The sequence below is a fragment of the Cuculus canorus genome, chromosome 1 (assembly GCF_017976375.1).
Source record: "Cuculus canorus isolate bCucCan1 chromosome 1, bCucCan1.pri, whole genome shotgun sequence".
In the NCBI taxonomy this organism is placed as follows: domain Eukaryota; kingdom Metazoa; phylum Chordata; class Aves; order Cuculiformes; family Cuculidae; genus Cuculus; species Cuculus canorus.
Genome location: NC_071401.1, coordinates 89,524,969 through 90,071,199, shown reverse-complemented (window position 1 = coordinate 90,071,199; position 546,231 = coordinate 89,524,969). Strand labels below are relative to the sequence as shown.

The following is a 546,231-nucleotide window of genomic DNA, read 5'->3' as shown; positions in this document are numbered from 1 at the left end:
CCAATAATTTTTACATTCAACTTTAATTATATTTTTTTATTGCACAAGTCTGGGATCAAATTCAGATGAACTGCTTTAAATGGGAAGGATGATAAATTCAAGCATACGGCTCAAGCATTAAAGTGAACACTCTTCCTTTAATATAGAAAGCTTCTGCCTGGAAAGTCTATAAAACACCAAGCAAGCCCTTTCACTCAGTCTGGGAACACTTGTTGGAGTCAACAGTAAAGAGGAAGAGCAGAAGCCAATGCCCAAGAGGCCACATCAACACATGTTTTAGCTGTTTCACCTTAACTGCCTAGACTTCCCATATGAATTCCAGTCCTTTGAACCAGATGAATGGTGAAAATCCTTCAAATAGGAGGATTGATTTTGTGGTATGCTGATAAAGATGCACCTGTACGCAGTCAAGTTCCCCTCCCACCAGTAATCTTCCCCTTCAGAGTGGCATGTCTGCGAGAGGAAAACCCCATGCCTCTTTGCCCATCATCCAGCCTCCCCTGGACCCAGGGCAATACTCAATGCTTCCTAATTGATCTTAGAAGAGGTTTCTCACACCTAAGTGTTAACACAAGTATTTCTTCACCTCTTTTTTGGGACAACCCAGCTGCTCTATCTCATATAAGCAGTTCCCATTGCACATGAGTCTTCCTTGATGAACAAGGTTCATCAGGCTCCAGCCCTTTATCTGCAAGCTGTGAAGGCTCATCTCCCTGGGAGACAGCCTCACCCCTCACATCATGGTGGCACGGTAAAGTGTCTTTCCCTGCATGTAGTTACTAATCCAACATCACAAATGACCTGCAGAGATCTGATGCTTTGTAGCACACTGGTTGTGAACTACTACAATTTCTCAGTACCAAGAGCTCTTAAAAGTTTCATGACCTTAGGAGTCTTATTAATTAAACATGTTTCATGTTATTACAGCTCTTGTATCAATTAAGCACTGAATTGGTGCCTTGCTATACAGAGTGACAATGCTGTTGTCCTTTGTATCTTACACTGGTGTTTTGACTTATTAGTTTCGTTGTTTAATCCAGATTTTCAAACATGTTATTAATAAAATCTGAAGGCTTCCATTATGTAGCCATAGCACTGGCAATTCTTATTAATTCAATCACTTCTTATAGGCTTGTACTAATTATATCACTTTGGTTTTATTTAAATGCCTTTCAAACTTTTTAACTGAGAAGGGAAAAAAAGACAAAGAAAGAACTTTATATTCAACTCAGTAATGTGTCAGGCTCTCAATTTGACCAGCACTCTCACTGTCCATTTTGAAATTAGCTTTTCATTTGTAGATGCATGCAAATCCATCTGAAAAACATCTGAGTTTTCATTCTCCCTGGGGGTGGTCAAGGGTGGACTTCAGATATTTGTTCACATTGACACAACATTAGCATCGGTTTTGGCTGAATAAAGAAATTTGAATTAAAAAGAAAAATACACTTATTATTGCATGGGCTCCTATGATTAAAATTCCACAACTAGCTCCTGGGCTTTAGGGAAGAGTAACATATATAGACCTGATCTCCTATTTCGTCCCTGAAATTTTGACACCTTTTCTGGTTTTGGAAGACAATAATTTATTTTCTGGTGAATTTATTCTCAATATATTTAATTTCCCCCACAGTGAAGTCACATGCTTTCTCTGTGTAAGACATGAAGGCTGTGGTAGGCAGTAATTGAGTGATGCTCATGAAAGTCACAGTGGTTTGAAGGATCCCTGAGAGTCACACACCTACAAGCTTTTCTGACTGACCCTGTGAGCAGGGAAGAATCAAAGACAAACAGCTAAGGCTGAAGCTCCCCCTTGTCCGGCAGGTTGCGTGCTGCACAGTACATGGTAACAGCATGCATCCAGGCACAATAAAGTAACATAAAAAAAAAAGGAGAAACATCCAAAAAGTGTTATCGGTGTGACTGTCACAGCCACTCATACTCTACCTAGTGGTGTGTGGAGACAGGTTACAGGGTAATCTGTGCTTTTTGTCAGCCAGATATAGAAGAGGTGGAGAACTATCTACCAAAATGTGATCTCTTTGCTCCACACGGGAGAGAAATGGGCAAAGCATATCTCATCAGTGCCACTTCACTTAGAGGGGGGAGGCCTTCTACTTGGGAAGAGCAGTGAGGTGTTCTCAACCAGGACATCTTGCTGTGCTACCAGGTGAGGCTGTCAGACCACATATGCCCATATGCCCTGGGTTTTGATCCTTCTCTCACTCCAGACTTTGCTGCCCCACATGGTTTCTCTGCACCAGGCTCTGGAATAGTTTTGCTTCCCCGAGGGACAGCAAGCACCAAGAATATCCTTCTGCTTCTAAGAGCAGAAGGCAAGCATATTCTGCCCCTTTTCCCACTTTTTCTTCACAGCTACTGGTATCAAGCCATAATTCCAGCAGGACCAGGTGCTATCACTTGATAGTGGTAGCCACAAGGAGAAGTCACAAGAGGCCTCAGGACCAATTCTTTTTGCTCTAATGCTACAAACCCAGGATTAAAGATGCCTGTCCTGGTCCATGCACTCTAAAGAGGAACCCACTAATATAAAGTTCTCTTTCCTTCCCACTCTCCTGTACCTATGCGCTCACAGCTCAGCCACAGACACCGCTACTGACCTAGTCCTCAGAAAAAGTTCTAATTGGGGTATCTATTAGCCATTTTATGTAGGACACAAAATGTTATCTCATTAGGAGGCACAGCAACCCCTAGCCTTGATCTGGCCCTTGTAATGGCCAGGATAATTTCCAGCTGTCCACTTGCCTATGTCCATGAAAGGTGACATGTCCTAAATATGCACAAGATCCCCTGCATGACAGATCAAACATCAGAGGGACACAACGGAACAAGCAGCAGCAGGGAGGATCATGTATTTCCTTAGACTTTAATAAACACCAGGACTGAACACCAAGGAGGAGTAAAGATCTGCACAGCCTCAAGAGATGAGCTGATCCAAGACTTCACCACCTCAAATCCAGGGAACCTGTTCTGAAAATAATTAGCGGGCCATCTTAAACAGAGCTGTCACAGCAGCTCATCTATGTATAACCAGTAAAGATCAGCTAAAACTCTGAACATTTACGAATTACTTTTCTCTGACGTGTTCATTTGGTATGTGTGTGGAAGCATCCATGTATTTCTTTTCTTGGCCAGTTTGCTTGCATTGCAGCCATTCTCACAAGGCACAGGTGAAGAAGCTCTGGTTCACTCCAGCTGCACTTCAAAGCAAAGTCAGCTACACCTATGCAACCCCTGCCGACTGTTTTTCTACAGCACAACAAAAACACCTGCTGGGAGTAACAGTGTGAGCTCTCAGATTAGGAGGAATCATGCTCCTCTGTTGAGGGCATGAGGAGTTCTAATTGCCTTTTTTGGGGAGGGATCCTATTGTCCAACACATAACTCCAAGTACAATAACCAGGAGATTTTAATTTAAAGAAATAAAAGGAGGAAGACTGCTGCCTACAACACAGATATAAAAAAGACAATTTCACGTCTGGATGATTGACTCCAATTTACAACAATCTTGTAACAATAATCATTTCAATGATGGGGCTTGCCAAGAGTTTTAGGGCAGCTAACTGAATTATAGCAAATCTTTACAATTACAACGTTTGTAATGAATGCAGTTAGTGAAGCCTCAGCAGCCTTCCCTTATCATTTACAACTGACTGATTGCTCATTGGAGGAGGATCCTACCCTTCAGCAAAGAGCAACAGAGCAGCACACGAACCAGCCAAGCCTCCTGCTGCTTCATGGAGACGGGGCTGCAGGGAAGGAGGGCAAAGGTGATGTGCAGAACTTCCTCATGCCCTTCTTCATCATTTTTGCTAAGAACTGTCTGGATTTATTTATCCTTGCTCTAGCTTCTTTTTGTCCATCACCCCTAAGCATCTCTATGCACCTAGCAAAAGAGGTCAGTTGTGCTGCTGCACCTTTGCAAAGGGCTCCCTTGGGAGGCAGGATTGCCGCTGGTGAGGGGTAAGGGACTAGCTGGCCTGTGGGGCCTCATTATAAGGAGGGCACATTTGGCATTATTTTGTGGTATAAAAACACCACAACAAGGGTAAAGTGCAAGCCTGCCATTTCCTTCTCTCCAGGCTCATTGAAGGTCTCATTAAGGAAGCACTTAAACTACTGTTTTCTCTCTGGGTGCTATATACTGCTTGCCAAAGGGCAATTCCCTGCCCTTGGGGGATGCAGGCGTCCTTCTCAGGGCTGGGGCAGAGCAGGCCTTCTCCCTTCTGCTTCTCTGTGGTTGCATCGCTATCAGCAGACACATAGACATGGGCCACTTCCTCAGCACATCTCAGCTCACCAGCTGAAGTAGTACAAAGCAAAATAACCCTAGCCTGGCAGGAGGCTGGAGGAGATAGTTCCTCTCCTGCCTCAGGTGATGCCCTTCCATGCAGCACTGACATTGCCTGAAAGAAAAAATAGTCCTGACCAGAATCCAGGTGGGCAGCTGACTCTGTCGTTTGGATGTGACATGATTTCTTCCAGTGTCTTCTCAACCTCAGTCAATTGCAGCTTATAACTGGGAGGCAGAACAGAAAAACTGAAAATACATTTTGCCCGTGCCAAAAGACATCACAGGAAACTCAGATGGCTCTTCCTTCTTGTCCTCCAACATTCTAACAAGCTGTATAGTTGATGTCCCTGTCATGAGGCCAAATCTCCTCCATGAGAGAGCCCAGCACCCATGGGTGGCCAGCTGCAGCCAGCCCTCCTCACTCAGGTGGCTTAGTGAGGCTTTTCTGAGCACACAGGCAAGATCTAATGTGGAAATCATCAAACCAAATATGTGTGTCTACCTTGTTGACATCCAGAACAGAGCTTGTTGAGGTTCCTTCATAGCCTGCATAGTTAAATAACAGCTTTGTCATGGTTAGAGGTGACTTCCAAAACAGTTGAGAGATATTATACATAAGAACTGCTTTTTTCTCCAGGTTGCCAGTTCCAGTGTGACACAGCTGAAAGATGTAAAACTCAACTCACCATCCAAAATAAGTCCCATGGCTGCTACGCAAATGTCTGTTCAGATAATGCATTGTAAAGGACTTGACTGGCACCTTGCAGCTGCCCTAGGTAGCTCTTAAAAGTATATGAATTAACTTGGCTACAAATGGACAATGCAGCATTACTGCAGCAATAAACCACACTCTGGGCTTATGCATGGAATGTGCATGTTACTGTTGACTTCTACAAGTATGTAGTGTAAGCATAGGTTAGTAGATACCTAGATTCACATTACAAAGTTCAGTCATCTTTTGGCTTGACACAACATTCAGCAGTTTCAGTAGCAGCTGGTAAGTACACACATGGTCTCAGCTGGTTTTCTTTGTTATCCTAATATCAATAGGAAATTTTTGTCCCAACGATGGTGATCTGTGACCATGTCTGAGACTTCTAAAACTGTCAGTTGTCATCACATAAATAAAGAGCAGTAACAAAAGCAAGTTGCAACCTAAGAAGGCTTAGGGAGCCCTCTGTAGTAGTATTGCACCAGGTCACCTCTGTGTGTTTGTGCTTGTAGGCATGAGTTATTTCCTTTTGAAGTCAATGGGATTTTCTCACTTAGTAGTGGAAAATGATCTTTTTCATCACCAGCTATGAAAGTTAATGGTTTAAAAATTCCTGGTATGCTAAGACCACCATTTCTCCCTCTGATAAATAGTCTTTCACTCTTTTATCTCCTGACTGCCTCTGATAGCCACCTCTCATTCTGGTACTGAGCATTTCTTGGGAAAGTGGGCATCTATTTCTTCTGGGTTTTTTCCAGCACCTGACATTGTAATAAAGATAATAATAAGGATTCATAAATTTCAAAAGGACATACATACGGACACAGTAGATTTTAACAAAGTGAAGAAATCAGTGACCTCCTGTAAGGAGGAGAGCTAAAAGACCTGAGTGCTTCTAGGTCTCAGCTTCAGAACTTGCTTCATCACTTTGCAGAATCAATTACTAGGTGACTGGGATATATCCTGTTTTCTTTGACAGTGAGGGTTATAACCAAGTCAGTCAGGGAAAACACAAGCCCACCTTAAAACTTTAGTTTTCTATCCTCACAACTTACCTCTCATGGTTCTTGGCAGAAGGCATTCCTCATAGTCAGTCTGCAGACAAAGCTTGGTTTTCTTAATGTCAGTACAAGGAGCCAAGGTAGTTCTGCATTGCCCAGATGTACAACACCCTCAACAGAGAACAAAGAACTCCCTCACATTTATGTGTGTTATACAACCATGGAAAGAAACAAAAATATGTCCCCAGTAAAAATTAGGAGATCTTTTGTATTTGAATTATTCAAATATAAGTTTGCTTTTAAACCACAAGCTCTAGGTAGATTTCTTCTACAGCATGGCCTATATTCTGGGTATTAAATACATAACTGTATATACAGCTGAATATATAAGTGTGCTGAACAAAGGGGAGAATTGGCAAAGACCTGCCACTGAATCTCCTGCCCCCAATGCCTTTGCTCCTGGGTGGTGCTGTAAGTGACTTCTGACATTTATTAAATGAAGAAACACTTACTCCGTTGCTTCTGCTCCAGAGCTTAGGAAACTACCAGTTGAGACTTTTCTTAACACCATCACAGCAACAATAAAGAAGCAGTGTGAGCCTCAGCTGTAGCCCATGGCCCCCTCTCTCTCGTGGTCTATATACATTTGGAAGACAAGGTAAGGTCTACATGGAATGTGCTCTCAGAGCAGACACTATGAGCTGTCCCGTCCTAGTCACAAAAGTTTTAATAGTTTGGGGTAGAGAATACCCAAGTCACCAAAGAGAAGCTATGTCTTCATGACACCTTTAGGAAAAATAAAAACTTCAATCCCAAAAGCAAAGCAAGTCTTGTTCCCTCCCCTTCTCCCTGTTAAAAACAACTGCATTGTTTCAACCATTTCTGCTAAGATAAATCAGACTTCATACTCAAATGGGCAGAAACTTCACCAGGCTTTTCTTGCTGGAAAACTCAGCAAGCTGAAGAAAGCAAAATTTCATTTCTTTCAAGGACCATGCATCTGCACAGGGCTGAGCAGTAACTTTTTCACTGGGTGGGGGCATGTGCTGTGAAGAAGGGTATGCTCTAGCGGCCAGATAAACCATTAAAGGCATTCCTGCAGGCAAAAATGCAGAAGGCAGGCAGTAAAATTGCTAGACCTATTTTTGCCTCTGACAGAACAAGTTTTTTTTCTGCTCCAAGGGAAACAGTGAAAACGCTAGCATCTTTTCCAGCCTGACCTCATACAGAAGCAGGGGTTAGCCCAATCCTGCCCTTAAAATACCAAATTGAGAGAGTAGAAAGTTGCAGAGTCTCTGAGCTGTCTTTAGAAAAGAGGAATTGTCAACAACTTAGCTACACAGAGGTTAACACAAGCCAGAAACTGATGTCAGAGTGTGCAGGGGAATCAAAACATAATCAGGACAAGGACTTGTTCCTCTAACAACTCGGGTACTGATTTTGGGTTAGAATCTCAAAGCTGAATATTTTTTGTTGAACTGATTTTTTTTTGTTTAATTAGCCAAGATTTTATGACTGAGCTGAGACATCCTACCTGGGAAAACAGAGGCAAAGTTGTCCTGCCCTATGGCTTTGGTTGCTAGCTCTTCCGGCCAGCCTACGTGGATGTTCGTCAAATAACTGCAGCAAATGGTATTTTTAAGTTGATGTTACTTAAATAGCTGAAAACTAAGCCAGTTGTTCTCAACTAGCAGCTGTTATAACCCAGTGCATCAACAAAAGAAGTTTGGTCCTTCTTCAGCTCTCAAGTGTGTTAAAATGGCCTGAAATATTTTGGGAAAGGATTTTTCTTTTTTTCCACAAGGAAAATACAAGCTGTGATAATTAACAGTGAGGGTAGGAAAAGGACTCAAAGCCAACGAAAAAAGCAAGTCTCATTTTTTAAGTGATGTCATCAAACATTACAACCTTGCCACTTTTCTCTTTCTTGGTGAATACTGGCTCAGAAAGACAACTGCTCACACACCTGGCTAAGAAATAGCTATGGTAGCTGCACGTAATTGATTTAAAGTATTGTCACCTCCCATCACTGATAAAGTTACCTATTTGTTCAATATGTTCAGAGGAAAGGACTAAATATGCCCAAACTATATGTAAAAGAATCTTCAGAAGTTCTGTATGTGTCAGAAGTGGCTTTTTACTCAGCAGGCTGCATATTTCAATACCAGGAGTATTTTAATACAAGAAATTCAGTTTAGATCTCCTATACATAAAAAAAGAGGACTCCAGGATGAAAGCTAATTAAACACCTCAAGTATTACTTTCCTAATATTCTAGTGCTGAAACAACTTGAAGAAAATACAAAAGTATTTATTCTTTCGTCAAAGAGAAATCCCTTATCTACATAGCATGAAAAGATTTTTTTAATATAATTTGTCTTCTAACTTGTATATCAGTCAGATTTTTTCAACTTTTACAATACTTGATAATTTTCTTTTTTCTGTAAGAGACACATTCAAGGAAAGAATTCCCAAGAGTCAAGTTCAAAATCTCCTCCTGCCTGTTATGTCAACACATTGATTGTCAACATTTCAATGATCCTGAAAACAGGGAAAGCAGAGAGTAACTCATCAGGCACTCTTCTTGTTTTCTAATGTAATGGAAGACATTGAAGTGTTTGAATTTATTGCATGCTCCATTAAAAAAAAAACAAACAAGCAAACAGTAAATTGAGGCTGACTAGGTTTTCCCCTTAGATTTCCTTAGAAACCATAGTCAAAGTCTTGCTAGAACAATTTGACAATTTGTTGTACTATTTCAGGTGACCCATATGAATCTCAGTCTTTTTGTCATGTGCTGCTTGTTTGAGTGTCCCTGCAGACACATGCTCTGCTTTACCCCCAGTTGCGACCTCTTAGGAGAAGTGGTCTCCACAGGAGCCCCTCTCAAACCCTCAGGTCCCCAACCTGTGCCTCTTCAGGGGTTAGAAGTGAGTAATGCTTCTGCCTAATGCCAGATTAGGCAGCCAAATGTCATACAACTGATGTAAAAAAAAATCTGATATGCATTATGGACACCTTCAGACAGCTATATGAGCTTGAGTGATGACTCTAGGGCTGCCAGAGCTTTTGTATTCAGTACCTGTAGCTTTCTCTTTGAAGTTGTTGTTAAGACTTTCAACACAATATAAAAGACGGCCAAAAAATTGAACTCTACAGGTCTTAGTTTTGTAGCTGATCACAGAGCAGTCAAATGGGTGATGACTTTTGGTCACAAAAGCCTGGGCTGAAATTAAGGCCTTAAGGCAGACCTAAGAAGAGAAAGACTGGTTTCCATTACCAAAGCTGTAAGGCTTGTTTGAAAACATATTGACACTAAAATGTAAGCTGATAATGGCATTTTAGCTTTGCATATTCATTTGTGATCATTTAGCCTGATCTGTAATGTCATGCCAGAGAAGGATGTGCTTGTAACAATGAAGTGAAATGAGAAGTGTTCTTATTATTAGTATTAACTCAGAATTTCTTATATAGAGCTTACATTATAAACGTTTAGCCTTACAGTTCGGGTCTAAGTTTCATAAAGTAGATCTAGGAGTAGTATTAAATATATTCTTAAAAATAGACTCCTGTAACACAAATAAATGTTACATAATTAAAATTTGTGCAACAAAAAAGCAAGAAATAGTCAAATAAACATTAAGAATCGCCAGATGGTTTCCTCCCATATAGCTGACACCTCTGTCTAAGCCTTGGAAAGAGGAGGCATGGACTGGTACATACTAGTTGTGTAAACTAGTTTTATATTTATCCACAAAAGTAACTCTAACCTAAAAGCTAATAACAGAGGCTAAAGAGGACACTTAAAAGAATAAAGATTTTAGATACCAAGGCAATGGACAGTCTTACAAAATTTCTAGGCAGGCAGACAAAAGAAACAGAAGGTAAAAACTGGCATCTGTCAAAATGTATCTTTAGGATATCATTTATCCTATTCGCAACTACCAGCAGGAGTGAAAAGCTTGTTACTCTTCACTGGTTATGAAATGTAAAACAAAGGTTCAGAATGAAATCCAACAGCTTTAAGGCCACATTTCTTAAAAATGTTTATGAAGCTAATCCCTCTGTATGTTTTAAATAAGGCATTGGCGATGTTGTTTTATGGGAACAGTATACCTGAAACTCTTTCCTAAATCCAGCCATTGATACACAGTGTCTTTGATAGGCATCTGTCACAAGATGAGGCCATAAAATACTAAGTATACGAAGTGAGTATGCCCTTAGAGAAAGTCAGTTCTTAAGTAAATTGTTGCACCTAAATTTTTATCCCCAGCTATAAGGATTACTCTCTCAAATATTTTCCGTAACAGATTCTGTAATTTATGAGATAACAAAAATAAGGACGAAACTAAACCAGAAAATTTTTAAAACATGAGAAGGTGATAGACTAATGACCTTCTTCAAACTCCACTCTCAGATAAATCCCACCTTTCCATACTTAGCCCTGTGTGGTACTGTGGCAAGAGTGTTTCCTACTTGCTCTGAATAACTGCTCTTAACTGGGAGCTTCTTCCAAATACATTTCAGCACTTCAGCTTCTCGTAGAAGGTAGTGGAAATTCTGTGATCAGCCTCCAAGAAGAGCAGACCTAACCAAGAACTTTCTCATTAAAGCAACAGTGGAACAAAACACAAACCACTTTCCTTGACCAACTGCATGACAAACAGCCACCGCCAAATGTACACGTAATAACACTCAAGCTGTAGCATAACATTCCTAACGTGGAGGGACCTTGCCATGCTATGAAATTTAGCAGGCTGGCAGGATAGTACAACCGTGTTTTGATCTCAGAAACCAGTGGGTAACACCAAGAGACAGACAAAGTTGCACAGAGTTTATCCCAAGAGTAGATATCATTTCAGAGACATTTTTATAGGAAGGATTTGTACAAACTACTGTCAGAAGCTTAGACTTTTTAGACATTTTGAAAGATGTTAACTTAAAGAATACAGATTCCTGAAAACTAAAGTTTCTTTTTCTCTCAGATGCAGGAAAGTTTGCTTAATAAATAAGCAGGAAAGAGAAGTTTATGGTATCTTTAGGAAAAACTACATCATATATTAGCATGTGTAAAAAATTTAAGTAAGAGTCATCATTTTGCCAAAGCAACGCACCCACTCTGCTGCTTGAAAGCATAAAGCCAGTGGCTATGCAACAACATTCAAATCTCTGCTGCCTGCAATGGGACTAATTTCATTGTGTTGTTCTGCAGAGTCAGGAGGTGGCTTTACTTGTCGCTTTCCAGGAAAATAAAATAAATAAATAAATAGATAAATAAGTAAATAAAATATTAATAAGAACACCTCACAGAAACGAGAAACCATTTAGGAGCTCTGCTAAGAATGACAACTCTGCCCCTGAGGTGTGGAAAACTGTGGCAATGGTAGACATGAGAGATGACATTTAGGTGCCACTGTGAAAGCAGACTGCTCTTTAATTGTCTGCCCTGGGCAAATTTTATCACCTTTTTCCATTCTTCATTCTTCTTCTCCCTCACACCCCTGACAGTAATATAAATTTTCATTTTTCAACTATTAATAAACTGGTAATGTCATAAAAACCCTACACCTAGTTGAATAAAACTAAATTAACAGCTTAACCATACATTGACCATATTTATTTTTATGTAAAGGGAGAATATCTACTTTGATATCAGTGGCACTGTATTAAGTTAAACTTGGAGAAGATCAGTGATAAAGCTTTTGCCTTTCCTGTGCATTCATCTTCAGACTGAGGCCAGATTAAATTTTGATAATTGTATTGCTTAAAGACTAGACCACAGGTGTATTTCCACCAATTTGATTGAAATGTGAATTTTAAGCTGATGCAATCAAGCAACAGCAAAATACAAGATGTTTTTTTAAACCTCTCTCCAAGAAGATGTTTCGATGGTATAGAGTGGTTCACACTGATTTAGCTTAAGAGGCAGCTTGAACACCTATTTACAAGGTTTGTCCTCAGCTAGAGGCTACAGTCCATCAGCAGCAATGCAGGAATTAACTCAACTACCCTCACTTAGTCCTTTAAGCACAAAGGGTCAGCAGCTTCACAAACAAGTCCAGCTCGAACATGAGAACATATTGGATCTTGGCTGGAGTCAATTCCTTTCTCATTTGACCTAAACTGAAATAATCCATTAACCCTCTGAAACACAAATGTCTGTCTAGGTTCTGGGGCTTGTTGACCAAATCAAATACAAATTGACTCAAGTTGCATCAATATAACTTACCTAAGTCCTCCTCACTTTTACCACAATCCAGATCCTAAGCCCTGGTATTTTGCCCATGATCTCAATGAAGATTTAAAAACCCTCCTGTTAACTAAGATATATATGTGCTTTGCACACAGCCGCCCAGAAATCTTTGCCTTTGCTTTGATTGCAGCTGATCTTGTACACCTGCTATGCATTTCTCTCTGATCCTGTGGCTGTGGTGTCTGGTACCACAGGGAGCAATGGGCAGCTCACAAGATCAGTATCCAAAGCCCTGATTACGATGGATACTGAGAGACCCACACTTCTATCAATAGCACCATGGTCCCCTGCCATGCAGTACTTCTCCCAGCCTTAAAGGGAAGAAAGACACTTGGCTGGTTCGTATTTTTAGTACCTACAGCTCCTTCCCTACAGTCATATTTTTCCCTTGCTCCATGCCTAAAATCAAGACTTCACTTGCATGCTGAGTTTCAGCATGCAGGAATGTCTTGTTAACCCTCCTTCTTATACCTTTCCACTTGTTCCTCTGACACTTTTCTTCAAACTGTTCTTTTTCAGCTTCTGTTTGAGATCAGCATTATCTAGCACCCTCTAATTTTCTCATCATAGCAATTTTATTTTCTGTGCAGCACACTCCAGGAACAGCTGCTGTTATTCCACCAGGATCCTCCTTTCTCAGTCTGGCTGTCATGAGGGTGCAGGTGTGCTCCAGCTCCCCAGTTTCTGCCTTTCTGTGATGACAGACGGCCCCAAACTTCCTGGGGATTCCCATAATTCAGGTGTGCCTCTCACCTGCCAAGGAGGTGTTTCTGCAGCCTGTACCAGGCATAAGAGCATAGGGAAAAAAAAAATTAAAAAAAAATAGCTAGTTTCATAACAGGGTTCCTAGGAAGCCTCATTTTATTTAAATTTCAAGGAACACGATTATGACAATGCTGCAGAGTTACAATACACTCTAGACTCTAAGTCTGCCTGGCTTTATCTACGTGTCCTTCCACGTTCCTAGCTGTTACATGTTTGAGGAGACCCTGTGCAAAAGCCATCCATCGCCCCACAAATTCACAGGGTATGCTGGCTAGGGCTTGTCTCCAAGAGGGAAGCCATTTCTCATAAATCTCAAAAAGGCAGATTCCCCCACATCTCCTCAGCACCCCAGCCTTACACTTGCTGCTGGGCTCTATTGGGGATGGCAAGCATTTGGGATCAACATTTCCTTGTGGGTGGAATGGTTTACCAGTCAGCTTGAAATCCTTCTGAAAAGTAGATCAGAGGCCTGCAAAGAAAGAATAAGCTTAATAAAACAGTCTTGGAACAAATTTATGAAAATGGAAAGGAAGCTATCGCTCACTCTTTGCTAAATGCATCCTGGCTTGTCTCCAGTTGCTGCTCTCATTATTTCATCCAGCTGAAATACCGTCAGGACCTGTCCCGGCTCCAAGAGCCACAGTCAGAGCTTTAAAAGCCTGAAAAGCCTGACCAGTTCTGTTGAACTCAAATACCTTCATTGATTTTCAGCCCCTTGGGCAAGGAACAACATAGGATGCCTCCCTGCGGATGCTCCTGTTCTACAGACCCCTTTTCTCTCTGCAGGTTGCTCAGATGCAGACAACCCATGGATTGTTACCTGCAGCTGGTAAACTCAATCTTTAATCAAGAGATGCATTTTTATCATGCAACATATAGGATCGCTCTCTCTCATAACCTGTCTTTAGAAATGTGGATATCCCCTGGGCATAGGACAGACACAGCTTATTATAACCCACCAGTTGTAAGGCCACTTAACTCCAGGCTTTCCTGGACACGAACACCGAGTAAAACAAACAGGTTAGTCCTTATTTCCCCTGCGAGCAGCCCGTGTACTTACTATGGATGAGATGCTCTCTGCACTCTAGTAAGGAGACATTTAATCCCAAATCTGTTGTGATGAAATATCTCTGCTGCCAAAAAGGGTATGTCTACCCTCCCTCTCCCCAGCAACACTTCCCCGCCCTTTTCCCTGTGGCCAGCATTGATATAACCAGATGAGCAGCCAATTCATGCCAAACAGCTCTTCAGTGTACAATTTTGCTTGCTGAACTCACTGAACCAGCACTTCGTGGAGTTGAAGCTGGTGCAAAGGAAGTAGCCAGAACAAGCTCTTGCTCACTTTATGGTCAAGGGGAAGGGGAGCAGGGTCACTCCTTTGAGCAGCACCTCTCAGTTAGGTGATGTCATATCACCATTCAAAAGAGCTTTGAATGTAGTCTGAAAGCTACATCAGGACTACATCCTCCACGGCCCTGCCCCAAACTCAGTTAGGAGCAAGACTCAAATGTCTTTCAGACTGCAGGTTTGTAAACTCACACACGGCAGTTGCTGCAGTAGTTTTTAAAACATTGCGTCCTGTGCCTGATTTCAGCAGGTTCACATTTGCTTTTGGTGAGAACAGGAAGAGCTTTCTCTAGGAAATGTTCTGTCTTCTCTGTTATAGGATTTGATAAGAAGCAAAAGGTAAATGTCACGTGCATCTTCACTTACCAGCCAACTGAAACTCAGCTTGATACTTTGGGACTTCCACTTTCAAGTACTCCTTGCAGGACTATTTCAACAATTTAGATAAACTGGAAAAATGCAACAAAGAAACACATCAACCTTCTGGTAATGAATTCGCTTCAAGCTACTTGACGATAGATGGAGAGGAGCAGCTAAATCTAGTACTGACTTATGCTCAGAGCTACCACCGGTGATGAAGACCTGTACTCATCACAGTATATCAAGTTTAAAGTAGGTCTGAAAAGTGCTGGGGAGACAGTGAGTAAAATGTTAGTATTTTACTTTAAGAATCATGATTGGAGTGGAAGATGTTGCCTTAATAAAATATTCTTTGTACCTACTCTTAGTAAATCACAGAAACATTGACAGTCTATACAGGAGAGGAAGGCTAGACCTCAGCTTGCAAGCAGACTGAATTACTTCTCACTACAGATTTGAGGTTATTGGCAGACAGCCCATGTTGCCATTTAGTCCTCATAGCAAGCATATTTTAAAAAATATTTTCCATATAGGCAGACACACTGTAGCCATTGAGACTCCAGAGAGCCGCCATGTAGGCCCTCCTGCCCTTTGGAGGCTCTGGTTTGATTTCCAGGTAATACAAATCAAAATAAAAATCGCTATGATATCAGTACCAAAAAAACCTGTTAGTTCTCCATGTGGCAAATAACAAAGAGAAGGGTGAAATATTTCCAAAGAAGAAGAAGCAGCACACTGCTTCCTTTCTTCTCAGGAGCTACAAGGATGTCTCCTTCCAGCAAGAAGAGGAGCATTTCTGTTGAAGTACCGCCTGCTGACACCTCTAGGGCCCAATGGTTTTGTCACAGGCAGTAGTGACACTCACATTCCACCGTCAACATATCTGCATCCACATGGACATGGAAAGAGTTCAGAAGTACATAATCATGATTTAATACTGCCATGTACTGGCATGCTAAACCTCGGTAACTGCTGGTGACCAATCGTATTCCCAGAATGGCATCTCTGTTCTTCACCACTGGCCTTGCAAGTACCAACCTATAACTATGAACTTGACTGTACGATATTTGTGAGAAACACGTAAACACTAAAGAGTTCAAATAACAGTGAATGAACTCTGTCTACCCTAAGATTCATCACTACTTGTGGTTTGTTGTTCAGGGGTTTCTTTAGCAATGTGTATAAACAGCCTAAATCATCAGTCCTCCCTTTGGTCAAACTAGCACGAGGAAGGGGCAAGCATTTGCAGGACTGACTTGTCCATGGCACTTGGTTAGCCAATGTATAGAAACAAGGCAGCCAGGATGGCAAAAAGCTAGCGCCAGCTCTGTTACCTCTCACAGTCCTGAAATTTTCTTTGAAGAGAAACTACTGTAGCTTTATCAGAATAATGTCTGCAGGTGTAACTGAGGAAATGCTAGCAGAAAAAAATGATAATTGCAAAGTTTGCTTGTACTTGATTGCTCTATATCTTCTCTGTGCCCTTCTGCCTTTTGTATTTTAGACAAGAATATCCTCGTATTTAAATGCCTCTTAGGTTGCGACTAAAATAACCAATGAAACACTTACAAAACAAAAACCATACAAATCTACTAATTAAGATATCTTCTTTACATCTCTCCTTAGGGAGAAGGAGTTCTCTATGACCTATGCAGATATGCTCACCTATGAGGTATTTTTAACAATGTATTATGGCTCCATGTTAGTCTCCCTTTAGAGAGACCCTTAGGCTATTCCTTTTTTTGCACAATCAAAATAGAATTGCACCAACTTCTGGGTGATTAATTGGTGCAAATTTTACTGACATAGTTGGTGATTTTCCTGCTTTAAATTAGCAACCATTTCAATGAAAAGTCATTAAAAAAAAAAGAGAGGAATCAACTAAATAAAAATGCTGTTTGTTGTGTTGTTGGCTAGGTTGAATCCCCTGATGCTTTAAAAGTACTTTTAATTTTTTTTTCTTTTAATCAGCTCTGCCAAAATTCAAAGGCTATTATTTTAACAATACTGGGTCATTGTCTGGTTTGGTCTAGTTTCAAACTGTGGCTGAACAAGAATTTGCACATTTGCTAGAACTATGGTTGCATCAGTACTCAGGATGGAGGGAGAGAGGCAGGAACGGAAGGAGACAAGGTTTTTTATTACAGAAGTATGACATATCCGCATTCAGCTCTTAGGAGCTAATTCAGGATTAGTAAGAACTTCCTTCTGTTCTGGCATATTTTCATGTCATTAACGGACAGATTTTCAAAAGCCAAAAGCTCAGTGAGAAGACCCAGAAAAATGTATCTGTTTTAATAACTATTTTCTCCTGAGTTTCCCAAAATATTCTCTTTTCAGTTTGCCAAGTAGACTTTCAGTAACAGCCAACCTCCCTTTCCCACCTTTCCCCCAAACAACCCCATTATTTCCAAAGCCATTTTGGAAACAGCAAAGCAGCTGTTTGAATTTTCAAAAACGTGATGAATGCAGAGCTTTGACCAGCTCTGACCCTCTTCACAATGTAGGCATGGAGACACCAGAATTCACAGCACAAAAGTAAGACAGTGAGGAATCCTGTGCATGAAGCATTTAAAATGTCATATAGTTCCTCATCTACAGTCTTGTGCAGTGGAGACAGATCCAGCCCCGCATAAGAAGTTGCATCACTACCACAGATGCTGTCAACGGCTTTAGGGGAAAGACCGTCACCTGCTTTCTCCCAGCGCAGGGCTGATCATGGTCATGGCCTCAGGGTGGGAAGGCAAGGAGGACAGCTTTCTCACGGCACCTGAAGGAGCCGGGGATGGGAAGGTGCCAGGCTGAGGAATGCCGCTGTCTGTCTCTAATGACAATTCATGTCCTGGAGAAGTTAGCAAGCCCTCCAGTGTTGCCTAAAATAGCAGGAACACATAGACAGCTACTTCAAAACCAATCCTAGGATGCTCATGGGCACTTCTCCTGGAAAACTTCCACTCTTTCCTTACCCAAAATACTTTCCCTTTGAAGTTCACACATTGCATGCCACCACATGAGTGTCTTCTAATCTAATGTTAGCATGAGGAAAAAACTGATCCTAAATCTCATGATGCAACTATGATTCCCCTGGAAAAACAGAGCCTCATAGTTGTAACCTTCCTCTCTTATTGTCCCACTTACTCTGTTAGTTGTTTAATCTCAGTAATAGATTGTGACTAACATAAAATTTGAAGAGCTTTGGAGCAGAGATCTCAGCTTTTTCCTGGATATAGGATGTGACTGCAACATTCAAAGATGTGATACATTAATAAAAATTATTTATTCTGCTACAACACAAGGAATATCTTGAAATGTATTTATTAATCCTTCTGGGATTATATGAACTACTCAGATCCTTCAGATTACCTTATACTGTGTTTTAATTTATGCTACCGTGCAAGGGATACTAGACCTGGTGCCAACCTGCTTATCTGTCTATGAATAGGTCAAGGATTAAGCATTGTCAGTGTATTGATTAATGGACTCACCCAAAGACAACAAGAATAAATGCCATCATAAAGCCAACCTTGCTGATGCTAAAAATTGTTGAGTTTCTGAAATCTGTTGCAAAGTATGTTGAGTACATTGTCTCTCAGCATTGTATATCTCTGAACAGAGGAAATGTAGATCCATGGTGACTTCCAAAGTAAAATTCTGCTGTGGGATGAAATCATAGGCTATCTGCAGCAAGCCTGTTCTGCTGTTGACCCCACAGGCAGCTGGGCTGGTGCATCTTCTCTCTGTGTGAGTGTAGCAGAGAGGGAGCCTGTGCCTAACAAGAGCAACTGAGAACCCCAAATGGTGTGCAGTATTTGCCTCTGGGACATTTCTGGGGTTTAGTGTCAAGTATTTGAGTTGGGGCTGCTCAGTGGAGGTCCTGCAAAGGTATTTCCACCAGATTTGTGTGGACATCAACATCACTATGGCTTAAGAAATTATTTACATTGTATAGTTTAAAGTCTTCCTGCTTTGTTGTCTGAGAACTAATGCAGTCCCTTGAGATATTTCTTAGACTCTTGTGAACACGCTACTGAGCATGCGCTGTTAACACCTATGACCACTCATGTTTGGATTCCAGATCCCAGAAGTATTGTCATACCCAAAGCTTCATTAGGATCTTGCTCTGTTTACCCCCTCTTTATACTGGACAACAGTGTCCCTGTGGTTTATGCTTTTATAATTATATTATAAACTGATTGTTGCATTCAGCTAAACTTCAGGGGCTGAGGGATGGTTAATATTCAAGCATACAGATCAGCCACATGGCTTTGTATCTATCTTCACAAATTCTCATGTCTTGCACACTAGGTACAAAAAGACGTTCGGAAACAAAGCTTTATTCCACACAGAAAAAGGTTTATTTAAACTGAATAGTGTCACATAATGCTGACACTGGAAAGTTGTAAACCTGCACATCAGCAGGTTTCTTTTATAATCTCTTGAGGTTCTACTTCAGCTATTCTCTGTCCAGCTTGAATGTCTATTTGGCTCATCACAAATGATTGCCAATTTATTGTCAAGGGTAAAATTACCTACTCTAAATCCCTGCTAATTACCTCACTTACAAAAAAATTATGAAGAAGAAAACTAGGTGGGTTTTTTTTTGTTCCTCTAGGATTTTACTGGGCTAATGTCCCATAAATTGAGGCTAAAGCAAATTTTATCACAATTCCCGTCTAGCAGCCTCTTCTTACTGCATCCTGTAAGCACAGAGATTTTACAAAGTAGAAGTGTACTACCTACAGATTGGAGACCTGTGAGCTACATCAATACTAGCAAACCAAACAGGGCCACGGATCAGCCTCAAACACCACTCATGAATGTCCATAGCGTTTACGTGTTAGCACACTCCCTGGTGTGGTGTAGGTTCACACCCATCAGCACTCTGCCATGCAGCATCCATGCATATTCTAGAATATGGCAGCACTGAGCCATGGTTATCCTTGTTCGGCTATATGGGCAAGGACACCTATTCCCTGGGAAAAGAAAATGCAGCAGTATGGGAGCAGGTAATGCTACTTCATGTCCCTCCGTGAGAAAGAGCTTGCTCCCATCTATTTTACTTCCTAAAAGAGGCATCGTTATTTAGTACTTTTATAATGGTAAGATCCAGGACAGCACTTCACTTTTTGCATCAGGATTTCTTTTCCTTTTCCACCCTTATGTCTTTTCTGCTGTCAATTGAGCTGTATCCTCAAGTGTTCTTCCACTCCCCTTGGCACGTCAAGAAACTTAACTGAGTCTGACTGCTCTCCGATCAAGCACAGCTCCTTGAGGGAACTGCGCAATCCAAATAAAATTAAATGTAGTGATTAAGATGAATAGCGGAGGATGTGATTAACACAATCAATTAACACAAGTTCTCCTGTGTGGAATAAGACCTACCACATCCATGGTAAATTCTCATTAAGTTACTCATTTTGTCATCGATAAACATACAGATAACCCATCACAGTGCCTTTATGTAATCAATGTCCACAATACACACAGAAGTAAAAAAGGATATAGCTGAGTTCGGGCCTTCCCACTGACATGACTATGACCAAGTGCTCTGGCAGACAAGATGGATGATTTGCCCTGTGACAAGACCAGCAGCTGAGTTCAGGTACTCATATTTCCAGGCTTGGAGAGGTCTGTCAGCACAAGCTGAGCATCCTGCTTAAGCATGTTTGTGCAAATCTGTGTGGGGAAAAGGGAGGATGAGGAGCAGGAAATATACAATCCCCTATTTTAAATGTACAAAAATTCCAGTGCAGGGAATTGGATCAGCAAACACTGAGTGTGGAGCACCAAGACCCACAGCACAGTCCTTGGTCCAGATCTCTGCCTCCAGAGGGTGGCTGGCAGGGACAGTAAGTTGTTTTCATCAACTTTTTTCTGTTTTAGAGAGAACTAAGACAAATTCTCCGCTAAGGCTTTCACAGACGTCCTCTAGAAGCAGGGGAGTTTAGCAAAAACAAAGGCCCAGACACTTTCCTAGTGGCTGTTGGTCCACAGCCTCTCGCACTTCATTGCCTTATGCAGCTGCTCCACCCTTCCTTCCAGACTGTTCCACCAAACCCCTCGTTTTGCTGTCACCACTGCTCTCAGCACCGGGTTTACTATTCTCTTCCCAACCACGGCTGTCCTCGTCTCTTCATCCAGCCATTCGTCCCCCTGAAACTCAGCGTTCTGTTTCAGCTGCTGCTCCAGTGCCTGCAGTGCCTGCAGTGTGGGTATACACTGTGTGTGTGTGTGTGTGTGTGTGTGCACACGCGTGCACCAGCTGCACACAGTTGTATCTGGGGGGCAGTTCAGAAGCCTGTGTTAGACTCAACGCTTCCACAACTGACAAAAAGCATTTTCCCTCTTTAATAAAAGCAAGAGAGAGAGAAATTTTCTTTCCTCATTTACTCTTATGAAAAGGTACAGTGGTGCTGCTTTAGGGCTTTTTAAATGCTGTGACAGTTTTCTAGTTAAGTAAGTAACACTGTAATTGCAGGTTCCTGAAAAGCCTCTTCACACCTACCACCTGGCAGATCCAAAACAAGCAAGGTCCTCTTGCCTGAGCAAGGATTGCTCCAGAGGTTACCACCATTGGGTTGTGGTAGCTATATGAGCAAGAGATGAGGTTTAGTCCCAATTGACAAGGGCCCTTTATAAGACATGACAGTCCCTGCCCAGACAGCTACTTTCTGCTTCACAGCTTTTCAGCTATGTAAAGTACGGTGATAACACTTAAAATTAATGCCAGTACCAGGGTTATTCACAGGGTTAGTCATATTTATCTCTGTAAATTGTGATCTTATTGAAACCTAAAATTGTTAGGAAATACCTTGAGCACACCATCTAATACATCGAGTCTCTTCAAAAGGATTAAAGGGAGGTGAAAAGCCAGGTAAATACTCTTTCATGAAAACATGTAGAGATATCAAAGAGGGATGAGGTTGTTTTTCTGATCCTTTCATTTGTACAAAAGCTGCTTGGCATCTATATTCTGTGTTTGTTTGTTTGGCACTAGTCTGCCATATGGCTTTTCTCTTTTCTTCCAACTGCAGCTCCATGTTTTCTAAGAAGCATAAATCAGAACAACAGGTAAAATAACAAGACTTTTGTCCAAAATATATGCACCTCTAGTGTTACAAGAGCATCTTGATATAGCGTGCATGCGTTGTGTTTTGAAGAGAGTATGGAGAAAGATAAATTCCCTGCCACCTTTCCAATGCATTGCTGTCCTCCCCACCCCAGCATAACAACCCCCCATTTCTGCACCCAGGTGTAGGTTTCTTCCTTTCACTTCCATTCCTACTGAAGTGTCAGTCTTTTAGGCACATGTCCAAAACGCTGCCCTTCTACTCAGCTCAGAAAAGACAGTTCAAAGCTGATATCAAAATTACACTACCTCTTTTTTTTGCTCTGTTTGTTTGTTTTGATTCATGCCATTTCCCTCAAAACAAGACATCTTTGCTCTTGGAGCCATTCCTCCTTTCTAAAACAGTTTTAAATACTTACCTCAATTAAACCCAGACACCTGCCTTATTTCAATAATCTCTCAATGTTTTAAGTGAAGCAGATGCTGTTGAGTCTGGCCAGCAGAAACTCCACTGTTCCTAGTAATTTTTAGTTTTGAGATTTTTCCTTTTTTAAAAGAATGCCCTTAGTCTGTATATTACACTGTCTCTGAGAAGGTTGCAAAAGGCCACTGGAAAGAAAATATTGCACAACAGCTGGAGGCTGCAGAGCCTGCTCCGCCCAGCCTCCTCTCTGCCCTGGAGTCAGCTGTGCATCCTGCTGACTCAGACCTGCCACGCTTTTAGAGGAGTAAAATATGACTAAAAATTGCTAAAGTGTTCTTCCATTATTAAAATTTGCCAGCTATGTCTAAATGAGTTCAGAATACCTTTTCCAGAAAACACTATCCCTATAAAGTGAGATTTTTCTTTTCCAATCAGAAAATAGCTTTAATAAATGAGGTCAAAAATCACTTGTCACAGCATTTCTTACAAAAGACAGTGATTAAATTGCTTGAATTTCTCACCTTAGCCTTCTGACTTCTGAAAAGCTGCTCCTGGTCCCTCATGGGGTTTTCCTGCTGCTCATTGACCCCAGAGCCAGGTCCCGTTAGTGCCACACAGCTGCACTAAGTGGTTGACCAAGTACTGTAGTCTCTGTGATCACCGGAGAAAACAGCAGACAAAGTGAGTGGCTGCTTCCTAACTGTCTGCCAGATTATTTACATTGAGAAGAAGGTCATACAGTCTTGGAAAACATCAAAATACAGCATTACTTCCCCTTTACAGTTCTCAGCCACTTCCTCTGGTTTCCTACATGCAATGAAAGCCCGGGAAAGGTGGTAGTGAAGCAGTTTTGATCCAGAGGCTGTATGCACTGCCTACACAGCAACCACCCAAGACCAGGCTTCAAGCTAAGAGATATTTCTGAGGAGGTTTCAAAGAGGCTGCTGGCTGCTAGGCAAGGTGACCAAGGTCTGTCTGGTGTGACTATTCCAGTCAGCTAGTTTTCCAGACATGTTTTGTAAAATTACTGAAATTTCTATTGACCTCCAGCAACACAATTAACTTTCCTCTATTTCATCACATTCACCGTGTGCTAAACAACATCAAAAGCATGCAAAAGAATACAGAAGGAATCTCTGTGCTACTGTCACTTTGACACAGTCAGAAGAAACTTTCAATGTAAGCATTTCCTCGGGTGTCCAAGAAGCTATACTAGAAATATGGCCTTGGAGGAATAAAAAAAATAATTCTGTTTTGTTTCAAGTGTGACACACTTTTTCATAATTGTTCATGTTGCTTATTACTGACCCAAAACTCAGGGCAGATTAAAATATCAAGAGATGGGCCCATATGGCAGACTTTCATGGTCATGATAAGCATTAAATGGGTGGGTGAGCAGATGAAACAAGGATAGCTCCAAATCCTAACGCTGCTGTAAAAGGCATTAGGCATATTCTCTGGGTTGAGAGGAGGGAGGAACACTGCAAAAAGGGTGAATTGGGAATAAGAGGCAAGGTCTCTTCTGGGACTTTCTCTTCTACCTTCTGTTTGTTGCTCCTTGAACGCTGAAACCCTAGGTCTTCCAGCATCCCTCCATGCCCACCACAGGATGGGTGAGAGCACCTCACCGGAGGAAGCTCCCCACTTTTCACAGCTGTAGCACAGCTGCCAGCACAGACAGCTCAATAGCAGGCTCCTTAAAGCACGCATAGATTTGTTCATCTCTCAGCGGTGAAAGTCTTAAAGGATTTAAAATGGTTAAGATACATTTTTTTCACACATTTGAATCATGCTCTATTTCTCCACACTCTACGATAATAATGAAGTAGTTGGCCACTAAGACAATCCTGCTCAGGCAAACTCTTAAAAACGATGATCGTATTTGCCTACGGCTTGGCTTGTGAAGATAAAATAATGGAATAATAAATCGTCCTCCTCTGTCACTGAGGAGCTTTGTTTTTCCAAGGTTAAATAACTTGGTGGATTGTGGCAGTGCACAATTTACCCTTTCAGCATGTGAGTAAGATCGACTTTAATTACTTAAGCAATTCAGTCCCTGAGCCCCATTTATAGTGGGCACCATTGCGCAGTTTGGCATCCAGCCCATGATATGTAGATGCATCTGAATCTCCCAAATGCACGCAGTTTTCCCCTACATAAAACTTTATATATTCCTACACTCCTTCCAGGAGTCATATATTATTTATATAATCTGTATTGCAAACATACCAGAAGCACACTACAGTTTTCTCTAGAGTTCATCTGGCTCTTCTGGCATATTTCCCATGCCAGAAAGTAGATTAAATATTGCTGCTTCATCCTGTATCTCCACTTTACCAACCATACAGCCCCTTTATGCAGAGCAGTATGGTGAAGGTTTATTTACACACAAAACGCGTGATGGCTCCTAAGCTAGTAATTCTAAAAAAGCAGCTGTAATGGTAGTAAGAAACAACAGAAGGAACCAGGCAGTAATATTTCCTCCTCTGAACGTTTAAATGGACTTGGCTAGAAGAGAAAGACAACTAAAACAACGAGAAGATAGCTAGGTGGGATTACCAGGAATGAAAGAAACTGAGATTGCCTCTTCAGTTATGCTAACTGGAAGAAGCAGTGGGAAAAGCCAGTATGGTGAAAGAGCAGGAAGGGAGCCCTGTAATGCTCCCGTGTGCATGGCCAGGCTGCCGACCACCTCTCCTGCAACTGCATCAAGTTCTGGGAAATCACCTATGTGGCTTTTGAAGTCTTTGTTCTTAAATGGATCCTTTGTTGCTTCAGGTATTGATCGGCTTACAAACTGTTCTGGGCAAACAGAAGAGGAAAAATATCATTTGGGAGAAAAGTGGAATACTGCAGAAAGTAACATTTCTAGACCACACATTAGAAACAGATGTTCCATTCAAAAAGTATTTGTGGTCAGGGACTACACGGAGAAACTAACTGCTATAAAGGGAAAACCACAGAATTAGAGCACGCTGGATACAAGAAGAAGTTACACCAAGAGAAAAAAGAAGATTGAAGAAGGATATATTAGTTGTCTTGTGCTAACAACTGTAATTGCAGGTTACAAGAAAAGGGTTGGATAGTTGGTTCCACCTCCCACTTCATCTACAGACGTGCTGCTGGACTTGACCAAACCACACAGGCTTCACTCAGTTTTGATTAAGGACTTGAGGGATTTGCCACATGGAGGGGTTTTATTTTCCTCTCTCAATGTGCCTTAGACATAAGTGCTGGATGCAGCCCAGGAGCAGACAGTTCTGGGAGGGCTGGTATGGCAAGGGCCGGCGTGGCCATTTCTTCAGGGTACCACACAGAGTGCGAGGAGGAGGAAGGCAGCTGCCAGTCCTTTAGAGCCTTTCCCAACTCAGTCGGCTCTTCTTGGGGTGAGGATTCCCCTTGTAAATGGAGATTGTGCTGTTTCTATGCCATTCTGAAGAACTGTGAGGGACAAATTCAGTGATACTTTTAGGTCATGTATGTGATACGGTTATGGGAGATGAGGAAAAGCATACAAATAAAAATGAATTAATAAATGCTTCAGTTATAAATTTTAATGACAGAAAAGCATAACAGAAGAACAGCCACACTGTCATCATCAAGAACACCAAAGATTCACGTGGCTCTATAACCTGATTATTGTCAGAAGGAAACACTCAAGTGTAGCATATGAGAGTGATACAGACACTGAGCGACCCTCCTTTGCCGTCCCAGCTTCTGGTCATCAGTGACATAGTGACTTCTGAGCAGGGGGCTTCATCTTGAACATGATTTTGAACAGAAACTGGTGGTCCTATCTGCTGCAAATTTCATTTTGGTCTCCATAATATCCTGTGGCTGTGAGTTGCACAACTTCACCACATGCTGGGTGATGAAGTGCTCCCTTTTTAAATGCCCAGCTGATTATTTCATCAGCCCTTATTCTTATATTGTCAGGAATTATAATTTATCTCTTTCCAAAACTACCCATTACCATTCATGTTGTTATCGGGCTTCATCTCTTCCCCAGGCTGAAAATACCAGTATATTTTGTCTTTCCTCATACAAAATCCACTCCATTCACCAAGCCTGCTTCTTCCTTTTTCTGGGCCACTTTCAGCTCTCCATTCTGAACTGTGGTGATGAGTTCACTGCATGACATTGGGGATGCAGATGCATCATGAATTTATGTGGTAGCAAACCCAGTATTTTTCTGCTTGCTCTCTATTCTTTCCCTAATAATTCCTAATAATCTTTTTGACCACCGCTGAGCAATGAACTGATTTGCACAGGAACTTATCAGCAATGACTCTCAAATCTCTTTCCATCGGGAGCTAATTTAAAACTGTCATTCTGTATGTAGCTAGGGTGCTTTTTTTTTCCCCCATATGCATTACTTTGCATCTACTGTCATTGAATTTCTTCTGTCATTCTATTGCCCAATCACTAAGCATTGTGAGATCTTTCTCTAAAAGTGAAAATGAGAAAATTGGTTGTGAAATCTGGCAGTTTCATAGGAAGCATAGTCAATACATGAAGAATACAACTCAGCGAAAAACATAACTCTTACTGCCAAAAAGTCATGGGAAGTTCACCTCATACAGGATGTGATTTTTAGAGAAAATAAATTCTTTTCTTCATCTGTATGTGTCTGAGAGAGTTATAGCCTTCCAATCAAACCTTTAAGTCTGAAATATCCAGCCAAGGAAGGCTGGATTTGGCAATCAGACGGTCAGCATCTCTTCATTGTCTCAGGGGGCTAACTAATCCTATACAATTCAGAGAGTATTGACATCCCAGTTAGGATATCTATATCCTGACAAGACTATGTCAGGTCTGATAAAACTGCAAATTGACATTCTTCAGTGTCCTGACACCCTGATGTAGGGTGCACCACATGCTTCGCTGCTTGCATTCCCCCTGTACCACAGGGGGGTGCAGGTCACATGCTACATCCCCCTGAAACTACACTTTGGAAATTATTTTCATTAACAGCTTTCTGTAATATTTTTTGAGTTACCTGTATAGGCTGTCCACATCTCCAAGCAGTTAGCTGTGTCGCCAGAGTAAGAGTATACTCCAGCTGCAGAAGAAGAAAAGTGTTCTCTCTATGCAGCAACAGAGCTAAAGAGCACTTGTTACTACTGTAATGAGCAAGTTTAAGCATGCACCTAAGGTAAACCAGACTGTACATTTGTACGCTGGTGCCTGTATAAGCCAAGAGTTAAGTGTCTGGTTATAGATTTACAAAGAGATCCTGCCCATGAAAAAGGTGTTTGCAAGACCTGGGAGACATTCAATGCTGCCTCCTACCCTTCTTAGGCAAAATGCACCAAGGTGCTGCAGGCTACCCTTCTTCCTCCCTCCCTACTGCCTTCACTCCAGGAGCTATAATTAAGCAAATACACAGGTTTGTGCTTTAGCATACACCGTTTCTTACCCACATTAAATTAGAGTTTGCTGCATCCAGTGTCATTGCAATTCTGAAATTTCGTGTGCACTTTTCACTGGATTGTATTAAATTGTTTATTCAGGCTCTGGTTCTGTTCCCCCCAGATGCAAGAACACTGACTTCAATACAAGGAGTAGCAGGCATACAGCTGAAAAAATTGTGAATTAAATGCCACTAATTTCATTTAATTACATTTCCTCTCCTCCTTGGCCAAAAGAATAAGATTTAGAAAAGAAATAGACCATCTGAAAAGGAAAACTATTAAGTAAGTTTAAAAATCAAGATCACGCCAATCATTTTCTATTTCAGGACTTCCTGCCTTGCTTATCTTCTTTTAATTAGTGTATTTCTGCTTTGGACAGTGTGTTTGCCTGGCAGACACAGTCTCATTTTGCAATTGCTCTTGGTTAAATAAAGAAGTTTGTAACAGTGTTTGTGATCAACATTGCTGCTACCTATGTCCTGTAGCAAAGCTAAGAGCAGCATGCAAGTGAGGCTGGGAAGCAGTCATGGAATAGGAGTAACGTCTTGGGAAGCTAGACTTTTACTCAAAATACTGCACATTGAAGTGGCTGATGAAACAAAGTGCTCAATCTCCTTCAGTCTCCCTGTTTCTACAGCTCGGGTGTCTGGAAACAGTCCTGGAGCCAAAGGGAGCACAATCAGTAGAAATTCTATTCATTCTTATCTTCTAAAGTGCAGATTTGAAATCCTCTTGTGCACAGTGACAAACAGGCCATTGCTAGCTGACAATAAACTTGCTTCCTAAATGGAGTCTATTAACAAAAAAAGATGAAAATAAATCCAATAAAATTCTGAAACTCCAGATAACACCTAGAGGTCCCCAAAGTGTGATGCAAAAGGCAGCAGCCCCAAAAATATGTAGTTTTAACTGCCAAAGATGTTATCTTTTATGATTTTACTAGCAATTTGATGCAGCCCCTGGACAGCAAAAAGAGAAATGCTAATCCACTTACCCAACAAATCCCATCCTCCAAAAAGTACATAGGATTGGGCTAGGGCAAAACTGAGCTTGAACAGTTTCTCCTTCAGTGCAGTTAGTTACAATAGGAACATTACATAAATAGAAGAGAGGAAGGAAGGAAGGAAGGAAGGAAGGAAGGAAGGAAGGAAGGAAGGAAGGAAGGAAGGAAGGAAGGAAGGAAGGAAGGAAGGAAGGAAGGAAGGAAGGAAGGAAGGAAGGAAGGAAAACAAGATTCCAATGCAAGAAAACAAATGAGTAGGATAAAATGCCTTAATCTAAGCAAGTGAAAAACTTGTTGGTAAATACAGGAAGTTGATGCTATGAATAGATAATTTCACAGCTGATTCCTTTTCTCCTCTACTCTTTTCCTTATTGTCTTCCAATAATTAATATAAAACAGTGGTTATTCAGTGCAGGAAAGCTGTATAAATACAAACTAAACACAGCCAACTATGAACAATTGCCACAGTGATTTAGGAAGAGAAAAGCAGACAAAAATACATTTTAGAATGAATTTTTTTCTAAGGAAGGTAATTGATGGCAGGGTCAAACCTCTTGCTCTGGAAAAGAACGCATCTGAACTGCCTTGGAGGTGATGCTCTTATGCTGTGGCATGGTCTGTGTGTGGTGTCACAGCAATGTCACTCCCAGAAGTCCTTTGTTAGACTCTCATTGTCTTCTAGCCTAATCCAGCTACAAGCACTGCAGTGTCTCGGATCACAGAGAACAAGCAACATGAAAACTGAAAACAAAAGATAAAGGCAAGCTTTTCTCTTCTGTTATAAACTCAACTGAAATATAACACATTCCCAAACAGAGGAGATAATCTTAGATGTTGTCAACCTATTTAGTTACTGTCAGATGACAAATGCTGGCAAGTCTTTGTGCCCTCCTGTTTGATTGCTGAAAATATTGTTTTCCAGAGTTTCTCCTGTCAAAGACATGTTGAAGTGGACATAAACTAAGGTGGATGCACAAAGCCAAGCTACAAACTGCTAGCGGTGGCAAGGCTGCTGCAGGACCATGGCCTCAAGCTGCAGTGAGGCTGAGCATGATTTCTTCACACTAAACTTTCTTTTCATTTCTATGTTCTTTGAACATAGAAATCATGGCTTTTGCCTCTAAACAGGACAGCCACAAACAGAATTGAAACGTTACAACCCTTAAATGAAAAGTGCATACCTCTTGCAACAAATAATTGTGTGCCAGCTTCCTAGATCAAATAGTAATAAGGGATTTTGTACCTCTCCTCAGATCTGAATGCTAAGAAATATGAGTTCCCAAGAGCAGAATATAGAAGAGCATCATCCAGCGTCACTAAAGACCATTTAAGCAACTGCTTCTTCCCACAGTGGTCAAGGAAGGAGGATTTGTTTCTCAGAACACTCTTTTGTCTGTAACTTTCTTTGGAAGGATTTTCTGCTTATTGTCTTTGCCTGACCAAAGGCAGTCCCTACTCCAACTGGGCAAAACATCCTTGGGAACTAAAAGATCTATTGTGAAAAAAATACAGGGAATATTATATCAAAACACAGTGTTTGGATGCTACTTAATAAATGTTTAATTTCAGAAATACCTACACTGTGTTTGACATCAAAACAAACATTCCTCTGAAATGACACTACTTATATAAACAAAATCTATAGCACAAAAAGGTTAAAACCATCAAACAATCCCAAAGCAAAGCTGACGAAAGCTCCTTTTAGTTTAAGTAAAGCACTTGAGTTTCACAAAAGAATCTTTAAAAATACCCCTTTTGTCTCAGCATCATGCAAACGTTTTTCCATTCTTTAGGTTCAATTGCCATTCTGACAAAACCAATACTCACCCTCCTCTCTTCTGCAGCACAAATTCAAAGCAGGAGTACCCTTGCCTTCCCAGACAATGCTGCATTCTTTCCTAAGAAGAATTTCTTTTAATGTTGAGATGTCTTGAGCATAAAATCTATAAATAGGTACTGAGGAAGGTGACTTGGGACAGCTGTGAGCTGTATAAAGGGCAATTTCCCTACTCAATGAGTGCAGCGAAATTGGATTCCATTTATTTCTATGCCAAAGACTCATAACCATGTATCCAGATGTCTGTAATTTTCCAGAATAGGAACTAGCAAGCCTCTCTCAGAAGGGAAGCAGAAACTTTTCTTGTATAGCCTAGATCTGGGAGTGTTGGTCTGCAGATCAGGCTTACAAGGGGACAGAGAAAGGCAAGGCCAGGAACATAGGTCTTTTCTCTCAACCCAAAGGCACAGTTTTATGCGTCCGATATCTGAATGTCAAGTGGGCTGGAAGGATCGAGAAAATGTGGTGATAGGTGCTTCCCCCAGGCTCATCTATGTCTTGACAGTGGCTAGGTATTGCTTCTACCAGGCTGCCTTTGAGATGATGGGGCACTTGCCTGAACTCACGACTGACAGAAAGCCACAGCACAAATCTGCTACCACAAATGCTGCCAGAGTTAGACATTTTAATAGATGCCAAAGGCAAGATGCGCATGCTCTATAATTACCTTCCACCAACAAGTGGCAGAGGTCCTCCAAGTCAAGGCTAAGAGATATTCATAGAAAGCAGAAGGAAAGTGTTATTCGCAGTGTGGTAGCAGTACCTTTTCCACTGGGTTATTTGTGGTAAGTCTATCTGGACATCCATGTATTAAAGAAGTGCTTTAATGTATTAATTGAAGTGCTGAGGGACATGGTTTAGGGAGTGTTAGGAATGGTTGGACTCGATGATCCAATGGGTCCTTTCCAACCTTGTGATTCTGTGATTCTGTGATTCTGTGAAAGAAAATGACAGATTTTAAATAAGACCCCTAGCTTATTACCAGTGGCAAAAGCAGCTTTGATTTATATATGTAAAGAGCTTCCACTTAGACATCATATCCACACCGTAATTTCAAATAAACATTTAAAACTGCAGCTAACAGGACTTAAAGTCTGATGATTAATCCATCACTTCACCTGTCTTACCAAATTATGCATGTTTAGCCAAATAAAGTATTAACATTCTACATTTTACATATAGCAGCACTGTTAAAATAATCCACTGCGACAAATGTTTCCAGGGTGTGGGGGGGAAGACTTTTAAACTGTTGAGAACACTGATGTAACACACAAGAAGCTCTCAGAGATTTCAGAAGCAAAAGGCTGAGCTTCCTGAACAAAACCTTGCACATATTTTCTGAAAGCTTTCATACTTGTACTGAAATACACCGTTACATATTTGTGGTTGTCATCACTTGCGAGGAATCACTGTGAGGGCCACTGAGATGGCTTCTGCACCTTTCCCTGTTGCAAAGGGTTCCACACCACACTGCAAAAAGGCATAGCTAGAGACAGGAGAGGTGAAAATGAAAAACTAGACAGAGCTGAAAATCATGCTTCATCAAGAAGTGCAGTGTGGGGTTGACCAGAAGCTGCCCAGCGTAACTATGGTTTCTCACAAAAGCCTGATAATAAGCAGAACAACTGATTCAGAGCAGACCAGGAGCGAGTGTATTAAAAAGCAACGCCAGCTTGCGAAATACAACCAGAATAGCACCGAGTGCTGTGACACATAGTCAGGGAAACAGGCTCATTACCTAATGCATATGTTCGGAAACTGTTTCTGAGGGAGATTTTCTGGTGATAGGTACAGTTTGTTCCTCTTTCTGGTTTAGCTAAGTAACATTTTCACTAATTAAGCAGAAACATAAACCAGTTAGAACAACACTGTGACACATCCTGGCTCATGCCTAGGCTTGAGCTGGGAGGCTGAAACAGTGTCACCAGACCTGTGAGCCCTTTCTGGGGTGTTTTATGTGACAGAGTCAGGTTGCCCACTGAGGTGGGCTGAAAACTACAGGCAATTCAAAATGTACTTTTCACATGTTTATACAGCATATCTTGCACTTCTTTCACAATATGTTTATGTATAAAATTCTCAAAACCTGTGAGGGATGATTTACAAGCACACGACAGCCATGACACTAGGGAAAGATGGAGGTTGTTGACAGAAGGTTGCTCTTTGGGCAGGCTGTGCTCTCCTAAGTCATTCCTTGGCCCTGTTTGTGATTTTTTGCCTGCTATGATGATGTAATGCTTAAGAAAAGCCCAAGTTGTTATTGATTTTACTCAAATGATACCATCTATTAATGTCCTATTAACTCTATCACCATCATATTATGGTGTTTTTAGGCAATGTCTAGGAAATGGGTGGAGTGTGCCATGCTTTGACTACTCCCCAGTATAGACCTTCTTGTTGTGGTGGACTCTTAGCCGGCCACTAAGATATCAGAAGCAATAGATCTAGTAAAATGACAGCCTATGAATGGCAGAAGTACCAGTAATTCAGTTCGTCAGTTTGTTTTGGCATTGGTCTTTCGAGTCTGTTATGAGGCTTGGTGATTTCGGAGTTCAAGTTTTAGTCCCAACATCATGTAGAGCCTAAGCCACAGAACGAGCCAGAGATGCTGTCGCTGTATTTCAGTGCTCTTAATGGAACCTTTCTTCCATTCATTTATTCAAATACCTTTTAAAACCCAGATAACATTTCTGTGTCTTGCAGCAAGTTCCACCGCTCATCTGGTGTTGGACAGAGGAATAACTCCCGGGCTTTTCTGAACCTGCCAACTACCACTTTTCTTTCGTTGCCCCCTGTTTTTGCATTGGAGGAATGGTCTCTTCTGGGCAGCCCCTGCTCACCTTTTCCATACAGTTCACAAATCCACACTGTATCATGACTCCCACTTCGACCTTTCACTTCCAGGCTGAAGAGTTCCTCTCAGGCTCCTAAGCAGGACAGATACCTCTTCACACAACTGAGCTGTGACAACAGGCACAGAGGAGCAGGGTTTGCCAGCCTGGTCACAATGCGGTGCTCTGGAGCTAATGTAATCACTGGTTTACATAATACATCAGACACTCAGAAACCCCTGACCTGTTGTCAGAAGATTTCAGTGGGTTGTAATCTGGCGTGTCCTTGCCCCAGAACCACAGGTTCCAACAGAAAGTGATAATGGCAGCAGCTTTCCAATCAGCCCCTTTCAAAATTTCAGCCTTTGTCAGGCATGTTTGTTTTGACTGCTCCAGAGTTTCCTCTCCCTTTAATAGATGGCAAATACATTATCCAGCACAAACAGGGAGCGCATATGATCGGGCGGAGGGACAAAACAGATGGCACATGAGTCACTCCCATTTGCGAAGTCAGTGGTGAAAACACGCTCTTGCTTTAGCATCCTGCTGGAGTCTTTTTTCAAAAGACAGATGAAGAGCTGTGTTTGGCACTGCTTCCCTACAGCCTTCCAGGTGAGAAAGGAATCAACACTCAAATCCTTTCTTTATGCATCAAAAGTGATCTGGGAAAGGACTTGGGGACTGTGAAAAGCCCATCTTAAAAGTACTATTTAACAATAGTTAACTCCCCAGCAATAAAGTGCAGGGATGGTGCGATGCCACCAAGACATTGATTGCAGTGCTTTTCCCAGGGCCACAAGCTCGTGGCACTTCAGTGTATTCAGCTTTCTTGATAGATTTTTCTACTTGCTTTGTTATTTGCTTTTAATTCCTGTGCCTCCCAGCAGTAGGCATGTTCCCTGTTTTCCCTTTTTTTTCCCCCTCCACAATCCCTCTATGGGTAATGGATTTTACATGCCAACTCACATCACTGAAATATCATGAATGACACCAGTAGTAGTAGAAGACATTGGTTATGCTCTCACCAGGAAAGATCCTCGGCCTATTGGAAATAATGATTATTTGCACTGTATAAATTGGATTTCTGCCATATTAGAAGGAAAAGGCAGTGAGCAGTATTGCTCTGCTGCTGAGTATTCATTGTGTTAAAGCTAAAATAGACATAATATCAGATAGCTACCACCTGGAAAATGCATTATATATCTGGGTAAGAAGAAGTCCTAATCTGCAAACATATTTGTACATGATTACTTCTACACATTGCAAGAAATTTCCTTGAAATTCAGCGAGTATAACATTAATAGTCTTTATTCATGTCTGCATATGACAGTCTTGGCTTACGGGAACAGGTACAATGTAGTTATTCTTAACAAACAACTTTAGCAAATATTGTCTTGTATTTCAGGAATGGGAGATTGCTGCAATCAAAGATATATAATCAATTATCATATTATTAGTTATTTCTATTTTAGCTGTGCAAATTTACAACTCCTTAGATAGCAAGAGACAATTCACTTCATATCTAGAAGGGATTCTTTTCTCAAAAAAAATCAAGCCAGCATTAATTCCGAGAACTATCCGAATATTAAGATTTGGATTTCAAAGAAAAATTATTATTGAAAATCTGAATCATTCACAAAACAATTTAATTGTGAAACCTGTCAAAATCAAGATATGTACACAAAGAGTCTTCCTCAGTTTTTTTCCTCTTTCTGTTTCACAATGACACAGTGAAATTGATAATATGAAAATTATTCTGGTTTTGCGTTTCATTTTCTGTTTTATTGCCTTTAATAATTTTGAAATCTCCTCACCTTTGAAAAAGAAAAATTAAACAATCTCTCCTTTGTGTCACATTTCTAGCACTAGAAAGGTTTTTCAAAGTTTCAATAGCAACCAGCAGCAGAATCACTTGAAAATGCAAAAGAAATTTGACTGTGTGGGCAGGGGTGCCTGTTCAGTTTTCATTTTACTGTGCCCAGCTGCAAAGAAATATTTGACACTGTTAAAATTTCAAAACAATCAGACTTCACTGTTTTAAAAGTTCCCTTTTGAAAAACTATGTAGTGTCAGACAGAACAACACCCAGAAAAAAATTCTGACTGTGGCAGACACTGGTTATTTACATTGGAGTGCCAATAGTGATAAGCATCAGTAGAAACAACATTTCCCGATTACTCAGAGTAGCAGTGCTCTAATAAAGAAAAATAACTTACAGAAATTATCTTGTCTTCTACAGTGTCTGCTCTTAATGGAGGAGATCTGCTACGGAAAAATACATTTTTCTAAGTGGCCACTGATTCTGTGTGTCCCCATCTTTAGACGTCTAAAGTGTGAGACTTTACAGGGATCTGATTTTCTCACACCACGCAAACTCAGGCTCTTCAAACGTGTTTCACGTTCAAAGTTTTTCACTAGTACATTTTTGGCACGTGCAACATGGTGTATCAAAGCTACACCAGAGAAGAGTCACACATGCACACAGATTTCACAGACCAATAAACAGAATGAAAAGTACAAGAATTCATGAAGTTGAGAGAAGAAATAATATAAATGGAAAGTTATAGATGATACAAAAAAGATGATCTGTAACAAAACAAAACAAAACAAAACATCCTTTTATTCATTGCTAATGATGCAATCCAACTTTGCATCACTAAATTGGCTTTGATCTTTGTCTGTGTTACCCTCCTGTGCATGCAGATATAATTGCTGATTTCTGCTGTTGTAGCAACATTTTCCACTGTGAGCGTAAGGGATTCATGGCCTCTCAGGCTTGGATCGGTGCCAGGTCATGGATCTGCTGCCAGACTCTGTGCAGCCACCCTGCTCTCCTACGTTGATGTAGTCCATCAGTTCTCTGCTCCCTTCTGCCTCTGGTCAGCCCAGGGGAGGGTGCTCCAGGAGGTCACATACAGCCCCTGTCCAAGAAGGAGTTTACTTACACGATTCAGGTAACTCAAGTAGAAGTGAGTGTACTTTTTCACATTCCACACACAGATGACTTCCTGCAGAGAGTAAAGACTTGGCCTGAGCCTTGCAACTTGTGCTGAATAAGCAAAACAGTGGAATTTTGAAGTGGAAAATGTAAAAGAAAATTGTCCTTCAGGTCACATGTAAATGCTTGTGAGAAGGTGAAGATGCATCACTTCAATCAGCCTGTCACCCAAAACCTGTAGAACAGAAAAAGTACCAACAGAAATAAAAAAATATCTCAGACTTTAGCAGCTCTGGCGTGGTTTATCTCAGAACAGTACTATAATTGCTGAATCTGAGCAACACTTTTCCAAAAAAAATGGAAATGGGACAAACATATGGGACAAAACATAACTGAGTAGCTCACACATAAGTAATTACCGGCACAGATGTACCCTGAACCCACCATGCCTTTCTGCATGTAGCACGAAGTAACAGTTCTAAGAGACACAAATAAATTTATACATCCACTTCAATATATGCAACCAAGGCATGAACATATGATTAAATCTTAAAGTATTGATACTAGCTATACAATCTCTTTGCCAGACCACAAAAAAAGACTTATAACCACATGATGAACATCTGCAATTGCTCTTTGGATGAGTTTCCTTTCTTGAATCTGGAATGGGAAAAACTTGGTATTCACACTATTACTTGCATTTCCTCCATCTGATCTGTGTATTAAGGAATTACAAGTTGTCACGTTACTAATTTTTTTAGTTGGGCGATGTTTTTTGGACAATAAATCTTATTTTCCTCTTCATGTTATTCCATATGAAAAAAACCCACATTAAAAATAATGTGACTTTGTTAATGAATTTGAAGAAATTAGATGTCCCCAGAATCCCTGGGTCTTGAAATCTTAACACCTCAATTCGAATGTGGAGAAATGCAGTCCCGAGCTGCATGTTCAGGACAGTGGAGACCCTCTGTTAAAGGGAAGTTCCCAGTCTGAGTCTGCAATGGAGGGAAAAGACAAGTTGCCTGTTTCACATCCTAATTATGGCAGATTTTGTGCAGAGGATGCCAATTTGTTAACTTAATTCATTAGGTTTTTAAGGAGGAAGGGTAAAAGAAAACAAAAAAAGTTTTCTACACAGAAGATGGGTGTAGGTCCCTCAAGCAGGACCGCTGGTTGTACTGACCACAGCTAGCAGAGAGGGGCTTAGGGCAGATCCTCTGGTATTCCCCACATCCTTACATCCTCAAGCATCCTTGGGAAGGCTACAGAGGTGCTGGACCACGTAACGGAGCACTGAACCAACCCTGGCCATCTCTTCTCCCCATCCTACTCACCAACAGGTCACTTCTCACAGGGGCAAGTGAGACCAGACCAGCTGGGGAAGGGGCCCACAGGCCCAGGAAGGAGGGGGTGTCAGGTGGGAGTTCAATATTGCACAAGGATGAGGGGAGGGACACGATTCACAGGAAATGGCCTGAAGAAAAGCAAAGTGCCTTGCATACCTCTCACACATACACTCATAACATCACATGGCCAAGGACCTGTGTCCTCTACAGAGCTCCTGGTGTAGCCCATGCCTTTGTTTTGGTTCCAATGCTGTTTCAGGGTTCTTGTGAAGAAGCTTAAGGTCACGGATACCACCCTGCTTTTCTGCTGACATCCCCTCTTGGAACTGTTCTATGTGTACCCATGGTAACAGCAAATTCACTAGGCTTGTCCATACACAAATCCCCTGATTGCTCACAAAAGAGATGTCAGAGAACAATGAAGTCCGGATAAAATTCAGATGCAAAAATTACATTACTTATTCCAAAAATGCCTCTAACAGATAGATTAATGCAACCTTTAGTTTGAATATCCAATACTTGTTTTACCTTTACAACTCACTTTCAGTATAAATACGTCTGTTATTACCAAGATTTACTTAACTTAACTCTTAACTGTTTTCAGCTATACAACATGGTGCAATAGGGAACAGACTGAAGGATCACCGAGTCAGGACAAGACTTTTACTGATTTGAACCATCTGGTAAAAGTGATTTCCTTGAGTCCAGGGCAAGAATCCCACAAATTGCTATAAACTAATAAAAACGTACAGCCTACAGCAATTCCATGAGCTATGATAACAAACTCAAGCTGTTGAATGAACAGTATAGCCAGCAGCTCCCCAGAATGGTTCGTTGATTAGTCAACACCAATGCAGAAAACCTTCACATGGATAATTTATGGTTCACATAAAGATCACATTATTATAACATTTTCTTGTTCACTCAGAGATAATAAAAGACATACTCCAAATCAATATTTATTATTTTAGTTTTCCTTCCTCCCTATTGTTAAGCTTGACATCCTTCTCCTCCCTATTTATAGCCTGCCATTGCTAACTGAACCTCTTTGCAACCTCCAAGATAAGTATCTTTAAGAGATCCATATATAATGATAGCAATAAACCAGTCCCTTCAGACACGTTTAACCACAATGGAATATTGTCAAGCTCCGAAGACAAGTTGTTCCCTGAGGAGCAGAACTACTGAACCTTGATTTCCTGCAGTTCAGCATCCCACAGCTTTCATCTTCCACCCCAAATAACCCCTTGCTTCCAGTACTATAAGTTCACCGGTCCCTTACATCCTTTCATAGTATCCTCCATGTCCTTGTAACATTTTATCTGGCAATATCTCCACTTGTTTTCACATCTCCCAGGCTTTCTGCTGAACCCACTTATTTATCCTTCATGCCCTTGCTGCCCTTTTCTGCCTAGCTCCTGGGGCAGGAGACAACAGGTATTGGGGCTAGGCTAGAAATACACATTGGAGAACTAGTCTGCCAAAAGATGTCTGCCACCTGGCTAGCTGAGGGACTGCCAAAACCAACACAGAGCACCAAGTTGTCCAGACAAGTAACGAAGAAAACCTCTTTATTCTTCCCAACTGCCTGGATTTTTTCAAAACTTGATTCATAAATCAGGATTGCCGGAAACACTGTCCCTTCCCAGATTTGGTTTGAAGCACTTGAGAGCGTTACGAGTTACCCAAAGGGCCACCAGATAGGCAACATAAACCCCTCAACTTCTTCTCTGAACACCACAAAGCCAACCACTTGCCAAGCCACCTCATACTCCAGAGTCAGTCAACAAAACTGACTTGCAAAACTCCATATGATCTTCACTAGACTGACCACATTCTTCTTGAGGTACCAATCCTCACTTTTTTGATGTCTAGTGCTTAATTTGCATTAAAAGATCTGTTGCCTATTACCATCAATGTTGCCAACCCAAATATATAACAATGTCAAATCTGGTTATGCTGATAAAGTTTTGCTCTCTTTGAGGTGGAACTTTTCTTTCATTATTGTAAGTGTAATTTATAAAATTTTTGTGTTCAAAAAGAAGGAAAAGAACACAAAAAAAAAATTACTCAACGAGTAAGGAAAGCCCGGAAACTAGACAGTTAAGACAAACAAAGCTGCAGTATCCACATTTCTTCATACAACTCTTATAAACAAAGTTTAGCTCCCTGAATCCTAGTGGTTTATACTCTTTGGGCAAATATTGAGCTGATATGATGATTCATGTCACTAGTCATACTCAAAAGCAGCACTGTGTTCCCTCTGCTGTGTTTTAGATGTGTACAACAGAATGTTACTATTTGATCCAAAACATGTTTCCTTGCTTCCTTTTCCTTTGGTGTATTAGCAGAGGTTTTGGCAAGCCTAACTCCTTTTCAAAGGTTATCAGAAGACTGATTCTCATTTCTTTGACTTGGGGAAAACTAAGCAGGTGTGACAAACACGTATTATATCCCTCTGTGAGCCAATACCTGTCCCCCATGGGCAGTGTCCAGCCCTATCTTTTCTTCCACAACAGAAGGCTCACCTTTGAGTCTTGACTTTCACCAGCAAGAAAGGAGAAAATATCCTTAAAGCCACTTTGACATCAATCAATAATTTTGCTTACCTTAAGACTATCATTCATATTATAACAGCATGTTCAAGGCTGCCATTCAGCTGCCAGCTAGTCCCCACATGGGTACTGAAGTTTTCCTGGGTCACCTCAGCACTTAGCAGTAACTCAAGAATGACAAATCGGTCAGGGCTCCTGCTGTGGTTGGGGCTCCTGGGAGCTCAAATGCAGGATGGTCTCACCAATTAGCTGCAGCAGAGTGGCCAAACTTGGAAACACAGAATAACGGAATCACGGAAAAAAATATTTCAGATTATTTTTCAGATGATCACGCATTTTTGTTAGCAATGAGACAGAGAGAGAAAGGATAGAGGACAGTCAGTGCAGAGGAGAGGAAGCGAAAGCTGTTAAAGATGGCATCTCACTCAGAAGAGGACATGCAGGCAAGCAGAGCCTAAAACCTATATTTAAGTCACTTGGCTTTCCCCAGCTCTCACTGGAAAAAGGGGTCCAGGTTTCACAGGCATGCAGGATTTTTTTTTTAATGTTACTTGGAGTAGTATCCCTATTTTATTGTTATTTCATTGCAGTTTTTAGCCTGGGGAGACATAACATGTGTGCATATTCATGTATAAAATGAGAGATGAAGGAAGAAAAAAATACTGGGCCAGACCCAAGCTTGCATCATCTGTGGGTTTCCTCCATAAATATCTCTATTTTCCTAATAGGGACAATCATTAGTTGACTGTAGCTCATATCATGATAGTACCGTATGGCAGATATTTGACTATTTTTTGAGCAAGGTAAAAACTACATGTGTTTTTCTGTCACTTATTTTTTGATAAAAAAATATCCCTACATTACGGAGAAGAGACAAAGAGGGAAAAGAAGAATCTATGCTTTCCTTGACATTACACAGTGCTTTTGAACTGTGAACTCCCCTATCCCTTGTAAGAAGACTTTTTAAGAATTTCAGTTATTGAACATGCTGTGAATTTCTTTATTTAATCTTAAATTTAAAAAAATCCAAGTCTCACTCTCTGCAAGAACAAAATGTGAGAGTACACATATTGTGCAGACACATATTGTACAGTACTGCAAAATGTGCTGCCATAATTAAACAGAGCAGTGTTCAAAGCAATAACAAAAATAAGAATAAAATGCTGAAAATAAGACTTTTCACTATTTTCATTCTGACAGGCAGCTTCATGTAACATACCTGAAGACTGAAAAGGTGTTGCACACCTTTTAGTGCTGAAGTTCTGGCATTCTGAGCTTCAGCAACTCTTATTATCCTCATCTTCAGGCTTTCACTATATTTTATCTTCACATGTTTTAGAAATAGATTAAATTACTATCACAGAAATATGCCGCCTTCTTCTGATTAAACAGCACTGCCTCCATCCTGCTTCCTTGTGTGTTGCTGATGCAGTCTAGTAAGGACTTATTCTTTTATATCAGATTTTAAGAAAAAGAATATTGGATTAACATGTTGACTAGAATTTTCAGAACAAAACAATAGCACTTACATTAACAAATGAAAGGTCTAGAAAGTCCTCAAAGGTATTTGGTTTAGACTGATTGTGGATATTTTCCTAGCATGAGATCACATTAAAATTTTTACTGCTATTATGTTAATTGCCATACAAAATCTTACATAACTATGCTTAGAAAGCAAAATTGCAGACTGAATTTCTTATTCAGCCTATAATCTCAAATTAATGGTGTTTAGTTGTTGTTGTTTATGGACTTCCTTGTCCAATTGGTCTGAGTGAAAAATTACAAATACAAAAAATCTTTGCCCTGGGATATTTACAGTCTACTGGATGAGCTGCCTTAAAAAATAGTGAAATAATGCAACCAGCTAGATTTTTATTTAAAATTCTGCTTTTTAGCAATGAAATATCACCATGTCTACTAGAGGAACTTGCCAAATTATCATGACTACCAGGCAAACATCTAACTAGAGCATCTGAGAAACAACTATCATTAAAAAAAGTATTTGGTAATTAAAAGCCGTGATTAGCTCAGAAAGGTGAGTTTGGCAGGGTCAGACAGCTCTGTCTGGATTTGATGATTCACTGTAGATGCCATTCTTATCATATGTAATGCTCTCGGTTACTATGGGATAATAGATTCTTCACTGAAAACCTACTCAAATTCTCCCACTCCGGAGTCCTAAATGAATCTATACACAGTTTGTACCTTGTATATACCAGCCAATGTGCATTATTAAAAACGAACCAAGGGCAATTTTCCAATGCCTGAGAGTTAAGGAGACAGTATGCCAATTTTTCTAACTCAATGTTTTACAACACAAACCCATTGCTATATAAATCACTGATAAATAATAACCCCCTTAATACTATCTTCATCTTCCATTAACCAAAATATTCTTAACCTTAAATTGCAAAATTAAATCAAGGAATATTGCTCTATCCCATATTATATGCACTGTTCATCTCCTTACTATTCAATAAAACAGAACGTAACAACAGGATTCAACCTGTAGGTTCACTATTAGAGAATTTTAATCAGCTTCTGTGCTGCACAATTTCAGCTGGAAATGGGTGGATTAAGGTCTACAGATACAGTGTATATTTAAAAAATATTTCTAGAAACAACCAGAATTTTATTTGGCTAAATATTTTGAAAATGCTCTTTGTAGCTGTAAATTAGTAGTAGCTACCATTTTATTTTTATATTTGTTATTTACATTTCTATTACTGTTAGTAACTCTGCATCTATTTCACATATGTCAATTATATATATCTTGGGCATATTTGCAACAAATCATAACAAAAATGCCATATACCAGGCTTGCAAAAATAAGGAAAATAACACAGCTCAAACAACCAAAATACACATCAAAACCTGCAGATAGGCCCACCACAAAATATTAATGGCTAAAGAGCATGTGTTCAGGCCTTTATCAAAGGCCAGCTCATTGATGACAGAAAGGATACACTATTAGCCGTGAACTAAGGTAAGAGACTTCAGCCATTTTTCACTGTGTGACATGACAAATAATAATTATGTGGTTTGATGGTAACTTTGCAATTTTCTCAATAGATTTCATTTCGATATAACCTATACTAAGTGATGGCTTATTAATGGTGACAATATACCTAAAGGCAGCATCTTTTCATTTGGAAATATTGTTTTTTAGTTTCCAAATGTATAGCTCAAAAGAAATTCTTAACAAATACAAGAAAGTACCACATAATATCCATTACTTACCTATACATGACCCCCCTCATTTTTTCCTTGATTCTCACTCCCTATTTTTCCCTTCTCCGTCTTCAGGGAAATTATTCTGAGCTGCATCTTGTTCTTCATAATCCATCTTTCAGTTGCATCCATGGTTTTGCAGCTTCTGCATTTATTTCCATTTTAGCTCACAAGTAAGGCGCATACTTTGGCAGCAAAGGGTGCAACAGTGTTTTGTAAGAATCATGGTAGTTTTGTATACCGTAGCGCAGGTGTTCCCCCACTGCATTCTGTTTGGCATCGATTATCCAGCCACTCATTGTTAAGACGGCGACAGCAGCAAACTTGTTGTTGCAAACATTATTTCCAAACTCATGCTTGGTAGAGCACCATCAGTGCCAGTTGGAGTAAATATTCTTCATACAGCAAAAGTTCACTAGAACCTATGTCACTCCATTTGTCACAGCAGGGTTGCTAACAACAGTCATTGATATCAGCTGTTGCAATTTCAGGGATACGCAGATGACTCAAGAATTACTAAAAATTTTGAAAGGTGAGATGAAAGCTCCCCTGTTTGCTCAAGCTCAGTGAAGTATTATTAAGAACACTTACTTGGCATAGGTTTTAATTTCCCAGAATTCCCTTATTAGGAAACATCAACATTGCATTTAAAAGGCACACAGACAACCACTGCCTTGTATATGCAAGTTTCAAGCCAATATATACTTTATTATTCTATATGAATCTTTCCCAGGTCTATGCTCCAGTTTTCCAGAGCATTGGCAATAAATATATTTGCTGAACTCAGAAAGATCACTATTTTCAGCAGTGATTACGACTAGTTTTATCCACCATTTGGGGCCTGAAGGACAAGCTCCAATACCAATCTTTGCATCTGCCTCCACACTGCAAAGTTTGAGAAGCTGAGTTCCTCATAGTTGCTGTTTAGCTTGAACTAGAGGCATGTGCTCATGCTCTAGAGAATGATGTCGTATCATTTATCTTTGTAAAACATTTTTCATAGTCTTTGACCAAGAATGGGAGGAGGACTGACTCATTCAATTTTTCTCCACTGTCAAGTCTTGCAACCAGTATCTGTGAATGCAGATTTTGTGCTTGCACTGGATGCAGCAGGGCATTTCTCAACAACTTCTGTACTTCTGGTAAGCACCCATCATTTTTAAGGAGACCCTGGCAGCTGGTTGGCTAATAGTCTGGCAGAGTAGTTTATTACACAAAAAAGTCCAGATAATCATGGTACTGAAGGAATTTAAACATCACATCTCGTCTGCTTCTCTGGACAACTAAATTCATTCCAACACAAAGTCCAAGACATGAATGTAAGAAATAAAAAACGCTGTCAGGTTTTCATTTCCAACACCTTTTAGATATCCGTGTTATACTTTAAACTTATGCATGTTTATAAAAATGAATAATTGTAAATGAATGAGTCAAAATGCTCTTGGAAGATAGTATCAAAAACATTGCTGAACCATTTAAGCATCTCTTCCAACTGGGCAACCTCAAATATGACTATTTTTTAGCCAAGAAAGGAATTAATTACATACTAATAAAAAAGTTTCATCTTTTACCCTGTCAAGCCTGATAACACAGGTATTATGCCATCTCTTCAGCAGTCGCTGGATAAAGCCTCAAACTATGGTGCCAAATTCTACACATATTCCTCATAATTATGCTTCTTGGAAACATATGCTAAAGTAAACAGAAGATTGCAAATGGTTTTGAAGTCACCATCCTAGGAATGTTTCCATATAGCCTGTGCATTAATGCTAAGTTTTAATTAATTAATTAATTGCATTAATGCTAAGTATTAATTAATTAATTAATTGCATTAATGCATTAATTAATGCAATTAATTGCATTAATGCATTAAGGCTTGCACAAAGAGTATCATCTAAAACACTTACATTGGGATCTCAAATACATCCAGAGTCATTGGTACCTGATATACCTGTCTGTTGTGGGGGAGGTGGCAGAGGGCAGGTAGTCTGTACAATGGTAGCTTCTCAAAACATCTTTCTGGATTGAAGCATTAAACCTTGTACTGCTGAATTGCTTTTGATATGACAACAAAAAGTGTCTTTAGAAGGTGCTCTCCTGCATGTTCTACATCCCCGGTGTGCTCTGCCGGTCTGTAATGTGGGAGGGCCTGTCCCAACCCTAACCCTGAAAGCTTTATCTAATGTGGATTGTTCACTGTTTATAGGTCACAACAATAAATTATAGGCTTTCTGGACATAGTCTTACAAATGGCAATAGAACAATGCCATTTATGCAATATCAGCTGTCCTTCCTGATTGCCTCCTGAAGGCTATCAGCATTGCTCTCACTTAATGTCCTGTGCACAGAAGGAAGAATATGTAGTAGCGGCTCTATGTCTTACACAGAAGTTGATTATAGGTTTTCTATCAAGACTAAAAGGTTGTCTTCGTCTCCCAAGTTACTGAATAAGACACATGATGCCCCATCCTGCTTAATATTTCAATGCCATTGACATTCCTTGTTAGCCTCAGAATGCAACTTCCTAAAAACCAGCAGTAAAATGTGCTTTGGGAGATGTTTTTTTCCACATGTGACTGTATAACTGTACTGACTGAAAAAGCCTATCAAAGGAACATGGAAGAGACAGAAGTCACGCAACTTTTGAACATCAAACTGTGAGTCTGCTGGCAGTTAATGGTGGAACTGCTTTTCTGAGAGACACCCAGATTTTCAGATCTGTTAGTTTACATGATGAAGGGCTAATCGCCATAAAAGCAAAGGATGGGAAATAGGGACAGGATTGTACCAGGTAGAGGAAGCAAATAGCACCTGGACCTGGCTGCTCCCAAGGATTTTAGCAGAGGACTGCCCAGCCATAGCCTGGGTGTTGGAGGAGTCTGTGAGAAGTAGTCTCACCAGATAGCCTTGCAGGCTGAGCAGAGTTACTGCCTGCAGGTGTAGGGGACTCATCATGGGATGAGCACTTGGGGATGGTGTAAAACTGTGCACGATCTGTTGAAGGTGTTAGTGGAAATGTGTGAAATTTTGGGGATATTAAGAGTAAAGACAAAGGGCAAGAACAGGAGGGTGAAGGTGGCTTTGTGAAGGAACAAATGTGGAAAAATACAGAGGTGAGTAGATAAAAGGGGCTAGTTGCATGTAAAAAGGCTGCTGGTTAGTGTGTTTTTTGCTTACCACAGCCTTCAAGTTAAACTGTTTTTCTACTTTACTGGATGAAGGACTCTGTTCTGTATGCACATGTGCATGTATATGTGTGTGTGTGTGGAGGTGTTCATGCAGCAGATGGAGTCAGGCCATGGGTCAAAGGGCCCATGTGTCTGGCGTGCTAGCAATTGGACACACCTCCGTGTCTCTGTGCGCCTGTTTCCCCAGGGAACATCAGACCTGTGTGAGTGCACGTAGGTTAAGGGATCTGGGAGCCAGCTATCAGGGAGACCATAGGTCAGGGTCTGAATACCAGAATGTCAGATACTGGAGTGGCCATAGATCTCCACAAGTTTCCAGAGAGACCAATGAGTATATGTGCACACATTTATGTGTAGCAGAGCGCCTGTCTGCCAGCAACTGGACTGGAATTGCAGACTCATCACTGCAACCACATAAACATCCTGGCATCCAAGTTAGCAGCCAAGAAGAAAACAATGTCAGAAAGGAAGAGGCTGGACAGAGCATGGGACTGTGCAATGTGCGACCTGAGAAACATTTACATCCACCTGTTCCCAACTATAAAGCTGAAGTTCCTCACCCAGCTAAGCCAGGCAGAGGAAACTGCAGTCAGCTGATTTGGCAGACCTCCACGCATAAGATTGTCAAGGAAGCTGGTCACAAGGAGCACATTCTCAGCCTATGCAAGTCTTATTCTCCCAAGATTGGAGAAGGAGGAAGAACCTGAAGGAGGCATGGCCTCACAAGGGCAAAACTGACATGGGAGACACACATAGATGCCCAAGTGCTTTGCAGTAGTGCATACAACCTAGAGGCATCCCATCTGCACAGGGTAGCGACAAGACAGTCACAATGTACTCTGTCAGAGAGTGTGATGAAAAGTCTGGAAATGTCACAACCAGCTTCTCAGATGGACTATGCCACATTTCAAGAGCGTGGAGTGCAGTGGTGAATTGGCTCCTGCATCATGGCATAACGCACAGCTACAGACCTAGGGTCATCCTTCCCTTTCTGGCTACAAATGGCACATCTAACTCCTGATTCAGGGGAACAAGCAGGGACAGCCCTTCTTACCCCACCGGTTGTTGCTGCAAAACAAGGCTGTGGGGAGACAACCCCTTAGGCTGCCCCTCTGCAATTGCTCCTGTGCAATTATGTCTAAGTGAAGTATTTGCATTCACTTGCAGCCTAGGCACCACTTCTGAATTTTTAATAAAACAGACTTTCATAGGTTAGAGAAAAGATGCAAAGCGATGGCATAAGGCTTCAAGCACAGCTGATGTGACGAGCTGTCAGAAGCAACAGGGAAGTGCTTTCCCTTTACAGTGTGGTAGGACTGGGTGGCTTCAGGCTATGTCATGCAGCCTTGCCAAAGGCATCACACCTTCTCATCGATGCCGGCTGCAGGGCAGAGTTCCCAGGGAGCTTTGTTAGAAGCCAAGCAAAGAGTAGCTTTTAATAAGTGAAAGGAGGGAGGTGGGGTGAAGAATCACTTTCTTCAGCAACTGGCACTCCAAAACCGCAATCTGATCGCAGGACTCTGTTTCTAACTCAAGTGTAGAGGAGGATTATGAGTGCCCTGAATTTTCTATTGAATGGAGCACATTAGAAAATCCTGCACACATCTAAGAAACTGCAAGTCTAGGCATTAAAAAATATGCCTCTTTAAACTTCATGGAAGTAACAAAGGATGTTTGACTTTGAACTCCCAGTTACGAGCATTCAGGGCACAATATAGCTGTGCAAGCAACATGCAATTTGTAATTGATTTGACTTATTAGGGTTTTCTCTCCTCTCTGAATATGTACAAACATGCTGCAACTGTTACATGCATTTTTTTATTCAAATGCATTTGTTTAACACTATTCAGAATTTTTGACAAGGTGGATTGATCATAAATAATCAAAAACTGAATAGTGCTGATTAGCTGTAATTTATTAGGGAAAAAGAAATGTTTGAACAAGCCAGCAAAGCACAGAAGTACTTGTAGATACAAGTTGATTTCTATATTTACTTATCTGTGTGGTCTCCAAATTTACTCTTGCCCTATATTCACACCAGGATAACTATTGTTCACATCAGCACAGTATGCAAACATTAAAGCTTGTAAGCGTGTTCACTCAAACTGAATTCATTTAAGAAGTCAGCCATTGTTTGCATACTTTTAATTACATACTAAGAACAGTCAGCACAAGCAACAGAAAAAAAAAAAAAAATCCAAAGAGAGAAGTCAGACATGCCTCAAAAATTAAGCTCCTTGTTCAAGCCCCAGCAGACAATATCAGACTTGGCCCTAAAGAACAAAGAGCAGGAAAAAGAAAACCAGAAAACAGTTCTCATTTTTCCAGCTTCCCAGGCTGCACCCAGTGAATCTTCTTCGCCTCACTTTTGCTTTGTGCAGACCACCACTGTGTTAGCGAAGCCATTTTCTTTGCCCAGAAAATGGGAATACTCCCTCTGATGAGCACTTGAAGCATAGTAGGGGGGAAATAACAGTGGTGGAGAGAGGTTTCCCTGAAACTAACTATAATGGATTCCTTTTCATTCCTGTGTTAAGGGACTTGCTTCAGAGCAGAAGAGTAGCCAGGTTCCTTCAGAGATATTATCCGCCCTTTCTTTCACCTTATATCAAATGGAGACTGAAAGGGGAAATATTTTCCTTTGCCTTGGTGTATCTGTCTCTGGTCCTCAGGGGCTCTGCATCATATAGGACCAGAGTGGGTTGGGGATTTGTGGTCTAAGATTTAAAGCAGGAGGAAAGAGAGATAGAATCCCTGGATTACAGTCTTTGCTTTGAGATAGAGGTAAATAGCCACTTACATTCAAATACAAAACTTCCCCTTTGAATTACTTTTTCCATTCCCTACCAATCCCAACTTATCTCACCAAAACGGTCTTCACTTATGAAATCAATTTATAACCGATCAGACAGCTAAAATAGCTTCTTACAGTAGGTGTCTCTAGTCAATGACTGATTTGCATTAAGAAAGATATGACAGCCAAGTGTGAAGAGAAAAGAATGGTAGTTTAATTTTAGAAAAATTCCACATTCATCTGAGAAATGATTACTAAGCGCTGTGTATGTTCATACATAAATTATTTCAAAAAATGTGAAAAGATATTAAAATGCTAAATATTTTCTTGCAGCAGGAACAGGAAAGCTCCAGATAAGATAACACGGCCTTTCACAGGAAGGGATGGATCAGGCTCTTGCCCTGGGAAGGCACTCAGTGGTCCAGTGCCGCTGACCATGACACTAAGCAAGGATGAAAGCAAATGACTTGGGAAATGGGGTAGAGGGATGTGGGAGGAGAGAGAGGCTAAAGCAGAGGCAAAAGCACCTTCCAGCCTCTAGGGATGTGCAAGAACTCTCCCATTCATGTTCCACGTCTGTGAGTGGTGGGACACCTATATTGCTGGCACAGCGTTAGACAGACCTGGAAGCAGTGGTACATGGACATGTAATTATAAGAAATAAATAGCAAGATTCCCAAGCAGGTGGGCTGGGGAACACCGGAAAGCCCACTTGGGCTGTAATCTCCGCAGAGCCAAAAGCAGCTCCAAGAAGCGTGACGCAGACGCCAGGGGGACATGCCAGGGAGCCAGGTGCCAGCTCCCGAAATAAGTCCTATAGCTTGTCAACAGAGTTCTGTCATCTCTATCCAGAAAAAGACTAATAGTGGGCTGATGCCTGGCACTGACAGATTACCAGGTTGCTGGAACTGGTATTTGGATTCATTGCTGAATTTTGTTTCAAATTTTTAAGGATATCTTTATTTTACCTGGACAAGCTCTTTCTTTCTCCTGTTATTGTCCAAGTTGGCAAAAAGCAGACTGATATCTCCCACACAGCAAGCCCAGACCCTCCCAGGGGCCTGTGCACAAGCATAAGACATGTTCAGGGGCAGCAAGGAACTCATTGCAAGATTAATTGTAGGCTCCAAAGAGAGGGAAACAGAAGAGTCAAGAGGTGAGATAGGTGTGTGAGGAGGGAGAAAGACAATGAGAAGGTCGCTGCAAGACCATTAGAGCATAAATTGTGGGTTTTACTAGATGTGTCTCATTTTTCAGTGTCAAGAAGAGGATGTGTATGCAGTGTTTGTCCCACGCTAACACGCCCTGGGAGAACAGACATCAGTCACTGGCTGTGTCACGCTTTTATTAGCTAAGTTTCACAGAAGCATCTCTCCAAGTAGGGAATAACTCCATCCATCATAGGTCAGGTTTGACAAGAACATTAAAGGCAATATGTATTTTGATACATCAATCCAAATTTGTAGGCAGCAGAGGTTAAAAATTGAGGTACAGAATTGTTACGATTATCTTTATGAAAAAGTTAAGTTTGTGGCTCTCTAATGAAGATCTTACTATCTTACATGGAGATCTGTTTAAAAAAACCTAAACTTGTGTTATATGACATTTTAATTAGCCTCATCTCATTGCCTTGGGTAGTATCCTGCCTTCTTGCATTACAAGTCCTAGAGTATTTGACAATCTAATGCACAAGACTATTTTAGAAAGACAGCAGACTTTTATTAATGTTGACTTTGTTGCTGTACACTAGAACTCCATTATTTGACATATTCACTCTGCACTTCACCTGATTTCCCTGAAATATAACAGGAAACTCTTTCGTGTATTAATTCAGAAGAAGAAAATTATTGTATAAGCAAATTATGTTATGTGTAGGGCCGGATCCTTTTAGGGATTTTTGTTCTTAGAAGACAACATAAAACAGGAAATTCTCTTTCCAGAAAAATATGCCTATGAGTACCAGTAGAATGGCTTTAAGTTTCCTCACACAGAATTCTCAATGGACTTCATACCAGAGGTAAGAATAAAGTAATTCTTTCATATATGGACTGGTCCAAAGGCTGAAAGTCAATGGGAATCTTTTCAGCAGACTTGAGAGCAGACTTAAAAGAGAACAGGTACCTCCAGTTCCATAAACACTTACCAACCTTCGCCCTTAGTTTAAGTCCCCTCTCCCAATCTCAGTGAGAGTTTGGAAAAAGTAGAACACTTCCAAAAATGCTACCTTTTTTTTTTTTTATGGCTTCATTTATGGGATCTTCAATGACTACCCATTGTCGCAGTAGAGATCTCAACCCTGGTTGTATGCCACTGAAGTGTTATCAAAACATCAGATCGACCCAACTCAGCTCTTTCTGAGCAGCATGCTTCCATGATCTTTGCATAATGCAAGCACACTATTCATAGAATCACAGAATCACTAGGCTGGAAAAGACCTCCAGGATCATAGAGTCCAATCATTTCTATCATTCATGTGCACAGTCACTGTAAGAGATTTCATTGTCCCATGAAAATAACTTAACTAGCCTATGAAAAATGACACCGTTGTAGTATGACACTGCAGCATTTCAGTTCCTCCAAAAGTGCTTTGAAACTATGCAGAACTCAAGTGTTTTCCACCATGGGCAATAAAGAGTAAGCTGATTTATTTTGCATAATTTCCTTTTAGATTTTTTTTTACAGATTTAGCCTGAAATGGGCAAAAATGAGTTTTAAGCAATACATTTTAGACAGCAATGTCAAACACAGAGTGGTCAAAATACAATATAACAGCATGTTTCAGTGGTAAAAGGATTATGCTAGCTTATATCAAAAGCTTCGTGTCTAATTTAGTAGTTATGCATTCTGAGCAATAAAGTAAAAGAAATGGTGGAAAATTAATGGTTTTCAGCAGCAGGGCAAAAGGTTCATCAGATGAGTTTGAGTCAGTTGTCTGAAATTGAAAAAGTACTGCCTCCCATCTGGCAATGTCTACAATTTTCCATCATTCAAGGCAGAGACAGATTTCAGGACTTCAGCTCCCAAGATTCACACTAATTTGTTAAATCTGTTTTCTTTGACATCTTAGCCAGAATGTATGGGTTTTCACCCTTAGAACAGAATATACTCATTGCCTCCATTTCTTTTTACTGATTACTGCTGAAAATTATTATTATTATTATTATTATTATTCCAGTGCTTTTGAAAACAGGAGTCACATGCCAGACAACACCTCAAAGATCTGCTTTTTCTCTGGATGAAGCTAACAAAAACAACACTTTTCCTTTCTTCTCCAGGTAAAAGTGTCCTCATTCACTGGGTGGAAAGGAAATTTAATGAAGTCTTTTCTTCCCAGATAGCTTGCTTTTTTTCAGGGCTGAAGCAGGACTAGTTTCCTCTGGACCTCTGGTTCCATTTCCTGCAGTGAGCCTACTGTAATGATTTGATGGGCTATGCCCATGTGGGAAACAAATGGTCCAGCCAGAAACATCTGTAGGATGGATTTTCCCACCAGAAATCCTGAAGAAGAGCATTGAGACAGGAGAACTGAGCCACTTGCCTCTACGTACATGCCCCAAGATACATAAAGCTTTTACTGTTCAGTCTTTCACTTCTGGTCATAATTAATTTTTATTCCCCATCTCAGCACATAGAAACAAGACAAGACTAGCTCGGGCCTGAACACCACCGCAGAGTCCCTGAGGTTTCCACAGGACATTCACATTTCAAAGAAGGAGAGCAAATCACAACAATATCTGGGCAGTCGTGGTCTCCCACCCTGACTATACCTGGACTTAACTGCCAACAGAGGTGAGGTCAGACAGCACTTTCCCCACCCCTCTCAGCTGCTGCAGGACTGCCTGCAGACTCATGGCGGTCATCTCCACCTTCCTTAGAGGATAGTCCCACAAGTACAAAGAAATACACCACATTCCTAGCTCTACTTCATAAGTTCATATCTGGCGACAAATAAACCAGATCCCACACATTGTACTACCAAGCCCCTGTCCATGGGTTGGTCTCTGCTCGGTGGGCACCGCACTGCTGTGGAAGCTCCCTCCTTTCTTCCCTGGGGCAGCACTTACACAGACAGTGTGTGGGCTGCAAATCCGGTCCCAAACACTGTCTGTGGTCATCACCTCATATGACTGTCTGGCTCAGTCAAACAGACTTTTCCTTTCTAGGCACATCTGAGCAAAGCTCTACGTTTTCCCAAAGCAAGGTGACATTCTGCTATTAATATGTGATTCCAGGAGACAAAGACCTGCAGAAGCCCCGCTGCAAGCATGAACGGCACCCAGCTACATGGCAGCTGGTAAGAGAGTAGCGTTACTCTCCCATTTACCCAGCTAAAAGATAAATATTTACTCCTAAGTCGAGCTGATTTGCAACTACCCTGTACCAGCTGGTTGTTCCATTGAGCAAAAAAAGGAGGGAAATGGATTTCTTCCTGTTTTCCTTACTGGTCAAAAGATTAAAAGCAATATAGTGGTGCTGGTCCCTAGGTATTGTCTGATTAATAGCCTGTTAGTCAGATGGCAAATTGCCAAATTCACTTCTCCTCAAATGAGAAAGAGACTGTTCCATGAGCTGAAATGGACTTTATTAACATAACACTAATAATTCAGCACTTATAACCCAGAGAAAAGATTATAAGTAAATACGGACGTGCATTGTATCTCAATGTTCCGTTTTGCTTTCATTCTGGGTAAGCAAAGAACTACAACGCATCAGATACTTCACCACCACAGTGGGGTAAGAAGGATCTAACTTCTGTAGAAAAGATATTATGAAGCACAAAGGCCAGAAAACCTGAGAATTCCTTTCTCCCAGCAGCATCTAGAAATTTGTCCCTACTAGTTTCCAATGGTGTTGATCAGGTGAGATGTAACAACAGAGGAGTCTTCTTTCCTATCTCCAGGTTTCTTGTCTAGCTAATAAGCTGAGACTTTCCAAGCTGAATGTTGTCTGCTGGCCCATAAATCATAAATCCCTTTTTTGACTGGCTCTTTTAGCATGTTTCACATTAACAACCATTCTGAGTTCTTCAGCGTGCCATTTCCTTTGGTCTTCTTCATAAGAAAGGTTTATAGCCAAGTTCAGTTTAGAAACCACCAGTATAAGGCTGGAGTCAGCAGTCCTGAGATCGCTTAATTCATTCAATGTTATTCATATGTTTGGTAGTGCAGTTGCGCATATCTTTTGCTTACTGTCTGCATCAGCAACTCATGTCAACAGAGATTTCAGAGGAGATAACTCCTCTCTGTCACCTCAAGCAGAGACTGCTTCCCAAACAGTGCTCCCTGTGGGATTGGCACGCCATAGAAGAAGACAAATGTTCTGAGGACACTCACTAAAAATACCATGTGTTAATCCCCCAATTAAAAGTCTCAGGAGGAGAATAAAGAGTGATCTGTTAGCAATTCTGTAGGTTCGCAGTTGTCTGATATCCCACATCTGGGAGATAATGCCCTTGGGTAGCAGCTAATTGGCTCCAGTTACCATCGTTCCTCACAGTCCTTAAAGTACATATCCTCACCACTACTCAGTAAAGTAAATAAGAATTTCAGTTCAACAGACTAGAAGCTGATTTTCAGAAAAAAACAGCGAACTGACTTCACAGCATTACACTCCAAGTATAAATCACAGTGAGCCAAAATCCAGGTCCTGACAATCACTTTCTGTCCAGGAGAGAAACCCACCACATATATCTTTGGATCAAACTCACTTATTTACAAGGACTGCAAAAGCACTGCTTCCCTGTCAAAATCAAACAACCAGCAGTTTCTTTGTCTAGTCCCTCTTAGCCAGCTCTGTACCAAAAGAAGAGCTGTTGCAAGGCCTTTTCTTGATAGAAGATCCAGTGATTGCTCTGTCTCCTCAGTTTTGTGCTACTTTATGCCTCTGTCTCTGCAGAAGTCTTGCTCCTTCTCCCATACAGGCATGCACGCAGAGCTCATTACCTCTCTCTCCAGGGTTTGCTCTTTTATTCACAGAATCATAGAATTACAGAATGACCTGAGCTGGAAGAAACCCACAAGCAAGCGTAATTCAGCCTTTGCAGGAGCTTAAACACCTGCTCCTACGGTTTTGAAGCCTTGGTACAACCAAGAAGCACTGTTACTTGTAAGGCTTATCTTTAACAAAACATGGCTTTAAGCCCACTCACCCTCTGCAAATGCACCCAGGCTGTGACAGCACCGCGATATCTCAAGATTTATTTATTTATTTATTTTTAATGCTCCATCAGCATTGATTTCAATAGGAGCTGGGTGCCTAATCTGCTTATGCACTTGAAAATCCTATTAAGTGCCTCTTTACTTCTCTAGGTGCCTAAATATACTTTTCTTAATTGGGGTCCAAGTGATTTGCATCCGTCATCAAGATTTTTGAGAACATGGCTTGAGTGGAGACATCTCCCTGTCACAGACCTTCCATGCAAGTCTGTCACTTGTTCAGACACCTAAACCAGGAACTGAGCTCTTGTGAAGATGATGTGACAGTGTGAAATATGTCTATTACACTGCAAACACTCTTTGTGCTCTTGCCTCCCTATCTCATTACACTTTCCATCCAGTGCTGAGCACACATGCCCTCTCCCTCAAGGGGCCCTCATCATGGGTTTATCACAAGGCAAATGGCTTCAACCCCCTTTCTACCATCATCCCAGACCTATACAATTTTCTGCAGCAGGTCCCAGTTGTGTATGGAACTGCGGCTCCTTGGCAAGGGCAAGGAGACGTATTCTGGGAGAGCGGCAGGGACGATTTGGGTGCCTGGGGGCGGCCACCAGGGCAGCGAGAGTATCTCACCTTGGCTCCCAGGCTAACAAATACAGGGCTTACAGAGAAGTGCAACCAAACCAGGCAGCACAGATAAACACTTACTTCAAAGGACATCCTAGTGAATTAAATGCCTGTGGCCCAGAAATGTATTTGCACAGCTTTTCTTATCTTCCTGGCTTCTTGTTACTAAAAGGCAGTCACAGGCAAGAAAAACTGTGAGGGAACATACATCCAAGAGGCTCAAAAGAGCTAAGGCTCAACTCCAGGATTTGTGTCAACAACAACGCAGCCAAACACTCCTCAGTCTGGAGAAAGGGCACTAAAAAAGGGTCTATGCCTTTAGACATGGTGCTGGATGCAGTAACTGCTTCCCACAGCAAATAGACATAGAAGTGGGGCCAAGAAACCGCACTGGTCATGACCAGGTTGGTACCCACATAAAGACAACTTCTTGGGAAAGATGGGCCCCACTGGGGTCCTCAGCAACTCCGCCCTACCCCCACTGAAAGTTTCCATCGGAGAGGAGAGGAGAGGAGAGGAGAGGAGAGGAGAGGAGAGGAGAGGAGAGGAGAGGAGAGGAGAGGAGAGGAGAGGAGAGGAGAGGAGAGGAGAGGAGAGGAGAGGAGAGGAGAGGAGAGGAGAGGAGAGGAGAGGAGAGGAGAGGAGAGGAGAGGAGAGGAGAGGAGAGGAGAGGAGAGGAGAGGAGAGGAGAGGAGAGGAGAGGAGAGGAGAGGAGAGGAGAGAAAATTAGCACCTCTGTGAGTTACAGTTTAAACAGTCCTTGCAGAACATTTAACTGTTCTTAAGATGAAAAGAAACTTTGAAAGGGGGAATAAAGTTAGGACAATCTGTTTTTATAGAGAAGAATAAGCATACTTTTAAGAGAAATCTAGAAAAATGTAAGTATAGAAATGCTCCGAATCTGGTCAGCTATTTCTCTTTTTACAGACCTTATGCTGCAGCCCAGAAAGCCTTGATAAAACAGAGCTTAGAAGTCCACTTGACCTTTGCCACTGATTTCTCTCAGTATTAACTCCATTTGCTAATAATCACACTGCCGCAGCTCAAGCACACCAGCACATGCAGCAGCCCCATAAAGGAACCAGTGCTGCAGGGTCTGGTCCGTAAGCTTTAGTCAGCAACTCTGCACCCTCAGGTCTTTACTTGCAAAATGTCAGCTTGAGCAAGTCATCCATGCTTCAGTTCCCTGTCTGGAATACAGCAGTAACAACAGCATCCCTGTACAGTCCTTATGGATTAATTAGTCACCATTTGCAGTGGACACTGACAGTAGTACTGCTATTAAACTCACATATGAAAAAAAAAATAGCAAGTTACAATTTGGCGACACACAATAAACAGGAGAAAAGCTCAAATGCCGGGGGAAGGATTAAAAAAAAAAAAAAAAAGAGAGGAAAAGGAAACCCCTGATTTTTCTCATCCTTTCGTTGCATTTGTTGCAAGGAAGAAAGGGTTACATTTGTTCCCATGGGGAAGCAACGAAAATATTCTCACCTTGAATCTGCCAAGCTTACAAGGAAAATCCCCGAGCTGGATTTCCTCAGGGAGCAAATGTTAACTAACAAACATAGAGTTGGACAGGCTCTCTTTCTTTGGAGAGGAGCAGGGCTTCCCTCAATACTGTTTTGGTGAAAATAGTTTGCACGGGGCCTAGAGCCAGAGGCCAGAACATAACCTAATTAGGCCGGAAAGGGTGATTAGCCGTTTATTTTGAAGATATTCAAACCATGCACTCACATTATATGCCTCCCTGGGAGAAAAAAAAGATGCTGTTTATATACCCAGATCTAAGGCATCAGCAGAGTTTATTTTCCCCTCCAGATAAAGGCCTGTTCGACTTACATTCTTTCAGCTGAGATCGGATCTGTTTATTTTTAATCATCTGCAGGAAATGGGAATATTTCAGTCTATTATTCTGAGTCCAGGGAAGCAGTTTGCATTGCTTAACCATGGGCAGAGGCAAATTAGTCTCAGCCTTTACTTTACCTCAAAAAAATTGTTCAATAGAAGTACCATTAGTAGCAAGAGGATTTACAAAAACCCATAGTGCAAATTCTCCTTACTGAACCTTTTCCAGAAGGCATGAGGAACTTTGTTAAAGACCCCACATGACTGTTACTCTGTCATGAAAGACAGAGTTGATCAAGTTCTCCCTCTTCCCAGCAGGCACTTCCATGTACTGATGCTGAGCTGAGGGGTTTAATGCAATATTTTCAAGCTTGCTGCTTCTTTACTGTATGGAATTAGCTGATGATTTGTGAAGGCATCTGGAAGCACAGCACTGAAAAAAGAAAATGCTGGTGGGAGAAAAGAGAGGTTCAATGGGACTCCCCACGCACGGTTTCTGTTCAGACCAGTGGTAACAGGACAGACGTCTTCACAATATATATATATTGTACCCCACCAAACGCTACAGTGGGATCTCACTTCAGAGTTCCCAGATTTGTTTGGGCTGGCTTCATATTTAATTATAAAACAATCCCCTTTTGCTAGAATTTGTTAACAGGATTTCTTTGCTTGCTTTGATCTTTTATTTTTAATCATCTCTCGTGTTCATGAAGCCTTTGGTAAGATTCTCTGCTGATAAAAGTGCTTAAATTATAGCAAATGGACTATGAAGTGACAACATATCTTAGAGAGGTTTTTAATTCCTTTGAAGTTAAGCTTTTTGATGGTCAATTAAATTATTTTAATTGTATATTACTTATTTTAAAATTAAATCAAGACTGTTTTCCAACTACTAAAACTAAAAACTTCTGCAGAACCCAGGCAACTGGAAGCACTGTGAATTTGAATTTTATCTGTTGACTACATTCAGCAGAAGAAACAATCAAGAATGCACCAGATATCAAAACCAGTGATGAAAACAGAAATTACCAGCAACTAATTATAAAGATATGGAGCAGCAGAAGGTACAGAGAGTTACATACATTATGGGGCTGCCAGAACAGGCTACTTAGGGAGGTACAATAATAATTTAGATTGTTGATCATAATAATCTCATGCTGGTCATAGCTGTCTGGCTGTTATTTTATGCTTCCCCAGCCTGTTTGCTGAATCTGTTTGATGTTTTTTGTACTTGTTTATAGTTTGCAAATTGTTTGAGGCAAAGTGAATTTTGCTGTTCGTTTGCACAGGAGCAGCTCTCAAGAACAGGATGAGAACTTCCATAATCTCCTTCACTGAAAATAATTGAAAAATCCCTAATGAACACAATAAAAATTCTTCTCTAGGAAAAACAAACTCAGCTGAACTCCAGCTAAATTAACTGATCTCCCTCATGATCCACCAATTTTCATGACAGATTATGGGGAAGCTTTATGAAGTTCAAAAATAGCACTGTGTTTCTCCCTCCTCCTCTTCACAGGGTCCTGCTGGCTATCAGAAGATTGATCTTCCACAAGCAGACCTTCCCCACTACAATGAATATAATCTTCCAGTTCACTGGTTTCAGTGAGTCTTGAAGGATTCCTTTTCAGAGTAATGAAGGGTTAGATGCTTCCTGAGATAGTTAGACAGCCTTCAAGGGTTTTTAAGATAAGCCAGTACGCTCAGGAGAATTTACAAAGTGCCATAGTCTTTACTTAGGTATTTTTCCATTTTTTTGCAAAAAGATCAGGTGCTCTGAGACATCCACCTTCCTGGAAGAAAGTTTCTCATGCAGATCCCAGAGAAAATAGTACTTGAGTTGCAGATATTTATCTCGTTTGATTGTTTTATTTTAAAAATAGCTTCATTTTTTTCTCTTTATTTAAAAAAAAAATAATATTTTCTGTTCCATTTTCAAGCATTCTCTGTGATTGCCAGGGCAATAAAGCATACCAAGGTAAGCTCACTTTAGTTGCTAGGTTTTCTTGAAGTGGCAAACCGACAGCCCACAAACTCACACTCATGGCATAACCACGCATCCCAGTGGTTTGTCTGGCACACTGTTGCCATCCCTTGCTCTTTGAACAGTAAGAGGGCTCTGTTGCTAGCTGGCCTCAGAAGATTTTCCAGAGTCCAAAATCATATGCAAGTAAGTCTTACCAGATTTTCTTGCTTTTCTGAGCTCTGCTGCCTCCTGTGGCATGTGTCCCATTGAAGTGGCTCGTGGATCATGGAAATAGGAGAGCAACTGCCCAAACACTCAATAGCTGTATTTTCCAGCACAGGAATGCCACAATCCTGCCCACTGTAATCCAAGTAGCAGCTACTGGTCCTGGAGAAGTTGAGGATAAGCAGCCACAAAAAGCAGCTCCCCTATTCCCACCTACAGTATCCCAGGAGAAAAGCTCCTGAAGGGAAGGGAGAAGGTCACAGCTGAACAGCAGCAGCACCCTATTGCCCTCTCCAGCCAACAATCTCCTTGCCCAAAGAAAACAGGCACTGGTTAAATAAGCCAACATCTTTCTTGTAGTGTTGGCTGTTTCTGGTGTCCTCCTTGCATGTGACCAAAAAGTCCAACACAGACAGTGTTTTAACCAGAACCTTGATGTGAGCCATTCTGGGGTTTGAAGATTTCAGTAATTCCAATTTTCCAATTGTTCATAGGAAAGAAATGGTTAATAGTTGATCAGCTGGTTACTTCTCCTGCAAGACCTGATCCACAGGGACAAGAATTCCTAATATCTACTTGAGATTATTAAGTAATTTCTAGCCTCACCGTGGAATTTACTCATAGTTTTTTTGAGATATTTTGTGAAAATCCATGGAGTACAGCTGATTTCCCCCAATACACACAGGAATCTATGTTAAATTGGCTAACAAAGCTGCTTGCATTGGAAAACAAATTAATCCATCCATTCATTTATAAAATGCCCACAAGAAACAGAAAAATAAAAGCTTTTTTACATTTTACTTCTGTGAAGAGCGAATGAAACATTCTTCTCTCCAGAGATCTTCCAGTCCCTACTCACATCTTTTGAGTTTATCTTCCTTACCCAGATTCAGATTTGGAGAAGCAAAATTCACTGTTTTTATATGAAGAGGTTGTCATGGCAAGAGGGGACACTGTTGATCTGACAGTCCTTGGCCACATGAACTTCTACGACAAAATGTTCAGTGCAACCAGATAGCCTATGCAGAGGCTGCTGAATGAGAATGCCCTGCATGAGATTTCCCAGCAGAATTGATGTTTCCCTGCAGAGCAGGCATCTAAAGGTCTGATAATCGACGGCAATCTAATCAATACAACCATGGGGGGTCTATGTTGTTGTTCATCTCAGTCAAAAATAGAAGCTTAAAAGCAGATGTTTCTCTCCAGTGACTTGAACCTCCTGCTCACCTGAAAGTATTCGCATTTAGCAAAATGAATCCCATCCTTCCTTAAGGCTGCTTGCATTTTCTGGGTTGTTCAGGAGGGAACACTCTTTCCTTCCTCTTGCACAGCAGGTGCCCAAGAGCAGGATGGATGCTCAAACTTTGCTTTGCAAAAGCGGTACCCCTGATGATGAGCGCTGGAGGTGGTGCTTGCTGGGATGAAAGGAGGTAGAAACTGTATGTGTTCAAGTTGAGAGGTTCTAGCAAAGTCCAACAGAGACACAGAAGCTTAAGAAGTTCACCTCAGGGGAAATGATAGCCTGTATTTCGTCTGCAAAACATACCTCAGCTGTACATCATGGATGAGCCCAACATCGGAATCTGACCAGCAAATTTCATCCACATCTACTATCTTTTAAGAAAGGGGCAAAAGTATATTTGATGTGGTGTTCAGCTATTTGCACTTCAGAAATACAGCTCCCAGGGAGTTATTCTCTCATTCCATTTTATTAGTTTTCACTGTCTCCCAAGATCCGTGCAGTTCGGCTCCATGGTAACTCAGGAACTTGCTTAGTCGTCTTACATATTGATGTATACAAGGAAAGCACAGTGCTAATACACTTCTTGAGCATCTCTAAGATATATTTTAAATATCTAAGATATGTGGCAGAGTAGGATTTACAAAGGATACAGAATAGTGCTGCCTTGCCTTAAGGTTGTAGTTATTGTTTCTTGAGAAGTTCAACCAAGTCACTCCTGGGTTTGCAACAGCTGAAGTCATGCTTTTGTCCACACTGTTAAGCAACATTTGTTCTCCCTGTCCTCCAGCGATTAAAATGAAAAAATAGGAGGTGATTAAAAACGGGGAAAAACGTAAAGGAAAAAGGACTTGCCCTACAGTAATTGGCTGTGCCTAGGCTTATTAGCAGGGTGCTACTGACATAGCCCAGGATACGAGCCCTGTAGTGCGCATTCTTTGGTCTTCTACAATACACCATGACTCTGCTCTGCCTGTCAGGCCTGGACTTTTTACAAATGACAGAAATGCATGAGGGGTTGGTGTATGTCCATGTTTTGTTCTGACATGTGTATGCATACACAGAAGAACTTCAGGCAACAGGAAACACAGAAAAGCTGTAGCAATTCACACAGACCAGAAGTCAGACCAGAAACCACATCCTTGGTTCCTACACTTTCATCCTGGTTAGGCCCACACACGACATAAAGCATTCAGCTACTTTGAATCTCTATGCATTGATTTTTAGTGATATATGATGGGGTCCAGACAACAAATTTTTTAGCACAATCTGTAGTTCTGGAAGTGCTGTGGAGATTAACTGGTTAACGCCAAAAGGACCTAGTGTGGAACATCTAAAGCCTTAGCGGCATTCTGCTCCTTCTCATTGTTGTTAGCTTTAAATATCCTTGACATGATTTTTTAAAATACCTCAGAGAAGATGATTAGAAAAGTAGAGAAAACCATTGGGGGAAAACATGGTTTTCCCACATGTTTTGGAAGAGGAATAAACCTGCATTTTAATATGGCATTGAGCCATACTAAATGGCTTTTAATATTGGTATTGAGCACGCAAATTTTTAAAGAGCAGGAGAGGGATCAACTTCTGCTATTCCAGCTGCAGAGAGTAACCTGTGTGGTGCTAGGAGAAGAAAAGATACTTGTCCAAACACAGTGGCAAGAAGCTAAAAAACCTTAACAACGTGCTAGAAGATCCTCTGGCGTGGTTATTTTTTAAAAGGACAGTTCTGCTTTGGAGAGCTCACCTTTGAAAATTGCTAATGAGCAATCAATGATGTCAAAACACAGCACCTGTAGTACCAGTGAGCTTTTCATCTATTTTCATCTGCCATTCAGATTTTAATGGCCTTATGATGTGTATCAAGGCAAAACAACTCATACTACAAATGATCTTCTTAACTGTTGCCTTTTAACCTAGAGGATAAGCAATTACAGAAACCCATCTCTCCAAGGCAGCCAGCAAAACAGATGAGATGAAGTACCTAATGTCAAACAGAGAGAATTAAGACCAAAGAAGTTCTCAGGCCTGTGAGGGTATTTTCATATAAAGTACCCACATCCATTTTTAAGCACAAAACCTCTTCCAACAGTGCTGAAGGGTGAGCAATGTGTCAGGGCAGCAAAAGAAGACCATTGCAGCTGGCTATGCTGTTGAACATGTCAGATCAAACACAGGATCTGGGCTTTGTCCACTAGTAGAGTTTAGGCAAGCACAGGCAACAGTCACTCGTTTCAGATCTGGAGATTAAAGTCTTCACTTGGTGGTTTCACAGACTTCCGTCATCCTTCTGCTCTGGGCAGTCTTCCCATTTGCAAGATGCTGTGTACAACATCAGGGTTACTTCAGGGGAGTGTTAGCTGGTGGTATGCAAGTTTCTGGCTGGTGTATGTTCGTCTGTAATCCTATCAGCTGATTTCTGAAGTTGAAAAAAAATCCAAATGCAGAAAAAGTGAAAATGGTTGTCTTCTATCCATGTTTTAAAGTCTGAATGGACTTCTAAGATGAAGCTCCCTATTGTTATTTGTGTTACTATTGTTATTACATTTGTCATTTTGAAGCACCAAAAGGTAAGTAAGGAATTAGGAGTTCAAAATTAATTTGATTAAAAGAAGGGAAAGTCACCCAAGTATATACAATATATAATTACAAAACATGTATAACTATACCACAGAAAATCAATTTACATGGTCAGAATTCAGATGCAGACTATGTAAATAAAACTGATTAAAGAAAAGGTACTCTACTTGTGGAGACATATGTTGTCTGCTACCAAGTAGGGAAATAATTTGTAATTAGATATATCTTACACAAAATGTTTGGCATTATTTGAAGCATACTGCATTCTGCATCTTGTTTTAGCTACCTGACTCATCAATATTTTGCTTTTGTAGCTTAGGAGAGCCACACTACGCTAAGGCAAAAATAAACAGTCATACGATCTGTGAGTAAATAATAATACAGTAACGGTAGTAACCCATTATTTAAGGTTCCAGAACAATTTTTGCTTTCAAATTAATTTCATTAGAATGCTTCAGCATGTCTGTCTCTGTACTTCTCCATGGTTAGTTCCCAATGAGAGGAAAATATCTGGACATTGCAGGTTTTAGGAGAAGCTGCTTTTACAGAACACAAAATTAGCAATTTGTATTCTTTCATACTGCAAGTTTTGCCCATTCATAGTCCAAAATAGACAAAATTGAACAGATTTTCATACTGGCCATACTGACTATGAAGACACGGAATATTTTTTGCCAGGATCCATGAGGAGGATTTGTTACTAAAGTGATCTCTGCACTTGGTATAATTCCACGAGAAGACTAGAGAAAGGCTCCAAGTACATCACCCATCCTATTTCTAATCTTGTCACATTTTGATGGCTGGAGATACATTATATATGTCTGGGGACTTATATGAATCAAATTTCCATGAAAGTTCGCTGTTGCTGCCCTTGTATCTATCTAATGAAAGTGAAGTCCTCAGCCTCCAAAGATCACCCTGCAACCCACCTTGAGCCTAAGAATATTATGAATATTCTTGGCAGATGCTGGCAATAAATATGCTCAAGCAGTCATTTGAATTCTGATGCTTTCCCAGGAAAGGAATTTGTTATAAACTGTATTTGGTAGCCTCCACTAATTCCTTCATTGTCCTTCAAATGCCAGCTATAGCCTGACCACATATGTGCGTTCATGTAAAAAGCTTTCCCTTTAAGCATTAAGACTCCAAAACTCAGCAGTGAAAATACTTGTTGATTTTATTTTCTAAAAGAAAAAATATGTTTGAAACAGCACATTCCCATGCAATGTTTCCACTTTGATTAAATTATACACTTTCCACTGGAAAAAAAATCCATTTTCCGCTCTCTATTTATGGAATCATCAGTCCATCTTCCTGAGGTTTCTCTACAAGCTGCCCTTTGCACCAATCATCTGTTTACTGCTTTAAAAAATTTGGTTTATATATAATGAGTCACAGACATGGGACATTCAAAGAGCAGCTCCTGGGTCCCAGCTAAGGGAGCACTTAAATTGTGCTTAACTTAATTGTTAAAGTAAATTGTTAAACTAAATTGTTAAACTTACGTGCTTCTCTGCAGTTATTAATTTAGGCCACAACTTTACATTCAATGGACAGTAAGTTTCAGCGCAAATGCCATCATGCAGAAAGCAAATGCACATACTCTGGAGTGACATTTCATGAGCCTGCTGGTTAGGAACTTCAGCTGATGCACAGTAAGCATGTAATGGACATGGAGGTAAAACTAAGGATGCTGTAAACTTTGCACTGTCTGCTTACTGGATTTTTAGTAGTCATTTCACCTTTATTAAGCAGCCTCATTGTTCTGAAGACCAATAAATTCTTGCAATTAAATCTGCTTTACAGTTATCTTGCTTGGGAAGTTCTTTATGGATCACAGTCTTTTCTGAAATTACACTGTGCAAATATTATTACTTGTGAGGTGAAATCATGCTTAGTGAGTAAACCAAATATATGTGCAAATAAACAGACGACCTTCATTGAGCAACTTATCTCTGAATACATTTGGACATATCCATTCATTTCTCCTTCTGCTGGTACTGAACCTCAATTTCACCACCTCAATAACGGAATGAAGAGCAAACAAGAATATAGTCCCTGGGCTTTAGTGCGGATTGTACAGAGTAGCATTTAACTACAAGGCCACAGCATCAGATCATGATTATAGTAAAAACTGGAAGGACCTGTTCTTTGAAATTAATGTTGCTAATGTTGAGATTTTCTTTCTGATGACTTTTGTTGGAGTTTGTTTCTCCTGTTTCAAGTGGAATATTAAGGATATACTACTTCCACCAATACTGGCTCAAAATATTATGAACGTTTTCTTCAACTCTCTACCTCTGTGTTTTATCCTGTACCCATTCCACCTATCTTGAGATACCTAACTGAGACGTCTACTTCAGAAATCTCACCACCCAAGATCTGCCATACAAAACTCATTGTAGTCACCAGCTCTCCTCACTGGTAGCAGAGATGTGTATTTCAGCTTGTCACCTGCAGACCCAGAGGCAGCTATGAAATAGTTCTTGAAGGAGTTTTGAAAGGTAACCAAGAATAACAATTTTGAGGTCTGAAGGATGAAATTCACTGTAGAAGGGGTCCATCTTATACCGGCAAGTTGAAAGGAACTGTAAATCAAAAAAAGGCCAAGGAGGACTTTGTCCACTCAGCCACTTCAGTGGCTAAACCTAACCATTTGGTCATGGCTTTGCTGTGTAATTAGCCAATTCTCGACACTCTGAGAAGAAAAAGACTTCAACAGTCCTTAGGCATCTTTGTAAAGCTGTCCACATTTTTAAGCAGAACATGAAATATCTTCTAAGCAAACTTCTCATCACAGTTAATTGCATCCAGTTGTTCAGAACCATCCACATGGTTCTTATCTCAGAAGCACAGCATAAAAGGTAGTAAAACTCAGGAAAACTTACATCTTGCCTCTGCTGTATTCCTAAAATTACCTAATTGCAAAGCTAGTTACAAAATGAAGAGAGAGAAAGTTGAGGACAACTACAATAAACTCTAAAGTCAACATTAACGTAAACAAGATGGCAGGTGTCAGATTGGATAAAGTAACTTGTGATTGCATACAACAATGTGGCTTCACTAAAATACAAACAAATTTAAGCCTGAGGTTATGAAATTGATCTTAATTTGTCTTTATAATGACATTAAACATTTCAGAAAATGTGTGCAGAAAAAAGAAACTAAAGACAACACTGTAAAGAAATCCTACTTTATTTACAACATAATCAAAATAGAAATAAGTCGTTGGTTGAAAATCAGAAATATGATCTGGCTCCTAATTAATTGGCTAAAATTAGTTAATTAGGTAAAAATTAATTCATGTTACCTTGAGCTTGAAAGAAAAAAAAATATAACTAAGAAAAGAAATGCAGTTTACCTGCTGTGCTCAGCTGAATTCTGATTGTTTATATGTTCAAAAGTACCTGCGTTTTTTGCATGAACCATGTAATTAAAAGGAAGTCTTTACTTCAAAGTAGAGATAACTAAGAATCCAGTGCAATCACGGGCCTTCTCATCATTCATATTAGCCAACTCTTACGTCAATGCCTTGCAAGCTCTGCTTTGGACTGCTTCAATTATGTGTTTCCAACACAGATTTGCTACTAAGGGCCTAGCTTTAAGCAGTATGAATTCAGACAGTTCCGCATAACTTAGCTGCAGTGCCTCCTTAGTTTTCTTTTACTAAGCCATTCAGACATAGCCTCAGCAACTTGCTTTTACAATCTCAGCTTTGCTGCCCTGCACTCAGTTTTCCAGTACAGCACCCACATACGTTACACATCTGCTATAGTTATTTTTAAGGACACATTAAAGGGTTTTCTTTAAAAAGTGATCAGAACTTCAGTGCGAAGGCTTTGCTAAAAGAGCCACACAGTAAAGATGATGCAGCATGGGAATGTTGTTATACTCTTAGCCTGGGTATGAATTTTGAAGGTATGGTTAATTTTGCTTGGGAAAGTAGAGTCACAGGAAAGCTTAAAGTGTGCTTGGTTTGTTTTGCTTTGCTTTGTTTTAATCAAGTTAAGCTACAATAGCAAAATTCAGGTTTTGCAGCATAAACAGTGAGATTTCTTTGGCTCATTTCCATTGGCTGCACCATGCCACTCTTGTGTTAACATGGGTTTGAGAGCTAAAACTTTTCTCTCTGACATCTAGAAATTCGGCTTCTATCTTAGGCAAATCCCACACATCTGAATGCAAAGATCATTCTAGTACAGTTTTAGATATGAAACTTCATTATTAAACATTACCAAAGTGCTTTATCTCTGTCTGACAAACAAAGGATATTAGAAAAGATAAACTGGAGTATCTGAGCTGCAGAAGGTCCTAAAAAGTGCATTAGATTAAAAGTCAACATGTATTTAACTCCTAACCCCAAGATAATAGCAAATTGTTTGTGTTGGCATTTCAGCTGGACTTTTTTTGTCAGATTTCTCTACAGGTTAAGAGAGAAAGACTTGATAACAGTGACTCTGAAAACAAACTGAACAAAGATTTATGTCTATTTGCAGAAATATTTCTCAGTGGGTATGTCTGCATTCAATATTTTCTATATTATTAACATAGTTTCACTGTTGCAAGAGTCTATTCAGCTACTCTAAGTATTTTTTTGCTTAAGGATATGTTTTATTTCTGTTGATGGGAGAATCTGAACCTTGTTAACTTTCTGGGCTACTAATTCATTAGTGACAACCAGACATGAACAGAATTTCTCTTTCTCTTCAGCATGCTCTATAATATCATAAGTGTAAGGAGGGAATACTGATGTTAAACATTGTTTCACAAACTGCCCAGGAGAAACAATGGAATTCATAGGTATTGAACAAAGAAAGCTGGAGGCAGGGGGGGGAGGGAATTAATTTATCTATTTTCAGCCAGCAAACATGACACACATTAAAAGGCCAGCAAAACCAAGCTCATTAAATAGGATTCCTCTAGACAGAACTCTTGAATTTGAAGGATGACAGTCAACTAACAAAAGCATTGAATCTGAGGAAATTATTGTCTTTCTCCACTGATTATTTCTCCTACTGAAACACTTCCTTAGAGGAAAATGGGCTTATCTCACCTACTCAGTCCATGGCATCATGAGGCACAGCTCTTCTGTGCGGAAGACTTGATTTGAAGGGCTTGAATAATGTGGTAAAATACAGAAAATTATGACTACTATAGATGTTTTGACAGGTGCAAAGAGTATCTATCTGTGTAGTTCTTTTTAGTGTACGATTAAAGCTGCTATTCAAGGATTTTAGATTTGACTCAGCTCTTGCCATTGAACTAACTAACACTTGCAAACCTGCCTGGACTAGAAACAGGATTTGTGGATTTTTTTTTAATAATCTGTTAATGATTGTGTAAGTGAAACAATTACATAAAAATATTTGGGAAGTTAATGGGCAACACTTAAATAGAATCTCTGTAAAATACTATGACATACTGACACAGCCATTGAAGACTATTACATACGAATTTTGTCAACAGTATCAGACCTGTTCTGCAAAAATCTTTAAGGCAAGGCATATCTTTTAAAACTAATCATTAAACATATATTGGAGACAAAGAAAAGAAGTATATCTCTACCAACCTAAGTCATATCCTTCAGCTTCAGAAAAACACAAAGATGCCAGCAGTAACACCTGGACCACAAATATATTCAATGAGACCACAAAAGCAGATGAGGCAGAAGTGCTAAGATGACAAAGAGTTTTGCAGGATAATACATCCCAACTGAAGCACTTGCAAGATAAAATAGAATAATATGAGGCAGCTGCTCCTAAATTCTCTGCTGTCACACTGAGGAACAAGGTATCGGCTGAATGTGAGGCTCTTGGACCCTCCATTAACACTGCAATGAAAGTAACTGCCAGAACCAAGATCTCTGCACTCCAGCACAGCAAACAGTGTGGAAACAATAGAGACACATTAGAAAGCACAATGTGATAACAGGTAGTGAATGTTGACTTCTACCAGTGATTGCAGTTTTTATTCTTTGCATTTTTAGCTTCACATCATGACCACTGAAAAACACCTTTCTTGGGGCTATCTTTGAAACACATAGAGAAATCTTGTCTGGCAGAAAACATAACGTGCATGACCTGCTGTGGTAGCCGTAAGCATGCGCTGTACTTTCTTATAGATAGTCGTTTGCTTCTGGCCGTTACAGAGGTACCAGTTACCCTCCTAAACTTCTATTGCATATGCTACACATTTATCTTCAGAAGATTGCTTTTCTCATTGAATCTCTCAAAGCAGTAGCAGTGCTTTGCTGCCCATTTTCTGTGAAGTCCTAGGACTACATCTGGAGATGCCTATAGCCAGATAGACTGCACTCATGGGCCACTCTCCTGGAGCTGCCTTTCCATTCACAGAGCTCCAGAGGATCCCAGCTCCTGCAGTCAATGAAACATACAGCTCAGATATAACTTGCAGCAAAAAAAAAAGAATAACCATAACATTTCTTGCACAATATCACTTAAAAGATACCCCTACACAACACAGGCAGTGACACCACTCCAGCTCGGAGATGATAGCCTAAAACACAGACCCTGAGGGGAACAAATTGCCACATGTGGGATTATTGCTCCCATGTGTAACAAACAGCTGAACACAGGAGGAAAGGATGCAGAAGATTCAGAATATATGAACTGATTTATTTCTATTTCTGGCATGAAGAGTAGGGACAATCAAAGCCACTGATGTCCCCCTGAGGTGAAACAGAAACCAGAAACTTGTTACTGATGCTGGAGGAAAGAGTCACTGCCCATGGGTCCCATCTTGTGCCCCGGCACAGCAACTGATAACAGCTCTGGTACAAGCTGAGACTGAGCGTGGGGTGGGCCCTGGATGGCACTGGTCTGTCCCTGGGTGCTCAGTCGGGGTTTCTGAGCATACAAATGCCAAGCCAACGGGTACCATGCAAAGTCTGTAATTGCTTGCTACCCTGACGCACAGCAGCAGGAGACAGGAGTGGTGATAGTTTTTCAGATGACATTTTGTAATTGCAACTGTGTGTTTTATATACAGCAGCCAGATGCTGGGGGGGAGGGAGGAGGAAGAACTATAAATCTGTAAATAATTAATGGAGTGTTGGACTATGAAATTCATAGATTAACATAGGAGAAATTCTCTCAGCGGTTGCATTAACGCCAACACAGCATCGGGCTGTTTATCACTTTGAAATGGCTTCTGCCTCTCACCACAAAAGCTGTGCAGAGCTTGCCTGGTTGCCCGTGTGCTTTTTCTGTGCCCACTCCTGTCCATAAAGGATTAATTCATCACTGATACGTACAATCAGCACCTTGGGTCCCGCTAATGTCTTCCTAAGTATTACTGCTCTACCTCATGTAACTCCAGCCTCTGTGCTTTTGGAGTATTTGTCCTGGTCCTCACTGCCTGTCTGAGAAGTTTTGAGGGAACAAGAGGCACAAGGGGCCACCTCAAACCTATTTCTGCTCTCACACTGTGAGCCCACACTTGATTTCAGAGACACCAAGGTCACGGCAATATCCCATGTGCTTGAGACAGGTCTGTGAGAGGATTTGTTATTCTTGCAGAACACAGGAGCCATTCCTGGTTGTCAAGCAAGGACCAATTCAAACCTGCAGAAGCCCTTTTACACACTGCTTTTTCAGGGAGGAATTTAAAACTCCTTAAACACAGTGGCACCCAGCTGCACATTGTGCAGGCTCAGCAGGTACTGGTACTGCATCTGGTGGAGAGCTGCTGCCATGATCTGCAGATGCCCAGCAGAGCCACATCTGAAGTCATCTTCCCAAAACTGCCTCCCCTGCATTCTTCTCTGCCCCATCACCACCCAGGGCACCACTGAGATTCCTGGCATCCTCAGAGCAGCTCCCCATCGTGGTGGGTAGCTCCAAGCCTCTTTCTAACCCTTGTCTTGCAGGGACAACACACATTTCACCTTACCCAGCTGCCAGGCTCAACACAAGACCTTTCCCCAGGTTTCTCTGCCAAGGGCAGACCCCAGATGGAGCACAGGGTGCAGGATTTTGCACAGCTCACAGAGGTACCTTGCTGTCCAGCACCTTAAAACTATGGCTCCTCTCCATCTACATTTATCCCATCCTTTATCCGTTTTATAGTGCCTCTCTGACTGATTATCATCTTCCCTCATGGAAATATCTTACGCTTTGTAGCTAGTCACTTTATTCCTCTGCCAAGGATGCGCTTATGCTCCCATCACTAGAAGCACCCTGTATTCTCTTCATGCTATAGATCTTTAAATGCAGTAGTTATACATTACTGTAGCAGCACATATTTCTTCCTAAAATAACACAGGCATCTCTGTAGACCTTCACTAGGCCTTTGATGCACTCCAGGCATCTCGCTTTTCAGTCTATTATTCAGTAGCACAACTGAAATAATTGGGACTTAGTACTATCTTCACAACTTTTTTGACTCCTAACAGGGTGCACGGTCAGGTGTGATACAGAGCTCAGAGGTATCTGGAAGAAAAGAGAATACATAAGTATGCTAGGAATTAAGCTAGTTCTTCTTGTTTTTTATTCTGTAGAGGGGTGTAAGCCCTACAGAGGAGAAAATCAGTAACATTCTTAAAGGAAGTGAAGAAGGTGAATGAACAGAAAAGAATTAAGTTGAAGCCCACAAAAAGTGTGGAACTTCTGAAGCAGCAGTTAATCCACCTCAAAACAGTAGGTAAAATCCATGGAGATTCCCATCTCAAGCAGACCAGCAGGGAAGTCCGCAACTTGAGACAGGTCTATGAGAGGATTTGTTATTCTCGGAGAACACATGGAGTCACTCCTGGCTGCATGTGTGAGACAACTCTTGTTCCAGCTGCTTCACTGGGTGCTGCCTGATCTCAGGCAGGAGCATCCTGGAAGGGTGTACAGACATGACCATCTATGTTGTCCAGGAGGAGCACTCCTCATTTTCAACCATGGTTCTGGTTGCCCCAGTTGTCTAGGGCGCATATATGTTACGTAGTCTTTGCTATGGAGTAAATTAGCTCTCTAGACAGGGAAATCTGAATACAGCTGAGAGGCTGGAGTTCTTGGGGCCTGACCTCTCAGAGTACATGCATGCTAAATGTGATGTCTTTGGCCTGCTCCAATTCTGCAACGTTACCCATCAAGGTCCTCATCTTACCACAGTTTCCCACACACACATTCTGTGTCCCCAAGTACTGTGGCTTGACACATAAATATGGTATCAGCAGGCTGCAAAACAACTTTCCCACTTGCCTCTAGGTTTTCTGTCTACACATGCTGCTTTCACAGTGTTTGAGATCAACATCTGGAGAAGACAGGGACCTTCTTCCTTGTGGGTACTACATTTATAGACAGGGATTTGTAGGTAGGAAAAATTGTTCTGAAACAATGCAGATATCAGGACTTGTGGTATGTCCTTTGCTAGGGCCCAAGAGTATCCTCTACTTGGGCAACAGGCCCCTGGCATATCAGGGAAGAATATATCTTGTAATGTGCGTGTTAACATCATTTGGAAGTAGCCTTCCACTGCTACCACAGCTTTGGTGGCTTGGGGTTAAATGTTTATTAATCAAATAGAATAAAATTGTTACTTATCTTCTTAGTACAGTCGACATTTTAAGTATTACAACCTAAAGAAACAAATGAAAACACTGAAGAGGAAAAACACAGAACACCCATTTAAAAAGACACAGGGTTTGAAATAAGATGTACTGGTTGTAAACATATTCCATCATATAGCTGCACCACTGTCTCCAAGGAAGTAGTCATGGGATATGCTGGGTATGCTTCTTACGTAGTAAGCTCCAGGAAAACACTTACGCACTATTGAGGCATGCGGGCTTGCAGTTAGCCCAGATGGCCAGACTTGCCCTGGAATCACCTTTTGCACGATCCCACTGAAATGAGTAGGGTTGAACAGGCTAACAAATCAGGAAAGCAGGATGTCCACTTCTAATTGTCAAAGTTGCAGACTAAATCTCATGATCACAGCCAGAAATATATGAGTTTGGTTAAAACATCACAAAGAAGTCTAGAGATGGTGGAGCAAATGTTCATTCCAGTAAACTCAGAGCACTTCTGTTTAGGTAGATCATTTTTCCCCAGGTTTAGAACATCAGGACTACAAGCAGAGTTTGGAACAAGGGATCCAGTTTTGCCTGGCAGATAACCAAAGTCAGGAAGCTTTTTGCTGAAGCCAGGTTAATTGGGTAAGGGGAGACATATGGGACCATAGGGTGGCTCCTTGAGCAAAGTGTGACGTAACACTGTGTAACATCTGAAGCAGAAAATGCTCCATTCCCCACAAAAATAAGAAGGAATTACTCTAGAGGCAGATTCTTGGTTTATTAGGTGTAAATCAAATGTGATAATAAATCCATATGGTAAAGGTTAACATGTAAGAAGTATTGCATATTGATTGCAGCACTTTAGAACTGGCCCATTTTTCATTAGTATTTTATCGGTTTCACTGTAGGCAGCAATACTGATATAGAATGCCTAAGACTTGACTGCACTAGTAAATGATAATGCAAGTTTTAAAAAGATAATAACGCCTTCCTTATGTTTGTGATGATAACAAACAGCAGCGAACCCTAAAAGCAGCATCAATTCCATCTCACAAACACAGAAAAATTAACATGAGAGAAAGAAACTGCGCAAATCTACCAATAAAATCATAAAGCTGAGAGTAAAATGGTCCAGCAGCAGAGGAAAATGCAAAATCAGTATCAAAGAGGTAGTAATTAGTACCTTCTCCTTTCCACTGTGTATATGTCAGACTCCAGACCTTGTGAAAGCAGGAAAGCTTGTGGCATCAAGGCTCCGGTCTCTGAATCTCATCTTTTTATGACTGAGCAATTGTCCCCAACAGCCACTAAATTAAACAGAGGCAGACAGAGACAGTAACATTTTTTTTCCCCAAGGATATATCTGGATAGTAAGATTAGACATCTCCCTGGCTCTGCTCCCAATGGAAATGTAACACCCTGCTTTTGTCTTATCCCTGTACATTAACATTCCCAAACTCTGCAAAATACCGCCCCAATGAGTGAACTGGACCTGGCAGTGAACCTGTACACTGACAGAAGTCAGATGAGGTATCAGGTGGTGGGCTTCAAGCTCCCCTCAGCCCCTTTGAGGTCACTGCTTCTCATGGCAGGGAGCAGTGGCCCCCAGCTCTGGGAATTACTGCACTGCTCTGATCCTCATGTTCACAGAGGAATGCCTATGCTGGTTTGCACCTGATTGGCATTTCACGGGCACGCTTGTTAAAATGCAAGTAATCGGGACTGTGAGCACACAACATACAGACAGTAAGGAAGGTATCGGTGAGTGAATTGTAGCCTGCATGTCTACCTGGACCTACACATAATCCTACCAGCTGACCAGAGTCCACACACACAAGCAATATCAGTCCGGTCACCAACACATGCCCCACAGCAGCCCAGAGGCTGAGAGCCTCGAAGTCCCACCAGGCAGCCAGGAAGCAGAGACGCTTTCTGAGCCAGGACATGAGAACAATGGTTGACATACAACAGACAGCTGAGCTGAGGATTTACACCACTACACAACGAGGAGCTCTATTTTGTTCTTCGCACCTCTGCCAGCAATTCCAAGCAGACTCTTTTCTTTTCACCTCTTGCCTGCTGCTGAACACTACTATTTTCATAAAACTGCCTGTTACAGCCCAAGATCTTTCCCAAGCAGTAATAATTGGGTCAGGCCCCCCTGTTGTGCATGTAAAGCTAGGAGAAAATCTCCATTTGTACTGCTTTCTACCCGTCAACACTCAATTTCACCTGTTGTTTGACCATGTGATCATTCAGTATCACAAAATCCTTCTCCAACTCTACAGACAGCTTTCATTTGCACCACCCCCATGGTCACTTAGTGCCATCGGCCAGAGATGGAGTTATTTTGGCAAGTTCTCTGAAACGTCATCTTCTCTTCACAAAAAACATTCTGTCAAATAAACAATACCTCTTCTGTGAGCACTCCACTCCAATTAATGGAGGTTAATTGTGTATAACAAACAGCCATTCAATGTATTCATTACACTAATAAGATTTCCTTTTTAGAGGATTTATTAGTTGAAAAATAGTTTTGCTCATTCAGCTTTTAACTGCAGCAAGGAAATGTGCTTGAATTTTGGGAAAATCTTTCTTTCCAAAAGAAAATGACAAACTGCTCTTAAAAGAAAATGGAAATTTGTCCATGAGTTGACACTTAGGATCTCCCTGAGCAAAAGATCAAATGCATTAATTTACTATGTGGTTTGTAATATATACATGTAATGTAATATATATACTGCAGTTGCACCCACTTATTACATTGATTATATTTTAAAGCATAACTGACCCTAAGAAAGCACTCTGTCTTCACCTATCACCACTAGGTTGCCATCATAAAGCTGAAACTACCTAGTTTTAACAACAATATGTGCTGCAAAGCCAATGGTAAGTAACAGTTAAGATACTTTCAATTCTCTTATTTTAAAGTTTTTACAGTTAAAGTAATTTGCCTGATTATTTTCCATTAAAATTAAAAGGCGTGGATCACCAGAGACTATTACACTGGGCTGTGTTTGGCACTGCTACAGCCAGATCACTACATCTCATTAATTTACCGTTAGGCTGCATATTGCTATACTGCTCTCCATTCATAACCATGTCTTCAGAGCAGACTAAACCTCATGTAAGAATCTACTCTTTAAATGATTAATAAAAGGATATTCAAACTATTCCATGAGAAAAAAATAGGGTTTGGTACACAGATATTAGCAAACACTTAAAGAAGGAAGGAAAACACATTTACTATGATCTTTGTCACATATTCCTAAGCCCATCCACAGAGTTTTTACATCCTGCAAGTATTTGTGCAACTCTCATTTTACTTGAACAACTGTTTGTGCTGATCTCTCTTCATTGCTGTGTGCCACATACTAAGCTGCTATGATTAACAAGGCTCCATCAGGCCAGGTGTTCTGCAAAGACATATAAAGCTATTTTATCTCAAAAGAAATTGAAACTAAGAAATTTAAACAGCAACCACGGTGGTAACAACTTCAAGTTTTATGCGCATGGCTTTATGGTATTTACCTGCCACTCATTTAGATTTAACTTGCCCTCACATCTGAGTCAAAGTCCACTTTGAAGGTAAGGCCCTCCAGTGAGGTTGCCCATTTGTATGTGAACATGTAGTCATCACTTGTTAAAGATATGTAAAAGCTAAATGATGACTTACAGGGGAAGTGCTCTGCAGTTCTCAGAGCAATTTTGGTTTGATGATAAAAGAAGGCATATATAGGACAGTGAATGCGAGGGGAGAAAAATGGGAAAGGAAAGATAATGAAAAGCCCAGCAAAAAGACAGATTAAAAGCCTCAGATACTCCACCATGCCAACAAGCCAACTGATTCTGAGACACTTCCACAGGGCCAGTTTCACTTTTCTTTTCCATATAATATGTCTTTAGCTTTCAAGAAGGGCTTAGGTGTGAGCACTGAAAAACAGTTCGGGCCACAGAACACGAATAGTGCATGAATATCTATAAGAGCATCTATTCAAAAGTAAAATCTTACTTTCTTTGTAGGTATAGGTTCATTTACCACTTCAGCTATTTGTGAAGAACAGATCGTTAATAGCACAGGCAGGAGCTGTGAATAAATCTGATTGCAACTAATGAGATGCTAAACTGAATGAGATATGATGGAAAACACATCTCTTGGCATAGATTCCACCACTGCTCCATTGGACTGAAGAAAGAAAAGACCAGCTTCAAGTCAATTATTTTACTCTAGCAAAATCCACTATGGCCCTATCCATGCTATTGAATTTGCCTTTTCTTCATATCTCACACAGAGCTCCTCCTCCATGAATGGAGAGAAGAGCCTGATGCCCTCATCAATCAAGTGACACCACAGTATTTTTACCGAAGTTAAGTTCCAATATGCTGTTCCTGATTGTTTTGATGCAGAACTATCTCTAAATACAATCCACTTCTCTCAGTCCTCTTCCCCAGTGTCTCTCAACCAGTCACGTATGCAGCCAATAAAACAAATATGAAACATTACTCCATCAGAACTCATTTTAACAACTTGCGTCCTGAGGGAATGCTGCCACTGTGGGTAGTTTCCCAAAGCTAGCACTTACAAATCAAACCTTTACCATGTGCGCTGGACATGTGATACCTTCTGAATGAATGGGGTTAAGAACATTACATAAATGACAATTAACCAGTAAGAGTAAAAAAGGTATAACGTTCCAGAGAAGAAACATTTAGTAAGAGTAAATAAAAAGGAAAAAGTGTGAAAAAAAAGACTCCTCTATCTCACTTGATTAGCTGATACTTTTTTAATCAGCAAATTGCAATCTTGTTTCAGGCTGAAGATTGTTTCTACAAAGAGAATAAGAACAAATTAAATCATCTAGCACTTATTTTAAATGCTGCAACACCAGCAGGCTTAGTGTAATATAATAAGAGTAGTAGCATAATTACACTCTGAGATTAATATTTATAGAACATAATCAGGTTTTCTTTATTTAAAATATCATTCAATGAATTGTGCTCCTTAAATGTATCCTTAAAGTTGATGTACAGTTTGAAATAAGTTCTGATGTAAAGGTATCAACACTCTGGCAGGAATCTGCAATGATGTTCACTGCCCCTCAGAGATGACATGTGTTGTGGTTCCTGCAAGTCCTGCACTTCAGAAGCAAGGATCTTCCTTTCTGACCCTAAAAAATACACGAGAGAGAGATCAAGAGGTGTGTTATAAAACAGCATGAAGGAGACGCTGTGAAAGAGACTGCCTTCGACAATGGCCATTCTGTAGCAAGAAACACAAGAAACCAACAGAGGTCAGACACAGAACCTTACCATGAGGAGGGAGAAGAGGGTATTTTTCCCTGTACCCCAACACAAGGGGATTAATGTCGGCTTTCCTTCAGCAGGCATTAACACTGTTTTAAGGTGCTTTTGGTACTGCAAATGCCTCCTGATGTAATGACCCCTGAATCAAATTCCAAAATGCACTCACATTTTATAATGAGGAGTGGGAGTGTTTTTAATTGCTCAGCTGTGCTCTTCAGGAAAGATTTCTTACATGTGAGTATGCATAACTCTTGATCATTTTACTCTCTGTCTTGTAATTCCTACCTCTTTTTACCGTAAATACCCAAAGCGCTTTATAACCTTTGCACCCAATGTAACTAATCAATATACAACTTTGCTGTATAAACACATGGGAAAGTCCTTCAGTTTCCTGTCTTCAAGGTAGGTCTTGCTTATAGACAGGACAAAACTGTCACCTGCCTCTGGAGTGCTCAGCACCCAGTTTATCCAGTATTTGTAGAGATTCCCAGACCCCACTCCTGGAACATGTCAGTCTCACTTAGCACTCAAATCTACTTAGCGCTGCCCAGTGGAACCCAGGTGCAATCCAACACGGCCCTCAGGTTGGCCTGAGGAAAAACTTCATGCCTCTACCCTCTGGAAATGGCCTGTGACGGCAGTGGAGCAGAAGACAGCCCAACAAAGCATCTTCATAGGGAATAATGGTAGGTTACAGCATGCACACATACAGAGAAAACAGAACACACGAGACTGAATGATTTACGTTCATTTCTGACTTCAGCAAACTTGGCTTTTTACATTTCACCAAAAACACAGCTCCCTGGCCTCCCTTCTTCATCTTCATATTGTAAGAAGGCCACATTTCTTGTTTTTCCATGCCATCTGATCAGCTTCCTGGCAATGGCTGTCAGCAGTGGACTTCTATTGATGTTATTCCACTAATGGGGACAATTTACAAAGTATAAGTGCAACATGGAGCAGAAGGTGTTTCAGATTTCATTTTAGAAAGAACTAAATAGAAAATAGCACACATCATGTAGTACCCCTGTACAGTCTCATCTGTTCAGAGGTGCTCAGTACTTGGGCAATCCTTGAAATAAAAGGGCATTTCTCTCTTGTGACTTGAACCAGACAAACCCAGGCTGATTGGGGTTGCTGCTGGAACGGAAAACATTTTTGCTCTCTGCCTCTTTTTAAAATAGCGGCCAACCAGGTCAGTCCAGCTTTGTTTGTGACATGAGTAGAAGCTACAACCTGGTCACTTGCATTGTCTGCTTTTTAATGTCTCTCCATCAAACAGTACTGTATTTCCTATTACCTTCATGTCTTGCCTGGCAATCCAATGATTCACAAATGTCTCTTTTTCACACATATCCCCCATTTGGGGGGAGCTGTTGACACTTTTGAGGGCAAAGAGACCTGCGGAAGGATCTGGACAAATTGGACAGCTAAGCAATCACCAACCACACGATGTTTAACAAGGGCAAATGCCGGGTTTTGTAACTGGGACATGGCAACATATACAGACTTGAGAGCAAAAGAATGGAGAGCAGCCCTGTGGAAAGGGATCTGGGGGTTCTAGCTGACAGAAAGTTGAACATGAGCCAACAGTGTGCCCTCAGATATATGGTGTAAATTTTGGAGTTGTCCTGTGGATAGGAGTTGGACTCAAAGATGTTTGTGGGTCCCTTCCAACTCAGGTCATTCTGTGAATCTGTGGTTCTGCGAAGTCTATAGCAAAGACATTTTAATTAAAACATTTGCTTGACTTCGGTCAACAACATCAAAGTGTACTTCCAAGCATTAGCCTGAATTTGACATTAGGAATTTGCTTTGATATTCACAATGCCTTTTTTTCTTGTAAATATTCATACAAAGGTTTTTTCTCTGCAAAGGCCTCCAAAACGTTTGTAAGCTCACGTGAAGGTACAGGCACTTTTATAAGCAACAAGAAGACAGTCATCTAATTACAGAACAATATAAATGGCAGAGGACTTAAGTTGCTCTTCCAGTAGAGTACAAACGGATGACAATATAAATATTACCACAGGCAGAGGAGTAAGAAGGGGACTTGCACTCACCTCTGCCAATATATTAATCCATACCTAACATGTTATATTATGATTTTGTTTATTTACATAAAAAGATGGATTTCTCCATCTTCAGTGGCTAATTTGAAAGAGAAGATTCCTAATCCTGTATAGCATGGGTGAAACTAGAGAGGAAATGGTAGTTCTGTTTTCAGAAAAGGGACTGATCGGTGCTGAATTACTGATTCTGTAATAACGCACAACATTTAGTTCCATATAGCTCTTAGTTTTCTTTTATGTCTTTTTTTTTCAGTTTTTCATATCCAAAATAATTAGTTGTGTTTTGAATGTGGACCTGGAGTGTGCATCAGCTGAAGCATATTTATTTGGCAGTTCAACTGGAAAAGGGCATTCTTGAATATAGACCCATTCCAGAAAGTCAGTTCTTTGGGCCTTGTAGAAGGCAGGGAAAGCACTCCATGGTTTGCAAGTTGCATGTCGAACAGGGATCATCATGACCAACACTCATCTGCACCCCTAAAAAAGATGTAGCAGGCTGCAGACCTGGGAAGGGTCAACATTGTATTTCTTCACTTGAGGGGCATGAAGTGGACAAGAAAAACAAAGAAACTGTATGAAACTTTTGTGCGGCATAGGGCTATGTCTGCTGACAGTGTCTGTTCTTCCTCCCTCTGTTGCCACAGCTCAGGGATGAGCTGACTATTTAAACAGTGCGAAAGATGGGACTGATTTGTGAAATTCTTTTCCTGCGTATGAAATGCTTCGTATGCAGTCTTTTTGACAGGTATAAGCTCCTGTGCACTCTAAGGCCTCTTTTCTCCTTTATTTAAGAATTCTTGATTTTAACAGGAGAATATTGACTGTTGCAAGCATGAGAAAGGTCATATGGTGTCAATCTTGGATATGATGTAGAAGCAACTTGTACAGAAAAGACTGCAGGCAAATTAATACACATTGTCAATCTAAACTCATGGTTGCCAGGCACTTATAGCCCGTATCTAAATTACACTAATTTTTGACTGTCCATACTAACAGCCTGACAGATGACTGGTTCATCTAATTGTTGTATTTTCTTCTCATAAAAAGATACTTGCAAAAGCATCTTTAAGCAAATATAAAAGTGGCATGACAAGAAAGCCATGTTTTTCTAGCAACCCTCATTCTGCATGTTTCCAGCAGAGTTTTTCACCACACTCCACATTAATAATGTAACAGCAACTAAAAGGCCATGTAGGCATTTAATCTGTGAGTACTGAGGGCACACAGCTACCAGCGGAATGCTCTGCAAACATTCTCCATCATGTGCTTCCACTCTAAGGAGTTGCCATTGGAAACTCCTCAAAGTCTAAGTTAGATTAATTTTAAAATACATCACTTTTTGACACTAAATAAAACAAACTCCTAGCTTTATTGAATTACATGAAGTGCTGCAGGAAAAAAAACAAAGAAGAAAAATTACGTCTTTAGACCATATTCTTGTCTCATCTGAAAACAGCTACCAGGAGCAGACTAAAACTTCCAAGTGGTGACATGTACAAGCACCCTTTGTCCAATTTATTACTTGTAAATATCTACATAAATGTATATATCATCTTTCTTACTGCACCCAACAGAACTACATAACACTGATGCCTGCATGAGTGAAGGAGCAACAAGAGACATCAGGGAGAAAGAAGGAGCAGGGGTACAAAATAAAGAGAATAAAGGACAGACAGACAGACTCTACATCTACTTTCATCCAAGGAAACTGGAGCAATACAAACTATTTTCTCCAATGGTGTCTTCCAGAAATAGGTGAAGGTGCTTTGTTTGACTTTGCCCTATGCCTTGAGACTGTTGACTTAGTTAGACCAACACACAAATAGGGCAAGCAATTATTTTTGTGAAACATGCTCCAAATAGTGAAATATTATTGACTATACCTTGTATCCTATTATATACGCATTGCCAAAGTGCAATTAATCATATGCAAATGTAATGAACATTATAGTTGGCAAGACTTAAAATCTATATAAATGCTTCTGCAGGTAATGAATACACGTAAAACATTCTCTCAGTCAAGGAACGAGAACCTCTAAGGAATAGTATGGTATCTTACCTTCTCTCAAAGGCAAACCTGTAAAGATTTTAGCAGTGACACTGTCTCTGTAGTAAATGTAGGCTGCCTGAGCTAAACACATGAGAATATATATAGCATGAACTTTTAAAGAAAAGTTAGCTTATTACCCACAGAAAAGTAAGAGGGCTTTCCCCCTTTTCCTGTTTCTTTTGATACTTTCTGACTCCTGAATGCCACGAAGTAGAAAAAGCAATTAATATTAAAAATTATTGTCATTACATAGCAAATAATAAATAATGCCCCTGACACCAAATCTTAGATAAGAATTCAGTCCACAAGAGGACCCGATGGGAAATGTTATTGTGCAACTGAGATGAGAGACACAACCCTTGGTTTTGCTTCTCATTCCCAGGGGCAGAAATAAAAATAGAAACTCCAGGAGCAGCAGGGACAGGAAAGCTCAGAGGGTAAGGAACTGGGCTGCCTTCACCATTCCCCTCTTGCAATGTTGCAGTAATCTGCTCCTAAGGATGTGTTTATTGCTATTGGAAGGTCTTTGGCACAGCACAGTTTGAAAATAGCACTGCAGTTTACCAGAGGAAAAAGATACCAAGAGACATGAAGTGAAAGGATAGTCTTTGCTACCCATGCACATATTTCCTTTTACTTGATCTGCAGTATTTCTAGAGCACCCAAGAACCTGTTTTTTGCATGTTCCTTGGGGGAAAAAAAAAAAAGTGTACATAAACATATGGGAAAGTTATTCCCAGGACAAAAGATATCTTCTAATGAATGGGCTCAGAATTAGGTGACAAACCTTCTGAAGGGGGAATGACTGAAAAGATCAAGGTATACACACACTGCCAACAGTGACAGTACTGCAATTGCTGCTGTGAGTGCAGCAGTGCAGATCTGGCTTTGTGCTAACTGCTTCTCAGGTGAGTTTGGCAGCCTGAGCAGAAATACTTGGAGCTGCTACCACTAAGCTGCAGGCAGCAGCCGTGAGACTTAATTTAAGACTGGCTTGAGCATCCTTCCAGTATAGTCCTGCAATAGCACTGACTTTGGTACACTGTTTAGGCAGTATTAAGTATAAAAGGATTACACATAAAATAATTGTTAATGTACAATAGATAAATGGGCGATCTTTATTTCCTCTTTCACCTAAAATGGCACTAGGACAGCTTCAGGAAAATAGAAAACAAATATATCTAGGACAGACTTTTGCACACAAGGCATAATGAGCTGATGGAGTTCCTCTATAGCACACATTACTACACCCAACAAATCAGTAGAAATAAAAAAAAAAAAAAGTGTAGAGATTTGTGTAAACCGTGGGAAGAGAATAAAAGAGACAATTCAAACATAAATGTTCAAAAACACTAATGCTAAAGGCAACAGCAAAACTTCGCTTTTAACTGTTAGGATTTAGAAAGACTGGAGACAATAAATTTCATACACCACTTTCTACATTGTTTGGCATAGGCTGGTCTTAAAAACTGCCAGTACTCTGGAATAGAAGAGTTCCTGGTACAGGATTTGATACAGGAGGTGCTGGTGATGCTGGGAATGAACATCACTATTGCACAACAAGCATTCCCCAGATGCGAAGCGAGTCTACAGATGCTGCCTGTGAATGCAGCTCTCCTTTCGTCCCGAAATGTTGAGCAGTGATATACTCAACAACTCACTCTTTCACTATATTGCTTTTATAGTCTTTAAAGACCTGAATATGCCTTTCCATCTTTCCAGCAGTGCTTTTTCTTTATTACTTGCATGAGTTGTTTCATTTCATTATCCACTGGCATAGTAAATCTTTCTTGTTTTGACAAGGATTGTTCTGTTACAATTACCTGCTGTCATTGTGGTTCAAGTGAAGGTGCTGCCAGCTGGACAGAGCTCTAAAGTAACACGAGTGAATTCCCCAATGTTAACGTTTTTTGAAAATACAGGAAGCAATTAGCTATGTCTATATTTAGAAGACTGCTTGTCTTGCAATGAGACACTGCGAGCCTGAGGTTGGGGGTTGATGCTTCCCAAACTTCAGAGACGTTTGACTCTTTCACCCCATCTGAAAACTCTTCAGCTCATTTGGAAAATTTGTAACATAGGAATATGTGATATCGAGCCACAGAATAACACAGGAATAAAGTGTACCAAACCTTTCAAGAATGATATTCCACATTATTGTTTCAAGGGGAAACAAAAAGTTCAAAGACATCACAGGCAGCAGAGAGTGTATGTTTTCTGATGGGCTGGGCACCTCTTGTCTCAGCTAACCTGAGCAGCGATCAGAATGGAACAGAAATTAGCATTACAGGTCTGTGTCCAAAAACATGGGATGGGAAGGGAAGGGAAGGGAAGGGAAGGGAAGGGAAGGGAAGGGAAGGGAAGGGAAGGGAAGGGAAGGGAAGGGAAGGGAAAGGGAAGGGAAAGGGAAGGGAAAGGGAAGGGAAAGGGAAGGGAAAGGGAAGGGAAAGGGAAGGGAAAGGGAAGGGAAAGGGAAAGGGAAAGGGAAAGGGAAAGGGAAAGGGAAAGGGAAGGGAAGGGAAGGGAAGGGAAGGGAAGGGAAGGGAAGGGAAGGGAAGGGAAGGGAAGGGAAGGGAAGGGAAGGGAAGGGAAGGGAAGGGAAGGGAAGGGAAGGGAAGGGAAGGGAAGGGAAGGGAAGGGAAGGGAAGGGAAGGGAAGGGAAGGGAAGGGAAGGGAAGGGAAGGGAAGGGAAGGGAAGGGAAGGGAAGGGAAGGGAAGGGAAGGGAAGGGAAGGGAAGGGAAGGGAAGGGAAGGGAAGGGAAGGGAAGGGAAGGGAAGGGAAGGGAAGGGAAGGGAAGGGAAGGGAAGGGAAGGGAAGGGAAGGGAAGGGAAGGGAAGGGAAGGGAAGGGAAGGGAAGGGAAGGGAAGGGAAGGGAAGGGAAGGGAAGGGAAGGGAAGGGAAGGGGACACAGAAGATGGGAGCATGGGCTCATGCAGGTCACCTGCTTCACTACCAATGGGTCGACAAGCAATTCCCTCATGCCCATGTACACTTTGCTGGGGGAACAGTGTGTGACCAGCAGTGACCACCAGACCTGAACTGCTGAAAGGTTAGGACATACGAGACATCTACCATCTCCTTAAAGATTTGTTCATAGACTGTAATTATTAAACAAATTAATATAGACTTATTTTAATAAGAAAAAATTCACAGTGTTTCTAAATTACTTTTCAAAAAGATAACTAGAACACATTTAGAAGTTATCATAACGCCAAAGGATACTACCATTAAACCAGGCTTTGCAACTAAATGTGCAGCTTTGTCAACAGATGAGAGTACAGACCAGAAGGCTGAAGCCATACATGTTCCTATATGTGGGATACAAGACTTGAAAAAAAGAGGAATTTCAACTACAACATGATAACTAAAGCTAATAAAAATGTAGTAGATTTAATATAGTTAGTAGTTTTTGCCAAATTAATCTTAGTTATATAAATTATCTTTATTTGCCTTAATACAGTATAGGAATTTTTTTTGGACAGTTTTTGCAACTATTTTCTACTGACCTAGTAAGTCTAGAAACAATCATTAGTATCTGAAAAATGAAAATTAACCTCTTACTAGCTTGTTCCCTCTCAAAGTTTATCTGGTAATCATAATTGCAATATCCTCCATCTGTTGCCAAATATAGAGTACAAAGAGAAATATTATATTTTCCTTCTCCAAAGCAGCTTCCTTTTCATGGAAACCTATAATTTTCCAGCTGTTACAGTCCCCAAACATTTTACTGTTGAACATGATTATTAGATCCACCAGTTCTGTCTTTCATCTATGTGCCCCTAACAGATGAGCTGGTTTTTTATCCTCTCATAAACATACAAATTAAACTCCTACATGCTTCATAATTTCGTGCATTGGGACAGCACTACCTTTAGCTCACTTAAGAACAAAACCATTATTCAGATGAGCTACAACTGCCTTGTCTTCAAACAGTGAACTGCAACTACCAAAACAAATTTGTATTACAGCCATTATTTAGCTTGAACATTCAATACCACACAATACAAGCTCAAGCACATTCAATTTAATAATATATGAAAGATACTAGAAAACAAAAGTGAAATTTCCATCAGAAGTCTGGGGTAATCTTGTGTTAATGGAAATGTTTTTGATGGGTCTTTTATAGTCAGGTTCATCATCAGCTGCCACTTGCAGCACTGACAAGTGAATACAGGTAACTATTCTCAGGAGCAGCATATAAATGCCACTTTATACAGCATAAATAATTGCTTAGGCAGCAAAAAAATAGTGAACCCTTTGCTCCCTAAACTTTAAACTGGACTACTACTTTTTTCACCATAGAAAGATGTACTGTAGCCTCTCACTGGAGTGTATGACCCAATACTGAGGCATAATGATAAGAGGGCAAGTTAATCCATACCTTCTAAAGGCAATTATAGGGGCCCTAAAAGTACTAAGTGCCAGAACGCTCTAGTGATGCTCTAGTAATGCTCGGTAGATAGCAAATCCAGGGATAGCAAGTGCCATGCCTGTGAAATGTAGTCTATGCTTCAGGCCCAAAGCGACCAGCCAGCTTAGGGAAAATATGGAGGTATTGGTGTCCTCACTTACCCAGTAATGAGAGTGTGCAGGGGGCAGGCTAAAATGTGTTCTTTCCTTCACACTGCATACTTGGTAAGAGCAGTCAATAAATGGCCTAAAATATTTAGCTCCATTTTCTATATAACACTTGCATGACAATAGCAACCTTCATAGAGCAGGCTGTAATTTCAAATGGACACAAGCAATAACTATCAACACTGCAGCAGCTGCTGCTCTTCCAGAGCAATTGATGTGCCATGGAGGGGAAAGAAGTGATCAAAAAGAAGGTTTGATCCTTTAGTTGCTTCCCAGAGGTAAGAGATACATGTGGAACAGACCAGCATGGGTCTGTTGATTGAGAGACAGGAGTAAACTCAGTTTCAGGGTGGTAAGGATGAAAGAGTAAACTAAGGAGCCATATGTCCAAAGCAGTCACAATGTGAACGAGACCTTACCTAAATAAAGCCACTGTTTATTTAAATAAAAGTCATAGAATCATAGAATCATAGAATCACTATGTTGGAAGAGACTCACTGGGTCATCGACTCCAATCATTCCTAACACTCCCTAAATCATGCCCCTCAGCACCTTGTCCACCCGTCCCTTAAACACCTTCAGGGAAGGCAACTCAACCACCTCCCTGGGCAGCCTTTTCCAGTGCCCAATGACCCTTTCTGTGAAAAATTTTTTCCTGATGTCCAGCCTGAACCTCCCCTGGCGGAGCTTCAGGCCATTCGCCCTTGTCCCATCCCCTGTCACTTGGGAGAAGAGGCCAGCTCCCTCCTCTCCACAATCTCCTTTCAGGTAGTTGTAGAGAGCAATAATGTCTCCCCTCAGCCTCCTCTTCTCCAGGCTAAACAACCCCAGCTCTCTCAGCTGCTCCTCATAAAACTTGTTCTCCAGCCCCCTCACCAGCTTTGTTGCTCTTCTCTGGACAAACTCCAGAGCCTCAACATCCTTCTTGTGGTGAGGGGCCCAGAACTAAACACAGTACTCAAGGTGCGGTCTGACCAGTGCCAAATACAGGGGGAGAATAACCTCCCTGGACCTGCTGGTTACGCCATTTCTGATACAAGCCAAGATGCCATTGGCCTTCTTGGCCACCTGGGCACACTGCTGGCTCATGTTCAGTCGGCTGTCAACCAACACCCCCAGGTCCTTCTCCTCTGTGCAGCTTTCTAGCCAGACTTCTCCTGGTCTGTAGCACTGCATAGGGTTGTTATGCTCCAAGTGCAGGACCGGCATTTGGCCTTGTTAAACCTCATGCCATTTGTCTCAGACCAGCGGTCCAGCCTGTCCAGATCCCTTCGGAAAAAGGACCTTTCTGATGGATTGATGAACCTCTCTTGCATCCTAGCATGGATGATATCTGGACAGCCTTGGATGCACTAAGGTCAGAACAACCCTAGACTGCTGAAAGGTGTACAGTAGTGAAAGCAAAATAAAGAAAACCGACCTTGGCACTTATTATACACTTCAGAGGTAAAAAGTAAAACTTGATTACAGCAGAAGTGCTCTCATTAAAATCTTCCTCTTTCTGTTTCAAATGATTATTGGTTGGAATACAGGAAACTACATGCAGGTTTTTATAAATCAAACAGTGCTGCATTCATGAAGGCTTACAATGCAGTGTTGCCATTTTAATAATAATAATAATCACAATTATTGTTTTACTTCTGAAAAAATTGTATCTGAGTATGACTTGTAACTCAGTAAATAAGTCTTTTGCCTAGATGGCGATTTAATTTTTCAGAAGAAATTACCAACTGTTTTAGAATTTGAATCAGTTGCTATTGAAACATCCACAGTGCTTTAAGTACATCACTTTACACAGAATTTAATTTCATATGGGTATGTATCTTAGGGAAACAATGCCTATTTTGTCTCTTAAGACTGCACTGGTAGGTTAAGGGTATGGCTCCCTGCATCCCCATCTAGGTGAAACCAGGCAATCAAATCACTGAACCAGAAGGGGTCTAGGTATGCACCCAAGTTAACAATGTCATCCTAAACTGATGCCATGAAACACAGCACAGTTAATTCATTCTCTTGAAAGGTACAAGATACTGGGGAAAGTGCACTCACATAGTCACTGATATCCATAGATGTACATCTCCTTGCGCTTGCCTTATGTCTATCACCCTTAGCTTCAGGAGACCCATTTCCTCCCATCTGTGAACTAATAAGCTGTTACAGTTGCTGTGTCTGTCTTCCTACCCACCTCTCTCTTACTGTGGATATCAGCTTCCACTTGCTGGCAACTCACTTCTTACGCCTGGGATAAGAATTTGCAAGGTTCAAGCATTCTCTTTCATTTCAAGCCTTGTGAAGAGTAAACACTCCTGAATTGGGTGAAGTCAGGCACATGGGTTGGTTTTTTTTTCCCTCCCTCTGCTATTTTTCCTGAAGCAATGACCTTTTCCCCATTGTTTCATCTCCTGCGTATTTTTCCTTTACTGTCCTCTTCTGATCTAACTCTTGGATATTGGATAGGTTGATAGTGAATAGATAACTTGCAAACTGTCCAATATTGCAATGATATTTAAAATACTACTGGCACTTTCCTCACTCTGCCTATTAGAGGTATTCATCATTATGTCTTCAGCGACAGCATACATATCAAACACTACCAAGGACGCTAGGCAAGAGAATACCCAAGTGTAGTGGATAAATCAGAAAAATTAAAACAATAAAAATATAAACTTTCATACTTTCTACAGACTTCCATTCTTGTCAGCAATACATTTTGAGATGATGTCACAACACATACATCACAAACATCCAGATAAGCAAGGCTTGTAGCAATGTTCCTACCAAATAGCCAGAGAGCATACATATATGAATATCTTGTTGACAGTATTTGGGCTGGAGGAAAAAACAACATTTTTCTCAGACTCATCAAAAAGCAATTGGGTTTTTAAGCACAGTATTTCTTCCATGGGATTTTATTCAAGGGACTTGATTGGTTTCAGTATTGCACGTTGATACAAACAACTTATTCTACGTATATTGATGAAGTGCTTAGGGACATGGTTTAGGGAGTGTTAGGAATGGTTGGACTCGATGATCCAATGGGTCCTTCCAACCTTGTGATTCTGTGATTCTGTGATATTTCAAATTTTATCTTTCCTTATTGTAAAATTAAATAGCCCGATATGAAATTTGAAATTACATGCTTTTATTTCTGTGTAAACAGGATCTCCCAATAAAGTAACCTGTAATGCAGTTATGGAAGGAAACTATTTTAGAAGTGGCAACTCTCAGTTAAGTTGGTTTGCTCCCTTTATAAATTGAGTCACCAAATCTTTATAGACAAATGTTAGACTTTACTACTTTTTGCTTCTGCAAGTACTGCATACACCTCTGGGAGCCTATTTGGGGTGTCTTTATGAATCATTAGATTTCCATTTACTGCACCCCAAATTCAGAAATCCTGCTGCTGGTCATTCCGAAGCTATAGAGAAACACAAGTCTTAATTTGCAGGATACATTTGCTAGCTGACATCTAACAAAGCAATACATCTCACATAGAAATGACAGAAGCTGTCTGTCTGGAGCCGTCCGGTCACCAATTTTACAGTGTTGTTTCAGTCCAGAGCTGTGTCCTAACAGCACTTTTAACTGGGAGTTTCTTTAATGCATAGCAAGTTAATAGCATCCATTGATCCGGATCACAAAAGTCAGGCTAACCAATTGCTAACCTCCCAGAAACAGCAGACTTCGGACCTGAATCTTCTGAATCCTTATCAAATCAGCTTGATTTCTGGGAGGGGAACATCTGAAATCAGCACAGCCAGACAAACGGAGATCCTCCCTCTAGTCTGTCAGATAATGGTTAAAGCGGCTGCATTAACCTTGCTGAAGCTGATTTAATCACAGCAGGTGAACCTCATCTTCTAATCACCCCATCACAGAAAAGACTTTGTGGCACCATCTTAGAATCTCTCCTGTGAGAGGAGAGGGAGGGTAAAGTGAGAGGTAAGGGCATACAGAACCACACATGCACTATATCCCTAAAGAGGCTGGAAGGTCCTTACTATATCCTTACATCAGGTGATTGTCTAATCATCGTAGTCTGTGACCTCTTGTTCATGGTGTTTGACTCCGGCACTGCTAGCCAGCTGAACTGGACCACAACAATCATCCAAGCTGAACTGTTGGTAGAGGTGTAATTGCACACACTCTGAAAAAACTCATACACTGTTTGTTGGGGTGCTTCCAGGACCCTGGGTAGTGTCTCAAACCACTCTCCTTTAATAGCCAAGGTAAGATTCTGTATGTTAACTCTTCCAACTTTCACTCTGTGACTTTTTAATGACTCAGCTTTTTAAAATCTATAGGCTTTAAATGAAACAAGGATGCAGCTTAAAAAAAAAAAAATTCCCAAAGTCCTAATATTGGTGGGTGCTAGTGGCTGAATTGACAGGGGGGATATTCCTTAGAAAAGATCACTCAAAGGGAAATTAGGGAACTCTGGAAATCTGAACTGTTCATTAAAGAGAAGGTTCCAGCAGTGGGAGTCAAGTGTGACAAGACAGACACTGACACAAACTGAGGTTCACGCAGACTGCAAGACGGGATGGACAGAGAGAGAAGGTATCAGAAGTAGGCATGAGAAGAACGTAAGAAATTAGTTAAAGATCAAAACGAGGCATGTAGAATAATATGGGAATATTCTATAGAAAAGATTTTAAAGTTCAAAGAAGTACTTTTGATCAGGACTGATATGAACATGGAGCTATAGACTCGAGACTAAGATAAAAGCATTTTTAATTATAGGTCCAAGTAAAGAATAAAGCTACACATTTTTAGACCAAAGAGAAAACAAAGAAAGCTTAGGTGTACTAAAAACCTGAAAGTCTGTGAGTATTGGTTTTAACATATAGAATTAAGAAAAGGCTTAGTATAAACATAACTTGTTTCTGTAACAGAAGACCAAGCTCTTAGATTAGACTCCCTCCACATTTAAGGAGCTGGACTGTGAATGTCCTATAACAACTATCCCTTAGTTCCAACCAACTTCAGTTCTCTAGAGTACAGGCTATAACACGTGACAGAGGATGAAGATGTTTCTAAATAAGCTATAATGCTTGAGGAGATCCAGAATGACACTTTTATTCCCTGTCCTCTAGGGATGCTATGGAAATAGCTAACTGGGCATTTGGCAGAAGTAGCACATACTTATCCAGTGCATCTCCACAGTATACAGCAGCAAATGGCTGAGAGGAAAAATGCTCACGTCTTCTCTTCTGCCTAACCTCTCTCACTTTCTTCACACTGGTGGAGTGTGAGAAAACTCCATCCACTGTCTTTGGAGCACAGAGGTGGAGCATGATGAGCTCTGACAGGAGAGCAAAGAGGTCCCAGTTCAGCTACCGTGGTGCAGCTGTTAGCTACACCTGAGTGCTCCTGTCTGGGAAGCTGAAACACTGACACAGCTTTAGCAAAGTGGGGACTCGGCTTCCTTTCACTTCCTACTGCATACTAGAGTGGAACATAGGAACCAGTTGATATTTTTCAGAGGAAAAGAAAATCCTGGATTTAAGTGTTGACTGAAGAGTTACAGCAAGCTATTTAAATGTTAGGGCTTTAAACACTAGCTGATCGATGTTTTAAATACAAAACTCAGTACCAGTCTCCATTATGAGAAAAATGTAAAGTCTTCAGCACACAGCAAGATGCCTACAAACTCTGCTCTCTGTAGGTCCACGTGTGAACCTGTTCTGCCAAAAACCTAACCCTTTCACAGGGGCAAGGTGACTGCTTTTAATGGTGTGTTGAAATAATACAGCGCTGTAACAATCAGATGAGGAAATTCGTGGTTATTTATACCCAGTTACACTGAGCTAGAGTCAGACTCAGGTGAATGGGGTTCACAGCTTTCAGACAGGGCAGCCACTTCTGCATGATGTGGTGCTGCTCCACGAGATGTGAGGAAGAGGACTTGGGTCCCCACAAACAGGTGTGGTCATTCTATTATTATTCCACCACCCCAGAACCTGCAACCTGTGAATCTCTTTCCAAAGGAAGTGTATGCTAAAAAATATTTCCAAACTGAGCCATGTAATTGAGATCCTTTCACGGTCTGTACCGCTTAACTTTGGCCTTCGCTCCAATTACAGCAAAAAGTGAAAGCTGTCTTCCCTGAGATTTATGTCCTTTATAACACATTGCATGGAGCCCGTCAAAATTTAAGATCAGTTGACAAGACACAGCACATGAAACTTCTTAGTATGTGGCTACCCACACTACTAAGAAGACAGAAAAGACATGAACTCAGCAGTACAAAAGCACAAGGCTATGAGGTTGGACGCATTTTAGGCGTTTATTTTTTCTTGTCCAGGATAGGAAATCCAGTCATTAAAACAGATGTGAGTAAAACAATTAATGATGGAGACAGGAGTCTATGGGGTTCTGTGGGATAACCTGTCATTTTGCAAATGAGTGTCTAATTTTAAATGGAAATATTTCTAGTCTCTGGTTTGTTCGGATAGATACAGCCATGACATTGGTACAACAGCAGAACAACTTTGTTCTGATCCTTGTTCGGATGTTTATAAGACAGATGAGGATTTCTGTTTATTAATAATAAATTTGCCATAGCTGTATTTCCTTTCTTGTATGAAGTACTTTACTGAGGCAGATTTACCTCAAGGTAAAAGACAAGCAGATGGCAGGGATACATAGGTCATGTAATCTTCAACACTGATAAAGAACCCCTCCATGCCTATACGTTGCCTGTCGCCTGCCGATTAAGGCTGAGAACAGCTATAAAAGTGCTCATTATAAACAGCAATATCTGAATCGAAGGATGAACATACTGCCTAAACTAATTATTATGCTCAATTTTATATACCTCCTGCAAAAAGTAAATTCCCGGATTAAACAAAATGAAGCATTTCATTGCACAAAATATGGAAGTGACACAATCTGTTGGGGTTTTCTATTGTTCATATGCCCATGATCTTGATTCCTCTAATTAGCACCTTTAGCTTCCAAATGGGTAGACAAGATGATACTATCTAATCTAGGATCACATCAGCAGCTGTTGACAGTCCCAGATGCTTCAGATGAAGACAAAACCTGCTTCTTTGTGCAAAGGCAAAATAGCCAGTCCATTTCCTTATTTTAATGTTTGTTTTTAAGTCCCTGAATGATGATAATTTTTACTATCCTTCCTTTTCAGTCCTGTGCATACTGTAGAATGTTCTAATAGAGGCCATAAATACCTTATAACTTCCTTCATCTGGTTTTATTCCTGGCCTCGGGGTTATAGTCTAGTATTGCATCCATTGCTACCGTTATGCATTCTGCCTTTATTTAAAAATGGTAAGTTTTATCTCTTTTTTTATTTTTTTACATTTGGATTGATTGAACATCTTCTTGCTCTTGTATTATAATTAAAAATACAAGAACATTAAATAGCTTCCCTTAACTAGTTTTAATGTGCACTTCTACAGTTACCCATTCACTTCTTATCTAGATTATCCTAGTTTCAAGTTTATATGGATTTTTTCTGTCATTCTTCCCAGTTGCTTCTAAATTTTTCTTTTCTCCTGCTTATACTTTTCATATAATAACCAGAACTGAAATGTTCCAAATAAACACACCACAGAATTATTTAGCATATAAATCTATACCTTCTTCCTTGCTACTCCTATTTGCACCGATGTTTTCATCAAAACTTTCTTTCTTATTAGTTGCCATTAACTTTGAGCTCTGACATCTGTATAAGCAGTTCAGGCAATTCTTCCAAGGTGCAATACCCACGTTAAATTCCATCTGATGCTCAGTGACCTAGCTTAACTATCTCAGTAGTACTCTATTGTTTTCTTTTGTTTTAATTATCAAAAAAAAATCTATGATATTGCAAATGTTGCCACCAGACAGACCATTCTTTTACAGACTGTGAATTATATTAATCACTAAGTACTGGTACTCAGCCTCAGGCCATTCTACCACTTCTTTAGACATCTATCTGCCTCACGGTGTTTCTACAACAACTTTCCCACACAATTAGCTTTTTTCACAGGTCCCTAAAAAAAACTTTTTCAGGATGAAAATATGTTTTTCTTCATTTCTGTAGAAAATCTTGCATTTTCTTTGATGGAAAAATGTTCGTTCTTACCACATTACACCCATTTAAGTCTCTCGTACCTATTCATGATTGTTTAATACAATTTACCCAGCAGTGAAGCAAAGCTCACAAGGGCTGTAATCACAAGATTGTCCAGAACACTCACAATCTGTTCAGCTGTCTAATACCTTTGCAGCACCTAATTTCCTATTTGTGCTGTACCTCCCTGGAATAAAAGTCAGCCTGGTGATGCAGGCAGAAGATTTGGAGTCAACACTGGATTCTTCCTCCAGTTCTGCCACCTATTGGCAGTGTAACCTTAAGCAAGGCTTCTAACCTTTCTGCACCTCTCTCCTTTCTCCAGTGCAGATGCTGCTTAACAATGTCACAGGAACAGATTTGACAGGTCACTGTGTTTGCCTTGGAGTTGATTTCTGGGGGACTGTTAGATGTTTCCATGAGGGCACTAGAAGTCAGGGTACATGAACACAGTGCAAGCAGGGTGCCCTCCTCCTCTGTACATTTCTGTATACTCCTCAAGCTTTCCAAGGATTTCCTTTCTGGTTGGGACAGGGAATACCTTGTGGGCACTGAGCAGAGGTTGGCTCTGCAGGGCCAGACAGCAGGGCTTCAAACTGCCTGCCTACAGGAGCAGACACATCTGGAAAAGACACGCATGAATTTTTTATGAAGCTTGATTTTTAATGTTTTGTAAAATGCTTGGAGATCCTTGGAAGGAAAATTTTACCACCTGCTAAGTATTAGCCTTCTATAAATATTTCCAAGCAGGGCACAGTTGCCAAATGTTTCAGCTCAAGTTTAACCTTTCTAGCACTGGGCCAGGGGGGATTTTCATGACAATCCAAATCTTCCTGCTGAACAAATGTTTAATACTGCCCACTTTTCTGGTTTCTTTCTCAAAGATCTCCATTGTTTCTTGCCCAAGCCTGTCCTTCAAATGGTCATTGTAATCATGGATATAAACATTATTTCTCAAATGTGTATCTTCTTTCTCAAAGCCAGCACTATACAGTCCTACCGTTAATGCACAGGTACGCTGCAGATATTAGTTTCAAGGTCTTAACACACCTAACATCATTAGAGAATCTGCATACTTTGTTCCAATGTTCTAATTTTAACACTGTATTGGTTTTTAATTTCATGAAGTATTGCATAGGACCCAAACTGCAGAAAGTCTGAGATAAATTACACAACTCAAATTTTAAATTTACTTACTCAGTCAGTAGCTTGTAGCAAAGTTCATAGCAGCAATTCTACTGGATAAATTATGGTTGTAACTTTTTGGCAGCGCCATTTAAAATATTAGTAGCTGACATCAAAATTAGTGAAGCAATTTACTGCTGTTCAATTTGATACAAAACCAGTATGTAAATAGAAGGGAAAGAATAAAGCCTTAAAAATTTAGATCTATTACTATTTGAATACATACGTATTCTAAATTGTATTTAAATAAATGCATCACAGAGACATCAGCCAATGCCAGTTGGTCCTCCCGCAGCATAGGCAAGTTTTCTTCTTCTTTTCCACATGCTTGTACTTGAATCCAAAAACGTTATTCTGATTTTGTGCTATATTTCTGTAGGAAACTATTTTCCTTATCTCAGTATGCTCTGTTGAAGACCAAAGAGTAAAACTCTTTGGTTGTTCATACTGAATTCCTGGCAATAAAAACTGTTGCACAGTAAAGAAGATCCTGCTTGGGTCATTTTTTACTTAGTATCTCTCTCATAAGTGTACTAAGACGACTGGTAAAAGTATACAGAATTGGGTTAGGGAGTAAAGTCTTCTTCATGTTGTATGTCCAGACTACATGACCTGAAGATCTACTCTAAAGGCTTTGTGTTCTGCATCAAGAAGCAGCAGTAAAGAAATAAGTATCCAGGACAGGCTGTATGCTGAATTTCATGGAGGATTCCTCAGTTAGTATCTCTCCAACATTACTTTCCCCTTGGAGGAATGTCTTTTTACTGCAGTGGCTGAAAATGAGCCAGGCATGCTTTCAGAGTGTACTTGAGTTTGATATCACTGTACAGAAGGCTGATTCAGTTAAACAGACAAAACAAAGTCTTCAGATACTTAAACATACACTTATCTTACATATCAGACATCTCAAGTTTAAGGAACAGATTACAGACATGATCTTTCAATGTGATGCAGGATTGGACCCCAGGGGTTTAAGGTTGTGTGGGAACAAGGCTTTTTCTATGCTATTTCTCCTCAAAGTGTTTTCCAAAACATTTTGCCTTCCATTGAAGAATGACAAAGGTGCTTAAAATTGACCTTGAGTCAAACAAAGAGAAAAAAAGATTTAATTTTTAGTCAAGAACCAAGTTTAATCAATTCTTTTCATAAGATTAATTTAAGAGAGTCTCATGAGCAATCTTCTGCTATATTTAGGTCTACCGTGTCATTTGTGTGACATGAAAAATCAAAGCATAAAGAGGAAAAGGTAAAATGAAAAATCGGGCAAATCCGTAATATCCTACCTAAGAAACAGAGCAAATTATGTTACCAGACTCCTCTTATTGGAAGTGAGAGATTGAACCTAAAAAAGCAGAATTTCTTTGAAAAATCTTAACTTTTTATTTCAAATATAATTCCAGTAAAACAAGGGTATGCTGAGTAACAGCATACAGATCTGATGAGGGTAACAGGACCACTGAAACCTGTGGCATTTTCATATTTAAGATGGAATCCCTGGAGTGTTGAAAATAAAATTTTTAATTTACAATTAAATTGCCAGCATTTTTTGCCTGCCCATAGTAGATTATTTCTATAAATATTTTCAGCATTTGTTAGAATGTTTCAGAGATGACAGATAGGTACAAATGCTACCCATAGACTACACAGTACAAGACCTGAGAACATTTTATGCGCTGTAGCCTCTGTTAGCGGACAGCATCAGCTGTAAGGCTGGCCAGTGCGGAGAACTGCAGCTTCCCACAGCTCTGGAAAAAGCCAGGAGCTGATCCAGAAAGCCAGGTTAAGCCATGGCAGTCAGTGAGATATCAGACAATGAATGAATCAGATTTCACTTAAACTTTTTGGCCTTGTATGCTTACAAAACAAAGCCTGGGACCAAAACCAGAATGAACTAAGGGTATAACTTCACTGAAGACTGCAATGGACAGCACAGACATTTGAGCCACATTTAAATTACTGAGCTTTAAGCAGAGCAAATTAACCTATGCAGAGCTTCATGCTGTCATATGCAACCAGCTTAGCATATGAGCACACTCTCAGACATTTAGTCATAGCAGTTTTAGTTTATGAGGTTTAGACTAAGGCATATAATTTTGCAACTGGGACACACTGGATTCTTAGGGACCGATAGACATCCATTCCGGTTGTGGCAGTTGTGGTAGAAGCTTATGTGTTCAGTCAAAATGAGCTGGGTAGCTTCAGCAATTTAAATAATAAGCCTTCATTAATCCAGCTCATTTTCCAGAATAGTTTAGGAAATGATCATACGAGGGAGGTTGATGTTATCATTAGTACACCTAGCCTGACAGACAAGAAAGGGTTTAAAGATTCCTTGGAGAGATGAATGTAGTAGGCAAATTTGTGCCTGACAGAGCTGCCAGAACCAGCTTTCTAAGCCTGATACTTGACAAAACACAGGACATGGCAATGTCCTTGAGAAATGAGTGCCACCACTAGTGACAAAGCTTTTGAGAAACTGAAGAGGCCTGTAAAAGTAATCACATCACGAAGTTCCAGCCACCCCCTCCAAGAAGAGCAGTAGCATGAGTCCTCTTTGAGCTGCAGGGCAGTAGCGTGAGTGACACAAGTGTCAGCAAAATGCCAGTGCCCTCAAGAGGAGAGGGACACAATGTTCGACAGCCTTACATCTAGAAAGGTTCACACTTTCATCTCCCAGAGTTCAGTTTTGGCTGACAGTCACTTTTGGCCAGGAATCTGGAAAAAAGTGCTTTCAAGAAGCATATTCAGCTACAGATAAGGGATTTGCAAGTTAAATGTAAACCTAGAAAAGGTTTGGTGGTTGGAGGCACACTCTCCTATTTAAAAATAGGGCAGTGGTTCAAAGTCCAGAGTCAGATTTTATATGAATTACAGAGATGAAAAGCAACAGTAAAAACAGAATCCAGACTGTCAAAACTGCTCTTACAACTAAGTTCCTTACAAACTGTAACTAAAAGTATTTACATACCGTACCCAGCACGTTATGCTGTCTTTACTGATAATCTTTATCCCTTTAGAATTGGAGGAAGCTGTTGGCACCAGATAGATGCTTAAAGAGACTGGAGTAGTCATTTTTACAATGTTATTGGAAAATGATAAAATGGACAAAGTAAACTGATACAGCGATTGAAAAATCTAAGAGAACTAGACATCTGTCCTGATGCTAAACAATGCCATTAAGGAAGTGGTAAGACTTGTCACATGGCACAGCAAGTACTTGTTCCCAATGCAAAGAAGAAACAGACTTGCATGTCCTGGCTGTAAAAGGAAAATATAAAGTCAGCAGTCCCTTACTTTTAGATATGTATTTAGAGTATTCTCATTCTCCTGAGATAGTGTGGCTAGAAAACATAACAGGTAAGAAAAATAACAACCCAAATTTGATTCGATATGCTGGGCCTGGTGTACCTGATTATAGTAATGCCTGGCATTTATCACGTTTGTGTTTAATCAATGTGCTCTGCAATGTAAGTTTAGTCATATAACCATAACCTCCATTATCTCCAGCCTCTGAAGGCTAGCAGAAAATATATTAAAGAATATACACGAACGGATACCAATCCTGATCCGTACTTGGCACTGTTAAATGGCAGAGTGGTACCAACATAATGTGATTTGTTGCCTGCTGATATTTTATTCAACAGGAAACTGAAAACAAAAGTGCTAGGTCTTGAGCACTTGTTAGGAACTTGAGTTCTTGTTAGGAACTCATGTCAAAGTGATGGCAGCTGGCAGATATAGGGGAAAAAAGATGGGGCTGAGGAGAAGGTAAAAAGAAAACATTATCTGGGCCACTGGGAGTTGTCACCATTTTGGAAAAAGCAACTGTGTGAATATCCATAATGAAAAACAATGACTGCAAACAGCAATAATGTCAAAAGAAATATCCTGTCGTCAGAGACAAACTTGACACACCAGGTGGACATATGCAGAGGAATAAGTGACACTGTATCCAAAGAAGTACTGACATAGCCCTTTCATCTAAGAAACTCTGACAGACAAAGAGCAGCCACAGCAGGTTGAGATGAATTAGTTTCAGGACATGGCACAAATGGAAAGAACAGATTTGCTGTCACCTGACAGCAAGAGTATTGATACTCTGGGAGAGATTTCCAATTCCACGTATCAGTGCCGAGCACCTCGGAGACTAATTGAATGTGTGCTTGTTAATTAAGCTAGATTAAGTTAGTATCTGAACTTCCTTATTATGTTAATGTTTAATTTCAAGATGCAGAGGGCAGTTGCTGAGAACCATGTCTTTAAGAGGTTCTGGCTTCAAACAGTGGTTAAATACAGGCTTGCCAAGTGCAATGCTCTTGTTAAGAGTTCACATTCCATGTAAGGCAGATCCCTATGCACGGTGCTTGCTGTTTGCAAGACAGCCCAGATATATGGAGAAGACATCTTTTTCCTTCCTGTGGCAGGCGAAAGCCAATCCAGGAAAAAATAATACATTTCTCATTACTGTTCAAAAGGTAGCAATTTTCTTCTTTTCTTTTAGGGCATCCATTACTATATTAATGGACTAGTTTAAAGCATCCCCTCTGAAAGATCAAAGGCAAAATATCCTATTTTTCATAAGGGAAAACTAGGAACTTTGCTGGAGCTACTCACTGCCTCCCCAGCATACCCAGAGTGGGCACATAAACCTCCTGCTGCAGCCCTACTGACCATCCAGTCTCAGTGCCAGAAGTTGTAAACACCCATACTCAAACAGTCAGTGGATGGAAATTGACACTTGAAAAAGTACAGTTCCTCTTGCCGTTTTACATGTCCGTATGAGAATTAGCTTAATTACGCATCAGAAATGCCTGCTTCTGTTGACTGGCAGTAAAGGAAGCCCAAGATAACTATCTATCTCATACGTAAACCTCTATACCACTGGTGTCTCAAGTTACATCAGATTCTTCATATTAGAAGCTCACAAGATGGGAAAACAGAATTAACCATCACTTGCCAAAATCTTTGTTTACCTGACCAGCTGGGCACTGGCTGTAGCTATATAGCAGAGGCAATAATTATGTGTTTCCCTTTATATATATTCCATTCCTGGTGCATGTGCCCTTCATAGTTTTGAGGTGACATGTGTCTGGACAGGTACAACTACTGTGGGTCACATGTGCTCCGTGATTAAGTTCATACTTCCAACCAAAGGCACCAAACGAGGGACAACACAACCAGGGACAACACTATCACCAGGCCTAAGAGTCATACCTTTTCACTCATTGTTTAACTTACCCATTGTTCAGACAATAACTGTAAATAAGTAGTCAGTAGTCAATCATTAAATACCAATGCTAAGTTAGAAGGCTTTTAGATAGCATCTCCTTTCTTCTGAAACAAGAAATACACTTGAACATTTTTGTTCTTATTTGAAAGAATCACTTAATTATGACTCAACTTCAGCCTCCTAAGAACTGTCCTTTATCCAAAACTGTAATGACTGAGCACAGGTACATCCAAAGCCTGTGGGTATGGAGCACATAATGGACACCATGGTACCTGCAAATCTTCCTCAAAGAGAACACGAACAGCAAGGGAGTCTGAGGGATTTGAATGACATGTAGTGACAGCATGGTGGGGACACCAGTGTGTATTCCCGCTCTGGGCTGGCCTCAGAGGCACTTTTCTTTTTCTGTGCCTGTTACAGCACAGGGGCTTGGGTGGGCTGTCAGCAAGAGGGATGGCTTTAATTAGCCCCAAAACACTGCACTGTAAGTGGGCAGGTAGTTCAGGGTCTGATAGGCAACACAGCTATCCATTCCATAGGCTGGGAATGAGGAACAGTGAGAAAAACACCACCGGGGACCACACTTTTCAAGGTAAATTAGAATTTGTTCACCTGTGTGTCTATCTCCTGTCCTAAAATCAGGATTGTCCTACATGTTTCCACCTTCTGTTACATTCTCCACTGACATTCCAATATTGAGACCAAACAGAGTAGCAGTCCTGAAAATAGTCTCACCTGTAGCACACAAATACCTTTTCCCAAAGAAAAAATATTTTGCCTTGTGGAAATATTTTTTTTCCTCCTAAATGAAAAGGCCCCAACCTACTCATAAAAATCTACGCTGAGATTCGGACCCTGTGCAGCACACAGGTGATCATCAGGGGAGCATGGCTCAAATTTCTCAAAAATAAGGATGTTCTTGAGCCCATGAATGAAGAGATCAAACGGATGCTGTGTGCTGTGTTTAGAGAGTGGTATTACAGAAGGTGGTTTTGGTTTTTCTCTCTCTGTTGTCTCCAAACTTCACTTTCATGACAGCATATTAGCTACAGCCAGAGTGTGTCAGGCTCCCAGCACAATGCTGCATGCAGTGGACACTGCCTGTGATGAAAATGCCTACGGCCAGTTCCCTTGGGTGACTGCCAAAGTGCTGCTGCCAACATAAGCCATAGGAAAAAAAAAAGATATTTCTGTGTTTTTTCTGTTAGACCTGAATAGAATTTCATGGGACACAGAAACCCACACATCTTTGCCCTGCAGGAATTTTTCCTTGCTAAATTTCAAAGATCTATTGCAGACAATCTATGGATTGGATTTCTGCTGGGAAAAGATTTACAAGAAGCTTTCTCAATGATAACTTGGCCAGTCTGAATCAGGAAGTCAATACTAACTCCTTCTGTCACAGGTAGTTTTGTTCTTGAAGGATACAGGAGCCTTGAAGTTTGGGTGTGAATAATCATGCAGTGTCAGCATAACACTTCAGAAAGGGAAAGGATAAGAAAAAGGGAGAAGGAAGTGGGAATTAACTAAATGGTCAGGTAGAGCCGTGTTTGCTCTCTTCTGTGAAGTTATACTCCATGTGAAAAAAAAAAGTAGGTTGAAAAAGCAGAAGGAAAAGGACAAATGCCGGATGACAACGAGGAATACAGAACACTTGGCAAATAACTATTTACAGAATTAGTATTCTATTCTGAAGTTATAAACTGTGGTAAGCTTGGCTTACCCTAAGGCTATGGAATAAGTGGTAAAGCCATAGCTGTGTCTTAGAAGTCTTCAACTGTAAGCCTTGTCAGCTTTTAGACTGCACTGCTGCACGTTAATAGTAATAGTGAGCTGGGAAATGCAGTATGAAAAAAATAGGTATCTCAAAACTTATAAATAAGGTTTGGAAAATAAATTGGTGGCAGTCAAGGCAAAATAAAAGACAAAGCTGCAAATGAAAAATGAACCACAGGATGACACTAAAAGGCTGAAAATATAAGAAATGCCCTAATGGGTCCACCTAGGTCTACCTACCTGCCTGACAGGGGATTGACTGAGATCAATAACATGGCCTTCCTGGGTAAGGATATTCTTTGCATACCAGATATGCTGACTTTTGTGATTTCCCTGAATGTGGAGAAGCTGACTGCATAATTTGTAGTGGTAGACTATATTTACACCTTTAAAAATGAAAACAGAGCAGTGGCAGTAGGAGGCGGTTTAGAAAGTGCATGAAAGCCTAGCCACTATCTGCAGTTGGTTGCCCTTCCACTTCTCCAGTATCAACATTTCCTATACAGGGATGCTCCGTGCATGTCCCTGCCTATTCGTTCCAGTATTTGTTTATAATGATGTGTCATGCCTAAAATGGTCTAATTCCTTTTTGATCGTATTGATATTTCTGGTGTCCACAGCCTCCTGTGGCAGCACATTCTCAAAGCTCAGTACTCGGTGTATGCATATATTTTAAAAAAAAAAAGTATTTTCATGTACTTGTCCTAAACTACTTTCCTACTTGTTTCAGTAAGCACCCTTTCAGTATGGCAGGACAGTTCTGCCTTCACCTGATCTACCACCTTCACAATTTTGCAAACCTCCACCTTATCCCACCCCAGGTGTCTCTTCTGCACATTGACAAGTTCCAGACTTTTGCCCTCTCCTGGCAAGGCAGATGGCTCATCCTCGGTTTCTTGTCACTGCCCTTCTCTCTCTCTTCCCCTGCAAACTCCTTAGTGTCCTTCTGGAGATGGGGATGCCTGAAATGTCCCAGCCCTCTAGCTGTGTGTGCACCAGACTTTTACATGGAGGAAAAATGATACCTTCTGCCTTATTGTAATGCTTGTCCTGATATGCCCAATATTTTACCATTTTGTTGTTTTGTTTTTTTTTTTTTTCACTGGCACTGCACCCTTTGGTAATGCTTTCAGAGAACTGCGAGGGTGAGTTTCTTTCCAGAGCTGCAATTTGGAATTCCAATTTCAGCATCCCACAGGTATGCTATAGATAAGGACTCCCTGTAGGTGCAGTATTCCTTGCCATTTATCTACACCAAAGTTCATCTGGGCACTTACTCTGTTCTGTGGGGCCCTTCTGGAGTTTCTAACTATTAGGGTGGCACCTATCTACTCCAAAGAGCTTAATGTGCTTCTATAAAAGATAGTAGGAGGGTAAGAAATGCAAGAGAGAAGAAAAGAAAGAAATGAAAGGAAAATGTGTGTGTTTTGCTCTATTTCATTTTGATACTGTCCTCATAAGGTGGTTTTTAATTATTTTTCTGTATATTGGTGCATGATTAGCACATACTTGCAAATTTCTGTTTAGGATAATGATTAAAAAGGAACCAGAATTTTGAGTTGTTTTTATTACCTGGTTTTATCCCCTATAAATCTTGTAAGATCTTTTTAATTTATAAAGTTTCAATAAAAGGATCATAGGGAGATTTCCTCCACAATTCATATTATTTAATCCATACCCATCAATGAGGAAACACTGGAACAGGGGAGAGAAGAAATAAGCATCTCCAATAATCCAATCAAGATTGTTCACAGGTACACTGTACACAGGGAAAGTAAAGAAAAAAACCAGAATGGCAAGAAGTAGCTGAGAAAAAGAAACTCGATTAAGCAGGGCTTTGTGCAATTTTTAAGTTTTCCTTTCTCTTTTGACGTTATGAGCTGTTTCTACATGGGACTGTTTCACGTTTGGAAATCAACTTTGAAGGGTGACGGTGAGGTCCTTTGGTAGTATCAGAGGATCTCAGCTTTGGTTTAGGTTACTATGTATCTTCAGTAGTGTTACTGTAATTTATGTTTAATTATGAATCTGGCCTAATTACAGATGACGAACATGACCGTCTTCCCCACCATTCCCTGACCAAGACCTGGCTGATTACTTAACCTAACACCCTCCCAGCTGGGTGGCTGGGTCAGTGTGAGTTGAGTGTCTGGCGAAGGGAATGTGGTCACCATGTCTGAATGGCAATGAAAAAGAATTCCTCATTCAAAAGAGGCAGCTCTTAACCGGCTGCCTGGGGAAATTACACTTATGTTTTGCCATGTTCACAGACATCTACACATCTGTATTCCTTCCCAAGAACTTTCGAACCTGGGGGTCAATTTCAGCAGAATTATATGTGGGCAAGGTATGGATCCCAGCAATAAGTTTTCAACTGACCTTTGAAGATAGGAGGCTGAAGAAAAGAGAGAGCTGATAGTGAGTTCAGTGAGGAAGGGTGTTAGTGAAAGTCCACTTCTCGTTAAACAATGGAGAACTGACACTATGGGGGAACTTAAAAACTAAGGACAATGCAGCTGGAGATTTATCTTCCTAGACAAACATAATTCCATTTTTAAGACACGCATTCTTGGGAAACTCTGCCTCCTTAATTACAGTATGGCATGACTTGTGCAGTGTGCTATACCGGAGCTCTGGAGCTGTAGGCTGCCCCACCACACAGTAGATTTCCAAGCTGATTTAATTATATACTTCTGTAAGAAGTTAGTTGGACTAATTCAGGGTTGGATGATGGCTTTTTAGGATTCTTTTGATAGACATTTTTTACAAGGATTGCAAATGTCTAAGACTGACATGATCAAAACATCGTCTCCTTTCACTCACTGCAACCAAAACACATTCCTATTGCCCAAAAATAGGAACAATTTTCAGTTCATAGAATTTGCACTCTTAAACGATACGGTGGAGTTTGTCAGAAATCTGGTAGGCCTCTGATATTCTCTCTTATCAAGTACTAACAGTTCATACTCATCTTCAGTATCAGTACCATCCTCAAACACTATAAGAAGGAGCGGATGAATAGCTTGGTTACAGACCAAAGTACTTGTGGCCCTATTATATTTGGAATCATGAGGCACAAAATTTGATGCTTTTTACACCTTTTGGATTATAAAACACTGCCAAACCCTTAAAATATCTAGTTCATCATCACATACCTTTTACATCACACTTTTAAAAGAAAACATTGTAAAGGTGTTTTGGATGTAACTGGTAACCATGGTTCCATAAACAACCGTTGAACAACTCACCTGCCCTGTGGCTCACCAACAGCATGCAGACTGCATGTGCACACACTACAAAGCCAAAGAAAACTTGAAAATGCCATAAAATTTTAAGAAATGGGCTTTCTAGTGCCCAAGCCCACACTCAGCTACTTCTTAGGACTTTAAAATAAACTTTTGAATTAAACACCAACACTGGTTTGCCTAAAAACATGTCACCTGGCAGTTCAGAATATGATAAACAGGCAGCTCCAACATATGTGGTGGTTTAGGGAGGGCTGCTAGGGATTGCAAAGCACTCCATTAACTTGAATACTCAAGTGTCCTTTTCTTCCTGTGAAGAAGTCTCTCCCCAGGCCTGAAATGACTGATGCCCTGAACTGTTTTCAGATCAATTATCGTTGCAAGCAAACCATTCCAGCTCTCAAGTGTAAAGTTTCTTTTGCTTGTATTTCAAAAAGTACTAGTTACGTACTTTTAAATGAGACGTTAGATATGCCTATTTAATAATTTAACCTTAAACTTTTAAATGAAACCCAGAATCTACAAGGAGATGCATTGTATACGTGGGTGATAATCAGTAATGCCTGCCTCTGAAAGGGAAGGGGAATGAATACTTTCAAACTTGTGGATGAAATTCATGATCACAAACGTATCTGTATATGCACTGCCTGGTCACATCATCAGGTACTGGTTGCTGACAAACTTGGCAAACTCACACTCGTATTTTCTTGAGCCCATTCAATGTGAAACTAGGATTAGTTACAGCATAATTCTCATTTGTTCCAGCAATTGCTGATGTAGTGCTATCTTTGCTGCTCTTGCTGGTTCAATATGCAACTTTTTATGATACAGATCTGCACACAAATCCTAGTTCAGACAAGATTCTTCCCATGCAACTCAAATGGTAGGTAGCACCCATTTTTCTCCCCCTCTGCAGTGAATATGGACACTGTCACATTTTTTAGCCTTTCATAGATTTGCCTTGCTTCTTGACAGCCTCAGCAATGAATGCTACAGCTGCTCCAACAGGCATGTTTTCTTTGTTCCAGAATGGGAAGAAAGGCAAAAAAGGGGGAGGAGGGGGAAGCTCAGCCCATAAGAATAAAAAGCCACTGCAACCCTCCTTACTGGAAGGTAGCAGCACCCTTCAAGTATGCTAGATGCCAGGGCACAAACTGCCTCTCTTAGGGAACGCGCATTTTTGTTTAGGGTCTCTAAGGAAACTACCTTGCCACAACAACAACTCTAACTTTCTCTTCAACCTGTGCTCCGAGACCTCATCCATTAGCAGAATCATAGAATCATAGAAACAGAGAATCATAGAAGAATTTGGGTTGGAAGGAACCTTAAAGATCATTCGGTTCCAGCCCCCCTGCCATGGGCAGGGACACCTCCCACTGGATCAGACTGCCCAAGGCTCTATCCAACCTGGCCTTGAACACTTCCAGGGATGGGGCATCCACAACCTCCCTGGGCAACCTGTGCCAGTGCCTGACCACTCTCATGGTGAAGAAATTCTTCCTTATGTCAAGTCTAAATCTGCCCCTTGTCCTAACACTACAAGGCTTTGTAAACAGTCCCTCCCCAGCTTTCTTGTAGCCCCGTCAGTTACTGGAAGGCTGCAATAAGGTCTTCCTGGAGCCTCCTCTTCCCCAGGCTGAACAACCCTAACTCTCTCAGCCTGTCCTCGTATGGAAGGTGCTCCACCTCTCTGATGATCTTTGTAGCCCTCCTTCAGACCCGTTCCAACAGAAAACCATGTTTATGTGCTGTGCCATCCCAAAACAGAGCCAATTGCCCTCCAAAGTTCTTAAAGGGCTTTGGCCAAAGGTCACCCATGTATTATGCTTGGTGTTCCTTGTTTTAAGTTTAACCTCTCACACCTGGGTGACACAGCCTGGTGTGACTCTTAGCACTTGGCATCCAGAGGCAGGTGAGACCCCTGCGAAGTGATGCTGCTAGAGCAGCAAAAGTGTTTGCATGAACTCAGGAAGGGATCAGTTATGAGCATTTTTCTTCCCTGTGCATTTTTGTACTGTTCTTTCTTGTTCACTTTTAAAAACCCAGGTTCTAAAACTTACTACTGTGAGGCCTATGTGGTACTCAGCTTGACGGCCTTGTGAAAGGAAATGCTTAGCTGTGTGAGGGAACAATCTCAATATAATGGCTTTTTGTTTGCATTCCACATAACAGATGGTGTTCAAATATTTTTTAAAGTTTTTTACGCCATCAAGAACAGGCTCATGGGAATGCCTCTCACCTTATATGCTACACCATGATGCAGGAGATAGACGTAATTATTTTCACTGCTTTTCTTTATCTTTCTCTTTTGAATTTCTGTGGAGATGGGAACAAGGTGTTCTTGGTAAACTGTTGTCAGCTCCGCATTTTAAAGCTGACCTTTAAACCATTTCATCACATCATTCTGCTTTGACATTTATTTTTTCTTCTGTGTGTGTGCAACAACCATTTAATTTACCTTTGTTAATGACTCTTAAGAATTTCCATGTGTGCTAAAGCACTATAGTAAAAAAATAAATACTTTGTAAACTGCAACGGTTCCTAACTAATTCCTTTAAAAAAAATTTGCTTCCTTCTACAAACCATCTAACTCAAAACTTGGGAAAGCACACACATGCAACTTGCGTCTTTCCTATACAGTTTTGTGTGCAACATGTTAAACATCATGGAAGAAAACGTATCAGGTAAGTACTCAAGAAACTTAAAATCCACCAGGTGTCCCGACATTGTTTTTAAGTAGTTAAGAGCAACAACACCCAACAGTTACTTGCCCAGCTGGGAGAGCTCTAAAAGCACTCCCAAAAGGTTCTTTTCATTCATCACTTTTAGGGATAATAAATACGAAGATGGCTGTTTCCCTAATAACAAAGAAGGTTCAAATTGTGCTCCAGAAAGTACTTAAGACCTCTGGGTAAAAAAAAACCCAAAACAGCCAATCACTTCACTGGCCCCTGGACAAAGCTCTACACGCCTAGTTTTGCACATGATACAAGAGGTATATTTTCAGTATCACACAGAGGCTCTTTATTATGTAAGAAACATTTATTCACTGGTAAAACACTGAAAAAATCTTCGAAGCAAGGACAACAATACTTTTATTTTACAGTTGAGCGCTGACTCAGATGCCCTTCTAACTAAGGCATCTCATCTCACAAAAGCAGTGGGTATATTGACTAGTTTTAGACAAAGAACCATGTAAGTCCTCAAAGACAGTGTATTTTTTTAGGTTATCCAACCACGTCTGGAGACTCCCTTCAGGTTATCTCTTGACCTACGACAACTAGAAAACAATTAACCATATCAATAAATTCCCGCAACTCTAAGGAAGTTTACCCTTTCAGTTGATTCATCCACGCCTGGAGATTCCCTATCGACACAAGACAGATTCATATGACGAGACAGTTAAACACACAAACGACCCGTAGCAGAACTTATCCATTCATTCTCACAGTGACTGCACCCGACTCGGAGGAAACGAGCGGGGCCGCCCGCCACGCACCGGGAGGCGACGGGAAAAGCCTCGTTTTCGCCCTCCCCCCGCACCGAACCGCTGCTGTTCAGCGGGCAGGGAAGCAAGGCAGGAGGGTGCGGGTACCGATCCCCGCTCGCCACCCCCGCAGCCTCCATCACCGCCACCTCCTACCCCCACCGCCCCGTTCCCGCGCCATGACGTCATCCCACTCCACGCCTGCGCAGACCGAATCCCTCATACACCCTCCCTCCATAACGGCTTGGTGGGCGTGGCCCCGCGCGCGCGCGCACCACTCTGGCGAGGGCGCGGGGAGTCGCGCTGTGTTGTATTGAAGGCGGCGGGGGAGGAGTGTGTAATAAAAGCATCGGAAGCGCGCGCAGCCCTCTCCACACACGCACACCCACATACCCTCCCCCCCCGCCACCGTACGTGTCGCCGCCTGCTCCGGCTAGGGGCGCGCGCCGCCCCGCGCGCGTGAACGGGAGACGGGGGGGCGCGCGCGCGCTCCACGACGAGCGGCTTTGCGTGACGGCGGGCTGGGCGCGCGCGCGCCCTCTCTCTCTCCCTCCCTCCCTCCCTCTCTCTCTGTAAAGCCAGCGCCTATCACGGCCGCCGCTACCGCTGCCTCTTCACCTCCTCCTCCAAGCGTAATCTACGGCTGCGCCCGCCCTTCCTCCCTCCCTCACCTTTCCCCACTATTATCCTCCCCCGCGGCGCGCGCACCCCCCCCCCCCTTCTCCCCCCTTTCTTTCCCATCCGCGCGCCCGGTGAGGGAGCGAGGACGGCGCGGCCGCCGCCTGCCGCCGGCCCCTCCATGGAGCTCGCACCGCCCCGCTAGCCCGGAGCCGGCAGCGGAGGAGGAGGAGGAGGGGTGGGGGGAGAGAGCAGGAAGGTGGGGTCGCGTAGGGAGGAGGAGGAGCGGGGAGCCCCGGCGCGGCCGCGGGAGCCCCCGGGCGGTGGTGGAGGCGGCGGCGGCGGTAGCGGCCGGGATTTACCGTGGTGGTGGTGGTGTCGGTGGCGGGTGAGCGGCGGGGGCTCGCGGCGCGCGGCGGGGATCGCGCCCCCCCGGCGCCCCCCGCGCTGCTCCCCCCCGCGCGGACCATGGCCGACGACGACGTGCTGTTCGAGGACGTGTACGAGCTCTGCGAGGTGATCGGCAAGTGAGTCCCGCGGGGGGAGAGCCGGGCCAGCCCCTCGGCGGGGTGGGGGGTTGGGGGGGGCGGTGGGAAGGGATGCTTTGCTCCGCTCCGCACCCACCTGAGTCGCCGCCGCCTGCGGGTCCGTGCGGGGGTGCCTCTGTGTGTGTCTGTCTGTCCGCCTATGTGTGTCTGTGTGTCCCTCCCCGCCGCCACCGGGCCGCGCTGCCCACCTTCGGGAGGAGGAAGGAGTATGGGGCGGGTTGGGAGGGGGGAAGAAGAGAAAGAAGTGACCCGATGTTTCCTCAGCCACCATGATTAACCACCTAACCATCGCCCGGGCTGGCTGCAGCAAGCGGCAACCACTTCCCACCCCTTTTCTTCTCCTCCCCCTCCCCATATCCCATTCCTGGCACACCCATCAAGGATTGCCTATAAGGGAAAGGGAAGATGTCTCTGTCTAGATCCACCTATTCGCTGCGTGTCTGCGTATTTGTGTGCCAGGTGTTGGGCTTTCCTCCTCTTTGCTGCAATAATAACCGGCTCGTTAGTGGCATTACTGGTGACGCTTGGGTAGTGCTCGGTTTTCCTCCAGATCTTTCCCTCCCCTCTCATTCGTGTGGAAATAGAGATGTATAAGGCAGTAGGAGTGCTTGGCCTTTTGAATCTTATTATGCAACTGCTATTAAACCGATATTAGAGGCTCGTATCAAGGCTAGGAGTTGAGGTAGTTGCTGGTGTTCCCAATTGCCTCTTTCAGGTTGCCACTGTTGTAGAGGGCATGGAAATGACTGTTCAGGTCTCTGTTGGTGTAGTCACACCATGAAAATGCAAAGAATCCCCCAGATCAGCTGGTGATGAAGAATTCAAGCTGAACTCTACCCCCGTGTTTTTGTGACTATCATGTTTTGAAATCCATTTTATTTATTCTTCGCCTTCTACATATTTTTCTATAGTTGTGTCTCTGTTGCAAAATGGGCATGAAAGATGTAACAATATTGTGACTTCCTATTTTTCTGTATGTTTCTGATTCAGAGGCTGAGATTATTGTGGAAGCCTTAGCACTGGCACTCTTTAGTGTTTTTGTGCTTTCTTCTTCCTGACAATGAATTTTATAACAATAATTATTCGCTGTGTTTTGATTGTGAGAAAGAATTTTTTTTCTACATGTATTCTATTGCCTGCTCTCCACAAGTATGCTTTTCAGTTTATATCAAGTGCCGTCTACGTTAAAAGCTGGGGCTAAAAATATTCTAGAATTAATCTTTCCTTGGGATTATACTGAAATGCTAGTCTTGGACTCAGCAGGTGACTTTGTTGCCAGCGGAAGTTTCAGCACTCGGTGTCATTTCACAAGGTGTTACTACCTTTCTCTTAACATAGACAACTTTAGAAATATTAAGCTTCAAAGGCCTTATTTGCTGTCATAAACAGTAAGCGATTGCTTCAGCTTAATGCTGGTTGTTGGTGAGGAGCTTCTGTAGGTGAGAAACAAAACTCTGTTATTGAACACGTTTTGAAGACAATTTTTGGTACACTCCTTTCACAAGTGGTTTTATGCTAGCCACTGCAATTTACACACTATTTTATTCATACCTGGTTATTCCTAGAAAGAAGGTGCAGTGTTTATCCACACGCTTTTAGAGAATGGATGATTCATAGGGGTCCAGATGTTTTCACATCTCAAATGACTTTTTGTTTTGTGATCAGAGAATTTTGAAGAGAGAGCTCAAAAACTGTGGATTAGGTATTAGCTACAGAAGTTCCAGGTGAGATTTAGGGAGTATAGATAGTGTTGCGATGTAACTAGATCTGACAGAAAAATCTTGAATCACTGTAGCATAATGATGCCAAGAGCGCTGTAGCGAAATCAGGGTGGATCACTGAAAATAGCAGCGGTGATCGTGTGAAGGGTTGATAGCTTATTATGATTGCTCAGGCTTTTCCGCACAGATATCGTGTCAGTCCCCTAAAAGAACACTTAACATAAATATGCAATTCCGTGTACGCTTGTATAAGTAGTATTCCTGTTTCTTTACAGTACTACACAGGTGACTTCCAGGAAGCCAGCGATGCAGCATCATTATTTAGCTTGCAGATTTTGGGTGCCACCTTGCCCATCTTTAAGCCACTTGAGGAGAGCTGCTGTAAATCTGATTTGAATTGCTGCATATGCATCTTGCTAAACATCTTTCAGTGAAACATCCACTAAATGTCTGCACGTTCCTGTGATTTATTATTGATTGATACAGTAATTTAGTTCTTGCAAATAGCACATCTAGCCCTGATTTGCATTTCAGAAACATGAAATATTAAAATGTGTTATTTATCTTTCCTAAATAGGTAGTAACTGTTGTCATTTAAGGTAGTAAAAGATATTTTCACAAAGGGTGTGGAAAAGAGATCTTTGCCTGTAAAATGCCTGAATCTTTAGTCTAGGAGAAGTCCCAAAGTTTCCATACAATTTACTGGAGAAAAATGGAGATAGCTGCTTAGCTGACAGGATGCAGCCCAATTTGTTGAGGTGTATTCTGATCTAAGGATAAACTTTAAACGCTTTTAAATATGATAAACTGATAATACTTACTTTGTGTAAATGCAGTGATAATAGCTTTTGGTGTGCTGGAGTGTTCGCAGTAGTACATGAGTGAATTGATTGCAGTGACAGTGATAAAGTGTTTATTGTTTGGCATTTAATGTGTTTAAGTTCTACAAGCATGCTTTTCTCGTTTTAAATGGTGCAGGAAAAGACAAAGGCCGGGAGAGTGGAGGGAAATTTTAGTTCAGTTTCCTTTAGAAAAATAAAAATAAAAAAATAAGCGAAATTTTCATTTGCATGTGTTTCCAGTATATCTTTGCATCACTGAAAACCATATCAAGATAAAAATTGGAATAATATCCCAATTTCTTGTTAAACTTTTTAAAGTGTCATTTATGACATTAACGTTAGTCATGTAGTTTTAGTATACCAGATGCATTATGCTCTGTGTTACCGCCTTGTCTTCAGACTTGACTGACGCAAACACACTTCAAGCAAGATGTAAATTGGAGATTTCTGTGTTAGCCTTCAAAACTGTTTTAACGTATCTTGGGGTAACTGGCAGTGATGAAAAACACAGGTGTGCCCCTTCCCCCCCCCCCCCCCCCCCCCCCCCCCCAAACTTGCTCCCAGGTAACTGTGCAGAGATTCTCCCTGTGTATTGCCTGAGAAGCACAGGAGCTAAAAGCCTTTTGTTATGTTGATCAAACCGTGCATTTGATTGACAGTTCACAGATAATAGTGCTAAGTGTACTTCTTTATTTTTTTAATTAAAAATTTCGTTCAGAATGCATTGAGTAAACCATAGTCGGTGTAGAGTTGAAATATCTTTGGTATTCATCTCAGGTGAAAACTGTTCTGAATTTATCACAGGACCTCCACATACGTGTAGCAGTAGTTTTCTTGATGCCAAAGAGAGAATGTCTGTTTTTAAGTGAGAGTAAGCAAAGCTGGTATTGAATCTAGAAGACTGACTTTCATGATAGACAGAGTCCTTGTTCTGCGAGGACTTTTTTTACATTATCTGGGCTTGAGTTTCTGTACCTCTTAATATTCATGTTAGTTTTAGAGGAGTACCATAAAGATTGTTTGATCTTTCTAACAGTGTGATTGCAAGTTGCTTAGAGATTTCTCCAAATTTTTAAGTTGTAAGTACTATGTGATAGAGCTGATAAAAATTTATTTCTGATAGAAAGGACATTGGTCACAACAGAAATCATTAGTCATCTTATTAACAGTCACTTAAACTGTGAATTTTTGTATTTTTGTTTTCCTTTTGTGGGCCGTATGTATGTCTAATCATTGAGCATAGTTATAGCATGGTCGTTGGTATTTTTAATAACAAAGTGCAAGGTGATAAGTGCCAATACTGTTGCAGCTATAGGGATGTTCTCTGCAATATGACTGTGTTCAGTCTAGTACTTTTCTGCACTGCACGCTGAGGATTTTAGATCATTTTTACCCCTCCTTCCCCTGTGATGGGATGATTCACTCTGCTTGGGCTCTTCCACCTAGTAAAGAAGAGTTCAAGTACCTAGAGCCTGCCAGTGTTTTTCTCTTACTCAGCCTACTAATACTGCTGGAGATGTGAGGGAAGCATGCAAGGTGTTGGGCCGGGAAGCAGAACGGGGAATTCTTTTTGCATTGAATTATCAAGACTTGTACCCCATTGAAGTCAGACAAGAAGATGGTGGTTGCAGTTCCATACTAAGCTGTTGTCTTGAGATGGAGAAGCTTTAGATTTATGCCCAAGTCTGGGAGTGTTTAGGAAAGGGAGAAAAGAGCTCATTAATTCCTTGTCCAAGAAATATTAATAGTCTAATAATTTTAAATATTGTGATAACAAAACTATCTAGAAGTATCTTGATGGTTCCAGTGATATTGTTTTTCATTATTGCCTCCATTTTCTATACACAGGAGTGAGAATACTGTTGTCTCTCAAATGTACTTTTTCTCCAGTACACGGTTGAAATTTTGCATCTCCTGTGAAACCAATTCAAATCACTGATGGGTATAATTTTGACAAATGAAAATGTGAAACAACTGTATTATGCATTTGCTGTTTGGACAGGGGGAAGAGGGAAGGGAACTTCTCTGGCATATGGAAAGTGGTCTAGTGTAGCATTGAGTTTCTTAGTATCATTTGAAATACTAGTATACTAATAAAACATTCACAGCTGTTTCTCTGTTACAGTGTTTAAAATGAGCAGATGATAATGGATATTTAATTTAAGCATGAGGTCATAATGTGCATTGCTTCAGGAAAATAACAGTAGATTATTTGAAGTGTACAGTTGTTGTAATATCTCCTTAGCCAAGTTATTCTGTTATGGACTTTAACATAATAGTCACCTGTTTCTGCTTCAGAGGTTCTGTCTACTTAAGAGGTTAAACTGTTCCTGTACACAGAATAGAATTAATATACCTAGTTGCAGAGTACATTTTAATCGTACTCGCCATTTGTGTGGCTTTTTCTAATGTTTAGATAAGCAGCTGCATTCTTGCAGACATCCTTATGACGTGAACAAGACAGCTGTAATGATTGTGAAGTAGAGGCTTACTTAAGAGGGGAGTTAGAAGGAACTTAATCTAGGAAAATGCAAATCAAGAGATTGTCCAAGGGCTTTGCAAATATGATTTTGTGCTTAAACACCCAAGACAAGGAAGCCCTGGAAGGTAAGAGCAGATGAGCAAATGTGTGCAGACTAGTCCCAAGTAATTTGAGGTTGTAAATTCCAAAATCTTAGACCAACTTACTACTGACACCGTGGAACAGCTGTGGGACAAAAAAAAAAAAGGTACCTTGTCTTGAAGATTTGCTAAGTTAAGAGTTTGATATTCTAATTAAACTAATATGAAACTTTGTTGCCTTCAAGAACAGGGCCTAGGCTTTAGGACCCTAGTGATCCTTCTTAATAATTTCAATTCAAACACAATGCTTGACATAAATGCCTCAGGATAAAGAAATATTAAGGAAATAAGAGACCCATATTTTATGTCAACTGACGCTTACCTGCTTAGCCCTCTCTTATACACTAGCATTTTTTGTTGTGTGTTATACAGATGTCATGACAGTGGAAGGTAATCAAGCAGTATTAACCCTAATACGATGTTTCCAAAGATCACTTTTCAGAAACCTGTAGTTAGATTAAATATGTTATCTAAGAATGGTAACGTCAGGATCGAAAGTGGTGGTTGTTAAAAGTAGGGATTTTCTGCCAAATTATGGAGTTAAAATAATTCTTATGCGTTCTTCTTTTTCCAGGAGTGAGTACATTTTTAATATTCAGTGTGAAAATGTGCATACAGGATATATTACATGCATGGCCAGATTTGTCATCCATAGTTGTTTAAAAAGTTAGACTGATCTCTTAAGATTACCAATTAACTAATATGCCCACCAAAAGGGCCCCAAGAAACACTTTCCTTTTAATTTGCATAGGTCAGATAAACGTGTAAGAGGATACATAGGTAAGGCCTCCAAATCATGGGGAGAGAGAGCTGTCGCTTCAGTGTTACTGTAAACTGAACTGTGGTTTACAGTGTGGGTTTAGTGACTTCTTTCAGCAAACTTCTGCTGTATTCAGAGTGTGCTACAATGTTTCACGGAGGTGTGTTGTTTGGAAACAGAAACCCACAGCAAGCTTTGGTATTCAGTTACAATAGGGTTACTAGTGGCGAAGCCCCGTTCTTACCAATATCTTTGTTTTTCAGAAAAAAAAAAAAAAAGCAAAGTAAGGTTTAGAATAATTTTTTGGTGCTTAACCGTAAAAGACCTTTGAGTTTTAAATAGAGCTTATTTTTTTCACTTCTGTTTGTATGAGAAACAAAGACATCTTTTCAGAGAAACAACTAGAAAACTGTGGTGGGATAAACTTAGGACTAAAAAGATTAACAACTATTTCCTAATGTATTCTCTAATGACAGAAGTGACCCTTCCTTGGTTAACAAGTTCCTTGCTCTTTTACTTTAATATCTTTTTGCTGGAATTAGTGTGAGAAGGGCTTTATGTCTTTTATTGCAGTGTTCAAGGTGCAGTGGGGCTGTACTTTCCTTGCAGGCCTAGGATTTGTCAGTATTTTGTCAATTTCTGTATCAACTTAACTTTTTCAGAAACTGTAGTTAAAACATGTCTTCATCATGTGAAGACAATTATAATTAGTGCAGAGTTCTTACACATTTAGAAAGTTCATTGTGTGCTCCTTGAGTTCTTTATAGTTTCCCTCCACCAGAGGTTTCTAAGAAGCGTTTGGTTAAATAGATTTGTCCCTTGGCTTCTTCACCTGTTTCTTTGGCTACACAATGCCATATGTAACTGTTGCAGGTACTCAGATTTCACTTTTTGCTAACATCTCTATTTCCTTTTCTGGATAGCGTGGACTGTCCTAAGCAGTACTCCTAGCTTTTATTTCTGAGCAGATTTCCTAGGATGTGTGAGTTAAGAAAGCTGCAAAGAACTTGCCTCTGAGCAAATTTTTTTAGGAGTAAAAGCTGAGATATAAGTCCTATATGGGCATTTAAACTGGTATGAAAGCTGTTCTGTTTCAGTTCACTTGTTTAGAAATCACTTTCAGCCAAGCTGAAAACCTATTTTTTATTTCATCAATGTTTCAGTTCTGTGGTAGTTGAGATAATAAACCCTTACAACTTAAAAATGTGCATTTTCTGGGGAACACGTGATTCTTTGTTAACTTGTGACTTCTTTAATGTCTTTGTCAATGATCTGGATCAAGGGATCAGGTATGCTCTCAGTAAGTTTGCAGATGACACCAAGTTGAGTAGGAGTGTTGATCTACTTGAGGGCAGGACAGTTCTGCAGAGGGAGCTGGACAGACTGGATTGATGGGCCAAGGCCAGTTATATGAGATTCAGTAAGGCCAGGTACTGAGTCTGACAACCCCATGCAGTGCTGCAGGCTTGGGGACAGATGGCTGGAAAGCTACCTGGCAGAAAAGGACCTGGGGGTGCTAGTTGACAGCTGGCTGAACATGAGCCTGCAGTGTGCCCAAGAGGCCAGGAAGGCCAACAGCGTCCTAGCTTGTATCAGAAATAGTGTGGCCAGCAAGAGTAGGGAGGTGATCATCCTCTTGTAGTTGGCACTGGTGGGACCACACCTCAAATACAGTGTTCAGTTTTGGGCCCCTCACTACAAAACAGACACTGAGGTGCTGGAGAGTGTCCAGAGAAGGGTGGTGAAGCTTTTGAAGGGTCTCGAGAACTCTTATGAGGATCAGCTAAGGGAACTGGAGAAGGAACTGGGAACTGGTGTGACCTGGGGAAGAGGAGGCTAAGGGGAGACCTTATTGCTCTCTAGAACTTCCTGAAAGGAGGTTGTAGTGAGGTGGATATTGCTGTCTTCTCCCAGCGGGCATGCTATAGGATGAGAGGAAATAGCCTCAAGTTGTGCCAGGAAGGTTTAGATTGGATGTTAGGAAAAATTTCATTACTGAACGTAGAGGTGAAGCATTGGAACAGGCTGCCCAGGGAAGTGGTGGAGTCACCATCCCTGGAGATGCTCAAAAGACATGTGGATGTGACACTTTGGGATGCAGATTAGTAGGCATGGTGGTGTTGGGCTGATGGTTGGACTTGATGATGTTGATGATGTTAAGTCTGTTTCCAGACTTAATTATTCTGTGATGTATTTAAACTCACTGTTAGCAGAGTTTGAAAAGTGGTACATATTTAGAAATTTTTGATCCAAAGAGCTCTGGTGATAAGGAAAAAAATCTTAGCCGTAGTGAGGAGAAAGCTCCTCAGGTACATTGGCCTTTAAGATATTCAGAACATGAAATCTTTCTTTTTTTTCCCTTTGCAAAGATGATTCCCCAGTTCATTGGGTTTTGCCACCCTGCAGCCTCTCCCCAACTCTTTTGGCTGTTTGATATTTTGTTAGCATACTGTATTTCTCTTTCCAGAGGGGGGGAAACACCCAAACCAAAGGCAATAACCAAAAAACAAAAGCACAATAAAAAATAAAGCAAACAAAAAAAAACCCCAACCAACCACAAACCAAAATAAAAAAAAATCTTTAGTATTTCTCCTAAAGGGAAGTTTAACTTGTCCTGACAAGATCTTCGGATGTCTTCCTCTATCTTCTTTATTCTCCCAGTTCTGTTTTGAGGGGAACGTCTATGAGTGAAACCTTTGGCTGCATTCCTGATGCTAGAGAAGCCAGCCGAAAGGATCTCCTATTACTTTACTTCCACCCTGCTCCAGGGAAATCCTGTAGCTGTTGCTGCAAATAAAGTTGTCCGCTGCCCTTCTTTTTATTGACTCCAGGTGGTGTTCCTGGTACTGAGCAGAGGGGAGCAGTTGTAAACAGTGAGAAAGCACTAATTTCCACTTGATTAGAGGGATCTATATACCTATGAATGGAAGGTACAGTAAAAAAGCAAGTGAGGCAGTCTTATCTCCTTTCTTACTGATTAGGAAAAGATGATATAGAGGTGAGAATAAGTGTAGCCTGGGAAGATGACAAAAAAATTAGGGAATTGTATATTTTACTGATAGGATATTTCCTGCATCAATATTGGTCTGACCTAGTAACTTCCAGAAACGTAGCAGACATTTGTGAAGGTCTTCATGTTTGCCAAGACTGAACTTGAATCCAGCAGGACCAGATAGGTTAGGTTCAGGTGGGTCTTGAGAAAACATCTGTCTGGTCAGCGCTGGTCTAGCTGTACAGAGTAGCTAAACAGGGCAGGAGTTGATGTAAAATCCTGCATCTCCATAATCCTGCAGCCTTTAAGTATATCATGATTCCTGAAGGAGAACTGTATTGAGTTGTGGCTGATCTGTAGATTCATTAAATGTGGTGGTAGCTGCCTATTCTCCTTTTCTTAACCCCCTCTGTGAGGCACTGTGGGAGTATGTAAATGCAGTTGTGCAATATGTGCCAAATTAAATTTGCTGCTGCTGGAAGAGGGAGGTCTTGCTCTCTTAGGTGCTTCCATGCCTTGAGTGATGCACCCCTCCTCTTTGCCAGCTTTAGCATTCATCTGATCTGTATATACCAGGCGCATTAGATAAATGTTCACCTGCTGGATGGGTTATTCTACTGTTTTCATGGGCTTGGCTAGACCTACTGTGCAGTCAAAGCTAGCTCAAGCTAGAGGACTCGGGGATGGAGAAATTTAAGGTGTGCAGGACCCTGCCCTTTGACACCAATGAACTACTAAGACCGTATCATAAAATGCTTTAGTGTTTTTTTAAAACTTGTTTGGCTGTATTTGCATAATAAGCAGGAAGATAGCCTCAAAACTTTGCTGCAATAATCCAGAAGATTTTAAGGAAGGGAGAGGGGAAAAAAGGAAGAGACTTTTTCTCTAAAACAAAAAATCTAAGTTGCAAACAACCAATTATTAACACAGACACAAAAATCACACTTAGTTGCTTTAATATTCTTAATTTGCTTCTTTCTTCTTTCTATACACAGATGTTCCCTGTAATTAAAAGCAAGCACTGACTTTATGGCAGGACCTCACCTTATTCAGGATTTAAATTTGATATACAGTAGAGTCAAATTGAAGTTTGAAAGGCAACTGTGAATATAGGATTTTTATTTTTTGAATATGTGAATTAATTCTTTGAAGCATATTAGCTCGTGGCATGGTTAGATGCTCTTCAAGTGTGCATGTGTTTTGTTGGGTCCTTCAGGACTTTATTATTAGTGGTTGGATGTACTCTGAACCTCAAGTGTGCTCAATGTTTTTAAGTGCTTCTAATTTTTATAGAAACCGAATCCGAGTCTTCTGTTTCTGATGTGATTATGTGCAAAGGTACTGATAACATATTTAGAAAAAAATGAAGAAATTAAAACCAAATCTTTTCCTGAGCTACCTTTTTTTTTTTTCAGATTTTGTGCTCTGGACCTGAGTTTATCAGGATCAAGAACTTGTTTCAATTTAAATATTTGCTAGTTTATTGGGTTTGTTTTGTTGTTTGTTTGTTTTAGGAAAAGTTCTGTATTAGTGTCTCTAGATCAAGTTTAGATTTACAATTACCAACTTCCGCTTACAGTTTTCCTTTCTACAGCCCCAAAACTAGAGGTAATCTCTTCCTTAGTGTGTTCCTGCAAGCGTCTTATTTCTAGAGCTTCAGCACTGCAAAGGTGAAAGCAATAAAAGGAGCTTTCAGAAATGAAGGTCAAACAGAACTGTTTTGCTTGGTTAGAACTATTAGATTAAGATTTTTTTTTATTTTATTTTATTTTTTCCTCTATGAAAAAATGGTTACCTGTTGCCTGTGTTTCTTGGATGTTCAGCCCTTAAGGTTCAATTATCTTTAAAAACATAAAGTAAACAGGGTGCTTAAAATATCAGGAGCTCTTTCTGTAATCTTAGATCTCAAGTGTGTCAATTTTTTTATCAGCTGTAGGCAATTCCAGTTGGAAAGCATTCATTACTTCATAGCTGCCATTGAGACAGGGTACTTTCTCAGCTCTGGCAGATGTATCTTCTTTCTCAGATTCTTAGCTTTTTAGTTTTTTGAAGTTGTCAAAGTTCTGAATTGTGTGCTTGCTCTGCTGGTTAGGGATGTTTTCAAGTAGGCTACTGGCTGTAGAGTTGGTTTACTTGTGTTGTGTGTATGACATACGGTTGTCTGAGAACAAGAACTGGGAAGCCGATTTCTGCTTGTCTGCTTAGTGAGTGTGATCATCATGGATTCTGCATTTCCCTTCTTAGTGATCTGGTGAATATCAAATGATTCCATAAAACATCAGCTAAGATGTTGAGAATACCTGTTTCCCATATCTTCTGGCCTGGTGAGTGCTGTATGTTAGGGAAGGACTCGAATACGTGTCTTCTAATTTCAGAGTGAATGTTCCAAGCACTGATGGGTGAGCAGCAGCTGCACTGGGTGTGGACTGTCAGGTTGGGTCTGAGAACGTCTCAGTAGCTAGACAAAATACATAGCAGAACTGTTGTTGGTTTGGGTATCCTCCTTAGTTGTGGGATACTTCAATATTCATTGCTGTTGGACAATGCTTTTCCAGTATACTAGGATACTTTTGTTTTAGAATTAAACAACAAACTCAGAAATACAGAATTTTAGAGTATTCTCAGGGTTGCAGTTTAGCAGAAAGGTGAGATCACTTTCTGAAACTCTTGCAATTCTTTCCCTGAATATTTTTTGCTTTTCAGAATAGGGCTTAGTTTTGAGTATTGCTAATGTATTTTTCAAAAATGTAAAACCTTGCAGAAAACTAAGAGTAGAAAAGAATAATGCCTTCCTGAAATTTGGTTTCAGATACATGGCTGGAACATTCAGAAATCAGTGGTGACTGTAGAGAATATTGATATATATGGTAGATTTAAACGTGCATACTTGGTTGAAAGCTGTTTTGAGATGCGTTTTCTGATATGTGCTAAAAATTGATCTGTGAGGCCATCACATTTAAAAATAAACTCTTACTGTGGTTTATACCTGTTTTTTTCTAATTGTTTTCCAATTTTTTGTCACTTTTCTAAAAAAATCCAGCTTTAGATGTTCACTGTTTGAACAAAGCTATAAGAGTTATTCAGAACTTCCCTTTTCATTTAACTTTTTCTCTTACTCTCAACTGATAGCTTGAGACTTTTCTGCCATCTCTAGTTTCTTCATAAAATTTATCTTGAGCTGCTCTTTGGTCCTACATTTTCATCTGTACTCTTAAAAAGACAAATTTTGGCCAGATTTCATGACTGACTGCTGTTAGAAGTTTTTATTTTGTAATGCCTGTACCAGTGAAGATGACAGTGGTGTCCTGTGTTTATTTCCTTTGGAAAACATAAGGGAGTTTATTTAATAAAGGGAAATATTTTGTGTTCTTTCTTGCCTCATCTTCAGATACAGCTGTAGTTAATAAGCAAGCTTTCAGCACTTCTAGCTCTCATTTTGGCTCTGGAAAACTTGCAAGTCACACTCCTGTTACTGTTCTTACTATGATACAGTACCTTAAGTTTCTAATTTTTGTTTATTTTCTGTTACTTTGAGAGATGTTTCACAAATATTATAGTTGGTTTTGCCACTTTTGTGCATAATATTATAAAAAGTAGTTTTATTCATCTTCCTTCCAACACGTTTGAGTGCTTTCAGAATATCTTGAAGAAAATGTATACTGGATCTGACTCTGCCTTCTCTGTTGTTTGGTTAAGGAATATAGAACAGTTTTATTTTTTGTTAATCTCTTCAGTACCAACATTTTATTTCCAGTTTGAGTGTCAATATACCTTAATGTATTTTTAAGGGTTTCTCTGCCAGTTTTCATTCTTTCAACATTTGTTTTATAATATAAAGCTCCTCTGTACCTCTGCCAAAGCTTCTTTCTGGTGTTTTTTTCTGTGCTTTGCCTTCCATTTCTTTTTTGTATCAATACTTTTTATGTGTTGTTTCACACTGTATGTGCAGGCATAAGCTGAATTCTGGGTTAGTGTTCTTCAGACCCACTGGTCTCCCAGCAAACTGTAGGACGTCAATCAGAATATTGCTCCCACAAAAACTACTTTGCTGCAGAATTGAACTACAATTTCAGTTTCTGAAATCAAAACTAAGAAAAAGTTTCTCTAGTCCTCAAAGTTGCTAGAACCAGAACCTTTGAAAAAATGTCATTATTGCAGTTTTATCTTTGAATCTGCAGCCAGCTGCAGACAGTAGTGTTGCAACCTGATTGTTTTACTTACAGGGAGTGGTACACAGTAACCTGTTCTGTAACTGTCTCCTGATAAAGTCCTGATGACAATTCAGGTATTTAATATATGATCATCTCCCCCCTCTTTTTTTTTTTCATAATATTTCTAAAAGCTGTAGGGGAAAGAACTACCTTTTAGCTGATTGATTTTACCTCTACACCACGGAAAAATAAATTTTTGGGGATTCACTGCTTCTGCCTAGAATTCAAGGCAGAGAGGTGGTTCTCCACACTGTATCCCTTTGAGCGTGAGTGGAAGAAGGATAAGATCTCGGCCTTCATTTTTACAAAACCATGTTTACCCCCCATTTAGGGGAAAAGAAGGGCTTTTCAGCACACGAAAATGTTTTATACCTAATAAGTACAAACCTTATCCAGTTTTTCACGTAAACTGTAACTAGCTGAAAATATTTTTTGTATTTTTCACATTTTTCTACTTTATCTGATCTCTGTGAGTGGCAAGGGGTAGTCAACCAAGAATGATTAAAATAGCTACTTTTTCTCTTCTTGCTACTTTTGTTAAGCTGCTCTATTTTACAGGATAATTCTTGAAATCTCAGTAAATGGAAACTTGCATGCCTACTGGCAATGTGCAAGGTCCTGTTACTTCCAGAAATATAAGACTTCGAGGAAAAGGAGAAAGATCTAGCTCACAAGTCTGAAACTGTAAAATGTCTTCTGCAGGGCATGGGCTGGTGGTAAAATTCTTCTTTTTTTTTTTTCCTCCCATTCTCCTTGACTTCTAGTAAACATAAATAGATCTTTCATCCTATCAGCTTAAATGCTGAAATGTGGCTTTTACAAACCTTCAGAAAGTATGATGTTCTTTAATGACATGCACAAATCTTTGATCAGCATTCTTTGGAGAGGCTCAAATGCACAGAGGTGTGCTAAGTGCAAATTCACATCTGACCAAGTGCTAATTGTTTTTCTTAGTTGGACTTAAGACCCCCGCAAAAAGTGCAAAAACACTGTATTCTTGTCTGCTTTGCTGGATGTGACCTGAATTGTTAGTGATCAGTATCTTGCTCAGGAGCAAATTTTGATCCTGGCATACTTAATTGCATGCAGTAGGAAGGAGAAAGTAGACAGTATTGATCTAATGTGAAAGTATCCTTTATTTTTTGTAGGTTTGGCAGGTTTTTTTTTTTTTTAGTTGTTTTGGGTGTTTTCTGTATTCTCCCTAGTCCTGTTTTTCAGTAAAGCATGTGTAATCTGTTACCTCCTCTTTTCTAACAGGTAGGTTGGGAAGGGCTATTGCTCGCTATTAGCAAGCTAGTAATCAACAATGTAAATGTGATCCAGTATCCAAAACTGTCAGTGTATTTCTGAATGCTTGATGCCATTCAGAGTGGACTGAAAAAATCATGTTCAGCTTCATGTATTACATTGGAAGTGTCTTGCTAATTAAAATTGTTTAGCTTATGCTCTTTCATTAGTTAAAATGGTTTCTAAAGTTCTGGAGAAAATCTGTCTACTAGTATATTTTAACTGTAGTCAGATAGTTGTCATAAAAAGGGTTTATTTAAATGTTGGTCGACATGAACATTTTGTGATGTTTATGTAGTATATGAAAATCTTACAGATTTAAATAGGTAATTCTGTAAAGCAGGAATTATTTTCTTGTGAGGAAGTTGACATCAAATAGTAGAAAATATTCATGATACTAATACTGCGGATCAAATTAATATTCACATTGTCCAGGAAAGAATTTCTTTGCAAATGTTCACTTTCAAAATGTATGTAGCTCATAGTAAAAGGCATATAATGAAATCCTAAAAGAGCAGTATTTCTTCATACGTGTTCCCCCCTCCTTCTCATTTTTGCTCATGTTCCTACTGTTTTGGGGCCTAAACTAAATAGAAAAAAAAAATTATTAAAAAGAGTATGTGTCTTTCTGTCTGTCCCTTTTATAAGTTTCCCACTGAGTCATTCTCTTCAGGGATTTTGGCCAGTTTTTAAAAACTTCATCTTTGCCTGATAGGAATCAGGGAGCACTGGAAAGCAAATTGTTGTGTGAACAGCCATGTGTCTTCATGAAAACAGTTAAGCCTGAAAACTAGTTTCTCAGAAAGGAGATTACATGTCTTTGTTTTTGAAAGAAAGCATAGATGATATAATAATTTTTTTTTAATCACAGAATCATATAATGATTTGGATTGGAAGGAACTTGAAGATCATCTAATTCCATCCCCCCTTGCCATGGGCAGGGACACCTCCCACTGGATTGAGTTGGTCAAAACCTCATCCAGTTTGGCCTTGAACATCTCCAGGGATAGGGCGTTCATGACTTCTCTGGGAAACCTGTGCCAAGGCTTCACCACCCTCACATTAAAAAATTTCTTCCAAATATCTGTTCTAAATCTTCCTTCTTTCAGCTTAAAATTGTTACCCCTCTTGCTGATTAAAAGCCCTCTCCTGAGCTTTTCTGTGGGCCCCCTTCAGGTACTGGAAGGCTGCTGTGAGTTCTCTCTGGAGCCTTCTCTTCTCTAGGCTGAACAACCTCGACTCTGTCAGCCTGTCGTTATAGGGGAGGTGCTCCAGGTGATCATCTTTGTTGCCCTCCTTTGGACTCACTTTAACAGGTCCATATCCTTTCTTTGCTGAGGATTCCAGAACTGAATGCGGTATGCCGGATAAGGTCTCATGAGATCAGAGGAGAGGGGGAGAATTGCCTCCCTTGCCCTCATGCTCACACTTCTTTTAATGCAGCCCAGGATGTAGTTGGCTTTCTGGGCTGTGAGCACACACTGCTGGATCATGCCGAGCTGCTCACCACCAGCCCCCAAATCCTCCTTTTCAGGACTACTCTTAATCCACTCTGCCCAGCCTGTATTTGTGCTTGGGATTGCCCCTACCCAGGTGCGACACCTTGCACTTGCCCTTGTTGAGCTGCATGAGGTTTGCACAGGCCCACCTCTCAAGAAAGCCTGTTGAAGTCCCTCTGACTGGTATCCATTCCCTCCAGTGTGTTGACTGTGCCACATAGCTTGGTGTCGTCTACAAACTGGCTCGGGGTGCCCTCAATCTCACTGTCCATGTCAAAGATGTTAAACAACACCAGTCCCAATACTGATGCCTGTGGAATTTCATTCCTCTTGGACGTTGAGCTGTTGACCACTACTCTTGAGTGCAACCATCAGCCAGTTTCTTATCCGCTGAGGAGTCCATCCATCTAACCCATGTGTCTCCAGTTTAGAGACAAGAATGTTGCGTGGGGACAGTGTCAGATGCTTTGCACAAGTCCAGGTAGATGATGTCAGTTGCTCTTCCCTTATTCACCAATGCTGTAGCCCCATCATAGAAGGCCACCAAATTCATCAGGCATGATTTGCCCTAAGTGAAGCTATGCTGGCTGTCACAAATCACCTCCTTATTTTCCACGTGCTTCAGCAGTTTCCAGGAGAATCTCTTAGGAAAATATTTACCCTTCAGGAAAATATTTTCCATTTCTCAGTGGATTATGTGCAGTTGTCACATCCTGGAAAAAGAAAGGGATGGAAGGGGCTTTTGGTGTTTCAAACACCAATGTTCCAAAAAAGCCCAGGAAGAGGAGGACCTAGAGATCATTAGCCATTTTGAATACACTTATTCTGGCAATAATAAAGTAGTGATTTTAAAGCTTGTTCAGGGCACATTCTTGCAAAAAGGACAAGACTGTAAACATGGAGTTTTCTAGCCTTAGGAAGGGACTCTTTCTCCTTAATGTAGGAGATGAGCAGTCAATTGGAAATAATAAATAATCAGTTTTGGAAGTGTGCCTCAACCATTAAAAAAATACTGCTCCCCTAGACGTACAGTTGAACTGTGACACCCATGAACTGTCAAATGGTTTCTAGGTATCTTAGAGCACTGTTTTCATGGATTATATATATTCTGATTTTCACCATAGTAGTATCTGGTTTTGGCTGTAGCAATTGCTGTCCAGTAAGATTTCCGTAACAAATGGGTGATCACCACTTCTGTATTCAGAGGTAAAATACCCTAAGTCTGGAGGAGACAATGTTTATTCTGCATTCCAAGTCTGCACCCAAAAGGGAGAGAAGAAGCAAGGCTTAAATCTTAAGAAGTGTGCAAAGGGTTGCTTTAGTTCTTTCGATTGCGCTTTACCCTAAAAATGAAGAGAGTTTTGATTCAGTTTCTCTGCTTGCACAGAGAATCAGGAATGGGATCTCCATTTAGTCGGGGCTAGTTAAGGTTGCAGCTCTAGACCTGTTCAACTGCTTCTCAGTTGAACGTGGAGAGAAAAAGCAGGTAATAGCAGTGACCATTGTCCTAGTTTCTACTGATGTATCGCTAGGTCTTCGGATAGCAGTAAATGAGGCTTGTTGTTCTGCAACTTAGTATAGATTTGAAATTAATGCTTGGACAAACCGATTAAAGAAAACTTTACTTAGCTGCTGCAAGTCCTTATTTTAATTAGTACATTACCTTCTGAAATACAGCCTAAGCTTACCCAAGAGAGTTTTAAAAAACGCTAATAACTGTCTGTGGGGGACGAAAAAGGGTTGGCTGATTTGTTTCCTTTTAGAGGATATGCATAACATAATTTTTAGTATGTTGGGGAAAAAGAAGGGTTTATACAACCTGCTCAGCAGTGAATCCTTCCTTTCAGCGTTCAACCTTACTCCAGCTGTGAAGGTTCATGCAGTACAGCCTCGGAACCTTTTTCTACTTCTTCTGTCTGTACTGAAGTCACATCTCTGCAGAAGTCTGTGTCAAGTTTATCATCTGCTACTGCATCTACAGAAGGCTTTCACATGCATACGTCAGTATGCATGCTGCAGTTCTCGAAACCAGTTATTTGTTGCCAAGACTGTACTTTGTCTGCACCCAAACTTGAGGCGGGTAGATGCACTTGCTGTAGTATCTGAAAAACCTTTTCTTGTTCCAAATGTCACTGAACATTAAGTTTTGTGGAAATTTGGTTTAAGTCTATTTCTGGGGCTTTCCCCACCCCACTTGTCTGAAGGTCTCAGTGAAGACTGGAGACTGTCAGATACTTTACATGAGAGAAAGTAATTTATATTCAGAGGAAACTACCAGCTGAAATACTTTCATGCTCTGCCTGGTCAAAAGGTGGGGTTTTTGCATTTTTTTTTCTTTTCCCTAACACTCATATTGAGCTGCTGAATTTTATCTTAATTAATATTTTGCCATTGTTGCTTTAAGAAGAATAAAACAGTTATGTTTTTCCAAATATCCTGAGTGGAGATGTTTTTGTAACATATTTGTATCTCTTATGGGTTATAAGGTATAAAAGCAAATTAAAATTTTGAACTTTTATATTGTGACAAACTGAAGGTGTTATTATCTGTGATTCAGTGGCATTGAGTTAATCATTGGGCTTTTTGTCCTGATAAGAGTAAATGTGCACTTTCTAGGGATGAAGTTCTGCATTAAAGGAAAAAGCCTAATATTTCTGAAGTGTCATTTAATCCCCCCGCCCCTGCTTGAATAGAACTGTACAGGAAAAATCTGCCTTTTATGTTAAATGGAATTGATTCAAGGCTACATTTAGACCCAGGATTTTATTCTACTTTCAGAAGCCTGGCACAGCCTCAGTTGTAGCTTGTGGTTTGATTGTTATTATCTATCTATCTATTTGAAGCTTCGTATGTAGCTTAATTTCACATGGTGCTGAAAATAATGGATACCTACATTTTAGAGCCATAAATTAGAGGTGTTCTTGAGCAATGTCTTTGAACTCGTGCTCAAATCCCATCTACTCAGGTGTAGTTGCCTAGGGTTAAGCAACATAGGCTTTCTCAGGTCCAGTCTGACCATTTTAGAATACCTTGAACTTTGTAAAGAACTCATCAAGTTTGGTTACTTTTGACCAAAACTGGGGTGAGGGGAGACAATGAGTGGGAGAATATGAAGCAATTTCCTTTTGTTCACTGTATGGTTAGTGCACCATCCGGGGCTGTTGGAGACCTGAATGCCATGTGTACTATGTTAGAAGTCAGACTTACCTGTGGAGCTCTACAGTCCTACTGTTCTAGCTGAGTCACCCAACAATTCACTGCTACAGGGCTACAGGCAGTGGGGAATTTAGATTTTATTCTTGCCTGTGGGAGGAACTGCACTGTGCAGGTTGGAGCTTCTAATTCCATTCATGCACCTTGTTCAATGCTACTGTAATGAAGAGTACATAAGTCGTTGGAGCAGAAGTGTTAGAGCTGCTGAGGATTCCAGTGTAAATCTGTAAAGGTATGATGTGCGCCTTCTGGCCTTTTGTGTACAGTTCAGCTCATGATTGCTGGTGTTTGGTGTTTTGGGTTTTTTTTCCCTTTGGAAAGTCAGATTGTTTTTTTTAAGTGAACCATCTTTATATGCAATAATAGAAAACACTTTCTAGCTCATATAAAAAGATATAAGGTATATCGTAATGAAAGTAGTAAAGGTAAAAATTGAAGAATTTCATCAACGATCCTAAAGACAGCTTTACAAACTTCAGAATGAATCTCAGAAAAAAAGGAAGATATAGAATAGAAGCCAATCTTTAAATGACCCTCTTAGATTCTTGGAATTCTGTGAAATTAGTTATCGTTACATTTTAGATTCAATATACAAAACTTCTACAAGGAGGATAAATACAAAGAAATGAAGACTAGAAAAGAACAAGCAGATATGTTCTAGAGAATACAAGGTAATTTAAAGTAAAAAAAAAACCCTCATTTTCTCATTAGGGATTACAATGTTGTAGCATTTATGGGGAAGGTAGGAAAAAGCAATCATTGGTGCATATAAGGTAAATACATTAGAAAAGTAATAATTCTGAGAGTTCTCAGCAACTTTTACAACTGATTCATTATTTATGTGTTTGGTAAGCGAAAGGCTCTGATAACCTGTGAAAGTGTATGTATTTTGTTTAAAAGTTAAGTGCTAATTTCAAATAAATGCATAACTTCTCAACGTTATGCCTTTTTTTTTTTTTGGTTCCTGAAGGGTTGGGAGCTGGAATCGTTGAAACTTGGCCGAGGGGATTGTGGTAGCTTTGTTTTTGAGTGGTGCATGTTCCTGCTCAGCGCTGCTCAGGAGTGCATTTAGAGTTGCTGCAAGGTGAGAATGGGGGGAACAGAAGTTGGAATTGGACGCTGCTGGGGGAAAAATTCCTACAAGGGGTGAATGTGAGAGAAAGAGGGAGAGGAAAGGATGAGTAGAGCAGGTTGATTGGAAGGAAGGAATAAGGAGCTGTTTCTTAAAATGTGATTGAATAGCCAGCTAGAGGAGGAGTACTTGTGATTGCCAGCCTACAAGGACAGAGAAAATGGGTTGGGAGGGTGGACCAAGTAACAGTTGATTTACAGGGTAGTAACAGAAAGTTCGTAGATGTGAGAGGAAGAACATCGCAGCTGAGCTAAAGGTTGTGGAAAAGAAGCAGCTGGTGCTTGAGAAGGTCTAGGGGAAGAGGGGTAGAAGTGAGATGAGAATCATGAAAGGCAAGATTAGGATTAGTGAGGTGATAATTGGACACGAGAGAGACCATTTTAGCAAAGCAGAGTAGGCAGAAGGGTATAAAGATTGATTCGTGAGTAGGGATGGCATGTTTGACAAGGTTATTGCCATCAATTCTTCCTCCTGTATTCAGTGGCTTTTAAGTAGAATGTTTTCTAATTGCAGTAATTTATTTATTTATTTATATGCCTTTTAGCTACAAGAGCAAGCAGTAGAGGTTATTAGTATGTTAAAGTAAACTTTGAACAAAAATGTTGATTTCAGAAACTATACTGAGTGAATCACAAGCGATAATAATAAATGGTAACAGTTGACTTTTGTCACCTATCTCAAGTTGTATTTTGCCTGTTTTTTAATCCTACATTTTAACTGATTAAATTACTCCTGAATCTTCATTCTTGCTCTTCCTTCCCCCTCGTCCCCAGTGCTTACGGCACAGCTCCTTTTGTTTTAAATTAACCAGATTAATTTAAATGTTTCAAATATTACCTCTTGCTAACCTAGCTTATTCTGATTAAAGCAGGTTAGGGAACAGTTGCATTAACAGCCAAGGTGAGGGATGAAAGTACACTTGAACACTGACAGAGGAAACAAGATTTGGTTATAGCTAGGTTTGACAGCTCTGTGCCAGCTTGGATTCTCTGATCCTGTATACGTGTATCTTACTGCAACTGTCTTGTGAATACATGTAAATTCACAATTTAATAAGAGTTACTTTTTGTTGTAAACGCAAACTTCATAACATGATGCAACGGTTATGCAGATTTTTAATGTATTAAAAATAATATATATATCTGTTGGTGTAACCTAGCTTGAAGATGTTTTCTGGACAAAATTTGGTAACACACTCCCTGCTGACAGACCAGTTCTATTTGGACAGGGGAGAAAATAGGCTTTTTACCTTTTGATAGTCAGATATTTTTTTTAAATCCTGAGGTCACAGCAGACAGTTTGTGTGCCTTTTGGTTGGTTGGTTTGAGTTCTTTTGGTGTGGTTTTGGGTTTTTTGTGGGGGTTTTTTTCAGTCTCCTAAACCTAGAGTGCTCAGTGCTCTGTTAATATTATGATTCTGAGTCCTGTGGATTTTTTAGCTATATACTTGTATTTCTGTTTGTCATCTAAAAGAATTACGTTTCTCCACTTCTTGAGATTCTCTTTTCTTTGTTAACATTTCCATATGATGTATATAAGTCATTGTTTTAAGGGGCAGTGGAAGGGAAGCAAACCAGAAAGAAAGAAAGAAAGAAAAATTATCCCAATAAAAAAGTATTGCAAACTTAAAACTAGCCAGGACTAATTAGTAAGTGTGACTCCTTCCACCTTTCCTCTGATGTGCAGTGTGAATACTCTAACCAGAGTGGCTTTTGAAATCTACCATCTAGACTTCAATGAGTTGTACTGAAGTAGACATATGCATGTTAAACTGGCAGTGATTTCCAATATCATATCCTTCAAGTCTCCTTGAGCAAGGGTAGGATTGTACATGGTTACTGACACACGGAACTCAGCTTGCAGAACTGCTGTTGTTGATGGCATATTACAAAGAAAATGCTTGATTAAATGTTCTTGGAAGGATGTTGCCATAGAGAAATACCCATTTTACAAATATAAACCTGTAAAGTACCTTCTGCTTAAGTGCTGCTTTTCTGAAAAAGAATCTTCTGTATAGATATAATAGAAAATTTAGCCATTGCTCATGTGGTATTTTTATGTACTGGGTTAGCAGAAATCAAGCATTGTAATTTTTAAATTTCCTTCTTAAAAATATGCAAATTACCATGATGCCACTCAGCTTTCCATCTCTCCATAGAATTGTGCAATGGGTTTATCTGTCACTGAAAAAGAAGATTCCAGTGTGTGGATGTAGTCAGAGAATGGGGGTTTGTGTCAATCAGACAGTTGTTTATATTCAGACAACAACAGGAAAAGGTGCTTTGTCCCTCCTCGCAATGAATTTTTTTCTGAGGTTTTTTTTTTTTGCTGCTGGAAAGAGGCAGGTGGTTGTCAACTCTGCCTCAGACTAATGAGGCTGGAGATGCTTAATATATTATATATTATGAATGCAGTACAAACTCTTCCTGCTGGCCTGCTTGAATGTCTGAAGATTTATGGGTGAGAAAAATGAAGACTATTTCTTTAAGCCTTTATTGCTGTGGCAGTTTTCTTTCCTGTATGGTGACCCATCAGTCCATAGGCAGCAGGATGGATGAATCTGTGTTGCATTCTTCCTTTAGCAAAATAAAAACCCTGAAGGCTCAGATAAGTGAATGAGGTTTTGGGAATGAATGAGCTATGCTGTGTATGCCCACTATATGTGTGCTGTTAGGTCATTGCAAACATAAAGTAAAATTGATTTCATAGAATCATTGAGATTAAAGAGCCCTTGAGAGGTCTTCAGTCCAATCCGCTCAAAGCGGATTGCTCAAGGCTTTGTCCAGTTGCATGTAGAAAACAATGGACAGCCATAATTTCCCTGGGCAGCCTGTTCCAGTGTTTAATTATGTTCCTAGGGAAGAATGTTTTTCTTATATCCAGATGGAACCTTCACTGTTTCTCTTTGACTGTTGTGGCGCATTCTTCCAATGTACATGTTGGCAAAGAGTTTGGCTCTATCTTCTTGAAAGGCTACATTTTTTATTTCTCTGGGTTATACAAGTGAACTTTCCTCAGCTTGTTCTCATAGGCCAAACTTCTGAAATTTAATGGGGTTCTAGATTTGTCACGTTTTATTCAAGGACCTTTGATCACCATGTACAGTTAGCACATCTTTTCTTTTTAGAATGCAAAAGATGATAGTTGAAGGAAAGCAGTTAGCACATCTTTTTGTACAGTTAGCACATGTACAGTTAGCACATCTTTTTTTTTTTTAGAATGCAAAAGATGATAGTTGAAGGAAAGCAGTGGTTATTGTCTGTCTAGCCTTTAGAAAGGATTTTGTCACTGTCTCTCTTGAGATCCTCATAAAGAAGCTGAAGGAGGATGGGATGAATGGGCAGACAGTGAGGTGAGTTGAAAACTGGCTGAATGGATTGAACCATAGAGTGTTCATCAGTGGCACAAAGTCTGGTTGAAGACCAGTAGTATCGTTACACCCCAGGGTGCAGTCCTCTTCCATGTCTGCATTAATGATCTGAATGATGTAGGACAAAGTGTGCCCTCAGCAGAACTGCAGATGACACCAAACTGGGAGGTGTGGCTGATACAGCAGAGTATTGTGCTGCCATACAGAGTCCTTGACAGGGTGGAGAAATGGACTGATGGGAACCTCATGAAGTTCAGCAATGGGAAGTGTGCAAAGTCCTGCAGGTGGGGCGAAACAACATGATGGGGGCTGACTAACTGGAAAGCATCTTTATAGAAAAATTCCTGTGGTGGTCCTGGTGAACACCAAGCTCAACATGAGCCAGCCCAGGACACAAAGGAGGGCTAATGGTGTCCTAGTCTGCCTTAGGAGTGTCAGCAGGAGGTTGGGGGAGGTGAGAGAAGCAATGGGCGTAAACTGAAACACAGAAGGCTCTGTCTGAACATCAGGAAACAGGTTTTTTTACTGTGAGGATGACTGAGAGCTGGCAGAGGTTACTTAGAGATGTTGTGGAGGTATCCTTGGAGATATTTAAAAGCTGATGGTCCTCAGCAGCTTGCTCTAGGTGGCCTTGCTTGAGCTGGCGTAGCAGACCAGATTTCCTCTTGAGGTCCCTTCCAACCTCAGCTGCTCTCTAATTCTGTATACATGATTTAGAGAAATAGATGGTAAATCTCATGTTTTTTCATAAGCTTTTTAACAAGTTTCCTCAGCAGTAAGATGAAGGCTGGAGTTTAATTGGATCCAAACCAGATTTGCATGTGGGAGCTCCTTTTGCTGTTTCAAGGAGCAGAATGCCCTGTGATACCGTATTGAGTATCATGCAGTTTGTAAAAATAATGGGAAAATGATGCACAATTCTACATGCTCAGGTTTGCTGTGATCAGAAAATCTGGCTGTAAGATACCTTTAAGTTTGTCATCTTAAATTGGATCTTTCATTTAGTATTGGAAGTTATCAGGCAGCATTACTGTCCTCATATCCTTCTAAACTTGGGGGGCACACAAATTTTCAAACCAAACGTTTCTTATGGTGCCTCAATTCCTAATTGCTGCCTCGTTCGCCATGTATATATGGCGAAGCTTTCTCCCACAGTGTGGTGCTATTGTATTTAGCTCTGTAAAGCCAGCTAACAGAACTGAAAGAAGTGGTTCTTTAAAAGAATATAAGACAATAGTGCTACTGCTAAGAAGGATCTTAATAATTTTCCCCTTCTGAACATCACATTCCAGTTAATGTTTGTTAGTAGAAGCTGTGAGCATGGACAAGGCTTGCATGGAATTGTGTTAGTAAATCTAATAATTGTTAAAGCTTTAGTGGCTTCACAGCCTCCTCTCATTTTACATCGTAAACAGAAGCAAGAAGTGGAATATTTTTCAAAGGCGATATTTTCACTGCACCTGTCACAGAAACAGAAACGTGCACGTTTCTCATAGGTTTTCCATGTGGGCTTCTATGAAAAGGGAGGTAGTAGCAGTAGATGAAACATCTGGATACAAGGTAGTTTTTCCACTTCAAGCTCTGCTTAAATTAATGTAGACATTTGAATAAGTTGTTGGACCACCTTTACTAAACCAGAAGTGAATGTCCTTCTGCACAGGAGTAGAAAAAAATGAGCCTAACTTAAAACCATTAGCTGATTTTGTTTAATTATGAAGTTCATTTCCCCTTCTCTCCCCTTAAATGATAGTGGAATTTAAACAGAAATGTTAAACCAGTGGGATGTTAAGATACACCTCAGGTTGAAAGTGAGACATAGTAAACTCCAGGCATGGTCAGTTGTTTTATTTCCTGTAACAAAATGTGCCCAGCTGCTTGCAGTTCATAAATATTTGTCTGTTCTGCATGTTATTCCCCCCACACCCCCTTTTTTTTCTTAATTGTGAATCCAGAATTTGTTTCCTGAGAGGAAGTTGTTTCTTAAGACTTTTACATTGATGTGGCCATGAGTGAGTCTATTGGAGCTTTCTTTGCTTTTTTTTTTTTTTTTGGCACGTTCTTCAAGTATTTTCCTTTTCACACCATTACATACACTAAGTTCAAATTTTTTTATATTTCCTTTTTACAGAATCTTTTCATCATATTCTTTTTCTGAGTTGCATCTTTCTGATTGCAACGACATCTGTGCAGCAGTAGTGTTTTCTCTGTTTCAGCCATGCAGGTCTGTAATTTTAAGCCTCCCTTCTGTTACTGAGACCCAGTGCCAAAGAACAAAATTAGCTTATTTAAATCCTGTTACAAAAAGGTATTAGTTCTTGAATTTGTCTTTCTTGCTGATTTGGTGTGCATATACAGGCTTTTACTTGAAGGTGATAAAATGAGTGGTTTGTTTGCTGTGGTTGTTCAGTTTGTTGGAGTTCATGACATCCTTTAATGTAACATCCTCTGTAGTTATTAAAGATGTGAAGGGCTTTCAAGAGTAGTGTTGGTAGCAATCTTGATAGGGTGTTGCTTATGCTTTAAAATGTTTTGAAGAAACTGAGGCTTATGCAGTTATTTTTAAGTTATTGCATCTTAAATAAACAAATCTTCAAATAACTGTTAAATAGGCTAATAAGACTTATCCAGCCTTCACCATGTTTATGCTATAAATAGATCTAAAGCCAGTCCTTGGCAGTGGGCCGCTTAACAGGCTTCTGTGTGGCTTTAAGGCTAGAGCTGTGGATGTCTGGGAGACCCACCTGGTAAGTAAGCTCGCTTTTTAAATGGACCTTTTTTTCAGTGGTGAAAGTAAATAAAAAAAAGAAGTAAAATTTGTAGTGATGGGAAAAGAGGAAGGGGTCTGGATCCTTTCTGAAATCTTCCAGAGTTAACAGCTTACCTGTGCTATCTCAGTAATTAGATTAATAAATTGATCATCAAATATCCAAGGAGTATTCTGTTTTTCTTTTGAGTATACTGCGATTAACACATCACAATTGATATAATTTATACTTTCCTCAGTGGTTGAAAAAGACATAAGTAAAGATCTAATATGTAAAAGAACATAAAGGATCACCTGCTCCAAAGTTGCTACTCAGGATGAGTAAACATAAAATACCCTTCCCATAATTAAATTACACTTAAGCATTTGTCCCAGTTTAGGGCACAAATAAGATAATTGGGAAGAAAGTCCTCAAAATTTACTACATTAGAATGGGAAAACAGAGGTCACCTGACCTGCTTTAGATATATAATTTAAAGTTTTAGAGAAATATTAAGATAATGGGGGATCAGATTTAAATAATTTTCCTACTGAGAGGTAAAATTAAAAAAAAATCTTTTTCAGGAGAACTTGATGCTTTTTCTCCCATTTAAATGATCTTGTAGCTATTTGAGAAATAATTAGGCCTTTAAGAAATGTATGTTTAGATTCATTTCTGTATACACATATATAGAAGTGGCTGAAGTGCGTAGATTTTTTTCTCTGTTAAGCATTACCTGTAAAAACAAAACCTAAAGATATGTATTTGAGATGCTCTACTCTGCACTGTAATTGCTTTATGCAAAGCAGCATGTCCTGTTTTCTGCACAGTACAGTGACAAATGAAAGGAGGGATTTCATGAGAGACAAAGCGTCTTTTTGATTAACAGTGTCAAGATTTCTCTTTAATGGCCAGTACTATTGAAACCTGTCAGTTGTATGCTGTCTGTAAGCTGATTTTGCTTTTATACCTAATACTGGAATTAGTTGTAATAGCCACTTGTGTAGAAGTATTGACCGCTTAGGACATTAAGCATATTTCTGATTCCCAACCTAGTCGTAGAGAAGTTTAATTTTAAAACAAAACCAGAGAAACTAATAGCTGGGAAGCTAATGATATCTTGTGATGTTTGTGAGCTGAAAAATCATATGGCAGCAAATAAAAATTTGGGGAAAGCATTGCAGGGTTTTTTTTTTATCTGTGTTCCTTTGTGCAAAGAGTGTTGTTAATGAATGCATGCTTTTCCTCTGAACGTTTGTTTTGGTTTTAAGGAGATTGCTACAGCCTTAATGCCAGTCATGATACTGGAAATTCTATTAGTCTATAACAAAACTATTTTGTAACACAATTTTAGTATTGGTACATGAAGACAACTAATTTTGTGAGCACGTTCCCCCTCCCAGTCCTGCAAAGTACTGGTTTTGCAAATACAGAGTGAAATGAAGAAATTGGTTTCAGTAATAATTGAGGAATGTATTATTTAGGCTTGTTACTTAGAACTTTAATTTTCTTTTAGTAAGCAAAGTGAAGAAATAAAGATGCAGATTTCTCAGATTTGACTCTACATTGATATCTCCATGTACAGTATTCTGGAGCTGTTCTATAGTATGTGCTCTGTATGCATTTTAACATGATTTATAGGGTACCTAAAAATGTCTCTTTGAAAATGTCAAATACAAATTTGTCCGAAGGTTCATCTTGGAGCATTATGGAGAAAAATTAACATTTGTCTTTGGCTTCTTGAAGTGTACTTAAAATTGAACTGTATTAGATATTTTGTGAAGCTTGAACTTTTCCAAGAAACATAGAATTACGTGGTGTTTGGATTTATATGCTTCCCCAAACTGTTGTATTTTACCATATACATTATTTCATCAATGTGATCTGTGTATGAAATACACATGTGAGAGACATTCATGACAGAGCATCACTAGCAGCAGCAAATGAGTAGTATAATTATCAGTTTCTATTGTTTTGGAAGTAGTATAACTTATAAGTGATATTTAAGTGAGTTTATCTTGCGTGCAGTAACACTTTCTATTGCAGTGCTTGAACAGTAACTTTAGTGGTTTCTTTTATTTTATTTAAGGTTCTCTAAACCCAAAGTTGTGGCCCAAGCAATGCTACTTACAAATGACCAGGCCGTTTTCAATTAAGTGAAAACAGAAATGAAATAGTTTCTAGTTCATCTATCACTGAACAGTGATTCTTTAGTATAAAACAACAGTGCTACTTTAGTAGCTTTTTATAGTACACCTGTGCACTGACTGAAATGTTGTCTGAGTTTGTTTGATTGTTTTTAAACAACAAAAAACACAACAAAACAAAACGGAAACAAAATCCCACAAGACTGAAACAAACAAATAAACACTACAACAAAACGCAACCCCACAAACAAGGTACAGTTGTCTCCCAACTAACACACGTTTTGTATTGAAGGAGCCACATTCTGTGTGTATGGAAGTTCTGTAGTTGTTCGAGTAATGAAATAATATAAAGTCAATATGGGGGCCATAATGAATATGTGCAGAAGTTAGTTCTATGTAGTTGGTTTTAAATATGTCTCAGATTAAACCACTTTGGTCTGCAGGGTCTTTATTTTGTTGTGGCGGTTAAAGAGTAGCTTCCTATTTACTGTGTTAGATACTCAGACTATGGTTATCTAAACTCCTCTTTTGTAATAGCGTGTAGCTCTTCTAGCACGTCAGTGTCACTGACTGGTGTTTAAAACTGGACCAGAGGAGAGAGTCCCTCGCTTTGTCATTTGTCATTATTTTTATCTATGAAATTTTAGGAATTAGGGAGAGCTGCTTAATTCTGTTTCTATGGGGAAATTATTGGTTGCCTAGAATGTTTACTAGCTGGAACAAGTGTTTTGGCCTTAGACTTTGTGTGTGTTTTGGAAATTTAATGTTGTTAGAATAGCTGCTTGTTCATGCTAAAATATTCTAACAAAACTGGGATGCAATCAGTAGAATGTGTGTTGTTATGGGATTAGAGTTATATTGAACTCTACTGTCAGAACTCATTAGAGGAAGCGTTGTCCAAAAGCTATTTGAAATCTGTATGAGTAGAAAGTACATAACTTCTTCCTGTAAATGCTATTCTTTCGTGGCTGTTATGGTCTAAGCATATTACACTATTGCTACAAGTATTTGCTTAATTTCTTTGCTATCAGTAACAGTAAGGCTACAATTCTAATAAACAGTATGACTATAATTCAGATATAAAGGCTTTTAGAAGATGTCACTCTTTTCTGGATTATGGTTTACTTTACTTCTGCAGTTAAAATACTTTGGGTAAATTGAGTTACCCATTGTTCAACTAGAATTCTTTTCTAAATTGTCTTTTCTAAATACATGTAAGTAAATTATACTGTACCTTAAGATTGTTTGCAGATAACTTAGGGTTGATATTTTCACTATTCAAAAAAAAAAAGTCCTTTCATTGAGTTGGGTCATTTTTACTAAAACCGTGCCCTGATGCTACTTATGCTTCTGAATAAGATGGGAAATGTTGTATCTAGCAAACTTGGATTATTGATTTTATTAACAGAACAAAACTGTGTTTTAATTTTCCAACATTGAAACATTACTGCGTTACCAGTATTATCTGCACATACCTATGTAGTTCAAAGCTGATCAAGCTTTGGTTTTGTTCGGAGCACTGCTTACAGTAGCTAGCTGTTTGCTTTGGAGTCCTTCAGACTAAAGAGATTTTGTTGTTTTTTCTGGAATGTATTTATGTTGCATCCTAGCTGAAACATCCCCTCTGCTGGTATCAAATTCTTACAGGCCCTGATATGGACTGGGAAAAAAAACCAAACCCACATTAAGTCTGTAACTTGAGCGGTGATGTCTGGGACCAAAACTTGTATGAACTTTTGTAGTGTACAGCTAAACAAATTCTGCCAACTTTTTAAAGTCTTTATTTTTTTGAAACTTCTTTATGTTTGGTTACAAGCATAACCATTAACTAACAGTGAGACTGTGAGCCAGTGAAAGGAATTATCTTAATATATCTGTTTTTAACACTGATACAGTGAATGTGGATAGATTTCATAGGACTTAAATGCATCTTGTCCTCTAGATGGTCTGACTGAATAGATTATGCTTTAGGGCATAAACCTGTGATCCTAAAAAACAGCCAGTAAAAAGTGTCCAAATACTTAAATTACACAGTTAACTCTCTCTGTGACTTAGTTTTTGATTGCTCCTACTGCCTCTCTCGAAAATAATCTTCTGCAGATCTGAACCTTATCCGTCATTTGCGGTTACGAAGGTAGTGTTCCAGACTATATGGCAGATTCTCTGTAGCAAGTACAGTATGGGTAAGTATTTAAAATATTGTTTTCCCAAATCATCTAAACTGCAGGCTGGTATGATTACAGGGGGACGAGGTGGAAAGCCAGTCAGAATTAATTTTAAAAAAGGCATAAAATAGCAAAAATTAACTACACACATGAAAGCTGCAGTATGGAAAACCAGATATGATCTCTTGAGGTCTAATAACAGTGGAGAAGTGAAAAAGAGTGTAACAGTATTTCTACTCTTAGATTACATGGTACATCTATTGATAGAGTATCTTCAGAAAATTGCTGCAAGAGCACTTCAATGTTAGTTTAGTATTCCCTTTGTGAATTCTGTAGGAAAAAAAAGGGAAAATCGAGATGAATTGGGCAATGTAAATAGATTTGTTATAGAGCATATTGAACTCTCCAATCAGTTATTTTATTAATTCTTCAAAGGGAAACAATTAAATTTTTATTATTTGTTAAAATTTTGCATGTCTGATATTTTTTCTGGGTGATTTTTGTTATTATTTTCCCTGATGTCTGCCTTACAATAGTATGACTTGGTGTTTCCAAGTCGCATCAAGATTTATCATAGTTTATCTCTGAATGGTTTTGGAGGGAAGAAGATGGCTCTTAACATGGGGCTTTATCAGAACTGTGTATGCCATAGTAGTTTTCTGAACTTAATCAAAACGTTTTTAAACACTAAGGAATTTACCATTCTAATACATGAACATTGCATTTTCCCCAAGAACGAATGTACAAGATGCAACACTAAATCCTTTTCTGCTTGCAGTGTGTATTGTTTTGAAGTATGCAATGTATTTTTCCATGTTCCCAATGTGAGTTTTAGATTTCTTTGTAGTAGAAAACTAAACTATATTTTAAATCATTGAACCTGCAATGTGGATGTGTCTCCATTGGTGTTTTATTTCAGGTCATAAGTGTTCTTTTAAATCAAGTTTCTCAATCATCCAATCTTAATGTGCTTTGCTGTGTTTCATATGGTAGAGCGATCTCAGAGCATGTGAAGTGAATTCGTTTTGAATTAAATTAAACTGAATAATGTGCTCTGAAGGTGACCATAATATTCTCCAACTACTAATGGGTATTTATTACATGGAACCAGACTAGAGCTAGTTCAGAGCAAAACCTGAAAATTCTTTCAGTGTGGATGTTTGTATTCTCAATACACTTTCATTCTACCAATCTATTCCTATTGTACTGCACCTCTTGTTAATGTGTACTTGTGCTCTGGTACATAATTGGAGATGTATTTCTGACAGGAGAGGCGTTGCAGAATGTTCATCTTTAGCTGTCTTAATGTGTTTGACAAGTGTTTTTATCTCTTAGGTTATCTTTCTTTTCAAATATATATGGTACCAAAGTTTTATTACAGATTGATTTGCTGAAACATTTTAGAGCATGTAGTTGCATCAGCAATTAATTTTGAGGGATGTCAGGTTGCTTAGTGGTTGTATTACTTTAGATATAGGCTGCTACCATATAAAAGTGGGGAGCTATTGCTGTTCTGAAGGGGGTGGGAAAGGGCAGGGGTAATCAACTTCTTCCAATATTAGCTTCATCATATGGATTTGACTTGGTTAGCTTGGACTGATTTAGTCCTCATCACGTTTCAGTCATATCTCAAATAGTAAGAACAAAGCTGCAAGTTTCATTATTAATGCTCTATTTATACAGAGCCTGCCCTCCGCTTAAAGACAAAGCTGTATGCTGTCTTACATTACCACAGTATGATTTCTTGTAGGTGAAACTGTTGATGGGGAGGAGTGTTTGCTTTGTAGGGGCTTGCTCAGCAGCAGTGCGCCTGTGCTCCAGGTCCTTGGTGTGTCGGTAGGCAGGTTGAAGGTCTCTGCTGCTCAGTAGGTTAGTTGCTCCAAGCTTCTGAAATACACTGTGTGAAAAGTGAGGCAAGAAACTGACAGCTTTTAAGCAAAAGTAAACCAGGATAGCCAACTAGTGTGCTGAAGGCCAGATGTGACTGTTAAGATAGCTTTATTTGATGCTAGGTAATGTTAATGAAGGACAGTCCATCCCAAAGTCAGGGAAATTGCTGATGGATTACAGATGCGTCTAGTGGTAGTTATTGGCAGAGCTGCAGTTTCTTGTACTTTTGGTTTATCAGTCACCACCTGGGATAGGTTTGTCATACCCAACTGGGGATGAAAATGACACTTGATAGTACAGAATTATGTCACTTCTTACATGAATACATTTGAAACTGTGCTAGTCTGCTTTTATAGTTCTAAGGAAGAACTTTCGAGCTGATTCTCATTTTCCTGGGCTTTTGGACTTCACATAGCTCATTGAACCCCTCTGTGCTAGCCAGGCTAGATGTTGAAAAGAGACTGCAGAATTGTGTTCTGTTTACCTTGATGTTTTATCTTGGCAGATGTAAATATGATAACTTCTGCTGGAGGGGTTGCTATCTGGAAAAATTGTCAGGGATAGTATCATGCTCTGATTTCTCCAGGAAAATGGTTCTGCACTCTTTGTGTGTGCATGCCACCCAATTGTGCCAGGATGAGAGACAGCTTTTGACAAACAGCTTTTGACTTGTGATATTCCAGATGTTGGCCGTGATGTGTGTCAAGACTTGCACAAACCTGATTGAGTGGTGTCAACACAAATTTGAAGAGATGATTTAATGTGTAGCTGGGTTTTCCTGTAATATCAGAACAAAACACTGTAGTTTAATGTACAGTGTATTGTATAGTATAAATATTTTAGTGATACTGGTGCTTTTTGTCAATTTGCATTCAATTTTTGAGAAAAGAAGTGATGGATTTTGTAAATTATTGGAAATTGATCTGAATTAAATAAGGATGCTACAGGAGTAGCCAGCATGGATTCATCAAGGGGAAGTCATGCCTGACCAGCTTGAGAAACTTCCAAGATGAAACAACTGGCCTGGTAGATGGAGACCAAGGGATTTTGGCTGCCTAGACTTCAGAAAGGCCTTTGATGCTGTCTCCTGTAAGACCCTCAGAAAGAAACTGAAGGAGTATGGGCTCATTGAGCAGAAAGTGATGAGGATTAAAAACTGGCTGAACAGCTGGACCCGGAGAGTGCTCATCAGTGGCCCAAAGTCTAGTTGGAGGTCAGTAACTACTGTTGTGCCCCAGGAGTCAATATGGGTCCAAAGGATTGACAGAAGCCTCCTGAAGTTCACCAAGGGGGAAGTGTGCAAAGTCCTGCAGGTGGGGAGAGATAACCTCTTGCACCAGTACATGCTGCAAGCCACACACCTGGAAAGCATCTTTACAGAGAAGTCCCTGTGAGGGTCCTGGTGGACACCAAGCTCAACATGAATTGGCAATGTGCTCTTGCCACAAAAAAAGGTTAACCATATCTGATCTGCTTTAGGAAGAGTGTTACCAACAGATGGAAGGAGGTGATTCTTCCTCTCTCCTCAGCACTGGTGAGTCCAAAAGCACAATGCTGTGTCCAGTTCAGGGCTCCCCAGTACAAGAGACGCATGGAATTACTGGAGAGGGTCCAGCAAAGGGCCACCACTGAGATGATGAAGGAAGTGGAGCATCTGTTCTATGAGGAAAGACAGAGCTGGGATTCTTCAGCCTGGAGAAGAGAAGGCTCATGGGGTATCTCATCGATGAGTATAAATAATCTAAAGTGAAGGTGAAAGAAGATGGAGTCAGTCTCTTTTCAGTGTTGTCCGGTGACAGAGCAAAAGGCAGTGGGCACAAACTGAAACATAGGAGGCTCCACCTGAACACTAGGAAGCACTTTTTCACTTTCACCATGTGAGGTTTATCGAGGAGGTTGTGCAGTCTTCATCCTTGGAGATACTCAAAAGCCAGCTGGACATGGTCCTGAGCAACTGGCTCTAGGTGGTCCTGCTTGACCTCCAGAGGTCCCTTCCAACCAGTAGAATACATTTTACAGTTAAAAAGCAAATGTAGAAACAAGTGGAGGTTGTCACGTGCTCTGAAATTTGTGGGAAGTAACTGCATTGTTTTAAAGTGTTGCTTCTGTTTTAAAATAAGGTTTTTGCAGAGATCGTTTAGGAAGCTTATATAAGTGGTATGTATTGGAAGATTGACCAAGTACTGCTCACTTAAAATTCCTTTTGTCGCATTTGGCATGGGACCTGGAAGATTATTTCAAGTAGGTCTTATGTCTAAAATAACCTCTGAACTTGCATAATTACAGAAGTGAAGTGTGGGTGATCTAATTGAGAATGAAATATATTTTGGAGAGCTGTTTTTATGGTAATCTGATTGTATACTATAGCATGTTAAGATTCCATGACTATTTTAATGGCTGTTTGTAGGAAGAGCAAAAAGGTTTTGTTTCAGGGTTTTATATTGCTGATTCTAAACTATTTGAAAAATAATTTTGAGTGACATGTTAATTCTGCACGTGAACTTCAGGCAAAAGTGACTTTTGACAGAAAGGAAGTCATAGAATGTCAATTTTGCTTTCTTATGAGTGAGGCCTTAGCTTTACTTTTATAAGTAAGCTTCTGACCATGATAGCTGTGGCTGTAATTTTAATTTATCTAAGGCTAAAGAGTATCAGTATAAAAGAGAAGACAAACTTGTTTTGTAAGTAGGATTCTTCAAATCTTTTTGAGACCAGTGTGATTCTGCTAACAGGTTTTTTTTAGCATTTAGAAGTGTTCCAGTTATGCTTTCAGTTCTTTGTTTCAAGCTGATTACAGTAACATGTTTCCAAAACAGATGATCTGGACTGACCAGAAGAGAACTGACAACAAGCTTATCTAAGCCCAGTTCTTTATCATGGGTTGTTTTTCACTAGTTACATTTCTTACCTGTTTCATTCCTGTGGCCACACAACTGCCAATGCCAATATGAAAATCCTGGCAGAAGTGCATGCCTGGCAGTACAGGATTTCCTGATTCAATGACTGCTTGTATTATTTTATTAAAATAAATATTAATATTTGTTATATTTTTATTATTATTTATTAATGTTAGCTAAAATTCTGAACATTTCTTGCTAAAGTCACTCGTCAGTGGCAGAAAGAGATGGTTTTAGAGGCAAGGTAGTGATAAAAACTGCAGATACATACAGAACCTGGAACTTATATTTCAAAAATCTTTAAAAAAAATCTTTAAAGTGTGAAAGGAAATTTCTTACAGGTAATCTAGTTCAGTACTTATGTCTTAAAGAACGATAAGCAACACAGAACTGGTTGACATTCTCCAGTGAAGAATTGGAGGTGCTCATCTTGGATTACCTTTTTGATAATTGTTTGAACTGTGAAGATTTGCAACTTAGCTTTTTTTGTTAACCCTTGTTGTTTGGCAGAGCTGTGCATACAAGTGTAGCAGAGACAGCTGTTGTGCTAGAGAATTTGACTTAACCAGCTGGCTTGATTCTCACAACTTATTCCTGCCTTAAGGAGTTATCCTTGTCCTCTTGCAATACCTATGTAAGGGACTCTGATGAAGGACTGTCAAACCTACTGTACAGGCAGATATTCAGTGCACCTAGCGTTTTGTTATTCACACCTCACTTTGTGTTTAGCAGAACTATTTTAGAATGGAGTTAGAGGCCTCTGGCAGGTATGAGCAGGCTGCTGCCCCTACAGTATGTCCAAGGTGTAACCTGCTGTCTGGTTGCTCTCAGGAAGGAAGTTTGCTGGAAAAGCAGCCAGTCTTGAAAGACTGTTGTTTGGATACAGTGTAAATGTTTTGGCACCTTATATTGAATTGTAAAGACTGTTTAACTTTGTCACAGTTGTAATGTTCAGTTGCTTTGGTGTGGGCTAGATTGACCTTAAGGTGCAAAGAAAGATGCTCTGCGTAAGGCTAGTAGTCAGCTTAAAATTGAAAATTTTTCCTTTCCAGGAACTGTAGTTGATAAGCTGTGCCTAATTTTTTTCTAAATTTCACTTTTTTGAGTTTTTAGGTTTTATGGGGAACTATTTTATTATATTACAAATATGTAGAATATATGAGAAAAAACATACTGAAGCTGTAGCTCTTGCTAGTAGGAAGTGCCTCCATTGATTAGGCAACATTAGTTAATTATTGAAGGAGCTTTTTCTGAAGATTTCTAGAGAATATGGTAGTTTTGAGTGCTGCAAGGTTGATAGCAGAAGAACCATCATGCTTCAGTCAAACTTAACAACCATACAGAGGAGAATTTTAAGAGCTCGCTACAACGTTTTTCTAGTATGAAGGAGGTCTGAGCAGGTTCTAATCTGTTGCCATATAGGCAGCTCTGTCTGGTTTTGTAGTTTTCAGCATCACTTCTGCAAACAGTAGGGGAGTAGAATGGTCTGAGAAAAGGAGTATCATACATTTGTATTGTGTCTTGGTTGGTAGATATGCGATATCCATGTTTCTTTCCCTTTGTACAGGAGATAGATTTTTCTGTGTTGGTATCCCAAGACTGTTTAAATTACAAATAACAAACTCCATAAACTGCTGTTTTCTTCCCCCAAAGTGGTCTTGTTTGCTCTCAGTAGAATAATGAGAAACTTAGTTTAGGCAGATTAAGATGTGGCATTTAAAATGTTAAGGGTTTTTTAGAGATTTTTTTTTTAAAATATGGGAATTCTTCTATATAATATTGGTAGATGGCAAACTTCTACAGCTCTGCGCTTCACTTATTCCATCATGAAGAACCAAGAGATGAAGGAGCAGTGTCCCTTCTGACTTCCTTCTGTAATTGATATCAAGAGTTTACGTGGAGAGAGGGAACATGAATACCAGATATCATTGCGTAGCTACAGGGTGTTCTTTTGAATATGTATGTGTATCAACATAGAAACATAACTGATGTTCAGAGCCTTTAGTGTGCCTTTTCTGTAAGAACTTCAGAAATGAGACTTCCTTGGCACTCGGATAATTTTTTTTTTTAATCTTGACTGTGGATTTGAATAACCATCAACTGTTGAAAATAGTCTGTATTCTACATGTATTGTGTTGTTCTATTCTGCTTCTGAAGAGGAATTTTTTTTTTAACTTGAATTCACTGCCTGGTATTCCTAGATAAATATCTGATGCACAATATAAAAATATTGATTTTAATATTTGTTTGGATTGTCTTTGCTAAGATTGTGATCTGGAGCTACACCTTTTTCAATGGATGGGGAAGCAGAGGAGATGGGACTTAGCTGTTGTGCATTCTAACCAAAAATCCAAATCTGCATTTGACTAAAATACATTAAAGAAAGTCTTTATTATAAATCATGAACATAGACTTCACAAAACTGGTAAAGGCTCTTTATGTTGCTGTTTAGCTTGGAATTTGTAGAAGTGGAGTTTTCCATATATTGAAGATAGTTATTCTTGAGAATTGCACAGGAGTAATTGCCAGGAGGAATGGTAAATTTTGATAATGTGCTGAGTTTACAGTTTTATTAGGATTTAATTTTTTAAAATTTGTTAAAGAAACAAGAAAATGTCTGTCCTTGTTTTTCTGTTCATGCTATTGCACAGGTTTTAGCTAATCGGTGAAAAGAGTGAAGTACATAGAACAGCTAATGAAAGAGGTATCAATTCTGCTGAAATTTTTTTTTTTTTTTTTTGCTGTTCTGTGAAGCTAAATCTTGAGGCACTTCATAGACATTAATGCTTTTCTGTTTTTTAGCAAACTAAGATCTGTGACAAATTCATTTTGTTCAGCTATATCTTTTACTGGATGGGTTGTTTTCTGATCAGCAACTGCATTGTTGATAAATGCTTCTGAACACTGTCAAATTTAATATCAGGTCTTAAATAATTGGGGGTTTGCCTCGTTGACCCATTGCACAGAAAGTTTTGTGCTGGTGTACTACAATAATTAAAACGTGTAACTTCGAGGTGGTGAAAATTTATACCTCAGACCCTCTGCATTTTATGCAAAAGCAGATGGAACTGAAAACTTAAATTTAAATAATGTTCTTACGATGATTTTTTTCAGAATTAAATAACTTCATCTGGTAACTTCCTGCTCTGACCATAACTTAGCTTGCATACTTAGGCTTTGCAGAGTAAGAACTCCGGTAGAATTAAATATAGAAGAATTACCCAAGCTATTTAATGATGGCTCAATAGTGCGGTCTCAGATGTGTTTAATTTTCAGAGAAGGAAGCTATATTTCAGAAGTGTTTGCAAAAGATATGACTTGAACATATATTGGAAGTGCTTTGGCATACCACATTTTAACTGTATGTACATGTGGGGTGAGGGGGAGTTTGTGTGTATAAATACACATCGCTACTCTAAATGTTGTCATACGTTCATTTTAATGTGAAACTTAGTTTAGTACTGTCAGCCAATAAAGTTTCTGTCTGCAAGGATATTGCTGAGCTTCTAATGAAGCTGTTATTATAAGAGTATATCTGCGGATGCCACAGACAGTAAGCTGGAAACTAAAATATACAGCTGACTTACAAGCACAGCTCTTATTCTGGCAGTTATCTGAATGAGTAGATTTTGTATCTAAATGACTAAATACAAAACAGCCCGATTAAAATTCCCTTTTCTTTCCGGTATTGCAAGTTGTCAGAGATACTTTCTGACATGAGTTTTTCCTTTTATTTCTTCTTATTTGCCATCGTTCTTTGTTTTTTATGCCTAGCCAGGTGTGCTAGTAAGCTATAAAAAGTACCTCTCCTGCTCTCATTTCTGTGCTAAAGTCTAAGGCTGTGGTACCACTTTTTGCCTTGCTCCTTCCTTTTGGGATCCTGAATTCCACCATCTTCCTGCACTGAAGGCTGCCCCAAATTTTTGAGTTCTTCCTTGTTTATAAGTGTGAAGATTCAACAGGCCATCTCCCCTTATTGGTTCCTCCATGACATGTGTCAGGAAGTTACAGGTACTCAATAAACCTCCTGGATTGCATGCAGCCTGCTGCTTTGTTCCTCCAGCAGATATCAGGGTGTTTGAAGTCCACCATGAGAACTGGGGCCTGCAAACACGAGCTTTCTTCTTGTGCACTGAAAAGGGCCTTATCTGGTTCATGAAATAAAACTTCCTGAAGGACATGTCAAAACATATGGAGGATACATAGGTGATTTGAGAAAGCCAGCATGGTTTTACCAAGGGCAAGTCCTGTCTGACCAACCTAGTGGCCTTCTGTGATGGAGTGACTGCATCATCAGACAAGGGAAGAGCTACAGATGCCATCTACCTAGACTTCTGTAAGGCCTTTGATACAGTCCCCTGCAAGAATAACATTCTTGCCTCTAAATCGGAGAGTTACAGTTTCAATGGATGAACTATTAGTCTGATAAGGAGTTGGCTGGATGGCTGCGTCCAAAGTGTTAATAGCCAATGCTCAATGTCCAAGTGGAAACCAGTCATGAATGGTGTCCCTTAACAGCCCATACTGGGACCACTGCTGTTCAATATCTTCATCGATGACATGCGCAGTGGGATTGACTGCACCCTTGGCAAGTTTGCAGATGACAGCAAGCTGAGCGCTGCAGTTGATTCACTAGATGGAAGGGGTGCCATCCAGAGGGACGTTGACAGGCTTTGGTCAGGTTGTATGCGGCTTTGAGGAACCTGATCTAGTGAAATATGACCCTGCCCATGGCAGGAGGGGGTGAACTTAGATGATCTTTCAAGGTCCCTTCCACCCCAAACCATTCTATGATTCTACGTTTCCCTGACCAGGCAGTCTGTAGCAGGCACCCACCACGGTATCTCCCATATTGGTTGTATGCTGATCCTGACCCATAGTCTCTCACCTGGCTCCTCATCAGTGCCAAGGCAGACCTCCATACATAAAGTTCCTCTCTTACATTAAGAGCAGCTTTCCCTTACTGTCCCAGCCTGTCCTTTCTAATGACTTATCCGCACCCATTGCAGCACCCCAGTTCTCTGAGCCAACCTACCGTGTTTTTCTGTAACAAATGAGACTGTAACCCTGCATCTGCACATACACCTCTGGTTCTTCATGTTAATTCCCCACATGGCATAAGTCACTGTTCAGGCAACTCAGAAAGTCACCTGATTGTGGTGATTTCCCAGAAGTATTATGAGAGCTGTCCCTGTGCTGTCCTGTAGGTTCTTCCTTATTCATTAAGCTTGAAATGTGTCATCACAAGGTCTCTGCTGTCCATATCACCTTGCTTACTTTGGTCCTCATTTCTTTCCCTTGTCACTCCTATTATAAAGCTCTCCTTGACCAGATGACCACTCTGTTAGCCAAAAATGCTTTTTGCCCTCCTTGGCAGAGTCTGTCACTTCCTATCAGTCCTTAGTCCTCAAAGAGAATCCCGTGCTCCTAAAAGCCAAATAAATGCTTGTTGCCAACTTCAGCAGCATAACCAGTTGCCCGGTTAGTATGACTTAGAAATTGCTGGGTGGGTGTTTGAAGGGAATAAATACCATAATAATAATGGTATTTATTATTATAAATAATAATAAATTTATTAATTTAAATTAATAAATAAGCTTTCATGAAAGCTTTGAGGGTTGTTTTTTCTTGGCTTTTGGTTTTTCACTTGTACATATTTCATCCAAAGTATTGGATGTCCGGTATTTATATTTTTGCATCCTTACAGGTACAGTTGTACAGTTACTTGAAAACAAGAAATTGGTTTTGTCTGTCTTTTTAGAAGACAGGGAAGTTGATGTGAGTGTCTGCTTACTCCTTTGTGTGTGTATAGCCTAGAACAAAGCTGGAAGATGCATTTCTACTGCTGGACTCCCTCCTGGTGACAGCAGTAGCAGCTGCCACCAGCTACTTTGTGGCAGCCAAGCAAGCCAAGCTTAAGAAAGCCTCAGACAGGCATCAGGAAGTTTCTTACTAGACAGTGTCTTGATTCTTTTTAGGGCTTCTCCCAGTATCACTGTGTAGAAATGACTGATGCTGTGTCAGGGACCACAGCATTTATTACTGCAGTTGAAATAATTTTTAGTGTGATTTCAATTTAGAGTGCTGTAACTGAAAGAGTACTTCAACTTTTTGCTTGTTGATGTGAGAGTATGTAAGGAAACAAACTGTGAGATCTACTCTTGGACCCAAGGTGTTACTCATCTGCCTGGCTTCACTATTCACTCCTTGAATAAAATTAATAAGGGGCAGCTGGAAACTGATGAAATGTCAGATGCTGTTCCTGACCGGGACCAGGATTTCAACTGCCTATTTTTGTTGATATCCCAAAGGTCAAATAATTACTTGCAGGAGTGCTGGATCCTTCAGTGTGTGCATGTTAAATGGTCATGCAGAGGTGGAGACAATGGTCTGATTCCTTCTAATTTCATAGTTTCAGGAATAATGTCTCTTTAGAAAAGGATAGCACTGCTCTGGTATCCTCTTATTGTTACTGGTACGAACATCAGTGCAATTGTGTCTCAAGAGCTGACTAGGAAATTGATCCAGGCAGATTTTCCTTTTCTGTAATAAAAAACAGCCAAAATATTAAATGTGACTTTTAAGGAAAGGCTTTACATTTAGTTTCAGGTTGTTAACAGTTCTGTTAAGTGTTTAGAAATTAGAAAAATAATCTGTGGCTTTTTTCAGTATAGAGATTGTGAAATCATCATACAATAGACTACGCTATATGTTATTAATAATTCTCTTGTAGGTGATTATGGTTCATATAGGAATAATTGTCCTGTAGCTAACATAAGATATTTTGTATTGTGAAGTCTTTCTAATGACAAGGTCATGCAAAAGAGAGAACTTTAAATTAGCGTGTGAAGAAAAGAGTTGAATTTAAAATTCCTAAATGATTGTTTTATAGGAAGCTGGTTTCTTGTGTTTAAATACTTAAGAGTATTTGTTACTTTTACAAACAACAGTGATTAATTTTCCTATTATACTTGCATAACATTATACTTCTCAAATATTTAGTAGGGCAAATAGCCCTATTTAGTTTAAAAGGTTCGTCTTGTAGCTACATTAGCTTTTTTCAAGACATAATTAATTTTTGAAGTTAGTGAGAGCAATGACATTTCTAAATAAACTACCAAAAAGTGACTTGTTTAGAGTTTAGACAAAGGCTGAACTAGTACAAATTGTATAGATTACTTTTTTTTCAAAGATATCTAGGCTGTTAAATGCAATCTGTACTGAAAAAAAAATTAAAGTAAACCAACAAAGCCTCGACTTTCAACAGTAGTTTATATGCATTAACTGCATAAAAATACAAGGAACTGCTATTCAGAAACCTAACAGATTCAGACATAGGAGAGAAACTAATTTTTTTTTATCTGCTCTGTGACAGATTTTTTTATTCTAGTACATTGTTGAAAGCTTCAGATTTCAAGACATCAGAATTCATTCGTTTCTCCCCTGGAGACAGAATTCAACAACCTTATTTGACTATCGTAACCAGGATGTTTTTCCCCAGTATTAAACCGACACATCTTAATAAATACCCAGGTCCTTCCATAACTTAAAATGTTATGAATCACCCTAACAGTTGATGATTTGGGTCCTAAATTTGGTCTCTGAAGTCTTCCGACATCTTTAAAAGAAAACCTCAAATATTTATGTTTTCTTTCACTTCATGCATGATCTTGATGACAACTTGTGAAATTTGATACTATTCTGCATACTTCTGAGGCATACAATACAGACTTTCTTTACAGGATCATTTCGTTTTCCTACATGTGAAGGTTTTTGCAATGTCAGAGGCCAAACTCATGTAAGAAGTTCAGGAAGCGGTCTGTCTGGATGAAGGTTGTGATTTTTAAGTGACAGCTAAGCTGAACTGAGATTTTAAAATAAAAAAAAAAAACCAACAGATTTTAATATTGAGCTCATGAGACCCTCACCTGGAATACTGTGTCCAGTTCTGGAATCTTCAACGTAAGAAGGATATGGAACTGTTGGAACAAGTCTAGAGGGGGGGGCATGAAGATGATCAGGGGGCTGGAGCACCTCTGCTGTGAGAACAGGTTGAGAGAGTTGGGGTTGATCAACCTGGAGAAGGCGCTGAGGAGATATTCAAGGTGGTGTTCAAAGCCAGGTTGGATGGGGCCTTGTGTAGTCTGGTCTAGTGGGAAGTGTCCCTGCCCGTGGCAGTGGGGTTGGAACTGGATGGACTTTAAGGTCCCTTACAACCCAAACCATTCTGTGATTCTGCACAGGAAGGAATTTTGATTGAACTGATTAACAGAATAAATTCTGCTTAGATTCCAGTATTAGTTTTGTGGGAGGTAATGATTTCTAGTACATGTATGTGGTTTAGAAACATTGCATTGTTTGACCATTGCTGTTTTTCAACAATAGGCTTAACTGTTGTGTAGTGAGTTTTGAGTAGGTAGTTTTGTTCTTAGTCAGATATGGGGAAGGGAGAGGCCCTCAAATTTCTGAGCCTTTTGCACATATCGCGGTATGAAGGAGATATATTTTCAGTTTTGAGGAAGTGTCGTGTGTTATCGTAGATACAATAATATCAGTATTTAATGATTTTTTTTTCCATAAAAATGTTATTTCTCAACTTTTGTAGTGCCCCATGCAAGTTGAGAGTGCCTTTCTCCCCTACCGTGAACACATAGGAAACTTCTGGGTTTTGTAGTTTTGGGGCAGCTGAGTTAGCGGTGGTGTATTCCGAGCAATGAGAAAACCCCTTCTATACATGAGATCTGCTAGTGCTTCCATCTTACTTCCCTCTTGTAGTTGTTGGTTTCTTTAAAATAAAGATAATATTACAATGTGATAAATGTGAGGTATTCCATATTGGACTAAAGAAGAAATTAAATCAGGGCATTCAAGTTTTTTTGCTAGTGGAAATTATGAACTTCTAAATATAGGACCCACTGCTTGAAGCAGAAAAACTAATAACAGACTTTTGGATAGACTAAGACTGGTTAATTGGAAACAACCAAGGAGAAGAATGCAGCTATATAAAGTGGCTATTAGATGTACATGTTGGGAAGAAAAGTGCAGGATTGTACCAGGCACAGTATTTCCAGCAGAGAAGAGAGCATCATCAACATTGTACAAACTTTTGCTAAGACCTCATGTGGAGTGCTACTCACAACTCTGGTTGCTTTTGTTGAGAAAAATTTAAAATTGAAACAGATGCAGGGAACAGATTCTGAAATGCAAAAGCTCATCATTTTGAAAAAAGGCCTTTTGTTAGGCTTGGCAAAATCCATGAGTGAGAGAGAGAAGCGGAAGTAGTCTGTAAGCTCAGTCTTGTAAGCAGGACTCATAGATACAGAGTGGCCATTGATAAAGTGGTATTGAAAGTAGAACCACCCTGCAGGAGGGATAGATGATGTAGGAAGCAGTTAATGGATGTAAGTTCACCTGAGGGTGTAATCTTACAAAGGAATTTTTGGCAATGGTGGTGGCTGACATATTCCTATTCTAATATCTCATCTTGCTCAGTGTGCTGTTCTTGGAAGCACTTGTAAGACAAGCTATGCAAAGTGGACCCAGCTATGTGTGGATTTACCTAAAAATTTCTCAGGTGCATTCCTTTGCTTCATTGCATGAGTACACATGCACTGTGGTCTGAGACTTGATTCACTTTTAGCAGTAGTGCTGCTTAAGCGCTCCCTGCATCCTAGCCATTTTTCCTGGGTTTTAACTGTTTTTACACAGGTTTTTGGTAGCCTTGCTTTAAGAAAATGAAGCCAACTGTGCTGCATGAAAAGTAACACGGTAAAAAATAAGTTATTTTTGTAGGGCATTTGAGTGGTTTTTGTTTCTTCTTTGATTTGGGTCAGTATAACCATGCCAAAACTGTTTCAGGACTACACAATAGCTAGATGGTTGCTGGTTTGGTCAGTACTGCTTGCTGGAGAAATGCTTGTGAAGCCACAGCCTGAGATGGGACAAGACTGTGGTAAGTGAACGGGATGAGAAGGTTCTTTGGACAGGGAAAGAGAAAAGTAATGATCGTTGTCTTTAAGCTGAAGGTACTCTACAACCTTTCTCTATTCTTTTGAAAGTAAAGCTATTATATTTAATAGACTCCCTTTTGTTCCTGTGATTGAAGTGCTCTTTTTAACACATTTGTTCATTCTTGCTCCTTTTCTTCTCAGTGTTGAATGGTTTCATACCTCATGTAGTTTTATGAATTATTTTTTTTCAAATTTCCTTCACTGCCTTCTCATCTTGTGCTCTAGGTCTTTCTTCACAAAGAAGAGAGAGGAGCAAAAGATTTGGTCAGATATTCAAGGGAGTCTGTAAGAACATCATCGTTTTTTCTGAACTATTTTGAACTGATGCTATTGATTCAGCTGCTGGTGTGTTGTATTTTTCTGTGAAGTGTTACGAAATGTTAGAGCATTAAAATAAAATTTGGGGGATTTTGATTCCATGCTTCTATTGCAGTCTTTCCAGTGGGAATTTATCAGTGAACAAAGTTCTCCTTATTTCCCCCCTCTCCTGTCAAGAAGTAGGTTTTATGCTTTGATTGCCAGTCTCCACTTGCCCTAAATCAGTTATTGTGTGAGATGTAGTTTCTCACCTACCTTAAGGTGAAACAGTTAGAGAGGAGAGTGATATTTGTTGTCAGTTGAGTTTTTTACCGATGAAGAGACGGGATGTTTCATCTCAGCTTAACAAACCAATTTTCATGCTTCTTCCTCAACAACATTTAAACAACTGCACAATTTTCTGAGGCCTTTATAACTATTTATATTTCAGTTAAGGAAATGTCTCATAATTTACCTGTGTATGCTTACTACATACGGGCCTTAGAAAGAATTTTTTGTTCCTTCTTTCATCCATCTGGAAACCTGGCACATAATCACCGTCACTTTCTTGAAGACTGAGGCTGCTAGCATAGTAAAGGATTTAGGAAAGTGAAAATAGTGTTCGATGTCTAATCTTGCAGCAAAAGCAAATTAGAAGTGAATCACTAGAGACAGATTATCAAGGTAAAAAAGGAGCTAAAAATGGAATCTGTAGAGCCAAGAGCCTGAACTCTCTAAGGAGGCTATTTAAGAGTTATTTGAATTTGAGGTCTTGAACCTTCTCTTGCAAATGACCTTTAATGAGTTGAAAAATAGCATGCAAAGGAAGGTCTGAGTACAGTCTCTTGAAAGAGCTGTTTTATGTCAATAGCTACTTCTTATGTTTAAAAGTCATCATACTTCAGTATCATCCAGACATGAATTTGAAATGATGTACTGTAATTTTACTCTAAAGACCTCTTCAAATCTTCTGTATGTATCATGTGGCTTTTTGTGTGGAAGCATGGCCCTCATAAGCCACCCAGCAGCTAACATCTCGTCTTGTTCCAAAAAGCCTATAGGTCTGAACAAATTATACCTCCTATTACTATTCCTGCCACGGCTGTAGCTTGCGGACCAACTTAAGACCATGAAATCTCTTACTACAATAATTATTGAAAGCAGAACCTGCCTCTCTGTATGCTGGGCTGAATAATGACTTATAATGGCTGTTTTCGGAGAGTGAGGTAGATTCTGCTGTTTTCTTTAAAAGAAGATGAGTAGAAACACGGTAGTAACATTTGAGATAGCAAGAAGTAGATATTCTGACAAAGTTTATTAAGCCTGTCCCTTCAGAGGTACATTTCAGCTTAAATTCTTCTATGAGTCTATGAATAAAATGAGAGAGTTCACAAGGGTAAGGTCAGTGTTAACTGATAATTATGAAGCTCTGAAAATGAAGAGCCGTTTAGTATATGTGAATATAAAAATAGTTTCTGAGTAGCTTGCATGTGACTAATGTTGTTTGTGACTGGTGCTGAAGTTCTTGTTTCATGATAATAGAGAATCTAGTGCGCATCTCATCTCAATCTTCTTCCTTTTCTATCCTCTCAATATCCCAACCAGTCAATGTAAAATAAGAGCTGTTTACAAACTACAGATACTTTAAACATACTTTTACGTATCAGCATCTGTTTATAGCACATGTATGCCCAAGATACTTGGTAGATAGAGACCTCATATATTAAGATGTGGAATGACTGGTTAATTCTCTCGTTTTTGCTTGATAAGAAAAATCAGGCCACAAACTTACCATTTCTGTTGGTAAGGTTTACAGATGAATTAAGGATACCTTATCACACTTGCAGACTGGAGACAGGAGAGACAGGACAACAGAAGTGTTTTGCTTTTATAGTGACAAAAACATGTAAACAAGCTTCTGAATTATAAAAGAAAATTGTAAAATTTAAAGTGAATATTTTTCAGTATGTTGCGTATTCTAAGTATACCCTAAGGTCGTCTTGGGGAGCGTTTCCCTTTCACAACCACTGGAGTGGTACTCTTTCTTGTAGTTTCCTGTGGAACGTTCAGCTCTGCCAGTGTTTTGGTGCTGAACGTTTTTGGGAGTGTTTTTTATTTTACTTTTCATTTCCTCTATTTCTGTGTCAGATGAGGCTTCGAGGAGGGCTGGAAGAGTGGGTTCTAATATGATTGCAGTGAGGAAAATGGTGCTGGAAGTGCACTAGGCTGGAAGGAAGACCGTGACTTGGTTTCTGGTCCAAACTAACAGCCACTGCTTCTGACTGCAGTTGCTTCTGACAGTAGAAAGAGTCATAAAGTCATTCTTGGTGTCTAATTAGCTCGTACAGTGCACTGCTTTGATATGACTGTGCTTTTTCCCTGTGTTTCCTCACCCCACACCAGGTATTTATGCATTGCATAACCGAAGTTTAACTTCTTCCAAGTTTTTTTGACAAGTGTTTTTCCTGAAGTTTTTGTTCTATATGTAAAAGCTTGCTTGAGTCTTTAAAATGGACAGGAGTTGAATATTTTTAAGTTATAACAATGATTTTTTTATAAATCATGTTCTATCACTTTGCTAATATTGTGTAAATTCTATAAATGCTGTTATTTAAAAATGCCTACTACTTCCAAAATTTTTCTTGACTTTAGTTTCGCTGTTTTTAAATGCCCTGTTTCAAACCCTACCATTTTTTTCAGTAGGCTTTTTGCAGTTATTTAATTATTTAAAAAATCATTAGAAAACAAAATCTACAATGTTCTCAAATATTTTATGTAAGCAGTATGATTGAGTACTTTCAAAGACATTTAAGTGATCTTGTCTCACAAAAGTGATAGTGAAGGGGAGACCTGTGAGTTGTTCTTTTATTCATTTTTTCCCTACCTTAGGATCACAGCTTCAATATTCTGTATATTGAAGTTTTTTCTGTTGGATTAATATTAGAGAGTATGCTTTCATATTGGCCTGAAATCCAGTGAACCGCTGTCTTGTGGTTTGTTCTTTGTTTGTTTTATCCTAAAGCTCAGTTAAAACATGGACTTGATTTTGAAAACGTGAGCTGTTGAAACATAGGTGTGATAGAAGTGTTGCTGCTTGGCAACTCAGCTTTGTGACTTGTACTGGGTCATCTAATTTTCTAAAGTATCAGGTCTTCAACCCAAAAATTCTTCTGTGACACAGTCACAATGCAGTATTTTAAATTTTCTCTTGAGAATAAAACAAAACGTATCTACCCAGCCTTGCCAGGGATGGTTTTTTAAATGGGCATGCCCTGTAGTCCAATATGCTAATTCACAGAAAGGCTCAAACACTTTTTTAAAGCTGCAATTCCATGTGCAAATGACCTGATAGCTTGTCTAACTGCAGGTTTAATAATACTAGAAATACTTAATTTTCAAAACAGTTTCACTTCAGTTAAAAGGAAAAGTAAAGAAAAAGTATGTATTGTAAATGGCATGGCTGAGTGAAGATGGGAAGAGATCTATCTCAAAATTGAGGTTGTAATTTTCTTCCTTCCTGACAATTTTTATCAGTTTGGATACAGTGGTTTTGTAAAGTTAACCATGTCACTACAGAGCAGTGTTATCTGCTGCTTAGGTAAGCAAATGCAAAGCCTATAAATGGGGGAAAAAAAAAAATCTGGGTATGTATGTCTTATCTTATGTGACTTTATCTGTATACATTTATATTATAGTATCTTTGTGCAGCAAACAGACATAATCCCTTTTAGAAAACATTGATTTTCCATTTAAAATGTTTAATAAAGATAACTTCAAGACCTGTATTGCATGTTTCAAGTTGTTAATAATTAAGCTCTGTTAAATAAAGAAAAGAAATCTAAGGCCTTTTACTTTTAAATCAAAGCTCATTATTAAAGGACCGCTCTGTTCATTGGAAGAGATGTTGTTCACTATTGTTGGTTTTACTGACAAAGTGTTCAGCTTGTGTTTCTTTTTTTGTTGAAAAGAAATTAATTAAATCGAATTTAAGAGCCAGAATGCATTTTTTTATTTAAAGTTCCTCAAAGAATTGACTCACTTAGGAGAGGTGTTAAGCAAATTCTTGGTGATCTGATATGTAAATGACTTAAAATCTCAAATTTTGGGCTTCTGAAGCATAGAGGTTCAGAAATTGTTTTTACACCATCAGTCAGTAGGAAGTCCGTTCCTGCACAGTTAAGCTCAGTTTGTTCAAGACATGGGAAGGGAATGGGGGTTTGGGTACAGTTTGCAAGTATTTATGCTTTCTAGGAATCAACAAGGTATATTTTAATCACAACCAGTTCTCATTCTTGCACACCAATGTGGATTGGAGGAATGGGGAAAGAAAGCAGAGCAGACAGATGTACCAATGATTCTAGTAAACAACAACAAAGCTTGCAAAGTATCTGTTTATGATCTTTATCCTTCAAGTCCTAATGACATACACTAAGTAAAATAATTTGAAGTGAAGGAGATGATTAAAAAAGACCTCATTTTTAGGATTTTATTCTAATTCAGGTATTGCACTCCTGAAGGAGAGAGTAATTAGTAATTGATTTTCTTCAAGTCTGTGCCTGTCTGATGTAAAATTAATTGTTCTGTGCAAGACAGTAAAGATAATCACCAAAAAATAGTTTCACTAGACTTAAGGGTTACATCAGGACCTGCCCTTCTTACTTAAAATTTTGGAAGCATGACAAGAATTAAATATCAGTAAAAAAAAAATCATCTGTCCTTCCTACTTCTGTATTTTAATGATTCTCATACTTAGAGCTACTGTCATCTGTTGTGTCTATGCTGACCGTAGTGAAAGATTCTGAAAGTTTGCGGGGAGGTGAGAGGATGGGTGTGAAACCAAAGGTTTGCTTATCTCAGCCGGGCATGTCTGCTAAGGTTAGCAGAGAGAAATGAAATGTAAAACACAGTGCACTATAATTTTAGTTTGTATGACTGTTACAAGATGAAATCTTACTATGCAACTCAACTCGGTTCCTCTTTTTTAATAAATAAACAAATAAATAGTCTGATCTATCTGTAACAGTTTTGATGATCTGTATCTAGAGTTACATTGCTCCTTCCCCTGTCCACGTCTTCTTTCCATTTTAGATCTGTATAATTTGAGCTGCAGGGTGAATAAAATGAGCTATAGAAATTTTCATTTAGTGAGGGTGTGCTATAGTCTTTCCCAGTGGCAGACACAACTGTTGGATATCTCCTTGTCTCGTTTGAGAAGTGAAATATTGTACTCCTCTTCCTGACTGAAAAGAGTGTGTTTTTAGTGCTGAAACAGAGGCTTGCTTGAAAGACTTCCGTTATTTAATTTCCAAAGAGGGTTTAAATCTACTGTGTTGGGAAGCATGATTTTTTTTCTCACTCATATTAGGCAGTATCACCATGGACTATTATAACTTCATTTGTAAAACTGGTGTTTCATTGCAACTGTGATGGAGAAGTCAAAAAGCTAACTGCAACCATTATTTAAAAATTTCTTCCTGCTACTTGGCACGTGGAAGCAGTTGTGTCTGCTTAGTTGATGAGGATACCTCTCATGAGTGTTTTACAATTACCTAAAATTGCAAAGCCTTTATTATGATGTGATTGTCGTCGAACGTATTCATCTAATATAAAATACGCTGTTTTGGGGCTGTCTGTAGCTTGAATATGAGTGCTAGTTTTGAAAAAGTTGGAAATCTGAAGCTTGTGGTTAGCCAAATCTGCAGGTTATCTTTAAAAATATTTATTTACTTCAGTGTCTTTGGCATTCCTTGTTCAGAGTAGAGAAGGTTCTGTTAAAACTATAGCTAAGTTTCAGTATGGCCATAGAGGCTGAGAATGTATGAATGTTTCTTGTACCCTCTCTGTTACAGAACAGAATAAAATGCGTAATTTTTTTTTGTCCCAGACTTAATATGCAAGAAGCAAATCGCTCAGGTCAGGGTTCTAAAATATTAATGTATAATGGAAGGAAAAAATAATTCATGATTTCAAGATAGAAAGGTAGGATTGGCCACAATTCTGGTGCCTCTTAAAGCTGCAATTTATGTACTTCTTTTTGATTTATGATTCCTCCGACTATCTCTCCTTGGCTGCTTGAGGTATGTACACATATTCAGGTGGATGAGCAAGCTGTGCGGCCTAGGCTTGAGGAGGCCAGGAAATCTTGAAGGAACTTGGTCAACAGAAATATTTATGTTTATAGAGTTGATGTTAATGAACAACAGTCAGGGGTCTACCTATAAGTAAGGATATGGTCTTGTCAGGCATCTGTACACTATAGTGATCTACCATTCTGCACCAGAATATGTTAAAAGTGTTATTTAATGTCTTCATTAAGACGTTAAGGCTTGGAGGAGATGGGGAGAAGAGAGAGAAGAGGAGGGAGAGAAGGAACAATGAGAATGAAAAGGGATCATTTTAACGACATACCTTTAGTTTCTAGTAATTTATGACAAGTGCAAATGAAAACAAGTATTGCCAATGTTATTCCAAAGATGTGATTTAGGTTCTGAAATGTTCTTTAATTACCATAATTTGTGTTTATACTATTTCAAAGCAGTTATACTTTGATAGATGCTGAAAGAGTAAGCAGACTTGAGAAAAGGAGGTCACACCGATCAGTGTAGAATGGAACTTGTCAATAAAATATTTTTGAAATGCAGGGGGAGGATTCCATCCTTCAGATGCCATATGAAGTCAGTTGAGCCTTTTGCATTTACAGATGTAGATGGATTTCTGTATATTAGAGGTTTAATTGATCATTTTAAAAAAAAATATCTGTGGTAACTGTTGGTAAAAGACCAGATACTGAATAATAGTGTGTTTGGATATGGGGGAGAAAATAGCCATCAGTATGGAGGGTTTCACTGTATGGTAGGAGCAAGGAAAAGCTCGTACCAAAAAGTGTTCTTTAATCTGTAGTTAAAGTTATGAATTTTACATAGAATGGGTGGGAAGGATGAGAGGTATAAGCCTCAGAGTAAATACTACACTTGAATATTGGAATCTAAACTTTAGTTAGAAATGCCACAATTGTAGCTCAATGCATAGAAGAGAATGGATTATTTATGAGTCTTCTGTATGTGTTTCTTTCAGGGGTCCATTCAGCGTTGTGCGGAGATGTATCAACAGGGAAACAGGGCAACAGTTTGCTGTAAAGATTGTCGATGTAGCAAAATTCACTTCAAGTCCTGGATTAAGCACAGAAGGTAAGAATGAACAATTAGGCTGATTCTAAGCTGTCTTTTGATTTGTCAGCCTTCTTATGTTTGCTTGCTTTGTAAGATCCTTTCTGTTTTATATTTTTTAGAAGATTTAAAGCAAGGTCTTAAATCTCAAATTTATCTTGGTTTAACTTCTAGTGCATGCATTTCTCATCCTTAGTAGTTCCTACAACTGTTCAGTTATGGTAATAAACATTAGAAAGCATAGTAGGTCTATATTAACTCTAAGCCATTGCTCTTTCTGTTTGGATTTTTTTTTTTTTTTAAGAATTTAAATTTCTTAAAGTTAATTCTGAATCAAAAAAGTATATAAAAGAAGTAAAGAAGGATCGCTTATGTCTTTACTGGTCTAGATTCAGCAAGTAGCGTTATATAAAATGGGTGACAAATTGCAGTAAAGTGTGCAAAATTATATAAAAACTATACGTTTTTAATTATAGTCAGGATTTTAGAACAGTACTGTAGAACTGCTACAGTGTAAATAAAAATCTGTAGCTCTTAACATTTCCGGTTTTAGGGCAAAACAATGTCTTTTCCAAATTGAATATGCAACTTGTGTACATAAAGTTCTTCTACACTACTATATGAAAAACTGCATGGTAACTGAATAACAGTCACCGTATATTCCGTGTCTGGTACATTTTTGCTGGGGATCTTATTCTTTTGTAGGGTAATGTGTTGGGGGATTCTACTTGTGCCGTCTTAGTCTTATGAACCTGAATTTGCAGCAAGAAAGGGTCAATGACTTGTTGGCAATTACAACAAACAGTACCTTAAGCCTTTAAAGGCTGGTTTAACTCATAAGTTAAACCTCAGGTCTTAACATCAGACTTTACCAAAGGTTTTTGTTTACATCTGATAACACCATTGATAGTTGCTTTTTCGTAGCCTCTTCAACAGAATATAGGCTGTCCTTTCCATAGTATTCAGCTTGTGTGTAGGCACAATCTGGTTTTGGTGGGTTATACACAATCCATTGCATTTTGAGATAGCGTAGTTTCACTAAAATTATTTGGTATCTTGTAATGAAGTTCTGTCTGTATTCTAGACTTTTTCTGAGCCTCATCTTATTTACTGATGCTAGAACACAGAATCACAGAACACATTTCTACTTTTAGTGAGGTGGTTTTTTTTCCTCATTCCATGACAGTAGAATTTGACCTTTTGTGTCTGTTAAGGAATTGCTGAAAGGGAAAAGTAAACAAAATAGGAGGAACTCATCAGGAGGAAAAGAGAAGCCAACAGTAATAATAGATTCACAGAAAAATGAAGGATAGCTGTTGACTGTTTGCCTCTTTTGCCTGGGTCTAAAGAAAAAAGCTTGGGAATATAGTAAGACATTTTGGTTTTTTTGATTCACTCAAATCAAAAGTGTTATATTGATATAGCTATAACGCCAGCTAGCAGGTCATTGAGTTAAGAGATCATAAATATTTTTCTGGGTTTAGTGTTTTTTTGGTTTGTGGTTTCGGTGTTGGGATTGCTGTTGGTTTGTGCATTTTATTTTTTTTTTTAAGGTTTTGAATTGTTATGCATCAGATTTCTAATATTAAGACACTTAAGATGTATAAGTGAATGTGGAGCAAGTCCTTAACTCTAAGAATCTGAGTCCGTTTTTCACAAACTCTTTCCATCTTGTGTAGTCTTTATTTTGTTTTTCCTCTGTGCTTTTTTTTTTCGTTGTTTGTAGGCCTCTCCTCTATCCAGGTGTTAAGTTTATGTTTTCAGGGGGGTTTTTTCTTATTTTTTTTTTTTAGTTTGTTTCATTTATTTCTGATATGGCACTCCTTAAACACATTGATGGGGAACCATGATAATGATACTTGCATAAAATAAATGTTAGATAACTTTACTGGGAGGAAGCTGAATAGAATGGTAAGATTAATCCTTAGGAACATTCTTTACCTCAAACTTCTGTGCTCTGCATGACCATTTTGGTCCTGAAGATTATCTTTGTGCAACTTTTCGCCTCCAGTCTGTCTTCAAGGTACAGGAGTCGGGGAACAGGACATTCGGCACGTTAGGAAGCTGATGACAATTCCTTCTATTAATTTAACATACGTGTAGAGTGCAGAGAAGTAAAGGACCCAATATGCCTCCACACTTATGATTCATATCTAAAACATACCTGTTCTTAAGTACTTTTGTGTAAGTACTCATCTGGGATGATCTGTGTTTATGGGCAAGAACTTCATCTTTGTATTTGTCAGCAGTGTACTCTTGTGGCAAAGGCAGCCAACTGCATGGCAGACTGCTGCACAAGTGTAGTCAGGAAGTCAAAGGAAGTGATTATTCTCTCTATTCATCCCTTGTGAGACCACATCTGGAGTACTGTATACCAACTTGGTTTCCCCAGTGCAAGAAAAACAACAATGTACTGGCGTGAGTCCAACAGAGCGAACTGAGTTTGTCTAGCCTTAGAAGAGAAGCTAAGGTGACATTTAGTGGTGCCTTCAACTACTTGATAGATGGGTATAGAGCAGATGGAGCCAAACTCTTCATGTAAGTGTACGGTGAAAAGACTAGGCCCATGTGGATATCCTGCAACATGCAAAATTCCAGTTGGGGACAAGGGAGGAAAGGAAAAAGAAATCACTAATGAGTGGTAAAAGTGCTACAGGTTGCATAGAGACACTGTGGAGAGCATCGTCTGAGATTTTCAGGACTAGACCACACAAGGCCCAGTTGCCTGATCTATTTTGACCTGCTTTGAGCAAGAGTTTGGACTCAGTGACCTGCTGAGGTTCTTTCCAGCCTACATAATTCTCTGGTATTAGCATCAACTATCTGCATGTAATCTGTGCATCAATGTAACTTTAATACTGTTTAGGGAGAAAATTTAGGATTAACAGTGCTGTGCATTAAAAAAAAAAGGCAATTAAACCCTGCATTTGATACAGTGTTTAGATTTGTTGAATGTGAGAGGAAGTTGAACATGGATACTTTTTAACAGTCTAAACAATTAAAATAAAATTCATTAAAATAAAAACTCTTTACAGTGATGGTATCTGCCTTATCACAGTACTGAAAGCAATCAAACCTCTAAAAATTGTTGCTTATCTAGGCTGATCTGTGTTTATCATTGGTACTATCATGAGCATTTGTGCTATATGATAGAGAAGCCACTATCCTGCAAGGCAAAATTTTATCTGATATGTCATTCTTTCCAAAAAGCTGCTCAGTACACGCAGTGTGCATAGACACACACATCTTGAGTAATTATTGTCTGCATGTAACTCTACAGTGGTTTGGTAATAGGAAAAAAAATAATGAAATATAACGATGCCTGACAGCTAACAAATCTAATTTAGGCTAAATTCTATTGGATTTAACTATTAGTATTCCTGTCTTGCATACCATGTGTCATCAATCTCTGTAGTGTTGTAATTCAACCACATTAATGAAGTATATTGACACCTTGTCACTTGTTCAAGTGGCCGCGTGATCTACTGGATTAATGCAGGCTATTTTACATGTGGACAGATTCTGCTACAGTTCACTATGCTTTCAAACCGTAGAGATCAAAAAAATGCAAAATATGCATAAGCAAATGTGAAGGTTGAATATTTTTAGATATAAAAGAGACAATTTTGTACAGTTCAGTTTAGAGGATTCGTGTGGAAGAGTACTCGATGCTCTCAGAAGGTAGTTTACTCATTAAGGTCTAATTAAAAAAAACTGAATAGACTTATTTTCAAACATACAACTCCTAGTTGCTTTACTCAGAGTTTTTACTACAAAAAATATAAAAAGCATTTTCCTTATTTCTGAATGTGTTACAGCTCACACCTTAGTTAACTTTTGTTCATTTTTTCTGCTGCTCTCTTCATAGCCCTTGCTCTTCTATTTTTTCCTCTGTGACTTGCATCTCTTGTTTTCTGTTAGCTTTTCAAACGCCAAATATCTATAAATGCAAACACTATTTCTCAGGAAGAGAATGGTGATCAGTTCCTTACTATCAAGCTTAGTAAAAACTACTATACATTATTTGTCTGCCTTTTCTTAATGTCACATTGTTCTCATGTAATGTGCTGAGTGTTTTTTAAAGCAATTCAAAGGGCAGTGCCCTGTGCTTACAGGGCATGGCTTTTTGCAGTTGTTTTTCAAAATTAAATTTATTGTATATTAGATTCAGTTGTCTAATTCTTCTTTGTAGGAAGATCTTCACAAAGAAGGTTATTACCATTACTTCCACAACCTTGTAATAGGCTAGACTTTATCTATTAGGCTGATGCATGCATCTGTACAAATTTGTATGCATGCAAGACGCTGTGAGGCTGAATAGATGAGCTGATAAGGAAAGAGTTGGGTTTCTTTTCGATCCCGAACTGGTTCTACTGGAATGTAGCTGTGAAGACAGTCTCTGCAGAATGTTTTGGCTATGACAAGGGACAATATTGTAATTGGGAAGGAAGTGTTTTGAATGTAGTTCTTGGACTGCTTCTAGTACTGAGAGGGGCAAGATAATTGAATCAAAACTAGTATTGCTATGGATCATCCTTCTTAGGACAAGAATTCCAACATTACTTCATTGGGAGGGGGGAAATGTGAAAGTTGGCATCGGTTTGTTTTTTTCTACAGAAGGTCCACAGATCTTTTCCCTGACATATTTTCAGGTCGTAAGTGATTTTCGTATAGTTAAGACCTTATTCTTGTTCTGCTTATTTCCTTAAATAGTTTACCCTTATTGTTTTTTTTTTTTTTTTTTTAGTTTAGACTTGCATTATTTTAAATCACTTTAAATGATGGTTATTTGAAAGACTTTGTTTAATTCTCAGTAAAGGTACTCAACAGAGTATCTTAACCTTTGATATTGGAAGGCTGTGGTGAATCACAAGTTACTTTCTGAAAATATATCTCTGTGTAAGATTCTGCACCTCCCTCTCTGTTTTTATCAAGGATTTAAGCAAAAATTCAGTGTCAGTGCTGAGTTCCAAGTCTCTGAGTAAAAGACATTACAATCATGTCATCAAATTTTGCGATACTATACCATATGTAGACTGAATATGAAGAAAGAGGACTAGAATTTGTGCTTATCAACAGAACTTGAAGACTGATGCTTAGAAGCACCTTTGATTTTTTTTTTTTGCCACTTCAAGAGTCTGCTGTCCCAGTGAATGCGTAATTCCTAGCTTTGTTGTTCTTTCACACGTGGGTAGAACTGTTCCTGTTTTGGTACAGGAAATGTTACCCAAGCCTTTCTGAGATGTTTGTTTTCACTTAATGAAGGACTTCGTTAAGTTTTCTTCTTTTGTTGTTCTGGAGAAGCTGTAGGCAGATGTGGTTATAAATTCAGTTCAACCAATTTGTATGTATAAATTTCATAAAGATCTAACTGTTCTATAGATCTGCTATAACTTTCATAAACAAAGTGTCATTGGAATTAAATGCTTTGTGCAGACACATAATGTAAGAGATGTAACTAGGCTTTTTTCCCCAGAAGACATTTCTGCAAGTGTGGAAGCATATTAGCCATATAATAGATACAATTAATTACAGGAATGCATGGAAACACAACTAGGATTGTATATGTTTATTTTTTTTAACTGGAAGTCGGTTCACTGCAGAAGTGGTGCATGTGGTTTTCTGGTTGGAAATACAGAATACAGTCTTGGGCAGAACTTGACATAATATAATTTGCTTTTTAAAGTGTAAAATAGAGGATTATCTTTTGGGGACCTTTTTTTGTGCTGTTTCTAGCATGTGCCCAGATTGCAGGCCTCCAGGAGTTAGGATACTGGTCAAATTATCATTGTTTTGACCTCTTTTGGAGTCCTGCATACGAATTTGGTTGGTCAAAGGAAGCAAATATGAAGTTCTGTAAGGAAATATTGCCTTTCATTGAGATCATAAGCAAAGGACATCTGGCTTGCATATATGTGGAACAAGAAAACTTGTTCATGTATGTGAACAAGAAAATAAGACCTATGCGAATGTATCTTCTTATGAAAGCTTTTTTAAACTTTGTCATTTAAGTCAGTGAAAGTCAATGAATAGTGTTTGTAATTTAGAAGTTAATTCCTGTTTGTACGTGTAAAATAGGGTTTAGTGACCTTTTGATTAAAATTTTTACTGAAATAACTAGTATTGTTAAATGTGAGAAGTATTTTTGGGTAAGAAATAACATAGTACCTTTTTTCTGAAGAAATGAGGCTACTGGAGAGAGTCTAGCAAAGGGCTACCAGTAAGATGATGGAGGAAGTGGAGCATGTGTCCTGTGAGGAAAAGCTGAGAGTGCTGAGACTGCTCAGCCAGAGGTGGGAAGGCTCAGGAGGGATCTCATCAATGTCTACAAATACCTGAAGGCAGAGTGCAAAGAGAATGGAGCCAGGCTTTTTTTTCAGTGGTCCCAGTGATAGGACAGGAGACAGTGGAGACAAACTGAAACACAGGAGGCTCCATCTGAACACCAGGGAACACTTTTTCACTATGAGGATTGTCAGGCACTGGCTCAAGTTACCCAAAGAGGCTGGTGTTCAAGGCCAGGTTCAGTGGAGCTTTGAGCAACATGGTCTATTGGGAGGTGTCCCCTGCCCATGGCACGTGAGGTGGAACTAGATGATCTTTGAGTTCCCTTTCAACCCAAAGCATTCTATGATTCCATGATTATATAAATAGGGTTTCCATCTTTGGAGATATTCAGAAGCTACCAGGACATGGTCCTAGGCAACTAGAACTATGTGGTCCTGCTTGAGCAAGGTGTTGAACAAGATGACCTCCAGAGGTCCCTTACAACCTCGGCCGTTCTGTGGTTCTACAAATGCAGCTTTGTAACTTCTTTGGTGCGTGGATGACACTCCTGTGATGGGTCTGGGAGCAACTGAGCAGGTTGTTATTTGAGCTTCCCTCTGCCTCATACACCACTGTTCCTCTGTGCTCCTTTGTGAGTGTACAGGTGAGGTTTTATCACATAAGGTAGCAACATTTTTCTTTTCTAAAACTCTTTGATTATAGCTGCTTCTTGCTTAAGAAAACAAACTGTTTGGGAAAGAGTTTGAGAAAAGCAAGTTTGTTTGAAGAAGAAATTTAAGTTGGATGGGGAAGCAAGGATAATTCCTGCTTTGGTATTCATAAAGTAGTAAGCAATGCCTAGAGCTTTAACCAGTACAATAAGCCAAATGACGAAGAAGTTTCTTCACCCTCTTTGCAAAGCAAAGTCATAATTAAATTTATGTAAAGAAATCTGGAAATACGTTTTTTTAAAAAGTTTGTTTTTAAAACAAGTCTTAATTCTTAAACATTGTTGTTCTTTAATCTCACCAAATGCATGAGGTATATCTGACTCTGCTCTGAAAAACAAATAATGCTTTCCAAAACACTTCTGTCTTTATACACAGTTTGTACTTGTCTAACGAATTATGATTCTTGCCAATAGTCCAGAAAAAAGGCTTCTAACTATGCTTGCCGTAATTCAGGCTGGTTACAAACACAGGGAAGATAATAAGCATCAGCTGTATTTTCAAATATTTTCTGTTTGGTTGTGAGCATGTATTCTGTTCTGGGTTTTGCAGTCAACAGAACTCAAAATTAATTGCAGCTCAGCTGCAATTTCTGTTAATTCATTGATCCAAAGAGAAGCTTTTTTGACTCTTAAATGCTGGGTTTTATTGTTTTGTGAATGTGAAATATATATGTCACTGTGATATGATAAATAATGATCCTTGTGCAGTATCACTTTTCTAGAACTGCCACTCATGTTAAAATGACGATCTTGGAGACTTTCATTCCAACATCTGCATCAGCCAATATTTATGACTAATATTTGAAGTATACAGAAGTTGAGATATTTTCAGTACACGATAGGAGATGGTGTGATTGAGAGTAGCCCTGCAGAGAAGGACTTGGGTGTGCTGGTCAATGAGAAGCTCGACATGGGCCGGCAATGTGCGCTTGCAGCCCAGAAGGCCAACTGTATCCTGGGCTGCATCAAAAGAAGTGTGGCCAGCAGGTTGAGGGAAGTGCTTCTGCCCCTCTATTCCTCGATTCTGAGACCTCATCTGGAATACTGTGTCCAGTCGTGGAATCCGTAATATAAGAAGGATATGGAGCTTTTGGAACGGGTCCAGAGGAGGGCTACAAAGATGATTGGAGGGCTGGAGCACCTTCTCTATGAGGACAGGCTGAGAGAGTTGGGCTTGTTCAGCCTGGAGAAGAGAAAGCTCAGAGGAGATCTTATAGTGACCTTCCAGTACCTGAAGGGGGCCCACAGAAAAGCTGGAGAGAGGCTATTCATAAAGGTTTGTGGGTATAGGACTAGGGGCAATGGGTATAAACTGGAGAGGGGCAGTTTTAGACTGGACATTAGGAAGAATTTCTTCGCTATGAGAGTGGTGAGACACTGGCACACGTTGCCCAGGGAGGTTGTGGCTGCCCCATCCCTGGAAGTGTTCAAGGCCAGGTTGGATGGGGCCTTGGGCAGCCTGGTCTGGTGGGATGTCTCTGTCCATGGCAGGGGGATTAGAACTGGATGATCTTTAAGGTCCCTTCCAACCCTAACTCTCTTCTATGAGTATGATATCCATAGTAGGTCATTATGTGGGATAATGGAAATGACTGAACAGGGAGCTTCTGCTGGGACTCAATAAAAAAAAAAGGAGAGTGTGCCACTTTTGAGAAAAAGGGCAAGTAAGCCAGGAAGATTACAGGGATCTCGTCAGAGAGACAATTAGAAAGCCGAAAGCCCATCTAGAACTCAATCTGGCCACTGTTGTAAGAGGTGTAACAAAAAATGTTTTTATGAATACATTAACAACAAAAATGGAGCCAAGGAGAATCTCCACCTTTTATTGGTTGCAAGAGGGGGAACATTGCCGCCAAGGATAAGGTGAAGACTTAATGGTACTAAATGCCTTCTTTGCCTCAGTCGTTAATAGTCAGACCAGTTATCCCCAGGATATTGAGCCCCTGAGTTGGAAGGCAGGAATAGAGAGGAGAATAAACCCCCCATAATCCAGGAGGAAGCAGTTAGCAACCTGCTATGCCACCTGGACACTCACAAGTTTATGGGGCCAGCTGGGATTCAACCGAGAGTACTGAAGGAGCTTGCCAAGCCACTCTCCATCATTTGTCAGCAGTCCTGGTTAACAGGGGAGGTCCCAGATGACTGGAGGCTTACCAGTGTGATTTCCAACTACAAGAAGGGTGAGAAGGAGGATCTGGGGAACTAAGGTCTGTCAGCCTGAGCTCAGAACCAGGGGAGATTATGGAATGGTTCATCTTGGGTGTGCTTATCAGGCACTTACAACACAACCAGAAGATCCGGCCCCGTCAGCATGGGTTCATGAAGGGCAGGTCCTGCTTGGCCAACCTGATCTTCTATGACCAGGTGACCCGCCTAGCAGAGGCGGGAAAGCCTATGGATGTTATCTACTTGGACTTTAGTAAACCTTTTAACACCATCTCCCACAGCATTCTCCTAGAGAAGCTGGCGGCTCATGGCCTAGACAGGTTTACTCTTTGCTGAGTAAAAAAACTGGCTGGGTGGCTGAGCCCAGAGACTAGTGGTGAATGGAGCTGAATTCATTTGGCAGCTGATCACAAGTGGTGGTTCCCCAGGGCTCAGTGTTGGGGCTTGCCTGTTTAATATCGTTATGAGTGATTTGGATGAGGGAATTGAATGCTCCCTTTGTAAGTCTGCAGATGACACGAAATTGGATGGGAGTGTCAATCTGCTTGAGGGAAGGAAGGCTCAGCAGAGGGACCTGGACAAGCTGGATCAATGGGCCCAGGTGAATTGTATGAAGTTTAACAAGGCCAAGCACCAGGTCCTGCATTTGGGTCACAACAACCCCATGCAATGCTGCAAGCTTGGGAATGAGTGACGGGAAAGCTGCCTGGCAGAAAAAGACCTGAGTGCTGTTTGATGACCAACTGAATATGAGCTAGCGGTGTGCCTGGGTGGCCAGGAAGTCCAACAGCATCCTGGTTTGTATCAAAAATAGTGTAACCGGCAGGACTAGGGAAGTGATGTAGCCTTGTAGTCCGCCCTGGTGAGACTGCACCTTGAATATTTTCTTCCATTTTGGACCCCTCAATACAAGAAAGACATTGAGTTGCTGGAGCACGTCCAGAGAAGGGCAGCAGTCATCTTCCAATGTATTCATTATTTTAATAGACTGAAACAAGTTTGGGACAAACAGTAAGTGATTGTCTATACAGTTAAGGTAAAAATCCACTTAAAAAACACTTGAATGACCGCAATATATGAATTCAGTTTTATCTTTACCTTTAATACTGATTGAACTTCTTCCTAATTCTGTGTTTTAAAACCATTACAGATATAAGCAGTAACTTTAAGGATTTGACTGAGCCAACTGTCATTCTCCCTGATGCAGAGTAATGGAATAGAAGATGTATGGTTTTAAAATACTTTGATCACTTAACTACTTGGAAGATAGAAAGATGAGAGTGTTATATCTAACTAAGCACTGCAAGATACTTATATTTTCTTAGAATTATAGCGTAGCAATTTGGGGGTTTTTAAGTGCTAAGGGCTTTAGGAGAGACCTGGTTTTAACAGCTCTATATATTACTGCGGTCTGAGAACTCTGAAACAGCACTTACTGGCATGGCATTTTCCAGCTACATGTTGTTTAGTTTAGTGAAGATGCTTACCAGAGACACCTGGATAGCCTGACACACTGAATGTATTGTATGTACTTGATTTCCTAATATGAATCCAACCAACAAATATACACAGTGACAGTAAGTTACTTGGCAATGCAAATGAAAATACTGTGGCCTATGGTTGATTTGCTTAAATCTATGACATATTTTTCTTGGATGTTGTTTTTTTAATATCACACGTGAGTAAGTTTTACAGTGTGTTTCTTGGTTGGGGGAGAGGATTGTTCTATGTATTTATTCAATTGTCAAATTCTTTATTTTTTTGAAGTTGCTGTAGAAGAAAAAGCCTGATTGCAAGTGATACTGGTACTAAGAAGTAATGTTTTATTCTTTCAGAATGCCTTAGCATTTCTTAATGCACTTAAATGAGGATTTATTTTTAATACTTCACAGAACTGACAAATTACTTTTACGATATATTCTTCATTTTACAGAAAGTTACTAGCAGACTCAGCGATACAAAACCCAAGCTTCTTCATTTCCTTGGGTTTCCCAGAATACTAACTAAATGAAGTCAGGTTAAAAAATATTGTTTGATCTGCTGTGACAGAACTAGTTATTGTAGATTTCTTAATATCTGTCATTTTTAACATTGCCTGTGATCTAGTGACAATTAACAGTTGCAGGTCCTGGTGAAAATGTTGCCTTAGTTTATAGCATCATAAGAAGTACAAATGGCTTATGAAATGCTGCTTTGCCTGAGTAAGGTTGATTTTATTTTTTACCTTTGCTAAATCAAATAAGTATTGGAATCCAAGTTGCCACCACATAAATGTTTATTACAAAATGTGTTACAAATCAGTGTTTTTCAGGTCATGCATGATAATGCATGTTATCATTGCTATATTCTCTTTTGTCCTCGTAGTTTCCTTTGAAAAACTGTGCCAAACTATAGCCTGTATTTCCAGTGGGGGTCTGGACAGGTGAGGTTGACATTTTTGGAAAGAAACTTTTTTGTCTCTGGTTTTGTAGTTTTACAAGAACCTCTTCTTATTGTGCTGCAGAGGGATAGGGCACCTACTGTCTCTGTCTCAGAAACTTACCAGTTTGAGGGGAAAGTAAACAAATTAGTCTGCCCTGCAAACGTAGGATGCTAACATTTAGGATTATTAAATGACCCTTACCATCTGTGCAGTGTGTGGGTGAGTCTCACTGCTTTGCATTTCCTCTCCTTCCCCCTCATAAAAGCAGCTGAGCTGATTTACCAGCTCCTGACTGCTGAAGAGGGAGGGAAATTCTTGTTTCTTAAACCCAAGTTCCTTACTATGCAATCCTGTTACTTCATTTTCATTGACTTGGGTACCTTATTGACCTTCAGACTGATTTATTTTAACTCAGTTAAGTGGGAAGAAAAGTGAACAAAGGACTGGCACCCTGAGTTTCCTAGTCTGTGCGTCCTTATCGATTGGCTTGCTTCCTTTTTTAAATACACATTATTTAGAAACCTGTTAGGGTTAAAAAAGCATTACCTTGTTAAGGGGAAAGCATAAGTGAGCATGGTTTGAATATATTCAGATGGGAATTTTGATACCAACCCTAACTATACTATGATGCTATGATATTGTCTTTAGAGGAAAATATTTCTGTATGTTGTGTGTTAGTTTAGAATCTGAGATAATAAACCAGTGCGAGATGCTTAGGAAATAGAGGAGATTCACTTCTAAGGGCTACCAGTGACTTTAACACATGAATGCAAGTTGGGGTTAGACTAGTAACTGTAGGAGCATGTCTTGTAAATAACTGTGGTTGCTACCTCAGTTCCTTCCTAAATAGCTCCTAGGCATTATTCAGTTTTTCTTTGTGCATTGAATAACAAACGAGCAGGCTGGCTGGAGAAGGTGCATGCACAGGGTGACATTAACAAGGAGGTGAGAGGAAAAAGCCTCAAAGCTGCTGCCCTTGTCTGTGCTAGTGTTCATCTAGTAGGACTGGTCAGCAGCTATATATCAATTAAGGATTTAAAGATACATGTTCTGTTCCAGAAAATATCTGGACTACCAGGCTTCCCCCTCCACAGTTTCCCATTTTTGGTCTCCCATTTGATTTCCCATTTTGCCTCTTGCAACCTGATTGCTGGATTTGCCCAAGAGAAGAAGCTTCTGTGAAGAATGTCATGTCAGATGAAAAGGATTTAGCTACTCTTCATTTTTTCTAGAACTTTGATCACTCTTCGTAGTAACAAGCCTAGGACCTTCAGTTCCTGTACATACTTTATTTCCTTGATTAGTTGGCTCTGTTCATGATCCAGTGGCCCAAAGAAAAGAAACAAATATCATTGTTCTACATTTTCTTGTAAAAACTGGAAGCTGCTCAAGTTGAGGGCACTGGCTTTGCTGAGATGATGCCAATTTCAGGATTTGCTTCATCTGTCTCAGAAGATTCTATCTTCCTTCTGTATCAGTCTGTATGGAATTTCTGAGTGGTGTATCACTCCACATTTGCCACACTTAGGTTTTCTAGATGGTGAGTGACACTTTATATTGCCCTTCTGGCTATTAATGAGGCTCTTTCTTATGAGGAAAGTGGGGCTTCTTCACCTCACCAAGTGAAATAATTTGATTCTAATCAGTATTCCTACAGATTGAACTTCCCACTGCAGTTGTCTGGGGCTATGAGAGCTTAAGAAATCTTGTTTCTTTCATGGTTAGATGGAGTCTGTCTAGCAGCAATTCTTGTCATGTGTTAGTAGAGGTTAATCGGGCTTCCTTAGATGTTTGCCTGTAGGAAAGGTTGAATTTATTGAATAATTTCCAATGGAGTTTAGAGGTTTTAAGGACTCCAGTAGGGTAACACTTAATTTTGGGATTTTTGTAATGTGATATGTCTTGTTATTTGTGTAAATGGCAATCTTGGTAGCTGTCACTTCTCTGAAGTGGTATGAGGAGGACAAACTTCCCTACAGTTCATTTTTCTCATGCTGTTCTTTAAAGATAAGGCGTTTCCTCACGTATTCTTCCAAAGATGAATTCCACCTAAAACAGGATGTTAGCTTTTGCCACAGAAGTACGGTTTTTAGAGAGCACAAAAGAGAAGGTATTTTTTTACATCAAGACCACAGAGGAAACTTTCCAGTAATAACAGGACCCGATTCTTAAGGGTGGCCCGATGCTCTTTGCACTGGTGTATCTGTAGGAGTACCCATTCCCACACACTGACTTGAGAGGAATAATGGCTGCAATAAAGGTCTACTGTAACACTGTCAAAGTGGATGACTTTTCAGTTGTAAAAATACACTCTAAGACAGTGAGTATGTTGGTTGCCTTGTTGAGTAATATCTTCAGCCATAGTATTTTTTCAACAGCCAGTGGGAGCTCCATTCACATTTTAAATAAGTGACATGCTGTGCTTAAGTGGTCGTCTTGACAGAGGTGGTCCTGCAGTTTGAGGAGATTCCACTTCCAATAACTGCTTATTATGGGCTCCTGGAGTCTCTCAAATCTGATTTTAAAAAATACAAAACCCAAACACAACAAAACAAACAAACAAACAAAACCAAAAAAACCCCTCCCTTTAATTTCATGAACACTGCACTTTTTTAGGGCAATTCATAAGTTTGAGCAGTGAAGGCTACATGTACGTTCACTTCTATTCTTTTCTCTCCACCCTCCCACTTCTCTGAAACTGCATCTGTTTAGGTTCAAAAGGGAACAAAAAAGTGTCTTTGCAGTGTTTCTTTTGCATGCATTCCGGTAGCACAGACTGGCAAAGAGTTAAAGCTGGGCAATTTTCCTTTCACATCTAGCATGACCTAGATGGGCATGCATTCCCTGTTGCTTTTTTGACATGCTCGTGGCCATTGGGTGATTTAAATGTTGCATTTTGATGTGATGCCATAGTGTGGTAGCCATTGTAACAACGTGTTAAAACAGGAAAAGGAGCAGTTTTTTTGTGTAGCATAATATGCAGTTCCTATATTTATAGAGATGTAAATTGTCATTTTCATTTGGTTTGTAGGCTAACCCAGAAGAGTGTTTTGAGATCAGGTAGTAACTTCCAGTATACTGAAAATGTGTTATGGTAATGAGGGATATGTGTATACAAGAAGCAGAAGAAAATTCTTTAATTTCTAAAATTAGAAAATTGCTTTTTTAGTAAATTTTCTTAGAAGTTTTTTTGTGCTTGCTAGTTACATTATATGTAAATAATAGATTTTTATACTAATAGTCTTTTCCAAACTAGAGACAGTGAACCCGATTTCATTGCTATTAGCAGGAAACTAGTTTTACGTAACTTTTATCACATGAATTGTATCAGTATTGTGGGAACCTGAAGATAAATTTTCAGTTGAAAGACAGCAAAACAAAGAAAACAGTCCGTAGGAGAAATGGCTGTTACATTTGTGTGGTATTTACGTTTATGCTTATGTACAGTAAGCTGAAGTTCACTCAGTGCTTTCGTTAAAATCCATGGAACATTATAACTATCCTCAAAATTTAATTTGTTATATAACTACTTAGACTTTTGATACATGTATTTTTGAAAAACCTCTTAAAAATAGGTTATGTCAGATACATTGTCTGCTTTTGCCATTCTTTGATTTCACCATTCATTGTTGGCAATACGTTGCACTTTCGTGTCTGTGATTGCTCCTAAAATGGCACAAGCCTCATTTGAATAATACTGCTTGTCGTAACAAAAGATTTAAAAGGATTCTAGTTCATGATTTTCTGTGGCATTTGGAAAAAAAAAAAAGATTAAAGATTACTTAGTTAATAAAGCACATCTCAAGAATGGTGAAAAGTTCAAAGCTTTCAGTCCAGGTTCAATTGTAAAGGTTCAAAGTTTAAAAAAAGTATTGAGAGGTGGCGTTGGGTTTTTTTTTTTTTTTCAGCTTTAGAATGTTATGGTGTGGTTTGGTGTCTGAACATTCTTACCTAGAAATTACAAACAGGCTTTCTAATTTGACTGTAGTGTGTGGAAAACATAGGGTATATATAAATTGTATGAATTTCTGTATGCCATGAGGCCATTTGATTTCCCTAATTAGTTGTTCATAGATGAAGATTTATACAACAGGATGATTTAAGTAGCCAAATCTTAATTGTCTATGGTAAATGGAGACTGAGGTACTGTAGCTAGTGAGAAAGAAGTGCAATAATACCGGTATAGTGGGATATGTTAGAAAGCATGTGAATGTGCTGAACATGTACAACGTAGTTGTATCTGTTGGGATTTGTGAGCTCTATCTTAGCACCCTTCCAGAATTGACCCTTTGGGGAGGGTATCAGCCACATTTTCTTGGCACTGCATTTCTGGGAGCATTTGTTAGCATATCCACAGCTTACATTTAGCTGGGTGAATAAATCCTGAAGAATTGAGGTCACTGTGCCTTTCAAGTGACCTTACATGGACCCTAGCTCAAGTCCATCATGGTTTATTAATTTAGGTATTGACTGGGAAAGACTGTATCATCGTGCCCTGAAGCAACATAGCTGTTTTCTATATAATGTGTTTAAGCTAATACATTCTGCTAGATCTGAGTTGGCTCTTAATATTGTTGCAGATGCATACACAACCTGCATAAAAAGCTCACGAATTTGCAAATTTAACTTTTTATGTCAAAGTCACGCATCCCCTTCCTGCCTCAGTTTCATTTATTCCTCTGCCTGCTTCGGTACTCTGAAAAAATGAGAAGACGGTTGTGCAGTTTGAGGCATGCTGAAGAAGTTGTTTAACCAGAAGAGGTTTGTTAGGGAAGGAAGGTTGGGCTTGAACTACTATTTGCTTCCACCTTCAAGGAAGGGGTGGGAGTTACATTTCTGCAACTATCTGTGCTGCAGATGGTTTTCAGGATCTGGACAATGCTGCATTTAGCCTCGGAGTCATGTGTTGTCATGTTAAGACATGGTTTTGATTTTATTGTGCAAAGAGGAAAAGTGGTCTAAGGAATCTGTGGCATGAGTCAGGGCTCTGTTTAATTCAGCTAACCTGTGTGTGTGTTGTTTTACGTTTTGAAGTACCCTGTCTCGTCAAAGAAATACTTTATTCTACTGATATTTAATGTAGACAGATACTTAATATTTTTATTTAAATCATAGAGGAAAGGAAATTTCGTTCTTCCTTTTAACAAAAGGATCCTATTCACTGTTTCAGTGCTCATAAAACTCTGTTTTGTAGAGAGGATATGGATTATAAGTTATTCTACTTCTGTGGACACCTCAAATATAGTAGTGGACACATGCTTAGACCATTTAATGTATATGCAAGCATATTGTTTATCTTGAACTTTAGAGCAAGAAAAATGGGCAGAATCTGTAAGGTTCTGTTCTTACCCTAATTTAATCATCATTTAATATTTAGATACCAAAGAAAGAAAATGGAGCTCATACTAAGCATTCTGAAATGAGAGAGCATAGGTTAGCTCTTGGAGCAAATTTGAGTCAAGCCTTTTAAGACCTTAAGAAGGTTCGTTCAGCTCTGAGTGTTTCACATGCAAGTGCTATGGGTGTAAATACATTAATAGCGTTTGCTCTGTCAAGCAGGAGCAGCAATGCATTATCCCCAGCTGTTTACTGCAAGGCTTGCAGATCAAGGCCAGTCCCTTGCAATGCACACAGTGAAAGAAATTGTTTTGTATTAGTATGTGGTTCCTGCTATTGGCATCATCTGGACTTCCAGAGGCAATGGGAAACCCCCTCAGAAATTGGTTAAAAAACACTGCAGGTATACTGCTTCTAAGTCTGTATGTCCTGCTCTGTAATGTAATTTCCATTACATTACAGATTGGATAACTCAGTTTTTGCAAAATATGAATTTTAGGTATTTTCCAATCCTTGTTCGTCACCAGAAAATAAAGAGAGAAAATGAAATAGTGTCGTCTTACTGCTTGAGTGAGATTAAAGTAGTAAACTCTTCATATCTGTGTTGATGAAGAGGAATTATCCTTTAAATAGCTTAAATGTATGAGTGTTATGAAAGAAAATATTTGTCAGATGACCTTTAATTGGAGAAGGATTCAAATCTGTTCATATGCAAAATTGTCATTGGATAAGTTCTTTATGAGAATACAGTACCTGTCAATTTTGACTAGTCTACAGAGAGAAGCATAGGTGACTGTGAAAAATGTTGCAGTATTTTCAGCCTGTTGTACAATCCAAGACAAGTTAAGCAAGTTGAACTGTATTCTTAAAGCTATGACTTGAATTGCTAGAAACAAGTCTGAGCTTGATTGCACTGGTTTCGTCACTAACATTTGAATTTTGTGGAATGGCAGGGGTGATATATTTCAAGGGCACTGGTTTCAGAGGCTTGGAGGAGCATTGCAACTGCACAAGCGGAAAAGGGCTCCTTAAAGCACTGCGATTTAAATAGACAGGATTTTAAAGTATTTTATGTGGAAGTAAGAAGTCTAGTTAAAAGTTTGGTGGTTCTTGGCATGAAATCTTAAAAGTGCTGGTAAAGAATGCATTCTGTAGTGTTAATTTTTTTTCTTACTGAACTAAGACCTGCACGCCTGTTTTGCAAAACGTGCTTTATAATGTGTTAGTTAACAATGAAAAGAAAAAAACTCTGACTTTTGGTAATAATTGCAAAGAGAAGTATATGTAGAAGTGGAACAAACCAAAGCTAACTTTTTGTTATCCTGGATTACCACTGCTTGGAAAGAGTTTTCTGGTTCCTGACATTTTGTCACTGTACAGAAAACAAGTTTCATTAAGATAACTGTTCTCCAGCATTCAGACTTCACCCTGCTACAGGATTTCCTAGTTGCATAGAATTGATATCGCCCGTAAGTGTTGCCAGATAGTTATCTATTACTCAGGGTGCATCTCCACAGAGCACTGTAGATGCTGTTTGCCCTAGAGTTCAGCATGCTGTGGAGGGAGCTGTCAGTACTCAGGCTGTCTCCGTAGAGCAGCATATAATGCAGCTTCTGCTATTTTATTTACCTGAAAAAAACAGTAAAGTAACCTGTGCTGCATCCACAGCTGCTACAATTAAAAGGCTGTCACTCACCAAAGTATGTGACATTGTAGGATTAATTTCATCAGAGTAGACTGATATTTTTAGATGCTCTTTTTCCTGAGTTGTCTAGACTTGATATGGGCAAAATAGACTGTTCTTTCTGGCATTAGTGAGGAACTGGTTTGGCATTGGTTGTGCAGAGCCTGTCAGTTGAAAACCAAAGAAACTTTGTTCAATGCAAACAAACAAGTAAATTTTGCGTCTTAAGAAGATGCAAAAGAGAGAAGCATCTTAAGCAGTCAACTCACTCTTCTGAATGCCTTTGGGCACTCTGTTTCTGCCTGTTAGCGTTCAACAGCAGCAGTATAATGGGTTATTTAATCCTTCCTAGACTAGGAGTTAGGCACAGTTTATCTGGACTAGTTGAATCTGTTATGAGTAGGTTTCCTTTTTGTCTTTCAAATGCCAGAATTTTTCCTGTAAAATTGAGATTCTTTGCTAATGCCAGAAGGTAAATTTCCCTGTCACTATTTTCAGATAAAGGCTAAGCCACAGATGAAAAGACATTTCAAACAAAAATAAAGCTGCAAATATTAGAATGATCGGCAACAGAGGTGACTTATAATTTTTCAGAGTGAAGTTAACATTATTTTCTTGTAATGTTCCATTGCCTTTTAGGGCACTTACTTGATATAATGTCATTACATTTTAGTACATGAGTACTAAAAACTCATTTAAAGGACTGCAAAATCTCACCTTTAGTTAACCTAAGTGAATTTTGGCCAAAATATTAGAGAGATATAAATGTTTAGTGTAAAAAAAATTCTGCCAATCTGAATTTAACATGGATAATGATGCTTTTGGCACATTCTGAGATACACATTGCCTCTGTTACTCTGGCCAAAGGCTGAAGGGAAAACATATTCATACACACAAATGCATGTACATCCTTGCAGAAAAAGATCCCCAGAAACAAAGAACAAAACAAAAATCCCCACCCTGTGTGATTAACCTTTAAAAAGGAGATATTGCAAATTATATAAACTGAACTACCTGCTGATTCTAGCTTTCTAAAGCTTTTTGCTGGACTTCAAAGCAGTAAACGCACAGTTCTGTTATAATTTTGTGGATTAAACAAAGGACTTGTGGCTTGCATGAGGACACTTTAAATGTATTCTAATTATATAATACAATTATCGATGAGTTCAGGATAGTGGATTACTGGTGTAGTCATCAGCTCTGTGAATGGCTAGTTAGGTGTGGAGGAGAGAATGGTCTTCCACAGAATCTGGATCAAAGGACACTTAGCCCTGGATGTACCTTAATTATTTTAAGGTGGCATGCTTTTTTTTTGTCCTTAGGCAACTGTAATCATCATTAGTGAGATCAATGATATAAGACTGGCCAAACATAAAGCTCTCTGTGGCTAAATAAATGCAGCCACCTTTTGTATTCTTTTGCTGACTGCAGTTCCTGATCAAAGTAAGAGCTGTATTGCCACCTAGTGAGAAACCCGCAAGTATACGTTTTGACTTGGAGTTACATAAACATAGGAAATTGCAGAGGGGAAAGAGAAATGAGACCTTCACTTTTTAATTTTAATTTGAGTTTCAGTAAGGTATATAAAATTATAAAGCTACTGTGAGTTAGCATTTCCTGATAATACTGTGAAATCCCTGATTTCAATACAGGATGGCGGGTGATGTTATTGAGAGCAGCCCTGCAGAGAAGGACTTGGAAGTGCTGATGGATGAGAAGCTCAACATGAGCCGGCAATGTGCACTCGCAGCCCAGAAGGCTAAATGTATCCTGGGCTGCATCAAAAAAAGTGTGGCCAGCAGGTCAAGGAAGAGGATTCTGCCCCTCTGTTCCTCTCTTGTGAGACCTCATCTGGAGTACTGTGTCCAGTTCTGGAATCTTCAACATAGGAATCATAGAATCACTAGGTTGGAAAGGACCCACTGGATCAATGAGTCCAACCATTCCTAACAATCCCTAAACCATGCCCCTCAGCACCTCATCCACCCGTCCCTTAAACACCTCCAGGGAAGGTGATTCAGCCACCTCCATGGAACTGTTGGAACAGGCCCAGAGGAGGCCACAAAGATGATCAGAGGATTGGAGCACCTTCCGTACGAGGACAGGCTGAGAGAGTTGGGGTTGTTCAGCCTGGAAAAGAGAAGGCTCTGAGGAGATCTTATGTTGACCTTCCAGTACCTGAAAGGGGTTACAGGAAGGCTGGGGAGGGACTGTTTCCAAGCCTTGTACTGATAGGACCGGGGCAACGGATATAAACTGGAGAGGGGCAGATTAAGACTAGACATTAGGAAGAATTTCTTCACTATGAGGGTGGTGAGGCACTGGAACAGGTTGCCCAGATTGGATGGGGCCTTGGGCAGCCTGGTCTGGTGGGAGGTGTCCCTGCCTATGGCAGGGGGGTTGGAACTGGATGGGCTTTAAGGTCCCTTCCAACCCAAACTATTCTATGATCTGGTGTTCTTAGCTTTTTGACTTCTTATCTCTTTGGGAGGAAGACAGCAATGTTACAGACAGTTATGATTTGACATATTGTCAAACAATTTAAGCCAGCGCTGCTGTTGAGATGAGCAACATTTCTATAATCTGAGCATTTGTTTATATGGCTCTGCTGTCAACATGATTGTGCTCCTAAGTGTGTGTGCAGATACCCAGAACTAGCCAGAACTAGTCTGGTTGAAAAATATCTCTAAAGGGAGAGGGGAAAAAGATTGCAGTCTAATTGATTTCTTGATTCTGTTAATTGTGCAGTTGCACAAGCATGTAAAGGGGAGAGATGGTGCTGGAGGGGAGAATGAGTTGACAGAAGAGGCAACAACTGCTGCTTTTGATGCAGCTGCTAGTTTTAAGTGTTTATCGGTTTGTTTTCACTACAAGGAGAAAGAATCTGCATAACTTCATGAAGTTATGACCTTCCAGTGATTTCAATGAAGATGACCACTGTGACCTTACTGCTGATCATTTTGCTAGTTCAGTGCTCCAGCCAACATGTAGCATTTTACTAAATACATACCTTGCATCTAATTGTTTTCGTATTTTTTTGTTTTATTTTGTTAAAGAATTTTCACGGCATATTCTGACAGTTCTGCTGCACATACCCTTCCACTTCCCTCTGTTAAAGAATTCATTGTTTTACAACATGTTAAAAATTATGGTTTGTAGTGTAACAACACCTGGTCTGTGGTAATTGGGAAGGTGTTTCAGACTATTATGCTTTGCTGTAAAACAGGTGGGAACACGGGATTTAATATATTATGAGTATCAGTAGTGAACTCACTTTCATAATTTGATTCATCACAGCTTGAGAATAAATGACTATTTTCAATTTCCTTTCATTAATTCTTGAAAACAGAGCAATGTTAGGAGGAAGGGAAAATGTTTCAGACTTTACAGCAGAGGTTTCAAAATGCCTTTGGCAGCAACTCCATTTCTGTGTGGAAGTCCAAACTTGTGACAGAGAGAAAACTCCTTACTCCTTTTAAAATTAATATATGGAGTTTATAACACTAGTTCTGATTATCAAAACTATTTTGTAACTGCTACTTTGCAGCAGGGAGAACTACGGAGAGTGTTTTTAAATACAGATTGTGCATCTTAAAAAAAAAAAAAGAAAACTATTCTGGGAAGTGATGGTTTCATTTTTCTGTTTGCCCTCTTCTCCCTCTGTACACCTGCCTCACTGAACCTGCTGTTGAGTATAAACTGAAAGGATGCAGGGTATCTAGAGGAGAGAAATGGGCTTATCTAGTCTTCGTTCATGCTTAACAAAGATTAGATTATTATTTTTTCTTTTTCTGTTGAGTGCTTTGTAAAAAGTTACTAGGAATTTAATTAAATTAATTCAATGTAGTTAAATGATTTGATTTTAATTATCTCTGTTGACAGCTGTGTATATTCTTTCAGACATTCTTAAGCATTTTTATTAGTTCAAGTTGATTCATTTCCTAAAATACACCATCTTCCTGTATGCCAGTAGACGTGAGGAAACAAGTAAAAGGAGAGAATATTGGCTTTCATGAACACAACCATGCAAAACAACTTACAGTGTCTGACAGATATGTAATTCTGGACAAGTCTGGTGCATGTATCAGAAGTTGTGAGAGAAAAGGAAAGGAAAGTGGTTTTTCACACCCAATTTAATGTTCTTCATATCTGATGGATTATAAACTGAGGAAGGAAAATTGCCTTTTAAGTCTCCCAAGACATCCTGCTCAAGCTAAAAAGCCATTAATGTGTTTATATTTATGTCCAAACACTGAGAAAGGATAGAGTAGAAAATGGAAGTTATTCACAATTTAGCGAGCATCTAGAAAGTCTGATTCTGCAAAATGATTTTATGATTCTGTGAGTCTTATGAAATGGAGATTTCAATAGGTTGCTGCATGGGAGGCTTAGAAATGGATTCTGGTTGTTTAGTATTAGCTGTAACTGCATTTTGTTCCTGTCATTGTTTTATTTCCAAATGCTATAGTAGTATTAAAACAAAAGGTAGTGACTAGAGATTAATTATCTTGCATTGTGATTGTAATTGCAGATTGGCATTGTGGTTTTATCAGGGGCCATTTGCAAGCTGTATGCATTTGTTTCTTTTTTATAAGGATTATACAATAAAAGATTTGGTGATGACAGAGACACTTTGCAGGGAAGGGTGTTTACTTGTTATGCTTGCATTTAGTGACATCCTAAGCAGCTCTGAGTGCTAGATTTCATAGTCTTCTTTGCTTTCTCCTTCCATATTTCTTTCCTCTCTTTTAAGCCACCTACTATACTAGAGATCGCTCACTGAGACATTTTACATGCTAAGACTGCCATGGGGAGAAAAAAATGAATGTTTTCTTTACTGAGTTAACATTGAAATGGTTTGGGGTGTGATGTGACAGGCTCCACACTGCTGCACAGTGGAACAGAGGGCAAGAATGTGTGTGGGATGAAGGGAGAAACAGCCAGCAGTTAAATCAGATTGGCTAACACAGAGCTTTAGCCACCCCAATGCGTGTGGGAGGGGAGACAGGAAAGCTTTTGCTACTTGTTCAGGGAAGTAGTCATTAACTGGTCAAATGTATCTGTGTGATGAGGAGTTGGTCCCATATCCCAGGAAGGCAGGTAATACAATTCTAATTAAGAGAAAGGGAAGTACTCTTCACGTTGAAGAAAAGAAAAATTTTAAAAAAAAAAACCTTTGAGGCAGAAACATCACTGTGGTTCTGTAGTATAGGAGTTTCATTGCCAATGTCAATATACAATGTTCCCACCTCCAGCTGCTCATTCCTGTTGCAGAATGTTGGCTGTGCTGAAGGCTTTTAAGGCTTCTTGCTATATTATTAGAATATTAAAGCCTAAAAGTAATTTTCACAGAAGAGCAAGAATGAGCAGAGTGGGGAAGGGAAACTTTTTAAGCAGTGTTGCCCTGAAAGTTCACCTGTTTTGGAAGTGTGACCTCAGGTACTGTATGACTGGTTAAACTAGAGTTTGCTGTTGTGCAGAATGTGCTGTGTGCTTGTTACATGATGTCTTGAGGAAGAGGTGCAGTAGTGGCATGCTCAGCTTGGATGCACTCAGCCTCTGGAGTCCCTTGAAGCATGGTGTCTAATGAAGATTGGCTACCAGGAAATGGAGCAGACCTGTATTAAATGTAAGTGGCAAGGGTTTTTTTTGCAATGAGAGGTTGCAGAGGCAGCTTCCATAGGAAGAGGATTGGTACTGCCCTGTGCTGGGTGCAGCTGGTTCCAGTTGGCTCCAGTGGATCACATCTGAACCCATCAGTCACGTGTGGTGCTTCTGTGAAAATATATTTAAGGAAGGGTAGGAAGTGCTGGAATGAGGTATGGGAAGTGTAGAACAAAAAGATGGAATACTAGGATCAGGGAAGGAGGAGGTTCTTCATGTCAGACCAGATATCCCCTGCATCCTATGGAGGACCTGTGCTGGAAGAGTGGAAAGGTGTGAGAAGGAAGGAGCAGCAGAGAGGAACTACTTTGTACTGAGCATGACCCCCACTCCTTGTACCACTTAGAGCTAAGGGGTAGAGGACTTTGCAGTGAATGAGTGAAGGAAAGGAGGGAAGAAACTTGTTGGTTTAATGTTTATCTGTTTGATTCCCTCTGCCCAAATCAATAAGTATTTATTTTAGTTGGCAATAAATTAACTTGGTCAAGTAAGGCTATTTTGCCTACAGTAGTAACTGGTAAGCGATCTCCCTGTCTTTATCTCAACATACGAGCTTTTTGTTCCTCTTCTTCATATTTTCTACTACCCTCCCTGCTGAAAGCAGAGATGAACAAGAGCCTGGGTGGAAGCAGCTAGCCAAGGGTAATCCACAAGACAGAAACCAATGTATTTGTACAGTGAAACAGTTGGTGCCGAGATCTCAGTGTCTTCCTTAAACAGGATTCAGGAGGTTACTTTGAACTAGGACTAGTCTGGCCTTGTAGCCTGTAAGACTGGTGTGTATCAGGCACGTTTCTGAAGCACATCATTCATCTTGGTTATATCTGAAAGAATTCCATTTGGGAGTGGTCAGCAGCTTCTCCATGATGTGCACCAAAGGATGATAAGTGAGAATGAAACAACCAAACAAAAAAAGCATATTGGTTTCCTTTTAAAACAGTGCTACCACATATATACATAATCATACTATCACTGTACAAAATGCATAGAAGCATTTTAAGCAGGAATTTTACAACTGATATAGATACTTCCTTTCAAAATACTATTATACCCAAGTATGTGGCTGGAGGACTAATCCTTTAAAGGACTGACCCTGGAAAATCAGGATGATGTATGTTTAAAAATGACATATGTCTTCCGATCTTGCTAAGAAACTTCATGCTGTCACTTCCCGCTAAAACAGATGTGGCTGCTACAGTCTGGATGTGTCACTTTTAAGATGTTAAAGTGGTGCTATCATCCAGGCTACCAGAGAACATCTAGTTCTTCCATGCTGTAGGATACTGTGAGCGTACTTTCAAAATATTCACTGTGTTTGAGATGTTTTAAAACCTTGGGCATCAGGTTTTCAAGGGAAATAAGGTGTTTTCCATAATTGTCAAGAGATGCATAGGGTATTAGGTAGTTAACTTCCATGGAAATTTTAAGTGTTGCTCATGTTCAAAGTCTAACGTATCTTCCATTAGGATTATTTAAAGCAGTTATCTTTTTGATGCTTCCAGTAATTCATTGTCAGCGTGGCTGCCCAAAAACAGAGCTGCATTTTTCTCTGTGTGGTGGTAATGCTGGAAATTCCCTTTTCCGTCTTAGAATCTTAGACCTTTTGTATTTGTTACAGAAGTCTGAACTTTTATGCCATTTTAACAACTTCAGCAACTCTCTAAATTATTGGCCGTGTATAAAATGGAAACTTGAACGTGTCTCCAGTTACTTAAAAGAAACCTCAAAGTTCTCTAAAAGGATTGAAAGTCTGGAACACTTATTGGTAATGTTAGTGTAATATGATGCCTTTTAAATTATTTTGGAATTGCAATGTAAAGTATCAGACTGTGTGCTAAACATGAAACACCACATCTTTCTCCCTGTTTCTGGTTGTGTAACAATACTTTTCATGCAGTTGGCAGAGGAACTTTTAAAGCTTGTGCTTTTAAGCCTTGGTGTTCTATTTATTATCAGTGTTTTCATTAACGTTTAATTTTGAAAGAAGTGCTGACAAAGAAGTCTTTAAGAATGAATGGACTTGGAAACTCATTTCTTCAGCCATATCAAGAAGCAAAAACTTAATAGATGATGTGTTCAAAAAAGATTCAAATGGAAAGTAAAATAGTCCAGCAATTAAAAGATGACAGTTTGTTTTGGATTTTAAAACCTTGTCTTGCCATAGATTATGTTCCTTTAGCTAAATTTTGTTTACTAGTGAAGAAGACTGTTCTAAATATGAGATGCGTGACCATCAGTAAATGGTGCGTGTCACCTCTTACTGCTTAAAGCTGACTTACTTCACTAGAATTGTCCTAAAGTTCTATTAGTTTGTAATATGAAAGGCCTTTTATGATACAGGATGTGCAGGACGTTTATTACTACACAACATGGCTAAAATTGTTGGCGGAGGTTGAGAAAACGTAACAGGAGGTAGCGAGTAGTTCATATGATGTTGTGTTCATAATGATAAGTTACAGATGATACAGTGGCTCACAAGATAGCAATAGGATTTTTCTTAGGAAATCTTCAGTCGCTTGCAGCCAAACATCTGCTTGGGTTTATGTTGTGTTCAGAACTCTTAACAGTATCTGTAGGCGCTTGGGATTTTAATTGCCTCTTGAGGAATGTATGGACATAAAATGTAATTCAGTCTGGTAAAAGTGTTTGAGAAAGGATTGAGTAGGAAGTGATTGTCATTTTTTTTAAAGTGAAAATAATGACATATGTGTGCCATCTTTGCCTTTTCTCCTCACTTCTCCTTCCTTTTTACTTTTCTTAAACATGGCATAATTAGACATTTGGGTCACAGTCCAAATGGACTTCGGAATCAATTATCTCTTTTCTGCCCTATGGCTTTGTTGAATCAATGTCATGTGTACCCATTTGTCTCTGTATACCTAGTTTTCTTCTTCCTTAATAGGTCTACAGTTAAACAAGTCTCTGCTGTTTTTAAAATAGGGCTTTGTTCTGCTGTTATCCCCAAGACCCTTAGTCATACAAAACCATTTTCTGTGAATTCTATTAATTTGTTTTCCTATGTGGAGATTTTATTTTCCACTTTCTGTTTCTCCTCCCTCTGCTGCTGCTGCTCAATCTGTGAGCAGTTGTTTCTCATTCAAGTATTACACAAAGGAATGAGGTAAATGCTAGCATAAGTTTTCTTCCTTACAGTTCTACATCCTTCAAAATATAAATAAAGTCCACAAGAAATTAATAAATTAAGGAGCCAAAATAAACTATTTTGAATGCAGTTTTTACCCATAAATAAAGCAGAACTTTTCTGTAGTTTCCTATTTGAATTCTGCTTTGCTTTCTTTCTAAAATAAGTGGCAGATACCACGGTGAGGTGTGGTAGCATTGAAGTCATTATGCAGTAAGAGACTAAATAAAAGTGCCGTTTTTTTCTGAAAGTTGTAGTCATCACAGAATCACATAGTTTTCTGTTCTCTTACGGGATTGGTCAGTATGCTTATTAGTGATACTGTTAGGGAAGACTGGATGTGTACTTCAGTGAAAGACAAGGAAAATCTCAGTGACTAGAGAAGAGATGGGTGGTCGCTTAGTGTCAAATCACTGCCTAAGTGTGATGGAATGGAACGCTACAATATTGTTTCACTAGTTTATCTGCATGAAGGTGGTGTGAAAACTGATATGCAAGTATTTTCAATAGTGAAAGATATACTGCTGTTTTCTTACTTGATAGATTTTCAACTGTGTATAAAGGACAAATTTGACATGAATTTCTTAATCTAAATTTGTCAGTGATAGACAGTTGTTCGCTTCTTTTTGCTGCTGTGTTTGCACTTCCTAAGATTACCCTATTTAATAGTTTCTAAGGGGTTGCTCTGCTCATTTTGCTTTTAGATTGTATTTGCAAGGAATCACATAATGAAAGTGTAATATGAAAGTTCTAGTAAAGAAAAACTGCACTTTAAATCTGAATTTTTTTCTTGGTTTAAAAAATCAGTAATTTTCCAGATATTTAGATTACTGAAAGGCCAAAAGTCTAGCATAAATCTGAGTAACCTGTTAAATGCTTCACCTGAAAGAATGTTCATCTCACTCCTTGTATTTTTGAATGTTAGTGATTCATGTTAGAAATGTAATAGGGCATGTATGAAAATACTGTATTTTCAGTTTCTTTCTAAGGTAGCACAACAATACTGTAAGCATTCTCAAACCAAGAAACCGTATTTGTATTTTCCCGTAAATACATATGTAGATCATTCTTAAAAAATGAACAGTTGTATGGAAAGAGAATAGAAAAGTAAAACGTCTCCTTCAAAATACAGCCTGATATTTTCTCTCTTCTCAAATTGTTATCAAGGCTATTCATTCAGGATTTTGCTATTTTCCTAGAATATTAGTGGTAAGTTAAAAGATAAATAATAGTTTAGGGATGATTAAATTAAAAAATACCAAATACTTTCAGCAAAGGAGAAAATTAATTCAGTGTGGTTTGGTTTTTTGCATTTCTATACTAGCAGAAGGATTGATTTGTGATCAGAAAAAGTAAGAGTGTTGTTTGGTCAGAAACAAAATCTCTCAAACTTTGGGAGATGTCACAGTGGTGTCTGCTCTTTCTTTATTCACAACTGTTTCTGCTTTTCTCCCTCTTCTTTAAAATAGAGATGCAATCTAATTTATGCTGGTTAAAATTTATGCCAGCGTCATGTATTGCCTAGACAGCTTGTAGAGTCTCCGTTCTTGGAGATGTTCAAAACCCAACTGTATGTAGTCATGGGCAACCTGCACTAGTTGACCTTGCTTTTAGTAGAGGGATTGCACTAGAGACCTCTGAGTTTTAATAATTCTGCGGTGTGGTGAAAGAGCCCATCTTATGTATTTGGAGATAATTTCACAGTGGTGTTGAATATTTACAATTAAAATCTTGGTGTAGTTTGCATTGAAGGAACTTATTACCATACAGTTCTTCATATTGTGACTAAGGAGATCTTTTATTAATAGGTCAAATGAAGAAAGCCTATTAAGTTTTGTGTGTTTACATTTTGAGATTTATGAGAGTTTTTTAACTTAATTTGACACTAAGTTGTGAAGGAGAATAATAAAATATCATCTCATCAGCATTCCTTATAAAGATTAAAGAATTTGGTAGAAATATCATATATGTACAGCTTTCCAAAAATTGTATTCAAATTATTTTCTTTTTTTTTATTCAACCGCTTGAATTTGTAGCTTATATACTACCTTATTATCTTCCACAGATCTGAAGAGAGAAGCCAGTATTTGTCACATGCTGAAGCATCCTCATATTGTTGAACTATTGGAGACATACAGCTCAGATGGAATGCTTTATATGGTCTTCGAGTTGTAAGTTTCTCTCTTTGATTTTACCTTTCTTTGTTGCCATTTGCTAAAAAAAAAATTGAACTTAAAAATATGTCTGCTTTCATCTGCTTGTTTTGTAGCTCAGAATTCTTGACTACTGTGCAAATACTTATTTCTGGCTAGTACCAGTTGTTCCAAACAAAATGGTGTCACCTTGGCTAAGTGGCTAACATCAGACTGATTCTTTGTCACGTGCTTTCTAGGGGCAGACACGCTGTTCATTGATGGCTGCTGTGTCCCTAATGGGTTCCTGAGAATGAATTAAAAGTCTGCTGATCATCAAAGTCATCACCTGGTGTTATTCTATTCTAGCAGTGAAGTTTTGTTTGCTTTTTTTCCAGACTGTTGTTTCTTTAGTACTGCTTTTCCTTTACTCGATAGCAAAGTGAAGCATATGTGTTTATACTTGTTTAATTTCTCTGATCTTCCTGCATTATGTTTTCTGATGCATGTGGTCTGTGTATGTTGGAGCAAACCACATCATGCCAGTCAGTTTGTTAGGTTGAATTGGGACATTCACTAGAGCCAAGAATTTAACTTCAGATATGTGAGAATTATTTTTAAGTGCGTGTTAGTTTTACCATTCAGTAGAGAAAAAGTTAGGTGGTAGCAGAGTAAAAAATGTAAAGCTGAAAACTGTTGCTTGAAAGTCTTCTGGGATTTGTTTAGGTGAGTTTATAAACTTATGATTGTGTGAAATAATTGCTTTATGCTTTCCTTTCTGTAAGTTTTGATTCAGTACTGACTTCGGTTTTATTTTGTAAATCCCAAAGCATGGACCAAGGGACTTTAATTATCCTATTATGAAATAATTATGTATACCTTGGGGAGACATACAGTGATAATTAGCAACATTTTGAAATGGAAGAAAGCATTTGCTTCTATTTTTATCATGGCGGTAGCTCAGAAATATGAGACAAAAGCAGTAGTTATTTTTTAATTACAAGCCTATTATTTATGTTTATGTACATAAAAAGTAAGTCTGAACAATTAGGATTACTACACAAATACTATACCTGACTTTAGGCCACATGAAAGATGGAAATAGGAAGCTAAATTATTCAAAGGATAATAATTCCTTACCAGTTTTTATGTCCTTGTCTCCCTTGTACACTACAAGACACCAGTGTCTGTAACAGTGATAGAAAGTGAGGCATTAGGAATACCTGTGCTCAAAATGTATCGGGGACTGGGAGAGGTGTGGACACAACTGGAGGAGAAGCTGTGCTAAAGTGATTCAACAGAAGACTGATATTTCCTATGATGTAAGACTGTTGTCTGAGTTTGATTGGGTTAATGGCATACTATGTAATTGTGACCATAGTAGGAAGCTTGTAGTTAGTAGGAAAGCATCCATATATGTGTAGGTAACTTATTTTCATTCATTCTGCTTTCTGTTGGTTATGCTATTATTATAACAAACTTAACTGCTTTGTAACAAAGTTCTTTCGACAGTAATAAAATGTATTTTATTAGAGTCTAGTTATTCTGAAATGATAGAAAAGAGAAAGACATACAACACAGATCTGCAGAAGAGGTAACAAGCCAAGCTGGTGATAGGCTTTGTTTGTGGACTGGCAGGTGCTTTTCATGAAAATTAATTGAGGTCCATCACATGAAATGCATAGAATAACCAAACATAAAACTTTGTGCCGTCAGTTGCTCAAAAATGATATGTCCACCACTATTTCATTAGCATGAGCTACCATGTAGCAGCTGCTAAAATGACCCTGAATATCTTCCCAGATCTATTGTTATGAAAAAGTACAAGTTAAATAAGCAAACACAGCATGTATCTGATAACAAGAGATTTTACCACTCGGGAAAAAATACAATCTGTGCCCAATTTTGAAAAATTTTGTTAAAATAAACATTTTTAAAATCATCACAATTCATAGAAGCACCGATGAACATGAACACTAGTGATCAGGTTTCATACCAAAATATTAGCCATGGTTTTAACCATCATTTGTACACAAATTTGAGCACTCTTTAGAATGGGGCCATCATGTCACGTTACCAGTAGGTTGCTGTTAGCACTTAGATACTGCTGCAATAAACTATCAAAGCAGTTGGTCAATAGATGAAGTGCGCGTGTAAAGTAAGAAGCAGACTTTATTTTAGAAGTATTTAGTTGTTGTTACATTATAAATGAGAGAGTATGTGCCTGCGCCGACTGATTTCCCACACGCTCCACAGCTGCTCCCCAGAGGGTAATGGACTCTTTCCACTAATGAAAGAGATCCCTTGGAGGCTCTAGAGAGACCCTTCATCTGCGATAAAACCAGCTCTAGTCTTTGTCATCCAGTCACGATTTTCTTTCCTAGTCTATGGTGTTATTTGCTGGTTGCTCTATATCAAATGATCAATCATTAGTTTTGAGCTGACTGAGTTTTTACATAATACAAGCATGTAGTCAATAGAAGTGCATCGAACAGATGTATTTTGCAATGTCAAAACAGATGAAAACAATCTTTTTTTTTAAGTCTATGCCTTTTTGTGCCTGAAGAGCAAAATAATATGCAAAATTCTCCAGCTATTTAAAAATTCCATTTATGGAATGGGGTGCAATCTGGTTTCTTTTGTGTTTGTTGAATAATGTGCTATTCTAGACTGCACCGTCTGTGTCACATGGATGTAGCGGGGGAGGGACATGGGTTTTACATAGTGTTGTTTTCCGTTAGGTATATAACGATCACTTTCTCTTATGCTCTACTGCTTCTTGCGTTTTTTTTCTAATGATAGTTGGTCTTTGTCGATGAGAATACTTTGGGAGAGGTCAGCTACTTGGGGTATTTCTAAAACAGAACAAATATTCCGTTTGAAGTGTCTGAAGCCCACATTTTAGAATTAGAGTACATTATACGTAGTTTATCCTCATTGTAATTAAAGTATGTGACCTGTGAGTACTTACTTTCATGCTGAAGAACTCAGATATATCAGTAGTGAGTGAATTGCAGGTACCTTAATATCTGGTCATTTGCAGAATATTGTCTATGCATAGGTGGTTTTGCTTTTATTAGTGCATTCTAAGAGAGATTTATCTCTTGGGACATTAGAAGAACTAAACTTATTTAGATTTACTGGTTAGGCTGTGTATATACACATATATAGTTATATACATATAACTTTGCAGTTTAACCTAGCTAACATAAAAATGCTTTAGTTTTAAAATCTCAGATTCATAGAAAAAGTACTTTAAAATGGCTGAAGTTACTTAGATTTACCTTAAGCGTAAGCTGTTGAGCATTTAAATGATGGTGTATTCAATCATGTGGCTCTGGTGAAGCATTAAGGAAAAAAGAAGGGGAGGAAAAGAATGCTCTCTATTTAAGATATTTAAAGAATGTTACTCTGCTGCATTTACACTACTGTGAAATAGCACAGCTTCTTAGTTTATGGAGAGCAAACTATTTTTTATTATTATATGGCTTTACTGTACTTCTTTCATACTTGCATAATACATTATCTAGGATAAAATTAAGCTATCATACCCCAGTACTAAAATTTAGATCTCTTCTGAAGTGTAATGTCTATTCATCAGAGTCATTATTAAACTCAGAATAGATTTCTGCTTTCAATATGACTCAGGAGTAAACTTTCTGGGCAGCTTGCAACTTATCGTCAGCTTTGCTCAGTACAATGGAAAGATTTTCAAGGTGCACAGTAGCACTGGTCAGAACTATGGAAAGAAACATTTCTCCAGGCATAGTTCTGCTATGGATATGGAAAAATCAAGAGTAAAAAATGGAAAATTGAGGGACATAGTTCATACTGATCCCTAAAACAAATTGGATGTGGTTGTGTCTGTCATATTAACTCCCTGTTCAGAATTGCTTTAGCTGGCACTTCTCATCGTAAATGCCATAAACTGTCCCATTCAATTTATGTAGCTTCCATGAGTGCCCTCTACTGGGATCAAATGATTCTTTCTCAGATGATGAGCATGCTGTAATTTTATCAACTTTTTTTGCAACTCCCTCTTAGCCTTCAGCATGTATAGATCTCGTGTGTTTATTTTAGTGTATTTTAACTTGAGATCTTAATTTTTTTATTTTTAGCCTGATGCTGAGAGTCCTTACAAAACCTTGAGACTTCCTGAACTTCCATTTCATCAGTACCTCAGAACTTGAATGCTCTTGCATCACATAAGCCTTTCCACGTCTGCAAAGTTGTCTTTTAAGTGGTCGCTGTTGCTGAGTTTTTAGTCTGTTAGTGCATCAAATTTTCTGGGGTTTCTAATAACTGAAGCTGACTCTTGGTTTTGCAGACTCGGCTAGAAAAAAGTCTCATAAGACTTTCAGATAAAATTCAACATCATTAGGGTGATACGAGCTCTATTTATACATGAAGAAAAATCTACACGTAAGATAAGCTTCTGCCTTGAAAAAATAGTTAAAGTCCGAGTTTAAAATATGCCTGCCGCATCTGTGCTTTTGAGATCAATGGAGTTCATCTTAATGGGATAAAACTTTCAAATATTGCTGTTTACAGCCTGTAGCCATTTTTAGTGTCAACTTAAACTAATTGAAAAATATTTGCAAAAATATTTAAACTGCTATTTACTGTGACAAAATTGAAATGAAAAATGCTGGTATGCGTAAGTGGGAAGTAGAACTAAAGACCATTCTGATTATAAACACCTTGTTTAATAGAAAAGTTAGTGTAAAGGAACAACGCTCTTGGCTTTGTCTCAGCAACTATCTTATGTGACTCTGGGTCTTTATACATCTGTAGTTTATAACAAGTCAGAGAGAAAGTAGTCTCCTAAAGGCTTCTGCTGCTTCATGAGAATGACACCTCATAGTTTTTGGTAGATAAATTATACGTTTCTACAGTGCCTGGTGTTGCTAAGGTTTCAGTTTTGTTTCCCAACTATCTGAAATAAATTTGGGGGACGAAGCATTGAAAGGGAGATTGACATGAGTTTTTTTTCCAGTGTTCTAGCTAAATCCAGATTATGCTATTCTCATTGAATCTGACCCTGTTGCTGCTGTGCAGTACAACATAAAGCGTACCACAGCATCTTCTCTGTCTGACTGATGTTTAGCTAAGTATGTGGACTCACTGTATAAAATTAGGCAAGACAGAGAAACCTCTGAGAAAAACCTGCAAAAGAATACATTGAAGCAGTGATGAGCACGCTCATGGTTTGGCAATACAGGTTTCCGATTTGTGGGGATTGTTAAATCTGAAAATGCTACTAGGTGCTGAAATAACTGACCAGGATTTTTTTTTTCCCATCTGATTATATGAATGTGTATTTCTTTTGGTCTCTACTCTCTTATAGTTGTCAGTACTCTATCCACATGATAGTGCATTTTGCATGGGGATGGTTACTGAGTTTATTTAGGTATGAAAGCTTCTGCTTATTGCTTGTGACTCCCTAAGTGGAAGTTTTACATTGCAGGTGTGTAACAAAGCAAAAGTAATTGTATGCTTATATTTTGGTTAGCTTACCGAAATGGCCCTGATGATATTGGCTTTCTGGATACCTTGCAAGTTCTGCTTTTCTTTTTTCACCTTGTGTCTGTGATGGAGGGGGAAAAGTTTGAAGGCTGAAAAGGATGTTACACTTGATATTTTTGCAAGTGCCTTGTTAAGTATGAACTATAATAAGTGGGTGTTTTCGTTCCTGTTAAATCTTGTTATTCTCTTCTTGCCTCATCAATCAATGAACACTTTTAGATATAAATCTGTCTTATGTTACTTAGAGCGGAAAGAAAAGGAGGGCAGTTGTGCCACACCAAGCTTCTTTGGTTTTAGCAAAAGGGTGGTCTAATTTTAGCCTAAGGTCTAAATATATGTGCATCTAAGAATGTTTATAGTACTCATTGTGGAAGTTAGGTTATCAGAAAGACTACAGACAGTTGGGAAGAGAAGGAGCAAAGTATTAGAGGTACTGATATAGTATGTTTGCCGACACTGTTTTCAGATGCCTTCATTGAGACTGAGACATGTAAAATATCTTTTTGGGTCCTTAATTATCTTTATCAGAATGCTAATTGGAAAGACTATACTACACCTCTAAAATATTTTTTAAAGTCATAATTTAAAATTCAGTTTTAGTAAGTTTTTTTTTTATAACTATGGTCTTTATTATAGAGCTGCACTTACAATGCTTTTAAGAACATACTTAACAATATCATGCGCTAATTGTGAAGTTGCAGAGCCTTCTTGTGCAGGGCATTGACTTTCTGCTGTCTTGCGCACCTTGTTCAATGAGCAGTTTTAGCAATAGAAAAAATGTTTGGCTTGTTAATGTTTTGAGAGAACTTTTAAATGACCTGAGGGACATAAAACAGTTAACCTATGGCTGGCCATATTCTACTAGATTGTTTGTTAAATGCTGCTTCAGTTAGTAATGCATTGTACATGCGTCCAGACTATTTTATGTAATATTTATGTAAGTCAAGTAAATAGCTTTATTTGGAGAATTTTAATGTAATTGGTTGTAGTTATCTGTCTTAAGCATTTTTCCTTCTTCTTACCTGCAGTATGGATGGAGCAGATCTGTGTTTTGAAATTGTGAAGAGAGCAGATGCTGGATTTGTGTACAGTGAGGCTGTAGCCAGGTATGTATTACAATTTTAATTAATCCCCCAGGATAAATGGAAAAGAATGAAATATACTGTTGTCAAATCTGGTTGCTAGAAGTTGGAATGCTATAAATAATCCTGCTTCCGCAGTCTGAATGTTTATTACAGTAATTAGCATTATAGAAGTAGAATTTTGGAGCATTTTGTTACTTACTAGCTGTATATTTGGATGAGATTATTGAACAAAACATCATTTTACATTCAAAACGTAGTTCTCTGTCTTTGCATTTTGTGGATCTCAGGTACAGTGGCATTATGTGACACATCTGACAGATGTAAGTTTTATTGGTCTTGCTGGATGGAGTCGTGGTTTTTTTTCCCCCCATATATCACTTTTTTATGATCACTTCAACTTTTCACTTACAAAGTAAACAAAAATCAAAGAATCTATATAATTGCAGAAGGGAAAAAAAAATCTGTGTCCTAGTGGCATGATAATTGAGCTCAAAGCCTCTGGAGATTCTGTGTTCACTTTTCTCAACACTGTAGTTAGCATCATAGAAGCCAAGCTTGAAGGGACATTATGAGGTCTCTGTTTTAGCCTCTTGCTCAAGGCAGGGTCAACATTGCATTTGGGTAATGTTGCTCAAGGCTTTGTCCAGTGAGGTTTAGAAAACCTCCAAGGATGGAGATTCCACAGCCTCCCTAGGCAGCTTGACGGTGTGCATAATTTATGTTCCTAGGGAAAAAAGTTTCACTATAACCAGCTGCAACCTCTAGAGGACAAGAATTACTTCCCTTAGTCCGCTAGTAATGCTCTGCATGATGCAGTGCAAGATACTGTTGGCTTTCTTGTTTTTTTAGTATTATCAGTAGTCTGTTAAGGGGTTCTTTGGACGCAGGGGAGAAAAGTTATTCTTCAGTCTGCATCAAGCAATCCAAGATCTTGGTTCTATCCCTTTCTAGATAAATCAGGCACCGATGCTCACTTTTTTTCCTTTCTGTGTTTTCTTATTAAAAAGACTAAAGGGTCCTGACTTCCTTTTCACATGAAGCAGAATTATTGAACATTTTAAAGATTTACAAAATGGAAAATGCAGATTGTTATTTTCTGATTTTCTTTGGCTTCAATCAGAATAACCCTCAAACTTTAGATATTTTTTGTTATTATAAACACAAGCTTCTTTCTACTGGACACTGTATATTTAAGGTTAAGTTGGTTGATGAGTTTTTTATAGTTAGACTCTTAAAACTTAGTTTATGTATGTATAGTAATTTTTCATGCAAGCTTATGTATGTTGTCTTTGTTTTTTCAGTCATTACATGAGACAGATATTGGAAGCTCTACGTTACTGTCATGATAATAATATAATTCACAGGGATGTGAAGGTAAGAGGGTTTAATTATTTTTTTCTTCACCACAGTAATACAAACTGCAAAGTTTTAATTTCTGTAATTTAGAGGAAGGAGAACGTGTTAGAAAATGAAGCTATATTTGCTCTGTGTCTGTTTACTCTTACCGTGTCATGAAAGATTAAAGCCCATCTGTAATTCCAGCAACATAGTACATTTTGGAGATCTTTATTCACAGATTACATATGCATTGGATTGCAACTTATTTTGAAAGTGAGTTTATTTTCTGCTTTTTGAATATTCATATGAAATCTGCTAACATTTTTTTTCTTGTTAGGAAAAATATGTATATCTATCAATTACATAAATTAAACAGGAATTGGTAGATTAATGGCATTGTTTTGACAGCATAATGACAGTTTTTATCCAAGCTAAGATTTCAGAGAGATGTGCATGCTTAAATGCTACAATGTTGGTAGTAATGTCTACTTTTTGCAAGCAGTCTGAAACATTTATTATTATGAAAATTTTTCCAATACATATAAGTTTTGAGAAGGAACAGTGTTCAAGAATGTACTCTTTTTTGCTCTGATGAATTTGGTACAATTTCTGTGGCTGTTTGTGGAACTAGTTTATCCTAGTTACTGTAAATAACTGGGAGTTATAGCCTAAGTGAGTTTGACTCTTTTCAATTTATATATGTAGTCTTTGTTAACATCATTGTCTAAGATAGTTGTTCCTACTTGTCTTCTCTAAGAGGTTACTTTTAATCCAAAGTGAGTCAAGCACTACAGGAGTTAATGAAAATTCTAACAAGCTCTGATGGTGCAGTCTGAAGAGTGAATCGTGAGGTTTAGTGAATAGAGATCAAGAGAGGGTAGGCTGTGCTTCACACTTGTACACATGATCTGTGAGGGAAGAGAGTATGCACTGGACTGATGATTTTCATTTAAGGAGTCATTTGGTCTTGCTAGTGCAGGCATTGCAGTCCTTTCCAATGTCTTTTTTCTTTCCTTCTAAAATCAAGACAATTATCCTGCATAATAGGCTAATAGGCTTTTTCTTAAGTTCAGTGTTTTAGAAGTAATTTCTTATAGCAAATTCTAAAGACAGCTTCTTAATTGCTGCTAGAATGTCTTATTCTGTCTTGAAGGTTCTAGGTTCTTTTAATTGTTCATTTTTAGTACCACGCTGCAAAGTGGTATTTGAATTAACATCATCTTTATGTTGATATATCTTCCTGAATGCTGCACCTGTTTTTGTTGAACTGTGTTTCTGAACAAAAATAAATTTTAGTTGCAAGGGCTTCTGAGAGAGAGCTTTGTTTTGCAGCTTATCCAGACTCTGAAAACTTTATAATCACAGGTTTTATTGAATACCATCCTTAGAAATAAACCTGTTAAATCATATGAGTGAGTAATAATTTTTAATCTATCAGTCTAAGGAAGTGTAAATCAACAGAGACTGTTCTATTTTGGCAAACGCAATGCAGAAGTGTATGGTGTTTGAGTGGAGAACATATTAAGCTAACTGCTTTATCCCAACCCTAGGTGTCACTGTAGACATTGTTTTGAAAGAAAGTAGACTGAAAGAACAATTTCCAAATTATCTGAATGCAGGAAAGTGAATTAATAAAAACCTGTAAGTTTGATGCAGTCCTGTTACATTTTTTTCCCTCGTAAGCTTTCTCTGTTCGTTGTTTTGGACTGCAAAATGTTTGATCATTATCTGATGCGCAGGAAAACTTGCACAATATGGTTCCTGTAAGAACTGGTTGTCTTTTAGCTACATTTGTAATCTTTTAGCTCTTGACTGATTGGGAAGAGTTAAACAGGAATACTTCGGATAGCTGTAATCTGGTGCCAGAAACTTCACTGACTTCTCAAAGGGACGAAATCAACTAAAGCTGCTGAGTACTACGACTGCCGCCTAAGATAAACTCCAGTGACAGAATCAAAACATGAAAGCATTCACATGGTGGCATGTAGTTGTCTGTTTCCTTCACTGCACTGTGAGACCAGATATTTCTTGAGCCTCTGTATATCCTTTGAACCTCCTTCAGTACTGCTTAAAAGCTGTATGATTGGTGATACTTGCATCTTTGCTTAACCTTCGGTTAGTATTATCCTGCATTCATTCACTGCTTGGAAGTTGGATCATATGATAAGGAAAGTAGAAAATGCTAGCGCATGAAGGTGGAAAACTAAAGACAGCAATGCATCAGAAATGTGAAAGTCAAGAACTTTTTCCCATACTACTACATTTATTCCTATTCTGCCACCCTACTGATACAGGACTCAGCCGTTCCTTTTATTCTTTCCAAACCTTGCTGTCAGAAATACCCAAGGGATGGCTACCGAAAATAGCGACACTGAAATGGTTGGGGGGTTTTCCAATATAGAATGTTACTGCACAGTAGTTTGTATACAGAATTGTCTTTGTGTAAGAAAACAAAAAAAGGGAAATGCGAGTAGTGTGGATGTGAAGTGACATGCTTATCTTTTTCCATGAAAGCCCTGCTAGAGTTTGAGTACCATTTCTCACTGAAGTCAGCCACTTTCTCTTGAACTGTCAGTATTAGACAATAATGAAAGGGTTTTTTTTTAATGTAGTCAGTAAAAAGTGATGAGTGGGAGAGGATGTTTAAAACTGGACAAAGCAATAGGAGAAAAATAGCTTATCTCTTTCTTCCAAGTCTTCACTATATTCTGTCCTGTAAAATAGTGTTTTCTCTTACTTCAACTTCAGGAATAAGAAAGTAACAAATTGAGTTAACTCTGCATTATAATAGTTTTTCTCTTAGCATAAATACAACTGAAGATAGTTCTCTTCTATATGGCAACACATTTATTACAAACAATAATGCATACCTCAAGATTTAATGAAACTAAAACCAAGAAACTAAAACATGCTCTATAGCTGTAATCTTTCTTTAAGAAAGAAAAAAATTAATAGTGTGCCTCTGCAACTCTTGACTGTGAAGGATATCACTGATCTTTGAACTTCCGTAAGTTTTGTGCTATAGAAATACTTTAATAATTATAATTTTAAAAGCTGAAAATGGTGGCTTTGTTATAAATAGATGAACTTAAATATTTCTTTAGGTATATGTAAAGTAGAATTGTGCGTTTAGCACAGTCACGTTTGGTCAATGTATGATATTTTGAGTTGTTATATTCTCAGTATGTGGGTGAAGTTGCTTTATCTTGTCTTGACAGTTTCACTGAGTTACCTGTTAGTAAGGAGACAGATTAACATTGATCTTAATAGAAGACTTTTGTGCTAGTGACTGAAAGTAGGTTGTGATTCATCTCCAGAAATAGACTATTTAAGCATGGTATAAGTTAGGAAGCATAGTGTTCTAGAAAAAGTGCATTTCTTCAGTGTTTATTGCAAAGTTTTTCACTCATTTATTTTTGCAATAAGATCAATGGAATAGATTTTTATCGGTAAAATATCAGGAGGTTGACTCCAAATACTCCAACTTTGTTCTATGATTTCCATATAGTTTGAGTGCTTATACGTGTATGCATGATCAGTAAAATGTTTGATGTGCAACTGGAGTCAGGGCAAGCTTGTTGGCTAAATATAGACATGCAAACTTTTTTTTATAGGTTTATCTCTATAGGTATGACTGTTTCTTTCCAACATATGATCATCTAAATAGATAAAACTACTAAACCAAAAAAAAACCTCACTTTTTTCCAGAAAGCAGGACTAAGCATTATGTGCTGTGTTGTGACACATTCACAAATCTCAGTTGGTCCAGGTGACTTGAGACTTCATCTGTGGATAGATTTGCATGTTGTGTTGTGTGCGATGCAGAACTTAATTAACCATATGAATTTTGAGAATGCACTCAGTTAACACTTCTGTCTTTCATTCTTTTTAGTTAGGCACTTTAGATTTTGCCAATTGAGTTCAAGACTCTTTTATACTTCTGCTTTTAGGTATATCTAGAAAATGAGTAAGGGTTGTACATATGTGTTTGTGTGTGTTTATATAAGTGTATATTCAACGATGTAAAAATTAACTGGAATAGAAGCTGTTCTTTAAGACCATCTTCTCTTTCCAGTCTTTCAATATTCAAAACAAGAAATCTATTGTGTGTTACTTTACTTCTGCTCTTTTCTCTTTGGCATGGAACCTGTTTTGTGCTTTCTGGGGACAGTCACTAATAACTGGTGCTTTTTCTGTATTTTCTGGAAGTTATGATATCCTTGAGATCGAGTAGCAACTGTGAGGATTTTGTTACGCATTAAATTGATAAAAAGTTATTAAGGCTGTAGAATCAATAGCAGAGGTGGAATTCATATGTTCTGTCTGGCTGTGTTTCTCTTAGGAGCACTTCCTCATTCAGTGCAGAAGTTGAGAGTCTCCAAGAGTAAAGTTTTTAGTATTTTATCCTCGATGTTTCTTCAAGTGGTACTTTTTTCCACCCATTTATGTCTACTCCTGTACATATGCTTCCTGTGTTGGAGTCACCATTTCTTCTTTTGTCTTGCCCTTTTCCTAGTGTGCTGTTAGCAGTACAGAAGCAGTGTTTCTGAGAAGTACGTACATGCTTTCTGGTCAGGAAGTTTATATATTCCAGGTATTTGCCCAGCTAGTCAGAAAACACATATCTTCTGATCAATGAGCTGGTCGGCCGTGCAACACATTTGAACAGATTAACCAGAAAATGGAGGGGTACTTGCAGTCTTTTGAATTGCTTTGCAAACCATGAGCTGTGCATATTTCCCTTACAATTTTCTGTTTCTTGCTATGGCAATGAATTCTTTTATTTTTTTATTATATAATTCAAAAGTCACCTGCTGACTTCTGAGGTGGCATTGAGATGTCCAAGCAGTGCAAAAAGTTTAGTGCGTAAGCTGTGTTTTGCTGAAGTATTTCTCTTTCTCTCCCTTATGTCTTTCTGTTTTGGAGCATTTTTCCTCCATTAACTATTCTGTCAAATAGCAGATCAGTGTATCACTGTATTTGTAGTTTCTCAAATTGCCTGTACTGCACAAAAGCTTTTCCACTATTTAAAATAAATAAAACTGATGTAATTCAAAAATTTAAAGCAGACATCATCTTAAATGGACTGTATAGGAAAAAAGTAAAGTATATAATATTTTCTTGATGTAATGCAGAAATGGTGGAAGGGGTTCTTGCTAGAAGTCTTACCACAAAGTTATATATGATCATAGAATAGTTCGGGTTGGAAGGGCATTAAATATTATCCAGTTCCAACCCCCCTGCCATGAGCAGAGACACATCCCACTAGATCAGGCTGCCCAAGGCCCCATCCAACCTGGTCCTAAACACCTCCAGGGATGATTAGTAGAATTTACCTCACAAGGTTAGACTAGGAGTATGGAAATTCCAGTGATTTGGGTTGTTGCGGTACCATGGGTTGGAAATTAATGCATGTAAGCATTTCATCCTTTTTTTTTTCTCCTTCACTGATACATTAATTAAAACTTAAATCTGAGTTTTCTGGTATATTATTAAAAAGCTGTAGCAAAGCTTTTTCTCTGAAGGCTAGAATTTCAAAAGTGCATAATTTCTTCCCACAGTTTTTTACTTCTAAAAAAAAAAGTTACTGTAGTAAAATCACAATGTGGTGGATGTAGCTAAAGTAAGTAGTGGTGTTTTTCAGTAACTTTAGAATAAGATGTCATCAAGAACTTTTCTGTATTCACTAAAGACTTCTGGCATCTCATGATGCATTCACCATTAAAAAAAAAAAAGAAAAAAGGGAAACAACCTTCTGCCCCAAAACTCCTGAACAAAAATTACATGTTAATCTTGAATGTGGTCTGTAGCACTTCATGCTTGCTTCCTTAAGCCTTTGATACATGGTTCAGCCATTCTGGAAGAAATGTTTGTGTTCTCTTCAGACTTTTTTATTAAGGAAACCCTTGTCCAAAACCTGGGACTGTCTTATTGATAATGAAAGGGAGCTGGGTCCCAGACTTTAGCCTAGTTTCTGCATTCTTTCTTGATTATTTAGGTAGAAAACACTGTCCATAGGTCAAACATAAAATGTCTTTTGCATTGCATGGATAAAAGGGGTATTATGCAGATCATTGTATAAATTAATTGGATTCATTTGGATATACACATCAGATTTATTATGGCTAATGTTGGTGTTGAAAGCAAGATAACTTTTAAACAAAATACAAGCATTGTGTTCTAATTTTATTTAAATATTTACCATTTCATATAAAAGTCTTATTATAGGTAGTTGAAATGAGTTTATTGTTACTTGTATTCTTCCCATATTCCTTCACACTTTGGGAGTCTTCAGTGAAAACAGCAGCTTTATGTTTGTGATGTTTTTGTGTGGATTTTGTAAATAGGCCATACAGACTTTTCCTAAATGTTTTATCAATCAGAAGGGTTATAACTGGATCTAAACTACTTTTAAGAGCAGCAAGACAAGTAAGGAAATTTTTTATTTCCACTAGATAGTTTAACCTTGAGCAATCATTATTTGTAATCAGTACATAAAAAATTGGCCTAAAAATATGATATGGAAGAAAGCAGACAGTTAGTATCATCTGAATGACAAGAATGTTTCTTTTCACTGTGTGGTAAATTAGATGTTTTTCCCCAATACAAGTGGTTTTTTGTATTTTGCTCAAATGCCTGGTAAGAGAATAATATGACAACAAAACTGTCATAAAAGATATAAAAAAACATGCAGTGGCCAAACAAGCTGCAATCATTGTGGTAAATTCACCAACTTCTACCCTGATGTTGTAGCATCCGTGAAATTCTTCCTTAGCCCTTGCCTGGACATTATATGTTATAGCTGTTACTGTTATGCAGAGCACAGTAAGCCATATAATGAGGCACAAATATTTAGCAAATTTTGGCTGACGAAACTTTTCAAGCACACATCTGTAGAAGTTTTTATTAAATGCTGGAGAATATTGCGCATCGCTATTTTTCTTCAGTGTTGCATACTGATTTAGAGCAGTTGAACATAAAATTACAATTGTAACATACATACTGACGTGCATAATGACAGTCCCAAAGTGATTTGCTATTTTACATACTGCAGAGTTGTAAGTCCATTGGTACCCTCTCGCAAAATAGGCAACCAGAAAAGGCATTGTGCTACATATGAGTAAGTTTGCAGTGACAAGGTTTACAAGGTAAATGTATTGTGTTCTTTTTGTGGGTGCTTGCCTTGAAAATGCCCAGGCAGTGAGAACATTTCCAAAACTTCCAAGAGGAAATAGGAAAGAGTAGATGACTGGTAGAGCTACAGTAGTAGCTGACGATGGCTGAAGAAGACATGTTGAATTTCTCATTTATGCCAGTATTTCTTGAATAAGTGGTCAGAGCTGAAACACAATTAAAATAATTACTCTTCTCTAATGTGCACCTAACATCTCTTTTTCTCTTTTCTCTTATTTTAATTGTTCCTTTTTCTCCCCTGCTTTTCAGTTTTACTAACTGATGTTTGTCCTCTAGGGTTATCATCTTGAATTTGCGTGAGGTTACTGTTTGGGTGTTCTCTTCCACTGAGACTTTGTGAAGAATAGTTGGCTGTTAAACCCCGAAGATTTTACATGCATAGAATCTGATAAAATAAATGAGGAAACAGAAGGTTCAAGCTAGGGTCTGACAATAACTTCTGTGGTCTTCATTTATTTCTCAATCTTCTGAAACATCTGTAACCTACTTTGGAAACCACTTCTAGACTATTTTAAGTTAAATAAGTAAAATAAGTCCAAAGTATTACTTCATTTGCAGAAATGCAGAGAGTTATCCTGTACCTCCATTTAAGTACAAATTAAACTGCGCGTGATGCTGGAATCTGGCTAGATACTCTTATTTTTTGATGATGTCTCTATCTAATGTTACTTTGCTCAGAGCTTTAATCTTAGATGTACATTTTGCATAAACAATTCAGTCCTTATTGTTAGACATACAAAATGTTTGTTGTAAACTGCAATATATTTTTTCCAAGTTAATTTTTCTATGTTTTCCCAATTTCCAGGCTGAAAATAAGTAAACAAAGCTCTATGCAATGACTGCATATAAAAACTGGCATTTCAGCTTACTAACCTGTAATGAGGAGATGTTATTGTTGTGTGTGGATACTGTTTTAGTGAAGTGTATCCTAGTTAGATTTTGTTCCATACAAAAACATATGGAAAAAATAAACAGATTTCAAACTTAAGCTGATAATTATTTTTGCAATAACTGTAAGCAAATTAATTCAGATACCGAAGAGAATTCTGTGTTTCTGTGATAAAAAGCCCAGGCACCAAGTTACTTAGATAACAAAAAGTCATATTTAAAAACTATGTTGTGGGTCCTGTTTGCAACTTGGAAATTAAACTTTTATAGCTGTTGCATTTTAGTGTACACTGAGTTCCATATGGCTTGCTGAACGAAAATGTATTGAATCCTTCAATTGCAATGAGTTACATTCACAAAGTAATTGTTGGATTCAGTCATTTAGAAGTCTAATAACCAGTTTTGTGTCAATGCCCAAATTTGGTCAGGTGAAACAAAGAAATAGTAGCTTAAACTTACATGTGCAAGCTGCAGGCACCTTCCTTTGCAGAGAGGAAATTTTTTCTGTCTGATGTCCTTTTTATCTCCACTGCTGCAATGAAAAGGATGATATTTGAATCTGGAAAGTACAGTTAGGAACAATCTCTGACAGAAGTAGGTCTTTAGAATGTACACCTTTCTTTTACAGTGTCAGAAAACTGCTAGGCATTTAAAGTTCAGACAAGATGATGTTGTCTGTGTAAAAGAGACTTTAAAATTAGGTCAGGATGCAGCTCCATTAGAGAAATAAAAAGAATGAAACAGTGTGGAAGAGTAACAGTCCTTTGGTCATGTAGGTATGTCACAGAAACACCTTACAATCCTTTATGTAGTGTTTTTTTCTTTTGGGGGTGGAGGGATTGTTACCGTCATTCTCTTTAGGACTGCCCACTTTGTAGCATGGGAAAAAAAAAGTTTCTATTTTATGCATCAAGACTTGTATTTCTAATGACATTTAACTGTTCTTCAGCTCCCAGAGCTATCACAAAGCTGACTGTCAGTTCCTGAAGCCCACATGCAATAATATTGTCTGTCCTTTTATGAGTGACGAAATGAACACATCTAGCATGCCTAGTCAGGTGATGGATTGTGTGGAAGCAATTTGCAGCTGATGCAGTCTAGGCATCGGTTGAGGAAAGTTGACTCTATGTGCAAGAAATACAGTATTTTATACAAATCATCCAAAAGTGTGCACAGGACAATTTCCTTCCTCCACAGGAAAGGTTATATTAAAGACCACCAAACTCTGTTTAGCTTTGCAGAGCTTCAGACCTTTGAATTTCCACTTATCTGATACATCTGTGGTTGTCAGATAGAACTTTTCAACAGTTATAAGTTCCTTTATGAGAACAGAAGAGATACCATGTAAGTTCTGCAATTTTGGTAATGTTCTTCTTTTGTTAATTTTACTTTTATGTTTAAACATAGACCCTGGGAATCCACCTCAGTGATCTACTATCAATTTTATTGTTCAGTCTCAATTTTATTTATTTATTTATTATTTATGATAGGTGTGTATGCTGACCTTCTATTTAGACTACATAGTTGATCTCATTTAAGATTAAATTTGTGTAGGGTAACGTGGAGCATTAGTTTAATTTCTAATGCTGTACGCAATTTGTATGTAGATTAATTGTTCTAGTCAGATTTAGTTATACCTTGGTTTTATTTTTTCTACTTTTGAATGTATAGTCATATTAAAATGTGTTATAACAAAAAGAATCTCATATTAATTAAATATTTAATAGTCTCCCATGTAGTCTTAGAATTCCTTGTTACTGTGATGTTCCATCCAGGTTTAGACACAAAAACGCATATCTTGAAATTTTGCTAAGAGGAGACATTTCAAAAAAAATGTGAGCAATTCCAGTTGACAGGGATATTTTATTTATTAATTGGTTGGCTATTAACTGTAGCTTGTAGTGTTTATAATTCAATGTCTATAAGTCTTCCTTGTCTCAGCCCTAGGAAGAGATAATGCTATGTTTTTTTCTGAATTACTGTATGATAATAAATAGTGAATTACAGTTTATCAGCTGTCATTTTGGAACTGAGGAACAGATATTATAGGTTTGCAGAAAAAAAAAAAACCCATCCCAAATAATACATTTGCAGTTGGTTCTAAGCTCTAGTAAGCACCATTAATGGACTACTTCCATTCACCTAACTTATAAATGCCATATTTTATCTAAAATGTATTTGATAATATTCAAATGGTAAAAGCGTGGGTTTTTTTAATGCAATTCACACTTATGTTCCTCATAATGACCTTTATGTGCATTCTTCATCTCAAGTATTTGTTTTTACTGTGTTCTTAAACCATGATCACTTCTAATTTATCCATTTTACTAGAGTTTATATACCAGTAAGCGGCATATGTTGCATTTTTGCCATTGCACGCAAACAACTTTTGTGGCCCAAAAGCACAAAACCAGGGAAATTCTCACTGGTGAAAGATATTTCAATCAGCCATTTATAACCCATACCATTTATGTAATATAGTCATATGCTAGGTCCAACAAAAGAAAAAAGATACTAACTCTGTGGCTCAGGAGCCAAGAGTGGGAGAGGAGAGACGAAACGATGGTTATGGAAAATTTTGTAACCTGTCACAACTCGATCGCTTCATGAGTGGCGTGTGTTCAAACAGATGTTTTCTTAGCCTTGGTCAGAAAATGTTGGCGTGCAAAAGTGAACAGTGAGTTAACATCAAGTTTCTTGTGAAACTGATGAAATCCATGATGGAAACTTTTCAGTTATTGACTGAGGCTTATGCTGAGGAGATCCCAAGGATAGAGTCACTGCTCAACGTCACCCGTTGTTTATTGGTATAGGTAGAAGATGTGAAAGCAAAGAAGACGGAGTTCCTCAACAGCCTTTCAGAAGATGATCTGTAGCATTGCTTTAAATGCTGGCAGCATCATATGCAGTTGTGTGTTGGCTCAGAAGGAAAATGCTTTGAGGGTTTTCATAGTTGATATTCCTTATTTGTTAAGTGAGTTACAGGCACAGTCTCATTTGTTTTGTGTTGGGCCTTGTATGACAGAGTGATCCACTTGCAGGCTGCCTGGCCGCTTCCTCTTCCCTCCGCCTGCTTGGGATTATAGACAACCAGTCAACTTCATATCTCCTTGTGCCCGTCACAAACCAAGTGGAGAACTGGATTGTTCCTGCTGTGCATCAGAGTACATAATGTGTTGGCAGCAGTTGCTGTCTGCGGGATTCAAGAAGGCAGCAGCTCAGTTACCTCTGGCTCCTGTAGCAGTCCTGTCTCTCTCTGTGCTGTGAAAGGCTCAAGAGATGCACTCAGTCTCTGCATTTTCAGGATGGAAGGCAACTGCTGAAGATAAGGCACTGAAAAGTGTGCAACCCTGGGTATGGCTACTATGGGTGCTAAGGATTATTTATCCTGAATAAAAGTATAGCATGCACCAAACATGCAGCAGCCTTTAACTAGAGATTTATTTTCATATACTTGGAATTTGCTCTACCGTATGGCATTTAATATCAAAATAAGTCTTTAAGATGCATGAGTTACTACACAACTGCAGTCTGTATTTTCATTCAAAAAAAAAAATCTTTTGTCATTTAGCTTGCCTAGAACTTTGACTTTTAGTACTAAGTTCTGTTGAGTTTTGTTTTTTTTTTTAACTTAAACATTAAAATTAAATGGGGTTTTTGACTGCATAAACTCTCAACAGTTGGACTACACAATAACCATTTTCATTTGGGCATCTATATCGGGAGAGTTGTTGCTGAGCACTATGTTTCTTCTCTGCCTGCTTGTCAGTTTTCTATGCAGGGAGCCTTTCTCCTGATTTGATACAAAGAAGATTTTGGCTATAGTCAGTATATGTATTTGTTATTGTAAGAAGTGTTCATCAAAGCAAAATCACCTAAGCTCGTATTTAAATCTACTCTACTTGGATTGAGCACAATGCTGAACCAGTGAAGATAAAATATTTGACAGTTTGGGGCTGGGTCTGTGTTTGCTTTCAGTAGTGGCTTATTTTCACCAGTTTTAGAACTGCTCTTGTGGTTCTGCAAAGTAGACCTAGAATGAAAGTTTTTACGTTGCTTGAAGAGTTAGGAGTGTGTGCAGTATAACTCTGTGCATCCTTGGGGATATAGACATGAGAATATATTGCACTCATAGCTTCAATTCTTTGATTGTCATAAAATACACAAAGTTAAGTGTTTCACAGGCTGCAAATAGTTTTGGGGTTTTTTTTTATGTAGACAAAGCATAGGCCAAAACAGTGTCTTTTAGGCAAGAAAACTTAGCTTGAAGCTGACAGTACTAACAAAAATAATCCTCAAACGTTTTTATACTTCAGATCTTTAATGCTGATGTATTTTTTCCCCCAAGACAGTCTTTGTGCCGCTCCTAGTGGTCTCTTTAACTGTATTTGCTTCTGAAAAAGCAATGGCTGTGTATTGGTCATGTTGATTTTCATATTTAACTTCAGAAATAAGTTTTAACATGAAAACTGTTGATCACTAAAGTCAAATAGGAAGCTTTTCCTGTGTTTTTCTGCACCATACTATAATTTTGGAGGATTCTGTATAACAGCTTTTGGCTTTTCTAGGTGCTGCTTAAGCTTCTGTGAAAATGCAGAAGTAAGAAAGTAAAAATAAAACCCTAAAATGTGGCAGTAAAAGCAAAACTGATACTTAAAAGGTATATTCTGTTGGTTGCAAGCTGGGGGGTTCTGGCTGCAAATTAATTTCTTGCTGATAAAGAACATTTCCATGCCTCCTGACAAAACTGATCCTGTCTTTTCATCAGACTTTTAATTTTTGTGGACCGTGCTTATGTTAACATCTTTACCTACTGTGAATTTTTGTGGAAGGAATAGCTAGTATGTTTTTGTTTTTAAAGCAGTCATTTGTATCTGTGGTTTGAGGGTTCTATGAAGAAGCTGGCCTTGATTTGTCATGAGTGCAAAAGTGTGCTGTGTGCATACTTAAAGGAACCAGGACTCACCATTTACAGACAAAAGCAAGGTAACTCTTGAAAGTAACCTGTACCAGAATATATTATTGTGGTATATTTTAAATAATTTATTCAGCTTGTTAAAACATAGGCTTATAAGTAAAACCTAGCTTTTTTTCTCCTCTTTTTGTTTCTCATTTAGCAGTACTGTGATACACAATTAGCCATTTCTCTGCCATTCATGTTCTTATTTCTGCGTTTCCTGCTTTCTCTCACTTGTCACCTCTGCTTTCTTCTTCAAGCTAGTTACAACAGCTTTGGGGGATTTTTAATGTTCTTGGGATGTTCAAGTCAGTGTGGTCTTTATTGCTATGTCTCCTGAATATGTCTCAGGTCTTATTTAGCTTTATGAAAATTTTTTTTTAAGAATAGCACCCAGGGATCTGCCCTGAAGCAGATATGGACAGTCATGGGTGGCATAGCATGTTGGAGAATATGGGCAGGTATTTAGAAGACTTCTGACTTCCAGTGATTTGGAACTCCTGAACAACTACAGGACCCTGATGAAGTGATAGAATGTTTGGAAGGAAAATGCTGTGGCTGTTCCAGAGAAGCACAGCTTACCACACTGCTAGGCCCTGGCCAGTATCAGTCAAACATTGCTCAGTATTATGCAGCACCCTTAGGAGGAAAAGAGGGAAAGCAGACTGACAAGCACTGCAGCTACTCCAACTGTAATAAAGGTAACTGTGACTGCTCAGACCCTGACAACAGGCACTGTAGCTGAACCAGAGAACCCACCCATGACAGTACCAATCACCCCTATACAAAAGAAGAAATACACAATAAAAAAATCAATTCACTTAGTAAAGGATGAAAATGAACCAGGGCCATAATGAGAATAGGAGTAAGATGCAGAACCAGAGATAATAACCTCATCCCTATCCCTGAGTGAACTGAGATATTCAGAAAGATTTCAACCACCATCCAGGCAAGCACGGTTTTACCTGGCTGTTCTGATTCTGGAATAATGGGGCCAGTACTTTGGAATTAGAGGATAGGAAAGTCAAGCAGCTGGGATGTCTATCTGAGGAAGGGGGCATTGATGAGGCAATTGAAAAGAAGACACAAGCCATGAGCGTCTGGAGGTGACTCCTTGTCAGGTGTGAAGGAATGGTACCCTTTCAAGGAAGCTGTTACATGTCACCCAGGCAAGTGGACCACCGTGGAGAGAGGTATCCAGTACCTGAGGGAATAAGCTGTGCTGGAGTGATTTATGATCCAGATAATGAGCAGTTACCCACAGATCCGGGTGAAGTCTAGTGCACATGATCCATGCCATGGAAGTTTGTAGAAAGTGCACCATCATCACATGCCAGTTTATTGGCAGTAAAGACCTGGAAAGAAGATAAGGGTGAAAATGGTGGATTAATTGGCTGGACAACTCTGATAATACAGAGGTAGGTCTCTCTTCCTGCCTAAGGGCTTGCATCTTTGCAGTGGATAAACTGTCCCAGGAGGTCCAGCAACTCAAAGAGTATACACCCAATTCCCTGCCTGTATGGACCAGTATCTCAGCTGTTAGAGGAGCAAGTGTTTCTTTCCTCAAGAGAAAAGATGTAGAGGGTACACACCACAAGCCATCCTGTGTTTTTTCCTGCATGACCATGGAGGTGACATGAGGAAGTGGGATGGAAAGCCTACCTTGACCCTAGGGGCATGAGTATGTGAGTTGCAAGGAAAAGCAACCACAAAAAGGGACTCTTCCAGGAAAGATGCCACGCCACTTTCCAGTGGGCAATTCATGAGACAGAGTAAAAGTGCTGATCTTATTTCAGATTCATTTTTACAAAAAGTAATGAATACTATCGCCAGAATTAGAGGGGCCCTACCTCCAGCCAGGCAGAGGAAAGGGACTCTCAGCTTTATTGGACTGTGTGGATTTGATGGTTTAGTACATCAGATCCACGAAGGTGTAAGACTCTAGTGGACAACTGTGCACAATGTACCCTAATGCCATGAAGCTGTAAAATGGGAGAACCCATCTGTGTTTCTGGAGTGACAGAAGGATCCCAAAAGCTAACTGTATGGTAAGCCAAAATGACTGTGACTGGGAATGACTGGCAAAAGCACCTGATTGTGACTGACCCAGAGGCGGTGTGCATCCTTGGCATAGACTACCTCAGGAGAGGTTATTTCAAGAACCCAAAAGAGAACTGGTGGGCTCTCAGTATAGTGGCCCTGGAGACAGACGAAATTAGGCAGCTGTCTACCTTGCCTGGTCTCTCGGAGGACCCTTCTGTTGTAGAGCTGCTGAGGGTCAAAGAACAACAGATCCCAATCCCTAATGCAGTGGTACATCAGTGGCATTATTGCACCAACCGAGACTCTGATTCCCATCCATAAGCTTATTTGTCAACTGGACAGCCAAGGAGTGATCAGCAAGACTCGCTCACTCTTTAATAGTCACATATGGCCGATATGAAAGTCTAATGGAGAGTGAACACTAACAGTAGACTGTTGTGGTCTCAATGGAGTCATGCCACCATTGAGTGCTGTTGTGCCAGACATGCTAGAACTTCAGTACAAACTGGCAGCTAAGTGGTATGTCACAATTGATATCACTAATGGGTTCTTCGCAACCCCCCTGGCAGCAGAGTGCAGGCCAAAATTTGCTTTCATATGGAGGGGCATCCAACACACCTGGTATCAACTGCCCCAGGGATGGAAACACAACATTTCCTATGGACTGATCCAGACTGTAATGGAACAACGTCAAGATATAGAACAGCAATGACATCATTGTTTGAGGCAGCAGAGCAGAAGAAGTTTTTGCGAAAGAGGGTAAAATAGTTCAAACTGTTCTGGAAGCCAGTTTTGCCATAAACCAAAGCAAGGTTAAGTGTTCTGCACAGGAGATCCAGTTTGTAGGAATAAAAGGGCAAGATGGGTGTTGTCAGATCCCAGTAGAATGTGATCAACAAGATAACAGCTATGTCTTTACCAACTAGCAAAAAGGAAACACAAATTCTCTTAGGCATTGTGGGGTTTGGGATGATGCACATTCCAAACTACAGCCTAATTGTAAACCTTCTCTGTCAGGTGACCTGGAAGAAGAATGATTTTAAAAGGGGTCTGAGTGACAGTTGTTATCAAAACAATTGATACTTGTTGGTCCTCATGCAAAATACTGATTTGCAGGTTAAAACCATAACTTCAGTTAATTTCAATGTGAAAATGAAAGTTGATGTTGTGGTTTAACCCTGGTAGGCAGGTAAGCCCCACGCTTGCTCACTGCCTCTCTTTGGATGGAGAAGAAAAAAATCAGAAGGGTAAAAGTATGAAAACTGTTTATGATTTCTGTCTCCTCTCCCTCCTGTTCTTGTGACTGTTGTGCTGCAGAACAGGCTGCCTCTTGTGATGCTCGCTCCCATTCCCTCTAATTCCCTCCCATTCCCCTCAGATATGTCATTATGTTGAGCCCTTTGAGCCCCACATTGGGTGCCAAAAAAGGGTGGTTGTGGTTTAAGCCTGGTAGACAGCTAAGCCCCATAGAGGCACTTACTCCCCCTCCAGTGGGCTGGGTGGAGAATTGGTAGGGCAAAAGTGAGAAAACTCATGGTTTGAGATACAGAACAGAAAAAACAAGTCATTCAAAAACACCCAGTTGCTTACCACCATCTGATCGATGTCTAGTCAGTTCCTGAGAAATGGCAGCCCTGGCAAATTCCCTCCTCAGCTTTTATTGTCGAGTATGAGGCCATATGTTATGGGGTGTACATTTGTTATGGGATGTACCTTGGGATCGGCTGTCCTGGCTTTGTCCCTTCCCAGCTTCTTGGTTGGAAGCCTGCTCGCTGGTAGGGCAGTGTGAGAGGAAAAAAAGATCTTCATGCTATGCAAGCCCTATTCCCTGATAAACAAAGCAGCCCTGTGTTATCAACATCATTTTTATCACAAACCCAAATCATAGTCCTGTATGAGCTACTGTGAAGAAATGTAACTATCCCAGCCAAAACCAGTGCAGCTGTTTACTCAAGCCAGCCACAATTTGATGTGTTTGTGGTTCAAGTTATAAGCTTTTATCTGGTGAACAGTTTTGTTTGTTGGCTCATGTTTTCCATTAAAGTAGCTATATATGGCAATGTATTTATCAAAGTATTTGTCAGGTCTAAAAGGTATAGAAGTGACTAGCCAGCATGTATACTTTATATGCATTTTGTTATTAGTATTTATTCTAACGAAGAATATGTGCTCCTTTGTACATATTAATAAAGAGGCGGTATTTTGGTATATCAACTGAAGTTTGAGGCTATGTTGTAGATTTGAATTAAAAAGGAAAATCAGGTTCATGTATATTATGTGGAGATGTGCATTGAGTTAGTGTACTGAGCTCAGCTAGGGAAGGGTCATTTTCCTGGTATGGGTGGGGAAAGAGTTGATTTGAAGCAGGGAAAAAGGACACAGCTGGGGCAGCTGACCAAACTGGCGGGTGAGGAATTCTATGCCATGGACGTCATCTGCGTTACATACGAGGAGGTAGCTGCTGGGTGGCACAACTCACACAGGAGGGTTCAGTTCACCATTTGGTGGCATACTGCGATTGTGACTCAAGAGTGCATATGTGTATCATTTTTTCTTCAAGCAGTGAGCAGTTGATTGCTCACTTTATTTATTTTGCTGTTATTGTTGTTGTATGGGTTTGGGTTTTTTCTCTGATTCTTCTCCCAACCCTATCCAAGAGCAGTGTGGATCTTTGTTGCCAGCAGCCACTAACCATGACAGTTAGTCTCTACCCACAGAAAGAACAATAAATAGAATTATTTTCACATTGAGATCAGCTGAGGTTTGACACAGATGTGCCATAAAAAGTCTCATGACCCATCAGAGAAGTTAGTGGTAGTTGTATTAAAACTTCTTTACACCAGCTGAGTTGAGCAATATTGTGTGTATGTGTTCAGGATAATAGAAGTTTAATTTTATGGAGCTTAACATCTAGTGTCATGCCAGACATTTAATTGTTCTTGGTATAACTGCCTCTTTACCCATCTTTGAGTCAAACAACTTTCAGCTCCCCTTTTGTAAACGATGTTAAAATTTGAAATTTTTGTTTGTGCCTAAATACATAAACCCATTTGGTTTTAATCTGAAAATATAGTTGCATCTGTGGGACATCACTGTTGCATTACTATTTACTTAGCATCAGCAATGATCAAGATTATTTTAATCACATAAAAAGAGAAGATCTGTGCCAGGGAGGGAGTGTGGAAGTGTGCAGCTCAGATGTGTGGCTTTGGAAATGTATAAGCAGACCAGTGACTGAGCCTGAGCAAAGATCAGAGCTGATTTATCAGGTATTCACAAGAGCTATTTTTTCTATACTACTCTGTATGCTTTGAGTTTATTTTCCTCATTGAACTACTTTGTGTAACTGCAGTCACCAAATTTGTTAGAGTTTGAAGGAAAGCTTAGGTAACTGAAAACACCCATATGTCATCTCTCCTTCTTTAATTTCTGGTTTTCAAAAAACATTGCTTAATTTTCCTCAGGTGTTTGAATTTGATAGTCATTAACATGTTGAAAATATAGTAAGGGGCTTAGGAGGCTTCAATATTTTAAATTTGCTGTTTAATAAAGTGTATCTTCTGTAATTATAACTGAACTAAAGGCAGTTGTATTCTTTACCTCATTTATAAGCTACACGTTGCTAAATTCTTAAATATTTTCTTGGAAAAACACTTCTGTACATGTGTTTAAAATGCTGATCTCTGAAACCTATTAAAACAGTGAAATACATAAAAACTGTAATGGTTTTTATAGCTCTTTAAGATAGGAGACAATTTACTTTTTGCAAAATTAATCTATTATTTACATACATAAATTGGTAGTATTAATGTCTATATACAAGATTCCTTATGCAGGTTCAAACCACTTTGTGGAAATCTCCGTAAAGAGTTAGTGTTCTACTTTAGTCCCGCAGGTGATGCGTGAGAACTTCCTATTTTGTTTTCTTGGATAAATAAGAGCAAAATACTTCTGAAAAGTAACTTCTCATTTTCACAACCAGACTTCTCATTTTGTAACAGGAAGAAAGAGGCAGGATTAGTAGCTGTACAGTATTGCATTTGGTACATCTCAAATCGTTGTCCTGGAGTGACAGAGGACAGCATCCATTCGTTTTAAACAATCATATCAAAGATTTCTTCTTTAAAGAACTTGAGTAGGGAGTGGTAGTAGATCGCTCTTGTGTGTATTGCCCAAGTTTTATTTCTGAAGTACTTTCCAGAGCTAGGCCTGAATCTCCATGAAGCTTTCTGCAAATAAGTTGGAACACAGTCTTACGGACGCTTCTGGACATGAGGAAATACATAACGGGGTCTAGGCAGCTGTTAAAAGACGAAAATATGAGCATCACCTCATTGCATGTGTGAATTATTTCTTTCCAATAACAAGATGTGGTTTGTAACTGTGATGTAATGTAAACAAACCGAAACACATGGTACGGAACAAAACATATGGTGAAAATAACGAGTACGATGAAGGAATTCCTTGCTGTCTGGGTGTATTTTCCTGCATTGGGAAAATTTGCTCTTTTCTTTGCAATTTTCAGAAGGTTCTTGGCAATTTTAACATATGAAAGTATTAAAAGGAAAAAAACTATCCAAAAAATTATTACAATAATATAATTTAAAATTGCTTCTATCTTTGCATTCTGTTTATTTCGGTAATGGAAGCACATTGTTGAATTGCTGTCCTTGCTTTTAGAGAGAGATGGTACAACTACTATTAAAAATCCTGTTAGTGCAAGTGCCCACACCACACAACAAATATGTATGCTTCGTGTAGTAGTTAACATTTTAGGACGCTTCACAGACTTGTTTATTTTTACATAACGATCTAGACTAATTAGTCCCAACAGCACTATGCTGATATACATGTTCATATAAAATAGAGTTCCTACAATCTTGCATAAAATCAGTCCAAACGTCCAGGTGTTCTTTTTAATGTGATAGAGTATTCGGAAGGGAAGACAGAAGATCAGCAGAAGGTCTGCAACAGCCACATTTAGCAAGTAAATTTGGATAGAATTCCTTTTCTGATGAATGCACAGGAAAGCAAACAGGGCTATGATATTTCCAACCAGCCCAATGACAAAAATAATAGAGTAAAAAACTATCAAAGTAAGTGAAAGTGAGTCGTCATCATCTAAGGGACAATTGTTTTTGATTTCTGAGGCATTTATGGCTAGTTTGGTTTGATTACTCCAGAAGACTTCCTTGTGTGGAAGAGTGGTCAGTAAATCAGCTGCAGCTGTCGCCATCATTTGTGAGGATTTTTTAGCTGTTCTGTAGGAATGCAAAGAAAAATTTTAACAATTGAAATACTATTGGATCATTTTCACATTTTCTTGCTTTATTGCATACAGTCTTGCGTGATATAAACACGGAATACAATAATTAAAAAAACTAAATGCACCAAAGTAGAACTGTAGCTGAGTAGTAGAACTTCGAGCTGATTGTCATGTAATTCTATATATATATGTACAATGTAAGTCTAGATAAATCAGTTCTCTATTTTTCTTTATGTGAACTAGGAATGAGCAGGTGGAACAAACTACTCATACAGACAACTGGTTTTGTATTTACTGTCTTGTATTGTTTTGAAAATTAATTATTATGTTTGACTGCAAACTTTATAAATTTAATTTTTTTGTTTCAGTGCAAATAATTTTTTTAAGTTTTGGTGTTAAGATTGTCTTTCTGACACAGAAAACTTTTTAGTGAGGATGCAAAAATATGTTAGCACAGCTAAGTGAAGAATTCTCAGTGATGAATACATCAAACCAAATCTAAAAGCATCCAGTAGTAGTTTATAATAAGTACAGATCTCTCATGTGCAGTCAGTAGTTTTCAGTTAGAAAAGCAATTGTCCATTAGTATTTATTTGACTGTGAAATCTGTTATAAGTAAAACTGAGTCAGTACTCTTACAGTAGCTTGTTTTTAATAATTTATATCTTCATGTAAATTTAAGTTCACAAATCAATATTATGCAAATATAACTGGAAGCCACGTTAATGCAGTAGCATATTGTTTTCACATCTTCCTTGTTTTTATTGCTTTTGTTGTTTTCATTTCAGAGTTTTTAATTTCACTAAACTTATTTTTGACCAGGAAGGTAGAATCTGGAAGGTAAAAGTCAGCTTTAACCAAAGAAGGAAAATCAAAAAAAAGCATATTATTAGGAGGACAGGATTGCAATGAGCTGTTCAGAGAGTTAGTTAATACTGATTAGAGTGGTGCAACTTTTGTCCTCAATTTGTATGTCATGAAAGTTTCCATAAATAATTTTATTCATTTACGAATACATAAATTTTATTTTAAAATATCTTAAAAGCATATATATTTAAATATATAAAATATCTGAAATATATTAAAAGTTTTTCTTAAAGGGACATATCTCACAAAGACTTCATAGTTGGGTTTGATATTCTGAGCTTAGTTGTCCAACAACAGTAACAAGAAAAAAAGCAACAAAACACTGTCATATGCATAACTTTAAAATATTTTCTCATTTGCATGCTATGTCTTAAAAAAGAAAATTTACATTTAAATGTGTGATATAGCAGTGAAAATTGCAGTACATTAGGTAAAATTCTTAACGAAACCTAATGTACATACAGAATCTGAGTTATTGAGAGGGCAGTCTAAAATGTTTTAACATCCTATCTTGCCTGATCTTACAGTTGCATTAAATTTGTACAACGTGTTAGCAGTTTTAAAAGTTTTTCTGTTTTCATATTGTCAGGGCAAGAAGTAATTTTAAAAGCTTGATTAAAAAAACATGATGCTTTCAAATATATCTTGAAACCTATCTAGTACTACAATTTCTTGTTTATGTCACTTTTCTATAAAAGTGCTTGACATAACGTGTAAATAGCAGCAAGTTTTAGGTCAATGAGAGAGAAAAACCAACTACACTGCAGATACATTGGAAGCATAACTTTTTGCTATCACAAGTTTTGTCATCTGTAAGCAAGTAGGCATGCTTAAACATAGATAAATTTAATTAACAAAGGGCCTGAGGGTCATTAGTACCTTTCCAGTTAAAAGGAGTTTTAACAGCAATCTGTTTTACTATAGCTAAAGTATAAAAGAAGGCACTTACCATTTAAGAACCATGTTAAGAACTTCTGCTGATTTTCAAAACCACTGGTGAAGACAGGGAGGAGTGACATGCAAGCCCTCTTATTAGAAAGCTTAAGCACCAGCTGCTTTGAGAAAGTGGTGAGAATCAGCTGACACAGTACTATTTGCAGCAAGGGGAAGTTTAGCTAGTGTTGCAACTGGGTATTTTTAAAGATGTTTTTACCTAGTAAAAAGTTTGTTGGAAAGATCAATATTGCTATTAATTTGGACTTTACTGGGAAAAATTCTACAATAAAGTTTTCTATGAGTTTCACTCTGTATTGGAGATTCAGGTTTTTTTCTCTATCACTTTGTTTCTGGTGAGCAGTGTCACTTCCTTTTTGGATGACAGTTATGTTCACAGAATCATAGAATCATTTGTGTTGGTACAGCCTGTCTTTTTAATACTGCCATGGAAGGAGTCTCACATTTTCAAATGTAAGGTGAATGTAAATTGACACCGTGGTGAAATGGTACATTTTGCTTATGCTGGTGTAGTTCTCCCATCTACCTTTCTCCTTGCCTGCGAATAGGAATTTGAGGTTGGTCTCTTTCACTTAAAATGACAGCAATGAGGGAATGTGTAAGAGGCAGCTTAGCAATTTCAATAAGGCAGGAGTGAAATACAGTATGCAGAGATAATACCACTTGGTAATACTATTTTAAATAGGATGTGAGAGATGTAAAATTACATTTATAAATTGCAGATTTGAAAATTAATCCTAGAAGTCCTGATATAAAGTAGCCTAAATGTGATGACCATCTCAAGAATATTGTCTTGGCTTAGTATTCTCCTTAGCATTTGAAAAGAGAAGTTTCCGTGTTAACTTTCGTCATATATCATCTGTTTAGGAATCAAGCTTTTATGGGATTCTGCAGATTTCAGTCAGAATTCTAAACGGGCTATGCATTCTTATTTGAAGGTGCTTGTTCTTACACATTAGAAATGTAATACATGGGTGGTTACAGATTATGACTTTACAGGTAGTCGGATTGGGCTTGTGGCTTCTTTACACTGTTTGGAGTTCTTAGATTTGTACTTTAAGCAGCAATATATTTTCAAGAAGGAGTATACAAATTTGACAGTCTTGCTTTTAAATAATATGGCAAGGGAGGCTTTGAGTAAATGCAGGAAGTCATTCAGTATTAAATGCAGTAGTTTAGCTGTGTCTATTAAAAACTAAATTGTGTTCTATTAGATTTTGTCTGTATGTTGCTTCCTCCTGTACCAGTCAATCTCCATCCGAACTGTATAATATTTAATTTTTATACGTTATACCTCACTCTTAGTGGAAAGACTGGAAAATCAAAGGTATGGATGACTGTGAACCATTTCCCTCCCTAATGGAATATTTGTTAGGAACAACACAAGGTTGTTTCTTTTCTTATCTGTAGTTGGGAGGTGATGAGTGAATTCTGTGATTAAAGGTCAAATTGTGTTTTATGTTCTGTATGTGAAGGATAAGATCCCACAAAGTGTATCATAGGCAGGATATTTCTGCTGGAGAATTGAAGCAGCGTAAGGCTAATGGGTGAAAGGTAAAAAGAAAATTAATACCGGGTAAGAAATTATAGATGTTAATTTTTATCTCCATTTTATTATGATTTCACTGTCTGTTCCTTGCAAGTTCTGATAACTCATGAAAGGATTTTGCACTGCCTGGGACAGTTGAAAGGAAAGCCACTGAAGAAAGAGGAGTCCTTGCCAGAAGAAAAAATATCTGAAATTGGGATATTGTTTCAAAGAAATGACAAAATTCTAGCTTCTGTTTACAAGTTTATAAAAATAAGTTCTAAAATGCATATTATATTTCTCAAATATACAATGATTTGTCTGGGGTTTTGTCTTTTCAGCCACACTGTGTACTGCTTGCCTCAAAAGAGAATTCAGCCCCAGTGAAGCTTGGTGGCTTTGGGGTAGCAATTCAGTTAGGAGAATCTGGACTAGTTGCTGGAGGTAAGAACTTTTCCTTCGGTGTTATATAATATTATGCATGTTGTACTGCAGAGTTCTGTTCTTCCAACACAGCCTGGCCTGCAAAACAAGAGCTCAAAAATAGTCTGTCACTGAAAGCTTTATTAACATTATAAATGCACACAGTTAATCTAAATTGCTAGTAGAATGGCATTGTTGTGCATACATATAGTGAGTATCAAGTCCCTCTAAATGTTATTCAGCAGGAGCTTGTGCTGGTTTGATCAAAATAAAACTGAAAAAAGCAAAGAATTTTCCACTCTAATAAAATCTTTGGCATAGTTTTTCCATGCTTGACAGAACAAATCAAATAAAAATGCTGTCAGGATTGAAATGTATGTCAAAGCACTTGAGTAAGCGCTTACAACAGCATCGTCAATTCTCACCTATGTTTCTTAGGCAATTTCTGTCAGAATGCTGCACTATTTAATAGCAGAATCTTACTAGTTTTCACATGTGACTCTTTTCTGTGTTTTAATATTTCATTGTAATTATTGCATAAGACATCAATATCTCGATACATATGTATATTTTTTGACTAAGTGTGTTTTGTTTTCTGTGGATTTTATTTCCTCTAGCTGCCTTCCATATTGTTCCAGACAATAGGTTTATGCTTAAATCAGCCTGCACAGATGAAGACCCAATCAATTTTCTGATGCTTTCAATGCCAGAGTAGGAGACCACAACAAAAGATTTGCTAGTTTTAATTTTTTTTACTTCAAAAAGGCAACTTCCTCTCCACACCATGCTTCTTCAAAAACTCAGATTTCCTAATTAATTACTTAAAGGTCTGTGTCAATTTGATTTTATTGTGCTCTGTAAAATTAAAAGTAAATCCAATATAAGCATATCAACAACTTCCATTCTCTTCCAGACACCCTAGAAATATCCAGGTATCTCATTACCTAGAGACCTAGATGTATCTTTTCAAAGAAAATAGCCATTCAGTTAAGCTACTGTTGTTTCCTTAAAAAAAAAATAAATAAATCACGCTGTCCTTTACTTTTCCGATATTTCTCAAATGTCTTGTACTTCAGCCAGTGCTTTTTTTGTGTGTGTGATGGATCCAACACTTTTGTTTGCGGTTCTCATTTTTCTTCTTAATATTCTCGCTGAACACCTTTATCCATTTCTTCGGTTTCAGCTGCTCTTCTGCAGTTAGTCAGATACAGTGTACTTTGTTTCAGACTACTAGATATCTCGCAAGAAAACGCAAGTTCAGCTTGGCAAAAAAAAATCCTATGTTTTTCCCCAAATTTGTCATGTCTTTCCTTTCCTGTTATCATTCACCGTTCTGCGATTCCATTCATTGTTCATGTGCTCAAGCACCATGCAGTTATCAGTGCTGGTCTGGTCTGGTCTTTCCTTTTCTACATTAAAACGTTTTTATTCCTCTCTGGTTCTTTTTGCAGTACTTATAGAAGCTTCTTTCTTAAGCTTTGTTAGTATAATATTTGTCTGTGTCTGTATCTTTTGCCTCATCCATCTCCACTTCTGCTATATCACTCTACCTTAATATTTTTTTTCTTCTCTCTGAACTGTAATTCCAATTTATAGCCTTTCTGTTAGTGCTTGTTACTTTCAGCTTCAAATTCCTCTCGCTTTCAAAGATACGCAGAGTAATTCCACTTTATTGCTATGCCATGGAAGGTCTCAGTTTTACTGCTCGTTTCAAGCTTTCTCCTTAACAGATACCATATCTCTTTCTCCTCATCTTCCATTCCAGTTTTTATACCACAAACTATATCTGTTATCTAGCAATTCTTTTCCCCTCCAGAGTCCTACTTGAAGGCATATTACTAAACATTGCCGTACACAGCAGTTGCAAGATTTTTTCTTCAGCTTTACAATATCACCCCCTATGCGTTCTGTGAAGGTTAACAATACTGTCTGTTTCAACTGGGCTATAAATTTCTTGTAAAAATTTATTTATTTACATATTTAAGTTATCCATACACCCTATGGATGTTTCAATTTGTAATAATTATAATGATAAATTACAGGCACTACTTACTTCTCAGTTGTCTCCTAAATGAAATGGAAACTCCTCCTTATGGGCAAGTTAAAGCAGTATAATAATAACCAACCTGTTCACTTTCACATTCTTTTTTCTAATTTTTAGTGGAAAACATTGATTCAGCTTAACGTAGTCAATTATTTCCCTTTCAGCATGGCAATTCCTGTATTTGGCGGTTAACGTGTCAAAAAAGAAAATTCTCTATTAAATAAAGGTTCTCTTACTGACCCTAAAAAACTCCCTGTACCATTGCAGTGCTCAGCACACCTTAAATTTTTTACAATACTGAAAACCACTGCCCTATAAATACAGGAAATGCAATACTTATTAATCATTCTTTATTTAGGTAATATGTATTACCACGATGCCTTAGCAGAATATAATCATTACTAGTGCAAATCACTATGGAGACGACCCTGGCATTCAAGAACAGAGATCTTTTATTTTATTTTATGTCATTTGGGTTAGTTTATCTTTTAAAATAGAAAAAGACAGCATTCCTTTAGAAAAAGCATGTCAACATTGAAAGTAATGTAGCTGTGGTAAAGTTCAACTGATAGGACTCTTCCTTTAATCTTACACAAGAACCCAGCCATTATGCAAACACTCTTCAATATCTGTGGTGATCACTGTGGCAGAGGTTTTTTCCTAACATAGGAGTTGATATATCTAAAACATTCAGGAGTTACCATTGTTCTAAAGATTTTTTTCTTGCATTGATGCATTAGCATTGGTGCCATTTTGCATACCGTTTTCCATTGACACACCTGTGTCTGACAAGCTTAGATTGTGTGTAGCCCCAGGAGAAGACAAACAGAAGGGAATTTTCTCCCTCAATGTCTTCAAAGCCTGCCTTCTAGCTTACAGCCTTTGCTTTCTTTGGACTAAGGAATTTTTTTAACTTAACAAAAGACATCTTTTTCCTAATGTGCAAAAATTGTCTTTTTGGGGGGAAAGGGAATTTTTGTAATTAAGTTACACTAAGTCTTAGATATTGAAAGTAGGCCAAATTTTATCCCAATCTTCTGATATAAATCCAAAGATAAATATGTGTTGTTTAGAAGAATTATAACTACAGTATTCTTTCAAGCAGATAGAGGGCTATATAACACAATTGTAAGGGAGCTCAATATAACAAGCAATGATGTCATTAATGAATATATCTGTGGAATAGATTTTAGGAATGCAACTGTATTTTATCAGGTAACAACTCAAGATGAGTTTATTCTTAGGAGAGTTTAGTTAATATTAAGTAACAAAAAAAGGACATAGCCATAACTCGTGTTTTTCCCAAGTCTAACAAGGGAAATGTAAGGAAATACTTTTTGCTCCACTATGTTTGCCTATAAGGTGCGGTAAAATGAGTAAGAAGTATGTTTCATCTTCTGAGTTACAGGAAATTGATTTCATGAAATACCGCTATGTGAAGGTCTCTTCTTGCAGTACTTACTATCAGAAGTGGCAGATCTTGCTAAGTGTATTGATCTGAAGCATCGAAGTAGGTACTTTAAGATGGAATTCTCGCCGTATACACAGTAGTTACAGGTCTTCATATTTTATAAGTGAACTTGTTTACAGAACAGGGTGCAGACAGGAAACAGCCCATTTTTGCATGGTTATAATGCAGCTGGAGTAGTAGAACCTCTGGGAAGCCAGTGATTTAGTAGAGCAATCTCACATTATGATTTCTTTCTTCTTCCTTGGAGAATTTTTCTTTCAGAATGTGGTATGAATTGTCACAATATTATCTTAAATAAATGTGACATCAGATTTATCAGCTATCTAATATTTTGGATGCTAAGTCTTGGGTTTTTTAGTTAGTACATGGTGTAAAAATCTGTGAAGGAACAAAGGCCATTGAGTCCACAAGTGCTGTTTTCTCCATTTAATCTACTTATTTTTCTCCGGGTGTCATCTAATGCAAAAACAAATAACTGTATAAACTTAAATGCTATGAGATTCTATACTAACTGTCAAGTCTTATCTATGGATAATCAGCTGCTTTTCACTTTTTACTTTTAGCAGTAAATCATCACAGGTACCATGATGGTAATCTATTCCATTTATGTATTATTAGTTAGCTCCCCTAAGTTGCTCCAGAATCCTATAGTGTCTTCAGGTATCCTAACACAACCATCATCATCTTACTGGAAAACATCTTATATGTTCTTAATAGAAGTATGGCACAGAAATATCAAGTTCTTGGTTCTTCATCAGCTAGCCTTCTAGACTTACTAGAAAAATAGCAAAGACAGGCATTACCATAAATTTCCCTGTAAATACGACTATGGAATTTGGGGGAGGGGCATGAAGGGCGTGGATCTTTTAAGCTCCTTATTTTTATTTTGTTCCCATCAATGTAAAAATTATCATAGAATCGTCAAATGGTTTGGATTGGAAGGGATCTTTAACAGTCATCTAGTACAACCTCCCCTACGATGAGCAGGGGCATCTTCAACTCAGTCAAGTTGCTCAGAGCCCCCTTCCAACCCGACCTTGAATGTTTCCAGGGGAAGGGTGTCTACCACGTCTCTGGACAATCTCTTCCAGTGTTTTACCAAAGCAGATCTTCTTGGCGGTTTTATAAACCACAGTTTAAAAAAAACATTTTTAAAATGCTTTTTTCACACTGCAGACTTTTTATCTTTCCATCATCAGTGTCTGAATAATACAGTAAATCTTTCTTTTGTTTTCCAAGGAGAGTAAATGTTTGTAAGCTGAGGGCCTATGCTTATATTCATCTTTCACTTGAACAGTAGTGTTTTCCATTGCAAAGCTAGAGCACTATTTCTTTTCTTTTTTTTAATTTTCACTGAATGATAAAAATGTGAGCCTCTTCAAAACTTTGCCCTTGATAGACTTTGTTTTATTTAAAAGGTACAGCTGTGGTTTACAGTCTCAGAAATTCCACTTCACATCTAGGTGGATTTGAGAGTGCATACAGGATGCTAATGTGTTTAAAAGTCAGTTTAGGTTTACTTGCTCCATCATAGTTTTATGGCTGGAAAGGCCATTGAGTCTATTATAATGTGTCTGGTTAACATGTGATCTTTGCCATGTTCATTTTCTGGACACTGATACCCAGGTGTCCAGTTGTCTGCTGATGCATCTTCTAAAATACATTTTCTTCAGACAGCCTTCTGTCTGAAGCTGAGTTGTCCTTTTTTTTTTTTTTTTTTTTTTAAATCTATTCATCTTCTCTGTACACCGGCTTTAAACATCTGTTGTCTGGAGTAATGTGGAAAGGAATTAAAAGTAGTAAAGTATTGACCAATCTGACCTGTTACGTGTGGTTCTTTGATTCCTTCCACATTATTCTGAACATCCCACTCATTTAGTAACTCCTTAATTTATGAACATAATTCTTATTACACTATTATGAGAGGTCAGATGGTGATGTTTATTAGTACCTCACATTTTTTTCCTAAAAATTATTTGTTCCAGTTGTTTCCCTATACATCGTTCAGATACTACTGCTGTTGAAAGACTCTCCTTCTGATATCTCCCCTGCCTTAGGGATGACAAAATCTGATTGGGTCTCTGTATATACTCTTCTTCTTGTGGAAAGCATAGCCCTATTGTCTGGAATAATATGGAAAGAGTCATAGAAACTAAATTATCAAAGGTAAGTCAAAATTTATCTTTAGTGATTGTGAATGATGTCAGATTGACAACACCTGAAGACTGAAGCTCTCTGTTTATCTACAGGAAAAATCAGCAAAATTAGCAATTTTATAAACTTCCAGACTAGCAACCTGTCTCCTCAAAACTAGCTGATAAGAAAACTTACCTCTAGAAATAAGATGTCTGTACCTATTCAGCCATCTAGTGCTTCCTAAGGCAACAAACACATTGATGTAGTCATTTTTTACAGTTAATTGGATGGAGGCAAGTACCACATTGAATACATACCACTACTGAGGGTACGTATTGTGATTTTCAGTTAATGCCACTCTCAAACACACAGGAAGAACCTGGAAGCACATGAACAACAAATTGACTCCAGTCTTCCATATGGTTTCTTCTCACATACAGATATAAATGAAAATCATGTGTATGCATGTGTGCAATATTTATTTAGGTAAAACAAAGTTATTTGTTCATGCGCAGTCATTTGAATCTATCTATGAATGTTCTTATAGCTTGAAGAATAAAAGACCTGTGGAAGGCAGAAGTTTTCTATTAAAGGCAGAAAAATGCCTTTGCTTACTGCCTTCAAAAAGATGCAAAGCCTCTCCATAACACCAAAGAAAGTTCAAAAGCTCTTAAAATATTTTAAAACAATTGATCTGTTGAGAACAACTTTAAAATTTTACACTGGACGTGTTTAGGAGGCAAATTTTCTACTAGATAATTTTCAGCAGAAGTGATACTTGTTCTAAAGAGCAGTGGATATCCATGATTTTAGAAAAGTGCTGTCTATAGATTTTTTTTTTATCTTGTTACTGTTATTCACCTTACGTTCTTGTAGTTGCAATGCAGGAAAACCGCGTATCTGTGTAAGTTCATGTGGGCACTCAATTCATTTTGCTGAGCTAAGCACTGCTCAGAAGTGCAGCTCAGCTGTCCTTCCTCAGGTCAGTTCTTAGAATAACCTCAAATCAACATTTGCTCCTTTGATGAGCCCAGCGAAGTGGTTAGTTGTCATGAGGATGTCCCAGAATTACTTCAGCCTTTTTAAGTTTCTAATACATACCTACAAACATATACACATTGGGTTTTTACCCTGTTTAACTGGATGGCTCAGTCTCAACCTAGTAAGAGTCTGTTTGCTATGCGTTTGCTTTTTCATGAAGATGGAATTTTGATTTCCACCATCTCTCTCCATCTATAATATCAGGATCTTGTAATCTGCACTAAAAAGATTACAAAACCAAATCATTCTGTAATTATTTTCACTGAGTATAATCTAACAGTGTTAAATGTCACGATTTTGGTTTTAGCCAAGCCTTCTTTCTCATTTCATTTGTATTTACGGAGTTCTCATTTAAAATATGAAAGTGAGCATTAAGGTTTAGTAGTACTGATTTTTCACCACGCTATTAAATAGCATTCATTTTTCATCTGGTTTATAGCAGCAGTCTGTTGGGGTCTTAAGCAGCTGTGTAGAATGTTACCTGTTACTGAACTAGTCTATTCCTTCTGCTTAGCATCAAACAGTTCATTGCAGTGGATTTTTATTGTATGCTGGTTTTAACTAAGGCAATGAAGATCCAGTTTTTCCACCTGTGATCTAAGTTCTTTAAATTCCAGAGGCGGGGAAGAAAATTTGGGCTGATCAGAGGGAGACAGTGATTCTTAACCATAGCTTCTGTCAGTTTGTCTGTTAGAGCTCTTTAGTACTAAGGAAACGTGCAGTGTCACATTCTGATGTGACACCACCGGATAAGGCAAAAAGAAATTTTAAAGTATGAAAAGGCTATAATTTCTCTGTTGTTACATAGCAAGTAGTTGTTACATAGAAGATTCTTCTGTTTGAGAAAAATGTGCTTATGGAAAAAAATTACTATATGAATAATGTTACTGATAATGAACAAAGCTCTGGCAGTGGATGGCTAAGAAAAGCCATTATGTTTTCTCTGCAATTTTTATAAGCATACTGTTACAAATTATGGTTGCTGTTTGTTGATATTCAGTAGTTTTATAAGTGTATTTGCATTTCCTTGCCCTGTGGTCTGGAAGCAAATTAGAGGGGGGAAGGAGATCTGAAATTGTTGTCCACCATCAAGACCTTGCTTTGCAAAATTTAGAGAAGCTGATTAATGCTTAGTTTCAAGAAATCATTCTGTTCTGCATATATTTATGAAAGCATATAAATAATGAAATTTTTTCTTGCTTATCTGTTTCTGCCAAGTAATCTTAATCTGAAGCATTATTTGCTGAAGGGGAGGAGGAAGCAAAAAACCACCTACTTTTGATATTCTCTTGACAGTGTAGATTACTTATTTTATACAGCCCTTGATTAAATCAGGTCAGACCGTATTTGAAAACTAAAAATGAAAGAAACAAACTGTACCTTTGGAGGAAGATTAATTTTATTTTTCCCCATTTAATCACTATTCTGCACGTTAAAACCAGTGTAACTGCATGCGGTAGGTTGGCCTTGAATAAGGCCCAATCTCCCACCACCTGCTCACTCACTTCCCCTCCTCTACAGAGCACGGGGATAAAAAAGGGCAAAAAAGAATATAGTTCAAGGTAAATACATGCAAACTGTTTACCAGTTACCATCACAGGAAAACAAAACCAGACTTGACTTGGGGAAAACCAGTTTAATGTATTTCCAATTCAAATAGATTTGGGTAGTCAGAAATAAAGACAAAACTGAAAACACCATCTCCTCTCCTCCTGTTCCGAGGCTCCACTTCAATCCCTTGCTCGTGACACCCTTCCCCAAATCCCAAGTGGTGTGGGGAACACGGGGGCACGGTCAGTCCATAACTGCCCCACTCTGCTATGCCTTCCTCCCCACACTTTTCTCCTTCTCCAGCATGGGTCCTCCTGTGGGCTGCAGTCCTTGAGGACAAAGTTGCTTCTGCATGGGTCCACACTTCACAGTTTCTTCAGGGAGTACACACCTGCTCCAGCTTGGGGTCCTCTATGGGCTGCATGGTGGACACCTGCTCCTGTGCAAGTTCCTCCGGGGGTTGAACAGAGGGGAAGTACCTCCTCCACCATGGCCTTTCCAGGATCTCCTGGGGAATCTGTGCAGGACATCCTGGAGCACTGCTTCCTCCTGCTCTCACCTCAGTTTTCGTGGGCTGTTTCTCACACTTTTTCCCGTACTTCTAGCTGCTGGGCAATGTTTTTTTATTTCTCACACACACATTCCCATCGTGGGAATGTACTACTGTCTTGGCTGCCGGGCTCAGCTGTGCCCTACAGAGGGTCCGTTTGAACCAGCTGTGTCTGGAACAAGCCCAGCCACTCCTCACAAAGACCACCCCTGCAGCCCCTCCTGCTGCCAGCACCTTTATTGCTAAACGCCTACGCCCAGTAATACTATTGTATTGCTTATGTATGTGTTGCTGCTATATATGTTATTTTACACTATGGGAGAAAATATTGGATGGGTGACTGCAAGGGCACATTTTCTACAGAACAAGATGTTCTGCACATTGGTCTTCACTGTAGTGCAAATGCACAGCAGACTGAAACACATTGGCCAAAAAGAACACTGAAAAACAAATAGAAAGCCTAAACCTTTAGATCTTCTCACAGCATGTAGTTTTTTCCCTGATGTTCAACTCCGGAATTATTTGCTTAAAACACAAAGAAGGTCCTGAGCCAACAGGAGTGGTACGTAATTATTGGAAATACACATTAAAATCAACTTGGATATCGTTTTCTGCATAGGACTCTTAATTTCATTAACTACTTGATTTAAAGTTTAATGCCTCTTCTAAATAGCTTTGTTTGTGTTATCTTGTCTTCTAGTGATTTCTGCTGTTGGTCTTTTGAATAATCACTTTTCTCTAGAGTTCCCAGATCTCATAACAGCAATTGGAAAGCTTCATAGGAACACAGAATATTCAGGATATATGATTTTTCATTCATATTAATAAAAAAATATTTGAACAAGCTTTATTACCACAAATGTTGTTTTCAGTGTGTAAGAAAGGTTACAGCTGCTCCAAAATTGCAAATGGGTGCCTCTGCACCCAAGTAGCAGGAAGTTAACCACTGAGACAAACAAGACTTGGGTAAGCCAGGCTGCTCTGTGGTCTTGCACGATATCTTCTGTACTAAAGATTTCCGGACTCTGTTATGTGTACCACTAATGCTACATGAGCAGACTAAGTGATGTACAGATACTGTTTGAACAGGCAGATGTTGCTGCTTATGTACATGCATAGCCCGATGCAGAGCTGGAAATGCTGATGTTTTGCTGCCACAAATGATGGCATCTTAGGAGAAAAAAAAAGTTAGGAAACCCTTATAAACAGAGATTTGTAGGCAGGGGAAAAAAAAGGGCGGTGGGGGGAAAGCCCCAGAGTTCTCTGCAACTTGTGTGTGCTGGATATATATACTTCCACCAGTAGCGGTTAGGGGGTGCCCAGCTGGAAGACAGCTCTGCCCTGATGGACAACAAGCTAACAATGAGCCAGCAATGTGCCCTCATGGCCAAAGAAGGCCAATGGTATCCTGAGGTGCACCAGAAGAGTGTAGCAAGCAGGTCAAGCGAGGTCATCCTCTGTCTCTGCTCTGTCCTAGTGAGGCCACATTGGGAGTACTGTGTACAGTTCTGGGCTCCCTAGGTCAGGAAGGACAACTACTGGAGACAGTCCAGTGGAGGGCTTTGAAGGTGATCAGGGACTGGAGCATCTCTCTCAGGAGGAAGGGCTGAGAGACCTGGGTCTGTTTAGCCTGGAGAAAAGAAGACTAAGAAGGGATCTTATCAATGCTTATAAATATGTAAAGGGGCGGGCATCAGGAGGATGGGGCCAGGCTCTTTTCAGTGGTGCCCAGCAACAGGACAAAGGACAACAGGCACAAACTGGAACATGGGAAGGTCCATCTGATCACGAGGAAAAACTTCTTTGCTGTGAGGGTGACAGGGCACTGAACAGGCTGCCAAGAAAGGTTGTGGAGTCTCCTTCTTTGGAGATATTGAAAATCCACCTGGATATGTTCCTGTGCAACCTGCATGAGGTAAACCTGCTTTAGCATGGGGGTTGAACTAGATAAATTGCCAGAGCTCCCTTCCAACCACTACCTTCTGTGATGCATACTTAAAATTTTCCTTTCTGTCCCCATCACAAGGCATCTAAAAGAGAGAAACTCTGGGGCATCCAAAGAAATTATTCTTCCCCTCATATTTGTGCGGTTGGAGGTTTGGCTTTGAGGTTTATCAGTTAGGCTTATGATATATCTTTCAGCATATAAACTGTGTATAACTCACAAGAACTAGTAGTTGTTCCCCATGTCCTTGTCTGTCTTTTTCTGTCCAGAGTAAATACCCTTCCTCTTCCTCCAGTGATACGAGGGATGAGGTGGACTACCAGCATCTTACTGTCTTGTTGCTGTACACTTCACATCAGCCTAGGCTGCAAAGACTTTTTAAGATGCTGACCTAGCTTAGTGGTAAAGTATAATTCCTTCGTCACAGGCAAATTCCTAACATTTGTGTGGCAGGATTGCCTCATAAGCTGGGAATGAAAAGGTTTAACACAAAGCCAGATGAAGTAGTTTGACAATAGTGTTGTTTCTCCTTAAGAATAGTGTGGTGAAAAAGTTACTGTCTTTCTGTCAATTTTTTAATCCTTGTAGATGTAGTGGGGTCTAGTTAACAGTGTTGTTATATCACATTCCTGCATTAGGTGGTATAAACAAAGGATGGTCTTTAGAGATTAACCTACTGCCAGATAGCTTCCTAGGTGTTCATTACCAGTGCTGTGACTTGGCTAACTCATGTTCAAATGGTGTACAGGGTAGGTTAGTCTAGCCACATTGTAAGCTCTCCTGGCCAGCATGAAGGTGCTGCAAGCCTTGAATGGAGCCTCTGAAGTCCAACGTATTATCAGCGAGCAAAAATAGAAGCTGGTACAAGTGTTAACAGTTTCCTACAGTTGTGGATTTAATGCATTACATAGAAGTTGCATGAAGTCATTCTAATTGGTTTTGTCCACTCAGAAGATTATTAGGTACTAAATATGTTTTGTTTCTGTGGGTTGGCATTCATTACCAATCCAAAATAAGTAAGTCCCAGAACCGTTACTATGTGGCACTTGTTAAAAGCACTCTGTGAAACCTATTACTGTTATCTTTTTATTTGTGGTAAGATATTGCCTACTTCAAAGAAATTAACAACACATTTGCTGGCATTTTGCATTCTTGTTGGCAATTTCAGTATCTTGGCTGAGGTTTGAGCAGAGCATCAGACCAAGCTGTGCTCTTGCCAATTAAAGGAAGCTTTTTCAAGTAGACTAGAACTCTACAATGTGTTTGTCAACGCTCTCTAGATTAGTAATTCCTGTTTCAAAGGTTATTCAAATTAATATCTTTGTTTTCATATGCTGTGTTTCACTGAAGAATCTTAGTGCTCTCATATAAATCTTGTTTCACAATCTGCAGGGTAGGAGCATTCCTCAACTTATAGAAGTATAAATATAGAAGTATAAATCAGGGAAACTACTGATTTGTCTCACTGGATATATTTAACAAATACTAAACTTAAGGGAAAAAAAGGGATCATCTTAAATGTCTAACCTATGAGGAAAAATTACTAGAACTGTTTTATTTTCTTGCAGTGATAATTCTTCATTTTGATGCTTGACACACGTTGCTTTGACTCTAATTTTGTTTTTATTTCCATTTAGGACGTGTAGGAACGCCTCATTTTATGGCCCCAGAAGTGGTAAAAAGGGAACCTTACGGGAAGCCTGTAGATGTTTGGGGTTGTGGCGTGATCCTTTTTATCCTTCTAAGTGGTTGTTTGCCTTTTTATGGAACCAAGGAAAGATTATTTGAAGGCATTATTAAAGGAAAATACAAGGTAAATGACGGTATACCTGAGTCCTTTTCCAGTGAGATGAGCTCTGCTGCTAAAACTTCTGGAAATGGATTTTTGTGTTTAGCCTGATTTAAATTTGAAGCTTATAGAAACCTTGTCTGTGTTACATAGGGAGAGAGATGTTTTTCTCTCTCCAGTCTTACTTGTTCCTGCTGTGTTTTGTATCAATGTTAGGAATTAGAATGCAGAAATATTTACTCAGATGAAATAATAAATGAGTGCAGTAACTAATTGTACATGGAGCTCGGTAGGATTATGTAAGTTTAGGCTGTGAAGTATGACACATTACATGTTACCTTAGTTTTATGGATCATTTAATTTTTTTAATCAAATAAAAGAACTATCGTAAAGGCTGGTCATTGTATTGCCTTCATTTAAAACAATGTTACTGTAAAAATGTAGTTATGCATTTTTCTTTTCAGTACGGTATGTGGTAAAGTGCAGCTGATGATTCAAAAGGAGCCGCTTGCAACTGAAAGCAAATCTGTGTGCATGCAAGATAAACGTGTTTCACAACATAAATATCCTTGAGCCATCATGGACACAAATTTAAAGTTTTGACTTCACTATTTTTGTGGTTTTGTCAGTTTTGCTCTACTTTGCAACCAAGGTCATTCATGAGCTGTGTGTTAGCAGATCAAGAGTCGAAACTCCTAAAATTGTATGATAGTCTGTTATACAGTTTAGGAAGTATTTTATTATATGAAGTCTGCTAAAATGTAAGTGACAGCAGTGGTACTACACTTGGACAGGAGCACATTTCTCATTCTTTAAGTTTTGTATTGTTAGAAACAGCAGGATTTCTTCATGGCACTGGTTTGGGGATTGCGTGGACTGCAAGAAGTTCCAGTTTCACTTTATGGAAGATTTCTTTATGGAATCACTTAAGGAGCTAAAACCTTCTGGAAGCCTATAAGTTAACTTTTCTTTGTTTAAAAAAAAGTCACAGCCAGCACATTGTGTCTTCTCAGTTCCTTTTCTGTCCCTGCTTCCACAATAATATGTTTACTCAGTGAAAATAGTATAAGGATTTCAAAACAGTCCTGCTGCAAATTTGCCATTACCTTCATTTCATTAGAGGAGAAAAAAGAATGACAGATCGCAACTGTAAATGTGCTTTTCATAACCAGATAATGTTCCTGAGCGCTCCAATTTAAAATGATCATCTTTTATAGAGACTGATTTTAAATAAAATGGAGCTCTTTAAAATAACAGATTTTGAATTTTCATTTTGTACCTTTTAAGGTTAGCAGTGTAACATTTAAATAAAACAAATACTCCATAAATTAAAGGATTATTAGAAATAGTTTAAGGTGTGAATCCTTTATCACAGAAGGATTGTTTTTTTACTTTATTGTGGTCTTATTGGGTTGTCCATCATCGATAGTTGAACACAAATCTGCGTATGCAGAAGATGAAGATGTATTCTAAATCATCCTTCACATCATTGTCTCCTAAAGATACAGTTCTGCTCTAAAAAGTGTTGCAATTGTTCGTATTGTTCATCGCATGTCAGTATGCTCTCCTACCCTTGTGCCTGAAGATGCTTAACTGCTGTAAAGTTGGAAAGGATTTAGTAGGAAGACCCATTGTCCGTGATACCTGTGGGACGGAACCACAGTAGTTCACAAGAGGCATTAGCCCACTCCCTCCTTGTCAGCATCATGGGCATGAAATTGTGGGTTGATACAGACAGACTGTCATGCCATTCTTTATGTTGATTTCAGAATTAGATTTAATTTTTACATTTATCCTATGCATAGTTAGCTGTCAAAGCCTTATTATTTTTCCTTTTTCCAGTGAAGGGTCACTTTTATCTCAACGAAGTGTAGCATGTGTAGAAAATTATAATGTGATTTTAAAACAATACCAGCTTTTATGTGATACAGTGCTCACTGTTTTCAATTTTTTATGCCATTTCAAGCAACTAATGCACAACTTTATAACTTCCTTTTACATGAAGTTTACAAGTACCAGCCACTCTTAAATCTCTGCAACTAGTTTACGTAAAAAGTAGGTTATTTTCTATATTCTTATTACTAATTTAATTTATTTTTTCTTGCTTGTAATCAGATGAATCCTAGGCAATGGAGCCATATTTCTGAAAGTGCCAAAGATCTGGTACGCCGCATGCTTATGTTGGATCCAGCAGAAAGGATAACAGTGTATGAAGCACTGAATCATCCCTGGTTAAAGGTAGTAAAAGCAGCTGTTTACATACCGGTTTCCTCTTCAAGGTAGAAAAAGATTTATTTATTTATTTGAACTTTTTAAGTAGACATGGCATTGTACAACATGTGTGATAATATACTTTAAATGCTTTGTAAGTTTAGAGCCTGACATTTTTATAATTGCGAGGCCTGAAGTCTTGCTTAACAGCAAGAGTAAACTCATTTAGGCATTTTCATCAGCATCAGAGTACAGGGAGTAGGGCTGCATAGAATAAAGCTTGAAGAAGGTATTTATGTGTCTTTCTGTGGCTCTCAGACTCCACAGGCGTCATTTCTGAGCTCTTTACTCAGTCCTATGTTGACCTCTTTCCTATTAGGCATGTAGCCGTGCAGCTTATTGCAGTACATTATGCAACTTAACTGTACTGCTTTCTTATATTAGATTTCTGAAATATCCCACCAGAGTGAAGAAAGTATGTAGTGGTGTGTTGCTCAAAGGCCACTGTAACTATATAAAGTTATATGGCTTCTGGTAATCAAATTATTTTTCAGTGGTGGCAGAGTTTACAACAAAGTTTGAGCCAGTGGAAGAGTAGTTGCTGGACACTGAAGATTAACAACAGGAGCAGGAGAATATACACCTAACTTCTCAGCATTCCCATTAATAGGCTGTGCTAAATGTTGGAATTGGAGAATGATGAGTGTGTTGCAGATTTAAAAGCTGGCAAGTACTGGTTCAGAGTATTGTATTTTCTTTGGCAGAAACTGATGAAATAACTATTTCTCTTTGTTATCTTCTTATTTTTTTTTCTATAGTGTGGACACAAGGTAGAGAGAGTCATAATGTTAACTTAAACAGGGCACTTATTTGGAAAAGGTGCTGTTCTGATATCTGCACCTGGACTGTTTATATGTTCTACATTAGACAAATACCGACACTCAAAAAAAACCAAAACACCACAATAAAACAACTTAGGAAGCACAGGCTTGTGTGCTTTTCTCCTCCCTCTAAGTAAATGGTATAACTACTAGTGATTGGAGTCATTTGTCCTCTTCTCTGCTCTCTTTCTGGCTCTGACTCTCGTATTCAAAGCTGCAGAACGATCCAGCTCATAAAAGTAGGGCAGGAGTGTGTGCTTCTTGGGAATACAAGTGGTTAAGGCACATTTCTGAATATTGGGGAACTGTGAGTTCAAACCTTGCCACTTGAAAGGAGCTAAAGTTCTGTTTATCTGGGGCATACATAGCGCATCAATATTTCACAAAGCACTGGAATGAACACTGGTTTTGGGGATCCCAGATGATCATACTCCAGTTATTGAGTCTGTGGGAAACATAGGTGATCTGGTTTTACCTGGTAGTAATTTGACTTGTTCCTTACTTTGTGAGCTTACCCACATTTAAATGCCAAAGCAAGGGTTTTGTTGAACATTGTTTTGGCAGAAAACTTTGCCATTTTTGCTCTTTGAGCAACTAAGCAGATTAGGCTTTTTAAAACAATAATTCTGTAATGCAAATGTGCAAGTCCTCCATATATAGCATAGCACTTTTGATGTCTGTGGTCTCTCTGTTCTTGCTGTTATTTGTTGAAAGAAAAGGAAGAAGACAGAAGATGTAGTTTGAAGGAACTTTGTTTATAAGCTTAGGCCAGCATCCTGTCAGTCAGTCCTATCTTATTTTTGCCTACGATAAGCTGCCTTCCCTGTTGACTCAAGTTTTCTTTAAATCATTTATAGATAGCAGCCAAATACAGCATAGAGACATAGTTAGTGCCGTAGAGAGACTCAATTACTACTGCCAGTGATTTCACTCTGAATCAGGAGATGCGTATTATAAACATTTACATTAAATTATAAGTGCCTCTGCGATGATTTGGGGTAGGGGAAGAAACTGGTCAGCTGCTGCAAGTTCTGCCCCACTGTCTGCTGTTCATTGGCAAGCTTTTGATCTGCATCTACAATGGAGAGGATTCTTCCAATGAGCTAGCACCTGGGGTTACCAGCCATCCAGCTGGCACTTACTGCTGCGTCGGACACATACCTCATCTCCTGAACTGTCTAGCACACCTTAAAAGAGTGCTTGAACACAGTGCTTCACTGGGATTTGTGAATCCCAAGAAGCAGAACTACTTTGTGCTTGCCAGCATGAAAGTTCAGTACTAGTCACAGACTGACTAACGCCACAACCGTAAAACAAAAGGCTAGAGTCTTACTACAAAGTAGGAAATGAAATTACAAAAAGGAAATATCCCTGGCCCAAGTTAAGGATTATTTCAAAGTATTTTAATCCCTCTCTGTTTCTTTACATTTTCCTTAAGTTGCAGCAAATCCTCATTCTCCTTAGGACATTTATTAGCTGATACATTTCTTGTCTAGTTTCTTAATGTCAAGAGTATGCAAGGAGCTTGTATTTACAGTTTCTTCTTTTTTGTGTGGTTTTTGTTGTTTGGTTTTTTTTAAGGAGAGAGATCGCTATGCATACAAGATTCATCTTCCAGAAACAGTAGAACAATTGAGAAAATTCAATGCAAGACGAAAACTAAAGGTAAAATGAATGTAGTGGTAAAATAATCTAATTAAGTAACATGAATTTTGTGTGATACTTTATTCGTTTAAAAAGTGCTAAAAGAAATCTATGCTCTGCAGTTGACAATAAAATGAAAAGGTGAAACAGACCTCTACAGTCATTTATTGCAATAATGTCTTCTTAAAGATGTCTGTCCTTTCTTTCTTAATGCATATTTTTCAAACTAAATTTCAGCCCAAATTCTCTGTTATCAACCAAGGTATGTATGAGGTCTTCATCATAAATTAGTCAGTGATTCTGTGTAATAGGTATTAATGGAGAAGAGAGGATAGTACAATGACTTCCGTTATTGTCATTGTTATTATTGTTACATTTATAATAAAAGTAACATAATAATGTTTCAGTGTCTTTTTTTCAAGGAGTGCAAAGATGTATTCTTCAGTTTACCATCTTTATCTGTAATTATACACAAGATTATTTCTCATCCATATTGAGAAGAATGTTAACGTTTTAGCCCAAAATAACTTGGTTTCCCTGCAGTTCCTGTCTTGGAAAGTTTGGAAGAAACATTTTTAAATTCACTGAAAGGTTGAGAAAATTTTAACAGGAACTAGCAGCATTACAATTCATTAGGATTTTTCATAATTTGTAATAAAAACAAGATCAGATCTACATGTTGAGTTGCTGCTTTGCAGAAGTTTAATTTAGCTGCAAAACTAATTATGATTAGGCTGCAATGATTGCTGTAGTTCATGAATAACAGCGCTTTCTCATGGGTGGTTGGTATGTCCAGGTAATGCTTTCAATAAAATGTTAGCTAGTACATTTTAGAATGTGACCTGTTTTCCTGCTCTAAACGCAGTTTCAAATCTTTCCCAGATTTCTTCCTAGGGAGGACACTGTATTTAGTTTCCCAAGAACTTTTATACCTGCACAAGTTGTTTTCTACCATTTATCCAAAGCAGTGTTTTGCAGAATGTTTCCAGAAATTATTTGTTGTCCATTTTGCCTGCTGCCGCATCTGTAAGGCATTAAAACTTGAGTGGGTAAACTTTAATTTATTTAAACAAGTAAATATATGTCAGGGCAGATAACTGATTTTTCTGGTTGTGTAACTTCCCATGTAACCCGCATTCCAGGAATCTGAAATTATTACACTTCCATATATTATATATATAGGTATATTATAGATGTCAAATATCCAAGTGCTGTCAGTCTCAGATTCTGACAATTTCTCAAATAGCATATTGCATTGCTTTACAGACTATATTTTTGTACTTGCTAAGCCACTCAGTCTAGGTAAGAGGGAAAGAGTAATAAATCAGTTGTTTTGTTTACATTGTACTGTGGGAATTTATTTCTCCCAATTGTCATAAAATGCTTTCCTATAAAGAATTGTTCTCATTAATCCCCTCACAAAGAATTTATTTACTCTTTATTAGATTAGTGTATGACCAAGCCTTCTGTTAGATGTGGTCAGTCATAACATTGAAGCAGCACCAAAGACTATAAAATTTGTTGAGTCTTCACTGAGAAAGCACAGGACAGACCTTGAGAGACTGCGTGATACAAGGTGTCAGGAAATTATCCAGATATTTCATTATCCATCTTCATGTAATTTAGACTTTGTGGGTATTTTTGTTTAGGGGGCAGTACTAGCAGCTGTGTCAAGCCACAAATTCAACTCTTTCTATGGTGACCCCCCTGAAGAGCTGCCAGACTTCTCTGAAGACCCCACCTCCTCAGGTATTTTAACATAAAATATATTTAACGCAGTTAACCTGTCTTAATTCTGTAGTGACTAGAGTACCAAGTACTTACTAATTTCTCATTATTTCATGAAGTTGCATCTTAACATTTAAATGTGAAAGCATAGATCATTTTCGGTCATAATCGTGTTAGTGACTGGAGAAAATGAAGATAAAATCTATGCACGCTTTTAATTTTCTACAGAAATTCTGTATTTTTTTTTTGTGTGTGTGTTACATGTGCATTTAAATAGAAATACTGCTATAAACTCATATTTCTCATATTTCTCTATATTACTTAAGGGTAAATGCTTATTGAAATTTTGCCTGAACAAAGGAGCAACGTTCTCTACTTATAGTTATTTATAAAAAGAAGCCACTATGTACCAGAGTTTCTTGACTTCCTGTATTAAAGAACAGTATGATTAAGATATCTCCTCGTTAAAGGAGGCTGGCCAGTATTTCTGATACTATAACCCATATCCCCAAATCTTCAGAGACAGAAAATACATGTACTTCAGGGACTTCCCAACATGCTTCAAAGAGGAGATAATACCTTTGCTGTGCTGTCAGCATGTCACTAGGCCTTGGGCAGGACAGTGATGTTACTCCAAGCAGTCCTTTTGTCTTCAGCCCATGTTCAGGAATTTAAATAACCCAGTGGTCCCTGTACTAACATAGCCCTGTCATAGTTGTGTGTCTTAATTTTGACATAAAACATTTGCACTGTGAAAGTCAGGGTTGGTATATGTGATCTAATATTAGGATTTAGGATCAGGTTGAATGGACATCTAAGAAAAATCTAATGCCAATAGGATTCACTTTTATATTTCTAAAGAAATACAGTACTGGCAGACTATTTTAGCTATACACTGACTTTACCAGGAGGCATTTCAGGTGTTTAATTACATGTGCTGATAATTCTCTTTATCAATATTTTTATAGGTGAGAAAATTACTTATTGACTGCATTTGTTAAGTGTTCCTCTTCTGCTCTTTCATATCAGCAAGCAATTGTTATTAATTTCAGTGCCCTTAATATAGGAATTGGGGACAATTTTTTCTTGAAATTCTTTAATTTCACATCTTGGAATTCACGTTCGAGTACTTAAATCAAGAGTGCTTAATCCATAGAGATGCACACTGCTCATAATTTCCTTAGAAGTGAGTAGGAATCTCAAATTATTTATTGCAAATGTGTAATCACAGCCTCATGGCTTAATTTCAGGCAGCCAGCTTTTGAATATTTGATGTACTTGTAAGTAAGGATCCATATATTCTTTTTAAGAACGAATAAGTTGAGTTTGCTTCACCCAGAATTACTTGTAGTGCTTTAATTTTTGTTTCCAGTTACTTCCCCCATTTCAATAAAACAAACAGGCCATCAGCATGATTTGCAGCGGCAACTTTTCCTAGTCTAAAAACTGCAGTTCCTCTTTCTAGTTTCAGTCTCACGTCAACAGGACATGTGCCTTCCTCACAGGATGATGTAATTTCAGATATCAGTATACAGCAAAGGTACTTTTTTCTGCTCATGTGAATCCAGTGCACATGTCAGTTCTGCAGAATATCTGTGCTGGATTTATTTTAATCCTGTATTCATCTCTAAAGTAACTGAAATGATAACTTGGATTTCTCAGGAAAGCATAGTTGTTCTCTAAAATAGCCTTGTTGATCTCACTGATGAGAGATCACAGCCGTCAGGAAATCATGCTAAGTGGATAGTTTTCACGATGTTTCTTTGACCCAACTACATTAGCTGATAAAATATTTGATATCTCAGGATAAACACTGAGGCTTGCAAGAAAAGATACTACAACTTTTAGCTTCTGAAACTGCTAGATATGGAAATCTATTTTGTTTCCACTTCAGAAATACACTGATGTAGTTTTCAATATTTCTAGCTTATAAAGACAGGCTTTTGTGATGATTCTAAACCGAACTAGTTTGTAGAAATTAGACATAAAGCTGTTGAATTGCAGTAGAAACTTGACTATCTTAAGGTTAAGTTTCCTTTCTAACATCTCATACTGTTATTTCACATCATAAACTCTAATGAAGAACATTTAATATTTTAAATGTTGCTGCCTATTTAATCCTCCCATAAAACTTCCTTAAGCTTACCATTATAGTCAAATCATTTGTCAGAAACAGGCAAATGTGGAACTCCTACTGAGATAAAGATGCAGAAATCTAAATTCTTATTACGTTATGCAAATTTTATATCCTGTTCTCCAGGTCTTTCTAAACACAGAAACAGAACATTTCAGTTCTGTCCTTTTTCCAGGTTATTCTAGAGGTTTTCTTCCTCTGAACACCTGAATCTGGGATTGCTGGACCCTCTGAGCATCTTCCTGTACTACCAGAGTAATAACCTGGGATATGAAGGCACTATAGGTAGCAAGCCAGATTACTTTCTTAGGTGCAGAGTAGCAAACTATATTATTGTCAGAAAGCTTTCCTTTTCCCATGAGGGTCAGCAAATTATGTCATAAATTAGATAAGAATGAACACAAATTAAATTTGAAGTCAACCAGATATTTTTCTGTACACATCTTCCTTGCATTCACAGAGTGTGCAAATAATTCTTGGTTCCCACAGCTTGTTCTGAGTGACCCATTTCCTCTTGCATCATCAACTGTCCTTTGAAGGACTCAATCCTGCTATCATTCTCTTGGTAACATGGCAGAAGTCAACCTTGCTGAACTTGGAGAGTATCATAAAGTCTTTTAAAATGTTGGTGGAAATTATGTAAATATTTATTAAACTAAAATATTACTTTACTGATGATAGTCTGTGCTCAGGAACTTCTTTAGTAAAGCCACTAAGCAGCTGAAATGTAAAGCATCTTGCAAATATTTTTTGCTAGAGTGTTAAAACATTTAACTTTCAGGTTGCCTGTCTTCAAGACCTTGCAAAATGTCAGTTTCCCAAGGCAGTGAGTGTCTTGGATATTTTCAATATACTGAAACAAATATAAATCAATATAAATCAGAAGTCAGCAATCAGCAGCCCTAAAGGCTAAATGTGGCACATGAGAAGATTTGGCCCATTAGAGAGTATTTGAAGTGGACCATGTAATTAATTTGGTGCTAGAGAAATTCATTATCAGTTAGCTGTCTGCTGCCCATCCCCATCCTACTCCCTCCCCTCTTTCCTACCCTTCCTGTCTCTCCTATCGCCTGATGCACAGTAGATCAAGGCAGAGGATTTCCTCTGCTTGTGTAGTGCTGACTATTTGTACCCTAACCAACAACAAAGAGGTAATTTTCAAGGGTGTTGATAACTGCCTCAGGCTGAAGAATGAACATCACTATTGTAAACCTTTTCATTTTTCCTCCTTTTGCTTTTTCAACTCCCCCATTCTGCAGCAGGCCAAGGGAAGGCTGTGGAATTCTTTGACATTTTGAGTAAGGGAGCTGAATTCAGGAAAAACATCTAGATTACAGTGGAGTTTTAAGTAGATTCGAGATGTTTATGTTTATAGGCCCACAGTTAGAAAAACCCGTAACTTGAAGAGGTTTTTTTATAACTTTGTATTCCAAAAACCTTTTTGTAGTCACATTTTAGGAATTACTTAGTCAGTGTTGGAGTTCAGACAGTGGCGAATCTTTGGAAAACTGTAATAGAATTTTAGATTAAAGCAAACCTTACCTTTGGTTAAAGGACTTTCCTTTATAATGCCTGCTTTAATTGCTTGGTTTATCGTGCTCATATTCTTTAGTGTGACTAACAGTTTTCAGGGTAGCTTTTTGCTGCAAACAGTTCTAGATTCCCGTAAGGCATTTTATAATGCTGTCTTTCAGTCTAACCACAGAGAAAGTTCAGCAGCGTATTTTATAACTCACTCACTGACCAAATATACTTATTTAGCCCCTTATATAGCACTGTTGCAGTATTTCCTGACATCTGTGTGCTTTCTGAGCTCTGTGGTAGTGGTGTAAAGTGATGAACATAGAAGCAGTGCTTTTGCAGTGCACGGAACACAGGCACATTTAATCTACATCAGTGTTTCCAGCTTGTTTTCTCAAACTACCAGACACAAATTTCAAATGGCGTTTTGATAAATGCATTTTGATATTTTGTCTCATGATTGCTGTATATAAATGGAAATATTTTTATCTTGCTAAACTTGATATCATATCAAATGAGAAATTTTTAACATCATATCAAATGAGATTTTTTTTTTACTTTTAAATCAAATTTTGATTTTCAAATTTGAAAGTAATAATAATGGGAAAAAAGCTAGATCTGGTAGTCTTTCAGAGTGAATTCAAAGAGCAAATGCATGGCCAAGTTTTAAAATAACTGTTTCCAATATACATGAAACTGACTTAGAGACAAGTTAGTGAGTGGATAGTAGTTTCATGGGTTTTAGATTCCATGAAATAAGGGCAATATAAGCCCATATCTTAAAAATGATCCATCTTATGGACACAAGGAAGAAAAAAGAATACTGTTGTTATGCAAAAATTGCCACTGATTTTGTAAATATTTGCAAGCGGTCCTGCATAGCATTTTTAAGTATGAGAACGTTGGGAAAAAAAATTACATTCACCTCATAAGTTACTCTTATTATTAAGTATTATAACTAGTATTACAGGTGTAACTGACTATCAGGTTTGAGATCTTGAATTTGAGTGTTTGCAGTGTTACATTATTATATTTATGATCTTTCAGCTATTTAATCTTTGTTCTGGTATGTTTAAATACATAAGGTTTTGAGTATAAAAATTCACTATTATTAAAAACAATAGTAAATTTGTATTTCTAAATGGTTCTCATAATGCTTCATACTGATATTTTTCTAAAAAATTAATTTCAATGTAATATTGCTAAATTCTAGTCAGTAAATATATTAAATAATGTGTTACACATTGTTTGCAATATGTTGAAATAGTTTGTCAGTTCACCTCTTATGATATCACTGAAATCATTTTGCATCCGTGAGCTTTTTAAAATAGTTTATCCTATGTTGGAAGAAGTCTGATATTATAGATACCTAACACTGCATATATGTGCTACTTTCCCTATGCCAAGTGTTTGTTTTCTTCCCACCTCAGCCCACAAGTTCCGTTTGCTTCACACATAGAAACCATATTAAAATACTGGGGGGGGGTCTTGTTTTGTGGCTAAACTAGTGTGCTAGGTTGCAGCTTTGTAAATCGCTTGTTCTGAAATCTTCATACTGTTTGTTGTTTGTCCAAATGCTGCCTTCCTACTAGGACTTCTAGCAGCAGAAAGTAGGTATCCCTTTGTTTTCCTTTAAGGCATATCATTCAGCAATGATGTGTGTCTTTGCATGTTTAAGATCAGCTTTCTTCTCTTTGCTCTTTTCAGTTTTAATACTGCCCGTTCAAGAAAAACAGCCTGTATATTTTCAACTAAATCTGTCTATCACTTTGAAAGCATAAATAATTGGAAGTAATATGATTTCCAGGGGATTCTGAGGATTCTAGTTAAAAGGCAGTATTAAAATTACCTGGTTTTTTGTTTCCAATATTTGCAACACAACTAAAATAAAATTTAATTTTCATTAAATTACTAAAGGAAAAATGGATTTATTTTTGTGTTTTAGTTCCAAAATTAGTGTTTTCATGGGCTAGTGGGATTTTTTTCTCATAACACTAAACATATACTGTAGTGTCAGTTATATTATTCTCTTGCTATGCCCTTGCATGATCTTTCTTCGTCATTCTGTGTTGATGTGATACGATATATGCATTTTGTATATGCATACACCTAATTTAAATAACTATCCAATGTGTGTCTCCTTAATGAAGGAATATGATTGACATGTAGAGAGGAGGTTCTGCTGCAGGTTAGCTGAACACTTCAAAAGACTGAAAGTGCAAACACTTCTAAAACCTGCATACTATACTAGACAGAGGAAGAGGTGTGAAATTCCAGATCTTTTGATAACAAACCACAACTATTTCAAAGTCAAAAAATTCAGCATCTCAAAACACACACTATGAGAAGTGGGGGGGGTTCCTGCAGCGTTTTAAGATTTGTAGTCTAACAGTTCTTCCATCCTAAGTCAGGGCAGCGAGACACGTCCATCACTCCATTTCTGATTGCACAAGTGGATTTTGTTGTTGTGGTTATTGTTTGGTTCATTGTTCTAATCTCATAGGTTGTGGGGGATGTTTTGCCTTGCCTTCCTATTTTTCTGTCTCAGAATGCCTGTCTGGTAATACGAGAGTGAGAACCCAGTGGATTCGTTATATAAAAGTTTTGCAACAGTGCTATTTCTGTACAGTTGCAGGGGAAAAAAAAAAACCACTCATACAGAGTCTTTGCCTGTGATTTTTGGGTTTTGTTTGTGCATAGAGACTTTCTTTAGTAAACTTACCAACTGATAGAGAGGGTATTGCTTTTGTACTACTTAGAAGAGGGTTTCCGTATGTTTTTTTCAATGAGGAGGAAAGTATCTTTTACTTTGTTAATTTGTTTATTAGCATGTGAATGCAAGGTGCAGGTCTCAACTGAGAAACAATACCTTTTCACTACATATTTATCATCACACTAGACTGCCTTCTGTCATATTTGTGCGTAGTTTTACAGTGAGAGATAACTGGGAAAAGGAATTAACAGATTTTGTGTACCGGTCCCAACGATGGAGACAGGAGAAAGCTGGGGAGATGCATGTACACAGTTCCCCTTGTGTGCAGAATAGAATTAAGACTATCTTCAAAATCACACATCAGTTTCTCCCCATCCCATTTTCTCCCCCTTCCCTTCCCTCTCACCTCTTCCTTTTTTTTATTTCCATATATAGTATGTGTTCCTGCTTGTGTTTAGGAATGCTTGTTTTCTCTTTTTTATCTTTTACCTTCTTTTTTTATTTTGTTTGGTCTTTTCCTTTTTCTCCCAGTTTTTCTCTCATACAACTATTTCCTTTCATTTTCTTCTCTGACTTTTACATGTGTTTCTTTTCCTTTTTGTATTCCATAGGTCTTCTTACCCTCCTTCATTTAGTAGTAAATCCAAATAACCTTCCATTACACCAACTGTCACCTTTCTGCAGTTTCACTGTAGTTTCTACAAATCTTCGTCGTTCTAGTTCTGTCCCTAGATGTTTTCTGATGTCAACTCTAGTGATTCTTGCAGATGTGGTTTGAAGTGGTGATGAGCATCTGGTCTTCAGTTGGCTTTCACTTAATCTAAGAGTTTACACATCAGCACAAGTAGTGGAAAGGTCCTAATATGTTTAGAAATTTATTTATAAGACCAACAGGAAATTGAGTTGTTCTTACCTGTACATTTTTAAGTCCTGTCAACTGCTACTAAGGCAGACCTGGCCTTGTATAGAACCTGGGCATAGTGTTTTGTAATTATGCTGAATTTAAGCCTAGACGTTCATATTTCACTAAAGTAAACAGTTTTAAATATGCATGTGATTGTGATTGTGATTTGAAAACCTCAGGTGATAGACACTCCGTCTTATCCACAGCATTTTGATATAGTGCTTATTAATCCTACATGTTAAACATTTACGCCTTGTGTTTTTACAGCAGCATAATCAGATGCCAAGAAAACAAAAAACTAGAGGCACCTATTTATACAGTTATCACTAAATTAGGTCATTTAAAGGCATAAGTGTCACTGGTGTCTTAAAGCAGAAGCAAGGAGTCTTTGTTTTAAGTGTCATATGTGAAAAATACATGAAACTTGAATTTCACATTATAGAGTTGGCAAAAATTATCTCATTGTCACTTCACCAGATGTGCCCTATCAGAATCTCATAATATTTAAAAGGATTTTTTTTCTGAAAATAACTGCACTTTATAATAATGCCCATACTTGGTTTTTATGAGATTGTATTCAGTGACTTCATTTAATGATTCTACTATCTGATGTCTCTAAAGTCTAACAATTTCTGATGGTTTTTCTTATGTCCTTGCTGTATGCGTTAGCCTCTTTATAAACAACGTAAATCCTGCCTTCTGAAATGCCTGTGCTTTGAGAGCCAGGTTTGTTTTTTAATTTCATTTCCAGCAGCTGTACACAAGAAGGCAACCAAGAGATGAAGTTCAGAGAAATCAGCTTGTGTTGATTGTAGATTGATTGGCATAAGGAGTGAATTGTGATATACAGAGAAATGACAAATAGCAGCTAAGCTTTGGTTAGTCATTTAAGAACTGCTGTAAAATCTTAAAGGCATAGTAACATACCTATTTATGCAACCTAAATAATAGTTGAAAAGCTGATCTGGATTAAGGTAGTTTATAATAATGAACAGGCTTAAAATAAGTGGTTGGTGTCAGAAACTTAAATTTATATGGTTCTACAAATCTTAGGGGTTTAGAATTTTTCAGTACCTCTTCAATAAAAATATACTGCTATTATAATGGCTGTTTTAAGGTCTTCTGCAGAGTCATTTCCTGAAATACTTATTTCAGGAGACTTACACAGTTTTACAGTTTTGTCTTTAAACAAGGTCAGGCTTCCTCTAACAAGTTTTCATTGCTCAGAAAGGGCTTTATGACTGACCAAGACTTAAATAGGCATTTCTAGTCTTCAGTATAAATAAAAAAATTTAAAAAACCCAAAGAATTCTCTTACCCTCTCTCAGAGTTTATTTGTTGTCAGAATGTAGTCTTTGTGTTTTGCAGCAGCAGCTAACTCTTCTTACCTAAACACTCTTCTAGTCATACTCTGCCACAGATCACTGCTGCATGAAAAGAAGCTATTAATTCTCTGTAGTGCCCACTACCTGAGAGAGGAAGTCAGTTGTACCTGTCATTTGCTGTGCCTCAGAACAGCAGACTTCTGGAGTATATTGTGGTGGAGACACATTGGAGAGTATGTGAACAGTTCTTGGAATAGTATTTTAAAGATTTATTTTCTTTTATGCTGTTTTGTTATCTTCTCTGCCCTTCTAGGGAGAAGTAATTAACTTTTTCCTACCTCTATATTTCGGTTTCTCTCTAGCCAAACCACCTATTCCAAATTAGAATAGCTAGATGCAACGGTGTAATAACAGTACTCTATATTACCTAAGTTCTGTCTACTAGCAACTTGATGAACCAATATTCACACCAAATTCATGTGCTATTGGGGGCATTCTGGGTAAACTACAAAAGATTCTAGGGCTAAAATTTAGCTGTGAAAGAGAACTGTTTCTCAATGGCCATCTCCATAAATGAGGTGACAGAACCTGCAGGAAATACCTAAGATAACCTGGACTACACATTGGATGAAGGAATAATTCTAACTCATTGCCTTATGAAGCACATATGTCTAACTGACAAATAATAGATCTACTTCTGTAGGCATAAAACCTACAGATACTTAGTTCATCTTCATCTTCTTAGAAGCAATTTGGTATCATCATTAAGAAGTCATTCCACTAGCTACAGAAACATTTCGTATACTAGTACAGACTGTAGAAGTCCATCATAAGCATTTTGGGCCTGTTTGGGTTTTTTTTTAAATATAGTATGAGCCCATAGTTTTCAATTTTTCAGAGTTATTAGCCCCAAGGGAACCATGAATAGTTGCGGCCATCCTCACTTAGATAGTCTTATGGGAATACAACAAAGACAGGGTTGTGCGCATGGTCCAGACTATCACTGCTCTTTTGCACACTGAGAACACGTGTACAATTATAGTAGGATTCACAGTTACCCCAGTCTTCTTACAGAAGTAACTGTGTTACTATTAATGTGGAGAAGAGTCTTCTACTTGTGTCACAGGAACTACAACCTTTCCTCTACGATCTGATGTGTATGTATTTTTATAGTAACTTAAGGTGCAGGGTGAGATTCATCTCACCTAAGTGGCTGGGGCTGCTTGAAAGTTTTGTGGCAGTAAGCAGCATTTTCTAAGAAAGTTTGCATTAGGAAGTCTTAAAAAAAAAGAAAAAAACAAACAAAGCCAGTCAAGTTGGTCGACTTCTTTTTTTTTCCTGGCTGCCTAATACTTGTGCATCATTCTAATGCTTATATTTATAGATTGTGTCTGTAACTGGTACAGACCATGACACATCTGAGCTTTTAGATTATATGACTTTGTGACAACACATTTAAGTCCTTCCTTTATTACCTGTGCTGACACTAAAATGGGTGAATGTGCATTGATGAAAAGAGATTAAATCCCATAGTTATAAAGATTGAGTGCTTTTACACTTTTCCTGAAGGTTAGAGATTTACCTTAAGTCTGATGGAACAGGAATCTTTTTAGGGACAGGTGTGCTATAAAGCTTGTTTAGTTAAATCTTATGTAATACCTGTTATCATAGAATCATAGAATAGTTTGGGTTGGAAGGGACCTTAAAGATCATCCAGTTCCAATGCCCCTGCCATGGGCAGGGACACCTCCCGCTAGATCAGGCTGCCCAAGGCCCCATCCAGCCTGGCCTTGAATACCTCCAGGGATGGGGCAGGGATGGGGCAGCCAGTGCCTCACCACCCTCATGGTGAAGAAATTCTTCCTAATGTCTAGTCTAAATCTGCCCCTCTCCAGTTTATACTGGTTGCCCCTCATCCTATCACCACAAGCCTTTGTGAACAGTCCCTGCCCAGTGTTTTTGTAGCCCCTTCAGGTACTGGAAGGTCACTATAAGGTCTCCTTGGATCTGTCTCTTCTCCGGGCTGAACAACCTCAACTCTCTCAGCCTGTCCTTGTATGGGAGGTGCTCCAGCCCTCTGATCATCTTTGTAGCCTCCCTCTGGACCCGTTCAACAGCTCTATATCCTTCTTATGTTGAGGATTCCAGAACTGCACACAATGCTCCAGGTGGGATCTCACAAGAGCGGAGTAGAGGAGCAATATCACCTCCCTTGACCTGCTGGCCACGCTTCCTTTGATGCAGCCCAGGATACAGTTGGCCTTCTGGGCTGCAAGCATACATTGCCAGCTCACCAACAGACATTGCTGGCTCAATTATCTGAATGCAAAGTTCTAAGAGGAACTCTTAGGCTCTTAAACATGTCTGTAACAGAAAGAGTTCAGGTGTTCATCAAGATGCCTGTAGGAAATATTCTATCATTTTCTTCTGCAGTAATGTGCTGTCAGTATATTGCTGCTTTGCCATTTTCTCATGCAGATGCATGTTGTTTGTAAATCCATGAAAGACATGGCAGTAGATACAGCGTAAAGATTGTAGGTGTAAAGAACCTAAGGTAAAACTGTAATTTTGAGAAATCAGCAAAGTTGCTGTCAGAACTTCTCATCAAATTTGTTAAGAATATTCTTGGAAGCTTCTTTGACAGCCATCTATTCAATGTGGCCAGTAGACAGGTGAAAAAAAGACCTAATGTACAAAGCTTAATATTTTGGAATTCCCAGATATTAAAAAGATTGTTGAGATGCCAAATAGTGAGGTTTTTTTCTATTTGAAAGATTTCAAAGTATTCTGCAAAATAAAATTCCCAAACTAGATTATACTGTCAAATCAGGTACATGGTGGCCCAGAGCATTCAATGTTTCACAGTAAAACAGCACTGCAGACAACTTTGAACATACTTCTCAACTTTCAACATACTTCTCATTGGTTCTGGTTTTGACTCAACTTTTAGTGGTTATGAGCAACATTGAGCAGCATTAGAGACTTTTAAGATATCCAAGCCTCTGTAGTGAATCCTCTCTTTAGTTTTCCTTAAACACTCCAAATACACAGGAAGGGCTTTGAACCCAGAAAGAGTAGTTTTGCCAGAAAAGAAAATGATTAATTTAAACTCTGACCATGACAAGAGGAGAAATAAAAGAGAATTCCAACCAATTTCCTTCTGCCTACTGCACCTCGGAAAGTCAAGTACTTTCCTTTAGGCCTGAAGATCTCTTCAGTTCATCAGCCTTTAAGTGACATACTGAAACTGTTAAAAGAAACAGTGCAGTCACTTTTGGTTCCCTAGGTAATGTTTTTCTTCCTTGCCTGTGAGGTTTATCTGTGATGTCTCCATGCTCTTACCAGCAGATTCCCAGTCCCTATGTTTTCTCAGGTTTTCTGCTGTGTCTCGCAGTGTAGAAACTGTGCTACAGGCAGAGGAATATTAATGGCTCCTTTCAGCTGAGCATGCTTATTAATTATCAATAAAGGAGCAGTTTTTTCTCTTCGTCAGTGCACCTGACCCCATGTGGAGGAACTGTTAGGTTGCTACCAAAATAATTACCCTTTTTTAACCATCAACTTTAAAGTAGTATATCTCAGCTTATAATAAAACTTTATTAATCGAAACAAGAACCATTAGAATCTATGCATTTTTGCCAACAAGAAGAAAAAGTGTGTTTGTTCCGGTAGCATAGAAATCTGGACTTCTGGAACTGATTAATTCTTCAGAGGTGTTTCAAGCTGCTGCTTGGTTGTCGAAAACCTTCTCTTGCAGGAAGTTGTTGAGATGCTTGAAAATGTGGTAATTGGTGGGAGAAAGGTCTAGGGAGGAATCTGGTTGACGTAGAACTTTGTAGCCCAGTTTGTGCAGTTTCTGCAGAGTTATTTGTGAGATGTGGCTGGGCATCATCACGGAGAAGAACTAGCCCTTTTCGTTTGACCAATGTTGGAAGTAAACATTGCAGTTATTGGTTCATTTTGTTGATTTCCTAGCACTTATTTCTCTGCTGTGGTGATTTCACTGGGATTCAAGAAGTTCTAATGGATGATTCTACTTGCCAACCACTAAGCAGTGACAATAACCTTCTTTTGACACAGCTTGGGTCTGGGAAAGGTTTGGTGCTTCACCTTGGTCCAGCCACTGCATGGAATGCCACCAGTTGTCATATAGAATCCATTTTTCATTCCATGTCACAATGCAGTCAGGGATATATCAGTTCTCTTGTGCACAAGAAACAGAGAGCGGTGATGATTTTTTTGTTTTCATTCAACTCATGCAGCACCCATTTGTCGACTTGATTTTCTAGTTTGGTGCAAATGTCAGACAACTGTTGAGTGGTCAACATTTAGTTCTTCTGCAACCTCTTAAGTTGTTTTGCGTGGGTAAACTTCAGTAATGGCCTCCAATTGGTTGTCATCCATCACAGCATGTCCACTTTCTGTTAACAAATTGTTTGGAACCATTGTCAAGTTGTACGCTTGTTGACGGTCCCTTGGCCAAATGTTTGGTTAATATTGCTAGCAGTTTTCACTGCTTTACATCCCCTTTTGAACTCATACAACAAAATTGCTCAAATTTCCTTTTTTATCCATTTTTAGATTAACAGCATGATATAAAAAAGAATGATCGATGTAAACAAAACAGTTAGTATAAATAAGAGCAAATTTTGCACTTTAAAATGGTATACAATATGAACACCATTTAATCCATAATAAGCATCACAGTTTACAATGACAAAAAAAACAAATGCTTTTTGCTGACCAGCCACCACTTTTGTAAAGGAGCGTAACTTAACTTAATACATCAGTTGGAAATAAATATTCAGACACATTTAATGGAAGAGGTCTAAGAAATCTTATTGCTTCAGAGCCATGAGCTGTGAGCGAACACAGTACTGTGGCATTTCTTCACCTTGGTGAACAAGGAACTGTGAGAATCCTTGATTGAAATTTGTCCTAATCGTGTTGCAAGAATTTCTTGCCTTGTAACTTACTTTTCCTTCTAAGCCATGAGGTCACAAGTTTTGTATAGTTGTTTTTGTGTATTTTGTTATGTTTATTCCAAATTTTCAAGGTTTTCAGAGAAATAAAGTCAATGTAACTCATTTCCTTGTGTGGTTAGGTAGGAATTGGGGTTTTTGTTTTTATTATATTCTGAAAATGCAATAGATTACAGGAGGGCTTGAGTTAAGGAGGGCTGGTAAGAATTATTCCTACTGTGGAGAATGGAATTTCAAGAAATATAGCAGTTTCTTAGGTAGTATCTATCTTGACAAAAGGACACTGGTAAATGAATAAGTAAACTGAATAAATGTATTTAGAAGAAATAAGTGAAATATAGACTGTGTGGAATTCTATTGAATTTATGAAAAGCATTTAGTAGTTCAATGTCAGACACTATGTTTTTTGCTAACACTGAACATGCTGCCGTCTTTCCAGATGTTTATACCACTGTGGAAAAACTGAAGACACGGGCTGTACATGTTTAGATAAGCCAGAGTTAGCATTCTAGTAATGCACACAAGTGGCAGCCACCACTGATGTCTGATTGTTATAACAAGCTTTTTCACAAGGAACAAATAGGGACTGGTCTACTGTAGGTTTGTGTTGTGTTTCTCTATCCTCCCCTGCTGTGAGTTCAAGTCTCCTCATGGATTTCCACCTTCTATAATGTCTCCTGTTACTCCTTTTTGTCCCTATATCCCTCGTTTCCCTTTTCACCCATATGCCATGTAAAAATCATCCACATCTTCCTATGACCCAAAACAATCCACTGGTCAAAAGACAGCAAGTGCTTTGACTAGGTCTGAGATAGCTAGGCAAGCAGAACAAACAGAACAAAAAATAGAGCTCATGTGACACCACGTTATGCAGACTTATTGGTCTGCTTGAGGGTAGAAAGTCTCTGCAGAGAGATCTGGACAGGCTGGATCATTGGGCTGAGGCCAGCTGTGTGGGATTCAACAGGACATAAGTGCTGGGTCTTGCACTTGGGTCACAACAATTGCTTGTAACTCTACAGGCTTGGGGATGAATGGCTGGATAGCTGCCTGCCAGAAAAGGACCTGGGAATGTTGATTGACAGCCAGCTGCACGTTAGCCAGCAGTGTGCTCAAGGGGTACTCGAATTCTTTGTTCAGTTTTGGGCCCCTAACTACAAGACAGACATTGAGGTGCTGGAGCATGTCCAACGAAGGGCAGCAAAGCTGGTGAAGGGTTTGGGGCACAGGTCTTATGAGGAACAGGTGACAGAACTGCGATAGTCTGGAGAAAAGAAGTGAGTGTTGATCTTTTCTCCCAAATAGCAAGTGATAGGACGAGAGGAAATCACAGAATCACAGAATCACAAGGTTGGAAAGGACCCATTGGATCATCGAGTCCAACCATTCCTAACACTCCCTAAACCATGTCCCTCAGCACTTCATCCACTCATTCCTTAAACACCTCCAGGGAAGGCGACTCGACCACCTCCCTGGGCAGCCTGTTCCAGTACCCAATGACTCTTACTGTGAAGAATTTTTTTCTGATATCGAACCTGAACCTCCCCTGACGGAGCTTCAGGCCATTCCCTCTTGTCCTGTCCCCTGTCATCTGGGAGAAGAGGCCAGCTCCCTCCTCTCCACAACCTCCTTTCAGGTAGTTGTAGAGAGTAATAAGGTCTCCCCTCAGCCTCCTCTTCTCCAGGCTAAACAACCTCAGCTCTCTCAGCTGCTCCTCGTAAGACTTGTTCTCCAGCCCCTTCACCAGCTTTGTTGCTCTTCTCTGGACACGCTCCAGAGCCTCAACATCCTTCTTGTGGTGAGGAGTCCAGAACTGAACACAGTATTCGAGGTGCGGTCTCACCAGTGCCGAGTACAGAGGGAGAATAACCTCCCTGGACCTGCTAGTGACCCCATTTCTGATACAAGCCAAGATGCCGTTGGCCTTCTTGGCCACTTGGGCACACTGCTGGCTCATGTTCAGTCGGCTGTCAACCAGCACCCCCAGGTCCTTCTCTTCCGTGCAGCTCTCCAGCCATTCTTCCCCCAGTCTGTAGCGCTGCATAGGGTTGTTGTGCCCCAAGTGCAGGACCCGGCATTTGGCCTTGTTAAACCTCATCCCATTGGTCTTGGCCCAGCAGTCCAGCCTGTTCAGATCCCTTTGTAGAGCCTTCCTACCCTCCAGCAGATCCACACTTCCTCCCAGCTTAGTGTCATCTGCAAACTTGCTGAGGGTGCACTCAATGCCTTCATCCAGGTCATTGATAAAGACATTGAACAGAGCTGGACCCAGTACTGAGCCCTGAGGAACTCCACTTGTGACTGGCCTCCAGCTGGAGTTAACTCCATTGACCACCACTCTCTGGGCCCGGCCATCCAACCAGTTTTCAACCCAGGAGAGTGTGCCCCTGTCCAGGCCAGAGGCTGACAGTTTCTGAAGCAGAATGCTGTGAGAAACTGTGTCAAAGGCTTTACTGAAGTCCAAGAAGACTACATCCACAGCCTTTCCCCCATCCAGTAATCGAGTGATTTTGTCATAGAAGGTGATCAGGTTAGTTTGGCAAGATCTGCCTTTTGTAAACCCATGTTGACTGGGCCTGATCACCCGGTTCTCTTGCATGTGCTTCATGATAGCACACAAGATTACTTCAAGTTATGGGAGGTTTGGTTTGGATATTATGAAAAATTACTGAAAGGGTTGTCAAGTGTTGGAACAGGCTGCTCAAGTCACCATCCCTGTAGGTATTTAAAAGACAGGTAGTTGTGGCATTTAGAGACACAGTTTAATGGTGGACTTGGCCATGCTACCATTACGGTTGGACTCAATGATCCAACATAAACAATTTTGTTATGACCTTTTCTCACAGTAATCAGATCTTTCTCTTTCCTCCCTATCCAGATGCTGATTTTAACATAATTGTTGTTTTTTCCAAAATTGTTCTGATTTAGAATGCGTATTTTAAATTGTACAGCAGGTCAAAAAGTGAAAAAAGGAGGTGAGAAATGGTGAGGAATGACAGTTGGCCAGATAAACTTAAGTAATTTTGTGAGACATCATTGGAAAGCAGGTTAAAATACCACAAAGCTAAGCTTAATAAAAACAGTTTTAACTCCTCTTCAGGTAAACCATTTCTTATGTATTGTTACACTATGTGTGGGCACTGTTGGTTCACGTAGATTATTCATTGAGTCTTCTTGTAGAAATTCCATCTGTTTAAAGTTCCTGTTCCAGTTTTACCAGATGAAGTGCCTTTTCCGAAGTTCAGTTTATTGTGAGCCTTTGCTTTATCGATTTTTATTCTTTCTTTTTTTTTTCCTCCCCCTGTTTATTGCCCCATAGGAGCAGTCTCACAGGTGCTGGACAGCCTGGAAGAGATTCATGCACTTACAGACTGCAGTGAAAAAGACTTAGATTTTCTTCACAGTGTTTTCCAGGATCAGCATCTTCATACGCTGCTCGATGTAAGTTTTCTGTGTATAAGCAATTTGAATGCATTTCTGTAACTGTTGTTCATTGTATAATATTTTGTTTCATCCTAAATATATCCTCTTTGTTATGTTTCATACAAAAATGTATATATACCAATACCAATATTTAGGTGTGGAAGATAACAGTCAACTAGCACTTTGCACAAAAATACATTTTAAGACTATGTGTATGGAATATTTTCGAAAATGTAAGTGCTTATTGACTTGGTTTGAATCAGTAGCTTTGCTTTAAAAGAATTTATAAGAATACACTTTTTTCTTTTGATAAAGACTGGATTTGATTTTTTTATTTTAAATACGAATTGTAACTTTGTAACTGTACAGATTCATTCCTTTTTTTATTATTTTTATGTAATGTATAATCTTAGACCAGTTCTGTGGATACTCTTAAAAGTATGACATTTTTTATGTGAAGCATCTAGGTGGGCTTGTTTCTGTCCTGTACTTGAACACAGTATGCAATAAGCTCAGTCATTGAAATCTGTATTATTCTGTGGCTCATGAGAGCTCTGTAAGACAGCAGTGGGAAGAAGCAGTGGGAAGAAGCTGGAAGATACAGGTTAGTGCCTTCTGGTAGGCATAATCAGGATCTGGTTCCTTTTTCTTCACTGTCTGTAAGCAAACGAAACTGTCTGGCTACATGTGCAGACCAACTTTATTATTGGATAGTCCACAGATTATTTTTTTTTCTTCCAGAAAACTGAAGTGCTCTGTTTTGCAAAAATTATTTTGAAATGTGAGTATGTTAGTGTTTGAAAGAAAAATGCTTGCACACTATTTATCTTTCTGCACCTTGAGGATTTCCTGTTTTCAAAGGTTCTTGTTATCTTGTCACATGCAGAAATCATGTTTATATTTCCCAATAGTTTTTTAACCAAGCAGGCCTAACAAGCAAATACATTGTACTCATCCAAAACTGTGTGAATTTGGAAGAACATACATATCATTTTGTGGTAGAGGTATTTATTGAACTTCAACTCTCTTCAAAAACAGGGAGCTTCAGCATCACTGCAGCCTTACAATCCATCCCTCACACTGAGTGTCGAGACTCTCATTGAAGGAGAAATTGCAAAGCATATCATGCTCTTATTGATTTCTGTGTCTACAGAGTATTGGGGTTTAAAGTAAAGGTCAAAACAAAGCAAGAAAAGCTTTCCCTGATTTTTTTTCTGGGATATATGGATACTTCATGTTGAAGATTGAGGACTTGCTTTCAGGGCAGACAAACTTTTTTTTAAAGCGATCTACAAATTCCACTGATAAAAAACGCACAATGGAACCAAATTCACGGAGAAACAGGATATGTCTACATTAGCATATACTACAAGAAGAGCAGCAGATCTGTAGATCAAAGCAGCTGACACTGAGGACCCAATGTTGACAGTTCAGTGTATTTTGTGGGCTTTTACTTTATGCTAGCTATACTGCAGTCCTAGGGACTGAATAACCACTGGTGGGTGAAGAGCGTCTTCTGTTTTAGTGTCATGTGAGAGTATATATGCTCTGGTAACACTATACAATCAAAACTAAAGAAAGATAGGTGAACATAATCAGAAGATTCATTTCAAAAATGCACTCTTGAATCACACCAAAATGCTCTTGTGACAATGTAGATGATGACCGTTTTACTACTAGGTCTTAAATTTAGCAGCTTTGATACCTCAGTGACTATCACAAATCTAACAAGGTGTCTGTGCTTTTTACCCAGTAAAGACAAGCAAGAATAAGAATCATTCCAGCTATATGATCTACAGGTAGATATTTATGGTTGTAGAAACTTTGAAGAATTTCTGAAAAAATTGTTGAAGGCTTTAAGTTCCATTATGCGTCTTTGCATAATGTAAATGGTGCCGTAGTTCCTTTGACATATAAACTCTATTTAAAGTGTAATAGATGATTTCTACACTTCTTACAATTTGTTTAGTGATTGGTGAATAGGGGACCACCTGAATTCTGTGGCAAGTTTACACATTCTGTGCAAGTTTAAAGGGTTCAAATCCACACATACTTCCTTCCAGAAGAGGGCTCAGCGGCGGGGTTCTGAAATGGCCTACATAGGAACATAAACCTTCTGGTAAAGCTTCCCCACAATATACCTACCTATGTAACTCAAGGAACCAAAGGTAGTTAGAAGTGATGGGTGTATTGCTCTGACAGTAGACTTTACACTTCTAATCTTTGTTCTTGATAACTGTTTATGCATTTCACATTAAACAGGCATCAGATGAAACTACATGGGGCATGCCCCAAGAAGGGAGTAGGAGCTTATGACTTTCCTGAATTGCATCTTCCAACAAGTCTGGTTCATAGTGCTTCACTAATGATCTGTTATTTCTGTAACGGTCTGCTGTAGCCTCTTAAACAAGAAAAAACTGCAATGAATTCATTCCATTTTGCTGTTCTTTTATTTAAAAGTCAGTCATTCTCTTAAGACAGAAATTTAAATGCACGCTATAATAACGTACTTGTGAGAACAATTCACTATCAAAAAGCATTTTTGATTTATTATGGTGTGTGGAAGGGGGATGCTAGAATCTTCCCAAAGATACTTTAATTAAAATAATAGAAAATAAAATTCTGAAAGATCGCAATGTCATGAAATACATATTTGAAACACTGAAGCAAGTTACAAACAGTACCATTTCAAAGAGTAGCTTTTTCACTTCATTAACATGAATGTGGGAGATTGATTTCTGTTTATGCATTGATGCTATTCCAGATTTTCTTAGAACTCTGAAAAAAAACACCAGTTTTACTTGGATGAAGTCCTGTCACGGAAACTGTATATTGCTCTTAGAGTATTTGGGGTTAATGAGGCCACCAGAACAAGTCACCTGTAAAGCACTGTATTCCACTAAGTAGGAATTTTCTAATCTGTTGTGCAATTGTGGCTGTCACTTGGCATTAAAACTGCCGTTCCTTTTCCTTGGCCTTTTTCCACAGTTAAATTTATTCTCATTTTCCTACTCTTTCTCAGGAGTTATCCTTATTTTTAGATTAGGCACATAGTGATAGGTCACTCCTGCTGAAATACCTTCCTTTGCTTCTGAACTAACTCTTCTTTGGAAAGCAAAAGAAAGGACGGACAGTCTGTTAAGAGTAAAAAGAGTGAAATTTTCAAGTAAGATAGATCACAAAATAGAAGTCTTCTTTCTCAGTAACTCATTAACTGAGGTGTTATGAGGACAGGCACCTCTAAAGGCCATGGAAAGCTGTGTTCCTATGATCCCATCAGTTGTTTTTAATTGATGAATTTGTGTGTGTCAGTTTAGGTAATTGTCTTAAGACTCTGTTCCACTTTACTTAGGTGTCAAAGCCGTTCAAGACAAGGGAGAAAAAGGTTCCAACTACTTAGCGAGTAGTTTATGTTCTCCCTGGGCCAAATCTTATATTACACCAGCACATCTTGATGTGAGCTTACTGAATAGTTTCACTGGGTGATTTTTTTATACTTAGGTTTATGGAATCCTTCTATTGTGTTGAGTGTTTTTCTATGTACAAAAGTTGCACAATTCATTATTAAAAACTTATTTTTGTTTTCTGAGGAGTGTAAATAAAAGGGTCTTCTAGAAATAACCAAAACAACTGTTCAGAAATATTCACTATCTAAAAAAAATTATTTTGTAATAATCACTCTTTCTTGTAAAGCAAAAGAGTAGCTTCGGGCTGGAAAGCTTTTTTTTTTTTTTCTTTTTCAGTTCTGTTAGAAATGTGGTAATCAAAATTTTGGTGAATGCTGTGCATTCTCATGTTCCTACTGTGTGTGACATTCCTGTGTGTGACTTAGAACTGTCTGGGTTTATGCCTATATAAAGCTTTATAGATTGTTTTATTCTGATATCCAATTTGGATCATAAAGAATGTAATGAAGTTAAGTAAAGGATATAAATAACTTTCTGGAAAAACAGAGCTAAATTTAAGTAGTGAAGCAGCTTTTTATTATCAGTGACAGATTTTTAGAGGCTTTAGCAAATGCTTTGATTAAGCATTTTTTATTGACTTTCATGAAAGAGATCTGGGGAAGCATTGCTATCTTGTGTCTGCAGTACTGATGTAGAAATTGGTAATAAGTATGAAGAAGTTACTAATTTTGGAGACAGTGGCATTTGGCTATTTTCTGTATCGTGACAAAAGATTACTTTAATGATTATTTCTTTTGAAAAGTATACTGAGCTTCAAGGCTGCGCCTAATGGTGAAGATCTTCACAAGTTGTTTTCATCTTTATCAGTGCATCAAAGGCAGCAAGGTTTGCTAAAAAAAAGTAAAAATAGAAGCTGCTATTTTATGCAGCTCCCTACACTGAAGGAGACGAGAGAAATCTTTCTTCTATTGAGTCAAGCAGTTTGGTCACCTCTCCAGGAACGCTTTCTGTGGGTGATTCTGAATGCAGATGTCGTTCGATTTACAAGTGAGATTTTTGCTCAGCAGGAGAACAATATCAGCTTTTGTGTGAGTGAGGCCTCTCTATGCTACTGGCTTTGTCTGCATCTGTCTGTCCTGAGTCAGATAGTTCTCTAGGCTGATATCTTTTGGCTGTTAATTTAAGAAGTTTGTTACATTATTTTCATAGATGGAATCGTTAAGGTAAGTGTTGTTATTTCTGCAAGTGCATCTGCTAGAGAAGTGTTGTGAACTTTTAAGAAATTATATTTTAAATTTTGCTGGCATAAAACATTGCATGTGTGCAATTTTAACTACGTGAGATTGAATAGATTTGATATATTTATCACATCTATCTGTGTAGCAACTTCTTCGCTTTAGATTTATATTTAGATTAATAGTGCATATATTAAAGACATACTGATTTTCAAGAGAATCTGGCTTTTATGTCTGTTATCCTTTGCTGCTAGTAGTAATGTTTCAAAGGAACATGCATCTATGCACACTTCAGAGTCCCCTTAGTATTTTTTTTAACTTTGTCATCCAAATAGATCTGGTCTTGCAGTCCAGACTTTTAAGGAAACATTTTCTCTTTTGCTAGAAAGAATGTTGTTGGGACCTCAGTTTAGCCTCTTATGTGGTTGGCTAAAGCTTTCTACTGGATTTGTTTTGGTTTGTTCTGTTTACCCTCTCAGTGTTGGATGTTGGCACGGTAAATCTGAACATCTTCCGTAAAAGTATCAGTTAATAAGCACTGTTGCTATACTTCTCTGTTTTAAACTCTTCCTATATTTATCCCTGATTTGCTCTTTTCTGAGCAAAGTGTGTTGAATTAACAATTCTATTATATACTTTGGAAAAAAAGCAAAGCAAGAGACATTTTGATTTCTATTTTCAAGATGATTTCATTTTCTTCTTTTCTTCTAAATCAAAAATAGACTGGTGGAATATCTATCAGATGATATAGAAGAGAAAACCAGCAGCTGTGTATAAAAAGCCTAAATATTTTCATGTATCATCTAGGTTTTTTATGTTTTGATTTGAATAAGAATGGTTTTCTATGTGAATCACTATAGTGTGGTTCCAGTTTTTTGGATTAATGTTGGTCCTTAGTCTCTTGAGTACTGATTACATTTAATAAGTGGAACATATTTTAGTGAAACATACATATGTTTCATTTGGAAAAAAAAAATTGTGTGTGTGCTAGATGTCTTGCTAAACTCCCTCAGACTGTGTTATGCTTATGTGAAATAATCCTTTCTCATTTTAAAAACACCTTCTTTTCCTATTTTTAATTATCCTTTAATTGATATGTTTGTAGCATAAAAGCAAATGGAAAATCTTTGTTTAAAAAAAAAAGAAAAAGTAACTATGTTGGCAGGAAAGCACCTTGCTATTTGGGGAACGAAATCTGGCTTTTATCCCAGTCCAGCAGAGGCAGCTTGCTGCCCCAGGGAGTGGGAGGGACTGTCTCTCACACTGCAGTGGAAACTCCTTTCCCAAGTAGTGTAGGGGAATAGTGACCGAGGCTTAGGGAGAACTGTTTGAGGAATTCCTTCAGCAGGTGGGCTGGATCATCATCACCAGTGAAGTATGCTTTTTCTCTAAAAGGTAACTTCTCTGGAAGGCCCTGTCTGAAAGAACACTGAAAGCAGAGGCTATTTCAGATTTTCTTTTGCATTATTTCATAACATTCTCTGAAGTACCTTCCATTTTCAACTTCCTTCATATGTTTGCATTTCTTTTTCTGTATTCCTCAGATATGTAGATCACTGTGCTAGTCAGCATGATCTCATTGCTTTGTTGTTATTCCTGTTTCTCTCTCACACAAATTTATATAGAAAATCTGTCTTATATTTAGTATTCTGTGCAGAAACCATTTTTGTTCAGTGTTTCTTTAATGTCTTATATAGCACTGATAGATGATTGAATCTCTTAAATATAAGATTAGTACAAATAAGAGCTAAAGGTAACATTGATGATTTAGATTTATTTTTGAGAAATTTATGTGTCTACCTCTTTCCAACAGTGCAGAATTCTGGGTTGGATGACATTGTGATAGTTGCTTTGTTGCACTGATCTTGTTTTCTTTCTAAAGTGTTCCATCATTCCTGGGTATTTGTGAGCATAGTACTGATGTGGTGAATCATCAAGTGAAATAGGGCTTAGTAAAGTGTGTATTTCAAATCATAGTTGTAGTATATAGTCCATTCCTCTCAGCCTAATGTCATCTTCCCTGTGTCAGTGGTGTGTCATTCTGGGTGCCTATGCAAGGGTGTGTGTCTCTCTATGTGCACCAACATAACTTTCTCCAAAAGCATAAATCTATAGGCAACTTTTTTAGGATGTAAAACTAAAAATTCCCTTGATTACAGTGTATTTTTATGTTGCTGGGCCCTGATCTGTCAAAGAACACTATAATTGTATTCCTGTCACTTGCGGAATATTTAATTAACCTCACTGATAATGTTTTCAGATAAGGGGTTCATTTTCATATTTGACTTTCTACATTTTTTTCACTTACTTTTGTGTTGAGTGTAGTTCAAGTTAGTTTCAGTTCCATTATTAACCATTATTAACCAATAACCCATTGGGTTATTTTTGCTTTCTAAAACTTCAGATTTTCGGATTTATTATTTCTCCAGAAGCTTGGGACTTACTCTAATAAATAAAAAAAATAAAGAAATTTTATAGTGCCTGGGATAAAGCCCACAAATCTTGAATAACACTTCTGTTTTGTTGATACTGGGAGCTTTCTTCAGAACGTTGTTTGAGTTTACACTTAGTTTACACTAAAGCTCTCAAAGGCAATGTAGTAACAGTTCAGTAAGCTATTTTCCGATCTTTGAAGTCAGTCAGGCCACTTGCTTCAAGTTATTCAAGTAGTTAGCTGGTACATCTTGGATGTTCTTTGTACTAATGAGCTCATTTAAGTATATTTTTAGTCTCAGTATATCATTACAAAATATTTACATGGGTAAGGAGAAACAAAAATTATCATAACTCAAATATTGGCACCTCCTGGTGCAAGATATGCTCAGTGTCACAAAGCCAGTGAGAAACTGTGTTATTTGACAACCCTCTGCAATCATTGTGGATTTAACTAGTTTTATGTGGATTCTGTATCCCCCTGGAATAAAACTTGTGGTCATTAGCATCCTTTTCTTCAAGATGGTGATTTAAACCTGAAGAGTTAATTCAGTTGGCAGAATTGGATATGAAGCCTATTTAGGTTCAACCTGAGTCTGTAGTTCCTGCTATAGGTTGGTAGTCCATATTGGAAGGGGTGTAGTGGGAGCAAGACACAGGCAAAGGTTCTCCAGTGGGGTGTATGAAAGTTTTGTCCATATAATTTAACTTTTTATAGCCCTTTCTGTATTGAGGGATTCTTTTTTCCCTGGTGCTTATAGAACCATAGAATCATTTAGGTTGGAAAAGACCTTTAAGATTATGAAGTTAAACCATAATCCTGGCACTGTCAAGTCCACCACTAAACCATGTCCCTAAGCACCACATCTACACATCTTTTAAATACCTGCAGGGATTGTGACTCAACCATTTTCCTGGGAAAGCCTGTTCCAGTGCTTGACAACCCTTTCGGTGCAGTAATTTTTTCTAGTATCTAACCTAAACATTCATCTGTGCAACTTGAGGACATTTCCTCTTGTTACTTGAAAGGAGAACCCAACACCCACCTCACTACAACCTCCTTTCATGTTGTAATGGAGGGCGATAAGGTCTCCTCTCAGCTGCCTCTTCTCCAGGTTAAACAACCCCAGTTCTCTCAGACACTCCTCATAAGACTTTTCTCCAGACCCTTCACCAGCTTTGTTGCCCTTCTTTGCGCACGCTTCAGTGCCTCAGTGTTTTTCATGCTTTTTTCTATTCAGGTGTGTGGTGTCATCTTTAAAAGGTGGTTTGCCATGTTTTTGTCAAGATCAGCTTCAATTAGATATCTGATGCAGGAAAAATGTTAAGTGGCTATGTTATTGAAATAACAGGATTTCTGTGTCCTTGAAATTACAAAAATGTTGACATACCTTGTGAAATAATGATCTAAGCCTGTGTCTTACACAACAATGCTATTGGTACATTCCAGAATGAGAGTGCTTTGTTTTTTTCTTATTGGGACCATTGAATTTCATTGTGTTGATCTTTCAACTGCTGGGTTTTTCTTGGTACTGCTATGTGTAAAGCAGTACCTTTATCTCATCCTAGTTTTTCTTCTTTCATCTTTCTGTAGGAGTTAAAATGTTTACAGCATCAATAGAGAGAAGTCTGGTTTATGATACAGGAGTGGAGTTGAGACACGCACACCCTAAAAAAGTGTGTGGAGGGAGTTGTGGCAAAGTTCCTGAAATAGATTAGATGATGTACTGAAGATGCCTTGTAGTGTATAATGCAGGACTGAACAGTACCCTGGATATCTGCAGTCAGCTCCTGGCAGCAGAAATTGGAGAGCTCTCAGATCCTTTGAGGAGGCAGGAGAACGTCTTAGACTACTTAAATCTAATCAATCTTTGGTTTGTCACTATGGTTTTAAATTGTTGTATGTATTTAAGATTATTCAATCCCAGACTTTGCTTGCCACAATTTCCAGCTTGAGAGAATGTAAGTCTACCTACATGCATCACATATCATGTAGAATTTAGCTAAATTGCAACCTCTTCCTCTCTGGCAAGCTGTGTGCATGTACTGTCTAGCGTATCTTTTAACATCTGCTATCACTTGTTGAGAACTACAGCTTCTAAAGTCAATAGAATTTCTATGATAAGTGATAATATGGGGTTTTCTTAAAATATGTTACATTCTACTATGCTGGACTCCTAATTTATAGTGAAATACAATGCTGCCGTATACTGGAGTCTAGATTCGTTATACATGAATGAGGCATTTAAGGGCACCTGAAATTAAATAGGAGGAAATAATGTCGTGTGAGTTTCAGGAGTAGCATAACTGTTTCTCATCAGCATGTCTGTGAAGCAATTAAAGCTTCTTGGTAAATATGAAGCAAATCAAGAGGCACAATTTAAAAGGACAGCTGTAGGAAAAAGAAATGCACACACCCTGCAGTTTATTTTGTAAGAATATTGTCCTTTCTTTTGCTCTTTTACCTCTAAAGTGAGAAGGCTTTGAGTTTACTGAGCAAGTGCATAGCACATGGTAGTTTCTGCTAAAAAAGAATACATTCTACAATAGAGCTAAAATTTGTTTGTAACTAATGTATGCTAAAGGTAAAAAGTTACCCCCTAACAAAGAAATAGAACAAACAAGTCAGATATTACAGAAGAGCTTGCCACTTGACCCTGTGGTCTGAACCAGTAAAAGCGTTAAGTGTGTCTTTGAATCTGCTTTTAACCTGTATCAGTTTAAAAAATAAAATTAGATCAAAGATTGACTTAATACAATCTGTGAAAATATTTTATGTTTTATGAAGACTGTAAAAAACATTGTGTCATGTAATACACGTAAGTAGAAATATTATCTTTATAATTTTCAAAGCTAGAATTGCTGGTTTTCTGAAGTAGCAGGATAAGAACCTATCAAAGAAACAGTTAAAAAACGGTTACAGTCACATACGTAATCAAAGTGGATTTAATATGGACTGCAGAGATTTATATAGCCTTACTTTCAGATTGAACTTCATGTGATTTCCCACAGTTCTTGACTGCCTGCAGTTTCACTACAGGACTGTAACCTATTGAGAGGATTTAAACTTAGGTACATTTTCAGTTATTTTAAGTTTTGATCAAATGATGGATACAACAGGCATCCCCACATTTAGCTACATAACAGAATGGAAAACCTTTTTGCACTTCTGTAGCTTAACCTTCTAATTCCCTGGGTGTTTCCAAGCATACAAAATATATCAATGCAAAATTTAAATGATAAAATACTGAGTGGTTACGTGTATAATGCCATTTGGCATCTTTGCCTGTTGCCAATGCTGTCAAAGGAATGTATGCTTTCCTTCCAGCTGTCAGGTAACAAATTGTTGCCGGTAGGTAGACCCTCTGAAGGCGAGGAAGAGGCGTTCTTTCTGGGTTCCTTTCTATCCCTTGGATCACTATGAAGGCAACACATACAGAATGCTTTGGCTGTGTCCTCAGGGACTTGGGGGGGCGTGTGCTTTCCCCCTGAAAGGAAGCCTGTGATCATTTCAAGGTTCCACCTTAATAAAACAGCAGTTCTTGAAGTAGATCAGTTAATATGTTTTCTCTTTCTCCAGCAGTAAGGCATTGACGACCAAGAAAGACGTAATATCCTCTGTGAGCATTAGAAGTCTGGTCATTAACAACACGCTAACATTGTTAAATGTTTTCCAGTTGATATTTAGCATCACTGGTATGTCAGTTTTGCATGGTCATAATTTCAGGTTTTATGTGTGCAACACAATGAAATTTGTCATCCTAACCTGTAGAAGACAATTGTTTGCCAGTCGTGCAGAGTGGGAATTGAAGGAATACACAGAGGAAAATGTTTTGGCCAGTTTGGTTGGGTTTCCTCTCCTCTCTTCTTCTCCCCAAAAGTTAAGTTTTTCGTTGAAAATAAAATAAGTGAAGAAGTCCAGATATGGAATGATTCCAAAAAACACAAGCAGCTTGGAGTAAAAGTTGAAATTCTGTAGTGTTGATTGAGTTTATCTGGCGTAATTTTTTCTTACCTGTTGTTTTAGGTAAAGGCATAAGAAAATCTGGGTTTACGTTTGTTTCTGGCACAAGTAGCAGCAAGTGTAACTGTTCTACAGATAACACGTTATAGATATGTAAGGATGCAGATGACTTAAAACCAAATTACAGTTAGCCTACACTTTGCGGATAAAAATTTCTCTAAAAATTAAAAGAATAATAAGTGTATTCTAGTTCTATCACATAATCAAAATTTAAGTGAAATTCAGGGTTTTCATTGTTACTGTTAGAATTTTTTTTATTTTGTGTTGCATGAAATTGAATAGGTAGAAAGAAACTTGAGTATTTCAAATTAGCATAACCTCTGTCAGGGTTACTGGAAGTCTGAGTGCCTGAAATAACAAGCTGCAATGATGGCGGCTGTCAGTTCCATGACATGACAGAAGCAAACACTTGTATGTTCAGACAGAATTCATATTCTGCTTCTGACTGCCCTGTTCTGTGAATCTTCATTTTGGCTGATAAACTACTTCCTGAAACATTCTATTAAAGTAATTCTCTTCACCTTTTAACTGCACGGCATTTCGCTGTGTAAGGGACTTGAATGCAAAGGTTGATTGTACTCCTATTCTATGGTAAGTGTATCACACAGAAGAAAGTTTGAAGCTGTGGACAACTGTGATCTGTACCGCTCTAGAGGTCACAAGGTAGTGTCTTAAATGTGTTTCGAACTTCCGTATGAGACAGGAGTGTAACATGCTGCAGGATTGTGTTGGGAAAATGAATGTTAAGTCACTGATGCAAAAAGGATGACAGTAAACTTCAGGCACAGTCCATAATAATGAAAAACAGAGGGCTTAAAAGAACAAACTGTCTTTAAACAAAGTTGAAGATAAAGCTTCTGCTGACTGTGACCTTGTTACTCAGTGTGTTTTCCAGTAGCAGTTATCTTCAGGGATGTCTTTCCTTGAGGGCATAGAATCCCAAGGAAAGAGAAGCCATGAGAAGGTGGAATTTTGCATGGAAGAGGATATGTGAAACAGAACTGGCAGAAGAAAGACATGGTCTGTCAATTATCTAATTTGCTCTTTAATTTTAGTGCTACTTTGATAATACTACTTGTGAATATTGTTTTGTTTGGTAGGTCATAGATCTCTTTCAGACTTGCAGCAGGCAAAATCTCTGGGGTAAATGGAGTAGCACAATAGGAAGCTATGACAGGTAGCAGAGCAACAAGCCTATTTGTAATAACAGTTGCTGTTGCAAGGCTGGTCAACAGATAATGACGCTACTTGAGTTGCTGTGAGTATTCTTTTCATAGCATTTGTGTTTTAGCATGCAAACTTTAAAGCAAAACTTGTCTTCTTAAGAAGCAGAACTATTCTGTTAATTAGCTATATTGTCAACTTATGTTTGTTATATCATATTTTGTTAATATATTAATTGTGATTTTTAAGCTTTTCTAGAGTAAGCTCTTAATTTAGATTTCGTGGGTAGCAAATGCAGAAGAACTGATGCTGAAGAATGAGGCTCAGATGCAAATTATTCAAAAGTCTGGAAATTCCGAAGGTTGCAATCGCTGTGACTTTTTACAGCAATTATTTGTTTTAATTATTAGAAATTTTTAATTGTTATGTTTATTGGTATTGCTGAGTGCAGTTGTTGGAGGTTGGACTACTGGGGTGAGGGGACAGAGTTATTTGCTTGAAAATAGAGTGTCCCAGGAAAAAGAAATCCCACCATATGGAGTTCACCCTGCTGAAAGTCTGTTGATATTACATAGAAAAGCATTGTGTTGAGGACAGTGGAAAATGAATTAGTTCATTCTGTTCCACAAGAAACTACCTTTGGTATGGTCCCTGAAGGACTTAGGTTTGCAGGGCTGCTTAGAAACAACAGCATTGTAAACAGGCTGGTTTTGTGTGATTAAAATTGTGTAGCTAACCACATGTAGTAATGTGTTCTGTACCACAGGAGCATGTAAATCCTGGCTGTAATTGTCATTGATGTTTACTTCATTGTGTGCAAACGGGTTTAATTCACAGTTCTCTTAAACATTTTGTGAAACATTAGTGTAAAGATATGTTGGATTCTTTGTAAGGGAAAAATGTTCTTAATGTGTCTCTATGAAATCTCTAAATTCGGATGCTTTCAGGGATTAATTATGGAGCTGTGAATTCCTTCTAAATTGCTTCTGCTACAGCTATTGTTTAAATGCAAAAATATTTGAAGAGTATTGCAAAACAATCTGGTTTTGAAGATTGCAAAGAAGGTAGTACTGCTTCAGCAGCTCTTGTGCATTAATGCATAGTATATCCTTTGCTCTTCTTACCAGCTTCTGGTGGAAAGCTTCTAATCATCTTCTGTAACCACTAAAGACTAATTATTGTTAGAGTTAGTGTGTTTTTTTGAAATAGGCTTAGTAACATAATGCTATAAAATTCTATCCAGACTGAACACACAATTACTAAAATTGGAAATGAGGGATACAAGATAATATCCTGGATTCATCCTTGTGTTTATATGAGTACATACCAAAAGAGAGACAGTTTGGAACCAGACTAAATTTTTAATGTCAAAAAAAAAAAAAAAAGGCAGTGAAAGCATTGTTGAGATAGTATATTGAAAAAATTAAAATCTAACACAACTACTAAGAAGCACTAATAAATCCTTTGTTTCTGGGTTTACATAATGTTACTTTGGTTTTTTTTTTTACTTGTTAGTATTATGTTTTTAAAACTGTATCTTAGCTGTTCGTTCTTATTTTTTCTTTGACTACACATAAGCAGTTAATGTAGAAATGGTACATCTGATACAATCTTGTACGTAATATTACTTTAATTTCTCCATTAGAAACATATGATGACATGTAAACCAGAACAAGATAAATGGTTCACAGGGTTGCTGTGTATGTATTAGTAGATTTGTAAACAGTCTTGTCCTTTCACTGTCTTCACTGTGTTGTAATTACATTTGTCTTGTGTATTGCAATTCATGCCACTCCTCTCAAAAGTAATCTAGTGTTATAATGCATTATACCAGAGAGGAATTGTATGGCCCGAATAAAAAGTTGTTTCCAGATGAGATGTGAAAATAGACAGTGAGACAGTTTGGTAACAATTCTGGTTGTCTCTACCAGGAAATTTTTCTGTTGCTAACATCAAATATTAGTAATGCATACAGCTGTTTTGTTGTAAAAAGGGATTAGAAACAGTTCTAAGTCAAGCCACTGTTCATCATCATTTCAAGAACCACAATTAAAACCTAAGGGTTTGTGGCTCATCTGTGAAAAGACAAAAAAATCTTGACATGATGAAAGCCATGGTCGGCTCCCTCCTGTTTTAAAAGTAATTTGAAGCTCAGAGATAGTAAGAACTCACTGAACACCTACAGTGTGCCTAAAAAATATTGTACAGGAATTGACTATGTTTTTCTTTGTCATTTGGATTTTCTAATGTGGAGATCTTCTTTGATTATTGTTAACTTCACGTACAAAAATAAATCTTTCACTACTGCTGCGGGCTCCCTTTAGGATAATAAATAAAACAACAGTTTTATTGAGATAGATACCAATTCCCACCAGATTAAAAAATAAATTAATTATACTGAAATCTTAAAGCTTAATCTGTTGTTTATGGAATATGCGGTTAGGAGAAGCAATTTTAACTATGTAGCCTGGTACTTTTGTAAGCTAAAAATTCCATGAACAAACTTGAATTGGAGTATACCATTTCAAATATGTCTGTTTCTAACTTTTTAAAAATTCCCAAGAGGCAAAATCAATTACACCCTTAATTACCTGCAATGTTGATACCTGTGCTTTAATTCTGATCTGAATTTGTCCTGACAGCTCCCTTTAACTCAGATCATGCAATAGTTTTGTCAATTAAATTGACTTCCCATATGTTATCATCTTCTGTCTTCTTTAAACATTTTATAATATTCACGGGGGAGATATGATTGATATTTTTTGAAACCTTTTTCTGAGCCTTCTCTGCCTCTTGACATCCTTCCTGAATTTTTAATGTAGAACTGAACAGTGACCTATTGTGGGCATGCCTCAAGCACATGTAACAGTCTCTAGTAAATATTCTCATTATGCTATGGCATTTGGCTGTAGTCTTCCCCGGGAGAAATTAATACATAGCTAACTTATGCTTTCTGACTGCTCAAGACTCCTCCTTCCCCCAAGATAGCATCCCCTCTTGAAAATATTATTTATATTCTTTGTTCTTAGATATATGGTCTTTTTGGGGGGGCAGAAAATACGCTTTTCTTTTTCCTTACATGCAGATGTTAAAGTAATGGTAATCCAGTTAAACAAATGAAGAAATAGTGGGGCTGGTTGTTTGAGTTTTTTTTTTTGTTAAATCAGTATACCTTCCCTGGTTTTAAATAGGGATTTACCATTTAAAAATGCATTTCAGGTTAGAGAGATTCAAGTTTCTTTTCAGATTTATTGTGGAATTTGTTTGTGTCTCACTTTTTAGAGTTAAGGTTGGACTGAATTTTAATGAAAAAAACATACTCCTGGTAAAAATGTAATGCAGAGTAGGCTGTTTGCATTGTGTTTCCATTAGACCCTGGAATGAGTGCCTTCCACAGTAATGAAATTTGGAGGTAGAGCACCTAAGGAGAGTCTCTAGAAGAGATCTGCTCATGCTAGTGCAGCTACAAAAATACATTCTTTCTGTAGTCGTGGCTGTCTTCTACTCCCAGAAACAACAAATGGATCCCATGGCTTGGGTAATATATAGGCTTTAGCCTTAATGCAGATATGAAGGTTTTTCTTTTAAGTGCTATCAAGAGTCCCTCCTAATGCCTTGGAAGCAAATCTCAGTAAGCAGCAGTTCTGGAAGATGAAATTTAAGCGCCACTCTTCAGCATGAAGGCACTATGCAAAAATAAATGCATCCTTGTTCAGTCTGAACTTTGCCTTGATTTTTTCATAAACATTCTTAGAGGCACTATGCTTCCTACTTTCCTTTTTAGCTCCTTCCCAGCCTCAGAAGATAACTTACTCTCTCCCATGACAGTGAGAAAAAATTGTTTCTATAAACTGCCAGTTGTTTTAGATTACAATAACACAACAACTTGAATGAAGCCCACAATTTTGCTTTTGAACAATTGCTACAAAGAACTAATATTTTCATGCTAACTTTTCTGTAATGTCATTAGTCTTAAACAGGATGCATGTGTGAATCTTTTAGAAAAATGCATTCAGTAATATATATGTTTGGTATCATGCATTTTCAACAACTACTCAGTACGCTGTGGTTGGTGCAATTTCTTAACAGGTGTATAAATGTGATACTTAATAATTTGGATTTGCAGGCGTTTGGGTATGTTTTGCTTGCTTACTTAGGAAAAAGTAAAAACAAATAATTGTGTATGCGACTGAAGTGTTTCCTGAACTATAAGTAGCAGAAAGCCCTTGTTTTAAAAACTTCAGCAGTGGTCAAGGCTGCTTAAAATGTTGAGTATAGGAGTGTTTTGGAATCACAAATTGTGATTGACTTGTCTACTTTTCTTTCCCCAAGATAAGAGGTATAACAGTCCTGCAGGCAATGTTTTTTTGGAAGTGATATTGTTTCCTTTTTTCATATTTATTCGCATATGGACTTGAAATATTCAAAATGTGCATTAGATTGTTAAGAAACCCAAGGAAAATTATGATATTGGATTGCATTTGTTCAAATTTACATCTCTTCTAAAACTGAATGGTATTTCATGTGGTATTTCATGTACGTCTATAGCTTGACAAGATTCCATTTTTCAAACATCCATGGCTGTCCTCAGCCAAACAGTGGAGCTATAAGCTTCTCAGAGTAAACTCCTGTGAAGTCCTTGCTGAGCAGCCTAAATGGGGGATTCTTATCAACTCATCCTTTACAGTGTTAAAGTTGCTAAAGATGTTAGAGTCACTTGTGTATTCTGAATGTTTATTTACATACACTTTTGAATTTCAGTTGAAAATTTCAGTTTTGTGAGCACTACTTGGAAAGTTTCGTGTTTCTCTTCTCTTAAGACTTTGGGTTTTGTACCACTCTGTTTTCAAGAGCATTTCCCATGTTCTGAGGTTTATTTAAATTACTGTTTGGAATGTCTGGTGATTTGATTTGTTTAGAATTTTGTGTAGATTAATTTGAACTTTTAGCAGAATGTATGGTTTACAGCATTTATTCAAGATTCATAGGATCACTTCTGGTAGAAGAATATAGTTTCTGTAAATCTGTGGAAAAAGCAAAGGAGGTCTGCAGAATCCCTTAACCTCTTGAACTTTCCCATGTCATCCTATGAACTCTGAATCTATGCACTGTTCAGATCAGGAAATGTTTAAAAATGAAAAGTCAAAACCCTAAGCTGCTAGATTTTGTATATAAAACATCTGCGGGTCTTGCAGTTTAACAATCATCTTGGTCGTGGTAACAAAAAGCAGGGTATTGTCAGTGCTCCTCATTACTTTATATAAAGTAGCATATTATTTCAGTAGTTTGTTTTCTTGCTGTTTCAGCTTTATGACAAAATAAACACAAAATCTTCACCGCAAATCAGGAATCCTCCAAGTGATGCTGTACAGAGAGCCAAAGAGGTAATGGCTTTAAAATATATTTTTTTACTTTGAAGGTTTAGTTGTATTTAAAGTGGCACATTTTTTCTTCGTTAAGATACTGGTATGTATCCAGGCTTATAATCTGAATTATTTCTGAAGTTCTACAGTTGCCTAGTTAAGTTACTAGTTAAGTGTTGCATAAACTTGCAAAATTTCATTATGTCTGTAAGGATTATGTATATTACTCAATTTCATCATTTAACGTTTGCTGCATCAGTTGCGATATTAAAAGAAATACTCCTGTTGGGTAAATGCAGTATCTTTCATGTCCAGTTCATTTATCTACAGCACAAGTTTGATGTTTATATGACTTAGTCACAAAATAAGATACATTTGTGGGTATCACGTTTTACAAAATATATCATAGATACCTGAACTAAGTTTATCATAGCTAGTTCTAAGAAAATCAGACCAAGAAATGCAATGAAAGTGGCCCACTAAGACCAAAGATAGACACAGATGTTCTTAATTCTTATACCTGACAAGTAGTATTTTATTTCTTTATTTATTGCAAGTAGTGAAAAAAAATTAAGTTATATTACATATTATCATAAAAGTAAGTAAAGTTGTTGGGGATAATGTCATAGGAAAGTACTGTTTATAGAACTATTAATATAGAATGAACATGAAGAAAACTGTGTAAGAACTGAAGTCATATTCATAGACACCCTGAAGTTCTGTTCTGCAAAATTTTCTGGCAGTTGGAGATTCTGACTGACCACTGAGGGTGTTCGTTTCTTTGACTAATAGCTTTATTTAAAAGAATGTTACTACAGGCATTTATCATGCTTATTTTGCAGGTTTTGGAAGAAATTTCATGTTATCCAGAGAACAATGATGCAAAGGAGCTAAAGCGTATTTTAACACAACCTCATTTCATGGTAACAAATGCTACTCTTTTGATGTTTTTGGTTTTTTAATATTCATGTTAGAAGCAAGTTCTCTTTAAAATCTGCAGGTGATTAAACTGCATATAATACAAGATACCTATTAATAACTATTTCTACTCTGCTGGTCTGGCAAAATAGTTATTATTACTACTTCTGTTGGTCCCCATTACTGTGCAGAAAACTCAGCAGTTTAGAGTAATCTAATTGTGGAGCGGTTTCACTGTCTTTTTAGGGGAGCTTTGTTGCACAGGGAAGTTTGATGAATCCTTTTGGATGTTTGTCAGTAGAGCTAGGATCTTCCTTTTGCTTTTTCCAAAGGTCTTGTTAGGATAAAGATGTGTGAATTCATTGCAAAATAAGTGTTTCTTTAACATTATTTTATAATTAATCAATAGCTTGTAAAGTCTAGTGAATTTGTGTTACATACCAACTCCTACTGTGTCTTTTTCAGAAACCCGATTTGTGGGCAGTTGATTGGTCAGGGATGTGACCACTTAGTAACTTGGTTTGAGTTACTGAAGTCTAGTCTTTTGAAACTACCTAAAGGATTTCTTTTCTTTATGCTGTGGATGAAGTTCATAAGTTGAGCAATAAAAGTGTTCGCTTAAATCTATTCTGTGCTGTTGTCAGTTTAAAATCATGAATTTGACTTTCCCTAAGACAAAGATTATATACAGGGGGCTTTGTGGAATTTGCTCACCTGAAAACTGAATTACTGTAAGTCTGAAGGATAAACATAAATTCCAGGGAAGAGTGGGCTGAAACCAACCTCATATTCAGGTATAAGATGAAATCGGGGTAGCTGTGTGTCCCAGTGTGTTCTTTTCATGGCCACTGTAGCTTTAGCTGCATTTATTTTAGTACTCTTAAATCAGATCAGTAGTATGTTTTTGAAGTGAATCTCCTGATTGTTCCCTTACAATGCTTTAGCTTGTATCATGTAAGGTCTCAGAGCATGCAAACTAGACTCCCTGCAGATAAAATTAAACTTGAAGATGTATGCTGGAAGCCAGCCTAATCCAGCAGCTGATGAGCATTCAGTCCACAGGGCAAGATGGAAGCTGCTCAGAAGTAAAAACTCCTGCAGTGCACTCAGTGTGTACATCGGGTCCTCACTAACCCAGTTGTTTTACTTCTTGTTCATTCCTATTTCATTCCACTAATTACTAAGGCAGACATTGGCTTTTTTATGTTGTACTCAGCAACACACTGATATGATGATGGAGGTGATACCTGTCCTGAAATCTGTAACAAAGCTGGTTCAACATTTAACAGGAATACTTGCTTGGAATAGAACATAAAACAAGGTAGAATGGTGCTCAGATATTCAGCCATATTCTAAGAAAGATTTAAAAAAAAAAAAAAAAAAGAAAAGAAAAATCCCATGAACAAATTGTCTGGCACTCAAAATTTTTATTTGGAATCTGATATGTTGATTTGATTTACCTTTTTTCCATAATTACCATACAGTATTGCAAAAACAATAGGCACTGTGGAGAAAGCATTTTTTAAATCTAACTTATTTTCAGGATAGGCATCAATAAAGATGGTAGTGGCATGTAAAAATTTCATGTATCAAATCAAGCAACAGGAAAAGTGACTTGAAGCTCATATTTTATAGGTATCTCTATTTCCACCTGATGTCCTCATAAACTTAAAGCCAACTGTCGGAATTCTTTTGTTGCAGTTCTGTAGAAGGTGTCTTTTATTAAGCTCCCATTCCATAACAAGTATTTTTGATGAGAAGTAAATTCAGTAGTTTAATCTATGGCATCTTAAGCTAAATTGCTGTTTGATGGAGCCCATCCCTTCTCCCCGTGTTTCATCCTCTCCCTTGCAGTTGTTCTGACATTCATTTGACACTGCACTGCTAAACTAGTAGGATACTATTCCAACAAAAAAAATTATCCATTTAGCAAAAAGGATTAGGGACAAGTGGAATACTGCCAAAGCCAGAATGAGCAAGGAGACAAAACCACGTAGTCGATGTTAGGGAGGAATGGCACAAAAGTGTAAAGCAGCAGTTAAGTTGGCATATGTTGCTGTGGACTCACACCTTTAAGGTGCACATACCAGAGTCTACAGATGTAAAAGAGGCAATCCCATCCTCTCCTATCATTCCGCTCCTGCTCCCAGGTACACCTTTTAGAAATTCTCAGACCTTACAAAATTATTATTTGTGTGGCATTGTGCCAAACTTTCCTTTAGAGACAAAGCCTTTACAATGGATACTTTTAGGAAAGGCAATAATCATATAAAGCAATATTGTCAGCCTACACTCAGTGTGTTCACCAAGCAGTGGACAAATCAATGCTCAGTTTAGTAAGTTGCTGAGCTTTGATGCACAGAGACTGAAGTAATAAGATGTAATAACTAGGATTGTGTACAGTAACACCTCTATGATAACAAGAGTATTTTACTATTATTTATATTATTATCTAATGTGTATACCTAATTGGAAGACAATGGTTTATAGTGTCTCTTCTACTTAAACATGGTGTTAGTGGCTTAGACTATGGGCTTACAGCTTTACAGAGCCAAAGCAAATAAAGTATATATTTGTAAGTAATGCAATTGGCACTTAGATCTTTGTGGTCAATTTTTTTTGATGATTTAGTTTTATTTTGCCTTTGTGTGCTGTATGGGTTCACGAAGAAATTATTAATTTAGTCTGTACATGCTTAACATTTTGATTTAAAGAAATATAAGTAAATTTTACATAAAGGTCTTTCAAAAGATAATTAATTTAAGAATTCTCTAGAAGATTATCAAGTACCTCACCCATTGTGTAAAATTTCAAGGAGCTTTTATCCCATTACAGTACTTCAAGTAGTCTTTCAGATATGCCAGTTTTATCTGCAAAAGGTTCTATTATAGATGTTTAGTATGTGGAGCAATTGAAATGTTTGCTGTTCTTTGCAGACAATAATCCTGTGATGTAGTAGAAAGTAGTTGTTCTCACTAAGCTTATTTTCAGCAGGATTATCGTGTTATGCAAAGGAAAAAGGGGAAAAAATCTTAATTATCAAAATAAACAGAAACACATGAGAACAAGTATCTTTAAGTCCAGTATCAGTCTTTATATTAAAGGTTTTCAACATTTAAATTGAGGTTGCCATAATTTAATATCTGGTGTTTCTGAATTTATGTTAAATTTCTTTAACACCTTCTAAAGTCACCTAGTATTATTATGAATCTTTAAAAATGTTCAAATTACCGTATTTATAGCCTACAAGGTGTATATTGTTGCTAAAAATCTAGTATAAAGCAAAGCATATATTTGATGTGAAGCAAATGTCCTGAGTCACATAAAGAAATGTGATATTAAAGTGTGGAGAATATAACAGGTATAGACAGGTGCACGAAGTTGCTTGTGTAGCTTTGAGTAGATTGAGCTGGCGCAAGCACAGGTCGTCATTGTCCTCTTCTAAAGAGTGCTTCCGTGCAAAGCCAAGATCACGCTCACTCCTAGAACGGCGGTGTTATGTAACAACCAGAGATAAGGCATGATTATGCATGGGTGCTTGTCTTACTTGGGACAACCACAAACAGTTTTCAGATACCAGAAGGAGAACTAAGCTAAATTCCTAAACCTATATAGGAGTATTCGTGCATAAGTTTACCCCCAATTAAATAAATCAGATTAAAGAACTTATTTAATTAAAGTGATTTCATGTACATATATGGTCCAGATCTCTAGTGTAAGTTGTTGCTTCAGTAGTACAGACTAATCCAGAAGAATTGTTGCAAGTTTGAGCTTAGTGGTTGACAAAATAAGATGAAAAATAGAAGATGGAGATATAGGTTAGTATTTAAACCAAAATAGTATTTGTGTGGGTGGACTTGAAACACAGGAGGGGAGGAAAACAGGGAATGTGGGTAGAACATTTCTAGTTTAAGGAATTCTGTTCCATCATTGTAATGCTGAGTTCCCAACTATAGTTGGAAACTGATTTGATGACAGGGAACTTGAACTGTTCATGAAGTTATCTTTTATAACATAATACACTTTAGAATGCTACCTTCGGAATAAATGTAGAATTTTGTAGAAGCCACGAAAGAAACATTTCTGCTTTGGATTCCACTTCAGAAATGTATTGTGTAAGGGTAGTTTGTTATCCCTTTTTTCTGTTTTCATTCTGCTCAAACATTTTAATTGAAGACTAAGATGTTACAGAGTCAGATTTCTCTGCCAAAACAAATTCTAGATGGTCAATCTCAAGTCTTGCAAGATTGATGGGCTTGCAAGTTGAGAGCTATGAGAATTTAAATTAAAATTAACAAGTTGTAACTATAATATAGATTGACCCAATGGCGCTGGTGGCTGGTATCTCTGCTGTTGCCTGATTTATCAATCCCTATCTGAGAAACCTCTGTCCATTTGCGTATAAAGACAGTATCTATCTCTGGTCCTTGATGAGTTAATATAAGAGTAGAACTAGCATGTTCACATTTAAATCGTATTAAATTTTTGGGCAGAAGCAAGCTAGTTATAATATACTCATTATTAACAGTTAAATGTAAACATTAAATGAATGTGATACAGGACTCCTAAAGATATCCTGGAAAGCAGTGGAATGTCATACCATAAAAAAGCCTGGTACTGTTGAATAGTGCTTTGCAAATGCTTACACTTTGTCCAACATGTAACTCATCATACTATGTTACAGTTCTTACACTTATACAGGCTTCATATCTTTTCCCTAGCGTAGAGTTCTTACACAGGCAGTTGTTCCACTTATCAAAGATTAAATACACTTAATCCATTACCTGCTGTACCATTCTCTGCATCAAGAAGCAGAGTAAAACTGTTGAAGTAGTATTTGAACAGTTTGTTGGTTTTTACTGTAATTTTTGTCTGACATTTTGAACATAGTATGGGTGTGCTGGGTCTGTGCTCTAGTGGAAGGGCAGAATATGGAAGTGATTTTGCCAGTAAACGACAAAAGAAGGGGTTTCATTCTTTCAGTCAATATCAATCCACAATCTGTCTTTATTAGACTGAAATACCATAAGATCTGAATACCTTCACATTTTACTACGGTAATTATTGTAGAATGGGTTGCTCAGAAAGTTGGCTTCCTAATTCTTTGTCTAGGCACAGAAATAAAGATGACTTAATTCTGGCACCATGCAGGTGTCGAGAAGGTGGGGGAGAGGGAAGCAGCATCATTCTCTTTTAGGTAGCTACAGTAGAAAATTAGATGTACTCATGCAGATTTCAAAGGCTGTTTATGTGTGTATGCATTTGCTGTCTGCTGAAGTTTATATTAGACTCCTTTAAGGGAAAAGTTCCCATATAGAAAACGAGGCACAAATATCTTGGATTTCCTGTAATTTCTGGAAAGCTTCAAAAATGCTAATAAGGAAGTGGGGGGCATCAGAGATGACAGAACTCTGATATTTTATTACTCTGATCTTGTCTAGGCCTTACTTCAAACTCATGATGTAGTGGCACATGAAGTTTACAGTGATGAAGCGCTGAGAGTTACTCCTCCTCCCACCTCTCCATACTTAAACGGAGATTCTCCAGAAAGTGCCAACGGCGACATGGATATGGAGAACGTAACACGAGTTCGACTGGTGCAGTTCCAGAAGAACACGGATGAACCAATGGTATGGAGGGAACCTCAGTATTTTTCATAACTCTGTGTGATTGCGCTGGGTCCATGCTGTAGGGGAAGGGGAGAATACGGAATTCATTATGCTAGTAAACAACATAAAACAGTATTTTATTCTGTTGGGCTGTGCCAATCCACAGTCTGTCTTTATTAGAATGACCAGTATGATAATGATTTTAATGATGTATTCTGCACTTTGAAGTAGGGTTGCCAGTACGGCTGGAATAGTTCAGCAGCCATTGTAGATACTTATCCTCCTGTGCATATCTGTGGCTTGAAATGCTATGTGTGTATCCATATTACTGCTGTAATATTAGAGCTGGTTTTGTTTAAAAACAACCTTGTAGCAGTTATGGCAGATTAGGCTTTAAACCAGACTGGACACTTTGACTTCAATACAAAATTTTAACAAACCAGAATCTTATATGCTCATATATTAAAGTATTATATCTTCAGATATAAGCGGTATCTGTTTTCATTGCCTATATTTAACTGAGTGGCAAAGTTCTTATTTTAATCTTAAAATTTATACAGTGCCTTCAAGCTTTTAGGTAAAGTGACTGTTATTCACCAAAAGTCGCACTGCTTAGTGTTTTATTTTAGAAGTATAAACATTTCTTTTTTCTAGGGAATCACTTTAAAAATGAATGAGCTGAACCATTGTATTGTGGCAAGAATTATGCATGGAGGAATGATTCATCGGCAAGGTAATCATGTGTCATGAATAGTTTTGTCTTCAAACAATTTTTTAGATAGTTTTGAACTAACTGTGTAATATTTCTCATGTTGATTGCTACTATTCTGTGGTAGCTTACCTTTATTTCTGGATGGAGTCCTGATATCTGCCTTTGTTACCTTCCAGTTGCAGATGTCTGCCGGCATTTTCACATGAGGGCCTGCTATGTTTCATTTAGGCCTTAATTAGGATAATGAGACTACAGCCCAGTAAGAGATTGAAATGCCAATAATTTCTGGAGCTGTACTTATTTAATCCTCTTGTTTTTAATATATGTGTGTGTGTGTGTGTGTGTATATTTATATCCTTGGACTGGTGGCAGTACTTTTCCTTGCAAAATATGAAAGAGTTTTGTTCAACAAAAATCAAATTTTTGTTTTCACACAGTTCTTGAGGATCTTTATATTTTCTATGTTGAGGCTCATAAAAATTATTTTGTAAATAAAAACATTTCTCCTGCCTTCAATCTAATTTTCAGTTTTCACTACAATAGCAAACCCTGCAAACATGCATCTTTTCTTAACTCCAGTCTACTACTTTTTTCCGTTTTGTGGGTCCAGATCAGGTGTCAAAAAAAGCTGGACTTTGTCCTACTTTAAACAAATAACTTCCTTGCTAGGTGGTTAGCTGCAAGTTTGTATTGCACCATTGAAAGGGTTACTTTAGTTTTACAGTTTGCCATCTTTTTCTTTTGATGAACACAAAAATTTTCATCATTTGTCAGACCAAAGTTCCTTCTAATCTACTGTTCTGTTTCAGAAGAAACGAGGGACAGGTAATTAGGAAGGTAAAACATAGAACAGGGAAAAGTTACAGTGATCCTTTCCCTGATATAGTCACTTCACGTCCTTGATGTAATCAAACCTGTCAAGAAGCAGGAAAGAGAAAACTTTTCATACAAATAAAAATGCAATTCATATAGACTTCTGCATTCCTTTAGAGGACCCTCTGAATTGAAATTAATTTGGATTCTAAAAGTGAATTTTAAAAGGAGATTGCTCTAAGATGCACAGGTAGAAAGTTTTCTTCCGACTGTACTTGGGTAGCTGTGATCCCCTGCAGAATACTGTTTCAGATGACATTGTTTCCATAATGAAGGTAATAAAACTTTAAAAACTGTTAAAAGTGGGTAAAAAAAAAAAAAAATCCCACCATGCCCATTAAAACTCTGTGCTTTTCTTTTTAATTACCCAGTGTCTTTTATTTCTAAAGATTTGGGAAATTTAACCTGTTCTATATGAGCTCCATCTAACTAAGATAGCTCTTCTGCACTTAAGTTTAGAATCATAGAATCATAGAATCACTAGGTTGGAAAGGACCCACTGGGTCATCCAGTCCAACCATTCATAACACTCCCTTAAACCTTGTCCCTAAGCACTTCATCCACCCGCTCCTTAAACACCTCCAGGGAAGGTGACTCAACCACCTCCCTGGGCAGCCTGTTCCAGTGCCCAGTGACTCTTTCCATGAAGAATTTTTTTCTGATATCCAGCCTGAACCTCCCCTGGTGGAGCTTGAGGCCATTCCCCCTTGTCCTGTCCTCTGTCACTTGGGAGAAGAGGCCAGCTCCCTCCTCTCCACAACCTCCTTTCAGGTAGTTGTAGACAGCAAGAAGGTCTCCCCTCAGCCTCCTCTTGTCCAGGCTAAACAACCCCAGCTCTCTCAGCCGCTCCTCATAAGACTTGTTCTCCAGCCCCCTCACCAGCTTCGTTGCTCTTCTCTGGACACACTCCAGAGCCTCAACATCCTTCTTGTGGTGAGGGGCCCAAAACTGAACACAGTACTCAAGGTGCGGTCTCACCAGTGCCGAGTACAGAGGGAGAATAACCTCCCTGGACCTGCTGGTCACGCCATTTCTGATCCAAGTCAAGATGCCATTGGCCTTCTTGGCCACCTGGGCACACTGCTGGCTCATGTTCAGTCGGCTGTCAACCAACACCCCCAGGTCCTTCTCCTCTGTGCAGCTCTCCAGCCACTCTTCCCCCAGTCTGTAGCGCTGCATAGGGTTGTTGTGCCCCAAGTGCAGGACCCGGCATTTGGCCTTGTTAAACCTCATGCCATTGGTCTCAGCCCAGCAGTCCAGCCTGTTCAGATCCCTTTGCAGAGCCTCCCTACCCTCCAGCAGATCCACACTTCCACACAGCTTAGTGTCTTCCGCAAACTTGCTGAGGGTGCACTGAATGCCTTCATCCAGGTCATTGATAAAGGCATTGAACAGAGCTGGACCCAGTACCGAGCCCTAAGGAATCCCTCTTGTGACTGGCCTCCAGCTGGAGTTAACTCCATTGACCACCACTCTCTGGGCCCGGCCATCCAACCAGTTTTCAACCCAGGAGAGTGTGCGCCTGTCCAGGCCAGAGGCTGACAGTTTCTGAAGCAGAATGCTGTGAGAAACTGTGTCAAATGAGCTGTATTTCAGTATTTCTGTAGTATTGTCATCTTTTTTTTAAATGTTTCTAATTTTATAAGTGCTTTAGATGTCTCTTTACAGCTTCATGCAGCATACATATGTTTAGAATATTTTTACTAAACAGAGAAATGCAAATATATGACAAAGTGTCTGAATCCTAATTACGGGGTCTGTGAAATTTATTTTTTGGGGTTTTTTTTATGTTGTTGCTTCTGCTGTGTCCTCTTGCTGAATAATAGGTCTACTGGGGGGTTACAGGAACTGTGTAATTTCAGATATATTGATATTAAGTAAAAACTGCACAATTCCCAATCACGAAATAGTAGCTGCTGTGAAGTCTGCCTCCTGTCTCTATGCTAGCTGTATCTAGTCCCACTAGTTGAAGTTGGAAGACAGGCTTGTGAAGATGTTATCTACTTACACATTCCAGAGGATTCGGCTAAAACATCATTTGCAGTCATTAAAACTTGTCTTTTTATTGACTTGTCTGCTTTTTTATAAAAAGTAAATGAATTGTATCTTAGATCTCTAGCTTTTAATTATGTCTTGGCTTTCACTTTGGTGTCTGTACCTTAACTTATCTCAGTTATCCATTCACTTTTTATCTGTGGATTCTGTTTAGACTACTCATACTGTAAATATTATTTTCAGGGAATCTGCACATAGTCTGCATTCTCAGCAGCTCTCAATATCTTGACCTATAGGGTTTTGCTGCTATATGGTTTGGGGTATACATGCTTAAATATGAATTCATTCATAAGATGAATTTAAGAAGATGTCCCAATATGGCATTTAAAAAGATTTCCAAAGAAGAGAGAGGATTTACTGGCTGTCCATTTAACATCTCCAGAAGAACAGCAGTTCTACATTGTCTATGTTACATTCTCAAAGTGAAACTCGCACCAATTTTTAAAATGCTGATGCCCCTGATAAGGTTTATTCCATTCTAACAAAATGTATATGATAAATTGATGAAAATATGATTATGTGTTCACAGCATTTCACTTTCCAAGCGATAGAATTTTGATTTGGCTACAAAACATGTTTCTGAATAGGGACTCCAAGAATTTGTTCTGTCTTCTTCCTAATAGAGTAGGAGCTCTCATACTTCTGTGCAGAGCAAGAACACACACTTCCTAAAACTGTCTTCACCCTGGCTTGCGAAGGTGAAGAAGGAAGTTATTTACTCAGAAATATATCCATTCAGGCATGAACAGAACAATACTCATTTCTGTCAGAGTAGTAGAAATGGGAAATGCTTCAGAAGAGGGGATTTTATTTAAGTGCAGTATTGAAATTATTTGATACAGGGATATTACTGAATCTGATTCTCTTTCTGATATTTAATTCTGTCCAATTTATATTTTGAATAATGCCAAAGAACCTTTATACTATTTCAGGACTTATGCTCCTTCTCATTCAGTATTATTGTTTAATAACAATTATGCTTACTTCAAAAACAACTTAATTTTGGCATGATACAGTCAATACAGAGCCTCATTTTTTTTTCAGATTTCCTTTTTTTTTTCTTTTTTAAGATTTGGGTATTGAATGCCTTCCTGGGAAAGTACCAAAACTGAACTTTCAATGTGCTTCACTAGAGACTTCATCTTTAATGTTCTAGATGTGAACTAGATTATTTGAAATTCAAATGCAGAGCTATTGCATTCACATTCAGTGAACTATTAATTGTGATGATTTTACACTGAAGAGTGGCAGAATAATTGTGCTGAGAACTTTTTTATAATATTCATTATCAGCAGATAAGCTCCTGTAGAATTGTTTGGAGCATTTAATGTGGCTGAATAACTTACTCTTGAGAGTACTGAAAGTTTTTGTAAACTTTGGACTCTCTCCTGTAGCACTGCCACATGAGCTTCTGTTTCACAGAGGAGACTCCAAAGGGAATCATAGCAACAGAGATTTTTAGGATTCTTATCCTTGGTCCAGGGTGTGTTTGTGTTTAGCAGGAATGCAGTTTGATTTTCATATGTTTGTTAAGTTGAAAGTTTTCATTTAATGTTATTCTTTGGAAAAACTGACTATTTTGGTTCAGGAAAAGAATTTTAAAGATTTTTCAGAATTCTACCTGATAGATTTTTTTTCAGGTAATTTTCCATGGATATGTTGTAATTTAGGAGATGCTTGCCAGTTGCCATTTTTCCAACTAAGATTAATTATACTAGGTACAGTAATTGTTTTAGGTACAGTATTTAGAAAAGTATACTTGCACAAATGTTTTACATCATACAGGAGAAAGAAATATATGTGAAGTAAATTATCTTGTCATATTTCCTTATATATGAAAAGCATCTTCTGACTAATAATAAACTGTGGAATTTTTTTTTGAGAACTTCAAGAGGATTAGGTGGCTTTGAGCTACTCAATTCAGAAATTATCATCCAGGCGAGCCTCCTACATTGCTTCTAATCTTGAAGATAATTAATTCATTTGCGGCCTCCTCCCTGTTGAGCTTTTGTAGTGTCTTACAGCCACATTGTGGCATGCCATTCCCATCTCAGCTTCAGCAGGTCAGTTTATGACTTGCCTAAGCTAATCAGATATTTGTTTCATCATCTGACATTATGGGTAGTCACACCAATCATTTACATTCAAGCTGAAGTCAAGTGTATGCACAGAAAATGCATACTGTAACTATCGCAAATCAAAATCAGATAAAAGAAAAAATACAGGTCTAGTAGATAAAATTAAGACTACATCCAGAAGGTAAACAGCATTAACTAGTCATCTGATAAAATGCTTGGATATCTCTGTTGAACAATTCCAGCTAACTAGTTGCAGGTGTCTGTCTTTTCATTGTGGGGGTTTTTGCAGCGTCCCTGTAAGGGACTGATGTTTTCTCCATGTGTGTGAGGTGTCCAGCCGTCTCATTCTGGTGTTTTGACTGCGCTCTGAAAGACAGATTTGTAGTCTTTGGTAGCTAATACATAGCTAAGAACATCCTTTCCCAAATCTGGGCAAAAAAATGCTTTTAATATTGTTTCATATTTATGCCTGTGTATGAATATCAGCACTGTCTTACAATTATCTTAATTTGTAAAAACGTGTTTCAGGTAAATCTGTGTTAACTCCATAGGTACGCTACATGTAGGGGATGAAATCAGAGAAATAAACGGAATCAGCGTGGCAAATCAAACTGTAGAACAACTACAAAAAATGCTTGTAAGTGCTTGATATAGTTGTCATGTCTTTTATAAAAGTGCCTGTCTTGTTTTGACAAAACTTTTATGTAATTGCATTGTGACTTCCCCTTTTTCTTTTATTCTTGATAGCTTACGTATGCATGTAACACAAAGTCCTGTGTTCGGCTTTTAGTAGCGGCCTTTTTGCACATTATACCCAGGAATGGTTGAAGGAACCTCCAGGTGTCTTTTTATTTATTCCAGTTAGTCCTATAGAAAAGATCATTGACACCCAACCATTCCCAACAGATGTCTGTCCAACCAGCTCTTATAAAAACATGAGTAATGGGAGATTCCCCATACTCTCCAGGCAGTTGACTTTAGTGTGTAACTCATTACTTTCTAAAAAGTTTCTTCTAATGCCTGACTTTCCTTTGTTGAAATGCAGGAGTTTCTTCTTCTGTCTCTAGTGGACATAGAAGGAAAAGTACTGCTTTCGTTCTATTACTCATCCCAAGTTAGTCTGTAAAGATCATGTTCTTATTTTAAATATTCAATCTACTCCAAGTGTAGTCACTGAGTATACTGTGGAAGAAGAGAAACTTTTCTCGACAGTTGGGTGTAATAGCTACAAAAAGACAAAGACAATAAATCATAGACACATATGAGTTGGAAGAAACATCAAGAGGTCTCCAATCCAATTTCCTACACAAAACAGGTTTAACACTGAATGTAGCCCAGATTGCTCAGGTCTTTGTCTGGGTAAGCCTTGCTAGTATCCAAGAACAGAGATTTGATGTGACAGGTGTCTCTTTGGGCAACGTGTTCCAATACATTATCTATTCATAGAGAAAAAATGTGTTCCTTATATGTAACTGAAACATCCCTTCTTGCAATTTATAATTATTATGGCTCATGGTTATTAATGTTACAAAGAAAAAAAATATTTTGAGCTCAGACAGTCTGACTTCTTGCAGGAAAACTCATATCTTGGGCCTCACTAGTACAGTCAGTTTGAGATTCTGTAACACTTGCAAATTTTTCTGCATGTAACCCTGACCTTGGGATCCTGGATGACATCACCAATCCTTTTGTTGTGCCCAGAACCGTGTAAACAAGCCTAAGAGAGTTGAGGCAAATAGCATTTTTTTTTTTGACTTACAATAAGCCAGCCAAAAAACAAAAGGGAAAAACTCCAATTGAAGCGATTTGCTTACCTTTCTGCCCAGATCGAGTCCTGTAGTTGTCAGCCATGTGGTAGCACTTTAATTCAAACTGTCATTTAAGAAAATACAGCTGAGTGAGTATGTTGCCGTAATCTGCTGCTATTCTGCAGTTACTACTTGTTATGATTATTCTTATACTGTAGTAAATGCAAACTAGCAGGCCTCATGTTCTGTTTTGATGAAAGGCTATTTCTTACATTTCTACCTTTAGTACAGTAACATGCAGCTTTTCAGAAACTGTGAATGTGCTTTTGCTATTTAACGTATGTTGAATGGGAAGAAAATGTCACTTTAGTAAGTAAGTAAGCAAAGACTGCAGATCACAAGAATTTAGCTGCAAAGAAAAGGCTCACATGGAGGAAACCTACACATCTCTGAATCTCTTAGTTTAAAATACAGCTGCAGGTCCTAAGCATTCAAAAACTGGTCAGGCAAACAAACTAATAATGTATGTTTATATTTGAGATTAACGATAGGGGATTTAAATGTTTATTTATAAGTTAAATGATAAATTAACTGTAGCATTTTAGCTTTTCCGAATATTTACTCTAGGAAAACATACTGTTTCCTTTGAACTATGATGCGTTCCTTTCAAGCATTAGTAATCTAGAGATTTTATCTTCAATGTCTTAGTCTTTAAAGAAGTGCTTCTCTTTTTGCAGAGGGAAATGCGTGGAAGTATTACCTTCAAGATTGTGCCAAGTTATCGCACGCAGTCTTCATCCTGTGAGGTAATGAATATAATAAATAATCCCATTTCTTCCTGAGTCCTGTAACTAACTGCCTGCTGATGGCTGAATGTTACTGCTTTCTGGGAAATTGTTTCTGCCTGTCCTGTTAGATCACGCACACCAATTTTACAACAAAGATAACGGAACACGAGTAGGTCCTGCCTACCTACTCAGCCCTGCCTTCATATTCATCTCATCAGCACCTTAACTAACTCTTTACAGCCTATTTTAAAAAAAAGTAGGAAAGGGGGTCCTCAACTTATGCATTTAGGAAGCCCCTTTAAAAAAATTGCAATTTAAACTCATTCTCCAGGAAATCTATTGAAGTTCCTAATCTCAGGAACAATCCTCATTTTTTTAGGCTTTAAACATTGTTCTGCTGTTTTGGGCTGTTAAGGGTTAATTGAAGAATATGTTTCTGTATAACCCTGTTGAGGTAAATTTGTGATGGTCGTCTGTAACAGTTACATGTGGCTTAATATTATGTTTCCATTAAAAAAATGGTATTTGTCATTACAGAAGAAAAAACAGATTTGGAGTTGGTTCTTATTGAACTAGAAACTTGGTATTATGGTTTTTGCACAGTAAGGTTTAATTCCTTTCTGCTCACAAAGTTGTTCCAGGTTGCAACTGAAGGGAATTCAATTGTAGAAAATGGTTACTCGAGAGATACTGTTCCAATTTAAGCACACAGATGGCATATGGGCTATATAGATGATGCCAGTCTTTGTGCCACATGCTTAACTGAGCAAGCAGTTTGCAAATTACAATTCCAAGAGTAAAGTCACAATCCCTGTTGAAGTCAAGCACCTTATCTTAATTAGAGGTGTGATTTCACCCTAATTGTTTTTGTGTCTCAGCAGATGCTAGACCACACAGAAACTGCTATTGTGATTGTCAGAACAATCTGTTTGCAAGAAAACATTATGCTTTTTGGTTGCTGTCTCTGCTTCTAATAGAAGTCAACAAGAACTAAAAGGTTTTAGAGTTAGAAGGTTTGAGGTTTTCACTTATGAGTCTGATTATCTTCAAATGTACATATATGAAAGCAAGTTTTTCATTAAATACAAAGGCTTTAAAAAAATACCTCCAATAGAAATTCTTGAATGTTCTGACGAATTTATGCATTCATTATGACTTCTGTGTTGAAAATAACAGTGATAATAAAAGCTATCTACTTCCCAGTACTGAAATACAGAAACTTGTAAAGCTGTAGACCTGCTGGGAAGACAGTTGTTTGGAAAAAATAGTTCAGTATACAGCTTTAAACTAATACTATGTCGTGTAATTTCAGTAGTAGGAGGTCAACTCTTTTCCTTTGCTTCATGTCCTTAGTTTTTTCAGGACTGTTTCACAAGCGAGAGGATAATGGACTCTTGTCTTCCTTTGGTAAAAAACAGCAAAACTAGAAATTTGTGGTCAAAGGCACTTGGGGGGGGGGAGGGGAAAGCATGTCTAATTATCACACTTTGTGGCATTTAGCATTCATTTAATCAGAGGTTGCTGAGTATTCCCATCTGTGTAGCTAAATTTTCAGCTGGTATAAATGTACACAAAAAGCTAACATTTTGAAATCATCCTATTAATCATCACTAGTCCTTTGGTGCAGAGAGAGGTTTTTATTCACTGGGGTTTTTTTAAGAGTGTGATTCAGAGATGAATCGAATTATTAACCATTGGTAAAGGCTAAAAATGAATATCAAATGACATTAGCAAGACACAGAAAGTTTGCTTCTCATGATCTCAAGCAGGATAGATTCAGAGATACTAGGTCTTCACTAGCATAATCTTACTAGTTAAGGGTTTTTTTGGCAATATTTCAATATAAATTTATGTTTGGTTCCCTCCCTCCATCATGGGAGTCACATAGTGTAGCTTTACCAGAAAAAGAATATAAAACAGAATGGCTATCTGGGGACTTTTTGAGGCACCTACCATGATTGCATCATTGGATTGCAAAACATCTTAAAATCTTGATTAAGATAAACTAAATATTAGTAGAATTGGATGTGATATGCTTTTCATATAGAATCTGTCTATATGCCTTCATATACAAAGGTGAGAGGGAGTGCAGTATGTTATTTATTAAATAACTGAAATTTGCATTTCACTTGCCATATTTTTCTTCTTTTGTAGGCATTTAAAAGAAATGTTGTAGTGGTGATTTCTAAATATTAAGCCACTTTTGGATACTTAGGAAAGTCTTGTTCCTAAAATATGTAATGATATTTCAGTGTCATTAGGCAGATTCTAAAATCACAATTGAAGAATCATAGAATCATAGAATCGCTAGGTTGGAAAGGACCCACTGGATCATCCAGTCCAACCATTCCTAACACTCCCTAAACCATTCCCCTCAGCACCTTGTCCACCCGTCCTTTAAACACCTCCAGGGATGGTGACTCAACCACCTCCCTGGGCAGCCTATTCCAATGCCTAATGATGCTTTCCGTGAAAAATTTTTTCCTGATGTCCAGCTGGAACCTCCCCTGGGGGAGCTTGAGGCCATTCCCTCTTGTCCTGTCCCCTGTCACTTAGGAGAAGAGGCCAGCTCCCTCCTCTCCACAGTCTCCTTTCAGATAGCTGTAGAGAGCAATAAGGTCTCCCCTCAGCCTCCTCTTCTCCAGGCTAAACAACTCCAGTTCCCTCAGCCGCTCCTCATAAGACTTGTTCTCCAGCCTCCTCACCAGCTTCGTTGCTCTTCTCTGGACACGCTCCACAGCCTTAGGAATTTGTGGCTTTTCCTGCAGCCATGCCTTCCATTCAGTTACCAGGCCTTCTAATTCATTGAGTAGACTGTGCTTGAAACCATAATGCATATGAATTCCCTTGTATAAAAATTTGATCAGCTGATCTACTGTGAAGTGACTTGTTTAGTCATTGATGTGGCAAATAGCCTGAGTTACTAGATAACACAGTGGTAAGGATGTTGTATTTTCTGCTTCAGATATCCAGGAAATTAGAGACTTACATAAATATGAACTTAAGTAACTATTGCAACACATTCCTCTTATGGCTGATGACTTCATATGCTGTTTATATGTTTCAACTTTCTCCAGATGGAGCATTTTGTAAGCATTTTTCTTTAGCTACATTTTCTATTTCTACTTTGTACTGACAAAAGACCCTGAGTAAGTTTTTATGATGTCAGATATGTAAGAATAGTAAGAGAATTGCTTTTTTATGTTTCACATTGTCTTTGTGAAACACTTAAGTTGTTTCAATTAGAAGGAAGGCCTTTATATATATGAGATTTTAAAAATCTCCATATAATCACCATAGATTTTTTCCTTTAGTCTTACAATATTTCCATTAGTGCTCAGACTATAAGTTTATTTTTATATAGTCTTAAACCTGTTTGCTTTAAAAATCCTGCCAGAAAGGTCCTGGGGCAAAACTGAAATTGAAATGTATTCTCAGGTTTTAGAAAGTCTCTGGGTTTTTTTTGGTGTATCTGGCAAAAGTGTGATTAGTCTAGCTGTTCTTCAGAATCTAATTTGATCAGGCCACATCTGGTAGATGTAATTAACTTGTGCTATACGATTGCATCACAAAGGTAATAGTTTATCATTTGTTATCCACTCCTAAGAACAAGAAATCAACAGGAAACAAGTTTTGCCATCATCATTTGGAAATGATTGTGATTGTTTCCTCTAAGGCTCCAGCTATGGTGTTTTAACTGAAGAACCAGGATCCAAACGACTGCCAGTTTGTTATTTGGCTTGTAGCTAGGCAAGATTGGGAAGTCTAGATAGTCAAGTTATACTGAAATATGATGATAACACTTTACACTGCTTAGAATCATTAGATCCTTCAAGTGTTTTTCTGCCCTTCTTCCTGGGAGAACTAGTGCATTTTCTGATTTACTGGAGAAACAAACTCACAAGCAACTCTAAAGTTTTCCTGTCCCATTCTAAGCAATCCCAGCTTTCTACAAGGATCCCTTTACTCATTGATTCATCTCATCTCTGTGTATAATGCAGCTTTTCTCTTAACTTTTGAGTATGATATTTTTTGAAAGAAAGGCCAAGTCCCTAGGAAACCAAGACTCTAAATGCCTTTGAAATAGTGGCTGAATTGCCAAATTATTTGAAATTGTACATATACCTCTTGACTAGCTTGGTAGATTAATTTCTTGCATTCGGTACTGAAGTTACCAATAGCACTGAAAATGTGTGTTTTCCTCATTCTGTTATGATGAATGTTTGCTTTGAGTAGTATGCTGCCTTCTGTTGAGAATTGTTGGAGGAATACAAATCAAAACATTCTCAAATGAAGAAAATTTCCTTCCAAGGGAGAAGCCCTCAAGAGAGTCTGGAAATAGTGACATTCTCCAAGTTACTCTGAACTCGTTTTTCTCCAAACAACTTGGGTGCTTGCATCACTTCCCGAAGCTTTCCCTTGTTAAACTGTCACTGACTAGCAGATTGTAACAAGCTAGGCTTAAAAAAAGAACAAGGGAAAAAAAAGGGAAAAATTTTTTACCTCTTGAAAGAAGAAAATGGCAGAGACAGAATTGCAGAGCAAGTGGAAAATTACTTTCTAAAAGAAAGAAGTCACTGATTTTTTGGAAAAAAGTATCTCCCAACTGCTATTTGATAAAGGTGATGTTGATAATCCTGTATACAAAATGGAAAAAGAAATAACAGTTCGTTTAGGCCTTTTGGGTTTCCTATTCTTTTTCAGTAGCGAATAGCTTATTTGGTCTCATTTGAACATTTTAAGTGATTTTGTAAATAGAATTACAGCTGATTTCCCCTACTCTCCTACCTGTTGCAAATAGTTGTGGGACCCGAATGAGCATTTTGCTCTTATGCATGTAGCAGCAGTATACAGACTGCATACTTTGTACCACAAAGATTTTACAGTCACAATATTGTCAGATCTTACTTTAACTGTGTTGAAACCTAAGCAAGTGTCTAGATAGATAAATATGGAACTTTCTGTGAAATCATATCTAACAAGTCCACAAAAAAGTGCACAAATTCTACATGAGTTTGTTGCACATCAAGTCATACAGGCAACAAATGGGATGAAGTGTTTCCTGTTGTTTTAACTTTTGATGCTTTAAAATAGCTATGAGAGTTATCACATTAAGTACTGTAAATTTGAGAATATTAGTGGAGAACCTTTACCTGATTAATGTTGCATGAACAGTTTACCTCCAAGTCTGTTTTTTAATCTGTTCACATAGGGCACTTGTATTGCTAAAATGTGACAGGAATAACTTTGTTTTCTTCAAAAAGTGTTCTGGCCCTTCTTTTCTGCTATCTTTGATGCTATGCAAAATGATCAGACTTCCATAAATTGACCATTGACAATGAATGTTATATTCCAAAATTCCTTTGAGGATAAAGTAGATTTTAATTTTTTTTTAAGAATGTATGAGTGAGTTATTTGATTTCCTGAAGAGGTGGGTCAATTATCTGATTTTATGGAATTAAGTACTATACAATCAAAATGGCATGTGAAACAGATTGCTCTGCAAGTGACTTCCTTGCCTTTGCAAAACCCAGTCAGAAGTTCCTGTTATCCTTTCTGCAGAATATTCTGGTATGCACCCTGCGCCTGCTGTCTCCTCACTGAAATGTTAGGGACCACACTGGTAGTCTGAGTCAGGAGAGGTAGCTTTTTTTAAACTGATATATATTGCTATGGCTTAATATTTTTAAGCCTTTAAGAATATTAGAGGAAAAAAAACTCAGTGTGCTATAAAATGGAGGAGAAAGAAGAGAATGGCCAACTTCTTTCTCAGGTGTTAGCTCAGTGTTAGTGAGGCACTGTGGAGAGATGCATCTGACAGAGTAGAAACTAATCAACACTGACTTCTACCACATAGCTGAAAAAAATATTAGAAGCATCCTTAAAATGGAATATGTGCCTCATTCTATTCAAAGTAGTGTTCAGCATAGAAATTTCAGGTAATTACCTTGCACAAAGACACCAGTGTGACTAATGGCCTTTTGCGTTGTTGGCCACTTGAGATCTAAGAGGTCCTAGCTACTCAGTAATTAAAAAGTTGTTTGATTGCTAAGGCAATATTAAAATGGTTATTACCTAGGATACATCGAAATCTCAAAACTGAATCTTAAACCATGGAAAAACATTGCAGGTTTAGAGAGTTTGTAGCGTGGAAACTTTCACAGATGAAGCAGCTAAGCAAATGGTTATAAGGCTGTGGATGTAACTGTTCTTTTAAATATATCTGTGTTCCTGTGATAGTGTTGTGTTGTTAATGAACCTTGTGTCTTATTTCAGAGAGATTCCCCCTCTACATCCAGACAGTCCCCAGCTAATGGTCATAGCAGCACTAACAATTCTGTTTCGGTAAGATTTCCAGTTCCACACAGAGAAAGTGTGAAAGTTTTGTTGGTGCTCATCTGCCATTACTGTTATACTTATTGTGTGGTCAGTGGAAAATGTTGTCCTGCTGATAGAACCAAGATTGGTACACATGTAACTCCCCATTTTCTTTTTTAAGGTTTCTGTCCAACATTTTCTTCTCATTAAAAGCCATATAGTGAATTAAATGTTAATAACAGTATTGTGACACTTCAGTCATCCTTAAATCATTGTTAGCAGTTTCCTCAAAACTAAGTAAAGGTTTAAAATGGAAGTTCTATTTCCATCCTGAACTTTGGAAACAGTGTTTGAAGAAAGAATAACTGTGCAGCTGGTATTTCAAGACATTTTAGACTCTTTAAGTTTTATGTTTTGAGAGACCTCTGGAACGTGTACTGGTTTCCGCTATCTGAGTTAACGAATTGGTGTGCCCTCTGCTGTTGTGGTACGTGCACATACATTGTGAAATATGAGCCTTGCCTGGATATGAAAAGCAAAAGGAAGTGGCTTTAAACTGCACTACAAAACAAGCTATTATCATCACATCTTTAACACAAAGTACTTCTGTTTTCTGTGTGTTCAGGTAGAAAGGTGCTGTTGATCTCATGTTTTTCTAAAGTATATTAATGTTAAAATCTGTGTTGTGTATCATTTGTCATTGTTTGAACCAGTGTAGTAACTGTACACACAAGTTCCTTCAGTAAGAGTGCTATCAATATCATGAGTTCATGGGACTAGCTAAAAAAAGTGCTTATTAATTAATACAATGAAAACTAATTGTGGATGAAAAATTTAAGAAATTTTTGTGAATTAAATTGAATTTGTAACACAAATAGTAGTTATTCCTTAGGGCAATTAATCACATTATACATCTTTAATAATAAAATTTTTAATATTCATAATAGTCATCCCTCTCTTAAGAACAAGACTAAGTGCTGAGTGGAAAAGGCATTCGCATAAAGAGCCTCTTTCACTTGACAGTGCTTTTGTGTTGAAGATGCTGAATTATTAAAAAGCACATTCTCTTATCTGCTTAAACTTTTTACCTGCTTTCTTCAGCTTGCTGCTAAACAGCCTGGGTTTGATTTTTCTTTAAGAAAAACAGTATTTCTAAACATGGGTCAATGCTTCTATTTTTGTCTGACTTACCATTATACTGTAATGTAGTATGAATCACTAACAAATGGTGTTGTATACCCTTAAAAAGTAAAATGAAAATTTCTTCTCCTGGGTTGACTTTATTCTGCAGGACTTGCCATCGACAACACAACCAAAAGGACGACAGGTGAATAGAAATCCTCCATGGGAATTTTTGTAAACTTAGCTGCTAGTGAACATCCCTGCTTATGTTTTTTTTTCCCCTCGTGTTCTGTATGTGCTGGACTAAAACATTTAAGCTTGGAAATTTTGTTCTGTTTTTTTTCTTTTTAACTCATTTGTTTGTGGCTAATTCAAAATAGCATTTTTTTCATGTGTTCATATGTGTGTGAGTTACAAAGTCATTGTAAATTTAACTGGAGATACTGTTTTAGTTCAGAATGCATTAAAAGACTTACTGTTATGCAGTGACCTGTGCAGATTTACATCTTAGAGGAAAGCTCAGATTTATATTTTAGCTGAAATGGAGACCAGTATGGCAAATGCCTAATACTGTACTCTAAAACATTGTACTGACAAAGATTCTCAAGCTTGACTGCATCTATAACTAACTATTGACACTAACAAAGCTCTTCAGAGAAAAATATTAAGGACAATTTCTGTTAAGAGTTGATAGATCTGAAGATAGCCTCTTAAATTTTCAGTCCTAAGGCCAAGATTCAGTAACCTCCTTTGACTTTGTTACCTTGCTGGTAGTGTCACCATGGACCAAAAAAAAGATCTTCCCTCTCAAGAGAATTCCAAGGATGCCTTTAAGGGCTCTGCAGAGGATTCTGTATGATTCCATTTGCAGTTTTAAGAATTTGGGGGGTGGGGGGTACTGCAGCTGCCAAATCAACACATTCCATCAAGCAATTTGTGATTCATCTTCAGTAACTGTCCCGTTTATATATAGCCCTTCCAGAATCTGAATCTTAACCGTGGACTCAACCCCTTACTCTATCAAGAGTTTTAATATTGACGCTTGCAATTCCATTCAAAAGAGTTATTGGACTCCATGATCTGTTGTCTTTGACAATCTTTTTATACTACTGTCTGGTTCAGTTGGCTGGAATGGCTATTACCTGGATGGATTGCTCTCACCATATTTCTCATCTTTAAAGCTTACAGCTATATGGTTCTTTCAACTCTATTATCTTGTGGAGTTTCCAGCTGCCTGAACGTAACCCTGAAAAGGCTCCATGGAAGACATTCCAAGCTATTGTGCTAGTTCTAGTTTTCCTTTCCAAAGGTATTCTTCCCAGGAGAAGAGTGTTTGTTCAAGGCTATATCAGAATAATGGTGTTCCTTGTACTCACACCATTTATTGTTACCTGGTGTTTTCAAGAGTGTTTTCGCATTGAACCAGCATATTTTTCTGATAGCTCGTCATCCTTGAGAACAGTAAGGGCTTGGATAACAGTTATATTGCTGTCTGTATGGCAGTCTGTACCATTCCATGAACAGCCAGTATATGGTGGATAATGGCTCAAACTGGAGCAAGGACTTGAGAAGCAAGGAAGTTTCCAGATGCTAAAAATACTGCTCACTTTTCTAGACCTGTGTCAGATAAATTGAGAGAAAATAAGGAATTGGTTCAGTAGCAATTACGTCATAGAAAGCCACTTACTAAATAAATGTAGTTGGTTTCAAAATACCCTGGTTTTCAGGTGACTAAAAGAAGTTGGATTGCTTGTCTAAACTCACACGCTCAGTGCATAGCATAACAAGGGTCAGATTTAGTGTATTAAAATTTGCATTCCATATTGGTATGCTGTCACTGTAAATAGATAAAAATGCATCGGGTACAAGATAGTAGTGATTCGACATTTAAAGTTAATTTATTCATATGTTGGTTGCAAGTTGGATTACTGTAAGTTTAAAGTGTCGTGAGTAGTGCTAACTCTGCCTAGTTATGACTATTTTTGGAGCAGAATTTAAGCACGGTTGAAAAGAGTTACAGTTAAAATTAAGAATATTACTTTGAAAATATGAATTTTCTTTAAAAAAGTCAATTTCTAGTGGGAAAATCAGCAGTAGAATATACACGTCTGTCTGAGATGCTATAGAGTGATGTTTGAAGTTCATAAACTGTAGAAATTCCCTATCATGGACATGACATTTAATTCTGATTTTAAGATCCTTGGATGCTTCAAGGCTGTAATTAGCAACTCAAACTTTTATTTCTAGAGTTAAGACCTCACTAACACACAAAGCAAGGATTGTTGTATTATTTTAAATTATGAAGTAAGAATCTGAATTCTTTCTGTTAGTGTTCCTTAGAAAACAGCTTACTCAAATCATTAGTTTTCATTTATCTGGGAATAGCCTTCTGTTGAAAAACCCATGGAGAGTATTCCCAGATTCCTCCCAAGTACCTATATGCAATAGATGCAAAACAAGAATTCCTATTTAATCTAAAAAAAAGCTACTGAGTTTTCAGTCTAAATACTACATATCAGTTAGGTAGCCAAAGTCCTTTATACTGTCCAATAAAATTTCCTGCCATACAGATTTTGAAAGTGCGTCATGGAATTTCAGTAGGAAAATACAGTACAGTTCGAGTTGTAAGCTGCCAGCTTTTAGCCTGTAATGATTCATGACAGTTAATACTGACTTGAAGGACTCTATCAGTTTATCACGTGTTCATTTTGCTGTTCAGGTTTTACAGTATGGAAAAGACATGAGCTTTCAAAATAACATCATAGGTCTCCATTGTTTACTGGGGGGTGTCTGTTTCATTTTCAGCTGTCACTTATGCTTTTCCTGTTCTGTTTCTTCCTTTGCTTGTTGCAAACAGTATGTGTAACTATATGCACAGATCAAATTTTCACCTGTTACTTTTTATACTATACCAGTATTAATATAGTCTTTCATAAACTCTTTTTAATAGATATATGTAAGAGCACAATTTGAATATGATCCAGCAAAGGATGACCTCATTCCTTGCAAAGAAGCTGGCATCAGATTCCGAGTTGGTGATATTATCCAAATCATTAGCAAAGATGATCACAACTGGTGGCAGGGTAAACTCGAGAACTCCAAAAATGGTACTGCAGGCCTTATTCCTTCTCCTGAACTTCAAGAATGGTATGACATGTTTATAAAAATCAGTTTAGCGCTGCTTTTACTTTCGTCTTTCATGCTTTTCATTGTTGTATAGCTAGTTTTCGTATATTTTTCTTCTTTTTGAAAAAGAGTCTATATATTGCCTCAGTTTATGCGGCATTGATTTTTTTTTCTTGTACATGCGTAGCAATAAGGGTTGCATTCAGTATCATATATGTGATTACAATAGAAAAAAAAATAACTGTGCTTTCATATAGACTGTAGGAAACCAGGACTGAAGGCTACATACAAATGTTTTATTTAAGGGGGTCAAATTAATTTCTCTTCTAGGTTCTAAACACTTTTTTCATTAGTACTAATGCAGGAATAAGTTGTTGGCAAGATGTCAAGCACAAAGGCCATTGAGGGACTTCTGGGGTTTTCTCTCTTTTTCCTTTTTCATGTAAAAGCCAAAAAGTAGAGCGATATTATAGTGCAAACTTTCCTGAATGACAGATTCAATGAACAGCAACGACACAGAGTACCGCAAAAGCAATGCAGAGCTCTTGCAAAAGCTCTTAAGTAAATATCTTAAACGTATCATTATATCAGCACAACCTCTGGCAAGCAGGTGCTGAACCATAGCTCAAGAAAGTTTATCAGTATGGATGATCTGGCCCAAAATATTTCATACAGGTTTTGCTAAGTGAAAGAATTAAGTGTTAGAAAGGGTTTAACAGCACCTATGCCACCTGGAGTAGCTAAGGGAAGGGAGATTTTGCTACAAAAGAAAACAGAGGTAGACAGACATTTCGTTCCTTCGCAAGGGCTCGCTTGCCAGCCCTGACATAAGGGAGACATTGGTATACATTGCAACAGGAACACTTGAAATACATCATCCTAAAGATGGACCTCAAAACAGTTCCATAACACAGCTTGCTCTGGAGTAATTTGGACCATAGTGGCCTTTTCAGACCTCATGCTTTTCCAGCCTAATCTACTGCAAAGTGGTATACAGACATTTTAGTAGCTATCTTTCCTCCCATGCTCACTTGATCTGCGAGCTTTAATTATCTACCCAGAAGATATTCTTTATATCAAAATACTTTTGCGTATAAGTGTTCTTAAGTTATTAAAAAAAAGAAACGTTTTAAAAGTTTTACTGTACTCTTGTACTATTCAAAAGTCTTATTTTTCTTATTAATTCTGTGTCGCCTTTTAAAAATACATTGCTTACAACAAAAAAAAAATTTTTGTCCTCCATATGCCAGGCGAGTTGCTTGTATAGCCATGGAGAAGACCAAACAGGAGCAACAGGCCAGCTGTACTTGGTTTGGAAAGAAAAAAAAGCAGTACAAAGACAAATATTTGGCAAAGCACAATGCAGGTATGAAAAAAAAAGCAGGTATCTTTAACAGGTTAAATTTCTTACAATCTAAACTTCGCCTTTAATTGTTCAGCTGGTACTGATATATAAACATAATGAGTTACTTGTGAAAATATAAGATTCTAATTATAACAACTTTACTCTGCTTTTCTTTGCTGCTTAAGTATATAGCTTAATCAATGAGAGGCAAGCTGCAACAAAACAAATGCATGGTAATATATTCCAATAGAGGTTTGCATTGGTTTCGGTTTTTTTATTTAAAGAACCACTAGAAACCAACAGGATATGAATTTTGCAATCTATGTAACTGTACTGTGCTCTACAGAAAACTTTTCAGTAGCATCTTTGTTACTGTGTGTTTATTGTCACAGATTATATATACATGAGAACATCATGAAGGGTCATTTTTCTTGAAGCATTACAGCTGGAAGTGGAATAAGAGCTATTGTGTAGTAATTATGTTATTTACAGTTACCAAATAGAGCAAACTGTGGAATTTATCCTCCTTGCAGTGATTTCTGCCTGAATTTTAATTTTAATTTTTGAGTTTCTATTTAGGCTGCTGAAAAGTAGAATTGTTTTAGAAAATTATGAAACTAGAAGACTGTGGAGTAAGAGATCCTTGCTGAGCAAAGTTCAGTAGCAATAAAGAAGAAAGAGAGCCCTTCATTCATGAGCAGAAATTAGTTCTTTTTATATAAAATACTCTTATGTGTTGAAACTGTTTCTATTGCTTTTGCACTGATATCACATACTATGATGGTAAATACCTTGTTGTGGTCTCTTGGGAGACTTGCAGAGGTTTTTATTAGAATTAAAATATATACCTGTCCAAATAGTATAGTAGAAGTGTTTCATATATGCATTAATTTCTGAGTTTTTTTCAGTTGCATTCTTAAGCACACTAATTAAACAACATAAATTTGTATTTTCACGTCTCCTTGCCTGTACAATCTGTGTGCACTATCAGAGCTCATATTGTATCAGTACTACAGAATTTATAATTGCTTAAAAGTAATCTGAAAACAAAGTCTAAGGGAGTCAAAGAACAGTAATTGTCATTTATTATACTCCTTAATTCACCATCACAGTTAAGATGTTCATGGTTAAATATGAAATTACTCATTTCTCTGAAAGCCCTTCTTCGTTGTCTCTAAATATTTAATTATGAGACAAGTAGAGATTTAAAGGTTTAACTTGTTTCCTTCCTTTTGCTGGTTTGACATTCTGATTTTCACTTCATTGCAGTAGACTAAACAGTTTTTTACTGATTATGGCCTTAGCAAAAACTGGATTTTATAACCTAAACTCTTTGACAATACTGGTTTTAAAGTACTATAAATTGCTTCCAGCATACATTCCCACAGCATTGCTGCTCCCTTCAGTTTAATTCCAGTATAATTGTGCATGGCCATGCTGTTAACTCAGTTAACCGAAGAATAATCCAACAAAAAGCATGGACTCTTTTTCTTCAGGGCAATTACATTTCTTAGCTATGCAGTTGCACAGTGAGTTGTATTAATAATGTCAGTGTGACTAAGCATGGCATGCTACAAAGGAATATGCAAACAAAAGAGGATGGCCAGGGAAGGAGAAGGAGCAGGCAATACTTTAGGAACAAGACTAGCTCAATGAAATCCCTGAAGAGAAGGTAATCTAGACTTTCCTATCACAATGCAGGGGGGGAACATTTTGAAAGATTGACAGCCTGCCTTCGGGCTCACCACGATCAGTGCTGTTTGCCTCTTTACATCCGAGCACAGTGTTCTTCAAAATGAGAAAAATTAACATTAATAATTATCAAAATGACTGTAAAAAAACTGTTCTATTCAGAATAACATCTGACACTTCCTCCTCAGAGGTCAAGAAGTTAATGAAAATGCAGGTTGGAATAAAGATTACTCTTAGAAATGTTTATTCATCTTATGTCCTTGAGGTATTAAAGGTGATGCCAGTAATATTCCAGGGATTGATGCCTGAAATGCTATGGTACTCACATGAGTTTGTCAAGTTTAACTAAGGTGATGCTGAATTTGCCTCCTCTGAACTACTCTCTCACATCTGATATTGTTAGTCAGAAATATAGCAATGCTGGGTTTTGCAGGCTTTCAGTGCACCCGCATCAGAATGAAAACCAGATCTTCTCTTGGATCCAAAATAAGTATAGTTAATGTAGAGCTGGGAAGTATAATCCAGGTGTCACAATGTTGCTCTTACAAGAAAGCAGAATTTATTTCTCTTAAATCTTAGTATAAAATTCAATAAAGTGTTTAGAAGTGTGTATTCTATTTGATCATCCATGTTATTTTTGTCTTAGGTATGAGGCTGAACTGGGGAGCTAAGAAATAACATAGTAAAATACTTCATAGTCAACTAAGATTTTGTGGCTAGCTAATAATTTGAGACATCGGATTTTGGTGTGATGCGTTGGGATACTAGTGGAAGTAGAAATGAGATTTTCTGCAAATCAGACAGTTTATAAAGTAAAGAGGAGAATATTTCAGTTACTTTTTATAATTAAAAGGAAATTTATTCTCCTTCACAAAAAAAGAATATCATCACATTTTTCTAGAGTATTGTGTCCTTCAAGAAACAAGTTCACAATCATATGTTTTAACATTGTAAAGGCACTTTTAAACCAAAGCCCACAGGAGAAAAAACAAATATTTTTCATTGTTAGGGTCACTGAGATTTTTATAAATGTTCTAGATGTATACTGCAATAACATTTCAGTACTTCATAAAAGAACACTCTTTAGAACACACTAGAATTATGCTTCGTATTATGCATAATGTAGAAAATTGCCAAGCTTTTACAAAATATGTTTATCATTTCTTAATGTGATTTATTTGCCTTGTGTTTAGACTATTGCATGGTAAAGTTTATTTTGTGCATATACTTTTTATTTTACTAATATATTACGAGCCATATCTCAATGACCCCTGTACATTTTTCATGCTGTCTTACTCCCAATGGCCTCTGTGCATGTAAGTAACCTGTCAAGTGACAATGCCTCTTGATTTGCTTCTTACTGTTTTGTTTCAAAAACTCCTTTTCTTTATTAGCTAGTAACACAGACGCATTAGAGTTCAGTCTTTAAATGTGTCCTGTATTCCTCATATGTGTACGTTAAAGAATTGATCATTTTTCTTTTGCATTTTAAAACCCTACAATCATGACTTAACTCTGTGTAGACTGAGACACTTCATCTCCGCACTGCTAGTTTGTGATGAAGGGATTAATATGTATCATTTCTGTTGTTTGTTCCTCTTTGTATCTAACATAAGGTGGTTTCCTTCAAGAAGAAAATAAAGGATTGATTTTTATTTTTGGGGTGTTTTTAATGGGAAAAAAGATACTTGCAGGCGTAGATGGTTAGAATGGTAACACTGTTTCACATGTTGTAGGTTGTTAGCTCTTTCTAATATGAAATTAATTATTAGTTTAAATAGTGCGAAGTTGCAAAAAGGACAGTACTAAGAATTCCATGTTTGTAAGTTCGTGGAATGGAAGAAAAATATGATTAAATTCTTGCTTGTAATATTTGGGGAAAGGTTGAAAGAGATTCTTCTTTATGATGAAATTCAAAATGCTTCAAACGGAATAGGAAGTTTTCATGTCTGTATCTTTTCAAAATCTTAAAGATTTGAGTATGTCCATTTACTAGTTTGTAGTTTGACCAAAAATAGGTAGTTATACTTTTTCACTAGGGTAAGAAGACTGCCATTGAATTGAAAAATCTGCCCTATAAGAAGAAATACATTAAGTTAAATCTTTTCTCCTTTAACTGGGACTTAGGTACAAAAAGCGTATGCTTTCAATCTTATCTTGGTGGCTGGGGACTTATGGAGTAAGCAAACTAAAGCTCCCACCACACCCTACTTACTTAAGGGGTTTTGGGTAGTGGGTAAAGGGATATATCTGGACTGATCCTAAAAAATGGATTGGATATAGATGAAGTGAATACAGCAGCAGAACTTTGAAATACTCAAAGATCCCATACTTTAGATGCAGTCTCTCCTCCCATCTTTTTACAGCATGCCTAAATACAGAACTGAAAACTTGTTCATTATTCTGCTCACAGCTGATGATTTGTGTAATATTTATAAATATAATCAGCTGCCTCCTGGCTTCTTTCTTCATTAGAATTCTGCAATATTCACAATACAATATTCACAGATGTTCAGTTATTTGGCACAGGAGGAATGAGCAAAATGAGTTTTTAATGAGCAAAACTTGATTTGTCAATCATTATATACCTTGGCAATTGATACTTGGCTGATAAGCATAATGGAATTCATCCAATTTCAACTGCAGCTGAAATTATTTCTGAAATAATACTTTTACAATTTTTCCCTAAATATGGTGGAGGTTCTTTTATGTAATGCCATCACTTTTCATTAGAATTCTTCATTCTGTCACAAGTTTTAAAAGCATGTCAATTTAACCAGCACGTGTGTTTAAAGAGAACTCTAATTACAATTAATATGGTGGTAGTTTTGAAGAATAAGTACCATAAAGTATTAACACTCGTCTCTATACATTTCCCATAGATCTTATTAAAACATGATTATGCAAGTTTCCCTATCTTTAGTGTAAATAGATGTTCTCGTACTGTATTCATGTTGGTCACTGTCTACAGATTTTTCTTTAGCATTGCTATTTCTTAGGAATGCAAACATGAATGGCATGCCATTTTAGCTAATTTTTGTGGTCTGCTGAATACTGCATGAAGGGACATGCAAAATTTCCTGAGCATTTCAGTAGCTTTGTTATTGCTTTTTAATGGTTTTTTGAATGAACACTTGTTAAAATTACATAATGAAATGGTTTTATTTTCTATAAAATATTACTTTGTATTATAAATCTAAAACTTGCTAAAATTATAATTTGTAGCACAATTAATTATCACCCTTTATATGTCTTTTTTCCTTATCCCTGTGGGGGTTTCTTTTGTGTTCTAGTGTTTGATCAATTAGATCTCGTCACATATGAAGAAGTAGTAAAACTGCCAGCATTCAAAAGGAAAACACTAGTCTTACTAGGTAATTTTGAATTATTATTCTGAATATAGCTGCATAGTTTTGAGCCCCTTCTGATCAAAAATTTATAATTCATTTTTGTGTTGTGGATTAGGTGCACATGGTGTTGGAAGAAGACACATAAAAAACACACTCATCACAAAACACCCGGACAGATTTGCTTACCCCATTCCTCGTAAGTAGCAATGTTCAGTGTAGTGCAAAATTATTCGTAGCATCTTTGACAACATCCCTCTGTACTACTACATGTTTGGTTCTACTGAGGCAATCCTGTCTTAAAGGCGGAATCTGTGATAGGACTAGGAGTATTTATTCTTTTGGGTTTTTTTCAGAGGGAGGGGTAGTAAGTAACACCATTTTTATATTGAAAGTTTCTTAGTATTCACAAAACTTCTTGCTAAGCATACTTCTCTCTATCCCAAATATTTCTAAATTTAGAATGAAGGCTAGAACATTTTCAATTTTTCTGTGCTAATTTTACCTTTACAGTTCAGGTAAGACTGGAACAGCCATGACGTTTAAAACCTTGTATAATTCCCATGAGAAGAAATATAAACTGGATTTAGGGGAAGCCTTTAATGTGTGCCTCATCTGTCAGTTTTAAATTACTTTTCACAGCCTAGCCTTGAGGACTGGTATTGTACTAAAATAACTTCACGTTTCCAGAGATGACGTTAAGAAAAAGAAAAGTCATATAACTTCACTGCTTACAAGTGGGTTGTTATGAAGAGCACAGGAGTGTTTTCACTTCGTGGCAGTCTCTTCCATGACAGGAAGTGTATCTTGTACTACATGATCTCTTGGAGGTGCACCCTTTTTCCTTGAGCTGGGCATTATGAAACAAGAGCATCCAGCAGCCAAATCTACCTGACTGACTTCAGAAACACAATACATGGCTCAGAAGTGACATTATTGGCCATTATGATGACTTCATTACTTTAAAGGGCCTTTTAAGAAAGATGGAGACAGACTTTTTAATTGAGTCTGTAGCAAATAGGACAAGGGGTAATGGTTTTAAGCTACATTAGCGTAGATTCAGACTAGATATAACGAAGAGATTTTTTACAATTAGGGTGGTGAAACAGTGGAACAGGTTGCCCAAAGAGGTGGTAGACGCCCCATCCCTGGAAACAAGGTCAAGTTGGATGGAGCTCTGAGCAATCTGATCTGTTTGAAAATGTCCCTGCTCGTTGCAGGGGGTTGGACTAGATGACATTTACGGATCCCTTCCAACCCAGCTATTCTGTGACTCTGTGATTATGCACCAATTTCATTTTCTTTGACCTGATCTGTCTTTCATCTGACTCTAGGTAATTAAGTTTATTCTCTCTAACTCCCAGGGATGGATTTTCTGCATTCCTTTACAAAACTGTGGTAGAAGTAGGTAACTTAAGTTGGTCATGGAGTTCTGGGCAATGCTTTTTGAAGAAACCTACTGAAAACCTGATCATAAAGGTCATGTCACTCACAATGGTAGTTAATTAAAAGGATTAGTAGGCCAAAAATTCCTTGCCACATAGGTCTGCAGAGTCAATATATTCAAAATGTTATTACTAAGTAGCTTTCATCTCTCTCACCCACATTTTAGACTTACACTGTCACAGTCAGAACAAGAAAAATCATAAGAATTTAAGTGAAAAAGGAATATGCAGAAATGCTTTTACAGAAGAGGGAGATGTGGGGGATATGTACGAGTGTGTAAGTTCAGTAGACGTAGGGCAGCAGTGGGTATTACAGTGATATTATATGGTTTATATGATCCATTGTTCTTTAATTTCTTGAAATAATAACCATGATCTATAATACTTCTGTAAAACTTTTCATCTTTGAAATATGCCAATTAATCCTCAGAGCATTTCTAATTAATTCTTAGAACAGTAATGGGTATAATTAAAAACAGGAGATCAGTTCAGTTTTTTGATACCTTGTTTGAAATTAAGATAAATTTGTTGGAAGATCCTAGATTAGGTTAGGAAGAGATGTGGTGTTTCAGACATGTCACCAACTTAAATGTGATGATGGAAAAATATGAGAGTAAATCAGTTTATGGGGTAATATTAAAAGAAATATAATCAAGTGGGTGTCAGTGTGACTGTAGGGAAAAGAGGTGCAGATGACCTACAGGATCACAAGATGGTTAAGCTCCATATCTCTGGAAGTCATGTGGTCCAATGCCCCATGCTCAAACAGGGCCATATAGAGCTAGTTGCCCAGAACCATGTCCAAGTGGCTTTTTATTATCTCCAAGGATGGAGACTTTACCACCTCTCTGGACAACCTGTGCCAGTGCTTAGTCACTGTCACACTGAACAAGTGTTCCCTTACATTCAGATGGAGGCTCCCACGTTACAGTGTCTGCCCATTACCTCTGGTCCTGTCACTGGGCACCATTGAAAAGAAACTGTCTCCATCTTCTTTACGCTTCCACTTTAGATATTTGTACTCATTGAGGAGTTTCCCACCTAAGCCTTCTCTTTTCCAGGCTGAACAGTTCCAGCTTTCTCAGCCTTTTGTCCTAGGAGAGGTGCTCCAGTCCCTCTTCACTGGACTTTCTCCAGTATGTCCATGTCTCTCTTGTACTGGGGAACCCAGAATTGGACATGGCACTCTAAGCGTGGCCTCACCAGTGCTGAGTAGAGAGGAAGAATCACCTCACTCCACCTGCTGCCAGTACTTTGTCTAATGCAGCCCAGGATGCCTTTAGCCATTCTTTGCCACAGGGGCACTCATGTTTAGCTGTCTACCAGGATATCCCCCACAGCTTCTTCCGAAGACCTGCTTTCCAACTGGTCAGCCGCCAGCATGTACTGATGCACGGGCTTGTTCCTCCCCAGGTGCAGGTCTTGGCACTTTCCCTTTTTGAACTTCATGAGATTCCTGTCAGCCTGTTTCTCCAGCTTGTCAGGGTCTCTCTGGATGGTAGCACAACCTTCTGGTGTATCAGCCACTCCTTCCAGTCTTGTATCATTGGTATCCTTGCCGTGGGTACACTCTGCCCCATCGTCCAGATCATTAGTGAAGATGTTGAACAGGATTGGGCCTAGTACTGGCCCGCTGGGTAAAATGGAGATGTTTTAATTGTTTAGAAACTACAAAAGCTGTGAAATCTGGTCTTTGTTAACTGTTGCAAGCAGCTGGTAAGACCCTTATTGTCTTGACCAGGTAGAGGTTACTTCTGACCTTCTGTTCTTCCTCTGTTATCATTTGATTTTTACATTTTTCCAGCCCCTGTCACTCTGCCTACGCCAAGTTCATGATACTTTGTTCTATATATGATTTGATAGGTCCTTCTTCAGTGAATAAGTATTGGTAAACCAAAGAAAAGGCCATATATAAGCTTAATATTGCTTTTTGTACTAAAACTGTTTTGTATTTTCAGACACAACCCGACCTCCAAAGAAAGATGAAGAAAATGGGAAAAATTACTACTTCGTATCACATGACCAAATGATGCAGGATATATCAAACAATGAATATTTGGAATATGGCAGCCATGAGGATGCAATGTATGGGACAAAACTGGAAACAATACGAAAGATCCATGAGCAGGGACTAATTGCAATACTTGACGTAGAACCTCAGGTAACTATATGAAAATGGGACTCATACAAAATCTTTGAACCGTATTTTATTGAGATATGTTTATTTTTATTGACTGCACACTAGATAAATAAGTACAGTAAGTTGGACAACCTGGAACACCAAGGTATCAATTTGTGAAGAGGAGTTCTGGTAATCGTCTGGTTAGAAGAACATACAGCAGGAATTAATTTGTAGTTTAGCTTGGTATGCAACCACTATATAGCTTGAAAATCTACTTACTGTGTAACTTCTTAGTATATTAGTCTCATGTCCGGTGAAATATATGAAAGCAAGTGATTGTCATTGTCTGCCAGGAGTAATGTTTCAGTGTTTTCAAAGATGCTTCTTTGATGCTGTATTAGAGGGTAATCTTGTCCCTAACTGACTCTTGGCTCCAATTCAGTAGTGAGCATGGTCAGAAACATTTGTGGTCAATCACCAGTACTGATTCTGTTTGCACAATGACCAGTGTTATACTTATTGGAAGAAAGTAGGAAGGAAAATCAGGCTTTCAAGAAACAGGAATAGTTAGTTCATTCACTATATAAATCTGTAGTGGGAAAATTCTGATACATTTCCTCTGAAACTTCCCTATGGTCATGACTCTCAGTTCACAGGGACATGTTTACATGTTAAGTGGAATAACATGAATATGGTTAAACATGATGTTTATATTATTTTAGCAGATTGAAAGAAATGGGAGGATAGACAAATAAAAATTGTGACCTGTGTTATCGTTTGCTGCATTCTTTCTTCTTTGTGAGTGGATTCAAAACGTTAAAATTCTTTAAGAATTGCATTACAGAAATAAAATACCTGACTAAATTATTTAAGGGCGTTCACATGGTATGCTGGTGTGGTGCTGTGCTGAAAAATGAAATCCTACATTTAAAAGTTTTCAGGGAGAGCAGCATTTTTATAGTTAGTTCAAATTGAGCAGCTGTTGAAAACAAACTCTCTTGAAAAATCTTTTAAACTTGCATTATTCAGAAGCATTACAGCTCTCAGGAGCCATTTTAATCTTTGTTAGAATATTATTACATTTGGCAATGACAGCCTTTGCTGTCATTGCACTTCCTCCAGCATGGGTCTAGCACGCCCCTTTCTTAACCAGCTTCCTCACGCGTCCACCGCGGCTCATAACGGCTGGCCCCTCTCTGGACTTATTCCTAGTGATCTTACAGCACTTGCCTGTTTTCCCTCGAGTACTCTTAGTTGTTTGAGTTTTTGTGACTTTCGCATGAGGGATTAATCCCTTATTTAGAGGAGATTGGCATGGGTGATGATTTATAGAGGTGGTTTCAAGCGGCAAAGATGCAAATCTCTTTAACTTGGGAAAAGTGTGTATTGGAGTTGGTTGTTGGAGGTGTTTTTTTTAAAAAAAAAAAGGCTTTGGGGAAGATAGGAAGTGGAAGGACAAAAAAAAGACAGACCTTTAGTAGTCGTACCTTATCTTGTCCTTCCATTTGAGTTAAGCTGAGTTGCATCTACTTGCTGCACTGCGCTTCAGTCTAACTTGGATCTATACCATAGTTTCACATATTACTGTCCTGTGTATCACTCCATAAATATGACTAAGTCAACATTTTAATGAGAACTCTTTTCTTTTGCATAGATTTGGTTTAGGGTATTAGTGCTATTCTCCCTTTTAAAAAAACATCGCTAGGCTTATTTTTTAAAAACTTGGAACTTCTTGCATCACATTTTCATTTGTGTCAGAAAATAATAATAAAAAAGTGTTAGTAAGGAGGAGATGACAAAACATTATATTCTATTCAATATTTATTCTAAAATACAGTTAGTTCTCTTCCCTGTTTATGACATGATTGCATTTTTTATCTGATATTAATCATTCAGTTTAAATGCAAAGAGAATTCTGTTCTCTTTGAGACTGTATGCGAGGAGCCTCTTTGAAATTGCTAAAGCTTTCATTCAAAAAAAATTCACCTTTATTAAGGAGCAGTACTCCACCACAAAATATAAAATAATAATACAAAAATTTACATGTCTGTAAGTCTCGTGTAAGATCTTGACTCCAGAGCAATTAAAAACAAATACCAGTGTGGGTAAATCATATTTTTGCATCTTTTACTTGTGTGAGTAAACATATTTCATGTTGATTGTTGGGAGATTCTTCTAAATTATTTGATTTTTTTTTTTCACCTAGGCGTTGAAGGTCCTGAGAACAGCAGAGTTTGCTCCTTTTGTTGTTTTTATTGCTGCACCTACGATTACACCAGGCATTAATGAGGTATGGCATGTTGGAATCTAATGTCCTATCAGAGACAGAATTAAGAATTTATTAAGAATTAATCAAATATACACATCAGAAACTTTAATTGTTCCCTTGTCTGTAAATGGAGAGACAGAAAGACAGTTGTCAATTATTTATTTAATTGACATGAATTCATTGTCTATTAACTGATTTTTCTTGTTCAAAATATGAACTTCAAGTTGAAGGATCCACATGATGTATTCTAAAAACACGTGTTTTTATGTTGCTCCCTGCCCCAACTCAAAGATCCATTTCCAAATCCTTGCCAAATCATTAGCACAGATTACTCAGCTCTGAGTTGCAATACTAGCACTAGATTACAGCTGGCCTGAACTGAAGGCATGGGTGTGCACGACTGTGCAGTCATCCCACATTTATCTTTTAGTATTTTTCCTGTACAGCAAATGTATATCAGAAATAGGCTTGTTAATTTCAAAGACTGTTCTCTAAGAATTGGAAGCTTTAACCAAAAGTGTAATTTTTTGTGCAATAATGTTAAAGATTCAGGGAGGCCCACATCCTGAACATGTTTTTTAGCTTTTATAGAATATCTGCTCTGCAGATTGCTACTGATTTCAAATTCAATTCTGGATTTAGCTCACAACAGGCCAAATAGTATTTATTCAAACACTTTACCTGCTCAGGCCTTTTTAAACCATGATATTAATGTATTTAATTCATTGGATATGACCATGAATCCGTGCCAGATCTCTTAGACACCTCCTTGGTCACACAAAATTAAAATCGGAAGACCTGTCTCTAGATCCTGTTTCTATGGAAATGTAATTACAGTATCCCAAGTATGAAACTGTGACATCACTGCAGAGGCTTGCAGGAAAAAAAGGAACAAGACAGATGTATTTAAATGCAAATACTCTGAATTATGGTTAAAATAGCAAGTGAAAAATATTGGCCTCAAGCTGCAATTTTCTGGCAGCCTGAGGCATTCTGTTGGTTCACTGTTGCTGAAGGGAGCAGTTCTCTCTGACTTGCTTCTGGGACGTGAGTTGCCTGTCTGCACTGGCCGTGGCACTCACCAGATCCTTCAGTGAGCTACGTTAGCTCCAAGTTGGACTTTTGTCAGTTTTCAAGGAGCTCACAAAGGGTCTGACAAGCACCAATGACAAAACAAGCACCAATGACAAAACAAGCAGTGAGAGCATATAGCCAGGAAGAGAGATGGGAGGGGGAGGAAGGATCTTTTAACTTTCACAGCAGCATGTTATGTCATTTCACTGTGTCTTATAGACCCATGCCCTAGCTGGTAATTGTCATGAGCGTACAGATGAAGATCTCTAGGAACATTACAATTTGCAATGTTAGTAAAGTGCAGTGACACTTTGACTGCTGATATTGGCACATAATGTAAATCAGTACTTGAGAAAATACCAAAATTTTGTATTCTACACTGAATTTGCTTTTGTGCAAGCATATGGTGTGGCATCACTTGAAAAAATCATTCTTAGGATATGGTCAGGTGTGGTCTTAGTAGTGGTCAGGAGGCCAGGAACCCTGTGGAATTATATAATTGCCTGGGTTTGTTGCCTCAGTACCTGTGTTTCAGCTCCCAAATAGTCCCTTGGCCTCACTTTTCTGTCATTGGTACTTAACTTTTAATCTTCCAGCTGTAGAACGTAATACAGAGAAATTTGGGACAGTTCATGGAAGAAAATGTTTTCCATAGTACACTGGGGACAGAAATGTACCTTTTGCAGTACTGATGGAGAAATATTTGTGCCAAAGAAATATTGCAAGAAGCAAAGTATTATGTTCTAAATATTTGCATTCATGTGCAATGAAGAGTGTGTCTTTATTTTAAGCTCTTGTGACTAAAGTCTGCGTGCATGCAGGTATTTACTCAGGCACATGAATTGCTGAACTGGGCCCACACATACAAAGAATGCTAATTTATGGATCAATTAAATTTAAGGAAGGGGAAGGGCTGAAAATGGTAATAGCAAAAGACGTCAGCCGAGTACAGTATTCTGCTTTCCAAGGTTTACTGTGCTGCATAAAGGGAGATAGGCAAATTGTGTCTGTGTTAGCAGCCTGCAAGGCAGCAAACAAGGGTGGAGAGGTGTGTTTCATATTTCCCATTCATGCTTCCTCTTTGAAAGGTTTATTTGCATAGTGAGTATCCCTTTCTGTTTATCCTCTTATCCTACTTTGTTTATTTTACTTAGGCTTTTTGAGAACGCTTCTGTAAATGACTATCCTTTTTCCCCCCCTTATGTTTTCTGAAATTTCATCTTTGCTTTTCTTTTCATTTTCCTGCATTCATGCTAATTGTACCTAGCTGCCAAAATGGTGCAGAAAATTGCCTGTAAGTACCAGCTAGGGGCTGACAAGGTAGTCCTGGTTATTTCAGTAGTTTTAGAATGTAGATACACTCGTTCCCATTCAACATTACTCTCGCCACTGGAATAAAAATTTAATGTTAATAATGACTCTATATATCTGCGCTAAAATTATCTGCTAGTAGAAAGAAACTAGAGAGTAAAATTTCTACTCTACACCTGTACATCTGAACTTTGTGGTAAAATCAATGCAGAGGTCTGCTCTGAAAAGTATCTGGCTTGAGACACTTAAATCTATCACACAAAACACAAAATATCTCAAAAATCAAGGACCACTTACCAGGAGTTAGACAAAATATCATGCTTTCCAAATGAACGTACAGTGCACTATGGGCAGTTCTGCAACGCACGAAACCCGATTTAAATCATACAGAAAATTTACCGGAGTGTATCCACCTGTCTAATCACAAAGGAAACATAATCAGGTGATTCCTGTGCTAAAACTGGAAGGAAAGAGCATATAAAGAAGCATTGGAGCAGTTCCTCATTCCTCCACCTGTTTTCTACCTCCTGTTGCCCAGACAGCAGCACAGAGGAGTTGACAGACTCTGCTTTTTTTGATCTAAATCTCAGAGACTGAAGAGATCACTGTGCTAGCTATGATGAAGAAAAAGAGAAGATTAGGAAAATGAACTGAATTCTAGAGATAGGAAAGAGAAATGTGTTCTGTTAATGGACACACTGCATCTAGACCCCGATAAAATGCCTATTGCATGAGCTGAGGGCAGAGGAAAAAAAGGATATTCTGCTCCCAAATGTGAAATTCTTGAAGTTGTGGCCAGTCATTTGTCAAATATGTGAAAGAAGTAATGTTTTACATTTCCAAGAGGCTAGGAAATTTAGATATTCCAAAATACAACCCACTTCAGTCTCCAGTATAGTTGGATTTAGGAGCAGCCAAGGAAAGTATTAAAATATGAGTTTTTGAAGCTGTCAGTTTTGTGACATCTGTGTGTGCAACAGAAGTGTTAGCATTCATTCTTCTTTACCCACTGGTTTGCTTAAGATTTTCAGATTTTTATTTCATCAGTCCCCTGCTTTAGTGAGGAAAGTTAATTCTGATATTTGTAGCAGGTAAAGATGGCACTGATGGGCAATCTGAGTAGCAGCTAAAAAGCTACATATCAATTAACAGTTCTAAGGCTTCATGGAGGTTTTTCAGGTAGTGTTAGCCTTGTGACGCGAGATTAAAACTCTTCTAAAGGTGCAATATGTTTTTGCCAAGACTGGCTTTAAAATATAAAATTAATCTTAGCTAGATTTGTAAAGCACTGAAAAAAATCTGCTTGGCAAGTATATTTTTTTCCCTTATAGGTTAATTTAAACAGAAACTTAACTCCTCAGCTGATATAAATTAATGTTTCTTTTGGAATCTATGAATACACAGTTTGCCTAATTAGGTGTTTGGCTTAAAGACACTGGGCTATGTGAAATGTTCTACAAACATATTTAACATTAGTATTGATCCATATTGTTCACTTTGATAACAGCATAAATTAAATTTGCGTGCACTGGTATCTTCTGTGGAAGTTCCAGGCATTGCTGGTGGTGCATAATAGTCTGTACAAGGAGCATACCCTGTAGAGTGTTGCGTGTGAGAAGTATTTGTCTGGCTTTGTTTGAATGAAATTTGTAGTTATTATCAAATGAAGCTGACATTCTCCCCTCATTTGGGGCTGCAGTTTCAGGAGAGAAGCAGAACTGGTAACTTGGGTACAGAACTTCTCCTCCAAAAGTGGCTGGTTTCATAACTACGGGGAAGGAGAACTTTCTGGGTGTAGGCTGTTCCCTACAGAGGACCTGAGAGCTGCTTTTCCACAGCCACTTGTCACCATGATTACAAATATTTAGGAACTTTAAACAAATCTCTTATTAGGTAGATAACATTCTGTTCCCAGAACAATTTCTTAGGAAAACAGCTATAGACACTGCGTCTGTACTTCCTACAGCCTAAACTCTGTTATAATAAAGTGTATCCCAGTTGACTGATTAATTAGGGTGACCTTATAGATGCTACAGAGTCTATACTGTTCATATTTACTTTTGCCTCATATTTCAAACCTGTGGGATGGGAAAGAATTTATTACTTTCCTGCAGCTATTTCAAGGTTCCTGAAAGCAGCAAATTACCTCTTTTTTTTTTTAATTTCTAAGGGAATTTGCAGGGAAAGGATTCAAATTTATAATTGCTGCAGAGCCCTAGAAAGAAGCCTTTTGCAATCCCACTCTCTCAGAAAGGCAGACCTCAGCAGCGAAGCCCATCGCTGTAGTGTTGCTGGCTGCAGAGTCCTGTAGCGCACCCACAGAGCAGGATGCACTTGTTTCTGTGAGGGAATTGACACAAAGCCCTGGAAAGCACCGAGACTGGTGTCACAGGCTCTTCTTGAGTGCAGGCTGCGTGCGTGGTTCATCTTATGAATCTCACACTAAAGGATGTTGGAAATGACACACCCTGAAATAGGAACCGCAGAGTGATGCGGGGTGAGAACTTCCTTATCAGTGAATGGTTATTAAAGGAAGTAGACCCAGAAGACTGATGTTGTACGGTAAAACACTGCTGAAACCAGGAACAGCTGATGCCTGACAATATACCTTCTCTTGTTTCTTGTGTTCTTACCTGGACACAGGCCCCATAGCTCATATTTGTGCACTTTGTACGTTTTATTCACATACGGTCTCCGTTGCTCCACGTCTGTGCTGCTTTTCTAAACTTCCATTCTCTGCCTTGCTTTTTTAATGCTAGGCTTGTGTTTGGCCTCAAGTAAGTCAATAACTGAGTGCTGTTTGAATGTCAGCTTCGAGAGAGAAATTGTGCCATTTCTCCTGTGTGGTTTCCATAGATTTAGGTGGGAATCTGAACCACCCATGCCTCCCTAAAGCTTTTTTGCCCATTTCCTTCTCTGTAGCAATAGTTAGAAAGCCGTTGTAGAAGAGTACAAAAGGAGCCAACTTCTCTCTCTCTCATTTTCTTTTCTGACTGCTGCACAGGACGAATCTCTTCAGCGCCTGCAGAAGGAGTCTGAAATCTTACAGCGAACATATGCACACTACTTTGACCTAACAATTATCAACAATGAAATCGATGAAACTATCAGGCACCTGGAGGAAGCCATCGAGCTTGTGTGTACAGCCTCACAGTGGGTCCCGGTCTCCTGGGTCTACTAGACCAGTCACAATAGAATTGAAAAAAAAAAAATCTGTCATTACTGGGAACCGCCTCATACATGGAAAACCTCTTTGTTATTGACCTTGTGTCAACAGGTCTTGGCCCCTAGAGACTACCTAGATGTAGTGTGACCTAAATTTATAATTATTGTCATGTCCGAATAGATAGGAGGAGGGGAAAAAACAAATTAAACACTAATTTAAAGAGACAGTATCTTTTTTTTAATCGTTTCTCCTAAACTTTAATAAAATGTATCTTGAAATATATGTATTATTCAGTCCTTCGGAATGTTATATTTTTTGAAATCATAGCTTTTTATTTCAAGGGCCCCTAAAAACTGCACAAAATAGATGCTGCTTTCTATAATCTATTTTAATAGTAATAATAATATGATTCTGTTACCTTAACTTGGGGGTGGAACACTACATTCTTTTTAGAGTCTGATTTTATGGATTGGAATACTTTGCTTTCCTTTATTTATTTGAAATAATTAGTCTAGTGGTTATAAAACATTCATAAATTTTAAAGGCCTTTCTTCGCTTTTTTTTTTTCTAGGATAGTATTTTTAAGTACTTTTGTGTAACATCCAGATAATGTGATACTGTCTCTTTGAAGAACTCTGTAAAACTTCTAGAAATTTGAAATTGGGTCTTGACTCTTAATGCATGTGGACAGTCGCAAGCGTTCATGCCGTTGGTGTATCTGTGTTGAAAAAAACTGTATTCTACAGCAAAGTACATTCCGTTCATGGGAACACGTACCCAAGGGAATAAAGTAAAATATTATTCTGACTAAGTTGTAAACCTATGCACATCCCTTGCATTTTGGGCAACTTTATAAAAAAGAAAAAACCTGATTTTTATTAATAATAATCATGTAGTGAAATGTGTTTGTAATTTTGTCTCAATTTAATTTGTTGTAAGGTGGGAGGGGGCAATTACTGGTTTCACCATTTCAGATCTGTGTTGTCTGAGAGTATTAACGTTTTAATTAAGTTTAAGCAAAGAAATGCTGATTTTTAATATGTATGTAATTGTTTAAAAATGCACACATTTTAAAAGAAAATACTGTGCAATGAAGAAACCAGTTTAGGCATTGCGATAAACTGACTATTCCAAAACACTCATCTACAACAGCCCTGTAAATTCCTTTCAAAATGGTAATTGACTTTCCAGTCTGACCAATTTTTTTTATTTTAAATATACTTCCTTTTATGTGTTCAACAATTAAATGCTTTTGGGTCCTTCATTTCATCGCAGGGAGTTTCAAGAACAAATCAGTGACTCTTGCAGTGAGAAAAGGTTTCTTAAAGTCTGTTAAGGGAAGGCCCTGGTAGGGGCACAGCCTGTAGTCCATTCCAGGAGCTCTCTTCCAGCTGTTCAAGCACCAGTTGAACTAATTTAGATTAGAGCAGAGCCAAGAAAGAGCATTTAATCATGTACAGACCTGGCATTTTGTTTCTCTTCTTCATGCTTTCTCTGATTCAGATGGCTTGCTATTTTTTTTCTGAAAATGGTTAACAGCAAGCATTGCCACCAAGAGGTGTTCCTTAAAATTATTTCTCTTAAAAGCTTGATTGACTGTGTGGCTGCATCGTGTGACGTTTAGTCTTTATACTAAAATGATAACAATGTTCTCAAAGGATTTGTCCTCAAAGTTGAACTATCAGCTGTAATTGATCTGTGGGCTGTTGCAGTTGTTTGGGACCACTGTACATGTCACCAGAAAAGGTCTCATGGTTGAACCCTTATCATAGGTGTAATTAACATAAAGTACATAGGTTGCTACTTTACTCCTGCCTACTTCTAATGCAGGTCAGGTGGTCAAATCTCTGTCCTTCTTGTGAAATCCTTGGGTGAAGTCTAGGTCCAGCTGCATATCCCAGCCAGCCAGGTCAGGCAAGGTGTTTATGTTGTGCAGCGTTCCCAGCACAGCTTGCAGCCTGTAGCACAAAAGGGAACTTGATCCATGGCTTTACCCCACCTGCTGAATCCACGTATGCTACAGCTGCAATCACAGTTGTGTGACTGAGTCCCAAAACATCAACTGTAACCAAGTTCCTTGAGTCTGTAGTTTGTGGAATGTTGCAAACCAGCCAATGAGAAACTACCTGTGTGGGCCTCGTGTAAGCAAGCCAGCAAGCAAGAGGGAGCTTATTGGAGTAGGAGTAATAGCAGCTGCTTGTCTGTTTTGAATTTAGCCCCTGCAAAAGGGGATAGGTACAAGCTGTGAACTATTTAGTAAGAGGTAATTTTTCAAGTAGTTGTGCCGTGTCATTTTAGTCCTGGATGAACCTTAGCAGGTCTTCCTGTAGATTGTCTCTTGCAATGGTAGTATTACACACTAGCTGAGCTCATTAAAGTGATAGGTTCGTTCACGCTCAAAACTACCTCTTTTCCCAGTAAAGCACAAAGATGAGAAGACCTACTGAAAATCAAGCAGTGGAGTGTTTCTGATGTTAGAAATACAAACTACTTCTCTGGTAAGCATATCTGACTTCAGTGACACATTCTTCATCTCACATGTTTACGACATTAAACAGGTAAAGTAATTTGGCCAATTGAGGTATAGTCCTTCATAGGTGTTTTGACTACACACTTTTGACTCTGTTAATGTGAATTTTTTGGAGTTTCTGTGTACCCAGCCTATTAGGAAAGAAAACTTGTAAGGCCCATGAGGGTGCTTCTGCCTTATGTAGATGAGAATAGGTAGTGATTTAATGTAACTAATGTGCTTTTCTTCTCAAGTGGAGCTACTATTCAGTTAATATTACACAATAGAAAAAGTAACTTGGAGAGCTTTGGGTCTTTTATTCTCACTGTACAGCCTTTTATCAAGAGATAAAAACCTTAAAGTGCATCAGTTAGTGTACTGACCTGCCTCCTCTTTACCACAGACTGTTTTCCTTATAGGAACCTACAGTAGCAAAAGATTAACTTGGAACACTCCTAGGCTTTAAGTACAGCTGAACCACGCAGCCCAGTGAGCTCCATGAACCGGTTTCAGCACAGTCCCAGGAAGCATAGAGCAAGCCCAGAACTACTCAGTCTACCCGATCCACACCTCCTCTGCCTCCTGGCCAAACCCTTCTGATGCATCTCTGTTATTTCTGTGGTACGTAGAGGGCAAAAGGCTGCCATAAATTCAGCTGGAAGCTTCGCTTGCATAGGGAAGGAAAGACTCATGCAGATGCAGAGCTAATGTTATGATTTTTTTTATTTCAATCTTCAACTGGAGAAGGATCCTCCTAGTACTGTAAATATCACTGCATAATTTAGAGCACCCCTTGGACTTCTCTAAATTTATGCTGAATGTGACCTCAGAAGCAGCCCTGGGATTGGGAAGAAACAAATATTTCTGTTTGCCCCTTTTATACTTTATTTTTGTACAGGGGCTCATAGATTTGTAAAAAAAAACTTGATCTTACCAGTATGCTGCCTCTCAGTCTGACTGATGCCTGTGATTTCAAGGTGTTAAGTTGGTCCAATAAATGTTCATTAACCTCTGCTTCCATTTACTTAATAAAACTACACTAGGTTATTCAATGTCTCAGAGTGGTAAGATTATTGCATGGAAATGGTAACCTAGTTTAGACAATGCTCTCCACTGTCAGGCAACCCAAAGCGTGCATCTATTTACAACAGAGGGATGGTTTTAATCTCATCACCAAAACGTATGGAATTCTTCCGTACATCTTAGCGTTGGTTTTCTTTTTATTTGATTTGGGTCAAGGAAGATGCTGTGCCACTAGCCTCTAAGTAAAAATATCACTACCTACTTCAGAAACTCCATTAGCAAGGTTAGTTAGTTGATTTTGAAAGGACAACCTGACAGGTCTACTTTGGAAGGGTTTTAGTGCCAGCACTTTGGGGGTTCCACTCTGCCATCATTGTCTTGTTGTGATTTTAAATGATCAAGATTTCAGGTAGAAAAGAAAAAGCTTTAGTTTTCTTGTGTATGTGTGTTGCTGTGATCAATGTTTTCCCTTTGGCTGTAATTTGGAGTACTCCTTCAGTGTGATACTAATTCATTGAAAGAATGGAAGGACTGCCAATAGTTTCAAGAAGCTTTGGCTTTCAGTCTAGCCGTGTACTTTCATTAATATATTTTCATTGTTAAAGCAATTAGCTTAAAAGTAGAGATCACTGAGGGTATTTTTGCTGTCTACTTTCTCATTCCTGCTTTCTGTCCTAGCTGTGGAACAAATGGGTTGCTTTGTAGGCTCAGATGCTGTGTGGAGTTCTCGTACTGAGTCTCACGCTAGAAAGGACCTTTTAGGATCCACACAGCAATGAGGTCCTTTCTACCGGAGTCTCATAAGCTCTGTTCTTGGTTACATGCAGAACATGTTACCAATTGCTGCTCAGGATGGTATGTGAGACAAAATCCTAGAGACTCTTGGCGTCAGGATCTGTGACTGTTGTTGTCTCCTGAAATAGAGACTAACCTTGTCCAGGACAGACACATCCAATAGTCACTGTGTAGGAAAGTTTGCATTTGCTGGGGAATTTCTGCCTGTGAGCAGAGCCCCAGGTCACAAGACTGCTAAAGCAGAGAACTTTTGAGAGTTTTTGGCCCTAGTCTAGAGTAACAGTCAACAACAAAAGCTGAAAACTTAAAATGCAACAGAAAACATGTTGCTCAATAAAATTAAGTGCCCATCTGAATACAGGAGATCAGACAAGGTGATTGTAAGTTACCGAATTCAATCCACAGAGCAAGGCAGTTCAAACTAAGGTTTTAGTTGCCATGGTTTCTAACTCTTGTCATTGGAAGATCCCTGAAACTTAAAGTAATCCATATGCTCTCTTGAAGAGTTCTTGCCCAACCTGATTTGGATGTATAGGGTACCTGTCAATAGAAATGAAACATTAGGATTGAGCAAACAAAAAGGAAGATAAGTTGCCTGCAGAAAAAATAATTAGTCAAAGGCTTGGGAACAAAGCAGCTTTGGGAATATGTGCACTGTGATTGACCTCAGGAGTTACCTGCTGTGCAAGATGGGGTAAGTCACTTCCCTTCACCCTATAAGTCCTCTTCTGCATTGTTACTTGCCGACTGTTTAGGCTGTAAGCTGCAAGGATAAGGATCTGATCCTTACCACGTGTTTTAGAGTGTCAAGCATAAGGGAAGGCTACGAGATGATATCAGAATTTACAGTTGCTAACAACTCTTCCAGAGCTTAAAGCTGACAGTGAGGCTGAACAGTCCCCAGCCCCTGAGAAGCATCTGCAGAATGTGGCCCATGTAAAAAAACGGGGGGTTGTTGCTGATTTTACCCCATCACAGTAATACTCAGTGGTGTTCAAATCTGGGTTTCAATAGGAGCTGAAGATACAGCCGTGAGTCAGGACAGGTAGCTTTCCGTTGTGAGGTGTATGTATGCAAGTATATAAATTGGAGACATTTAACACTAACAACCTTTTTTTAATACAAAGCTGCACAAGCAGCGTCCTGTCTAAGAACTTCCATTAGCCGAAGACTAAGAAACAAGAAATTCCCAGAACTAGAAGAAAGGAGGAGGTTTTTCTTGGCTCAGGATGAGCACTCATCAGGAAGGCTTCGCTGTGCCAAGGCAACTGCTCACAGAGTTTAAACTGAGGGAGTTCACAGTCTGTGGGACATAGGTAACCTTACATCTGTTTTCTTGCATCAGTTCCTGTTTTGACTTAGTCATAATGGTTGTCAGACATTGCTGAGGACCCACCATAGACAAGGTCTGAGCCAAGAACTGGGAAATCCATCTCCACTCTTAAAAGCAACAGCTGGGAGGGAGAAAGTAGAAAAGTCTCATGAATCAAAGTAGTGGGCCTCCTCATCCCCAGCGGATCCTCTATTGAAGGTCATTGTGCCGTGTGGCACAGAGCAGAGATGCCTCAGTCCTCTCTAGAATTTGTGATCGTTTGCATCCTACACTGCCCATGATCTGTGCAGCATTGGTTAACTGGTTTGCTCATGGATGCTTTAAAAGAAGACAAAGTTTCAAAGCTCCCACAAGATCACTGTCTAGGTCTCTCCATCTAAACAAGACTTGCCACCTTCTAGGTCTCCCTTCTAAACAAAGCCAGTCTTTTCAGTCCTGGCTAAAGAGAAATCTTAGTTCCATGACACATCTCATTTAATTCTGTCATCAAACTTTATTGCTGCTATGTCTTTTCTGAGGTGGAAAGATATAAGCTGGACATATTCCAGATCAGGATGTACTAACAAAAGGCATAATAGTCTATTGGATTATTATTTGCTGTTTTTCCTGTTGCAATCTTTGTTACTTAAAGCATTTTGTTCAGTTTATTAGTTGATCTACCAGCCCTTCACAGCAATTCTCAGGTCTGCCTTTCCACAAGAGCCCAGCCACGCCTGCGAGAATTCATGTTGTGTCTTCTGATATGTATCCCCTTACACATGTCAACATATATTTTATCTATCACATTGCTCCAAATTACCTTGCTTTCAAGTGATTTGGAATTCATCAAAACCTAATTTAAGCTTTACTGGCCTAAAAAAACTGCATCTGCAAATTTCAGTGCTACTTTTTGCCTATTAAAATAATCAATCACCTGTTTCAGCACAGATATTTACAACAAGCTTCGTCTGATTGCAAGTTTATTATTTATTTCTGTGCTTTGCCTTCTGACTATTTGTCAGTCTCATATATCAAGAAAGTGCCTGTCACGTAGTGTCTGATATATATCTTATTGTCACAGCACGTAGAAACATAATCATTCAGCTTGGTGAGGAATTGCTACTGCCAACTCCATCCCAATTTATATGCACACAGCCAGTTGTCCTTTGTTACTGATTTATCATGTTTGCCCACTTGCTTACTCCTGGCACTATGCACTCAGCTTTGTTTTCCCCATCAAAAGCCCAGAAGTAAAATCCCACTGAACTATATGTATTTTTACACCTGCCCACATGACATACTTTGCACCCAGCAAATCCTCACCCACCAGGTACTTGGTGTTTCCTTGCTTGCAGTGAGGAAACCTTGCTTGGCCCTTGTCTGCCCTCACAAAGGCCAAGCCTCTCTAGACTTCTCCATCCTCCTCGGTATCCTGCCCACAAGTCAGCCCTCAGTCTAAGCAAATTAGATCAAGCTCTGCTGCTTCTCTGCTGCTTCGCCTGCCACTCAGCTCCTGCGCAGGGCAAACGTGAGGGCTGTACACAGCCACAAGGATGGTGATGAGCAGAGGTTATGGAGGAGGCAAGGTAGCTCTGCAGGCAAGGAGCAGCAACCAGCCCGCAGCGGGGTGCGCGGGGAGCCCTGGCTGCTGCACTCTGCCTCGCCTTGGCTCCTGCCAGTCCCACACTTCGCTTGCTTCACAGCCGCTCACAGCTCACCCTTCACCAGAAGTTAACAGCCTGTGAGTGTAGCCCTTTGCCACAATGCTCCAAGACAAGATTTTCAGAGTAGTGAGGTCCATCTATGTCCACACGGCTGCTAAAACCCATGCTATACTACGGATCTATCCTCTCCGTGGAACTATACTCTCCATCGCCATTGCTACTGACAGCTCAGGAACCAATTTCCCATGTTCCCATTCCCCAAGAGCCAGTTCAGGAACCCAGTTTTATCCAAAACTAACCCAGGGACAGTGGTTCCTAATCCAGCTGTGCACAGCTGTGCTTATAGTAGCAGTAGCCCAGGAGAGGGAGAAAAGGACCTCTACCTGAGATGCCCACCTCATTTGGGCTACAGTGCAGGTCGGGGCTGTGGTGGTTTGAAGGTCCCTACAGATCCCACACAACCACAGCTCTGTGTGGTTTGAGTCCACACAAGCTCCTCCTTTCTTACTAGACCAAGGCACATCTTGGCCCTGTTGCAGCTGAAGCCAGAAAACTCCCAGCAGTCGTTTTCATAGTACGTGGTCAGATCTGATCAGTTGTTAAATATTTACTCGTTGCTCAGCATTTTAATTAAAGTACAAAAGTAACCAACTCATAGGCTGCTCATGTGTTGTTTCAGAGGAGATGCAAGAGGAGATGGACGAGCTGCAAAGACGTCATCTTCAAAAAAAAAAAAGCTGGTTGCACTATATAGGGCCAATGACAAGTGCTAATGATCATAGAGTGGTTTGAGGTAGAGGGGATTTTTTACAGGTCATCTAGGCCAATCCTCCTGCAAAGAGCAGGGACATCTTCAACTCGATCAGGTTGCTTAGAGCCCCATCCAGCCTGTCCTAGTGTGTTTCCAGGGATGGGGCATCTACTACCTTCACAGTGTTTTTCCTAATATCTAGTCTAAACCTCTTTTCGTTTAAAACCATTATCCCTTGTTCTATTGCTACAGGCCCTGCTAAAAGTCAGAATAAGAATGTTTTGCAGTGTGTCTTAAACTACAGTGTGGGGACTATTGTGCTGAAGTGTTTCTTAAATCAAATTGTTAATTTAATTAGGTCCTGAAAAAGAGACCTTTATCCTCTATCTATTTGGGTGGAGGAAAGGAAGGAACAATAGAGTATAAGTCATGTACTGGAACCACAAGTTAGAGTTGTTAGGATCAGTAGAAACGGAGTATAAGTCAATGTTTGTATACTTTTCAGATGCACCTACAATTACTCAGCGTGGTCAAGTATTGATGCTGATTTGTTTCCCTGTTTCAAAAATGGGTATGTTTGTAGTTGTGCTGTCGATGTTGCCCTGCATTGTGTGTCTGCTGCGAAGGGCCCCGCAGCAGACGACAGAGGCAATCATTAACAGGCAATTTTGTTTAGCACAAATACAAAAAGGGGGAATAGTAGGGTCCAGAGCGGGCTGAGGACCCCTGTACCTTCATACCAAATCCATGCTGTCATGAGTAGATCATACAGTGCCAACCAGCAACTGAGTTCTCACCTTTCCAATTGATCTTATCCTCCTTTCAAATATAGCAATTGCATTTTCTTCTTCTTTCCTCCGGTGCAGCCCACTTACACCCAGCCTGTTGAAGGGAACAACATAGATGTTGAAGGGAAATAGCTGAGCTCCTAACCATCAAAAAAGGGAGGGAGCAGCTGTTCTTTTTAACTTGGACATTTCAGTGATCCAGTTTCAAGCACAGCCAGCCCTGCTGCAGCAGCACAACAAGGGCACAGGCAAGTTTTGGCTTGGAACAGGAACAAGAAATTGCGAATGGGGAAAGAGGTCAAAGGGAGCAGAAGAAGGACCTCTTAAGCTTGTCCTATTGCAAAACTACAGCCACACCAAGGGGCTCCTGTCACAGGTAAAACTCCCTGTCATAGATGCTAACAAGCACAAAACCAAATCAGCTGATAATCCCAAAAGCAAATAAGTAGGTTATGCACATAGAGGAAACCATGGGGTGGGTGAGTATAGTAAAGCTGATGGAAGTTTTAGGTATTTTTAAATTGCCTTGGGTTTCTTTGTATGGAATAGAAGATTTATGTTGTACAAGTTAAGAATTAATTCTAAATCCATCCTTAAAAGACAGAGAGATGAAGAGGGAAGTATAATAAAAATCAAAGGATGTGGTAAAGGTCAAAGATGTGAAAAACTGCAGAAGTAATGAACTTTTCGCAAGGCTAAAACTAACCACAGACTACAAGATCAGACTGGTTCAACTAACCACACGATCAACAGCATTAGGCTTTGGACAAGATCTACTCTGTCCAGAAATATCTACTTGCCATATTTGAATTCAGCTTTATGTTAGAGTTTAAAAGACCAGCTTTGCTCCAGCCTTCCGATGCTGATTTTCTGCATGTTAAGCTTTCAACCTATAGTTGCTGCTTCATTAGAGCCCGTCCAACAGCTGTCCACTCGCTGGAGTCCCCTGACACTGTTGTATCTTAGACCTTATGAATTTTCAGTATTAACTTTATTTTGTTATGTTTAAAAAAATAACTGCATATTTTTCTTTAAAGTAATACTTGTGATGCTTTTCCCTTTTTTTTTCCTTTTTTTAATTCATGGTCTTTATTCCATGGTTAACATTTTCCACAAGGCTCTTTGAAAGTGTTTTGGAGGTCACTGCAGCATTCTTCAACTCCACAGATCCTTATCAGGTGGGATCTCTATCTATTTGGGTGGAGGAAAGGAAGGAACAATGAAGTGTTTGTGTGACAAACCCATACCTTGACTCTCCAAAAACAGACATGTAGAAAGGTATGCTTGATGTAACTAGAAAGTATTTTTTTCTTACCCAAACTAGCCCCATCTTCTGAACTTCACTCTGGGGCAGCAGTGATCATTACAGGCTATTTTCTTTTAAGACTTCATATACTCTGAAGGAGGACCAGCACTTTTCTGAAGTAGGAAACTTTAACTCAGTTGATTTGGTTCCTCTTGAATTGGTGACCATAAAAATTATCAAGTGGAAACTCAATTTTTTTGTAAGATTTAGCAGCCAGATGTCATAAAGACAAGAATTAGCTAAAATATACAACAATCCACTTCAAAACTGGCAATGAAGTTCTCAAGTCTCTGCTGGCCTGCATCTGCTGCAAACGTTATTTTTATTTACATTGATTCTTCTTACCCTGGACTTCATATTTCTTTCTAAATCAGAAGAACAGTGTAAGATTCCACAAGATAAGAAAAATAACTGATAGCTATATTTCACAGGAGGTTACTGGCTGTATCCATAAATTTAAAGTGAAGAAAAGGGAATTAAAGCCAATGTTCATGTTCAAGTATGACCCCTGGGAATGCAGCACGGGGACAGAATTCTGAGGCCAAGTGATGATATCCATATCCAGCATGAGATCGTTTCTTTTTTCTATTTACTTTGACAACTTCTCCTTTGTTATTTGCCAGCAATGGTCATAGGGCATAGATTACAGTTGCACTATTGAAGAGCTCTGTGTTAGCACACGATGGGCACAACTGAAGAATGGCTGCATCACCCTCCCAGATATAGCTTTGCTGAAAATGTTCATAGTTAGTCCATACAGACACTGTTTTGGCAGATTTTTTAAGCATTTTTCCATGCCTACCAGATCACAGGCAGTCAGTGTAATGAAAAACCAAGCAACCGGTTAAAAAAAATAAATCCTTGCTTTCCTTTCAGGTAGTTGTAGACAGTGATAAGGTCTATCCTCAGCCTCTTTTTCTCTAGGATAAGCAACCCTAGTTCCCTCAGCTGCTCCTCATAAGACTTGTTCTCCAGACTCTTCACCAGTTTCATTGCCCTCCTCTGGACACACTCCAGCACCTCAACATCTTTCTTGCAGGGAGGGGCCCAAAACCGAACACAGTATTTGAGCTGCAGCCTCGCCAGTGCCAAGTACAGGGAGACAATTGCTTCCCTGCTCCTACTAGCCAGGATGCTGTTGGCCTTCTTGGCCACCTGGGCACACTGCTGGCTCACGTTCAGCCAGCTGTCAAACAGTGCCTTCACACCCTTTTCCACCAGACATCTTTCCAGCCATTTGTCCCCAAGCCTGTAGTGTTGCATGACGTTGTTGCGGACCAAGGGCAGGACCCAGCACTTGGCCTTGTTGAACCCCATACAGTTGGCCCATCAATCCAGCCCATCCAGATCCCTCTGTGGAGCCTCCCTACCATTCAAGCTCATCAAAACTCCTACTCAACTTGGTGTTATCTGTTATCTGCAAACTTACTGAGAGTGCACTAGATCCCAACATCCAAAGTATTAATAAAGTTATTAATCTTTATTATGGGAGTGGAACAGAGCTGGGAAATATTTAAGGAAGCTTTCCATAAAGCACAAGAGTGTTCAGTCCTCATATGTAGAAAATCAGGCAGGAAAGGGAAGAGGCCAGAATGGCTGAATCGAGACCTGCTGGTTAAACTAAAAAAGAAGGGGGAACTGCACAGGCAGTGCAAGCAGGGACAGGTAACCTGGGACATGTATAGGGACACTGCCCAGTTGTGTAGGGATGAAGTCAGGAAGGCCAAGGTGCAACTGGAGCTGAACTTGGCAAGGGAACTAAAGACTAACAAGAAGGGCTTCTACAGGTGCAGCAATCAGAAGACGAAGGTCAAAGAGAAGGTACCCCCACTGATGGCTGGAAGTGGTGACCATGTGTCAACAGATGAGGAGAAGGTTGAGGTACTTAAGAAAGGTACTTAACAACTTTTTTTGCCTCAGTTTTCACTGATAACCACTCTCCTCACCACTCCTGGGTCATGGGACAGCAAGATGGTGACCAGGGGAGTAAACCCCCTCCCACAGTAGAAGAGGTTCGTGACCACCTGAGGGACCTGAACATATATAAATCTATGGGACCTGATAAGATGCATCCTGGAGTCCTGAGGGAATTGGCAGATGTGGTTGCCAAGCCACCACATGATATTTAAAAAGTCATGGCAGTCAGGAGAGGTCCCTGGTGACTGGAAGAAGGGCAACATTGGGCCCATTTTTTAAAAGAGTAGAAAAGATGACCCTGAGAACTACCAACCTGTCAGCCTCACCTTTGTGCCTGGGAAGGGCATGAAACAGACCCTCCTAGAAGCTATGCTAAAGCACATGGAGGATAGGGAGGTAATTAATGGCAGCCACCATGGCTTCATCAGGGGCAAATCCTGTATGACCAACTTAGTGGCTTTCTATGATGGGGTAACCACAGCAGTGGACATGGGTAAACCAACAAATGTGATCTATCTGGACTTCTGTAAAGCCTTTGACACGATCCCCCAACACCCTTCTCTCTAAACTGGAGATATGGATTCGATGGGTGAACGGTACAGTGGATAAGCAACTGGTTGGATGGTCGTATTCAAAGAGTAGTGGTCAATGGCTCAAAGTCCAGATGGAGATCTGTGACGAGTGGTGTCCCTCAGGGGTCTGTACTGGGACTGGTGCTGTTCAATACCTTTATCAATGATATCGACAGCGAAGTCGAGTGCACCTTCAGAGGGACGTGGACACACTGGAGAAGTGGGGCTGTGAGAACCTCATGAGGTTCAACAAGGCCAAGTGTAAGGTCCTGCACCTGGGTTGGGGCAATCCCCATTTTCAGTACATGATGGGAGATGATGTGATTGAGAGCAGCCCTGCAGAGAAGGGCTTGATGAGAAGATGAGATGCGAGCTGGCAATGTGCACTCACAGCCCAGAAGGCCAACTCTATCCTGGGCTGCATGAAAAGAAGTGCGGCCAGCAGGACGAGGGAGGTGATTCTGCCCCTCTGTTCCTTTCTTGTTAGACCTCATCTGGAATACTGTGTCCAGTTCTGGAATTCTCAACATAAGAAGGATATGGAGCCTTTGGAATGGGTCCAGAGGAGGGCTACAAAGATGATGAGAGGGCTGGAGCACCTTCCCTACAAGGACAGGCTGAGAGAGTTGGTGTTGTTCAGCCTGGAGAAGAAAAGGCTCCGAGGACCTCTTATAGCAACCTTCCAGTACTTGAAGGGGCCCTACAGGAAAGCTGGAGAGGGGCTATTCAGAAAGGCTTGTGGTGACAGGACAATGGGGACACATGTAGAAACTGGAGAAGGGCAGATTTAGGCTGGACATTAGGAAGAATTTCTTCACCATGAGAGTGGTGAGGCACTGGAACAGGTTGCCCAGGGAAATTGTGCATGTGCACTCCCTGGAGGAGTTCAAGGCCAGGTTGGATGGGGCCTTGGGCAGCCTCATCTAGTGGGAGGTGTCCCTTCCTGTGGTAGGGAGGTTGGAACTGGATGACCTTTGTGGTCCCTTCCAACCCTAACTATTCTATGATTCTATGATTTTATGATTCTATGATATTAAACAGAACTGGCTCCAGTACTTAGCACTGGGGATCATTACTTGTAACTGGCCACCAACTGGATTTAACTCCATTCACCGCAACTCTCTGGGCCTGGCCATGCAGGCATTTTTTACCCATCAAAGAGCAGACCTGTCTAAGGCATGAGCTGCCACCTTCTCTAGGAGAATGCTGTAGGAAACTGTTTTAAAAGCTTTACTAAAGCTCATGGGGATGGGTACCCGGAGAACAACTGGTCTTAGTAATAAAGACTGTGGCATAAAAGGCATTAAGTACCTCAGCCTTTTCCTCTTTGCTACATTGCTACTATGTTCTCCCCCACACCCAATAAAGACTACAGATTCTCCTCAGCCTTCCTTTTGCTGCTAATGAATTTCTAGACCCATTTTTTATTGTCCTTTACTGCAGTAGCCAGATTAAGTTCTGGTTGGGCTCTGGCCCTTCTAATTTTCTCCCTACATAACCTCACAGCATCTTTGTAGTCCTGCTGAGTTGCCTGCCCCTTCTTCCAAGGATCATAAACACTACTTTTTTCCTTCTGGACTGAGTGTTCACGTGCCATATGCTCTGTATCACTGGAAATGCATGTTGCTGATCTGTCAGCTCATAGGAAAGAGCAGAACTTCAGAGCTGGAGAGCATGAAGTCTGTCTGCGTTACTGCAGGGAAGCTGAAAGCCCACTACCTGCAGCATGATGCCAGGCACGAACAGCTCTATTAGAGCAGCACAGGGAAAGATTTCTGGGGCAAGAAGTTAGGGTATTTGACTACAACAGACATGTAAATCATTAATGCCCAAGGTAACTGGCCTTATTATAATACACAGTAAAAGAGGATAAATAATTCCCTTGTCCATCACGTGACGGTGCAGTTTCTTCAGAAACCTACATTTCAAGGTGTTTCACATTCATATATGCCACAAATTAATTCGAAAGCCATGATCAACAATTGCACAGCAAGACAATCCTGTGTTTTAATGTATTTCAGCACAGGAAAAGAAAAAGTGGGTTATAAAACCAATAAAAACTCATGAGGCGTTTGTTCTTATAGGAAGTGAAATACAACTGTCTGTGCCCAATGTCCTACCATCTGCACCAAGACTATTGATAAACCTTCCCTGACAGGATGAAATACTGCTCCTGTAAAGGCATCTTTAACATAATATGCCTTTACAGCATTGGGCTGGACTGGGTTTGAGAAGCAGTCTTTTATAATACACAGATGAATTTAGCACTTAAGAAGATTAAAGGATTCATAAATAGCCTGGAAATCCAAACTCATCGAATTTAGTTCACGGAACAGGTCAAATAGGCATTTATCAAACCATCTGGCATCTTTCTTCCCTAGGGAAAAAAAACTGTGGTCTAGCTATGGATAGCTGAGGAGCCATTGCCACAGCGTGGGGTTGGTTTGCCCTATGCTCAGCTTTCCTCTAGAAATCACTGGTGCTACTTCAAAAGCAGTAGATCTTTTTGAACAGAGTGCTGCAGACCAAAGCAGGCTGCCCCAAGGCATGTCTTGAAACCACTGGAGTTGCTGCTTTTTTGGTGGCAAAATATACAGGCGAAAATAAAAGTAGCAGCTTCCCTGTTTCCCATAGCCACTGTTCCAGTAGTTCAGGAGTGCACAGTTTGCAAGTGAGCTGATGCTGGCTTTCTCCAGAGCTGTTTACCCTATGGGCTGTGAGTCCATTTGTGGGGTTGTTCACAGACGTGCTGGTGTGTCAGTGCTGCTTGAGGCGAAGCGCATTAGCTCTTGCTAATTAGCCCAGCCAGTGTGAGCAGACCCGACCCAAGGCACATTTGTTGAAGCATTAAGCCCTTTCTGAAAAAGTTTCTTTCTTTCGCTGTTTTTCTCAGTCAATTACAGATCTATGAGAGCACAGGAGTTGCTAAGAAAAAGTCTTCATGCACAAATTTGTACATTACCCACCATTTTTCAGCTGTTCTGTGCCCAAAGTCCGTTTGTAGCTGGCCTGTCCTTTGCATACGTTTTTGGACACCCACCAACGTGTGACTGGAAGAGGGGGCAGAGGCAAAGACAGCTCCTCTCAGCTGGTTTTAACCAACTGCTCATCCATACTGGACCACCACTTTAGCAAAGCTTGAACCAGGGCAACCCCTGCCTGTTGCTGCTGCCCCAGCGCCCTTGAGGACTGAGCAGGGGCAGGGGTGGAATTCACGTTCATGTTGAACTGCTCATGAAAAAGCAGGGGTTCGGCAGGGGAAAGGGGTTAGGAAAATGTTTCAAAAGGTTTTTTTTAATTCATTTCCATTTTTATTCCTATTTCATGACATTTTAGCAGTCATAAAGGATTGTATATGTTGTATCATTTCACATGAACACATACATCATAGTATGATAAGCCATGTATAATGATTTTATATAGACAAAGTATCACAGAAATGTATCTCTATATAGCCACTTATTTTTTAAAGCATTGCTACAGTGCACGAACGTAAGCATGGTCATGTTCTAAGTTAAAGTGTCTATTCTTTTTGCTGCAGTAAATAGCTTACCATTTGCTCTAGACCATAAAAAGGACATTCATGTGCACCTATTTTAGTAGCCTACAAAAAACCCCACCAGTATAATTTTGAGAATCTCAAAAAAAAATGGATTATGAGTAGTTAATTTATTTTTCTGGGCAAAATATCAAATTATTTTATTAATGTGCTCTGTCACACGAAACATGATAATTATTTCTAGTCATATTGATGATTTCAAAGAAAAAATATGTAAGATGCCATATAAAAAAAAATGATGGCGTAGTAGGTCAGCATGGCATAATATGACACACAATGCCGCACTCATTAGTGGTGGAAATAATAGAAAAATATTTAGTAGATCCTGGTTGCATTTGTCATCACCATGTTCTGCTCATCCTGTGATACCATGAAGTAATCTACAAATAAAAACAATATATTCCTTGAAACAATATATTCCTTGAAACAATATATTCCTTGAAAAATAAAAACACATTGAAAGGATCTTAATAAGTACTTTGTTAAGGTTAGACAGTTATGCCTCCGAGAGGAATGCTTTGACAGACATGGGTCTGTCTCATTCTCCGGCACCTGTGCCAGGATAGAGAAAAGATCAAAATCCTGTCTATAGATGTGGCCAAAACAGTATGCCCATCACAGACCTACCTGGGGCAGGCACTCTCCCCAGATGCTGTTCACGAGGGCTCGTGTTACATTCCTGGACACTGCTCAGGACAGGCCTGCTCCCCCCACACACGGTGGTGACAATCAGAACTAACTCACCAGTCTTCAGCAGCACCCACTGTGGGTGTGGGTGTCTGTCAGGGTATGAAGAGAGGGTCCAGTTTTGCTGCTTCTTCTTGTTCTCATGAAGTCATTGAGAGGGTCGGCTGGAGTTAGCCCAATGGAATAAACAGCACTGCACCGCGAGCCATACCGACCCCTCTTCCCTTCACTCCCAGCTGGGGAGGTGCTGATCTCTAAGCAAAACTCAGCTTTACTGCTGTTCTTTCTTTGCTCATCTCCCGCACAACTCCCCGAGTGTCCGGGAGCCTCTGAGACTCTACAGGGCAGGTTTCTCACTCAGGGTGGCACTCGGTTTTGAGCTGGATCCCACCAGCTTCCAGACGAATCTGGAGCCAGATCCAACGAACCTGATCAGAAGAGTTTGGAGCCAGATACGTATCTGAGGCCCACTATACGAACTTTTCCCTAATAACTAGGTAGGTACGGGAACTAAATGCTTAAGCAGGAGCCATACTCCGGACAGCCCTTAGACTATTTGATCTGTAAAACAAGCACTGTAAAAAGTGCTGAGAGGTAAAAAGAGGAGGCAGCTTCAATATTGTCTTCTCCCACCCCAGAAGAAACCCCATCAATCAGTCCATCCAGCTGTGTGACATTACCGAAGATTTCAGTGGTGTTTGCCACCTCTTCGGGAAGGCCCATATGCAGCAAGAGTTTAGAGATAAGGCTGTTGAACTTGCTCTCCGTGGTAGACCAAGGCTCTCCACTTGGGGTGGGACCTTCAGATGTGACATTTAGCTCCTCTGGGTCAAGACAGTAACCTTCTGGTGATCTCTCATAGAGCACATCCATCAGGTCAATCCCAGCTACTGAGGATGGGGAGGCACAGGGAATATCTCTGACGAGCCTGTAGTTCTGCATCCACTCCTTCAGCCACTCAATGCGGCAGTCACACTCCCAAGGGTTGCGGAAGAGGTAAAGCCGTCCTAGGAAGTACACCGGTTGGAAGACAGAAAAGGGCAGGGTTGTCAGGTTGTTGCTGTTCAAGTGCAATGCGACCAGGCTGGTCAGGTTTTCAAAAGCCCCTTCCTCAATGTAGCTGATCCTATTACGGTCCAGGTAGAGGACCTCCAGCTCCCTGAGGTCCCTGAACCAAGTATTGGAAACATTCCTGAGGGAATTCCCCCCAAGGTTAAGCATCTTCAGGCACCTCAGGCCATCAAAGGAGTTTTCTGGCAGCTCACTGATCAAGTTGTCATTTAGGTATAGGTACTCCATTTTCTGGCAGCCCTGAAAAGCTCTCTCATGAACAACATTTATCCTGTTATCCTGCAGATTCAGGTATTTCAGCCTAGTCAGGCCCTGCAAGGAGTTATAAGCTACTGCTTCAATCCTGTTTCTCTCCAGGTACACATGGGTCAGGTTCTCCATGCCCCTGATAGCACCTGGGATCCTCCGGAAGTTGTTCTGGAAGCAAAAGAGCTCCTGCAGAGCAGGCAGCTCGATGAAGATCCTGTCTGGGATGTTGAAAAGGTTGCAGTCCGCCAGGTCCAGCCTGACCAACCGTTTGAGAGCAGTGAAAGTCCGCGTGTGGAGATAACGAATGTACTCGTTGTGGGCCATCTTCAGCTCGGTGAGGCTGGGCAGCCCCTTGAAAGCCCCCGGGGTGATGAAGGAAATATTGTTGTGGTTGAGCGACAGGGATTTGAGGGAAGGCAAGGTCCCAAAGGCTCTCTCAGAGAGGAACTTGATGCTGTTTTTGTCCAGGTTGATAGAGGAGGCTTCACAAGGGAATTGGCTAGGGATCTGCCCCAGTCCGGCACGGTCGCAGAGGACAGAGCAGCTCCGCTCCTGGGTGCACACACAGTTGGCAGGGCAGGACCGCACACAGGCCCACACTGCATGGACGTGGGGGACCCAAAGGATCACTGTCAGAGAGAAACACATCATCCCCAAGGAGGTATGCGAGGAGAGAATCGGGATGCATCATTAGCAAATACATTCATGGCAACAGGAAAAAGAAATTATGCTGCCTTTTCCTCCTTTCTAGCCAGGCTAATTGTCACCTGCTACTTGTATGCCAGTGCTGACCAAGGAGTTATCATGAAAGGGTCCTAAAAATCTTATGCTGGGTTTTTTTAATCCTCTGAAAGGAAGTGTATATAGACATATAATGTCATCTAGCATGTCATCTCTGATTAATTTCTGTCTCCAGGAGGGGGGATCACCTAAACTGAAGTATTTATGAGTATCTCTGTGACTTGTCTCTCTGCAAGCTGAGAGGGACATAGCTTGGCCAGGAGGCAGGCAGAGATATGCTTTGAAGGCCAGCAACTGTGGATGGGTTGCAGTATTTCTGGTGGGGGAAGAGGAAAGGGCAGCGTATACTAGTCCAGCAGTGGACAGGGAAGATCAGTTAGTTGCCTGGGACATGCAAAATTCATGCTGTTTTTCTTCTTGATTTTATCCTATAATTCTTTCTTTTCTTTGTTTATTTAACCTAATGTTTCTCCACCAGAGCCCTGAGCTGGTGCAGCAGGCAAGGGGAACTATCAGCTACACAGAATGAATTACAGTGTTTAAAAGCACATTCCTACTGTTCTGGTAGAAAGGGATTAGGAAAAACAAATTATGGGATACTGGTCAACTGTTTCATTCATGATCTCACCATAGATCCCGTTCTACCCCTCCAGCACAGTTTTCACAGCTTTGCCAATTCTCGAGACAGTTGTGATTACGTCTCACTGTTGATGGGAACAGCTGCTTTGTCCCTTTATCAGCCTGACATGAGAGGTGTGTTGCTGTTTGGATTTCTTTTCAAGTTAGGCCCTTACAGGTGGATGTACAAAGAGGAAGAGAAGGTAAAATCTCTTCGGGACAAATCAGAGAAGAACAAAAGGAACAGAAGACATCAATCTCACATACGGACAGGGATTTTTGTGGAGAAAACAATATCCAGTCAACTAGACATCTGTGAAAATAAACTCATTAGGGAGGAAGAACTGAAGGCAGAGCTCATTTTGTAATTGCTTAAAGGAACATCCTTCTTGCCACTCAACAAAATGAGCACCCACATCAGCGAACTCTCCATGTAGTCACTAGCAGGAAACAGTGGTATTGCTACTGATCATTTTTTCTGCTGCGGTTTATTGGCTCCCACACAAGCACAAGCCTTTTATATTTTTTTCAACAAGACACAAGATACCATCTTTACCAAGAGTCACCTTTATTACAGCATTGCTGGGAAGATATGGTTGCTGCTGCATGCATGTCTGGCCCCAGGAGACAAAGAACAGGCCTTCCCACACTCTCCTGCTGACTGGAGAGGGAAAGTTCCCAGCAGCTGGGCTGCTTCTCCCTGCTCTGTTTGCAGCAATTGCCCGCTACAGGTGTACTCCCAATGGACTTTTTGTTAAGACGGACTTGTGAGGTGAAGCATCAGCTTCAGCAACCGTCAAGCTTATATTTTTGCAGTCCCTAAGGTTTTAATGTGGAGACAAAACTGCAGTTCAAACTGCATTTGCTTTGCCCTTTCTCCATCCTTTTTATAGGCAACACACATGGTATCATATTTATGAGTTGTGCTGCCTGTGGTTCATTCAAGCAGGAGGCTTACAAAATCAGTTGCTGGGAACAGGTCATCAACCCAGCAGCTGCCCAGCCTCATTCTGTTCAAACCAACCTGCTCATTGTATGTAGAAGAGGAATTCAGACATGTGGAGAGAGCATCCTATAAGGACTTTAGCTGTGACATCTTTATCAAAATTCAGGTCCCATCAAGCCTGGCAATGTTATCATGACCAGAAAATTAGCAAAACGGCATCACTTCAGGGCTAAGTGCTAGTGAAGGACTCTGAGAGGTGGAAAGGATTTTAGACAGATTGTCATTTTGTTTGTCTGTTCTTCGCCTTTTTTCTTGAGCCTTTATCTAACAGCCACAGCTAAAGGAAAGTCCCCTTCAGCCAGGGCCCTGGAGAAACAAAAGGTGAGGAGCGTAAGAATAAGACGGGGGCCAACGCACTGGTCTCAGACTGCTCTTTCTTTGCGTAGGCTACCCAGGGGCTGCCTCGTTTGCTACCCTTTGCACCAGTCCATGCTGTTGCTTGCAAACAGGGGCATATGTTGTTTTTGTCAGGCAGTTACATAAACTGAGGGCCAGACAGATTAAGGATTTGCCTGTTCCCAAATGTCTGACCACAGGTGGCTGTCTGGAAACCATGGATGGAAGTGTTGCTGCTGGAACAAGAGCCTTGCACAGGCTCAAAGTGACATCCAAAGGGGAATGTGTGCATAGGCTGTCCTATATGTGAGACTGTCCCAAACAAGTTCAATATTTAGCTACAGCTACCCCAAGCTCAGTCATGTCTCTGGCCTTCAAAGCCAGACCTCCCCGAGCAGCTGTGTGGAGAGTGTACACTGTGTGCAGGAATGAGCATGCTGATAACCAGCCCCCTCCTTCCCCTCCCTGCTTGTCCTCTAATCACCTAATAAAGGAAATGTCTGCATACAAGCCACGTCCAGCATGTTCTCCTTATACACAGGGGGGTTTAGTGCCAAATCTGGGTCTTTTGCTAGTGGCATTTCACAGCACGCTTCTAAGATCTCTGTTTACAGGTGTATCTCTCTGCATTGTGCAATGAAATGGAAAACAAACGCTTGAGGATCATTCACCTGGAAAACAAACCCCTGGTAACAGGAGATCAGAGGAACCCTTCAGCATCAAAAGCCCACCAAACCCTCAGGAGAACTGCTGCTCAAAGCACAGGAGATTAGATCTCCACTGTTGGCCAGATCTCCTCTAACATAACGTGAAACATTCCAACCTCTCCTTCCTTACTCCTTCCCCAAAAATGATGTTCTTTGCTTTTCACAGCAAGGCAGCAGAAAGGGCAGCAGCAGGAAGATGCCACCAACTTATTGACACAGATGGTGCTCAAATGATACGTTTATGAAAAAAGGTGAACTACAGCAATAAGATCAAAATATTAGTAAGATTAGGGAACAAAGTTGTACCCAAGTATGATCTGGTTTGCTCTTTTACATATTACGGTAACTCAGTATTTGAAAGGAAGAGTAGGAGACCAAAAAATGTTTGCAGGGTTTTGAGAAGAGTATAATGAGAAAATGATTGCAATAATGGAGTATTTAACCTACACATTTCCGAATGATCTGTCTAATCCACTACTAGGTAATAAGAATAAGAGTATACTCACCATTTAAAATTATGGCAAACATTACCTTGATTACTCACTAGTGGCATTTCAGGTATGGCAAGTGAACTTGAGGGATCTAAAAGCACACAGGAAGAGCAAAGACATGTTTCATCCTCTTTCATTTCCCTGCATCATTTTTCACAACAAAGTCTGTGTTAGGAAAGGAAGATGAATGGAAAAGCTCCTCTCCCACATGATTGCAAACTGAAGAATTCCTCAGCACCTTCCTGGAGAGTATCTTTCTTCCACCATTGACATCAGGGAATCCTGAAGCTTTGTGCTAGTCCTTTTCACAAGCGCAGCCACATCCTTCCCCCTAGCTGTGCTGAGGGCAGATTCCTGTCATCTGAAGTGGGAAAAGATCAACAACGGTAAGAGATTGTCCATCTCCATAGGCAGTAGGTGCTGATACAGAGGAGCTTAACCAGTTTAGCATCAAACAGTCAAAACTAAAATTCCCAATAGAAATCATCTAAATACATTGCTTACCAAGCCAGGTAATGGCTGTGTCCTTCCTACTGCTCATGAGGCTGCCATTAGCCATACGAGTCGGTCTCTGAAAAAAAATGTTTTTTTTTCTCACAAGCTATCATTTAATGGCAGGAAAATCCTCTGTATCAGAAGAGGATTAGCAGAGATGGAAGAATGTGTCTGTCCTCTAAAGCTCCCAAAGCAAAATAGGGATTGCAGACAAACCGACCTGATGCTTTCTCCCCTCTGCCAACCTACTCTCCCCCCATCATTAACAAAAATGAAGTAAAAAAACCACAGTCTAGAATTGGACCTCTGCCATTCAAACAGCATTGCTGAAAGTCATTACTCCATTCTCCATTATGAAATGGTAGTGGAGGGTGCAGCCTAAAAGGGATTATATTTTCAGATAAGTGCAGGCTCATGATTTTTGTTCATTGAGCTTTCCAAACAAACACTGCTTGAGATTCTCTTCCCCTGTACACACTTCACCAGCCCCAGCGTAGTCTACATGCTGCTAACAGGATGCCAGTGTGCTTTGCTTTGCTGAGAATTGCTCCTGAAGGACAAGAAGATGCCAACAGCACCGGGAGAAGGGTCAGCAAACACAGGGAGCTTGTGTGGTGTACACCGCCTTGATAATCATGAACTCTGCCCTGCCTATGAGTGTGCTTTGGTTGCGCTGCTGCAGCTGATGTGTGGAAATCGGGCTCTGTACGTGGCAATGTTTTAGCATTCAGGATGTGAATTGTTTTTTAAAGCCCTCTCTGACAGAATAATCATGATTTCTTTGGAGAGCAGGGGGCTGAATACCTGAGTTACCTCAGCCTCTCACGCCTTAGGTAATTACATTCACCATGTCAGAGGGAAAAACTCCTCTACCCTTTATTTCTAAAAAGTGAACCATTCACGATTAGTTTTAGGGAATGGAATACCTGATGAATTTACGCTTCATACAGCAGGGAAGATTCATCTGGGAACTAGCCTGCTGCTGCTAGGCTCTTCCTGTAAACTAAAGCACCCAGTTACATCGTGTTTATTTTGGTTTGTCTTTCCCTCAGTCTTAAGGCATGTGGCTGGCGCCTCAGGAAATTTGTGTCTGGCTAAACAGTGTAAGCAGGCTGGTGCTGGGGGACAAGCTGGAGGGAAAGGGGTGACCCATTTAGCACTGATTTTACCCAAAGGATACTTTTCCCCACCACATTGTTGTACAAGTCCCCCCAGTTTTGCACCTCTGCGTTTTGCACCGCACTGCTGTGCACAGAGGAGGAAAGAGATTTGCAAAGTTGCATACAAGGGTGCCGTAGCCTCTGCCAAGGAGCTGAAACCGTTGGAGACCTTGTGGGGACAGACAGAAGTGCTACTGACTGGGTGCTTGCCAGCACTGGGACGGCTGTGTTTTCTCAGAAGACCCTGGTTCTCATGGGAATAGCAAGAAGCCACAATCTGTCTGATCACAGAAAGCAGATCACTGGATTTTTGGCCATGAACAAAATTAACAGGAGGAGCATGGAGCACTATTCCCAGCTCCTTTTCCTCCAGCATTTACCAGAGCTTTAACAGTGGTACCAGAAATCCTGTTTCTCCCCAGGCGCACACATGCTATAGACAAGGGGTGGAGGCAGTGGGCCAGGAGGGTGTGCAGGATGGGGACAATTTGGCATGTGATCAGTGCACAGTTCCCCATGGACTTGTCTGGCTGCTTGCTTTGTAAAACAATAATTAATCTACTGATCAGAAACAAAGAGGGGCTGATCTGCACCAAGGCACAACATTCGGACTTGATGATCCCGTGCGCCCCTTCCAAACTAGTGATTCTGTGATTCTATGATTTCTGCTGACAGTCTGGGGCTCTCCTGTGCCTTGCTGGTCTTATTCCATGTGTACAGTAAGGAACTAGTGGGGAACGGACATGAACAACAACTGAGCTCATGAAAGTGGTTTTGTGATCTGCAGAGCCACCTACCCCAAAGGGTCAGCTTGTGGGACCTGGCAAAATACATCCTCTAAAGAGGGCTCTGGGAGCCTACGCTATGTACGGTGAGTGGATGGGGTCTGATAGGTTGGACATTGGGGGTGTTTGGTAAACTGGGAGCCGTATGCACCTCAGCAGTCACTTTGGGGGTTAGGGATGGTTGCAATAGGAGCCTGTTGCAAAATCACCAGCCATGATGTCGTTAGCAATGCTGCCAGAGCAGGTTCCAGCAGAAATTCGAGGGAGGCTGATAGGGAACATATCTTGAAGAGCTACTGCAGCAGACAGCCTCCCCACAGACCAGCACAAGTATCATTACCTCCTGCAGATGCTTCTGGTGGCAGCTCTGCCATCAGTGTCCCGCATACATAGCTTGGCGGCTGCAGCTGGCCTGTTGTTAAAGCCAACCCCACTCTGATCTTTTCTACTGTGTCTGGATGTAGGAACAGCTGGAACAGCCTGTGTCCTGCCACAGCATGAGCCCTCCCACCCACAGCCTCACCAGTCCTGCCGTGCTGGCACACCTGGAGCTACTGCCTGGCCAGCAGCAGCAGCTACAAGGCTTACTGTGGCATATTTCTGTGTATCATCTGTGGGCAGGAGCCTTGTGTACCTCCAGACTGAAACACAGAAAAGTTAAAAACACCTCAGCATAAGGGGGGGCTGGGAGACACATTGAGGTCACGGTTTCTAGGAAAGTCTGTCGCTGCAGGCAGCCAGCTGGCTGGGGAGCATCACTCTGTGAGTGGCTTCAGCAGAGCACTACAGGAGCACCAGGCTTACCACTCTGCGCCTCCTGTGAACTTCTGCCAGCTCTTGTGATGCCTGACTCTTTGACTGATAATCTTTGGAAGTCCATGACAATATAAGAAAGAGACCTGGTAAGGAGAAGTTTCTAGTCTTCTTAGGCTGAAAAACTTAAATATCAGAGGTACGTACAGGAGACTTGCATGTAGTCTTAAAAAAACCCCAAACCGAGGCTTTAAACCACACCTCAACATTTTTCAGAGCATGACATGTGGCTAACTGATGCTGAGGGTTGAGCACACGGCAGATGCTTAGTGCTGGGAAGCAGCTGTGGCTGCTGGGATGGAAGTGGACTCAGAAGATACAGACCTTGCTACCGTGGCTCGGCGCTGTTATTTTGTTTTTTGCCACAAAAGGCTCTTCCTCATAACCTGCAAGGCCTTTTTAATCTCTGGGAACTCAGAGAAGTCAGAGGTCAACATAGTGATGGAACTGAGCCCAGAAAGCAGCACAGCTATGCTGCCACTGAAAATATATATATTTGTTTACATCTGATCTTCCACCAAAAGAATCTGCAGAATTCAGCCCTGACCAGAAGAGCTCGCTCTGTTGCAGTAGCGTGTACAGGGGACGTGAACTTTGGCACAGCTTCACAAGCTGGCAGCAAGGACAAACCTGCCTTGCAGGCAAGCCTGTGCAAACTCAGTGCAGGATTACTTCTAACAACCCACTTCTTCATGGCCAGGGGCGTTTCATTTGACAGTGTGTTATGGATCTGAATGTAGCTCCCATCTCTGATACACACCGATATAATCTAAAATGATCACTGGGGATCACTTCTTGCAATGGTTCAGCTACAGGTTAAAATATTCCTTTTATTTTCAAAGGTTGGCTAAAACCATCTAGTGGGAGTTATCTGACCTAACTGAAGCTGAGAGAGGTCTCATCTCACCCAGTGCAGCTGCCTGCCTGTGTGCACTGCCATGGGCCTCAGCAGGGCCCATTTCTCCTGACAGAGGATGACAACACAGCCAAGGCCATGCAGCTTTGGAGACACCTTGACATCATTAGACAGCACTGCCAAGTTAGCTGGATCCCAAGCATCGCATGTCTGAATGCCTCCAGCCATATGCTGCCCTCCTTGGAGCAGTGAAGAGTCGCAGCTGTTTTTTGACTCCAGTGGTTGAACCCTTTCACTCCCCTGTTTTTTATCTCTGCTTGCTGTTTGCATTTATGGGACTAGTGCAGCGGAATAAGGTCCTGGTACCACAGAGCGCTCCAACCCCTCCGCTTACTCAGGGTTTTGATTTCCTGAGCTTCTTTAATATCGGCCACAGCTCAGTGCATACTTCCCCTCTTCTCACAGTAGCAGCTGTGTCATATGTCTGACCCTTTCCTGTACACATAATCACTGGGGTGACCTTTGAAGTAGCTGCCTCAGCGTTTCTTGCCGGGGCTCCTGTTTTCAGCTGTGCTTGGATGGTGGTTACCCAGCTGGTGGCTCTGCTGTGTGCACAGCTCCAGACCACGTAGGTTTGGGACATGGAAGAGGAGTCCTCTGCGCTGGGACAGCTGTGCTGCACGCGGACAGGATGGACACCAGCATAGCCATGCTGGGTTTTGCAGCTTCAGCACAGCCTGCACCACAACCAGAAGTAGTGCTTGCTGCATGCACAATGCTGCTGCTTACTGGAGATGCAGAGGAACCAAACAAGACTTCAAGAGCAAAGATTTAAAAGCCTTTCCCTTGCTCAGAAGAGAGAAGGTCTTTTCTTCTCCTGGCAGAGACTTCATTTTCGTCTGGACTGAGGCTTAGGCCCCAGATTTTGCTGAGGCATTAAGCTCTAGGGTACACTGTATGAGCACAAGCCGGGGTCTTCAGGAGGGGTTGCCCTGAAGCCACTCCTGCCCAAAGGCCTGGGGGTCCTATTTCATCCTGATCCAGGGCCAGCATAAGTGCCGCAGGCTGCACCTTGTCATTGGACCCTCAGGCTGCTGTGCCATGTCCTCATCAGGCTACTTTCAGATGGTACCAGCCCAGCCAGAGATCCTCACTGCCTCTAGAAACCCTTGGGAAGGAAGAGTTGCTGTCATGCTCCATGATGTCCTCCCATGTATCCTCAGCAAGGAAGGATGCCACAAGAAACAGTGCATCTGAGCTGTGATAACGTCTCCTGCCCTTCAGAAATAAACTCATCTCATTCCAAACTGACTGACTTCAGCCCATAATTCTCCCCAGCAGCCACTCCTGAGTGCCTGGGTTTGTTCTGCTGGGTGTACAGAGAACTGTTCAAGCCTTCACCAGCTTCCCTGGCAAGACATGACTGACCGAAGAACAGCCCATTGCCTGGTTTTACATTCACCATACTGGCCTGGGTCAGTGCGTGGCACGTAGCAGCTCCACAGCCACTTCACACCACCAGCATAGCCCTGCTCTCCCTCCCACCCTAAGCCATGTCCCAACGGCAGTGCAGACATGCACAAACACCACCCAGCAGTGGACTGCTATCGCAGAGTTGGTCTGAGTGGGGACAGATTCCTGAAGGACACCTGCCCATGGAGAGAGAGCACGGAAAGTGCTGGGCACGTCACAGTGCCCAGATCCAGTCACAGAGTGGAAGCAGCCCAGCAGCTGCTTCGAGGCAAGACCTGGCTGGCTATGAGCTACCTACAGGAGTAACCAGGGCACTCTTCACTGCCTGGTCCAGGGCAAGATAACGCAGCCAGCAGCAGTACTTGGCAAGAAATAGCCACAAAAACCTGCTTACCTGTTGGGAGGGTAGAGAAGCAAAGTTAATGAAGCAGCAGAAAGAGGAGAGAGTCAAGGTTGGATTTGAAGCCCCAGTCCAGCTGCTGCTTGATATGCAAGCCCTGCAGCAGGAGTAAAGGCCCAGGAGCCCACAGCTACAGCAGAAACGTCTTCTGAAAGGGAACAGCACACTCTAGGGTAGGAAGACTGAAGTAGATGCAGCACACAGCAAACTACAGGCTAGTGCATTCACCTGTCAGCCCAAACCTCTGCCAACAACCAATCATGCGGACCCCGTGCAAAGGGGACAAGAAGCCTGGGGAATGGAGTGTAACTATCAAGACCAAATCATCCCACTGACTCATGCAAGGGCAGGATAGAGACTCTCTCCAAGACTTTCTATGCCACTGGCTTTTATACCAGCTCACAAGGTCCATTTTGTGGACATGACTTCAGGTCTCACTCATGCTCGTCAAACAGTAATATGTTCAGCAAGAAAGGAGTAGCTTGGGCTGCTCTGCTGTGAGGGGCTGGGCACTCACCTGAGAAGCAAGTTCCCACGTCCCATTTCAATACGTGTGTTTGGATGCCGTGCTTAAAAACAACATAATTTGGGTTACCAGGTGACTCCCCACAATACCCAGAGCAGCCTTGCAGAGGGAGAGGGAAGCTGGGCTCAGATCTGTATTAACTAAAGCTGAAGAGGAACTTGACTTAACACCTCCCACATCTGCTCTGTGACTGTTGGTCTCTATTATGATTTGGGTTGTTTTTCTAAAACTAACCAGCGATGCTCAGACTTATCATTTCAGGAGTGAGCCACTACTAGTGAAGCCTGAACAGGGTCTGTGCCACTCATCTTTCTTTGCAGCATGTGATGAGCCATGCCCTCGCTTCTGCCTTCGAGCAGCCCTCAGCTGAACGTGCTGTGGTGCATCACCATCTTTGCCCGGCATGCGGCCAAGTGGGCAGCTGCTGCTCACATGTCCTACCAGCAGACAGGGAAAGTCAATACTGGCAGTGCCCACACTGGAGAATCTGCCCTCCTTGCTGAAGCCACTCCAAGGGTGCAAGTAGTAGGAGCATGCACAGCTGGGGAGCCATGGGAGGGCTTGAGCTCATCCTGCTTTTACTAGAAGCTGAGGAGCTGCCCTGCCCCAGCCCTTTCGCATCTGCTGGGTCATTTCTATCCTGTGCACTAAACAGGGAGCTGCTTGTCTCCTGCCAAGCCTCTCTCAAGTGCTTTCTGCCAGCTGCCACCCAAGGCAGTGGCTACTTGTAGATCCTTTTTATCTAGTGGGAAGGGTGTGTAACACACCCATGAAGGCAAGGACCATTGCAGTGAGCTCCACTTAATTCCCCATTAGAGGCTAGTGAGTCCATTATTCTTAATAAAGCTGCCTCCACAGCCACATACAAGAAATGCACAACGAACTTAAACCGTGGCTCCGCAAACTCGTTTTGAAACAGCCTTCTGCACTGAACACTCAACAGGCAATACATTATCCAAGCCAACAGCCCTCCCAGGCCTTGCCACACAGTTTATTTACTTCTTGGCAATTCACCTCTCCCACCTACATTAAAAGATCAGTGCCGCCTTCTCTCCACTGTACAGAGTCAATATTTAGGACAGATTCATTACTTACCTGTGTCCACCTCACTCAGGCACTTCTGCCAGGAGTCTGCTCTTGCAGCAGGGTCAGATACTCGGTGAGAACTAACTTAAACTTCTGGGACTCAAATATTGTGTTCAGTTTTGGGCCCTCCACTACAAGAAAGACATTGAGGTGCTGGAGTGTGTGTAAAGAAGAGCAATAAAGCTGGTGAAAGGTCTGGAGTAGGAGTCTCATGAGGAGCAGTTGAGGGAACAAGGGTTGTTTAGTCTGGAAAAAAGGAGACTGAGGGGAGACCTTATTGTTCTCTTGGTGTTCATCTCTTCTCCCAAGTAACAAGTGACAGGACAAAAGGAAATGGGCTCAAGTTGCACCAAAGGAGGTTTAGGTTGGATATTAGAAAAAAATTCTTCACTGAAAGGATTGTCAACCGCTGGAACAGGCTTTCCCAGGGAAGTGGTTGAGTCACAATCCCTGGAGGTATTTAAAAGATGTGTAGATACGGTGCTTAGGGACATGGTTTAGTGGTGGACTTGGCAGTGCTAGGATTATCATTGGACTCAATAATCTTAAAGGTCTCTTCCAGCCTAAATGACTCTGATTATATGTTTCTATGACTTTTGGATCAAGAGCTCCAGGGGGCTGCAACTGTAATTTTTGCTCTGCCTATCATGGTACTTTCCCCTGCCTGATGCATCTGAAAGTCAAGTTACAGGGAGCACCCCATCATGCCAAGCAGCTATAATTACCTGGCAAGAGATCTGAAAGGGTAATTCTGTTGTCTGTCCAAGATGCTGGGAGATAGGAAGGGAGTGTGTCACATGAGCCAATCATGAAATCAGGAATAACCTTCAATAACATAATAACCAGCACACTAAACAGTAGGTTAGAGCACTTACAGATGATCTGAAAGATTTATTAAGTGATCTTATCACGCCTTCCTGAGCATGTAGTGGCAATGTATTCAGTGCATAATAAAGCCCAGATCAGTAAAAGGACTGGGCTGAAAGCACAGCAAGAGAACTTACTAAAACCAGATGACTACAGCCAAGCACTCTTTCCAGCAGTAAAAGTCCTCTTTCTTCACAGTACAGAGAGTGACATTACACACCTTTCACCCATGACCCCTTCCAGCAAACGAAAGGGGCTTAAGAAAGTCTCCAGTGCTCCTCCCCAGAACCACATGGGTAAAAGCTTCGCCACATGTTACGGTGCACCTGAACGGCACGTGTTGGACCACTAAGAATGGATGTGTCACAGTTAAAGGACAAAGAAACTCAGAGAGCTCAAACATGGAAAACATGAAACTCTGTTAAGAAACGAAGCACCTCTCCAAGGTGCACCAGAGAGGAGACAGAGCAGCTGCTGGGGCTGGAAGCTGCCCTGGGAGCAGCTGGCACAGCTGACAGCAGCCATCTGCCATGCTGCTTTCTCCAAGCTTCCACTGAGTTCATTTTCAAAGGGTTTAGATTCTCCAGCTACAGTAACGCAGCTACTCAAACATCCACCACCTGACATATGCAGAGTTTTTAAATGAGTCTAAGATGATTAAAGCTAGCAGAGCTTGGAGGAGGGAGTGGAACAGCCACTGCAGTAGATAAGCATACATTTACACCCACATACCCTGCTATCCCACTCATTCCCTGCCTGGGATTTTATGGGCTGCTGACACCTCTGTGCTAGCACTGGGCATCACCAAAAATCCCCCATGGCCATGCTACAGGCAAATACAACAAATCCCCCACACTGGAGTGTATTTACAGATTGCAGAACTACAACACTTCTGCTCATGCAAAAGGCTTTGTTTCCTGCCAGCTGCAGAACATCACAGTACTTGAGGGAGAAGGGGCACAGCAGTCCTTTCCGAGACATCAAATTGACAGTGAGAGAGCAAATGATGAATACTACACCCTCGGATAGGATCGGTACTGAGTCCCAAGCCTAGCAACTGACAACAAGAAGAGAAAGCTACAGTCCTTTTAGCTCAATAGCAGCAAAGTTGCAGCCTGCAAGTTCCTTAACCATTTCTAGGTTGCATCTAGCGATGTGATGCAGGTTGTGTTGAGTTCGCAGCAGGCTGCAGAACTGGGGGAAATACTCTTTGCATTTCTCAAAAAAAGCCATGTTAGCAACAGTTGTGCTTTAGCAACAAACGTGTTGCAACAAGTTGTTTGAGCTACCGAGCCAGATTGGAGTTAGTGAGGAACATCTGCTTTGCAAGTATAGTCGATAAAATAAAATGAATGAGAAGGTAAGCACCGTGCATACAAGGCACGTGGAGGAACACTGCAGAGGTGCATTATCAAGCCAAGCTGTGGGAGATACAAAGGAGGGCTAGCTATTCAGCACAAAAATAGCAGACCTGAGCTCTGCAAGACACCGCAGCCCTCAAAAAAACCTGCCTTCTAGCCAGAATTGCTCACTGTGGTTATTATTTCCCTTTGATTTAGGCAGAGATTTCACACTACTACTCTGAAATTCTTACTGTGCTGGGGCATTTGACACTTGAGGCTGTGAGATGGGGAACAGGCAGCATGCTCAGCCATGCAGGGCTGTGCCTCTGTTCACCCTGGTGCCCAGCAGCACCTCCTGGGCAACCAAAATATATCCTCTCCCTCCCTGGCACTCACTGAGCATTCACAGCAGCTGCTCAGTTACACTAAGGGATAACCCATCCACAATCCCTCTCTCCTACCACAGCAATTGGCTCACTGGTGTAACGGAAATGCTCGTCTTGCCCTTAAATGCAGTAGGGCAACTTTGCTTCTTGGGACTGACAATTTAAAAATTGCAAAACAAAGAGGAGACTGTGGAAGTGATGAGTGAAAGCACCAAGCCAGGACACCTTCAGTCTATTATTTTGGGTAAATGCTCAGTAGATGCCCTTGACAGAGCATCCCATCGGGTCTGAGGGACCCCACCAAAGGTACAAGTTGGCTGCATGTTGCCGAAGGGCTGCTAGCTGAAGAGCCACAGCAACGGGCCTCACCACAGAGTGTCATAAATAGCACACATGGGTCCTTCCCCACTCAGGGGGCAGCAGCATCCTCAGGCGAATGGGAGAGGCAGCCAGAGCAGTAACATGGTACAGCAAAGTTGGCTCGTTCCAGCAAAGCTCAATGTTAAACACACGTGGTCTGATGTACCTCCCCTCTCCAGTGTTTGGGGCTGTGCTAGGCCACCTGCATTTAGGTGGCTTCATTCACACTTGAGAGACTTAAAAGGAACAATGCATTAGCCAGGGGATATCAGCAGCACAGGTGCTGAAATATCCTTGAGGTTCTGAGCCTGAAAGTTTGATCCACCAAGGAAGTGTTTTGGGAGTCTTGAGGCTTAGACAGCAGTTGAGGGAGATCTAAACAATGCATTTATTTAAGCGTTGAATGTGCCAACCTTTCCATAAAAAAAAGTCAGCTGGGCTTTTGACTTTCCTCCATCATGCCAAGTTGGACCAGCCCAGTCCAACTACACTCTGTCAGGTGCCATTGGGGCACTGCTCATAGACCTTGCACCCCTCCACCTTATTTCAGGTATAGAACCCAGCCCTGCAGCTGCTCAGGAGAAGAGCAGCCTCTCCAGCAAGCACTCTGACCTCCATCCCAGGCAAGGCTGAAGAGAGCGTTTGCCACCACACCGCTGGCAGCGTGCAGCAACAAACCCTGCTCTGCGGCACACAGCAATAGTTAACATGAGCAATGTTCCCCAAGGTTTGTACCATCAGCAGGTTTTTGAACGCTCACCTGACAAGCAGCAGCCCCAGGTTCTCAGCTTTCCACCCTATGGGGAGAACTAAACCCCACCCTCCTCTTCCCTACAGAAGTGTCCTACCAACAGAAGCAAAGGGCCAGTCAAAAGGTGACTATCCCCCCCTCCTGTTGAAATCATGACACTGTGCAGCAATATTAATGTCAGCAGGCTTTGGTCTGGCAGAAATGTACTGAAAGAGGAGACCGGGATTTGCAAACACATCCGCGGGGGTGGCAGGAGGGGGAAGCATTGCCTTCTGTTTCCTGGAGAGCTTCTGCATTTTGCATTGAACCAATCTGTAGTGAAAAACACAGAAGCAGCCTCAGGAGCAGACACCAGACCGGATGAAAACTCCCCCATTCATCGTGAAAGCCTTCACAGCCAGCCTTCGCTGTTGCAATCCCTCTCAAGGATGCTATGCCCCAGCCCTGCGCCTGACAAACACACAGATGAAAAATAGAAGACCCAGAGACTCTGGGCACCAGCACAGCAGAAGCTGCAAAGGTCAAAGTTTCGCACTGTAATTAATTTTGGGTCGCATTGCTGTCTCTCCCAGGCACATGGGAAGTCCACAGCAGAGATAGGAAGGGAACCACATCTCCAGGAGGCCCCTTTGCCATTATCAGACTCCGGCTTTAACTACAGGACAGCCTGTCTTCTCATAAGCAAATTGGGAAATAGCAAAATTAACAGAAACCCAAATGCTTTTGAACAAATCTGACATAAGGCAAGAAAACTTGGGCAGTGCCTAGAAGCGCACTAATTATCAAATGGAAAATTAACAGGTAACTTCTGTCTATAATGTGAGCTAATCATTTCTAGGGGAAGAATTAATTAAACGGGGGAATTAAATCACCAAGAACTTACAGAGTGACCAGTTCTAATGGGATTCAGTTAATGAACTATCTGATGATCATGTCAGCTTCATTTTCTCCTCCTCTGTACACGGGAGCAGAGAGAGAGAGCAGGAAAGTAGCACAATGCCTCTCCCTCCCAGGCTGCAGCCTGAGATGACTTCACCTTACTCAGCCTTGGCCTTTTTTTCTTGGCAAAACCGAAGCAAATGAAAAGCAAAAGCCAAAAGAAGATCATTGGCAAAATGCAGCTGTTAAACAATAAATACATTAGTAGGTGAGAGAGAAGGAAGTTTCCTTTACATAAACAGCTTGCAGGGTCATGACACACCCTCCTGCCCAAGTTCAGTGCCAAACAACTGACACAGTGAACTGGAATCAAAGTCCGCTACCAGCACTCTGCAGCAAAGATCGAGGGTAAAAGGTGAGCGTCTCTCCCTCACTCCCTCAAACAAGTGCAAGGTGCTTGGAACAAGAAAAAAATCTCTTTTTAATTAGGATTTCAATGATGTCTGAGCTGTTACTTGGTCCTGAGCAATGGATGGGAGGTTGAGGGTCCTCCGCAGCCCTTAATAAAACCTAATCTGCACGGTGCCACCAACATGCTCCAGGCTGGGTGTAGTCACACAACCTCATTTCTGTCTAATTAGCCAGAGCGGTGTTTATGTCAGTGTGATACTTCTACAACAGCTCCGTGCCAGCTCCAGGAAGAGAGCTGATATCCAGCCTTGAGGATATGCAGAACAGCATGGGCAGACACCACCTGATCTCTCATAAAGCTTGCCAGCACAAAAATAACTTCTCAGAAACACTTGAACACGTCTGAACATGCAGAGTGAGCCAATATTGGATCAGCACTTTGCATCGGAGGGCTGCAGCACTTGTGATCCAGCCTTTAAAGCCCTAAATTTGCTTGGATTTGCTGCATCTTCAAACCAGTGCCTCAGCTCATCTACTTTCGGTTCTATCATCTTCTTACAGCATTATGTGCCAAGTCCTCTAACAACTTTCCCGGATGGAAAACCACAGGCGTTTACACTTCAGGGCAGTGACTAATTTGTGGCACCTATAATGGGTGAGACACTGCAAGAGAAATAATATGTTCAGATCCGGGTAGAACTGAGGGGGGCAGTTACATTATCTAGTTCATATATAGGCTGTGTTTGTTTCTCAACATGTGAACAGAGGCTGAAGGAGACAAACTAAAAGCTTATTAAAATCTCAAGAAATGAAATTCACTATTTATGACTTGTGAAATGATTCTCCAAGTGTTCAGATTCTCCCTGATACTGCATGTACTTGTAGTGGTAACACAACCTGATAGTGCTGAGACATTTTGCAGTTTATGCCTGAATGACAATAATTAAAAAAGCAAACCATGAAAGCTGTCAGTGTCTGTTAGTGAGTTCACATTAGAGAACAAAATCTTCTCTCCTGGAACACACTGGGTCTTATGCAGATTCAACTTTTCTGGGTGACGCAAATGCTGTAAAAACAACTCTGAGTCATAGAGCAAAATCACGTAATTCCCTGAAGCCAAATAAGGACAGGACTCAGCCCACACAGCTCTGACTTCCCACTTTCTTGGTAGCAAGTCTTGTTTATCTTCCCTTCCAAGCAATACCATTTGCCTTGCTCTCACTGAAAATCTCATGTTTTCTAACACTCAAAACCATAGTCAGTGTAAATACTGGTATTGTAAGAAAAATGAAACTAGCTTTGCTAATTGTTACAAAGTCTTTATGAGAAACCCGGAAGGCAATCTCCCAGGCTGTCTGTAGTTTTAATTTTATATATTTTTCACCAAGAGTTCATTTACAGCCCACTAGAGCCAGGCTTGGGTATTTTATGAATGTAATACAGCAGCACGCAAAGAGCACTTAATGCCTTAAGTCTTTAGAATGCTATTTAATTTCATAATGCAACTGAATTGTTTCACCACCAGATTTCCCATGCACCAAATTGGGCAAAACCTTATGCAAACAGTCTTGCAGCATGTAAATAAAGCGTTCAGACTTGATCTGTGGGTGGTGTAAATTATGCTGTCATTTTGCATCAGCAACTGCTGAGCTTTCCACTTTGAAACCTCAAGGACATTTTTATTAACAGGGTGGGAAGAGTTGCATAAGAATTGTATGTAATAAACAAGATGTGATGTATTTGCAGTACATGTAAGTGTGTTGTTATATTTATTTTTGGCATCGTTGATTTTCCTTCTCCCTGGCTTGACAGCATCTATGCATGAGAGCTGAGTGACTGTGCTGGAAATATGGGTTGTGATGTTCACATGGTAATGCACAATAAGCTTGATCTAACTGTAAAGGAAATAAGAGCTATTTGGGTCCTTAATAGTTACTAACAACTCTCTTTAGGGTCCAGTTTGGAAGGTGCAGTGACATACCCCGGCTTTACATTTTGCACAGCAAAAGCCTCTTCAGGTGGGTGAGAATGTAGCAGTGTGTTTGCATATTGTCACTGCCTGATGGTTAACATAGACAATATACTGGTGCCCAATTAAGATACACACATACTCCTGGGTAATGAAGCCCTTAACACAGCAAAACAAAGACATATTCAAAGTGTAGGATTCATAAATCGGAAAGTACAAACCAGGTTGTGACCCACCAGAGCTTTAACTCAACCCGTGGTTGCTGCGCCGCAGCTTCAGCCAGCCAATGCATGCTTGCACAGCTGCATCCCCTTGTCAGCCTTCTGCTTTGCTATCCCTCCATCTCTTCCCCACGCTTAAGGATCTTCCAAGTCAGTTACCAATAGTCACTGACTGCACTTTCCAAATATCTAAAGTCTCTAAGAAACCTCATACCCACCTGAACTTTTGTGTTTAACAGTAACATTTATGTATTTCAGGCACGTTTTCCACTACTGTTTTTTAAACACGGTAAATTCTGTCTGGTTTTAACATTGTTTCTTCTTGAAAGGTCTCCCAGAACTCTAACAAGAGTCTGTATCGCCAGCGTGTCACTTGATGAAAAACAAAAGAAGTTATTTATTCAGCCCCTTTGAAACTCCTGTATCATCAAATCCAAGCTAGTACAAACATTTGAGAACTGCTGAAAAGAAAATATGTCTCTATTAAAGCTCCAAGACTCTTGTCTTTTTGATTAAGGGAAAGCACTTTTATACTTCTGAGACCTCCCCAACCATATTCTTAAGAGAGTAAAGGCAGGAAATAGTCTATCTGACATCCCTCATTTGGAGAGTAAAAGAGACACTACATAGTTCCTTCATATATCATAAGCTAGCCAAAAAGAATCAACTGAGGTTTCGACTTTCTTGCCACCTTTAATCCACTGATAAGACTGGAAAACTCAGTGCTTTCACCTGGGACTGACATGTCCACGTAAAAGCACGAGTGAAAGTTGCAGGTAAGCATCTCTGAAGAAGAGAAGGAGCATAGTTGGTACCCAGTCATCCTTGCATAATAGCTACAGTGCTGTATATGATCTTAGGCTGGGGACACAGCAGTGGCTTCCACCTGGGCAAATCACACATGTAATTCTGCAGTGCAGTACTGTCAACAGTAACCACCAAGAAGCTTACAGGAATTTCCTCCAAATACTGCTATTCATTTGTCTAGCTTGTACTGTCAGAAACACACTACCGTGGGGTTTGTTCTAAGCGCTGGCCTTTCTTTTACATCATAACAAATGTCTTATATTGAGGTCTATACAAATGAGGTGCTGGGCAAATTGGCAACAAGCTTTTGCAGCCCAAATGTTTGGGTTTTTACCTGTAAATGGACATCATGATCAAATCTGAAGTTTACAGTCGAGGAAGGTCAACGGAGCATTGCAAAGCTACACAAAGACATATCCTATTTTAGCCTTGGATGTAAAACGCTACAATGTGAACACCAATGCATTCCCAGGCTGCCGAACGATTTTATGACCTTTGCCTTTTGTCTTGCACCTCCTGCTTTTTTAACTCATGGCAAAAGCTGCATCCCTATGTCTCAGCTACAAAAAGTGAGTGGTGATGTGTTCACAAACAAGAGTGGCTGGAGCTGTCTGAAGTGATGCCAGCGTTGATTGTGTCACTCTGCAGAGGGCACTTGTTACTCCTCCACTCAGTCGCCAGACCACAGTGTGCACAGTTTCACAGCTGTCACACAATATTTTAAATGACTGCTTTTTTGCCAAGTCAGAGCACATTCACAACAGAGGGATCATCTCAGGACAAAGCCTGTCCAGGAAAAAGCCTGTTTCTATTTTGGCACCACAGCTTGGAGCAAGAGGGTACAGATCCCAGGACTGTCACAGCTGGAATCTGTTTATGTAGAAGGTTTAAAACACAGGCTTAGCTAATCTCTGAATTTCCTAAAGCAAAACATACAAGGCTTGTTTATTCCCTTTAGACAGGAATTTCATCAGATGGGGTCTGTAACATCTGACTACAGTTTGCCAAAACACTCTCAAAGCCCACACGTGGTACTTGGGGAGAACAGAAGAAAAGCAGATCTAAGAGATGGCTGTGAAGCCCTAAGAAGCTCTCATTAGCAACAATCTGTATGAATTACGGAGCTAATCCTCCGTATTCTCATGAGTACTGCTACATATTTGCACAGCATTCAGGTAAGATGCTACTCCATTAGATGCTATACAAACATGGAACACAAGGTGACAGGATATCACAGATGGGATCTTGCTAGAGGTGGCTGGCACATGCACTGCCACACAACACCCTTGGGACAGATGATCCCATTTGGGTAAAGGAAATAAATTATGTAAAGGAGACATATCCCACAACTGACAAGGTGGGACAAGGTATAAAAAGATGGTCCAGAAAGAGTTTAGACAGGAGTCCTGTGGGTGTTACAATGAAAGCACCTGGGAACAAGACAAGAAAGGGATGATGAAACAGATGGAAGAAGCTGGGAGGCTGGGACTCATGCAGTCCTGTGCCTTATACCCCTGCGCCCTCAGGGGCATCAGATTTCATCTGAACTTGCTTCAGTCCATCAAAATACACATGAGCAGCCGTAATACACGTGACACATAGCTATGTACAAAAATACAAAAGCTGGAACAGAAGAGTGAAAGGATCTATTTGAACATCCAAAATCCTTATCCAAGGCAAACTGAATTATGACCAGTTGAAAAGGAAACACTTCTGCACTGTTTAAGTGCCCAGTTCCAAAACCAATAGTATATGCACTCACCCATCTGTAAGTCATCAGAATCAAACAGGCTCAGCGGTCTGCAGCCCCAGCCATGGTGGGGAGCTCTGCAGAGGAGCCGGTGCTGCCCAAAGGACCAGAATGCAAGTAGGAGCCAAGTGCCTAAAAGTGAGGTATATAAATGCTTCCCACCCCTCCCATACAAGTGCCCTGCATTTAAAAGGAAGAAGGGCTGCTTACACCAAATATCTTTACTAGAAGGACTGTTCGTAGAAATAAGTACAGATCTGTATCTAGGACCACTACGTTGGATTGTGGGGTGCAGGTGTTACAGCTCTTGAAGAACAGTGTCTTTGATCAAGAAAGGACAGTCAGGAGATATTGAGCTCTCTCAGCTAGATGAAGAGGCAGAAAGATTCATGTTAGAACTTGAAGTATAAATTAATCTCACTATTGGCTATACTGAGTTAGAAATTTAATTTCTCATCACATCAAAGGGGCTTGAGCATGATCTTGCGCTAAAGGACAGCAGTTTTACCTTATTTAAGTCAGCTGGGATAAGCTTGGCTCTTCTCTAGCCTGTTTTACCAGCACTTCACAAGGCAAACGTGCATCCTGTACCACTGGGGCAGTGGAGACTTCAAGCAACATGGGATGGGAATGTTCTGACGCTAATGTACTCCACACCTAATACCTCTTGCCAATCAGCAATCATCCTGCTAAGCCTGATAGCCTTTGCTGCTTCACTGAAACCACTATTTCCTTATTCCCTACCTGTTTCTTTTCCAGTTTGATCTGGAAAAACCTGGACATTTTTCCCTCCTGCCTGCTCCTTTATGAATGAAGGGTAACCGAGACATCCACAAGTTAAATGGCTAAATAATACCATATTCAGAAGGAAATTGAGACACTTCTGTAGCAAGTTAAGATCAGTTCAGTGATATATAAAGGTGTTCAGAGAAAAAATGTGGTTTCTGTATCTCGTAAGCAAGGACAGACTGTGGAAAGCTCTGCACGGAAAGCCCAGGAAAGACTCACATCCACCGCTTCAGTCTCATAGTATTTTTCTCACTTTGGCTTTTGCCAGCACTAACTAATCCAGGACATTTTCTCTACCCACAATGCTGATCAAGCATATCCTCCTGCCAGCCTGCGAGCGTCAGCAACCAGCTTGCACTAGCGCCAACATACACAGCTGTCATGCCTCCTACCTCCTCCACAAGCCAGAGTCTCCACCATTCCCAGCCTCGCCCCCACAGCACACAGCCTCGCAGATCTGGATGTAGACTGTGATCCATTATGCTCTTCCCACGTCTTTAAAACAGGAAGATCCAAAGCTTTGATCCCATTCCCACCTTGCTATGGATGTCAGAGCACAGAGCTTCTGCCACAGCTTAATGCAGCAGGTTGCCCTGGGTTTCAGTCAGAAAAACATAGTTTTTCCAGCTCGGGTAGACCCACTGAAAGCCTCATTTACAGCAGCAAGTAACAATACCACTAATAACCACCTGCTGTCTTCAAGGTTTAAAAAGACCCATCCTTCAATCAAGTGGCGTGAAGCAGTGGAAGAAACACTGTTCTCAACTGCCTAGCAGGAACACAAAATCAGGAGAGGTGTGAGCTGCTGAACTAACTTTCTTCCTACTTACCATCAGCAGAAAACTTTCCTTTCAAGAAAACAGCAGTACACCAAGAGCCAGGATGCTTTGGAAATATTGCCTTGGCTGTCTCCTCTAAGCTTGGAAAAGCGCTTTGCAGAGCATTAATCAAGATGATGTAACTGTAGCCTAGGCCTCAGCAGAATCAACTCTGTATAGTACACAAAAGGAGATAAATGATCCTGGAGTGTAAATGTTCGCTTTTGTTCTCAAAAATCCAATAGACATTTTCTCTACAACATTTCTGAGAGCAGGATGGGGCTATAAATCGGATATACTCTACAATCCATATACTGAACACGCAGGCTGCTGAGGCTGTACTTTCATAAATTGGTGCCTACTCTGTAAAATTAACATATAAAATAATACAACGAATAACAAGGCAAAACTGCCCAGGTGCCCCTGCTGCTCACCAGAGTGAAGCAGCTTACTCCCAGGTTTTTATTGTTGAATGGCACCTATGTGTGCATCCCAAACCTACAGCACCCAAGGCTGAATTGGTGACACACGGTACAAATTTTAAGTCATGCTGCAACACAGAAAATGGTGTCACACACTGATATGAAATTACAATAGAAGTGGTCAGATCTTCAACAAAACTGTTTTGTGGCTGCTAGAAAATGTTGACACTTCAAAAAACATTTGTAAGGTGGAGCCATTGTGAAAAGGGGTTCAGAATTGTCCATAATGTCAGTCTTGGGCATCCTTTCTTTAAAAGAAAAAGTCTATTTTGAGGATCGGATTTCAAAACTAAAGCTATGTTAATGTAATTTCTAATGAAGGGAACATTACAACAGATAGTCTGAAGTTATCAAAAGACCCACAGATAATGTTACATCAAAGATACTGCTATTTTGATCCTATGTTTGGTGTTGCTAGGGAGGAAAGAAAATTAATTGAAAGATTCAATGGAAAAGGAAAAATCATTCCACCCAGTTCTAATTCCAACAGTACAGCATGCTCTAGTAAACAAAATTAAACATAGCATGCAAATATAAACTAGCTTCTTCCTCACTTTGGGGGTTATTCGGTCACTAGATTCTGGTATTTTTACACTACTGAAAAAATAAGTTAAAAAGAAACGCTTCTCAACATAAAGCTGTGTCTTCCCCTGAAGTGATGAGAATTCAGATACTGAGTAGTTCATAAAGCAATTTTTAAGGACTACACGCAAATTTGACAGCCATATCCATTCACAGTTTTACCAGCTACTGCTCTGGGTTAAAAGAGTTCAATGACCTGGAGAAGCTAGGTTTAAAAAAACTCCAGTAAGAATTCTGCTGAGAAAAAGCCTGGAAGAGGCATCTTCCTGCAGCTCAGACAGGACCTATTATTTATGAGGTCCTGTCTGAGCAGCCCTGCAAACTCTTTACCTGGAGGCATGGATTTGCCACCCTGAATAGCACTGCAGCCGTAGTCACACCCACCCATAAAAAGGAGACCTTCACACTATGCAGAGTCTACCAGAGGCAATACAGCAGAAAAAGGCCTCAGGGAGCAGGAACCTCAAGGAAAACCACAGTAGGAAGTGTCCGACTTCTGAGAAAGCAGGTGGATCTCTGAAAGTAGACAGACTAAGCAGAGGTTGCAGATGGTGACTGAAGAAGTTGGCGAAAAAAAAAAAGGAAGGGTGACCAGGTTCAGAAGGATGATGGTAGATCTTTGGGACTCAGAGGAAGGTATAGGTTTCTGAGCTTAGCAGAAAGAGTCAGGGAAAATAGAAGGGAAGTGGGTCAAACAACACAAACACGTGGCAATAATTGGCTACTGGTCTCTGACTGGCAATTTAACACCCCACCTAAACACTGATGGAGGCAAAACCTGGCACAGAAGTAATCTCTAATCACAAAGCATCTGGTGACTGCAGAAAGAAAACCACTCAATAGCCAGGATAACTAAAAAACTATGCATCACAAAAAAAACCCAAAGAAAATAAATGGATTTCCAATTGAATCACCCAGGTGGAAACTCATCCCTTGTCCCTAAAAGTGATCTATGCTATTCACATAACTCTTGACAATTCTTCATTTAACCTGCTCTTAAAGATTTAAATTGCTGTTTCACCTCCAATCCGACACCTTCAGCTGAAGAACTTAATCTGAGGTAGGGGTGAACCTGTAAGGGGTGTCTATAACGTGTCGATGTGGGCTTGAATTGAGATACTTGATCGGATTTCTAAACAAGATTCTACCCTTAATATTAGAAGAACTGGTGAAAGCAGAATGATCCTTTCCTTACATGGGAGTGAGATTTTGGTATCAGAACCAAAAAGCACAAAGTTATTTGACCTCCAGTGCATCCTAGAGTCTCCACTGAGTTAACAAAAGCCCAGAAAGGTGAGTGGTGGTGTAGTTACCAAGGAGTTCTTTGAGCAGACATGCTCAAGCAAACATCAGCAAGGACCCAGAGGTGTCCTGATGCTCCCATCTTATTAAGACATTCATAACCCTATAGCACAGCCCATGCCAGAAAATTTAGCAGTGCGCTGCAGAGTTCAACTCTTTTATTTGTTACTAGTTACAGGAAGGCTGTCTTGCACTGCAGTATATGTTGAAACCTGCCTCCATTTCATGAGTGCTTCCTTTCAAGTGTATTTCAAAGTCATGATTATAAGAATACCTCAGAGTTTCACAGCAAGGGAAGCAAGGCTGCATCACCTCTGATGCAGCTAAACTGAAGACCAGACCAGTAGCAGAAAACACCTCCTAAAACCCTGATGATCACCATAAGACTAATCTTGCAAGGGGAATTTTTACTCCCTGGGAGCTATGACTAAAAGAGTAATGACTGCTGAGGCAAGTGCAACAGCTGCAGTCTGTTAGTTCCCATGCTAGGACAGAGTGCCTCACACTGCTCCAAGCTTGCCAGGTTATCGTGAAATGGACTTGATGTTTGCATCACAATAGCAAGGGCAGCACTTGGGCCTTTGGATTCTAACGCGGTCACTGGCCTTTCACTGGACTGTTTTGTGTCTCAGTTCCATGACAAGGCTGACCTCCTTAAAGCATACCCAGACTCACTCCTGGACAGTAATGCAGAAGCGTTAGTGGTTGCGGTGGGCCTATCACTTTAATTTATCCACATAAAACAGGCAAGTACTTGAGTCCCTCTGGGAATTAATCTATTTTGTCCATAACTACATTGTGATTTGACAGTGGATAACTACCAGATTCCTTGACTATTTAAGGAGTGAAATATATCCTTCTTTGGACCAGCTGACATAGAAAAACTCAGGCAAGCTTTCAAGCATATGATCCCATTATAATCCTAGACCTACATGATTTAAATAACACAATAACGTACATATAGAGTCTTTTCACTCAAGAGTCCCTAGTGTATCTTCATCATACATAGAGGAAGATGAAAGCTGAAGATCAACAAGGTACTCCGTTTCCATGAGCCAGTCCTCAGCTTTCAAGTGTTTTTACATTTCTTCAGAGAACATTTCCCATAACCTGAATCTAATCTCTGAGTAAGCTCAGCACACAAGTGGTATTTAACAAACAACTTCAATTACAACTCCTGGTTCACTTAATTTCTGGCCATTCCTTCTTTGTAAACAGCCCTAATTGTCTGTTTCCATTGCTTCACAAGAAATGCTTTCAACCTCATGAACCTCTGAGATCTCAAGCACCATGCCAAACAATGGTGGGTTTGACTGCAAGAAGAAGCAAGCATTTAAAAAAAAAAAATTTAAAAAAAAGGAAAACAATGGAAGTTGGATTAGAAAAGAACAGGAAAAGCAATTATTTGAGAAATGCTATCATAAATCTCATTTATCTGTCTTGTTATAGTAGAATAATCGAGTATGGTAAGGCATCCCATGCTTTTATGGGGCAGTGATTATTTTTAAGCTCAATCTACCTGCAAATTACTGGTTTTAAATAGAAACTAGGGAGTCCAGGGCAAGATGACAGATGAGATAAGACAGGGCACTACAGTCCTTGCTTGGAAAAGTTCACGTCTTACACTGACAGGATGAAAAACAGACAAGGAGAGCAGCTGCAGCATGATGATGGGACTGCCCTCATGTAACCCAGAACAGCAGTGCAGCTCGGAACAGATGCCTTGTGTCTTTGCCTAACCCTTTATTCTGTTTCCTCTTCAAATATATCACTACTATTTCTTTCCCACTGAGTCATCAGCTGAAGATTAGATAAAAGCCTTAGTCACTGAAATCGCTCTGATAATCAAGTCCCTCCTTGAAGAAACACTATTGCATGTTCTGCACTGACTATCTAAGTACCTAATACCAACAGATTTCTATCGATTTACTCCAAATTGTGCTTCAGCCTATAATCCTAGCTGAATAAAGCATGCCCCTTGAGGATTAAACACTCCACCTGAAAAATCTAGTTTGTATAAGGCATCAGTGGAAACAAAGTTTTCATTACACAGAGCGTATAATTTGACACTGTCACTGTACTGAAACCAGAGTGTACTGAACCAGATGCGGTGCTGTGTGAGCTGTGCTCTGAACATATTGAGCATCTATTTGTACAATGTAATTCCTTTAGCAGCAATATCTTTTGCTAACAAATCAGATGATACACATGTTAAATTTCCCCTTGGGGTAGCACTAAGAGCGAACCTATTCTTGAAAAAATGCAGTTTAGAGGATTTCAATTGCTTACGAAAGCTCTCTGTACATGCAAGAGAACCGGGTGATCAGGCCCAGTCAACACGGGTTCATGAAAGGCAGGTCTTGCCAAACTAACCTGATCGCCTTCTATGACAAAGTGACTTTTGAGTGGGTGAGGAACAGGCTGTGGACGTAGTCTTCTTGGACTTTAGTAAAGCCTTTGACACAGATTCTCACAGCATTCTGCTTCAGAAACTGTCAGCCTTGCACACACTCTCCTGGGTTGAAAACTGGTTGGATGGCCGGGCCCAGAGAGTGGTGGTAAATGCAGTTGACTCCAGCTGGGGGCCAGTTACAAGTGGGGTTCCTCAGGGCTCAGTACTGGGTCCAGCCCTGTTCAATGTCATTATCAATGACCTGGATGAAGGCATTGAGTGCACCCTCAGCAAGTTTGCAGATGACACTAATGTGGGTGGAAGCGCGGATCTGCTGGAGGGTAGGGAGGTTCTGCAAAGGGACCTGAGCAGGCTGGACCGATGAGCTGAGACCAGTGGCATGAGGTTTAACAAGGCCAAATGCCGGTCCTGCACTTGGGGCATAACAACCCTATGCAGTGCTACAGACTAGGAGAAGTCTGGCTAGAAAGCTGCCTAGAGGAGAAGGACCTAGGGGTAATGGTTGACAGCCAACTGAACATGAGCCAGCAGTGTGCCCAGGTGGCCAAGAAGGCCAAGGGCATCTTGGCTTGTATCAGAAACAGCGTGACCAGCAGGTCCAAGGAGGTTATTCTCCTCCTGTACTCAGTAGTGGTGAGACTGCACCTTGAGTACTGTGCTCATTTCTGGGCCCCTCACCACAAGAAGGATGTTGAGGCTCTGGAGCATGTCCAGAGAAGAGCAACGAAGCTGGTGAGGGGGCTGGAGAACAAGTCTTCCCTGGAGGTGTTTAAGGGACGAGTGGATGAGGTGCTGAGGGCCATGGTTTAGGGAGTGTTAGGAATGGTTGGACTCGATGACCCAGTGGGTCCCTTCCAACCTAGTGATTCTATGATTCTATATCATAGAATCACTTGGTTGGAAAAGACCTTTGAGATCAAGTCCAATGGTACCTGTTCACTACTAAATTACATCCCTGAACACCTTGTCCACCCATCTTTTAATTCTCTCCAGGGATGGTGACTCAACCACCTCCCTGGGCAGCCTCTGCCAGTGTCTGATAACCCCTTTTGTGAAGAAATTTTTCTTGATGTCTAACCTCCCCTGGTGCAGCTTGAGGCCATTCCCTCTCATTCTATCACCTGTCACTCAGGAGAAGAGACCAACAGCCACCTCCCCACAACCTCCTTTCAGGTAGGTGTAGATAGTGATAAGGGCTCCTCTCAACCTCCTTTTCTGCCAACTAAACAATCCCAGTTGCCTCAGCCACCTCTCATAATGCTTATTCTCCAGCCCCTTGACCAGCTTTGTTGTCCTTCGATTCAGTGCCCCTAGTAACTAAATGTACAACCGAATTTCCTTCTGCGCTTCTCCTAGGTGGACCGCCAGGATCCATAGCACTGACAGCCTTTCCAGACCTTCCCTAAATAAGGCAAAGAAAGAACTCAGAGTAGCAGTGTAGGACCACATTACAGCAGCTCAGGGAGTGGACCATCACTACCACCTACTCTTTTTCCAGTCTTGGCTCTAGTCCAGGCCTGCTTTGTTAAACAGCAGCACGTTCCTTCATCTTGGTAAGTAATTTTTCTGTGAATGGGGGACAATTAAGCTGATCGCTTTCCAGGGATACTTACGTGACTGCTGCATAGGAGCAATCCTATGTACACAGCAAACATTTCAATGAAACACCAACTAGGAGGCCGGCAGAACTGCAGAACCACAGATAAAATCGTATGTTTTCTCACACAACACAGCAACCAAGACAGTTTCATGCAATATTTTATGTCATTGCTATAGCCTCCACTCAAAAATAATCCAGTCATGACTATCCCATGAGGCTGGCTTATGTGGTACCGCAACTGATTTAGTGAGGTTCAGTTAAGAGAAAGAGCTCCCAAGAAAGTAAGAGTGAAACTACAGACTCCTCTCCTCCAAAGCATGAGAGCCAACACTCAAGATCTGGAATTCAACGTAGACTATAATAACTAACTGCAGGTTATTTTCATGAACACATTGATCAATATGAGCAACAGTCAACACTGCACTTGATGAGTATTCACAAACTCAGGCTACAGACACACAGTTTTAAAGATGTATACAGTGCAACTTTTGTTTGCCATGGTGAAAGCCTCAGCAGCATCCTGCTTGAGCAAGTCCTTTCCTGTACTCAGTCATTGCCTAGGCTTCATGCTTGCACCTAACAAAACAGTAACCAAATCCCTCTAGCAACTCCACTGCTCTCCTAACCTTTGTAAGAATCCACAATGGAACACTAATCTAAACCCCTCCCACCCCTTATCACTGTTGACAAATATACATTGTTGAAAGACTGCTGCTTATCTGCACAGGTCACGCTAACCACACTGGCAGAAACAAGAGTAGGTCTTACTACAGCTTTTTTAGTATAGCCTATGCCACTATCGCACCAGGACTGATCTTACTGCATAATTTGAAGGCCTGATACAACACATCTTTGCAAGGATAAACCACTAATCATTTTCACCATCTAACTTCAGCACGTTTCCTTACCTTAGGATTAGTTTACCCGTTCCCAAGTCTTTTCCCATTTATCATGGGGAAAATTATACTGCCCACTATGCCTAGGACTACTGAAGTACAAACTCTCAGTTCTGTGGGAATACACTCCATGCTTCTCTTACCACAGTACTCAAGTGTTCTAACACTCCTCACACCTGCCTTTTCCCCAGTAGCCTAGCTGCAACCTCACATCATCAGATGTAAACTCCATCCTCAATAAATCTTCATGAGCCTTTCTGCCACAGAGCAGTACCAGACTTGCTCCCCCACTTTGTCCTTAGAGGTCCCCTTGCTTTACACTAACCACTTCACTGCCTTTACAAGCCCTGGTCCAGGGACCACGTACGGCTCATAGCTCTGGCCTTTTGAGCTGCTTCACTGTGCTCCTGTGGGTTCGGCTGCCCAATGCCTTCTGCCAAGCCTACATGTTCTGCAACAGTCTTCAACAGGAACAAGCCTCATGTCCATGACTGAGCACAAGCCTTAACACCCCAGGCAGAACTTCTACATCCCACAGTGCATAACTCTTACCTCCTAACTGTGCATTCCTACCACTTTAACTACAAGATGTACAGGCAAGAGGAAAACACAGCCAGGTTAGAGGCTTGGAAGAAAAGTGCATGTTGCGCATCCAGGGACAAAGCATGACAAACACAAAGGCCTGCATGACAAAGTTGATAATTAGTGCAAGTCTAAAGCAGGTTAATTTAGTGTGGTCCACACTCAGTGTGCTCAATGCAGATCTTCCTGTTAGGTATCCTGATCTCCTTTCCATGGTTCTTCAAAGCTCATACATGATACTGACTGGCAGTGTACCAAGATTCCATTTACAGGTGTGTACAATATGGATCCAGAACAGAGTCCACATCACATCTTTACTGGTTTCCAACCCATATGCACTTTTGTGGGTCAGTGTTCCCAGTCATTACTTCCCCCTCTCTTGCTCTTACTTGCTGGGAATTCACCTGTTTCTACAGTCATTTCAGCACGGAACTTTAAACCCAGGTTATTTCTAAATTATTCCTCTAAACCAAGTAAAGGCTTTTTTGTCTAACTACAAGCATAAACTGGAAACGTGAATCCACTATCTCCCCTTGGCTACTCCAGTACTTAAACTCATTCCAGCCTAAGAATTGCTCACTCCCATAGCTTGGTTTTAGAAACCTAATTGAAAACTGGAGTGGGGGTATACATTGTTAACCGTGCAAGAGAGAAAGGGGGGAGCTTATTTCCAAAGAGGAGAGGAAACAGGATTATGTACTGTACTTTTCTGACAATTGCACATGCAGTTTTCAGCAAGGCTGCCTAGCCTCAACAATCAACAGGTGAAGTGTGAAAATTAAAGCTGTCTACTCCAGGGCATCTTTGCTAAGTTCAGATGCAGAACTGTGAGATGAGGTCCTTGATTTCAGTCTGACTGTGAGCTGAAGAAACTTTAATCATTTTGAGGCAGCCAAACATAGTACCCTTAAGCAATATAAAGTCTCTTCACCCATCCCACACCTCAGCTTTATATTTCTAGAGAAGCGAACAAGTAACCACCATGGTGTAGGTTGCTACCACTATGACCACAGCCCTAAGCCTAAAGCTGCCATTTACAAGCACCCTGACGTGTACCACACTAGATTCACCTGCTGCCAAGAGTTGCACAGGAATGAGACTACTTGGGCTACAGATCTTGTAAACCAGAAGAGTGACGCTTCACAAATGAGTAGACTGTGCAGTTCAACTTTTTTATTTTAATAAAACCAAGAATATGCACAGCACATGCAGTGCTAGCATCTAAACTAATACAATAAGCAATTCTAAACCTACAGTGACTTGAAGTTCAATTTTCACATTCAGCAAGTTTAAATCCATTCTTGCATATTGTTTTGAATCCTTATCTGAACTGAAAATATTGCTGGCTGATAAAACTTGCTAAAATGCACAAGTCACTGATTATGCCAATACAACAAAGATAACCACATGTTTTGAGGATTGCAATGTGCCAGACATTCACTGAAAAAAAAATAAACACACAACTAAACAAAACTCACGCAACAAACATCTGAGAATCTGGACACTTCACATCAGTGTTTAGAAGTGTTTCATTAATATCTTAAGACAAGTGTATCAAAACCTTGGCATGTTTAAATTTTAAGTTGCCAATTTTTGTTTTACTATCAGAAAGTTATGGCTACACTGCCAATGCCGGGTCTGCTTAATTTGACTTAAGAGTTTAATATGACTTAAACATTAAAAGCTCACACTACCCCGAAATATATAATTTCACGCATACGGTGACATTCAACATTCAAGTGCCAGTGTTTTTGTACTGTCTTTTGGTCAAGTTTCTTTAAACTTTCAAAGAATCACTTTTAGGCTTACAAAAATAAATATTTGTCAAAAATGTTCAATAAATATTACACAAAACTAGCAGCAAAAAGTATCTAGAAATCTGTCGTGTGCAAATAGTTTTCCTCCCAGCTATCATACCCATGGTCCCAAATAAGTTTTAGAATCTATTTCCTTCTCCTTAAACAAGCTGCGTTCAATCTCCAAGAGACAAAATAAGATTGGAAGTTAAGGACACGCACACAAGACATATATAAAATTCTCTGAATGTGCAATAAAAGAAGTATTTTGTAAAAAGTTATGGGCAAAATGTACAAGGGCCTAAACCTAGACTTGAAATAGCACCATAACAAATGACCTCAATACTGTCAAGTGCACCTACTTAATAAAAGTTTTAGAACAAGGCACAATACACTTGAAAAAACCTATTGCACTTTAGGAGATTTTTGCCGTTTTCCTATGCCACTGTAGATTAGTTGTTAACTGCTCTGGCCATAACGTTAGCACAGAAATTCCAAGTGGCACAGGCATTTTTCTGGTGGACAATACTTATCTTTGGCCAGATTTAGCATAAACAGACTATAAATACAATGGAAACCTATGCAACTAAAACTGACTAAAACTGCACTTTAACAGCAGAATTGAAACCTTGTGCAGTTTATGTACATTTCCAACCTCTGTGATCTCAGGTTTGTTTGTTACTCTTCTGGAGCCATTTTACAAAGTCTACAGTAAGCCAGTTTAACATCTCCACGCAGCTTGAACAGAGTAATGTGAATCTGCATTAAAATAAAGCCTGCTGCATAATTCTTCCTGTTCATACCCTCTTGACCAAAAAACATCAACACTAGCATGCGTTATTAGACCAAAAATTCAGTCAGGCCCTTAAGGAGGACCAATCACTGCCATGGTCAGCCATTCTACCATTTCAATTTCATATGGCAGGCATTTTTAAAAAGTCTAAATAGATGAATTCTCCTAAAACTATTTCAAGTTATCAGACCTTTAAACATTCCCTGTAATGTTCTGCCCACATTTGGCTAGCTCACATTAATGATCTGCCTAAATATTGAAAAAGGAATTGCTGTATTTACTTGCATTAACTTCAAAAACAGTGCTTTTAATGTATGCATGTATCCATACATCATCTCATCATGACTGGAATGGCTTATTAAAGGCTATCAGGTTCTAAGTACCTATCCAGGATAGAGTGAGCAAATCAGAACTTTAACTTAGTACAGTTTTGCCACATTAGAAACTAATTGCATTGATATGCTTCAAGATGTTTTATTTTTCAAATCTGCAAATATCAAAAGCCCTAATGCAGGCTACCGCATAAGTTTTTTCTTTGTAGTATTATGGATGAATCGGTGATTCCTGTTTAAGTTGTATCACACCTGTGTGCCAAGGTTTGATTTTAGCCCAAGTTCAGTAATTTTTATTTTGTCAAAACAATTGATATCTTGAGCATTACTGAGCCAACAGGACATCAAAATAAAATTTGTCTAAAGTTAAAGGCACAGTACATTAACAAACAAATGATCCTCAGTCACAAAATCATAAATGCAGTTTCTGGGTGGGGATGGGTGGGAGGGGAGTTAATCCTGACTACAGCAATAGAGTCTTCAAAACCACCTTCAAGGTAGGGCTACTTGTTCCTTTGTTTCCATCTTGTGACCTTGAGCTCCCTTAAAAAAAATTTCAGTGGAGAATCACAGCTGGTAATGTACTGCGAGTTCTTGAAGCTACACAAGGTATAGTCTGGCTAAGTTACATGTGGTTTCCATATTAGCTTGTTTGTTTGGTAGTACATCTGCTGCAAGCAGATTCAGTTGCCCCACCAGTCAACCCCCTGGGAGTTATAGTTTCCTCCATATCCATCACTGTTGTAGAAGCCTCCATAACCACCACCTATGAAAGGCAAAAGAAAGTGATGCTTCATTAACCCACTGAAGACCTAAGCCTTCACAACAAGAAAACAGTCCAGCAGATAAACAAGATGTCTTGTTTAAGGAAAACCCACCCCAAAAGTCAAATGCACATATTTAAAATAAAATGCTGGGACTTTGCATAGCAAGCACCACACTGACCTTGCATTTAAATATTACCTCTAGAAGTTTTACTACAGCAAGCATTTTAGATCTGTTTTTGTATCCATCAGCACTGCCTGCCCAGTTTTTCTCACCTCCAAATCCTCTGCTGCCACTTCCTCCAGGGCGGCTGCTGGTTGATCGACTGCTACTAAAGCTACTGCTGCCAGCACCGCTACTTGTTCGATAGTCTCTGGCACCAAACCCTCCACTGAATCTGCTGCTGTATAAAGGAAGGAAACACACACTTGAGTAAAGTCAGTAGTATTTTAAAGCACTGCAGACACTGAGATTAAAGTACTAAACTTCTTTAACTCTGGTTACCAACTACAGTCAGCCAACAACCAGTGTAGGTCTTGAATTCAGCACTGGGATGCTTAGAAAGTGTTTCTATCTGGGAAAAAGAATTCAAGATAGCAAAAGGAAAATTTACTGTTATGTAGGGTCATGTTGAACTTGTCATGTTACACCAAGAATTACTCTCTCAGGTACTGCTAAGATTTGATTCAGTGCAACTTCTGCTCCACAGAATTTCCAAACCAGTCTTAGACCTTAAGTGATGCATTTATGGCCACCTTTCACAGTGTAGAAGTACCATCCATTTTACAAGCCTATTTCTGGATAAGAAAAACTAGAATTCATGTAGTCATAGCATGTTAACTACATTAAGAGTTTCTCCTCCTACCCCTTTAAGACACTAGACAACTTCATAATACCAGCTTACAATGCATTTTACATTTCCATAGTAAAACTATTTTACAAGTCACCTCACACCTGCAATCCAATTATCATTCCTTTCCTGCTTTATGTCAGGAGGCATGCATTACCATTTCCTAAACATCACAATAGCTGCTTAAGGTACATTTCTGGCACATACAGGTATACATTTCTAGTAAGGGTTTAAGCACTTTCACGAAGTTTCAAAGCCATTTTTGCTAAACGTCATCCTACCTCAGCCATATCTAATTGTCTACTTCAGACAAGAAAAATCTTATGGGTCAGTTGCCTTATGGTGAGAGAGCAAAACCAGACATTAAGACAACCTTCTGATATGCCCAATTCAGTTTATACTACACTGGTTTGTCTTCCTCTAACAATATTTTTAGACTGAAAAAAAGTCACAGAACTGCCTCTCATAATGGTTTAAGTACACCTTTAGCCAAAATTGTGACCATTACCTCTTAGATCGCCCACGGCTGCCGCCTCCTTTGTGATGCTGTTCATAAGCCATGTTTTCCAGCCAAGACGGTACTTCTTGCTTAGCCTCAACAAGAAGGTCAAGCAAGTCCTTGGTGATATTTACGTTCCTATCATTGAAGAATGAGGTGGCAAGACCTAAAGTAAAGATTCAGGTTAAGCCTCAGACAAGGCAAATACACTACAGCACTTAAACCTACTGCACGCTCCAGTTGCAACTGTGACAAGGTACACAATTATATTCCTTATAGCCAACCTTGAAAACACTACAATTACCTGAAAAGAAAGCTGCTTCAAGAGCACTTCTCTACCACAGCTAGTCACAAAACTCCATGGATATTTACTAACAGACACAGAAGATACCAAGCTTATGTGTGGTATCAGAGCTTTAGTAGCAGCAAAAGCACTAGCTAGAGGAACTGGTTACCTCCCACACTGACTGGACAGCAACAACCAGCTTCCGGTCACAGAAAGCTCAAAGGCTTTGCTTGGATACTCAGCTGCTACTTAAGTCAATACTGCTACACCTATCAACACTGGTACAGAGCACTGTCTATGACAATTTTAGATGATACTTACCAAGGTTTCCTACACGGCCTGTACGACCAATACGATGTACATATTCTTCAATGTCACTGGGCAAGTCAAAGTTTATGACATGCTTTACATTTGAGATATCCAGCCCTCTGGCTGCTACCTAGTGGTTAAAGGATTAAACAGAGACTTAGTACAATTCCACAAATCAAGTAATATACTTATTGGCTCCAACTTCATAGATTTCACTTACTGCTGTGGCAACAAGAATTGGACTCTTGCCCGAACGGAACTGGTGCAGTGCTTCCTCTCTGTCTCTTTGAGAGCGATCTCCATGTATACTTGTACAGGCATACCCTTCATGGTACAAGAAGTCCTCGAGAGCATCTGCACCTTTTTTTGTTTCCACGAACACCAGAGTCAAGGAATCCTTGCCTAAGAAACAATTAAAGCATAAGTTAAGAAAAGCTGCCAAGACAAATATTTGGCTCCATCATCTGGTAAAGGGCAGTTTCAGCTCTCTGCTTCTTTTTATTCTAAAACAGATCTCTCTCCTTGTTCTGCATTACCGGAAGAGCTTACATGAACTTAAAACTGAAGTTTAGTCAGTGGAATACATCCACTGCATGTTAATACTCATTCATTCAGCTACTCAATAGAATTTAATCACTTGAATCGTTAGACTCGCCTGACGTGCATTTTGTTTTACTTGCCTATCTGAAACTGGTCTTTACCTGTAGCATTTAGCAGGTCAAGCAGAAACGATCGTTTGTCTGGCTCTTCCACCCATACTACTTTTTGCGTGATATTCTCAGACGTAGAACCTACTCTGCCAACAGCCAGAAAGATATACTCATCAAGGAAGTCACGAGCAAGCATCTAAAAAAAAAAAAAAAAAGAAGAAAAAAGTCAGAGCAGTACTTTCCCTCCTTCCACAGATGCAATCTGCGTCTATGAACTGTTACAATATTTTAACTTTTGTAAAGTACCTGGATTTCCTTGGGGAAAGTAGCACTGAACATCATGGTGTGACGAACCCCTTTTGGTGGCATAGTGTCTTGTTCAACAATTCGACGAATTTGAGGCTCGAACCCCATATCAAGCATTCTGTCGGCTTCATCAAGCACCAGATACCTAAACAGTAATTAAGAAAAAAAAGGTTATTTTTCAGAGTTCTTTTCTTCAAGCTGTAGTCCAGTATCTGTGCTGGGTTACAAATTCTCAACTAGATGTTTACAGCTTGAAAGCTAGAACTTAACTGTAATTAACTTTAGATCTCACTTAAGTGAGATCTCACTAGGTACAGCTTCTAGTTGTCAAGTCATTAGCTTACGGACAAGAACATGTCACTTACTTGCAGAAATCCAATCCAATCTTTCCCCTCTCCATCATATCAACCAGTCGTCCTGGAGTTGCTACAAGCAAGTGACATCCACGTTCTAAGTCACGAATCTGCTGCCCAATGTCTGCACCACCATATACAACACAGGGACGAACTCTGGAACGGTATGCAAACTATAAAAAAAAGTAAATTAGCTCGAAGAAAAACTACACCTAAGCTATTTTATAATGAGGAACTCTTATTAGATATACCTTTCTGGCTTCTTCATAGATCTGCACAGCCAGTTCTCTAGTGGGAGCCAAGACCAGCGAGATCGGATACTGTTTACGGCGCCCATACCTTCCATTCTCCTGAAGGAAAAAAAAAAAAGTACATGGAATGAGTACCCCATTGAATCTTAACTACCACCACAGGCAGTATTTAAGATAGATCAAGTCGTCGCCACAAGAAATAAGAAGCATGACTGACAGCCAACTTGTTTTAAACACTGCATCTGAAGACTCTTCCCCACTACAGCACCCAAGATTCAGCTGCTAGTTAACAGCAACACAGCTGCACAAGCTTGGTCTGTGCAACCTGCCCTGTCATCCGTAACTTAAGCAGCAGAGAAATAACAGTCATAAAGCCTATTATTTCCTATCCTAAAGTCACTACAACATAGACTTCTGACTAGCTTTTTTTGAAGAATGGAAAGAATCTTTAAAGCTTACACAACACTCAAACCGTCTTTCCTCTACACAGATCGGTTTATGTAAGGAAAGTTTCACAGCCTGCATTTTTCATGGGAAACAACTAGTCTTCTACAGGCTGAGAAGCTTGCTTATCATACCCAAAATAATGATGACATTTAAGCCCAGCGATTGCATTCAGGAGACATCAGTATATGGGGCTACAACACACACTGGTCACAGCTTTTCTAGGGCTGGGTATTTAAATACTTGCCTTCATAGCTCTCAAGGCATCACCAGGGCCATCTGCATAGATCTGGCTCAATATTGGTAGAAGAAATGCAGCCGTTTTCCCAGACCCTATTAGAACACAACTCAGTATTACTAATAGTTATTTTCAAAGCTATTGTACTGTCAACTGCAGCATTAATCCTGTACTGCTAAAATATTCCACTAACATCTCCAGTAGTACACGAACACTACCTATGCCACTGGAGTTCACCTCTTAGCAAGTAGCTGTTGTCTACAAAGATTTATCACTCAACACCACAAAACCCTGAAGTAAACATGACTTAATCTCAGAGGACAAACAGTAAATTCAGTCAAGCCACATTTAAAGCAGTAGCAGTTAAAGCTAACCCAGTTTCAACACAGCAAGAATTTCAGTATACTCTTGAACAGAAAGCTGTACTACTTTACAGACCTCTTACCTGCAGCTTACGGAATACAACACCATACACTCCTATAGAGACAAACTAAGCAGTAAAGAGTTACCAACTTACCCGTCTGTGCACAGGCCATCAAGTCTCTCTTTTCCTTAATAATAGGTATTGCATGTTTCTGGACTGGAGTAGGACGGGTGTAACGTGTGAGCTCAATGTTTCCCATAATAATTTCTCCCATGTCAACATCACTGAACTGCAAGGTATTTAAAAATAGTCAGATGGGGACCCTTCCCTTCAGCCATCATGGAACATATCATTAAAAAAAATAAGTCATTTGTAAAGTAGCTTTTATTAAAGTCTCATTCTACTGAATGACCCTACTAAGTTTCCTGATGCTCTCAGGTACTAGCTATTGAAAGCCCAATATCTACTTAGTCCAGACATGCAAGTGGTTCCTAAAAAGCCAGCGAAGCCTACAGACTACACTAGCATACTACGCTTAGCACAACAAAATGCCTACGCCTAGGCAGTCGCTCCAACAAATCAGCACTTCCAGGCATTTTCACTTCTTTACATGATTTGTCTTTAAACATGTCCACTGAGCTACAAGTGTTAACTGAACAAGCTTGCACAACAGCTCCATGCCTTAGCTTACTATATGCCACCCTCCTCTATAGAGCAGCTTAGCTGCAGGAAAGCAAGACAGCGTCTTCTTTCCTCCCTAACTTAAGGCAGCATGACATCAAGTTTCATGTGCAAAAGTTACCAACAGATACATCAGCAAACCCAATTTTTTTTAAAAAAAAAAAACCTTACACTTTCAATATGTGGAGGACAGTTGCTGCCTGTTGCTTCAACAGGAATATCATCGTATTTCTCAAAGTTAATGCCAGTATTGCTTCCTGAAAAGAGCTCTCTAAAAACAGAAGAGGAAGTGTTTTAGTTCCTGCATGTATCAACTTACTCTGTCAAGTGAACTCAAGCTACTCCATTACTTACTGTTCCAGGCGTTCACTTGGGGGAAGAGGCTTTGACCAGTCATCTTCGTCTGGTTTGTCACACCAGCGGCTATTTCCACCACCACGGTCAAATCTACCAAACCCACTCCTATCGTAGTCGCTACCTCTTCCACGTTCATCGTACCTAAATATGGCAAGAACATCAGTCCCCCGCTCCAAGGCAAGAGGATTTTTGACATGCAAAAGTAAAGCTACAATAATCTAGTAGCATATGCCCTATGTATTACAGATACAACTGTAAAAATTACTTCTTGACCTACTTGACTGAAGTGAGTTTAATCCCAGCCATCAGACTAAGTCAAGTTGCTCTGTTACTACAGGAGGGTTTACTATGATTTGGCAGCTGAACTCAGCCTAGCACACTGAACCTTGTATTGTAATTTTCATTCGATTAAGTGTAATAAATGTAGAGAATCGGTCATTTGTCAGTAGAACTGCAATTCAAGCTGCTCAGTCTCTGCCATTTTTTCTCAGGAGCTCCATTTAAACGTCTTGGGAGATATTGTTAGGTAGCTCCTCCCCAGCCCCTTTTTCTATGCCTCTTCCTTCACAAGTCTCCCAAGTCCAGACAAAACCCTTCAGTACTGCGATTTGTCCCTCTATTCCCCCACCACACATGTGACCAAATTAAATACATCAATTACATGTCACATTATTTTATGAAGAGGGAGCTCACCTGTATTACTGACTTAGAAGGAAGGTGGAAGAAGTCCTTACCTCAACTGTTTAGTTTTTGTTCTGGTAAATCATGTTTGAGAAAAGTCTGGATACAGGACTAGCGTCAGCTTTACTAGTCGATAAAGGTCACTCTCACCACACTTGTGCATACAACGCATGATGTGTGTAAGACTGATCAAGTAAGGTAGAGAACCTGCAAGAGTCTCACCCAGTTTATTAACTACACTTCTTTAACAAGCAAAAAAAAATGAAATTAAAAAATAAAAATCTGTTTCAACGTATTTTATGTGCTCCCAACAGCTCTTCATGATTTTTCTGGAAATAGCCACCCACCTAGCACTTTTTTGGTGAAATGGTGAAGTCAGCAAGTCATTACAGCTGCAGGGAATGGCTGGTGGTGGACTACAGGGCACACCTCTCAATACATGCAAGCTTCCCATCCTTGGAACTTGTGCAGCTTTAAAAGCAAAGGTTCTCTCACACTCTCCTCCCCACTCAGGTTCCTCCTACCTTATCATGTTGCTCACACCTAGAACTCCAATTTTAACATCAAGATCACAGGTGCACTACTAGAACTGACACAGACTCCATATGCACCATTCAGACCACCAGTACTTGCCTTCCTCCTCTTGATCCATTTCCACGGTCAAAGAAGCTTGGTTTCGCTCCACGGTCAGACCGCGCACCAAAGCTGCTGTATGCATCCTTGTCTCTGCTAGAGCTCCATCCACCGCTGTCAAAACCTCCTACAAAAAATATTTTAGTCATACACATTACATGGTCTAGGCTTTTGTAAGAAAAAAACTTCAGTTCTGTCCAGTAGTTTTTCAACAGAAGGTCTACAGGACTGAAAGGCAAGCAGTCCTTCAGGAACAGGAGATGTACAAGTGTTAAGACTATCAAAAGGGGACTAATAATTTTTCATTGCCTATCAAACTCCTTGAAACCTTTCCAATGATGTATTAGCATTTTTCTGAGCGCTGCACTTGCCTTAGTGCTAATATTTTCATAGTCTAGTCTGGAAAGGCCAGAAGAAACACTATGTCTTGCCAAGTCTGGTCTACATTTTCACTACAGCTCCAACACAAATACTTGACAATGCATTTAATTTTTGTGAGGTTAACAAGGCCTCCAATAGTGTTTAATGAATGGTATTAGCCCTTGCATCAGACATTCACATCAAAGTTAGAATCGTTTGTCATATTATGAAGTACACAAAGCAATCTGATCTGCAGACTAACACAAATTAACAGCACCATGCAGAAATAAGGAATATGGAATGCTTCACAATGTATTACAACATTACATTTTCCCCACAGCCTTTTTACACCTACCTGCGTTGTAGGACCAAGTAGAACAGCAAGGGCCCGCCAATACCATGAAGTAAAAAGACTCATTTTTATTCAGCCAGAAGACTGGGAGGTAGGCGGAAGCATAGAGCACTCAACAGTACTTTGGTAACAACACTACTCTGAACTAGGCCAAGAACTTAGAATTCTTAACTCAAGAGTCCCAACCTTCCCAAGTTTGAAAGTATGAGCCAACTAGCATCTCTGCTATGGGATTCTGGCAGAGAATAAGAAAAACAAACAGATAAACAAATCATGTCACTCCTGTTAGAGAACGTGCTTTTGTCAGCTCCACAACACAGAACCAGTGCACCAGATAATAAAACCAACAGAGAGAATTAGTGCAAAGAAAAGGGTTGTCCTAGGCCTTAAAACACTGAAAAAGCTTTGCTACAACTACTCTCTTGTTAGATTCTTGCAGGCTAGTGTCAACTGCTCTATCCCTACACCTTTTTTTTTAGAGTAAGAAATTCTAGTCTCCAGAATCCAGACATGGAATAGTCACATGGGAACCTTAAAAGCTAGTGTGCTAACTAGAACTCATTTGGTCTGGCTAACTGAAGCAGGCAGCAGAAATCATCCACACACAAAGTTTACTAGCATGCAAAACTGTGGAATGCTGCACGACCTCCAAAGTGCTTTTAGAGGTAACTTTAGTCCATAACAATAAACAAACTTCATACAGAGACTGATGATAAAACATTAGCAATACCATAACCACTTCGTTAACACATGAGAAAGTTACTTGTAGCTTGTTTAGACGGCATCTAAACCCTCATTTCAATATGAGCAACCTTCAAACCACACTAAGAATACTGGGCTATGTCACCCTGCCAAGACATCCAAAAGCAGTGGTACCCCATATCAGAAATGGGGTCACCAGCAGGTCCAGGGAGGCGATTCTCCCTCTGTACTCAGCACTGGTGAGACCGCACCTTGAATACTGTGTTCAGTTCTGGACCCCTCACCACAAGAAGGATGTTGAGACTCTGGAGCATGTCCAGAGAAGAGCGACAAAGCTGGTGAGGGGGCTGGAGAACAAGTCTTACAGGGAACGGCTGGGAGAGCTGGGGTTGTTTAGCCTGGAGAAGAGGAGGCTGAGGGGAGACCTTATTACTCTCTACAACTACCTGAAAGGAGGTTGTGGAGAGGAGGGAGCTGGCCTCTTCTCCCAAGTGACAGAGGACAGGACAAGAGGGAATGGCCTGAAGCTCCGTCAGGGGAGGTTCAGGTTGGATATCAGAAAAAAATTCTTCACAGTAAGAGTCATTGGCTACTGGAACAGGCTGCCCAGGGAGGTGGTCGAGTCACCTTCCCTGGAGGTGTTTAAGGAACGGGTGGATGAAGTGCTTAGGGACATGGTTTAGGGAGTGTTAGGAATGGTTGGACTCTATGATCCAATGGGTCCTTTCCAACCTTGTGATTCTGTGATTCCCAAGCAATCTTCAGGAATACAGAGACACAGTTTCACACTAGTGAAAAAAAAATGGGCTGACTGTATGACATTAAAATCTTCTACAAAGTCAGCAAAGTTCCAGAAGTTAAAATTCTATACTTCAAACAGCATACAAAGTAAGATTACTCCATCTAGCTTGTACTACATTAGTTTCTGAAGCTGGTGCCTTGTCACATTTTTCTTTAAGATGGTGCAGATGTATATGCATCTTACTTCACAATTAGGGTCATTATTTTCAAATTCAGTTTGGTATTCCTAGTTTGATTTTACTTGTGGATTAGCGCAGAACAGAGCTCCAAACCACACAAATTAATTCTAAGTAACCAGCTAGTAGAAGACATCATCACAATTTTAAAACACCACACAGCAAATTAAAATCAAAAGCAAATACACTGAGAGGACCCATAACAGATCATAGATTGACTTCTCTAAAGCGAAGAGCACGATCATAATTAGAAAATTCCTTAGAACATTAAATTGGGGTTGTTTGGGGTTTTTTTGTTGTTGGGTTTTTTTTGGGGGGAGGGGGGCAACATAAAATCTGTACAGATTCTAATCCAGTATATATTCCTCAAAGCAATGCTACGTTCAAGAAGATACTCAAATTCCAAACAATCCTGGAGTTAATGCACCTACGAAGACTTATGAAGAGTGGCAGAATTGTCAATGTTCTTTCCTCAATCAGCACTTTACGTTTCTATAATGCTTTCATATCATTCATTGTCAGCTTACTTGAAAGGCTACCACATGCACCAGCAATCATCAATTTATTTTTAAAGATACAAAAATCAGCTAGAATCATAGGGTCTTTTAGGTTGGAAAACACCTTTAAGCCAAGTTCTAACATCTACTCCTTGATGAGCTATAGATCAGATTAGACTTTAAATATCAAAGAGTAGCTTCCAGGACGTGACATCAAGCTTTAGTGTTACCAAGCTGTTGGAAGCAAGACAAGACCAGGTAGCCCTGCACACTGAGCTCTGTATACTGTAGCTTCAACAGCTGAAAAACAGAGCTGCCATTAAGTAACCTACACACATTTTTATGCATTCGCTTACTTCCTGCACTTCTGTACTGTCTTGTTCCCACGTGCAATGCTTACCAGATTATTCTGACAGAAATTGTTAGAATAGAAAGAGTAAGCTGAAGAAAGCAGGACTCTGAAACAGAAACACTCCAGATCCCTCAGTGCGCTTCCCCATCTATACCGAGATCATAAAGATACTGAGCTCTTCCTGAACAAAGAACACTGCCTTAAGCAATTTTACTTAGCTGCAATCCTCTATGCTACTTTAATAGCATTTATGAATTACTATACCATCATCAGCTACAGAAGACAGCAAGAACCCCATGCTTGGAAGTACAAAGGGAGCAACATAGGTGTTACAGGTTTTTGAATGCAGTAACAGTTATTTAACACTTTCACAGACATCCATAAGGTATATGAACAAGAAATTCTACCGGATTACAGAAACAGTTCTACCTTGTAGTTTAAGAGGTTTTTACATCAATAAAAGTATCAGGTTACTACATTCATAAGACTGCATCAAGAATTCCGTTACATTGTCAAATACCACTATTAGGTGTACACCTTAAATCTGTTGTCAAATATTCCAGTCAATTTATAGAACAGTTTCAAACACAGTTAAAGCAGCAACTGTTAATTCGGTATGAATAACAGAAGCAAAGACAACTTTTTTAAAACTCTGTTAGACTTCAAATCATCCTATAAAATAGTTCAACTTTACATCACTGTGCTGATGACATTCACTTGGCTGCTCAGAAGGGAGTCTGAATTGGAGTAGCAGCTTTTCCATTTAGCCATTATGAACTCTGCCACATGGAGCCATGAGTCCAGCCATACAGTACTCAGACCAGGTTTAAAAAAAGATTCAAAACTATTCAAAACGTTACATTTACCAAGGAGAGTTGGCAGTCTACGTTCTATTAATGGAACAAGCCATGTGTAGAATTTTAGTTTCGTGGCTTGTTTACCTTTTTACAACAGGAAGCTTGAAGCCTTCAGAAAAGCCACAAATCACCTATACACTGTGATGTTTGAACTCTGGTCTTGCACACAGATGACAGTGCCAGTCCTATACGTAAGGTCGCAACATGAACTCAAATTAAAAACTAAATTACCCCTCCATATCCAATATGCCCAAAGATTAAACTGGAGTTCAGTACCAATTACCATACTAGGAAAGGACATCTATAAAAAGCAAACATCCACAAATCAACTGCTTTTTTGCTGCTTCTGAGAAAGGTGCAGGTGCAGATTCCTCTCAAGTTAACCTAGTTTATTTTTTGAAAACACGGTTCACACCTGAGTTGTGATGAACCGTGATGAAGAACTTCAAGAGCATAGAGCCACCTACCAGTCCCTCTACCTTCCCCAAAACATTCAGCTCTCTCAACAGGCTTTTCATCACTTGATGCTTTAGGCCATCCTTCTTTTAGGTTTAAAAAAAAAAAAAACAAACACAAAAAACCTTACCAGCTTGGACACATGCAAAGGCAAGACAAAAAACCAATCTGATTTGTTTCTTCAAATGGCATATAACTGGAGTGGAGCGCTTCTCATCTAGTCAAATTTACAATTACATCACTCCAGAAGTACTGCGAGATGTATCAGCATATATTTCAACACTCTTCTCCCTCTCTCACTCCTAATGAAAACAGGCCTCTTGCAGCATTGAAAAGAGAATCTATTTAAGTCCACTGCTTTAGAAACAGACATTTCTGTCATGTCATAAAATGAAACTTCAATTCTTAAGCTCTAGAGTAGCAAAAAGTGTTTTAGTATTTTAGTTCCTACATTTCAATACTTCAATATGCACTACACAAAATGTTTCTCCTCTACATACAAAAGTCATTACACACTATAATAAAACATGTTGCAGTATCTGCAATCTTCGTATCTTATAAAAAACGCTCAATATTTGCTTCACTCTAAGACTCCATAAAACGTTTCTTCTTTATCATGGTTTATTCGAAGAAAAAAACCAAATCAAGTGCAAAATATCAAAGTAATTTCTCAGCACAAACCCCACAGCATTAATATGACTGACGTGTCAGTTTATGTTTCATGCACCAGCATCCTGCATTTCCTTTTTCAAGTACTCTCGACAACTTCCGTAACACTGCAAGAAGCCGAACAGGGACAACACCTCGAAGTCCTTTGTTTTTCACACTCCCTACTTAAGGGCAAGTTGTGTACAACATCCGTATACAAAGCATAACTGTGGTATTCGTTCACATTAAACAACCGTCTCCTACAAGTCCCACATCAGTCACAAGCAGAAACATTGGTACTCCCAAAATCCGTTAAAATTTATACTCAACATTACAGCATTAGTCAAGTTAAGATGGGAGACTCCATGTTGCCTCAGTCACAGTTAACTGCTTAATGAGATATGGAAGATATTTTGCCAGTTGTATACTAAACTTGAGCTTAGACTATAACCTGGAAAAGGAATCAAAAATAGCACACTAAAAGCAGAAGATTTAAGTTGCACCATTTTGCAACTTGTGAAGTTGTCCGTATAACCACCTTTAACAGTCTGTTTCTAGAGAGTCAAAGCACAAGAACCTGTTACAAGTATCTCTGATACCTACCCTGTCTTGAAGCTTCCCTGTTCCGCAAGTGAGGAGGAATGTATCGGCCTTCTAAACAAAAAAAGAAATGTAGTGTTACAAGATTAGTATTAGCACCTTTTGACATACAAGTAATCCAAACAGCTTTTGCTTAGAAAAAGCCTGTCTGCTTCACAAACTTTAAGGCTTCTTACAGCATCTTTAAAATGAGAATCCTTTAGTACAACATTCTCCAAGTCAGCCAACGCAGTGAAGAGTTCGTCCTTGCATACTTATTTAGGCAGCTGCATATTTTTTTTTTAAAGGCACATATGTCTTGCTATTTCTTTGACCAAGTCACGCTCGCCCTTTAAGGATGTTAGTCCCTGTCATGAATGCCCGTCTTCCTAGAACTCATTAAGGCTTAACCTAGTGCCAGATATTTGAGCAGTTTAAGATTCAAGTACTGGCACACTCAGTATTATTACTACCAGTATTTTTCCTTCCCCTTAAATTCAATCATCCCTATCAGTTCGGCTCAGATCAAACCAGAAGCCACGCATAATTGCCTCTGAATAGCATTCTTCATTTACAATCCAGAAGCACCTGTCTGCTAAGCAACATGAATCACAACGTACCAGGCATGAGCTGAACTGTGAATTCCTGAAGATTCCCCTCTCCGGACATACCTAAGCCTTACATGTAAAAACATGTAGTTTCTACTCAATTAATTAATATTAGTACAGTTACTACTTAAAGTTTTACCTCAGAACATTCCAACTCTAGCTGGATGTTTTGAGAAAACAAATGATCATATTACTACTACAATCAGTGGCCCCAGCTGTTGTTTGTCTAGAGGCAACAGATAATCTGGAACAAAACTGGAACACTAAATTCTCTCAAGTTAGGCAAATAAGTTACTTAAACGTACATATACCACACCACTACTAAATTAAGCACTCCTATCTAAAGTATACAGCATTTTCTACGCAAGCAAATAGCTTTAGTTTCCAAAACTGTGCGTGTAAGCTTGAGAACTTGTATGTACTTACTGCTTGAAGAGCTTCCTTCACTCTGAGAATCTGAGGAATTCAAGTCTAGACCAGAAAACTAGAAGAAATAAAACAAACACCAACATATTACATCACAAATTTATACTAAGAAAGAACAGGCTCTTTTGCTGATAAAGACCAAACAGTGTTCCAACAAGTTACTGCTAGAAAGAAATGTGTAATGTTAGTTACATCTCCTGTAAAGGAGAAGAGCCAAAACCATAGTACTTAAGGCTTCGAAGTGTCTTCATATCCACCAATAAACATGCACCACACAGGCAGCTAAACCAGAAAAGCATCACCAAATCACATCTCACAGACTTCTGCTTCACACAGTATATGCAGGCTTATCAGCCATTTGAAAGTCTTTCAGTCCAAAACATTCCTATAGATAAATCACCTTTTTAAAAAAATCTACAGAGATTGCAACCCAAATACCACCAATTCAGTAGCGCACTTAGCTTGCAGATATTCACTTACTTCTTTACACTGCCTTAATGCTGCCAAGAAATTACAGTCTATGTTTCAGGCAGCTGCTGTGCACAAACCACCATGTGACTTCTTCCTACAATTACTTCAGGAAGTAAAGCTTTTCTTTTGCTTTCCTAAAGGTTGCTTCATTTGCAACCTTCATTCTTACAGGTAAAGCCTAACAATAGTTACTTAATTTCAGGCATTACCAGTATGTAAATGACTTCGGTCAAACACAATACGGACTCATTTCAGCAGAAAGCAGCAAGCCAGTCGCAAAGCTCAAGCACCAGCTTACTGCAGCTGTTTGCCCACACGGCAAGATTAGAAACTCATTTGGAAAAAAAGTGTTTATATAAAATTCAATTTCATACAGGACTAACCGCACAAGTGTATTCCAACATAACCTGAACCAATACAAAACAAAGATCCAACCACACTGTCTTTTTAGACGTTCAGTTGCACGGGCTACTATATTTGGGACACTTAAGACGATGGCAGGCCTCGTATCACCCTCTTTGAAGCCACTACTTAAAATCTCTTTAGTTGATCGAGATGAGACTAAACAATTATTCTAATTTAAAGAGTAAATAAGAACAAAGGCTCTCTACTAAGCACAGGCGGCTCTCCAGGTGCAGTTAAGATAAGCGATACATCGCTCTCCTAGCCCTGGCCCCCCCCGCGCCTGCCGAGAATTCCCTCTCGGAGATGGCGCAGCGTCGAAGCCCGCGCGGCCGCCATCTCAGTGCGGCGGTGCAGCCGGCACTGCGGGTTGGGATTTTCGGCGCAGCAGGGAGCAGCTGCAGCCGCCCAGCTAATCCGGCAAGCGGCACTCGTCACGTGCTGTGGCGGGGGGGGGGGGGGGGAAGGGAGGGAGAAAGGGGGACCCACATCGTCTCCCTGACCTACTTCGCCCAAGACAGAGCGCTGCCCCAGCTCTTAGCGCACAGGGGCCTCCGCCCGCCCCCCCATCCAGAGATTAGATAACCATCTATCCATGCCTGACTCCGCCCAGCCGGAGGGGGAGGGGGCAGAGACGGAGAGAGCGAGAGAAAACAGGAAAGAGGAAGAGGGGAAAGGAGAAAAAGGAGGGAAGAAGGCCGCCACCGCGGGCCAAGAAGCCGCTCCTCGTCCAGGCCCAACTGCGTCACCACCGGGGCCCACAGGCACCCGCGGCAAGAGCGGGAAAGGCTGCGCCCGGGCTCTGCTGACGCAGCTCGAACAAAGGCGGCCGCCAGCGGCCCCTCCCTCCCCACCCGCCCCCTCCCCACGGAAGGCGCCGCCAACACAAAGCGCCGTCCTCCCCCTCCCGCCTCGCCTCGTCAGCAACACAATGGCCGCCATTTATCGCATCCATCGCCCTCCCCTTGGGCTCCCCCGCCTCATCCTACCCTCATCCCCTTCATCCTCCCCACTCCCTCCCTCTCCCCCTCTCCACCATCCTCCTCTTCCCTTCCTCCCTTTCCCCTTCCTCCCAACCCCCTTCTCCCTCTCCCCAGCCTGCTCCTCTTCCTCCTCCTCTCCTCTTCCCTTCCTCCCTTTGCACCCTTTCCCCTTCCCTTCCTCCCTTTGCACCCTTTCCCCTTCCCTTCCTCCCTTTGCACCCTTTCCCCTTCCCTTCCTCCTTTTCCTTTTCCTCCCCTCCCCCCCCCCACGGTGCTCTCCCCGCCGCCAGAGGTCGCGGCACCCACAGTGTTGGTTTTTTTTTCGTTTTACCATCCTCGCCACACACAAAAGCCGGGCCTAGAGCGTGGTGAGGTGGCCGCGGGGGCAGGCGCGGCTCCCGGTTCCGGCGAGGCGCTCCCGTTCTGTCCTTCCCCAGCCCCCGCCACGGCGATGGAGCGGCTCTGCGGGAGCGGGGCACCGGGGCCGCCGCAAGACGCCGACTGCGCAACAACGGCATACGCCACAAACCGACCGCGGGGCGGGGGGGGAACGGCGCAAGGGAACGGGATCGCCAGCCCAAATAACGCGAGGAAAGAGAAGGAGGGAAGCGAGAGGAGAAATCGCGACGCAATCGAGCACCGATGCCGGCCCCACGCCGGGAATGGCGCCATCGCTGCCCAGAGATACCCGCAACCTTCCTTGCGCCTCTCCTCCGGCCCCAGCCGCGCCGCCCTGCAGTCAATGGAGGCGCGCGCCACGACCTACAACAACACCCCCTCCCCCCCCCGAACTACCGCCCCAACCCCGCTATCCATTCCTACTACCCAACCCCCGCTACCGCTCCCCCAGCACTATCGACCTCCCCCATCCATCGCCCGCCCCTCCCCCGCCTCCCACCATCCCCTCCCCCCAACCACCCCCTGTTCCCCCCCCGTCCCCTCTCCCCCTCCGTGTTTACCACCACCCCCCCCCGCGCTATCCGGGGTCGCGTCCTCCCTCACCTGCTGGTCTAGACTGAGGGCATTTTCCACCGCCACATGACTCATAACGAGAAATCGGTCTCGGGTTGTCCCGCTCCGCCTCAAGAAATTCGGATTCGCCGCGCCGCGAACTCGCTGCCGCTCGCTCAGCTCACCACGAAATCGCTTTCCTGACTGAGCCCCCCCGGCCTCGGGCCCGGCCTTTATATAGGCTCCGCCCCCACGCGCGTGCCCGGCCGCGCGCGCTGACCTCACCGCGCACGCTCTCGCCTTCCCCCCTCCCCACCCCGGGCCCTGCGTAATCTCGCGACACGAGGGGCCGCGCAGCACCGGCGGATGAAGAGAGTGCAAGCGCTATCGCGAGATCCAGCCCAGCGGGAAGGGGCGCCCAGCGCGGGTCTCGCGAGACCTTGGGCAGCAGGCCCGCACGCGCCTCTCGGCTGGCTCTCCCGGGCTGGCGATAGCTGCGAGGTTACACACACACACACTGGCCTCCCTGTCTCTTTTTCCTTCCCTCTCTTCCCGTACTGTGTGTAGAGGGAGTGAGAGGCCATGAAGTCTCGCGATATTACGCCGTTCCCCCCCCTCCCCGCTTCGTTCGCGGCTCTCGCGAGAGCGCTCGGCGCGCGCGCAGGGCCGCGATGCCTCTGGAAGGAGCCGGTCACGTGGGCGTCCCGGCCCCCCTCCGCCCGGCGCCATCTTGTGCCCTACCCCCCCCTCCGCAGTGGCGTAGCTCCTCACGGAGGCCCGGCTCGCCCGCGGCGCCCGGCCCGAGCGCGCCGAGGGAAGCGGGAGGGCGCCAGTAGTGGCGCCGTGTGGGGCCAGCTCGGATGCAGTGCTGCCTAGAGCGACGGCTGGGGCTATGGCCGGCGGGGGGCCGCTTCACCTTCCGCCCCCTCAGCAGTCCTCGTTTGCTGCCTTTGATACCGAAAATGCCGACTAACAAACTCTCTTGAGACTCCTTTTGGAGTTTCAGAAAGGAAACGTCCTCTCTCAAGGCTGGGCAACACGAGGGAGCGACCTCCATCAATGCTGTGCAACAGGACAAGAGCTGGGGCAGGATGGATTTCCCACTTAGATAGATAAATCCTCCCAGAAAACTTATGCATATTCTATTACTTCCCAAGGACTAATTTTAATATTATTATGAAACTTAGCAACACTCAGTTGCTAATCTGGAGCGGGCTAATCTGTGCGTGACCTTGCCTTTAAGGCAGAAAACTCCAAGCAGAGGCGATCAGAGCAGACACATCTGCTCGGCACAATCACAAACACGTTATCATCTCCAAAGAATGAACAGTGTCCGGAAAAGCACCCTTTTAAAGAAAGCACGCTATCAGGGGGACATTGTGTCCACCTTTCAAATAAAACAGTTAGGTGAAACTTTAGCTTAAATCAAAATATTCCACTTTTTGTAATAGTAACTACTTCTTGCCTTTGCCGGGCAGGAACTCTGGGTCCTTGCCTTTATAGCCCCCACTACTGCGTATCCTGGCATTCATTTCCTGTGTTTCCTCAAGAGGTTCTGTCACCTCGCCCTTTTCCAGGTGGCTCCCTCACCCACTCTGGCCACAGCGGCTCAGCTGCCCTCAAAACAGATGCAGACGCATTGACTTGTGGCTCTAGCTGTGCCTACAAGGTTACAAAATGATCCACTGTGCCTCCTGTCTAGGGGCACATCGCTGCGAGCCACTCGCCTTAACACAGTGGTCGACACTATTGCAGACATTCGTCTTTTCCCCAAAACCTTCAGATAGCTGTCAAATCTATTAAAATGCCAAAGGTCACTCCTATTTCCCTGTAGCAACAGTTTCACTAAGCTATCTGTATTATATCCACAAAAAGCCCCACCTTGGACTCATTAGGACTCAGGTTTACTGTTAGTCTGTAAAAACACAGTTCAAATAATAACCATTAAGCTACCTGCCACTTTTGAAAAAAGGAGAAACACCCCCATACCCTTCCATCACATCACAGCCTGCTGACATAGAAAATACCAGAGCTGTTTCCTTGAATTTGGGTCAGTAAAAGTACTGACAAACATGCTTACAGGATCAGGATACCTCTGAGGCTATTAAGTCAGAAGGAAAAGGATGTAGGTTTTGGTCATCCTTGATCCACACATGGCAATTACTCCTCCATTTCCCTCCTCCTCAGGCTCCTGCATCTTCCAACAAAAAGGTACAAGGAAGATACATACTCCAGAAAGATTACTAGATTCACTATGGGATTTAAAAGCAGGACAAAACTTTTCCACAGTACTCCCACGTAAACCCACCTATCTTTACTTTTTTTTTTTTTTTTTTCCCCAGGAACAGAGCATTCTTTCACATAGCTGCCCTTAAAGTTGGAGCTCTAGAGCAAAAGTCCTTCAACTTCAGAAGCTAAGCCATATAATATTTAATCACCCACAAACAAATCCTTAAATGAGCAACACACACTCCTTCTCATCAACAAACCAGCCAGTTCTGTGCAGGGTAAAATTTGTCCTTAAACAAAACATTTACCATTTTTCTGTTCCAGTCTCCCATAATGCTTCTTTAGCCACCTACAGCTTCAGAGCTGAAGGTTTATACTTGTATTTCTCCCTCAGGTGAACATAATTATATCATTTAAATGCTTGCAGATGAGTTCACAGAGGCTGTCTGTTGAAAAAAAAAAAAGGGTCTATATTTTTTTAAAAGCTGTTATTTGGCTTAGACCAAATTTTGGGTTTATTTGAAAGCAATTTTCAAATCTTTTCATTCCTTTTCTTTTTAAAACTTGACAGACAATTCTAAACAATTCTGCAATGTTTACATCCCTACAATGTCCTCAGTGCTTTTGTAAACAAGAACATTGTTTGCTATCATGCATAAACACTAGAAAATGACATTAATTAATCCTTCACTGTACAGGTTTTAGAAGTATCACAGTAATTTAATTCCTGGTCCTGCAGGCAGGGAAGCAGGTGGGCACACTTGCTTCTGTGATAGATTAGTAGAGGGGGCTGTGTGTGTCATACTGCATCATGCTCCAGTGTGCTTCAAGGTAGTCCACCCAAGGCAGAGAAAATTAGAATGTCGGAGTCTTCTGCTGCAGGCACACAAATGTTCCTGTTGCTTAGGGAAGTCAGTTTTTCCTTTGTTATTAAGTTACCATCTGCATTAGACAGGACTACGTGTTCTCAGTTTCACTTTTTATTTTCCTGCAGCTGACTCAAACAATTTACTGGAGGAACTCGAGCAGCTAATGAGTACTTGAGTCAAGCATTGAGCTAAAGCTGGAGTCCTCACAAATCCTAGTCACTGGCTAATGTACTCAGAAAGTTTTTGCTGATGGACTCAAACAAAACTGCTTAAAACCTTACACTGCTGAATGGTTGGACACTATGTTTTTAAATCTTTGCAGGATTCCCAATTTCACTATTCCTTCACCTGCAGAGCCTCGTCTGGTAGGGGTTCTCAAAGGCTACGCTGTTAGCCTCAAAATAGCTAGAGAGATAGCTTTCTCGGTGTTGAGGAGATTGTTGCCATGCATTAGGAAAAAATTAGGCATGCATTGCCACCAAGCAGTGTAAGCTATAAAGACAACGGTGTTTATGAAGTTGTAGCTGCCTTTTAGAATATTTTTAGCTGACGCTGATAGAGGCTGGCCTTGTGTACATGAGTTTTCTTATCTGTATTGAGAGTACTAGCAGGTCATACGGTACTAGACATAATAACCAGCAGATTTCCCATCTTACAGAACTATAGGCTTACTTCTGAGGGAAGGACAAATTTTACTGAGGGTAAAGCAACTCAGATTTGAAATCAAGCCCTGAAATCCTACCATGGATATGATTGTCAGATTACAGTACTGAAAGCTTGTTTCTTCTTCTACAGAGCTAGCCATGAGACTAAGACCACACGCCATATTTTTGTGAGGCTTTCATATTGCAAGCTGGCAGAGCAATAAAAGACATAAACTTAATGTTGTCCAGCCACCAGCTAGCAAAAGGACTGAGAAACAAGTCTTTAGTAAACAGTGTGTATTTCTCAGTAATACTAGAGGTCTGTCTTTAAAAGCATAATTTTAAAATACTGCATCTGATCAGTTCGCAAGTTTTTAGGGACATTTTTAGGCATCCTAAGGCAGAGTCTTACCAATTTGGAGGAATAATATGAAGAGTCTCATGTAACCATTGATACACCTGACTACAAAGTCTGCGTTTCTCTAAAGCAGTACCAAAAAAACTCTTTGGACCAATGGCTAAGTTTTAAAATAATGTATGTAAAAGCAATCTATGTGGCAGAATAAAATGAAAAAAGAAAAAAGCATTTTTAAAGCTGGCACCCTTCCTCTAACTTCAAAACAAAACCAGGCCTGTTGTGTTGGATGGCCTTCCCAGGTTCTTCACTTTTGGGAGGCTGTCATTTGTCACACATTTCTCTCATCAGCAGTACTGGTGGAGGCAGTTCCCAGCATTTGCCATTTATTCCTGTCCTGAAGGTGTCTGTCCCCTCGGTTGTCCCTATAAGTATAGCTGGTAGTGATGCCAGTCAGTGCAGTGAATGAAGGAACTGATCTGAGTTTAAAATAACTCTGTCTGTTCAGAAGCATAAGAAAAAAAACTGCCTCAGTCAATTCTGCCTGCAGGATATTGTTTCATAGTCAATGAGCTCCTTCAGTTTAGTGAATATTTCCCGCCACACGTCTTAACTTAGTGTGCAAAGGAAAGCTGGTACACACCAGCCAAGCATTTCTTTCACCAGCATTGCCAGCTTACATAGTCCTTACCTTCCTCTGCAGCGCCAGTTCATTTCAGCCTCTCAAACAAACCAGTGGGCAGAGGATGTTATTTTTCACCTGTATCAGTCCTTCAATCTGGTTGGGATGGCTACACAAATGTCTATGCCAATCCAACAAGAGTAGGGTAGCTAGCCCCAGGCAGGGAAGAGAGCAGCGGGGAGCTGCTGAAACCAGCACTGCTGCTGAAGAAGCCTGTGCAGAACCACGGTCTCCTCTCTGGGTAGGCAGGAGCAGAACAGGATAGCACAGGATGTTCACCCACATTTTCTTAGGGAAGGAATGCACCGAGGTGGTTATTACACAAACTGTAGGGGTCACCAAGGAGGCTCAGGAACATCTGGGCAGAGTTTTCCTTTGCCTGTAGAATTACATTAGGTATTTTAGCCAAAATGTGCACAGTTGTTTTTCTGGTTTGGGTCACTTTGTCTCTGTTTTGATACAAAATTGTACTCTAAGGAATAAAGGAAGTTGCTATTAATAAAAACATTGTTATTAAACTATGCCTGCACAGCATTTAATAGAGTATTTACAAAATTTTCCGCTGTGCTGCAACGCTTTATCATTGCCTATGGTGAGTACACCTCCCCCCTCAGTCTTAGAGAGGACATTATGTGTTTAACTCACATGAAGAATTAAAAGGCAATCTGATTAAGAGCTTCTCTGTTCTTTGGCTGTTGTATTGCCACCCAGGCCTTGCTGGCTCCTCTTCCCTTGTCTCTCCATGCTACCAGACTGGTAGAGGCTGGTAGAATGTGCATAATTGATTGAGGAGGGCTTGATGAAGAGCAGATTCCAGATGATTCTCTGAAAAGATGCCCGGAGCATGTTTGAAGACTTCAAAGACATTCACATCTTGTCCTGAAAAGCCACAAAAGACTGTTTATAAGAAGCAGAGGCTTTACAGAGAGGAGAGAGAGAATCAGAGAAGTCTTACAAGCTATGATTCTAGAATAGGGATACACAAAGAGGATTTGGCCATTTCAGAGATGCTAGTCCTTATCTGAGGCAGCATTCAGGGCTCTTTTTCTTTTCTGTAATGGTTTAGTGACAAGATCCAGTAGTCATAGGCTTTTGTAGGAACTGAGAAAGTACAGGCATTGTTTTGTCCACGTTTCTTCCCTCACACTAGGATCAGACACAGGAAAGAGTAAGTACATAAATTTCACTCAGGTTTTTCCTCCATCACCATGTTGAACTCTTCCCCAGGGTGTTGCTCTGAGAAGAGCTCCTTGCAGCTTGGGCCAACAGGGGGTACTTCTTGAGCTGTGGTCAGGACCCAGGAACATCGTGACCTGAGTGCTGCCCAAGGGTGCCACTGAAATGGCAGAAGAGAAAAACAGGAGTATGGATGGGAGATAAAAAAAGAACTAGTTAGTTTTAGCTCTCTGCTATAGGTGAATAGTTCTTAGTGGCATTCCCTTCTCGTGTGTCTATTGCTTGGGTCTTGGAGTAAGTCTCCTTTTGAGGCCAGAGTCAGCAGACTACCAAAGATACACCCATGCTGTTTGCCATAAGCCTACAATTTTTTTTTTTTTGCAGCTAGTGTTTGTGCAACATGGTGGGCTGCCAGGAGTGTTTGGGTTAACTAGCAGTGGCGCCAGCTATCTGAGGAATGCCCAGGGTTGCTAGTATTCTGTACTAAGAGAGAGAGATTTTGAAGTACTAAGTGTTACTGAGAGGCAGCACTAACTAAATGTTCCAGCTGGTGCACTGCCAGAGCCATGTCGGGCTTTTTATTTGTCTCAGAGTTGTACAGGATGGAAAGGAGAGTGCGTTTTGACTAAAATGGCAAGGGTTGTTGTCCCAGTTGGAGGAACAAATGGAAAGAAGATGGCAGTTCTATGAACATTTGGAAGTTCTGAGTTGGACTCTATTTTTCATATCCCTAGATGCCTTGCTGGTTTGGATTTTAAAAACCTTAATCACTTTTGTCTCTCTGCATGCAGATCTCTCCATCATACCCAGTGAACTGCAAATTACATTGCCTCCCTCCTCTCCCTCCCCAAGTTTATACACTGCTTTGTCTTCCCAAGTACTGCTTCCCATGTTTGGATTAGATTAAGGGCTTGCCTGCACAGGAAAGTTGCCCTACTATTAATTTGCAGTTTGCTTTAAAGAAATTATATTAAACCTGGGCAAAAGGCCATGTGGATACCTGGTATTCCTTTGTAGGAATACAAATGGCTTATTTCACGTTAGATCAGGTCAGTTAGGAACAGGAAGAACTTGCAAAGCAATAAATTTTCCTACACCAGAACAAAGAGTCCAGTAGCTTCTTCTGCAGATTATGTCCTCCAAATGGGAAAAAAAGTAGGGGGCATGGTCTTACCCTCAGCAGGAGCCACAAGCTGCTGGACAGAGGTAACATACCACCAGTCAGCTAGTCCCACCAAAGCAGCAGCCACTGCTGCCTATAACTTCTGGCATTTGCTGTGAAGCAGGCTGTTTCATGCTGCAGCAACTGCCTTTTTCCTGCCCAAGGCAGCTTGGTCCACAGCACTCATACAGCAGGAGTAGGCACTGCTGCCTCTGTGCATAGTATTGGATTCCACTGTGTTCCTACAGGTATTACAAATGTAGTCCTTTGCCAAATAAAAGTTATAGTATGGTCTTGCTCAAGAGGAAGAAGTTATGTCTATCCATCTACTGCCTCTCTTTGAACTCTGCATGAATCCCTGGAGTGAACTATATTGGTTTACAAGCAGAATGGAATTTTCTGAATATGCCTTTCTCTTGTAGACAAGCTCAAAGTAACACAAGGTGAAGACAAAAGGAGAGAGATTTATAGCAGCAAGAAGAAGGCACATCCATATATCTTGGATGCTGTGCATTCTCATTAGGAACTGGTTTGAACTGGTAAAATAGTACTTACCTAAATCCAAATAGGCACCTAGTCAAGATGTCTCCTGTATTAAGCAGCATCAATATTGTACTTTGAAGAAGGCACTAGTGCTTCTCAGTTTGATTTTTGTAAACCTTTTCTCTTCCAATTACCATTCCTAAATACTAAATGTAACTTTAAAGTGACTGTTAAAGTTTTCTTTGAAAAACCTCTGAGAGAGTCACAGACCAAATACTAAGGAGATGGCAGCTCAAAAATGCCTGTGGGATTACTGGGGCCCTGAGGGCAGCACCAGGCCTGACTACCCCATGTCAGGCTCCTGCCACTCCCAAACCTAGGACCCCACGTCACTTCCTGGAAATGTCAGCCCCCACAGCAGGGCTAGGGTCTTCACTTCCCACAGCCCTGCACTGCCCGGCCATGGGCCCATGACCTGATCCAGCCGTGGCTGTTCCTGAGCTGGGCAGGTGCCTGGTGCCTAGGGTTGAGGTTGCCCCGGTACCCCCAGCTGCTCCTGGCTAGGGAATGGGACAACCCCGGGCTACCAGGCTCTGCCCTCATGCCCCAGGGAGCCGCTGCAGTCCTGGTCCCCAGCTCTAATGGAGCTCCTGTTCTTGCTGTGATCTGCCAGGAACTGAAAGACCTAAATAATGAAGCCTGAGAGACAAGTGAACCAAACCCAATAGTGGTCTTCAGGAGAAAGAGGGAAAAAGGCCCACATTCCTAATTGCCTCACTATTGCTATTGAGTATTGATTAGCTCTGTCCTTCAGCCAGTGAAGGATCTCCAGCAACCCCAATTGGATGGAAGCAGTGTACAGACTTGTAATGTCATACAAAGGTTTAAACAGAGGAGGTCTAAACAGAGGAGGAGTGGGAAGACCTGGATGTGGAGACACCAGAAGGAGCACTCACTCGGCAGGGGAAGGGCTCTCTGAATGGCCTGCATTAATGACACCAAGATTAGCAGGTCATCAGTCCAGCTCATCATCTTTCAGTCGTCTCTTTTGATGACAGCAGAGAAAGAACCATAAAAAAATTATGTCAGGAGAAAAGAGGCTTTTCTTTCTAGATGGTTTCTTCAAAGACCACCCTATCCCTTTTACTGGGTTTTGTCAGCAGTGCAGCTCACACAGCTGGAGCTCTGGCCCACTCCATTGTAAGAGGGTTAGCTCAGGCTTCAGATGGCAGTTGCAATCTTTCCACTTAAAGGTTGAGACATCTAGTCCATCACACTCCCCTAAGACTGAAATATATCCCTCTAGTCTGGTTGGATGCTGCATCTGACTGCATCTCTGATACACCAACTGCATCCTCAAATGAGGGGAGGGCTTCCAACCCTGGTAGCAACTGGCCTCACCCAAGAGGCCAGGCAGCATGCTGCCATCATCAGCACAGCCACTGCTCCTCAGCTGTGAGCCAGGAACTCCTGCTTCATGCTAAGAATGTGAAAAGCTGTTTAGCCAGCCAAAGGCTCACGGCTCCTTTCAGGCACCCACAGCGCTGTGGAGCTGTAACCCTCCCATCTTTTTTGAAGGAAAACAGCTCAGTGCCCACAGGGAAGCAGGAGCTGCTGATGTCTCACAGAGGAAGTCAACAGTTGACTTCCCCTGTGTCTAAAAGATGGTACAATGTTGCTCTTCAGCTCCAAGAAGTGTCTGCATGTCTTATTGTTGCAAGACTGGCTTTGGAGTAACTTAAATCTCCTGGTACTATAAGCTTATTGTTTTTTAGCCTATTCCTGATAAACAGGAAAAGTAGTTTATTTCCTTCCTTGTTGCAGTTACTGTTTATATATTTGTGTAGTGTTATTTTGCCTCTCCTCAGACTTCGCTTCTTGAGACTAAATTGGTTTTCATTGTGCCTTACCGTCCATATCTTCTGAACTTCCATTAGAGCAGCAGTTTAAGATTTAAATGAATGTAGTGTTTATGAAATGAGCTGGACTAACAGGCACGGAAGTGGAGACTTCTGTCTTCACAGATTAGACGCCACAGAGGTAGGTGTAGTGAGAACTCCATACCAAACTTGTGATCTGGAGCATCTCTTGAGGCAAGAAGATGATGTAGTGATGAAATTTATCTACGTGGTTCAAATTTCCTCTTTAATCAGTAGCCTCTAGGCTGTTTCAGCCTGCTAGGATTCATTTGTGCCAGATGTGGTAGTATTTTTGTGGTACAGACAAAACATTGCATTAGCAATGAAGAGTGTTAACCAACTCATTTCAAATAAAGTACCAGCCTTGTGGGGGCAGAGCATTCAGGCAGGGTTCATCTAATCAGTTGTAGATGGCTACATAGAAGGCTCTTCAGCCAAGCCACTCTCCTCAGGCCCCTATTACAGCCACAATGGAGGAAAAGACACTCTGAAATCATCTTATCCTAAGGTAGATATCTAAAACAGATCTGATAAGACATATCTTTAAAGTGCCTGTGGGGCAACAGGCTTAGATGTAGAGATAAATGCTGCAGACACCTAAAATTAGGTGAGCTCAGCCTCACCTGTGGAGTCCCATTAAACTGACGACGCACAGGTCAAAAGCCCTACATCCTGTGGGGAATTTTGAGAGCACACCTTCTGCCTTTTTGAATTCACAGCCACCTCAAAACAGCCAGATGCCATGGCTCCTTCTCTTTTAGTTTAGTATTTACGTAGTCATTTTTTCTGAACACAAACAGTTGCTTTTTCACTTCTGCTCATGCCAGCATGTGGAGCTGGGAAAGAAAATGCTTGGGTTAGTAATCACTGATGTTCATCATGGCTAAAATAATTACTTTCTGCAGGGGGGGATTTTTAGGCTGATTCATCTGACACAGTTTAACTGTAAAGATTTATCTTGCAGAATCTTTAGAAAATATGTACTTCAAAATAATCTTTTTTACTGCCATAGAATTTTCTTCCCTTCCCATTTTTATTCCTTAGCTAATAGTCTGTAATTAAGGGAAAAGGTTCTCTTGATACTATAGCACACCTCCTGACCCACTTCAGTGCAAATGCATACATAACTACTTGTTTGTTTGTAGATCTGCAGGTGTTGGTGCCATGCGGTTATAGGCTATGGTTAAAGTTTCATAATGGAAAATCTGACAGGCAGTTAACTAATCCATGACTCATATTTCGTAATAGCCTAAAGGTCTCTGATGTTCGACCTTCATTTGATACCCTTGCCATTGGGGAGTCATACATAACCCATCTGAAGAACATTCTTTATATAGATGACTGCATGCTGCCCTTTTATACCTGCAAGAATGGGCACTGCGTTTACTGAACCAGGAAAGTCTTCTGTCTACCTTTCCATTCCTCTCTCTCCATGAGTCCGTGAGTCTGCAGGGCTGCAGAGGTGCAACTGCAGGAAACTCACCTGATGAATGAGAACAGTGGAAATCTCTCACTTAGTTTAAATCTTGTAGGGCCTAGCTGAAAGGTAAGAATAGAGGTGGTGAGCTGGTTTTGGACTCCATTCAATCTAACCCTTCTGAAGGGATTTCTGATTGATACAGCTCCAGTGATAAAAGTAGCAGTGGAACTACCAGTGCTAACAGAGCTCTGCCGATTTCCTCTGTGCTTGGCTTACTTCTGCTTAAGGCAGGCCATATAGATACAGGAGAAATCCTTTTGTCAGAGCATCCCAAATGGGAATCCCACCATTGCTGACACCAGCAAAGCTGAGCCAGGATTAGCAATGTCAAGGTCTTTCTAGGAAGACTTAATGTGGAGAAGGCTTGCCTAGAGAATCTACCACTTTATTTTCTAGCCAAAGGATGAAAACGCAACATGTTGGTTAATACAGTTCCATAACATTGTTGTCTTTTGGGACTTCTCAAGTCCTCCCTCAAAGGCAGCAAAGGATGTTGGCATTGCTGCCATTCCAAAACTAACATAGGGCAACCAAGTGACTTCAGTAACTCTTTGTGAAGTTTATATACTATGACTCGTTGTAATAAAGAAACCTAAACAAAATCCCAGTGTATCTTTAAAGCTGGAGTATGTTTTCCATACTAAATTCTTTTGGGTTTGATTTGGGTTCCTTTTTTTTACAGCTGTAAAATAGCAGAATATGACAGAGATATTGACTCTTTGCCATTGCAGGACAGAAAGTTCTGGTCTTCGTGAATGGACCCAATATAAAACACAGCAGAAGGTAATCTTATTTTTTTTTAACTCTCTGGCAGAACCACTTTTACAGCAGCGCCAAATACTAAACAAAACTGAGAGCAGCTGACAAATGGAAAGAAGAAACCAGAGAAGAGTTATGTCCCAAGCTTTAGCTTAGTCTGTCTTTCTAAGAAGCTCTACCATTTCCAAATAACTATTTTACAATTGTGTCTTAAGATACCAACAGACACTGTGAGTTATGTACATGCAGTGTGCAAGCTGCCTACTGTATATGGAAAACTGCATAGTGAGGGTCTGGCACAGTGGGAGGGGGAACACGCCCAGCCTGGCTGTGGGCACCGGTGAGGAGGTTAGTCATCCTGCTGAGTAAACAGGAGGCACAAGCACCTCCAAACTGTGCTTCTGCCTACTTGTCATCTAACGTTAGACAGCTAAAGTTATGTGGTATGAGCCTATAATGACAGGCACATATGCATGCTTGCTTATGCATGAAATTCATTTTGCATGGATGATCTGGATTACCAGATCCAAACCTCTTAATCTGGAGTAAATTTGGTGTTAGACTGGGCAGGGATAGCAGTGGCTGGTTTTAGAGCTCTCCTTGCAGCCCTTCTCAAGCAAATGCAAAAGGTGAGAAAAGGCTAAATGAAGGTACTAGTAGCATTCAGATTAATGCAAATCTAGCACCAGAAGCGGGGCAACAGTGTTGGGATTCTGGTAAGGAAGTTGCTAAAAAGGGGCTGAGAGAAGGGAAAGGATTACACAGCAGATGTATCCAGCCCACTGTCAGCAGTTCTACCCCTTCACCCACCTCTGTCTTCCACTCACGTAGGAACTGATTCTTGGGTGGTACTTTAATGTTGTGAATTCCCACTTATCAGGCCATCGTAACAGTTAATGCTTCTTATTTATATAGGTCTATCTGTACAAGCTTCTGTCTAATCAGTCACGAAGTTCCAGGCATCTAGGCTATTCCAACAAACAGGAAGAGTTAGGATTTTTCCATCTTTACAAATAACTTTCCAAAACGTTGTCACCAAAAGTTGGATAAACATGCAGTTATCCTTGTCACACTCCAGGCAAAATGACAATATAGCTAGAATCAGAAAGTCAAAGGTTTTTTTCTCATGTGGTGCTAATTATGTGACTAGTACTGAGATAAACCTGGAAGAAGCAGTGTAGTTTAAATACTAGCAGCTCTAGCTTTGGAAGACTTTCCATCCTACTCAACTGCTACCTTGTTCCATCATCTCAGGCCACAATCTCATACTGTCATCCTTACCGAAAAATTTTTTTCACTGTCATTTAGGGTCTCTGCAAGAAGAAGTGCTCAGCTACACAAATCCCACTGGCAGGATAGGGCTGCTGAAACAACTGTAATGTAATAAAATGCATTACACGTTTGTATAACCTTTGTCTGATGATCTGAGGGACTCCTCTCTCAGTTTGGCCTTCAGTGAAGTGAAGTGGCACTTCACTGAAGTGAGCGTAACAATCTCCAGCAATGCGACCTGGCATTGGGTCACGACATTCATGACAAACTTCTGGTTTTAAGTGCCAAGACAGAGGAATTCTATCATACAACTGTTCCACAACATTCTGCACTCTTGCTTTGGCTGAATTGTTATCTATTTAAAAATATTTTTATTTTTTTAGAAGTCATCTTAATATCAGGTGAGAATTTTCTTTCTGTCTGTCTTTCCTCTTTTTATTGCAATATTGGTTGTAATTAAACATTAAACAGAGACAAAATTACATGTCTTTTCTCTCTTTTCTAAACAATTCCTGGAACTGAAAATTAATAAAAGAAGATATACCTTTTTGTTCCTTTGTTTAGCTCCCCTGGCTTATTTTCAGCTCTGACAGTGCTTTTCAGGATCTCAGTTTCACTGCTTCCTCCCTATTTTCTGGTTCCCTGAGCTTGTGTGGAGCCTTTGATGTTGCAACGGGGCAAGGTAGAGCTCGGAAAAAAAAAAAAAAAAGGTAAAATACTGTGAGGAAAGGACAAGGCATCACCTCAGGGATTAATGTACTGAAACATCTTTAAAATTCTTCTGAAAAACTGACTAGCTGGGAGTTGACAGTACCCTTTTAAGAACAGTTTATGTTAAGAAATCCTGGTTAGTCTTATGAGCAGGATTTGGCTGAGCACAAGTGCTAATGACTTTTTTAAAATGAAAAACATTTCTAAAGACAAAAATAGCTAGTACTGAAATCTCTCACAGTTGTTATTTACAATTTCTCTGTGATGCCTTGTCCAGATTTATAATCATTGCTTGCAACGCCAGCAGAACTTATAACTTTGTGGGTTTGTCTTTAATGCTGTAATTAAAACCAGGATTATTTTCATGGGCCTAGAATAATTTGTAATTCTGGTGAGAGCTCTGCCTTTTAAGTGGCCTTACAGAAGACATAATCTTCAGTGATCTAAGCATGCAGACACATTTTTTTTTATACTTACTGATGTTTTCATCAAGGAATCCTATACTGTTGGGGTTACTTCAGCCTGATATGTTTAGGTAAAAACAGAACTTCCCCAGCCTTTCTCAAGGTTTTATAATGCATTTAAGTTATCTTTAAGTAAAACAATTCTTCTTTTTCTTCTGCCAGTATGGGTCCAAATAGCTTGCTTCTATGAGAGATAAAGACATGCCATTTGACAGTCTTTTTTTACTGTCTTTCCTCCAGCACATTTGCTATTTTACTGTCCACTCACTTGCAACACAGGCTGGGGACCCTGCAGTGACACCCTAGCATTTTCAGAGCTGATCAGTCTAAAGACCAAAACCTTCCTGTCTGTCTTACAAACGGGATCATTATATAGTGTAACCCATAAAATCTGATCTCCTACTAGTTCCCTATATTTGTTGGAGAGGTGAATATTCCTTATCATGCAACAAAAAAAAACATTCTGGCAGCACTTACACACCCAACAGTGCAGACAATGTATTAGAGCAATAGTCAGTAAGAGGTACTTATAGGGGATAGGTAGAGAGTTAGGTTCTCAAATGCAATTTTTTTTCTGTTTGGAACACATAGCTATTTTTTAAGTCTGAATTTTCATTAACAAGGTTCCTCTATGCATGACTTGTCCTTTTAACTTGTTCTTCAAGTTTTTGTTCTGGGAGTATTTAATGTGAAGTGTTTTGAGTCTTGAACCTGCTTGTGCCTGGTAGTATTAATAACCTGGGGCAGAGAATGTTTATATAGTTCTCGACACTATGACAACACTTAGTAAATAATGAAATAAATCACAGGCTTTGTTTCTGTTTTAAAAAACAGTGTTTGCCCTCTGTGGATACTGATCTTCTGGATCCTGCTCAACAGCCTCATTTGGGTGAAACTGGATATTCCGCCAATTTTATTTCAGCTCCTTTAACGTATGGCGCCAGTACAGACAACACACTGGCTAACAAAGGACTTGGAGTCCCCTATCTAAATCTTTAAGAAAATGCTGAAGCTGCTGGAACCTGCACTAAAAATATGTGCCAGGATTCTTAATTTTTAATAAATGCACAATAAAGGTAGAAAAGGAAAGAAGTGAGTATGTCCAAATCAACATATACAGCACACAGGAACCATTAGGGTTCAAATTCCCATTCCAGACATTTAGATGGGTGCTGAAAATATGAAGTCTAGGAAGTTACTCTGCTTGCTCTGGAAGGGATGCTAATGCGTATGAGAGCCAACAGAGAATTAGCTATGTGAAGAAAACCCACACATGTTAACTGTTTTAAAGCACCGAGCATGGAGAAATTGGGAGCACAGGAGTTATTGCATTCTAAGAACTTGGCCTTGCAGACCTGCACACAGATGCAGAAGCTGGATGTGACAAATGCCGTAGACAGAAGCTGTGTGTTTCCCTCAGAACAGCCTGAAAGCTTTTGAGGAATCCCAGCACTTAAGATACCTCTCAGAGAAATCATGCCATGCTTGACTGTGCCTAGTTTACATGTGTTTTAAATAGAAACATTGAAAATTCTTTCGAAGTTGAGGTATATAGATGTTAAACCTTGAGTATAAGCTGAAGAACAAATAGAATCATACAATCATAGAATGGTTTGGATTGGAAGGGATCATGAAGGTCCAACCCCCCTGCAGTGAGCAGGGACATCCTCAAGTCGATCAGGTTGCTCAGAGCCCCATCCAACCTGACCTTGAATGCTTCCAGGGATGAGGCATCTACAACCTCTCTGGGCAACCTGTTCCAGTGTTTCACCACCCTCAGCAAAAAAAATTCTTCCTAATATCTAGTCTAAACACCTCCTCTTTTAGCTTAAAAACATTACCCCTTGTCCTATTGGTACAGATCCTGCTACAAAGTTCCCCCCCATCTCTCTTATAAGCCCCCTTTAAGTACTGAAGAGCCACAATAATGTCTCCAAGGAGTCTTCTCTAAGCTGAACAACCCCAACTCTTTCAGCCTCTTTTCATAGGAGAGGTCCAGGCCTTTGATCATTTTAGTGGCCCTCCTCTGGATCCACTACAACAGGTCCATGCCTTTCCTGTGCTGAGGGCTCTAGAGCTGGATGCAGTATTCCAGATGTGGTCTCACCAGAGCAGAACAGAGGGGCAGAATCACCTCCTCCAGCCTGCTGGTAATGCTTCTTTTGAAGCCCAGGATACAGTTGGCCTTCTGGGCTGCAAGCGCACGTTGCCGGCTCATGTCCAGCTTCTCATACACCAACAGAGCTATGCTAAATCGGTTTCTTACACATCCTGACTCAAGGTGCCACCTAATTCCAAGTCATCCTATAAAAATCACCAGGATCTATGTGATCTCGTACCACCAATTCAGTCTTAAATTGGTAGGTGGGTTTACTACATTCCCAGTCTGACTTAATCTCCCTTCCGTCAGGAACTGGCAACACTGAGAAATACTTTATGGCTAAATTCAGCATATTTATGTTTGTGATATTTATATTTCTCTATTTTGAACATAAAACATAAGTAAAGATAATACCTATAAATGCATTTATTATTGAATAATTAATACTTATATTAATAAAAAAATTATAACATTGACCCAGAACTTAATGCAGAGTGAGATGCGCTACGGAGCCTTGAACTGATCCAGAAGACAGGAAGGGACAAAATTCAACTCCAACAACTAGCGAATTAAGAGTTGAGGTATTACAAACTGAAGCCTTTGCAAAACAAGACTAAAAATGCAGAGTTAAAAACCTCTGCCAATTCTGGAACAGAAACTAAAGTCTTCTTCCCGCTACTGGAAAGCGATAGCAGCCAGGGGAATATCAGAAGGGATCAAGAAACAGTGGGGTGACAGAAAAAAGCTAAAACACCATGAAGATGAAAGGTGAATTTGGCATCATAGGTGTCATCAAATGACGGCTGGATGCCCCATGAGTCTTAGGTCCTGCAGAGGATTTCTTGGTCAGTTATGCAGGAGGCCAAGCTAGACAATCTGGATGGTTTAAGATGTGCATTTAGAGTTTCAGCATTGTCTACTGCTTCCTTTATGACACTAGGTGTAGCAGTATTGAACAGTAAATGGGTGAGAGAAGAGCAGCATGCTGGCAGTGCTGCGGTTGCAATAAGAAGAGAGGTATGTGTGTCTTGACGGTTCAAACATGCCCCGTATCAGCAGTGAAATCTACAGTTAGTGTTAATGGTAGGAGCAACACAAGTGTGTCTTCTTGCCATGGGGGTGGTCAGCAGTGAGGCCGTCTCCACGCATAGTAGTTGTGGGAGCACAGAAACAAGAAGCTGAAGGTACTGCCTGAAAAGAAATCTCTGTGGAAAGGGAAAAGGGAGATACCGTTCTGCATGTCTGGGCTAGTGTGAATTCATCAGGTTCCGTGTTTGAATGGGAGCCAGTTATAGCATACAAGTAACTCCTGTTTGCTGTGCCTGACCTAAATCCAAGTGTTGCTTTGTCAGGTTTTGTCTGACGTGTGTTCTGTTTCCCTACTGTGTAGTAACACTGCTGGAGACTGGGTGTTAGCATTGGAAATCTGCTGATTCAAACACAGAAGTATGAAGGCCATATTGCGGCAACAAGGAGGAAGCAGGTACATGTAACTTTACTGTGTATTTTATGGTGCCCAGAGCTTCCGGTTCATGACAAAAGAATTCTTATTTGGGAATTTTAGAAGGATTAAACATAGATCACCTTAACTTGTTAGACAGTTGAGAGGCTCCACAAGGAACCAACCCACTTGGAGAAGAGGGGGCTGAAGGGAAGACTTTATTGCTCTCTACAACTACCTAAAAGGAGGCTGCAGAGAGGTGGGTGTTGGTCTCTTCTCTCAAGTGACAGGTGATAAGACAAGAGGGAATGGCCTCAAGCTGCATCAGGGGAAGTTTAGATTGGATATTAGGAAAAATTTCTTCACAGAAAGGGTTATCAAGCACTGTAACAGCCTGCCCAGGAAGGTGGTTGAGTCACAATCCCTGGAGGTGCTTAAAAGTTGGGTAGATGAGGTGCTTGGGGACATGATTAAGCAGTAGACAGGCACGATCGGAGTTGATGGTCTCTAAGGTCTTTTCCAACCTAATGACTCTATGATTCACTGCTAACAATGCTTGTGGGGATATAATGTCTTGTTGGGTTATTTATTAGATAGTTATTCTTTAGGATTAACATCTACCAGAGCCCAGCTGTGCACCTCCACTGCCTCCCATGCCTTGGCAATGGTGCTGCCAGTGAGAATCCACAGCCAGCACAAGTCCTTGAGCTGTCCCTGAATCCTTTCTCATCTTCAGTCTCGCTGGTTTTGGGGAAGACAGGAGTATAGCGTGGCAGGTCTTAGGTTGGCAACACTTGCTATTTGAGCCTCTGCCTTAAACTACCACATTGCCATGAATGGATAAGTTTCCAGTAGCAAGGAGCCAGGAACTGTACTTGAAAGGAAAACTGCCAGCTCTTCTGTAATACCCACCTCTGACTGGGGCATGAGAGAAATCCCCCTGGTAGGATATCTGTGTGAACACTGAATCCCACTCACCCCGATGCTGCTGATGAGGTTGAACAGAGCAAATGCACTCTATCCACAGATGATGCCAAGCTCCTTTTCTCAGCCGAACAAGAGCAGGTGACCTTGGTGTTGAAGTCAGAAATGGTGATAGTATCATCAGTGACTGATGAGAAGACAATAAGCAATTGAGATTGTTGCAATGTAAGTCCACTAGGGCCCCAAGCCTGGAATGTGAGATTTTTCCAGGGAGTTAAACCATTAAGTGTCTCTACTACTTCAAAGATCCATGTTTAAAGCCTAAACAAACAAACAAAAATAAATAAAAAATAAGCGGTAATAAAACTGAAAAAAAAAACCCACAGTCCAGAAAAGAGTTGTCAATAGGCAGCAGAGAAGGGAGAAAAACAACTTTTGGTCTGATTAGATGACAAATGCATAAAGTTGCTAAGATGCGGTGGTCTTGCTGCAGGAAGAAACTCCCATCTCAGGTCAGGTAGTGGAGGTGAACCACGATGAACTCAGTGAGCGATCTCTCTCATGCTCTTAGTACAGGGCATGGCGTACTATATACACACAGTGTCACCACAGTGTAGCCGTTACAAATGTTGTCACCCAAAGGAGAACATGGAAGTATGCATAAAATTACCTTTTCAGATGAAGGAAGAGGAGTTGGCTGCAACTTGACAACCCCAGCTCAAAAGACCAATCAATATTGCTCTATTCCCTTGCTTCCATGAGGTTTCAAGACAATGTGACAGATGTGAATTTTAGAGAATATGGAATAGGCTATAAACCAAGAAGCAGACTTCAGCTTTAACTAGGATAGTACTGCTATCCTGTTGTGGAATCACTGGGGCCCTGGGTGGACTAATTGCCCTGAGCCTTCCCAAGGAGCCCGATTCAGGACCTTCATCGCAGCACGTGTTAGCTTGGGAGCACCATGCTTGGGTCTGTATGATGGTGATGAGGACTCTGCCTGGCTCGTCCCCTGGCATGGAGCAGCTCCTGCTGCTCTCCGACATATATCTAACAGTAAAACCAAAACCATCTTAAAAGCATGGCTCTATTTCATAGAATCATAGAACAGTTTGGGCTGGAAGGGACCTTAAAGATCATCTAGTTCCAACCCCCCTGCCATGGGCAGGGACACGTCCCACTAGATCAGGCTATTTATGAATGCTGTCATACTTGCAAAGCAAAATTAAAACTAGTGCTATTGCAGGATGACAGACATCAAATAATAAGCCAAAAACAAGCCTTAAAAGAAGGAAAATATATGCCTACGGTACCTGAATAAGATCTTTGTGCACAATATTACAGGCAGAGAGGCTGTACAAAATCTTTAGGTATTTAACCATTTTTGTGTGTTCCTGCAGGGAAGGAAATGACAGATTAGTTTTCCTGTGGAGAATTCATTAGTATTCTGTCATTGGCAAGTCAGTATTTTTATCTTAGTGAGCTTAAGATGCATTGTGTTTTAGGCCTCAGAAATTACCAGCTCTGGTTAATGAATTAAAAAAAGCAAAACCCACAACGAAGTGCGATAGAAACTGTAGAGTGATTTTCCAAGATCTTTTATGAACCATCCTCCTCACTTGCTGGTTAGCATTTAGCACCTATTAACTCCATTTCAGGAAGGTGGTGATTAAACTGGGTCAAATGCAAGTGATTAAGTTGGATTATCCCTGTCATGGAAAAATTCACTGGAAGATCTAAGAGGGAGGAATTTGCCACACAAATCCCAGCAAGTACATGAGTTTGCTTTTCTCCCTGCAAAAGAGCTTTGGCCCATCCAGGATCCCTCTAAATGCCTCAAAATCATTTTGCATTGAATTGTTTTCATCTTGGAATTTCCTCAGGACTGGTAGAGAAAGCAGTTGCCCCAGCATCACTTCCACTTGTGTGGCCCACTCCAAGTCTATGTGTGCTGGATTTTGGAGGTGTCCCCGAGGACACTGGAGTGACCTACCTTTCCTCAGGGGTCTTTAATGGAAAACCCTCTCTATTCATTTCTGGTTCTGAAAACAACCAAGAAGCTGTTCAGTGGACAAGGAAGATTAATACCACATTTGTTGGGAGGGCAAAATCTGGAAGGCCACTGAGAGGGTCCAGAATGGAGAAATTCTTGTGCTTGAAACTGAGCTGAGAATCAGGAGGGCACAGGGTGCTGTGGGTGTGCAGAAGCCTATCTGCAGCACCCGCAGGACTTTGGATTTGCCCAGCTTGGGGAGCAACCTCTCTCCCATGGGCCCTGAGATGGGACTTGTGTGTAGTCTGTGCAGTGAGGCCACACTCAGCAGCGTGACCCTCAAACTTGCTGTGTGCTAGCAACAGGCTCCTGAGAGCCCAGGTCATGTGGAAGGCTCTGGAGACCCAGATACTGTGCTTTAAATCAGCCCCACAGAAGCATCTAAATCTACACAGGCAACATATGCATGGTTTCTGCAGTGGTCCTGAGCTCCAAAGTAAAGCTCAGAGTAGACAGATAACCCTGGCAAGACTCTTTCAGCAATTTAAGGCCATCCTCCACTCTGTTATCCTGCCACAGAGAAGCAAATATTTTGTGACTGTCACCATTGCTAAGAAATAAGTAGTGTTTTATTGTGGCGACTGTTACACAGAGTTTCCTGTTGGCCAGCAACCAAGGAGTTGCTTCCTCTTGGTAACATCTCTGAGTGCTCCCCGCAAGCTTGGCTCTCCTACTTTGTTTTATTGAGATTTCCAGCAGACACCATGACACCAACCCCTCTGTCATAACCCTTCACCTCTCATGCCGTCAGAGAACTGCCCTGGGGAAATGGGGCCGAGACGTCTCTATGTGTACAAGCATGTGGATGTGCATGTGCCTGTGCACACAGCTGTGTTTATTTTATGTTGCATATAGAAGAAAAGAGGATTATTATGTTCTAATCATGATGTGTTCCCTGAGAAAAATACTTTCTGCTCTGATTTATTGCTCTCTTTAGGCCTGCCCTCAAGCATTGTTCTTGTATTTGGAGCCAGTCACATTTTTTCCATTTGGAAATGGAAATCTAAATGCAATGGCATATTTAATGAAAAAAACAATAGTTACTTGGAGGGAAGAGAAGTTTCACTTCTCTGGTTTCCCATGTTTTTATGTTATTTTTTCTTTCTCCCATTTTCCTTTTGCTCTTTCTTCCATCTTTGCTTTTACTCTTTCTCCTCTTTTATCACTGAAAAAGGAAGGAAAAACAGCGTGTGGAGGAAAGGCAGGAACAATATTTTTTCTCATTTTTGGTTAAGACATTAGAAAAGTTCAAAACGTTTTACCTAGAAAAAGTCCACCACTAAAAGTACCTGTCAGTTTCTGGTTAGCACTGTTGTACCGTTAATCCAAACTATTCAGCCAACAAATCTGTGTAAATTAAAAATTCTTGTGCACTATATGGAGTCAGCATTTATTGATGACTAGAGAAGAAATGCCTTTTTTATTAACGTCATATTGCTTTACAAAGTTTACACAAGTGGCTTTAAAGCTCGGTTTTCTTTTTATCTCACCTAAAAAAAAGAGGTTCCCCCCCTTCTTTTGCTAGAGGATTTCTCAGAGGACCAAAGAAATCAAATTAGTTTTGTAGGTTGCACTGAGAAAATACAGGATAATGTAGATCTTTAACCAACTGAAATTTTCTCCCATGTGTTTCTCAGGAGTTTTGACTCGGAGAATCTCAGAAGAATTTTTACATGGTCTGTATAAATATTCTTTTAAAATATTTTTTAAATCTTTCTCCCTCACTCCATTTTCATTTTATAACTCCATTTTCAGGATTCCTTTCTGTTTGTTGCATGAAATCCCTTTGGCTTTGATGCCTAAATGGCAAAAGGAGCAAGAACAAAGCAAGAGATTATGAAAAATCCCCAAGAAAATAATGAAATTTTATTTTTAAAAAAGCTTATCCATCAGTATGCCATAAGAAGACAAAAAAATACCAAAACATACACTTTATTTTTCCTCTCTTACAGGTCACATCTATCAAGCAAGAGACAATCCTGTGCTATTCTATTTATTTTCCAAACTGGATGCACAAGCTGCCCTGGCTGTAGCCTCCAGGGATGTTGTCTCCAAACAAATGCTGCCATTACAGCATTGGTAGGAGGTCCTTTAGGAAATGCAAAGAGAAAAACAATTTTGGTGGGGGTTGGGTAGGAAAAGAAACTAATAACTAAATCTGAAAGTACAGCTGGGTGCTCTTAAATTAGAAATCTTTAGGAGGTCTCCCACACACCCCTGTAAGATTGCAAGTTGGATGAAGAGTGTTTTGAGCTGTGCATTGCTGCAGATACGCTTCACCTCCTCCACCTTTCCTATCTGTTTCTTGCTAAGCTTCTCTATAGCTGTAAGCCTCTTTGGGTTAACTCCCCAATGTCTCTCCGGGCAGCGTCTCATTGCTATTCTGTCTCTCCTTCCAATTTTCTTAGTTCCTCGGCTTGGTTTCAATCCCATATCTCAGCTGCTCAAGAGGAAAGAAAATTAGCTCAGTGGATTTCTCCCCTTCTCCATCAGCTGCCCCTATTATATATCTCATTAAGGAAAAAAAGCTGATCCAGATGTATAACTAAAACGACACATTTTTCTTAAGACTTTTTCTTGCATCACTCTTCTCTTCAGGTAATTTTATTGTTATTTTACAATACTGGTAGAAGGCAATTTTCCTGCATACAGTGTTCCTTGGCCCTGAACCTCGTGGGTTGTCAATTTTTCCCTGCAGCCGAAAATAATTTTTCAGAAAACATGGTCATACTCTGTTCTCAGAGGACTAACACAGGATTTGAGTATTCCCTTGCAAGGACTAGTCCACAAAGGCTGTGCTTTGCAAAGACGTCTTCATGCATGTCTAACACCTGTATCTTAGGCACACATAATTTACATGCATGTAAGCAAGTGGATTATCTCACCAGATGAGTGGGCAGTTTTTCCAGGATAAGTGATTAGTTGAATATATTGTTAGAGATAATGATGGAAACAAAGCAGTTCCTCTCTTGCTTGACAATGCACAAAGCCAATTTCTTGCAAAACGGGAATCTCCAGCATACCTATAACAGTTACTGTGCAGACTTTGAGGTTGCAACACACAGGGAATGATTATTGCCGTCTTTAATAGGAGGAAGAGAATAACCATCAGTTACTATTCCCCAACACCTTCCCTGTTAAGGCTAAAATTAATCTTGGTTTGAAACTAAAATAAAGCAGAACTCTTGTCGGGCTCGTTATTGTGAAAGATCCTCAGAAATTAGGTGCTTTGGGCTAAAGGCCTCTAGAGGTCACCAGAACCTAATTAATAAGCATTGCTAAACCCATCTGTGAAGTGTAGATTGCTTTGTTTTGATTGGGACTTTCCACCTCTGCAGCTCTGGGTCTTCCCGTTCACAAGAAATCCAGACTGTCATTAGACAGCGAATACCATGAAATGCCTGCAAATCCGTACCCTCCTGGAAAGGCTTGGCTATACAGAAATCAGCTCCCTTTTGGGTGCAAAAGCAGTGTCATCCTATTGGCATCTTTTCCTTTGCACACAGTTCCAATCTTACCTGCGTGCTTCTGTGATAAAACCTGCCATGGCACAGCTGGAGCCTCTTGTGCCCCATGGGCAATGTCTTTGCCACACCTTTGTAAGCCCTGTGAATCCTGTGAGTGTTAGCAAAGGGAGAGGGATGCCAGTTCTTTCTCTTGTGCTGACACATGAAAGCAGTAACTCAAAGGGACCATAGGCTGAGTGCGCAGATTAGGTAATTGGCAAGGATTTTTCTATGTACATTTTCGCCCTGCAAATCATGATCTGCAGACACAGGAAAATACTGTAAAGTTTCTCTCCAGGTCACCCAGTCCTATATCTTTAGGGTAGGTTTAAGGAGAAGCTACAATTTAATTATGATTAAGTGGTTGTCATGAGCCTAGAGACCTCATCTGCTTCATGCAAGAAGAGAAGGGAAAGCTCAAGTAATTTTCCTGGAGCTCCCTCCAGGGTTTAAGAATGAGACAGGCTGGGGAGAAGGGAGTTGGGCACAGACAGCTGAGGGAGAACATTTATTTCAGAACCACAAACAGAAGCTGGTCCTTCCAGAAGAAGCTCCGCTGAAGAGAGCAAAGGTATTTATTTTGGGAGCAGGCACTGGAATGGAGACCTGTGGTATCTCAGCAGAGATTATCATCTCCTCTGAGAAGCCAAAAGAGTGGAATACAGACAAGTGGCCTCTGTCTCACCAGGATGCTGAAGGTGGGGGGGAGGAGGCTGCTGTGAGGGAATCTTCACAAAGGGCTCCTTTGCTTTTAGATACAGGATTCTGCAGGCTCAGGATGTTTCCTCTAAGTTCAGGGAGCTTCTCTGGCTGCACAGCAGGAGATGAGCCTTGGCCCCTTCAACAGTCTGTCTGCTAGCTCCTTTCCATGGCCCTTTCTTTGCTTCCATGGCAGCAGGTGGCTTGCACCCCTCGTGCCCTGCCCTGGGAGCAGCAGCCCACGGTAATAGGATCTCCCTGAGTGTTTGCTAGAGATTAGCAGGTATGTTATTTTTGCAAACTGGAACTGTGACACTGCAGCCTGGCTGGAATCCATGTGTCAGTTCCTGATCCCATGCAAAGCCCCAGAGAGGTCAGCAAGACCATGCAAAAGGCATGTGCACACCTGAAGGAGGTCAGGATTATTTGTATTGTAGCATTGAGTTAGGGGCTTCCCTTCTTCTCAGTTCCCTTCTCAAGGCTGGTTCTTAGAGAAACCTTGCTGCTTCTTCCCTCTCTCCGAACAGCAATCTCATCAGTTTCTCAGTAGCTGCCATCTGTCGCAAGCAGAACACCACCCCGTTTGCTATTTACAGGGCAATTAACCTTTAGTAAATTAGCCTGGGAGTGCCAAGAAAGGATTAATTAAGGCAACACACCTTTGACTTGTTCCCACCGTGCATGTAGTGTGCTGTGTTTGCAGCAGCATATCCATGACTCCACCAAAAACTGTCTGGAATCATGGTGGTACTTTCTATTCTTTCTCCATTATCTCAGCAAATTTGTTAGCCATGGGGAGATGCATGAGGAGGGGCTCCAACAGACCCATGGAGATAGTTATGGTGATGTAAGACCTGACCCTTCTCAGCAGCACAGGTACTTTCCCCACTGATGAATGTTACTGCCCTGGTAGCAAGGAAATGGGGCTGTGCCTCAGCCACCTCAGCTCAGTGTTATAGTTTAAGCAGCCAAAGAAGGAATTTGCTGCCAAAATACCAGGCTGCGATATGCAGCAGCTGTGGGTTTGCAAACATACCCTATTTTGCCTTGCACTGTCAGACTTCCATCCAGATTTCTGTGCACATATCTGGCTTCCCAAGACCCTTAGACCTCAACCCTTGTACAGCAAAACTGACCGGTGCAGATGTGCAGGACATGCTCAGATTATCCAGATGTCGCTGTGCTTGCTGCCAGGCCTCAGAGAACCCTCAGGCAGAGAAGCCGGTTCCCCCAGCTCCAGCACAGCCTGAGTTCTGGTGGGAAAACAAGCCTCGGCTGGGGAAATCCAGCACGCTGGCCCTGCCACTGCTTATCTTCCCACACAGCTGTAACTCCTGGCACAGAGGCAGGAGAGTCGATAAAGGCAGTAACATCTTAAGCCAAAGCAGCTGCAGTCACCATGGTGAGTTGATGTCCTGAAGGCCAAATTCTCAGGACTCGAAGCTGCACCAGCGAACACTTGCTGCCCAGCAGTGCTGTCGGTAGGCTCTAACAGGTGATACCCATATGGGTGGAAAATGCTTTTGTTGTGCTATCTGTAGTCCCATGTCTCACGCTGGGCCATCCAGCATGGGCTGTTCTGCTGTACCTCTGACACTGCCCTTCCTCATCAGACAGCAAAATCCCCTATGGATGCAGAAACAACATCAGTCCAGGGAACGGGAGTTTATAAGGAGCGGGAACAGCCTCATTTCAAACGACAGCGCCACCTCTGCCTTCTAAAAGTTTAACAGAATAATGATGGTAACTAGTGCCCAACATTCCTTTTTCTTCAGCACCAAGATTCCAAAGGTACCGTACATAGCAACACCGTTCTGACAACCCCCTGATGGTAGTGTTCTTCATTGCATTCGGGTGTAAACTACTTTCTCACATTTCTTTGGATCCATGACATTTTGATGGCACAGCAAATCAAAATATTTAACCTCATTGTGAGTTCAATCCGTGCTTGGCAGGGTCAGGTAACACAACTGCCGTTACTCCTTGATGGTGAATGTGTTTAGCCCACATTGTCTCTTACAGTTGTCATCTGTTTGCATATCTTCTCTGATTCCCAAACTCCATCAAGACTAGAAAACCTGTGAGGCTTTCAGAGTTTTGCATCCAGGAGTGTACCCTAAGGAAATCACGAGCGCTGACAGAGATGAGACCTAGATGCATAGCATTCCCAGCCTCCACCTAGTTTTCTCTAATGGAAAAACACTTTTAAGAGCCAGTTTGAATAACAGCAGCACTGGAATCCTGGGCACAAGCATGCTCTGATGCAGCAGAGGGATGCATAAACACAGCCTGAGGTGGTACAACTAGACAATAACCATTCAGCATTACTGGCATGAAAGGTTGAAAGAGCATCTCTTGCAATGGTGAACCCTGACATAAGATGGACATTTCTAACAATATTCAAAACATCCAAAAAGCAGGTAGGGAGGAGCAAGGGGTTATTTTGTTTTTTAACCTTACTCTCCGTGTTGCAGCAATACCTTAGCAGTGAGGTGGCTGACCAAGCTCACAACATAACAGAGGTTTCAGCTTTACAGATGGTGACAGTAGTATGGAAGACTGCAGCATGAATTAAGTAATAATAACATGAATACAAAGTATAGTTGATACAGGATAATAAAACAAATGAATGCACTAAATCATTACACAACTACTTATCTTCTTATATGACTGATTATTAAGCCCTTTAATTAATTTGCTACAATGAACATGAAAGAGGAGTGACCAAGGTAATTTGCTGGATATATGGACATAATTTGGGAAGTCAGCTAGTTCCTTAGGGCTCTGATTCTTGTCAGATTTAGTAGGAAAATCTAATGATGCTCCTGCCCACCCAGATGAAGCCAACAGGAACCAGATATCAAAGTCTCAAGCTATTCACACTCAAAGTAAACCAAAGTAAGTGGCAGTTTGTTGTAATATGTCGAGCTGCAATATGTCAAATGAGGCTCAGGCCGCAAAGCTGGCACACTGGCTGTTTGCCGGAGGGACTGTAACTTCCAGCAGATGGGCAGAAGGGGCAACTGGCTGTGTTGATCTCTTTACCTATGGTGGCTAAATCTTGACAAGGACCGTGACTGAGCCCCTAGTATTGGGATTTTTTGCCTGTAATGAGGGGTGTGAATTCCATTTGTCCTGAGGAAACTGACGTGGGAAAGCTTATTTAACAAGAAATGGTGGATATTTAGGTTTTTCTCAGTTCAAGGCAAGGAAAGCAACTGCATCTATGGGACTATACTAATGAACTTTACCTAATTTCCAATGAGTCTATGTAAAGTCAAATAGCTTGTTTGTAGTGAACTCTTAGGGAAGAAGGACCTCTGATGATGAAAACCTGGTGGGCTGTTAAAGAAGTGAAGGCACTTTTCATTTCCCCTTCCAGGGTGTAGCACGAGTTAATTAGGAACTTGAAGACAATTACGTTTGCTTTGCATTCTCTCTCAATTATGTTTTAATTAATATTGACAAAAATCTGGCAAAAGCAGCTTGAAGTGTGGGTTTTATCTTCAGCTACTTCCTGGCCTGAAATCTGCAGTGGTTAAAGTCCACAATACAAAATCTTAAAAAAAAAAAAAAAAAAAAAAAAGGAAGTATAATAAGTCAAGGAGCCTCTTCCTGCAAACAGCATCTTTGGTCCAGCTATCAGGAAGTTTTGGCATGACAGCGTATTTCAGGAATGACTCTTGGCTGGGAAGCTTTACTGTTTATGCCAGGTCTCCAGGCCACAGGCTATCAGCCCTCTCAGTTTTAAACACTAATTGCCTCAAAAACTGCCGAGGAGTCATAGAAGTTTGGGCTGGAAGGGACCTTAAAGATTATCCAGTTCCAAACCCCCTGCCATAGGCAAGGACACCTCCCACTAGATCAGGCTGCCCAAGGCCCCATCCAGCCTGGCCTTGAACACCTCCAGGGATGAGGCATCCATGAAGTCTCTGGGTAACCTGTGCCAGTGCCTCACTGTAAAATATTTCTTCCTAATATCTAACCTCACTCTCCTCTCTTTCAGTTTAAAACCCATCATCCTATTGCTGCACTCCGTGATAAAGAGCCCCTCCCTGTAGCCCCCTTTAAGTAATGGGAGGCTGCTATAAAGTCTCCCTGGAGCCTTTTCTTCTCCAGGCTGACCCCAACTCTCTTAATACAAGTAGTTACTATTAAAAAACGTGGAATATTTTTTATTTAAGATAGAATTAAGTTTCATCTAAGTAATTGTGTTCTTTGAAAGTTAGACAATGTCCCTCTGATAGTGTGGGTTTTTTAAAAACATTTTCCAGACACTGTTCATTATTTGGAGATAACGTCTTGTGTGCAGGGTGATCTGTGCTGAACAGATGTCTCTTCTTCTGCAGTCATAAAATCATAGAATAGTTAGGGTTGGAAGGGACCTTAGAGATCATCCAGTTCCATCCCCCCTGCCATAGTAGGGACACCTCCCACCAGACCAGGCTGCCCAAGGCCCCATCCAACCTGGCCTTGAACACCTCCAGGGATGGGGCATCTACAGCTTCCCTGGGCAACCTGTGCCAGTGCCTCACCACTCTCATTGTGAAGAAATTCCTCCTTATGTCTAGTCTAAATCTGCCCCTCTCCAGTTTATCGCCATTGCCCCTCGTCCTGTCACTACAAGCTCTTGCAAACAGTCCCTCCCCAGCTTTCCTGTAGCCCCTTCAGGTACTGGAAGGTCGCTATAAGGTCTCCTCAGAGCCTTCTCTTCTCCAGGCTGAACAACCCCAACTCTCTCAGCCTGTCCTCGTACAGGAGGTGCCGCAGCGCCTCTGTTGGCGGCCTTTCACCATCTCAAATGCAAGGTCAGGCAGAGATGGCGCCAGCTCCAAATTAGCAAGAGATTTTACTGTTGTAATATTCACAATAAGACTAAAATCAGTCCCTGGAGAGTAATAGAATATGCATAAGATTTCTGGGAGGATTTATCCATATCAGTGGGAATCCTGTCCCAGCTCTTGTCCCCCGTACAGCATCGATGGAGGTAGCTCCCTCGTGTTGCCCAGCCCTGACAGAGGATGCTCGCTTCCTAACACTCCAAACCGAGCCCCAAGGGTTGATTTGCCGGCACTTTCGGTATCCAAGCCGGTTCCAGGCCTAGGTCCTTCGGAGCAGCAAAGCTCTTGCTGACATCGCGGGGGTAGCTCCCTCTCCCGGAACTCAAACCCCGGGATGGGCTGAGCGGCGGGGAGGAGTTCCGAGACACCCCCTGTCGTCACTGCCACTGACGTCACCGCGCGCGACAGCAACCCCGCCCCGGAAGGGCCTCGGCGCGGCGCTGACGTCGCCGCTTCCTTCTTTTCCCAACTGGCCCTGAGCAGGAGGTAGTGTAGAGGCCGCCGCGTCCCCCTCGACCTGCAATCCGTCGCCATCCGCGCCGGGAACGGGGAAACAGGGCGGGGGAAGAGGGAGAGGAGAGGACGGAAAGAGGGAAGGGGAGGAGAAGGAGGGAGAGAGGGAAGAAGAGGGGGAGGAAGAAGGAAAAAGAAGGGGAAGAGAGGAAGAGATGGAGGAAGGAGAGGAAGGAAAAAGGGAAGGGGTAGAGAAGGAGGGAGAGAGGGGAGAAGGAGAGAGGTAGGTGGGGGAAAGGGAGGCAGAAGGAGAGAAGGGAAAAGAGGAAGGAAGGAGGAGGGAGTAGGGAGGGAGAAGGAGGTCAGAGGAAAGAGGGGGGAGGAAGGGGAGTGAAAGGGAGGGAGGAAAGGAGAGAAGGGGGAAAGAGGCAGGAAGGGGGGAAGTAGGGGGAGAGGGGGTAGGAAGGAGTGGGGAGTTATGGTCAGTCCCCTTGGTCCATCCGCTTTGTCTGTCCGTGCATCCATCCCCTTGATCAGCCAGTGTGGTGCTAACACTGCTCTGCCTGCAGGGCACCATGGGCCGTGTCATCCGAGGCCAGAGGAAAGGTGCAGGATCTGTCTTCCGTGCCCATGTGAAGCACCGAAAGGGCCCAGCCAAGCTCCGCGCCGTCGACTTTGCTGAGAGGCACGGGTACATCAAGGGCATCGTCAAGGTAGGGGCAGCCTCGTCCCTCGGATGTGCGAGGACAATGAAGCCCCATCAGCTGTGCTTGAGCAAGTTGGTGTTCTTTGTTCAGGGCTGTCATGCTTTGCCAAGTAGCTCATCATCCTTGAAAACTGCTTTGGATGTATGACAGCATTTAAATGGAGAAGCGGGCTGGCAGCACGGAGACAGCGGCATAGTCTTGTGGTAGAGCTTCGCTAATGTAGGAATATCAGCATGTTTTGGTAGTGGCTAGGGACTCCCGATGCCTCACAGAACATGGGCGGGGAGAATCTTCCCTGTAGTTGATCGCATCTTTTAAAAAGAAAAACAGTCTTCATAAACACTGAAGCACTATCCACTGTCTTAGGAGTGGGAGCAGGGCAGCGCTCTTATTTGGGGTGCAGTAGTACGGTGTCTTAGGTGTGCTGTAGATATTTTTTGCATGTTGGTGACTTTGACAGCAAACAGTGCCACCAGCTTGATGCTCTGGATATCTGGTTGTCCCCTCAGCCCTTTAGAGCGAGGTCACCTGCAGGCGATAGAACTTTTTTCATACTCCCCATAATTGAGTTTGATGAAAAGTAGGTAGATTTGACTTAAATTTGGGAGGTGCCTGACAGGTTGAAAATAGCAGATACTGGGCACTGCCAACATCCGAGCTTTCCTAGAAAGCAGACACATCTTTAGTCACATAGCTGCAGTCTAAATATATGGTTGTGTATTGGAATCTCAGTCTGCTTCAGGATCAGAATTGATGTGTTTTTCCAAGAGAAAATAGAACAATAAGTGTGCTTCCTCATTTAGGGGCATATATAATTTCATTGTACTTTGTGTCAGATGAATAGAAACACTCCCATTCTAAGAAAACACTTTTCAGAAGTTGCTGCTGTGTCTCTGCCCAGAGGTGATTGGACAGCTAGAAAAAGTGAATTTCTTAGTATGGAGGGATCTGGTATCTTGCAGAATGTCGGGAATAAAACAGGCACAATTAGTTTCCAGCAGCACACTTATCCGGAGTCAGTGTTTTGTGATACAGATACTTGGGGTTGTGTTCTTACAAATGTGAATCTTCAGCTCGTTCCTATGAGCAGAAATCAAGATCCCTCTGAGAGGAGGGGTGGGATCCTGGTGTGAATTGTCTCAGTAGTAATCATCTCCGGTTTTTCTAGTTCTTTGATTTCTACAGAACCCTTGACAAATGCTGTATTCTGTTCTAAAGCCTATCTATGTTCCAACAGGATATCATTCATGATCCTGGCCGAGGCGCTCCCCTAGCCAAGATTGCTTTCCGTGACCCATACAGGTTTAAGAAAAGAACCGAGCTTTTCATTGCTGCTGAGGGCATTCATACTGGTCAGTTCGTTTACTGCGGCAAGAAAGGTGAGTGATAATGAGAAGTGTGTTGCCTGGGCAGTTTCAGAAGGCTAAAGCAGGTGTCATGTGAACAAGTGAAGTTCAGGGTGTTCAAGTGCAGTTGTGAGCCATCACAAAACAGCACCTCCCACTTCCTTCAGGCAAACCTAATTTTCCTTGGAGATGGCGGTCACCTCATGCAGCCTGATTTGATTAACAAGCTTAACTGCAATTCGTGTCAAGTGTTGGAATTGTTCTGTCCGGAGTCACATTTTGCCTGCCTTTCTGTTACACTGAATGTGAAACTTGTGTTTCAAGTCAAACAGTACGAACTGGCCCTGCCTCTATTGACTGAAGTGTTTATGCAGTGCCCTCTTTCTGTGCACACAGGCCCATGTTAAATAGAGTTGTAGCTCAAATACAGGAGCTTGAACGAAGCTGTTGATGCTCTGATTGCTCTTTGCAGCTCAGCTGAACATTGGCAATGTTCTGCCTGTTGGTACCATGCCAGAAGGCACCATCGTGTGCTGCCTTGAGGAGAAACCTGGTGACCGTGGAAAGCTGGCCCGTGCATCTGGAAATTATGCCACCGTTATCTCTCATAACCCTGAAACAAAGAAAACCAGAGTCAAGCTGCCTTCTGGCTCCAAGAAAGTGATTTCTTCTGCAAACAGAGCTATTGTGGGTAAGGATCAGCAACTAGGAACCTACTTTGTCACTGAGTTTACCTGCTGCTTAAATGAGCTTTCAGACAGAGCCCTGGTTCCTAATACAGTGTAGAAAACTGCATCATTTACAGGCTGGACCCAGGATTATGCGCAGGAACAGCCTGTGCGCCGGTGCCTAACTTGTGTGTTACATCTGCATTATCTCTGGTAATGGGAACTTAAACTTTGAGAGAGTTTGACCCAGTGGGAGGGCAGAAAAATAGATGCTGATTGCCTTCAGGCTGTAACTGAGTCAGTCAGCCTGTAAAATCGGCAGTCCTCTGGGAAGAACTGTGGAAAATGGTGTTGATGGTTCCCTGCTTTTGATACAGCAGTGGAGGCTACAGGGGCAGTGCTGAAGGTCTGTGATAGGTCTCCTCAGCTGGGTGTGAAGTATTCTGGAGGGTCCGACAATGAATAAAAATGCCATTGTTGAGGAGGAGATGTCTGAACGGGTTTGTTAAACTCTTGACTGACAGCTGTACTTGTCTTTTGCTTTTTTTGTACTTGGCTGATGCTTGTCTTCCCAGGCAAGCATTAAAGGTGGAAGGAGAAAGAGAATTGTTAGACCTAAGCAGCTTTACTGGTCTCAATGAGACACAAATTACTAAACATCCCTGCATCCAAATACAAGACTTCAAAGCTAATCACTTGTGTCCTGTTACTCCAGTAAAATTGACTTAATGAATAAGGGAATAACTTGCGTATTAGACCTCAAAGGGCTCTAAAGTCCACTGAGCTCACTCAAGTCATAGTTTCTTTAGCTGTAACACTAAAAACTTTGCCGAAGAAATCCTAGTATAAAACTGGTAACGCTTTAGAAAATGGCCAAGATCAATCCTGTGTGTATGGATTGAAAAATAGTAATTATGGTATGTGCCTCCCTGCAAATCACTTTGTGTGTGGCTGGTAGCTTAAGCTTAATCTTAGAACTTGGATTTATTAGGGGTCAGTTGCTTTGCACTTAAACTCTTCCTTTTGCACGCTCGTCTGTTCCATGCGTGTTACCGCTCCTGTAATTTCTTTCAGGAATTGTTGCTGGTGGAGGTCGTATTGACAAGCCCATCCTGAAGGCTGGTCGTGCCTATCACAAATACAAGGCAAAGAGAAACTGCTGGCCGCGTGTCCGTGGTGTTGCCATGAACGTGAGTCCATTTTCAGATAGAGGTTTTTTTTTCCTTTTTTTTATGGTTTAGAAAGGATTTGTTTGATAAGGGTAGGAGTCTGACCTATATCTGGAAAAACAGCTTCACAAACTACTCTTTAATTGCATGTCTGATTAGAGTAGTTAGCAGCACTCGATAGTTACCGCACTGTCTGAAAAATCAGGCGGTTAAACTGATTTAAGGGAATGAAAAATCTATTGATTTTGAACATCATTACTAATTTATGTTGTTAATTATACTGACAACCTGATTTCCTTTTCCACAGCCTGTAGAACATCCCTTTGGTGGTGGTAACCATCAGCACATTGGCAAGCCTTCAACCATCAGGAGAGATGCTCCTGCTGGGCGCAAAGTTGGTCTCATTGCTGCCCGTCGTACGGGCAGACTGCGTGGAACAAAGACTGTGCAGGAAAAGGAGAACTAAAGATCCAGTGTGGAGGTTACAGAATAAACTTTTAAAACATAGCTTGTGTGAAGTTCAAGTTACCTGTTGCTCACATCTGACTAAAATAGGGACAATATTCAGCTTGAACAGGGGAGATTGTGAGTGGAGATGAAGGTTTTGTTCCCCTGCCTTCAAGAGAAGGAATGCTTTCCATCTGCAAGCTGGTACTACAGGCTGGAATAACGCTTGGTGTAGGTGCTTTTGTGCCCAGGTGTGATGTTAACACTGGCCTAGTTACAGGCTTGCTTAGGCCTAACGAAGTGTTACGGACTGATCGAGTAATCCCTTGGTTACATGTTTTAACTAAGAAAACCATACACCCTTTAACCATTTCAGCCAAGCTCATAGACTCTGAGGTAGTCTTTTTTCTTCTGATACAAATCTTTGGAGGAAAAGCTTGTGAGAGTTGTAGAACTCCTTACAGAGGTGTTTAAACTACTCTTACTGTCAGGTTTGAGCCTGCTTTTTTTGAACCACCAAGCCTTAACCAAATCCAGGACAGTTCCCACTGAGCACAAACTCAAAAGTTTGAATTATGACCCAACCCGACACCTTTATTTATCAGTGTTTGGGAAAGGCAGACGGTTCAGCAGAGTGGGATCCAACTTTTCATGACTGGATATTCCTAGGGACTGGAATAACATCGGTAATGGCACTAATGCTTCTTCTAGGGAGGTTGTTTTCTCATAGGAACAGCTGTCCTGTGAAAAGCCAACATTTTTTGGGGGGAGGAGGGAATGAGATAAAAGTTGTGGGGTTTATTGCAAAACGGCTTATTCACAGCTTTCCTGAAAGGGCCTTGGGGGAGGGCGGAGGAAAAAAAAATCAGAAATTTATCAAAGCAGCTCAGCTTCACTTCTGAGCGCTCCTGCAGCAAGGATTCTTGTTTGTGTTCCACAGCACGAACTGGTGCTGTGGAAGCCGGCGTTCTATTTCAGCTGAGCCTTATGGTGCTGAAGCCGAGTTGCAGTGCGCTCTTCTTGCGTGTCTCTCACTGGGTGGGGAGTGTACCCAGGTCTTGGGGGCTCCATGGTGCATGTGTACCCTCGGCAGCAAAACTGGTAGCTGAAGGCAAGGGTGTTCCAGTGCCAGCAGTGTGCTCTGTCCCAGTCTGCTGCCTTGACTTCTGCCAGTATCCCCACTCTGGTAGGCCAGCGGCAGAGGGAAGCTGTCAGGTCCAGGTTCTAAACACCGAGGCTTTGGCCTTATCATTCAATCTGTTATGATTAACTCAGGCATAGCTGGAAGCGCTACCAGAATAGATGTGGATTCCTCTGAGGGCTAGATGTTCCCAAACATAGGAGCGATGATCCTTAGGAAGACGTTACAAGAAGATAGATGGGATGCAAAACCATTTTTGCTCTTCAGAGCAAGAGGTGCTTTGCCTTAAGGTGCAGGGTAGCTCACCTACAGGAACCAAAATAATCCACTGATCCTGAAATGCCTGCACCATACCTGGATGTATGAGGATGACTAAATTATTAATAGGAATCCAGTGGAATGCAGAGCAAGAAAAGTTATTTTCTATGACTACAAGCAAACATAATACTGTAGTTGGCCACACTGCTAGAGAGGAAAAGGGGATCAAGAAAACCCACCCACACACTTTGAAGAAAGGAACCAGATAGATCACATTTGGGGGAAAATATAAAAAAGCAATTTGACAAGTTTCCTTGCTTTTTATATGCCCTTAATATCATCAGAACTGGTGACAGTTCACATCTTGTTTTTGCCACACGCTCTTGATTATGTGCCTGTGTTCTCCTAACACGGAGCTAAATTTAAGACTCCTAGAACAGTGTTTAATGTTCAAATGACAACCCTGACAAGAGCCAAGTTAAAAAAGATTTCACAATACGTCAAATGCAGGAGAAATTTCCTCATCTGAGCGCTGTGCTTTCAGGCTGTTGTTACAGAGAACTTCCAGAAAATTCAGTGCACCTAAAGGACTCAGAGAAACAATCGTTTCCAACCACACCTGGGTTCGTTGACACTGTATATTTTCTAGGGAACCAGGGAGATTCTTACACTGCTTTTCACCTTCATTGCGGACCTGAGGCTCTGACCATGGCCCACAGACTGTCAGGTGTTCACAGCCAGCAGCTGCAGTGTCAGTGCGCTCGAGCTATAGGTTTGGAGTAACTGCTCAAATAAGTAAGTGCCATTGGGTGGTGCCGAAGGCAGCTACAAATACATTTAATTTAAAGACACAGGATGTAATGGTAAAAGACTCTCTAAATTCACACAGCACTATGAGGATTTTGAAGATACAATTCCTTTCACCAGACTGAGGAACAACTGCTGCTGCTGCAAATAACCTTTAAGGTCCAGTCTTTTCTTACAAAGTTTGCTACGAATCGGAGGCTTTTCTTTAATGTTTGCATCCCATAGGCCTGAATGAACACAACACATCCTGACTGCTCTTTGGAGAGACTGCCTGGAAATGAAAGCCAGGGTTGTGAAAAATCCCAGAGCACGTTCCAAACATCACCCTGTAACTGTGCTGAGCAGGGATTCCATGCCAGTCCACTACCAATGTCCCTCTGTCCACACATGAGAGCATTTAAGCACAGGAATAGGCAATGGACGTTTCAGAGCAGCAGGACAGGACTCCACAGACAAGCTAAACGAGAGGAGCTGATGAAGCGAGAGGTGGAGATTCATGCAAAGGCAGCACTTGAAAAAATTGTGGGGAGACCACGTGTGTGTATATGCAGAGCAGAGTTTATGGATTGCAGGCATCAGGCTGCAGGAACCAGTGGCCCTGGTGGAACCACACCACAAGCTGAGGGTGGCACAAGAGCCACTGATAGCCAGAGAGTCTGTTCCCAGTCTTGGTGGCATCAAGCCAAGCCCCGTGATGCACGATGGAGAGGCACAAAAGAAGCAGCTTCTTAGTGAAACAGCTGTCCCCCAGGACTAAATATAGAGGAGTAATATGGGAACTTAATTCTTTCAGAGGGAAAAGTACTCTTAGACACTTTAAATCCAGTAATGTGTAACTTAAACTTAAAAAGCCACACTGATACTAGCAAGGCACCACAGCACAAGACAAACATTCTCAAGAGGCAAAATGCTTTGCCCAGCAGCAGCAGCACGGTGGGGGCTAAATATTTATGTAAAGAAATGGGAGGGAAGAGTGAATTAAATAAAGTGAGTGACTGAAGAATCAGAGGCTCTAAACAGAGACCAATCTAAAATGAAAGATTTCAATAAGCTGTAGTAAGTTTTTCAAACTGAAGGCTGAACTTCACCCTCTGTTCCACAGCTTGTTTTAACTCCAGCAGATCCCATAACGGGAAATTAAGAGAAGTAACAACATGACAAGGAAAGAATTAAAAAGCTCAAAACGTAAATATACACTGCTGAGGTACTAACAAGCCTGCTTCAGCTGTGGAGGAGCTGTAAAAGCACTGAATAGAAAAGGGGACCAAAGTTAAGGTCAGCCAGTGTGGGCTGAATGGAGCATCAGCCTCCTCTGGCTGGAGGTTCAGCTGAGCAGGGTAGCAGCTCCTTCTGAATTTACACTGTAGAAATCAAATTAAACAAGACAGGGACACTGCAAAGCAGCAGGATGCCTTGCTCATTTACCACCTCAGCTGGCAAGATCCTCGGTGTAGGCTTATTACTTTCAAACAGCAGAAACGCGTTGCAGGCATGGCAGTGTCAAGTGGGACAGTATTCAGGCAATCAAAGCAAGAGCATTTCATCACCATGATATGGTGCATTGAACCACAAGCTATGGCTGGTACTGGGATTGACGTGTGAGAGAGGTGTCATACAGTGAAGTACACTGATTATTTCCTGCCTTGGTTGGTATCACCTCCATCATGCAGTTTGCAGGCGGCTGCTGTGCTCTGGTGTGACACAGCTAGGGTGCCGCTAAAGTCATAAAGTGACAATAGAAGAAATTAAAACTTGTGCATCCCCCTCCTGCACCTTTCCCTTGTGCAGTCCCCCCCGCAGCAGTCAGGTCCCTCCACCCTGGTCTCTAAACTCCACTTTGTGTTGAGAAGTGGCTGACCACAGATGCTGGGAAAGAGAACTGCTATCCTCCTGGTGAAGTAGATGTATTTCTGAGCTCCAAGCTTTACTGAAGAAGCTTTAACACAAGACCACTTTCAAATGTATGTCAGCAAAATAAATGCAAACCAAGTTCAATAGAAAACACACGGTATCCTCATAGAATGGTTTGAGTTGGAAGGGACCTTTAAGATCATCCAGTTCCAACCCCTCTGCCATGGGCAGGGACACCTCCCACCAGACCAGGCTGCCCAAGGCCCCATCCAACCTGGCCTTGAACACCTCCAGAGATGGGACATCCACAGCTTCCCTGGGCAACCTGTGCCAGTGCCTCACCACTCTCATTGTGAAGAAATTCCTCCTTATGTCTAGTCTAAATCTGCCCCTCTACAGTATATACCAATTGGCCCTCGTCCTATCACTACGAGCCTTTGTGAACGTCCTTCCCCAGCTTTCCTGTAGCCCCTTCAGGTATTGGAAGGTCGCTAAGCCTTCTTTTCTCCAGGCTGAACAACTCTCACTCTCTCAGCCAGTCCTCGTATGGGAGGTGCTCCAGCCCTCTGATCATCTTTGTAGCCCTCCTGTGGACCCATTCCAACAGCTCCATATCCTTCTTATGTTGAGGATTCCAGAACTGGACACAGTACTCCAGATGAGGTCTCACAAGAGAGGAACAGAGGGGCAGAATCACTTCCCTCAACCTGCTGGCCACGCTGCTTTTGATGCAGCCCGTAGGACACAGTTGGTCTTCTGGGCTGCAAGCTCACATTGCAGGCTCATGTCGAGCTTCTCATCAATCAGCACCCCAGTGTTCCTCTCTGCAGGGCTGCTCTCAGTCACATCATCCCCCAGCCTGTATCAAAACTGCAAATAGCCCTGACCCAGGTGTAGGACCTTGCACTCGGCCTTGTTGAACCTCATGGGGTTTCGCACAGCCCCATTTCTCCAGCTTGTCCAGGTCCCTCACACAGTCTTGTACTTCTCCTAGCCCCGTAACTCATTGCACGCATGTATATTTGCTCCTAGTAATTATATTTTATATGTATATCATACACAGCAACCTCTTACTCAAACCAGCTGTTCTTGTCAGCATGATAGACTACAGAATTGATTTGCCTCTATAGTTTATATCCAGGATACTTACATCATGGATGATGGTCCCAATTCCTAGCGTTAATGGTGCTCAGAGGACATGAGCTACTAGTCAAGCTTCAAAAACTACAGCCAGGCTTATTATTAAAAAAAAAATAATAAAAGAAATCTCCTGTAAAGATTATCACGGCTACAAGGACTTCAGGAATCTTGAAATGAAACAAGCTCTGTTTTAAAGAAAAATATTAAATGTTTGTGCAGGAATTTCAGTGCAAGTCTTGGTTTACTAAAAGGAAAAAAAAAAAAAAAAGAAACCAAAAAACCAACCTACCAGCGGAGCACTAAAAAGTCTTCCTTTAGAAGGGCGTCAAATTTTTACCTGCTGAAAGACCAGAGAGCATTTTCTTAGTACTTTCTCAAAGGTGTGTTGTGAAACACCAGGTCCTAAGCATCAACACGTATCACAAATTCTTTCACCATAACATAACACCCTTGTTAACATTATTATCGCTTTGCAATCTACTGTTCCACCGACGTCTCAGCAGCCTGATCAAACAGCACATGATTCTAACTTGTGTTGACACACACAGCAGAAACAAGACTTCATCCAGAGTTCGATAAGGCTCACCTCTCCAGTGATTTCCATTCCAGCATCTCCCAGCTCTACTGGGATGCCTGGAAACTGAAGGCCTTTGATAAATCACCACAGGGGTGCATTTCTGGAGGATCCACAACCTGCTATGCAGCAGTGCAGGGAGGGAGGAAGCACAAAAGGAGACACAAGGAGAATGTGTAAGGTAGAAAAAGGTCGGAGCAAATCCATCCAGAGAGGTTTTGCGTAAAGAAAAGAGGGAAATTAACGTCAGCAGCAAAAGTCATAGTGCTATCTTTGTTAAGTGGAAGCAACCGGGTGAGGATCCAAACCCACGAGAAATGCTTTGGGCCACATTTTCACCTAATGTATAAATCACAGGAACCTGAATTCTAAAGGGCTTCAAGGAGTCAGGTGATCAATAAAACATTACACATTTCACACTCTCCACAGAAGCTAAATTAAAAATTGCCTTTTTTTTTTGGTCCTGTGGCATTAACTAATTCTCAGAGAAATGTGAGAACAGAACACATTCACAGGAGTTTTTTTTACAATTGTGCCATCTTGTTCAAAAGCTTTTCTTCTCCCAGTTTATAGCAATCCCCCAACTGGTAATGATCTATTTGGATACCTCCAAAACTTGTCTTGAAGTCTTATTTTTGCTAACACGTCGACATCCAAAGAATTCACACACGTGTCCACTCAGACAGGTTACATCAACTAAACAGAGCCACGATAAACTTGGATGTTACCTGCTTCCGCGGATGCCTTGTTTATATTTTTTTTTATTTAATTTTAGTGCTACAAATCCCCAGTAACTCGCCATTGGTTTGCATTATCATTTACACCTCTTGAAAACTAGTGCCAAGATGCAAACCGGGGGTTTCCATTCGTTCTCCATTACACCCACTTCACATTTATTTTACACGATGCCCCTTGCTCTGGTGGAGCAAAGCGGGTGATGGACACTCTAGGGAAACACAGGAGTAACACCAGCCATGCACCGGCCTGTGTCTGCTTTTAACCATCAGCAATGTGGAAGGACATCCGTCCCTGGAATAACCACTTGGTACCTAGGAGAGGAAAGTGTAGTTAGAGAAGCCTTTGCCCTCAGCAAGCAAGAAGGTGGAGTGACCCCCAGGAGCATTCCCATGCAGCCAACTCTTTTCCAGTGAATACAGTGCAGTCAGTTCGGTCCTTAAGTGCTATTATAGGTTCAAAGGTAACAGCGAACCTGGCTACTCTGCCGAGTTGAGGACAACCCCAGCTCTGTTTCCCTGTCTTCATCACAGCCAGTCTCTTCCATTGACAACTTCGTTATATCATATTTTAATAAATTCAACACAAGAGTCCTCCACTAGCCCATTCTTCAGTTAAGTCCACATTTTATTTATGGTTTGCTCTTGGTACTTCAATCAGATTTATATATACATAATCTAAAACCTACATCAAAATCATGTTGACTGCTCTGAAGACCGAGAGAAGTGACACGATTGAAGTTTTCTTCCACAGCTATATGGTAAGTCTACATTCCCACAGCAGTTTTTTGGTTCAGGTTGCAGAAGTAGTCAGAAAGCCAATGCCAGGTGTCTCTCAGACTCGGAGTGGGAGGGTTACAGTCCTCTTTCAGCATTTCAGTCTTACATACAACCACAGTAGCAATCGGTAACATTTCTTTCTAGATAAATGCTTGGGTTATCTACAGAATTCTGGCTTTTCACATTCTGGCATCTCCCCCTTTCTAACCCCTTACCATGTTAACACAGCTAGAAACCAAGATACCTCCCTGCGGTTGCAGTATTTGAAGAACGTTAGTTGTGAAAGGATTTTATGCTACTTCATGTGAGTAAGGAGGTAGCACGAGAGACTGAGTAGAAGCATTTTGTGAGTCCATGTGGTGCCACCTGAAAAATGCCAGTTCCTTCACTTAGCTGAAAATGTACGTACTTACTCTTGGAGTCTCATTTCAAAGGATTTAATCCATCCCCAGGAGGACACAGGGACCACTCTGGGTCTGCCCATGTATTTCTGCACCCGTATTGGCCTGACCCACAAGAAGCCATCGTGCTGCTAAAGCCGCTTACTGGCGCATCAGCCTGCAGCAGCTCAGCAATGAACATCAAGAGGTAGAAAGTATTAACAGAACAAGCACGCGAAGGCTCTCGCTCAGCCCACTCCCTGTCTTTATTTGCTCATAGGATTCAACTTCGTAGACAGATCTCAGAGGAGAAAACTTAAACAAAATGCTCTGTATGCTACTTCTGGCTAAAAATCAATTCTTCAGTCCTTGGGGAAGCCTGTGGTTCAGGCAGGTTCTCACTGGGAGGGCTCAGACTCCACTGCTACCAGTGAGTGGAGTGAGCCCAGGCAAGGCATGCTCAGCATTTCCGATCCCCAAGGGATTTCACACCTCTCTCCCTTCAGCGAGGTACTTCCATTTCTGCAGTTTCACCTGTTCTTAATCACGCAGTAGGACAGGTAGATAGAATTTGTGAGTATCATTCAATCTTGAAGACCTAGCCTTCACATTTCTAAGCTTCTGGATTTGTTTGCAGAAGATTTTCCAAGGACTCAAAGCACCTACCAGGTATTTAAATACAATCAAGTATATTAAGAAGTGCACAAGTTTTCAATCAGCCTTTTTTCCAAAGCAGTTTTCTGCAAGAGCTACCACTTTTATTCACCTGTAGAAAGTGTTCAAGATAGAAAATGAAGCAAAACAAACAAACAAAAAAATCCCCAATAAGTGACCAGCTCCTCAAATTCAAGACTGCCATCAGTAGCATGAAGCTTTCATATCCCACATAAATTCTGAGAATATTCAAGAGATGACAAAAGCCCACCTGGTCAAGGCTGTGGCTGCTGCCGCCGCACATTAAAAGGCTCCAGTTGGGAGCACTGGGCAGCCTGGCAAACATAGTTCTTTTGTAGCAGCTAACCACAAAACAGCAGGTGTAGGTAGAAAAGTAGGTAAAAAGCTTAGCCTAGCAAGTGAAGGGATTTGATTCCAAACAAATACAAAAATATTAACTAGAAAGTGATCCTGCCAATCCAGAGAGAGAAACTTTGTAAGAAAAAAAGGCAAGAAATGAACAGAAATTTAGAAGTGATAGACAAGAACCAAGCAGACAAGAACCAGTAAACAAAGCTACAGAAAAGGCTAGTACCTTTAAAAGCTGCACCCACAGAGGTATCATTACAGAAAAGGAACAGAACTTCTTTACTTAAAGGCTCAGGTGAAACCACACTTGGAAAGCATCCATCCAGCCCTGGTCATTGCATGAAAACAGAAATAGCACATCACAACCACCACAATGGAAAGAGAAGAGAGAACCAGCTCGTATGGGGAAAACCAAACACTTATTTTGTTCTGGTAAGGATTCAAGGGGACAGAACTACAAATGCATCAGGAAGCTGCTTAGGGCAACATAAACTAAGCTACTAGAACAGCAGTTGTAAATGAAGAATAAAAAATAACATTATCAGACATTTTAAATAGTATAGAGACAGAGAAGAAGGGAATGATCTTGTTTTCCTGCACTGGACATTTTTCTATGGTTAGATTTTTTGTGAATTCATAGAACCCAACTGCCTTTTTTCCTGCTGCCTTCATTATTCACTGTTAGCTCATTGTTAAAAACTAGAAGACATTTGCATGTTATTTTGATCCTTAAAGAATGACAGTCATTTCAGAATTGTGCTGATATAATTAAGGCTATATTAAATTATTCCAAGGAAACAGCCTGTAGGTCAGTTATATTATCAAAAAGTGGCTTTAAGGAATTATAAAGCTAAAAAATACAGAGTTGGGTATTTAAAATCTGATGAAAAGTTAGCCCTTACTCAGGAGAGTGTTTTTCTCCTTCAGAAACTGGTTCTCCTGTGCTTGTTTTGATTTCATTGTCTGCAAATAAGTGTGAATAAAGCAAGTAAGATGTAAGTTTTTTGTGCCACCCACTGACTTAATCTCTGTGTTGATTCCTGCAAAGCATCACCAACTTCAACTCTTACAGTGCTGAAATCAACAAGGCTCGTACAAACGCCACTAAAATCCATGGATCCACCACAATGTGCATTGGAAAAAATCAGATGACAGCATTAAAATATCTCAATTCAGGTGCTGGAAGCTTTGTCAACACACTTCTGTAACAGCCTAACGTAACTGACACTACAGAGGCAGGACTGAACGCTTGCTAGTGTAAAAAAAGCACAAAAGAATAGCTATTTGACATTTCTAAAACATTTAGTCTGAAAGATATTTTTTATACCTTAGAAATAAAAGGACATTTATAGTACTAACCTTAGTTGCGCAGTGTAAAAAGTGACAGTGCTCAGACTGGGTTAAAGACCTTCTAGTGCAGTAGAGCTCTCTAATCTGTATCGGAGGGCAAGTCTAACTGAACGTATTAACATGACAATCCCCAAAGAACAATAGAAGGAAGGTGTAATGAACATTCTGGAACAGCATGGAGGGCACAAGGAGTGTTGTTTGTGCTGCTGCTGCACAGAGAACTTCCCTGCACTGGTGTAGACTGATTCTAGCTGCAAGCCAGAGAGAAAATGCACAAAGCTTTGAAGAGTTATTTGCTGTCATCTTCCTCATGAGACCACTTGCAAGAAGAACAGAAATCATGCAGAAGGGTGGGGCTGGGTCTCTCACCTTGCTTTGTTTATTGCAGTACCACTGGTTTCTACTTCTCCCCCAGAAAGCCTCTGTATTTTTACTCTAGGTAGGGGGCAGGTTTAAGACTTTATTCCCCAAGACCTCGTGGCTGTGAGAAGAATATTGTGAACATAATGGAGAGCACAGGAAGTAAGACAGGGAGCCAAAATTACTGTTGTCCTGATTACATTGTGCTGGAGCAGGGCCACAAGTGGGAAACTCCCACACCCGTCTTAAGAAATACGAGGTTGGCATCAGCATCTCACTCTCCCAAAAATTAAGCTGTCTTTCACCACAGGGGCAAACGTGCTTTCAATGTGGATTTGCAAGTGTGGACTACGAATGTTGAACAAAGATATTAAAACACTTAACTGGGCACACTGCAGATCTTCCTAACATGCCACTTCTTCCTCTTACTGATACAGCCAGTCTGTAACTTTCATCTGAAGTTAAAGTCATTGCACTCAAAAGTCTTACTGCAGTGCCTGAAACTGAAACACATGCCAACAAAAACGTTGAGCTACTTTGCTTTGACTTATCAGCCTATTCACTTCTGGCAAAAGAATCAGAGGTAGACAAAATTTATTGAAACCAAAAATGAAGTAAATTGCTACAGCAGCCAATTTTTGCGCATTTTAACTTTGGCAGAATGGCTAATCTTGTTCTCCCCTAGAACTCAGGAAATGTATAGAAAATTTTGGAACCCTAAGTGCTTTTTGATCATACATGTGCTAAAATGCACAAGCTAGGCACAAAAAAAGTGGCTGAGAAGGCATAACAGCAATTAGCTAAACCAAATTTTCTCCTGTTGTCTACAGTGAAGTTTCACTCACTCTGGAAAAAAAAATTGAGATGTTATTGTAGAATTTCATTTCTTTCTGTCTCAATTTCAGCAAGACACACCAGCTTTAGAAACAGAGAAGTTATGTTTTCAGAGCTGGTTAAGCTAGCAGGGAAAACAATCCGAAAATGTATTTTCTGCTTGTGAATCACTACCGTATTGGGTTCTGCAGGGCAAACAAGCTTGGATGGAACCCTGTGCAATCTCATTGTTGTCAATGGGATAACACAGCTCTAGGAGACCAAGTTTGCAACTGAAAACCAGTACATTTACTGATACACAAATCGTAAGCTATTTCCTTTTGTATACTGCTGTACTGATCTTTTAACACTAACAGGAGCAAGTGTTAAAAGCTTATTTTAGTCACTAAACTCACCACAATCTAAACGTATGAGGAATAAATGCTGTGTAGTAAGGTTATGGATTCCCTCCCAGGTCACACTACACATTACCCACCATATAACATCACCTATGAATTTTCAGCTTCTATGTATTTGATGTTACATTGTCAGGAATATAAGCAATTACTTTACTATTTATTGTCTCATTTTAGGGAAGACCAGAGATTCCCTAGTAACTGTTCTAAACAGAAAACAGGACTGAAATTAGTGATGAGGGAATGAAATCTTTAGGCACTTTGAGGACTGCTATTTTAAAGTGTGCCATCAACAATGAGGTACCACGTATCGCCTGAACATGACACTGCTGCCAAAATGCTGTGACAGTAGCATGCCTATGGAACTTTTTGCTTGTACAATTATTTGTTAAATACAGCTCAAAATTGTTTTGCCTGCCCAGAGCGAAGAAAACATTGCACCTTTCACTGCGGCTGTCTGTTTAAAAGCAGCAGCTGCAACAAGCAAAGCAGGCTGTCCTCCTTCAAAGTCACAAAGACACACAGTATTTTCAATTTGCCACCTGAAAAACAACTGCCACTGCAGTCGCTCTCAGTTTGGGGGTAGAGGAGTGTATGACTGAAGAGAGTCACAGCCTTAAAGTGTCACAGGTTTGACATGTCTCTACAATCACTGCACTATCGAAAGCAAACACATTTGGCAAGGCTGAACTAGCACATTATATATTTTACCAACATAGTAAAAAATATATAACAATCGCCTCCGAGATAGCTTGTTTAGGAATTACTGGTCCAAATAAATAGCAACTATTTCAACTTGAGTACTCAGGGAAGAATTTTTGAGTTAAAACTTACAAGCATTCCCAAACATAAATGGGAACGCTTTACTCAAATTTACTAAAGTCCAGGTAAAATGGTATTACTAAAAAACTATGAAAAAATCTGAATTAACTTGAGCACTAGGGAAAACATGGAAGCATAAAAATGATCATCACATATTCAAAAATCTTGTCTCTTCCTTACTATGCTAAGTGCATCGGAATGCACTTGTGACTGAGTTTTCCCTTGTTCATTTCAAAACTACAGACCTTTAATTTGACAAGCAGCAGCTTTGTTTCTATCAACTCATTTGTAAAAAACACCATCAAGCTTGTGCTCATTAAATATATATATGTATATATAAAAACATACAAAAAGTACAAGATAAATCACATTAAGAAACTTTTACAGTGTAATTGTCCCGATTATTTTATTCTTAAGGGCCAAATTTTTTTGTGCACAGAATCTCAAGGACTGTTGTTCCAGAATTCAGCATAATGCCGCTGCACAGAATTCACCTTTCTGTGCGGTCCATTTAAAAAAAAACCCAAAAAACAACACACACCACAGGACAAAACATTCTTCTTAAATCAAATTCTATTTGTGAATTCAGCAAAATAATTTCTATAAAATAAAACAGCAAAATATTTAAATAGTATAGGGTGGGCTGTATCTGTTTTGCAGGGGTATTTGGTTTTTAGACAGGTTCCAAAAAAAAAAATTACACACATTCAAGTTACCAATTTTCATTTAAATACAGTATTTACTGATGCGTTTCTTGAAGTCTTCAAACAAATGTTTATTCTGGAATAGAGATACCTCAGAATTGTATTTGACTAACCAGTAGTTTCTTTTATAATTAAACCCTGCCTCTAATGTTAAGATTTCCTGTATAATGGATAAAGAGCTAAGACAATTCTCGCTTTCAAGTAGAACTGTGAACGAGCAGAAAACCAGCAAGTTAACTTGGTGCAGTGGCACTCACAAGTACTGTGTGATTTTAATGACTTCCACTTCACTGGGATGCAGTAGAAGGAAAGTGTTAGAAGTTTATCTAATAAGCTCTACCAAAGAAACAAAACAAGCACACCAAATACAGTCTATTATGCTCCAGGCATCCTGGCATAGCAAATTTTTGCATATTTGTTTTAAATCTTTTAAATTCCTATTACTGAAAACTAAGTGTTTTTTATCCCACCCAGAGATAGAACTGTCAAACATCAGATGTGAGGAACATATGTGAAACTGAAACCCATTTGTTTGTCACATTTTCCCTCCCCATTTTATAGTCTTGTGTAAGAAGAAAAAATTCTGAGCAATACAGTTGTCACATTGGGACAACTGCTGTCACAGTATTTCCCCCCCTCGTTGGCTACACTAACTTGGTGTGAAGCCATGCTAAATGTTACAGCATAACTATAGCTTCAAAGTGATTAACCTAATACCAGAATGAAAAAGGCAATGAAAAAAGATCTAGAAACAATGTTACATCACCAATTTTCCACATCAACCAAATAATTAAAAGGTTACCAGCCATTACGTTGCTCATAGTAAAATCGACTCCAGTGGCAAAGAATTAACATGAAACTATTTTTGTGGTTGACATGGATAGGCTTTGTTGTAAAGGAGTTGATCCGACTGCCATGAGGCAGGCAACACTGGTTGCAGAGCGCAGCAGATATATCAAGAAATTATTTTTTTGTTTTTGTAGATCTGTGAGTCTCATCAAGACAAAAAAATGTTTCTTGCTCAAGAATTAACAGTCAAACATTAATATACTATATACACCTTTGCCATTTACACATTAGCATCAGGCCATTTATTACAAAACACTATACACTTTCCACTGCAGGCGGGTTATATATTGACAGCAATTTTCTGCAGATAAGACAGTGAATAGACTCTCCACTCCATGTTGATTAGGAATAGTTTTTCTAGTTTTAAATATTAGCCAGACACAGAGAAAGGTTGGACTGTAAGGCCTGGGTGCACAGTCTTGATGGAGCAAGTTAATTGATTATGTGCATTTCACTAATCTTTTGTTTGAGGTGGGGAAACTTCTTCACTGCCTTCATAATTTTCTTGTGCTCGTTGGCCAGTTCGCTGAGGGTTGTTCATATGATGTGCTGCCGGGCCTGTATATGGCTGTCCATGCACGTGGTTATTCTGTAATAAAGCACAAGCATTTTAAAGGAACATTAAGTTTGTGGACCGTTTCCTAACCCATTATTTGCTTCACACCTTTACATTCAGACCACTGAAAAGTACTCTCAAGCACACGGAACTTCTGCATGAACACACATCACAGTTTCTTCATTTCTATGAATCACATCCTTCACTTACCCTTATAATTTACACAGAAGGTAAACAAACTTTCAACTTGTGAGGATAAAAGGATTAGTTAATAGAGTTATCTCAGCTTTTGAATAACAAACATTTACATGCAAAGCAAAAGCAGTAAGAAAGGAAAAAAAGGGAGATGAAAAGAGGCTCCCTATGTGCTGTGGACATTAAACTGTGCACACATTTTATGAACACATTCGACCAGCTTGAATTGTTTTCCTAAGGAAATATAAAAAGCCTACCTGTATTTATGCAGCAAACTTTTTAAGAGGGAAAACTTTAATGTTACAGAACTGAATGAAATCTAGACCAATAGTTTTCTCCAGATGCTCTGTCCCAATTTTAAGAAGCCATACAGGCATCTAGTAAATGAGAACATCTCATCTAGCTACTGTTTTGCAGAGTTTAACCAACTGTGGATAAACCAGGAATACGAAGATTGTGTGTGTTAGTGAGAAATGCCATCTCTTGCAAGAAAGTGAACACATCACACAGGTAATGGTGAGGTTACCGTATGTGTCTGAACTTAGGAGCTCAGAAAAGAGTGGGAAAATCTGCGTAACTTACCAACTGCTCTGCTGAGAACATCAAGTAAGGAAAGCAAGATGGAGGGAAATGGGTTTGGGCAGGAAAGGAAATTAAATTAGCAGATTTGGAATATATCAAATGAATTGGAACAAAAAATGGCATCTAAGTGGGGCATCTACTAATTTCATGAATTTGATTAAAAAGCCTGGTTATGATTCCTTTCAGATCTGGCTTTCCATTGAAACATATTAACAAAGCAATCTTTTAACATAAAACCACTTTTTGTAAGTACTTAAGATTTAGATATCAGTGTTCATAGCACAAGTTATACGTAAAAGTCATCGGCATTTTTCTGAAATGTTTTTTTCTAAAAAAACCAAAAAAGCAACGCACAAAACATTATCAATGTCAACAAATATGACAGAACCAAATTCATTACGCACTAAACTGCCATATCTGTGCCCCTGCTCTGTCTATGGATCATTAATCCCTGATCTGACAACACTAAAATTCTCACCCGAAACTCTAATGGTGTAACTGTTCCTGGCAAAATGGAGTTGTATCTTTTATCCTTGGTCCTCCGAACATATTTGACCATAATACTCTTCCGGCTAGCTGCTTAGAGTTTAATCTACCATAAATGGTACAAAAAGTCTGAATAAAGCTTTTACCTGTTGATACTGGGAACCAGGTGAATGGGGATACAGAGGGGCATCTTCAGGTGGAGAAGACTCATGTTCATCTGGGGCATCGGGATCATCTGGTTCCTGCAGTTTGAAAAAACACTTATTGTACTTACGTGAAACATCCTACGATTATTCTATCCAGAACCAAACCTACATGCAAGTGACTTTCAGACACCCTTGGAGAAAAACTCCACCCCACTGTGTCATCCATAGCTTGTATTGCACTATATAAAAATTCCCGCTATGTATTACTACAAAAACAGATCTCTTCATAATCTACTTTAAATGGTCTATTTCAATTCTATACAACTAATTCTTTAAGAGACAGGTATCTGTAGAAATAGTAACAGAAGTATTAAAACCGCACAGCAGTACGTAATGTGCCAACAGAAATAGGAACACATATTTATAAAACACTTCTAAAATGCGTTATAGTGACCGGAGACCATTGCTAAGGTTAATTATTTATAGAAGCACTTCACTCAATTTTTTTTTTAACAGAAGTCGAATTCTTTACCTCCTCTGGGCAGAGTTCACAAGCTTTTGCAAGAGTCATTCTAGCACTGTGTGATCTCTCTAGGAAGTAGCCATTTGATGTCTCATTGCTTTGTATTGGTGGAGACCAATTGTTATAGGTGTATTGGGGATTGCCAGTGTATGGTCTACGCTCAAGCTCATCTCCAAGCCATTCTACTGCCCAGGTCCATTTTCTCTTCAAATCTCCATTGCTCTGCAGACAGAAAAATCAATAATTCAGAATTATTTTCTCTGTTCTCTAAAACAGAAATTTTCCCCTTCCTATACATCACCTATCAGAGAACCGACCACCATCACATGTTGCTGTTTAGAAGACTCAATGAAATATCCTTTTTTTCCCCCCAAAGAAAATGACAAATCAGAAATGAAGTCTGCGGTTTGCAGCCGCATCATAAAATCACAAGTACAAGTTTAACCAAACTGCTCTCAATCCCATCTACTGATCTTCTGATCTAGGAAGGTTCAAATGAGCTGTACTTGGAAGTAGTACTTTCACTAAAGCAATGAGAACTTGATAACAGTGGTTTTGGTAGGTTTTTTTTTTTTTTTTTAAATACACAGAACTGAGAAAAAAAATCAGCAAGAAACAAAATGAAAAGTATCACCTGAAGGATCTGGTAGGCTACAGGACAGTTGCTGAAGAGAGCCACCATGCACTTTATACATTGGTAAGCTCTTTTCTGATAGTGATTCTTAGAGCGCTGAATGGTGTCAAACAATCCATCCCTGTCATCCGGGATTCCTTTAAGTGCATTGTGAATCCTACAAATAAAAAAACCAAACCACCAACTTCAAGTGTTAGAGTTTTAGGATCTGAATAAAGGCTTCACTTTCAATGTAATTATAAGAGGGATATCTCGTGTTCTGACTTCTGGTTTTATTGAGATTTTTTTTTTTTTTTTTTTAAAAATCACAAAACTAACTTGACGCATCATGTATGTAACTTACAATTTTAGCACTTTTGGTAATGTTTAAACTCTGAATGTGAAACATAAAATGTGAGTATGATTAATTCTAGCCACAGCAATCGACTTTGGTTAGTTTTTATTACTTATTTTAAAAATCAACTGTGTTTACAAAACAGACCTGTTAAACCAAAAGATCGTTACAAAACTGGAACAGTTACATTCTCAACAGAATGGTTAACTTACATTATAGTTACGCTTCTCAAAGCTACACTATTTCAGATGCAGTTCTTCTAAAGAGGAATGAATTGTACATATTTGTGCATCGGGATAAGGGACTGGGGCACTTCCTGGAACTAAGCCCACTATCTGTGCCTTCTGCTCTTGAACAAGGGGTAGAAGAATTAATTGCCACCCTGAAACTGTGAAAGAACTGAGAACCAACATACTTTTGGCTTTGGGGGGAAAAAAAAAAAAAAAGGCCAGAGGAAGGGATGGAGCCTACAAGGAGCTAACCTCACTGCAGGAAAAGCAACTTCCCTCTTTCCTCACAGCCCTGGCAACAGCAAATAAGACTCTAGGCACCTGACAATCTAGGCTCATCTGCAAAGTGAGGATGAGCTTTACTTCAGCTGATTTAACTTAATGGTACTTGTTAACACTACTATCCTGAACTGGCACTTGAACTTGTCAAATCAAGGCAGGTCTGATGCCAAAGAACAGCAGCACCCATCACAAAGTACAAGAAGACAAGGAGTACTAAAGGATGCACGCTAAGATCAGACGATGCTTGCTTTTCTTGCTTCTTGGTCAGAAGATATCACCATTTACTCTGGACAGTTACGCTGTTTGGGTTCTTTTTGGAAACTGAAGCCAAATATCACTAAAACTATGATTATCAGAGCAAAACCAAGAACAGGACAGAGACCAAGCCAGAAGTGGCACCAAGAAATCAGATGCTGACTGCAGCTGGACAGCTAATACCCCTCTGTTCAAGCCTACCAAAATTCCAACAGAACACTGCTATGCCTGAGACTGCAATCTTGAATATGGAGTGAAGTACATCTCCCAAGTATAGTGAAAGCCATAACGCAACATTCAACCTCCTCCACAGCCATTATTTCAAACAGCACTACGCCAAACAACCACTTCCATGATTTTCATTATTATAAAGGGTATGCTCTTCCCTCACCTAAGCTGCAATTCCTATAAAGAAAATTAAAGGAATCCTACAACTCAGTCTTCATGTTTTGGACTGAAAATCCTAAGAGCACAGTCTACTCCTACAGGTTAAGTACACAAGTTTGCTTCAATAGCCTTACTGAAGGACATTTTTACTTGGAGTACTTTAAATGTCGTATGAGACATGGTTGCAAATGATTTATTTAATTCGATACTACCTATATTCACTTATTATAAAATGGCGCCATTTTGAAATATTGACAGGTAGCACATTGATTATATTTACTTTGTGTTACACCACCTATTACTACATAAAACTTCTGAAGTATTGACACTTCTCTGAAATAGTCAGTATTTGCAATCATTATAGTTTAACCTAAACTTTCAAAAGCCTTACTCTGTAGACATATGAAAATCAGGTATGAAATTGGATAAATTTTTAATACACCGAAGTTAAAATTCGATTGATATGTGATCACATGAAGAGTATTTATGTATAAAACACACTTTTCTCCCCAGTTCACACTTTATCCGTGTCTTAGCATCACTACGACTTATGAGTTTCTTAGCAAGACCAGGCTGTCATCAGACTCTCCTGAATGAGATGTTTCTAAGAATCAATATAAGCACTTCACTGTAAAGACCAACAAGTTTAGCCTAAATGGCACACGCTGTTCTCTGTGAAAATTCTTGGGTTTATATGCCTAAAGAGCAAATTTCTCAAGAGTAAAAATAGTCAAAACGAAAAACTGTATGTCTCAAAATTGTTTTGCTTTATTCCTATACTTTGATTTAATATCCACTTAAAACAAACTTCTTGAAAGGATTAGCAAGAGAACCACTGGGAAAACAAGCTGCTCAAAACACAATAATTTTCAATTATAAAAAAACCAGGTAAATACTAACCTGTGAGTTTGCCAGGAGTCTTCAATTAATAGGATTTGCAGAAGCAGATCCAAATATGGTCGAAGCTCGTAAGTATATGAATATGCAACCTTAAAAAGTAAAAATGCACAGAACATAAGAAAGCATTCCCCGAAGCATGCAGATTACACACTGCAATACAAGAACACAATTCATCTGAAGTTAGGTTTACTGTAATTTAAAGGATACAACACATACTTTGTTTTTTAAAGAATGCCAATTCTGTCAGGCTTTTCTAGGGGTTGTGGTTTTGGGTTTTTTTTGTTTGTTTGTCTCCCTGCCTCCTAGCTAGTTGGTTTGTTCGCTTTAAACATCGTACCTTTTGTAAATGACAACGTGTTTCCTCAGGAGTTTCTAACACAATTGTCTGAAGCCCCAGGCATGAAATGCTAAGAAGTTACCTTGAAAAAATACCTTCAGAAAAGAACAAACTATTTTTCACTGATATTGCTATTTTTACACAGTGTATTCAAAGGTGATCCTAAACTTTGAAATATACAGCTAGCAAACGATTAGTAAAGTTATTTTTATTATGATTCCTTCAAATGCCTAACAAAAGGACAGATGAAAATGTAAAGTTTGCATGGAAAAAAATGTGCGAATATAAAGGTGAACCAACATAAGTAAAAAATTGTACTTGGAGTGTAAAAGTAACCAACCTTACAGAGATTACAACTGAAAAAACAACACAGTCTCAAACATTCCTTCCTGTGTCTGAAGCCAAGTACATTCTGCAGACTTGTAAAATGCAGCTTATGAACATACACAAAATAAACACAAGGGATATCTTAGGAAATTGTTCTAACTTTCCATGCAACGTTAAGAAGCTCTTTTATGGACAATGACAGAAAATCTGAAGAAAATGCTCTTGTAATCCATAAAGACCACCTCAGCCTACTTATTTTCCATCCCTACCACAGCGTTCCTAACTCATAAAAGGTCAGCTGCTTTCCTGAACTCATAAAAGGACTTCTCGTAGTACTCTAACACAATATGCAGACTTTAAGACTGTAAATATTGACAGAGAATGGCACCTTAAGGAAACATTATCAACCGCCTCTTCAGTATTTAATACAACATTCCTATATGTAAATACAGAATCTTCCTTTATACATATTTATATTCCTGTCTTTCTCCTAGCTTTTAATTTTTACCTGCCAAAGTAGTTCACTGAGGACAGTGGAAGAGAACTGAGGATTCTCCCAACAGCAGAAACGAAGCAGCTTGATGGTCTCTTCAGAGTTGCTGCAATCTTCAATAATTTTCTTCACGTAACTAGTCCTCACAAACAAAATGTCTGCTACGTTCTGCTGAAGTGCCATTATAGGCTGTGATATATTAGGATCACCGTAAGGGTTGGCAAGTGGGGGATTACCTAGAACAAACAGTTATTACAGATGAAAAGGTAGTGAACTACTTTCAGTGTAGACATAAAATATAAATTGGTACAAATTTGTATAATTGATATAAAACTTTAAACTCCATAGATGTAGGAAAAATCCAACCCCTGTCTAACAATTATGGTGTGAAATAACTAAGTTCTCTGATTGCGACACCTGATGCTACCTCTCCCTCTCAGGTAACATTACGCAGTGACAATGAAAACAGAGCAGCTGGAGACGACCCTATGCAGGAAGAGAAATTACTCAAGAGTTCCAAGTGACAGGGGACAGGACAAGGGGGAATGGCCTCAAGCTCCGCCAGGGGAGGTTCAGGTTGGATATCAGAAAAAAATTCTTCACAGAAAGAGTCACTGGGCACTGGAACAGGCTGCCCAGGGAGGTGGTCGAGTCGCCTTTCCTGGAGGTGTTTAAGCAACAGGTGGATGAAGTGCTGAGGGACATGGTTTAGGGAGTGTTAGGAATGGTTGGACTCGATGATCCAGTGGGTCCTTTCCAACCTGGTGATTCTGTGAGTTTGCTCAGTGAAATCCTCTACATTCTCCTGAATTTCTCTGCTTCACTGCTTGTGTAACACAGGCCAAATCTATCCTATTTTAGGACACAAGGTCTCTTCACCCCACTGGGCAATGGGAAAGGTTTCACAGGAATATCTGTCACAACAGTCCCACCAGAATCTCAAGTGTATAGACAAATAATACACTTCTGAAAGAACATAAATTAACGTATCTTGTTTAGTAATCTTCATTTTGTGTAAGAAAAGACTGTTGTTTTGCTCCTGATGTTTCCAAATATAGCAGTGTTTTTCAGTTATGCTGAAGCAAAAAAATAGCTTTACTCTACAAACAGTAATCATAAACTGTAGTCAGAGTAATGTTCAAAGTAATTTTTTTTAGTACATTATGAATACAGTGAATACATTCTACCTGTGAAAAATAATTTCATCTTTTCAGTGTAAACCTTAATACACTGGAAAAAAAACAAATAAAAATTGCCAAATGGTTCTGAAGCTTATTATAGCACAATAAAATTTCCAGTTCATTAATATTACTATAGCACATTCTAGCCTATTGACTTTATAGCCTGACACATCAAGCTGTAATGAGTTTACCATTAAATAGCTTCTCTACAGATTCCTAATCAGGTTTTCTAAAATACACTTAATGGAGTATGTACAGGCTACGAAGTCCACATAGCCCAATATCCCATCACCATCTCTCAAAAATGACTGCACTCTGTTCAGCTACTGGACATATTAATGATTTACACTGTGGTTGACCAATTTCTAGCCGATTCTTTATCTTCCATAAATTGAAGTGATGGCTTCTGTTTGTCTTCCTGACTAGGAACAAGCACCAAATAATTTTCAAGAGCTATCCACGACAATGCAAAATATCTCTACTGACTGGCTCTAGCAGAGCGTGCCGTAGTGTTTTTCCTGTACTGATTACTTTTACACTGATTACATCGAAGTAATATTACTGCATACTCAGAATTTAAAAATCCTTATGCAGCTCTTTAAATGAGTTTAATCTATTCTAAAATCATTACTATTTTGTAATCAACAAACTACTACTTTACTACCTTTCTGTCTTCCCGTACCTTTAAGCGCAAAATACAGAACAGATATCTGCCTTGTACATTTTAGTATGTTGGTATAAGTTTTCCTTATAACAGATTTCTGTCTTTAAACAAAAGGAGCTGTTAAACTTACAAGTCAAACATTTTTTCCAGCTAATCCAATTTATACATAATAGCCTAAATATGCAGAAAAGACATTTACTGATAGGTTGAATTCATCTAAGTGAAACCTAAAATTCATTATACCATTGATAGAAGACTGCATCCGTGATGACACATTGCAACAGCGGATCAGTTGTGACACAACGGTGTACAGCTTCCCCAGTTCAGCATACTGGTATTTAATTGGAGGACCCGGACCTTCATCCAGAGCCACAAGCATGAAGGTTGCAGGAACATTTAGTTTCAGAAGTTGTGTCTTCTCTGCTACACCTTTACAGGGGAGGAAAAAAAAAAAAAAAAGATAATTTTAGTTTCTGGGACTGACAATACTTTTCTTCTTAGAAAAAAAAAGTAACTACCGTTTACATGATTTGTAACTTTTCTCTTGCTGGGTTGTATTATAACCATCATTTATGCTTTCTGGGGAAAAATAATTAAATCAGTAAAGATGCAGGAGGGAGTTGTAAATAACTGCAAGTTATTAAAGAGGGGAGTTGTAAATAACTGCAAGTTCTTAACAGTGCTCATTAGTACTTAAGTAACAAGCATCCGTGTTAACACAGCAAAGCCTCAGGGAAGACTTTGGGACCAAGAACTAATCTTACATTGTGTGGCCCAGGATAGCATGAACACCCCCACAGCATATTTCGTTCTTTTTCTATCACATCCTAGACACATCACTTAGAAATTTTTGACATTTCCAACCATGCCATGATACACAGCCAAGCGTAAATAAGACCGACAAGATCAACTTAAGAAAAAACCAAGAAAACAAAATCAGAAAACCTCCAAAACCGATGAAAACCCCAACCAATCAAAAAATTCAAACATACAGCTAGTTTGACTGCAAGAATATGTTCTGCACACTGCACAGGTACTTACTTACCAGTAAATCCGGTATGTCCCTTCTGACCTCATATTCTGTTTCTCATTTTGGTTAAAAGTCATGATTTTTCATACATTTCCAAGTTTTTTCTTATTCTGGAATACATCTGGACCTTACCTACCATCTTTCTGGTAAGAATGAGGAATCCAGATAGCATCTTATTACAGCTCTTCTACAGTATCTTTTTTATCACATTATTTTGTAGTTGCATCCACTGTAGAACTGATCTCTCTCTTGCTTTGATGTGAGCAATGTATTAGTTGATTTCTCAAAATGCCGGACAACTTAACCTTTTTCCCAGAACCTGGGGCACTGAAGGAATGATGAATTGTGGCTTTTGCTGAATGAGCACTCTAAATTCATACAGAAGCCTTCAGTTAACAGTAGTAAGAAACCCACAATTGCTTAATATTTCCACGTTTATCTTCGTGGGGTGGGTTGTGATAACAAAATAAATAATTAATAAATTTAGTTATGCTAAATAAATAAAATTTAGAAATAAGATCTGGTTATGCTTTCTTAGAGACTCCAACTACCCTGACTACGAAAATTTAGTAAAAATGAAAAGATAACTCAGGGCAGAAGAACTGCATCTCTCTTCTCTGTAAAGCCATTAAGTTCATTCTAGGGCTCATGATGGAACCCTGCCTAACAGAATGCTTCGGCATACAAAGATTATGAAAGCAACATACATCATAAGGGAAATTAAATAAACACAACTGCCTTGACTGATTTTACAGATAGGAATATGTGGGTAGACAATTTTAAAGAGCTTCCACTATTATGTATGTATCTATTCTGTGTGCAAATAATGAAAAAGCTCCATTAAGACTCATGCATTTGCTAAACACTTCAGCCATAAAGTAATTTAACAGAAACTCGAATGTATAACTTGCCTGCACAAGCCCATAACCAGCAATGGCCGAGCTGCATTGCTATGGGCATTCTGTTAGACTTCCAAAGGAACAGCATCTCCTAACTTCATACTACTTTACATGAATGGATGAAAATATCTTGTATTTGAGTAAGAGAGAGAGACCATTCTAATTCTATGGAAGAATACTGTACCTTGTTTAGAACCTGCCATAGAGAAAGATGCTTTGTCACTTAACGTGAAAGAGAAACAGGTCCCTGCCAAAAGACTCAGGTAACTGGCAGAAGTAAAAACATAGAGCTCTGTCAGAATTCACCACCTGTGACTACTCTCATCAACCTGAACGGGAAAAAGCAACTCCTTATGCATTTGACTTACATTTCGTAACTCATAATTGCTCTTCCTCAAGGCAAAAGTAGAAAGCAGCAATGCATTAACCCACCTGAGAAACAGTTTATCTGATCAATCATCAACTGATTTTCAGCATGCTGACCATGTTAATAAGCATGACTATAGCTGTCAACATGAATGTAAATAGGACTGATCTTAGTTTAACTGCAAAAAGTATTTTTGTTTGGAATAGTTACTTCAGATGCTACTGGTATAATTTTTTTCTATTCTTAGTATACAGGCCAGTTACTTTCTATGCGGAGAACCTATGTAATCCAGAATCTAATACAAGTTTCTAAATACTTATATGTCTGTATTTATTTCAATCTTCGTAAGAGTGAATATCATTAAGATTCTGAAGAAAAATGAGTGACATTGGAAATGCCACAGCCAGTATTTCACGTGGATCACCACAAAAATGTATAACCACCTCATCTCAGTTGTATCATAACACGTGTATAATGAGTCTTAAGTGTAGCAACCTGCAGATACAGGTAGTCCTACTAATCTTGCATTCAAAGCTGCTTAAAAATATTCATTTCTGATCATACCCAATCTCTAATTTATCTTTCATCAGAAAATTTAGGACTCCATAGTCTTTACGAACATTGTCTCAAGCATGGGAGAATTTTACGTAAGCCATCCTACACGGCAAAAACACTGGACTTTCTTGCCTGTTTTATCATGGAAGAATTAGAATGACTGATAAGTAATACTTTCTTGCATTCTTTTACCTCCTATGATGTCTATGGTGAAAGCATTCTGGCAAGCGATGAGGTCTAAGAGTATATACAGACCGAGCTATTTCCTCAGCCTTCCAAAGTCTTCAAAGGGAAGACAGATACAGAGTCAGTGTTTTGCATTCAGAGTTGTGAACTTCAAATGTGAACTAAATAAATTAATACTGAAAGGGCACAGCTGGAATACATGGACAAAGCATGACCATCTGAATTGATGTTTCCATAAAGGAATGTCGCTCTTTTTTGAAATTTTATCTTCCTCACCTTCTGCAGGCTCAAAACAGCTGACAGCCCCACATGCTTCTCGGGTCTTATGACCTCCCTGCAAAGGAGCCCTGAACAAAGCATCATCTCTCTTACCGTTTTCTGACCCCCACACCCTCTCAGGATGACACGATCTTATTGCTCCAAGATTGTCCTGTTCATCTTCCAGGCGTGGCAGGAGGACTAAAGCCTCAGGCTCCAAACTGGAGGAACAGATGCTCTAGAGAGCATTCATATGGCATTTAATGATAACAATCAGCCTGAGCCTGAAAAACTGGATTCTCCTGCTGTTACCTGTACAACTGGTTCATTATTAAAAAACAGTTCATTATCGTGCTGCCACTAAAACGTGTGAAATTTGCTTACCGAGATTGGCATACATCACAAACAGATTGAAATACTGCTGCAAATGGCGCCCATGTTCAGACACTTCTCTTCTCAGAAGATTTAGTACCGCTCTCAGTAAATGATCACTTAAACTTAAGTTATCATAAGCCTATTAAAGAAAGTTTTAATATTAGTGGTTGAACCTATCAAATCTTTATTTAGGTCATACTTTCTACTATGGCAGAAAACAGAATTGATTAAAAGGTATGGCATTCATACAAGCCCCAAAACACTAGCAGCTGGTTAGTTTTCTCTATCTCACACAAAGACAGACAGAAAAACAAGGAATTACTCTCACCACTACATACTGTATAAGTCCAAGAAATTATGCAAGCATAGAAGCTTTTAAAGGAGCTTTTTCTCCAATAGCAGTTAGGCTTAAATACTCAGAAAAGCACATGCAGTTCCATTGTGAACTTTCATAAACTAAGAAAGACAATGGAATCGTCTGTATAGGTATATCTCAAACACCTCATGAAAGAAAACACTGTCAAAGCATAAGTAGCTTTAAATTAACACAAATTATCTTGCTGCATACAGTAATGAAAACATCCCGAGAAGATAAATATAATTTAAACTGTCTTACTGTAGACATTAAAAATACGACAAAGCAAAGGCTCAAAAAAGTTATCTTTTAAATTTTAATATGGTTGAAACAAAAACATTGTTATGGCAGGTATTAGATGAAGATTTTGGCTTTTTTTTGATTGCTAGTTCATGTATAAAATTAGGCAATTTGCTGTCTACACCTTTGCAAAGTTACAATTTTTACAATTTCAACGTTGCATGACATAGGGGAAGAACACTTAGGGAACTCCTGTATGTTCTTGTGGGTTTTGTTTGGGTTTCTTTGTCGTTTTATTGGGTGGTTTGGTGTTTTTTTTTTTTTTTTTGTTTCATTGGTTTGGGATTTGCGTTTTGTTTGCAAATTCTAAATGAAAACCAAGGGTTCGCTGCCCTACACTTTAGTTTACTACAAGCCTCTACTTTTGTATTGCAGATTTCACACAACTCAAGATTCTCACTACTAAGTCTTCACAGAGATTTACAAAGGAGGGGAAACTGAACCCCTCCGAGAGCAACTCTCACACAAACTAGTCAAGTTAATATGATCTACTTCAGAATTCACTTTACATTAAATGCTTATCATGAAGAAGTAACAATAAGTTTCAAAAGCTTTTAGGTAGAAAATTAAATACCTGACTGGAAGGTCCAGGAGAGGCAAAAGGTGAAGGACATGGTCCGTCTTGCAATGAAAAATGTGCAATAAATACTATAAGTTTTGCAAATGCACCCCTCACTTCAGCACTAGGGCATTCCAAAAGATACTCAGAGAAGCGGTTTGAAACATTAAAAAGGACATTGTGTGCAAACCAAAAGCGTACATTCTTGCTGTGACGAAGGAGGATGCATAATGCATCATACCTGAAATAGAAGATGACACAACTGACCAAATGTAGACATTAATGAATTTGGGCAGATGTAATCTATTGCAGAATTTGAAGAAAACAGATGTTTAAAAGAGATTCCCCAAAAATTTTTGCTCAGAAAATTCTTACAATTAGAAAAATTGTAGTTCCTCTAGTGATACTCTTACTAGCAGTAACAAATTAAAAAGATACTTTTAAGACAGGATTACATCCTCTAATTCCCAAACTACTACTCAACGTCAGTCCTAAATTGGCAGTCATCATTCCCACTGTATTGGAACTGGGAAAGAGGCAAGTAGCAAAGAACATGTGAGGTGGATTTCATGAGCTTTGTACAAGACAGGTAACTAATTATGCAAGCTATTAGGAATTTATATTCTCATTTACAGATCTAGAAAGATCCAGAACCCCAAAGAGTAAAACATCTCTTCCAGTGAGGGTCTTCTATGACTGCCTCCCTTCCTGCAGCAATATTTGAACTCCTCTTGAGCTCTTAAAATAACAGGAGTAACTTAGCTACTCTGAAAGTTGCTATTGGAGAAAAACTTGAGGTACGTATTTCTCACGTGTTACAGAACTACATACTAATAGCTGGCAAACTACTGGTCATCACGAATACTAGATTTTTCTGTCTAGTTCTACTAGTAGTAAACCCATGCTTCCCAACCCAGAAAAAAAATAGCTTAAAGATGAAAATGCTGTGGTGCTATGAATAAGACTGCAGTGTTTGTTATACTACAGATTTGAATCACAGACTCCATAGCAATGTACATAAAGCAGACTAACAGTCATCCTTCAGAAACAGAACAAAAATGTAAGCTGCAAAAGTGGGTTTAAAAGAGCAATGTTTAAAACTACTCTAACGGGAAACAAATCCTTCTGAATTAAAATCCAAATATACGATCTCTTAGCTTCGTTAGCAGTAGATTTTACTCCTTTATCCTTTTTAAAAGGCAGACAAAAGGTAGATTTAAGCGCTGTGTGAAAATTAATTTTGAAGCTGCTCAGCCTAGCAGCCTAATTTATGGCTCAGTTTCTTCACACTATTTTCTGTTCCAAGTATGCCCCCATTTCCATATGCACCTCCACCGTGTATTTGGGGGAGGGACAAAAATGTGACAAACCGCTAAAACCTTTTATTTTCATATGTATATAACTGGGATCTTTTAACAGATATCGAACTTGCAAAACAGTAATTGTTTTTAAAAGACAAGATACCAATCGCTAGCAGGACCACGGACTATTTTCTTTGTATGAAATCCTGTGGTGAAGAGAAATCTAGCAGCAAGCTGAATACTAATCATAGTTATTTCTTCTGCTTCAGGCAACAGATGATCTTGTCCTAAAGAAAAATCAAAATACTCACATGTAGACAAAGTAAAAGCAATTTACTTAATAATGTAACTCATTCCAGATTACTATTTTGTCTGACATTGTGTTCCAATTTTAAAAAGAAATGATCACAACAGCCTCTATCTTCTGTAGTGCATCACTTGAAAATGCAAGCTTTAAGACAGTAACAACTACCTGGAGGCTAACCTAGATATGATCTTTAGAAATTCAGCATTTCCACTTTCAGAACTGTCTTCAGCAGAGCAGTCCAGAAACTTCAGTATTTAAACATGACTTAGCACATAAACTGACTAATAGTTGATATTTTATCAATGTATTTTTTGCTAAATATTCACGCATGTTATCACTGATGAACTCAGCAACAGATGTTTAACAGCAGAACTCCAGAAACATAGAGTATTCAAAGCCGAACATACAGTATTTTCACTGGCTAGATAAACAGTTGACAATACAAATCAAAATTCTTCTTGCAAGAAATTAATCCATAATTACTGCAGTAATATACTAACCTGGAGGAGGATTTAAGTAGACACTATTACAAGTAAGCAACTTCTTTATGAACTGGAAGTATTCTAGGCTGTACTGCATACGATTATGCATGAACTGCACATTCTGCTTCCGTACACTTCGTTCAATTGCTGATGGCATTTTAATCTGATGGGGTTTAGTGGTGATAGCAAGTTCTGAAATATATTTTATTAGTTCATTGTCTTTGTCTATCGTGTCCATACGTTCATAAAAAAGAATATAAGCGTTCCACCACCTCTTCTGGCGTCTGTAGGACATACGCTTCATCATGTGATCGAAAACTTCTCCCATGTACTCTCCACCAAAACACTGGTTTTTCATTTCTTCATCATCATCCATTTTACACTCTGTCACATCTCCATCATCAAATTTATACCATCGATTTTTCTCTCCATCTCCACCATTTCTCTGGATAATGTAAGAGTAATAATGTCCACCACTGGCCTGGCCACTGTGTACAAGTACACCGACAAGCCGGTATTTCGTGCTCCCAGAGTGTTCATTTTCTGACTGTTCATTTTGTATTATCTGATTTTCGGGATTGACATCATCTCCTTCCAACTTAGCTACGCCTGCCACTGTGTAAGGCTCCATGTCCAGCTCTCGTGGAAATTCAAAATAATCATTGAACTTGATTGCACATTCCCTTTCCCAGTCATAATCAAATCGTTTCAACTGGATTGCAAGAACTGGAGGCAACTTCTTAATCAACAAGCGTTTAACGGTGTCAACCTAAAAAAGGTCATGAACAGTTATACATACATGTCTCACCAACAACTGAATTTAGTATTAATCCCTGAACATGAACTAAGACTGATATTAGTACAGTTATAACACTACAGTGCTACACGAATTTAATATATAAGGAATAATTACCTTTTTGTTGCATTTTTCACAATGATATGCATTTGCACCTTCCAATAAATCCCCTTTGACGTACTGTTCCAAAGAATCAAGAAGGTTTTGGTGATTTCTTATATCTACATTCAGAGTTGTGAAGGATTCCTCACATTCATACCTACCGATGTACAGACAAATGGTAAGAAAAAGGCAGAAATGTGTTCAACTGTCATGTTTTACAGGTGCTACACAGCACCTTAGTGCAAAACTGTTATTCAGCATTGGACGTTAACTTCTGACAAAAGGAATCAAGCGGTGAAGAAAAAAACAACTGAATCTTCTTATTGCAGTCTTCCTTAGATTATATTATAGTCTCTGCATAGTGTATTTTTTGTTCTGCACCAGCTATAGTTATTTTATGAAGATGACAGAAGTAACTTGTATATCTCAAGTTCACTGAAAAGACTGTGGAAGTGGAATCTTTTAGCACATCTTGTTTTTAAAGCAGCTAAAGTAGCGTGACAGACTGCTGGCTAACTTAAGCTGGTAAAGATGGCAAAGCAGGGTACTTTTCCATTGCTGAACTTGACTGACAGGAATCACACTGATAAACACAAGTATTCCATCAGATCTAAAGAGACTAGTTCAAAATAGATTTTTCTTCTGAAAAAGTAGCTTTTTTCGTTTTCTATCTGAAAAACAAAAACCTGAATAGGTGTCTTCATTAAGTTACTTTACATATTTATGACTGGCTTTGACTTACTGCTTTCTGCTATAACCTTCAAACAAATTCCTAGCAATGAACAAGCAATGTTCGAGACACAACCAGTTAAGACATCTTGGAAACAAATCTTCAAAGAAACGATGAATAAATTTAAAAACTTGCATCTGTTCCAACATACCCCTGCAGGGCTTGCTTCTGACATGCAATCAAGCATACAAAGAGTTTCATAAATGTGAATAAATTAATATGTAGAAATGCTTCAACCAAAAAGTAATATTCATTAATCTATTAAATAACTCACAAATTCAGAAAGCCTTTTAATCTGTCACACTTCAGTCCAATAGTTTAGCTTTTCCTTGGTTTTCATCTCCCTAAACTCAACTCAGCTCAATTGGCTTTGACAGAGTACCACGTTTTTTTTCTGTATTTGAATTGCTAATGAAAGCATAATACTAAATGGTCAATTTTCACAATAAAGAGAATTCACAAAGGTAATGTGCAGAGAGATGTGTATGGTTTAAGAGTAACACATAATCTGAAACATGTTGTGAACAGTAAGAAGTTAGTGATACAAAATTTAACACAAAATAGAAAAAGAACAAGTCCATCATTAGGCCACCCTGCATCTTGCACACAATTCTAATCATCCACCTCAAAGAGATATAGAATAAAAAGTTTAGGGAAGTACAACTGTACAATGGCTAGTTCTCCTCTTTCACTAAGCACTTGTCATTGAACACCATCACCAAGATAGTGGGCAGTCTGATTTGGTGTGGGTGGTTTTATATATACCTTATATGAAGTTGAATTTCAAATATACACATTTAAATTTAATTAAAAATACAGCAGAAATCTGAAGAGAACGAGAAACTTTCTATATCATTCTCCTTAATCACAGATTACACAGTGGATGTGAATGCAGTTTTAATTATTAGAATTAAAAACTCATACTTGAGTCAGTCTTCCACACTATGGAAGACAAAAGACAGCAACAGCTGTTGGTCATGTCTTAAACTTTTACGTATTGCATTTGGTCCCTGAGTTGTCTTCACTATTAACATGAAAAAGCTGTATCTTTTCCTCCCCTGATCAATACTAAATGCTTTGTATACGATCTGCCAAGTAGAAGAAATAATTAAGTATTTGAAGGCATCTGAAGACAAAGTAATGTTAAGGCTGCAGAAATACAAGGCAGCATTTATTTTAAAATAATTCTATTTATTTAAAAAACTCTATTTATTTAAAATATTTTCATTTTAAATAAATAAATTCTATTTATTTAAAAAACAAAACTCCACCACCACAAGAACATTATTCTTGACTCTTTAGTCCTCTTTATAAGGATACAAACAACAGGTTGGTTTTCTGTAAGAAAGGAGAATCTTAAACACTTACCGATGTGGGCATCCTTGACAAATCTTCTGATCAGCAAAGGACCCTCCTAAAACTTTACTTAACATAGCTGGATGGCCCAGAGCTTTTAAAGCTTCATCTAAACTGTCCACCAGGGAATTAAAAAATTCTAAAGCATCATGTTGTTCACGTAGATTTACAGGTTCACCCCAAAGTCTGAAAACAAAAGCACATTCTTGTCAAGTATTTTTTGTTTTGTTCTCCAACAATTTATTATCTAAAAAAACCAAAACCAAACAAACCAACAGTATTCAAGGTCTTAATCCCTCCTTCTTAGTGGGTAAAATTATTTATTGGTTTGTCATGTAGTATAGCAACTGTTACTCAGTCCTTGACACTGACCAGTAAGTAAACCCAAGCTTTTGCACATAACATCACACTTAATTCAAAGCCAATATCAAAGTCAAGAACCACTAGAATTCAAAATAATCACACCTTGCTGTGTATTTTGAATTATTAAGACTTCTAAAACATGGTGAAAGGTAGGGTAACAGATAGAAGGCTGAACAATTTCTGCTAATTTACACTTAATATCACTATCATTTCTTCTACTACGATTAGTTTTGTTGCATTTCAGTGGTTCAGTGAACAGGTATCAATACTAAATATCCTATTTACCTAAATTGTTTCCAAAACCCTCTTGGTACGTAATACTGTAGCCTGGAAGCTGCTAAATGACCAAAAATTACTTGGAGATGCCTCAGGACTCCAATATTGTACTCTTTTCTATCTTCTGTTTTACTCAGTGCTGGTTTGTCTTCATACTGATGTGGATAACCAAACACATCATCTCGTGGGTCAACATTACTCTGAAAAGCAGAAGAAAATTTGTTCAGTTACTTTCAACATGTAGCTGTTTCATAGCTAGTCGTACCCCTTCTTTAATTTAACAACCTAAAGCCTTTCATATCTCATCTAAAGAAACAAATAATGTCTTTGTATGCATTAAGTGGCAGAAGTGATGTACAGTGCTTTCAAGTACAAGACCCCCAGGAGGGAGACTGCAAACCTTACTACTTTGATGTTTTGAACTATCTGTCAGCAAGCCTATTCAACTAAGAGTATTAATCCTCATGCTATTGGCCTCACTACTAGCAGCAGAAAGCAAAACAATTAGTAACTTAAATTTATTACAACGTTTTCATAAAGCAGAACTACATTTTAAAGATAAGCAAGTTCCAGATAGTTAAATTTACCTCATTGTCCTGCTTTTCATCCCCAGACATGTCATCATCTACATCACTGCCTGTGCCTTCAATTGCAAGAATCCCATTCCTGATGGCTGGAATCATGTACAGCTGCTGAATGACAGAATTCATATAACAAGTGGCACCAGCATTTTTCAGTCCTACAAATCCCTTTGGTGGTCGAGGTCCAACAGGTGGTAGATATTCCCATTCTGTAAGCGCTTCACAAGCTAAAAGAAAATAGCAGAATACAAATAGGAAACTATTTAGTTATAAAAGAATGAGACCATCAAAGTACAAAGCCTGAAGTATGCACTCACTGAAGTATGTCTGTCACATAAAATTAGTATTAGCCTGTATCACACTGAAGTGTAATAAAACAAACATTCCACCCAGAAACTTAATTGCTAAAGTGAACACAGCTTCACATGGTAGTCTGTAAAATTAATATTACACCATTTTCTTGTACCAAAAAGGTGGCCAGACAAAAATTAAGTCTACTTATTCGGTCTATTTAAGTATCAAAAAGAAACCTTCCCTCAGTATCAACCAGTGTCTTAGCTGAAGAATTCAGATCACAGAATCACTAGGTTGGAAAAGACCTTCTGGATCATTGAGTCTAACCATTCCTATCAACTACTAAACCACACCCCTGAGTATCTCATTTACCTGCCTTTTAAACACCTCCAGGGATGGTGACTCAACCACCTCCCTGGGCAGCCTGTTCCAGTGTCCAATGACGCCTTCTGTGAAAATTTTTTTTCCAGTGTCCAGCCTGAACCTCCCCTGGCGGAGCTTGAGGCCATTCCCCCTTGTCCTGTCCCCTGTCATCTGGGAGAAGAGGCCAGCACCGTCCTCTCCACAACCTCCTTTCAGGTAGTTGTAGAGAGCAGTGTGGTTTCAACTCAGCCTCTTCTTCAGGCTAAACAACTCCAGTTCCCTCAGCTGCTCCTCATAAGACTTGTTCTCCAGCCCCCTCACCAGCTTCATTGCTCTTCTCTGGACACACTCCAGAGCCTCAACATCCTTCTAGTAGCGAGAGGCCCAGAACTGAACACAGTATCCAAGGTGCGGTCTCACCACTGCTGAGTACAGGAGGAGAATAACCTCCCTGGACCTGCTGGTCACGCTGTATCTGATACAAGCCAAGATGCCCTTGGCCTTCTTGGCCCCCTGGGCACACTGCTGGCTCATGTTCAGTCGGCTGTCAACCAACACCCCCAGGTCCTTCTCCTCTAGGCAGCTTTCTAGCCAGACTTCTCCTAGTCTACAGCACTGCATAGGGTTGTTGTGCCCCAAGCGCAGGACCCGGCATTTGGCCTTGTTAAACCTCATGTCACTGGCCTCAGCCCAGCAGTCCAGCCTGTTCAGATTCCTAAATGAGTCAGATGAATGAGTCTAGAACATATAACCAATTCACAATCATTTAGCAAATTTATAATCCTTTAAAAAATTATAACAATTCACTTATGTTTCACTTTTCCTTGTCAGAATGGGAAACAGTTTTAGATAATGCAATCTACGACTCATGACAGACTTTTTCACCTCAGTCTGTTCCCTCAGACCTCTCACATCTCTTCAGATTACATTTACGATCACAGATTCACTACACTAATCTGCTGTTCTGTGATTTTTAACACAAAATGTATAAGAAAGTAGAAAGAGTACGCATGCTTAGAAGCAAGCTTTGCTTGATATACGATTCACACAGCATATGCAGTGCGTACATGTGTTCTCTTTTCCACCTGAGGTACCATGGAGATGTCACATTCTACTGTGCTTATCAAAGACTTGGAAAGAAGGAAATACAATAAAATCCTAATTGTGAGGTGGTAAGAAATATGATACTTCCCAATAGAAAAGGGTGAAGAAAAAAGGATGAGGCAGGGGGAAACCATAAAGCTGCCCTTTTCATTTGTTCATCTGAGATGGAATCAAACAAGAAAAGATTGGAAAACTAACCCAAATAACTCATTGATACCACCAACGGGGCAAGTAGCATTGTCTTTCTGAGAGACAGTGGACAATTTCCACTATGGGATACCATTACTAGTTGCTTATAGTTTTGCTTAACTATACAAGTTTAAACATTCTGTTAGATCACAGAATAGTTGGATTGGAAGAGACCTTTAAAGACCATCTAAGTTCAGCCCTCCTGCCATAGGTGGACAGATCTTACACTAGATCAGGTTCCCCAAAGCCACATACACCTTGACTTTGGACACTTCCAATGATGAGGCATCTGCAATTTCTCAGGGCAGTCTGCTGCAGTTTCTCACTGGCCTTATTGTAAAGATTCTGTAATGCTCAACTTAAATCTACCTTCTTTCAGTTTAAATTCATTGGTCCTTGTCTTGTCACTATAGGCACTGGCAAAAAGTCCCGCCTTATCTTTCTTATTCATAAGCCCGCTTTACATATTGAAAGGCCACAGTAATGTCTGCTCTGAAAATTTCTCTTCTCCAGGCTGAACAACCACAACTCTCTCAGTCTTTATTCCCATTATTAGCTTGAGTTAGGTGTGTGTTAATTACAACCCCTTTTCCTTCCTTGTTAATATTACGTTCAAAACTGTTCAGCTATCCCATTCAGGGCTGCAGAAAATATGCTCCCGTTTGTTCCTTTTTAAGAAAGTCTTGTATGCTTTTTATCGGTAACAAAATCTGCATTACGTGTGCGCCCTTTGCCATCCTTGTGAAAACTAGTCCATTTCATTTGACTATCAGCTTTGATTAATTTCTAAAATTTTTTTATTTTAGAAATAAAATAATGGCTATAATCTTTTCCCAGTAAGGAAAAAGTTCTTTTAAGTGCAGGGCTGTGCTGAGACAAGGCCAAAACTGAGGGAACAAACGCTTGAGAAAGGACTATAACAAGCAAAGAGTAAGTCCCGAGCTAAAAAGGGAAACGGGGCAAGTGTCTGTGTGGGTAACGATGACAAATTAGGTGAGCAGAGCCTGAAACAATGAGACAAAAGTAGAATATGAAGACCAAATGAGGTTCCTGGGAGCTGGTATGCACAAAGGGCAGTTGCTGGAGATTGGGGTAGGAAGGATCAGACTGTGTAAGTGACCAGGGCTGGAATTCGGATGCAACCATGTAATGTAAGTCAGTATATTCACTACATAAACAAGAACAAATCAAGGCTACACTACTAACTTTTCTAAATTTTGAGAGTCTGATTTTGCAACATTAAAAGCAGCCACCAACAATGAAAAAATCCAGCAATTAGTTCAGTTGATAATATAAACAAACCCTATACATAATATATACATTAAAAAGTAGAAAATAAGATAATTAAAAGTATTACATACTAGTGATTGCTGTACCTATGTAATACATTTCAGTCAAGGTGTCTACTATCTGTTTGAGATTTCGGACACATCCAACTGCTAGTGCAACTAGTAGCTCAAAGCCAGCATTAATAGTAGCAGGTGAACTACAGACTGGTATGGCCTGCTCAGCAGGCAATTCTCCGTTTCTCATGTATTGTAGATAAACATTGGATGCTGGAAAGATGAAATCATCTATCAACTCCTGAAAAAAAAAAAAGGAAAGAAAATAAATAACCTGTTACCATAGAAATGCACACTGTTTTATAACAGAATAGGAGTTGTTATATAAATGAGTGTCTGAAACTTAGAGTAGTATGTAAAAAAAGAGGTAAAATTGAGACCAACACCATAACAAGCATTTAAATAACTCCATCCTGAGGTGGCTCCCTGCAAACTCACCTTCCCACTGCAAGTTAAAAATAAATCTGCATTTTGATTGATTGGTGGAAATTTTCTTTTGCCCAACCAGCATTATCTACAAAGTTCTTTACCAGTTAGTGCTGAAAAAAGCAAAGAATATCTGAACTACAAAGCAAACACAGCTGATTAAAGAGACACTCACAGGTCATACATTTATTCAAACCTGCCACAAACATTAAGAGCACTAATTAAGAACATGTGGAGAAAAGACAATACAGGTGTAATGAAAGAAAGCAGTCCTGTACAGGAATATCCTGTATCTAGCTCACTATCCTTGTGTGTTGTTTGCCAAGTCTTGGAATAAAAGCTCTCCAGATCACAGCTGCTCCATACACAGTGGTTCTGAAGAATGAAAATGTTAAGTACTCTCATGAACAAAATGTGTAGTTTTAAAGAAAACATTAAATTCCAATTAGAAGCCCTTATTCAACAGTTCAATTGGCGCCTTTTATGGTTACAGACCACAAGATGAAAAGCTTATTTTTACCTATTCATACTAAAAAAAAAAAAATAAAATAAAAAAATCCAAAGAACTCCACAGGTCAACCTCCCCCCGAACTTACTTTAATGAGATTAGCACCTCCTTTTTCACAACCAATATGGTATTTCTTCTCAGGTGTCTGGAATGCTAACAACTCTTTTGTTACTCCAAGGTGACCTTCTAAGATAGTTTCTTCCACACCTGTTTCCCCTGTCCTTTTTACTTCATCCTGCCATTTAAAAGAAATTTAGGATACTCTAAATTATAAACATTTCCAAGCCTAAAACTATTCTTCAGAACAAAGCAGTAAATAGCTGATTATCAGAAACAAACTGGTCCTAAAACTTACCCTAATCCTTTTAAGCCAGTCAATTTCATTATTGAGAAGAACTTCAGCATTGGGTACATTGATGTTACTGTTGTAAGCATAGTTAAGAAGATGTCGTAAGAGAGTGAAGTAGTCTCCAGAATGCTTAGCTCTCTCTCTTGCAGTACTCTACATAAGCCAAAAAACATTACATATAATCCACAAGTGCTTCTACTTACAGTGAAACACTACCATTTTTTCCCTAAAACTGGCAGTAAATATTACAGTAAAAAAGCACAAGATCATTTTTAACCTTTTAGAAGTGTGTGCTTTTATTTAGTTGTTAATGTATGACTTCTGGACTATTTTAGTAGCAATCTCTATACCCGAAAGGGAAACAAACAGTGAAGTGATGTGTTCAAGAGCCATGAGCATGCACAACTGAAAAGCCCTGACAGGCCTGTAAAAGGAAGCAAGCCCTGTAGGTACCTATCTGATCTGTTAATGATTTTTACCTGAAGGTTAGCATTCACTGAAGATCAAATGCATATATTAAAGCTTATTGTTCATGTTCTTATCAGAAAATGCAAAACAGTCCCTTCCCCCCTCATCTAACTCAGATTGAAATTGACTGTGCTGCTTGCCTATAGGTCAAAAAGAATCTATATTTTAGAGACTGCTGATAACAGCAATTTTTCTTGTAGATATTCTATCTTATTACCTTCTACAGGAATTCACATTGTACTGAAGCCTTTACCTCTAAAAACTTACCCCTAGAACTGTGAACAGCAGGGTAATGAAGAACAGGAGAGGCCTCTGTCCCATGCAACACCTGGTAGCCATTAAAAAGAATTGCTCCTGTGCCATCTGACGAACAGTTCTGGAAATCATTCAATAGAAACATTAAATACAATCTCCCTATCCAAACAGGACATTAAAAAAAACACTTAAATTTGTGCTTATCTGCTTAATGCCATTTTCTAAAAGAGCACATAATGTAACAAATGAGAATACTTTAATTATTCACTACCCATCACACTGTTTCTCCTTGTAGTGAAATTTTAGACACATGAATTCTTATTACAGAACCTGTTCCACAAATCAAATATTTAAAGGTAAAAGAAACTTATCAGCACTTAACCACTAAACCTTTACAACTGCCAGCAATACTGGATAACATGACTAGGAATTTGCAACCCTAAATAAATTTTGGCTTTTTTTCAATCAAGCATCAGTTGCGCCTGAAAGACAAACCAGAACTACTTGAGTAAAGCCTCTCTCGTGTATCACTGCAGCAGCTTGCTGAGCATCTATGAAGTGATCCAAAATTACCCTTAGTAAATATGAGAAAAGACAACTGCCTGAAAAATCAAGTGGTTGGAATAAAAGAAACTTCCATCCAAGAACTTAATCTAACCACTGGAATAATATGGGAATGGATAAGCTTAAGGAAAAAAAAAACAAAAACCAAAATACAAACCCTATTCTTTCAAGTGGTAAGACTGACTGAGCCTAATATCTTGGCTTATGAGGTCACTGTGGAAAGCACACAGAAAAATTCCACTTCCTTCAGAGTTCTTTCATGTACGGTTAGCTGTGCTCCAACGACCATGAGGTCAGAGAAAAGATGCACTTAGCAGATCACCCTGTCCCTGGTACACACGTAAAGAAATGCACAACAAGAGGAAAGCATGCAGTGACACTTCTCCAGAATGTTCATTCAGCTTCCAACAATTTGTGGTTCAGGAAGCCTACCAAAAGCAGTACTTCATAGCAGTCATTGGTTAAATTAATGAAAGAACTCCTCAAACTATTTCCAAACTGAAGGTTTACTCTGCTTAAATGTTATGGTCAAGAAGTTCTTATACAAGAAACATTGTTCTCTATTTATCCTCCCTTTGCTACTTCTGAATATAAAGGTCTCTGTGGTATTCTCCTCCCACCATTTATCTCTTCTCAAATATGAAATGCCCCAAGCTATTCAGCTGTTTCTCAGATGGAAGTGATTTCAAAACACTTATCTCCCTTGTCATCCTTCTCTGATCTTTGGAAGTTCTACTACACTGCTCTGAGTCACAGAAGACCATGGGGTGGAGGGAGTCTGTTATTGGATCTGATTGCTGAGATGACATTTTCATAAAAGTTCTCACAGAAATTTCTTTTTAAGATGTCCTTCAGCTGCCTAGGACACATCTCACAGACAATCCTCAGGTTCACAGACTTAAAGGCAGAATGAAATAGATAAGTGTGGTATTTTCCTAGTGAGAAATGTGACCAAGGTAACGCATACTCTTATGTTATGCCTCTAAGGAGTAGGCAGTATTTGAACACTAGTATTATACCTTCACGAGGCTGTAACAATCTAAGAGCTCATAAGGAACTAGGGGAGGGATGCAGCTGCCTCAATGCAGCTAGTGCCATGTTGGACACCATGACAACAGCACAGAGCTCGCAGCATGAGTTGCAGAATGAGCTCCTACTCACCTGCTTCAACAGCTGGAGGGCAAATACCTCCATTAGGCCAAGCCACCCGAATCCCATCTTATTGATACTCCACAATATAGATTCGTGTTTAGCTAACAAAAACTATCCTCTTCAATGGGACTTAGTGCCACTGACAGTAAGAATCTTTATGACATTTTTATGACCACCAAACACTTTGCAGCCACCAGCAGAATACTTCTGGGTTTTAGTATCATTTAGGGCTAACTGTTTAGCTATCTAATGTTGACAAAGCCAGTCGTGTATTCAGGGGTCACCACTACAAAATCAATTACCTTGGAGAGTAAGAACTGCTCTAGTATTTAGTATTAAACATACTGCATCCTGTTTCTCAATTTACAGGTATGCTACAATGAAACAGTAGACATCTCAAACAAACTCAGCCTCTGAAAAAACAAACAAATCCCACCAATCTGATTTTTTTTCCCAAAATTATTGTATTTGTGAGATCTGAACTCTATCATCTTCCCTTCCTCACATGCTTATTTTTGCTCATATTGTTCTCTTGATTGAGCACAGGAGACTAGGGAACAATTGTTGAAAATGGAAGGATATTCAGAATTCTGTCTGGTATTTGCTAAACCTTCTCTGGGCTGAAAAATTTGTTTCCACTTAGTTCATCTTCACTGCCTTAATTTTCAAAGCAGTCTTCTATTTCTACTCATGTTTACTCTAGTCTAACCATCATGTGACAATGAACAGTTGCATTCTAAGTGATAGTCATTATATAGCAGAAATTTTATAAGCATACGAGAGAAGAGCTCAACAGTTAGCTTCTTGTGCTGACAGCATGAACCATTTTTCCATACAAATAATTCAGCTCATTTCCCATGCCAGTGGAGAAAGTACAGGCATAACGAGCTGAGCAGAAGTCCACTTGGCTAAGAGAAGCCCTTAAAAATTGTATCCCCTCTGACAAAACAACTAAACTCCCACTCATTAATGCTAATCATATTTTTAATGGGCAAAAAGCTAACATACATGGGGAATTAAGCCATTGCTGTTTGTACTTGGGCTGACATGCCAACAAAGTAAGTGGAAAGAGAAGCCCCAGTGTGGGGACACATCTAGTTTCTTCCAATATTTTAGGAAGAAAAGTACATCAAGCAACTATTCACTACGAATAACAATACGAAATAGCTGAGATTCAAATTCAATCAAAACTCAAATCAGCAAGAAGAGTAACCACTGGAAGGGACTGGCAGAACCACGACAAATATTCCCATCAGTAAATCAAGACTGCAGGCTTTGCTAAGAAGTCTAACTCCATCACAAACTGTATGAGATGGAACCTGCACAGTGAAATTTAGAGACTAAAATGCTTCAGACTTATAGATTTAGAAGTTCCCAATTTGAACCAGTACTTCACTTTCTTAGGGAAATATGACCAGAACAGAAAAATACTCATGAAGAGTATCTGCAGCTTTTGAAGACTGAAAGAGTGGCAACAAATTATCTTTGATGAAAGTTTGTCATGGGCACTATTCTGTTTGTAAAAGAAAATTGCTGTCTTCCCAGTTACTATTATAATATCTTACATTATGCTGCAAATGTAAAACAAAACAGATTATTTTTTTTAACCAATTAACAGTTAAATGTACTCATTCTTTGTTTCTTTCTGAGAGTAAACATTAACACAGCAAAAAAGGCATTATGGATACAACACTTTTAGAGCAGGAAGGATCACAAAATAGATTCATGGCAACGAAAGAATACTCCAGTATTTTCTTCTTTCAGTTATTCTCGACAACGAACTCCTAGGCCTATTAACCCAAACCAGTGAAAGTGATAGCAACTAAGAAACTTTAAACTCTGACACCTGGTAAATGGTGGCACATATATATATATATATATATATATATATATATATATATACACACACAGGTGTACCGCCCCAGTATACCCTGCTGTGATGATAGCTTTCCAGCCTGCATAAGGCAACAAGAATCTCAGTTTCAAATTCAAAGCTTAAAGAAAGGTTTTAAGACCATTTCATAAGAGACATCACACCAGAAGCAGCTCCAGGTGTTTTAATGTTGTAATACTGCCAATAAATAAGCACAGAGATCAGGTAGATTCAGTTACTATTAGATAATAATCTTTAAGTTCCCCAAAGTTATTATTTGTGCAAATACACTTATTTGCAAACTTAAGCCAAGAAATACTCACTGAACTTAATATGCAAAGAAATACTTCTGTCTGCAAAGTGTAGATACCAAACACTAACCGAAATATAAATAAATGTTGGAGAACACCTGAGAAACATCACTTAACTTCCAAGTACAATGCCAGAAAGTCTGATAAGACAATGCAATTTACTACAAAAATTATCACCCATTACTTATATTGGTACAATTAAGATGATGTAAAAGCCACAAGCGGATAAATCTTTGAATCCACATGAAACAAGAAAATCAAAGGCAGCTCTAACACTTGTCCATGCTATTTGGGTGTACTGGTACTCCAAATCTGACATGTGGCCAACATGCACTTACTGTCAAAACAGTAGCTTGATATCAACTGTTGACAGTTTTAAAAAGAAAATTTAGTGATTTCTTACTCATCAGCCTTGAAAGTTACCAAAAATAGTGAAAGACAGCTTGTCTCGTTTAATATGTAAAATTACAATACATTTATCAGCACATTTTGTTAATCTTATTGAACTGCAGCAATAATAACAAGCTTCAGTGAAGCCCAAAATTCAACATCCTGTATCCCAGGTTGCAAACTAACAAAGCTTGTGTGATTCTATCAACACTCCAAAGTTTCACCAATGCGTGGAAAGTAGTTCATTCTAAAGAGATACTCTGATGATACAATCGATCTTTGTTCTATGGTGAATATTCCTGAACATAAGACTTTTCAATTTGTTTTACCCAGAGAAGTACAAAACCCCAAAACATGGTGCTGAAACGCTGACCCCAGTCATCTCAGACCACCACAACCTGACTCCATTTAAAAAGTACTGAAAGGCTTAGGCAACTTCAATCATTTCTGATCTCTGTAATTTCTCAAAAAAAAGTTAAAATATCCACGGGAGGACAGCAGAGACCTTCAGTAACAGTTCAAAGAACTGGAAACTAAGTTTAATAAGTTTGTGTGTCCATGACACACAAAAAATTTCCACTTGGACGGCTTCTAAAAATAACCCCCCACAGTACTACACATCTCAATTTCAGAGGGGCTACAAGTCTCAAGCCACACATCATACAGATGCTGTGTCATGCAGGAGAACTGTAGGAACGCCTGGAGACAACAAGAGAGCCATGAACTCTAAGGCAGGGCTACAGGGCAACTGAATCACAGTGCCCTTGGCAGCTCCTGCTGGTTTTCCCTGTCCATCTGTCCCCCAACAGGGTGAAGGGTTCTACCACAATGCTGTTACTGCACCAGGTGATGGCTCCAGTGCGATAAGAGCTCTACGTGAAACATGTGAGTCACACAAGGAGTACAATTGTACCACTCCAATGCAAGAAAACCAGAAGATTCAGTCTTAAATCTGCTCTCCCGTCGAACTGCTAGCACTGTATCTTGTCTTTACTTACCAGAGAAAGCACAGGAAAGTTCTACATCTAAGTAATTGCAACTCAAATATTGTAATGTAGCAAGTATTCACACTATTTCTCAAAAGTGTGAAGTATGTATTGTTTTATTCTAAAGACCTTGTTCCAAAGCAACCAGTAGCACACTACCAGGCATTCATCTGACCTGACAATACCCTCCTCACGAGTACAAAGAAGATGGGACTGATACAGCTACCACTTTAGGGTAGGTATCCAAATAACAGAAATACGTTTCTAAACAATAAATTAAGAGAACCGCAGAAAATCACCTAAATAAAAACTGAACACTCTGTGTGTTCAGGCTTCATATTGATTTTTAATTGTAAAATAATACATCTGATTAAAAAAAAAAGCACCATCAAAACTTACTTGCTGTGACAGTGCAATAGCAAATCAATGATAAATGTCTGCCACGCCTTTTCTTTACTGAGTGCATCCAGTGCTGTTGGAATCAATGCAAAACACAGGGTCATCACCTCCAATGCTTCACAGCAAACTTGTTCATCTTCCATGTCTGGTTCATTTCCTGCATTTGTCTGTGAAAATAAACAAGAAAGCAACAAAGTGGGTATAGAAAAAATCCTGAGAAACCAAACTGGTTCCAAAGTATATATATACAACGTATTTTATGCACTCCACTCACATATGATTCAAAGCATTACGCCTGAAGTTCCAGTACTGCGCTTCTCAGTGGAGGATTCCAAGCACTTAAGGAATCAGAAGTTAAATAGAACGCTTGGAGGCCAAAGTAACATCAGTTAGCAAGTACTGTTGGGTTTCTCTGTTTGTATTTGGGGTCTATTTGCTTCGGTTTTTTTTAAGTTTTAACACGCTTTTCTTCACTACTCAGAACCTGGAGTTTAAAGCTTTGGGAACAGTTACTATTTAAACAGAGAAACGCTGTATAAAGGCTGCAGTGCTGTATCACTCGTCAGGAAGTCCAGTTTTACGAAGCTTTGATATTCAGAACTTATTTGATCAAAAGCTTCTTAATACTGCTCGAATTTTATTCAGCATTTCACTATTTTTCAGAAACACAAAACAGCCAAACCAAATTTCAAACAGTTGCTGTGGTGACTTTTGAAATATCAAAGGATAACACTCCTGACTGCTACATGTGCTATTATTTCAATTAAACGCTCAAATCAAATTAGTTGATCTTGGTGTATATTTCCAAAATAAATAATTTGAGGGGAAAAAAGCAAGTCCTCTCTTCCATATAAGCCAAAATGATTGAAGAGTTCTGAAGAAACTGAATCTGAGCAGGTTTTTATCTTAAATCATCAGTAACCACAGATGCAGATTAGCAACATTAACCAGAAACATCATGTGTTTGCTTTATACATGGAAAGATTATCAAAATTAAGTGGGCAGAAAGAAGGGATTACAATGCAGAAGAGAGAACTGATTGTAAACAGCAGCAGAGAACAAAGTATGTCTCAGTCTGGTAACAGACACTACTTTGTCTTTGCACAACAGCTAAAAATCAGAGACAGTCACTACCACGGCAGCGGGAGGATGTGGTAATTCTGACATATCTCAAGATATGAAAGTAAAAGCAGAATGACTTCAACAAGTTCAGGACTGTGCTTGCTTTGCACTAAGGCCCTGTTTAGAAAATGTAGTTATTTCCGCATAGGTGCAGAGATGCAGTAGAAAGGCAAAGTGGATTTTATACTCATTCAAGTACATCACATTATAAGCCTGATATGGTTGATACTGGTTGAACAGTTATACAGAAAAAGAAGTTGCTTAGGAATTCTTACCTTTTCATAGATTTTACTAATTTCCTCATTTGAGCTGAAAACCAGCTGAACTGACCCACAACCTGATGCCCAAACAATTTTTTGTACTGCCCTAATAACGCAGATATCAGGGATGTATTTTGAAGCCTGAAAAAAGAGAAATCGACAAAAGCAACATTAAAAGACAGCTGCAAATAATATTAGTGGATTCTAAATTATCACAAATGTATTTGACAACTAAAAAATAATTTGTCCTTACATAGAGAAAAAAAACACATTGAAAAGCATTTGTACACCACTTTTGTAAAAGTTAATTTTTTAATAAAAAGTAGCATGTATCTTAGACACACTACAGATTCTTAAACCACAATGCTACAAGTACCAGGAATTACAAGAAACTAAACATTTTCGATAAATAACCAATAGTTCTTTGATTCCAAGTAATATTTACCAGAAACTACCAACTTCAATACTAAAACACTCTTGTTTTGGGGAAAAAAAAAACCTGCAACAAACTACAAATTGTGCATTTAGAAGGCAGCTGGCCTCTTAAGTAACGTAAGAAGTTGAAGTTATTTTAGGGTTTGTCTCCCCCGTGATATCTACTGTGCTGCCAGCTAGGCAAACTAATGCTTATAAAATACATGATGAATATATAAAGTGACTGTTCTATAGTCAAGTCATACAGGGTTTAAAATTAAGAACACACGCATGCAGACTTACTCTACAGTATTCCAGTGATAGTCAGAGTTAACTATCCAATAGTTTCCACTGATATCAAAGCACTACAAAACATACTCCAACTGCCATTAATTATAGTCTGTATCAACTTTCAAAACCCCCTCCAACCTATCTGGAATCTATGTTTGAAGTAAAACTCCCCAAAAAACCATGGGGAATCCTCACAAGCAGATAGTAGGCAAGTTCTCAAAAATTTCAAATTTCCCTTTTCTAATGCTCAGACTTAACAGAAAAGGGAGAGACTAAGACGCTTAACTGACAAGCTAGCTGCACGAGAAACCTGAACAAGGTGCATTCTTGCTACTGATATGGATGTTTACAGTAGTTACAAGAAAAATAATAGGTATTTCACCTTTGCCACAAGCAAAGCAACCTTAGAGCAACAGCATCACAAGAAAAATTTGGCACACAGAAAAAGATGAGGTACTTTCTATACCTCATTGTAATTTTAAAATCTTGAAGTATCAAAATTTAACAACGTAAAAGATTTCTTTCTGTGCTGTTGTCTGTCTGGCCCTCGGAAACCATGTCAGACTTTTTTCTAAGTGAGGTCAGTTGAAAAATAGTCTTTTACCATCAGAACATTAAATGAAAGAAAAGTACTTCAAAGGCAAACCACAATACATATAAAATATAGATGTACAGCAGCTTTCATAATTTCCGAAAATGACAGAAAATATTTTAAGAGCAATACTGTGCAGGCTCTCGTAAAAGAGCTTCAGGTTTTGTCTGTTTTGAAGTGCCTCATCAAAGAAAAATTATTTATTTATTCATGAAAAGTCCTACAAAAAGGACAGAGGCACAATTTAAAACTTTTCTTCATACCTCACCTCAAAAGACCTTTCTTCTGTGAAATGAATTTAATTGAATCAGAGTTCAATTGGGTAATTTTACACATACAATCACTTAAGGATGCAATACCACCACTAATGGGAGGCAGACAGTTCAGTCTTGTGGCCTAGTACAATGTGCTTTCTTTAAACACTGCTCTTCGTTCAGAAGAAACAGTGTATTTCGCAACATTAAGATAGTAATACAAGAACACCATTATTTAGAAAGCTTAAAATTGTTTTAGAGATAGGTTTGCAGAGATTCTATGCAGTATAGAGGAACAATATTCGCTGCTTCCCCATTGGAAACTGAGAGATCTCAATTCACTGTGGAAGAGGAAGTTGCAGTAGTTCTGATTTCAGCTCCTGCTGAATTCAGCAGAATTCACTAATGCAGTCACTAAAATGATTTTTAATTCCAAATCCAAATGGAGTTACGACCATACCACACAGATAAGCTACTGTATTCGCAAAACACATTGTTTAACCCTACCAAGCTCCACAATCCACTTTTTCACTTGTATCATTAATGTATTTTCCATATATAAAGACACACTGACAATGTTTTGACTTTTCTCTTCCAGCCTTTAAAAAACTCATGTTCAGTATTTAAAAAATCTCTACCCTTTTCTATTTCTCTTCAGCATGAGAAAGTTACTCAGAAACCAAAACACAAAAAAAGGAAGTATCACAAAAGTGTTTTCAAAATATCCATTAACTTATTTAAGTCTATTACACGAAGCTCCTGAAGTTCTGATCCGAGTGTAACAATATTCACAATCCACTAAAAAGCCTGTACAGAACCTGTCCAGTTCACTTTGGCCTCTTTAGACTATTAGAATGAATGTCTGAATTTCATAATTGCGTATGGAACAATTAATTAAATGCTTTTAATTAAATTAACAGCTTATTAACCACATGAACATTACCTAAAATGTTTCAGGATAGTTTAGAAAGAAAATCCACGTCTTATAAAACAATAACTTTAAGGAATATTTTTTCTTTAAAATATACTCGAAGAAACAAAGGGGAAAGGAATTCACTAACCTCATCAGATATTTGCTGTGCAAGACGAATTGCTACATTTCTGAGCATGCATTCTGAAGTCGGATTAGGAATGTTTTGTAGGGCATTTTGTAGCACCACTGCCTGGTCATGCGTAGCCTGGTTTATCTGGAAGAAAGTATTTCTTATACTTACTTTCATATGGAAAAAAGAAATCAAGAAAATAGAAAAACACAGAGTTACTTGGAGAGATTTAGTAGAAATATATAAGATCTTGGAAGGAAAAGTACTTCTAGAAACTGCAAACACCAAGAAAAAGAAACTCCTTTTTAAGAAGTACTATTGCATCTGAAGACACTGTATGCTACAGTGCACAATCACAGAATACAAGTAGTTAAGAGGAGAGCCACATGCTCAAACTGCTTATGTTCGGGGCTTTGTCTACTGATCACGCTATTTCAAGTTAACAGAATGTTTAGAATTACATTGTCTCCTTCCCTTTCTTGATGTTGGTGTAAGAAAGGGTTTTTAAAAGAAATGGGACTCCCTCTGTCCAGGCAGTGCCAATAGCGTCCAGGATAGAACGTGCCTGCAGGGTTCATTAGAGTCAGGTACTTTTAAAACATTTGAATTAGAGCGCTACTGAAGAATTCTGTCCCAGATTCTCTCTCCTGTTTTTTACCATACTTTCACAATAGAAAAAGCAGGAAGAGAAGTTTTTGTCTTCTCTGTATTGGTTGAGCACAGAGTACATTCTCTTTGGGCTGACAGTCCAAATGTGAAATGGTCATTTCCTTCTCACAGACGAACTTGCTTGAAAAAACTCTGTGTGCTGTGATTAGAAGTTGAAGCTTCTTGTTGTTGTACAAGACTTTCTTCGTTTTCTGGTACCATTTCATCTACAGACCCTGTTTCAAATGCTGCTCAAAGACACCTTGTGAAGTTAGTCTGTAACCCGTGCTGCTTGTCCTATCCCTTTGCTTTGTCAGCTTCACTAAGACACCACATTCAGGGAGCAAAATTACAGAACTCTCCCTGCAGACTGCAACAGAGCTTACACAGTCAATTAGCTATCAGAAGCGGGCTGTAAGAAGAAAATAATAATCGAACAATACATATGGGGGCAAATGATGATCCGTGTGCCAGAATACTGTGTTTAACAACATTACTGATTCAACTTTCTGTGAAAACAAGAAGAAAAAAAATGCAATAGGTCCTAGGAAGAGCAGCAGACCACAAACAGGAAGACCGTAAACACAGAGTCTTAAGTTAGGAGTTACCTCATTCTCTTAAGTAGTGATGGAAAGGCAAGACAGATAGTTGTGCTACACTACTTGTGCTTTAGATATGACAGATGATAGTACTCACAAAACCCACCTCCATCTCAAGGTGTAAGCTTATTGATGCTGCAGCAATAAAAAGTATCAAGACCAAAGTCCTTTGAACAGGATAACAACAAGAAGAATAACTCTATTTTTATTCTTAACTTATTTGTTGGAAAAGTTAAGATGTTTGCAACACTAAAAAGTGAATATCAGTAGTCACTGACAAATTTTACTATGTCCTAAGTGGTCTAATCTGTTTCAAACATTACTTCATTATTTCAAACAATACTTTAACCTCAACTGATGTTATCTGTGTTCAAACTGTCTTTTGAATAACTGTCATTAGAAAACACGGAGTAAAATTTACTCATTTTAAATAGATAAAGAATAGGGTGGTGAACATGTTTGCTTTGAGACCTTTCTATTATATTCTAACATGAGACATGAAAATAGATCTTCCGTCTTTTTTATCAATAATTTTGATTTCCTTGAAAAGGAAGGGCTCTGGAGCTAACCAGAACAGATATTTATTTTTCAGATTTGAGGGGAATGTACTTCTTTGCTCCAGGGATGGATCTTCGTAAATATCCTGGAACAATGTGCTCTGCAGCAGGGCCCTCTATGTACTTTTGAGTATAGGCTGACAGCTTAAACAACTACCTGGGATGAAACTCCACAAAAAAAAAAAAAAAAAAAAAGGTGTAGCTGGATTAGTTGGAAAGAAATGCCCAAGAAAAACAGTAGCACATTTTAATTTCTGGGCTCTCTGTTGTACGTCTGCTGTAACAGGGCAGAAATAAAATCTTGATCTATAACATTTGTCCAGATGTAGAATAACTAACTACCAAGCATTAAAAACACTCAAAATCTTCTACTACAGACATGGGAAATCACAGTTTAGAACGCCTGTCTTACACTTCTTTTCTGAGAAATCATAAAAAGGAGATAGAAGTAATTCAGAGACACATCATTCAATTGACTCAACAGCTCAAAAGATCAGGATACACAATAATGGAACACATATAATTGAAAATTGAAAGGTACCTGAGCTGTCAATCACACATACCATTGAATATCATGCACAGAGCAGGTGGATCTCACACCTAACTTTTCTACAGTCAGAAAGAAACCTGACTTGTTTAGTAAGTTGATGCCTCTGTTAGAATTGTCAGACGTTATTAGAAAGTACCATGAGTTTTTGACATGCAACTCACTCAAAGAGACTGTTAGTGGAAAGTAGACACATGGTGCTGCAGATAATATAAAAACCAGAGTACATTGCTATTTGCATCAAGGAAGATTTTTATTACCGGTGAAATTGTACTTGTGCCTTCCACAACTGGCTGACAAGCTTCTGCCACAGCTCGAACATGGCCATATCCAATTGCTGTTAGCAATAATTTGGCTATTTTTAGAGCATTAAGGTAGGCACCCCTTCGAGTTTCCATATCTGCATTTGGCAGGAAGTTATTTCTAGTCAGCATGCTCAATACAAGAGGCAAACCACCACTTTTTAAGAAGTTATATTGGAAGTCGCTGGCATCTTCTCCCAGAGGTACACTGGCAGGCATTAGCAAGGCATAAACTACCTGCAGAAAAAAACAGAGTTCAGTAACAGAAACACTTGAATATAGATGACTAAGCATGAAACTATAGTGGAATACTATTTAAGCAATGCTTTGACGGCACTGGTCGTAACAATTCACTGGAATTAACAATTGAAAGTATTTACACCAGTTTATTTCAAAACAGAATTTGATCTTAGGCTTCCACAATGTTACACAAAGGACTGACAAAGGGAGACGAAGATTTTTAAAGAACAGGCAAGCATCACAAACCTCTGTTAGATACAGCACTTGTGAGGCAGAAGGACCAAAGAATAGAGAATCTAGGGATGGACTAAGGCTGCTTTCCCCAAGCTTTGCATGATCTAAACATATAGCTCTTAGTTTCTCAACCGTAGTGTTATCTGCAATAAAAACACAACTTATAAACATCTTAGAACACAACTACTCCAGAACAAGCCAGCAGAATGAAGATTATAAAACTGAAGAATTCTACGTGTACCAAAAGTTTCAAAAAAATGTAACTGACAGACAAGATCAGATGATAAAGTGTTCTGCAATGCTTTTTTCTGTCAGTACAAAAGTGATCCTATTGAAGCACTGCTACAAAATCACTTCAAAAGACAACTCTTCTCCCCATTTTCACTGCAGTGTGGCACTGAACTCCAGTATCAACTGCAATCCATGCAACTTTATATGACAGACAATATTTGGGAAATATTACGCATACAATCCTACTTAGAATATAATTTTTGAATATCAATATCCAGAATATCAATAAATTACCAGAAAGTGGAAAATACTCCCCTAACTTCATTTTTATGTAACAGGTGAGAAATTATTATACAGGATATTATAATACAGACGACGATAAAATGAACTTTTACCTGGTGGCATGAGCTTCATAAGAACACGTGCTCCATCTCTAAGAGGTGGCATATTTAGGCTACTGCCCAAGTCTGCAACTTGCCAAAGAAAAGAGATGTATCGAGGATGCAGTGACATGATCTTAAAATAAACAAATTAAAAAGAAAACCATAAAAAAAAAAATCATTAGTTAAAGACAAAGAACAGGGAAAGAATGCTTTAAACTGTTCATTTCAGAATCTAAGTATATGCTTACCACTCCAGGCAAACAGCTTTCAACTTCTGGATTTGGACCATCACTGTAGTGATTGCCATGGTTGCCCGGAGAACCAGTTGAAGAGTCAGAAGAACTATCTGGGCTTGAGGGCATATTAGAATTTATCTGTGTAAGCTTAGCCGTAATTAGCTGAAAAACACAATCGCAGTTTCAATACTATGCAAAACTGAAGATTCTTTACTAAATAAGAATCTGATACATTAACAGCATAACACAAGGACAAAGAAAGGAACTATTTTGCAAGAATAAGAGATCCCATGCAGGGCCTTTTCCAAGCATTTCCAAAAGGGAACCAACACTCGTATCTACAGAAATAATCAAGCTGAAACACTTACCGTTTTATCTTTGAGATTCAACTGCCCTATTAATTTTCTATCGTCTGCAGGGTCCACCAGCTCACCACCAATGAAGAGTTCTACTTTTGTGTGCGCACTATTGGCTTTAATACGATTGAGAATACAACGTCGTACTTGGCCAATTGTGTCATTTGTATGAGACCAAATATCCAAATCTTCCACTTGTCGGCCTTGGTTTGGAAAACGAACTACCAGTGTGATATGTTTACCACGGAAAGCTCTGAAAAAAACCAAACCGAAGTTATTTATTTTTCACCTCATTAAATAATTTATTTTTCCTGCCATATTTTGTGTGGCAGACCTTTCAACATCAAATCTTTACGTATGGTGGTATATTCCAGCATGAGATTATTTCATGAAGGCAAAAGCAGTTATGCAAATGTAACATAGAGAAACTTTCAAGAAACCACATTCTGCACAAGTGCATTAAACACATGGTCAATTTTACAGTCAGATTAGGAACACTGGCAGAATTTTAATAAGTCTCTTCGGAACTTTTAGAACCTCTCTCTTGCTTGTAACCTCAGACTGGCAACTATGTTTTACTCTTTTAGCAGGATAACTCAGTTTTAGATACACCAAGATCAGAAAAAGCCATCAGGTCAACAAGTCTTTAACACCTTCTGTCAAAGGCTTTCAAGTTTCATATTAGTAATCTCATTTTAAAAATAAAACACTTTTTAACATTCAAAAGAGGTCAAAAATCGAGGAAACATTTTCACACCAGCAGTGATCACACTTCGCACAATGGCAAGGAACTCGTTAGGAAAGATGTGGCCAGATAAGCCAAATAAACACTTCCCATACAACATAAAACAGCAAGTATTCCTCATAAAAGCTCCTTGCTAACAAGAACTGTGAAAAAGATAATCTAATCAAATAGGCAACCCATGTAAGAAAGATGCACCTGCAATCAACAAGAGAAACTACTTAGTCCTAATCAGTCAATATATAGAATAAAAATGCTGTAGGGGCACTGCAAATTACTGACACATCATCAAGGAACAGCAATCTCTTAAATTTCGTTGACAAAAAAAGGCATTTAAAATAAGAGGACAACAAACCCCCACCATGTCTAAAAATATGTTAGCTGTATCATAAATCCACAGCATCCTCAGTGTATTCCTTATGTATTTTTGAGACTTCCTTCCACAGACAGCAGCTACTAACACAGGAACATTTAAACAGTTTTCTGTTCTGCTTTCCTCTCTCAGGAAATAAAGTATTTTGTTTGTGAAACTATCTACACAGCATTAGATTTAAGTGTTACTGGTTTTTTGTACGAAAGGTAGTTAAAGGAGGAGCAGCCAAGAGTTAAGGCTTAAGTTTTTACTCAAGGACAAGTATAAGAGCAGTGAAGGTATACAGAAAATAAATATACTCCAAAGTGCTGTTCTCTTCTTCCGCTTTTTATGAGCAACTTACACAGAATACATCACTTAGAGATAATATAAATTTTAAGCTCACAAAATAAGATTAGCCTCTCTGTAAACACATGGAACACTAAGATACACATTAACAATATGTTTTTTGTATAACACGACTAATAAAAACAAAAGTTTGCCCATGTTAACTTTAAGACTGGGATTGCCTTGAAAAAAAATTACCTGAGAACAAGAAATACATTGAAAACACAGTAACACAAGGTTGTGTTAGCTATAGAACAAATCACTAGAAACAAGTCTGTTCTCAGGTCTGCTGTCCCTCTCACAAAACCATGCATTTTCCCAATATTTCAATTTTTTTTTTCCTTTTTATTACAAATGAGACATTAGATGAACTAGCAGAGAAAATGGAATTTTTCAACTCTGTAGACACATTCCCTGAATAGAAGCCCTTTTGAATGTAAAAGTCACAAGACAGTAATATTTTAGTTAACAGAAATTATAATCACAGTAGAGCATTTTCACACATACCTTGACATAGGTAGAATAGTTCTCTCTTCATGGTAATCACTGTCACATTCATTTATGTACTCTCTTAAAACAGTCAGCACTCTCACCATTCGTATTGCTTCTTGCCTTGCACAATTGATACTGTCTTTATCCCCATCCAACACACACAATGTATCATAGGAGGCTTTCAGACGATCAAAACAGGACTGAATGAAGTCTTCATGAATCACTACCTAATAACATTAAAAAAATCGGTGCAATTACAAGAAATATTAAGCCTTGTCTTTTCAGAAGGATACTCCAATGGTAGAAGTAAAAAGAAACCCAAAACAAAACCAGGTAAGTTGCTCTATAAAGCTGTTTTATTCCACTTCAGAATAAACACCCATTGATAAATAGCTCTAATTTGATGTGCACTTCAAAAACCCTGCACGTCATCTGTAGCCATAACTACAGTTCAAACCTGCAATTAAACAGGATAAGGGAAAGTTTGCACAGAGAACACTAAACTGACACTTATTCATTTTCTCAGACTATGCTAAAGAATCTCTAGCTGATAATCTGGTACAGATTAACTTACTTTGCACTAAGAATGAACAAAGAACATTTACAGACCACTAAAATAACTATTCCTGCTCCCCACATCTCATAATCCAGTTCCAGATACCCTCTTTTCCTACATTCAGAAATGGATTTTGAGCTAGATTAAGTACAGTGGCAGGTGCAGCAAATCTCCTCTTTCTGCCTGATATCCAACATCTCCTCGCTGCTGACCCAGACTGACATATAAGCTATAGCATCCCTGTAAACACTCTGCAAAGTCTCCAGGCATTGCAATGGAAACTTTAACAATCATAGCCACAGCAGTACAGCAGTCCAATAGCTGCTTTTCTCAAAGGCTGCTTAGCACCAGAGGAGTTACCAGCACACCAAACAAAACACTGGTGTGCATAGTAAGTAAATCCAACAGTTACTGGAAGTGTCAGATCTATGTATCTTTAAGTAAGGCCAGATCTACAGCAAGAAAGAATCACATAGTTCATCTGCCACTGCAGTAAGATATAGCTTGAATGGCTGTAAATGCACCACCTAGAGCAGCTGTGCTGTTATCTAGCAGACTGGCAGCTCTGAAGGGTATGAAAGTGTTTTTGAGGACAAGTATGAAAACCAGAATTTTAAGAAATACAACTGGCAAGCTACCAACTGGAGATTGTCTGCAAGACAATATTCCCCCTAGACTTGTGAAATTCCAACAGTTCGCTTCCTCTGACCTTTCAGAAACTGATTATCTCTTCTCTCTGTCCACTGAAACACAGCTCCCAGCAAATATTAAGGTTGCAAGAAAATACCTAGTTTGCTGGAGCTCAGCTTGACCATTATATGGAAACTCTGTGACCTTTTAAGGGATGTGACATAAAAGGGATAAAATTAGCTTGTGAAACACTCAACACACCCATCCAGTGAACATACTAGTACCAATAAGTAACAACTGGAAGGTTGTCTCAAAAATGAGACATGAACTGTTTTCCGAGTAGAAAGAGCAAATATATCAGATCAATTTAATGTGAAAAAAAAAAAATCATCAAAGTTCAGTCTACAAATATCAGAAAAAAACTCTTAATTCTGTACCTGCCCAGAACCTGATCGCTGGATTTAGGACGTACTCTCCAAACCATGAAAGCCATTCTGTTTTCAAAGCTTTCAAGTATAAAAACATAAGCAAATTGAATTTTATCACTGTTTTCCTGTCATATTATATTCCTGTTTTTCTTGTTGCTTGTTTGTTTTGCTTGGTTTTTTTACCTGATTAACTTGTAATCTTGGGCCAAGATTAGTATAGATCTCTTTAAGAAGATCTATTGCTCTATTCGCGATGTCATCATTTCCCTGAATCACAACCTAGCAGAATGAAAAAAAAAAAAGCATTAGAACATTTTAGAACTTTCTGGTACGAAATTTTAAAACAAAATGACTACATAAACACATTGATATAACAGGATGCCTAATTATTCTCAGGTGAAAATGATTAAAACGCTTAGTTACAAAAATCAATACAATTTACATTAAAGAGTCAAAATTAAGAATGAGCTAGTTTAAAGGAGTTCGGTTAGCAAAAAAAGCCAATGCTTTATAAACAGAACGTGAGTAGTACTTATGTATTAATCTTCACATTACAGTTCCATTTTCACTCATTTCAGAGAACAAGACAACTGTTTTTTTCAGATGCCTGAACAATCTACACTACCAAAGATTTAAAACCAGAATTTTGAAGTATTTAAATAGCTGTGAGTGGGTGCGAGGAGGACTGGCAAATGAGTTCCGTTTCTAACCTGATAACCTACATTTTAATTACTAGCCATTAGGTCTGAAAGTAGCCCTCACAGACAACCCCTGCAGGACACAGAGCTGAAGCTTCATGAGTTCAATCATGCTGTCGAACAGCACTGCAGATCCAAGTAAGTCGATTCCCAAAACTAGAACATGCTAGCATTATGTGGGCACTCCATATACAAACACTGTGTGAAAACTCAGTTGTATAAAAACTGTGATCTACATTGGTTTTAACTGTTATCACTATGATTAAGCTACCTAGCCCTTCAACAAGCCACTACCAAAATCACTGAAGACTGATGCTTTAGGTACAGCATGTTTTACAAAACACAGCCACAACAACCATACCGCACTGAGCTACTGTGGATTCTAATACCAATCATGAAAGCTAGTAATATTCTGGAAAAATTAAGTATCAAATTAGACATTGAAGATTTTCACCAACATATTTGGCAAGCTTCAGAAAGCTACAGTCTTCCCACTGAAAAGCTATAAACACACTTATGGAAAAAGCTGTGGATATAAAAGAGTAAGAATCAGACCAGTGATCACGTCTTTTCATCTAAAATCACTCCTGTTTAAATAACATGAATTGGCTTATGAAGTGCATAAACCAAAAGTTTAGTTCTAAGGTGTGTGTAAGAGAAAGAAAACTACAGTTAATTCACTTTTGTTCTTCAAGAGCACAGACAAATTTTTCATCTTGTGCATACACAAATACACTTCATGTTTTAAATAACTTTTAAATACCAGCCTGAAAAGTTACCAACTTGCATACTTGCTAGAGAATAGTGGAGTCAATATCCATGCATTTAGTTTGAAAAAGCATCTTTCTGTAATGTCAATCTGCTACCAGTAAATCAGACATTTCTAAAAATACAAAAAGCAACTGAGAAACCCTTAGCAGTTAGCATTTCAGATGTTTCCTCCAATTAACTCACCCTCCAAAGGTAGTCTAATCCTATTAATTCCAGATCATCCATCATATAGGCTCGTCTCTTTGCTACTAGCTTTCCTTCTCGACAGTTCACAGCTTTGAAGAAACGTTCAAAACATTTCATTCCATTTTCTGTTAATAGGGAAGGATCCAGCTGAAGCACATTATTTTCAAAGAAGTCCTTATTAATGTCAGGGTCTAAGTCTGGTTCATCCCCCATTAGTTTGGAATACCATTTAAAACAGGCTTCGCGATCACAAAGATAAACCGCATTTTCAGCTAAACACTTCCATATTTGCTTCGCCTGAGGGGCACAGAGCCACAGCTGACCATCCTTCAATAAAAATCTTGAGCAAAACAAAGAGACAATTAACAGCACTGTCTAATAGACATCTACAGTTACAATTCAGAAAAAAGTACAAGTAGAAAGATGACTATATAAGTTATACATGTATATATCAAAAGTACAACCTGAAAACATTATTTACATTCTGAGTCCACTCATAACTAGCCCCACGATTTCTTAGTAAATTTGAATGGATCAAAACCATCAATCCAAACAAAAAAACCTAAAATTAACCAAAAAATGTTTTACTCAAAAATACCAAGCACTGGTTTACCTATTATATACAAACAAATGCACATCTCTCATTGTAAACTATTCAGGTTAAAAGTCAAGTCACAACACAAGAGATTAAATAACTTCTGCAATCATTCAGTGATTAAGCACTCACTTCAGCAAAATCACAAAATAAAGCATCAATTCTGTATTGAAGCAGAAGTCAATGAACTGTAAATTTTTCCTTTTATTGAAATAACTTTTTCATTTATGTTAAATTACTATTAAAGAACTATTAAGAACTTTAATACTGAGATTTAGCACTAAGAACCGTTTCACTAAGAACAAACGATAACTGAAGTTCTTCAGAATAATTTTTCTGATTCAGAAGCTTTTCATTCTAAAAGAAATCTGGGGCTAAAAGTTATGGCATCGCTTTTCAGACATTACTACCTACATATTCTACATTTGACAGCCATGGGACTGCACTCATTCCTTTACCTTGCCAACTACTGAAATTAAAGGAAGTTACAATTTTTCATGTGCAAGGGTGATAAATTAAGACTGCTATGCATATGCTATAATAAAATTTCATTGAACAGCTGTTTAAACACTTCAGTTTAATTCATAAAAATTCTTGGTAAAATTTGTAAAAGCAAAAACCATCTCAGAAAACCAAGTAAAAATAATTCAGAACTTGACAGCACCTGTATTTTTACTTATCTAAGAAAGGTTAAAACCAAATATGAAACAGCCAAGAGAGACAGAGCTTAAAAAGCATCAACATTCTGCAGCTCAGTGATGAGAAAAGATCCTTCGTTTTCTTATTTCACTCAAGCAGCTGGTCAAAAGTCAAGTAATTTTTTTTATTCCAACCTCTTTAAAATGCTCTGGCACTGACAACGTAACATCAGAGCCTGACAAGCATGCATCAGTTTGTGATCATGGATTTAACTCTGGTGTGGTACAACACGTGAGGACATGTGGGCATGTCCCTACATGGAATATTTCATTAAATTTTCAGCTAAGCTACCCCAGTGTATATGTAACTGTATCCACATGCACACTGTATTAAAGCCATTTAGGTTCTGTACAGAGACAGAAAAAGCCCATACAAATAACAGTGCAGAATGAGAGCTTAAGACTGAAAAAAATCCAGTAAGCTTTATTTGAATGTACCAATACATAGAAGCCCTCTAGGGAAAAGACGAAACAAACAAAAAGAAACCAAACCAAATCCACTCAAGTGTGTTTCTGCATTTGTGTTCTGAAAGAAGTTAACATCATAACTTAAAACTAGTTAAGGGAAAAAGATAGGTTCTTTCCTTCAAAATGATGCAAGTTATTCTTACAGAAGTTAAACAAATTATCAAGTTAAAACTAACCGTAAGAAATTAAGTCGCTCTTGTACTTCCTGCACATGACTATATCTGCTTCCTGGTCTTACAGTTTGAGGATCATATTCCCCATGCTCTGCAAACATAAAAAGTTTTATTAGTCCTATCAGAAAGGACATGTTGACGCTAAAAGACAGGTCACATTTGAAGATTTGTTAGTCTGAACACAATTAAAACCACTCAACAATAGAGTTTTGGTACGGTGTATGAAATTCATTTTCAGCAGCCTGCTAACAATTCTTATTTTATCCTAACTTAAAACAGGTATAGGCAAAGATTATACAGGGCTACAGCCAAATCAACACACATTTATGCACAAATACATGTACTCATCATTCAGTAGATTGTAAGCGTTACAGCAGAATTAAGAATCTGCGTTCTACTTATTCAGATGAATTCTTATTTCAAGTAGTCAGTTTCAAGACAGAAGTCAGTCAAAAGTACATCAAGTAAATAGCTCAGATTTCCCTCTGTTTTTTTTCCTGAGGGTGCTTTAATTTCAATACAGAGCATATTTTCAAAAATTTCAGATTTCAGTTTTCAGGGGTTTCTCCCCTGCAGATGGAATCATGACTCCAGTTCTTTAACACCTTTCTAAGTAGCTAGGTACGTGACATCACTTAGAGAAGTAAAATATACAACTTTATGTACTGCAAGTTTCCAAATGGACAAAACAGATGCACACTGACACTTGACAACACTGACAAGCTTGAAACAGAAGTAATTGAATAATCTGCAAGTAAGGCAAGAAGTCAAAGTTATATCTGTATTTTACCAAATCCCAGCAAAATGTTTAGTTTAATAACCAGCCGTTTGCTTCAAAGGAACTTGGTTTTGGTACGGTTTTGTTTGGGTTTTGTTTTTTTTTTTTTAAAGAGATACAATCTACAGCTGTACTTGCACCACCTTGATCTGTAGTAGTAATATTTCTTCATGACATGTTCTCTATCACAGCTCCATTATAAACTAATTAATGGTACATATATTATTTGCAAAGTTATATGGACTGCATTTAACTAAGATGACCCAGCTGTGAGACACTGTATCGTGACACCATCCAGACTCATGGTAAAACATATTCAGAACTGAAGATCAGGGGGGAAAGGGGGTAACTCAAACAAGTCTAACAGCTAAAGTGCATCATCAATGTTTCAAAATTAGGAGAAAAGCAACTGTCTTAAATACTGCTCTCTATACACAAATGCAAAAGGTACATTGGCTTAAAATTATGTAAAAGGGAAAAGAGAAGATTAGTAGTTAACATTATGTCTCCAGTTTTGTAGACATCAGCTCACCAGAAAATTTAAATTATAATTCTAATAAGCACAAATGGGCACGTATCAAAAGAAGAAATGCGAAAAAATATGAAAAAAATTAACATGAAAGTAGCAGAACAAAAATTATTTAAGTTTCAGAAGTAGAAAACCTGAAAAATATGCTGTGAGTGTAGCAGAAGAAACATTTACAGTAGATAAGCATATTGCAGAGAAGTTAAATTATTTCAAGTGTTAGGTGGTTTGGGTGGGGTTTTTTTGTTTGATTTGGTTTTGTTGTGAGGAGGTCATGGTTGTGTTTGTTTTAACTATAGGGACTATCTGTTCCTTTTCTTTTTTTTTTTCCTGAATAGAGCTTAATTCAGATACAAGTGTCAACAGCAGCAACGACAGAAGAATCCCAGTAATAAAGTCCAGTCAGCTGCCCAAAGGCAATATGTATGTACTTCAGTATTCTGAAAAACTCTGAACTAGAAAAAAATTCAGTCTCCCTAAATATTCTCCATCTCAGCTTCTATCTACATTTGCCTGATTTATTTTCTACACTGTGCATCCCACAGCAAATCTGAGTTTGACGTCCTTAAAAATTCTTTCTACATACAGAGGCAGAAAAAAAGAACAGAGAAATTATAAGTCAAAAATGACTGGTTGAAAATTTAAGTACAATTAGTAATAAACACACAGAAGATCATACAGCACGATTTCTACAAATAATTACATTTGGTAATACTTTGGATTTTTTTATTATTTTAGATAAGCAGAAGATAAAGAAGAACTGGCTAGTTATGGTCTCAAAATTTCTAAAGGGTCTTTGACAGGTTAAAAAAGATGAAACCTCCTCCTCCAGGACTATACAATGAAACAGCAGTTATCTCATCTCACAGAGGACTTTGCAGAGTTGGAGGAAAGGCTGAGTTCAGTAGAAAAGAAAGTCACAGATCACGGGAAAAATTGTGAAACAGAGATCTGGCTTTCCTTTAACCTTAATAAGGCAATCTTAAAAAAGGGAGTATAACAGAAAAGAATATGCATTAGTGAGCAGAAGGAGAATAGAAATACTGTTCTCCATCACAGAACATAACTATGGAGGCCTTCAAGGAAAACAAAAACATGTCAAATTCAAAATGAATAATAGTATAAAATGATGAATTACACTGTATTGTGGCATTAAGTGCCAGAAAGATCTGGGGGCAACTGGATTTTTTTTTCCTACAGCACTTTCTTGATCTCTCCTATTTGGATGTTTGTCTTATATTTTCTCCCTTTGCCTCATTCACCTTCTCCAGTTCAGCTTAATTCTACAGCTGTCCAGTTCTTTCTTTCTGCCCTCATAATCACAATCTTCTTTCATTTATTCCCTTCCCTGCCCTCCCCCCTCTCTTTCCCCCTCCCTCAGGAGGCAGGGAAGGCAAGCTTCACAGCACTCTATGTTCTGCTCTATTTATAATATTTATATATATATATATATATATATATATATATAATATATATATAAATATATATATATTTATAATATATATATAATATATATTATATATATTATTATATATTATATATATATATATTCTGCTCTATATATTTATAGTATATAAAACTGAAACTGAAGGAGAAGCTGCACAGGAACTGTGTTTAGAGTCTTAGTACAGTATATGGAACACCACAAGAAATTTTCTCGCTGTCCTTAATAACGTAATAAAGAATCTAATAAAAAAATCCACACTGCTGCTCATCTGGTTTTGATCTCTGATGTGAACAACTAAAAGTTCTGCAGTAGCTTCATCTCGGGAAAGTACAACTTCTTTTGTAATTAGATTCAGTTTAAACTCTTTGCACAGTTGCAATTCGTATCATGCAGAAGATGCTTATCGACCAGTGCTTTACCAAGTCATTCTAGATAGGGAGGGGCAGGGGAAATGGGATGTGGTTTTTGGCACAAGAAAAGAATTATGCAAGACAACAGCCTAATTTTTCTGCCAAAGTCATCAACAATTTGGTAGGTCAACAATATTGTCAAAAATGACCTTTGGATTTTAAAAATAACAGAAATTAATGAATAATATTCCATATGTTAATAAGACACACAGATTATTTTTGGACACAGACAACTCTGCATTAGAAAACAGTTGTTTGTTTCCTTCATAACTCTGCAGCCAGACCCCAGACGGACAGAATCATAAAATCAGATTCTAAACTATCCATATATTCAAGATGTGAGGTTCAGTAGAAATGTAACTGCATTTTTGCATCACTTTAGCAAAATTTAAGAGAACTCCAACAGCTTACAGAAGTTACAGGAAATAATAGTTGTTCTATTCCACCTTCCCCAAAAAGACTAAGGCTAAGACACTACAGCTTGAAAACAGAACAAAGCATTTTAACATTAATTAGTGCAATGCTATCTTTAATTAAGGAATTTAAATTATGGCAAACACCCTCATGTATTCCCAGACAGAGAAATATAGCTGCATCACACACATTTAGCTTAAATGTCATTGACCTACAGCAAGCTCAAGCTATCCTCTTCATATAGAACCACTCTTCAAAAACGTCTTCAAGGACTTATTTTGGATATCTTTTATCAAGTACTCCAAAAGCAAACAAATTCCAAAATTAAAGGTGTCTAGGCAACTCACCTAAGCACTGGAAGACCCAGAGACACGCTTTGCAATGTTCAAATACCCTGTTCTCTCTGAACATTCTACAATGAATTCGTAAATAACACATTGTGTCATTTTTGAGATGTAACTGAAAGGCTGGTAGGATGTCAGGATGCCAGGGTAGAGCAATCCCTATTTCCAGCCAGTAGATGTGGGAGGGAGCAAATCTCCTCTCGCTTCCGTTGGCTTAATTCACTACATGAAATACTGTTGTCCAGCGTAACAAGGAGTTTTCTAGACCATCATTCTTTAGTTCCCTACTTCTAACTCAGAGCTACTCCAGAATAGAAGCCTAAACTCATCAGCTGGGGGCTGAGTATAGCCTGAAATATGTAAACACTAACATGATGTGCTGCCAAAGTGCTGCTGGTAGCAAGTGCAGTCAGAAAGCAACTAAACAGGAATGGAGTTGGCATGGTAAAAAGAAACAGTATCCCTGTGGTCAAAAGTCCTTCTCTCCGACCAACTCCAAAAAGTGCCTTCAAATAGAGGTGATTAAAAAAGTTCTCAAAGGAGCCCACAAAAAAATCAAAACTAGGAGTGGGACAAAATCCAAGACTATTATTATTATTATTATTATTATTAGGACTTTCTGCAAAAATAACTGCCCCAGTCTAAGTAGTAGTAGATGATGTTTATCAGATAAACAGATACTTCCACCTCCCCACGTTCTGCTGTGAAATGCCACATTTTCAACAGCGAAACAAAATGTTTGCATTTTAAGTTTTTTTTTCCCATTCAGATACCAGAAAGACTATCAACTCCATAGATGCTCAAAAATTATACAAACAAGCTCAATAGTTATTTTATTATGAGAATTTCCTTTTAACTCCATTTCCAACTGGAGTTTCCACCTGCACTATTTATGAGGTCATTTTTATTTTCAAACTTACCTTTAGCATACTGTCTCATGCTTTCCATATAGGCAGAGAGATTTTCTGCAACCAATGTGACTAGGGCATGATTGTGCTGAAGCTGATTGATTAAGTCATGTCGGTAAAACACATGGGGACTTCGCTGAGTTTGACTGAAATTAAAATACAAGCATTATAAGAAAAGCAGAGAAGTCTTGTACCAGCACTTGTAACAGTACAGAACTTTTGACAGTTCAGAAATCCACTTGAGAAACTCGTCTTTGATACAATTAACAAATTTTCCTAAACGATCTCTAATACAACGCAGATTAAGCTGCTGACAGTGCCTTTCTTTTTTCTCCCAACACATCAACAATTCTTACCAGTTATTAAAAGCAGTTAATTAACAAGGATTACACAATCACAGTATGTATGAAAAATACCAAAGCAATCTGACCAGCTCGGTATGCTGCAGTGAACATCTGCAGCAAGACAGGAATGGAAATACCTGCTCACAAACTGCATAGTAGGGACCCTCACCTGTATTATAACTACAATACACATAACCATAGTTTCTTCCTCATCCAACTGATATTCTTTTCTAGATTTAATATTAAAACATCAGGTAGAACCAGGTCAAATTTCAAAACAAAAGGTCATGGTCTTAAAACTACAATCATGCCAACTCTTTCAATACTTGGGAAAAAAAATGCACAACTCTTCACTGTTTTTTCCTAACAAAATCTATCTGAAAGAATGTTGGTACAACAAAAAAGTGGAGTTATGCAGAGCATACAGGCTAAGAAAACTCCCAAAATTTAAGAAAATAAACACCCCACATATATAATTATATGATAACTTAATAGATTAAATTTATAATTATATGATAATATGAGTTCATTATCAAGATCTGACCAAAAATGCTGCTCAAAAAAATCTAGACATATTTAGATTGCAAAAGTAAACTGCAAGAGAAAACAGAGCTTGAGTCCAAACCCCACATGGAACGAACACTAAAATAATAGAACCTGCAGGCCAATCACCTCTGCAGAATAGTCTCAAAACGTCTTAACTTCTGTAGATCACAGCACTGGTCTTGGCTGCATAAACAACGCAGACTTGCACTGCTCTTCCACAGTAAAGAAAGGAGGAGGAAAAAAAAAAAAAAAAAAAGCAAGGTGGGGGACACGACATGAACAACAAGAAGAAAGTAAGAGAGGCATTCCTTGTTGTATCGCTATTCAGCTGATCCCAAAGCCTGCCCTGAAGAAATAGAAATGCGATTCCAGAACCACTCTCCTTCAACACTTAAGAAAGTAGACCCCAGAATTAGCTGAAAGGATTAGAGGTAGAAACTCCCATAGTTCCTAGGAAATGGGGTCTCCATACCGAGTGACCTATAGAACTCTACCGCATCATCACATCTTTTGAGAACAGCAGAGAAAGCAAGAAATCTCAGCTCCAGCATCAGCTGATAATCATCTTGCAGCTGATAACCACACTTCACTGTACACATAGGAACGAATGATAAATTCATTCACTCAGCCAAATATCCCTGTGAATCTAGTTTTAAAATCAGAAGCAATCAACACACTTCCAACCATTTTGTTATCCACAATCTACAGAATTTGGCCTGCTAAGCACAGAGGTCTTCAGATGATTAAGTTTCAGAACAAGCATAGCTTTCCAGAACAGTGTGGAAGAGGCACTTTAAAACACAAACTGTGTTTAAAAAAGAGACCCAGACATCTGTCAGAAAGAAAACAAAATGGATGGAAGCACGAAGGATGAAAATGTACAGGACTTCATATACCCAGAAAAAATATCCTGGTTTCACTTTGAAACACTTTTCAATTACACTTAACCCCATCTCTGCTCACCCCTCCTTGGTCAGCATAAATCAGCAGCAAAAACAGTGAAGGATTTGATGTCTCTGTTTTAGTGGCTACCTAAGATATTACCTCTGGAGAGTGCATTTACAAAGGATAACAGTATATATGAACACTGACTATCTGGGAAGCACATATGATGAAACAACTGAAGAAACAAGCAGAAAGACAGGCTATTTTGCTGAACTGCTACTGACATATATTTATATACTCATAATCTTATGCATTTATATAAATCTTCCAAATTATTACAAAAGGAAAGCCTCACTGGCAGAAAACTAAAATCTTCTGTGCTAGACTTTTTTTTACTTTTCTCCCTTCTCACTCACATGTCCAAATGGTAAATTTGGCACGTGGATTTGTCTTCATTAGCAATTACTTCTAAAAGCTGAATCATTTTAAGAACTAAAGTTGTTTCATAGCATTTATGAGGAACAAGTAAGACGTTATTTTCCTCAACTGCTAGCATGGAGTCAAAGGCAAGACAATTGTTCTTAGGCAGAGAAAAAAGCTGATCTGAGAAGACTCTGTAGCATGCTTTCTAGAACCAAAGCAAGCTCCACAACCAACTATATCCATCATTCCTTAAGCATCTGAGGTTAGCATCATTAGGCTAAATGACGATGTTGCCACCAGGACATATTCCTTTATTACTAACTTCAATTGTTCATATTCCTCGGTTAATAGTAAAACTTATCTTTTCATTGTGTTTCTACTAAATCAATAACAAAAGCCAATGTATATAAAGAAAAATTAGCCTTTTGAAATTGGTGCCTAAGGACTTCATAAATACTGAAAAGGACATTTAAGAGTTAGAATACATGATTACTTGCTAGAAAAATACTGGCAAAGCGACAAAGGCAAAAGTCTAAACAATTAAATACAAATTTTTTTTAAGTATTAATTTGCACATATAACTTGCCCAACATAATACTCCATATGTAACTCAGCTTTTGAAGAGAGTTCTTCTACTAGACTAAAAATGCTATGTACCACTAAAAGCAGACATTTAAGGTCCAAATAGCAGGAAACCGGCCCAGCAAATCCAGGCTAAAAAGTGACTTGAAGCCAGCATCACTGTTGCCTTCAAGCACCAATGAAACCCCTAAACTCTTACAGAAGGTCTTCTCAACATTCAGTTAATTCTTCCGGGCAAGTAATTTAGGAGATCTATCTTATACTGCTTGAGTAGATACGGGTCCAAGTTAAGTGTCCAAAACTGGTCTAAAGGCGGCTCTGCCTCCATCAGCCAACACAGGGAAAATGAAGATAATTCATTTTCCATACACTAATTCATAATCCATACACTAAAGGTCAGTATGTTAAGTAATAAAGTTGACTATTTCTTAATAAGTATCCTCCAACCTGTAAGAATCCTTGTACCTAAATAAGTACTATTTTCTTATGCTGTTGCAATTGTGTCTAGGCTAAAACTTCCCAAAACATGTAGCATTTCTTGGAGGTCAGGGAATTAAATTCTGCTAAAGCAATTGTACAGCCAATTTGTCACTTTGCTCAACTGTTAAGAGCAACTAGCAAGAATTAAAACCCTCTTCCTCAAGAATCTCTATGGTTTGAATAGCATAACATAATTCACACTTTTTTTCCCCCCAAAAAAATCAGCAACCTTAGTCATTCTGGATCAAACTTTTAATTGTCAATCAACTGAAGCACACCAAAAGAGCAGTATATAAATTATAAGGTTAATGTCACACAAAAAAAGCTCTGTAGAATGCTTCTGAGGCAGTTGTCACAAACATTTGGTTTAATGTGGTTTTGATCCAAATTCTAGAAAGATACTAGGGATTACAGTTTTAAGTCAGATAAGGGAAGTTCATAGGAACAGGTATTAGACACATGCATTGCAATTTACAAGCTGTATCAATGTTAAGCATTATCAGAAAACTCAGAGGACTGGGAAGCGATCAATTACTTCACAACAATGTTTTCACTCATTGGGTTTCCCCAGTAACCTCAGCAGCAATACTATCTGACTGAAAAATATCCCCTCAGCAATATCTTGCTACCAAAGGCTTCTCGACAGGAAGAGATCTTTAAGTCCCTTGATTAAAACCTTTAATTCAAAGTTTACTTTCCTACCATATGCATTTTCAAATTCCACATAAAAATTACCACATACTGTAATGCAGACTTCGCTAAAATCTGGTGTATAATAATATGGAGAGATACTCAAGCCATCTAACTGTACATATACAATATCTAAATTTCCACAATCAAAATAAAGTAGGTTCCTCCCAAGATCAATTCAGAACAGAAAGCTAACTAGTGCCTGAAATGAGCTCTACTTCAATAATTACTTACAGCAAAGCCTCTTTGTTAAGGCATTGTGCTAAAAAGCACCCAATTTGAACAGGTACCACGAATAACCAAGTAAAAGGTTAGGGACTCCAAGACACAGGCTTATCTGCTAATAAGCAGGTAACTTTTTAACTTTGGTGGAAAAATCTCAATCAATCATTAATGTAAAAGATTAAAATGCCATGAAAACTGAGAAAGATGGGGCAAACTGAATGTGTAAAGATACCTCCAAAAGCCAGGAATGCTATATTATCACAACTCCTTGAAAGTATATCAGTAAGAAGAGAGCAATGTGTAAACTGAAGGCTTATTTTCTTCAATTTTCCCTGCCTTCATCCCTCTTCTAAGCACACTGTGACAGCAACATCGATTTGAATAGTTTACCCACTTACAAGAACTAAACGAAAGCCATTAAGCAACACTGATAAGCAAACAACATTTTTCTGGAGTTTGTAAAAATTCTCATGTGGATACCAAAAGACGTTAGGAGCAGAAAAACTCGGGTATTTCTGTAGCAAGAAGACATTTAAAATAATGAAAATAACCACGTATATTTTAGTGAGTTCAAGAGGATACCGGCTTTGCTTTCGCGCCCCCCCCCCCTCTGCCCCCCCCCCCATTCTTTCCTCTTCCTTTTAAAAGCAAACAAACAAACAAACAAAACCACGCACAAAAAAACACCCTCCACACAAACACAACACATTTCTAATCTCTTCCATTCAGGACAGAGAATCAGTATTCCTGCCAAAAAGAAGTCACTTTTGATTTAAAGTAAATAAACTACACGACCCATGCTAATTTATTGACAAAGAATAGGGATGAGTGGGTATCTTGGTGTTTATGTATATATGTGCATGCATACTTACATGCACGTATTTATACTTTCTAAGCTAATCTCATTGCTAGGCAGGGAAGTCTGCTGATAACAGAAAAACAAGCCCAGATAGCACTCTAAAAATTAATAAAAGTATGTTTGAAGAGTTAACACTCTCTTTCTGAACCCAGGTGTCAGAATTTTGAGAGACTACTTATTAAAACAAATATTAAACAAATATCAAATATTAAAACAAATTCAAGAAAATCTTCAAACATAGGTTATAATTTCACTTAAGCTTTGCCTCTTGTAAAAAAAAAAAAATTAGCATTTGCCTCATTCCAACCCATTTAACCTTTAACAGACAAAATTTTATCTGCATTCCATTCTTACCTCAAGTTTTGTGGCGCTTCACCAAACAAACTGCAAATTTCTCTAATTTGTTTCAGCGCAGGAATGACCCATTTATCATTTGTGCGAAGCTCTTCTATAAAACGATCTATCCACTGGACCTTTTGTGTATCTCGATCCTTAAAGAACAAGTGTTTATAATCACAATCAAGTATATTGCAGAAACTACCATCATCCCCGTACTTTGTTTCCAAGATCGAACAGAATGTGTAAATCACACATATACTAAAACAAGTGAGTCCTGAAGCATACAAATCTAAGAAAAAGATCTGACCAACACTACATGTTGGCAGAAGCTATCAGTGTGTTACAAACTCTCTGCCCTCAAACATTCAACCATTCACTGCATATTTAAGAAAGCCTGTAGCTAGATAGGATCATCAGTGTTTAAATAATTTGCTTTTTTCCTTCTTTCCTTTATTTCTGCTCACTGGTACTCAAGAGTAAACTGCTATAAAATATAATGAAACAATGAGGAACTGCTTAACAACTAAGAAACAAAGCCTGCCAATGGCTGTCAAGACAGATAATGGATTAATTTTGAACCACCACAAATTATTATCCTGGCAGACTTCCACAGAAGTTTGGATGAGAAACAAGAGTGTGTAATAGTTTTTACTGTCCTTTGCTACGTCCCTTCCAATATTAGACATATTAGGACTTATTGGGAAAAAAATCCATCCAAACATATTAGTATAATCAAGCTCAGGAAAAAGCAAAGGCAGGAGGGGCCTGCTTTTCCTTTCCCCCTGTTTACTTCAGTGTTTTTTTTTCCAACTCCTCCAATGTAGTCAGTACAGTACCTCACTGACTGCAACAAGACAAGCAGACTCCCTTCAATTAAAGCACAAATTACGTAATTTAAAATATGTCCCGTAACATTTTTAAAATATCTGGATGTTGGTAGAATACTACTAATCTTTGTTAAGGAACACTTCTGTTAAATTACCAAATCCCTTGGATCTTTCATGGGGGATGGAAGGAGACTGACTGTGCCTGATTTCATGACAGAACATACGAGAATACTCACCTGTGAACAGCTGTAATCTAAGATTTTAATATGGGCACTAAGGGCCTGGTCCATGATATCAACTGGAACATCATCACTATGAGCCAAATTCCACAAGAGGTTCAGCACTTTGTGTGCCATCACACCGTCCTTATCATCTTCTGCAAGACGACGAATTAACTCAAGTAGTTTCTCACGCTGTTTCTTGCTTGCATTTGTCCAACTTGCCTAAGAAAAGATTTTATTTGATACGAAAATCAGTCTCTGTTTTTAAAAATTCCATACATAACCTGTACCGTTAACAAAAGATGCAACAACAAACTGATGCAACTGATGAACTTACACATTAATTTCTTCCATTAAAAGTAACACATTAGATCCATACATAAGTTGGACACAACTGAACAGATCTTCTAATGTTTACGACTAAAGTGTATTTGAGACTTAAAAAAAAAAAAAGTCTTCATTTCAAAATCATAGAGGTGCTTGTAGAAGTTAACATTAGCACTGACAACTTCACCAACAGTCCAAATAGAGCAGACTCAGCTGTTCCTTGCAAATGTTTTCTCAAAATTCCTTTGCTTATACTTAAAATATTTCTTAAATAACTTATAGTCACTAAATAAGTAAAATTTTAATAGCACCGGTGCTTCTGAATCGGTCTGAAACAAACATCCTCTGCATTAAGCTAACTTTTTTCTGAGTAACTTTCAAATACAACATTACTTCACTTCTATCTCTCAAGGTCAGACACAACTTGCAGCAGTTTACATGTAGAATTCCTTAGCATGTGGATCAGTATCTAGATTACAGAACATTAAACCCATATTTACCAAGCTAGGAGCCCCCCATTAACTGGAGCACAAATTGCACATAAGCCAAAATGTGGCTATAATGCATATATCTATAAACAGAAAGCTGAGTCTACAAAACTGGCTTGCGTTTTCTACTACAGCAGATCATGTCCTAGCAGTGAAATAGGAAAACAAGCTGGATAGCACCACTACTGGAAGCTACAAATGTCAGTATTAGCGTACATAAAAAGTCAACGAACAACAAACCTTCAGAAACAAGTTGTTTTGCAATTTAAAATCCAACCATTATATGTTTTTAAATATCCAATATTATCTTGCAGAAACTGTTTCATTCTCTACCCAACATAACCAGAGAAAAAATTACTACATGATAAAGAGGAAGTTGTGTGAGAGGGGAACGGAAGTCCTTGATCTCCTCTACTTAAAGATCGAAAACAGCGATGCCTGGTAAGCTTGATGAAGCCTACTCTAATGTTAAGACAAAAGTATCATTTACTAAACCACCAACACTTAATTTGAAACAAATGCAAAAAAAGGTACTTCAGACAAATATTTCATTTGCAAAATTCAATATTTGTAGGATTGCTAAATGACACTTCAGTACTGCAGGCCTCAACACGTGCATTATCCAAATGTTTACATCAGAAAACAAAACTGTAAATTAAACTGGCATAACTAGTCTTTGCTTTAGACAGGAAGTAAATCAAAAAACCTCACAATGAATGATCAGCAAAGAATAGCACAATCCAGCGTTTCTAATATTAAATATTACAAACTTGTTACACACATTAAGCTTTTCAACACATGGAAACTGCCTGTAAATAGAAAGTAGGGCTTGAAAGACTCACAAAACTGTATCCAACTTCACAACTAATTTCCTGAATACAGTCCAAACATGCACAGTTACCTTAAAACAATCAAACAGATGATCAAGCTGTTCAGGAGAGAAATCCCAAGCTAATTTTGCAAGGAGATCATGTACATTTTTTACAATTGCTTCATGTTTTCCTGCCTGTGAAGAAGACAAAAAGAATTGACCAACATTTGTAGCAAATCATTATCAGGCCAAGCAACAAGACATCCTACATGATTTTTACAAGAAAACTGTTCAAGGCGGCCAGCAAGAAAAGCTGACACTGTGGAAGCAACGTAACGAACTGAATACTTACTTCACTACAAGAAAGCTGGGGAGGGACTGTTCACAAAGGCTTGTGGTGACAGGACTAGGGGCAATGGGTATAAACTGGAGAGGGGCAGATTTACATTAGACATAGGGAAGAATTTCCTTGCCACAAGACTGGTGAGGCACTGGCACAGGTTGCCCAGGGAAGTTGTGGCTACTCCATCCTTGGACATGTTCAAGGCCAGGTTGGATAGTGCCTTGGGCAGTGTGATCTAGTGGGACGTGTCCCTGCCCATGGCAGGGGATTGGAACTAGATGATCTTTAAGGTGCCTTCCAACCCAAACTATTCTATGATTCTAAGTCACAACACTTAGAGTTCCCTTGTATATGTAAGTATGCAAGTGTGCTCTGTGTGCATGCACACGAGTATTTATTTAGAATATAAAAATGGCAGTGTCACAATACTGTTTTTTTTTTTTTTAACACAATCATGCTGGGACAGTAGACACTGAAGTCTAAGAGTATTTTCAATTGCAAATTAGAATTTTAATTTAATGTAGTTTTCAGGTTTTGCTTTTTTTTTTTAAAGAAAGTACTCAAAATCCACTTCCTCAATGAATTTCAGTGACGTGTTTTGAGCTGTAAACCGATTTTTGTCATATCCAAATAGTTTCTCAGGCTGAAGTACCTCCTTTGTGACACTGGATTCATGGGCTAACTACAATCTTCTATGACAAACGACTTCTTGGCAGACAGCATTTTAAAGTCCAGCAGCTTATAAACTTAGGAAGCCTAACTATCTAGCAACTAATGGCAAGATGTTGAGTTACATACTAGACAGCTTTAAATGTGAGTTTGCTGTCTATCATACTTGTAACATTTAAGGAAGAAGACAACAATGAAAAAGCAGCTAGCTCCATTTTAACTCCAGCGAGAAGAAAGTCGCCTTTCCACATGGCCAGGCTGGAAAATGCATCCTTTAAACATGCACTCAAACCCAACAATCTTGGTCTATGTGAATCAATAGATGATTTGTTCTATGTGAATCAATATTCAGATAGCTGATGTACTGTAGAAAAACTTCCTGTAAGCATAGAATAAAAAATGAAAGACAAATACCTAGAAAACAAACTCTGATGCGATTAATCTCATACAGTATTAAAAATGCATGCACAAGCAGTTTTGAAATTCATTTCCTTCTAAAAGCCTGCACCAGTAGTTCACTTAAAAACAACAAAAAGGAGACTAATAACTTTGCTACATACTGTGCCACAAATTCTTTACAGTGTGCTGTACATTTTTCTTTAAAAAGTAAGTGAAATTAAGTAGTAACATTTGTTTTCATGTTATGGGTGAGACTGAGAGAGGGAGTCAGTAAACCACTTATTACACTTGATTCTGAAAACCACTCTATAATTTTTTTTTCTGACCAGACGATTTCCTGCATAGAAAGGAAAACAGGAGAGTATAGAGGGCAGAAAGAGCATCAACAATATAACAAATAAAAGTAGTATGCACACCTGCTGGGGGGGTGGGCACGGCAAAAATACTAAGAATAAGGCATATGACAATCTTGTATTGAGAGGATTTTAACAGACATGGGAAATCTCAAGGGGAAGATAAGGAACCTGGTATGTGAACTGCGAGCTTGCTGTGCTCAAACAAGGAAGCGCACATCAAGTTATAAGTAAATGCTCCAGAATGTAAGTAATGAGACTCCAACACTAATCTCTGCGATTTTATTTCTTGTCCAGCTGGATTCTTCCCTGCAACTCAACAGGCTGCAGCCTAATGCTCGCCCTTTATTGACTTCCAACATTATTCCTTGAATAAAATATACTTCTATTTAGTGAATACTCATTTTAAGACATGAGCACACGTCAACAAAACTTAAAACTTCTGTTGCCTTCTAAAGGCAAAAGCAGCATGATTTTATTACTTCCATAAACAGCTTGTTTTTCTTCTAGTCATCTACTGAGATTCTCAGGGTACTTCTATACCTTGAACGGTAAATTTATGCATGCTCACCCTCTAAACCCAGGCAGCAACACTACGGCTCTAGCCTGAAAGCAAAACCACACCATCGCTGCACTGAGCCAGAGCTAAAATAGCCTGCCTGTTATATAAAGCTGCACAGTAAATCAACACCTTTGCTACTGAATTTCATGCTTCAGCTACTCTTAGCAGCAGTCATTTAATAGAACATCTAAGAACTATTAAACACAAGAAGTAGTGAAGTTACTAAGAATCATTCTGCATTAGCAGATTTTGGTATTCTTACCTTTTTAGTCTATTTTAATTCTGTGGTCAAAGTGACAGTGAAATCATCTATCTAAATAATACTCACTAAATTCAACTTACAAACACAAAATAGCGCAGGGCAAAACTGCAGCAAGCGTGCTGTGGCAACTACCTAACAGGTATTTGAAAGCATGGGAGACTTACTCCAAATTCCTTTTTGCAATTTGTGGGGTGGACTATTCCCTACCTTTTAAGGGTTGTGCCACTTGCTCACACTTTTCTGGAAGGGTAAAAAGTTTGGCTTAAACTAATTTATCCACACATCCCATTTCCAAGCTCTACAAGTCATATAATTGCTTGGAAGACTTTTCTCCAAATTTAAGATTTTTTCTTCTTCTTATAAAAGCTGAGGCTCTAAAATAGCTAATACAAGCCTAACAAGAACAAACTAACTTCTCGAGTCTTCTTTTCCCCACAGACTTTTTAGAAAGACAGTCTGGAAAGGTCTACAGACCCCAAACGGAAAACTAACAGTATGATCACAAACCTTAGTTAAAGCAATCTGCTTATTACTCTGTTACATGATGTAATTTTCTAAAGAGGACTTAGCGATGAGGAGAAAATAAAAACTTGTTTCAGTTCCAGCCTTCACAGTTATTACCATGCTGAAATTGAAGCCTAGAGATTATGAAGTTATTTGAAACACCCAAGATCTCAGGTCAGACCGCCACTACATCACCTGTAAACCCAAGTGCTTCAAACAACCTGAAAACAGACACCTCTGGATAAGTCCACTTAAGTCAGACTCTTAAAAGTTCAAGAAGAATGTGAACACACAATTTAGGGATATAAAACTACCCAATTTCTGCATTAGCCCTTGATGTGGTATAAACCCAGGAGGGAACTAAGTACCACCTAGCCACTCGCTCACTCCCTGCTCTACAGTGGGATGGGACAGAATCAGAAGGGTAAAAATGAGAAAATTCATGGGCTGAGATAAGACTCTACTGGATAAATCTTTTGCTTTACCTACACAGCCCCATATAAGCTACTATGAAAAAATTTAACTCCATTCCTGCAACAATCAGTACAGCCCTCTATCTTGGAAACTGGATTTAGCTTTCCCACACTTGAAAGACTAGACTAATGGCTTACTCGTACAATTTAAGTTAGCTTCACTACCAATTACTTACGAACAAAGACATACGTAGTCACGCTTGTTTCTACCCTAAAAGGACCTTTCATAGTCTGTCTACTCAATAACTAATCACAATTTTGTCTCTTCAGATGGCCTTTATGTGGGCTATGCCCACAGAGCCCACAGCTAGGAAGCCCAGTGTCACCAATCATTTAATTGAAGTAGCCAGTATCACAAAATTTGTAATTTTTCAGAAGTAATAATTATAACACGAAGCAAAGAATTTGCCATTAAACAACTTCCACATCAATCATTATTATAAGCCGTATTAATAGCACTCTGCCCAGAAAAAAATTATACAGCTATGGTAAACTCACAGAGATTAGGAATACATAATCACAGAATGCTTTGGGTTGAAAGGGGCCATGAAGATTATCGAGCCTAAGCCCTCTGCAATGAACAGGAACATCTTCAACCAGATCAGGTTGCTCAGAGCCCCATCCAAGCTGACACCTTGAGAGCTTCTTCCAGGGATGGGCATCTACCACCTCTCTGAGAAACCTGTTCCAATGTTTCATCACCTTCAGTAAAAAATATTTCTTCCCAAAATCTAGGCTAATCCCTTCCTCTTTTAATTTAAAACCATTACCTCTTGTCCTATTCCTACAGGCCCTGCTAAAAGTTCTTCCCCATCTTACTTATAAGCCGCCTTTAAGTACTGTAAGGCCATAATAAAATCTCCTCAAGGTCTTCTCTCAGTCTCTCTTCATACGGTAGGTATTCTGTAATCTTAATGCATTTTTAAACATTAAGTTATAGTGTATCATGTTCTTTCATAATCTAGACTTTGCTCAACGTTAAGGGTTCTTAACTATTTTTATTTTACTATCTTCTAATACTTTGCACGACGTTCTGAACTGCTCCTTTAGACTTCACATACACGCATAACTGACCCCTTCTACCGAAGATATTTTAGAAGATAATTCTGAGATCCAGAACCCCCCAAACCCCCACCGCTTCATTACAATTTTTTTTACTGTTGTCTAACACCAAGCATAAAAGCACAAGTCATCGCCTTCTCAGTACAGGATGAAGAACAGCAGACAAGCAGCTAAACTCTTTACCTGTGCAGCCCAAATGTTGTCGAGATCCTGCAAAGTGAGAGCTTTCTCTTTGATGACAAAACGAAGAATTTTCTCTAACTTCTCTACATATTGAGGTTGATGAAGACTATCTCTCAACACAATTGATAAAATATTATTCTGCTGGATCCATTCCTGAATATAAAAACAAAGTAATACCAACTCAATTTACTGAAATGCTGTCACTGATATTTAAGCTGAAAAGAAAAATTTCGACCTGCTGTAGATCAATGTCTTTATATACAATATTCTAGCTGCAGAAAGTGAGAAAGATGCATCGTAAAAGGAAGGTATTTATCTCTTAATTTGCATTTCTTCTTTAAAAAAAACCCCAGCACTTAAAATAATCTAATATGCTAGTCACTGTGATGTCTTAAGGAGAAATTTTTTTCAGGTATATTAAGATCAAGAACTCAAAGTATAAAAATGTTCAAACAACTTCAAACATAACAAGACAATGGAAATAGCTGTTAACTCTTCTATTGAAGGAACAAAATTATTCTCTTCTGATTCACAAACTGTTAAAGACATTTGTAGCTTTACTGGTATGCCTACAGCATATCATGTAAAAAGGTAATAAGAACAGAAATACAAAGGTTAGATTACTTAAGTACTGCCACTTACAGGGTTTTGAAAAATGCTACTAACTGAATTAGAGGCAAATATTAAAGCCTTATTTAAGTAGACGCAAGTTGTAGACATGACATGTAAATATTAAATAAAATAAAAATAAAAATGTGATATCTACAAATTTTTGTACCAACCCAGCTTCTGAAACATGAAAGGCAGAGCAGTCACTTAGAACTCTGAGAAAAAAAACTACTTGAATCACAAAAACCAGACTAGATCCTTATTTAAATTAACATTTAGTTTTTAAGTACAGTAACACAGAAGTTTCAAATGAATCATATCTGTTCTATCTACCGTTGTTTGGTTTGGTTTTTAAACACAATATAAACCCCATACTATTCAATGATCCCTTCTTAAAACATGTTTTTAGCAGCACTGAATATAATTAATAGCAGCTTTGAAACAAGTACAGCAATTTTTCCACAAAAAGACTACTATTAAAATGACTTATTAACACGACATGACACCTACTGCTTACGAGATGCAAAATTAGCAGCATGTGCAGGATCCACAACATATAGCTACTTCCACAAGTAAAGTAATAAGCAATCTATTCAATGAATTTCAGTGAAGAGGAGAACTTACTGCCATTCTTTCAGCTGTAAGCCATTCTTCCTCTTCAGGATTACCATGCCGATGAGTATAATATGACACGCTGGATATTACTTTGTTAACTTCATTTAGTGCATTCATTTTACCATTGAAAGACGAAATTTGTAACAACCTGTAAGAGAAACTAAATGTAAGAAGTGTGGAAAAAGAAGGTCAGAAGTAGTATATGTATTAGGAGTAGCATCTTACCTAAGTATCATTTTTAACCTAAATATTTCTAAGTTTTTTACAGTTTCTTCTTGTCCTGGAACTCTTGAAGCTAAGTTCTTTAGAGATTTGATTATCATTGACAAAGCATCATTTTTGGCTTCATTCTTTGCTTCTTTTTTCAGTTCATCATCTGTTAAATTTTCTAAAAATTGTGGAACCATTTCTATAATTGGAAGGAAATATTTCTTCACTGTATGTAATGTTAGGAACTCGTAACATTGTCCAAATGGCCTAAAAAGAAAGAAGAAAGGGATCAAAGTGCCATAATTGGTAGTTGCATAGTATTAAGAGAGTGAGGAGCGAGTCATTCAAGAAATTCAAGTTTACTTACAAGAATGACAGATGGAGCGAGGGGACATGCTTCAAGGAAAAAACAAGCTTTGTGCTAACATATTTTACTTAGTCCAACTTTTCAAAATACGTAAATTATCCTTTTTTCACAAACTTACTTGATGAGAGCTGCAATTATCTGAACATTCAATGCCGATCCACTCATGAAGCGATCATGCAAGATCTGAAATCCATTTAATGTGCCAAACTTGTTGATAAGATCTACTAGCCAACCCTGCAATACAATAAACAGTTATTTTCTTACATTTACAAATTACCATCTAAGAATACTTCCAAGTACCTGTTAGCTCCAAAACTTGCTTTATAAAAGTCCTTATACAACAAACGTAAGGGCTAATAGAACTGAAGACGAGTTTGCCAATGTATTTTGAATACTCTGTTTTAAGGAAATGCTAAAGACATAAGCAACGTGATCTTTCTAGCTGCATCAAAAAACAGATGCCACACAGTTATTCAAAGGACTTTATCAAATATAAAGGAATAACAATGACTATCTCTCAGGTTCAATTTACTACAGGAAGCATGATGGTTCTGTTATTTTTTTCTGGTCCTGGACATGATAATGCCGCATATAAAAGCAATAAGAGTGCAAAATAACAGTCTTTTAAACACTGTTAACAATGTAAGGAGATCCAAGGAGAAAGATTTATTTAACGTTGGCTCTATACATACAAAAATAAAAGACAAAAGCAACAAAAATGTAACTCGGGTAGTTTCTGAAGGTGTACCAATGACATTCAGAACACAATTCTGAAAAATTCTAACCCAGGAACCAGAACAGATTACTAAACCTACACTGCCAGTTAAAAAAAAAAAACTAACCAAAGAAACAAACCTCAAGAAAACAAAAACGACAGCCACCAAAATAAAACCCAACAAAACCCCACTATCGACCCCCCCCAAAAAAATCAAGCCAACACTACCATCCCACGTCCAACTGAACACATTTCTCCCATCACTGTGAAAACATTTCCCAAAATATTTCTCCCATCATAAGAAAAAGGAGAGAAAATTCCTTCTTTATCACATAATCTTCTCCTTAAAATGTCACCTACAAAACCATGCTGACTGAAGAGGTAAATCCATCAGCTGGCAAACACAAGCAAGCCAATTAACGTAATAGGAATGGCATTCCAATAGGGTTGTGCCAGCTTACTACAGAAACACATGACAGTTTGATTGTGGATCACAGACTGGAAGAGTTTGGAGGGGAAATTTAACCAACCACGATTTAACATGCAAGTCAAAAAGCAGCAGAATATCTCAGTGACAAAGACAATGAAGAGGTTTGTCCTTCCCCCATAAAAACACTTCTCTGTGGCTGCTGTGTAATTAGGTAACACTGCATAAAATTAAAAATGCAAGTCTGAAAATGCTCTTATACCTTTGGTGATCGTGGGTCAGGAGGACGGGCATAAAGTTCATCTTCAGCGAGCTGGACTCCTGCAGGAACTGTTTCTGAGGGACGAGTACCATTGTATAGATGGAATTTGCAGTGAGGATTTAAGGCCATGGCAAGAAGTTCAAGAAGGGGAAACCAGTCTTGGGACAGCTTGGCCACACAGAGTTCCACTAGTCGATGAGTGTTGTTAATAATACATCTCTATTAACAAAAAAGCAACAAACAATAACATGGCAAGTGACCATACAACAAATATGAACTATAAACTCTGAATCATTTGTACCTGGCATGCAGAATTGCGTAAATTTTACAATGTTGCATTTTAATTTGTACTTCCTCCAATAATGGCTTTAAACAAACTTTAAGCTATTTGTTTTTCGTAAATTAAATTTTTAGTGGAAAAGGCACAAATATTTTTGGCTTTTTGAGACATTCATGAATCACCACTGAACTATTAACTTTTTGTTCTTTCATTCATTTCTCTCACAGACTTCAGATTGCTTATGAGGATCTTCACAGTTTCTCAGCTGGTATGTGACCAGCTGTCCAACAGGTAGTTTTTATATTCAAACAGCTGCTACAAACATGCAGAAGTCAGCAGGTTGATAAAAGCCTTTCTCAGTTGCTAAAAGCCTCTACTAAAAAAGCAAGTTTTCATGTCCTAGCACGCACGTAAAAATAAGCAGGACTCTACAGACATCTGGCCAAAGGCAGTCTGCCTAAACAGAGCACACACAAAGTTCAGGTCCTCCTCATGTCATCTCTCATGTTTTATTTCTTTCCAGAAACACCATAGGCAATAAAGATAAACAGTGATAGAAAGATGACTTTTTTTTTTGCTCCTGCCAAGAGGCATGTATACAAGATTTCTCCCACTTGTATGTTGAGGCGAGTTTCAAAATTGAAATTCAGTCTCTGCAGTCTCTTCACAGTCACAAAAAGGCAGCATCCTTCCTCATTTAAATTGCTACAGTTTTCAGAAATTCAAGTTTAAAAACTCACGTGAATCTCAAACTTCCAGCCGCTAACTGCCTCATCTGTAAGGATCTTTGTGAAAGATATTGTTAACCCATCTCGAAAAAATCGCTGGCATGCTTCACTTTTGACATCAAGGCCTATTTAAAAAAAAAAAAAAGAAAAAACCTATTAGATCTATAATTAGAATTATATAATTCATTAGTTGTTACATGAACTTTTAGACATTGAAAGTAGTGATGTGGACTTCAAAGTATGGACTTCATATGAAACTTTGGTGTTCAAAGTTTCATATTTATTTTTATAAGAGAAGCCTTGGAAGATGACAAACTTATGTAAGCTTGAATCCACAAAACCCTGATGGATTAATGTTCTACTAAAGCCACCTCAGAAATTAGAATCATAGAATCACTACTAGGTTAGAAGGCTCATCGAGTCCAACCATTCCTAACACTCCCTAAACCATGCCCCTCAGCACCTCATCCTCTTGTCCCTTAAACACCTCCAGGGAAGGTGACTCAACCACCTCCCTGGGCAGCCTCTGCCAGTGCCCAATGACCCTTTCCACGAAAAACTTTTTCCTGATGTCCAGCCGGAACCTCCCCTAGTGGAGCTTGAGGCCATTCCCCCTTGTCCTGTCCCCTGTCACTTGGGAGAAGAGGCCAGCTCCCTCCTCTCCACAATCTCCCTTCCGGTAGTTGTAGAGAGCAAGAAGGTCTCCCCTCGGCCTCCTCTTCCCCTGGCTAAACAACTCCAGCTCTCTCAGCCGCTCCTCATAAGACTTGTTCTCCAGCCCCCTCACCAGCTTCATTGCTCTTCTCTGGACACGCTCCAGAACCTCAACACCCTTCTTGTGGGGAGGGGCCCAGAACTGAACACAGTACTCAAGGTGTGGTCTCACCAGTGCCGAGTACAGAGTGAGAATAACCTCCCTGGACCTGCTGGTCACGCTGTTTCTGATACAAGCCAAGATGCCACTGGCCTTCTTGGCCACCTGGGCACACTGCTGGCTCATGTTCAGTCAGCTGTCAACCAACACCCCCAGGTCCTTCTCCTCTAGGCAGCTTTCTAGCCAGACTTCTCCTAGTCTGTAGCACTGCATAGGGTTGTTATGCCCCAAGTGCAGGACCCGGCATCTGGCCTTGTTAAACCTCATGCCACTGGTCTCAGCCCAGCAGTCCAGCCTGCTCAGGTCCCTTTGCAGATCCTCCCTACCCTCCAGCAGATCCACGCTTCCATGCAGCTTAGTGTCATCTGCAAACTTGCTGAGGATGCACTCAATGCCTTCATCCAGGTCATTGATAAAGACATTGAACAGGGCTGGACCCAGTACCGAGCCCTGAGGAATCCCATTTGTAACTGGCCTCCAGCTGGAGTTAACTCCATTTACCACCACTCTCTGGGCCCGGCCATCCAACCAGTTTTCAACCCAGGAGAGTGTGCGCCTGGCCAGGCCAGAGGCTGACAGTTTCTGAAGCAGAATGCTGTGAGAAACTGTGTCAAAGGCTTTACTGAAGTCCAAGAAGACTACATCCACAGCCTTGTCCTCATCCAGTAGTCAAGTCACTTTGTCATAGAAGGTGATCAGGTTAGTTTGGCAAGACCTGCCTTTTGTGAATCCGTGTTGACTGGGCCTGATCACCAGTTCTCTTGTATGTGCTTCATGATAGCACTCAAGATCACCTGCTCCACAACTTCCCCTGGCACTGAGGTCAGACTGACAGGCCTGTAGTTCCCTGGATCCTCCCTGCAACCCTTCTTGTACATAGGCACAACATCAGCCAGCCTCCAGTCCAGTGGAACTTCCCCAGTCAGACAGGACTGCTGGAAGATGATGGAAAGGGGTTTGGAAAGGACATCTGCCAGCTCCTTTAATACTCTTGGGTGGATACCATCCGGCTCCATAGATTTGTGGGTGTCTAGCTGGGCAAGCAAGTCTCTGGCCACCTCTTCTTGGATCACGGGAGCCTCATTCTGCTCCTCTAACTCCTGGGTTTGTACACAGGGGGAACAACTTCCCTTACTATTAAAGACTCAGGCAAAGAAGGCATTAAGTACCTCAACCTTGTCTTCATCCCTTGTAAATGTTGTTCCTTCTGCATCCAATAGGGACTGAGTATTCTCCCTAGTCCTCCTTTTCTTGTTAATGTATTTGTAGAAAGATTTTTTATTATCTTTCACAGACTTAGCCAGTTTGATTTCCAGCTGGGCCTTAGCCCTCCTGATTTTTTCCCTGCAGGATCTCACTTCCTCCTTGTAGTCTACCCAAGATGCCTGTCCCTTCTTCCAATGCTCATAGACATTCCTCTTCTTTTTTGATATCTCTAAAGATCTCCCTACTCAACCAAGCTGTTTTTCCCCCTGCTGGCTCCTTTTCCGGAACATGGGGATGGCTTGCTCCTGAGCTGCTAGGATTTCATTTTTGAAGAGCGCCCAGCACTCGTGCGCTCCCTTGCCCTTAAGGTCTGTCTCCCATGGGACTTTGCTAACCAGCCTTCTGAACAGTCCAAAGTCTGCCCTCTGGAAGTTTAATGTGACTGTTTTGCTAATCCCCTTCTTCATCACACTTGGAACTGAAAACCCTGCCATCTCATCATCGCTTTGTCCCAGGTGTCCTCCAATCGTCACAAATTGCACTCCTTTAGAAAAAAATTTTTAAATTATTTTATGAACATGTGATAGGGTTCCCCCCTCTGCCTGTAACACTCAAAGATAGAGCAGCAAAAATAACAGTAAGTACAATCTTTATCTTCAATTTTGCTGTTTCACTTGCATTTATGTTGTTTTCTTTTTTAGTCTCTACCAATAACTCAGTGAGTGAAGAGGAAAAGAGGCGAGTCCTGCTCAGGTTCCCAGACACAACTAACATGCAAAAATAAACATCAATCCTTCTGTATCTCACTCTCAGCTGAAGTACAGTTTCTTGTAATTCTTCTGTTAGGACTCAACACACCTAGACCCCAACACTGCTGTTAATGTTTGCAGTCACCATATGTCTGTCAAGTTTAATTTTAAAAAACAACAGTCCATAATTTTCTTTCAGCTACTTTAAAATTCTGTAGTTACTTATAACCCAGCAATTAAAGAAATCTGTATTTTCCCCTCAAAAGTTCAGTTAGAAAATTTAACTCGGTTGTAAATAAATAGAAAAATATACTGAACATGTACACTTAACAGAAATGCATTGTCTTTTCTGTACTTGACAGCACTCAGAATGAGAGGGAAGATGTAGAACCTCAGAAGAAACTCGTATAACTCCTGGATACAGAATCACCTTCTACCTTTTCCCACAATGCTGCATACTGCCGCAACAACAGATTACACTTATGAAAGGAAGATCAGGCACCTACAAGGACATCAAAAGCAGGGTAGGAATCCTAGAAGACTCAGGTTAGGAAAGGAAGCAAAAGCAATCCTAAGATAGTGAGAAGAGAAACGGCAACTGCACTAGACACCTGGCATCTACTACTCAAAACAGCTTCAATATCACTAACTCTTAAGTAAGACCACAAGCAACCACTTTTCTCTCTTCTGTTCCCACAGAATCTGGAGAAGAATACAAGAGCAATATGTGCATGCAGCCTTGAGCTAAGTATTTAGAGAAAAGTTGGGAAAACTGACTATGCACCGAGAAAAAAAATAAACTTGAAAGGAAAAGGTGAAGTGCAACATACAGTGTACAGGAGCTGCAATTAGGAAGCTGGAGGAAGAACAGAGGGCCATTAGATTTCTGTACTTGTCCTCAAAAGTGGTCAGTTTGCCAGATAAACCACAGAAAATAAACCACAAGAGCAGAAACACTCTGGGTCCACAAAACTTGTGAGTCCAGATGCAACTGCAGATGAACAAACTCTGATGCATCTGAAGGATACTCAACAGTAGAGGGTTGGAGCACCAAGGCCTCAAGCAAAATCACCCAGCTCCTCTTCTTCTCCAGGACTTTTGATTAACCAATTTTGTAGCTGCAATCCCAGAGCTGAGCTGGCTGCACACACTGGTGTGGTGCTGTGCTGCCAGTGAAAGCCCCCCAAAAGCCTGGAGCTGTGGGAAGTGCAGCACAAAAACCTTCCAGCAGCTTGGATGGGGCTGGCTCAGACCCTGCAGAACTGACAGTGACCTGAAGCTAATAAGCTCTAAGGAAACCCATACTTGCCCATGGGCACAGTGGCTACAACACAGCACACACAGATTCCAGCAGATTTTCAATGACTCTTAATTAACAGGAGTAGGAGAGTCCTTCTACACCAAGACGTTGCACTGGCCCTGCTGTAGTTTTCATTTCACTAAATTAGTTCTAGTCTCAAATACCTGGTTAAGAAATTTCAGGACATGACAACACAAATCTGATGTCTCTGCTTTGGACCAAGAGCTAAAAATAATGATTTCAATAAAGTGTAGAAGACACAGCTTCGGTAAGGAACTCAAGAATGTCCCACAGAAATTCAGATGGATCATCCAAGAGAGAGATGGTCTGTAGAAGGGATGTTGGAAAAAACTCCCAGTACTGGGCTGCACAGATTTTGGATGCATGCGCACACATACATACACACGTTTTTTGAGGCTCTAGGGCCTGTCCTTTGTAACTCATCATAAACAAAGATTCGGGATCAAAACTGAAGGCTTAAGTTGAGCAGTGAAATCTCATTTCAGTTTAAATAAGATACAAATTGTAAAAGTCGGTTTGCATTTTGCTTGGGTGTCACATTGGAAAGTTTTGGCAGCATGTTATTGAACATAACTATTTGGAGCAATACAACCCACAACAAAGGCAGAGCAGTGCAGAGCTGTTCCGGGGATTTTGTTTCAAAGAGTGGAGAAAATTCTAGCCTATAAAAACCACAGAAATCCAATGCAAACCTTTTTTTTTTTTTTAACTTTTAAATTTATAGCACCCAACTCACTTATGACATTTATTTCTGGAGCAAGTCTCATTGCTCAAAACACTGCATAAGTATTCCAGAATTACTGTAAAGATAAACATCAGTCTTGCTATTAAATGCTATTTTTCAAATAGGTTTCTTTGTATTAGCAAGTAGCTCCACACTATCATTTGAGAGTCTCATGGGTTGCTTAATGAATACTATACTGATGCCTACACATAAGAAGATAATCTTCCACAAATAAATGCACCTGCCAGGAAGAATGCAAGTCACAGTCTAGACAAGACTCATACTACTCTGTCAAATTTGTTCCTTGCGCTTAGAAGTGGTGAGGATCACATTTAATTCTTATGAGTACTCTCAATTCAGTTCAGTTATGTCCCTTTCAATTTCAGTTCCTGAAAAGATTTCAAGACATGCAAATATCACTCTTGTTTATAGGCAGAGTCACGAAGACAGGAGTTGCCCCAGTGTCACTCCAGAATGCCAATGTTGATGGCCACTGGCAATGTTAGGAATAAAAGCGAAAGAACCCTAACCACCAGAAAATGGTACTTGGTAACAAAATTGAGTGGGCTCTTTAAAGGTTTTGTTGCTTCACAATCTAAATGAGTTAGACTGTAGTACAAAAATTTATGTAACTCAACAGCTGGTTATTTTTCTATTTCACCTTTCAGTTCTTCCCTTTTGAAACAGAACTCCTCAGATTAAGAAACCTGCCCATAGACAGGTATCAAGGTGTCCAATTTTAGATCTTACTAAGATAATGGAATATGGTTTTGCTCTACTAAAAAATATACACAACAGAACCATTTATATTACTTCTCTATATAGAGACACAGCTCTGAAACACTGTCCGCCAAGTTTTGACCTACCCGGTGTCAGTTACACCACACAAGCACCCTATCATATTCCTTGAGCACTACAAGTTATTTAAAAAAAGAACCATTTTAGCCATCATGTAACTTCAAGTAGCAAGGAAAAAAAATCTAGGATGTAACTGTAAAGATAACTGTTAAACAACTACTCCTAACGCCTCTTCTTGTTGTCTCTTTAGCCAATAATCCTTGCATGAATACACACAGAGAAGTTCAACTAGAGAGCAAGAATAATGAAATAGCAACGCAGAAGCCCTTTTCAGAACTGGACTTCACAACTTCATGAGAAAGAAGAGTAGACTTTTTGTCTGGGAGCTTTCAACTAAGCCCAACAATCTGGAAAAGTACACTGATGTTACAAATAGCCAAAAAACTCAGTCTGTTCTTATTGCCTCATTGCATTGACAGTTTTTTGTGCTTGTCTTTTTTTTTTTTTTTTTTTTTTTTAAAGATGACTTAACAGCTGGCAGAACATACATATCCTCTCTCACAAATCACAGGCAGCGAATTTCTTTTTACAGCACTGTTCCAACAGCCCAGACGCATAGACGGCTACATCTTCTTTCCATAAGTTGGCATTTCTTCTGCTCCTGAACAGATGCAATCAGTTGAAAACTCTACACTCACCTTAGCATTCCTGCCAGACCTAGCTACATCCAAAGAAGGCAAACCCAAATGCAAGTAGAGCTGATAAATCATGTTGGCAATAACATGTCATTATCTTATTTTGGATCATAAGGGTGCACCTTAACTTTTGTTTCTCCCGAGAATGGCCCAAAGAAAAAATGACTTGAAAAAACTATCAAGATAAGCCAGAATATCATGAACACGATCAGCTTTCTATTCTTAAAGCTGCCTAAGAATAACCTTTTTTAACATGGGAATGAAGTTGCCCTGGTCCAACTATGCAAAAGTAAGGAGCAGGCACTTTGTATGTCACTATGTTTAAAACGTAAATAGCTGGTAAGTGTAAATCTCCTAGACAAATACTGTGATGTGACTTCTAGCATTACTCAAATACTGGGGCAATAAATAGTGATTGAAACAGAAGACCAAAGCAACATCCCAGGAGAACAGAACTTTCCAGAACACAGGAGGAACTAGTCAATGTAACTAGTACAACTTAGCAAACATTCACACAGTCCTGATATGGAACCCTTCTACTTCCAAGCAAGTTAGGCACAGCAAGCAATAAGGTAGAATCATCACTCTGAGCTATGCTTTTAGAATTCTACCTTCTCTAATAGTCTCAAAAGTATGTACAAGAATTTAGGGCAAGACATTTGGAAAGCTAGATTAGCAAGTTATTTCTAAAAAACAAGAATTCTCTGAGTTTTAGAGTCTGTTATAAAGACCAAACCCACTAGGTCTGATATCACGCTGAATACGGAAAACGGGAAGGACAGGAATGACAAGATTTTTACTGCTGTGAGCTTATTCAACTTCCCTACTCAAGGTAAGGCAATGATTTCTAACTATACTGATGGCTTTTTAAAATTTGTGATCTATGAAGGTTCTGCATGCATAGCACTCTGACAATTTTCAGGACCAGGGATACAACAAATAATTAAGAATTTTTAAGCCTTCACCAGAGATTCGAAAGAGCAAGAAAAGACTTTACACAATGTCCCAATAATCATTAATTGTCTTTTCAGCTTACCTTTTTTACTTAAGTCAATAGCAGCTTCTAGAAGAACTTCTAATTCCCCTTTCGGCAACACAGGAACGACCCATCGAGGCCTATATTAAAAAACAAAACAACCCCCACCCAGTATTTAAATTGTGATTCTTAAAAATCAAGCATCCTTGCTCATTTCTAATGCTTTGAACATCGGGTAAGAATATACGGTTTTAAAGGCCCTGATGAGCACTCCATCTAAAATAAAACAAACAAACTTCTGATTTAAACCTTTTCTCTTTAAAACTCTAACTCGATTAGAAAAGTATTTCAAGAAATCCAGTGAAACAAAGAAGCAAGAATTCTGATTCCACTATCAAGATATTAGCACAAATAATCTATAGCCTCTGAAAGAAAGTGTGAATATACCTGTTGATCATGTCATCCAACTTTGCCAGGTCTGTGTGTGGAAACGCAGGCTCCTCATCTTCAAGCTGGGGTGGAGCATCTCCTTGGGCCTGCTCATCAGGTGGGGTAGCTGGGGAGTTCTCATTGGAAGAATCAGGTGAAGAAGTCTAAAATTGGTATGGAAAATACTTTAAATATTGCCTGCACTTACATGCCACTTATTTTGGTATTTTTCCTTCGCATTGTTTTAAAGAATAACATGAGGGAAGTACTTGTCATCATAAAATATAATAAAATCACTTTATTTCAGATTTATTGAGAAAAACTAGAACATAAAAAGTGCTACATGCTTTCTATCTATCTCAATAGCGTAAAAATTAGCCACTTTTCCAGCAAGGAAAATGGGTATTTTTGTAACAGAGCATTACTTTCAGTGGACCACCTATCTAGAAGGTAAAAATAAAGAAAATAGGGATGCTCCAACTTTTATAAATCTTCTGTAGAAAAGATGACTATTTTAGGTAGAAAGACAAACTTCAGGAACAGAGTAGAAAATGATCATGACAAATATTTGCTAAACAAGTTTGTTAAACATGAGTAACACACTACTACCACTGGCTATCTAACCTTCAAGAACACAATTAGTTCAGACCAATTTGACAGGCCATCCAAAATACAATGCATTCTGCAGACACATGCTTATTCATATATAGAAATAGTATGAACTGATAATAATAATTCAAACTGGAACAGCAAGATTTAGAAGGATAAAGGAGGACCAAAATCTCGATAACACTTTTGTCATGTTGCACTGCAACTGTGTGGCAAGGAGTTAATTTCCTTCACATCACCCTTTATGCTATGTTTTGGATTTGTGAAGAAAACAGTATAGACAACAGTGTTTTCTCTGTTGCCGAGTAGTGCTCGCACAAATTCAAAGCCTGGTGCTTCTCATTTTGCCCCCAGCAGTAAGCAGGCTGGGAATGGGCAAGAGGCTGGGAGGGGACACAGCCAGGATAGCTGATGTGAACTGACCAAAGAGATACTCCATACCATAGTGTCACGCTCGGCAATAAAACACAGGACAATTTTTTCCAAGGTAGCTGTTGCTTGAGGACTAGGCTGGCAGTGAGTGACCTATTTCCCCCCAACCCTTAAATTATTAAATTGCCTTTATCTCAACCTATAATTTTTTTTCATTTTTCTCTTCCAATTCTCTCCCCTCCTCCCACTAAGACAGAGTGACAAGGTGGGGGCTTACACAGCAGCCAGGGTCAGCCCATCACACACATTCTGAAAAACAATTCTCAGGAAATAACAATCATTTAACATTTTGGTATTGAAAAAATACCATCTACATACTGAATTACATGATACAAAAGTGTGACTTTTAAATAGGTTTTGCTGCACTGTTTAAAAGCATCTTTTCTGATTATTTTTCCCTAACAAAAAAGAATCACCACATTACAATGTATAATTCAAAAATTTTTACTTGTCTTTTGAAATCAGATAACCTGTTCAACAGAAACATGCTAAGTTGTTTAAGAAGCCTCGCACAATGAAGCTGGTCTTACAGAGCTGATACATGCTTCTACGTTGTTTTATCCAAAAAGTGCTTTTGCAGAGCTGAGCATATATTGAACTGAGAGAATAGTTTTACCAATCTGTGACCATTAAGCCTACAGACCTAAGACCGTTGTTCTGAGGAAGCTTCTGATATTATTGCAAGAAGGGTTCTTAACCCAAAGAAACATGCTTAAAAGAACTATGTCACTGCCTGATAATGGTGCATCTTCTCCAATGCAGTGCTCCCCAACAGTATTTACTTTGTCAATAGCACTGCCTTCATCCCTCAGAATGTTTTTGTACTTCCAGACACACACAAAAAGTGTATCTCTAACTTATCTAGACATCTCTAGGAACATACAAACTCAAATAATTCAGAAACACTATTTCTAAAGAACTAACCCCTTCATTTTCAGACAACTTGATTGTTAGTATCATACCTGATTCTGCTGGAGGGGAGGCTGGGACTGTCCATCAGGAGCCTGGCCCTGGCTGTCATTCCCTCCTACAGGAGAGCCACGAGTCGTGGCTGTCATACTCGACACAGGGCAGATCTTTGCAATTTTGTCTGCTTATGTAGTTGTTGTGAGAGAAGAAATTATAGTCCGCTTAATAAAGTACCAGCATATGCTCGCCTTAAAAAGCTCCAACTCAAGAACATGACATCTTGCAGAGACCATTGCATAACCTGAAAAAAAAAAAATACGCTATACTGACACACGCATTTAAAAGTCATTCATACCTGGAAAATACCACTACAAAAACAAATACATCACTATAAATAAACTTCTATTTTAGACTTAGCATTTATTTTTATTGAATAGAGCTAACATCAGAAGAAGGAAATATTTGAATTATTTGAAATATTTAACATGGTTTTCATGTTCCAAGTAAAAATTACATTCGTAATTACCTCTATGCCACTGAGAGACTGACACACTGTTCCGGCTTGAGCTAGAGCAGAATCAATTCTCTAACTTTTCAGCCTCTTCTAAGTAACTTCATTTTCTGAAAGTCAACAATGTGTTTTTGACAGTGGCTGCCTCTAGAAGTGATAAAGCCTGATGTTTATCACCAAGGAAACGAGTAACTGGCATATAGAGAGGCCATTGCTTATACTTCCTATGTCAATCAAAGCCATCTCAGGGTGGGTGTAATGCCACAAGTCAAAGCCAAAAAAAGTCGCACCTGCCTGGACAGAACAGGTGACCCCAAACTGACCAGAGTATTCCATGCCATATACATCATACTCTGTATAAAGCTTAGGCACCAGGAGGGTCAAATCCTCCTCTTCGATGGCCAACATCCAGTGAAGACCTTGTCTGTCTGCTCCTGATCCCAGTCCATGCATTCCTGAATCCAGTTCCCAATTTCAGGTCCCCTCTGTGGCTGCGTCCAGTCCAAGACTTTCCCTGCATCCGCCCTGCAGCATCAGTGCTTAAGTACACCCAGAAATTTGACTTGGTTTATATACCTGTATATACTTTACTATTCTTTATATACTTGTATGTACTTTAAAATGGCTTTAATGAAACAATAATAAAAAGGAAGTAATAGTTTTAGTTTCCAACCAATAAATCTCTCACTTCCCTTTCCCCAGGTGAAGTGGGGCTAAACCGGGACATAAACATCTAAAATGCAGCTGTGTACTCTGTTTCTACTCTACTTCCATTGCAACAGTAGATTTCCAATTTGAATTCAAGGTGCTGATCAAGGTTTATGTAGAAATGACCTGGTTAAGAGCATAAACAGCCAAATCTGTCATCTTTTCCAATACTCTTCTCCTGACACAGTGGAACTGCAGGTGTCTGAGAGAGCCTTTCAATTTACTTTTACCTCAGCTAAGACTCATGGATACTCTGCAGCCAAAATTCTTCAATTTGCATATCAGTATTTACTCAGGGCATTTGAACTGTATCTTGCTCTCCACTGGCCTTTCAGGCCCACTTACAGAGCTCATCGCATTCCCACCAAGTATTTCAGTGAGTTTTATGAAGAAAATTGTAACTTTAGATTTATTTGCTGGCCTTGTAACACGATAAACCAACAGTTCGATAATCACTATGTATTTCAACTTCATTGTGCATCATTTAAATACAGACATAAAAGTTGCATTAAGTTACACCAGTAATTCCACTCAGTACCACAGGGCACTGTAAAACCACAGAAAATGAAGAGTAATTTTCCAGAGCAACTCTTACTTCCAAGCACGACATAAACCAACAACACTACTCAAAGTTCAAAAGCCAAGTAGGGTGGTAGAGGGAATCGTATGAGCCTTCAGCAAGATTAATTTCACAGTGCTAAGTTTCCAATTCAGTCAGCAAAAGCTTTGAGTTAACAAGTTAGAATTAAATTTCTGCTGTAACACTACGCATATTTGTAACTGGTTTACTATAACATCTCATCTCAAATTATTTTCAACACTGTAATAATTTTCCAAGACACTTTAAAATCTTTTCCTTAATTGTGCAAATTTGCAAGCCCAGTTACATATACAATAAATAATTTGACCGAATACGCTACTCCTGCCCGGCCCAGTCTCCAATATTAACAAGTCCAACAAATTTAGACTTCTCTAATACCAAAGAACTGTATTATTTGAATATAGTAAATTGTAATCCATCCTCACCCTTCAGAATTCATACTCATAGGGCTTAGTTACATTTTAAATTCAGAACAAAGGCATTACCGACTCAAATTTTCTAAAGAAAGAAACTTTAAAATGAACTTATTTTAACCAATGCTCTTTCGTAAATGCCATTCCTCTTCAAGTATTTGTTTCCCACTGATGTTTAGAAAGGTCACAAGGTAGAAAGAATTAGCCAGACTAATTTTCCTGCGCATATATACACACACCTACACGTACACACACTGTAGTCTACTGCAGTTCAACGCACTCAGTTCCCCTGCGCTACCTGACTGAGGCTTCTAAGTACTTGCACAAACCATCAGAATCAAACTTACATTGTACTTTTCAAGAACCCTAAGCTAACCCTACTCCCACAATAAACGTTCCTTAATTACCACCATTCTTCCTTAACAGGTCTGCTTCATAACACAACCTAACAAAAAAGCCTGTGCTGGCAAGAGTGAGGTAGCAAAGAAGCAGGAAAAGGGTGAAACAGCTCCTTTCAGGAGCAATCCTGGTCCAGGCTGCCTTAAACTGCAGAAAGAAGTAGCCACTGGCAGCTGTGGTTCCTCAGTAAATTCTATCAAGTGCAAAAGGTTTCAATCTCAACTCTTATTCTAATGCTTTTGGCTGAACTATCACAAAGTGAGACAGTTTAGAGAACTAAAGGAACATCAACAATGAAAATAAACCCAAGCCAAACTTACAAAGACTGTGATTATTTTTCAGTTTCTCTAATTACCTGAACTGTTGTACTACACTACAAGGCCAGAGTACTCATCCTAATGCCAGTCAAAGAGCCAGGACCTGTTAAGACTGACTTACACTAGTGTGGATTCAGCCCCAGACTTTGCCTCTCCTGAAGAATTTTGGCAAAGCATTCCCCTAAATCCTTTTCTGCTCAAGGTGAGTGACATAATTTAACTAGGAGATAAAAGAAAACTACTATTGAGCTAACAAACTTATTCAAAATCTTGTAAACTGATGAAATAAATCATACCTTTCCAAACACTGGTAAATACAAACCATTTATATAAAGGACTAACATACCCTTTTCTTCCTATTACTTACTGATTATTTACCTAAGACTAACCACAATACTCTATGTATGTGACTTAAATTACATTCACATAAAAGTGTATTTCAGGGCCTCCAGAGAAGTTCGCTTGGCTCAGCCATATGCATAAAACAAGGCCAACTGCTTAACTGAGCTCCTCACTTCTCCCCTGCCACTCCTGCAATGCACTCAGGTATACAAAAGAAACTCCACGCTATGCTGCAACTAAAACCACTCCGACTCCAACAAATGGTCCAACTGCTTCTTCTGGTAACTGCATATTCTAAATTGCAAGGATAGCCTTGTTCAGGTGTTTTCCTTCTTATTACAGACAATATAAACATTTTTGTAAGCACAAATAATAATCTAATTTATGTGTTTTAAACAGTATTAGAAGAGAGTAATTTGCAAGTCCTGTTGTCAGCCACCGATTTAACCATTTGTTTCAGAGAAAACAAACTGCATGCCCACAGTAAAAACACTTCTGCTTTAATCTCTCTTGAACTGATTAACCACCAAATTTTGAATTACTATCACTTCTTATATCAGACTAATATATTTCCATTTTTAAGGGTTAAACCATTAAGGCTGAGTTTGGCTCAGCTAAAGCTCAGCCTTTACGATGATTTATAATTAATTAGATTATTTATGAACAAACGTAAACTGATGCAACAACATCCTGGTTTTGATTACGTGGGCAGTCCAACAGCAACAATTCCAACTGCCTGTTATCCAGCTGAATTCTAATGGAGACTCTATATTATTTTTTTAGTATATATATACACATACATATATGTGTGTTGTTTCTACTGCATTTGATTTTTTATTCATGACACTAAGCCATGATTAAAAAAAATATCATCTTTACCCAAAGCTTTGAATGGATGTTTTGACAATGTCAAGATGGACATAAATGCCTGTTAAATGACAAACTAACTACGCTGTATTGAGGCTATGAATACTGAGTCAAACGAATTCACTGACATTTGCTTTTGATTGCCTACTGAGCAAATTTTTATTTGCCATGCTTCTTCCATCTCGCTATGTCACTCTCATCCACCACTAAATTACAGGTGAAAGTCAGATTTTGCTTCACTTGACTCCTTGTCACTTTAGTAACCCCAGGGAAAGACCACTATAGTTTTTTTTGACTCTGCATACTCCCCATTTAGAAGACACCACCTGCTGCAAGTTGCATTCCAACATAGCACCAGAAGACTGCACAGACCCCAGCCACGGCATTGCCCTCAGGGATGGACCTCTGCTTCCAGGCCCAAGCATTCAGTACAGCTGCACATGTGAGCCTCACCTCAGATGCCAGACCAAGCAACCTCACGGCTGTGTGGCAGAAGAGGTTAATTTTGTTCGGGGAAGGAAAGAAATCAAGCACTTTTTCAAAAGCTAGGGAAAAAACATCAGATCTAGGTTCCTAGGTAAGTGCTAGATAAGCAGCAAATACATTTATATGTACATATTTCTCTGTTACAGAATAACATGTAACAGCACATACAAAGGACAAAGTTTTAGCATAATGATCAAGGAACACAATTTTGTAATACAGCTGAATTCTAGAACAACTTGCATCCGAGTCTCTCAAAGTCACCTCCTAGTAAATGAAATACCCCAACAAATACAGACTTTCTTGTGAATAAGCTTCTTACAATATAGAATCTAAAAAAAAAAAAAACCGCAAATACGAGGTGAGAGATGACAGCAACAGAATTGAAAACACAATTCATTGCACATGTGCATTACCTAAGCCCTACCTAGGGACACGGATCTGTTTTTCCTTTACGTGACGTTTTGTGGTTATCTACAAGTGAAGGTATGTGCCCCAAAATCCACTTTGCAGTGTGGTAACAATGTATGCCAGGATACCAGCCTACTCAATATAGAACAACAGAGCCTTCTAAAAATCATACAACTATGCTAAGAAAAAACAATTATTTTTTCTCCAGCACTGTTTATAGAATGATATTTCTATGTTAACAGCACCTCAGAGAAGATGTGCTTTCCATTTTAAGTGCTATAGTGCAAAAAATGCTTAACTGCAGCAACACGTATCTTGGGAAGGCATCACAGATGTGTTTCACATAGGATTCTGGGATTTGCTCCTCATAAATACTGACTTATCACAAGCGTTATGATGTGATTCTAGTCTAAAAATCCTACACTTGGGAACCTAAGCTTCTACCTTATTCCTTCCTTTCAATCAAAATCCCTTCTCATCTAGAAACACCTCCCCAAAACTGTAACAATGACCTAATTCAGTAGTTACAGTCTATACACACCCACACACATTTAGCATTTTCTTTCTTCTCTGTGTTTCGTGTATTCCAGGAAGGAGGAAATTATTTATATAATCTGAATAGCAAACTGGTGGTCCCAGCAATTTGCCCATTAGCACTGATATGCACTAAACATGAAATTCACTCAATGATTAATGAAAAATTTGTCATTAATCTACTCTTCAGGACAGCAAGACGACTAACTATCTGTGAAGGAGATTTGTTGAACAAAGTTCAACAACCTTAAAGAAATGAAAACGCCATGTTTACACCCCAAGTTAAGAAAGTTAAAATACTCATGCATGTAGCCAAAATCAAGAACAGGGACAGAGAATTCATATTTCTCCCATCACTATTAAAACCCAAACCAACTAGGCACAGAAGACTTAATGAGACAAACATATTTTTTTAAAGAAGAAAACATAGCTCTGTTACAGTAAAACCATGTGGATTACTTCAACTTTTGAAAAAAATTTCAGACAGAAAACTAGACATTGATACGGGTTTCTCATGTAACCGGACTTCAGTCATACTGATGAAGAGCAGAATCTGTCTACATTTAACTGTTTCAGGTGTAACAGGTACTCTAAGCTTATGGTTTTCAAATTTCATTTTCAGATGATTAGAAGTCAAGTCTATCATCCAGCTTGTCTGGCTAACACTGACCCCCTTCTATCAAAAGTTTTCCAGTCTCAATATAAAATTCTCATTTAAATGTCAAGCTTGGACCCCAACAAATACTAACTAATGCAACCTGCAATCATGCTACGTCTCAGAACCCAGCATCTGGTCCTGCACATCAAGGTAACAAAACCAACATATTCAAAACCTACTAACTTCTTGTTTCCACATGGAATAGCTTTCCAAAAGATTTCAAAAAAGCTAAGGAAACCCTTTAAACCACTCAAAGGACTGTCTTACTTCTAGGCAATAACTGATGAAGGTCAATGTTTTTATCTAAAAGACATCCACTTGCCAATAATTCTTAAAGCAATTGGCAATTAGACAAGTGTTCCACTGGTTACTTAAGGTAACAAGAGGTCTGGTTGGCAGATCATACACTTAGTTCTGGCTACCAATCAGAAAATCCACTTTCAGTTCCAGTTCTGAGTATGTGTTTTGCTCACGTGACAGCAAATAGAGGAGAACACCAAAGATACAGCACCAAGAATCCAAGCAGGCAACGCTTTACATACAAAACCAGCAAGTGTTAATGCAATTAACAGTGCTACACGGAGCTGTGGCCTTGCCGCCATGCATTTCTGTAGGCACACATTTCAGACCACTGTCAAGACAGAGCACTGAGCAAGACTAGGCCTCTCGCCCATTATGACCATTCTCACTCTCAGAAGTTTTCAGTGGGAGTTACACTGGTTCAACTGGTAGAGAACTGCATCCTCAAAAATATTCAATATATCTGAATGACAGAAGGAAGAACATAAAATTTAAAGCCACCAGAACTCCATTTTTTAAATTCTTGTTTTAAGCATTTCCAAATGACTAAGAAGCTACATTCAAGGTGCTGCTAAGTAACTGGATAATGTGGGGGTTTCTGCTGGGAGATAAATATTTTGGTCGTAACAGTAAAACATACAAGATTTTCCAAGAACAGAATGAAGTGAAAAAAAACCCCAAAAAACCAAAACGGTAAACACATGCACTATAACGCAAGAAAAACAAACTCAATAAGTAATTTCTATCAGGAAAATGCTAAGTATCTATTTTAAAATTTGCTTAAATGTTTTGAACTATGGCTTCCACTTAGTTTGCAGCCCTTTTCTTGAATTCACAATGAACATGCAAAGAAGTGGACAAGACTGCCTTTCACCTTGTATTAAAAGAATGAGCTATAAACAGGAAAAAACCTCTAACACAAAATAAATAAAAATTCACATCTAAGAACTTCAGTAGGTACATTTGCTTTGGACAGAGTCAGATTTAGTCTCACACCGCTAAGCAAAACAATGCTATACTTTTTGCCAGTTAAACTACAGTCTGTTTATTCAGGAAGTTGCCATCTTGCAAACAAAAAAATGTGTTCTTGGCATCACAGCCAATTAGGAATGAGATGATGTTGTGGGTCCAATTGCAGTCTCAGTCCTTTACAGGCAGCAGTAGAACACTATAAGCAAGGACAGATCATGGTTTAATGTTGACATTTAAATAATATTCTAGATTAAAAGGAATACAGACATTTGCAGTTGATAGCCCTTCATCTATGGAGTACTTATATTATTATATTACGTTTACTTAACACTAATTCAAGAAAACCATATGTCTGAAGTTTGTACCAAAGACTGATTAAATTCCGTTGGTTCTTTATTTCTGATGATTAAATCTGTACTTTGGTCATGGCCATATCAAACACTTTCGAGCTGTTTATCCAATTCTAAAATGGACCTGATAGTTTCACATCCTCAAGCTACATAGCGAAGTTCACTGTCCAGATCACTTTAAGAACCCCATTTGTTCCTTAAAGCATTAAGCCAAATGGTAATAAATTCGGAGATGCTACACTATTAGACTTCTTTTAAAAAGATATTACCTTACCCCATTTTAAGAAAGCATTATTGACTTTGAACTTTACTTCATATGCAACTTGACTGCTCTGCCTTTTTGCTACAGAGAACAGTTTTATTGGATGCTCAAAAAGTTAAGAGGAACATCAAAATAAATTCTCAGTATTATCGGTAGCAAGAAATATAGGCTTAATTTCAGTTAAATAATGAAGGCTTTTCTCAGCAAGACATGAATTTTTACAGCAAAGCACTAGTGAAGAAAGGACATCTAAAAGTTTCTGAGTATTGAGGTATCAATGGCTTCCTACCAGTTGCTGAAGCACGCTGTAAACGCGCGATGAAAAGCTTTGGGAACGTACAGAATGGGATGTATTACGAAGTCTAACAGAGCAGACACCTAAGTTGCCTCTACATGAGATGCACACAATACAGCCTACAATTCTTGTCAGTTCATATTCTTCATAGAAGTAGACAGACAAACTGTATTTCTGTACTGGCACAGAGTTTCCTTTTTTTATCAGTCACAATCAGATCAAGCACTGGTTCAGAAAACAACTGGACAGTGATAGAAGCACATTCAATTTTGTACTGGAATGAGTCTTTAAAACTGTTCCAAGAGAACATATAGGTTTCTATATGAGTGCAGGCAGAAAACAACCCTTCATTTTTCTTGTGCTTCAAAATTAGTTTTGGATAAACATACTGCAGTATACTAACAAAACAGAATTACATATCCCAAATTTTTTCTCTTCATTAAGTAATTTTAACGCAAAGTCTCCAAATTTATTCTAACTGACCTTCCTTATCTTTTGGTTAGTATCTATTTCCCACTATAGGTATATGATTATCATTCATAATTAATACATTTAAAACATCCTAGCAGTGACTCTATAAATCATTCACTAAATTTTAAACATCTCAGCCTTTTCTGCCATGGTATTAAGTAGCCTTTCTGCTCTGATTCTAAACACAAAAGATACATCAATGTTGTAACAAAAAAAACCCAAGTAAGATGCACTCAAGAATTCTACTGAATGATCAAGAATTCAAAGAAATCTACAAATGTAACTTCTACTAGGATCTTGAAAAAGAGGCTATAGTAAAAAAAAAAGAAAAGTAGCACAACAAGGAAGGGTGGGAGGAGTAGGGAGAATGGAGAGAAGAAATCAAACCACTATCTCTGCACATAACCTTTTTAATGAAACTCACAGCCACTAATACAACTTGCTACAGTCTAATACATAAGATCAAATCAATACTTTTCTTTATCATAAAAGTGAATGGTGCTAGAGACTACCTGAATTTCTGCACCGCATTTTTACTGCATGTCTGATTAATTTACAGTAAACAAAATGGGTTTAAAAAACAAAATAATCTCCAGTGATTGAAAATGGAATTAACAACATCATTTTAACAAACAGGGACAACATTCCTAGTTGAACCCTTCACGTACCAATTCCCAGTCCCATACTATTCAATATTACCAATAACACAGAGGAAACTAAAACTGCTAATAAATTTTGCACATGACACGCAAACTAATGGGGTGATTAGCAATGAAAACACGTCACAGAGCAATCTGGCTCATCTGATAAGATTGGCATAATAAAATGTGCACTAACACAGCCTAGTGTCAGGTCATTCACCTAGGAAAAAAGGACATAGAGAAAACTTTATATATATTGGGAAACATGACTAGAATAGTTATTCTAGAAAAGCAAGTGCATGTGAGCACTACAACTGTACGTTTGCAGCAAGAATAAAATTCAGAGCTGTTGTCTATTTAATAGAAGCATATAATTCTCGTCACAGAACTGGTAAGAAACTTGTGAATCACAGCCTTTTACATCTAGGAAAAAAAAAAAGTAGCAACAAAGATACCCTCCACAGTAACTGCCTGCCCCAGCAGGATGAGAGTGCAACATGCTGAATCAAATATGTGAATCCATTACAAGACTGTCCACAGGACAGAATGCTAGAGACCATACACTTCCAAGGCAGCCTAGCTGTTCTGGGGTTTCCAACTGCTACTTATCTTATTGCCTTACTGCAAGGCAATAAAAGATGTCCTTTAAAGACTGCTATTTCTACTCTCCTCTTCAAGTTTTGGGCCTATCAAAGGAGAAAGAACTGGAAGCCAGCAGGCAAGCACTATGTGAACTGTGTTTGTAACTGAAGTTTTATTTCAAAAAAAGCAATCTTCGCCAATCAAGCACATAAATCAGAAAAAGCAGCAAGGACCTGCCTTTTCCCTACACAAAACATTTGACCTGACGTGACAAAACATTTCCTTTTCAGTTCTGAAGCCTGACGTTATAAATACAGTAAGATACTATTTCATGCAAAGAGCTTTTAAGCTGTAATCTTCAAGAACAGAACCAATACATCCAAAACAAGTGTTTTGCAAGTCATCTAGTCACGCAAGAAAACATTTCTTGGCTGTTTGAAATAGCACACAGAGCTAAGAAGACCAGATGATACCAGTACCAACTATATATAGGCACAGTTTCAACCCAAAATTATGTCCGTATGCAGAAACCATTTTTAAGCATAACTTTTAAAGCATAAGTGACAAAGAGTAATATATTCAGTGACACTACTCCTCACATCAAGCAAGAAGATGCTGAATGCATTCCCAGAACAGTAGGTAACACTGAAGTAGTATTTCCACCCAACGCTCCCACTGAAAGGGCTTAGGAATTTTATCTTCCAACATATGAGGAACTAAGCATTGTGACATGGTTATGGTCTTGCATTGGACATTTAAGTAGACAGCAGATATGAAATAGACAAAATACAGAACTAAATGAGAATAAAGGCCTAGGTTTCATAGGTTTGAAACAAAACCAGTAATAGGGGAGTGTAAAAAAAATACTACCAACTATGCAAAGGATTAAAAATCAAAGCCAAGAGAGCACTTCAGCAAAAGGCTCTTAAAATAAGTTAAATCACATCAGCAAAAGAGTTGTAAACACCATTTTTACCAAAGGCTAGTTTTCTTGAAAGCAAGAATTCAGCAAGAAAGTCAGTTCATACAAGCCATGAAGATGACTAGCTTCTGAAAGGTAGTATTAAAACAAACAAATTAAATCTGATTGTTAACATGTAACCTTATAAGCAACTGAGCTTAGATAAGAAAATGGTCTGTCATAGTTATGGTTTTAAGTTGAGCAGTACCCATTTTTAAAGTATTAAGGCTAATTAGAACAAGGCCAAAACTTGTTGTAAAAAGCTATCTCACTTTTATTTAATTTTATGAGACTAACATCATCAATACTACACTTCCTAGTTGCTTGAGCCTACTTGGTTTTGTTTGTGTTTAGACATTACATCATTTCACAGCAAAGAATGTTTTTTGCTATTTTCTTCAGATTTGCCATAAGAAGTCTGTCATATTCACATTCAGGTTAACAAAAATAAACACTGATGCATTGACAGTTTTTCTCCAAACTGCAAACTTCAGTTTCTTAACCACTTTAGAAGCTCTTTCAGTTCCATTGTTAGAAGGGATAATTCTTTCCTCTTTAATGGTCAAATTTTTGAGCTTTGGAGTTTGTATCTGATATTGTGAAGACAGCAGTGAAACCACTGACACACAACCAGAACTTCGGTTCTGCAAATCATGCAGGAGGTTACTACTATTTGAGGCTGCATTAGATTCTATAAATTCTCTCTAAATCAGGTCCTATAGTCAACAAGAAAAGAACATCAGTTTTATAAATTTCAAAAAGCACTCATTTCTTTTGGAGAGTTGGGCTCACACCCTTAATGACTGTTAACAATCGTTACCCTTTAGCTCTGCTGACCTTTGACACTTCCTTGGAAGTTGTGTTCTCCTGCTGCTGCAGGGCTCACAGAGAGATCTCAGATTTTTTTAGCATAATTTTGTAGGCAGCATTGATGAAGCTAAAACTATGAAGCATCTGCCGCCTCCTCCTCCCATGAACAGAACAGAATATTTAAGAATAGAATATTTTTCAGTTGGAAGAGACCTACAATGATCATCTAGTCCAAATGCCTAAAGATTATGAAAAATATTAACTGCAGAAAAAAAAAACCCAAAACTTAGTAAAAAAGTTTAAATCAAAAGCACTCCCTTTGATGTGCTATACTATCCACAACTTTGGTTATTCTCTGGGAACAGAGCAGAAAAAAAAAAAAAATGAAGTTCAACATTCCATCCTTGGAAGATCCTGTCAAACTGTACCAATATTTAAATCATCATTTCTTAGGCTCAGTGGCACCCCTAGCCTCATTTTCCCACAGAGATACATAAACATATTGTGGCTACTGTTATTTCTAATGAGGTTCATACATTGTACCAGGCCACTGGTAGCTGCTGTATGGCTTTTGGTACCTCCATTCTTTCTCAAGTATATGAACGGAAGCCTAACAGCATCTTCCAGGTTCATTACACTTGTGGCTTAAAAACATGAATATTTATAGAGTATTGTACTTAAGGCTTTCCAAAACTCAGTATTATAAATATCTGAAGTGTTATCTAAAAGTATTCAGTCAATGAATTATGGATATTACTACATTGTTACTTATACATTCTAGCTGCATGCTCTTCTTTGTTAAATCACACAGCACCTGACATGGCATCATCCAGCACAGTACCCAATGCCACCACCACCACTACTATACTATAAGGCTTCTGACAGAAAAGTGAGGTTTAAAGTTCGTCTTCAAAAATTAGGCTAGTCCCTTCTGACTCTCTTCATGTTTTCTACTGAGAATTTAAGAGCTTCTGTAATCTACAATATGTTAAACACACTAAGTCTATACTCCTAATATCCTGTGCCATTATTACCACATTATAAAGTTTTCCCTCCAAGTATAAAATGTAACACAATTTACTGTTTGGTTAACTGCATGATACTAATTAAAGCATGACAGAGCATTTAAGCCAGATATTAAGTAGTAAACCTTTTACATTCTTGAATTATGACAAAATTAACTTTGTGAAATACCAATGGTTTAAATTCTAACACTTTAAGTATTCCCATTATTGTGCTACCCTTAGTTTCACTTTGTTTTAAACTCTGATGTGCCCAGGTGGCCAAGGCCAATGGTATCCCAGCTTGTATCAGAAACAGCATGGCCAGCAGAAGCAGAGAAAGGACCGTGTCCCTTTACTCAGCGCTGGTGAGGCTGCACCTTGAAATCCTGTGCTCAGTTTTGGGCCCCTCGCTACAATAAAGACATTGAGGCACGGGAGCGTGTCCAGAAGAGGGCAACGAAGCTGCTGGAGGGTCTGGAGTACATATCTTGCAAGGAGTGGGTGAGAGCACTGGGGTTCATTAGTCTGGAGAAAAGGAGGCTGAAGGGACACTATCGCTCTCTACAGCTACCTGAAAGGAGGCTGTAGTGAGGTGGGTGCTGGTCTCCTCCCCCAAGTGACAACCAATAGGACAAGAGGAAATCGCCTGAAGTTTTATCAAGGGAGGTTTAGGCTGGATATCAGGAAAAATTTCTTCACCAAAAGGGTTGTCAAGCACTGGCACAGGCTACCCAGGGAAACAGTTGAGTCATCATCCCAGAAGGAATTTTAAAGATGCATTGAAGTGGTGCTTAGGCACATTAAACTAGTTTAGTGGTGGACTTGGCAGTCTTAGGTTAATAACCGGACTCTATGATCCAAGAGGTCTTTTCCAACCTCAACGATGATTTTGTGATTCTATGTAATGTTCAATCAGAGAGCAAAAACTAAGCACAGGAACTCAGACATTACCATCATCGGGATTAATTTAAAATGCCCCAAATACACAACAAAGAGATATTAGCATTACAATTTGTGTTTCAGTAAGCTTCTTCGTAACTGCTTAACTAACTGCTTAACAAACTTAGCCAAACTCCCAATTAGTTTCAGTTTACCAACTGCCTAACTCAGCATGGAAGGGTACAAAAATCTTAAGGCTAACTATCTGCAAGTAAATATTTTGCCATTTCCTGCTGGCTTACAACCCCTTCAGTTCAAAAACACTTGCTTCAAAAAATCAAGCTTGCACAAGCTCACTAAAGGTGTTATAAGCTGATAGTTATTTTTTTTTTTTTTTTAAGACTGCCTCAAAAATGTGCTCCACTACAACTAAACTCATATAAGCCATCTGCCTAAGCAGACTGAATGCTCAGGAAATCACTGAAAACAATCCATCTGCTCCGTCGAACTTGTATAACAACTCCCCTTAAAAATCCTGGCCTCTCTGCAGGTAAATAAGAAGTAGCAACAGGAACAGCAGTTTTGTCTTCTGTCTTAATGTTCCTTCTGCCAACACAATAAAGGCTGTGGTTTGATATAGAAGCCAAAAGGTAAATAAAAGAGGAAGTTGGATAGCAACAAGAAGCCCCTAGAAAGTATATTAAGAACCAAGCAGTGAGGGAAACAGGAGAGTTATTTCCACTACACTCACTCCATACAGAACCAAAGAGTGACTCCTCAATCTCCTAGAAACTTAATACTCCTGTGTCAAAAAGCACGTCATAACCTTCATCGAGAAATGTGGGAGATAACAATCAACTACTACCACATCCTAAGGACTGACAACGGGCTGAAAGACTTTGTTGCAGCTATGTCTGAAAACCAGAAAGTCATCAAAAAAATCCAACCCACCACACACAAAAAAAATCCAAACCACACATGACTACTCATGTCCCTGCACTGAAAACAGTTAACTGCCAAATCACATAAACCCCTTGCTAAAGGGCACTTCTCTTCAGTATGCAAAATAAAGACACCAGAGGAACATCATAACTGTTCTTTTTAGGGATAGTGCTTAAACACAACACGACATAAGGAAGAATTCTTGACATAAGGAGGAATTTCTTCATGATGAGAGTGGTGAGGCAACGGCACAGGTTGCCCAGGGAAGCGGTGGATGCCCCCCCATCCCTGGAGGTGTTCAAGGCCAGGTTGGATGGGACCTTGGGCAGTCTGATCTAGTGGGATGTCCCTGTCCATGGCAGGGGAGGTTGGAACTAGACGGTCTTTAAGGTCCCTCCCAACCCAAACTATTCTATGATTCTACAATTCTATGACAGCAACAGAACCCTCATAAGGCAGTTTTGCCATCACAGTGCGTACATGGATCTTTTCATTGTTGAAATCTCAGTAAGAAAAAGCAACCCCACAGTAAGGGTATTACATCCTAGTAAGTTACATAACAGAAGATCCATCCTATTTCTAAACATGGACAAGCCTTAGCTGAAGGTATGGCTTCACAGTCTATTTGAAAACAGTTAAGTCTCCACTGTGAAAAGAACAGAAGGAAGGCGATCTTGCTCGCTTTCATCCTAAACAGCTTCTCACCACTAGTATTAGACCTTACGTCACCACACAGTCAGCCAGATCAAGAAGCCAATCTGTCTGAAAGGCAGCTTGGAGGAAAGGAATGAAAAGAATTTTAGTTTTCAGCTCCATCACATGCCATGTGAGCACCAACAACGGCACGAGAAAAAGGTAGACTATATAACCATGGACAGAACCAACTTTTCTAGCACCAGTGCAAATCGATCATAAGATACACCCTGGAAGAGGAAGAAAAATGAAGGAAACTGAATATGGATAATTATAGTTAGTACATATTTAGCTATGGTTCACATACATTAGACCAGAGAAGAGTCTTGACAACACAGAAGTGTTATAAAGACCAAAATTTTTCTCAAGAACACTGGATATCACAGGAAAATGCACACATAGAAAGCAGTTGAGTACACTATAAATGCCAGTTCATGAACAGCACAAGTTCAGTCATGAAAGAAATATTAAGTAGCCAGAGTGAATAAGGCTAGGTGCGAGAAGTCTAAAAACGTGAAAGCAAAAAACTACCTTTGCGCTGGAAGTTATGATAAAGCCAGTGGAACACTTACAGATCCCAGTGAGTCAGGAAAACTAATTTAGCAGTAACACTTTGAATAATCTCACCACAAAGCACATAAATCAGTGACAAAGCTACAATGCAGATCATGTAAAACACAGAAGCTGGCAAAAATTACACTTCTGCTGACAAAAAAAAAAAAAAAAAAGCCAGAGTTATGAAACTGTAAACAAGAGTGCATAATTCAAATATTATCTAGAAATTCAGCTCAAACCCCCTGGAATTAGAGAGGACAGAGTATGCGTAACTGAGTACAACAGCTGTAGCCACCGTGATAGCTGATGTTTTGCTACTTCTTAGCAAAAGAAATTTTTCTATAACAAAATTTTGCATCTGTGTGAAAGACAGACGGAACATGCTCTCTCAATTTGTCAAAGGCTCACTCTGTCATTTTTCTCCTACATAATTTGGGATTTTCAGAGAAATCTTGTTTCCACTGTAATTTAACTTCCATCAAACTAAAGTTCATTTCCATCAAACTAAGTCCCCTGGGTAGATTGTAATCAACTGAGGCACCAAGAAGTCCATATCTTATTTGTTGCCGAAGTTAAATAAAGTTTCACAAGAAAGGAAAAAGAACTCCCAAAAGTCAAAGAGAACTCTCTTTGTTCTATACAGAACAGCTATATAGAAACCCTGAGAAGTTAATTCTGTCCGTGCCTTTTTCATATACTTGCTAGAGAAATCACATATTTCTCAGATTAACCTCGCCACCCTTATCTCAGTTTTTGGGGTACCAAGATAAACGCAAAACTGAGAAAGAGCAAGGAAGCACAACAGTAACTTAAACCAATGTAAGGTCTGTAACACCTGAACTTCTAACAAAAATCCGTTGAAAAGTTACGACAGGTACTTTTGAAGTTTACTACCTCTGTGCCTCAGTTCTTCATCAATAAAACAAAAGACAACTGAAGCCTTTTAATCTACAGGGTGATGTGAGAAATACGTCACTATTTGCGAAATGTACAGACAGAATGAAAAGCACCTATCAAGTTTATTAACAGAGTAGTATCTCTACTCAGTACGGGATTTAAGCTGATGTAATACATGCATTTACAGAATGAACTCCAAAGATAAAATATTGAATGACAATCCAATTCAATCCATCTTCCAAAGTGAATGAGTCGAGGATCCAGTGGGAGGAAGAGTTCATAATGAAGTGGGGGAAAAAATACTGCTTTAATGACAAGTTTAAGTCTCATATTTCCCCATTTGCTACTTTAATGTAAACTTAAGAGGAACCTTCTGAAATCACCTGTGGCTCAAATTAAAACATCCCCCTTAAGTAGTAAAATGTTTAAACAGATCATTACTTGTGCATTTTTCAAGGCTCTTTATATTATTTGGGTTTTGCCACACACAAGCTTTAAGTAACTTCACTGAAGCCATCTGATAATTCAACTGAAAAACACACAATAGAAGCATTTTAAAAATTACGCTTTTAGTTCTGCTGAGGAATTCACCCTGAATTACTACAATCCCCGAGTCCCGATGAAATAACACACACTATAGCTGGGCAAAAAAGTAATACTACCCAAATTCAATTTATGTTTTTAACTTGGGGTAAGGAAACAAACTTTTCACTTGCACTTATAAAGCATCTGAGCAAAAATAACATACAAACATCAGCCTCATATTCACAAATTCAAAGTAAAACACAGAAAAATAGCAACCTATTATACACTCCCTGTGACAAGCTGCTGTCTGTAAAGAAGACACTTTCTTCTCAGCAAGACAGTCTCTCACAAAGTATAAAGCTAACCTCATCAATTTTGGTGAAACAAAGCATTAGTTACCCAGAAGCAGTAGCTACCCAGGAGTACGAGAGAGAGAAAAACGACGTTCAAAGGAAGATAGTCACTAAAACAACTGGGCATTCTGAATTTATAAGTAACATTTTCAAGGAAAAATGGCATAAGAAAACAGAATTAATTAAACAGAGGATATTCAGGAAATAAAAGAAAAAAGGTAAATGCATAAGCATTAATTTTATCAAATTAATAAAACCTCACCACAGCATTTCTTTAAAGCAGACTAATAACACCGGACCAAGCAGGCAAGTAGGAGCAAACTATAAATGTTTAAACAAAAAAAACCAAACAAACAAACCCTCACTTCTTAAGACAAAATAACTTAAAAATTATGAGACAATTATCTAAAGAGAAAACAAACATTTCCAGAGCTTGTGAAAGAAGGTTTTCTTTCCTACAGAAATGTACCCCAAATCAAAAGTCATTCTAACTGCTATAGATGGAAGAAACACTGCAGATGAACTGTTCAAATGTCAACGTGGTTGTTCTGGCTTCTCCATGTTCCCTCCCTTTCTGGCACAGAAGTTCTGAGAAAAGAACTTAAATTAACCAAATACATAGAGAAGCTAATTATGTTAAAGAAATAAGGAATAAAGCCTTCCAGTGGACAACTGCCATTTAGAAGTCATGTGACATACTCTATGATAAACTCACATTCAAAGCAAAATTTTCTGTCAGAATAACTGAAAGTAGAATTAAAGGCTTTGTCTTCATTGTAGGTGGGAACTACTACTATTAGTGTATTTTTCAGACCCATGAAGAACAACCGTGGCCCACCAACACTGAAAACTTCTCGAACTGTATTTCAGGTATGATATGGTGTTAGCTCATACTTAAAGGCATGAGGCAGCTCTCACAGGAGAGATTTGATTTTGTATTCTCGACTGTTAGTTCCTTGCCGCTGGTCTAGATAATGTATATAACTTAACACTACAATCTTCCTGTGTGATATTGCACCCAATATGAAGCATACAAACAAACAGCACACCAAGTACACAGTTACATACTCCCTTAGACACATTACAATCTGTCAACTACAGCAATCTGGCTAAACTGCTACAGTAAGAACAGTAAGAATTTTCAGGCAGTGTGAAGGTTCTCTACCTGTCTAATTACCAGAACCATCACAAAGAAACTGACAGAGCAAGAAAACTACAAAGCACATCTGACATTACTACCTCACCTAGGGAAAAAAAGTCAGTACATCATCTTAAAAAAGAAGTCCCATTGCACATGTGTGTGCGCGCGTGCACACGTGTGTATACACAATTATAAGAATCTTGGATTTTAAGGTCCCACTGTGATCAACCAAGCATTGCCTGAAATGTCAAGGCTCTGCAAAATTGGAGCCTGAAACTGTAGAAAAATTCACTGAAGTTTCCATCACTGAGCTGAAGAGAATTTCTGTCACAATTTAAAAAAAAAAAAAAAAAAAACACAAAAGGAAATCCTCACAGCTAAAGGATTCAGAAAAAAGTGCTAAAAGGAAACATCAAGAAATCACAAAACAATTAACATTTTATTTCTGAATTACAAAGTCTAACATAAGACAAAATACAGTTTAAGCTCTCAGTTTATCAAAATTTTGGTCTTTCAACAACCTATTCACTTGAAAATCAAGCTAAGCAATCCATCTTTCTTACTTCACTTTCAAATTCATGGACTTGTTCTGTTGAAGCTTAGTCAAAAACACACTGAAGTACTTCACTGCTCAGATAGCAAAAAGATGCAAGGTTCATTTACTGAGATGCCAATATATTCTAACAAAAACATTCATTCTCATATTACAAAAGTAAAAGATTTTTCTTCCACTCACTGTCAACTTTCATTTCTGGACAAGAAAACCAAAATTCCACCCACAGTCAATATGGGTCTGTCACCACTATCCCACACCACTGAGCTGGCAAGGACACTCCTCTCCAACCAAGAAAGCCCTAACAGAGAGATTCTACTTGGTGCACATCACTATTGTTTTTTCTTTACTGAACACATTTCTAACAATCTCCTTCCATCATTTCAGAGCATTATAGCCAAGATGACCCTAACAAAAAAAAATACCTTTTCCCACACGCAGTCCCACTGAATTAGGTAAATGGTTAAACAGCAATTAAGTGACTGAAGCATTGAAACCTACGGAACTTAAAATGTACATTTTTGTGTCATTCCACGGTGCAATTCAGCTGTTACAAAAAAAAGCTGTTTGTCTTAAAGAAAGGCTCTTCTGGTGACAACTTTCTATTACTTGAGTTTTGGCTATTTTACATGAAAGCTTAATGAACAGTGAGCCCTGAAACTCCTTACATGTACTTTTCATTACTTCGAAGCATGCAAGTGAACATTTCCGTTACAAAAGTTATCAGGGAAGTCTTTTACAGTTTATAGCAGAGAGGAGTAGAGAATATCAGCAAACAGTAAGGAGTCACATGTTTGTGTTCTACCTTCAACATATTCTTGAATCTCAGTTTAAAAAACTAATTGGAAAACACACTTCTGTGAGAGTTCTCTGTTCACAGATGTACATCTTTCAGGAATGATGCAATGTGGAATTCCCCTCTTATAAGTGAATTCATGGCTAAATGCTAACTACCAAACACTATGATTTGCTAAGATGTCCATAAGAAGATCGATATGCAAGAAAATCACGTTCTTCTGTTGGCAGTTGCATACTGGTTTTGTAAGCAGATCAAGGATGATTACCCTATGAAGTAAGTTGAAAATACTAGCATTCAAACCATGACTATATTTTAAATCTACATCCCACTGATCACTCTTGGAGGTGTTGGTATAGCAGAAGAAGTTAAACAAAAGCAAGTAAACATTCTCATAGCTAATGCTAACTAACCTTTTAAGAACGCCATACATCAGTAATGTTTCCTTTAGAAAGTAGGCTTGTGAACATGGATGTATCCAAATGGTTTTTATTCCCAGTATTTAAATTTGTTATTTGAAAACACGTCAACAGTTGGCAACCAAAGAGCTTGGATATCAAGCAGATTTAATTCAATTCTCAAATAAAAGGAGTAACTAATGGCTTCTTAAAATATGAAGCAAATACCAGAGAGTTCACAACAGAAAGTGCAAAAGGAACCGGCTGTGCTGTTAAACTCCATTAAAAACAAAAAGAAGCAAAAGATTTTACAGTAAGTCACCACTGGCTACTTTAAGACCTTACTTTACTCCTCTCCCCTAGGGCAGGGAAAGTTATTAACAGCTCTCCTGTAAGCTTACTGACAGTCAATATTTTAAACAAGTTTACCAACTCAGATCTACAGAAAGTTCTCAAAGCACCAATGGGCACAAGTGGAAAAAGCAATGTCTCAGAAATGCAGTAGCTGTCATTTTGAGGGTGTAAAGTCATGAGAGAACAGTTTTCTGCCACTGTCTATCTATTAAAGACTCTAAACAAGAAGATTTAAGTCAAGGCATAGTCCTGTCATGATGTGCAGAGGGAACTTCTGTTAGCCATAATCTCAAGTCATGCAACAGCCTAAGAACAATGGAGATAGCCACTACAATGTTAACTGTTTTAAAACTCACTACAAAACTGTCATTCATTATAATAGTGTGAGAATTTTAACATGTTCCTACTTTAATAAGAGAACAAAACCTAGCTGTAATGTATGAAAAATATCACTGCACTTTTCTAACACATTTATCCAAAGCAGCTCCAACTTCCCAGGTAGAAAAATTAAAGTCTCAATGCATGCAAGCACATGATTATGAAAGACCCTGCCACCCCTTGCCACTGCCAGGGAAAGACTTTCTTTTAACTACCACTCTGCAATACAAAGGTTTACCAAGCTGCTCTTCCTAAATATAACCCACTGCTCCACAAGACCACTATGCAACTGACATTCATCACTACTGGATACTGCAGAATAAGAACCTCTTAATAAAAACTCTTAAGAAAAATGGAGAAAAAAAAAATTGCGGTGAATGTTCTACATAGAAGAAAAAGGACCAATACAGCAGTATAGATTAATTTTTAATTAATTACATTTGTATCAGGGAGACTATATACATAAAAAGCTCAGTTATGTAAAAAAATGTATTTCTACACCACAAACATCGTGTAGACTTGTCTCATGTCAACAGCATATAGCATTGCCAAATTTGCAAAAGGCAAGGTACTACAATAAAAGGCAGACATTATCAAGCAGTGTTCCCAAAACATACCCTCAAGTACAGCTTTAAATGTTTATCTCTGATTCTAAACAACAGTGATATGGATAATAAAACTGGATGCAGCTACAATGGGTTTCAAGAGAACATATACCCAGGTTACAAGAAAAACTTAAAAGACACCTGAACAAGGGAAACCACTTCCACATGTTCACATTAATACTAATGCTAACATCCATTCATGAAACAATTCCATAAAGGACACAAAATCCTCCACACGTGCAAGTTTTCAAGTGACCAGAAAATGCAGCAACGTTTCTTAACATCTTCAGACAACCACTTCACACAGGGCTCTGCAGTTAATGGATAAACAAGACTACTGGTTTGGTTTAAACAAACATTTGTGATTACAAGAAGAAGAACTAAAGCAACTGTAATAGTTTGGGGGTTTGAGGGAGCTGGCGCTTTTTTTTTTTTTTTTAAATCACGCTTTAAATAAAAAACAGTGAAGGGACACCTTTAATTAATTTATTTCACAAATGAGGCTATCCTGATCAGGATGTTCTCAAAATGTAACTACAATTTTTTGCTCTCTTAGGATATATAAAACAGTATTTCTGGGGAAAACAAACACATATACACACACTCAGAGTACTGTCTAACACAAAAATGCTTGCCACTCAAATACCCGAAATAAGTTCAGAACTTATTTCTAAAATGCAGCAGGAAGGACAGAAATATTTCCCACGGAAATTAATATATTTTCACCACATGTCTGACAGAAACATAACTTTAAATCCATTTAAAAGTAATTTAACTAATGAATAACAGAACTCCTACTTATTTTTACCCAAAGTTGTATTAATATGACAAACTCCTAAATTAATGTCAATTTTAAACATAAGATGTCTTGGAACAAAGATATTACAGATATCTTTACTTTTTTTAAAAGTCTATTTAATCCTGTTGCATAGACACTAATCCATTCTTTTTATCCCAAGTCTCTCTTGAAAGAATTCCAGAATTTTAATAAAATGCATAAACCTAAAAGCGTGCATTTAGAACAGAGTAGTTGCACTGGTCTATTTCTGAGTACAAATGCAGCGTAATATGGAAAATAAAATGTTTATATAAGGGCAATAGTGTCTCCCAGATACAGAAAGAGTAAACAGTTTTGCTACTGCTATCCTTATTGATTACTACCTCCAGAGGTAGCCTCCCTGTCAGTGGGCAGATGTATTACCACAAGGGCAAATTCTGTAAGACATGAAGCAACAGCAGCCTAGAAAGACCAAGACAGAGGCTACCCAGGAAGAAATACTGTTTAGAAAACCTACACAAAGAAAACTACAGAAGATATTGGAGAGAAAGGAAAAAGTTTTAAAGTTACTATGATACAATCTCACATTTATTTTTAGCTAGATTACTTCCCCCTACTCCAAAAACTCTGATAGTTTCTTCCACTGCAGCTTTACAATTACATTTATGTTTTTCATTCTAAGTTATCATCAAACATCATCACTGCCTAGTGTATTACACACGAATACATGTATTTTATATGCTTCCCCTGAACCTCTTATGTTAGCTACTGTATTTTGTTTGTTGAAGGAATAAACAGTACCTAGACACAAATAATCTAACAAAAAAACAATCCAAAAATCAAATAAACACTCCAACACTCTCATGCATGAGTTAGGATTTTGCTTAAATTAATATGTTACTTGATCATTTAGGGTGAGGAGTCCTGCCCATTTCTCAAAGTAGAACCTTACAAGATGAAGTTAGCTGCCTCCATATTCAAGTCTAAATCTTTCCTACCAGAGACACCATCTCAATTCCATAATACAGGTCAATCGCCCTCCAAATACCCATCAACAGTCCCCTCCTAAACATTACAATTCTAATATACAATTGTCAGGCATTTGAGAAGCCAGCTGGAAAAGACAGGTTACCTAGGCTGTCTGTCATAACGAGTGTTGCCGCTAGTATACTTAACGCTGCGTATTAATATCCAATTTCAACAACTTTTAAAAAAGGCAGGCCCCAGTTCTGCAACTAGGTCAGCAAAAGCAAGCGTTGTGCTTCGACTGAGCTCCATGACTTCAGAGGGTCTTCGGGCTGATGCGAACGTCCAGTAACACGAATACAACAGCAGAACTGTGAATATAAATCAAGTTGCACAGACAACGTGAAGACAGCTGAGACAGACCAAACACATCTACTGTGAGCCTAGGAGTCCCTTGAACGTTTACTCAGAACAATTCTTTACTGCAAGAGTTTATTCCCTTACACAGTTCTGTGTTATTGTCCATCTTCAAAATACTTTACCGGACTTCTGAGGGAGCAACCTGAAAATGAAATACGGCACCTAAAAAAAACACCTAAACGGTCTCCGATGCTTCCCTGAGAACCAAATCTACTTAAGAACAAAATTAATTATTTTCGAAGGTTGTTCTCTCTGTATATAAACAACGCCGCACAAAGTGGGACAGCACACGTAAAGGCAGCGATTATCAACACTCCCCTCCAACAACAACCTATCCAACGGGTAAAATTCTTGGTTTCCTTAAGGACGGCAACGGAGAACCGCCACAGCAGTTAAGAGAGTCATTATCAACACAAAACAAAACCCCAACATCCCATGCAACTGGTAAAATCCTCCGTTTTCCCGAGGACAATGACAGAGAATGGCCGCGGCCCAAACCGCCCGCAACTACCCCCGCCGCACACCTCGGGCTAAAATCAATCGCAACAGACGAGCCCCAGGACAGAGCGCAGAGGAGAAGCGGCAGGAGGGCGAAGACGCGAAAAGCCCCCGGCGGTTTTTGTGCACGGAAGCCAAGGCCAGAGGAGGGGCCTGCGCGTCGATAATGTTTACAGCGGGCGTGAAGGAGCCGGTGCGGGCGCTTTTTCATTGAGAACGTAGGCAAGGCGGCTCGGCAGGGCCCGATTTGCAGGCGTCGCCCGGGCCTACGCGGCCCCGCTCGCTCCTCCTCAGTAATGGCGTTCGGAGCGAGGGGAGGCGAGAAGCGGGGCAGGCACCGCCCGGGGGCACCGGGAGCGCTCCGGCCCCGGCAGGAGGGCGAGCAGCCGTCAGCCATTTTCCCTTCGCCCTGCCCACACCGGGGCCGGCGGCGGGGCGCCCGATACCCCCGGCCCAGGGAGCGGCAGCCCCGGGGAGCGCCATTCCCAGGGAGCTACATCCCTGGGGAAAGCCATCCCCGGCCCATGGAGCCCACTGGAGTGACTTCCCCAGGGAACGCCATTCCTGGCCCATGGAGCCCAGTGGAGAAACATTCCGGGAAACGCCATCCCCGGCCCATAGAGCGACATCCCTAGGGAACGCCATTCCTCGCTCATGGAGCGGCATCCCCGGGAAAAGCCATTCCCGGTCCATGGAGCCCAATGGAGAGACGTCCCCGGGAAACACTATTCCTGGCCCATAAAACAACATCTCCGGCCCATGGAGCGACATCCCCAGGAAGCGCCATTCCCGGCACACAGAGCTCAATAGATCGACATCCCTGCGAAGCGCCATTCCGGGCCCAAGGAGCGACATCCCCGGGAAGCGCCATTCCCAACCCACGGAGCCCAATGGATCAACATCCCTGGGAAGAGCCATCTCCGGACCACGGAGCGGCATCCCTAGGGAACGCCATCCTGGGCCGTGGAGCCGCTCGCCGGGGCCGCCTCCTGGGCAGTGCCCCCCCCACTCCGTCCCGCGGCCCCGCCCGGGCGCGGAGCTCGTACACTCACCCCCGCACGGCTGCCCCCGGTCCCGCGGCGCTGTGCCCTGCCGGGCGCTGCCTCATCCCCGGCCGCCGGCGGGGCTCGGTCCCATGCCAGGCCCCGCGGTGCAGCCGGCGCGGAGAGGGGGCGGCTCCGTGCCCCGGCTAACCCTCCTCCTTCGTCCTTCGCGGGCGGGCGCCGGCGGTGGAAGGGAGAATGGAAGCGGGTGTCGCTGCCCTCGGCGCTTCAGACGGCGGGGCCGCTCCGGCGGGGCGTTTTTCCTGCGTCACCAGGCCGGGTGCCCGGCGGGCGCTACGATGGGGCTCGGCCGGGCCCTGCGCGCGCCGCTCCGCCCCGTCCGGGGGCCGCGGGGGGGGAGGGGAGGGGGGGAAGCGGTGCACGCGCACCCCGCGCTGGGCTGAGGCGAGGAGAGACGATGGCGGGGGGAGGGGGGAGCGGCTGGAGAGCTCCGCGCTGACGGCTCGGTGCGTGCGGGCTTGTGGGAGAGGGAGGAGGAGAGGGAGGGGAAAGGGAGAGGCGGGGGAGGAGGGCAGGCGAGACGCGGCGGCGCAAACGCTCCGGCCTGGCGGGGCCCTGGGCAAAGATGGCGGCCCCGACGCACAACCGTTCGACCACCCCCCCGTCCCTCCCGCACACCCACGCGCGCCTGGGCTGTCAATCACCGCCGCAGCTGCGAGGGCCAAGACACCCCCCCCCCCTCTCGCGCGGGCGCTCGCTCTCTGTGGGTGTGGGTGTGGGTGTGTGGTGCGCGCCGCCGCTGCTTCACGCTGGTTGGGCCGCAGCGGGTCCCATTGTAACCCCCGGCCCCCACCTCAGCCGGGCGGGCTGCGCGCGCGCGCGGGGTCCCGGATGATGACGTCAGCGCGGCCACCGCCTGGTGCGCATGGCGCGCGTGCCCTGCTTTCCCCTAGGACCGCCTTCGCGCTTGGGTCTCTTGTCGGGGAGGGACCTGGGGCCGGGGCCGGGGGAGGAGAAGGTGTAGGAGGGGAGTGGCGGCGCTGGCGGCTGGGAGCGCCCTGGGAAAAGCGGGGGGAGATCCGGTTGCCTGGTGCTCGGCTGCGATTCCCCTCGAGGCCTTGGCCCCGGCCGGCGGGGGGCATTGAGCAGGGCCTGGGAGCGACACAGGGGCACGCGGGGGTGACTTTGTTCATACAACCGTAGAATCACTAGGTTGGAAAATACCCTTGAGATCATCAAACCCAGCTGTACTTGTCCACCACTAAACCATGTCCCTAAGCACTTCATCTACCTGTCTTAAATCCCTCCAGGGATGGGGACTCAACTGCCTCCGTGGGTGCCCTGTGCCAGTGCCTGAGAACATTTTCAGTGATGAAATTTTTCCTAATGTCCAATCTGAAGCTCCCCTGGTACAGCTTGAGGCCTCATCCTATCAGGACATCCTCCTTCACCTCCTACAGACCCCTTGTTAGGGGATGCCAGCGTTTTGAAAAGCTAAACAGGTCTTTTGTTCTCATATCTTCCTGTGCTGCATTAGCCTTTGTGTACATGACTGCTTTAGAGTATGGACTCGGTAGAATCACAGTCTACGTAGATTATAAATTCACAGAATGTCGTGAGTTGGAAGGGAACCACAAGGAGCATTGATTGAGTGCAGCTCCTGCTCCTGCACAGGACAACCTCATCATTCACACTGTGTGTCTGAGGGCGTTGTACGAATGCTTCTTGAATATTTCCTGGCATGGTTCTATGACTGCTTCCCTGGGGAGCTGCTCCATTGCTCCACCACCCTCCGGGTGAAGAACCCTTTGCTAATATCCAGCCTAAACCTCCCCTGGCACATCTTCCTGCTGTTCCCTCAGGTCCTATCATTGGTGGCCAGAGAGAAGAGATCAGCGCCTGCTCCTCCTCCTTCCTTTGTGAGGAAGCAGTAAAGTGTGATGAGGTCTCCTCTCAGTTTCCTCCAGGTTGAACAGACGACTTCACCTGCACCTCACATGTCTTCCCCTCTGAACCCTTCATCAACTCCGTGGCTTCCTCTGGATGCTCGGCAGTAGCTTTACATCCTTTCCCACTGCGATGCCCAGAGCTGCACCCAGTACTTAAGGTGGGACCGCACTAGTGTGGAGTAGAGTGGAAAAATTACCTCCCTCAGTCAGGTAG

The 546,231-nt window shown here is 39.5% G+C and overlaps 7 protein-coding genes across 21 annotated transcripts; 2 read left to right on the top strand and 5 right to left on the bottom strand.

Annotated features, from left to right (window-relative positions):
• Positions 1–111,507: 111,507 nt before the first annotated feature.
• On the top strand, positions 111,508–327,770 carry CASK (calcium/calmodulin dependent serine protein kinase). 13 transcript variants are annotated; one of them, XM_054072520.1, is made up of 28 exons: positions 111,508–111,702; positions 164,596–164,708; positions 194,165–194,270; positions 200,786–200,863; positions 202,144–202,216; positions 226,219–226,321; positions 238,676–238,851; positions 240,943–241,065; positions 243,501–243,584; positions 245,213–245,312; positions 250,539–250,556; positions 262,190–262,311; positions 279,863–279,940; positions 280,762–280,842; positions 286,279–286,467; positions 287,101–287,179; positions 292,716–292,801; positions 294,650–294,718; positions 300,977–301,045; positions 302,310–302,345; positions 305,091–305,287; positions 306,517–306,632; positions 311,612–311,677; positions 311,769–311,849; positions 315,054–315,256; positions 317,424–317,507; positions 319,828–319,854; positions 322,876–327,769. In XM_054072520.1, exons 1-28 carry the CDS (start codon positions 111,644–111,646, stop codon positions 323,050–323,052), a joined length of 2,793 nt encoding a protein of 930 aa, XP_053928495.1. In that variant the 5' UTR covers positions 111,508–111,643; the 3' UTR covers positions 323,053–327,769. The 13 variants fall into 13 exon arrangements, with proteins under 13 accessions (XP_053928495.1, XP_053928485.1, XP_053928541.1 ...); XM_054072510.1 differs by having other exon boundaries at positions 311,597–311,677; positions 322,876–327,768; XM_054072566.1 differs by lacking the exon at positions 300,977–301,045 and having other exon boundaries at positions 311,597–311,677.
• On the bottom strand, positions 208,311–211,033 carry GPR82 (G protein-coupled receptor 82). Of its 2 annotated transcripts, XM_054072635.1 has the most exons (3): positions 210,878–211,033; positions 210,722–210,794; positions 208,311–209,520 (listed from the first exon to the last, which is right to left on the bottom strand). In XM_054072635.1, exon 3 carries the CDS (start codon positions 209,485–209,487, stop codon positions 208,387–208,389), a length of 1,101 nt encoding a protein of 366 aa, XP_053928610.1. In that variant the 5' UTR covers positions 209,488–209,520; positions 210,722–210,794; positions 210,878–211,033; the 3' UTR covers positions 208,311–208,386. The 2 variants fall into 2 exon arrangements, with proteins under 2 accessions (XP_053928610.1, XP_053928601.1); XM_054072626.1 differs by having other exon boundaries at positions 210,722–211,033.
• GPR34 (G protein-coupled receptor 34) lies at positions 217,970–224,474 on the bottom strand. The gene is made up of 2 exons (XM_054072617.1): positions 224,345–224,474; positions 217,970–222,523 (listed from the first exon to the last, which is right to left on the bottom strand). The coding sequence occupies exon 2, from the start codon at positions 222,499–222,501 to the stop codon at positions 221,365–221,367; it is 1,137 nt and encodes a 378-aa protein (XP_053928592.1). The 5' UTR covers positions 222,502–222,523; positions 224,345–224,474; the 3' UTR covers positions 217,970–221,364.
• An 11,223-nt stretch (positions 327,771–338,993) lies between the features above and the next one.
• On the bottom strand, positions 338,994–348,002 carry NYX (nyctalopin). The gene is given in 4 exon segments (XM_054072649.1): positions 338,994–341,869; positions 345,180–345,230; positions 345,644–345,719; positions 345,721–348,002. Coding segments are annotated over 4 exon segments (1,551 nt in total). The 5' UTR covers positions 345,748–348,002; the 3' UTR covers positions 338,994–340,472.
• A 25,097-nt stretch (positions 348,003–373,099) lies between these two features.
• On the bottom strand, positions 373,100–392,506 carry DDX3X (DEAD-box helicase 3 X-linked). Its single transcript, XM_054067173.1, has 17 exons — positions 392,202–392,506; positions 389,344–389,401; positions 388,334–388,384; positions 382,530–382,656; positions 381,213–381,356; positions 381,030–381,129; positions 380,331–380,466; positions 379,823–379,908; positions 379,132–379,230; positions 378,893–379,053; positions 378,528–378,672; positions 378,273–378,417; positions 377,792–377,973; positions 377,584–377,701; positions 376,986–377,142; positions 375,903–376,030; positions 373,100–375,628 (listed from the first exon to the last, which is right to left on the bottom strand). The coding sequence occupies exons 1-17, from the start codon at positions 392,244–392,246 to the stop codon at positions 375,546–375,548; spliced, it is 1,965 nt and encodes a 654-aa protein (XP_053923148.1). The 5' UTR covers positions 392,247–392,506; the 3' UTR covers positions 373,100–375,545.
• Positions 392,507–422,262: 29,756 nt separating this feature from the next.
• Positions 422,263–426,770, top strand: RPL8 (ribosomal protein L8). Its single transcript, XM_009558660.2, has 6 exons — positions 422,263–422,406; positions 422,943–423,086; positions 424,318–424,459; positions 424,899–425,117; positions 426,169–426,284; positions 426,571–426,770. Exons 2-6 carry the CDS (start codon positions 422,949–422,951, stop codon positions 426,727–426,729), a joined length of 774 nt encoding a protein of 257 aa, XP_009556955.1. The 5' UTR covers positions 422,263–422,406; positions 422,943–422,948; the 3' UTR covers positions 426,730–426,770.
• A 7,049-nt stretch (positions 426,771–433,819) lies between these two features.
• On the bottom strand, positions 433,820–544,436 carry USP9X (ubiquitin specific peptidase 9 X-linked). Of its 2 annotated transcripts, none has more exons than XM_054055648.1 (45): positions 544,117–544,436; positions 518,495–518,742; positions 516,510–516,655; positions 516,123–516,202; positions 508,732–508,844; positions 507,712–507,930; positions 506,426–506,541; positions 505,956–506,207; positions 505,740–505,878; positions 504,507–504,659; positions 499,787–499,891; positions 498,086–498,292; positions 497,038–497,174; positions 491,662–491,795; positions 486,826–486,913; positions 484,886–485,228; positions 483,417–483,512; positions 481,635–481,846; positions 479,698–479,938; positions 479,342–479,491; positions 479,106–479,226; positions 478,492–478,622; positions 477,964–478,242; positions 475,371–475,496; positions 472,774–472,899; positions 471,377–471,543; positions 465,714–465,822; positions 464,985–465,131; positions 464,718–464,864; positions 463,714–463,936; positions 460,409–460,629; positions 459,831–460,021; positions 459,195–459,368; positions 457,112–457,253; positions 456,217–456,967; positions 455,573–455,696; positions 454,124–454,349; positions 452,904–453,033; positions 449,468–449,653; positions 447,395–447,615; positions 446,223–446,311; positions 443,835–443,991; positions 443,210–443,422; positions 442,678–442,773; positions 433,820–441,301 (listed from the first exon to the last, which is right to left on the bottom strand). In XM_054055648.1, exons 2-45 carry the CDS (start codon positions 518,588–518,590, stop codon positions 441,167–441,169), a joined length of 7,659 nt encoding a protein of 2,552 aa, XP_053911623.1. In that variant the 5' UTR covers positions 518,591–518,742; positions 544,117–544,436; the 3' UTR covers positions 433,820–441,166. The 2 variants fall into 2 exon arrangements, with proteins under 2 accessions (XP_053911623.1, XP_053911627.1); XM_054055652.1 differs by having other exon boundaries at positions 463,729–463,936.
• Between the last annotated feature and the right edge of the window lie 1,795 nt (positions 544,437–546,231).

Bases quoted from the DNA above. Each gene is read 5' to 3' on its own strand.
- RPL8 (XM_009558660.2), top strand. From the start codon at position 422,949: ATGGGCCGTGTCATCCGAGGCCAGAGGAAAGGTGCAGGATCTGTCTTC. The intron at 425,118-426,168 runs GTAAGGATCAGC...AATTTCTTTCAG, and splicing joins TGCAAACAGAGCTATTGTGG to GAATTGTTGCTGGTGGAGGT. The intron at 426,285-426,570 runs GTGAGTCCATTT...CCTTTTCCACAG, and splicing joins TCCGTGGTGTTGCCATGAAC to CCTGTAGAACATCCCTTTGG.
- GPR82 (XM_054072626.1), bottom strand. From the start codon at position 209,487: ATGAGAAATTCAACATGTCTTCTTCAGCCATCGTCAGCTACTACTGTA.
- GPR34 (XM_054072617.1), bottom strand. From the start codon at position 222,501: ATGATGGCGACAGCTGCAGCTGATTTACTGACCACTCTTCCACACAAG.
- CASK (XM_054072510.1), top strand. From the start codon at position 111,644: ATGGCCGACGACGACGTGCTGTTCGAGGACGTGTACGAGCTCTGCGAG. The intron at 111,703-164,595 runs GTGAGTCCCGCG...TGTTTCTTTCAG, and splicing joins CTCTGCGAGGTGATCGGCAA to GGGTCCATTCAGCGTTGTGC. The intron at 280,843-286,278 runs GTAACAAATGCT...GATCTTGTCTAG, and splicing joins TAACACAACCTCATTTCATG to GCCTTACTTCAAACTCATGA.
- DDX3X (XM_054067173.1), bottom strand. From the start codon at position 392,246: ATGAGTCATGTGGCGGTGGAAAATGCCCTCAGTCTAGACCAGCAG. The intron at 379,909-380,330 runs GTAAGTTGGTAA...GTGTTCTAATAG, and splicing joins GATGGCCTGTGCACAGACGG to GGTCTGGGAAAACGGCTGCA. The intron at 378,673-378,892 runs GTAAGTGACATG...ATTACTGTTTAG, and splicing joins ATTGGATTGGATTTCTGCAA to GTATCTGGTGCTTGATGAAG.
- USP9X (XM_054055648.1), bottom strand. From the start codon at position 518,590: ATGACAGCCACGACTCGTGGCTCTCCTGTAGGAGGGAATGACAGCCAG. The intron at 506,208-506,425 runs GTAAGTTTGTGA...CTTTCTTTTTAG, and splicing joins ATAATTGCAGCTCTCATCAA to GCCATTTGGACAATGTTACG. The intron at 441,302-442,677 runs GTAAAAGCTTTA...GCTTTATTACAG, and splicing joins CTGGTTCCCAGTATCAACAG to AATAACCACGTGCATGGACA.